The 576,716-nt window shown below is 44.8% G+C and overlaps 1 protein-coding gene across 1 annotated transcript; it reads right to left on the bottom strand.

Annotated features, from left to right (window-relative positions):
- Positions 1–2,259: 2,259 nt before the first annotated feature.
- Positions 2,260–410,515, bottom strand: PKD1 (polycystin 1, transient receptor potential channel interacting). The gene is made up of 46 exons (XM_085629406.1): positions 410,099–410,515; positions 247,378–247,449; positions 242,977–243,048; positions 240,863–241,032; positions 239,329–239,985; positions 233,537–233,717; positions 217,458–217,672; positions 216,259–216,374; positions 206,223–206,352; positions 204,913–205,193; positions 200,506–201,261; positions 190,084–190,215; positions 187,676–187,851; positions 185,503–185,636; positions 177,853–181,463; positions 154,805–154,948; positions 151,570–151,713; positions 143,377–143,656; positions 127,984–128,200; positions 126,917–127,076; positions 116,321–116,473; positions 96,997–97,141; positions 93,187–93,786; positions 91,787–91,943; positions 83,197–83,449; positions 81,586–81,781; positions 71,727–71,897; positions 70,442–70,585; positions 69,341–69,551; positions 66,737–66,863; positions 65,620–65,736; positions 51,638–51,687; positions 44,734–44,939; positions 43,079–43,154; positions 41,128–41,246; positions 37,376–37,578; positions 35,904–36,098; positions 28,002–28,141; positions 25,234–25,361; positions 24,260–24,431; positions 22,681–22,806; positions 18,580–18,754; positions 16,246–16,533; positions 12,144–12,278; positions 9,560–9,874; positions 2,260–5,620 (listed from the first exon to the last, which is right to left on the bottom strand). Exons 1-46 carry the CDS (start codon positions 410,347–410,349, stop codon positions 4,967–4,969), a joined length of 13,155 nt encoding a protein of 4,384 aa, XP_085485532.1. The 5' UTR covers positions 410,350–410,515; the 3' UTR covers positions 2,260–4,966.
- Between the last annotated feature and the right edge of the window lie 166,201 nt (positions 410,516–576,716).

Below are 576,716 nucleotides of genomic sequence, written 5' to 3' on the forward strand. Positions count from 1 at the left end.
CGTTGTAAGCTCCTCTGAAAACAATGGAGTAGCTCCGGGCTTATAATGGCTGGTGTAAGCCCGGAGCTCCAACATTCCAATGCTTCATTGTGGCTGTGAACAAAGGCTTCAGGGTGCCTGAGGGGTATTAATCCCCTTGCGCTCATTGAAGCCTTTGTTTAATTTGTTAGAACATTCTGCCCTCTAGTGGCAGAATGTTCTAATAGCCTTATAGCCCTTCATAGTAGGGCTATACCGGCTATTAAAGTCCCGCTGCCTTGTTAAAGTCCCTCGCCTTCGGCTCGGGCCGTTAACGCTGCAGCGGGCCGTTAACGCTGCAGCGGGCCTTTAATAGCCAGTGTAGCACGCTACAGCGGGCTATGTGGCTATAATAGAAATTGTATCCTCCCCATGAAATATGGATTTGAAACCAATGATTTGTGTGTTATAAAAGTAGCAAAACAAGTAATATGAATTCATCATCTCCCTATCGATATGTTTTTTAAAAAAAACATAGCATAAGTGTGACGTGTACTCCAAGGCACAATATAAAGGATTTCTGTAGCAAATTCCCAAGCAAGGACAACATAAAACCACTTAGTCGGAGGCAAGGGCTAAAACTCCTTTAAGCTCAGCACTGAGTGCAACATTTATTCTTTAGAAACTTTTTTGTTAATTTCTCCACAGTTGGTAAAATAGCTTAGTAGATCGAGCATTCTGCTGCTGACAAGTGTTTATGATCACAAGTTTGAATGTCGCCGGACCCACCTACACACCCACTGCCCAATGTCGATGACGTGATTATCCTTGAGCGGTGTATTATCAATACCTATTAAGACACTGGTTTAAGTCTTGGTTGGTGATGGCCTATAAAAGCTTATACTTATTAACATGGCTTTACTTTGCCTACCTCTCATGCTCTGTGGTACAGGCAAGGGGGTATGCAAATCTGCTTGATGGGCCCTTTAATTTTGCATCAAAATGGGGTAGGGGCTGGGGTATATTTGTGAGGCTGGCAGAGGAAGCACCGTTCATCTGGCTTAGCACCTAAGTTTACAGCTTCATCCGAGCACACCTGATCATGTATATACAAAAATAAAAGCAAGAAGCACCCAGTACATCCTTTAAATAACTTCCTAACATAGTGTTATCTACACGTCTTCGATCAGCCCTGGTATAGTGCTATGAAAATATAGCAAACATAAACCTACAAAAATATACACATTTTATATTCAAGGTACTTACAGACTCTCATGGTGTGAACTGGGAAATGGGTGGGAAATATGAAATATTGGGATTAGAAGTTTCTTCTTTTCATCCCCACCTGGCCTTCCTCCCTCCTCCGATACAGTCACCTCAATAGGCACAGGCCTATGTACTCACTTTTTGCGTAAAAGCCATTTTCCAAAATGGCAGCTTAGACCATATTTTGATTATTTGTGGCACATGCAATGTTTGTTCCAATGTGTGTGTGTGGGGGGGTTGTTAAGTTTTCAATAGGGGACATTATTTTAGACAATTTTATTCCTTGTCAATCAATATCTTCATCCCAAATCAATAACCTTGGATGTTGTCTGTCAATATTTTAACTGGATATCCAAAAAACATCTAATCCTGGGGTGAATCTTTGTAACTATGTAACAGGAAACTTTGCCAAAAAACATAGATTCTCGACCAAATTGTTTCCATTTGTTGACATGTACACCCACACAAATGGGCACTGTAAACCCTCTTTAATGCTCTTCCTGGCGAAGGGGGAAGTGTCACAACCCATAAGTCCCAGCCTTGATTGAGCCATGAACTTCTCCTTTCACCAGAATCAGCGAGACTTCACCATGACCAGCGCTGCATAATTTTGTTTGCGTCTAATTGCCACAAACTATTTTTAATGTGTAAGTATGCTGCTGCTCTAACTTGAATATGTAGCCATTCCCACCGAGGCTTTAATATGTTTCTTCAAACACCAGCTTGGCTAATATTCCCAGGCCCGGGTTTCCTCTTTTCACACCATGAGAGCATAAGATAAAATACTGTCTGATTTTGTTCATTCTTATGATACATTATCATGGTTTAGATGTTTGTGCATGTGCCTTTATCTGAGAGGAAGCAAAGTTTAAAGTGCTGAGCAGTACATGTATAAAAAGTAAACCAGAGCTATAGGTTTGCTACGACAAGACATTCTATGAAGAAGACACAATTTTAAAATAAATTCCCAACACCCACTTTTGCCCGAATACAATAACCACCCACACAAAATAAAAATACAAAAAAACCTGCAGATTTTTTTTTTATGTTGATTTCAAAATTGAAGGGATTTGCAGGCAACTGAAATACTAAGGGTTTGCCCTCAGTGATCACAAGGGGCAGCACTGCTGCTTAAACAAAACAGGATTGGACACTCAAAACTGTACAAGGAATGAAGGCAAATATAAGAGCTCTACTCTCTAGAAAGGACCCACAGTGTCTATAGCAAAAGGACCATCATGACAAAGCTGCCGTTTAATGCGCATGAACATGGCTGTCATCTTAGAAACTGAGGAATTTAATTCAGTGCATGTGGAGCTTCAGCACAAATTGAATATAAATTGAATTTTATCATAAATATTTCTGCTAATCATAAAATTTCAAAAACTGATTTAGCCTCTTGCAGGTTGACCACTTTGTCTGGGACAACATAAAAATGCAAAGATGCTGTTGTAAGTTAACAGTGTTAGATATGATAATGGATGACAAAAAAAGGTGATGAATGAGGTTGTTTGGGTCAGTGCTTCCTAACCAGCGGTGATTGATATGGATAGAATTCCATTCCATTGTTTTTAGTTGGGCTTTGCAAAATTTCAAAGTATTTATAATATATCTTCTGACACGTAACTACTATTGCATCGTTCAGAGGGATGTGGGAATTTACAGATGATAATGTATAGTAATATTTTTAGGGGTTAACAGGAAAAAAAGATTACAACTTAAAACTAACACCACTGTTTTTAAAAACTTTTTTACAAAAGCGCTTTACAATACTTTCAAACTATACAGATTAATATTTGTAGCAAAAGGAAGTTCTCGATTTTTTTAAAACATTTTTTGTTACAGCTTATGGCTATAAGCGTTCTACAAGAGGCGCTCTTATTGCACTGAATTGCACGTACCCTGTTCCAAGATGGCTGCAAGAAGGACTGCCGGCAGTCTTTCTCACGCTAGTCCTTCTTCTATGACCGGTCAGCATTATGGGCCAAAGGAGGACACATTGCTCTGCAGAAGTTGGAACCTTCAACTGCCTACTTGTGGCTGCATTACGTTACACATGATTGTTTTCAGCTTTAAATTGATAAATGTGTTACAGGAACTGCGCTGTTAAAGTTCATTTTTGCAAACTCCTACTGTTTCCCGTACTTGCGGTTCACAGTGCCAGCAAATACTGCGTGAATTACTTATTGGCATTATAGTTTAAATATTTTGTGCTCTACCTTTTAAAATATTTTACATTACATCAAATATAGTGCAGGGAGACAACTATCCCTGTGCTTTTACTTGCTTTCTCTATCACAAAAGCCAACGTTTGAGGACATTTATCAGGGATATTTGGATGAAAAATCAGGGGAATGTAATTTGCCCCCTGAAATTGGAGTGGGTGAAGTTGTGAGCAGGAGAAAAATAAAATAACGTTTCTATTTACCGTAAAAAGTCGAGCCTCCTGTCTAATCCAGAAGAGTTGGAAAGTAAGCTACAGTACACTTCAGGTGAGAAAAGCTATACTAGATACCAACATTAACAAAGCGTCCACCACCTTCCAAGCTGTTTCCATGTTTCCAAGCGCAGGGCCTAGCAACTTTGTGAAAATGTCCTCCAGCTGCTTGTCGATGGTGCTGGTGGGTCTTAGCATGGTGTATGTATGTTTGTATTTATTTGGTGCAATCTTTTGTTTCTCGTTGGCCAAGAAGAATACAAAGTGGAGCATGCACAGGCACACACCTCCATAAGGTGCTTTACATAGCATATCTTGCTTTACAGCCCTAAAACAAGTTTACATTTTTTTAAAATTGAAATACTCAAATCCTGTGATCTCATATGAAACATCCAGTCTCTGCTAAGGCAGCCGCCCTAAGCTTTGCGGTTAAGTGCTTTGGGTCATTCCGATTAACTCAAACAATTGTCGGACACTCCATCTTGTAACACCCCATGGTCCAGGCAGCAGAGGGGTCACTGGTGCACCACTACCCAATTAGGTCTTAACGCCAGCATTAAAACCTTTCTGGGTTATTGAATGTCTTGTGTACCCTTGAGGGGCAATTCTGAGCAACCCCGAATAATTACCTGCCATCAACTTTGCTTCGTTCAATGACTTCTTCAGGAGCACATCCTCTTGCTGTTTACTGCAACACATCCTCTTCCTGTCCACTATGACATACAATCCACATCTCTGTTACTCACTCCCATCTCATCGTAAAAGACAATAGAGTACTATCTTACTCTATTCTTTTTCCCCTATATCTACACATCATATTCCCTTTCCAGCTTCTCTGTGCAACTTTCCGTTCCCTGATGCCACTGACAACAATATGGCTTTGCATGTTCTTTGAAACATGGAAATGCAATCTGTACCGCTGTTTGGAAATAAAAGGAACACGACACTAGAAGGAGCCGCGCCCTACCTTTTTTCAGCTGCCGAGACGGGATCAAAACCTTGTCTGCTAAAAACAGTCACTGGTCCCAAAATTTCAGGTAAAACCCCGAAATGTCATAGGTAGAAATATGGTCCCCCTGAAAATCACTCTCCTCAAAAAAGGGGTTGTTGGGGGAGGCGACTACTGGCCCATCGGCTTACTAGAAGCCAGATTGTGAGCACCCCATGTTGTGCTTCTTGAAAGTGGGAGAATCCCATGTGGTGGTGGAAGGAAGGAGTTGCTTCCTTACCAGCTCACCTTGCAAAAGCAGATGCATTGTAAGCAGTGGTTGCCCCAAACAAGTTTTTACTGCATGCATACATGTCCTATCCCACACTGGGATGCACCTTATTTTTGGTCCGGAAGGATTTCCTTTTCTTAGCTGGTGCACCCTCAGAGTACGTCTTCTGATGGGGCAGCAGGGCAGAAACAGCTTCTGTCCCCATGAAAGTGTGTGCAGGTCTGCCTCGTAAAGTACCTGGGCTCTCTCCTTGGCGCTGGGAGGCACTAACAGCGGGAATGGGGGTTACTCTCAAAGACTGAGGTCTTAGCACTGGAGTGGATCTGCTGGGACTGGTCCTCCCTCTGCGATGCCGTCTTTGCGCCAGGTGGTAGTTGTTTGCCAAGCAGTACCTGGTCAGGAGGTCCTCTGTCATGCGTACGTACTTCTTTTTAGTGATGCGGCTCTGCGCCTCGGCCAGCTGGCATTCCATCTGGTATACATCCTCGGTTGCCTCATTCACCCGGTCGAAGTGTACTAACAAGGTCTCCAATACGGGCACAAGTCGCTGGATGTTGGCGTCAACCTCAGGGTGGTCCGAGACAGTCACCGTGCTCAGGCTGTCTAGCTGACTTGAAGAGAGGGAGGCAGATGATGTGTCCGATGCGGCGCTGAGAGTAGGGCCCAGAAATGACTTGGAGTCGCTGGACGACCGCGAAGGTAATGGCTCCATTCCTTCAAACCTCACTTTATGGCGAAACTAGAAAAAAGAAGTCAAGATTTTAATTGGAGATCAGTAGACCAAAATACATTAACAGAGTTGCTAGTTATGATATTTTGCCCCAACCATGCATGAGATAAGAAGGCTTTTGAGTTTCTTGTGAACCTGTGATGCTAGAAAACAAGACATTTTGGCTTCCTGTGTGTCTGTGCTCTGCAGGGATAAAAGGTCCTCTACCTTGTGAAGTTACTCCTCTGTGAGAATTAGATGATCTTCTTCCCCTTGTATGTCTACCTGGTAATAATGTGGAATTCTAAGAACCTATATATGTGCTTTGTAAGAATAAGAAGCTTGAAAGACTCCAAGATCCTGGTGCAAATAATGCTTGAATGACTAATACATTTTGAAACAGGATGTTGTGGTTTAAACAGGTACAGGTTACTCACTGTAGTGAATGTAATACATACAGTACTCGGCACCTTCTACTCTACACAGCCTACAGAGCTGCAGTCCTTTCCTATCCATCTGAATTAAAAAACAAGGAAGGGAGGGAAGGAGAAGGAGAGAGAGAGAGAGAGAAAGAGGTAGGTAGGTAGAGAGAGAGAGGGAGGGAGGAGAGATGAGAGAGAGCGAGAGAGATAGCTGTGTAGGAGGCAGCAGGCATGTCAGGGGGCTGGGTCCACAGACTTAAGTGTGGTCCCCACAGGACCTGTTTCAAACTTTAAAAAAATATGTTCTGCAGGGAAAGACAAGACATGACAGGTCTGCAGTACAACATATAAATAAATCTTGAAGCACAAGTGTGGGGCCCAGGGAATAATGACCCCTTCTCCACCTCCCTTCTGTCAGTCCTAATTTGAGGGTGGTTTATAAGGAGGCAGCACGACTGTAGGAGAGGAGTATATTAATCACAAAAGCTGGCGTCTTGCACTTACTCCAATGTCCCCATTCTCTCCTCTTGCATATTAATGAAAATAATGCAAAAGCTTTCTGATCAGCTTGCTGGGAGTCATCATGAAGACGACACAAACAACCTACTTGCTCTTATTAAAGGCTTGAAAGCAAGCAATTGAACACTTTGTCCAATAACATTATTTATATCAGTGTATATCTGGCTGCCTTGCAAATAATGCTCCACATTATGTGCATGTAAGACTTTAAAAGGCTGAAGAAGCTTGACAGAATAACATTCTGCATGACACAACAGCACCTAAATGGCTGTGGATACATTCAAGGCCTGCTATCCAAGGGCACGGTAAAACTAGAGAGCCCCCCCAACATCAAGATAATGGATGATTCTTTCTACATCAGTCAAAGGATTGATAGAAAGTAGGGGGAAATTTCGTGTTTTAAATCACAAGCCATATTCTTCAAAGGCTTACTAGCTAGTCCAAAGAGATCTAAAACCCAGGAGGCTTGCACACTGGTGGAAACACGTGAAACAGCCCATTAAAATGCTGCTCACTAGAGCCTTCTGTAGGGACATCATTCAACTCTGATTTGCTGAAATCACATATTCATGCCAAAATCACTTTGCAAAAGGGATAGAAGCCATGGTTGATTAGTCCCAGCAACCTAATGACCTGGTTAAAATCTTTCAGCAGCACCCAGGCAACTCAGCCACTTAATCTGCTTTTAAGTATCATTCTTTCTGGCCTTCCTGCCTATGTATTCAGAATAATTTGCACATCAATTGAGCAATCATGTACAGAAAACAGTAAACTGGACTTGGCACATCCTTAACATCAATTCTGGCCAACCATTGCAGCAACTTCCATTCCACAGAAACCGGAACATTCAGGATAAACTAGTACAAACCATTTCATGCCAAGGTAAGTCCTGCCACTCTACTAGATATGCCCAGTGCAGAAGACCACAATAACGCCCTAATTCGGGAACAACGAAGCATATTCGATATTCATCTTGATAATTTCTGGGTCTGCCCCCTCTGTTACTTTAAATTCTGGCAGCTTGACATACCTAAAATGAACATCTTTATTAGAACTCCTAATTCCCTGGGATTTGTGCAGATGTCACAATTTGCTGGAACAATCAAATGAGAGACTAAGGGGCATATTTAGAAGCCCTCAGTGCCACTGGGGCATTACATTTTTTGACGCTCTGCTGGGGCAGCGCCATTTTCCATATTTACAAGGTGGCTGTAAGCCACTTTGCGTGGCTTAACGCCACCGTGTAAATATGCCCCTTTCCGCTGCAGTCCTCTGTGGCAAAGGGGCGTGCAATGGGTGTTGCTGTTGGCGTTCCACCGCAACACCCATTGCTTTTTGATGCTGCCCCATATTTACATGGCTGAGGCAGCTCCAAAAACGAATGTCATGGAATAGCAGGCGCTAGAATGGCGCAACAAGGAGAAATTCTTAATTAAATCTCCATTATGAGAAACCTTCCTGCAAATAAGCAATCAACCCTGCAGCGCAGGCACCCTTAAACCATGGTGCCAGGGGGCCTGCGCTGGCGCTAGGCAGCTTTATTTGCGCCAGTGTTAGGTGAATACGGCGCATCCCTGTGTTTTGACAATGTCGAAGCGCAGCGCTTCCAAATTTGCCGCAGCTCCGCGCTCCGATATTTTCTTGTGAAGATGCACTTAAGTGTGGCATGTGCAGGGGCCACTATTGCAACAAACACACACACACCATTTGTAAACACATGAACTATCCCACTCGCATTGTGATATTAATGAGCATATACTCATGTGGTGTAATAGTGTATGGGGGAGCCAAATAAGATGTTAGGCTAAGGATAAATCAACACCACGCAACAAATAGGATGCACAAGCAAAACACACTACGACTACAACATTTTGACAGAGTGAAACATGCTACTCATGCTACTCAACAGCAAACTCTCGAAACGATCACCCTCAGCTATAATGGCAGGGAAGCAGACAGACTGTCATCTTCACAAACAGAACTGGATTTCAAGCTAAACAGTCATGCTCAAGGCTTGAATGAGAAGATTGACTGTTTTACAATGGTACATCTTTGATGCTCGACTTTCACGGTCATGCATTGTTATCCACATGCAGCAGATTACAGTGCTGGAATATAGATGTATGGCCATAATACCATTCTTTTCAATTGTGATATTTACATTTATAAAGAAATGAGACGTGCAGTTAGAATGGATTTATTATAATTATATCTATTATTATTACTATTATTAGTGTGGTGCTTTGGAGTTCTTTTCTTATCACTGCTTCTTTGAATGGTATATATTTCTTACACAACTGCGCCTCGTTTAGCATTTGAGCTTTTCTCAATATTTGCAGGACAAACACATCAGATCTCCAAATTATCACTAGGTTAATTTTACTCAAACGGTGATCTAAGCATCTGCCTTTTTAAGGCCTACTCTTATTTTTGGGTCTCCCAAAAGCATTGCTGACCCAGTTATGGTTCTTTCAGTTGTGTCATTTTAATGCCTTTACTGCGCCTAGATGTAATACTCGCGGGGAACTTCACTGCAGTATCAAGTCATACCCGGTGTAATATCACCTAGTCATATTTATGGCCAACCCGAATAAGGAACAGAGTGCAATCTAAGGTGGACTAGGATAATTTACTGAACATAAGCCAGCGGAGATGCAATTAACATTAAACTGCTGGGGAGACACAAAACGCCTTGGGAAGTTAGGCAAAAGGAAATATATCAGTTTATCAAGGATCAGGCAATTTGTTTACTTAGGAAACCTATTATTGGCACACTGGTCTCTTAATTGTACTGTTGACAACTGCAACGCTAGGCCGCTTCCTTCCTTCTCTTTTCCTTGGGACAAATACAGTGAATGAAATTTAATAGCGAAGTGGGAGTTGTTTTTAACTGTAGCATATTCATGATCACTGAATGTTTTTTTATTTTTTGCTTTTCGATTGTACCATTCTAGTTGCATTTGCTTATTCCACTTCCCAGGCCCATCGCGTCAGCCTGTATAACGTGCACAAGATGGGCGACACTTACTTCTTTAACTTTGCTCATGCCCATCCACATCCGCAGGCGCCGGAGAAAGAGCTGCACCATCTCGTAGTCCTGGGGATCGTAGGCAGGCCGGTACATGCTGTGCCGTACCTGGCTGAAGTTGTGCAGCAGTGTAGCCACAAACAGTCGCAGCAGGATCCACGACTGCAGCACGACATAGCTCAGACAATATACGTGGTATACGCTTGGATGGAAAGGAAGGTCCAATTGCAGGTTCACGCTGCCACGAATCACATCGAACATCGTGAGGAGGCTGGCGCCAAAGCTGTGGAAGGGTTTGGAGTCTGAAGAGAAGAGCTGCCAGAGAGAGATGATGTCAGCAGTATGCAAAGCAATAACGCAATAGTCAACATTGTGGGAAGAGAGGACAAGAGTAGCGTCACGTAAAACAGAAAGCAACGATATGTAAAGCAGTTTAAATCATTTGTGGGTTTAAAGCAAACATGGATCAGTGGGTGAAGACTGAAAACAAAAGTGACCTCATAAAGCCAAAATAGTAGCCACAAGAATGCCTACAAATGGTGGGTTTAATATCCTATTTCACACTTTCTGCTAGTTGATGCTTTCATGCATTTACCATCTTTTTATCAAATACGGCTTTCTTATCCTAACTATCCATTTTAACCTATTAAGTCTCAGATTGTAATCATTTGTTCAAGGATAAATGGGCCACTTTACCAAAGAGGTTCAGGAACCTTGGTTTCACACCAGTAACCACAATCAAGAGCGCCATGCACAGACCGGGGCCATTTAACAGCACTGCCAGAAAACAGACTGCAGTTTCTTACGCACTCTTTGACAAACATAGAAGGATGCACAGCACAAAAACAGTTTCACTGGCAGCCACATGTTTGTGATCCTCTATTGGATCCTGGGGGCCCTCAAGTTCTGAGGTGCATGGTACCTCAACACAGATATAGACATCACAGCCATTGAGGCCATTGAGGCACTGCCAGTGTTTGTTTAGGAGCATCCAGGCTTGTATTTGGATGGAGTTCAAAGACTTGCTTCCCATGTGAACGAGCAGTTGGTGTCTATAGCCGACTGTCGGAGAACCCACTAATGCTGTACCATCTCCTGGGTAATGCACATTTAGTATATCCACTTAGGGAACTCTTTACTAATAGGCAGCATACATATGGGTAAAAGTATTCACTCATTTACCTGAACCCACATCTACATAGAAAGGTGAGAGGCCCTGCATTCAAATATGTAACTAGTGCTTGAATTGGTGTGTATTCAGTATTAAAAAGAGGCCTTAAAATGCCTCACCCTCTTCCGTAACATCACCCATCCTGGACTGTACTCAAACTATGTGCACCCTCACTCACTTTATGATCCTTCCTGTCTCTGCATCCACTTGGTGCCCCTTCCCCAGCTCTTTTTACCTCCCCCATTTTGTAAGCCTCACTCAAAAGAGCTCCATACTCACTCGGTTCTCGCCTCTTTGGTGCCTAGACTTCTTCTCAAATTTTGTCCTTGAATTATAAACCCTCAACTACTTTCCACCCTGAGTCTGTAACCCCATTAACCAATTTAAACCCTCACATGCTGCTTGAACATGTAAACCGGTAATAAGGGTCCTGTACATTGCAATGCTCATTCATCTAAACTCAGTTGAAACCATTGCAATTTTGTGCCTAAAAAAGAAGCTAAAATGTGACTGCGCCCTCTCGATGATGGCCACTTGAGGTATTCACTCTCACCCCATCCCCCTTATCCTTCTGCGCTTCAAAATGATAGGGACCAGCATGTATCTGTCACAGAACCCAAGCGCATTGAGGGCCCATACCATCATTCAGAATCATGTTTAGTATATAGCATTAATGAGTTAACAGTGAGTGATGGGGATGTTTTTCACTGAGGGGTTCTAAGTGACAACAAATAGATGGGTGCCGAGCAGGAGTTGTCTATGAGGTCCCAAGTTGTCCATGAGGTCCAGGCATAACACAATAATACTGGTTAGCTTTGATTTCCGGCTTTACCTCAATTGAGGCTCTTGTTCCCTCTCTGTCCTGAAAATGAAGGTGGTTTTACAAAATTATTTCTCCTTCCTCCCTCTGAAATGTTGTTTTAAGGCTCTTGTCCAAATTGGGGTGTTTCGTTTACTTGCTAAGTTCTCTCCTTGCATTGGGATACTGTTTGCCCTCTTGCACATTTTCACACTCTTGATTTCTTGGGGCTGGATGGCTGGAAGTGAATGCCTGAATGAATGGATATCATTTTATAACTACAACATGGCCGCTCTAGTCTCACACAGAGGACTAGTAAGAACTGTCAAAGGATAAGCATTTCTCAGCAACTCAAAGCAGTCCTATGTAGGGTTATGAGACGTTAACAAAATTTTGTAAACTTCAAGCTGTTTGCTACATGCTAGTTCTTTCCTCTCTGCCCCCTCCGCCTCCCCCAATACCCACCACATTTTCGCAGTTAGTGGCTGGCAAGGACGTGGAAACTCTTGCGTCTTGTTCTAAGGTGGTGTGGCATATCGCCTTGTAGCTGGTATATAGGTGAGTGGGCTGTACTTTCTTTCGGACACATTTTACAATACAGGGAATATACGTACCAAAAAGCCCAGTTGGGCATATGCCAAGGCAAGAATCAGGAAGGCCACCCAGGCACAGAACAACTCTCTGGACGATTTGCGCAGCGTTTTACCAAATATTGACCACTGTCTGATGAACCGTAGCTGATGAGCGGCCTGAAAATAAAAGGTAGGTGTATATTATTGGTACAAAAATTAAAGATTAACATGGTAAATCAGTTATGTACTAATTATTGCCCCACATAGTTTGTCATTAGTTAACGCTTTCATTCAATCATGTCCCAAGCAGTCTTGTAGGAAATACACCTTTTCTTCATGGTCACTCCGGATTGTTTTGCCCTAGTCTGGATATACTTTGCTGGCTTTAGAACTCTGTGCACTTTACCCGTGCTAACCAGGAGTCAAGTGCCTGTGCTGGTGCTTTAAACATGGTCTATACTCACATAAGATATCGGGATGTTCTCTATTGTGTCAGAAAATTGACCTTAATGTAGATGCGTGGTGAAGGGGTAGGGCATTAGTCTTTTAAAGACGAGAACCCTCACTCACTCAAAGGTGACATGCTTCATCATTGGGTTCCCTCTTGCACACTGCAACTGCAAGGTTTGCAGTGTGGGCTACAACTCTTCCCGAAAGAAGGAGCGTGAGGTGTTTTGTTTGTGGGTCCTCCAATGGAAGTAGGGAGTGAGGGACAGAGTGCAAATAAAGGGAAAACGTGTATTAAAACGAACTCACAGAAAATCAAAATTATTTTTTATGGGTGTCGCCGGTGGTAAGGACTAAAAAGCTAAGTGAATAGGGATATGGATGGTCACATTGGCTTAGTCCTAATTAACACATTTAACGTGCCTGTAAGTCCGCAGTATATGGTGTAGAAAATGCACGCAGGACCTAGAAGTTAAACGCCACTTGTGGACTGCAGCAGCTATTATCCAATACAGAGAGTGGGCCTACAAAACATGGCTTCAGCTCTATCATTGTAGCCTGACTGCTGCAGCGTACAACCTGCAGTGGGATCTTTCATTATAACCCTTTTGACAGACAAAGACCTCTCTTTTAAATATTGATGTCACCTCTATGTAGGTCTTGTAGCCCACAAGGTAGAGGTCATAGCATTTAAAAGTGGTACATGTAGAAAATGTATGACCCCAAAAGCTATTTTCACTGTGGCAGGTTTTGCTGTCCTATACAAAAAAGCATAGTACGGATTAAAATATTAATTCTGTAACTCAGGTTTGGGACCAGCTAGAAACATTATTTAACCACTCTTTTTAATATTTATTAAAAGCACAATTCAATGGTGCTGTTGAATTAATAAACATTTGTGAGAAGTAACTTTTAGAAATATTTCTTTCCCCTGTCTCAAGCTCCTGTAGGCCGAATTTACATTAGCTCTCCAGCAGCTGTCAATCACATGCTTAACTGTAAAGAGGTGTGACATTATTTCAGGATCTATACAATTGACCACTTTGATTGACCTGTTTGGCTCTGTATGGTTGGCATCTTTGAGCTCAGCTGGACAGTCAAGGTATGGGCTGCCCTACTTGTTAACACCACAGAGTCGAATCCCGCATTGAAAGAGCAGCCTGAGGCATATGTAAAACATTTGCACCCCTGAAAGGCATCAAACACAGTTCTTGTGTATCACTTGTCTGGTTGCTGAAGACCCTGCTTTGTTTTGCTAGACCTCTGTCTAATTTTTTGTTGTGGGTCCAGGACCAGGTTCAAACTGGATTTTAGTGTTAGATGTGGGAGGACATAAGTAACTTTCATTGTACACTCTGCTACATACCCATTGCAGTAGGGCAAACAGAAACTACTTAAAAAGTAGGTAGGCTAGGGTGTGGAAACTTTTACAGCATCGATTAGGGACTGCCTACAAGTCACCCACTAGCTATTGCCTATTATAAATATGTATGCCCCAAGGTGGCCTCCTCAGAACACTTTCCGGACAAGTGGAAGATGAGAAGAGGACTGGACCTTATATCTGTGACCTGAGAGAAGCCCTGAAGGACTGGACCTACTACTTCTTGTACCCAGGACAAAGAACTCCACTCCAAAGGTCAGTGGGCTGACTCGTATGGCTACAGGGAAATACAACAAGCTGCAAGAGGCCCTTTCTCTGACGTGCCCAACTGACCAGTGGCACCTGGACTGGCCTTTGCTGTTGGCCTCTACTCTGACATCCTGAGAGTCTCTAAATAATTTGCCCTGAGTTCCAGGAAGTGTACCCCTGTTGTTGTTTGGGCACAAGCAAAAAAGTTTGGAAACTTCTAAAAACCTTTTTATCCAGAGTGACCTGGCGGGAAAAGTATCCGACTGTCTTTTCCACAGTGTTGGATCGAATTTTAGTTTCATTCCATATGGTGATTTTCACACCTCTGAAAAAACACACAATACTGTGCAAGACATCTCATAACCTGCAGAGCAACAGTAGGACCAACCTCTTTTAGTTCCATGGCAGTAGCTACAGTTTTAACGACGTCCCACGTGGATACGATTTTTCTTACAAAAATGATAACATCCCTTTCTTAAGTGAGACTTAGAAACATTTTTGAACTTTTCGACTACCAGAGTTAAACTAGAACAAATCCACTTCATGTACTTGACCCGTGCTCCATTGTAGTCAGCCTCAAATCACGCTTAGGTCCCGGTCTACCATGACCGTTGAATACCACTAGTGCTTTGAGCTTTGTCTTTTCTGCACTATTTTCACCTACAAGGTAAAAAATTGATATCAACTGGCCCCTTACTGGAGTTTTGTCATTTTAGTGTAATCTTATTAAATGTAACTTTTTCTAATTCAGGCTGGAATTATTTTTGGTTGGAGTTTTGATTTTTTTGTTACTGTTTTGGTAGTGCATAAATACCTTACTAATTGCCCTAAGTTAAACCTCATTGCTCTGTGTCACAAGTACCGGGGGGTGGAGCTCAGGATAATTTAGTGACTTTGAAGGTTCACCCTTAGAAGAAGTGTTATTACTCCTTGAGGTGGGCAGTCACCCACCCCAAAAAAGAATCCACATAAGTACAAGTCATATTGCTCTCACTCAGGAAGTTTCCTATTTCTTCTCTGTGAATGCCTATGATATTGAAAATGAAATTCCAGCACCAAAGATGGATGATCATTCCACTCACTCAGGGAGTGCGCCATTTATAGTGCCTGTTTCCTGTTCCAGCTCATTATCTGGTCTCAATTCTAAGACCATCATCAACGATGGCAGACCACATACTCAATTATATTGAGTGCCATGTCCCTCCAAGAGACCTGGCCTCCAGGGATTGTCCCTGAAAGTCCAGTTTAAAGCAGACTGTAACATTTCAAAGGCCAAAGGTCTTCATTTCCTCTTGATTGTTTCAGTTTTTGAGATTTTTCTTTACTCAAAATCAAAACAGCCACATTCTGTGGAGTCATGGTTATCAAGAGCTGCAAGCATTTTACAATCCATCTTCACATAATGCATCCACATAATGAATAATCCTAATTTTATCTCCCAGTGAAGCTTAAAAGTCTGAGGTTTGTTCCTATATTTCTTCATAGAAGAAGAATATATGGTTCACGGCCTGTCTTAATTTTCCACAGAAGGATGAAAGATAACCCTTGTTCCTCATTTGACACCTGAACTTCGAGTTATATCGCATATAGAAGAATTTAAGGGCTGAGACCCTCTTCGAGTTCCATCTTCTGCACAAGGGTGATTATTAGAGGTTTTCTCTGTCCTTTAATTGCAGTTGAAGGAAAAAAGGGTGATATCAAGCTCTTTATTTTATCTGCCAATAAAGGTTAAATGGTAGGGAAAGGCCTGATATTATCTACTAGAAAAGGCTACGGTGTGCTCCTCAGTTTCTCCTTCTAAGAAGCATGATTGGCAGACAATTAGTTAATTTCACAAATGGGAACCAAAACTGGATGGCCCTGACAGGATCAAAACACACCACTATTCTATTAAGGAGGTCCCATAGGTTAGTCTTGTGTGATATTTTTCGAGTTCTAGAATTTTTTTGTTAATTCAAGACTCCTGCAACCCCACCGCCTATACAGGTCTATAGAAGCTACCACTCAAATTAAGTTTATATTGGTGCAACCAGTGTATAAAACCCTTCTTTTTTCCTGATTAATTACCTGTAATGTGAGGATGAAGAGCAGAGAAGCAGCGAGGCAGTTGAAGACAGTGCTGAGGATGGCGATCTGATAGAAGTTTGTGAACTGTCTGCGGTCCTGGAGATACCTAGCCCACTGTTGGTCAGCTAGGCTCGCACGGCTCATGTGTACGATCACTGTACAGGTGGTTAGAATAATCAGCAGCCACTGGACATAATTCCAGAAGACTTTGAAATAGCCACTGCCTTCTTTTTTCACAGCCAGGGACTCCGATATCACAAAATAGACCACAAACGCCATCAGGAAAACCTAAGATGATTAAAAAAACAGAATTTCAGAAGAAGCACGTTCTTATGAGACCATGTGCCTTAGATTTGGGTGGTGTGTTTCAGAATGATGGGGTTGTTAAGGACAGCTATTCTTTCTCATCAGAGTTATGATGACCAAATTACTTAACTTGGATGACAAAAGGTTGACAATTAATGGAGTGAAACTATTCGAGATGAAAGGTAGGTGAAGTGGGCCATAATAATCAATGGGCGGAGAATGAGAAGTGGTGGCAACCCAGGGCCTTGGAGGCATGGGCAGAGAAAACTGCAAAGAGGAAGGAGGAAGGGATCAGGGCGGGACTGATGAGGAGTCAGGAGGGAAATGAAGAGCAGACCTTACAAGGGGCCTTCACAGACAGTGCAGGGGTAATCTGTCAAATGTTAATGGGCAATTGTGGGGGAGAAACAGAGAGTGTGGTCCTACTGGCTCTCTGGGGAGTGCAGCTACAATTTAGAGAGTAACCCCTTTTATAAAGGCAGAGGGGATACGGTTCAACCAAACCAATACAAACGTTTTTCTCCTGGACTTATTGTTAAAATCCAAACTTTCGCTATGTGAATGTTTAATTATCAACACTAGAACAACAGATATAAATTTGATGACAAAATAATTTTTAAATAAAATATACATAAAATACTAGTGATATTTGTTAATATAGTTTATCATCCATTGGACTAGATACATCATCAAATACATTTGGTCCAAAAATAACATAGAAAACCACTGTATGCAATCAAAATACTATTTTTTTTGTTGTGTCGATGGAGCATTTTGGTGGCGTCTTGACCTTTATCCCACATTCTTCAGGACCAATAACTGAATTAAAACCATTGATATTCTCCAAGATTTTTTATCATGCATATTGAAGGTGCCTTGCTTTTATTTTCCTTTACTCATAATTGTACGAACAGTCTGTTTCTTTCCCAATGAGATAAGAAACTAATATTTAAGACTTTGCAGCTCAAATTTCACATGGGTAAACTGTTGACGATGCTAGACCCTGATTTTAACAAGAAGCACAGGACACAGTATTGGCAACCTGCAAGACCTGTGTTGATTTGTAAACTAGTAGATACAACGGACTATGTGAACCGCGAGGAACAGAAAAGTAATTGAAAATGCTGCTTTAAGGAGCAATTTAGTGATGGCTAAGATCTGCATTATCATAGCAGCGATCCTGCAAAGGGCAGGAAAGGAACAGTTTAGTTTATCCACGTGAAATTTGAGCTGCGTTGAAACCAGCAAGACCAAATCTTTAACGTGATCCAAGGTTACTTTGAAGTAATTGTTAACTTCAAATGTAAATGTTTAGTAGTTTTAGTAGGCACAAGTTGCCTCCAGTGGACTATGTTTGAACGCTTCAGCAGCACATACAGTGCACTTTTCATGTGTACATCAGGGAAGCAGGAAACATGGCCTGCAGCAATAGGCCATCTTTTTTTTGGGGGTGGGGGGTTTGTTTTATTGATATATGCTTACAACAATGCTGATAACACACTACATCTGTAAATCTCCTGGTATACATTGTACAAGGTAGCTCATCGGATGAAACAGGGTGCAGGTGCGCTTCGCCCTCCCAATGGGCCATCTTTGAAGTTATCTGAATTGTACAAACAGTGCATGGCAGCACGGCCACTTTTAGGAATATTTGAAAGGAGCAAATGCATTGAAGAGTGGCTGAAAGCCGTGAGCCATATGTTGTATAAATGTGCATGATGCATGGACTCTAGTCAGTGCTCTGTGTATACTAAACAGAGTTTGCAATGGAAGGAGCTGCTTTATGTATTTGAATTAGACACCATAGACTGCTGTGCACTTTGTGTGCCATTCACAAATATTAAACACAATCAAAAGCTACGGGCTCACTGAGACGAGACGAGTAGTACACAGTGTGTAGTCCTGGACCAGAATTTATGGGTACCTCACATGTGAATTAAACAGGGTCTTCAGATATAGAATGTTTGTTGTGATCATTCATAGTTTACTGTTTTACATACAGGAAGTGGCAGGTTCTGCCATACTTACCATCATGATAAGCAGCAGGTGCACTTCACCGCTCAGCCTCAGGAGCGGGAAGGACTGGATATCCACAGACGGAAGAACCTGTCCGGTGAAGGGAAACTCTACTAACAGAGTGACCACTGTGTGGAGAACAACAGCAGGGTTGTACTGGGACAGCTCTACGAAGACAGCCATGGTCCTGATGTGAGAGAAGAGACAAGAGGGTGTGGTAAGCGTAGGACACATGCATAGGGAAGTGGGCTGGATAAGCATATGTATACAATGCTGTCATTTCTATGCTGGACTGCCACACAAAGATATTACCAAAGTAACCGCACCAGCTATGGAACTATTATTTCATTTACAATATTTCCTTGCACTGAAGAGCACAGTATGAGATTCAGAGGAGACATCTCACACAAGACACCAGTCCCTTGCTCAATAAGAGAAACTGTCATCATTCACAGACCTCACTGGTAGGCGATAACAACAACGCTCCAATGAGACATCTCTCTGGCCTATCCACACAGTGTTCACATGAAACAACAATATACAATTATCACTATCCTATTTTTAGATTTAACTATTTCATGCACAGTATTGACAGGGTAGTAGTAGCATTATGTTTGGGGTGCAAACCTTCCTGCAGTTTTTCAGAAATATTTTCTCAGATGTATCTTATTTTATTGCATACTCAGAGAAGATATATTAGCCTTGCTCTACAGGGTAGTGCTTTTCATATTTGATTATACTGCAGCTATCTACGTCTGAAGGATGCCCCAGAATATTCTCTCAAAAAACTCCAGGGTATGAACAGAAGGTCAAAGCCCCCAATCTCAGTACCACTCCTACTCAGTGTTTTATCATGATACCAAACGTTACATATTACTCTGTACATATACTAACCGCACAATATCGACTGTCAACATGTTAGCAGGTTAAGCAGATGTGGATGTAAAGTACTCATCTGTACTTCACTATGCATGTTTACTGTGACAATCTGTTGGCAATCGATACTGTGTAGTCAATATATGTGCAGGTTAAATATTTTGATTTAGAAATTGTCATTTACAACCCTTTACTCATGCTTTGAATATCAAGGTAAATAGCCTATAATACTGATGCCGCAGGTATTACAACAAAAGTTAAACGTTTGTTAGGCAGTAGGTGAAAGACTATACCAGTACTATGTATCAGCAGTAGAACACGGGTGTCCATATGTAGAAGATTTTATTGGATAGGTTGTCATTGGTGTAGGAAGGTGGCTCTCTATATAGTGTACCAACATGAGGTGCACTGTGCAGAGAGTCCACGTAACCCTTATTGGCGTACAGAGGCTTGCGCCAGCAATTCCAAGGTGCTCTATTTGTGGTAGTGTGGTCGAGCAGCGTTAGCCTCATCAGAGGGGAGTGTTAAGCATCTATTGCACACACAGCATCAATAAATGAGACACACTCAATAAGGAAATCTATCACCAAGTTAGAAAAATAACATAGATTTTTATATTTATTTAAACACCAAAGATCTACGAGATTAGGTAAGTACGTATCAAGCTAGCGATTTTCAGACACTTAGAAAATACAGCTGACAGATTTGAGGCATGATCCACGAATGTGTTAATATTATCCTACGGGAGAAACATACACTGCATAGGGGTACTTGTAATCAAGTTACAGGGTAGTTCTTCTGGACAAAAGACAAGTAGGGGCCAAGGTCCTTAGAACCACCATTAGGTTTGGGTTATGTGCCCTGGTGTGTCCAGGTTCATAACTGCTGGCCGCAAGGGTAGCCTTGAATGCTATTGCTGAAGTCTATGGTGAAACCTTTAAGCAGAAAAATGCTGAAAGTAGGTACTTGGGGGAAAAAGTCAGTTGGAACCCAAAGGAGGACTCGGTTCTTGATGGTCTCTGGGGCCCTATTGGTAGGTTCGGAATGGGGATGTGGGGCACAGGGACAGAGGTATTTTGTCTGGCGGGACGCTTGAATTGGAGGTTCTCACTTTTGGGGTTGAACTGGATATAGGGACAAAACAGGAATGCGGGGCCTCACTCAGTGCTGGCCTCTTTGAGGCTGAAGTACCTCATCGGTTGGTCGGTCTTGGGGGTGTTGGTGTCCGGGTTGGACACTTAACAAGCCTTGGCTGCTAGGGGTCCGATACCCCAGTTATTGGTCCAGGACGGCTCCTGGGAGTGCTGGCATCTCCAAACTTAGTTAGGAGATGGATCTGACCTTCTGAAGCATGATGACCTCCTCCTGGGCAGCTGCTGCATCAGTGGACCTGTTGGTCAACAGATTGGTGAACCAGACATTGCGCTTGGTACCTATAGGCTGTAGGAAAGTGGCTCATCCACTTCAAGGGAGATGCACACGTGTTGGCGAAGTGCTGACAGCTGTCTGAGGCTTTTGGAGCCATGCACAGCTGCAGGATGAATTGGGTCTTTGCAATTGTTGAGACAATAGCAGGCAGGCAGGGTTTGGGACCAAGTCCACAGCTAGTCCACAGTTCTTGCAATCTTCGGCTCTTATTTGTCCTTCTTCTTTGGTCTGTTGAATCTCCATTCTGGTGTCAGGGGGCCACCTAAACACTGAATTTAGGAGCGTTAAGGGGAGTGTCCAAAGGGCTACTTACCCTTGGGGTCACTACTCCCCCTACATGACCCCTTCCTGCGGAGCGTGGGCATAACCCTGTCCCAGAGTTCCTAATTCCACCAAAAACAAGATGGTGGAATCCTTCTTTCATGGGACACATCAGGCAGCCCACCTTAGGGGTGAGACTAGCCTGGTGGTGCAGCACACCTACTGCATAGCTAATTTCCCACCTGTCACAGCACCAAATAAGCCTCAGGGCAGGTGGTGGCATGTCCCAGGTCTGGGGGAAGCTACCGTTACATATGAAAGGCCTCAGGGGCTTTAAAGCCCCTGGCCTTGAAATGCTAAATCACTAGTTTGCTGCTGAAAGAGGTGTCAACACCTTCTTCCAGAGCAGGCATTTATTCTGGCCTCAGAGAGTCTGGGTTCTCACCTGCAGGGGGTCTTAAACTTGTCTGTGGTGGCATGCTGGATGATATCCATCAGCCAGCACACTAGACAGTGGTAGGTTTTTCAGGGGGCACTTCTAAGGTGCCCTCTGGGTGCATGTCACAATAAATCTTGTACTGGCAACAGTACAGATTTATTAAGACAAGGTGTTTGATAACAAACACCAGAGATTTCAGTAAAGCCATAATGTAGCTGGGAAACTCCCAATGACCAGTGCCCAGTACACATACTTAAGACAGCTTACGATCTAGTAATTGAACTAGATAGCACCGGGGCATATCAGCTCATGCAGATATGCCCTCACATGTAATATAATGCACCCTGCCTTAGGGCTACAAGGCACTCTCTTGCCTAAGGAGGACACTGCAAAGCTCAGAAGAGGCATCATATACCCCCAACTCTTAAAGGAGAACGCTGCATTGTTCGGGGACAGTCGGATGGGAGACTGGCTCAGATGAGTAATAGTAAGCATATCTTACATGTTTGGCACCTACTTAGCATGAGTTGTAGGGCCTACCCCAAAAAACGGGGAACTGAGCCTCATTCCATGATTGGATGTGTGTGGTTCTCTGGTTGTGTGAGGCAGAAAAGTTGTAAGACTGGTATTATATGAATGGAGGGAAACGGCATGAGGAAAGAACCGTAGATCTTTTTTAGGTGGTGGTTTATCAAATACAGTACAGACAATAAATGCTACAAAGAGAATGATAGTTTAATGCTTACTTACAGGTGTTACCTCCAAATAATAATTATACTCATTTTATCTACCTGACATCAATAAAAATATTAGTAAGTCTCTCTGACTAAAACCGGACATATGGGTTTCACACAGTTCTTTGCAGCGGGCACTCAAATCACTGAGCTCTCTTAAACGCAACGTATTCACCATCGACATATGTCCTGGTCATAAGCACTGGTGCAAATTCAGCCATATTTATCAAAGCACTACCCGGTGCTCAAAGGTGACCTGACAGGTCATAAGATTATCAGATTTATGGATATACCTAGGGTTTGCGGGCAATGCCGATCCTGCACTTACATAGTGAAGCTCCGTGACCATAGGTTACTCAGGGCTTCTGTACTTACTGGTTATTTATCCAGTGCTGCTGCTGCAGACTCTCCAGGATAACTTTGCTCTCCTCAAAACTGGACCCCAGCTCCTGGATATATCCACTGCTGTCGTAGAGCGACAGATACCCCCAGTACCACACCCTGGTGAAAAAGACGCAAACAAGTTAGTAGGCTATATATTAAGATGATGGTCTCAATTTGCAACAATAAGGAAAGAGAAGGAGGACACAAATTTCACTAATGTGGCATGCTACCTACAACAAAAACTGAAATGAAAGACTTATTTTCATCAAAACACTAACAACAGACAAAGAGATGTCTCTCAACACCCCACCAACAAGAACATGGTCTATTTCCATGACCCGCACCCAAAGATAAAGACATAGATCAACTACGTCAGTGTTTGACAGCGTGGGATCCCCAGTATAAATTGGAGGGGCTCCCAGACCAGCAAACCTGTGGTTGCCGACTTGCCTCAGCCCATTTATAGATGGAGGAACCACCAAGTTTCTGGCAGTGGAGCCACAATTGGCGGACTGTAGGCCCATCCAGCCATGGGTCAATGTACATTCAAAGACCTGGCATAGCAGCGCCTATTGACATCCGTTTTCCCTGTTCAAGGCAGCCGGGAAGTAACTGATGGCCTGAATAAGAAACAATACAAGTTTCCTAAAAAGGAAAATAATTGCCAAGAAGGGTCAAAACAACATTGTGCCTGATCTGTGAATTTATTGGATTTCTGTGTAACCGATGTAGTGGGGTATGCAGTATGCACAGAGGTCTATGAACTCCCTGCTAGGTAGGCAGGGAACTCATAACAATGGGGCAGTCTTCTGTCAGAGTAGCAGAGGCCATGCCCTAATGGGCTGCCTTTTGAGGTCCAAATGAACACCAAAGTTTTAAAAACTCCACCAAAAGGCAGGAGAATGCGGTACAATCCACAAACTAAAGAAAAGGGCAAAGGATTGAGCATTCTCCCCAAAATACTTCCCAGAAGAAAAGGCTTGCGGCTAAATACATAACCAATGGCTAAAAGAGACGATCCCTTAGCCAATAAGCCAAAAGACATGTTTCCAAGTAGCTACATTTTATTAAAATGAGGGAATCATACTCTATGTACCCTTTAGCTACAAAAATGACAGGCTCCTCAATCCCCCCCCCCTCCCCCACACCCCACTGGAAAGAGGTGTATTACTCTGTTTGCAACCCATGTTAAAGAGACATGCTGTCATTTGATCCACCAACCATCAAACAGAAAAATCATGCCAAATTCCACTGCTGGACAGATGCACACAAAACTGAGAGAGGGGCAGTGAATGAGAGAGAACAAATATATGCCCTGCAGTACATTACTGGGAGAGAGAAATGGCCCTTCAGAATCCAGAAGTGATTAATATTCCCAGGATCTCATCCTCAGAATGGATAGAGACCTATTTCCCAGCAGAAGTGCCTCACAAAGGCACCTTGAATGCCCTTCATGAACTTTGCTGTAAGGGCCTCTGGCATTCTCAGTGGTCAAACCTCATCTGGGAAGGAAACAAATTCTTTAAACACTTTTCTAAGAACCATAACTTCACAGTGAGAAGATTCTTACCCCGTTAGGTCTGGAGGGGAATATGCCCACGAGCTTAAGAAGTTTCCAGCTCTCGCTTCCCAGCCAGGACCATAAGTCTCAGTATCAAACCGCTCCGATTTGCGTGAACATTTATGGTTCGATGCTGACAAAGGTGCCTCACTCTGGAGAGCGCCAACAGTGCGCTGACACTCTGAATTGAAACAAAGAGAGAAAAGTCAAAGATGAAAATAAACGATTGTCACTCTGTCAAACTATCAAATTACTAATATCCGTCCTAGGTCTGTGGTCCTGGGAAGGGTTCTAGCCTAGATCAGTGTTCCTCCAATCTGGTGTCCGTACAATGTCACCTTGTTATATTTGAATCCTATCATGGGCACAGACAAATTAATTATAGAGTTCATCATTATGACACAGGAATCTTGACAATGTTCATATTCCTTGTTGGGGCAACACTTAATCTACTCCCAAGTCCGAAGAAGCAACAGTGTATGACAACACAAGGACATTGAAGTAACGAATGAAAAATGGATGCATTTTATCTTGGATTGATTAAATGGCTGTTGTACATTGAACTAACTAAAAAAGGAAAGTGGTTTATTTTATCTTGGATTAATTAAATGCCTGTTGTAGATTAAAATAACAAAAGGAAAATTGATGCATTTTAACCTGGATGGATTAAATAACCAAATAACCCTTTTGATATCAATTTTGGATTAATAGTGCTCGATTGGGACAAATTATTCACTACTTACATACACTACTGGAGAGTTTGGCCTGTAAGGATGTTCATCACTAGCACTGGGCCAAACCTTAATTTCCTCAATTTGATTAGGTATCCATCATACTTAACATAATACTCTTTTTCTTAAACAGTACCATTAGATTGTGTAGAGCGTTAGATGCCATCCCTGGACTATGGTCTCCATGTTACCGATCTCGAGGCTATTATGGCTGAGCAGAGCAATACCTTAGCAACACCCAAGATAGCCTACCTTTCTTCAAGCGGACTTGACGCAGACGTACAGCTCCCAGCAAGGGGCTGAAGGGCTCCCGACCCGAGTGATTGTTGTAGAGACCAGGTAGCAACACCTGCGAGATCCAGGCCCAGAATTCATCAGACCTGCAACCATGTATAAAAGGAAAAACAGGAGATCAGTTTTAAATCAGATAGATAAAGAAAAGTTCTTGGTTATGTGAAACATTGATTTCACATTTGAAATATGCAGCACATAAAATATCTTTACATTTTTACACTACCATTCATCACATTTTCTATTTAAATGCATACCAGCTGTTGAATGTGATTTTATGATTGTTTTTTTATCTCATAGTTCTGTATATAACACCAGACACTATATTGCTAAGATTGCAACACATGATATGTACGAATGGCACACAGATTCCTAGATTCCTAGACATTAACAGTATAATCGTTTTTAGCTGTAGTCCTAATTCCAAAACCTTTAAATACAGGTTTCAGCTTCATAACCCCTTTGATAAACAATAACAGACTGAGTACAAGTAGTGTGATAGTGGAATGTTATTTATTACACCTGATAAATAATAATACACTGCGGAACGTTATTTCTCGGACACAATAAATAACTCCAATTATAAGCTGCGTCTGGCAAAAACGGGCGTAATGTGGATTTTCCTGGTCTTTTTCTATGGTAAATATCAGCAGGTTGGGCCTTCTGATATTTAGATAGAGAAAATTGTGGGAGATGGTGTTTTTTGACAAATTCCCAATTGCAATAGATGTGGTAACAGGAAGTACCAAATACATCACTTCTAATCAGGGCCATAGAAGTAAGCAATGTGGGTTGAGCTCAAGGTCAGACCATCAAATAAATAGGGTCTGTGTTTTTTTAATTATGCTTTAAAAAATTTCTACGAACATATTAAAGAGAATTAGTCAGAATCGAACATCATATCTTTCTTTCCTAACTTTGATTGCCGAAAGCTACACATTATTCTCCTAATTCAGTTTTCAGAGTCTTACAATGATTTTCACTGCTCTATTTGAAGTAATACATTATCAGCCTTCTAGCCTGAACATAGGTACATATTTGATGCTTTTACAGACGTTTTGGCACCCTGCCACGCCACCTGCTTGTTGTACCTTAGGCAGAAACCTCGAATTGCCTTGTCCTGGAGCTAGCTCTGTGCATGTTTGTTTTTTAATAACAAAAAGTAAATTGTCTTAAGCAACCCTAAATACTGCTATATTTACCGGGTCATACCAGATGTCATCGTCAGGTGCATAACTCAATGGACCTTCTAGCACATATTCTTCAGTGCACAGATTTTCAATATACAAGTTAAGCTATTACCCTAAGAAGACACTAAAATATCCACCAGGTGGTGTTTAGTCATAGAAAGATGGATAAGAACTGGGTGAAATGATCCCTGACATAGAATGACAATCTGATGACTGGTCAAAAGTTTACTATTAACATTAAATTATCCAGGTTCACAGAATGCCAACTGTTGACAAACTACCAAATACCTAGGCGGTTCCAGAGACCAAGACTTTACAAGTTGCAAATGCTGGATTTCAATCTCTAGATACACAAGAGGATTGTTCCTCTCTTGTCGTCCCATATAGGACTCCGGAGGTCAGAACTTCTGTTATGTAAAAAATAGATTACAACAATTGACTATTTTGCCCTGCAGAGAACAAGCTTAGAGGCTGCAGAATGTGGCCATTCAGATGCAAACACTTAGCACTAACGGCATCCCTCCTTATTTTGGCAAGCCTACACCAACCACCCGTGGAAAAGCAACTTCAAGGCTTTGAGTTAATCAGAGAGCATGCCTAGATATGGGTCTAATAATCCAGCAGAATAACAGCATAAATAGTCCTCTAAGAAGTTGCCTATGCGTGGCTCAAGATCCAATACTACAGAATCCTTGTGTCAGATCCTAAAATCTGAATTGGAGTAAGGGTGGTTTATTTTTCAGGTCATACTCCGATTTTATAGAATGAACGCCCAAGTGAATCGGGACAAATTCAGGATAACCGCAATTTCTAACAAAAAAGCTAAAGGCGACTTCGACATGTAAATTCTGTTTAACAAAAGAAAAGGCAATAATTTTTCACAAATTGGGACTGGACATTCTTTTGAATTTTCAACGGCTGGCGAGAGTCGATAATCACCTATGATGACATCAACAAGGGACACCATACTCCTTTACTAAGATGTTGGAACTGGTATGAGATCAGGGCAGCGACAAAAGTTCCCTTTGCATGCATCAGGCATAGTAAGTGAAAGCTTTCCCTTCGCACTCAATTATCTAACACTTATGGCTTGCTATGGACTGGAGAGGTCATCTTTACAAGACAGGTTACCTCTTTGTGACCCCTGCCTTTCCCATTTCCTGGGCATATAAACCCTACCAGCCAGGCTGATGGTTTCCTGAGATGAACGTTCACCACTGCCAAACGCAATGATCTGAATGTCAAATGGCAGATGTGTTTTAAAGCACTATACAGAAAAAACATATTTTTTGCTGTTGTTATAAATTGTCAGGCCTGAAAGACATACCAAAAGACTCACTTACTAGCAGAAAGACTCAACGATCCCACAGGTCACATCTCACACCTAGAGATTATAGATTTTTCTTAAACGTATTCTGTTTCAAAACTCTCACAACACTTATGAGTTACGAGACCATCTGCTTTCCCTTAAACTGCTAATCCAGGACTGGGAAAATATCCCAGATCGTCAAAAGTTACATCTTCACCATCAACATTTACCTCTTTATGCGGAGAAACTTCTCGCTTCCCAGTTCTTGCTTGGTGGAGGTCTGCAAGAGAAAGACATTGCTGTGCCTGGGAGCGTCTCCATAGTTAGTCAGCAGGACTACAAGGAAGAACAGCATGTATACCAGGAACTTCTGCAGAGGGAAGATAGAGGGGAAAGCAATAGGTCAAATAAACACTTCCAAACTATCCTTGACCATGGAGGGTCTATATGCTATCATCTGTTATTTGTTATCCCCTGTACAGCACCCCATTATACAATACAAACATTTTGAGAATCGCCAAGAATTACTTATTAGAAGCAGCCACTTTTTCAGCTCATAGTTTCTGGTGCTACTGAGCTTGCTGTTGGGACTGGACAACCATTCGGCTTCAAATGGTTTTGCTTTGAAGACATTTAGGGGCTTTTTTATGAACTTGCCACGCAGTGCAGCGGAGCAAGTCGCTTCGGTGTTCTGCACTACGTGACAAGGAAAGGGCAGGAATTTAACGCAATACTGTGCATTCCTGCCTTTTCCTCTGCACCGGTACCCTTTAAGCAGCCTCGTGCCAATGCAGGCACCCTTACGCCATGGTGCAAGGGTGCCAGGCATTTTCTCCTTTCAATGTGTGCTGCAAAATGCAGCACACGTAGAAAGAGGAAGTAACAAGGAGAGATAAAGATATTTCTCCTATTTATGCCTCTCCTGGGAAGGCCTATCTTTTTGGCGCATTCCCAGGTTTACCAGTTCTGGTAAATCTGGGAATGTGTTAAAAACCATGGGAGTTGTTTGGGAACACCCATGCAACGCCCATGGAACATCTCCCTGGGGCAGAGTAATGCAACGCAGCAATTTGCGCTGCGCTGCGCTGCGCTGCGTTGCCTTACTCCAGATTTATGGAGCCACTCAAGGTCACACAAATTGGCCTTGTGTGGCTTCATAAATCTGACTTAAGGTTTGTGTTGTTCTTGCATAACGTTGTGTGGTGCGAGAGTGATGCAAACCAGCTTGTAAATAGGCCTCTTTGTTTCATGTGGTGGCCCAAATACATTAACCACCAATTTTGACTACCACTTATGGGCACAATGAATAGTAAAAGATATTTTACATTACAATAAAAAAAACACTTCAGTCGGGAAGTTCCAGAAACAAAACTACAGCCAAGTTTTTTTTATGTAAATCAAAGTCAAGAACCTTGTTTCATGAATTACACTGGTGAAGGAGGGTGGCCAACAATTTTATTTTGAGTAACAATTGCAGGTTGGGTACAATGTTGAAGCTCTACTCAAACAACTGCAAATAAAAATGTTTAGACAAACACTTACTCAATGACTTTAAACTTATGAAAATTACCCTCACTGTGAACAACTGTGTAATCACGCCGACTGATTTTTGCGTCAAACTAGAATGGCTGATTAATGTAAGAAGAGTGCAATGGAGACTCGTACATATCTTCGTAGTGGTGATATCAGCATTGTAATGTTAGGTAAAGGGAAGTTCAATCAGTTTATCTTTTTAGAAGATCTGATTTTGTAAACAGCATGGCCTGCGTGCATTTCATAGTGGCGAGCAGCACATGGTTACTAGATACAATACAAATCTAAGAGGGTCAATCCCCGTTTATAAACCACAGAGTTAAAAATACAAGATAAACAACCAACATTCATTACAAAACCTGACATCACTGTTAACAGTCAGTTAGGAGGCCAAGGTATACGTACAGTCAATGTTATTTTCTACACTAGGCCCAAAAAGGATCCTGTGCTGGATCAATAGTTATGCCAGCTCTTCTTATATAGGCAGACACAAACTGAATTGATGCTTGAGATTCGAACAAAAGGTTCTTTTGTTACATAACTCAACAGTGCTTATTGAACCAAAGGATGAAATGTTGTGCAGGACCTATTGTTTTCAAAACTGGGGCCATCAAATTACATGCAGATATCCTGAGTGGTCCGTCTGCTCACTGACATACCTGCAATTGTGCTGTTGCTTTGTTTTGTCCTAATAGCTGCACAGTGGGTTTTTTTGGCGGGTGGAACAGTACTGCAAAATAGATTGCACTGAGGCGAGCCCTTCTAAATATTCTAAATATATGTTTTGTTTTGTTCAACAGGTTCTTTTTAGAGAGCGAGAGGAGATGGGAGGCCCAATGGATGCGCGCTGTCATCTCCTCCGTCAAATGGTGGTGAAGCGGCAGACATTGATGGTGGACAAAGCACCTGATTTAGGGTGCTGCATAAGACACCCATGTCATGTCAGTTCGCAGAACGGGGAGGCTGGGTGGGTCGGTGAGGAATCCAACTAACTAATGTTTCTTGCAGATACATCGTTACCGAAGGTAAGTAACTTGTTCATCTGAAAGAAACACGTTAGTTAGATTCCTCACCTTAGAAGAGATACCCAAGCAATACCAACCCCGGTGGTGGGTCTGCGAACCAGGATCACACCAGAAAGTCCTGGAGGACAGAACGGCCAAAGAAGCCGTCCCTCCGGACTTGGCTGTCTAGGCAATAATGCCTGGCAAACGTGTGTAGCGAAGCCCACGTCGCCGCCTGACAGATGTCCTGCAAAGGGACTCCCCGTCCCAAAGCAGTAGTAGCCGCTGTGGCCTGAGTAGAATGGGCTCGCAGCCCAACAGGAGGGTCCTTTTTTGCCAAGGAATAACAGAGTTTTATACACAAAACGACCCACCGGGAGATGGTCCGTTTGTGCACAGCAGAACCGCTGACATTGCGCGTTCTCGTCGGTGGCGAATAGATCTAACCAAGGCTCTCCCCACTGCTGAAAGAGACCTTGCGCCACTTCTGAGTTCAGACGCCATTCGTGATCCATCATGCACCGGTGGCTGAGTTTGTCTGCTCTGGCGTTCAGAGAGCCTGGCAGATGTTGAACCACCAGGGTGACGCCCTGGTGTTCCAGCCATGTCCAGAGGCGCAGAGCCTCCTGACAAAGGGTCCACGACCCCACCCCGCCCTGTTTGTTGCAATACCACATGGCGGTGGTGTTGTCCCTGAACACCTGCACGACACTTCCCCGGACAGAGGGAAGGAAGGCTTTCAGTGCAAGTCGGATCGCTGTCAGCTCCAACAAGTTGATGTGGAGGCGAGACTCCGCCGGAGACCAGAGGCCTCTGATCTCCGCCTCTCCCATATGGCCACCCCATCCCAGGAGGGACGCATCCGTCACTATGACATGCTCCGGTAGGGGTAGGGAGAGGCTCTTGCCCATGACCCAAACGCGGTCCGTGAGCCACCACTGCAACTGCCGTGCAGTGCCCTCCGAGATCAAGACATGGTCGGACAGGTTGCCGTGATGCTGGGCCCACTGAAACTTCAGGTCCCACTGCAGAGCCCGCATGCGCCGCCTGGCGTGATGCACTTGTAGGATGCAGGAGGCCATTATCCCCAGAAGCCGCAACACTAGCCTAACCGAAACCCAGGAGAGAGGCCGAAAGATGGGAATCAGGGCCTGTATATCCCGGACCCGCTGTTCCGGTGGATAAACCCGGAACTGCGGCGAATCGAGAACCGCTCCGATGAAGAGGAGCTTCTGAGAGGGGCTCAGGTGTGACTTCGGCACGTTGATGGAAAACCCCAGCAAATGCAGGAGATCCGCCGTAGTCTGGAGGTGGGAGACGACTGCCTGGGGCGAGCCCGCCTTCAACAACCAGCCGTCGAGATAGGGGAAGACTGGAACCCCAGATCTGCGCAGATGAGCTGCGACCACCGCCATCACTTTCGTGAACACCCGAGGGGCACTGGTAAGGCCGAAGGGGAGCACGGTGAACTGAAAGTGCTCCTGACCCACCGTGAACCGCAGGTAACGCCGGTGGGCTGGCAGGATGGGGATGTGGAAATATGCGTCCTGCAAGTCCAACGCTACCATCCAGTCTCCAGGGTCTAGGGCAGCTAGAACCTGAGCCAAAGTCAACATTTTGAACCGTTCCTTCCGGAGGAAGGCATTGACGTTCCTGAGGTCCAAGATAGGGCGTAGGCCCCCTTTGCCCTTCTTGGGAACCAGAAAGTAGTGGGAATAACAACCACGACCTACTTCTGGGCTCGGAACGCGCTCAACGGCCTCTTTGGCCAAGAGGGTCGAAACTTCCTCTTGCAGAAGATTCAAATGATCCTCCGAGATACGGTGGTGCTGCGGTAGCATGGCTGGAGGGGTCGTCTCGAAGGGGAGGGAGTAGCCCCTTCGAGACGATTTGCAGCACCCACCTGTCCGAGGTGATGGTACGCCAGTGGAGCAGGTGATGGCGAACTCTGCCTCCCACTGGCGAGGAATGGGCCTGAAAGCCCTGACTAGGAAGGCTTTGAGGCGGATGCTGCCGGGGTGGATGTGGACTGACCGCGTTGTCCTCCAGTACCGCGTCGGCGGAAACCACGTCCGCGTGCAGGTTGGTTCTGCGGCCGGTGGCTAGGAGGACGCGAGGAGGTGCCCCTTCCTTGGCCACGAAAGGAGCGAAAAGCGGAAGTTTGTGGCCGCGGGGCTGAGAGGCCCAAGGACTTGGCCGTAGCCCGGGAGTCCTTGAAGTGAGCCAGCGCACTGTCCGCTTTCTCACCAAAAAGGCAAGTGCCATCAAAAGGCATGTCCATGAGAGTGCTCTGGACATCCCCTGAAAAGGACGTGGACCGCAGCCAGGCGTGACGTCGAAGCGCCACCGTGGTAGAAATCGCCCTACCCAGCGAGTCCGTAGTGTCAAGTCCACATCGGATTGCATGGCGCGCTGCATCTCTCCCATCGGCCAGAGCTTGGGAAAGTCGTGCCTGGGCCTCCTCCGGGCACAGGGGCAGCACGTCCTCCACCGCATCCCACAGAGAGTGGGAAAAACGGTCCACGAGACAGGTGGTGTTCAAAGACCGCAGGCCCAAACTGAGCGAGGAGAACAGCTTCTTACCGAACTGTTCCAGTCTCTTGGAATCCCGGTCCGGAGGAGTGGACGGGAAGGAGGATTGGGAGGTAGAGGCCTGGATAACCAGACTCTCGGGGGTGGGGTGTTGGGACAGAAAACTGGGGTCGCCCGGAGCAGGGCGGTGGCGCCTGGCAACGTTCCTATCCACAGGAGGGACTGTGGAGGGCTTGGACCGGGTGCCCTGCAGAACGTCAATGAGGGCCTCATTGAATTGCAGCAGAGGCTCAGTGGAGCTTGCTGCAGACTGAAGCACCTCAGTGAGGATGTTAGTCCTCACGGCCACGGCAGGCAGCTCAAGCCCAAGGGCTACGGCCGCCTTGCGCAGCACCACAGAAAAAGCTGCACCCTCCTCCGAAGCCACAGTCGGAGGAGAGATGAATCCAGTGTCCGGTGAGGTATCCAGACCACTGGCCTCCCCCAGTTCATCTGCCCAGTCCTGCGAAAGTTGGCCCTGAATGGCCAGAGGGTCCACGGACCCCTCCCAGTCGCCCCCGTCATCCGATTCCTGGTAAACAGGAGGAATGATTGGAGCCGGACGATAGACAAAATGTGTCTCTAGCGGCGTCGGATGCGGCGTCGAGCGGCGCCGCACCGGCGTCGGGTCCGGACAGGGGCTGAACCGGGGAACGACGTCGACCGGAGTCGGCGTCGGAGACGGCACCGGTGTCGACGCCGGCGGAGGAGGCGTGACGAGGTCGACCGGCGTCGACGGGGGCCCAGGCCTGGGCCCCTCGGGGACCTGCGGCGTCGGGCCGGAGCCTCCAACAGCACCGGGACCGGAGTCGCTGGCGCGCAAGGTCGCCCAGTCGAGTCCGCGGGGCCCGAAGGCGCGCCAGCGGGTGTCGACGGCGGGGCCAGGCTCCTCATGGCCGAGAGGAAGGCACTGACCTCTGCCGGCGTTGCGTCAGTCCCAGAGACCGGCGGGTATGGGGACGTGCGCGGCGCCTGCGGCGCCGACGGAGCCGCGGGGGTGGGACCACCCTGACCCTCGGCCGAGTCGCGCGACCGGCGAGGGGAGTCCGAAGAGCGGTGTCGCCTCTTGGACTTCTTGGATCGCTTCGACTTACCCGAAGACTTTGAGCCAGACGAGCGATGATGTCGACTGCGGCTCCGCGACTGATCCTTGGACCTCCTCCTGGACCGGGATCGAGAGGGGCGCGGAGCCGAGTGGCGAAGCTCGAGAAGCTTACGGGACCGCTCCTGCCTAGCCTTCGAGGTCAGGGCCATACAATCGGAGCACGACTCCGCGTCGTGGTCGGGCCCCAAACAGTACAGGCACCGGCGGTGATGATCGGTCACTGACATCAGTCGGTGACAGTCGTCGCAGGCCTTGAAACCAGGCATCCTACCGGCACCAGAGTCAAGAAAGTGACTAAAAAGAGTCAAAATATTTAGTCAAAAAATGACTAAAAGTGGTAGCTCTCCCGGATCGGCGCTTAATGGCGCGGAAAAAAGAAGAACTGACGTCAGCGCGCGGGGGCGGTGTCTAAGTACTCCGAGGACGTCATTCCGGCGCACTACGCCAACGACGGACGCGGAGCCGCAGACGACGCCTAGCGACGCGCAAGGGGTATTGCTACAAAAATCTTCCGGATCCAGTCTGACGCCTGGGGATATTCTAAGGTGAGGAATCTAACTAACGTGTTTCTTTCAGATAATGTAACCTGAACATGGATATATTTTCAGGGTCCACAATGGTACAGTGACGGCGGTGGTAGCGAGTAGCGGAACCATGAGAGCAGTGCTATAGTGACACACAGCGCAGGAGAGTCAAGAGGGGAAGTCACTGGCAGAAGTCAGGAGGAACCACTACCCAAAGGGGCAGATTCAGCAGCTGCCACAGAGTTGTTCTCCCCCGGGATGGCTTCTACCTTGCTGGCAGGGTCCGCCCAGAGAGGAATAATTAAATATAGCCGCTGCAAAAGTGTCAAAGGGAAAATGAGATGTCTTTTCCGAAATGTGCGCTGAATACGTTACCTCTGCCACATGCTTGAGGCACTGGTTTGACTAACTACACTGGGTCACAAAACTATCCATAACGGCAAACTACGTGTGTTAATTTTCTAATTTCTTCTTTTTAATTTTTCACGGAGGAAACATCACCCCTGAAATTAGGAGAAGTCTATGTCAGCCTGCCTTCCCAATCACCCTTTCTCTGTAACACGACTAAAATATAGTATCTTTAGACTTTTTTTTAAATATTGAAATAATATATTTCAACAAGTATAAAATGAAATGCGGCACTCTCTGTCTGCATCCTGCATACCGAAAGGAGATAAAAATCAAAACTCTAGTTTGAACCTCAAATCATCTGAAGAGTTCAAGCAGATTTAGTTCATCCAGGAGTATTTTATCAAGGACACAAAGGCATAGGCTAAGATACACAGCCTTCCACTCTGAGGAAATCACATGAAGTGGATAGCAAAATCTTATGTCCTTTTGTAATGGCAAAATTAATTAAAAATAACGTAAAGATTTCACAGAAATTGATAAAATACTGCTGTAAGACATGCAACAGGTCCTTTAAATTCGCGATTGAAGGAATAAATGAAATCCCTATATTAGCTACCATTCTGTCAAACGGTTGGACATCAGTTACTTCATGATTACGGAAGAAGGACCTTGGTGCACATAGGCATCTGCAACTCTGCTCCTGCAGGTGCTAAATACTCAGGAAACAGAAAACTCATCCGGATGCTAAAGGAGATCTCTAAGTAAACTGACTTGTAGCATCACATTGCCTGTAGTTAGGATTCCAAACAGGGCAAACAGCAGTGAGTGTGAAGTATCATGCAGGCCCTGAAGGCATGAAAATACCTCATTTGTTGCACCAGAAATCTAACGTACAACAACTCAACATATCACAGAAAGTAACTAATGCCATGTCTTATATATGCCATCTATACATATACTATAACATGTTGTCTTACTTCCTATATTAGACACACAATGGCACATAACATAAAGTACAACACACATACTCATATCTCTGCATACCTTCAGCATCTTGTGCAGACGTTTCACCTTCTTGGCCTCCTCCTTGGCTTGAAAAAGGGCAAATCCTTGTGGGGGGCGGACCTTGTTGATCTTCTCAGACACGTGCTGCACCAGTGGGCTCTCCACCAGCGTGTCATCCTCCTCGGGGTGGAGGCGCTTCGCAACCAAAGCAAAGTAAAGAGCTTCAAACAGGACCTGGAAAACAGAAGTGAAGTTACCACTTGTGGTGCAGCTTGTTGCCCATGATACATCCCCACACATGTGCACGCGGCCGAGAGGACCATCCAGTGCAGGTCCCCTGAATGCTACCATCCTTTTATGTCTCAAGTGATCCGATCCGGATATATCTTTTGAATCCCAGAAAAGTAGACTTTCCCTTCAATACATCCAAGGTCAATAAACTGGGCACAATTAAATTAGATAGCAGGAAACGACTACTATTCACGATGGTTAAAGACAGCAGAGAAGTGGTATGAAACGATATTTAAAAAACAAGTTATTAGTATTATCGCGATCTCTACTACATGAAGATATAAAATTTCTGCCACACTGCTACAGCCCGTTCTGTGTGGCTAGAATATGTTGGTCCTGCAGCCACTCCCTGACCAAGGGCATTTTGATTTATGGAATCTACAAAACTTCTCACTCTAAAACCATTTGGTAAAACATGAGAAACATGATTCAATTTCTAAAGAACAGAAAAAATTGAAAAAAAGATGTTAGGTAAAAAGCCATATGCGGTAAATTTATAGACTTGCAGGAATCATTTACTTATATGTTCTTAGAAAATTGATGAAAGGAGACAAATTGAATATTCTCTCCCTGGGTTAGAGTGACCATGCCGGACAGAGGTAAAACTTGATAAATTGTGGGGACAGGGAACAGTGTAGGGAAAAGCCTCAGTCCAACTAGCCCTAAAGGAAAGGCACACATTACATTTATCAGCACATACACCACTTGATCAGCTGCAGTAGAGAAATATTACTCTAGAGGCATACTTTCCCAGACCCTGAATTATTGGAATATTTTATGAGCATCTCCTCAGTGTAAAACCTAGAGCACCATACAGAATATAATTGTAATTTATGTTTGGAAAAAATTACAATTTGGAATAATAATTAAAAAAAATGTTCTTGGAGAGAATCGGCCAAGCCATTCTAGGCAGCATCAGGTTTGCTACGCTCTCTCTGCACTATATGCATCTAAAATTAAAACAAACATTTCTCAAGGATGCTTTTAGTGATCAGTTCAGCCTATCTTGCCACCTTGGGCTCCATGACTAAACTGACTCCTGACAGTAAGAGGAGAGTCCCACGATCACATGTGAGGAGAAACAGATCCTGCAATCAGCGAGAACCGCACTAGTTAAAATAACCTTATAAAGCGCCAGCATCACTTGTTACTCATGCTGGTACCCTAATATGAATCTACCTGGGTTATTCCTTTAGCTCAGTTCCCAAGTGTTGCCTTACCTTTACTGGTTCCAAGAGAAGGAACGATGAAAGGAAACTGAATATCCCAGAGATAAGCCACATCAGCCCGACGCTGGAGGGGAAGCCCACCCCGATCCAGATGGAGACCCCAATGCAGGCAGCAAAGAGAAGAAAGCTCAGAGTGTGTGCTAGGTGCGTGCACCAGGATGGAAAAAGGCGCTTCCGTAACGCATCACTGAGAACTGCGGAAGGAAAATAAATGAGTTTAGTGTGAGACTTTATGCACTTGCATTTTAATCATCCTAAAGGAACATATGTTTAGCACCGATACATGCCATTATCTCATAAGCACTGCCTTAATGATAAAGACAATAGCGAACATTGCTGACAGATAGTTGTAGAGTTGAAACAAGAAACTATGGGTCTGATGTATCAAAGGGTTTTGGCCGTTGTCTATCTGTGGGGGAATATGCTGCTGTATAAGGGTCTAAGGGCCGTATGTATGAACACATTTTCCCATAGACACAGACTGGGTAAAACACTTTGATACATCTGGCCCTAAATCCATTAAATGTACATACTTGTAATTAGGCCTGGGCTCATCGCACCACTAGATAGGGGAATCCAGTCCAATGTTCAGGATAATGACAATACATATGTATGAAGCCAGTTTACATATGGTGAAGTTCATTCAAGAGGATATGCATACTTGATGGTCAAACAGGTCTAAAGTTTACTATTTGGTGATTCAGAGACACCTCCCTACTTGTAATTGTCTGGATCTGGGTGCATTTGTAGAGGGGATCCTGACGAAGGCACAGAGATACTGGTGAATGTCCATACATTTTGTGAAAAGAAAGACCATAAAAATTCCTTCCAGATCTTGAGATCAATCCTTGGAATAACACTTGTCTATGCATTCAGCAATGTTTTGATATTTGCATACAAGCTTGCAACTTTAAGATGTTTCTCAGCTTAAATTTTAGAAAAATATCTGATTCGAATGAGGTATTTGGCGAGGTGTCTCCTGATGATAAATAACATTTTGAATGATACCCTACTCTACTCCAGTACATCCCCGAGGTTACCCAGGTACATAAATGGCAGATAACACAGGCAGGATGTAGAATGTGTGCATACATGATTACACAGCACTGAATAGTTACACAATCATACATAAAGCATTGGGACTAAAACTTGTTATTTTCAGGAACAGATCTTCGGTCACAGTGGCATTTATAGAGAGGCATACAGTGATATTGAAAATGGGCCTCAGCCTTATCTTGCCCCGGCTGCTGGTGACGGTCCCACCTGACCATTAGTGGGAGTGCCGAAGCCCCTCTTGGCTCTTGTATTCACACCGTATAGCTTCAGTGCATCATAAGAGCTGTCGACAAGGCCACCAAAATAGCACTACTAACATCACCCACAACAAACATCAGCGACAAACCTAGAGGATGTGTGCAGGAGGAGCACAGCAATTGAAATAATGCATCTGGCGATTTTCTTCTTTAGGAGATGACCAATGGTTGCACTGTTTGCCTATGTAAACATATGAAGGCTAATAGAGATAGAGCAGCTGTTGGATAGTACCATAAAAATTGTAGGCCGAGTGATCCTAAATAGATTACAGGACTGGGCGGAGGAACAGGCAGTGCTAAGTGATTTGCAATATGGGTTCCGTAAAAAATTAGGAACAATAGAGCAGGGCCTTAATCTCAACATCTTAATGAATAAATACATTAAAGCCAAAAATGGTCCAATATACCTTGCTTTCGTTGACTTGTCATCAGCGTTTGATTGCATCATACACAATAAATTATGGCACATACTCGAGGAGATGGGTGTGGAGGTGGATTTGATCTCCTTTTTAAGGCAGTTATATCATGGGGCCAAGGCGCAGGTTCGTTATGGGATAAAGGGGGAATGCACTAGACACTTTAAAGTGAGGCGTGGTGTGAGACAAGGCTGCGTCCTTGCTCCATTTCTTTTTACGCTATATATAAATAGTTTGGAAAAGGTTTTAATGCAGGAGTGCAGGGACCTACCACTAGTTGCTAAGCGACCCATCCCTGCATTATTATACGCAGACGATGCGGTCTTAATGGCTCGTACGTCACAAGGATTACAAAGGGTTGTAGATAGTTTTGCAAATTTTATGTCAGAGAGGGGCTTAACCATTAATTCATCCAAGACACTTATAATGAATTGTGGGACTAGATGCATAAAGCCCCAGACCATTTTTATTGATAAAAAACGGATCGAATGTACTAAAACATTTTCCTACCTCGGCATCCTTTTCGAACGTAAGGGTTCCTGGCTGGAGGCAGTCCGAACTAGAAGGCTACTATTTATAAGAACCCTTTCTGCCCTTTCCAACTTTAGTAGGAAAATGGGCAGACGACCAACGGTGGCACTACTAAATATATACAAAGCTAAATGTGTTACTGTAGCCACATATGGAGCGGGTGTTTGGGGATACATGGATGTATATCCCATCCAGGTAGTCGAGAATATTTTTTTAAGGTTTCTATTAATGGTTCCAAATAGCACTTCCTCTTTTATTTGCCACACAGAATTAGGGCTGACATATTTGGAAGACACCATAAAGATTCAACCGATTCTGCTGTGGCATAGAGTCTGGACAATGGAGGAATTGAAACTTAATCGCTTGATTATCACTGATTGTATGGGTCTTGGAGTGAAACAAGTTAAATGGTTGCTTTATGTTAAAACATTCCTATATAATCTGGGTCACCAAGAATTTTACGATGATCCTACCACTATGCTCAGGATATCTAGGAAGGACCTTAAGAAAGAGTCCTTAGGTTTTCTTAATGACCAGAGGCTCTGTATAGAAATGAACAAAAAAACGGTCCAGGCGCATAACCTTATTTTAACATCTTTTAAATTGCAACCATACCTAGACCTGACAGTATCTGACTATGAAAAATTTCTTTTAACTCGTTTTCGTTTAGGCATTTTACATAGATTAACTAGCTTCCCTACAGCTAATGATTGGTCAAATGTACTGTGTAAATGTCCTTGTGATGATACGTCAGGTCAATCGACCATTCATGTGGTATTCTTTTGTAAATTTTATTCAGCGCAGAGGAATTTATGGATTATTCCTCTGTTAAAACTACTTGGTTTGAGGCAATGTCGTCCAGCCCTTATAGTCCTTCAACAGTTGGAGACACCTTATGTAATGGCCTCTATAACAACCTTTTTAAAAAATGTTTTTAGGTGCAGGAAATCGATCCAAATGTAATATGTATTGATATAATGTGTTTTTTCTCTTTTTAATTGGACAACTGTTTTAACTAGCATGTAAATATATGACTTTTAAGAAGTGTTGTACTGTAATTTTGAGATGTAATGTTTTGCACTACTTTGATCCAACTCTGCACATTTAAGCACTAGCACTTTCCCCCTCAAAGACAAATGTATTGCTCCCGGGACAAACCTTATACCCTATATCGCATTTTGTGTCAACATGGTACTTTATGACTACCCTATTTTATCTTTTTATAATTTTTAACGTATCCTCATGTATTATTGATATATTTGCACATGTGTAAATATTCTGTGAGTGTATTCTTTTATGGTGAGATTTTTCACACCGAATAAAGATTATTTGAATTTGAATTTGATAGAGCAGCTGTTTTTGAAGCAACCTGCAGCAATGAGAGCTGAGAATGTGGTGGCCATATAGGTAGCAAGAAACAGTAGTCTAAGGCACCGGTGAGGGTGGTTGAACCATTGTTTTGGTGGCATGTTGACTGAGTTACCTGTTCTTGTTGACTTGGCGGAACGTGACACCTCTCTGGCTGTTGACTTTAAGCTCTGCCCTTTCTCGTTCAATTTCTGCATTGCGATGGTTTCCGTCTTGTCAGTAAACACCCCAGCCCTGGAAGGGAAAACAGTACACGTTAGCTCATGGTATGGCTAGGAGCACAGGTATACATCATTGCAGTGAGTTGTCAGCAACAGTTTCCTCACACCTCAATTGGGGAATATTGGGCGGAAGTGGAGTTTCTCCAAGTTTTATGTTTTTATTTGTGCCGATTTGCAGTGAGGGTTTTGCTGCTAGTGGAAAGGCTTGCTGTTTTCATTCTGTGATGTTATATTAGAACATTTGGATGTGGTAATAGCACTTTTGGAAATGCAATGCTAACACATAACTGTAAACCATATAAATATATTTAGTTATTATAAATCTGGAGAAATGCAATCTGATTTTATGTAGTATCAGTTTCACTGAATCGAATTTCATTCTCTGGCGTGCTTTCTTGGAGCGTTCTCTGTCATCTGAACACATGTAGATAGTTATGAATAGCTGGTGGTAGGGGTGTGCTCACCAGTCCTATGAAGGGCTGCAGCCACACTCGCCAGTCAGGCTAAATCAATTTTGATTTAAATCAAATTGAAGTTTATCCAAGAATTAAATCATAGTTAATGCAAAAACTGAATCATCAAACTTTCATTACTTCATTAACATGATTTTTGTTTTTTAGGTTTGAAGCACTTGTATTGTTTCATTGGCATCAATAAATATATATTCCTTTATGAAATACCAATGTAACTCAACCCTTCATCCTGCAAAAGGGCAGAGAGACAGAACATAATAATGAGCACTGGTATTAAGGCATGAGAAACAGTGGAAGTCCCCCAACAGGCAGGTTTTCTCCCTCTTTTTGTTAGCCACATAGATCAGCTATGGTCCACACTGAAGGTCTAAGACAGTAAATAATTTGTTCCATTGGCAGCCCTGCAGTCACGAATCTCACTGTTGAATATGGCTACACAGGTGCCCATATCCAATCACTTCTGTCTTATCTTCCTCTGCATACATCCCCTACCAGCCTAGCGAAGGGGGTCGCTATATTGTTACAAAATGAATAGACCAAGTCTCGATTCCCGTAACCCTTGACTAGTCTATACTTTGACTCAAATATTTAGCAAAATATACATAATTTTACGTACCACTTTTATACCATGTTTACTTGACTATGTTTTCATTTTTCTATAGTGTTTTGGGTTTGGCAATAAGGTCCAATTAAACAAAATATATGAAAAAGTTAAGGATCAACTCACATAAGACTGCTCTAATGTGTGACTTTTAGGGATCTCAGAAAGAATCCTGGGATATTTCCCCCCCCAAAATAAAACAGTTAGTCCTAGTTGTCCAGGAGTACACATTGTGTAAAATTGTCAACAGGTGAAACAATCTGCATTCAGAAATTCGATACAAACAAACTTTTGCCCAATTACATTTTTTTTGCTTCTTCATTGGAAACATATGTTCCCTGTAAAGTTACCTTTTCCTCAACATCCCTGATAAATATGGGCATGCTCCCTTTCCATTGGTGCCGGCTTTCTTATGCCATGGGCAGGAGCCAATTTCCTGCAAAGCTACCTGCAAGCCGAATGTGAATACCTACAAATATATATGATTGTGGGTGTTCACCTACTTATTCAGTTAGGATCAGGCAGAAATGGCCACAAAACCAGCCTATAATCCTACATTTGCAACTGCAAAAACAAAAATCTACTGAACTTACAAATATTTCTCTATTCACACAAATCTTTGAATAAGTGCAAGGAACTTCTTTGTGCAAAAGGACTATTTTGCGCACTTAACCTGAAACTACATGTGCAATTACCAAAATGACTGGTCCTAGAAAAAGCCACTGTCAATTTATTTAAGCATCTATCAACCAACATAAGATGTTTACTTACAATCCAGTCAGCAGGTGCGTCTCCGTGCGCGTGTAAAGCCCCAGCTCATGGGGAGGTGATAAAGCGCTTGCTGCATCTGTAAAGCAATTGAATTATTAGAGGAACAGTTCAGCTTTAAGTGGCAACTCCAGAATAAATAATAGTATGAGGAATACATAGAAATCCAGGGGAACACAAATAACGGGTGCTGATCGAGGACCAGTGTGTACATGTACATTTAAGATGCAAGCTATGCTAAAAGATTTCTCTACAATGTAGTCACAGCAAAAGTTTTTATTGACTATCAGACCATTGGAATGTTGAGTGCTCCATTGAAGACAATGGAGTGCTCCGGGCTACTAATGGCTGGTAGAAGCCCGAAGCATCAACATTCCAATGTTTGTTCACAGCTGTTGCTGTGAACAAAGGCCTCATGGAGCCCGAGGGGATTTCAACCCCTCGGGCTCCGTGAGGTCTTTGTTTTACAAATTAGAAAATTCTGCCTTCTAAGGACGGAATTTTCTAATAGCCTTATAGCCCTCTGTAGCGGGCTATAACGGTCATTACAGACCTTCTCCCTTGTCAAAGGCCATCACCTTCGGCTCAGGGCTATAACACAGGAGCGGGCCTTTAATGGTCGGTATAGCCTGCTACAGTGGGCTATTAGGCTATATTAGAGCATTGGAATGTTGGGAGCTCCACTGAAGACAATGGAGAGCTCCGGACTGCTAACGGCTGGTAAAAGCTCGGAGCTGCAACATTCCAATGTTTGTTGGACACAGGCATTGCTGTGAGCAAAGGCCTCTGTGAGCTCGAGGGGATTTAAATCCCCTCGGGCTCACAGAGGCCTTGTTTTATTTGTTAGAAACTTTTTGCCTCTAGCGGCGGGATGTTCTAATAGCCTTATAGCTCGCCGTAGCTCGGCTTTACCGGCCATTAAAGGCCTGCTCCCTTGCTAAAGTCCCTTGCACGCTACAGCGGGCTATAAGGGTATAGAATACAAACAGACTAAGGGGGAATGGGATGCATGCTTGTGAATAGTCTAAGCCACTGGAAATCACTCTGGGTAGGCCATAGTTTTTCCTTCACTGTAGACAAATCAGTACCGACCCACATCCTCATGGGAATTGTTCATTCAGGACCGCCAGAATAAAGCTCCTCCAGAAAGGAATACAAGCAACGCAGACCGGTTTCAGCCGTGCGAGTGAGGAATAAATTGGATCTTGTGGCACAGTGCGCAAGGTAACCACATCTGGGCATACCCTTGCATACGTAGTGTATTATATCAAAGACACAAAAGATGATTGGAGGAGTGCTTGCAAATAGTCTAAACCACTGGCAATCACTCTGGGTTGCATTCCAAGCCTTTGTTTTTCACCCACTTCCTTATTCAAGACAGAATCCTGCCATATGCAAATTGGGACGGGCCCTGCTCCTGCTAGGAAAAGTCCATCCTGAACAGCCAGCCGAAGCTCCCTCCGCTATGGAACACACGCATCCCCAGTCCAGTTTCAGCCTAGTTAGGCTCAGTTAGCTAGGGACCAATGTCTGGGCATACCCTTGGCCACTTAGGGAATTACATCAAACACACAAAAGGAAAACGTTTTCATTTGAAACCAATATTCCTTGCAAGAGGAAATCCATTAAGGCTGCTTTTTGTGAACTTCTGCTCTTACCTGAAGCCGACAAGAATCTGCTTTGAGCCTGGGTGACTGCAAACGAAACACTATCCTCCTCCATGCTGGGGACAGGGGCATCGATTCCAAGATGACGGCTGGCTCGCCCCCTCTTCAGTCTCTGAATGGTACTGCCCATGATGGAGGGATCGCTGAGCAGGTCGGGCCAGTTGAGCAGCCCCTCGTTTGAAGGCCACCTAATTAAACTGCAACACAAACAAAACAATGAGTCCCTTCCATAACATCTCGAAGATCACAACTTCATCTTCTAATGCCCACAGTAGAATAAATGGGGGGCTCAAATGGTCACTGGAGGTCACTCTAGTTTCAGTGCTGGGTTGAGAGGGTCACCAGAGGGCTTAAAGAGAGAATAAGTTACAGAACGTATTCAACCCAAAATAAATGTCTCAGTATTGAGAGGTTTCTCAATTCCAAGTAAATGTACATGAATGTTATGAAATATGTTAGATCTGCGATGATTATCAGAATACTCTGGGGCATTTTTGCAAGGGGTTAATGCCACCCGAATTCACTTTTTCTGAAATTATGGTGGCATTAAGTCCTTCGCCTTAATTACAAGGTGGCGTTAAGCCATTTAATGTGGCTTAACACCGCCTTGTAAATAATGTCCATACTCAAGCAGCACTTAGAGTGAAAGGGACGTGCAATGGGGGTTGCTGTGAGCATTCTGCCACAACATCCATTGCTTTTTGATGCTGCCCCATATTTGCAAGGTATGGGGCAGCGTCAGCATTATGGCCATGGAATACCTTGTCTTAAGCAGGTGATACAAGGAGATATTTTGCTCTTTCCATGTGTGCTGCATTCTGCAGCACACATGGAAACATCAAATCGCCTGTAAAGATTGTGTATGTGCAGAAAGGTGACCCTTCCTGCACATAAACAACCACCCCTGCAGCGCACTAGGCAGCTTCTTTAGTAGCAGCGCTAGGGGAAACGCAGGGGTGTGCCACATTCTTGTAAATACGGCGCATCCCTGTGTTTTGAAACGGATGGAGTGCCGTGTTACCAATTTTGGTGTAACACTGCGCTCCGCTAGTTTCTAGTAAATATGCCCCTCTGTATCATGGAAAGAAGTGGTAGGTACATAGGTGTCTGACTATAAGTTTATAGTGAAGACTTCACCAGAGCTAAGATGATCACGGAAGAAGATGAACCCCGGTTTCTGCCATCATCCCCATCCCCATAACCAAGGACAAGACAAAGGTTCTGTGGCAAGAGAGAATGCCAACAAGTTTAAGTTTAAGGGATTTATAAAGTGCTTGGCTACCCGCAGGCATCCCAGCGCTACCGAGAAGAGCAAACAAGGTGTGAGGTCTTAATGGAACAGCCAAGTTTTGAGTTGTTTTCTGAAACACTGTTCTTGGTTAGCCTTAGTTTAGGTCCATGCTATTCCAGAGTTTAGGGCTAGGTGTTAAAAGGATCTTCCACCCCATCTTGCTCACCTTATTTTTGGTGTGTTCCTCAGGAAGCTGGCTCCTGACGCAAGGCATCTGTGGGGAGAGTACTGGGAGACCAAGGCTTGTAGCATAGTTGGGCCTCTCCCGTGTATGGCCTTGTGGGCCAGGCAGAAGGCCTTTAATTTAACCCTGGCCTGGATTGGTAACCAGTGAAGCTTCTTCAAAGATGATCTTACTGATTGATGTCTGGGGATTTTGTGAAGCAGTATGGATGCTGCGTTCTGCACCACCTGTAACCTATCTGTGACATATTTGGGGGAGCCGAGGTGCAAAGAGTTGCCGTAGTCCAGACGTGAGACTACCAGAGCCTGTACAACCGTTTTTTTCGATTTTTCTGGGATTAAGCTCAGGATTTTTTAGATCATACGAAGGATGCTGAAGCAGATCTCCAAGAGTTTTTTGGTCTGAATTTCTATAGTTAGGTTTTGGTCTCAACACATCCCCAAGTTCTTTATGGAAGTTTTAGGAGTGGGCGGGAGTCCCCAGTTTACCAGCCAGTTAATCTCAGACCGTGGGCCTGATCCATTATCTAGGAACATGAGCTCCATTTTATCCCCGTTCAATTTAAGGCTACAGTTGGCCATCCAGGCTCCTATTTTTTGCAGGCATGGAACTAGTTGCAGATGGTTGGATTTGTGAGTTTCTGCTACCGAGACCACCACTGGTGAAACAAAGACTGGTAATGATTTGTCTGATACCCATGTACATATATTCCATTTTAGACGTTTTTATTGAAATACAGTGGACGCTCCTTCACTTGATGTTTTGTCCTGATGATGACCCTCCATTTATCTATAGGTTGAAACGCTATCGACGCCAAAAGTGTGGCTCTAACCAATGAGGACACAATTTGTTTTGTTGTGTATTTTTGTTTTGTTTTGATATCTGCTTTTGTATTTCTTCCTTAGCCACAACTTGTCTGTTTACACCTGTTATTGTTTACATTTGTAACCCTTTATGTTTAACTGTATGAGCGCCATCGCTATTGCACATATATCTTTGATACGTTTTGTTTCATAATATTAAAAAATTATTTTTTGAAAATCAAGAAAAATTATTTATACATGGGTATGGTTGTTTTATTAGTTGGGTAGCACTTTTTTCTTTTCTCATTTAGGGATCACTCTTCCCCAATTTTTTTTCTCGAAAAATTGTCCTTATTCTTAGTGGTGTACTTGAACCATTGTTTGGACTGTAGTGTTAACTACCCCTGGTTCAGGTTCTAGGGTTGCTCCTGTTTGTAACCACAACCCAGTTCAATTTAAGGCAACAGTTGGCCATCCAGGTTCCTATTTTTCCAGGCATGGAACTAGTTGCAGATGGTTGGATTTGGGAGTTTCTGTCACCGAGACCACCACTGGTGTCATCCGCGTGTGAAACAAAGACTGGTAATGATTTAATAGCTCAGAACAACAAGACAAACAGGTAGCAGGGTGCCACACTCCTCCCTCGTTTCATTAGAACACAGGGAATAAAGACACAACAACACAAGCTGGTAAAACATTCTAAAAGGCTCACAACCAGATGGCATGTTGTTCTTCCCAACTACACAACATAAGATTTAAAAGCTACACCAAGAAAAGCAAACCATAAGGAACTCCACACCTATAAACACTAAAGACATCTTGAAACCAAGGCACACAGGTGCATACATATGGGATAACAACACAAGAACCATGCCACTAAGGCAGGCATGACTCCAATATACAGTCACCCAACTCTCATACATGCATCCATGCAAACCACAAACCCACATGCTCTCTCATATACTCACACAAACAAAACACATGATGCACCAAATCTTGAGATTTTGTCTACCCACCTTAATACAAAACCACACTTTTAAAAACAGGAATGACTGCGTGTCTACAGTACACCAACCTGGGTACCTAAAAATGTCCAGACAGTGACCGCAGCGGGCTTACAGGGCACCTACCTTCAACTACAAAAGCTACTAAAAATTGCAAGGGTTTCAGTCTGTCGACCATCTACTCACAGCCACTAATCCTAAAACACCAAAGATGTTAACCTAAGGAATGCCTACCTCCAGCCAGTATTCAATGAGAGCACAGGTACAAGACACAAAGCGCCCCAGCGAAGGAAGGCATTCATCACATGACGTAACAAACGTAACAATACAATGCCTTTATGCCACCGTGAGAAGCAACTCAGCATTTGCAACAGTAAACATGCATTGAAGCAAACCAATACTGGCAAATAGTGACAAAACTCAGAAAAAATTTCGATACTTGAATATCATTGGAACATAAAAAAAAGTTTTTTAAACCCAGAGGTGAATCTACATATTAAAGCAGACTACAAACAAATAATGCAAATAAATAAACTTTCTTAAAAAGTTTAGGGACACTGTAGCAGTGCCACATTCTAGCACTCCACACTATACTGCCAATAAAATGTCTACCGATACAGCCCTTTTTCATTCAAGTGAAGGCAGGACCTGCAGTTTTCAATGCATTTTTTCTCCTAAAGGAATGCAATTCCTACACTTACCGCTATTTTACAGTATTTTATACAAACATATAAAATACCGGATTGGTCTCCTTGGATGGCCAGAAACCACTGATGCTTACACTGAGACATTATTTACGCAGTGCTAAAACATGGCATGAACTGCAGCAAAATGCTTCCTTGGTTCCCAGAGGTTTGTGAAAAATCAAAGTTGGCCAGTCCTGCCTTAAAGAACCCAGCAGAGCAAGGCTTGAGCTGCCTCAGGACTCCTCAATAGTCCATCACAGAAGATGCACAACCACAGAACTAAAGGCTGAGGAGCAAATGGTTCCCACAGGTGAAGATGCAGAGGAGGACACAACTACTCACACCAACAGTGTAGGCAAGATGCACGCCTCCCCCACGGCATGCCACTTTGTACATGCACTACATGGTTAGACAAACTCTTGGTCAAAACTGACTTAATCGCAAGACATTGTTTACCAGCCACTCAACGCCCAGTGTTGCTACACTTCAAAGGAACATAAACAATAGTTTCTAATCTGTTTCTAAATATAAATTTAATGCACACTGGTTCCCAAACAATTAAGGTGGGTTTCAAATGTTTGTCAATCATGTGTGGGGCCCTGGTGAGCCTCATGGCCAAATGTCGTCTAGAAAAGATCACTAGCTGAGTAGCGGGCATGAATATGGTTGCATCGGCGCAATGAAGTAGCATTGACCCCTACGCCACACATACAAAAGTTCCTTACACAAAAACTGGAGAGATGTCTCCAACCTCGATTTACTCATGCAGGTCTTGGGCAGCCGCACTGAAGCAACTCTTGGCCCCTTGCTCTGGGATCCTCACGAGGCAGCCGTAAGCAGATTTCGCGGAGTCAACCTGAAGCTCCTTACAAATGCACACATTAGCCCCCCTCCTGGAAGGGTTCTGCTGGTGGAAAGCACTCCGTTCTGCTTTGAATCCCTCTTTCTTGGTCAGTCAGAGGAACTGTTGGGACATAATGCAGCTGTAGCTACTCTCTCTTCCGCAGCTCCTTCCTCAGTGCTGCTTGGTTCCCTGTCTCACCTGATGGTACAAAGACTTGGGTGGGCTCAAGACTTCACTTGTTCACATCTTTCTCAACTTCAGGACAAATGCATCTCCTCATCTTCTAAACATGTGTTTTCTGATGTAAAGTGAAAGAAAGTGCCATTTCCAGAGGTGTTGCCAAAATCTTAACGTTTCTGAAATTCCTTTATGCTGAAGAGCAGGACTATGGTTTCATTATCAGTTAAAAACAAAAAAAGCTATCACCACGAGCTATGAAGTTGGCAAAAGCTCAGTCCAGGTGCCTCTGTCTGACCACCCGGGACAGAACCAATGGCCAGTCAAGGTTCCATGACATCACAAGTGGAACTGATGGAAACTCCATGACATCACAACTGGGATGGACAAGAGATGCCTAGAGCAAGGTGCCACAGAGACTCTCTTAAGATGAGAGAAAATGACACCCCCCTCACTATTCTGATCTACACATTTTATATTTGAGGGTCTTGACCACTTATATGCTTCTTCGGAGTACAATGGAAAGGAATGAACTAGTTTATTAAATAAATTGCTGTTGGTTAGATGCATCTGGGATTGACAAATATATTTAAATGTGCTATGAATGCAATTTTAAATTTGATTCTTGAAACTTTTAATGAACATTGTATGCTTTTGAACATGTCCACAGGTGAAATGATTCCGATTAACACATTTTATGTGTAGGATACTCTAATGAACAATTAAATTACATAATTGTTTACAGGTTCCCGAAATTCTGTTAAGAAGTTGACACTAAAATGTAATTTTAGCTGTTAATATGGATGAGTTTTCCAAAGTGTCACAAAGTTTCTTCTTTTTTGTAAAACCGTTCTTGAGGGAATGCCACCAGCCTGCCGAGAATGCTTTGGGTCATAATTTTTCTGACATGTTAATCCTGTTTTGGAAACATTATTTGAAAGAGAACAGCCAAGCTCTCCATATCAATTATATTCAAATTCGAAACAGTTGTGGCCAGTGGACTAGCCCAGGAGTGATTTAAATAACATGATTTGATCCTTCTATGTAAAAAAAAGTTTTTATGAACCATCTAACTTACATTTCAAACATAACAACCTGGTTTTATACAGCAGTTCATTCTGCCCTCATGCTGTTTCAAAGCACTGTAACTTTATGATAATCAATTCACCGACCTTGGAAGGATAGAAGGCTGAGTCAACTTGCTAGACATGCAAGTTCATAAGCCCTGGAAAACTTCCTTTGTAAGCAGTTAGTATTCAGCTCACTAAGCCACCTCCAGCTCAAAGAGAACAGCAAGCTAATACCACTATTAATCTACCAAAGACCAAATACAGCAGCAGAGAGTGAGTTAGAGTGGAAATATATCTTTCAGTGATGCATGGTTTACTCCTTCAAACAGAACTTCAAATTTCTACTCCTCAACAGTTACCTCAACATGCACACAAACTGTTCTTCATTTCCCTCATTGATTAATGCCTTCTAGATGGTCACACAACTTTCTCAATAGCCTCTTTGTCCCTAATGCCTTTCTCCTCCATGTACCCCGTGTTTATACTTTGTGCCTCTATAACCACCTAGTGCTGTACTGTTTTGTGACTTTCACATTACGAATTCCCTCATGTACCTTTTGTAAACGTATTTATGTACTCGTGTAACCAGTAAAGCACTCTGATACCCTCAGGTCCAACTAGCGCTATATAAAACTTAAATAAGTAATAAAAAATAAAAACTCATGGGACTCGTGTGAAGGAAGAATAAAGCAATGCCTAGTCCATTCCCCATTGCTTGGAAGCCAAAATGTATTTATGTCAAAGCATCACTGGTCGTCCCCATGCACAATCTGCGGACACCCCATGCACAGTTACCACAGAGTGTGTGTGGTTGAATGGCCCTCTTGAAGTCTTACCTCTTGGTGTCCTCCAGCGTCAGGTCTGTTTTGGTCTGGTCGGAGAAGGTCTGTGTGAAAACAGAAGAGTCACTAGTACAGAGCACTGAGCATGCGAGCATTCTCCACTCTTGTCACCCAGTCACACACGAACACATTGAAACTGCACATTCTTGGTCATTTTAACCCCTCTTTTGAGGGCACCTTAGACCTGACAGTGCACACCTGACATTATTTGGGATGACTGGTCCGGCAACGGGCCACAGAGTGCCACCGCAGTAGGAGAAGAGATCAATAGCCAGTCTTGCATAGATTTCCAGCAGGTGTGCCTCGAGGAGTAGGTGTTGTGCTCTACAGAAGATAGGAAGAAGGCTTGGACGTCCAGAGTTCTACCCTTCAAGTTTTCAGCGGCACCGCGCACACTGCACATTTTGGGCAGTGTCCAACGGTGCCTGACCAGTGCATGAGCCTTGGAGAGGTGACCAGATACCTGGCTTGGGAACGCTTGGCAAACTGAGCAGTGGATTGTGACTACAACCTGTGGTTGGCTCACGTCAGACCCAGGATGAGGTCAGCGGCTTTGATGCTGGTGTTTGTCAGCAATCTTGGCCTACAGGCCCCATGATGCTGTTACTTACATTAGTAGCTGTGAGGGATGATCACTGTTAGGTTTAGAATAATCAATTATGGAAAGAAGACCTCAGGAAAGATTCCATAAAGGACACTGAGAGTGTTGCTATGTTATGTGTATTTGTTGAGTGCATGACTCACCCCAGAGGATCTCTTAGTGCTGAAAGTAGGAGCAGCAGGGGCCAAGCAGGGCAAAGACTAAGAGAAGAGCCATGTCTGGAGTTTATTTCGAAATTCAAAAATGGATAGGGAGCAAGGGAATGTCGTTCCAGGCTTCGGGAGTGGGGTAGGATAAAGACTGTCCACCGGATCTTGTTCTGCGTATCCAGAGGATGCGTGTTTTTTTAGGAGTCTGACTGAGGAGCGGTGTCAAGTAGATACGTGGAAGTTACTACAATTATTGGGGTTGTACACTGCTGTGTATGTGTGTGTGAGGAGTTGTGGATGGAGAGCCAGTGGGGAGGCAGTGGAGGTCTTTGAGGTGAGGGCTGATGTAGGTACAGGGTGGGACGTCTGAGTGCGAGTCTGGCGGCTGAATTCTGTATGGTCTGGAGTCTTCTGGTCAGCTGCACGTTGATTCCTACCTAGTGTGCATCTCTCCAGTCCATTGTTTGCAGGTGACGAGGGCCTGGGTAACGGTTCTGCAGTGTTGAAGGGAAGCCACTTGAAAATCTGCTTGAGTGTGTGGAATCTAGAGGCAGAGACTGTGTTCACCTGGCCTGTCACAGTAGCTGGTTGTCAGTCAGCTATTATTCTGTGGTACTTCACATGGGTGGTTGGTTTGGGTACGGGTCTGTGATCAACAGCTCACCAGGTGGAGTCCCACAGCGAGGTGTCTTTACTGAAGATGAACTCTTCAGTCTTGTCTGTGTTGAGCTTGAGGCAGGTGGGTTTCATCCATCTAGCTACTTCGGACACAAAAGAGGAGAGGTTGGTTTGGGTGTTCACTCTTTTGTCAGAGGGGGAGAGGATAAGCTGGGTGTCATCTCTGTGGAATACATAGCCGGGCTAAGGGGCATTAATGATCAGCAGAGCCTAGAAGCAATTGAAAATGGTTTTATTAAAAGCACCAGCACATTTATCTACAACTCTGAGGATGGGATTCGGTATATAAATGATTTTATAAGGTTGCAAACACTCCTTCCGTGGCTCAGAATTTGGTCTAGGAACCAGACCACATTTAACTGAGCTGTGCTCGCTGATTGTTTGAAACTAGACTGTGGCCTGACCATTCCCTGGATAAGGTATACCCGCGACACTTGCCTTCGTCAGAGGCGCAAAGACTTGCTCACTTCTCCTAGCAGCGGGGCAGCTGTCTCCCACACTTCTCTAAAGTACACTTTCCTAGCTAGTCGAACGGATGAGAGAGTTCGTAGGGTGGTTGATATGCCTACCGTCCAGGCATATATGCTGATCTGTGTAAACACTAGCATAGAACCGTGCCTCACATGGGTATATAAAGAGCACCACAGATTTTTGTTAGCTAGATTCAGACTATGCACCGTGCACTTTCTGGTTGCCTTTCCTCGCCTGGGGTCTTATTTCCATTGACTACCCATCTGTCCCTCTGATGATCATTCAGCACAAAGCACAATTTACTTCATGTCTTTTTGCAAATGTTATTAATTGCAGAGAAAGAGCTATTTGCTGCCTTTTCTAAAAGAAGAGAATAATCAATACTGTATAGCAGCTTTTAATTATTTACAGACTCTTCCCTCTGTAAAAAGCTGTTTTCTAACAGCTACTGTCATTCAATGTGCGATAAAGTGCGATAAACCAGAGGGCGATGCTGATTATGTATTAATTGATGCACTTTCTTTTATTTGTTTGGTTGTGCCTGCTTGGGCCTTTTATATCTTATAATCATCTGTTTTTAATGGTCTTATTGTCTTTTAACTGTAATCCGTCTGCTTTATTACTTTTTATTGTTTGAACTTATTCATGTGGATTTATTGTTTTTATACTATTATGGTTTAGCTATGCCGAATAAAGATGCTTCTGAGTTTGAATATATTAGTGGAACCCGCAGGTGTGAATGATGCTGGCGAGTGGGACCATGTAGGTGTTGAACTGTGTGGGACCAAGCGAGGATGCTTGTGTAACTCCGCAGATGAGTGTGGCTGTGGACAATGTGAAAAGATTCAGGCTGACTAAGTGGATGAAGCTTGTGGGGAAAAAGCAGATCCAGTGGAGCGCTGGCCGCTGAATGCCATCTTCTTGAAGGTGGTGAAAGAGAATGGGCAGGATATGGTACAGAAGGCAGCGGATGGATCCAGAAGGATGAGGGAACCATCGTCTCCTCTGTCCATGACTTCTCATTCGTGGCGGCGATGTGGACAGTTTTAGTTCTGTGGTTGCATCTGAAGTCGCATTGGGTGGTAAGGAGGTTGCCGTTGAGGTGGGTGGCAAGATGTTTGTTCATGATCTTCCACAAGGAGATGATGGACGGAGTGCTGAAACTTTTCAGAAACTCACCCCCAGTCACAGATCTGGATTGAATCCATCATCGTTCTTTAGCTCACTTTGCCACCCCAGTTCAGATCCAGCAAATCAGTCTTGACCCTGCTCCTTATGGGAACAGTCTAGCCCAAACTGCTAAGCCACGTCTGAACTGGACGGGAAACAAGCATCCTGGGACCGGTTTCGGGGTAACACCCCTCATCAGCCAGGCTAGCTTGAATCCTGTGGCAAAGTGAGCAAGGGACCCATGTCTGGGTATACCCTGCCAACTTAGGGCGAACAAAGTAAGCACAAGGAGATGATGGACGGAGGGTTGAAACATTTCAGACACTCACCCCCAGCCACAGATCTGGGTTGAATCCATCATCGTTCTTCAGCTCACTTCGCCACCCCAGTTCAGACCCAGCTATATGCAAAACAGTCTTGACCCTATTCCTTATGGGAACCGTCCAGTCCAGGCGCAGTTGGGTTAAAAGCATGAGGAATGCAGGTGAAGGTGAGTAAAGCGGTTTGTGCAGCAATATGAGTAATAAAAAATAATAATAAAACATTTCTTCACTCGAGTTTGTATAGCATGGGAGAGATGAGCTCTTGTTCCTTGGTACCTGTAATAAGCCTCGCTGCAGCGCTCTGCACCATTTGGACTATGTGTAATACATAAGTGGAGGTGCCTAGGTAAATGATGGTTCCACAATCCAAGCATCACTAGACTAATGCAAAGACCACCAAAGCATGATAGCTTGGGTCAAAAAAAGGGGAGGATCTTGTGGAGCTGTTTAAGTTAGAAAATACAAGACCAAGATACCTCTCTTGTTTGAGGTTCAAGAGTCACATATTCATCAAGTGTGGTACTTATGTCCTGGAACGGATAAGAGGTATGGATTTGTGAATCCATGGAGGTGGGCAAGATGAGGTTGAGCCAGGATGGAAGTTGCTATTCGTGAGAAGCACTTTAGTATTGGATGGATTTAATTTGAAGAAAGTGGGCATCATCTATTGATGATCAATGATGATTGTAGCGTACATTTGTTTTGGTCTATACACAAGATAACTGAGTAAGATTGAAAATTATTTGAGTATCATCCAGATGCATATAACATTTTACACCCCGTAAAAGAATATGATTAGCCAACAGGACCCTATAGACATTAAAGAATGAAGGACACAAAACAGCTCCTTTAGGTACCCATATTACAAAGCTCGAGGGATAAACAGAAACTGCAATGTGACTGCTGTGTAGGATCTTCCTGAAAAGAAGGAAGTGACTCATTTAAGGATGGAATGGGGGCAACCAGTGTCAGCAGCATTTGGACCAGCAGAGCATGACTGATGTTAACAAAGGTGTGCAGACAAAATATCGAGTTGGAATTACCAAGGTACAGGAATATCGAGTCCTAAATATCGTCAGTGGGAAATATCGACAGCAAGAATATCGTGGTCAAGAATATGGAATTTAAGGTAAGAAATATCGTTTGCAAAAATACAGGGGTATATTATCAAGAAACAGTGTTAAAATTATCGACGCTTTAGCGGCAGAAAACTGCTGCTAAAGCGGCGATAATGGGCTTGATAATATGCTCTTGAGAATTCCCATAGAAGCCCATGTTCTGGTGTCAACATGGGATTCTATTGGAATTCTCTGCGGCATATTATCAAGCCCATAGTTTTCTGCCGCTAAAGCGGTGATAATTTTAACGCCGTGCTTGATAATATGCCCCATAGTTGTTTAAAATATCGATTTTTTCATTAGTGTTAGTATAGTTTTATGTTTTTTAATATGTTGTTACATTTTTAGTAGTTATCGATTTTCTTTTAATGACATTTTGCATTTTTTTGTTCCATCGCGGGTTGTGGGTTTATAGGGGAATAGGGTGGGAAATAATTGAATTATGATAAATGAATGATATTTATTAATATTTAATTGATAGTTTATAGTGTTAACTGTGGGAAGTAATTAACTTTTAATTAATTATTAATTTGTTGTTAATTAACATTAACATTAGTTAATTGAAACCTAATATGGTAATGTTGTAATTCATTTTAGGGGTGTGTTGTGGGGTTTAAAAGGGTATAGGATGGGAAGTAATTTATTTTTAATTAATTAATAATTAGTTGTTAATTAATATTAATTATTTGAAAATTAAATATTTAAATTGTGTAATTAATTTTAGGTGCGGGTTGTGGGGTTTATAGGGGTATGGTGTTGGAAGTAATTTATTTTTAATTAATCATTAGTTGTTAATGAATAATAATTAATTGAAAATTAAATCTGAAAATTGTGTAATTAATTTTAGGTGCAGGTTGTGGGGTTTGTAGGGGTAGAGGATGGGAAGTTAATTATTTTTTATGTGTTTTTATTTGTTTTTCAATTAATATTTATTTAATTGATAATTAATAATGTTAATTATGGAAGTACATTTTATTTTTAATTTAGATGTGGGTTGTGAAAAGTGTGGTGTTATGGGGTAGGATGTAAATAAGATACATGTATGTAATAATGTTTTTGTTTATAATTTATAACTAAAAATATTTCTTTGTTTGAAAAATATTTTTATATTTTAATATAAAATTTATAGGTATTTGTGATATGTATTTAACCTTATAGTATGGTTTTGTTTTCATTTTTAATATTAAATATATCTGTATTTTAACTTTTTTCATATTTATATATTTTTACATTTATTTGTTTTTCAAATATTTTTGTTGTTGATATTTTGTTTGGTTTTACTTTTGAATTGACTGTAGAGGGAATAGTAACTTTTATCCCTTTGCATTCCAACACTTTCCAACACTTTCCCTACTGTTACACTTACTGGAGTGGGAATAGTAATCTTTACCCCTCCGCTATCCAACACTTTACCTGCTGTTGCACTCATTGGAGTGGGAATAGTAATTTCTTCCCCTCCGGTATCCAACCCTTCCCTACTGTTGCACTCACTTGAGTGGGAATAGTAATTTTTACCTCTCCGCTATCCAACACTTTCCCTACTGTTGCACTTGCTGGAGTGGGAATAGTAATTTTTACCCACCCGCTATCCAACACTTTCCCTACTGTTGCACTCACTGGAGTGGGAATAGTAATTTTTACCCTCCCGCAATGCAACACTTTCCCTACTGTTGCACTCACTGGAGTGGGAATAGTAGTTTTTACCTCTCCGCTATCCAACACTTTCCCTACTGTTGCACTCACTGGAGTGGGAATAGTAATTTTTGCCCCTTTACTATCCAATACTTCCCCTACTGTTGCACTCACTGGAGTGGGAACAGTAATTTTTACCCCTCCGCTATCCAACACTTTCCCTACTGTTGCACTCACTGGAGTGGGAACAGTAATTTTTATCCCACCGCTAACCAACACTTTCCCTATTTTTGCGCTCACTGGAGTGGGAATAGTAATTGTTTCCCCTCCGCTATCCAACACTTTCCCTATTGATGCACTGACTGGAGCTGGAATAGTAAATTGTATCCCTACGCTATCCAACACTTTCCCTACTGTTGCACTCACTGGAGTGGGAATAGTGATTTTTACACCGCCACTATCCAACACTTTCCCTATTTACTGTTACACTTGGAGTGGGAATAGTAATTTTTACACTTTCCCTACTGTTGCCCTCACTGGAGTGGGAATAGTAATTTTTACCCCTCTGCTATCCAACACTTTCCGTACTGTTGCCCTCACTGAAGTGGGAAATTTAAGTTTAAAGACTTTAAATAGTTTATTTTAATTTATGATAGAATAGGTTTTTATTAGATTTTATGTTATTGGTGTATATATATATATATATATATATATATATATATATATATATATATACTGTGTACATTTTTATATAATTTTAAAATTATACAATAAATTAAAATGAATAGTTTATTAATCGTTTTAAAGTAAATATATATATTTAAATAATTATGTATGTGTTCAACTTTTTTTAATTAAGTTTATTTGTTATAGTTGTTAAAATGTATATTAAATCTACTTAATTTTGTTTAAATTAATTCTATTATTTAATACATTATTAATATTTATTATTTTATTTTATATATATAAAAATTGATACATTGTACAACTATATTTTTTACATCAATATTTTTTCCCGATGTTTTTGTACTTACCTATTTAAGTATAGGGAGTCGATATTTTTGCATTCTATATTTTTTATTTTTATATATTTTTTCGATATTTTTAACATCTATATTTTATACTTCGATATTTTGTCAGTGAACCATTAAAGAGTGAGATCAGAGGGGAAGGCAAGTAGGATTTAGCTGCCTACATCACAAAATGGGCAGGGTCTAAAAAAAACCTCGAAAGTTTGACATTGGTCAGAACGTTAATGTTGTCTTAAGTCCATGGGCTAGTCTTGGTGCACCACTGAGGGTAGAGTACTGAATGAAGTTATTGAAAAATGCTGCTCTGGTCTAGCTGTGGACAGTTGTGCAAAGGTCACTGTTTTTAGGTTCCTATGATAAGTGAGACGAGCTAGAGATAGGCCACTAGTTGGCCTTGTTCTCAGGGTCAGGGCTTGGCTTTTTTATTAGCGGGATTATAAATGCATGTTTGGTGTCCATGCTGGAGGGTGTCATAGATAAACTTTGTGATAACGCTGGGCTGGCACAGATCAATAACTTTAGCACTACAGGATTTCATTAGAAGCCAGTCTGTTTCAGTGAGATGATAATCTTTATTACTGTTGTCCCATGTACCAGGGTGAGCTCATCAAAAATATCCATACAAGAGGCCTCAAATCCAGAAGTCTCTGATTAGAGCTGCTGGTGGAGAGGGGGAATTATGACCTGAATCATTTCAGCCCTATCTTGGAAAAGTGCCATGTGTGCCTCGGGTGACATTGTTATTTTTGGTGTAATTACCTTAGGATACAAATATCTCTGGGTAGTTAAATTGAAACAACAAAATGCAGGGAGTCAAAACAATGGGAAAGGATAACAAATAACAGGATTAAGGGAAAAGGTAATTAAAACAGCATAAGGAAAAGGGATGTAGATTCACATGTGCTGCATAATCTTGACATCTAGTTTTGGGCTCAGGGGTTTGTAGCTGCTGTGACTCCCCTCTTAGTTCACAATGCACCAGCTCACTGGCTCCCCTCAGAACCTTAGATTCTTTTCCACTGAGCAGACGAGTAGTGTAAGTGGAGAGTAGTGTCTGAGACAGAGTGAACTGTGCACAAAAAAGTGAGTAAAAGAGATATAGAAACATAGATGAGCATCGCAAGGGTACGGGAAGGAAGGTGGACACATGTGAATCTACAGCACTAGACACTATGAACAACTGGCTAGAGGGTAACATTTTCAATTCATAGCTTGTGTGGCTATAGATACACATACTCTGCATAGACTATAAAGCAGTCTGTCTCTCTCTCTCCATGTCCAGCAGATGATGCAAACGTTTGGAAGAGTGGTCTTAGGACAGTTTGGCTAGTCAACGCCGGGTGACATGATACAACATCTGCACAATAATGCTTGGTGAAGCTGTGTGATGCTGACCAAGTATCAAGCACTGAAATGAAGTTGCCTTGGCAGAGGAGCAGGTTGACCTGCAGGGTGACCATGTGAAAATGTTTGGAGAGGACCAGAGGTCTAAGATCGGCTGGAAGAACCTGTCCTTTTTTGGGGTGAGGAAGTAGATGAAGTACACCCATTTCCTGCATTGTTGTGCAGGCACTGGATAGATTGAGCAATTTGAAAGGAGCACTTAAAAATCTTCCTCTTGAAGCTGGAGGTGGTCTGAGCTTTGGACGTGGCAGTGGGGGGGGGTATGTTAAATGGAATTGTGGAAATCGCTGCTGTGACCTTTTTGCACAATAAAGAGGACCCACTGATCTGAGAGAATTTCTTTCCACTGGGGGAAGAAGTAATTCAGTCTTGCCCTGAAAGGTGTGTTGTGATTGGGGGCAGGGATAGGGAGTCACTGTTTGCCAGTGAAGTGCCTGTAGTGGTGCCACCTCGGCTCTACGATGGCCGTTTCCTGTGAATGTCCTCTGCTGGAAGGTTTTGGTTTGCTGGGGGAACTGAAAGGGATGTTGGTGGCCTGGAGGTCTCTGGCCTGCGCCCGCCTGTTTAGCACCACAAATGTTTTGTTGTCTGCAAAAGGCAGATCTGGATCTTGTGGACTGCAGGATGTACATGGGCTTTACAATATCTGTGTTGTTTTTGATTCTTTCGATCAACGGGTCCACCTGATACCCAAACAGATGCTTGCCAACAAAAGGGACATTCAAGAGGTGGTGCTGTACCGATACCCTGAGAGGAGGATGCAGATGTTAACTCCTCCTGTAGAAGTATCTGCAGCTTCAAGAGTGCATCTGATAACAGCATTGCTGATGGTTTTGCCATCTACAACTAGCTCCTGTCCATACTACTGGCGGGGCTATGGGAGCTGCTTCACCAGCTCCAACATTTTCTCCCAATGGTACCAGTCATACTGAGGTAGAAGACCCACAGAATTGTCAATGTGGCAATGGGAGACTACTCCAGGTGCTTCACACTTGCCTGCCACGTCTAGGCGCTTGAACTCTTTATCAGGTGGTGGAGCCTCCCCTGTTGCTTGAGCAGGGACCATCTTATGGGCATTATGTACATCTAAAGAGTCAGGGATAACCTTCCCATGGATATACGCATAGTCATTGGGAGCCGACTTGCACTTTTTTCCAACTCTGGGCGTGACCATTTTGGCCTTTATGGGCCCCCTTTAAAGTTGTCTGTGGCAGACGTAGGCATTCCATTCTGCATGGGGAGGAAGTGTGCTCTGTTTTAAAGAGAGTTTTGATCAAAAAGCGTCCTTCATCCTGCATTATGTGCATCTGTACTTGATGGTGTTGGTCGGTCAATTGCATTACTGCATAGCAGGTGATAGCATTCAAGGTCGGGATCCTCTGTGGGTCGACTATGTAGCCCTCCTACTGGTCTTCTCCCTACGGAGGCCTGAAGGGCTCAGCATAAGGAGTCTGTGTGGAATAAGGCCTCCCAATATCCAAGTCAGCGTCCTATGTGTCTGGGGGGAGTGGAGAATGGGTGTAGCAGTGGGAGCGGTGATGGCGGAGGCGTTGTAGGTAAGGGTGGAATCAGTGGCAGGATAATGACTGAGTCCCTGGCCCTTTTGGAATGTGGCTTTTTGGGTTTTTACGGTGGCGTTGAACCACAAAGCAGTTTGGTGGCCCGATTCAGCCTCCCGACCCCCTGTTAGTGGAGCGAAACCCAAAGGTTTCTGCTGTTTTGGGCTGAGCTCATGGCTCACAGCTGGACTTTACAGCATCACTGTTCTGCCTCCATTAATGGGCGTTTCGGGGCTCAAGACTGACCTTGTGGTCCCGGTGGCACTGTAGAGGCACAGGGAGTTGACCTGGCTTTCCAGCCTAAGACTGGCATTTGTTTCATCACAGGCTCTAGGAACTCCACCTTCCAGCATGGGAAGCCTCCAAGAATATGGCTGCTGGTTTATTTATCTCCTGCTAGAATGATGGATGGCCTGGCTTCTTCCTCAGCACTGGGCATGTCTTCAACCCCGAAGATGTCCGGCTCCCCCGATGACGCTTGTCTCAGCATTTTATGATAAGCCCACTGTCGTTCCCTTCTGGCACCAGAATGCATGGCAGGAATTAGAGGAGGTCTCCTTGTAGTCTGGCGAGTGGCACAGATTACAGACACCATGCCAGTGGCATAACGAAACTTGGGGGCCGCCCCCTGCAAAGTACATGGAGGGCCCCCCCCACACTCCGGAGCCAGTCAGAAGCTCTCGGGCCAAGGCACTGTGCCAGAGGGGGCCCCCTGGAGCTCCAGAGCCTCCACACACTGGAAGGGATCCAGGGCTAATGTTACGCATGGCCAGACTGGGAACAGAAATCAGCCCAGGCAGTTCCGCTCGACCGGCCTGGGGCGGCGGGGGGTGCACGGGGGTATGGAGAGGAGCTAGTGAAAAGCTGCTTTTGTTACAGGGGGCAGATATTGTAGCACTGCTGCCAAACCGGCCCCAACGGGTGAAAACCCGACCCCCACCCTTCTGGTCCACCGGAAAACGCCCAGTGCCCACTACGGCCAGTCCGGCCCTGATGTTATGCTACTGCCCCATGCTGGTCGCTCCACAAGTATCTGATATTACACCTCGTGCAGAAATGGGCAAGTGTACATTCCAAACTCTAACTCTAGGTGCACTTTCCAAGAAAAGACTCAAAGTTTATTAAGGACTAAGGCCCAAAGGTGCAGTGTGTCCAAGGCTAACAGTCGCTGACTGTCAGGTCCAGGAACCATGGCGTCATATGTGGAATGTCTTGGCAGGGTGGTAGCGTTGCTTTTGTGACAGAGTTCAAAGGTTGACTAGATAGATCCGAGAAAACTGGTGTGAGGCAAGTCATTCCTGGAGCAGCATTTCCAAACATCGGACCCCGATGGTGGAAGAAAACAATCTGAGGTGGAGCCAGTGTGCTGGTGCATTGTGAACCAAGGGTGGAGTCACAACAGGTACGGTGACCTCTTCAAGGAAAAACACATTGCAAACATCCTGGCTCAACAGTAGATGGCAGGAGTATGCTGACCATGTGTATCTACAGCCACACACGCTACGAACATATATGTGCATATAATAAATTTAAAATAAATATTTGTAGATGGCAAACTACTGCCATTTACAGGCAAAATCAAAAAGCAAAATTAAGGAAAGCTATTTTATCAGATGTAATTTGAAAAACAAACGGATATATTTGTGATTCAAAATGAATCACTGTGAGGGTACTCCCCGGATATTAAGCCTGAAGTAATTAACTCTCCAGAAATATACACATGGAACCGGGCCTCAGTACAGGTCTTCTATTAGAACCGACATCTGAGTTGAGGGTTTAAGGCTTGGCTGGCAGTTCCTGTTACCCCACGATGAGTTCTTCGATTGTGTTTTCTGTGCTCGATATGCAGGTCTGGAAGTAAGGTTAGCTCCGTGAAAAGTCACAATTGTAGCCACACTGTATAGTTATGAGGAATTTTTAATTTATCACTATTCCACGCAGAGTAGCAAGCCACCTTGCGGCGCTGAGGGAAAGGGCAGAAATACGCCGTATTTAACATTATATGGCACATTACTATACTTTCCTTGCACTGGCACACAATGTGCTGCCTAGCACCAATGCAGGCACCATGGTGCAGCGGTACATGCTTTGTAGACAGGAGTGATTTTATGAAAGAAGGGACACCATCCTTCACAAAAACTGTCCTCTGAGTCATTTTCCTCTTTCAATGTGCGGTGCAGAATGCAGCAAACATAGAAGAGGAAAAAACGAGGAGACCACCTGGGGAGGTGTAGCATTTTGATGCATTACCTGGTCTTCCCGTAGTGGTAACTCTGGGATTGCACCAAAATCCATGGGTGGACGCATGGGAACACCCACGCTCCACCCATGGAACGCTTCCCTGGGGCAGAGTAACACAACGTAGCCAATTGCCCTGTGTTGCGCTACTCTATATTTACTAAGCCACGCAGGGCCATACAAGGTGGCCTTGCGTGGCTTGAAAAGTCTGAATTAGTGGTTGCGTCACCCTTGTGACCCTTTGCGTGGTGCAACTCTTTGATAAATATGCCCCTAAATGTGCGAATGACAGGTAGGATAACTTCTGGTTTCTGAATTAGGTTGTAGCCTTGATTGTTTTTTGAGGGGTTACCAAAGTCTTCAATTTGCTATTGAAAGAGAAGGTATTGAAGGCTTGGTCTGACAAGATGAGGGGAATTAAGTTAATTATACAGAGGTTTAGAGATCTGGAATAAGATAGGACTGAGACTGTGATTTCTATCCCATTGGCTGAAGTTGTCATTCATTCAAATCATCATGAGGATGGACCATTTTGAGAAGCTCGATGTGTGTTGGGACAAATTTAAGATTCCATTGGCCACAGATATTGCCATCTTTTGAGCTGTAGGGAATTGTACAGCTGAAGGCAGAGGTCACAATAATGATGCACTAGTGGAGCAGATGCTCACAATAGTCATACTGCAGTCTAGGAACAATTTGTGCAAAGCAAATTTAGGGAACATCCCTTACCGCTCTTGCACCACAACCGTGTTTGAGGAGCAGCATGTATCCAATAGGTAAAGGGTAAAGCGGTGGTGATCCTGGATTATATCAGTGATTGCAAGAAGGTGTGGTGGATTCCTATAGAGTCACAATCTCAGGAGATGTGTTTGACTTTATTTCAGGTGATAAGATATGTACTAATGAAAGTGGTTGAAAGCAAGATTACAATGGGTTTTTGTGAGTTGTTGAGAGAGGGGGTGGAATGGAGTCTGGGAGAGTCATGCACTGAATTCTGTCCTTTTGCAGAAGGATGTGAGTGGGGTGAGGTCAGGAGCCAGGATGGAGGTGGTGGGATTAAGCTATAGAGCATTCAGGTGGCATGATGAAGTGGAACTCAATGCACAGTTCTTTCCTAATGGTTCTTGAGTTATCAGGTTGAACCAGGTATCCAGGTTTCTGGAGGAGTGAGAGGCTTTTATCAAAGTTGAGTGGAAAAGGAAAGTATGTACCGTGCAAACTGCATGCAGAGGGGCAGGTTATTGTGCCTGACAACAGATAAGCCCATAGTGCATAGGGGGCGTTGTGCAGGTCCAGTACCAACAGGTCACTGGTCAACATATGCACAAACTAAGGATTTTGCTAGCGTGAAGGTGGCAGGCAATGTCCGTATTTGTGGAGTTTGAGTACTTAGTGCCGGCTGTGGGGAGCGGGTGTGGCCGGGAATAACCAAATGCTTGGGTGCAGGGACTGCTTGGAGTGGGATCCAAGGACATGAGTGTCTCGTGGCTTCCTTTTATCATCACCTTGCCACTGCTGTAGATGTTAATGGTCAGCCTCACACAGTTGAAAGGTATGAAAGTTCTGATAACGTTGAACCAACAGCAGGAATATCTGGCTCACCTCTCCCTGGACTCCAGGAAATGTAAGGAACGAGCTTTCCACCACTGGGGAGTCCAAATAGTCATCAATTTCTAGGGACTGCTGGTCAAAATAGGTCACCGGCTGCTTGACGGATAGCTGGAAGAAAGAAGCGGAATGACATTGACGTCAGGAAGAGTAGGGCGCACCTAACTAAATCCATTCCAACCAAAACAAAAAGAAACAAATGTCCTTGACATCCAGGCTGTCTTCAGGGACCTTCCTGCTTTTGTCCTGTTTGCAGAAAATGGTAGCTACGGACAAGAAGAATCAGCATTGGAAGGCCTGCTCTATAAGCATCTTCTGCAAACAGCATATGTGCCTGGCTGCTGAGTCTGCTAGACCACTTCTGTATGAGCAAAATAATGTTGTGTGGCACACAGCTAGAGATGCACACTATTTAACACAGCTATGATAACTGAACACATTATTTAGGTTTCACAGATAATCTTAGCTTTCCTATGTAGACTCAGCCTTCAGGACACACAAATAGCCTCCAACACACACCTTTACTGTTTGTTTAAAAGATTGCACGACACTCAGACAAAACCTCAGAGTATCACATACAGCTTTACCGTGAACACATAGCCACAGGGGTAGCAATACCGAGCTGAAAAGATTGCATAATTGTTTTAATTTAATTCACAACCCTCAATATGTAACACATGGCTCCAAGATAAACCGATAGCTTACCAATGTACACAGAGACCACAGGTTGTAAACGTACAACCCCAGGACTATCTTTATGTTGCATATACACATAGCTGGAGGACTGTGCCAGGGAATCATGGTTGCCTTATGTAACCTTATTGTGCACACAGCCCTTGGGATACACAAAAAAGGGCTTCTGGAGCCAGCCACTGCTGTATCTACAAATCAGAGTCATGTGACTGACAGGCACACAAGAGAGAGGATGGCTGCAGTACTGAACCACACAACTGCAAATGGGACACCCTCCACCCCACATGAAGTCATGCAGTGACATGGCGTTTGGACATGCATGCAGCAGACATCATCTGTTCTATCAACCATGTGGTTCACCATCATGAAAAAGGTGGTCCAAGCACGCCATAGTGTAGAGTGCGCTGCTGCGTCTCACCTTGCTGCGCGCCATCCTGAATAGGAATGACACAAAGAGGTAGGGAAGGTACACAATTGCGCTTGACACCAGGCCAACCGCCACAGTATCCACACTGACCGGGAGGGATCTGGAGATGGCTGCATCACTGCAAAAGAGACAAATAATGAAACAAGTCGTTTTATGATGCATTGCTACTGCAGTTTTCCATTTCATATATCTGTGAGTAACTCGGATACAACTGCTGCAAAAAAACTCAATAGACCTTTACACTGCTCATGACATATGGAAAACAACAGTACCATACATTAGAGTGGAGCACAAACTCCTGACACATACTACTGACCGGCTCCATACATTTACCCTCAGTGGTGTCCTTTCATAAATGGTGCAACATATTCCACACCATCCAACACCCCCCCTCCTTCAACACACAGCGCACATTCGGCCTCTACGTTGGCACATTAACTGAAATGCTGTAGATAAATAATAGCTATAAAACCCCCTTACCCACTTCCAACCCACCACCACTCCACAGACCCAATGCTACACATGCACTAGATGAGCATGCTTCCCTCCCACAGCGTGCAGCACACCCAGATACTGTACCTGCACAATGACAGCACACCCGCACTCCAAACCTCTCACCCGCTGCACCCACACCTGACTCACTCACACCAAAATAGCACAAGCTGCACACACAATCACATACACAGAACCCACACACTGAACATTCTCACACACAAACGTTGTCCACAGAATGCATGCCGGAATCCAAATTTTTAGTCTCAAGCCATACATTAGTGCTGCAGATGAACTCCACAGACTCACTTTATACATTTACTAAATAATTTAATTTCCCATACGTTCACCATATATGTTTACCTGCCCCTTACAAAGATACACTAATATCAGCAACTCTTCTTACATACCAGCTCAGCGTCACAACGCCAACCATGTGATTCCACCTACATATTCCTACCTGCAACTCCTTCTCAGAGGCTGTATCAATTCAGTGGTTTTAATAATTTATAAAATAATATAAAATAATATACAGCAGATTTTAGAAGATCACTGAAAGCAGCATGGCTATCACACCAAGAATTGAGACATAGTTGAGATCTTGTATTTTGAGGGGGCCAGCCTTCAACTATAATCATAATATTCATGTAAATTATTCTGTAGTGGACAAGTAAACAACAGTGACCCACTGACAGAGTGGAACATAAACTAGATAAAGCACAGAAATGACAATTCTGATATACCAGCATGTTGCAGAGGGTCTCCTGGATACAACATGAGACATCTCTGGGCAGGTGGAAAGAAAGAGAGTAAGATATACTCTCATTAAGGCACTTGTACCCTGATTTAGTGTTCTGATGGCAGAATTTCTGTTCACCAGTGCGTTAACTGAACACCCTCCAACACACAAGCAATGGAAATTCCACAACAGAATAAATCCTCTTACTTAATAGTTGAAGTTTCTCCCTCAATATGGCTGTTTCTACCGTGAGGGGTGCTGCTTTAAGGAATGATCTGCAGGTGGCATTCATGCCAAGGTTAATGCTGAATGGTGGAGTTTACGGCATCAATGTGGGCTCTGAATATGTGCCCAAAGTTGGTGGTATATTACCAGCGCTCACATCTTGGCTTCCAACGATGCAGAGGTATGTTTACAAGCATGTCGGGCCCCCTGACTATGAAAGTCTGTCACACTTTCCATGATGATTCTTTGTGATGCCAAACAAGATGGCTGAACTGATACTGTAATGATGAAGTTCAACTGTTATCATCATTGGTGGATACAACGCTGCATCAAGTCAAACCTGGAGATAGAGCTGCTCTGCTGGAGGAACATCTGAGATGGAGCTAGCTCCGAATGTGGTGGTTTGATATTCGTTTAAGCACTTTGTCTTCCATCTATGTTTACTTTACATAAATACCCCAACAAATACACATACATACCAGACCTGACAAGTATCAGTTAAAAGAAACTAGATAGCATACCTGTTTTATTAACAAGTGGCACTGTATGAAAATATACTAGCATGTTCTAACATGTGCCATAACCCATTATACTGAATTACCTTACAACACTGAAAACAATACAAAACCCAACAACATATCTTGTACGTCTGGCTTTACGATTAGGATAATATATAGTTTTGGAAACAAGTTTTCAGGACCACAAAGGTGTGCAACAAGTATGTGAAAGTCCAATATAGTTAAAGTTTTTGCAAGAGCAACTATTGTGTTTAAAGTTTGGCTAGCACTGTGTTGCAACTTTATTTAATTGTATTAAAATACCATGTACTGTTCTCAAGCCTACGTTCCAAGCCCTACCACATAGTGTAACTCCACTAAAGTGGTTGCATTCAGAACAGGCACCTAGAGACTAGATCATTAGACTTACAGATATGTCTGAGTAAATTTGGTGTGTCGTTGATTCATGTTCTTTGTCTTTTTCTTCTTTTTCATTGATTATTACTGAAACGTTTGAGTACTGTTTTCTTGCATTGGTTATTGAGTATCAATTCTGTTACTCGACAGAACCAGCTTTCTCCACATTCTTGTACACCCAGGTTCTGAGGGGCACTGGGTCACCCCATTATACTAGATACATACCTGTGCCTGACATCTCCAACGACACCGTACCAGACCGCGTTAGCGCAGAAGAAGAGGAAGATGAGCAGCCAGCAACAGGTAGCTCTTTGGACGCGGGTGAACCGGCTGCGGGGTGGTCGATCCCACATGGACAGCCAGACATGCTTTTCAGACAAACCCCTCTGCAGCTCTGCCACAAAGATGCGAGAGAACTTCCTGAGGTCTGCATCACCTGAGAGAGGAAGAAAGGGTCAGTTATTGTAGCTAGTGTAAAGGCATCCTGCATATGGATCACATATAGACACGCATATATAGGTTATCATGGGAGATGAAAAACAACCCTTAAGCCAAAAGGATTCTAAAATTCTGGGGCTCCTTGGTGGTAAATATCATTTTTCAGTACAATTAACCATGTGTTATATCCCAGTATATGAGAGCAGAGTGTATTGAGGTACTGGAACAACAGAAACCACATTCTCAAGACAAGCTTAAGCCTAGATTAGTTTATGCTTCTTCCCATTCTTGTCTAAGTGCATTCCAGATACAAATGTGAGTCTGTATCACTGGCCTAAGGTTTCTATGTGAACATGATCAAGATATGCATCCCACACTCTGAATCAATGTGTCTGCCCACCCTCTATCCAAGTGAGTTGATCCTCCCTGGGTGAAGGCCTAACACAGAGCCCACAAAGTGTGTACTTAGCTTTCAGTTTATCTTTGCACGTTCAGCGGTCCATCAAGATTGTAATGTTAGTAACTGCTGGGGTTTGTGTATTCCATATCCTCAGGTATATATAGAACACAAAGAAGCTTCTGCTCTCTCACAACTGCTGCAGATGTGTTTATCCTCCTTCAGTGTGCGCACAAACCGACGCATGTGCCAGCCACTCAGGCACTATCTGTGACATATCCGGGTTATATGCCGCCCCTCATCCCATGCGAGTGACATCCTGGGCCTTATACACGCCACCGATATTAGGTGCATAGGAATGCCCCATGTGTCTGCTAATTCCTTAACAGGCATTTGCTGATGCATCATGTTCTGGAGGACTGTACCTGGGGTATAAACGTGCCCAACAGGCTTACAAGCACCACTAAAATTCAGCCCAGCAAAACACTCACTTGCAGCAAGGACCTCCTTCTCCACCATGTGGCCTCGTCCTTCGCGGCCCACGGACAGCCAGTCATTCGCCAGGAAGAAGTAGCGCTTGCCACTCTGCAGGTCCTTCACTATGACGTGCTGCAGGTACCAAGAGGGGCTCAGCCCTAGAAGGATGCAGAGAGAGAGCCACAACATAAACCATAACGCACATACTACTCTCTCCACCGAGAACTTGCTATAGGTGGTAATATCATGGTTTTACAGGCATCAACATCTTTTTCTTCATTTTAGGCATTGTTCAACAATTTTTCTAATTCATGAATCATCATGAACAGCATCCGTCAATCATGCTTGTAATACTTCTGTCCCAATGCATTTGTCGACACCCTCATCCTTTTATTAACTAACCAACACACTGTGGCTGAAATAAATGAACATTCAGCATTGCTTTGTTGCTGGCAGTAGGTGAAATGAGACATGCATGGATGGAGTAATCTACCTTATCATCCTCTTACAAGATATACTACAACCAGCATTAATCCACCCCACCTTACAATCACAACAAACTATGAGACAGTAACATACTCATGAAAGGCCTGATTTAAGAAAATGTGATGCTGGGTAAGCAAACACTGGTCTCTCTTGAACAACAACAGTGTATTGCAAATCTTATGACGTGAGCTAGAAACAACACCTTTCCCCCTCCATGCGCCAAATGAGATACTTAAGAGCAGGTAAGAGGGAGACTGGAGCAGGTGAGATGGAGATAGGTCCCATAGCCCTTTCCTGATGCCAGTACCTGACCCCAATCTGAGGAAGCCATCAGGACAGCTACACAGCTCCTTTGTTCTACAAATCCTCAACCAATTTACGGAATAACCATTGGTCCAAAGAACTAACACCTTTGGTTGGAGTCAGACTAGAACACCACTATATTACGTTTTCATCACCAAGGGGCACACCATAGGATACCACGAGGCAAGTGCACAGATTCATTCAGAAACACACAAAACCTATATCCATAATGGGCTGGCATTACTTTCACACTCAAACTAATCAGCTCAAATTTATTAAACGGTTTGCTGCCATATTAGTCCAGCCAGCCTAACACATTTAAGACGGCAAAACACAAGTGCTGTCTTAACCTGCCCCTTTATAAATTCAGGAACATTCTTCCAAATGTGAATTTAGAGTTCTACACCAAAGACAAACAATGATAACGTATGAACCATATATATCGCTGTCTTGCAGACTATCAGAGGCAGAGAAAACTCGCAGGATGGCTCTGGGATGGTTTTAAAATACCTTTATTGTCATGCCATATGCGGATTTTCCAGAGGCTTCCAAGGCTCTTTTCTGTGGCTATCTGAAAAACATCCAGGCTGTTCCTGCGAAAGGAGCCCTCTCCATCCAGATGCCTGTGGCCACTTTTATCCTCCACACCATACAAGTTTATCCCTACATGAGCGGTTGTACCTGATCACAAAAGACAGCCAAGATAAGCTTTATTCAATACTACACATAGTGAATCATAAATGCATACACAAGAAAATACACAGTTCAGAATAAAAAACGATAAAACAGTTAAAAGAATAATTAATAATGGTATAGATACAGTTGAAAAAGGACCAGCAGTGGTCTACTCCCTCGATAACAACTTCCTCCGGGTACTAACCGCCCATAGAAAACGTGATACAACACCAAATATATACAAATTTGGAAGTAGTTGTAAGTATAAAAAGGCTGGTCGACATTGCTTAAAATTTTGAGATTTCAACAGTGGCTTAATTAAAAAGGGCCTCAGATCTGAGTAAAATTTACAGAAAAACAGTATGTGCATGGTGGACTGCTTGGATGGATTATTACAGGGGCAGCACAATAGGTCACGTGACCAATTGTTGATGTTAGGAAAACTAATTAAACGATGAAAGGTATCCATCCTGAAATGTGATAATACAAATCTGTGTTTGGCATTAAGTACATTTACTAAGTAAGGTTGCATATCAAAGCTGGTCCAGCATTTCATGACGGCCAGACATGGCCCTCATGAACTACGCTGGGTAGTACTGGAACGGGTCTGGGGTGACAGTTACAACATGAACGCCAGATTAACAACGAAGGAGGCACGGTGGATCTACCAAGAGGGAGCAGATCGACATGGCCTTAATGATTGCATAGAATGGAATCAGGTTGCAAATTAATATTAACAGCAACCATATCCAAATGAACTGCATTGTCTACATCACCTAGTACACATATAGTGATTGGTTGGGCAGGGTAACCCATGCAGTCCTGGCATGGGAATTCGAGTACACGTCTTGTTAATAATTTACAGGACAATCGATGGGTTGTAACAACATCGGTAATACATTATTTAAATCGGCATAGTAGACATATCATCTTTGCTATGCTATCTGCCCTCTAAACCAATTGAGTAAAGCAATGTTGGGGCCAATGACATAATTATACCATATTGGTATCCCGAGCTCGGGGTACATAATATGGCCGTAACTGCCTTCACTGCACGTTTGCGCATGCTTATGACACCGCCCATGCTATTTCTATTGTGAGAACGTAGTCCGGTCTACACAAGATGGCCGCCGCAGCCTTCAGTAAAGATTCGCGCATGAGTACGATCAACGTGCGCTGAGTACTTAAATAGAAAAGGGACGCGTAGCCCGTGATGGAGGTTTGATAGAACTCGAAGCGCAACACTGACGAGGTGAGACCGAGATCGGGTTGTGGGCGGGAGCCTGGAACACTAAGAATGGAGAAGATAGACATTCTCAGTTCTCCCTAGAGGGCTCGCAGCGTACCTAGCCTCCTTGATTTTCGAAGAGGGGGGCGGGGATAGGGGAGAGCCCATTCGGGGTGTACATTGCCATCACATACTAAACATACCCAGACACAACAACTAGGTAGATATATGGGTAGAATTACGAACACAATGAGGTAGCGAAATGCAATTTGTAGATGGCCAGTCGTACATAAGAAGAGGTGCCTGGCAACAAATTATATAAGCGTGGCAGCTAGACGGGACAATGAGAGGATTTGGAACAGTTGGTCATTACAGGATAGTAGGCTCCAACACCGATAGCATCAAACATAGGTGTATATGCTGTGTCAACATTGATATATAAGGTGACAATGCTTTGTGTTTTCATATATTTTTAGAGATATGTATCTGCAGGTTGCGGGCAAGCAGCTCAGAAGTATCTGAGGCAGCACAGACCCTCCCGTTTTTGAGGGGTCAGGTATACTGTGAGAGAGCAACCCCAACGGTAAATATGACCGATTTAAACGATGCAGGCACTCTGTTTAGCGCAATGAATCAATGCTAATTGTCTGATTGAATGTATGTCTTCCCCTTATATGAGCTACTGGGGTGTTTCAGCTGAATATGTGTGTGTTTATTTTATGTTTCCCTTAGGTCCTGACAGATATTACACTGGTCAGAACAAGTAAAGCAGAGAGGCTAGTCGACCCTAGCCCTGAAGAAGTTGCCGCCAATCCATACAGGCAACAAAACATGTTGGTTTTAGAGGACAGCCACACAGCATTGAATAAAAGTTCCACTTAGCTAGTGTGGTATTGCCCGGTTTTAATTGGGAGCACTTTGGGTCCTGATCAGACTCATTCTCCTTAGTCTAAGGGTCGACACCCATTTCTTTCCCTTTCTTTCCCAGGAACACAGACACAGTTTAGATTATTAGTTCCTTTTCACATTAGGTATTAGAATAGATTCTAGACCTGTTGTTTCACTTTTCATTTTCATTTTCACTTCGGACGGCAGGTGCCAATGATGAGAAGGTGAGGTAGCGGACGAGTACATGTCTGCATACACCTTCGTGGGGGTACGTCCGGGAGGTTCTGCCGTCCTTCACACTCTTTTTGCACTCTTTTCTCGTGAGGCATTGAAACGGACACCATATTTGATGGTTATGTTGATTGCGAGGCTGTTTATCTCTTTTTCCTTCTTACACATAGCGGTGGGGGAACCATAGGTGTCTAGGGGAAACATTTTGTTAAACTTACCTAGCTTTCAGGTATTCTTATAGCCAGAGACACTAGAACTCCGTAGCGACTGATTTTCAGTGCCGCAAAGACAGCTAAAAAGCAACAGTTGTGCATTAGCTAGCACGTTGAGCAGATAGTATTGAGCGTGTCCCTGTGCTTAATTACAAAGAGTGGTATATGAGGCAGGTCCTTTTTTGTTTATGCATATCAAAGGTGGTCAGAATCATCTGGTTTTTGAGTACAGTAGGTTTAGGCAGTTCAGCGGACAACCTCAATTCCTACAGCAGTGTTAAACACTCCAGCTTAAGCGCTTTCCTCTGGATATTAATCAGGGTTTCTGGATGTTCAAAATATTCAGGGTGGCCAATATCAGTTAGGAATTGATTAACATACTTTAGCCGGGGGATTTTTAAAAAATACTCTGATCCACGACAATCCCTTGCAATGGCTCGATTGAGCTCTGTGTAATTAGATAACCAAATTTTGTGCCAAAGCATAACTGGCTGGGCCTTTATCTGATCTGCTAAGAATGGTGCACCCAGTTCTGAATGGCAAACAAGGGTAGAACAGCTTTTAGGAAGGGCAAGAAGATTTCTAAAATAAGCATTTTCTGTCAGCTGCAAAGAATCAATATTTGTATATCCCTACATCTCAGAACCATACATCACAAAAGACAAAAGCACACAGCTATGAACCCTAATTCAGACTACTGACTCACGCAAAGTATGAATCGGACTACATTCGATAGGCCCAAATTCAAGAAAAATGAATTAATACTTTTGAGCCAGATCATTGTGGCGCAAAATATTACTCAACTAGGAGACAACGTTATTGTCGTGGGTAGTAATATTCTGGCAATCAACAGGTATTACACATTACAGAATTTAGCCCACTGCCGAAGGCTAAATGCTGTAATGTAATGTTAAACAATTGTTACAGCCATACCAGTTGTAGACAAGAGAAGCAGTGAGAGGCTTAAATGTGAGAGAAGCATTTAATAAATGGAATAGCCTATGGTCAACCATCTCATCCAGTGAGAGTGCGATGTTATCAACTGATCAGGGAGAAGCAGAGACACAAACACTGGAGTGTTGGAAGAGAATACCTATAGTAGCTACTATTGGCCCTCTGGCCCTCCATTGTTTTCAATGCAGCCCCCAACAGTTGAATGTTTATGGGTAATAACTGCTGATTAAGTCCTTCTTCCGAGAACATGGTATTTTAAGGGCCTCGCTCAGCCCATCGCTGTTTGCCACCCCGCCAGGTCAGCGGAGGCCACAGTGGCTCGACCGAATACACTGAATGTTGGTAAGCAGTCACCTTGCTTGATGCACCCACTTCCACTTGTCAAAGTATTTTGTTATGAAAAAACAACCTTCCAAAGAAATCTTGCAAAATAACAATTTCCTTGATGCACAGGGAGTTTCTTCCTGTGTCAGGGTCATTGGGAGGTTAACGTACTCAGTCTTAGGCAGGCAAAATGAGTCATGGTCCCTCCACCCTGAACATGGTGGGCTACTGTCATTAGGACCAGACCACTCTGATGCAGATAAGCACTCAGGTCAGAAGTTTCTGACAATGAAGCTAGCTGAGATTCTGCTGACCACAATCCTGCAGTTTCCCCACCTCTAAATGGGGTGGAGAACTGCAAGATTGGTGGAGCTGTACATCTGTTGTCTTATGGCGGAAGCACTAGTCCACCAAACTATATTTGACCCAATATTATAGGCATTTTCAATGCAAGTGACGCATCGAGCATGATCAATACACATTCTAGTGCCTGGTACAACAGTCCGTGAACAATTTTTTCCAGATGTTCATGATGGAAACCTCTGTTGCTCACCAGGGAAGGAACCCAGGCTCAATGTCATTCCACCAATGATGCTGTTCTGGGAGTGCAAGAAATGTATCAGCATTTCAAGAACCTTGGCGAGGCTAGAGAGGCATAACATTGTTCCGTAAATTGACAAAGATTTTGGATCCACGCTAGTTTTTTTTAATGTGGGGTTATAAGTGCGTGATCAAAACATTTTTGGGATGCCCACAAACTGAAGGGAGAAAGTGACACATTTTGTGAAGATAGGAATGAGTACTGATTGGCAGGTTTGATGACGCCGGTATTGCAGGCTTCACAAGGAAAGACTGTGTGGGCTTCAGCGTGCTGATAATTGCAGGTATTTCAGCCTTGTTATAGTGGTGGTTTTACTCGGTGAGGTGCTGCACAGTCATTCATTTGGGGGACTGAAAGTTGTAGAGACAGAGGCGTGGAAGAGGCAGTGGGCAGCTTTTCCATGGAGGGCGTTGCAAATTGACCTCTTTTTGGGTGATTATCCCCAGTTTTTCTTTTTTTGGTATTCACCAACTGGTAATTTTGAACTCTAACACTGGGACACTGCTTTCCACTGTCTGATGTATGTGCCTTAAACCAGGGCCGGCTTTAGCGCTGGTGGCACCCAGTGCGACAATCATTTATGGCGTCCCCACACCTCATGACCACCTCCTCAGATTCTCCCACTATCACTGGGAAAAAGTATCCCTCATCTCACCAATCATAAATTATTGCTAAACACAGCAACCCCCCTTGAAGTCTGCGCCCCCCCCCACAGGTCTGCACCTAGTGCGGCTGCACCAATCGCACTGCCCTAATGCCAGCCCTGCCTTGACCCCTTAGCCTGATTAGTACATTTAACTTTTCAATAAAGCCATAGTATATGGTGCAGATGCACACCCACGGCATGGAAAGTTAAATGCCACTTGTGGATTGCAGCGTGTATTTTACCATCCAATAAAGTGACAGTGAAAGCATGACTTCATGCCTATCCTGTATAGCCTCACAGCAGCAGCTTGAAACCTACTGTCCTGACCAATCAGATTCACCCCTTTGACAGGTAAGAAAACCTGAATTTAAATGTTAAATAAGTCAACCCTAAGCACATCTTGCTGACCACGAGGTAGGATGCATATTATTTAAGAGCGGAACGTGTGGCATTAGAAATCGCAAGTTCCCCCAGTAACTAATTCCAAAGCGAAATTGTCGCTAGTCAGGCTGTAGCTGGCACGTAGGAACCATCAAAGTATAGATTATACAGTTTAATCTATAATTTTTGGCTTGTACCAGCTACACACTCAATTCAAATACTTATTTTTATAAATATATTAAAAATCCAATCTAATGGTGAGGTCAGATTTGTATTAAATATACCTTTACCCTGGTTGAAGCTGCTGGGGATTAATTGTGAAGAGTTGTGAAAACAGCTCCTAGAGCAGAGATAATAGCCTGGGATTTTCTACCGCTGGTAGGAAGAGCATGTTATATGGGCCAATGAACATGACTTACTTCAAAAAGGTCTACACTGTCCCAAGTAAATGTTAGGTGACCCCTGAAAAAGCCCCAGCTTTTGTCCCCATTGTCAGGCTGGCACCAAACGCAGTGGGAGAAAACCTACACCCAGAATCAGTTTTGAGGGACCACATTGTATGGGGCTGCTCATTATCTTGGGTACAGCTTTGGGTTGGCACACAGGCTCTGCAGCAGGGGGAAAAGGGTTTCTTCATCTTGAGTTTTGAGAGGGGCACAGTGGGATTGTTTGGAGTAGGGCAAAGAGGAATTGCTGAAAAGTGGGGAGGGTTGAACTTTTACCAACTTGGTCAGTGAGTGGCCGAGAGTCACCCTATCCACTAACGGGTGCCAGGCATAAATGGGGCATCACAAGGTACCATCCTCTGAACACTTACTGGACATTTGGACGATCAGAAGAGAACTGCACCCACTGTCGGTGACTTGAAAGCAGCCCTGATGGTCCCTCTTGTACCCAGGACAAAGAAGTGGACTCCAAGGGTCATTTGGTTGACCTTTTTTGTGGCTACAGGGAATCAACAAGCTGCAAGAGGTTTCTCTGAAGCACCCAGCTGACCAGTGGAAATTAGACCTGGACTGGACTTTTCTGTTGGCCTCTGCCTGACACCCCGAGAGTTTCCTAGTGCCCTTCCCTGAGGTCGTGAAGAGGCCATAGAAGTATACGGCTGTGGTTGTTTGGGCACCTGAAGAAAGTGTGGAAACTTGTTTAAACTTTTAATCCAGAGCTTCGGGGGAAATTATGGGAATAATGTTCCAACTGGCAGCTCCACTGCATCAGATTGAATATCAGCTTAGTCCCAGATAGCTCCAACGAGACCAACCTGCCAAAATTATCCAGCCTTCTGTTCCACAGCAGCAGCTGCACTTTCAGTCGCAGCCTGCTCAGCGAGGGCTTTTCTTCTTAAAAATGTGACAATGTGACAAAGTTCATTTCTGTGTTGTGTCTTAGAAGAAATTCCAATGCTTTTCTTCAAAAACGTGAAGAAGTCTCTTTCGGAAGTGGGACTTAGAAACGTTTTTGAACTTTTTGACTTCCAGACTTTTATCAGGACCAATCTACTTGTTCTATTGGACTACAGCTTCTTCATGGTCGGCCTCAAATTGCGTGTGGTTCTTGGTCTACCGCTTCTAAAGATAATCATTAGCGCTTTGTGCTTTTTGGCGCTATATTCACTTACATTTTTATAAATTCATACATCCAGTTCCTTTTATTTGATATTTGTCATTATGGTCTTTTTTTGCTCATAGAATGTTTCTCTTTATTTTAAAATTGGTTGTGAAATTTTATTAAGTTTGGTGTAACTTTTTCTACTCTGTAAGCACTGCTTAAATACTTTAAACATTGCTTTTGATTTAATCCTGACTGATTTGTGTTATTTTACTGGGGATTGAGTACAGGTTTCTTTTAGTAAATTCAGGTGACATCTAGCCTTCCACTTGTCCTCCCCAAATAATAATCCACTTTCCTGCAGGGGGCAATACTCTCACAGTGATAGACAGCATTATTTTACATTGTGTTATGTTAGCAAATTTGTAAAGTGCACGTTCACCAAAGTTTTCTTGGTGATAAAGTAACGAGGAGAGAGTGAGACAACTAATCCATGGACTGATGCACTGCCCCCCTAAAGGTTGTGTGCCTGTCTCACTAGCAAAGTTTTTTAAAATTCTTTCGGAATGGGAGAAACAAAGTTTTCAGTTGGAGATACTCCGGGAGTACGTTCCATAGCGTACGTGCAATGGAAAAGCTCCGACCACATAGGCCTTTCATTGAGTATCTAGGAATAACTAGGTAATTTAGTATAGTAGATCAGAGTGTTCAGGGGGAGGTATAGTTGTTGGTCTTCTATTTCAGAAAGTGAGGGCCTGAGCAACTGATTGACATAATTGTGATACAGGGAGTCTTCTGTTTCACTGTCTACCAATCCAGTTGCCTTAATAGTGGCGTTACATGTGAGTTCCTAGGAAGGTTGCCAATGAGGTGGGCAGCCTAATATTCTATCACTTGTAGTCTATGGATGGCATTGTTCGGAAGTTCTAAGTTCTAATTTCTAATGTTCTAAGTTCTAATTTCTAAAGTTCTAAGTTCAAATGGAATTTGCGTACCTAATCTTGATATAACAATTGCCATTCCGATTGACTTATAAATCTTATAATGATAGGAAAGGGACTAATTTCCAAATTGTTTTTAACAGATAGCTGAATTTATTACACAATATTATGTTGGGCTTAATGTTGTAGTAATGGGCAGCAATACCACCGATATAAATATCCCAAGAGTGGATGGCATTACTACGCTGTAAATAACTCCCGTCGGTAGGCACCATCATAGTGACAGAAGTATTGGGATGACGCTTTGAAGCATTCACATGGTGGACAATACTGCCCTGGGGAGGAACAGTTATCACAGTGGGAAATACTCTATTAGCGATATCCAGCATTTTCAGGATGACATCATGGTGGTGAATATTACTCTCCCACTTGTGGTAGACAATAATCTGTCAGCAACAGACAACAATATCACGGTGGGCCGTGCTTCCAAAGTGATAAACTCTATTTGCTGAGCAGAAAATAATTTCTCAGTGATGGGCAACATTATCATGGTACCGCAATTTTCCAAGAGAGGGACAGCACTACTTTGGCAGGCAACACCACCACTGATCCACAGCATTGCCCTGGAGGGTGCGTCTCTGCCAGCTGTGGATACCATTATCAGGTCTTGAAATTCTTCCTTAGGGGTGGACATTTTTACCCTTGGTGTCAAATAATGAGCAGGTGATAGGCAGCATTATCATGGTTGCTACCTCTTCTGAAGTGGTGGTCAGCACTAGCATTATCCGACACAGCCATGGTGAACAATAAACCCACCTTGCCTACTCAAGAATAAATAGCTTTCATAGGGAGCAATGGACAGAGACACGCTGGATGCATTAATCCCAAACTAACATCTCCGTTACCATGGTGGGCATCCTTCAATAGTTGTTGAATTCAATGAAGTCATGGCATAGAGGACAACCTAAATGTGGGCTAAAGGGAAGAAGAATATACTGCTGGCAGAGTAATGAGAGCCTCAATTTCACTCACTAGTTAAGTACATCGTGAGATTCCAAGGGCTCAGTAGAAAAAAATGGCACCTCTATTGTGTCAGCACTTAAGCTAGCTGAAGTTGAAATCTTTGGTGAGTACAGCGCTCCTTGGCTCTGTCGAAGGGTACTTGACTGGGATGGAGGACGGAGGGTGCGTGGTCTTAGCTGGGAGTTTGAGTAGGCGGGAGTTGCTTCTTTACTTTGAAACCACTCATGAAGTGTTGCTTGGGAGTTCATGGGTAGAGTTCTTGGTTGACTGGAAGAGTGAGATGGGACAGATATTTCTTTACTTCAGCACAAGGAATGCAAGGTCAATTTGTTTAGTGGAGGGTTAAATATGCCTTCCACCCATGCAACTAGCCATAATCACACATTTGGGTGTTCACTATCTAGCCTCATACAACTTCCTTTAAATTAGAAGTCATGCTGTTTCTGTGATAAACCTTACCTTTAAAAAAAAAAAGTAATTGTGTGTCTATTTTGCATGCAATTTAGTTATCAAGAAGAAAGAAAAATCCATTTATGTAACCAAGAGACAGACAAGCAGCTGTCTTTGCGAGACCAAGTATCTGAGGGCCCTCATACCAGGAAAGGCCATATTCAGCAAGAGACCAATCCCATTCACCCTGCTCAGCGATCTGGAGACACAATCATACTTGGTACATCGCAATCCAAATGTATTTCCAAGGATGACTGAGAGACTTACCAGATCCTCTGCCCCATCCCGTCTTCACCAAGATCTCATACTTAAAGAAGCCGCTCTTGCCGCAGAACGGAATGACTCCCACCCTGTTCACATCGATCAGGTCCAGTTTGTGCACAATGAAGGCTGCCACAGAGTATGTCACAAAACAGACAGCGCACGTAAGAAGGACAATGTAGTTAATTCCAGGAGGAGGAGGCTGCAGAATAAATCACAAAACTATAAGTGAGATTGAACCCATGACATTAATACACTTCCAAATGGATGGTAACAACTATAATGGTCACTTAAAGAGTTAAATAAAATTGCTTGAACCAGTGACAATTTGTCCATTTGCATAACTATTCCAAAATACTGTGTTACTGAATCGCAATTTAGTTTTCTTGCAAACCAAAAAGCTTTTTTACGGTCGCAAATGGCCTGATTTTTTTTTATTGGACCTTTTGCGACAGCAAAAAGCGCTCATACATCTGGCCCTTTATAGGCTATGATTCCAAACCAATATGAATTATGGCTTTTATTTGGAAGCTGAAGTAAGAAGTGCTTGGCTAATTGGCAATCCTGCTCAGATTAGAAAAATGATCTGGGAATTTACAAACTTCCTTTAGATGTAAATGTTATAATGCAGTGTTTGGAGACTGGTCCTAGTAAGCCTTTCAGATATCTCAGTTTTTCATTAATTTCCATATCATAAGTCTACATTGTTCTGTAATGGAATAACCGTGTGAACCACTGAGTCAATCCTATTTTATTAAGAGGATTATCCTTTTCAATATCAGGTAATGAAAACATTTCTCACTAACACTATGGGCAGATTTGTTGGAGGGCAGTTGTGAGAGTCCCCTTTGTTCTGCTCTTCACTTTACCACCCTATTTTAAGGTGCTAAAAAGTTGTCTTATCAACATCAAACTTTCACTGGCTCTGCCATCATGTGGGTAGTGTAGAAGATGCTTAAAGTGATGTTGGACAAGTTGAGCAGTTTAGCAGTTTAGACCGGTCAGCCTGCCACATTTATAGCTTGGAGATTCCTTAGAAATCGCTATTAAGGAAACGCAATTCTTTAGCTTGATGTATGTGCCCCAATATGTCCAAGGATATTTTTAAATATACAGTATTTGATTGCAATTATTTGTAGATACTTAGAACTTACAATATATTGTGGATGCAGACAAATAGAAGATTGATTATGACTCTGAATAAGCTAAAATGTATACTGCAAGTAAGAGTATGTCTGTTTTTAGATTCTAGATTTTATTGTGGTGTTTTGTACTGTATGTTTATCAATTTGGACATTGTGGAGATAATGACACGTATTTTAAATATTTTAATAATAACACACTTTTTTCATATATAAAGGAAACAGTCATAATTGATAGTTCAGTTAATGAACAGTGAGAAGGAAAGTTGTTCAATGCATTCTGAATGATTTGACGATTAGTGGATGGTGAGTGGGAGCACAAAAGGTAAATTTGGTTGGTACTGCTTAGCACAAAACACTGAACCATCAATGCTGTTCTGAAAGGGGCACAGCGCTTCTAGCGGTCCGCCACTGTAGAAGACAATGAAAAACATGCTTTCCAGTTACCCTAAAGCTTACAAGTCTTTCTACTCACAGGGAATATGAAGTGAACCGAACTTGGGGGGACGAAGAGACTGGCTCCAAAAGAAGTGAGGTGGTGAGTCAGGCAGACCGCTTGCTCCGGTGAGGTGTCCGCCAATGCAGCCATGCCCTCGGTCTCCCACCTTTTCTCGTTCTCATTGAAGTACTGGCACAGGGATGTGTACAAGCCCACGGTCACCTCCACTGCAGACCAGCGATAGTGGTTGGTAATGTTCACATGATGTTCCTCTGCTGTACCTTCACCACTAAACAAGATCAAACCCACATAATTCCATTACTTATATAAACATTCACTTTACGCTATCATCCTGTGACTTTATATTTTGTAAGCAATTGTCTTCATCATTCAATTGTGATGAAATCTCAGTTTTAGGTTTTCACATAACCCATATATTAGCTCACTGGACACTACAATTACATCACTAGCATATATACACTTAAAAGTGGCATTGTTACGAGTCGCCTAGTGAAAGTGAAGTGGTAATTCTGGACCGGTACCTTACTGTTACTAGTTCGCTCTACCAAAAGACAATGCAATTACGAGTTTTGTGTCCTGAATGGCAAATAAGATGCAGCTCCCAGAAATTGTACCTGAATTCTGGGCCCTTCTCAAGTCACATATTTCACTTGCTTTTAACATGTGGAATATGTAACTGGAAGCAGAGGTGATATTTCCAGATGGGGTATTACTAGGTGTGGAATCTCTCGGATGTACTGCGTGGAATTCTGTACCCTGGAAAACTTTCACAGAAAAACTTTCAGAAACATCACTCCGTGCAACCTGTAATGACATCCCAGTGTTATTTATTGTCTTTGTTGGAATCTATCACTAACTAATGTCTCTTACAGATATATCGTTACACAAGTAACTTGTGCATCTGAAAGAGACACAATAGTGATAGATTCCTTACCTTAGAATACATACCCAAGCAATACCAACCCCGGTGGTGGGTCTGCGAAGTGAGATTACACCAGAAAGTCACGGAGAACTGAACGGCCAAAGAAGCCGTCTCTTCGGACCTGACTGTCAAGGCAATAGTGCTTAGTGAAATTATGCAACGAGGCCCAAGTGGCCGGCTGACAGATGTCTTGACGGGGGATACCACGTCCCAATGCTGTAGTAGCTGCTGTCGCCCTGGTAGAATGGGTTTGTAGCCCAACCGGAGGTTCCTTTTTAGCCAGAGAGTAACAGGCTTTAATGCACAAGACAACCCATCAAGAGATAGTTCGCTTGTGTACAGCCCGGTCTTTCTTGGCGCCCACGTAGCCAACAAAGAGCTGGTCATCCACCCGGAACTGTTGGGTGCGGTTGAGATAGAACGAAAGCGCACGTTTTGGGTCCAGACGGTGGAGCCTCTCCTCTTCTCTTGAAGGGTGCGGAGGCGGAAAGAAAGTGGGCAGAGTGACAGTTTGCCCAAGATAAAAGGCAGAGACTACTTTTGGTAGGAAGGAAGGACGCGGTCGAAGCACAACCTTGTCCGGATGAATCGCCAGGAAAGGAGGTTTACATGAAAGAGCCTGGAGCTCACTCACCCGTCTAGCGGAGGTGATGGTCACTAGGAAGACAGTTTTCAAAGTCAATAACCGCAAAGGACAGTTATGAAGAGGCTAAAAGGGAGCGCACATCAAGTATGTGAGAACCAGGTTCAAGTCCCATTGAGGCATCACAAAAGGAATAGGAGGGAAAAGGTGAGTAATGCCTTTGCGAAATCTATTGGCAACTGGGGACTTCAAAAGAGAGGGCTGATCAGGCAGCCTAAGAAAGGCTGAAGGTGCAGACAGGTAGCCCTTGATAGTGCCCAGAGCAGAGCCCTGCTGGGCCAAAGAGAGAAGGAACAATAGGACCTCAGAAAGAGGGGCAGCAAGAGGATCTACAGCTTTCGCTGTGCACCATGCCACAAATTTTTACCACCGACAGGCGTATACCGTTTTAGTGGAGGGACGCCTGGCTGCCAGAATTACATTACAGACTTCAGGAGGCAAGTCAAATGGAATCAGCTGCCACCGCTCAATCTCCATGCAAGGAGTCGGAGGCTGGACAGGTTCGGGTGGTGGACCGTCCCCTGTTGCTGCGACAGGAGATCCTCCCGAATTTGCAGTCGGATCGGTGGCGAATAGATCTAACAAAGGTTCTCCCCACTGCTGAAAGAGACCTTGTACCACCTCCGAGTGAAGACGCCATTCGTGATCCAACATGCATCTGCGGCTGAGTTCGTCCGTCCTGGCATTCAGTGTACCTGCCAGGTGTTGAACCACCAAGGAAATGCCTTGACGTTCCAGCCATGTCCAGAGACGCAGAGCCCAACGACCCCACCCCGCCCTGCTTTTTGCAGTACCACATGGCGGTGGTGTTGTCTGTGAAAACCTGCACCACTCTCCCCTTGACAGAGGGAAGGAATGCTTTTAGTGTAAGTAGGATCGCCCTGAGCGCCAAAAGATTGATATGGAGCTTGGACTCCGCCGGAGACCAGAGGCCTCCGATCTGCGCCTCTCCCATGTGGCCGTCCCATTCCAGGAGGGACGCGTCCGTCACTACTGTGTGCTCAGGTTGGGGAAGGGAGAGGGACCTGCCGCTGACCCAACGCTGGTTCGTGAGCCACAACTGCAAGTCCTGTGCAGTGCCCTCCGAGATCTAGACGTAGTCTGACAGGTTCCCCCGATGCTGCGTCCACTGGAACTTCAGGTCCCACTGCAGATCCCGCATTTGCCATCTGGCATGATAGATCAGCAGGATGCAGGAGGCCATGAGGCCCAGCAGCCTCAGGGTCTTCCTGACCGAAACCCAAGACCAGGGCCAAAAGATCAGAATCATAGCCCGAATGTCCCGGACTCGCTGTTCGGGAGGATAAACCCAAAACTGCACCGTATCCAGAACCGCTCCGATGAAGAGGAGCTTCTGAGAGGGAATCGGGTGCGACTTCGGCAGGTTGATGGAAAACCCCAGCAAATGCAGGAGGTCGGCCGCAGTCTTGAGGTGAGAGACCTTCATCAGCCAGTCATCGAGATAGGGGAAGACTGAAACCCCTGATCTGCGCAGATGAGCTGCGACCACCGCCATCACTTTCATGAACACCAGAGGGGCGCTGGTAAGGCCGAAAGGGAGCACAGTGAACTGAAAGTGCTCGAGGCCTACCATGAACCGTAGGTAACGCTGGTGGACCGGCAGGATGGGGATATGAAACCAAGCATCCTGCAAGTCCAATGCTTCCAGCCAGTCTTACGGGTCTAGGGCAGTCAAGACTTGAGCAAGCGTGAGCATCTTGAACTTCTCCTTCTGGACAAAGCGATTGACGTTCGGGAGGTCTAAGATAGGACGCAGGCTTTTGTCCTTCTTTGGAACCACGAAGTAGTGGGAATAACAACCACAACCACGACCTACTTCTGGCGTCGGAACGCGCTCGAAGGCCACCTTGGCCAAGAGGTCAGCAACTTCCTGTTGGAGAAGTGACAAGTGATCCCCCGACATGCGGTTGTACTGAGGTGGCATGGCTGGAGGGGTAGACTCGAAGGGGTGGGAGTAACCCCCGCGGACTATTTGCAGAACCCACCTGTCCGAGGGATTGGTGCGCCAGTGGGGAAGGTGATGGCGAATCCTGCCATCCACTGGCATCTGATGGGCCTGAAACACCGGACTAGGAAGGTTTTGAGGCGGCGGCAGGGGCGGTGGTGGATTGACTTGCACCACGGTGGTCCCACGTCCATGGCTGCGCTGAGACTGCGGCTGCGCAAGCTTGCGGGTCTGAAAGGAATGCGTTTGGGCGCCTCGACCCTGACCTCGAAAGGAGGACCCCGAGGGAGTACGCGTGGTGGCGAGACCCAAGGACTGGGCCTTAGCCCAGGAGTCCTTAAAGCGTTCCAAGGTGCTATCCGCCTTGTCACCAAAGAGGCATGTGCCAATAAAAGGCATGTCCAACAAAGTGTTCTGGACATCCCTGGAGAAGCCAGTAGTTCTGAGCTAAGCATTACGGCGTAGCGCCACCGTTATGGAAAGTGCCCTGCCGAGGGAATCGGCTGTGTCAAGCCCACAACGAATGGTAAATTTAGCAGCATCTCTTCCCTCGGTAATGGCCTGGGAGAGAACCGTCCATGCCTCCACAGGGCACTGAGGTAGCACCTGTGCCACGGTATCCCATACAGAATGGGAATAGCGGCCCAACGAGCACGCAGTATTCACCGCTCGCAACCCGGAACTGGCAGAAGTGAAAATCTTTTTCCCAAACTGCTCCAGTTTCGTAGACTCCTTGTCTGGAGGAGCAGAAGGGAATGCACTCGGCGAGGCAGATGCCTGGACAACCAGACTCTCAGGCGTCGGGTGCTGTGTGAGAAAGCTGGGGTCGCCCGGCGCAGGGCGATGGCGGCGTGCCACACCCTTATCTACAGGAACCCCTGTGTTAGGTTTGTTCCAGGTGCTCAACAGGATGTCAGAAAGCGCCTCATTGAAGGGCAGCAACGGCTCCGTGGATGAAGACTGTGGCTGAAGCACCTCGGTCAGGAGATTGGTCCTGATAGGCACAGAAGGGAGCTCGAGGTTAAGAGCCTCAGCCGCCCTACGCAATACCACTGAAAAAGTCCCAACCTCCTCCGTAGCCACGGAAGAAGGGGATAGTGTAACAGGGTGTGGAGAGAAATCCAGATCCACTGGACCCTCCATGTCGCCTTCCCATTCAGGCTCATCCTCGCATTGAGCTGCAAGATGGTCCTCCGACCCCTCCCAGTACTCCCCTTCATCCACCGGTTGTTGAGGAGGCCGGTAATGGAATCGGGGGGTAAGAGACTAATCCTGGATGGATCCGGAGGAGCTGGAGAAGCCGGAGCCTGCGCCGGCGCCGGGCAGGGCACCAGCGTAGCTGAGGCCAAAGGCGGCGGCACGGGGGCAGACCCACCCAACGGTTCCGCTGGGCCCAAAGGGGCAAACAAATGGCGCAAGGCTGACACGAAGGCCTGCACCTCATCCGAAGTCGCGTGTGGGTCTGGAAAGGGTGGGTAGGCCGCAGGCAACAACGGAGGCTCCAACGGAGCTGCGGGGGGGTGATCCCCCGCCCCCTCCACTGTGTCCCGCAACTGGTGGGGGGTAGAGGAAGAGCGACGTCGCTTCTTCGACTTTTTATGGCGCCTCGACTTACCTGTCCTCGATTCCAGCGAGCGATGTTGATGGCCCCCTGACCGGTCCCTCGACCTCCCACAGGAGCAGGACCTAGATCGGTGCGGAACCGATTGCCGGACCTCTAACAACTTTCGGGAACGCTCCCGCAAAGCTTTCGGCGCCATGGCCTGACAATAGGGGCACACCTCGGGTCATGGGCGTGCCCCAAGCAGAAGAGACACACATCGTGCGGGTCCGCTACTGACATGTTCCGATGGCAGGCCCTACAGGACTTAAAACCAGGCATCCCTACTGCACCAGGAGTCAAGTACTCGACAAAACAAGTTGTCAGAAACCAAGTTAAAACTTTTAACTATGGGTACCGCTCTCTCTTGAATCTGCGCTGCTGCGCGGAAAAAGAAAAGAACTGACGTCAGTGCACGTGGGCGAGTCTAAGTAGCTCCGACAACGTCATCTCGGTGGCTACGACGCCAGCGACGTACGCAGAGCCGTATGACAACGCCTACCGACGTGCAGGGGTACTGCTGACGAAAAGTTTCCGGATCCAGTCTGACACCTGGGGATATTCCAAGGTAAGGAATCTATCACTAACGTGTCTCTTTCAGATCTACTTCTCTGTGAAGCTTCCTACTTTTATGGTGAACCAGACGTTAAATATAGGGGCCTATTCACAGACTGCTTGTTGTAGTATATGAAGTAGTATTACAGCAGTACTACTCGAGTACTATAAAATGCTATTTACTAACCTATGGGCAGAGACCTCTGCTTCTGCCTCTCCTATCTTTTCTATGTGAAGATCTCTGCCAGTATGCTGGAGGCCTCTGCACTCACAAGCCTACGTTGTAGTAAATGTAAAAGGGACAAGGGGGAGTGGCTTGAAAATGGGAAATGCTTGCTACGAAATGGGAGGGGGATAGGGAAAATAAAGGAGCGGTATATGGAGGAACAGGCTACTACAAATATTCATCCGCAAAAGAGTCAGCCAATTGCTATTCACAAACTACACTTCTTTAGTGATTAAAACCCTAAAGGTGACAAAACATTAGTACATCTACTCCAGCCCAGCAGTGGAGTAGGTGAAGCACCACACAAGGCCACTCACATGTACAACGCACTCCCAAACAAAATAATGGAGGCAGGGATCTTAACACCCACACAAAATAATGTTAAATAAATACAATTAATTCAACTTTTAAAATATGTATATATTTGTTTCATGTTAATAATTATACATAATGGTTATTAAAAATTAATACAAAATATAACTATTAACAACATGTAATACCTATTAAATAAAAATAAAAATGTTACCGCAGTTGGGAATTGAAAAAAATATGTTTTTTAAGAAATATTTTAAAGTAAATACATTTATTTCAATTATTTATTTATTTCATGTGTTGATGTAATGTAGCACTTTCAATAGTTCTAGGTCTATAATAAATATTTTAATCCGTGAACAAGGCTCATGGCGATGAGCTGAAATGCGATGGGTTCATTACCCAATACAACTTAGTATTTGTTGGCACCTGCATCTGAGTCTCAGATGTTTTTCCATGGTAATATAAGGAGTTTGTGCTGAATTTATTAGACACCCATAACTGACATTTGGACCGTCTCGCTAGGGCCAGCAATTGAGACGAATGGGAGCCGCTAGAGTGAAAAAATCTTTTTTTTTTACATTTATATTTAAATTATTTAAGTATTATTTTAAACAGAGTAAACTTTAGTATTTTTCTTTCCACTTTCCACTGTGGCAGAGATCTTCACCTATGTGTCAAAAGTTACTAGTAGTAACGTTACGCTTGTAATCCTGTTGCAGGAGTTTCCACCAGGGGATGGAAACATATAAATCAAAACTTAGGTGTAAATATACACTCTGAAATTGAGAGTTGCAAAAAAAGTGTAGTTTACAGGGGTGCTGAAGTCCTTGGCCAATTGTAGAACAATCAGTCATCACTTTGTTTTAAGAAAAGAGCACTGGGGTCTGGTTAGCAGAGGAGAAAATCAGCATCTAGTAGCTAAAAAGGGGGCAAAAGGGTGAGGGGAACTGCAACAAAAACCCAGTTTCCTACACATATATATTAAATATGATCGGTTTGCTCCCCTGCAGGTACATTTAGCAATGTAGGAGATTTGGACTCTCTCATCCGATTTGTGATAAATCCTCATGTGTCTGTTACATTGAATCTTGCACTTGTCAGCCATTGACTTGTGGGTTAGACATTCAAGGTTACAGTGATTTGCATAAGTTCAGACAGATCCACTCTATTCCACTTATTTATGACTTTGATCCTTCCCTTTGATGTTCCGGTTTTGAGTGGGATGAGCTTGTTCGATAAGATTGAGATGTTGATTTTCGAATTAAGCTTTTGAGATTACGGGTATTCAGGGAAACTGTCTTTGTTACGCTGTAGGTTATCTTGAGATCCTAGGTTTTGTTTTCTGTATTAACGGACAGTGAAGGATTGCTAAAATTGATTGTTCTATGGAATGGACTGTGTGACAAAGATTGTGATTCAACTGAGTGAGTAAAAACTCCATCATGTCTGCCCGACACTAGTTGATTCAAACTAAAAGACATCCATATTTTTGCTTAAACTGATCTACTGCCTCAAATGTTGAAATACATTTATTTGCTTATTGTCAGCAGGTGAACAGCAGGTGAATAGATAATTCAAGGGATTTATCTAAGAATGAAGTGCTGCCACTTGACGGTAAGAGATCACTGCAGCATAGAAAGACAAAGTTAATTCTGAAGTTGGCAAACAGTGTATATGGGGAACAGAACTCCTATAACAGGAAGGTAAGTGCAGGTTAATTCAAATGGTATAATCCTGAGAAACACTGCCTTCTTGCCTTCATTTTGTATTTTGGTAAGATTTTGAAACACACTTAAAGGAGCATGCCAAAATGTGTAATTGAGATATGAACAAAGTTTATGTTAGTCTCACATTATGACCCTTGCTTTATAGTGGCACACTGTGAATACATGCCATTGGGCTAAATTGATATTGTTAAGGACCTTTCATACATGAACTGTATAACACTGGATGGTAGACTTTGGGTGAGGTTGGCAGCAGGATGGGGCAGTAACAGAGCTTTTAACTTAGCATTTATGATCCGTACAGGCTGGTTGCTAACAGGACGGATGTGGTATATCTCTGGATGACACTCTTCTCTACGACACTCCACTATGACACTCTATGTCATCTTATGCCACTCTATGCTACTCCACACCACTCTCCTCTATGCCACAAACCTTTAGCCATGCTGACCAGCAGCCACGCTGGTGTACAGCATGTCTAAAGCACATTGGCAAAGCCAATAGCTCTTGTACAGGTGAGATCTATTGACTTTGGTTGCGATGCTTGTTATTCTAAAGTGATGAACCAAGCGGCTTTGACACTGGAGAGATGAAGGGATGAAGGATGTGAATATTTCTTGCAAAGCAGAGATTACAAACATATACAACTCTTACCCAGGGAAGACTAAAAATGTGTAGAGTTTGTGATCAGATCCATGGAAATCTTCAACTCGAATCGTCTTCATGTCCGAGCAGTTGTACTCATTGGGGTTGGCAGACTCATGAAGGTATGCAGTGATAAAAGGCTCCTTCTCACTGTACAAGTAACGCTCTGGGTGAAAAAGAAAGGAGTTGGCATAAGCAACGTTCACAGTTAAGATTGATTCAGAAAAGGTCAGCATTTGTGGCTGTACGCGAGTATGCAAAGTGAATGAGAACCTTGTATTGAGTTCTAGAAGCATGCCAAACATTCATTAGGTTTTGTGTCTGTGCCTCTCTAGAGTTTGTGTGGGCTCTCTGTTATTGTGTGTTGGTGCATGCATACAGTCTAAGAGGGGTACAGTGAGATTCCTGGACTAAGTGTGTATGTGTTCTGGTGCTCAAACACTGATGCCTTTGAACTGGGCCCTGTAGGAAGTCAAGCGATAAACCCTCTAGTTGGTGTGTGTTAGTTGTAGAATCACATAACGGAGAGCTTTGTGTTGTGTATGTGTGTGTATCCCAACACAGACAAAGATAGAATACTGATCTATATTTCTTCTATGAAATTCACTGGTGTCGTTTAAACCAAATCAAGGATTTGGGTGAAGGGAAAGCAAACCTGCCTTTCATTTCAGAATATTGCAATATGTGACAATGCATGACCTATTGCTGTGATACAATACAAAAAGTGATACCGCACACCCTTTGACTGATTAAATCACAATACGTTTCAACAGTATCTGCATATCGCATTCAAATAAATAACTTCAACAGAAGTTGTGTAAAAGTGGGCCAAGGAGTCATAAAGCCGTCCAGGCTGCCTCCCCTTGTGGCCCCAAAATGATGCCCTAATTCATTGCCCTTATATCATGTACTGCGCCACACAATAACTGACTACCATTTTATCGATAGTTCCTTATTTCCTCTGTGGGCCATGGAGCATCACAGTAAGAGTAATATTTAGCACCCATTCAGTTAAATCTTCATTTATACACAGCTTAAGAGTGTTGAATTATCCCCCATAGGGTTTTTAGAACAGCAGCACACCCCCAAGTGGGGATGTATACCCTTACATCTATTTCCCCCATTCACCACCAGCGTCATTGAACAGTCACTGTAAGAAAACAACTCGGGAACACGTTTTCCTTCATCCCCACTTACAGCCCGCAGGCACCACTTTGAGAAATACAGTACCAGACTCCAAGGTACTTGTTTTCATTTCTTAACTTCTGGTCCCTAGTCAACTTCTGTATCCTATTACTAAGAAAAGTCATTTTAAGACATTATTGAGGCCACAACACCAATAACAAACTACAACATACTGAATAGACCCACTGAATGCCGCTTGCTTGATGAATCACAACAAGACTTACCATCTAAGACTTTATAAGTGACGCGTATGTGCAGACTGGCCTCTCGGTTTCCAACTGAAGTCTGAATAACCACGTTGACAGAACCTCTTCCCTCGATGGTGGTGTTCCCGGCTGTAATGTTGTTGTCCACAGTGCTGTTGGTAATCTTTACGGTGATGGCTTTCCCAGACTCCAGGCTTTCCACTGGGATCTGGGTCCCATTATGAGTGTGGAACACCATAGATGCTACTTTTGTGGAAACTGTGTAGTTGTGGATGAAGCCAAAGGGGAAAGGGTTAGACTTGAGTTCAAATATGACTTGGATAACATCGGGTTGGTCAGAGAAGGTGCTATTGAAGGCCTCTGGGATAGAGAACTGGCAGCCAGGCTTTTGGGAGTAACACAGCAGGTTCATGGGGTCGGACCGTTTGCCCTGCGCAACAATTTCACCGCCTTCCAGTTTGAGAGGCTCCTCGTTCAGCACCCGTCCCTTCATAAGTATCTGCATAAGGTCCGAGGAGAGGTTGTATGCTTTGGAAGCCACGGTAAGGGAGTGGGAGTTGCTGCAGACATCACCTGTCCTCAGAGCAGAGTCAGTGTTGACCAAGTGTATCAAGTCACCTGTCGGAACAAAAAAGTTGCAAAACATGTGTCATGTCAAGAAGAGTCATGAATTTAAAGGAGAAAGAGATGGGATAAGACCTACCTGGGAACTGGTAGGAGGTGTGAGTTGTGGGATATTGTAAAAATGGGGTGAGGAATAAATGGAAGTAAGAAAAGTGAAACAATTCACATTGGTGGAGTAAGAGAGGAAATCAGGAGAGGAATAGAGAGGTGGAGGGGAGTAGTAGAAATGGTTTGGTAGACAAGGAGAGTGTAAGATATATAGAGAGGGAGAGAAAGAGGCTGGGAGACAGGTTGTCAGGAGAAAGGTAGTAATAGAGCGACAAAGATAGCTAGATAAACACAGAAAATAGAGACAAACAAGGAGGAGAAGCAATATAAATAGAGAAAGAGGGAGATTGAGAGAAAGGGCAGGAAAGGGGAAGTGTGAGGGTGAAGTGGTGGAAAAAGAGATTGAGCAAGTGTGTGAGGTAATATTGCTAAAGAGGCAAAGGGACAGAGTTAGAACAAGGTATAAAGGGTTTGCAATATCATCAGTGTAAAGCTGGACGATGGATACAGGAAGGACCAGTAGGAGGAATGACTTGCAGGGGAGATAGGTATTTAAAAAGCAGTAGTGAGGAAGGTTTGGAAGAAAGAAACAAGTGACATGGTGCTGTAAATTAAGATAACACAGGTAGGAGACCCTTATGCTGAGGATATTCATTATGAGCATCTCTTTTTGCCCACATGGAGGCAAAGGTTGTAACCCCTCCTTTCCCCTCAGCCCTTACACACAGATGTGAGATCACATTAATTTAAAAGTACTTCACAGTGGTTTAAATAGAGCCATGTAGCTTGGATAGGTCTCTGCTATGCTCCTACATAAATGCACGCATGGGTCTTGTAACTTCAGAGACCATGGCAGGTGGGGCTGCATATGACATAATATCAGCAACGAATATGTGATGTTACAATGTGTGGTGTTACCACCCGGTAGGTAACAACACGGTTGTTACATCGTCCGTGTTGTTACCACGCATGGCATTACATCGCAAGTCGTTTCTACGACTTGCGCTAGATGGCGCGCTGGACTCAGGAACAGTATAAATTACTATTCCTACTCCAGTTAGTGCAACAGCAGGGAAGGTGTTGGATTTAAAATCCAACACATTCCCTGGTGTTGCACGCCACCTAGCGCAAGTCGTTGAAATGACTTGCGATGTAATGTCATGTGTGGTAACAATGCGGGCGATGTAACTTACGCGTTGTTATCAACCCGTGTGGCATTACCAGCGTTGTAAACACTGTCTCTCATCAGCAACTGGTCTAAGACAATAGCCTCTGGTGAGAAGAGACAACGATCCTTGAACTCAGCATTATACAGCTGCTCAGGGGTGGTGCCCATGAAGCGAGAGAGACAATATACTACTTATTTTCTACATGGCTGCATGCACTTTACCCTGCTAATTCCTTGTGGCACCCCTTTGAACAGTTATGCAGGCTTGTTGAGAGGCAGATATTGGACAACTATTCGCTGATATCGAGGTGTAGTGCCCATAAAGTGCGGGTGAAGGAAAATGGCTGAGGAAGAGCCGTATGAAATGTAGGAGGCTTTTAATGCTCAACATATAATAGACACAGCTGATCACTGTGGGCTCATAGGTATATAAAATTACTTTTAAGAACGGGATTTCCCAGAAACTAGAATGTGTAGTGGCAGTTATTTTTATTGAAAGTCTTTTAATTCCAAGCCAGCCTGATGTCAATATTGTAGTCTCTGAAAATATACTACTCTTTCCAAATGCAAACAACTCTAACATGATAATTCTCACCTACCGTGCACCAGGTTATTCAAGCAACATCGCTTTAGATTTTTGTGAATTAATTAGTTGAAGTTATGTTACCTGTGATTGTTTACTTCTTGCCGGGCACTTTAATTAGTACACAAAGGATATGGCAGCAGCAGAGGCCAAGAGAACCAAATATAAGCAAGCTACTATCTTCCCTAAATTGGGCACAACATGTTCAGGCTCCAACCCATGTGAAGGGTCATATCCTGGATCAAGTGTAGGCTTCCATTTTAAATGTTATGGGCCTCCAAATAGAACAACCTCAGTTTTCTGACCATTCTTTTATTAAGTGGAGGTTAGTTTCTTCACAGATGAAAACCATGCGACAAAAGATGAGGTCAGCTACTCTACAATGAAAGTCCATGAATCTGGAGGACATTATGACCTAAAAATGGCCCTGCGTACTCTCTTGCATCAGGCAGAAGAGCATGGTGCTCTTTTTAGTTCATGGTTAAATGAAACAAGGGTAAAATGATGAAACCAGCAGCCTCCTACCCATAATCAATCCGGATAGAATTCATATATGACTAAAATGTTGATGAGGCTTAAGATGGGGAGTAGGTTATGGAAGAACTGGATTAATATCAGTTAATTGATGGATGTAAGGCGAGCTAAACACCTCTCCAAGAAACACGGTCCTAGACTGGCATGGATGTTTGTCTGTTGCATACTAGTGAGATCTCTACTCTCCACATCTCAAAAATTGGATACTGAGAAATCGCCTTATCAAGAGAAAGAAGAATGTCAGCCCACTGCTGCATTCAGACAAAGGTATGACTGTCCATGTCCTTTAGCCTTCATCATGTCTAACCAGCACCAAAATGCAAGCAGACATGTGAACGGCATCAATGCTTTTGCATTTCACCATAAGAGCAGACATCTTTGAATCCATCAATATGGGTGTAAGGCAATCCTTCAGCAGAGATATACCCTTGGATAAGGAGAAGCAGCAATATCCTGTGGAATTAGATCAATTTTTCAGTGGGATGGAAAAAGAAAGGTAATTTTAAATGGAGGCCTCTGGGGTGGGACTCATCAAGGCAGGCATGTAGGTTAATAAAAGAATCTAAGTTTGAAAGGCAAGAAAAACTTGTTTTGGGTAAAATCTTATTTAGCCATACAAAGATCTTAGGGTTTTGGGCCATGTAGCTAAAGGGTGGCTCTCATTCTCTTCTTCTCACAGAAATCAAAGACATTTAAGTTAATTCAGTTCCTATCACTACTTTTACACATGGTTTAATTGTCATTGCTGATGTTGCTTCTGTTCCGACATTGCTGATCAAGTGAAATTAAGTGGATTTTCCCTGCAGAATGGGGACCATCTGCATCCTAACTTGAGCACGCGCATCTGGTTTGTCATTCTAAGCCCACTCACCCATTATGTTCAGAATGTTGTCGGCAATGGTGGTGGGAGTCATTGTGCCCTGTGTGGTCTCATTCTGGAGAATGTCCATCATGGCTTCCATTTTGCTTAACGTTCTCCTTTGGCAGGATCCGCACACATGCTCCTCACTGGCAACCTGCAATCGGATACACAAGGCAATCTTACTAGCGCCCCAGCTGAAACAACAGTGAGCCACTGGACAATGCTCACATCTGACTGAGCTGACTTGGAAATAGTTATGCTCTGTTAGATTGAGGGAGGCTCTCTGATTGTGCAGATGCACTTTTGTGTATTCTGCTTGAATGCTGCCATTGAATAGTTCCTGCCGTTCAGTGTCTTGCACTGAAACTGCTTTACCTCACACCTCAATGCATCGCAGACAGACTTTGTCTATACAGAGTAGCAGCGGAAACACAATACCCACACAATCAAAAATTGTACTGGTCTATGTTACAAATGCAAACATCGGCCAGGCTAGGTTGAATCCAGTTGCAAAGTGAGCAAGGGACCCATGTCTGGGCATACCCTGCCAAATTAGGGCGAACAAAGCAAACACAAAGAGATGATGGACTGAACGCTGAAACTTATCAGACACTCACCCCCAGTCACAGAGATGTGTTGAATTCATCATCGTTCTATAACTCACTTCGCCACCCCAGTTCAGACCCAGCCAAATGCAAATCAGTCAGTAGGTCTCTTGCTCACTTTGCCACTGGATTCAAGCTAGCCTGACTGATGAGGGGTGTTACCCTGAAACCGGTTCCATGATGCTTTTTTCTGGTCCAGGGACCACCTGACTTCGCAGTTCGGGCTGCACTGTTCCCATGAGGAACAAGGTCAAGACTGATTTGCATATGACTAGGTCTGAACTGGGATGGCGAAGTGAGCTAAAGAACGATGATGGATTCAACCCAGATCTGAGACTGGGAGTAAGTGCCTGAAAAGTTTCAGCGCTCCGTCCATCATCTCCTTGTGTTGACTCTGTTTGCCCTAAGTTGGCAGGGTATGCCCAGATGTGGGTCCCTTGCTCACTTTGCCACTACATTCAAGCTAGCCTCGCTGATGAGGGGTGTTACCCTTAAACCGGTCCCCAGATGCTTGTTTCCGGTCCAGGGACGACCTGGCTTGGCAGTTCAGGCTGGACTGTTTCCACGAGGCACAGGGTCAAGACTGATTTGCATATGGATGGGTCTGAGCCTGGGTGGCAAAGTGGGCTAAAGAACGATGATGGATTAAACCCAGATCTGTGACTGGGGTGAGTGTCTGAAATGTTTCAGTGCTCTGTTCATCATCTCCTTGTGTTTCAATGTTGAATATGACCAAATTTGGATTGAAGCTACAACAGACTAAACTCCTGCTACCAAGAAGTGTGACTGTTGTGACTGCTAAAAGCAATCCTAAATATAAAAATCCTAATTTGTCTGGAGCACACAAACAGTGTTAAGAAAAACAATATTATACATGTAATTAGGACATTTTTAAAAGTTTTCATTCTGACGCAAAATTCAAAATTACAGTAATCCACAAAGAGGTGTCTTTACACTCCAAAGAAATAAAATAAACAAAAAATTGAAGACTACCATAACTGCAACGTTAAGGTGCCTGGCAGGGTCACTGTCCCCTTCGAGTGAGCACTTTCTTTCATTCAGATTCCTTGATGCTACTTGCACTGTCTTAAACCTTATTGAAAACTACATAATAACCAACATTCTTCTTCCCAAACTAAATCCATGGCATGCCTCTGACCCATGTCAGGTCAGGTTTGCAGACGTCCAAGAAATTCTAGAAAGGATAATGGACATTTTGGCACATCAGAGACCAGAGAAGAACATCTCAGGTCATTCTGGCTGTTTTAACGCTACCCCTGCTAGTCATAAAATAAAATATAAGAAATTTGAGGCAGTTTGGCAAAATAACTTTCAATATGGAGTGCAGATTAGTTTACACACCAGCCAAGCATCAAATTACTTTTTGTGTTGCTACTGGACTTTTTTTCATTCAGAGGACTTATGACTCAGAACATAATCGACTGAAAATTCTATGTATCATTCACAGATGTCTTATTCTTTAGAATCGACCCTACCAAAGGGATTGCAAGATACTGGTTGTTTTGATGAGGTGGGGCAAGCTTGTAAGCAAGGGCTGTAAAAATTGAATTAATGACATGGCGTACACACTGAGAACTGAAAAAAGCTGGTCAACCTTATTTTACTTAATATGTGGAATCATCTTCTGCCAAAGCCAGGAGTCACATCTTTGGGTCACTCCTGTTCCCCAACTCTTGAAAAAGCTCTGAGTAGGAATGTATTAACCGTGTTGGACCTGCGGTTACTGTGAAACTCTCGTTCAACAATAAATCTAATATAGACCTCAATGGTCTAGTAGACAAGAATGTAGTTCGACTTTCACTTTCATTTCAGACGTGACAACACAGACTAATTTAGTTATTTGTACAATTTTCAACATTCAGTTTTGCAAGATTCCCGAATTCTTTCTTTTTCTGTTTCATGTTTAAAATAAGATCCTTTTAGGAAATCCACCTTTACTGCATTATCACTCCAGATTTTTCGCTTTTTGCTGGACCCTATTTATGCTGATTTTAAACCTCTGTGCATGTTAGCCCTGCTAACCAATAGTAAAGTGCCTGTACTCCTTCTCTGGACATGGTTAAATTGTCTTATTTCTAATTGGAACCTTTAACTTGCCTATAAATCCCTAGTTTATTGTGCACCCAGGGACTGGAAGTTAAAATACCACTTATAGACTGCAGCACATACAGTGGCAATGAAAACATGGCCTGAGGCTAACCCTGTGTAGCCTGACTGGACAGATGACTCTCTTCATTTGCATATTAGTAAATCACCTCCATGTAAACTGTATAGCCCGCCAGGTAGTGTGCATGGTATTTAAAAGTGGGACGTGCAGAAAATTAATATTATCATGTCCCCACAGTGACGAGGCCCAAAAAGCAATTTTTTCTATTGGAGGCATAGCTGTCTCACATAAAGTGCAGATTGAATTGAATTGAAAAGTATTTATAGAGCGCCTGGTTACCCATGGGCATCCCCGCGCTAAAAGGACATTCAATTCCAGCAAAAAGTTTCAGGGAAAAAGTAATGTTTTTAGTTGTTTACGGAAAATAGAGTGGTTGTTTTGTGAGCGGATGTGGATGGGGACAGAATTCCAAAGCTTAGCACCACAGTAGGAAAACCTCCGACCTCCACATCTGGTGCGTTTTATTCTAGGTACTGTCAACAGATGTTTACCCTCCGATCTTAGTGTTCTCTGAGGGAGATGAAGGTGTATCATGTCCTCTATCAGCGTAGGACCTTTCCCAGTCAAAGATTTTTGAATGATACACATAACTTTGAATTTAATCCTCTCATGAACGGGGAGCCAGTGTAATGAGGAGAGTGCCGGCCTAGCAGATAGACGTTTGGGGATGTTTAGCAAAAGTCGAGCTGCACAGTTTTGTACGATCTGTAGAACTTTAATGGTGGATAACGGGGCCCCCAAGTAAATGGCATTTGAGTAGTCCAACCTGGACAGAATGAGTGCCTGCACCATTATTCTACTAGCCATAAATGGAAGCAAAGGGAGAATCCTCCTGATCATTCGCAGAAGGCCATAGCAGGTACCTGCAACCTTTCGAGCTTGTTCCTTAAAATAAAGCTTGGTGTCGAGCATAATACCTAAGCTTTTTATACTTTTTTTTGGGATGGGCAAGGGTCCAAGGCTGATTGGCCACCAGGGTTCTACGGATAAGGAAGTAGCGTTTCCAAGAAGCATAACCTCTGTTTTAGCCCCATTGAGCTTGAGGTACGATGCTTCCATCCAGTTAGCCACTCTCTTCAAGCAAGCCGTAAGTTCCCCTCCTGAGTTGGTATCATTGTTCAAGGAAACGACTAGCTGAGTGTCATCTGCATATGTGACAATATGCACCCCAAACGGGGTGACAATACTTGCCAGTGAACTCAGATAGACGTTGAACAACGTAGGGCTTAATGCAGAGCCTTGAGGTACTCCGCATGAGAGCGGTACTGGATCAGAGACGCAGTCATCCAAGAATACGGAGAAGACTCTGTCTTCCAGAAAAGAACTGAGCCATTTCACTACCGTTCCCCTTATCCCGATGTCTTGGAGTCGTTTAATTAAAAGTGAGTGGTTCACGGTATCGAAGGCTGCGCTGACATCTAGCAGAATAATTGCAGCGCAGCCTCCGCAGTCTAGGATCTTCCTAGCTTCTTCCACAACTGACAAAAGCGCAGTCTCGGTGCCATGTTTTGCCCTAAAGCCAGTCTGTGAAAAATGCAATAGAGCATTATTTTCAAGAAAGTTCGATAGCATCGAGTTAACATATTTCTCAGCAATTTTACAGACACCAGGGAGTAAAGATATGGGACGATAGTTTGACCAATCTTCCATATCTATGTTGGGCTTTTTTAACAAAGCCCAACCATTGCCATTTTCCATAACGGAGGAACAATCCCTGTTTGAAATGACGCGTTAATTAATCCAGCCAGAGCTGATAAGATTGTCTTTTTAATCTTGAAAAGGGCAGTAGGAGGGGCAGGGTCAGCCGGGGAGCCAGATTTAAGATGGGTAAGAATTCCCTCTATCTCCAGTTCGTTTGCCAGCGGAATTTCTACCAAGAGAGGTTGTTCTGTCCCTACCTCTGATAGATCTGACCAATCAGTGTCTTTCTGCACCGGGAAGGATTTATAAATAATTTGGACTTTTTCAGCAAAAATGTTTGCCATTTGGTTGCACCAGGATTGAGCATTCTCCCGGATGGTTTCCTCCAAATAACAATACTGCTAACTCAGGCAAGGGACTAGCTAGAACAATAATAGAATAACTATTTTCAAAAGTTATTAAAAATCCATTTCAAAGTAAAGGTTTTTTAAAAATAAATATTAAGGAAAGGTAACTTTTAGAAAGTTACCATTTTCCTGCCTGAAGTTCCTGGAGGCTAATGTTAATTAGCTCTCCAGCTTCTACGAGCCTTCGCTGAGCCTTGATTAGGTGTGAGATGCCTTCCAGGCGCAAATAATATGCAGACCTGAATGGGAAGAGATAACTCCTCAGAGCTCAACAGAATATGCGGGGTAGGGGCTGTGGGCCTCATTTTGACAACCCAGTGTCAATTTCTGCTTGACAGGTCTGTTGAGCCACACATATCATTTGGGGCAAACTTGAAAGGGTGCCAAGACAATTCTTGTGAATCCCCTGTTTTGTTGCTGAAGGTCCCTGCTTTTGTCCTACCAGACTTCTGTCTCTGGGTTTGTTGTGGATACAGTGACTGCTTCAAACTTTATTTCAGTGTCAGATGTGGGAAGACCAAGTTTAGTGTGACCGAATACCTTCTCCATCTTGCTAATGCCCTGACACATTGCATTTTGGGCATGTTTGCAGCAAGGCAAACAGGAACTAATGCAAAAGTAGGTAGGTAGGTCTGGGAACCTTCAGTCCACTTGTCAAAGAGGTACTAGAAGGGCCTTAGGGAGTCCCCCACTCAGAGGCTGGTGTATCATAGAAAGCTAGCCTCTCACCCAGCCTTCCTCAGGACACTTCCTGGATCTGTAGAAGATATGAAGAGGACCGGACCTGCTGTCTGTAACCAAAGAGGAACCTTGAAGGATGGGCCTGGCACCCTCATGTACGCAGGACAAAGTAGTGGACTTACAGGGTCTTGTGTGGCTACAGGGAGGCAAAAAGCTGCAGAAGGCCTTTTCCTGGAATTACAAAGCTGACCACTGGCACCTGAACTGTACCCTTCTGTTGACATCTACCTGTCACCCTCTGAGGCTCTAAATGCCTCCCCTGAGGTCCTGCTGGTCTTAGAAGTATATCCTGTTGTTGGTTGGAAATGGAAGGAATAAGTCAAAAGGTAAGATCTTTGACTAGTGAGAGCCTGGATGGTCTATCCGACCCGTTCTGGTTAACCGCAATCATAGACTATCATTGGCACTTTCTGCTTTTTGGTGCTATTTTTACTAATTTATTTAAAAAATTGAGATCTCTGGTTCCTCTTACTGAGTTTTTGTCATTCTGGTGTCATTTTGTTTACTATATTTTATGCTACGTTCCTAATTTTGGGATTTTTATTGCTTAGTGTTTTTTGACTTTGTTGCTGTGATGGTAGTGCATAAATACTTAACATATTGCCCTTGGATAAGCCGGTCTGCTCTGTCCCATAGCTAGCCTGACAAGAGCTGTGATTATTCCTTGAGGTGGGCAGTCACCTACCCCAAAATATAATCCAGTTTCTCACAATCCTGATGCGGAATATCATTCCGTGACATCTGACTCTCCACACACAAGTCAATTACATGCAGAACAGTGCCACTGTGAAGGATTTTATCCTGTGCTGTGCTATGCTGTGCTGACTGACGGCTCCTCTTTCAGCTTGGTTGCCTATTAGTAAGACCATTCACATTTGTTAACTACACAACGCACTCTCTTTCACGCATGGCACTCTACCAAACCGTCCACTCACACACTGCACATTGTACATTCTTGAAAAACATGCACACGCTCTTACCAAAAACTGGATTCTCTTACCAGAATACTGAGCAATCTAATAACATTCAGTAAATTGCACTTGCTTATAACACACAACACAACCCCTGTATCACATACTTGTGTAACAAACTGTACAACATCATCTGTCTCTAAGCACACAAGGCTCACTCTTACCGCACATTATTTAAAAACAAAGCGCCCCCTTGTGTTGCACACTGCCTTCTAACACAACGCACATTTTCTTCAAACACAGTCATGCTCTGAGCCGAAATCACAGACCCATTTTCTTGTGTAAATTTAAACGTGCCCAGTGTAACTGGCAATGCGCTATTTTAAGAGCAAAGATGTTAATTATATGTGGCAAATTATGTACGCTTTACACACTCAGAGATTAAACACAGATTCAAAGAAGTGGGCCTGTTTAAGGAAGTGTGAGAGGACTGTTCAGAGACATGTAATGCAAATATCTGATAACCCTCGGAGTACCAGTTTTGAGGATACTGCTAAACATAATTTATGGGGAGTGGCCAAGATGGCGACGAAACAGTACGTGTGTGTTAGTCTCTCCATCTGTACCGCGCGGAAACCTCCCCGCCGCCCCCGTTACAGACACACTTCAGTGGGGCTCGATATTAGTAAGGTGCAGGTGGGTACTCGGACACCCCCACTGGAGTGAGTGCGACTCCGATGGCACACATTGGAACGAAGAAAAGAAGGACGGGTTTGGGCCCGAGGTCGGACAGCGTGGATCCGGCCCAGAGGTGCCTACAACGGCCGAGAGCCTCAGAAGAAGGGGGAGGTCTGGCCCCCCCAGGGGAAACTCAACACCGCACCACATTAGCACTCAGGGACTGCCACCGTGGTTTGGGAGCAGTAGCGGATCGACTTCCCCAGGCGAGACAGACCACGGAACGGAGCAGGCCTTCGTGGACGTTGATGAGCAGAGGCACGAGACATGCACAGAAATGCCGCCCACCGTCCCTGATCACCAGAAGGTGCGGTGAGTGAGAGGGGTGCTGCACTCAGGGGCGGCTCTAGGCTCATGGTGGCCCTGTGCAGGGAGCGTAGATAGGGGGCCCCGGAAGAGGGGGTCCGGGCGGGGCGGAGCTCAGGAAGGTGTTTTATTAAAACGTCCAGAAAAGGATCAACATCTGAGTCACTGCAGCCTGGGTAAGATGGTGCATGCAGAACTATATTATTGTGTATCTTGGACTCTAATCTCATAAAGAGATTAGTAGTGAGTGTTTAGAAATAAATACATATATTTTATATATACCTTGTGTGGATCTCCTTTCATTTAGTAATTCAAGAGGTTATAATCTGGTAAACCAAGCTGCTTCACACTCCTTCAAGACTAAGCCTGGAGGCTGCTCTCCATAGCTACCACTAGGATTGCTTTCAATAAAGGTTGTCTTTAACCAAATCAATAAGGGTTGTTTGGACTGGTACAAGGTGCCCACTATAACTAGTGGACAGCATATACCAGGCCAACTTCTCACAATCTGCATGGTACATGTTCTTTGCAGCGGGCACATTAACCCTCTGAGCTACCTTTCCATGAATCAAAACTTCCACTAGACAAAATGATCTCTCTCTAGGAAGAACATTAAACACCAGAGTCATCATGACATTTTTATTGTTGCCGAAAATTGCTGGAGGCCAGGAAGGAGGCAGCAAGCACTTTTAAAACCTTAATATACTTGCAAACATAATGCCTCCACCCAAAGTCAGCACCCGGTGCAGTCACATCGGTTGCACTGCCATAGAGCTGCCACTTCTCAAGTGTCCTGTGACCTCAGTGACAGTCACTGTTGCTCTAGGGTGTGCTGCTTCATAGGCCTGTCTGCAAGACTTGAGGTGAACTTCAGTATGGATTGTGGTGGACAAACCTTGAAGGTTAACCCACACTTGCCACTGCTAGGGTCCACCTGCTGGTGCTAAGACACCAGCGCTTCTAAGCTCTTGCGAAGCCTTCTAAGGCCTAGCATGGGAATGTGCTCCCTCATGAGAGTGGTCAAGTGGACTGGTCATTAAGGCTGAACCTGGTTCCCCAGTTCTAAATTAAGCAGCTCTGGTCATAGTGCTACATCCTCTCCTCTCCCCCCACTGAACACCATACTGTCCCACTGAGAAACTCACATTGCCTTCAACTACAACCCAATTGCTGCCAACAATAAACACCTGGATGCGGCTCAATTTAAATGATGCACTAGACAAGAGCAATATGCAGCCTACAAAAAGAAGTAACAACATCCTGGAAAAAGCAAACCCTCATAGGGAATGCAAAATTTAGCAAACAATGTGAAATGTAAGCAGGAACAACATGGTTACCTTAACGCTTTTACACTCACCATTCAGAAATCAGAGAGTGCCTTTGCCTGAAAAGTTAAGAACATGACTACAGGGCCCTGAATGGACCCATTTCAATGTCCATTGCTTATATCTGTACAAAACATGAGCAGTATGGTAAAAAGACCACATCCCTGGACGCAGAGCCGCAGTACACATTTTGTTTTCCAATCCACACTTTGCAGTCCCTCCAGGATTGGTGCACTAGTTGCAAGCCCAGGGAAACCAAATACAAGAAAACAAAAATAGTGCTTCATTGGCAAACTCTGTAAAAGTGGCGCTAATGTGTTTGGGTGTGAATACAATCAATCTGGTCAGTTTGCTACCACTCTGTCTTACTTTATTTAGTTATTTTTCATATTTTTAACCTTTTATTCCAGATGCTGCACTTTGGAATTAAAATACGAGATTTACAGCAAAAGTGTTTTTCTTTTTTGGATCCATTTCACAGGGGAGCAAATAAAAGGAGAGGAAAGAGTGAGGACCCCGTCTTGAAATCTCGGTTTTCAGGAAGAGATGAACTGCTAGACAGAAAGAGAGGGAAGAAGGAAAGAGTGGGAGGGGCAGCTGAAGCGGCAGAGCAGAAGTGGACACTGTCTTTGTCTTCTCTGGGCGAGAAGGAAAAGACTGAGTCCTGTTTCTTCTCTGCCGCCTGTCCTCGAATGTTAGTGGAAGCCGGAGGCCGCCAAATCCCTGCTAGGGGCCGCCACGAATATGTATTGTATCCGATTCCTCGTGGCGGCCCCTGGGATTTGGCGGCCCTGTGCAGGTGCACAGCTTGCACATGCCTAAGGCCGCCCCTGCTGCACTGGGTGGAAGGGGCAGATGCCAAGCAGTGAGACCAGGAGGTATAGACATTGAACCTCCAGCGAAGGCAAGAGTGGCGACACTAGTGGTGGGCGAGACCTGCCTCCCGGGTGCGGCGCCCCGACATACCGCGTGAAACCCGAGACCGACGTCAGTGAGCAGAGTAGACTGGCTCCTTGAGTGCACGCGAGGAGTTTAATAGGCCACGGCAGACTAAGGAAAAGAGGGTGGCGCGAAGACAGCCTTGTCGGCGAAGAGGCTTCGTTTGAAGTGGGACCTCGCAGGTGAAGCCCCGGGGGCCTATATAGAGGGCCCCTCGCCGACTCCCAGCCCAGAAGGTATGGTGTGCTTGGTGGAGGGGGCAGACACCATGCAGTGGCACTGAGAGGCAGAGATTTAGACTACCCGGTGAGGGCATGAGCTGGGAGGCTGGCAGAAGATCCTCCCCCAAGCTTGGGAAGGTGCAAGAACCCACCATCGAGCAATAGTGAGGGAGGCTGACTGTACCAGCACCAGACACCAGGGGCGGAAAAGGAGCGGAGGGGTCCTACTACGAACAAATCTCGAGGTCAGCTCAAAGAATTGTCAGAAGAGAGTGGGTAGAGGTGGGATCACCACAGGAATATTCCTCACTCCCTCCAGAGGACCTAGCAATACAGAGCGGATGGCATCCGCGAGGGCGAAAAAAGGGAGCTCCATCAAGGACATGCTCATGAAACCAGTGGGCCCTCAAGATGGAGCGCCTAAGTGGGGGGAATGAGCTGGGCGACCTCACCATAAAGTGGAAAGATTGGCGGCCCCAGTCACGTGCCCGTACCTGGAGGCCCTGTTCTCTGGCCTGAGAGACGACCTCCTGGCAGTCAAAAGGGATCTCTTGCGTGAACTTGAAGCGGTTCGGAAGGAAGTGACAGACATCGGCGATCGAGTTGATGCCCTTGAGGGGTGCGACGCCTCTCGAGATGAGGAAATCGAGCAATTGCAACAAGAAGTCATCTTTTGTCAGAGCAACAATTGCATCTACAAGCACATGTGCAGGACTTAGAAAATCACTCCAGACGAAATAACATTTAAATACGGGGGGCCCGCCAGAGGCGGAAGGAGATTACATAGATGCCTATGTCGCAGACCTGTTCGCTCAAACCGTCAGAGACACAACACCAGAAGCAGTCCGTCTGGATAGGACTCACAGGGTGGGACGCTGGGGCCCTGGAATACCCAGCTCACTGGACATCCTGACCAGTGTTGACAACTTCTCCTTGAAGGGACAGATCCTGAAGGGCTCGAGAGACACCGTTGGTTCTGTTCCGGGGTCTGACTCTTCACCTGTTCAAAGAGCTTGCTGCCTCCACACTCCAGAAAAGGTGAGAGTTTCGCCCACCAATGACAGTCCTCTGCGACAAGAAGGTGGCTTATTCGTGAGGTCATCCATTCAGACAAATTTTCCGTTGGCAGGACCATCTCCATCAACTCCGCTACCTGTCAGCGGAATGCAAACTACTCCAGATAGAGCCTCTAGAGGAGATCCGACCGAACACGTAACTTGTCAGGCATGGAAAAGAAGGCTGTTGGAGATGGCGAAGGGTCCCCGCCAGCTGGGGGGGAGAAGGGGAGTCCGGTCTGTACTTGGAGACTATGGCATCCGAAAGATGGGCCCCTTCTGGACAAATTGGCAGAGGACACTGCATCTGATGATCCCGCCTGAGGTTACACAGCTTAAGCGGGGGTGGATGGTGGGGGAGATATGGAGGGGAGGGCGGGGATGGGGATGCAGAACGGGATGCTGAAGACTTGGTCACAATCCCACACAGAGACTTCACCACTGGTAGAGGGATGGACTTTCCGTCTCCATCACCGACCCAGGGACTATGGTTGTTCATTGTTAGCGTTATGGGGTTAGTTCACGGGTGCCCGGTAGGTAGTCAGAACTCGCATCCTTTTCCACACATGGGTCGGAATGAGTCTCACAGGATCCCAAGGGAATGGAGAGGGAGGGGGCTCGTAAGCACAAATCAGAGGCAAACCTGGCAACCACTATGGTGTTGTTAATGAAAGGGCTGACGGTACTGACCCTTTATGCTTAGGGCTTGAATAATCCGGTCAAGAGGAGGGCGATACTCTCATATTTGGAACCCTATCGGGCAGATGTCTGCCTTTTGCAGGAAATGCATTGGCTGCATAAAGATTGGAATAGACTTAAATCCCGAGCTTTCCCACAGCAGTTCTTCTCCTCATTGACGCACATGTCGACGGGGTGGCATTAATGTTCTCATGCTCCTTTCGTGGAAAAGTGAAGCTGAAGGTAGCGGAGATCACGGGTCACCTCTTGGGATACCGTATACACTTTGGCACCCATTCCATAATCATAGGATCCATCTACTCTCCCAATGAGGGGCAGGAACAATTTTTAGATGAGTTAGTAGCAGATATCATGGCCATGCAATATAGATGGGTGGTGCTAAGAGAAGACCTAAATTTAGTATTCCACAATGATCTGAACTGCTCTGCCCAGTGACAGGGAGCAGCGGGGGTGATTAGTCAATGGGGGGCCCGTTGGCTACAGGACTTGGGCCTGAGAGACCTGTGGTGGGCGAAGCATCCGGACTCATGAGATTACACTTCTTATTCCCACACACTTAAATCCTATGCTAGGCTTGACTACTTCCAGGGTTCTAGGGAGGTCCAGGCTGCATTACACTTGGTGGAGGTCGAACCATGCTCCCCGCCTGATCACTCACCCGTCCTGTTGGACCTCACCCCGAGGCCAAGAGTCCCACGTGTGGAATGTACGGGAAACCCTACTCTGCAGAACAGAGGTTGTCCAACGGGTAAATAGGGCTATAAGAGACTACTTGGAAGTGAACGATACCCCTGAGACTTCGATAGCGATAGTGTGGGACGCCGTAAAAGCGGTAATCAGAGGGGTGATCTGTATAGCTGCGGCAGACAAAGCCAGACGAGACAAGAGGGCACAACTCCAACAACAAGTGCGGGAACTCGAACGCATCCACCATCGCACTGGGGTGCCCAGGGTCTGGAGATAGCTGGAGCCGGTTAGGAAGCAACTAGCTGGCTTGAACCTAGATAGTGCTGAATACTCAATACTACTCCTCGAACACGCATTTTATCTAGGGGGGAACAACTGAGGGAAAATGCTAGCGAATAAACTCAAAAGCCAGAGCCAGGCCAACATACAAAGGGGCAGTGACTGAGGGAGATAAGGCTGTGGCAGCTAGATTCGGATCCTTTTTATAAGGATCTTTCCTCTGCGCAAGTTTCCCCACCCAGATGATCTCCTAATACCTGCAGGGAGCTAAGGTGACCAGCTTAACAGTGGAACAGGCTGCAGACCTGGACAGCCATATTAAAATCGAGGAGGTCATAGCTGCAATCTCTAGGTTGAAGCCGCATAAATCTCCAGGCCCGGATGGCTTTCCGGACAGCTTTTATAAAACCTTCTGCAACTCTGTGGCCCCTCTTCTTACCAAAGTGTTCAATTCGATCACGAGCTCTGCGATGCTCCCTCCATCAATGGCAGAGGTTTCTGTAGTGGTCACAGCGACACCAGGCATGGATAAGAGACCTATCGACCTATATCGCTTCTACACATTGATGCAAAATTGTTCACAGGGACTGGCGGCTCGCCTCACCCCTCTTATGGCCGGACTGGTCACCCCTGATCAATCAGGTTTTATCCCCAGCAGACAATGGTCAGATAGCGTCAAGAGGCTCCTCCATCTTACTGACAAGGCGTCCCGCTTCCAGCGTGAGATGATGCTTTTTTCCATTGATGCGGAGAAGGCCTTCGACCGAGTACATTGGCCTTATCTGGCAGCGGTATTGAAGCGCTTTGGGCTAGGGGATAGGTTCTGCTTGTGGGTGCTGAGTGGGTATGAGAGACTGAGGGCTTTGGTCAGGGTCAACAGTAGAGGCTCGGAGAACTTTCCAATTAGATATGGCATTCCCTCTCCTATTTGTGGTCTACATGGAGCCATTTATGCAGAGAGTACGGAACAACCCAGGAGTGACAGGGATATGTTTTGGGGGAAAGGAGCACCTCATCGCTCTCTATGCAGACAATGCCATTGTCTCCCTTGATAACCCCCGAGAGGCCGTCCCACGCTTCTTAGAGGAGGTCGGGTGGTTCGGGGCAGTCACAGGATTCCAGATTAATATTGCGAAATCACAGGCATTAAGCCTGACAGCTTCGCTGGACACACAGGAGCATCTCACACGGGCCCTTTCAATTCAATGGGAACAGGACATCTCGTATCTGGGTATTCAACTAGCATCAACCATTCAAGAGGTTGGGACCCTCCTTAATTACAGGGAATTCATTGATAGGGTAAAGTCTGATCGAGCTTGCTGGCAATCATAGTGCTCTTGTGGCTAGGACGAGTAGCTGCATTGAAGTTGACAGCCCTTCCTAGAATCCTATACACATTTTTGACATTACCTCTGTGGCCACGGCTGGGAACGCTTCAATCCTTGCAGAGAGCCTTCCAAAACTTTATTTGGGCAGGCCGGCACCCCTGTATGCAATGCTATCTTAGTTGGCGAGCTCCGAGGTAAGGCAGCCTGGGTATCCCATGCATCCTGCACTATTTCCAAGCCGTGCAGCTCAGGTTTCTTGTGGAAAGGGCCCGCCCGGAATCAGTAAAGGGTTGGCTGTTTATGGACAGGGCGCTAGCTGGAACATCCTTGTGGAAGATCCCCTTTTTGAGTCGATCCTACCACCCAGTCAATCTCTATCTGTCCGCGATCACTTTGCTCACACTTTGCTCACACTTAAGGTCTGGGATGCAGTCGCAACAAAGAGGGGCCTCTCATTGTTCTCTTCCCCGCTCACTCCGGCGGCGGAGAACCCGGATTTCACCCTGAAAATAAATTGCATCGCGTTTAGCGTCTGGCAGAAGCCAGTGTGTAGATCAATAGGCCACTTTTTTGCCACCCTGAGGGCTGACTATCCCTGAGGAAGAGAGATATCGGTATACCCAAATTCTGCACTGGCTGATGCGATCGGAGATGCGTGAGGACTGAACTGCGACTCCTGACTAACTTTGTGAGGTGGCTCCTGTAGGAAGGTAGGATCTGACTGCATGGTTACCCCCACTTTTGCCTGGTGTTCTGCTGGTTTTTGACTAGCCTGACTGGAATCCTGCTAATCAGGACCCCAATCGATCTGCTTTCTCCCTAAAATTGACATACATGTACTTTGGTACACTCCAGATTGGATACTGGGGTACCGTTAAAAGTCCCTAGTATATGGTACCCATGTACCTAGGGCATAGGTACCCCAGAGGCCTCCTATGGGTTGAAGCATGTATTATGCCACCCATGAGAGGTCATGCAAAATGGAACTACAGGTCTGCTACTGCAACCTGTGTAAGCTTGTGCTTGCACCACTTACTTTAGATATAGGTTCACTATATCTATTGGTCACTACATTTAAAACGTATAAGTCACCCCTATAGCAGGCCTTATCAATCCTGAAGGCAGGGTGCTGGGTTTTATGTGAGAGGGTGCCCCTGTATGAGCAGAGCCTCTCTGCAGCCTTTGGAGACCATTCTCGCGGGTTGTCTGTGACTCAGCTGGACATATAGGTAGAGGTGCATTATAACCTCGCGGTAAATGCTATATCGAAAACGGCTGCATAGAAATATATTGTGTTTGGTACAAAACACCTTGGAATCATACCTCCACAGTGGTAACCGGTGTGGGAGGTATGATTCCACCCTTCTGAAGCGAGCTTCGTGGGGTCACTGGTCTATCCGGTGCCAGCCTTCTCAACCCGTACAGCACAAAATGGATGCTGCCGACCAGAGACACATTTCTGCCCTCCTGCTACTAAGAGGAAGACAGCACAATAGGCATCCTGTCACAGGGAGGTGTGACCACCTGCCAGACAGGGTTTAGTGTATTGGGGCTGGGTGGGTGCACATCGAGAGTGCCTGGAAGTCTGCATCTGGGGCACATTTGGTGTCCCTCTGCATAGTCCAGCTCAAACCAGTTCTGGGAGCCATTGGCTTCTGCTCTGGCGCAAAACTGGACAAAGGACATGAGAGTAACCTCCCCTCTGTCCTGCCCCTCCCCTAGGAGGGTCCACTGAATCTGTCCAATCCTCTCCCGTGGGTACAAAAGGACTTGCCTGGCTGTAAGACTTTAGATTATACGTGGACACGATTCTACAAGAAGAAACCACTGACCTTCGACCGTCTGGACACACTGGACTTCGCTGGACCTCGACTGAGCTCGACTTTGTCCCCCTTTCCGTCCGAAGCTTAGTTTGTGCCCTTCCTCCATACAGGCTCTGTGCAGGACCTGTGGTGCACTAAAGACAACTAAAGAACCTCCCTTGGAGTAAAGGAGTCACTCCCCTGCCCTAGCAGGTACCTTAACGCAACTGGCCAGTCTGCTGCTCCTGCGCTGCTGTGGACTCCAAAGATTTCAGCAACACAGTAGGTGGGTTTCTGAAGGCCCTGAGGTCGATCTGCCCCCTCAGCAAGTTTGAGGCCAGTATCCCTCGTGGGGACTGCATAACCCGAACCCCTGTGACCTGCGTCCAGTTGCATATGCTTGTTGGCGATTCCCGAGCTTGTGCATTAGAATCCACATATTCCTGACCCTGGGCAGTATTTGCACCAAAGAACTCCGGCCTTCTCGCACCGAGTGCTCCGTGGGCTGGTACTTTGCAATCTTGCTCGAGGTCCCCTCACGACTCCTGGTCCTTCTGCCTGTGGGTCCTCCTGAGGGTCATCTTGATTTCTCTTGGGCTTCCCTGGTTGCTCCAGATGTGCCCTGACTCCCAATTGCTGGGTGAGTCTCATGGACCTTGCTGGTCCACACCGTAACCTGTTTGACCATCCTGGGTGGGCTGCTTTTGTCAAGGCTTGTTGGTGCTCCAGCCAGACACCAACCCCTCAGCACTCGACATCCTTCGTGGGACAGCTCGCTTCTGGCTCCTGGTTATCCTCGACATCTCCTGGTCCTCATGGCTGCAGAGTCAAGCATCCCTTCTTCGCACCTGAAGCATCCGACATCGGTGGGCATTCGTCTACCGAGCCCCTGGTCTCTCTGAAGTGACCCAGACTCGGTCCCCTCTGCTTTCAGGTTCCTTCCATCCAGAATCCAGGCTTGGATTTCACCGGACCCTTCTCACCTTCACGGCAGCAGTACTTCTTCACAACCCTCCATTGAGAACGACGGCAGTTTCCGACACCATTCAACACCTATACACCGGCTCCTCTGGGATAAGTAACTCGGGTACTACGGTATCCACGGGTGGAGTGGCTCTCTAACGTCTTAAGTTCCAAAGGGTTTGCTCGAAGTCCTCCTAGAAGGGCCCTTAAACTTTAACTTTGCAACTGCGACTTTCCTATAGAGTTGTACGGAGCACGCAGTCGTGTTTCCTCTATGCACCCGTCCTCCGTGTGGTCCCTGTGTCATCACCTTGGGTGGTTCCTTGGGGTCCCAGCGATTCTAAGTGCACTACGCACTGTCTCTAGTCAAGTCGTGATTCTTATACCACTATTTTAGTATATGGTTTGGTCTCTCCCTGGAGCTCACTGTGTATTGTGCTACTTACAACTGTTCTATTGATCTCGTATTGTGTGCTTTGTGTTCTATCCTCGTGTAGAGGATAGTAGAGAGTGTTATATTAATAAATACATATTTTTATATAACTACTGTGTGGTTCAACTTCATTTAGTTAATTCAGGAGGTGATTTTCTGGTAAAACAAGCTGCTTTACATTCCTTCAAGATTAAGGCTGAAGGCTGCTCTCCACAGCTACCACTAGGATAGCGTTCTAAAGGTTATCTTTAACCTCATACATCATAAGGGTCGTTTGGACTAGTGCAAGGTGCCCACTTTAATTAGTGGACAGCATATACCAGGCCAACTTATCACAGCTCCTTAGCAAGGAGTCCGACAAACGCCTTGTTTACGATTTATATACAATTCTGATGGGCCCGGAACCAGATACAAAATCCCCCGCTCAATTGAGGTGGGAATGGGAATTGGGGCCACAACTAACCCCAGAGGAGTGGCGAGACATTTATTATATGGCGAGACACACAGCGTCCAAGGCATCCAGTACAGAGACAGCAATGAAAATCGTTACATACTGGTATTTAACCCCAGTTCGCCTTCACAAAGGGAACCCAGAACGAGGAGACAGATGCTGGAGGTGCAGAGCCTCCCCTGGGACACTAGTACACATCTTCTGGGAATGCCCCAGACTGATTCAATTCTGGGAGGAGATCTTGTTAGAGATCAATGCACATTTTAACACTCAGCTCCCTAGATTACCTTCATATGTAGTACTGGGCCTCCCCAACCTGCTGACCTACCCACTTAAATCCAAGAGGGGCAGACATATTACATTGGCCTTGAGGGCGGCGCACCAAGCACACTGGCCATCTGGGGTACGGACAGGGTCCCGACTAGACAGACCTGGCTACACCGTCTCTGGCATTTACTGAGGATGGAGAGACTTTCATCGACGCTTAGGTCACAAGGGGACACATTCAGAGAGACCTGGCAACCATTCACACTTCACTCTGAGGATGTCATTGAGCGCACCTGCCCTAGATATCTAAAATTGCTGTGCTTGACGGAGCCACCCCCATAATCCTGTCGGGATGGATCTCGCAAGGTCTAAAGGTTGCAAACCCATGGTGGCAATATTAGCTTAATGGGCACCCGGAGCGGGAGGGTGAGGGGGTCGGGTTTAAGGGGAAGTTCCTTGTTATAAGTTGCATAAATAGCTGACTATGGCTGAATGTTAACGCCACACCAGAAGACGATCAGCTCTCTTCCTATGCTTAATTTGGCAACAATAAAAAGAAATTCAAACATAAACATAACTTATTTGTGGGAAGAAAGAACTATGAATAGAAAATAACTTGTGAAAATTATACCTCCTTTAAATTTGGCAGTGCATACTGACTAAGGGTTATGAAACATGAATAAAATGGCCATCTTTGAGAACACCATGCAGTTACACACACGGGACTTCACATTCGTAAATTACTCATGGATCTGAGATAAATTTTCCAAACTGAAGTAAATTATGCAAAATGTTAAGCGTTAACTTTGTCAGACAGGAGGTCATCAAATTCGAGGCTCATATTTTAGATTTCATTCACTTTTGGTAAGTATGAATATTTCTTCACCTACAATTCTGGGAGAGGATGACCCCCGCTACAAAAATATGGAAGTCAGTTTTCAATGCTGATAGCAAAATCAAAGGCCTCCAGTCAAGAGAATTTGCAAGATTCCCAATTTGAGTACACTGCAAACGGTGAAGCACTAGGGGAGACCATGAAAAGATTAGAACAATCATAAGGCAGGGAAATCTGGAGGTCATCATTTTAACACAAAGTAATCTATGTAAGTCTATGACTTTTTGGCTCATGTTGCTGGGGGTTTTGACTTTCACTGGGATTTAAAAAGTCCAAATAAGGCTTAAGTGAAGCACTAGTAAGCTATGCATAATCTGAATTCAGACTGTCTTTGTGAATCACTTTAGATAACTACAAACTCTTTTATCTCACATGACCGTCCTTTACCACATTGTGTGCTTGCTTCAGATAGAGGGTGCCCTCTGGTATCTTCTAAATGTGCATTCGCTTACCGTACATTGGGCCAGCGCTGCTGCAATCTGCTGAATGTCGTCCACATTGTTGACTCTTAAGTTGATAAGAGTGTGCGTGATGTTTGCACGCGTCCGGAGTCGAAGTTCCCGTTCGCTACTGGAGTTCAGATCCCAACGCCCGACCCCCTCATACTGGGGAAAAAGTAAAACATTCAAATTAAATTTAAAAAGTTGAAAAATCTTGCTTCAAAAAGAGGTAGAATTCTTGTCACTAGTGATCTACTGGAGGCCTGAGAATCAGGACTTATATGGCGCATCGATTAGTGTTGAGTTATTTTCCTAAAATAAAATTTGATCTTTTTTTTGTCAAGAGGAGAGAAAAAAAGGTTGTTTTCTGAAAAAAAGAGGAATGGCTATTCAGAAGCATGAATACAATCTAGGGGGTATGCGACACATAGTACAGAAAATATTCGGACTAAATAGACATTTCTGACATCATTTGTTTGTCTCCAAATATTTACCACATTGTCCTCCTGCAAAGCTGACATTTTCTTACAAATACATAGGGAGAAGGTAAATTATTGTGAATGTCACTGAAAAAATACCAGAATGTACTTTTGGCAAATCAAACAATATTGCAGCAACATAATTTCATCACCTCCCCCACCCCCCCACCTGCAAAGTGTCAAATATATTTTCTCTTAATTAGTATCTAAAATGTTAAATATAGCAAGCATGGTAAGGCATTTTTTTGGGGCTTCAGCTCCGCCGTCAACTAACTAACAACAGAAAACTGATTATCCTTAATGCTTTTCAATTTATCAGGTTAAAAATATAAGTGTTCGTGACTGTAAAGCGCTCTGATACCCTCGTGGGTCACGTTCGCGCTATATAAAACTTTATAAATAAATAAATAAAGTGAGATTGTTAGATGGGAGCATTTTAAAAGTAAAGCCTAAAGTCAATGTTCTGCATCATTTTTTCTGACAATAATTCTTATATTTGAAAATTAAAATATATTGTAAGCAAATGAGCCAAAATGTGTCATGGACTTTAAAAGAGGATCGAAAAAGTTTGACAAATATATTCATGCTCATTCAGATTTTTTTATCTTTTCAGATTTCCATACCTGCCTGCAGTGGCGTAGCGTGGGCGGGGCCACAGGAGTGGTTGCCCTGGATGAAAAATTCTTAGGGGCGCCGAATTTAAAAATTTTCTTAAAATATAATAGATGTGCTTGGGGGTAAGGGTCTCAATACTGGACTAGTTGAAGGACCTCAGGGAGTGCTAACGGTGCACCCTGGTTGCTCGCAACCCATGCTACACCACTGCCTGCCTGGCAATTAGCCCCATGTCATATATGACACTTTCAACATGTTCTTTCATTTTAACCAACTCCACTCTGTATGCTGGTATATCTCAGTTCATAGTTACAATGTTTTTTTTATTTCAGAAAAATTTTATTAGGTTTTATGCATACAGGAAAAAAGTAAATTTAAGGCATTCCAACCAAGGGGTGATACAGATAAACTGAGTAAAAGACAACAGTATAAATCATAAACAACAAGAGTTACATATCAGTGGGTAGGAGGTGTGAGTGTATTGGTGTTAGGTTCGGTCGATTAATGTTGGCGTGGTAATAGGTTGGGTTGGTAGCTAATAGAGGACTGAACGGTAGCTTATTTGTATGACGGTGTGGAGTAAAAGAAAATAGAGAGGCAGGAACAGAAAAGGGAAAGACAGTGAAAGGTGAGTGACAGGAAGTGTCAGAAGGTGTCAGGGAAGAATGGTGAAGAACTGTGGGGTAAGGGAGTGGAGTATATGAGTGTTGGGAATAGGGGGAGGCAGGGATGAGGATGGAAGTGGGTGGGAGTGACCCCTAGCTTAGGTGATGGGGATAATTTGATATAAAGTTATCCAATTTGGTCCAGATTTCCTCATTTAATATGTGGTGAGGATTTAAGGTACATGTTCAGTGAGTTAAATGCACCTCTGGTAAATTGAACCCATTCGCACCATGTGCGTGAGAACAATTTGGATGAGTCCTTCCACTCAGTGAGGATGACTTTGAGACAAGTTGTGACTAGTATATCCCATAAGGTTTGTTCATCTTTGTTCAGTGCTTGTTTTACTTCCAGTGGAAGTATACCTAGTGTAATGGACGCGAAGCATGGAGTCCAATTTATGTGAAGAATGTGTGATATGGTGGCAATGATATCCAGCCAGAAATGTTTAGTGAAGGAGCATTCCCAAAGCACGTGTTTCAAGTCCCCAGTTTCCTTCTCGCAACTCCAGCAGGTGGCAGAGGCATAGTTTATCAAGTTTGGCCGGGGTCCAGTGGGCCATATTGGCAATCCAGTAGAGACACTGTGCCAGTGAGGGGGTTATTTTGTTGGTGGTAAGTTTTTCCCATATGGACGACCAGTCTGGTGTTGTCATCGGGAGTCGCTAGGATCAGTCATTAGGGTTTCCCATTTAACTTGGATGGGATTGGCTAGCGCAGAATTAGTGGGGGAGAGGAGAGTATATCATTTGGATGCCAGATGTCCTCCTTTGCTGTAAGTATTTAGTGTATTGGGGAGGTCTGGATAGGTCGGTGGTTTACATCTAGCAATAAGTAATTTGACTTTTAAAAAGTGAAAGAAGTCCATATCATGGAGGTCGTACACCGTATTGAGATGGCAGAAGGGTATGGGTTCTGAGGGTGTACCAATATCGCCCACCAATAGTATGGCCTTTTGAGCCCATTTCTCAATGAATAGAGTTCTGCCTTCTACTTTCAGGTTTTCGTAGTGCCATAAGGAGGCTAAATGTGAGTTACGCATTTTGACAGCTTGTTATCATTTTTGCGCAGCGCCTGTACTGTGCATGAAAGTATGTTTGCGGAGTGCTCTGTTTTGATTTTCTTAATGTGAGGGACAATGGTGTAGCCAGACCTTTTTCGCTGTTGAGCCAGGAGGGAGAGGTGTTAGTAGTAGCTAGAAACCACTGCCTTCCTTGTTTTGCAAGGAAAGCTTGTTGGTATCTACTTTAATCTGGTAGGTTTAGGCCCTCTAGTGGCTTTTGGAAGCCTTGGTTTCTTTAGAGCAATTCTGGGGTTTTTGGATTTCCATAGGAACTCAGTGAGTATTGCGTCTATTTTTGCAAAGAAGGTATCAGAGAAGTATATATGGAACATACTTTTTTTTTTTTTTTTTTTTTTTTTTTTTTGTCCTCATATCACCAAAAACTTCCACAGATTTGACAAGCCAGGTTTTGTTCTCGATTCCTGAGGGCCTCTTTGGCTCACTGTTTCTGTCTAGGCCCCATGGCCTTCCTCCCGTGTTGGAGGACTGGTGTAATCATAGGACCATGAGGGAATGAAACATTTTTAGAGATATTGCCTTGATCCATCAAATCAAATACCTTTGTTGTGCCCAACGTATCAATGGTTGCCAAGTACTGGGTTGGTTGTCTGCTCCGGTATCTTGGTCTAATCGTGCCGCTTTAAAGGCGGCTCTGAGCCAATCTTCATTACCAGGGGGGGTTTTGTCCTTCCATTTGATACATATTTCTCTCCTTGCCAAGATGATTAAATATAATATTAAGGCCATATGTTTCTGTAAAGGTACACCATCCGTAGACTCATTTTTACCAAAGAACACCAGAGAGAGATCTACAACTATATCCACCTCCAGAATAGATGTCAACACTTCCCCCACTCCTTTCCAAAATGTGGTTAACACCGGGCACTGAAAAAAAATGTGTATGTCATTTGCGTTTGTGAGACTACATCTTGGACACCTTGGGGGCGGGATAGGAGCAAATTTGGCTATTTTAGCCGGAGTATAGTATAGCCTGTTTATTACATAAAAATGGTTTTTCTTCAAGGAGGCAGGCTTTATGAATTTATACAGCGTCTTTAATGATGGATATAGTAGTTTCTCGATTTGGGCGACCAAAGGAGAGTCATTCCAAACTGAAATTGGGGAGGGGATCCTGGCTTCCTCAGCGTCTTGGATTTGGGCATACCATAAGGCTATTTCTTTCTTCTTTGGGGACGGATCTTGAAAAAGCTGTTCTAATTCCCCTTTTCCTCCTATATCGCCTTTTTCAGACTCATACCAGCTGTTCAATTGAAGATATTTAAACCTTGAAAAGGTGGGGCCAATTTTAGCTGATAGAGCTGCCCACGGTAGAATTCCCTCTGAGTCCACTAAGTCTAGCCATCGCTCCATACCTGAATTTTTAATCGGAATCGCCAGACTATCACACATTAGGGGCGGTGTCCCAGGCGAGTCCCATATTGGAGCAAAGTCCGAGAAATATCCAATTCCCCATATCTTCCTTAAATTAAACCAAGTTTGTAATGCTGATTTCAATACCTTTAGCCGAACCTTTTTAAAAAACCTTGGAGTACCAAATTTGTACAAAAACCCTTCTTGACTGTTGACACCTTCAGCCGTAACCATTTCTCCCAGTACTCTCCCCCAAGATGTTTGTTCGGGGTGAGATAATAGCATTCTTATCCCTTTAAACTGAAAAGCCATCAGATACCAGTTTATGTCAGGTAAGGCTAGTCCTCCCTTAAGGAGCTTCCTCCTAAGCTTTTTCCATGACATTCTGGCATTCTTATGCCCCCATATAAAGCTACCAATTTTACCCTGTATTTTAGTTATAGTTTTTCCAGGGAATGTTAAAGGGATTGCGTTGAATAGGTAGGTCAATTTGGGGAGTACAGACATTTTAACAAGGTTAACCCTGCCATATATTGTCAAGGGGAGGTTCTTCCATTTAGCGAAGAGATAGTCTATTTCTTTTTCGATTTTCCCAAGATTTAAAGAAGGAATCTTATTTAGGTCTTTAACTATTTTAATACCCAAATACCTGAACTCCTTGCTTATGGGGCCTCTAGTGTATATGGTGTTCCAACACATTATTTCAGTTTTGTCTGAATTGACACTGTAGCCTGAAACCTTGCCAAATTCCCTCAACATGGAGACCAGGTATGGAATTGTATGCTCTGGATCGCTGGTGTAGACTATCACGTCATCGGCATAGAGTGCCAGTTTGCATTCATATCCTAATGATCTAAATGGGATGATATCTCTGTCCAGTCTAATTGTTTGAGCTAAGGGCTCTATATAAAGATTAAACAACAGGGGAGACAGGGGGCATCCCTGCCTGGTCCCTCTCTGGATTTGAAAGCTAGGGGAAAGTGAGCCGTTCAAGAGAATTCTGGATGAAGCTCCTAGATAACAATGCTTGATAGTCCCCACAAAAACTGGGCCAATTCCCATTGCCTCTAAGACACCCCAGAGATATCTCCAACACACATGGTCAAATGCCTTGGCTGCATCAACTGCCACCACGGCCAATGGATCAGTTCTAGCCTCCGCTAGGTCGATATTGCCAATCAGCAGATGGGTTTGATCTTGAATTACCCTCCCCTGTATGAAGCCCTTCTGATCGGGATTAATTAGGCTGGGTGCCAGTTTCGCCAATCTTCCTGCTAATATCCCCACAAATATTTTATAGTCTGCATTTAGCAGGGAGATTGGACGATAGGAGTCTGCCAATAAAGGGTCTTTCCCTGGTTTTAAGATTAACATTATCGTGGCCTCACTCCATGATCTTGGCATTACCCCATTAGAACAGTATATTGAATTAAATAGCCTGTGTAGGACTGGAAGAAGATCGTCTTGTAATAGTTTGTATACTTCGTTAGGGAGGGCATCAAGCCCTGCAGCTTTTTTGTTCTTTGCCCGCTTTATTTGGGCCAATATCTCTTCTGTGGTAATAGGGGCATCCAGAGCTTCCCTAGAGGCCTCCGATAAAATTGGCAAAGATTTATCCACTAACCATTGAGATATCTGGTCTTGTGTGGGTTTAAGATCTTCTGTATACAAATCTGAAAATAATGTTATTAAAGCCTGTTGTATTTCCTCCGGATCGCTAGATTTAGTTCCACTGCTATCTATTACAAGTTCGTTGATATCATTCTTTGCCCTGTCTAATCTGGCCTTCCAGGCCAGGATTGCCCCTGCTTTCTCTCCATACTCAAACATCTCCATGTTTCTGGCCTGCCATTGTGCTTTGCATTTTTGATCTAAAAAAGCTCTAAGATTTTTCCTGGCCTCCTCTAAATTACCGTTTATCTTAACTAATTGCCCTGTATCACCGATTATGGCATTCCTCCTTTCAATCTCCAGAGTGCCGATCTTCTCCTCAAGAGCATACAGTTCTTGGGTCTTTAAGCGGTTCTTATGACCTATTTGAACTTGTAATACACCTCTCAAGTTAGCTTTATAGGCGTCCCATACTTGGTCAATAGAGGTTGAACCCAAGTTAAAGAAAAAAAACTCTATAGAGGACTTACTTATAGTTTGGATTATCTCAGCATCTGCTAGCATTGCTCTGTTTAATGTCCATCTTGCCCGAGGACGATTGACACATGCTACGTAGACTGCTAATAGGGGTGCGTGGTCTGATAGGTGAGTTGGAAGTATCGTTATACTAGTGGCGTTGTTTAATGCTTCTTTATTCACCAATAGGTAGTCGATCCGTGAGGAGTGACCGTATTTTTTACTGTAATAGGTGTATCCCTGGGTGTTTCCTTCCTTAGATCTCCATAAGTCAGCTAAATTCAAGTTTAACATTAAATTTTTCATGACTCTACGTGATTTAGGAGTTGTTGTAATATGACTTAACCTAGAGCTATCCTTTACTGGATCAAGCTTTATGTTAAAGTCACCTCCTACTATCAACGGAGGGGTTGCTGAAATTAGGCTTCCCTGTAGTTTAACCAGATATGATGGATCATCCAGGTTCGGGCCATAGTAAGATGAACATGTTATTTCAACTCCCCCTAGATCCAGGAGGGCAGTTACCCATCTACCTGAATGGTCCGTTTGGACAGACTTAATCTTACAGGGAACCCCCTTTTTAACAACAATAGCTACCCCCCGAGAGTTTATTGCTTGTTGTGAAGCACAGAAACACTGTACCCATGAGATTTTGGAGAAAAGTACTTGAAATTCCACTGAATTTAAATGTGTCTCCTGTAGTAAACATATCTGTGCTGGGGCAAGCTCTAGATACTTTAAAATCAGCCTTCGTCTACGTTCACATCTCAGACCATTTAAATTCCAAGAAATGTAATAAATTTTACGGCAATCATTCACCCTACCTGTTGTGGCCATCTATTACCAAATGATGAATTCTCTTTCTTAGAACTTTATCTATTAGTAAAATGATTAATTTGGTGAGGTGAGGCATTTTTTGTGTGCTTTTTTCCCCTAACTGCTCCCCACCCTGTGGACCCTCCCCCCCTACCCCTACACCCTCCCCTGACATACTAATTAAAAAGATGAAAAGGGGCATATTTTGATAGATTCTATTCTTCCCCATGAGGTGATAAATCTGCTCAACCATTTGTCCATGAAGTCTTGGAGGTTTTCGGTGAACCATATTCCTAGGTATTTTAATGTGTTAGGGGCCCTTTTAAGTCCATAGGTACTGATCATGGAACTATTGCAATTGACATTGAGAGGTAGTACTTCTGTTTTTTATTTGTTAAGTCAATATCCTAAGACTTTGGAGTAGCTATTGATGGTAGACTGGATGTGAGTGAGGGCTGAATCGGCATTTGTGGTTAAGGGGAGTATGTCACCGGCGTAAGTGGGCAGTTTCTGCGGGCCTGTAGAGAAGGGGATGAGTGGATTTTCTCTAATTAGTGTGAGCAAAGGTTCTAGTGTTAGTAAGAATAGCAGGGGAGAGAGAGGGCATCCTTGCCTGATGTGTTGTTGAAGGCTAAAGGTGTTGGTTAACTGCACATTGATATTTAGTCTAGTTTTAGGTTCTTTATATAAGGCGAGGATCATTTTAGATAGGGAGGGACCTACGTTGAAGGAGGTGAGCGTCTCTTGGAGGAAAGCCCACGAAACGTTGTTGAAGGCATTCTCTGCATCCAAGGCTATCGCGCGGGTAAGCTTGGTAAGTCTGATGTTGTCAGCACCGAATCTCCCATTTATAAAGCCAGATTGTTAAGGGTGTATACTTTTTTTGAGGATAGGATCAAGTCTGAGTGCTAGGAATTTTTAATACATTTTGCAGTCAATGTTTATAAGGGATATGGGGTGACAAGCTTTGGTTACAATGTTAAAACAGAAACTACAAGTCCCAAAACACATGTTTGGCTAAAGTTCCATGACTGGCTGAAGGGTCTGCATACGTCATGGGGTTTCTTGTCGGCTATGAACACATTTAACATTTCCAACAAAGCAGAGAGCTTCAATAACGTACGGTACATGATTGCCAACTTGCTACAGACGTGTCTTGGTAAAAATGACCACAGTGTGATATTTGATAGGAATTAAGGGGTTCCAGTGATTGGAGTTATCTGTAGCCGCCTTTGACAGCTCCTCCCAGCCTGGACTTGACTATCAAAAGAGCTTAATGATGGGGCATTACAGAATAGCTTATGACTGCTCTATTCATTTCCACTAAATCGCAGAATTGCATTTCAGCATGAAGATTGTGTTCTCCAAGGAAAGACAAAGTCCTCCTCTTCGCCAGACCCTCGTGCCCCCAAAATCCCTTCATGCTTAATAAGGGTGCCTGCCACACAGTTTGAAGACCACTGGACTAAACTAGTAGAACACAGTTTTGGGGAAGGCACTACATAGCTATAGTTACAGAAGATTATGTTATGTCAGGTAGCTTTTGTCAAGAATGCAACATCATCAGAAGGCATCTCAGAGCTAGGGAGAAAGAACACCAAGCAATAATGCATTACAAATGTTTGCGAAAGAAGAACGTTTTCACAAGCTGGCGGAGCATGGAGTGGAAGGACACAGAGGAAGAGGGAGCTACAGAATCCGAGCCAAAAAAAGGCAATCGTATGCAAGCGTTGAAAATCTTCTTGGAAAAAAACATTTCTAAAAGAATAGCATTATTGGATCTCAGGGAGAAGCATTGGATAGAGTACATACAACCACAACAAATAATGGTTCGATATAAAATTCTATGTGCGAAGGAAATACTTCTAATTCAATTTAAGCTCCGATATGGAGCTATTTCCACTATTCTAAGATGAGGTTTTGAACTGTGGAGCAACCATGACCGTCACAGTGGTAATATTCTGTGAGATACCCCGGCAGGCCAAGATAAAGACATTGGGGAAATCTAGTCTGAATCCCACTAGCACCAATATAAGTGTGTGTCTCCCATCCACGTTTACGAAATGGAAGTCTTTTATTCAGTTTCAGGAGTTGAAAGAAATAGGTTGACACCGCTGATACAACCTGAGGAAAAGTCTCAAGAAAGATACAAGGTAAAACTACTGATGCAACCTGACCTAGCCAACAAAGTATTTATTTTATTTTAATTTTTTATAAAAACTCTACATACAGCTGGCAACCTTCTCTGAACTCTTTGCAGAGAGATCAGAAGGGGATACCAAAGTGGGAATGGTAATCCAAATGATCTGGATGTGTTGAGAAACTAAAGAGTCATAAGTAAGTTCTGACAGAGGTGGCTAGATGCTAAGCCTTGCTGGACCAATTCTTCAGTGAATAGGCCAAAGGACTGGGAGTCTGACAGAACATTGATGTGTCATGGTGAGAGGGGTTTGTGGTACCTGATTATTAAAAAAATGCTGTTCTACCAGATCATAGGCCAATCTAAAAAATGGAACTTCAGTCCCTTACTGAGAAAGTCTCATTTGACTGTCAAACAATCGGGGTGGATGTGCCAAGTTAAGAGCCTTCTTGAAGCCAGATAGTATGAGGAGGGAAGACAGACAGTTTATATCGTGGCCAAACTGACCATCATAAAATACATAACACACAAAACAGAGAAAAGGATTAACACCAACTGATGGAGATTAGTTTAGAAACTATAGTGTTAAGTGAGTTCCAAGAAGTTTTCCTAAGTTTCTAAGTGGGAGCTTACATGACGTCATTGAGTAAGGTCTTCCAGGCTGTTGTAGTAGCATGCTCTAAAGATTGCTTCTGGGTCGCCATTGTTCTGACTTGGGAGACAACCCGTTGTAGAGATGTTCTGCATCTCTGTTGCCTCTACTCTCAGATGTAGTTACACTGGATGAGTTAAGACTTTTCATCTATGACCCCCTCAAGACTCTCTTCTGCCAGGGAGGCAGGTTGCACAGTGAGTGTATGAAACTGTAAAAGGTCCAGGCAGAAACTGTAGAAATCCACACAGCCGCAGAGGTCATTGTAGCATACATTCTGCTATATGAAGATGGGCTGCCATTTCCACGAGGTGTGGCAGCAGCCTTGGGGCACCTAGTGTTGGAGATGGGGCGTGATAACCATCTACTTATCAGTGTATAGGGAATGCACAAGAAGACAGTAGTCTGTTTCGCTTTGAGCTTAAAAAATCCTTAAATTGTTCATTGTTAAAGGAAAAAACACATATCAGCGATCCCTTTGTTACGGAGTGTGGCCTACGGTGCTGTTTCCCTTCAGCAACAGTGTCATTGAAAAATCAGTATCTGTGGTGAAGGAGTTTAGGCTGGAAATGAGAAAAACAAAGACAGACCTACCAATAAAGAGACCGAACATACAGCAGCGATAGACATCACAGCATGCATGGCCAATGCATTGATTTTTCCACACTTAGTCACAAGCTTACCTCATTGAGTACAGTGATGAGGGCCAGAGAGTACTCAGTGACATGCAGGGGGTCTCCCTGTTTCACCAGCCCCGAAAGGGTCGTCTCGGTCAGGTTGTACAGCCAGTGGGCCAGGCTTGGGAATCCATCGGGTGGGCTTGGCAGAGAAATAACCAGGGAGCTGGAGGGAGATGATAAAAATTGAGTTCACACACATGCAACAAATATACACAAGGATTTCTGAAGTTATGTCAGATGAAGCCCATTCATACAACACATAATTACTGGTATTCCAGTTGCTTCATTGCACTGTTTATATTTTTTACCTGACCTTTAGACAAACATTACTACTCCATTCCAATTTAGTACACTTAATGGCTGCTAACAGTTACTCCTTGTTTTTCTTGCCCCTTTCCAGTGGCAATGTTTTGTTTCCATATCATATTTTAGATCAAATCCTTGGATCCTGTTCTGAAGCCCATCCAGAATCCTATTCTGTATCCCATTTTACTGTCTGTCATGAACCTTACCACTTTAAAACTTTATCCAATCAAATCTCATAACCCTTCTGAGACTCCATCCCATCCTGTGACCTAACCCAAACACAGTCTACCAGCATCCCGCCTGAACCACCACTCTCCCATCTCATTACATTTTAATCCATTGTATCCAATCCCACTGTTTCTCTTATCCCATCTTACCCCACTCAATTGTGTCCAATCTCATTGCATCTCATCCTGTCATATTATATAACAGCCCCTTCTGCACCTTCCCATCTTATCTCATCCCTTCTCTTCCCATCGTTCCAAGTTCCATATCATCGTATCCAATCCCATCAATCACAGTCCACCCCACCAATTCATTTCCCACCTTATCCCATACCATCCAATCTTGTCCCATACAACTGCATCCCATCTCATCCCATCAGTTCTTTTGCCATCTTATCTCATCTCATCCCTTTTATTGTGCCTAGAATAAAGAAATATGTTATGTAGGTTCAGATAGCACTGAGACCTGGAATGTGACACTGAACTAACAGATTGCCATTTATTGTCCATTAAAAAGAGTCAGACATGTTCACAACCTACCGGTTCAGGGCCACAATAGCGGCTCCCTTCTGGTCTTGCACAACTACAGAGAGATCCACAAGGAACTGGTTCTGGTGGAACCCGGGGGGCAGGAAGGCACTGTGCTCCGAGCGGCTGCCTTTATACACACAGAACTCATCACAATGGCCCAACTTGCAACGCGTCACAATGAGGCTGAAGACCAGGGAAGCCCCTTCATCCTCCGAATCTGTCCATCCTGCAATTACAAAAGTCAAAGGAAACCTCATACCAAAGCCTTTGTACAAACTAAGAGGCTGGAGACCAAAGAGCTCAAGCAAAGGATCGTCTCAGATAGGAAGAACACAGCAACATGGATGAACAATTCTCAAGATGAAGGTAAACACCAGATACCTGGAAGACAATCACCAGAGTGATTATGACAGTAAAGGTGAAGGTCACCAATATCTCCTCCGCCTGTGCTTAATCTGTAGCACTGTAGGCAAAGAGTCAACTGAGTGTGGGTCTAATATTACTAGTGGGGGCAAAAACATCACTGATCCTGCAGTCAAGAGCACCCCTACAGGTAGGACAGAATAGTAAATTCATGATCTCTCATGCCACCTCTGGTTCGAGGGGAGCCAGGGATAGCCGACTCTTGATTTGCTATTTTGCTACCCCTGCACTGCCATCGCTTCGCATGCACTTATGGGCTAAGAAAGCAGCATCAAGAACAAAATGCAAATAATTCCTTGAACACGGGTTTACTTTCTGTAATTTTCCAGGCCATTCAACAACAAACTGGAAGTTGTTGAGACAGCCCCCAAACCCCTCTGCAGAGCTTTGCCATTGTCAGGGCTACTAGGATTATGCAGCAAGGTTATGTCATTTATGTGGCAAAAAGTATTCATAAACGGTAAACAAAACCTAAACATTCCAATTCCAATCAATGCTGATTGTCAGCTTCACTATGAAGAACAAAAATATTTTCAAGCTACATCCCTCAAAATAATGCAATATAAAGGGTCTAGTTACAATCTCAAACCGCTCGGTCTTTTGGGTTATGTATACGGAAAGGGGGGGAGGGAGAGAAAGACATTTCAGAGAGAGGAAAGGGAATGAGAAAGATTGAAGAACATATAGATGGGGCATTATGTAATATCTGACTTTTTTGTTCTAAGGGATAACAATGCATTTATGGTTCTTAAAATAATCCCAATTCTTAGACTACAGTTGAATTGCTTTATATAAAAAGATTACAGAAATCTCTAGCAATACCCATCCAACTAACAAATTCACTCAAAATATACTGACAATGAAAAGTAAAAAGAAAAGTGAACAAACATAAATCAAGAAAGACATTTACTCACACAAACATCTGAAAACCTATGAATATGTGCTGCTAGCAGCCACAGTCATACCAGGTTCTTTCTCATGATTGTCTCCATGAAAGTGGTACTATAACTGTAATCATGGATGTAAATCACTGGCTAGAGAAGAATTCACTGATTCTAAACCTGATGTCTTTTACGGCACACATTTTGTACTCAAATTCAAAACGTTTGTAGTTTTTCCGACTGGGGAGGATTGAGTCACACTAACTTCTTATGGAAATTATGCATCCATAGCTATTCAGGGCAATCACTTAAGGCTTAACTCTACCCTTAAAAGAGTTTCAACCTAATTGTGCCATGAGAGGTAGTTAGGGGTTGGTGGTACTCCCTTGCTTTGTCCAGACAAGTTCAACAGTTCCACTGAGTTGCACTTTGCCTCTTCTAGGTATTCTTGACCTGCTTGAAATGCCACACTAAAATGTGAGAAGATGCTAAAGGAGTTGAACAACAACATGGTTTCACAATTTTTTTTTTTTTTACAGCTAACATAAGTGAAAGAAATGGCCTATGATCAACTTGTGACAGTGCAAGATATCATGTGGTTTATAGACATGATACATTTTCCACATCTGTTCTGCAGGAAGCAATTGAATCCTGCAAGAAACTGACCCCATTGTCCTGGATCTGAAATGTGTCTATTTCCCTTGGTGACATTGCTAAGCAACCCTTGGTGACATTGCTAAGCAAGTAAAAGGAATATGCTACTTACCAGTATGCATCTGTTCTTGGCATGTAGAGCTGCAGATCTACACACTTTTGTATAGATCGCCATCTGGTGTTGGGCCCGGATGTTTGCAGTTTGTTTTTCCTCTTGGAAAGTCTTTGGAAGTCACGAGGTCGGTGACTCCTCCCTTGGATCGTATTGCGCATGGGCTTCGGCTCCATCCTCAGATTGTTTTTCGCCAACAGGGAAAGATGGAGCGTAGTAATAACAGTGAAGAAACCCATGTGTGTTGTATCTAAATAAGATAAACTGGAACAGATACAGGTAGCCGGGGAGGCTGGTGGGTGTGTGTAGATCTGCAGCTCTACATGCCAAGAACAGATGCATACTGGTAAGTAGCATATTCCGTTCGAGGCATATGAGCTGCAGATTACACACTTTTGCATAGACTATATAGCAGTTCCCAACCTTGGCGGCGACCACCCGTATCTGTTGCAGTTGTTTGAAATAGTGTTTTTAGTACAGCCTGGCCCACACTAGCTTGTTGCTTGGTTTGCACATCTACACAGTGATGTTTAGTGAAAGTGTGCGGTGTTGACCATGTAGCTGCTTTGCAGATATCATCTAATGGGATGTTCCCTAGAAAAGCCATAGAAGCCCCTATCTTTCGTGTAGAGTGGGCTTTAGGGGGAACAGATAGCGTTCGTTTTGCTTTGTGGTAGCAAATCTGTATGCATTTTACATTCCACCTAGCTATCCCTGATTTTGAGATGGGGTTGCCTTTGTGTGGTGGAGAGAAAGAGACAAATAGTTGTTTGGTCTTTCTGAAAGGTTGTGTTCTCTGGATATAGTAAAGTAAGGCCGTTTAACATCTAGCATGTGTAGAGCCCTTTCTGCAACAGTTTGAGGTTGCGAGAAAAATACCGGTAATTCTACCGATTGGTTTAGATGAAAAGGGGAAATGACTTTGGGTAGGAATTTTGGGTTGGTACGGAGAACAACTTTGTTCTGGTGCATTTGGAGAAAAGGTTCTTGTATAGTAAGTGCTTGTATCTCACTGACCCTTCTAAGGGAAGTGATGGCTACAAGAAAGGCTGTTTTCCATGTGAGAAATTGCAGTTCGCATTTATGCAAAGGTTCGAAGGGCGGTCCCATTAGCCTTGTGAGAACTATATTTAAGTTCCACACAGGTGAGGGTGGTACTCTGGGGGGAATTATTCGTTTGAGGCCTTCCATGAAGGCTTTAATGGCAGGCACTCTGAAAAGCGATAGGTGCTGTCTGTTCTGTAGGTAAGCGGCAATTGCTGCGAGGTGTAGCCGAATGGATGTATATGCTAGGTTACACCTTTGTAGATGGAGCAAGTAGCATATGCTATGCTGTATAGATACGTCTAGAGGATTGATTGTGTTGTTATGGCAATAAACAACAAATCTTTTCCATTTGGCAGTGTAGCAGGCTGTAGTGGTAGGGCGTCTAGCTTCTTTGATGACGTTCATACAGTCAGGGGGAAGGTTAAGGTATCCGAATTCTAGGATCTCAGGAGCCAGATCGCAAGGTTGAGCTGAGCTGGGTCCGGGTGTCTGATCTCTCCATGGTTCTGGGTTAGGAGGCATGGTGAGAGGTGTAGCTTTTGGTGTGGTACTACCGAGAGTTCCAGCAGCGTGGTGTACCACGGTTGTCTGGCCCACGTTGGAGCTACTAGGATCAGTGTGAGGGAATGCTGTTGTAGCTTTCGCACCACTAATGGAATTAGTGGGAGAGGTGGAAAGGCGTACGCAAATTTGCCTGACCAGTTCATCCATATCGCATTGCCTTTGGACAATGGGTGTGGGTATCTGGCGGCGAAGTTTGGGCATTTTTTGTTTTCGTGAGTGGCGAAGAGGTCTATCTATGGATGCCCCCACATCTGAAAGAACGGGTGAAGAACCTGTGGGTGAAGTTCCCACTCGTGGATCTGCTGCGTCTGTCTGCTGAGCAGATCTGCTATGGTCTTTGGACTCCTGGGACATGTTGGGCTAGGAGAAAGATTTTGTGTGGAATTGCCCATCTCCATATGCTCTGTGCTAGTTGAGAGAGCTGTGGAGAGTGTGTGCCGCCTTGTTTTTGAATGCAGTACATGGCCGTCATGTTGTCTGTGCGAATAAGGACTGCCTTGCCTAAAATCTGTGTGAGAAAGGATTTTAGGGCTAGAGAGATTGCCAGCAACTCCAGGTGGTTGATATGGAGCAACTTTTTGTTGCGGCGACCATGTGCCCTGCACTGTGAGGTGTAATAGAGGAGCTCCCCAGCCGGAGAGCGATGCGTCTGTTAGGATTATTTGTGGAACCGGGTCCAGGAACGGTCGACCTCTGGAAAGATTTGTGGTGTTCCACCACTGCAGAGAACGATGGGTGCGACCGTCTACCAACACCAGATCTGTGAGTTGCCCCTGGGCCTGGTTCCATTGGCGTGCTAAGCACTCTTGGAGTGGACGCATCTGGAGTCTTGCATGAGGCACTATGAAAATGCAAGAGGCCATCATCCCTATTAGTTGCATAAACACTCTTGCTGGAAGAGAGTGTTGAAGTGTGAATTTTTGACGCAAAGCCTGAATGCTTGCAATCCTGGCAGGATTGGGGTAGGCTATGGCTTTTGAGGTGTCTATGGTGGCACCGAGGTAATGCTTTATGTGGGATGGCGTTAGCTGGGACTTTTGGTGGTTCACCGTGAAGCCTAGCTGGTGCAGTAGTTGGATTGTAGTGGTGGTGTGGTGTACACATTGGTTGTAGGACGTGGCTTTTATCAGCCAGTCGTCTAAATATGGGAAGACGTGAATGTGCTGTCTTCCGAGATGTGCCGCCACTACCGCTAGGCACTTGGTGAATACCCTTGGTGCTATTGTGACCCCGAATGGGAGCACCTTGAACTGGTAGTGTTGCCCGTCCACTTCAAATCTGAGGTACTTTCTGTGAGCATGGTGTACCGGAATGTGAAAGTATGCGTCTTTCAAGTCCAGTGTGGTGAGAAAGTCGTTCTGGGAGAGGAGCGGAAGTACCTGCTGAAGTGTTACCATGTGAAAATGGTCCGAATGTATGTATGTGTTTAGAGGTCGGAGATCTAGAATAGGTCGTAGAGTCTTGTCTCTTTTTGGTATCAGAAAATATAGGGAGTAGACCCCTAAATTTTGCTGATTGGCGGGGACTTGTTCTATTGCCTGTTTTTGTAGGAGGGAGATTACCTCCTGTTTTAGTAATGTGGAATGTTCTTGTGACATTGGGCGTTGCCTGGGTGGAATGTTTGGGGGGGGTAGATGTCAATTCTAGGCAGTACCCTGAGCGAATAATTTGGGTCACCCATCTGTCTGAGGTGATGGTCTCCCAGACCTGAAGGAAAGTTTGTAGCCTGCCCCCGACCGGAGTGGGATGGTCTGGAGGGAGCGGGGGGGAAGTCATTGGGTAGGCGGTGTGGCAGAGCGGGTGGTATTTGTTTTGCCTCTGCCTTTATTGGTATTGCCCCTATAGCCGCCTCTTTGATAACCCCTTGTGAAGGTGGATTGAGCAGGGGATTTGTAGGAAGCGGATGCGCTATCTGAGGAGTAGCCTCCAGCCGTACCCCGAAAGGAAGAGCGGCGAAAGGAGCGCCTAGGAGGGTGTGACTGCAGGGCTCCCATAGATTTTGCCGTATCCATGTCCTTCTTCATTTTCTCGAGGGCCTCATCTACCTTTGGACCGAATAGATGTTCTTGGTCAAAGGGATGATTTAAGATGGAGGCCTGTACCTCAGGTTTAAAGCCTGAAACTCTCAGCCAAGCATGGCGACGGAGGAGGACACTAGTGTTAATGGCCCTGGAGGCTGTGTCTGCTGGGTCTAAGGCACAGCGTATAGAGGTGATAGTTATAGTCTTAACCTCTTGAATTAATTCATTGGCCCTATTTCTGTATTTTTCTGGGAGATGGTGCATGATGGTTTCTAGTTCATCATAATGCGCTCTATCGTATTTGGCCAATAGCGCTTGAGTGTTGGCTATACGCCATATATTGGCTGCCTGTGACGCAGTGCGCTTCCCTGACGCGTCTAGTAGCTTTGACTCTTTGTCAGGTGGTGGTGCCTCGCCTGACGCCTGGGAGTTTGACCTCTTCGGTGCAGTGGAAACCACTAGGGAATCTAGTGGCGCTGGCCCTTTGATATAGGCAGGATCTGTGGGGGCAGCTTTGTACTTTTTTTCTATGCGTGGGTTAATGACCCTAGCCCTGACTGGGTCTTTGAAAACCTCTGGCGCATGTTTTATTACCCCCTTGAGCATAGGTAGTATGGAGGTAGACCTATGTGCGGTATCAAAGGTGTCGAGGAGGAAATCCTCCTCTACCAGGTCAGTGTGTAGCTCTACCCCGTGATAATGTGCCGCCCTCTGAAGTAGGTGGTGGAAGCCTAATGAGTCTTCCGGTGGAGATGGCCTGGACGGGTAAAGGTCATCTTGTGGGACGTCTGGAATGTCTGGATTATTATAGTTGTCCCATGGGTCTGGGGATCCTGTAGGGGTGGGTTCTTGTGGCACATCCCCTGGATCGTAATATGGGTCCTCCTGATCATCACCGTCTGGAGACGGGGTCGGGGAGCGATGAGGTGGGGGTGGAGAAGGTGGAGGGGGCGGAGGTGGAGAGGGTGGAGGAGGTGGGGAAGGTATTCTGAAAGGGGAGGTAGCAGAGTCTTTCCTCTTTGGAGGTGGAGGCGGAGCCGGTTTGTCCAAATGTCTCTTTTTAGAAGAGAGTGCCAAATGTCCAGTTTTTGGATCCTTTTTTTTTTTTTTTTTTTTTGAAAACCTTTATTGTGCACATTTATGTCATCTTACAACGCACATTCACCGTCCAGGTGGTAAAGCAGTTAAATCAAGTGTACATCACCAGAGATAAGAACACGGCCATTTAGCCGACAACCCGGAGGTCCGGCGGCATTATTCAGGATGACATGCACGCAGAAGGGGGGGTGTGTGCGTTGTAAAGGGAGTAGGCGCGGAATGTTACGTATGTGCTTTTTTTAGTTGTAGAGGTGTCTCAGGTGCATGCTATCAACGGTAGAGGATGGCGCTGTGATCTAGCCCACTGCACAGCTATGCCGGCTGCCACCCAAGCCCCAAGTCAGTGACCCAGCGGACGTCACCATGTCCCCAGAATGTAGAGGCCTCCGGGTGGTCGAACGCCAGTAGCGCGCTCAGAGTGCAGGCCGCAGCGCGGCAAGGATAACCCAGTATAGCTCACAGCTATACATATGGCAGCGCATAGAGCTGGCGAGCCTGGTGTGCAGCATCATAGTCCTTATCTATCCCGTGTATGCATAGCAAAAAGATGTGCTAGGGTTAAGGTCATAAACTCAAACAGGGCTGAGGGGGAGAGGGGGAGTGAAGAAGGGGGGGGGGGGAGATCGGTCTGCAGCAGAGCAGGAGGGTCATTGGCTGTCAGGCTGGGCTCGGCAGGACTGCGCGATGTGCGCGGGGGGTCGCAAGTCAGGAGAGGGGAACAAAAGAGACAGAGGGCTTTCAGGGAGGTCAAGACTCCCTAGTGTCCGCGTCCGCACCCGCCCACCAGTATCCCCAAGGCGTCAGGGGCAAGCAGGGGCAAAAAGGGGGGGGGGGGGGGAGACAAGCATCGTCCTCCCAGCAGCCCCAAGGCCGGCGCTGTCCCGTCAGCGGGGGTGCAACATATCTCAGGGATTCAGGTTATCCCCCTATCCCGGCAAGCCCCCTGGAATGTCCCAAGGAGAGTGTCCCAGAGGTGTGCGATGGGGAACTTCCGGAGCCCTGCCGTTTCCTCGCGAAGGAGCACCGCGCTCTCTGCTTGCGCCCAATTAACAAAGGAGGCTCTCCAGTGGCGTACGTGCGGGGAAGCCACTGCCTTCCAGCGCTTGGTAATCATGCGTTTGGCCGTGATAAGACCCATGTCCCAAAAGCGTGCCTGCACCTTATTGTCTTTTGTGCGCCTGTAGAGCCCTAGAATGCATGTTTCCCACGTGTGCGGGAGCCGCCCATCTGCGCCGCACGCGAGCAGTGACAGCACCGTGCCCCAGTATGCCTGTATCTCCGGGCAGTGCCATAGCATGTGTAAAAGGTCCGCTCCCGGCAAGGAGCAGCGCGGGCAGGTTGCGTCTGTCCTCGCGAAATATCTGTTAATTTTATCAGGGGTGAGGTATGCGCGCTGCAGGATGTAGTACTGCATAAGTTTAAAGCGGGGGTTGCGTGGGATGTTCGTTGGGCCGGCCAGTATCATCGCCCATTCCTTGTCCGTCCAGTCTCTTCCCCTGTCCGTCGCCCAGCGCTCCCTCGATGCTATTGTGGAGGGCTGCGAGTGCGTCTGCAGCGCCTGCGCCAGCCAGTGTACGACGTGCGCGCCATGGCCCATAACGTGTAGGTACTGCATAAAGGTATGTGTCGGGGGCTCATCTGTCATGTCACCCCAGGAAGCCGTGAGTGTGCGCAGAATGGAAGCATGTAGGAGGAACTGCCCCGCCGGGAGGGTCGAGTCTTCAGACAGGTTGGCGAACGTGAGCAATGCGCCATCAGCATATAGGTCACTCAGCGTGTCCACCCCCGCCTGGTCCCAGCCAGCTAAGCGAGTCGCCGTGAGCGGCCCCGTCGGGCTGGGCATACCCAAAAGTGGCACGCTAGGGGCATAAGGTTTCGTAGCGCGCGTGAGACGAAGGCTCCTCAGAAAGCATCTGCGCGCCACTGCCAGGTAGATCTGGGAGGGGCAGGGTGCGCGGGTTATCGGATGGAACAGCGCATTAATGTGCGTTTGCGTCCTTGTAGCCATATGTGTGGCCGTGTCTTCGAGGTGTTTGCCGCTCAGCCATCCCGCCACCCATTGCATCTGCGCTGCGAGGTAATACAGCTCCAGATTAGGAACCGCCAGACCCCCCCCGAGTCTGTGGGCATATATAATTTAGTCAGCGCCACTCGTGGCCTTCCCTTGTTCCAGATGAGCGAACGGAGCAGTGCCTCTAGGTCTCGAAAGAGCCTGACGGGCACATACAGAGGCATGTTCGCGAAGTAGTAGAGAAGGCGAGGTAGCACAATCATTTTGGCTAGCGCCACACGGCTGGGCACGTTCAGGGGGAGGGTGTTCCAAAAGCTAATTTGCGCTCGGATAGAAGCGATCGCACGGCAAATGTTCCCTTCCAAGACATCCGCCGGTGTGCGGTAGATTTGTATCCCGAGGTATCGGAAAGTGGTGGGATGCCATTGTAGCCTGTCTCCCCCCAGCCGGATGTCACATTCCTGTACATCAGGGTTGAAGGGGTACGCCCCCGACTTGGCCCAGTTAACCCTGAGGCCCGATATTCCTTCAAAAGTGCGGAAAACGCCAGCGAGGGAGGCAGGGATGGCGGTTATGTCCCTGACGTACAGTAGCAAATCGTCTGCATACAGTGACACGGCGTGTATTCCATCCGCCAGCGGTATTCCCCATTCCAGCCCGTGTGCTCTAAGGGTCGTGGCCAATGGCTCCATGGCCAGTGAGAACAGCAGTGGCGACAACGGGCAGCCCTGGCGGGTGCCCCTGCAGACCCGGATGGTGTCCGAGATGAGGCGGCCTGTGCGAACCCGGACTGTCCGTCTGCCGTAGAGCAGGCCAATCATAGTCTGGTATCCCCCCCCCAGTCGATATTTCTCTGTAACCGCCCGCAGGTACGGCCACTCCACAGAATCGAAAGCCTTCTCTAGATCCAATATGAGGCATCCCGCTCGCGGCCACTGCCGTGTAGCGTACTCCTGCACCCGGAAGAGGCGGCGTATGTTAAAGGAAGTGTGGCGTGTGGGGACGAACCCGTTCTGGTCTCTGTGTACTAAGGTGGGCACATGGGGGGCCAGTCTTCTAGCCAAAGTAGAGGCCAAGATTTTATAATCTGTGTTCAGGAGTGCCAATGGGCGATAAGAGCCCACCTGTGCACCATCCTTGCCGGGTTTAAGAATAGAGACCAGCGTGGCTTCATTTAATGTGGGGGGCAGAGCGGCAGTCTCTGCTGCCGCGGTGTACATCTTCAGCAGCTCCGGAATGAGAATATCCGAGCCGGCCTTGTACATCTCGGCCGGCAGTCCATCCGGGCCCGGCGTTTTACCATTTGACAGGTTAAAGATGGCTTCTCGGAGCTCATCAGGTTCCAGGGGGGCACCTAGTTCGTCCTGCTGCGCAATAGTTAGGTGCGGCATTGGCAGGGGGGAGAGGTAGTCAGCAATAGCCATAGGAGGAGCCGTCAAACGGGAGCGATACAGCCCTGCATAGTGAGCCGTGAAGGCTTCGTGAATACCGGTTTGCGTGTACACTAAGTCCCCCCCTTCCGTCTGTACAGCCGCCACTGGTGTCGAGCGGGTCTCCTGAGAGATGAGCCACGCTAAGAGTCTGCCAGGTCTGTCGCCCAGGTGATGCGTCCTCGCCGAGTGCGCGGCATAGTTTATGTTCCGGAGCCGCTCTAAAAGGCGCACGTGCTCTGCGCGGGCCTCTTGTAGCGGACCCCCGTCGCCAGCCACAGCCCCCTCCTCCCGTGGCAGTAAGTCCGACTCCAAGCTGGTCAGGTCCCTCTCCAATTGGAGCCTTATGTGCCCCTGTGCGCGTAGGCAATGTCCCCTGAGTACCACCTTAAAGGCGTCCCATTCCGTCTGTGGAGTTGACGCCGTGCCAGCGTTGTCCTCGAAGTATTGCGCAATGCATGTGAGCAAGTTGTCTCGGAAAGCCGCGTCCAGCAGCAGCGCAGGCTGCAAACGCCAAGTGGGGACAGGAGGGTGCGGACGCGTCCAGGCCAGTGTCATGAAGTGTGGGTTGTGGTCCGAGTGCGTGCGGCCCATGTATTGTGTGTCCGTCACGTGGGGTAGGAGGGCAGCGGAAGCCATGAACCTGTCCAGGCGGACGTGCAAGTCGTGAGCGCCGGAGTAGTAAGAGTATGTCCGCGCCCCCGGGTTGCGTTGCCGCCAGACATCATGTAGGTCCCACTGTGCAGCCCACTCCAGCAACGCTTTTGTGGCTCCCCGTGTAGAGGCATTAGCGGGGGGTGGGAAGGAGCGGTCCAGCGCTGTATCTAGTGTGCAATTGTAATCGCCCCCTATTATCCACGAGGTTGCGTGCCATGGTGCCATGGCCTGTGAGATTCGCGCCAGAAAGCCGCCCTGATCTACATTGGGGGCATAGAGGGACATTAGCGTGAGAGGCTGGCCATCTAATCTGCCCTGCGCAGCCGCATATCTGCCCTCCCCATCCACCGCCACCTCCGTAGTTACCCAGGGGGTCCCAGGGCGTATCCATATCAGCGTGCCACGCGCATAGGAGGAGTACTCCGTAGCGTAAAGCTGCCCCCGCCATCGACGGCGCAGCGCTTGCACCTCAGCACCGTTTAAATGGGTCTCTTGGAGCAGTGCTATGTTGATGCGGTGGCGCTTTAGGTAAGAGTAGATTTGATAGCGTCTGGTTGGTGTGTGCAGTCCAGTTTTTGGATCCTTGGTAAGTGTCTTTTGCAAGGGATCCGGTGTAAACAGTTCCTGTGACAATGTTTGTTCCGTCGGCGCCGAAGGTTTCGGGGCCGATGACTTTTTAGGCTTTTCCGTGCCGTGCTTTTTGTGAACCTCCGATTTCTTGGTCGGCGCCGAGGTGGGCTTCGGCGCGGAAGTGTCGGTGCCCAGGGCCTTATGGGGTTTGGTCGGTACCGAAAGGCTGGGTTTCGACCCCGAGGGCTTCGGTGCGGAGCTCAGTGTCGAGGTAGAGGCCGGTTTCTTTTTCGGTGCCGAAGTGTGTTTCTCGGCACCGCTGGAAGGCTGGCTCGAGCCCGAGCCGCCGGAAGGCTTATTTGGCTTCTTCACCGGGCCCGAAGGTGGGGTGTTTGAAGCAGTGTCTCTGGTCTTGCCTAGGCCCGGAGGCGAAGGCGTGACCGAAGCCTTTTTGGGTGTCGGCGAGGGTGTGGGAGGGGGTATAGTACTCACGACCCTCTGCGCCGGGGTGATGTTCTCCACATCCGAGTCGTCGGCTTCGGAAGCACTGACAAGGTCCTCTTCGGTGTGCTGCTGTCCCGGAGCTTCGATGTTGTCCCTGAAGATGTCGACTGGAACGGAGGTCGAGGAGTGCGCCATGTTTCGTCTGGCCCTTCGATCTCGAATAGTCTTTTTCGATCTGAAAGACTTGCAGGCGGGACAGTCTCAAGCCTCGTGTTCAGGGGAGAGGCAGAGGTTGCACACCTCATGAAGATCGGTGTGGGGGAATTTGGACCCACATCGAGGGCACTTCTTGAATGGAGTTCTTTCCATCAGCCGGGACCGGAGCTTGGATAGGCCCGAAGGCCGCCGTCTGACTGGAATCAAAATGTGTCGAAGAAAAGGTGATTGAGGAGATCTGGATCTGAACAATACCGCGATGAGCGAGGATTCCGCTTCGATCGTCGAACTGGAAATGTTCGGAACCGGAGCGCGAAGTATTACATCCGAGCCCGATGGCGGAAAAAATCAATCTGAGGATGGAGCCGAAGCCCATGCGCAATACGATCCAAGGGAGGAGTCACCGACCTCGTGACTTCCAAAGACTTTCCAAGAGGAAAAACAAACTGCAAACATCCGGGCCCAACACCAGATGGCGATCTATGCAAAAGTGTGTAATCTGCAGCTCATATGCCTCGAACACAAACTTTTTCTCCTGTCAAATTTATTTCCCAACAATACTACCCATGAACGTTGGACTTTTGATATGGGTGTCTGACCTTGGTGAGAGTGGCTCTGATGCACCAAGGGTGGGCTGTTTCATGCCTACATGTGGTTTAAGCCAGGGTCCACTGAACCTGAAGCAGGGTTACTGGGTCAGTGGTGGTAGGTTCTTAAATTTTTTCACAGTGTCTGTTGGAAACCGGGCAACCGGGTTAGCAGTCACCAGGTTCCCAGCACAACGGTAGCTTGGCTCGAGCGGTTGGGGTACAGGCACCGTGTTAAGCGTACGTCACACCCTCACAATAACCATGCGTTCATCCGTTCCAAAAACGACACTACACCGTAAAAATTATGAAAGAAAGTAGTTTGTCTTTATCTTATTTTCTCTTAGTTGCAGGGTTCATAAAATAAATACAAGACAATGAGATTCTCCTTTAAAAGGGCAGGTCAAATAAATAATACCACAGTGGGGTTTCAATAAATAGGATCAGGTCATAAATAAGCAAGGAATAAATAGGGGTGCAATAAATACAAATGGCTAATAAATACTGTCAGACAATAAATACAATGCAGGAATAAATACAGTCAGACAATAAATACAGTCAATAAATAAAGCACCTTCAATAACTTAAATAACACAATTAATGACAATTACAGTTCACAACCCTTTCACGAGGTAGTTTGGTTTTACTTTGCCCAAGTACAGCTTGTGGTCATTTGGATGACATGGGGGGTGTCCCACCTAGATTGGTCAAGGCTGGGCCTGAACTGAGGTAGAATAAGGGTAACCTAAGGATCTGGTTCTCCTAAAATACACAACCCCTCACAGAGGTCACTGCACCAGTCTCAGTTCACCCCTGGCACTCCCAGGCCGGTTCTAACACCCCTCTAGCCCCTAGAATGGTCTTTTAGGGCTCCACGGGGCCTCAGACGCCCCCTCTACCACTTACTGCCCTTTTCACGATGATCGGCTCCGCTCGGCGCCGTGTCGATGTCGTGAGGCGGCTCCGGCTCGATGTCGCTGGGCGGCTCCGGTTCGATGTCGCTGGGCGGCTCCGGATCGATGTCGCTGGGCTGTCCCGGATCGATGTCGCTGGGCGGCCTCGACTCGATGACGCTGGGCTGCTCCGGCTCGATGTCGCCTTCCGGCGTCGCAGGGTCACGGTCTCCCCGCTTCCGGGTGTCTCCGGAGTGCGACCTCCACTCCCGACCTCCGGCGCGCTTCACCTCAGATTCCGGCGTCTCCGGAGTGCGATCTCCACTCCCGACCTCCGGCGCGCTTCATCTCGATCTCCGGCGACTCCGGAGTGCGATCTCCACTCCCGACCTCCGGCGCGCTTCACCTCGACCTCAGGTGACTCCTTACTCGACCTCCGGTGCCTCTCCACGACCTCCGTCGGCGCCCTCTCTCGACCTCTGACGGCTCCGGGTACGACGTCTGCTTTCTGTCAGCGCCGCTTCTCCACCTCAGGCCTCAGGTCTCCAGGCTTCTCGATGTCAGGACTCCAGGAGGACACCGCTAAACAGGTCAGGAGCTTGCTGGTCTTCTTCTTTAAGGCCTCTTCACAATATTTAGGTCCTTAAGATGGTTTTTCTGGTCTTGGTCCCACACAGGGCTCTAGGCTGGGCTTGGTCAGTAGGGACTAGCATCAAGGGTGGGTTTCTGGACCCCACTCCAAGCACTGGTTTCCACCCCTGCTGCCTTACTCCGACCTCCTTCTGAACTGCTCCTCTCTCCTCTCTAGTCAGATGCCAACTGCCACTCTGAGATGGCCTCCCAACATTCTAAACTGCCTCTCCCTCTGTCACAAGGTTGTAGAATGTTGCAGAAGGTTCCACAAATCTCCAGTGGGTTCTGATGATGTCACAGGTGACAATGGGTGGCCACCATTTTGTGTCTCAGGCCCTCAGACAGAAGTTCCAGGGGTAGGGAAAATGGCTCCCTGACCCTGCATCAAAACTAAAAAGTCTGGTGGTTCCCAAAAAGGAAATATTCTAACAGGGTTTGAGGCAAAAGTGGGACAAAATAAATAATGATGAGGAGGGACCACCCAAAGGGCTGACAGGTCTAACAGTGTCCATTTCAGCTCACAAGAGTGCGATAGTGACTTCCATAAGGCTTTAATTCTCAAGCATCATGGATGAAGAGGCATAGTTATATGGCATCTTTCTGCATTCACAATTGTCGCCCTAACTACTTTGGCCCCTTAGTCACATCTTAGCAATTTACGTCTATCCATTTTCTGTATGACTTGACGAGGTGACCATGAGGGGAGCTCTTAGTGCACTAGGTCTTGAGACAAAGATGCCACCGAGTGGTCTTTCCACCACTCGTTACTCAAAAGATTGATTATAACACATCAGAGGTCACAAAGTGTTCTCCCTGGATTTCTACTCCTTACCATCTGGATGCTGCAATGCATTGTCCACAAAGTGACTCTTTGCTTTCCTCCCTATTATCTGTCTGAGCAACATCACTAGCGGCCTCTACTAGATGTCATGCTTTGTTAGTGTGTTGGAGAATAACATCAAGGAATAAACTACAGGTGGGAGAGAGACAGGAAAAAATTAGAAAAAAGTGATTTTTGTGAATTGGTTCTATCAAGAGGAGGTGATTGAGACAGAGAAGGGGAGACATAAAGTGACAATATCTTTCTACCCTAATGAAAGCGAGGCAGACCCAGCCGAGGTTGTAGATTCAGTGTAAATGCCCTCCAACACCATCTCTTACCTGTGCATTCAAAGTGCACCTTTGCAGTCAGTGCATGCACTGTGTCGTTGGGGAAGATAATGCACTGGCCCCCTGCTGGTGGGCTGTTGGGGAGCAAATCTATGGAGGCATACCCCTCCTCATCCATGGAAGGGTCAGTGACGTGTAGGGTGAACGTATAACCCTCTCCATCCTTCAGAAAGCCTTGACGAAGGACCAAGTTCATTCCAGTGTTGCCGGTGGTGGTAGTGGAATTGTCCAGGGGGAACGACTTGTTGTTGAAACTCTGCGCTGTCCATCGCTGCAAAGAGGAAGAAGAACTTGTAAGAGGAAATCTAAAAGACGATGGATCTGACTCTGCCCTTAAAAAGAGATTTCATTCACACTTTCAATTTATGGCACTGGATGAGAGTATGAGCATATGTGTGTGTGTGCTGGGGTATCAATCGACAAGCATGTTTGCAAGCCTTTGTGTAAGAATATTGTGCTGGGATTCTGCTCAGGAACATAACTATGCTTGGGACCATAGACCATTAGTAGATAAGGACTGAGTTACCATACCACCTCAGTACCATGAGCCTGAGTCCGACTAGCTATAGTGCTTCACTTGCCCTCATACTTGTATCCATAGAGACAAGTGAATCGACACCCCCAGAACACAACACTCCGACCCTCTCAGGGATCGCAGTAACAGGATATACCTTTTCGCTCACACACTCGTCCACAATAAGATATAACAGAGACATGAAGGAAGTTAGAAATATTAATTTCAACTATTGTGCTCTAGAATGAGGTATACGTGCCACAATCAGAAAACAACTGCCTAGAAAAAATACCATAAGCATAGTTGGTAAACCATATATTATGAAAAGCCCTATCATATTATAAGACAGATTAGCCTAACCCCCCCTCCCCTTCTGCAGAAGCAAACTGATTATACAGCAAAGATCTCTGGGATTAGTAGCGGACCCTGTACCTTAGCATACACAGATGGAAGTTCTACATCTCAGATACAGTTGTGATCTTCTCTCAAGAAATATCTCTCTCTCTGTTACATTCCTGTGCATACCTATATGACAAGGTTTACATGTTCATAAACAACAGCTGCATTTCTGTGTTGTGTCTAGGTGCAAGTGCCTGAACAGAACTAAATAACAAGGGACACTGTTGATTGACCTTGTCTGCTGTTCAGACTAAATCCCAGGAAAGAAGAAAACGAGAAAACAACCGCCAGCTCTGTGCGAAAATACGATGTGGCACGACAGCAAACATGCCTACATAGTAATGTGGAAAGCTAATGCGGCCTGTCTCGTACACAGCTAGGCAAGTATAGGGAAAACTACAATGGGCCATGTACATAACACCTGACAATACCTTGTGTGAAAGGCACAATTTTCATTGTCATCACCATCATCATCAGTATATTTTTAGCCTAGCCATAAAATTAAAATGTAATAGTACATGATGGAACATCACATTATTAATACATTGTGAATAAGAGATACGAATGGTTAAAAACTTCTGGTTAAAAATACCAAAAAGTAGCCTAAACACAGTATCATTCAAAGCTCACACACTTCACTAATTTACAATGGAAAACTGTCTAAATTAAGGGCCAATGTACTGTGCAGAGCTCACTCCAGTACTTTTAAGAAAATAAAGAGGTTATTTACTGACATACAGCATGAGTGGTTGCGCAGTGCAAAGCTGCGCAAAGCAATGCAAAACACAGCACTGAACTATTTACCACTGAAATAAATCTGATAAATCTGAAAATTTGTCGCCAGTCCCATCTTCGCTTGGCTGTAGAAGCATTCAGACTCATCAATGTTAAGTGTCATTTGTCAACGGAACCAATGGATGTGATAGAATGAACATAAATCCAAAAATACGATCATAATAGGATGGTAATTTAAAAATAGCAGGTTAAAATCCAATCAAAACACAGATGTTGCCAAAGGTCAATGCTTTTACCTCTAAACTCAATGTGGAGTGAACTTGTCTGATCTTGTCATACGACACATTTATCTGGGTTATACATCGTTGTCCGCAAATGAATACCAAACCTCCTCCTTACTACCGTTATCACAACTTAACCCCAAAAGGCCCTTTAATTGCTGCACTGCCCTTCTACCTCCTGTGATCACACTTACTTCAAAGCGTTACCATATTCGCTTCTCGGCTAAACTGCCAAAAAAACTTCACGTCTTGCCGACTAAACGGTACTTCCGTATTTTCGCCATTGGTTCCGTTGACAAATGATCCTTAACAATGATGAGTCTGAATGCTTCTATGAGTTAGTGAGGACAAAGACAATCTTGAGACTGATCTGGTATTCTTGTATTTTTTCTTTTTAGACCCCTGAAGAAGGGTCCATGACAGACCCGAAATGCATTGGGTTTAATAATAACATTGCGTTACCCCAGAATGATGGAAATAAGTTAAATATTTGGTGACATTCCAGATGAATTAATAAATTGATGGAGTAATCAACGAACAATAACCATCAGAATTGTGTTTTTATAAAGTTGAATTGGGATGAGAAACACAGTCTTTCATTGAAGGTGCACACATCCAAGGGACTCGTTCGCCTGACCCATTGAGGTATATAGTGTTCAGGGCACTGTCAGGCACAGTGCAACGGATGAAGTAGCACACAACGAATGGAGAAGATTTTGGTAATATTGAAGAAAAAGAGTGCACTGAAGAAAAAAAACTGGCAGTAGGTATACTCCATCAACAGAGTATACATACCGACAATATATAAATTAGGCCAATCGTTCCATCTATACATTGAGTGTTGTGAGTGCAATTACTTGAATGCAATACCTGAATTCCAGGCACTATCATCTTCCGGATCAAGGCTCAGATTGATCAAGGGCTTACGTTGCCTCATACAAGGTGACGCAAGGCAACACAAGCCCTCAAGTCAAATTTACTAAGCCACGCAGAGCCACTTTGCATGGCTCTGCATGGCTTACTAAATCGGGAGTAATGTCAAGCCATCGCAGGTTACGTTACTTTGTGTTGAGACAGCGTTCCATACGGGAGCATGGGTGCTCCCACACATCCACCCATAGTTTTTGGTGCAGTCACAGAGTTACTAAGGGTAGTAACCCTGGGAATGCATCAAAATTATATGCCTTTCCAGGTGAGGCGTAACAAGAAGAAATATCTTAATTTATTTCATTATTTCCTCTTTCTACATGTGCTGCATTCTGCAAGATGTCAACATGAAATATGCTGTGTTTAGTTCTGTTTTCATGCATTGAGCTACACTAAAAGGGATGCATCTAATTCAGTGCCTACAAGCTGCTTTGGCACCACAGGCATAGGAAGATGCCATGGGCCCCAGTGAAAGCAATATAAATACACCCCCATATCACAGTAGATCCAGAACTGGGATGCAGAGGGTACCTCACACCCATGGGTCATGGTGCCACTGCACTCGCTGCACCACTGTTAGCTAAAGCACTGTCTGTCACAGGGACCTTGAGGACAGACGTAGTGTACAGCATGCTTTTCTGTACATGCTCAGGGATGCAGTCTGAGCGATGAGCTGTACCTGCTTTGAGACCTCTAATTACATCACGAAGCCTTGTGCAGAAATCCAAGTCACATTAACTGCTTTTGCTTTAGACAACAGGGAATAGTATATTTTTTAATGTCCATGAGTGGAGTAATCCAACAACAAGTGTTTCCTGGACACGTCTGTATCCGTTTCGGGAGATGCTGCCAGTTCTTACTCTTTACGATGTGCTGCTGACAAGCTCTCAGACCTTGCCAGCAGTTCCCAATGTTGCTTCTTCACACCCCACCCAAACAAAATGCCTGCCAGGGATATACGTAAAAATCCCACCCCTTGGGGGGGTTTAAACTGCTCCCCTTCCGCCTTTTGACCGAAGAAGTTCACCCACCTGTTTCAGGGTGGAATAGCATCCTCCCAGAGGGGAACCTGAACAAAGATTGTTTTTTACAATACAGGTGAAGTTAGGGAATAGGAAAGAAACCCAAGCATATCAGAAGCACAGCCCAGATCAACAGCTTTAGAGGGGACTCCTAAAGGACAATCATCTGTTTCTAAGTTCAAAACAAAGAAGTCTTGCAAAGAGAGAGAAGAGATGTCATTTACAGCATCTGTTATCATTTAGTGGTATCAGCTGTGTTTGCTTTCTTGCCATTAATAAACAGGGCAAGCATTCTACAAAATGTATAAATAAATGTAATAGAATTAACGTGGGGCCCTGAAAAAGCATAGGGTCTGGAGAACAATGCCTCCACTGCACTTTCCTTCTGACGGCCCAGGGAAAACCACCTGCACCTTCAAGTAGTTAAGAAGTGTCCACCGTCAACTCCAGAGGGCTAGAACATGCCACATTTTCCAGACACTACATTTAACTGTTTTCCATTTAGATATTTAGGGCTCGATTACGATGTCAGTCGGAAAGCATTTCAACCGAATCTGGCTGGGAATGGTTTCCGACCGAATCGTATTCGAGGAGTCTGCCCGACCGATTACGATGCTTCCGGATACCATTCGGTCGACTCCCATTGAATTCAATGGTAGCCTGTGTTCTGACCGAATACACAGGCTCCCATTGAAGAAAGGGGTGGCTAGGGAAAATCGTGCACCCTCTGGCGGGCACCCCTGGGTGCCTGCCACACTGTGCATGGCCTGAAAGGGGGATGCCTTGGGTACCCCCATGGACCCCAATCGGAAGGCTTCAGGTGAAGAGGGGCCAGCTATGGGCCCCCAAAGTCAGATTCCGACAGCCGATCTGTGTCGGGAACAACCGATTCGGAAAGGATTGCCGAATATGACTTCGTAATCGCTCGGTCGGAAATGCGGTCCGTAGACCTATTCGAGTCAGGTCCAAACGACTCGGTTCCTCCAAATGCCATCCGGAACAGTCTCGGAAAGTCCGAACGCTTTCCGAACATCATAATCCGTCGTTCGGAAAGCGTGCCGAATCAGTCAGAAAGACGGGTACCAAATCGGATCGAGAAGACACAAATCGGATTCGGAGCCTTTCTGAACAACATTGTAATCGACCCCTTAGAATGCAAATGTGCCTTATGGAATGTCAGACCCTGTTCACGGGGCCACAGATCAGGCAGGGGATATTGGGCCACAACCAAGAGGGTTGAGGGGCTTTACCACCTTTTTCCTGGGGCGTAACCTACTATGGCTCTGCAAAATGGGCCAGGTATAAACCTTTCCCCACTTAACTCTCAATAGTAGCGAGGGTGAGAAGTCACAGGCTTCTCCGAGAGGTTAGTGTGGCGGTACTCAGACTCAGGATACAACACTTTATAAAAGACAAGTACTTTATTTTATGGAACACACAGATTTTAACGATACATACAGAAATGCATGAATGCCCTGATTTACAGGTGCAAGTCTATGTTTCAAGGTCCTCTGAAGATTAAACCAGTTACCCCTTTATATGTCCCTCATCCCTGGTTGGTCTCCCCTTTCTAACGATCCCACTCCAGTACAGAGTTTGAGGTATTACCTATGGGAACAGCTCGTGCTCCCACCGTTTGGTCTTCGCACTCAGTCTCTAGGGCCTATACCCTGTCAGTCTCTCACCCAGTTTGTGGGCAACGCGCTGCGCCTGGTTGAAGGAAGCTTCCAGATTGTACATGGGAGTCCTCCCAGGAGCAGCATAGCAGCCGGAGGCACAGGTTCGGATGCTTCAATTGCAGTTCCTCTTGCAGGTGGCTGACGGTAGTTCCCAGTTCATGACGCAACTCACTCTGGCCCTCCGATGGGTGCTTAACTCATGGTGTGCTTCACACCAGCATGCCAGTGAGTACAACACACTTTTTTTTTTAGGGCAATGGCAATACACAAGCAGGTGGTGGTTCTTCGGTACGCATGTTGCCAGGCACGAGGCAACAACCTTGATTCTTTAGGAGGCACTCCTCTATTCACTTGGTCTTCAGGACTGGTCCCAACCCAACAGCTCAACTTGGACACTGTTGCACTCATGCAGCACACGTGTGAGGCACACAGGCCACCAGCAGGTACTTATCCCAGCTTCAGTCAAGTCTACACTCCGCCACGCAGCTGCCTCGGTAGCCACGATGAGGATGAATGACGAGGCTTGCACCGCCCGGACCGGCAGTACCACAGTTCCTTCAGCGCAGCGGCTTAGCAAGTCTCAGTCTAGCGAACACTACGCCTGAGTGGATTATGGCAGTCACTTTCATGATCAGCTCCTCCTGAAGGGTTGGCACTTCCTTCCCTCACTCACTCAGAGGCAGAATGTCATGGCACCCAGGACAGTCCACTAATTCTTCCTTCGGATCGGACTGCAGGGGTTGTTCCCGTGCCTCTGGGGCATTGACTGTCCGTGTGACACAGACCCCCTTGGCTGTGTAGTAGTCTCAGAGTACTCTGCAGAGCGCTCCCTCCTCAGTAGAAGAGACCACAAAGAGAAACACCCATGAGCCTTGGGCTCCCATGTTTATACCGATTTCACAGGCAGAGGATGTGTATTCCAAGTCTGCTTCCTTGAAACTGGTTTGGGTCGGTTCCCTTTTCATGTGTCCTGGTCAGGCCACCTTCCAGACCTAGCCTTGGTCGGCAATGATGCTCTGCCCAGCAGGGTAGTCTCCCGGTGGAGCGCCCCCCACAGAAGCACAAAGAGGTGAGAGCAGGCTGCACCCAGCTATTCCCAACCCCTCCTCACCGAGACCAGGAAGAGAGACAAGAGTCTGTGCCCCTTCAAACGACTCCTTTCCCTAACAACAGATACTGCAGGCCTAACCCTGCACCCCCGTGCATCTACCTATCGGTAGCTGCAGTCAGAGCCCCATGTATCAGTAAGGGTCCTGGCACTTCTTCTGGCAGCTGTTCAGCTTTATTCTTTCATGCAATAAATGTATGCATTCTGGGTATTGTAGTCTTTGTTTTTATGAACTCGCCTTTTAAAGGGATTTTTAAAAGAAAGCAGAACACTCGAAATATGGTGTCTGGATCACATGGAGTCATCATGTCAACCTAAACATGATGTATTCTGGGTATTGTAGTCTTTGCTGTATTAACTCACCTGATATTAGTGATTTCTAAAAGTAATCATATTACTGGAAAAGGGGATGAAACAGAGTCATCCGAACAACATAAAGAGAATTCATTCATTTGCATGCCAAAATATTACATGCAGAAATATCTGAAGTAAACATAGCATCCTGTTGTCTGATTAGGTTTTCATTTTCTAATTTTTGGACCAGTGGGGAGATATTTTAGCAGAGGATGGTTAGGACATGATCGTAATGCCAGGTGATATACTGACAGGGATATTCTGATTTCTCCCACAATGCATTATGGGAGTTGTGGCTGTTTCCTTCAGTTGAACCAGCTGGATTAACACACTCTCTAGCAAGAAAGAAAGCATTTGTGGAACCCCAGAAATATAACAATATATTTTAGGGAGACCGGGCGAGAGGGATGAATAATTCTTATTGTTCATAGTATGAGTAGTTCCTTCCAAATGATTACATGACACAGTGATTATTATATTTTTATCAGCATTGTTAAATTAATGCACCTGTGCGCACATCATATGATTTAAAATTTGCAAAGAGTGATAAAATATAAATCAGTGTGTCAATACGTATTGGCAGAAATGGTTTCTCCCAAGGATTACTGAACCTAGATTAACCCTCATCTCTTCACCTGTACAGTCTAATTAACTCCTGGATATATGTTCACATGCTACTGATTTATTAAGTGGGAATCCAGCAGCGGTTAATTTGGAACACGATGGGTGCAGGGGTACAAAGTTCTCCGTAGGAGCTTGCGGACAGCACTTCCCAAGGCTGAGGTTGCCAAACGCCAGGGCTGCCTAGACTGGATTCCCCTCATGCTCCCATGGCACTTTACATTTCATGTCTATTATCTGCCTTTCTTTATCTCACCATTTTTGTCTCAATCTTCCTGCTTCTTCCTTTTTGCCCTTGCTTTCTCTGCTTTTCCTATCTGTCTTTTTTCTCCATTATCTGTCCTTCTCCTCGTGCTCAGGGTCAAAGCCCGATGATGAAAATAAGTCCTGATCTCGAAAAATGAGGGTCAATACACATCAGCCGCCACCACCCCCGGCACAAATTAAGCCCTGGGATTTGGTGGAAGAAACAAGCTCTCAGTTCGTGTGAAATCACAGACATCTCCACCTTCACCTACCCCCTCGCAACAAGGTCAGTCCTTACCCCGGTACTGGCATCTCCCTGGCAGTTTCTGCAGCTGCCCTCCAGGTACAGGTAGGAACTCTTGCTGACTTCATAGACCGACTGCGCCTTGCAGGAGACACACTTCAATGACACGATCGGCATAGAACCCCTTTTGATGAGCACCTGTCAGGAGAGAAGGTCAGTAGACGGTGTGAGTAAATTAAAGGGACACGCTCACCTGAATGAGGCACCATGCATTGCGTCAGAAACAAGTGTTGCTTGCACAGAACCTGGGTCTAAGAAAGAGAGCAGGAATAATCTAATATATGTAAGGAAACACAAACACCAACCATCACCTGCAGAACATGTGCAAAACCCACAGAGGAATTCAGAGGATATTAGGTTAAAACCGGAAAGCACTTATAATGTTTTAATTGTGCACAACAGTGGTTAATAAACAGGCAGAAATCTGAAAAAGGATTGTGCAGAATTCCTGCAGAGTACAATAAGAAGCAGGAAGATGAAATGCTTTAATACAAATTCTGGAAAGGTCCTACTCCCACAGTGACCTTAAAAGCTGTGTACTGACTCTTTAAAATTGTTTTGAAACATGGCCAGTCAATTTAGCAATGCTGGCTGGAAACCACATTGAATTAAGACCTGCCTCTAGGAGGAAAGAGGAGTAAAGCATTGTATCCCACCCAGAAGCCAACAAGAACCATTAGACGTCAAACAAATATATTTTAAAACTCAGGAAGCGGAGAGGGAGAAAAAGGAGAGAAAATCAAAACCAGTTGAGATTATGTATTGACGTCACAATAATTAATTTTGTTGCATGAGCTGGGGTGGTGACAGCATGAAGTACCATTATGGACGTGTGAAAGACTATCATGTACAGAAATATCATCTGGTATAAGTATCGTCCTCTGGATATAATTTGCAAGGATACCGTCCTCCAATGGGGCAATTGGTTTGTACTCAATATTTAGGACACAATATTTATGTCAGACGATATTGTGACAACGATATGCTGCTATCACACCACAGTGCGTCAGTTCAAATTCTTATGGCTAGGGTGTCTAAACCGCGGGCATCAAAGTGCCCCAGTGAGCCCTTGGATATTGTCTGGACTTGTAGATTTTTACCGTCTTCCATCCCCATGAATAAGCCCCCACACTGCAGGAGGCAGTGCATGTGAGAGAGCCCCTACATGCATGGAGCAGGGGAGATGTTACTCAATCCACAGGTACAGAGGGATGCAGGTTCTCAGAGTACCCAGGAAGGCGCCACGTGGACTCACTGAAGACAACCAGGAAGACTGCCGGTCTCCCTGCTGCTCCAGTGTCCCCTGCAGCGACAGCGTAAGGAGCCTTCTGAGGCAAAGGAACATATTGGACTCATTTTAGTATTTGGAAAAACGCACTGGTCGAGACACCTCTCTTTCATCCAGGTCAGCGGTCCCTTCAAGCCACCGCGCTGCTCAGCTACATTATAAAAGCCTCCAGTGCTAAGATGATCACTGTCATCCTCATCAATATTAATCAGGAGAACAGTAATCGTGCTAATAGTAATAATAATAATGATCATGATGATAATAATAATAACAATAATAATCCTAATCCTAATAACGATAATCATAAGAATAATAATCATGATAATTACAATAATAATCGTCATGGTAATAATAACAATGATAATCGTATTAATAATAATGATAAGAATTATAGTTATAATAATCATAATACTAATCATAATAATAAGCATGGTAATATTAATAATGTTCATCATACTATTAGCAATAATAATCATACTCATGCTAATAATAATGCAATAATGATATTAATAATCGTAATCATTATAATAATGATAATCATAATAATACTACTCATTACCACCATGATAATAATGTAAATAATTATAATAATAATGATGATGATGATGATAATGACAATCATATTAATAATCATGATGATAATAATACATTTACACCCTCGCCAAAACTCACCCAGTAAGATTCCATCTATGGCCGAAACTGTGACCGCATGGAATTGCACCAAGGGTGCTTGTAATTGCCGTGTATTTGCCCCGAAGAAAGGCTGGCTCTGTGGCTTTGCGATGAACTAAAGACAGCTGTTGCTTTGCGCCCCCCAGAAGGAGGTTATCGGCTTGTCTGGAGCTCTCCCTTTCACACATATACCCTCTAACTCCTCTCTCCCACCAGACCAGACCGAGGAGAGTCAGATACCCCAGAGGGTAAATGTCCCCTAGCTGTCGCCAATGGCCGAAGCCTCTGCACTCACACACACCCTGACCTCATGAGCACACTTGAGCTCACCCCACTGGCTCAGGAGCAGAAGAGAAACCTATTTCTACATTCATATTCTCAGACTACAAAAGCACCTCAGCTGCGACTTAGGCCTCCACAATATTTTAGGATACCTAACTAGCACACTGCATATGTGGCCTTACCCAATATTGTCTGCAGGCAAATGCACGTGGCCCAGGGCTAAACAGCTGACTTTAGTACTTATGGACCAGGGTTCTAAACCTTGCTCCGGGACTTGACCAAATATAGGTTGAATCTGTGCAATTCATTTACTCCCCCCATTCTCAAAATTGCAATTGGGAGTAAAATGTAATGCAATTGTGAAATGTAATGTAACTATGATTCGCACGCTTAAGCTCTCAAATGACGTGCATGATCTTGCATCATCTTCCAGCACCTCCTAGTTTATAGCGCTTTGTTGCTACCCAGCTAGATCTGTGCTACACAACCCCAAATAAATAAAATCTATAGGAGTGATTTTTGCCCGGCTTCCTCCTCCCGGAGCACACTTAACTTTTAGTTTTCACCCCTCCTTTCATAACATGCAGTTGGAACCAGCATATTCACCCTCCGGGGGAATCTTGGCGCTGAACAACAGATGATCATTGTTGGCCATCTCAATGGTACTCATTTAATTGACTTCAGTGTGTTGAACCTTGTACTGTGAGGTCAAACAAAGATCCCTGGAGCAGATGAACCAGTCCACTGAGACACCAGACCTGGTTTCAATAGGATGTTGACGTTTGCTTATACTTGGGTGAACCGATGATGCACCATGTAGAGTTAAGAATATTTGCAACAAACATCCACTGTGACATGCTCTACTTTGTTCCCACTAGCACTAGAAATGGAGCATTTTCCAGTACCTACTAGAGCTGAAGGACACTTTAACCACATTAAGGCGGAAACATCAGGAAATGTTTAATAAATACTGTGCCTGGTTTTTACCGTCTGATTAGTGGATTCAGGGTGTCGTCCCGGCTTGCTGATGGTAAGGTCGAATGTGTATTCAACACCAGCCTCTAATTTATCTTTGGGAATAATGATTATGCCGCTTTTATTCAGATCTGCGTCACACCACGACAAAGAACCCTGTTAAAAGAGAAGTATTAAGTCAGAAAGGAAGAAATGTCCAAGAAGATAAGGAGTGGGGGGCAGCGGCTCATCGTGCCACCAGTTTATGATCACACTAAGAACCCATCATTGTATCCCTCTAGATAACTCATGTATTCTCAGTCACAGAACTCTGCTTTTGGAACCTCGCCTAGGACTTTTCTGGTAAACATTTGCCAATTTGAGAGGACTTTCTGTCCCAAGGCAATAAATCCCCTCTCTATAACTGAGTTGTGTATGTTCTTGATTTACACCTTCCGTTTCAAGTTCTTCTTTGCTGTTTGACTCCCTTCAGAAAGTTACGCCAATGTCATTCTTGATCATTAGGACTTTTTTCTAACAAGAGTCGGGATGTGGGACACACACAGCGTGCACACTCGATTGAGGACAAAACCAAAGGCTTTGTGCTAAAGCTCTGTTTCTTAGATGGTAGATGGAGGGACTCTGAAGCTAAGGAGAAGAATTAAGGACTCAAGAGGAGCTCAGTAATTACACTAATCTGATTTCTTCATTTGGTCAGAACAGGTCTTCGAAATGTAGCAGTTTTTTCACCATCTTCTGTACCTCGCAGATACTGATGCTGCCCGACACCATTAAGACTGCCACGCCTGGTCATTTTAGAATGGGTTGAGTGAGTATCTTTCACTGCTTCATTAATAATTATTGTTATTACAGTATCCCAAACCTCAACCAGCTCAGGGCTTGCACAATCATGCATAGTATTCAAGTACAAACTTGGTGCTTCCCTTTAACAAGCTACTTGTACCGTGAGGCATCTAGAGTAGACACCTTAGTCCACATGGCTTCCCTACACATTTGAGTGCTGTGCATATGAAAAACATGTCAAAGTGCTAATCAAAGATGCTGGCAAGAGATGTGAGATTACTGACCAAACTCAGCAGCTGTAGATGCATGATTATTGAGCAAACATAGAAGCAATTGGTCAAACAAGGAGGCAACAGATGTGTGATCACAGCACACAGCATTTTTTTTAATAACGGTCTTCGCATGCCTTCAGTAGAAAATGTGTCTATGAGAAATTGCAACACACTCACAGTGGAGAAAGAGCTCAGATACCTGGCGGTAATCCCCTTGGTATCACAACCTACCAACAATGAATAGGCCACGTTATAACGCATGCGATACATCACATGCCATTACAACAAGATCGTTACAACGACAGCAATGTTACATCGCATACCATTACAACGCAAGTCGTTACAATAACTTGCTGTAGGGGGGCGCACTGGATTTTGGAATAGTACAATTTACTTTTCCAACTACAGTCTGTGCAACAGTAGGGAAGCTGTTGGATTTTAAATCGAACACCTTCTGCCCCCTACAGCAAGTCATTGTAATGGTTTGCGATGTAACAACGCGGTCGTTGTAATGACCACGTTGTAATGGCATGCGATGTGTAAACGAGGTTTCCCCAACAATACTAGAGAACTCATTGAGGGTTAACCACAATGAAATAGGCCAACAATGCTCCTTCCAAGTTTACTCCAGGGTTCATCTGGCACCTCAAATGAGGAGTAGTCATCACCACTCTCGTCTGATCACTTGTCACAATTCGTTACCAATCTTTTGCCACAACCTCCACTATTTGGTCCATCCTTGTATACCAGTACTGTTGTCTCACACAGGCTTTAGTCATGTTCCTACCTCAATGTCCCTCACCAGCTAAATTCACAGTGTTTTCATGGACACTTATTGGAGGAACCCATTTATTCCCCATGGGTAACCTACCGTCACCATGCACAATTCATCTCTTACATACCAAAACTGTTTCATTGTTTCTGCCAAGGCCCTATACAGTGGCCACCTCAGGACCACTTGCTCAGAGACCCTGATTAAAATAGAATCCTCTGTTTTAGCCTGTTATCATTCTGTTTTGTTCTTCAGTCTATCAACGTATTTTATACTAGCACACACTCTTTATCCTTTAGCATTGACAGGCAATCTTGACAGGCAATTAGCCACTTTCTTCCTCAATCCTTGTAAATATTCCACCACAAAGTTGAAATCCCCAACTCCTCCCATCGACCTACTTATTTGAGGCCTTGCTCTTTCACTTCCTTTGCACGCAAATAGATTAACTGAAGACGTGCGATAACTTCTAACTACAAAAGATATGCTCCACAAGAAGAGCTCAATATATTGAATGGCCCAGAAACATGCAAGGGCCTCTTGTTCTATCACTGGGTAAGTTGCTTTCTACTCCTATAAGTGAGCAAGTAGTGATATGTCTACTCTCTCTTCTCCATTCTCCACCTGGGCAAGCAATGCACCAAATTCAAACAGATTAGCATCAGTTGTCAAAACTGTTCTTTTCCAAAAATCAAAATGCCCTAAAATAGACATATGCTCCACATTAAAAGCTATATGGCAATCAACAGCCCACTCGCATTTCTCCCCTTATCCAACAAATCTCCCATTATTAAGAACAAACTTTGAGCAGTAATCTGCTAACCTTAGGAAGGAAGATAACTGATCGCTGTCCTTTGGTATTGGTGCCTTAAACATAGACTGTGCCAAAACAGCGTTTGGACTAATTCCATCTCTGGGATTGATATGGCCTCAGTAAGTCATAAATCTACCCGAAACTTACACTTTCCTTTTTTGAGTGTCAGTCTGCTTTCTCAACTTTTTCAAAGACTTCCATCAAAACCATGTCATGTTCCTGCCTTTTCCGGCTGTGCCACAAAATGTCGTCCTTGAAAAATATCAGTTGTTTCACTCCCTTCAGTACTTTATTCATGACCTTTTTGAATAGCACTGCAGCTGAAAACAGCCCGAAAGGCATCCTGACTATAGGGTTCCAAAAAGAATCACAAATTAAGTCAAATACCTTGACTCCTCTTCCAATTGCACTGATGATATGGCAACGACAAGTCAATTGCAGTAAACAAATGTTTTCTCAAGTAGCAACAACTCATCGGAAATATTAGGAAGGGTCTGCCTATCTATCCTGGTGTTCCTATTCATGCTTCTAAGGCTGACGCACATCGGAGTACTTTTTTCTCATTGTTTTTTGACAAAACCAGTAGTGCCAACCATTTGGAAGACTCCAAACCTTCAATTAGTCCTAAATCATTCAATCTCTGAAACTCAAATTTCGTGGGTTCCAACATCAAAGTTCCTCACTTTATGGAGAACATGCCTTACTCTCTAGTTTAAAAAATTGCGAACAACCCCAACCTATCTTCAAAATCTTCATGAAACCTGGCAACAATCCCATCACCCTCATTTAAAATTAAACCATTGCTTGTTGAGATGTATTTGCATTCAGCATGATTACAAGATCAAGCTGATTTCTCCTACCAAAGAGATTGTCACTTCTTTTGCCTACATAGAATTTTTTAATGGTTGCCCTACCCCTGAAAATACTGTTCATGCTTTTAAGAGCTAACAGATGTATCCTGTTCCCCTCTATTCGATTGTATGGACACTGCTGTGCATGTTGTAGATGTTCGAGTATTTTTATGTATGCCGTGTCTTTATATGATTGGAAGTCGGTTGGGTATTTTAATGATTACAATGCTGTTTTCGTGCTTATAAGTATTTGTGTATCTCTGGGTACCTGTGCCCCCATATACCAGTCCGCGCGTTCTTCTTAATCTTGGTATTCTTAGTGCGGGCATTAATGGCGGTGTCCTCAATTGCGTGTAATGTATGTCAAAATCAACAACCACCATTAGCTAAACAACACCAACGCAGTGCCACCACCACCAACACAACAGTGCCAACACAAACTACCAACACAACTACATCCATATGCCTCATACTACTCTCATCCACTCTCAAACATTCTAGCACACACTGCTCTTCTCCGCAACTCTCTCCATCCTTCTGTCTGCCACTGCTCTTGTCCTCATCACTCTGCCCTTCTGCATCACACTGCTCTTCTCCTCCTCCTTCTCCTACAATCTCCCTAACACTGCTCTTCTACACCTATCTACTTCCTTATGCCTAATACTAAGCAAATAATGTTACCTTCCTGCTACCGCACACTACTCTTCTACTTCTCACGCTCCTTTCATATCCCTCCTACTACTCTTCTACTCCTCTCTCCTTCATTATTCCTCATACTGCTCTCCACACTTTCCTTCCTTCAAAAACACGCTAATCTCCTCCACGCTTTCTTCCTTCTCCCTCATACTGGGTTTATAACTGTCCTCCTCCCACCTGTGACGCTTCTGAGAAAAACAACATAAATTATCTAGTTATCGAATGCACTTTGATTGCATTCCAAGGATGTGTGTATACGCTATGCTATGCTCTGCTCTATTAACTCATGTGTAACACTGTATTTTTCCTATGTTATACTGTGCTCCTGAAACTGATGTAATTTTGTAACTTGCTAATCCTCATGTAAGTTGCTCTGATACCTCTGGGTCAAGCCAGCGCTATATAAAACTCTGCAAATAAATAAATAAATAAATACTTGTTTTCCCATAACCAGCAAAACTGAATTCTGTTTCAAGTAAGTTGATATTGTCACCTCCAACCATATTTTCCCATTGCTGGTCACCTATAATAGTGTAAGGTGATCCCAAATCAAGAAGCACTGTTGGTACTTTATCGCTAACCATTACCTTGGATTCAGGCATGATGAGTTCACATCTTTTCAGTATCCGTGACCATAAGAACAAACGTTTTCAAACTCTCTTGTACTTCTTCCACTTGTTGCACCTTTCCACACGCTTACATAATGCCCTTGCTTCGCACACTTTCTGTACCAGAACTTTCTAACAAAGAAATTGACACTGTTTGATCTATGACAAAGGCCGACACTCTGAAGCACCTGAATTCTTTTTGCCAATTTTTCACGATCAGCATGGTTTTCCACCTGCCCATTCTTTTTCTTTACACCCAAAATCCATCTCTTTTGCTACTTCTACCACAGTATTACTCTCACTCCTCATCTCTTTCACTCAAGTGGATATATGGCCCATCCTCTGCACAACTGCGATGGCCTAATTCGAATCAGGCTTCTTTGCCGGTAGTGTTTTTTAAATAGGGGTAATGATACACTGCACCAGTTGATGCCGTATCAAGGACTCGATCGAATCACCAAACATACATGTTCTTGTCAAGTTACTTGGATATGCAACAAAGTTCCTCATTCTCTATATTTTCCATTGTTAATGAGCAAAGAATTTGTGTCTTTCCCAAACGACCGTGATGCCTGCCCTTCCAGTCTCTTTACATACATTTAGTGCAAATCCTGTGGGTGTCCTTTGGCAGAAGCCAATGTAATTTCTTCAATACACTTGTAAATATTCATTCCATTAATGCCAAGATTATCCAGCAAGAACCCTTGCTTCCTCACAGGTGAAAGGTTATCCACACCAATGGCAATGAGGTAGGAATCAAACAGCTTTGCACTTTAGCCACAGTAAAAGTGGTTCACCAGCTTCAGAAAGAACTAGTGGGGACTGGGATATGTAAGCACAACACATAACACGTGTAAGTAAAACACAACAAACTAAGAAAATAGAGAAAGGGAGGCTGAGCTTGGAATGGACCAAGATGGCCGCTTCGCTGCAGCCCTGCACACCCTCGCCTTCTCAGTGCTCTTGGGGGCTGTTCTACTCCCTTTTTTTGGAGGCTGACATGATCCAGGTCACAGAGGTGTGAGTGGGGTTGAACCCGAGCCGAATTGGAGGGTCTGTTTGTCTGTGGGATCCAAGCACGCAGAGCTGAGATCTTGGTCGGACGCGTTCTTGAGTATTACGCAGGCTTTCCCTGGGTGGCTTGCTGAACCGGCTGTCCCCATTACCACCAGAGACCTGGACGCATCCTCCTTAAATGTCTGTGGCTCATTATGTGAGGGAGGGGAAATGCCCTCAGACTCATCACTGGCATGGAGGACACAATGACCGCAGAGAAGGCCAGGCGGTGATACGTGGCTAGTTGGTCTGCCAGACTGTACCTCACTGCATTTCATTCATGCAAGCCACCAGCTGAGGAAAGCTGCCTGGCTATCCAGTGGACGAGTGCATCCCCTACCACTGGGGGTGCCCACGGATCACAACACGCCTCTGCTGTGTGACCTGCAGATAGGTGAGCCCGATTCCAATCTGAGGAGTTCCTCAAACTCCAGAAGGAAAGGGTGGGATCAGTGGTTAGTAGTAGTTTACTGGTGGGAGCCATTGGAGAGTCTTCCCGCTCTTTCACCTCATTCAAGATTTGCAAAGTGGCCACTCTTATTAGACATAGACACCATTGTAGAGTCCTTAAGACTTGGACAGACATAGATGGAAATGGGCATTTTTCAAGGTAATGGATATTTAATAAAATGATGGTCATAGGCTTGACATATGCTTTCAATGTGAATAGGACCCAGTTTTTGGCCCGACTCTCTAGACTGTTTACTACTTTCGGGTGCACACCGGATCTCCTGGGTGGGCACTGGAACTTGACTCCAGACCCCGTTCTGGATAGTACCAGCTATCCTGCCACTTACAATTGTGCAGATAGTGCCCTCATCCGAGACCTTCTAACTGACCATGCATTCTCAGATGAGTGCTGCTTCCTACATCAGACAGACAGAGACTTTACCTTTCATTCCTGCCCCCATATTATGTATCTTATGGATGTACCCTAATTCTACAACAACACAGGGCCCGAGTTCCGCGCATTATGTATGAGAAAGGTGGGTTTGGTTGGCAAAAGAGACCGTCCTCTCCAAGGGAAGCAGTGGTATTCAGAAAGCACACCTTTCGTACCTAAAATGTCACCCTCAAGCATCTGTACTAATAATGATACAACATATGTATAAAAGCAATACTGCAATATTTAAAAAAATTAGTTCATGAGCTATGACCACAGAACATATAAAGCAGATGGCTATTATTAAGGTGACTGTGAGAGTGAACGCAACAAATGTTTCTATCATGGTTCACAGTACCATGTTCCGTAATTCCAACACCCACTGCTGTCACTCTCTACTCATTGAGTATGGAAGTAAGCTAACATTGCTTGTGGGGAAAGTGCCTCAGTGTTACCAGGCTTCAACTGGCAAGGCAAGGCGGGAGCCTTCTGTGATCAGAGTTCAGCCGAACGCAATTTTAGGTCCTTCGGTCCAACCTAGGTCTAAGAAGAACAGTTGTTCGTGGACGTAGGCCTCTCTAGCCTGAATGGTCAAATCTCAGTGTATATATAAACTGACCAATGCATCATTTAGATGATAAGCAAGACAAAAATGTGATGAAATATCCAGCCAGATCCTGCATTTTTTAGAAGCGCTACTTCTGTGCACATATCACTGTTATATCTCATATGTGTACTAGATGGCTCTGAAACAAAGATATTCTGGGGTACTTCGGTCAGATTCATGTCTCGTCTGCTGCTGATAAATGAACTAGAAAACGTTGTTGTTCAAGCTGCATGTGCCCTCGTGTCATGAAAACAAGCAAAATAACGAATTTAAAACGGACATTGAGGAGTTTGGTGGGAAGAAAATGATGGTTTGAGGTGAAAGGGAGGGGCACTGTTGGTTGTGGCAAAAAAGCATAAAAGCCACACAAACACTTGAGTATACCACTAGGGAGTGGCACTATGCAGCTACTGTACGGCATGCCAGGCAGTGGATCGAGCGAGGGCCGTGGTAAATGATTTGTTGGCCCAATATGGCAGAGGTTCATTGGAACCGCCTAAGAGAATGCTTGGGAAGGTAACAGTTAATTTATGCCGATATCACGAAGGAGCTCTGGATGTGTCCAGTGTTGAGATGCAGATCCACATTGGTGTCGTCATGAATAACGACAATAAAACTCAGAACACCAGCATGAAGCATTTCCTAGCAACATGGTTATCCTTGTGATCTTTTGGCACTTTTATATATTTCCATGGACCTCCACCCAACTATCATCCAACTGTACACACTTGTCACGCTCTACAAAATGATTCAGGCATTCTGCAGAAGTTGTATGACTTTAATCTTGTTGCAAAAATATCGAGTTGACACAAGCATTGTGTGAAAAATATTGTATTGTCAAGAATGTCTGAAACTGAATATTGCAGGTAAGAACATAGGGGTCGATTACAACGGAGGGCGGATCGCCACCGCCCGCCATAATCCACCACCCGCCACCCATTTCCCCCCCACCATATTACAATGGCAGTGGGGACCCTGGCGGACGGAAAGACCATCCACCGGTTTTCCGCCGGTCGACTTGTCGACCGGGCGGAAAAAGCCCATAACATGGAGGCTGGAAGACACCGGCGTCCATATTATGTAGCAGGCGGTCTTTTGCCTTTCCATGGCGGCATTGCCGCCATGGAAAGCCAAGCAGTCCTTGCTGTTGGGGGCCCGTAGCGAACCCCCAGGGTGTTGGGGGGTGGGTGGTGTACCCCCCTGCATTTGCATGAACAACGTGGCAGGCACCGCGCGGTGCCGGTCACGTTGTGCATTTAAATGCACAACTTGCATTTCTAACCTTGCGGCGGATGCTGCTGGCAGCACCACCCGCCGCAATGTTAGAAATGTGGGATGCGCCCGCCTGTGTGGCGGGCGCATCCAAATTGCACATGCGGGACCGCCGCATGCATAGCAGGCGGTCCCATTTCCCGGGGCTATGGCGGGCGGACAATGTCCGCCCGCCATGCTAATCAGCCCCATAGATTTTTTAGAGGATTTTATCTATTTTATAAATATAGTTGTATTGAATATTGTTTTCTTAATTATTTTGTTATATTCATTTTTGTGTTATAAGGTATTATTTTAATGTTAAGCATGTGTAAATATTTTTAGTATAGTTTATTTAATTTTGATTTAGTAATATATTTAAAGGATTTGTTTTATTTTACTTGAATTTATTGGCGGGTTTGTAAGAGAAAATTGTGCAAATTAAAAAAATATATATAATTGTTTTATGAACGACCTATGTTATAACTTTTAATTTGCCAGTTTGATTATTAATTATGCAATTATTTGTAATTTTTAATTGATTAATGACTTTGTAAATTATGTATTTGTTTTTAATAATTTGCATGTTAATTAATGGTATATTGATTACATTTTTATATAATTATTCATTTTCCATTTTTAGTTTTTAAAATAATGTGCATTGGTAATTGTTTTCTAGTATTATTTTAATTTGTTTTTGTGGGTATTGGATGATTAGAGTAGTAGAGTGGAAATTATTTTAAATCTGGATATCGTTTAATTTTTTTAATTGGTAAATACTTTTTAGTATTTTATTTATAATCTTGATTGTTAATGTAGTAACTTACAATTGTAATTATTTATAGTAATATGATTTAAAAACAAAGAATTTGACATAGTTGTAAAAATATGTTTTATGCTTATTTTTTTAACTATATTTAGTTGTTTTTTTGTCTTTGTTTTAGGAATGGGACGAGTAAATCTGAGCCTTCCAAATGTAACACTTTCACTACTTTTGCTTACACTGGAGTAGTAATAGTCAATCTGGCCTCTTCAACGTCCAACACTTCCCCTACTGCTGCTTAGATTGCAGTGGGAATAATACATCTGATCCCTCCATAGTCCAAAACTTTTTCGACTATTGCTGAGATTGGAGTAGCAATAGTAAATTTGAACCCTCTAAAGTCCAGCACTTTCCAACTGTTGCTCTGGTTGGAGTGGGACTAGTAAACATGACTCCGCTGAAGTCTAACACTTACTCTACTGTTGCTTATGCTGGAGTGGGAAGAGTAAATATGACACCTCCAAAATCCAACACTTTCCCTACTGTTGCTTAAGTTGAAGTTGGAATAGTAAATCTGACCCCTCCAGAGTCCAACATTTTCACTATTGCTGCTTACATTGGAGTGGAAATAGTAGTTGTGACACCTCCAATGCTTTCTTTACTGTTGTTTAGTTTGACAATAGTGAATTTGACCTCTCCAAGTCACATTTTGTATGTGGATTTTTTGTTTTTAATTTTTAAGATGTATTTTGTGATTTAATTTGAACATTTATTTTAATTTAAATGATTATATAGTTTTTTAGTGTACATTTTTCAATGTATTTTTTGTAATTTTAATCATTGAATTATCCATGATTTTTGTTATATATATATATGTATATATGATTACGGTTCTTTCCTCCAAGCACCAATTCAAAGAGAGAAGAGACGGCACACCAGGAAACGGCACAAACGAACTTTATTTGTGCGCTAGCTTAATCCAGGACGACGCGTTTCGGCGTTAGCCTTTGTCAAGTAACTTCCTGTATTCCAACAGCCGTAGAAATACATGCTCGAGGTTAATAAACATAAAAGAAATACTACTATTGTATAGCATAGCATGAAACGTAATTTCGAACAGAAATCTTTTGCCTATAATTGAGTCAAAATGGCAATCATAGCAAAAATCTAATCAACAATTCATGAATTAACAAACCATTGTCATGACTTAGTGCGGTTGCATGCAAAAAGAACGAACAAGTCGTATTTCCAACAATTAAACATGACGAGTGTGCATATTGCAGATAATTTGACTCGTACTTCTTATGTGTCCACGTTTTAGATATTTACAGTGCAATTGCTATCCAATGATCCTGCCATGTCGAATATTTGCATCGTTAATAAATGAACAATAAAGTTTTCAAAATTCTAAATTGTTAAAATTCGACATGTGTTCATGATTCTCCATTGCCGTTATTTTACACAAAAATCAACATGATGAGAAAATAGTCATTCCAGATATATTTGGGGATAAAATACAGTCCCCAGTGAAATAACATGATATTATCGCAATTGCGCTTTCATGATGGTGGTATTAATTCTCATGTGTCTAATTGTGTACTTTTATTTTTATGTTTTGGCAAAATCATGTGGGCAGAAATTTTGTGGTGGTTTAGTTCATGTGGGATACAGGAGGTGGCCCTTAATAAGTGCTAGGTATAGGGAGTGTGGGAATGAAGTGCATAGTTACAAATGTGAAGAAAAGGAGGGGGTTTTTTTCTCTCTCTCTAGGACCTATACAGGACAGAATGCCTCTACCACGATTGTGGCCATTGATTAATACGACCCCCATTGGGGCACGCAAAACTATCCGTAAATGTCCTGTGACCCCGACTAGGTAAAAGAATGTGAGATCTAAAAAAATTATAATACCGTAACCATTAAAATCCCAGCCAAAATTGTTGGGAAAGAAAACTTTGGTACTTCCATGTAGAATGTGGCGAAAAATAGCAGATTATAGCCCTATGTGGGTTGCAAGTTCCTCCCCACTATTGAGGCCCTTAGGCGCCTTGCAGTCCAAATCTATAATAAATTTAGACTCAAGTATTCTCAAGTATTTCTCCCGATCACCTCCCCGTGAGTGCTTAGGGATTTTCTCAACTCCAAAGAATCTTAGGCTGCTGTTGTTACTGCTATGGCATTCAGAATAGTGGCGTGCCACAGGGTAGTTGCTGTCACAATTAGTGATTGCACGTAGGTGCTGTAATATTCTCAATTTTAGAGGCAACTTTGTGCTGCCCACATACCGGAGGCCACACGGGCATTCCAGTATGTAGACAACAAAGTCGCTAGTGCAGTTAATCATTTGTTGGATCGGACGTATTTGCCCAGATCCTGTGGTGTATTGTTTGCAATTTTTGCCATTGCGGTCAGCCTTACACATGCCACAGGTGGTGAAGCCATTGGGCATTTTTAGCCACTGTGATCCAGTGCCTTCATCTTGAAAACTGTGAACTAGTCTGTCCCTTAATGACCTTGCTTTTCTGTAGGTTACCTGTGGTCTTAATCCCACACGGTCACCAATAATAGGATCAGCAGTTAGTAGATTCCAATGTTTCTTTAAGATTTTTTCCAATGTCCATGCACCTCTACTGTACTGGGTTATCATTCTGGGTGTATCAAATTTGATTTCTTCGCCCTCTTCTCTCCTAATACTAGTTTTGGAGGGTTTGAATAACAGGTCATGTTGCTTTAAGTCCTTAACTTTGTTTCTGGCTGTTGTCAGGATTTGTTAGCATGGTTTCTTGTTCTTTCAAAAAGTCCTCCTCTGTACTGCATGCGCGGCGGGCTCTTAATAACTCCCCATAGGGTATGCTGGATTTCAATGGTACTGGGTGGTGACTAGCAGCATGTAACAATGTATTGCCAGCAGTTTGCTTGCGGAAAAGGCGAGTGGTAATTTGGCTTTCTTTTATTTCTACTGCAATATCTAAAAATTCACAGTATGAGGTACTTAAGGTATATGTGAATTGTAGATTCAAGTCATTGTTTCCCAGTTGTTCGATGAATTCTTTGGCCAGATTTTTTGAACCATTCCATATAAGGAACAAGTCATCTATATATCTGATCCATACTAGTATGTGGTCAGTATATTTTTGTAGATGTTGTTTCCAAACCACTTGCTTCTCCCACCAGCCCAGAAATAAATTTGCCAGACTGGGGGCAAAGCAAGTACCCATCGCGGTACCAGACCGCTGTCGATATAGGGACTTTTCAAATAGGAAGATGTTATTCTGGAGACAAAAAAGCATCATTGCTTCCAACATTCTGTTATGCTCCCAATAATCAATGTGTCTACTTTTTAGAAAATACATGCAGGCAGCTACCCCTTTGCGCTGGTCAATACAAGTGTAAAGGGAGCAGATATCCAAGCTAATCATCATGTATCCCTCTTCCCATTGTACACCATATAGTCTACGCAGAAAGTCAGAGCTATCTTTACAGTAAGATGTTAAATTTAACACGTATTTGGACAGATACGAATCAAGAAAAATAGATGTATTTTCTAGGAGTCCCCCATTAGATGAAACGATAGGGCGTCCTGGTGGTGCAGTGGCATTTTTGTGTATCTTCGGTAAAAAATATACACATGGTACACGTGGTTTTTCAGTTCTTAAAAAATTATATTCATCGCAGTCAATGAGGCCCTGAAAGTACCAGTTACTTAAAAGTCTATGATAGTCTAGAATAGTCTGTTTGTACTGACTCCAGTCGATAAGTTCATAGCACGTTTCATCCACAAGTTGTCTCATTGCCTCTGATCTATAATCTTCAACATTCATTATTACAACGTTGCCCCCTTTATCAGAGGGCTTGATAACGATTGTTGAGTCCGATTCCAAAGTTTTGAGTGCATTTCGTTGTGCCCTTGTTAAATTATCCCACTTGGAATTTTGTATTGTATTCCTTGCTTTCTTTAGCTCCAGAATAACAGCAGAACTGTAAGCTTCGATATTGTCATAGGGGACATTGGGATTAAATTTCGATTTTCTTTTTAATCCACTATGCCCACTAGGAGCTCCATATGTTATATATATATATATATATGCTCGCTCACTCCTTTATCCTTGCTGGTATAAGGAAAGCACTCACTTAATTCATCCGCTCTGAAACATGTTTCAGAGCGGATGAATTAAAAGAAATTTGAAAGAAAACCCCCTGTGAGTGCTTTCCTTATACCAGCAAGGATAAAGGAGTGAGCGAGCATTGTTAACGCGGATGCACCTCCACGTACGAAGCACCCGTCCGTGAGTGCGCTGGCCTGAGGTGCAGTTGGAGCGATTATATATATATATATATATATATATATATATATATATATATATATATATATATATATATATATATATATAGTGTGTGTTTAATTATTTTTACTTTTTATTTTATTATTCATGTATATCTAATAATTTTCTTTACATATTATATTTATTTGTATACATTTATTTTAAAACATAAATTTTTATATTATATATGTAAGTTATCAAATGTATTTATATTTTTTGCATTATATGTATTTTTTAAATGTAATATTGTTTTTAAGTTAATGTATTTATTAAATTAATTAAAAATTTTAAACATTTAGAATTCAATATATTTACCTATTTTGTGACAATATTTTGGTTTTCCATAATTATTCAGTCAATATGTTTGTACTTAACAAACAAACAGCCTGATTTAGAGTTTGGCAGATGAATGACTCAGTCACAAACACTACAAATATCCCGTGCGCCTAATTACAATTACAACTGCATTATATCCTATGGCACTAGTAATTCGATGGATGAGAGATCTATCACATTTGTGACAGTCTACCAAACTCTAGATCAGGCCCTAAATGTGTGTCAAGTTTTTTTTTTTTTTTGCTATATTTAGTATTGCAAGATTTTTGTCAGTGATATTCTGCCAAACAAACCTGCAGAATTGGTAATAAAAACCATGCATTTTCTAAAGCTTGGTAACATTGCCCATTGGTGAGTGAGGGCCGGTGGTTGCAGGTAGTGGTCACTGGCACGCATTTTTAGGGACTGGAACTTATTTTTCATCATCAGACTTGGATGCACAGCAAGGGAGAGCAAGGCAGAAAAAGGGGAAAGAAAAACAAAGAGAGAAAGCACAAGTGTCGGGCTCCTAACAAAAGCTTTGTGCCCCTGTACTTAGTATTTTACAAATTGAGCACTGCACTGGTGCAAATTCCGCCCCACACCTCGCTCTTTCATTCGTCTTTGTGACATCCTTTGCTTGTAATGTCCCTTTGATTTTTATGCTTGGCTGTTACCTCTTACTCCAAGGACCTTTATGTTTTTAAGTCAGTCAACCAATCACTGCTCAAAGAAACCAGCAGGAATTCATATTTTGTCTGATGTACACTATTCGGCTCAGATTTACAAAAATTTGACACACGGCAGGGCAGCAAGCAAAGTTTCTGCGCTGTGGTGAATGAACTGGAACAAGGAGAACTGTGCCATATGTACAAAGAAGTGGTGCTGTGAAGTTCTCTCTCTACGCTAATGCAGCCGCGGCCCGTGCAGGTAAGAGAGATGGGGCCCGGTGGGGGGGATTTCGACAGACGATGACTAGGGACAATTAAATAAATAATTAATTTTCCTTCTTTGTCGTCTGTCGAAATCCCCCACCCACCGCCCCACCATTCTTACCTGCACAGGCTGCGGCTGTGCTAATGTACTTTAAGCAGTCATGAGCCAATGCGAGCACCATAGTGCCCTTGTGCAAGGGTGTCTGCGTTCGGGTCAGTACAGTTTTAGTGCAGGAAGCTGCCCTTCCTGCACAAAAACTATGCTTTAAGACAATATCCTATTTGATGTGTGTTTCAAATATTTCTCCTTGTTATGCTAGGCTTGGGGAGGTACAGGATTTCAGTGCAAATCCAGTTATACAATTCTTTGTAGATATGGATTTGCGTCAAAATCCATGGGTGAATGCACAGAAACGCCCATGCATCACCCATGGAGCACCCCCTTGACGCAAGACAGTGCATTGCTCTGCCTTACTTTTGGTTACAAACCAATGCAAATCGCCATTTGCAGAAGCTGGTAAATATTTGTGTCGAGTCTGCATTAAAAAAGTAACACAAACCCAAGGCAAAATCTGTATTAGTGCTGCTAAACAATTGTCATCAACATCAGGAAGGCCCAGAAAACCCAACATGACATTAGAGCACGAGAAAACAAAGATGAGGTGAAGAAAAGCAGAGAGGAAAGTTTTGATGTGGCTCCTAAAACTAAGTAATTTGTAGGTTGCAATGCTAGCTGGCTCATTGCTTGCTCAGCATTTTGGGATAAAGTGTTCTTAAAATCTATTCTGCGTCAAACAATCTAATAATGGTCTGCAAGGAGGTCAGACAAAGAAAGAGTGAAAAGAACAGTTAGTTTGGCATTTAAAGCTGGATTTTGATATTACAGCAAGGACAGCATCTTTCTTGCACGGATCCTGTAAACAGATAGAGCGGAAGACATGGAATCGTTCAATGGCTAGTGGGGTTTAGTGAGGCAGCTGTGCTGGCAGCGATGGCTGGGGACCAGGTGCAGACAGCCTCAGCGTAATCTTGTTACCCAAATAACCTGAGTCTTAGCCCGATGACCTGGAGGTGCGAAGGGTCCCAATGGCCTGAGGATGTCTTCCTGGAGAGGAGGAAGGGAGCTAAGAAAAGTCTTGCCGGTGTTAGTTCATCTTTAAGACCGAATTGCCCTTGTGTCCCAAAAACGTATACAATTAAATTTGACCAACAACAGAGAAAAGGACAGTGAGAAATGTAACTTCAGCTGATGTTTTTGGAAAATAACGTCAGTTGTGAATATGGGTTGTAACCAAAATACAGGTAGTAACAAAAATTTGAGAATTTATGGAATGCGTTCTGTAATTCTGCTTTTGGAATTTTATCAAGGTGGAAATTACCGCAGAGTGCAGTGGCTGTAGAATATTTGGTAAAGAGCAGGCTGTGAGTACCCGGTAAAGATGAATTGGCTTTTGTACAAGAACCTGATACTATAAATCGATGATTCTGAAGAAATTATATCTGAGGTGTAATAATATTTTATCTTTCTTTCAATCAAGGGTGTGGTAAACTAGTCAGCAATAGCGGAATGATTTATAAAGAGAAATGGCAGAGCAATTGACTGATTCGCTCTTAATGGTAAATACACTTTTAAGCGAAAGATGCAGTGAATTTTAAACCCAGTATTCTGTATGGAAACCAGTACACTGATTATCACTTAATAAAATGTGGAAATTATTTATGGTTTAATTAATTGCTTAGGTAAAATATTTTTAAATACTTTAGGCATCATCAAAATTTGCTAGAAATACCATAAATGCCATGAGAGATAGAATTTTTCCTATTGTGAAAGAATGGAAATTCAGCCTCTTTTACAGGGGCATTGCAGCATTTAAATTCCACTGGTTAAAGATCAGAACTATGCAACTTTGTGAATTAGTATATGTTGTACAAATTCACATTTGTTTAGAGTTTAGGAAGGAGAGTTTCCCATCAAAGCCTTTTCCTCCTGAAGATGTGTCTTGGTATAAGCAGGGTTTGTAAGGATTTTCCCCCACAAAAATATTATTTTTGTGGGTTTTTATCTGCATTTAAGCTCCCAAGGTTTTTTAACATGCCTGCTCAATGGGAAGTAGCAAAGATAGGTAAATCTGCATACCCCCTAATAAGGAGGTCTCCAGATACTCTTCATAAAAAAGTTTTTCGGTACCACTAATGAAGAGGTATTCAGATACCTCTAATAAAGAGGTCTTTGGATATTCATATTAAAGTGGTCTTTGGATGTACTCAATAAAGGAGTTTTCAGAAACCCCTGATAAAAAGATCATTAGATACCCCTAATGATAAGCTCTTTACATACTCCTAATAAAGAGGTCCATGGATACCCCAAAGATAGAAATCTTCAGATACTCCTATTAAAGAGATATTTGGATATACTCAATAAAGTGGTTCACGGAACCCATAATAAAAAGGTCGTTAGATACCCCAAATAAAGGGGTATTTGGCTACACCTAATAAAGAGTTTTTTGGATACTCCTAATGAAGAAGCCCTGGGATACCCCTAATAAAGAGGTCTTTTGATACATCTAATATAGAAGTTGTTGAATACCCCTAATAAAGTGGTCAATGGATAGCCCTATGTCCCCCTACACTACACAAACACCACTGCACTACCCTAAACCCTAAACCACTACCCGCAGCACTCGCAAATCATCAATATCAATTTTCCTTATTCAGTTAAAATAAACTAACCTAAAAAAATCTATGAAAATACATTCACATAATCCAGTAAAATACATCAAGGTACAGAAAAAAGTGAGGAGAAACTCCAAATAACACATTGCCCAGGGCCATAAAGTATACGGAACATCAATAGAATTCAACAGATCCAAACATCAGAAAACATAACCTACATCATTAAAAGCTACAACATTCAAACATCCATGGATCCTCCTGACTGATCAAATCAACCAAGTGTCCTTCTTATGTCCTTTTTAGGTTAATTGCTACAGTTAGAAATTGGTCAACTGAATACCATGAGAATGCATCGGATATTAATTGCGCTACATAAAACTTTTTAAATAAATAAATAAAAACAATAGGGCAGGATGCACTGGCCTAAAGTTTCCACCCCACAATGGAGGCAGAATAAACAATTTTCAGTGCTTGCTATAAAACTCACAAAACATTACAAAGTGTAGGGTGTCTTGGGAAGACAATAAAATTATATTCTGGAGGACAGTGGCCCCCAATAAACAATCAAAGTATAAAATTACATCCAAATGGTCTTTTAACCAAACACAGAATAATGAAAGAAGCATTAAAAACAGTGACAAAGTGGGTGCTTAAGGCAGAAATGTCCTCGGTGCTCTCTTATAAGTAATACACACATGTGATAAATCATGATCAGTATGTGTATAGAACAAAAATCGCAAGGCCTATTAATGTAGTACGAAGTCCATAGGGTCCGTATTTAAAGGCAATGATGTTTCGATCCCTGTGAGAATCTCAGGATCATCATTAAAATTGGAGAGGATAGAGGAGTTGATAGAAGAACTGAAACGATGAATAATACATACATGAAAGTAAAGCAGATATATTTAAAGAGAAGAAAGACTGAAAACATGAGATATTTATATAAAAGTATGAGTTCTCTTACTTCCGTGATAGCATGTGCAAATAACACTAAAAGAGGGAAAAATAAGAGGACAGAAAAATGAAATGAATAAGGTTGTAGACATGGTGGGGTTAAAGGATGAAGGAGAGTACCCGATAATTAGGCTCACATTGGAGGGAGACCAGAGGGCCCAGAATAGAGGGTGAAAGGAAGTAATGGTTAGACATCTCTTACTCCCTAAAAGGCATGTGCAAATCACACTAAGGAAGGAAAAGCATAAAAACACAATAAATAAGGATGTCTACATGGTGGGGTAAGGAGACCGGAAAATTGGTTCACCTTGCAGAGGGGACCCGAAGGCCCAAAGGAAATGGTGCCAGGCAGTACAACCAAGGTCAACTCCCAGGGACAACAAATATTCCACAATTTCACCCTATTTACTCTGTTGAAGGCTGAAGTAAGGTCCATGGAGGCCATATGGATAGAACCATATCTGGCAACCATGTACTTGCTAAAGATGAAATACAAGTTCATACACTTATCAATCGTACCCGGACCAGGTCTAAAACCATACAGAAGTGAAAGACATGGTTGTCCTCCACCCAAGATGTTAACCTTTCGAGTATTACCCAACCTATGACCTTCACAACATAATTATTTGGTGATATGGGTCTGTAACTTTGTGCGGGGCATTCTTAGCTCCCTTTTTAAATGCAGGTGTAATTTTTGAGGCGGACCGAGATGGTTGTGGACTTTCCCTGTTAATAGTGTATGTAAGCAGCGGAGCTCATACGTTCGGTTCACTTATGTATAAATCAGGTGGGATCCCAGCCTGTCAACCACAGCATAACAGCCATCACCTCCTCCAATGAAATACCAAGTTGCAGAGACCCAGACGCTATGGCAACAACGCATTGTTATGGTCATCTGGAATAGCGTTATAAATACCCTCAAAATGCCTCAACCGACAATCAGGGGAAAGATGAGAATAAGCAGAAAAGCTATCAGATCCAGAAAAGATGGGACGATTAATGATTTTCCAAAACTTGGCAATACTGGACAAGCAGCTGGCTTGTAAAAGTTGTTCCCATGCCTCATCCCATAGAAATGTATTTTCCCTTTTTAGCTCTATTTTATAACTTGGCAAGAAGAAGGCTATAAGTGCTTTGACTCTTGGGTGGGACTTAGGTGCCCTCTGTAAATTTCTATAGGTTTTACAACAATGTTTATCAAACCATCTGTAAAAACGAAATGTTAAAATCCAGTGCCTTTGCCATGATTTGTGGGATGTGCCTGGACTGCACCCAAGCAAAGACTGAGCCAAGACAGGCGCGTCTGTGCCTGTTCATGCCCGTTTGAGACTGGATCAGGCCGCACCTCTTTCGCCCCACTTTTTGTATTCCTGCCAGGGCCAAGAAACAGAAGTCTAATGCTTCTAAAGTTAAACTCTTATGGGCTCCCGAAAAGGGCAGGAAGTAAATCCTTCATTATAAATTTTTTGACCTCGGCTGTTGGTGACCTCAATGATGAAAATACAATTGTGGAGGAGGAGCTGGATTTGCAAGCTCGCACCCAAGAATCTAGCCTCTGATCAAGACTATGAATAACATGTTTCCCAATCACAGTATGGCTAAGCAGCTCACGGCCCTTATCCCGGACGGTCCTCTGGAGGGTGGCGCGAGACTGATTGTCTCAGCTGACATCCATCAGGCTGACAACCGTCAGGAGAATATTATCACAGAGGGGACTCTGCCGGATGCCGAGGCCCAGACTTGCAAACAGAAGAAGAAAGAGTTGGACTTAACTCAGGTCACCATGGACAAAGCCATTAATGGCCCCCTCAACTGCGACCAAAGGTGGTACTAGAAAGGAGGGAGTAGATCTGTGCGAATGGCTATTGTATAAAATGCTCACCAAAATGGAATGTGTTGTTAAAAGTTGTTGTGATGTTTGTCTACAGAGGTTGTGTGCCATCAAGAAGGACCTCAGTGCATCACTGTCAATGACGAAAGTGCCTGCGCAGTCTGTCTGTAATCGAGGAGTTAGTGGAAGAATGTTGTTTAGTACAAAAAAGGAGATGGGAAACCTAGCTGGGGCCGTTTGACATACATCATGTGGGGGGTCAGCGAGACCTTATGAGATGCCTGCCGAAGTGATGGCCGATGTACCTTCTGTTGCAAGACCTGCTGCTTTGAAGCCAGCACTTCCTGCTGTGCTTACTAATTCAACTAAAGAGTCTGCGCCTGCTAATTTCCATTGTCCTCTTATTTCTAGCAAGGTTTCTATGGTAAATGTTTTACAGGGCTTTTTGGAATCTGGTTACAATGGTTTGCCTGCAGCACCTGAAGACGTGGTATTCAATTGGCCACCTTATGCTACGCTATATGTTGTTGCTTTAAGTAATGCACTAGACTTGCAGGAGAGGTGAGGAAAGTTCATTCCCAATTGAAAAATAAGGTTACGCATTGCGTTAGCATCCATGCCGGGGGGTGAGGCCCATCAGTTGCCACCTTTACCATGGTGAGACGGGATAGCTGGGTAGGTATGGATCAGAAATGCTCTGGGGCAGGCTGAGTGATGGTCAATTTTGATCATCAGGGGTTGGCTGCACACATCCTGGCACAGGCTCCCAGGCTATATGGCACCCAAACTTCCATCTCCTTTTTTACAACTGTTTTTTTTGCTATAGGTTCCATTAAGTTTTGGGGCATCCTCCTATGCTCCAGGTCCTGCCCCTGCAGAGTATTACTATCAAATTCTCTTAAGTACGACATCTTTACATGAAACCTATTTGTACCATTGAACCATTAGGGAGTGTAATGACTGACTGTCTCAAGCACGCGTATTCTTCAGTCCCCTTTGACCCCCCCCTGTTGGTTTGCTCCATAAGTCCTTAGTTAGTACGTATTGCTGTACAGAATTTGTCCGATGGAATGTCGCCGGACTGAATAGTAAGAAATACGATGAACTGTGAATCAAGTATATTCAACAATTTCAAGCAATTTGTTTGCAGGAAACATGGGATTTGTTTAATACTTTCCATTTGGCTGCTTATATATCCTTTGCCGTACCTGCGATCCCATCACCTCATGGTAGACCCAGAGGAGGAATGTTACCTTTGATCTCACTCACCCTTAAGTGAGAACTCAAGGAGCTTTAGACGGGTTCCCCCTTTATCCAGGCCATGCTGATCACATTTTATAAGTGGACTAAGTTATTGCTGTTAAATGTTTATAATGCTAACCCAGCGCACAGCAAAGCCCAGCGTCTCCACTCACTACGATTGCTTTTAGAACACCTTGAGGAGTGTTGTGAATCCCCTTGTCGGCTTATGCTAATGGGAGCTTTCAATATACACCCTGGTGTGGGGATGTTCCCATAATCTAAGGTGAAGTTTAGGTGTGCATATAGTGATACCTTCCATTTGGAACATATAAGACTAAGATACCTCTTGAACTCCATTTAGCACTCAAGAAGCATTAGAAAGAATGCACGCTACCTGCAATGATAGGAAGTGAAAAGGGACAGCCATGTGGTATGGAATAATAGCACTCCAATTACCAGAGGAAGGATAACAGAGAATAACCCCTGCCCCCTCCCGGGTTAGTGTAGGATATCACTGAAATGAGATTTGGTTAATCTGAATATATTGAATTTACAGATTTTACCAGTACAGGTCACCAAGGCTTTATGTGACAATCAGTTTCTTGTAACTATCAAATAAAACCCTGAAGCATGTTAAGTCAATTATCACTGAGACACTTGATAAATATTTATAACAAATTATAAACCTTAAAAGAACATTAAAAATAAAAAAAGACAAAAAAACCTTCAAAGAACGATTGAGCAAGGAGAAGTCAACCCAGATTCACACAGACCTCACGTAAACCTCAAGCAAATGCATATGCTTTATTCATCCTTGTGAAACCATGATATTACTCTATCACATGTCTCTACTAGACAGTCTCCATACATTTGTAGCCTTCAAGTTCAGTAGCCTTTGACAATTTCACCAAGGTGTCATATAAAAGAACATTTTAAAACCCCTTCTACTGTATCAGCACGCAGTGTTTATCTCAATCTTCGTCTAAACGTTAGAACACTATCTGGCTCTATTGCTAATTTGTAATCTTTAATCTTATCCTAAAAATGTTATTTAACAAATGTAAGTATGTATACATTCAAACTATCCTTATGTAGAGGGCTATAGTGCCAATAATAATAACAACAACAACAGAGCCCCAACACCAGCCATCATCCAGCCAGAATCAATCTATGTGTCACAAAATGAAGCTACACACAAGGGTGCTTGTAATTGGTGCGTATTTGCAATGTGTTGCTGTTATTATTATGTGACACAACTCTATAATTTTAGAATATCAAGGTCCTTCAGATCCAAGGAACTCATAAACCACTGCTGCCCCATTGCAACAATGAACACAGCCCCCATCATCATATTCAAATGCTTTATAATGGCCCCAGGGAGGTACCAAAATCACTTACAAAAAAGCATACTACATTGTCAATTAAATCTTACCTTTGATGAAGACGTACATGTCCATGTGTGATTTAACGGAGTCTGATCCTCATCATCCAAATTGGGGTCGTATGATTTTTCACCATCCAAGACTAAATGTCGACTGTTCGACCACACCCGGTAAGACCCACCGTCAATAATGGGAACAAGTTTGCTTGGCATCATAGTCACATTGGCATAGATGCTGTTGGAGAGTGGTGTATCCCCAAAGGAAACGGCAAAAACAAAGCAGTAATCCCCTAAATCCAGGGCAAGCTTTGGGATCACCAGTTGTGGCCTGCTCATGTCAACGCTGGGAAGGTGCACTTGGTCGGACTTGTGAAAGTTAAGACAGCTGGAGGCTTTATAAATCTCCCATAAATGTTCTGTTTGATAACTTATACAACCCCTTAGATTAATTTCTGCCTCGATGTAATTCCGCTGAGCTCTTTTCATGATGATCTGAGAGGGAAGGACCAGCTGAACCTCGGGCTCTTCGCACTCCAGTGTTCGAACTGTGATTGTTGACTGGGCCACAAAGAAGCTTATCAGGTTGGTTGCATTAACCTCTAAAAGATAGTCCCCAGGAAGAAGGTAGGAGTAATTGGTAGCAGCAGTGGTTGACATCTGTCTTGGAGAACCATCCCCAAAGCTCCAATAGAAGACAACCTCCCAAGAACTCGGCAGGACAGAAACTTCGAATAAGACTGTTCTGTTCACAAAAGTATTAACTGGATTAATAGCCACTTGCATGATCTGATCTTGGACTTTGATAATTCTTGTGATATTTTGTCCTCCTAGCCTATTAGAGGCACTTAGGTGAATCTTTAGGAGTCCTGCTGCATCAGGGGTAAAGGAGACGCTTTGGCCGGCTAAACTTGTAACGGAATGACCTTTCAAGTCAAACTGCCATGTGTAAGCAACCAGGGAGCCATTGCTGACTTCTGCAGTAAAGGTTTTTTCAAGCCCAGTTGGCATTCCAGGATCACAGCAATTCAATATTTCCAAATTTTGGATAGTTTCCAAGACAGAAATAACAACTGAGGTCTGGGCTATGCTTACCTGGTTTTGCACTATCACAGTTACGTGATAATCTCCAACTTTCAGAAACTCATGAGTGTAATTAGTGCTACTAAGGACAAAGCAATCTCCACTTATACTGAGATAGTAACTCACAGAAGAACCAGAAAACATACTGATCATAAAGGTCACATTCTCCCCTGGCTCAACCACGTTCCTGCTTACTATGAGCTCCAGCCCTTGGATTTTATCTTCCACTGTGATATTCTTTGTGGCTATAGCATAACTTACATCATTTGATGCATTCAGAACAATGGTGAAGAACCCAGCTACTGGGAATGGAACTGCGGCTACAGGTCCATCCATGGAGCTGTTGGGCAGCACCCATTTCCAAGACACATTGGTGCCTCTTTCAATTTCTCCACGGAAAAGTATGAGGGATGCAGATGGTACATAGTCGCCATGGTGATCCAGAGCAAGAAGGCGTAAGCCAGTTACAGGCTCCTGGATAAATATGGGAATCGTTGCATTAGAAGAGCCAAGCTGGTTTTCCACTACAATTGTCACTTCTGTGATACCGGGATTGTTAAAAACATATGTTATGAAAGACTGCAACGTTGAAATAATATTTTGACCTGGGAGATACCATGTATATGTCAGGCTAGTCCCACTGGACACTCTGGCGCTGATATTCACAGAAATATTCACAGCTACTGGATTGGGAAATGCATTTGGTCTCACCTCACCAACGCATTCAACAAACTCAACCGTTCTGTTTACAGTTGAACTACCCAACATATTAGTGGCTTTTAGGATAACATTGTATGTCACAGCTTCTTGGCTGATCAGAGGGAGGACCTTCCCACTGGAAGTCTGCACAGGGTCATTGTTGTTCAGAACGGTCCAAGTATAAGAGATGTTTGTGCCTTCTCCTACTACTGCTTGCAGAGAGAGAGTTCTGTTGGTGGGGAAACAACAGCCGTCCAAAACTTCATTGGCAATGATCTGCAGGCCCTCGATGTACTGCAGGACGTAGATGAAGATGCTGTCCTGCTGCGAGCTGATCTCATTTTCAGCAATCACAATGACATTGAACGTTCCAATGGAGCGGAATGTGTAGCATATGGTAGAGGACCCCACAATGGCCGTGCACCGATCACAGAGAATCCAGGAGTACCGTACATCATCGCCAGCAAGCAGATCTGCTATGAAGTTAACAGATCCATTCAGAGGGACCACTGTTCGGCTAGCATTGATGGCCAACCCTTGAACCCGCCTCTTTACAGTGAGGTTTAAGGTTGCTTCATGACAACTCACATCATTGTAACTGAGCAAAGTGACAGTGAAGCTACCAGTGTTATTGTAGGCATGTGTGGTGAGCTGCCCCATCTGTTTAGTACCATCCCCAAAGTCCCACTGGTATCTCACATTTGTGGCATTACTCGTAGTCGTGAAAAGGTAGACTTGTTCTAGTTCCAAAACTCTTGATCCATTATGTTGAATTGTTGGGGTCCCAACGGGTTCTTGGACTTCCACAAATGTCGTATCATTATTAGAAGAGATGTTATTGAACACTGTTACAGTGACAAGGTATAGCCCAGGGTTCCTGTATGTATAGTTGACTTCAGTTCCACTAGATCGCACAGAATCATTAGTTCCAAAATTCCAGATATACCTGTACTGGTAGGGGGGAAAGACATAGACTTGAAACTGGCCTTCCTCACCAAGTTTAACATAGGGTGTTACTGAGACAACTGTTACGTTAATTATTTCGGGCTCTACGCAGACGGTAGTGAAATAGTGAGCCTTATTCACTTTGCTGGAGAGTGTCAGGCATAGGGGGAAGATACCGCTTTGTGTGAAATTATGCATCACTATTGAATCTCCATAGATGCTGACATTAGGAGATCCATCCCCAAAGGTCCAGTCAAAGATGTAGTGGGTGTAGTCTCCAGAGACATGGGCAATGAGAGTCACTTCTGTATTCTCCAGGATGCAGGAGGCTGGCTCGATCTTTAGCACCTCTAGCACAAAAACATGGACCTGAGAGCTCTGAGAAAGAGTGTTTACAATGTTTGTTGCTGTCACATTGATAGTGTAGTTGCCCTCCTTGTTGTACACGTGTTGCACAGATGGTTGTTTCAATTGCAACAAGGTCCCATCTCCCATGTCAAAGACCCAGGTAATGTTGTCTCCTGTCTCTACAGATGCATTGACCACCATCACCATGCCCTTCTCTGTAACCTCATCCGAGGAGACATTCAGTCCTGTGATCTCTTCCCAGATCTGAAAGTCCTGGAGCACCGTCAAATCGCTGATTGTGTTATTGGCCATCACGTTCACACTGTACATTCCACTGCTGTTGTAGGTGTGGTTCACTCGAGTTGAGGGTCCTTCCCATATAGCCGAGCCATCCCCAAAGTCCCAGGTGAGAAGAGCACCATGAGCTGAAGGCAACAGCTGAACTTCGAAGCCGATGGGTCTCCCTGCAACCAGGACCTCTTCATCTGCAGCCAGAGTGCCATTCACAAGATAACTGTGGACATGAACTGGTATTCGCTGGGTGAGGTTTTCATACTTATTCGCAACCACTATGATCAGCATGTATTCTCCTGAAAGAAATAAGAGGAACATGTTGGTTTTCTTCGGAAAATGTCATCAAAGTTAAATCATGACAAATCTATGCTGGCAACTTACTTTCCTCAAATGGCATAAGCGCAACAGTTACCCAACATGACATGGCGTATAAAGACAGACTCCGTGAAGATATGTTCAACAATCACAAAGCTAGGTTGTCCTGTTTGGGGTTTGGTGGTACAATTTACGTGCTGAGCTCTTAGAGTAATAAGCATTGCTTGGGGTGAAGTTCAGAGGGTGAGCCTAATGCCAAGCAACTTCAATGATACAGCGACAAACAAACGTGGAACATATGTGTCTTGTACAATAAGGAGGACAAGAATATGCTCCTCGATGGGGTTCTGCACACTGCAGAGTTCCAAGCAGTCATCCATTGAGAGGTTTCACCTTAAAATTAAAGCCAAAGGTGATTTTGTTAATATTCAAATATTAATGGTAACTCTGTGAGTTCTATCATTACTGTTATAATTTCTACAGTTGCATATCAGTACCAACTGAGGCAAGTGCAATAAAGTATAAGTAGAGTGTAAAATTAGAGTACACAAAAGAGAAGTATATTTAAGAGCAGTTGGAACTGGGTGGAATATCGCTGCAGCGTCAAGAAGATCGTACACTGCTTGATATTCGACCTATGGGATGTGTTGCCTCATACATCTTGCAACCTCCTCACTGGCTATAACTCTGCATTCAAGGCTCCTGTAGAGTGGAACTTAGTAGGCCGTAAGGAGTAACCCTTCTGTGTTCTTCTTCCGGAGGAGCCCATCAGAGACCAAAAGGATGTATTGAATCATGCCGAATGAGGCTACCCATAGCAATGTGGTAGCCCACGCAGACTGTGGATCCCCCAGGAGTTTATCTATGGGCAGACTTAAACAAGCTGCTACCAGTGCCCTTCAATGTTACATTCAGCCGTCAATCAAAAGGCTAGGACTAGCTTTCATCCAACATTAAGCCAATACCCTCATTTGGCAAAAGACGGACTTAACATGCCGATATGAATCTCTGCAATATTTGGTGCTCTCTTCATGACTGAGACACATTAACAGGAACACAAATCCAAGCTCGAGGCTGGAAATAGATAATAAGTATAATAAGAGGTTTAACAGCAATGAAACCCACATGTTGCAGTCGAAAGAGGCGGTAGCCTTCCTGGATACTGTTCCAGCTAACTTTGAATGAGAGCCTGGTAGATTCCCCATACTCCTAAAAGGATCTCTAAGCACCCTGGCCAGTCCAGCCTCTATTTAGAATGAAGAACAGTGATTGTAATTGCTTGCAGAAGGAAATGAGACTTGTGGAAACCTCTAGGCTCAGCTCAGCAGCATACTGTTTCAGGTTTTAACCACTTGTGTCACAAATGCTCTGCTCTTCTGAAGGAAAATTTCAATCATGGGACTATCATTAGAAGAACTAGAGGAAATATCTTAGACATTAGCTGCGGTGCAATTACAATTATAAGTATAATCGTCTGATGTTAAAATCATTCTGATTTCAACAGGAAGCCAATCCAGAGAGTTTCTGTTCTTGGAGAGATGCACTATCCTCCTCAGCCCTCTGAACAAATAGACCACCATTTTGAGACATAATAGCTTTCCAAAAGGAGCTATTAAGCTAGAGCGCAATTGAATGTATGTAGCAATACTTGCATAGCGAACTATACTATGGAATTTGTAGAGTGCGGCAATCACCCTGATGGGTATGTTAGCTCTAGGGTGAGGAAAGATGTCTGTGTCAAAAGGCCAGGTCTTAAGGACTTTATGGAACTCAAGATGGGCTGCTTTTGTCAATGTTTACTCCTTTAGTTCTAAATGTAAATAGAGAGACATCTTTGATACATTTCGAGCCTATGCAGTGCACCTGGCATTTGATTTACTGTGTCTTCTCTTTGTCTACAACTTTGTTCGAGTAAGTCAGGTCTTCTGCTAACCAGTAATTTAGTCTAAAGTGTCCGACAATTCTCCGTGGGAGAGAAACAAATGACCTATTTTAGCACGAACCCATGTAGAGATTAGAAATTGATCCGTTTATATCAGAGGAACTTGAAGAGAAGGGAGGCAGGTAATAATTTAAGATTCAAATCAAAGGTGTAACACTTTGAGTGTTCGGAGCCAGGAATTAGATTTTAAAGGCCTGTTGCAGAGCTGTTATACTAAAAGTTAGTAGCCGGATCATCGATTTATATATTAAAATTGTCTGCCAACACGAAAAGTGTCTATAAACACTCAGAAGGAGATAAAATCCAATCATGATAGAAAGTTCTGGGTTGGCCATGGCCTGTTGATAGTAGCGCTGATGGGAGAGGGCCATGGCAAAGCGGCCCGAGCAGATAAGGCCTATGGTGATAGGACAGCCGATCTAGCAGAAGAGGATCGTTGCCACTTGCTGACAACGAATGCTGTGCAGCCTTCCATGGACAATGCAATGGACAGTGCGTAGAGAGGAAAGATGCCACCTGACAACCTCTAAGGAGGTAAGACACAGGCGTTGGGTATCATGGGGTCTAGTGTTTGGAGATGCGAAAGACTAGGAGTAAGTGTAGACGTATGAAATGTTATGTAGACAGTGGCCTGCTTTAGCAGCTGCTCATAGATGTCTTCTCTGCTTGCAGCGAACAATCAATGGATTATAATTTGAGACTCATAAGCCTGTAACACTTCAGAAATTGTGAGTGTTTTAAAAAGGGTCTCTAAACATTCTGAGTTCTTCCTTTTTAGCATATTTTTACAAATTCATTTTAACATAGGAAGTTACAGATCTCTATGCTACTCTGGGCCAGATGTACAACCCATTTTAGCGGTCGCAAACGGGAAATCGGACAGTATGCGACCGCTAACAAGGGTTGTGGTATGTACAAACCCTATTTTGCGAGTTGGTAACTTATTACCAATTCGCAAAATAGGGTTTGCGAGCCGTAATTAGGAAGGGACGTGCCGAGGCTGTCCCTTTCTAATAGCGAGTCTCACTGATATGTACAACTGTTTTGAAACTGCAAATGCGCTCACAAAACAATCGCAGTTACCACCTACTTCAAGTAGGTGGTAAGCCAGTCGCAAATGGGAAAGGGTCTCCCTTCCCCTTTGCGTTTGGCAGCGAAAATATTTTTTACGAGCAGGCAGTGAGTGGTCCACATTGCCTGCCCTTAAAAACCGAAAAGAAAACTTTTTCTTTTTTTCTTTTAACCGCATCCCGTTTTCCTTTTAGGAAAACGGACTGCATTTGAGATAAAAATTATTTATTTAAAAAAGCAAACAGACATGGTTACCATCCCTGTGATATGTAAGATTACTAAAGGGTGGCAAATTGCAACCTACCTCATTAATATTAATGAGGTGTGTCTTTAGCTACCTCATTAGGAATCGGAAACAGTGTCTGAGACACTGATGTACGTTCCATTTTGCGAGTCGCAAATTGCGAGTCACAAAATGTTGCAATTTGCGACTAGCAAAATGGAATGGTCGTCTAGCTGGCCCTCTGTATTTAATTATATTTTGTTCCAAAGAAGGCAGCTGCATATTTTCACGGCTAAAACATGGTCATTGAGAATGATGTTGGGAAACTTTACCACAGTATGCACCATTGGACATTTAGAATTTGTACAATACTGCTTGTTCTGTTCTTTACTGTTCAATGTGGTGTGGTAACAGAACTGGGGTAGATCTAAGTTAGATTTTTGACATATAAATGACTGAGTGGGTTAGTTTTTTAGCTAATTTTGAGCCATCAGCCTTAGAGTTTGTGATTTATATATCACATGTGTTTGCGACATTTCAGTATATCAATTAAATAAATGAAACATGTTTTGTAATTGTATTGCTACAGAATAAATTAGAGCTGGGGCCCTCAAATCAATCTTAGAAAATATATTTTTTAGTAAAGTATTCTTTTTCCATACAACAAAAAAACTTTGTCATACAAATGATATCTAATCAACACAACCCAAATGGGTGTTAAAATCAAGACTTGACACTAGAGTTGGTGGGCAGCCGCGATGGTCGTCAGCCCAGGTGCTCTTACCTGGCTCCTGATATACGTGTGTCACGTTGTGCTCAATCAAGATCTGATGAATGGCAGGGTTGGGAATGGGAAAAGACTGGTTGTATGGAGGTTTGAAGTCCCCAAGGTCCTGGCACCCATCTCCAAACGTCCACCTGATGGGGGAAGGATATCAGAGAATTCTGAGTAACAATGGTTCTTTCTGTGTGAAATGATACTTGCATGCGCGTTTGAGTGCATTCGTAGGCTTGTGAAGATGTGTCAATCTCTGTGTGGTAAAGGCATGCCTATACATGCTTGACTCTACATATTTGTATAGAGAAGTGTGTGTACACAAAGGATGTGTGTGGTCATATGCTTGCACGCATGATTGTGCAGGCATGGGTAAATATGTGATTGCAAACTTTTAAGCCTGTATGGTTTTTGATAATAATGTATGTACTGTGTTAGTATGAATTGGTGACTAGGAATGCAATGCATTTATAGGCATGGCAATCTATATTTGTGTCCCCCAACTGTATGTATTCATGCACATTTGAATGAGTGTTGAAGTGTAAGGAAATGCATGTACGAGCGAATATAGAACACTTGATGTGTATAATTAGGTTCTACTGGTGTGTGGTAGTCTCTCTGTTATAGTTGCATGTTCTTTTGTCTTTATACATGTCTGTGAAAGATTATTAGTGTTCACAAGCCAGTGAGTTATATGCATATATGGAGGTCTCAGCGAGTCAATGCATACATCCCTACATATTGAGTACGTAGGTTCATGAGTCTTAGTGCGTGTGCCTGTGAATGTGTTCTCTGGTGTTAGTCTTTGGGGCGATGAGTGGTGTTTACAAACGTTTTTGTTAAAAAGAGTGTTTGGATGTATTTACATATGGTCATGTGTGTTATCATTCCAGTGTGCATGAACCTGAGTGTTTTTGAAACAAGGTGCGTGGATATTTGTATAGGCCTAGTTTGTGAGAATGTGACTTCAGTTGCAATAAAAGGTTGTGTATGCTTTTTATGGTAGAATTTGTGTCTAACTGTGTGAGTGTTTAAGTAAGTGCAAATGTGTGCAGAGATTTGAGTGCATGTGCAAACTAGTGAGCCCTGGTCAGGGTTACTCCTTTGTGGTGCAGTACAATGGATCAGCTGTCCTCAAAAGATTCATTGGTTCCAAACTATGGTCTGACCTAAGCAGAGCTGATTCGAGATCATCAAGAAATCCTCAGCTTCTTCCCATGACACACAGACAGGTTTAGGAGTATTAGATGTCAATAAACCCCAATGGAACCAGCTAGTCTAGCCACTAGAGTGCAATTGTGGTGGGTGAGAACATTGGTAATACATTTAAAGCATTATTTACTGATTCATTCTATGATAAGTAGCTAATTCTAGTCTTAAATATACCCATCCATTGGGATTTATAGGGTGTAAGACTGTGTCCCTTTCTGCCCATTTCTCCTGATTCCATCTCTGAAACAAGATTTAAATGAACTGCCACCACGCGTCTACCAACCCATTGTAAGAGCCCACATTCTGTGCTCCATGGAGGGCGCCACACTCTTCCTCACTCCCATGACTCTCACATGGTGGGATTCCCAATATTATACTTGACCAGAAAAATTGGGTATCAAACCATAAACTGTTTGGAACTCAGTTCAACCACCTCCCGTGGAATAGCTATCTGTCCAGAGTAGCACTTAAAGGAGATGGGAATCTCCTCTTAGAGCCAAAACTGAAACCATAGGTAGCTCCATAGTGAAATGTACAGAGAGGGTGAGGACAGCTGGCAACTGCTTGGCTAGACTGTGGAAGTAGCTGTAACATGTAGTCTTCAATTAAGATAGATACTAAACAAATATGACATTTCATTTTCAGTGCTCAAGCAAACCACCTGGTGTTGAATGCAGCCCCATTGGAGATAAACTCCACCACTACTGCTTCTAACAAACTCACTTTTCAATTCAGATTCATTCTGATTGGATTTCACTTGGTTCCATAGTTTCAATATGGACATAAATTGGCCCCACTCTTCGCATGATGAGGTACCATGGCTGCAGTCTATTTGCAAACCATGCTTGAGAGAACAAACACCTATGTTATCCTGGTCCTTCCTCCCCTAGTCCCTGTCCCCTCCTAGTCCAGTTTCTGCCCTAAGTAGACCTCTGACCACCCATCAGTGGACACCCGTAGTTTTCCTCACCGGAAGGATGCATCCACAGCGGAGTCAATGAGCACGCTGGCTGAGAGGTCTAATGGTACGCCCTGCTTGGCGATGGCCGGAACCCCGGACACCACAAAGTCCTTCATCTTGTTCATCTTCTCCACCGTTACGTTGTAGCTGATCGAGACGTTGCTGACGTGGTTGGATGCTGTCAGCTGATAAAGATACAGAAAACCCCATCAGAGTTTATTATCTTAATTGTTCCAGGTTAGGGGAGGGGGGATTGTTGCTTGGATGTACCTTCTAAAACTTGCCATACTCTGGTCTTCTGGAGTGATATGATCATGAGTGCGTCAGGTGGAGAGGCAAAGCAGTGAGGATGTGACAGGAGAAGTCATTTAAAAAAAGAAGAAAATGCAAAGGTGTAGGCAAAGGAAAGAATGGAGCAGGTAGAAGTGGCAACAAATAAAAGCAAGATCTTTTTTCCTCGTCTTTTGATATGAATATATGAAACAGTAGCAAGAAGGCAGAGACAGAAAAAGGGGTAAAAAAGTTTACATTGCACACTTTTAAAGCAAGTGTGAAAGTACACAAGCTTGTGAAAGCTAGACTCTTTCACACTCTTCTTCCACCAGGTGCATCTCCAACCCCTGGAGGCCTTCAACCTATAAAAGGCCACTCTAAACAGTGACACTCCGTGCCTTGTATAACTCCATACCAGTCATGGGAAAAGAAAAACTGTAAGTGTCAAAATGCAGAGTGTGTTTTGCTAAAGCGCCAGGTATGGAACAAGGTCACCCTATTCACATTTCAGAAAATAGCAACCGTCTATTGGCCACAAATTAAGCTGCTCACTTTCTCCCACTCAGATGTTTCTTCAGGAAGGAGCTGCAGCCTTTGGAGATGCTATAATGGCGTGAGAACCATAGAGCCAGGGGAATGGAGTGAGCCTTTAATGTCGGTAGATATGTATGACATTTCAGCATCAAGCACACACTACAGCAAATGTCTCATTACATAAACGTATAATAGATACAATAATTATTAGCTCTTGTGGTCTTTTTTATTTCACGGGCTGCAGGCCACTTCTTCGTTTTTCGCCTTAGAGCCAGCACGTGTTGTGTCGTGATGGGTTGTGCCCCACGACTTCCTCGTGGCTGTACGTTCTATGAAGTTTAGGTAGTGAGAGTAATCCTTATTCCCGGTTTTACTTCCGCACCGGATAAAATTAATAAAAATCTTCACAAACGTCTCCACTATCTTCAATCTATGCTCTCATCTTATAAGTCATGAGTCCGTAAAGTTCAATATTTGTGAGGTGTCCCGTTGATCAAGAGAAATCCTCCCTGCATCGGGCTGTAGAGAGGAAATACAGAAGAGGTGGCCAGCAGGCCGTGAAATGAAAAAGACCACAAGAGATAATAATTGTTGTATCTAATATACGTTTACGTAATGAGACATTTACTGTAGCGTGTGCTTTAGGCTGAAGTGTCATTGTGTTTTTGTGATCTTTGATCATAAGATTTCAGGGAGCGGGGTGAATCCCCCTACCTTTAACAGCACCACAATACTTATAAGAATAAGTTGGAACATTGTGGGATTGTTGAGGAGCGGAAGAACCCTATCAAATCACCCCTATCTCATTTTCGTCGGTAGATATGTACCCTTAGAAATAAAAGAAAGAGGTGGATCAGCAACAGACAAAAACAGAGCTGACATTGCAGACCACAATTAAAGGTTGCAACCACAGAAATAAGAGCATAGGGTTTACAGCCAGCATTAGAAGGGAGGTGGTGTCAATCTTGCACTAAATAAGAATGTCTGCAGGAGCAGTAGCAATGAGGTGCGTCCAAGAAACTACTGCAGAATAAGGAGGTCCCATTGGGGCCACTGGAATATGAAAATGGGGCAAGTCCCTGAAATACAGTGTACTGGAGCGGTACACCCCCTGAAGCTGCAGAAATGTGGAGTTCCAGCTGAGACAAAAGGAGTATGAAAATAGGAGAAGCCCCTTAGAATAGGGTGCATTCTTGGTGATGTCCTCCCAAAAGCTCCAGTGATGGGCAGGTGCCTGGACCATGAGACCACGATTAAAAGCTTCAAAAATGGGGAATGTTGTAGTGGTTGCAGAAATGAGGAGTGTCATTTGGATCTGAAGGGAAAAGAGGTCCATGCACATCAGTTGTTGGAATAAGTTGGTTGGCAAGGGTTAATGACATTAGAAGCAGACCTAGAAACCACAGGAATGGGGTGGAGACCCTTGGCAGGCTGCTGAAATGGAACTGTCCATTTGCCATAATAAGCAGAGAAATCAGTACCAACCCACAGAGCCACAGAAATGGGTTGCAACCTTCCACATGTGACATGATTGGGGTGCTTACCTGCAGTGATAAGAACAAGCTCACACCAGGGTGGAAGGAACGGGTTGGTCCACTGAAACCGCTTACCGTGAGTTTGTAGACCGCTGCACTCTGGTATATGACGTTGAAGACGATGTTGTAATAGGTGAAAGATGGCTTGTCGTCCACCGTCCACTTGAACGTGGCATCTGACCCGGCCTCCACCATGGCCTGATAACTCTGAAAGGTATCGAAGCAATGATTTTTAGCACTGAAACATGAATATAAACAGAGCAGACTAATTGACGAAAATATCAATCTACATATTATACAATTTTACACAGCCTAAACCCATTTTCTAAAAAAAAAAAAAAACACGCTCCCTAGAAAACAAGTAAAAATTTCATTTTGCAATGTTTTTCTTCTTCCTGACCATTTTCTGGAGCAAAATGATTCTATTATATTGGTAATGTTGAAAACAAAAGATATTTGCTCCATTTCCTATCTATAAAGAGAGAAAAAAATGATGCAAACTAAATTAGCTTTTTTCCCAGCATGAAAGGTGAGATTCGTGTTTTGTTTTTTTCTAATTTGTGTGCGCGCTCAGTGAAGAAAAATGCATTTTGCACATGACCTAATCACAAAACATAAATGTCTCTGTACAAAATGTACACTGAAATTTCAAACCGGCTCTTGTAGATATCCTACTATGTTTGGAATACATTTTTTTTTTAATTCACAAAGGTTTTCTGTAAAACTCCTGAGAAGCTGTTTTCCCAGGAGTACTTGTAAAATCCTTCTGTGAATTCCTTTTCCAAAGGACAAACGTGCATGACCATGCCCACACGGATGCTAGCCTTTTTTCTCCATGGTGAATATATTGCTTCCACATGGAGAAATGATTTTCCCTACACCTTGACCAATTTCAGGGGTGTTCCTTGCCCATTTGCCCCTATGTAGAGGGAATTAAATACAAAACTGTTTCCAGGGTGGTCATGGATCAGGTATGGCTCCGTAAACTCAGCTAAGTACATCCTTTTCGTACTTGACTCTCAGGATAGTGAGGAAGAGCGGTCAAGACCTCAGAACTCACCAGTCAAAAGTCAGGCACAACAATGCACTGTCCAGCTCAGTGCGTGTCTTACTAAAAAGAAAGCACTTTAATTACCACAGCAAAATGAAATATTACAAAGTCCAATAGGGATCAGTCACATGGTTGTGATCTCATCTATGAGTAATAGTCAAGTGTTACACCGACTAAGGAGCCCTGTCCCCATCCTACGCAGATCTCCCAATGTCTATGGTACCTTATGCAAAGGTGCAGGCATGGGAATAGTTGAAAAAGTTCTTGCCCTAAGTGATCACACTGACAATACTTAGCGTTCTTGCATAAGATTGACCTCTGTGTGCTCAGTCCAGTCTTTCATTCTCACAGGCTCAGATCTCGCTTTGCCTACCCACAGTGATGTGTTTTTTGTGACGCTGGTGGATGCACTCATTGGGCCTGAACCTTCAGTGACACCTTCTATGACATAGGACCCGGGTGGTTGCCTCCCTCTGCACATGGACCACTAGGGGTGTAGCAGCGTGGCAGGCTACCCGGTGGCAGCTTGTCTTCGGAACATGTGGCCTCTTGGCCAGTTCAAGAAGGGTGTTCCTCTTTAGAAATTACGGCCTTCTGGCCGAATGCAGACAGGCACTCTTCGTCTCCGATAGTTGTGGCTTACTGGCCAGTACTAGATAGGTGCTCTTATTCAACAGTTGTGACCTCCTGGTTGAATGCAGACATGTGTTCCTCATCTTCAGTAGTGGAGTCTCCTGACCAGGACTAAACAGGTGTACATCCTAAGCAGTTACGGCGACCCAGGCGAAAGCAGATGAGTGCTCATCTTCAGCAAGTGCTGCCCTTCTGGCTGGGACCATCAAGGTATTTATCCTTGACAGTTGCGACTTCCTGAATGATTGCAGATAGTGTTCATCTTTGTCAGTTGCAGCCCTCTGGACGAGACCAGATGGGTGCTTGTCTTCAGCTATTGCAGAAACTGGCCGGAACGGAGATAGGTGCTCTTTTTCTGCACTTGCGGCCTCCTGGGAGGTATCAAATCGGTGTCCGAGTTACAGACTTCAGTTGATATCCGGTCACCTCTGGGAGACGTGCTGTCATGCAGACACCATCCCTGGTCACACAGCAGTTCTTCGAGTACTCTGCGAAGAAGCCCCTCTTTGATCAAAAAACTTGGAAGTGGAACAAAGTTGGGTGGTTTGGGTCCCACTTTATACTCATTTTCTAGACAGGAAATGAAGACCCACCATCTAAGGTCATGGAACCAGTTTGGGGATGGGCACATTTCAAATTAAATTTTCTGGCAATACTGCAGAGAAAGACTTTGTGCAAGGTGCTGGCTCTCCCACCAAGCAGTGATGATGCTGGCTCCAAGCTGCTGTATCCAAAACATTGAAACTATTAAATGTGAAGAGATGGCACCTGGTTGTCTTCAGCCTTCGTGAAGTAGCAATCAGGGATTGACAGAAGGACAGACACTGCCTTGAAATATGTTTACCTACAACATAATCTGCTGATTCACCCCCCCCCCCCACCTTTCACCAAAATCTCATCAGCAGCCCCTTGCTAAAATTCCCTTTAATTCTAAGGGCAGCCGGCCTCCATCCTTCCTATGTTAAGTGTCTGGGTCTCCCACCTCCAGCCACAGGAATGCAGCCAATACACCTCCTCTGCCCGGGGATGCTGTATCTACCCTCCATCCTGTGCCATGCTAAACCAGGAGCCACCCAAAATGCAACCCACTGGTCCCAGCATTCATACCCACAATGCACAGTGTCACTGACATGTATGAGCCACACATATACCATAAACACACACACATGTGCGACACACACATAGTGGTGCCAATTCCGATCCGGTAAAAACCGGGTACGAACCGTCGGACGGAGCCTTTTCTCCGTCCGACTCGTACCCGGTGCGAAATCCATCCGAACATGCAAGTACGATTCATACGGAAACACCATTTCCGTACGATTCGAACAAAACACCGACCGAACAGAAACTAAACACAATTCCGATCCTGAAAGGAGCCGACGTGACGTCGGTACGCATCCAGCCTACGTTTCACGAACCAGGAAGTACGATTCGAACCGACGTCATCCCGCACGGAAAATATTTACCGGCTGCCAAAAACTGCCGGGAAATCAGGACGACACACGCAAGGAGCAGCTGGACGCGACGAACAGACATGGACCCGAACCTACGTGCCATCCCTGCCCTCCTAGCAGTCCACCTGGCGTACAGGAACCGACGCAGACGCCGCAGAAGGTCAGCACAACAACCAGGGGCAAAGGGGGGGGCAGGGGCAGGACACACAACACCAACACATGGTACCAAATCACACATGGCCTGGACATACCTGACCATCAGGGCCTGGTCACTTCCAGGGGGTGGGGGCAAGGCCAGCAACGCAAGCGTCCGCCACAACGGAAGTGGATGGTCACGCGAACCGGTACGTACCCTACCCAGGCCGCAAGAGCGTGGGTACGGAACGTACCACGCGTCCCCCTACGTCACTCCAACAATAGCGGTACGGCCCGTACCCACGTCAGAAAGGCCTTGGTACAGCTCGTACCAGCATTGCTGGGGTCATGTAGGGGTACGCGTGGTACGACCCGTAGCCACGCCCCCAAGGCCTGTGTACGGTGCGGACCCCACGGCCCGCAACAATGGTGGGACGCACCGTACCCACACACCAAAGGCATGGGTACGGCCCGTACCCAGGCACGCAGAGCGTGGGCAGGGGTATGTACGGACCGTACCCCCACCCGTGGAAGTACGGCCCGTACCCCCACCCGTGCATGTACGCCCCGAACCCCCACCCCACCCTGGTATGTACGCCCCGAACCCCCAGCCGTGTATGTACGCACCAAACCCCCACCCGTGTATGTACGCACCAAACCACCACACCAGCCGTGTATGTACGCACCGAACCACCAGCCGTGTATGGCTGGGGGGGGGTTCGGGGGCGTACATACACGGGTGGGTGTTTGGTGCGTACATACACGGCTGGTGGTTCGGTGCGTACATACACGGCTGGGGGGGGGTTCGGGGGCGTACATACACGGGTGGGTGTTTGGTGCGTACATACACGGCTGGTGGTTCGGTGCGTACATACACGGCTGGGGGGGGGTTCGGGGGCGTACATACACGGGTGGGTGTTTGGTGCGTACATACACGGCTGGTGGTTCGGTGCGTACATACACGGCTGGGGGGGGTTCGGGGGCGTACATACACGGGTGGGTGTTTGGTGCGTACATACACGGCTGGTGGTTCGGTCCGTACATACACGGCTGGGGGGGGTTCGGGGGCGTACATACACGGCTGGTGGTTCGGTGCGTACATACAGGGCTGGGGGGGGGGTTTGGTGCGTACATACACGGCTGGTGGTTCGGTGCGTACATACACGGGTGGGGGTTCGGGGCGTACATACGCGGGCGGGGGGTGGTGGGGTGTTCGGCGCGTATGCGGGCACATGTCTCCATGGTTGCTATGGGAGTTCGGTTCGGACGGTGTTTTTTGCGTACGGTTGTGAAATGGGGAGGACGGGAGGGATCGTACTTGCGCAGTCGGACTTTATTTTTCCGCACGGTGGGTTTCTCGCCCGGGGACGTGTCGGTGACTTTTCCCGACCCGAGGACGTGTGGGGAAATCTTCCCAATGCGATTCGTATGGACTTTTTTCCGTTCGAATCGTACTTGGCAGTTTGTACGCTACTTTGACGATTCGGACGGAAAAAAATCCGGATACGAGTCGGACGGGGAATTTTTTTACCGGATCGGAATTGGCACCAGAATGTCAGTGCAAGAATCTAGTGGTCACACTAAAGAAGAACTTTACACAAGTGTGGTCAGTAGTCCACACACATTTCTGACACATGAAAATACTAATTCACAAAACTCTGTAAACTGCCACCTCTGCTTGGTGACCAGCGAAGACATGGAGAGTAGTCCCATGCTGGTTCTGATAGCATGCTTGGAGTTGCCCCTTAAGGTCCAATAACAGTTTCTGGACCATGACGTTCCATGGACACCCTAGAACATAACTCCCACACTCAGCTTGAGTGCTGGGTCAACAGAAAATCAGGTTACCTGTTTCACCTGCAGTTGTGTCAACCCAGGGTACACAGCCATATAACATACGGGAGACATTCTTGTGCCAACAACCTGTCTGTATGAATTCTGCAGGAGGAGCGTAGTGTTCCTTGCTGATTTGGTAGTCCTTATCTGTGAAAGACACCCTAAAAGTCTGAACAATACTAGGCAAATGTTTTTAAATTACATTTCTGTTTGTTTATATTTATATTTTTATTTGGTCCTATAGCCACACTGTCTCACAGTGCATATTCCTTGCCGAACCAACATAACCTTCACAGCCTCTCCCACTTTTAGCTACTTTGCTACCTCTAACACTACTACTACACTACCAATGAATCTACCGCTAATCACTTCCAACCCCTACCATTCCTCATCCAGCACTACTGCTAACACTACTCTATCAATGCACGTACCATGAATCTCTTCTAGATGCTACCACTCATGCAACCTATGCAACAGTGAATACTGCACTATTAATTAACCTACCACCCATCTATTCTCGGCCCTTACCACTCCCCATCCTATAGAACTGCTAATAGTGCCTTATCAAAAACAACTACCACCATACCCTCGGAAGGCAACTGACACACTTCTTCATTACCCCAAACATTACACTTGACTCCGTTGACCACCATTCCTTTCTCAGCAAGTGCATCCTGACCCTGCGCTGCTTCTAGGTAAGCACTCTGCATTGCCTTTTTCCGTGCAGTGAAGCCACCTGTGAAGGCAGCCTCCACACATTATATCCACGTTAACCATAAGCTATCACTCTATCTCTTGAATATACGTCATACTCACTCAGAGCCAACTGGATTCATAGTTTTAACAGGAATCAGACTTCTCTGGGAAACAAGTCTTCTCTGTGTATTGTGGATTCAACAATAGTGTAAAGTTGTTACTCACTAAGAGCTCACATTAGTCTCAATGATGATGGTTTCCAAGGACAACTTGAAAGCCGAAATATTGACTGCCTATGGCTGCTTCATGTGATTTTTGTAAATTGTTCTTTGGATTTACTCCCAGTTGTTATAAGTCGTATTGTTATATGTTCAGATTCCTACATTTATTTATAATATGAGGCACTTTATTGTGATGTGTTAAAAATGGTTTCTGAGTCCCCCTTTAATGTCTTTGTATAATAAGGACATAATATATGTTGTTTTAATGACTTTTTAGTTAAACAGGAATGGAAATGTATTTATACAATTTTATACTATTCTGATTTGCTCTATTATAATTGTTCTTATTATTATATGTGAGCTTGCTAAAGTCAGCTTTTCATATTATTAACTAATGTCATGCAAATTACCAGAGGTGCTCCTGCTAGGGGTGGTTAGCCAAAATATCGAGTTTTAAATTTCGACCTACAATAATATCGTGTTTTTAATATCGTAGGTACAGAATATCGAAGTCAAGAATATCGATGGACAGAATATCGATCTCAAGGTAAGTAATATCGAAGTAAATAATATCGAAGTAATTAATATCGATGTAAGTAATATCGTAAGTAAAAATTTCGATGTCAATAATATCGATATTTATTTAGTGTAATGTCATTTAATATGTATTTTATTTGTATGTGAAAGATTATTGTAATGTATTTTAATACATTTAAAAATAAATGTTTAGAGATTTATAATTATTTTACATTTAATTTAGCGTTTTAGTATCAGAGCGGGTTGTGGGTTTATAGGGGAATAGGGTGGGAAGTAATTTAATTATAATTAATGAATTAATATGTATTGTTTAATTGGTATTTATGATTAATTAATTGGTAATTAATTAATAATTGGTAATTAATTGATTAATTAATTGTTAATTAATTATTAATTGTACAATTATTTTATTAATTGGTTAATTATATACATTATAATTAGTTTATTATTAATATTTATTTATTGTTAATTAATTAATTGTTAATTAGTAATTAATTGGTGATTTAATTTTATTAAGTGATTAATTGATAATTAAATTAATTATGTGAATTTTAATGTGTAGTGGGTTGTGGGTTTATAGGGGAATAGGGTGGGAAGTAATGTAATTATAATTAATGAATTAATATGTATTGTTTCATTGGTATTTATGATTAATTAATTTGTAATCAATTAATAATTGGTAATTAATGTGATTAATAGATTAATTAATTTTTAATTAATTATTAATTGTAAAATTACTTTATTATTTTGTTAATTATATAAATTATAATTAGTTTATTAATAATATTTCTTTATTGTTATAGTTAATTATTAATTGTTAATTAGTAATTAATTGGTGATTTAATTTTATTAAGTGATTAATTCATAATTAAATTAATTATGTGAATTTTTATGTGTAGTGTGTTGTGTGTTAAAGGGGGAATAGTGTGGGATGTAATTAAAATTTATTTATTTAAATATTTATTTTACATAATTGGTATTTAATAATATTTTTTTTTTTTAAACATTGTTAACATGCAATTTTTTTATAAGAAATTATTAAATTGGTTATAATGTTAATAGAATCACTATGCTATCTAGTGCTTTCCCAACTGTTTTACTATCTGGAGTGGGAATAGTAATTTTTACCCCTACGCTATCCAGCGCTTTCCCTACTGTTGCACTCTCTGGAGTTGGAATAGTAATTTTTACCCCTACGCTATCCAGCGCTTTCCCTACTGTTGCACTCTTTGGAGTTGGAATAGTAATTTTTACCCCTACGCTATCCAACCTTTTCTCTACTGTTGCACTGTCTGGAGTGGGAATAGTAATTTTTACCCTTACGCTATCCAACACTTTCCCTACTATTGCACTCTCTGGAGTGGGAATAGTAATTTTTACCCCTACGCTATCCAACGTTTTCCCTACTGTTGCACTCTCTGGAGTTGGAATAGTAATTTTTACCCTTACGCTATCCAACACTTTCCCTACTATTGCATTCTCTGGAGTGGGAATAGTAAATTTGACCCTTACGCAATCCAACACTTTCCCTACTATTGCACTCTCTGGAGTTGGAATAGTAATTTTTACCCCTACGCTATCCAATGTTTTCCCTACTGTTGCACTCTTTGGAGTTGGAATAGTTATTTTTACCCCTACGCTATCCAACGTTTTCTATACTGTTGCACTCTCTGGAGTGGGAATAGTAAATGTTACCCTTACGCTATCCAACACTTTCCCTACTATTGCACTCTCTGGAGTGGGAATAGTAAATTTTACGCTTACGCTATCCAACACTTTCCCTACTATTGCACTCTCTGGAGTTGGAATAGTAATTTTTACCCCTATGCTATCCAACGTTTTCCCTACTGTTGCACTCTTTGGAGTTGGAATAGTTATTTGTACCCCTACGCTATCCAACGTTTTCCCTACTGTTGCACTGTCTGGAGTGGGAATAGTAATTTTTACCCTTACGCTATCCAACACTTTCCCTACTATTGCACTCTCTGGAGTGGGAATAGTAATTTTTACCATTACGCTATCCAACATTTTCCCTACTATTGCACTCTCTGGAGTTGGAATAGTAATTTTTACCCCTACGCTATCCAACACTTTCCCTACTGTTGCACTCTTTGGAGTTGGAATAGTAATTTTTACTCCTACGCTATCCAATGTTTTCCCTACTGTTGCACTCTCGGGAGTTGGAATAGATATTTTTACCCCTACGCTATCCAACATTTTCCTTACTGTTGTTTTTGTTGAAGTTGGACTAGTAGTTTTATTGTGTCTGATATTAAATATGTTTTGTAATATTTTAGCTATTGTAATATATAATTAATAATAAAAATTATTCAAATTAAAATTATTGATTATTATTTGCTATATGTAATTATTTAATATTTATTAATGTTATTGTTTTATGTGTATAGATGTATTGGTAATTTAAATAAATATTTAATAATTTATATGTTATAGAAATTATTATTAAAAGTAATTATTAAGTAAGTGTATATATTATATATTATATATATGTTTAATTAAAGTTTCATTTAATTATATATATTTATTATAAATTTTACATATTATACAATATATTTAATTATGTTTCTTTGATTTATAAGTATTATTTGGTTTATTTTACATATATTTTTAAACTAAAAAAAAACCGATATTTTTGAATTACGATATTTTTGACATCGATATTAAATTATCGATATTTTTGTACTTACCATGTTGTAGATAGGATGTCGATATTCTTGACCACGATATTTTTGTTGCGATATTTTTGTAGGTCGAATTTTTGTCTTTCGAAATTATGTCATACAACCCCTGCTAGGAGAAAATGTTGTTGCATCAACTATTTACCCAGGATTCTGAGGGGTTATTGTATTGCCCTTCCTTGTTTTATGTACATCTCCTTCTCTGCTCTAACTCCACGTCCTGCACTACTTTTAGTATGTTTCTCCTCCACATCTCTGGCTATGATGGTCTCATCCCCCGCCAACTCCCCATAATACACTGCATCTAACTTGATGCCTGTTATGTTACATTAATTAAATTTAGTATAGCGCACGAGTCACCGAGGGCATCTCGGCGCTGCCTACAACAGCAAGCAAGCATACACAGAAAAGAATCACTTAAAATAAGGAAGCATTCAGCAATTGCCTACATTGACAGTAGTTAGTACAGAGTCGAATGTGGAGAGGTAACTTGTTCCAGTAAAGCAGAGCCAGGTAGGAAAAGGCTCTACCACCACATCTGGATAGGCGGTAACTGGGTACGCTCAACAAGACTTTTTCCTGAGATCTTAGGCTTTAGTAGGTATGCAGCGTTTGAATTTCTGTTGAAGATATCTGGGTCCTTTGCCCCCCAAGGCATTATAGGTGAGGCAGCAGATTTTAAAGAAACTTCGCTGCCTCTCCGGTTGCCAATGTAAGGATTTCAACGAAGGGCCCGAAGGCGTTCCGGAGATGGAAGATTGAGAAAAAGCCTGGCTGCAGTGTTTTGTACCACTTGCAGTTTAGCCAAAATACCACCTACCTTTCTCAGGAACCCCATTTCCATTACACACTTCCCATACACAACTCTCCCCTCCCTTCTGAGTGCAAATAATTATTTACACTACACCGCCACTAATACTTGCTCCCTTCATCTCATACATTCCCTTCTCATTTCACCTACTTTTCAACACTTCAGCCACCTCTGACACTGAATTCCCCCTCCGTCGACTGCTCCACCTCTTTCAATCCTCTCACTTCATCTCATAATGTTTTTATCCATTTTAAATGATTGAATCGTTGTAATGTTGTTTCCTGTAGTCAGATTTAGACCTCTGAGAAAAAGTTTATTGTATACACTTCGCAACACAATAACCTAACATCTGGGAAAAATTATTGCTTTTGGCATCATAATGAATGAAAACAAAACATCGAACGGAAAAGATGGCGCTACTCACCACGCGATTGTTCAGCAGCACGCGCGACTCTGGGTTAGGCTGCGCAGTCAAGCCCCGGATAGGCTCTTCCTCTTTGACACTGATGCTAATATTCTGGGAGCTCAACAGGTTCCTGGCTGTGATTCCGACCAGTGTCACGCCTTCACCAAGGCCCTTCAGCGGAATCACTGAGAACCAGGTGTCGTTGTTCTCTCTGGAGCATTCTGAGGACAGCGGAGTCACGTCGGGAGGGCAGGTTTCTTGAAAAGGGGCTGTCTGATTGCCCTGCTCCCAGACTGCTGATGAATTCACTCCGCCAGAAAGGATTTTCACCACTATAAAAGTCTGGTTTTTGGCACCGTAGACGATGCCAGACTGGACCGATGGGTGAATGACTCGAAGACCCGAAATTGGTGAGATGACCTGAAACTGGCAGGAGACGTTGGTGGTGGAGACATTGTTCTCCACACTGGCTTCCAGAGTGTAAAGTCCTGGTCTTGGTAGGACAGAGTACGGTAGATCAGCAAAGACGGGGGAAACAATTTGCTCGGTGGCGAACACCCTGAACAGACAAGCCGTATCATTTTTCCAGTTGCCAACTGTCTGGCCCCTAGGTATGTCTGCCAACCAGTTGGAGGAGTTGAAGCTGAACAAGCCTGGTCCCTGATGGGTGGCTCTGTCAGTAGGGCACTGGAGGAACGCCCCCGGGGTAGCATCATGCTGTATTCCAAAGGTATGATTCGGCCCAACAAGCACACCATCTCCCTGTAATGAGACCTGACAGGGAGAGAACATAGGTTAATTGAAACATGAAAAGGTGGTCCACATTCTGGTGCCCACCATTACCTCTACATAGAAATCCCTGGTAAACTTGACCTTGCCAATTACCTTTAACTCGACATCAATACCAATTTGTTACCATTAACTTGACTGGAATAAGGGTAAATAGGTTTAGGAAACATTGGTGTTATGATAAAGGAGAGCTTTAGAGGGATGTATGACGTTACAACGCACACTTTTACAACGCATGCACTTACAACGCATTTTTTACAACGCATAATCCATTACAACGCATGACATTACAACGCATGACACTACAACGCATTTTTAAAAAATACCTTTACAACGCATTACCATTACAACGCATACTACCTTTACAACGCATACCATTACAACGCATAATATTAAATTACATTTAAGGTAAGTATTAGATAGTATAGGGGTAAAAATTACTATTCTAAATCCAGGGGGTGCAACAGTAGGGTAAGTGTTGGATAGTATAGGGGTAAAAATTACTATTCTAACTCCAGGGGGTGCAACAGTAGGGTAAGTGTTGGATAGTGTAGGGGTAAAAATTACTATTCTAACTCCAGGGGGTGCAACAGTAGGGTAAGTGTTGGATAGTGTAGGGGTAAAAATTACTATTCTAACTCCAGGGGGTGCAACAGTAGGGTAAGTGTTGGATAGTATAGGGGTAAAAATTACTATTCTAACTCCAGGGGGTGCAACAGTAGGGTAAGTGTTGGATAGTATAGGGGTAAAAATTACTATTCTAACTCCAGGGGGTGCATCAGTAGGGTAAGTGTTGGATAGTATAGGGGTAAAAATTACTATTCTAACTCCAGGGGGTGCAACAGTAGGGTAAGTGTTGGATAGTATAAGGGTAAAAATTACTATTCTAACTCCAGGGGGTGCATCAGTAGGGTAAGTGTTGGATAGTATAGGGGTAAACATTACTATTCTAACTCCAGGGGGTGCATCAGTAGGATAAGTGTTGGATAGTATAGGGGTAAAAATTACTATTCTAACTCCAGGGGGTGCATCAGTAGGGTAAGTGTTGGATAGTATAGGGGTAAAAATTACTATTCTAACTCCAGGGGGTGCATCAGTAGGGTAAGTGTTGGATAGTATAGGGGTAAAAATTACTATTCTAACTCCAGGGGGTGCATCAGTAGGGTAAGTGTTGGATAGTATAGGGGTAAAAATTACTATTCTAACTCCAGGGGGTGCATCAGTAGGGTAAGTGTTGGATAGTATAGGGGTAAAAATTACTATTCTAACTCCAGGGGGTGCATCAGTAGGGTAAGTGTTGGATAGTATAGGGGTAAAAATTACTATTCTAACTCCAGGGGGTGCATCAGTAGGGTAAGTGTTGGATAGTATAGGGGTAAAAATTACTATTCTAACTCCAGGGGGTGCATCAGTAGGGTAAGTGTTGGATAGTATAGTGTAATATTATGCGTTGTAATGGTATGCGTTGTAATGGTAGTATGCGTTGTAATGGAATGCGTTGTAAAGGTAGTTTTTAAAAATGCGTTGTAGTGTCATGCGTTGTAATGTCATGCGTTGTAATGGATTATGCGTTGTAAAAAATGCGTTGTAATGGTAGTGCGTTGTAAAAGTTGCGTTGTAAAGGTTGTTCCCCCTTTAGAGTCATGAGAGGTGTGAGGGAAGCGTAGAGGAGAGGTTTAGGGTGAGGTGTCAGGGATAAGATATGGGGAAGGCTTAGGTTTAAAGGATAGGTTTAGGGTTAGTATTAGGTTATTGGTAAGTCAGTGCTTAATTTGAGCCAGTGGTCACAGGTGGGGCACACCAGCACATATTTTTGGGAACCAGCACTCATTTTTGCTCATCCTACTTTGACCCACTGCAAGAGAGGGAAAACACAAAAGAGAAAGAAGGAGGAAGATGAAAAAACTGAGACAAATGGAGCAAGCAGGGGTGAAAAAACAACCTACAAAAGTCAGATAACGAGGGTGAGAGTGTCTGGTGGTGGATGAAATTGGCATGCTTTGGTGTTTGGGACCCCCTGATGTTAGACAGCGTCAGTCACAAGCTTCTAAACAAAACTTTGGGCCCCAGCACTTAGTCTTTTACAAACTAAACACTAGGGTAAGTGACAGGTTCAGGGTACAGAAAAGATTTAGGATCAGGGTTGTGCTGCTGCTAAAGGTAGGGCAAAAGACAGGTTTACCGTTAGGGTAAGTGTAAGAAATAGCATTAGAGTTAGGGAAATTGGACGAGATAAAGGTCTTAATGGGGTGATTGTGAAATATATATTGAGTAGAGGCGTTTTCGTAAAAGAAGTATTTTGAAGTGGCAATGGCAGAAAAGGCAGTGATTAGCGAGGAAGTGTCATAGATTCATTCAAAGTAAACACCAATGATTCAAATTCTATGTGCACACACCTAGCTACAAAGCAATGGAACTCAGTCAAAGGAGAGGGGCAAGGGGGGAATTCAGAAAGTGTAGAGCTGGAAGGGTACAGAAGACCAAGCGGGTTTACAGCTGATGATAGAAGAGAGGCTCAACAAATAAGCCATTCAAGCCACAGTCAGAAGACTTCCCCGACATCACTGATACATCCCCAAAATCACCGACTGATAACCTGCGGTGGCAGCCATCTTGAATGGTGCACTTTTTGAGCAACATTATCAGATTTCTCACAGACAACACAACACTCCTTCTACAAGCTGCAGTTGTAGCCATTTACTGTAAGGAAGGACAGTCGATTAGCATTCATGTGTCAGTTAACTACCATTACGATCCAGGTATGTGTACACCTTAAGCACATAGGGCCAGATGTAGGTAAATGCATGTTTGCGATTCCTTAATAGCGATTTTTAGGGAATCGCTATTAAGGAAACGCAAAATGCCATGAGGGTAGGAATTGCAATGTTTTTTTGCGATTCCTTAATATTCTTTCATTGTGAATCGCAAATTGCGATTCGCAATTAAGGAATACCTTCCCATTCATTCAGGAATGAATAGGAATTGCTCCCATAATTTGCAAGTCACCACGAGGCACTCGCAAATTACGGGAGCAATTTCAAGGGTGCCAGTGTTCCAAAAGGACACCCTGTTGCACCCCTGAAATGTGCATGTGTGCACATGTGAGGCACATACATGCCCTAAGAGAATGAATGTGTGCCACATGGCACTTAAAAGCAAAAAAGTGTCTTTTTTTAAAGGAAATCGCTAATTACCACCAACTTGAAGTTGGTGGTAATTAGCGATTCCTTAAAGCTAAAGTGCACTTTCTTTGGTGCTACTTACATTGCATTTAAGGAATCCCAATTTGCGATTCCTTAAATGCAAGAGCAAGATTAGGAATCACAATTTTTGAGATTCCTTATTTTGCTAGTAGTTTCCAACTAACCTATATTGCTGCGAATTTCAGCGTTAGCGCTCGCTATGTGACCACCTACATCTGGCCCTTAGTGTTTTGGATATGGATCCAACTATTCTGGAACCAACAAGCCATGACATTTCATTTTACTGTATTGGTGATCAATGTTTCTGAACCTTGCTATTGCATTAGATACTGAACTAGCAACAAAACCTTGTAAAGTCCCAAATTTCTTCACTTAATACATCACTTTGTTATCTGGATAGCTTTATCATCCTGCAAAACATAAGGTCTCTTACCAAGTATCTGGCAGACTTTCCAGAAGGTACTAGGAAGAGCCATTCAGCAACCAGGGCGTAGCAGGGCAGGTTTCTATCCTCCTGGTGGAAACTAGCATTGGAATCAACGGCACCCTCTCCTGGTACGCAGTCACTGTCCACGGGTGCACACGTGTTGGTGAACGAGCACCACTGCATGCCGTCGAAGCAGTCAAGGAACAACAAGTTAGTAGTGTTGGGAAACATTGGGGTCTGCGTGGTAAAATCGTCATGTGTGGCAGATCCCTCCTCCTCTTCATATCCTGTGAGAAGGAAGCATACAAAAGAAAATATAATGAAAATTAAGAACATTATGTAGCCACGAATACGTCCATAGAGTTAAAGTCCACTCATAAGACGTGGAGCAGCAGCATCACTAGCTTAAATGTGTTTAGAGGCAAAAATATAACAGACACAATCTGCAATAGGCATGCAACTAAGCAATTACAAAAGAGAGATATTGAGCAGGTCAATGGTGTGTCAGCCTGAACACCATCAACAATTAATTTGCATCAGAATTGGGCTCCATTTAAAAGGAAAGTTAACTGTAAGTTCAATTAAGACATTAGGGGGCATATTTACAAGAAACTGGCGGAGCGCGCTGCTACGCCAAAATTGGTAACGCTGCACTCCGACAGTTTCAAAATACAGGGATGCACTGTATTCACAAGAATGTGGCGTAGCCCTACGTTACCCCTAGCGCTGGTGCTAAAAAAGCTGGCTAGCGCCAGCGCAGGCACCCTAGCACCAATTTGCTGCGGTGCCTGCACTGCACAGACAATTGTTTATGAGCAAGAAGAGACACCTTTCTGCACATAAACAATCTCTACAGGCAATTTGCTCTATCTACGTGTGCTGCAGAATACAGCACACGTGAAAAGAGCAAAAAAAGAGGAGAAATAAAACCTCCTTGTATCACCTGCTAAAGACCAGGTATTTCCTGGTGGTATTTTTGGCACTGCCCCATACCTTGTAAATATGGGACAGCGTCAAAAAGCAATGGCTGTTGCAGCGGAACTCCCTCTGCAACACCCATTGCACGTCCCTTTCACGCTAACTGCTGCGTGAAGAGGGGCATTATTTACAAGGCAGCGTTAGGCCACGTTAAGTGGCTAAATGCCACCTTGTAAATAAGGTGAAGGTGTTAACGTCACCAGAATGTCGGAAAATGTGACGTTCTAGTGGTGTTAACTCCTTGTAAATATGCCCCTAGGTGTCATCAATATGGGCCGGAAAAATCTTCTTTGGATAATTTGCCCAAAAAACACAACTGACAACAGTTATAGCCATACCTTCTTCTTCACACCTCACAGCGTACACCTGGAATCTCATCTGAGTTGGCTGCAGCAGATCTTGAGTGACAATTTCAAAGGAAGTGAGAGATACCTCCTGCGTGAAGCTAGAGTTGGTAAACAGCATGACCTGGGGACAGAAACGACCATTATAAATGCACCAAGTGCAACTCTCTCAACATATGTAGTAAGACATCTTGCTAGTTGTGCCTGGTGGGAAAGATTATCAGCCACTTTGACTCCTGGTAAAGAGTGGGCGTGACTTCTACTTTATGTGCATTAAAATAGGAGCAAAAACAACAGTTGATGGACAGAAAGCAGAACAATGTCATACATTCACCCCAGTACAGAGATCTGGGCCTAAATCCATCGTTTTTTTGCTCACCATGCCATTCCAGTTTGAACCCAGCCATATGCAAATCAGTCTTGACCCTGTGCCTCATGGGAAACTGCCAAGCCAGGTCCTCCCTGGACTGGAAACAAGCATCCTAGGACCGGTTTCGGGGTTTCACCCCTCTTCAGCCAGGATAGCTTGATTCCAGTGGCATGGAGAGCAAGGGACCCACGTCTGGGTATTCCCGTCCCACTCGGAGTGACAAATGCAAAAACAACAGTTGATGGACAGAATGCAGAACAATGTCATACATTCACCCCAGTACAGAGATCTGGGCCTAAATCCATCGTTTTTTGCTCACCATGCCATTCCAGTCTGAACCCAGCCATATGCAAATCAGTCTTGACCCTGTGGCTCATGGGAACAGTCCAGCCCAAACTGCCAAGCCAGTTCCTCCCTGGACTGGAACCAAGCATTCTAGGACCGGTTTCGGGATTTCACCCCTCTTCAGCCAGGATAGCTTACTTCTAGTGGCATGGAGAGCAAGGGACTCACGTCTGAGCATACCCGTCCCACTCGGGGTGACAAATGCAAAAACAACAGTTGATGGACAGGGTCAATACTGATTTTCATATGGCCATGCCTAAACTGGGGTAGCATGGTGAGCAAAAGAATGGTGGATTTAACCCAGATCTCTTGACTGGGGAAGAATGTTTTGATTTGTTCTGCATTCCGTCCATCAGTTGTGTGTCTTTTGCTTTCTCGCCTTAAGTGCGCCAGGTATGCCCAGACGTGGGTCCTGGGCTCACTGTCCCACTGGAATCAAGCTATCCTGGCTGAAGACGGCTGAAATGCCAGAAACCGGTCCTAGGATTCTTGTTCCCAGTCCAGGGAGGACCTGGCTTGGCAGTTCGGGCTGGACTGTTCCCATGTGGCACTGGGTCAAGACTGATTTGCATATAGCCAGGTCTAAACTGGGGTGGCATGGTGAGCAAAACAATGATGGATTTAACCCAGATCTCTTGACTGGGGGTGAATGTTTTGATTTGTTCTGCATTCCGTCCATCAATTGTGTGTCTTTTATTAAAATAGGAGGGCAGGACTGACTAAGCTGGGGAAAGGGATAAGGTTTGGTTTACTGTCTGGCAAAAGTAAGAGTAAAGTATTGCGGAAAGGAGTGAGGAAAGGGATGATTGATAGTTAGTAATGAGAATCATAAGGATTTGTAAGTAGTGGTCAAGTGTCTTGATTGGTATTTAGGCGAAAGGAATGTTAGTTAGCGGATGGCACTCAACAGAGTAGGGGTTGGCCCTCAGAAATTGGATAACAAACACACCCCATTGAAGACAGTCACTTCTTGATGACTTCTGCAAGATAAAAGAAGTACCAACTGGTGGTGGCAGCATCAGTCTGTCCTCCCTGGCATGGTCCATCAATGTAAGGGAGAATGAGGATTCATTACTGATTGGCCTATTACAAAGGAATACACCGTATCAAAAATAATCCTGGGTTTGGCACTGGAGTATGTGTCGAATTCATGTGGTTAAAAAAAATCAACCTGCTAAAAAACCACTTAAATTCACCAGTTATACATATCTGACCTAAGTGTAACCCGCACCACCTTAGATTTCAGATGGCATCAGTGACGTTCTATGTGAGGTTACAAGCAGGGCATCACAGAGGTGCAAGTTGTGCTTGGGTCAGTTACATACAAGTGGTGAATGTCAGTGTTTTGGGGTTAAAAAATGTAGTTTTTCTATTATTAGAAGATCTATGTGTGACTCTATTTTAAACTTATTCTCTGTGAATTTCTACGTTTTTTTTTAATGAAAGCTAAAATCTTACAACCTTACTTACGTATAATTCCACTTTCACCTTTTTTCTAGTGAATGACTATGGTTTTTTTTAACGTATAGAAATATCTTGTTACAGTGCGTCTGTGTCAACGCACTGCTGCCACAGCCTTCTGCAAGTGTCCCAGTAGCAGCCTAGTCAAATCTTCTGAACAGAGCTTAATTTGTAAAAACAAATAAGTGTCAGGGTTCTTGTGAGGAGGCACCTTGCACCAGCCCATTTCTCCTGTTAGTGCCGCCTAAAATAGAACCAAGCACTAACCATGAAAGTGGGGAGAGGATGTGGTGTAACGGCCACAGCTGCCGACTTCAGAGCTGGGGAACCAATTTCGAGTCCTGGTGGCATATCCTGTGATTCTGGGCAAATCATCCTCCTGCCCACCATTAATGAATGTTTCCTTAACTGGTGCTCATGAAAAGAGCCGAAGTTGATGATTAAGTGCCGGTGCTGAGCACCGGAAACCACCAGCTCAAATTAAACACTGCTTCTGAAGAATGAGAAGTGCAAACAGAGACTAGTCTGCAGCCTTACCTAAGCCTGTGATCTATTAAGAGCAAATGGAATCAAGTCACTAGGAGTCCTTCTAATTTTCTCTTAAAAGTTTCTCCAGCAGGAAGGCCTGTCAAGGTACTTGTGTGCGGGACTATTGTGCGCCGGCCATAGGATGGAGTAAGCGCGTTACCTAGAATGACGTACCGGAATTACACATAGGTGGTGTTTCTGACACAGAGTTCAAGCTCCAATGACCGGGTCTCTCATGCATCGAAGGCCTTTGTCGTAGAGCTGCCTGCGATCTGAGTGCCAAGGTTCCAGTAGCTCACCCTGTCCCCGTGCGCCAGGCAGGAGACACACACATGAGAATTCTCAGACTAAATCCGAAATTCTTATAAGCAAACATGACATAAAAGAGAATGTGGCACAATGAAGTGCTTGCTGGGGAAAAAAGTAACCTAACTAGCTCTTAAAATCACAAAGAAAAAAGTAGTGGAACCACAATCCGTGAAAAAGAACCAGGCACATGTTCTTGCCGCCTCCATCCAGAGGACACCATTAAAGGGAGCAGCATGCAAGGTATGACGCACTGGAGGAGTCAGGGTCTGCTGAGGGTCCCATGGCCTGCTGTGTTTTTAACTATTTGTGGCAGACCTTTCAACAGATGGGTCCTAGATCAACATCTCTTACAGACTTTAGAACAGTAGGGAACGTAGACAGCGTAGATATCTCTCACATGATTCACAACTTGAATTGTCAGAAGAAAAACTGCGGAGCAAGGTATACGATTTTACTTATCATCTTACAAGCGCCCACCTTACACCGCAAAACAGTCGCTAAGGAGTGCAGGGGTTCTGCATGCTTCTGGCCTTCTCACCTATATTAGCTGTCACGGTATACAGATTTTAAGTGGTGAAAATTAAAACAGTAGCATTCTCTTCTGCCCTCACGGATACTATAAAGCCTCGTGTCAAAATGTCCCACGAAACAGCTTTGAAATGTTGGCTGCCATGCGGCCGACAGCTCTGCGTTATTGCACGGTCACGGCCAAGAATATCATGGGTGTAACCAGCTTTGGGATCATAGGGTGGAGTCAGGCACAAGCTTTCCTGAACCTTTCCATGGAAATATTTCAGGAGGTTCAGGTCATTCGGTTATTCTGAATGTATGGAGTGTATAGTGGATTAGGATGCACACCGAGAGCTTAAACCCTCTAAGCCCATTTGGGATTGTATTGGACCATCATTGGTCCTCCCCCTTTCTTCGCTGCCAGAAGTAGCAATGGTAATCACCGGGGCAGAGGACAAGAGGGCAGGAGTCTACCAATCATTTGAAGTTTCATTCACATTTAGAAATTTGAAAACACCACCCACAAAATACATCCTAGGTCAATACTTTTAAGGTGATCTTTTGTCTGGAAAAAATGCCATATATGGCTGCGGAGACTTTGGGGCTGATTCACAAAAGCTTTTATGAGTACAGAAGTTATTTTTAAGTACTTGTACAAGCCTTCGTAAATCTCCACTAACGTTTCCAACTAATAAAAGGGCAGAGAACCCAGTCCTTTCTATTTGTACCGATTGAATATGAATAGGCCCTGAGTATGCCCATTATATTCTCATTTTAGGTCCACATGTATCAAGCATTTTTGTGTCGGCAATCGGCCCATTTGCGAATGCAAAAAATGCTTCTCACATGTATCAAACCCTATTTTGCGATTTGGTAACGTGTTACCAAATCGCAAAATGGGTTTGAGATTCGCTATTTGGAAGGGGCGTGTTTAGGGCGTCCCTTCCAAAGAGCAAATTTTAATGGTATGTATGAATGTTTTCTGACCGTGAATGCGGTCACTAAACATTTGCATTTTACCACCTATTTCAAGTAGGTGGTAATCTATTCGCAAATGGAAAGGGGTCCCCAAGGACCCACCCTCCTTTGAGAATGGCAGTGAAAACGTTTGTTCAGAGCAGGCAGTGGTCCGAGGGACCACTGCCGGCACTTAGAAAAAGAAAAGAGAACTTTTAATTTTTCTTTTTTAAATGCAACCCGTTTTTCTTTAAGGAAAACGGGCATTTAAAAAAAATGTTTGCTTTATTTACAAGCGATCACGGGCATGGTGGTCTGCTGACCCCAGCAGGCCACCATCCCCGTAATTTTAGCTATTCTTAGCGGGTCGCAAATTGCAACCTACCTCATTAATATTCATGAGGTGGGTCATTTGCGACCCCCCCTAGGAATCGCAGAAAGTGTTCAACACACTTTCATACATGCCGTTTTGCAAAATCCTAATTGCGAATCGCAAGGATTCGCAATTAGGGTATCACAAAACATTTCCTACATACATCTGGCCATTATATATTTGGGGGGCAATCCAAAAGTGCATGTGGCAGTGGGTAAAAGAGTAGCGCAGCAGCACCACTTTGTGAGAAGTTGGCCTGGAATATGCTGTCCACTAGTGAAAGTGGGCACCTTGCACCAGTCCAAACGACCCTTATTGATGATTAGGTTAAAGACAACCTTTATTGAAAGCTATCCTAGTGGTAGCTGTGGAGAGCGGGCTTTAGGCTAAGTCTCGAAGGAATGTAAAGCAGCTTGGTTTACCAGATTATAACCTCCTGAATGACCAAATGAAAGGAGAACCACACAAGGAATATATGAAATATATATATATTTATTACTAAACACTCTCTACTAACCTCTTTATGAGATTAGAGAACAAGACACACAATATTAAAGCACTAAAACAACAGTAAACAGCACAATACACAGTGGACTCCAGGGGGAGATCAAACCATATACTAAGAAAGTGGTATAACAACCACTACTTGACTAGACACAGGGCCTAGAGCACGTAGAATCGCTGGGACTCCAAGGAACCACCCAAGGTAGTCACACAGAGGACCCACGGAGGCCGGGTGCAGTGTGAGAGCACAGCCGCGAGCTCCGTACAATCCTATGGGAAAGTCGAGGTTGGAATTTTAAAGATTAAGGACACTTAGGAGAGGACTTCAAGCAAACCCTTTGGAACATAGAAGGTTCTAAGGCCAGTACCCTTGAGAGTACCGAAGTACCCGTGTTACCTATCCCAGGAGAGCCGGGTGCATAGGGGTCAAGTGGTGTTGGAAACACTCGTTGATTTCAATGGCGTGATGTGAAGAAGTGCTGCTGCCGGGAAGATGAGAAGTGTCCGGTGTCATCCAAGCCTGGATCAGAGCTGAGAAGAACCTGAAAGCAGAGGGGACAGAGTTTGGGTCACTTCACAGTGACCAGGGGCTCGGTAGACGAATGCCCAACGATGTCAGGTGTTTCAGGTGAGAAGAGGTGAAGCTTGACTCTGCAGCCACGGGGACCAGAAGACGTCAACGATGACCAAAGTCCGCAGGTGAGCGGTCCCACAAAGGATTTCGAGTGCTGGAGGGTCAGTGTCCGGATTGAACACCAACAAGCCTTGGCAACTGCAACCCACGCGGTCAGAGAAAAGATGCTTCGGTGAGGAACAGCAAGGTCCTGGGGTCTCCCCAAGTGATGGAGAGTCAGGACACGTCTGGAGCAACCAGGAAAGCCCACTGAAAGTTAAAGTTCCCTTCTTAGGGACCCACAGGTCAACAGACCAGGGATCGCAAAGGGACCTCCAGCTGAATCACAAAATACAAGCCCACAGAACACTTGGGGAGTGTAGGCCGGAAATCTTCAATGGAAATACTGCTCGGGGTCTGGACTACAAGTAGCCCAAAGCACAGCCTCAGGGATCGCCAAAAAGCATATGCTGCTGCTAATGGGCACCGTGCACAGGGGTACGAGTTGCACAGTCCCCACGAGGGCTGTGGGTCTCAGGTTTGCTGAGAGCACTAATCGACCTCGGGGACACTTGGGAACCCACCCCCTGTGTTGCACAAATCTTCAGAGTCCTCAGGAGCTCAGGAGATGCAAACCGGTCCGATGCGTTTATGGTGCCGCCTGCCTTGCAGGGGAGTAACTCCTTTACTCCAAGGGAGATTCTTCAGTCATCCAGCGTAGTGTAGATAGTCGAAGTAGTTGGTTTCTGTAGAAGAGTTTTGTGCAGGTAAATCTAAAGTCCTGTAGCCAGGGGTATCTAATATACCCAAGGAAGGGGTGGGACAAACTCTGGGGACCCACCTATGGAAGGGTCAGGACAGAGGGGTGGCTACACCCATGTCCTTTGTCCAGTTTCGCGCCAGAGCAGGAGCAAATGGCTCCTGCAACCGGTTTGAGCTGGACTATGCACAGGGACACCAAATGTGCCCCCAGTGCAGACATCAAAGCACTCTCAGAGTGCACACACCCAGCCCCAATACACTAAAGCCTGTCTGGGAGGTGGTAACACCTCCCTGTGACAGACAACTTATTGTCCAGCCTTCCCCTGCCGGAGTTTCGTCCAGCAGCAGGAGGGCAGACTCATGTCTGTGGCTGGTAGCATCCATTTTGTGATGCCAGGGTCAAGAAAGCTGGTACCGGGTGTACCGGTGTTGTCATATTTCACCCTCCAGGAGGGTGGAATCATACCTCCCACACCAGTTACTGGTGTGGAGGTATGATTCAAAGGTGTTTGACACCAAACACAACATGTTTCCATGCAGCCGTTTTCAAGTTAGCATTTACTGCGAGGTTATAATACACTTAAGTATATATGGTTGGCTGCATCACAAACAATCCCGGAATATAGGTTCTGAAGACTGCAGAGGGGCTCTGCTCATGCAGGTGCACCCTCTCACATAAAATCCAGCACCCTGACTTCAGGATTGATAAGGCCTGCCATAGGGGTGACTGATAGGTTTATATGTGCAGTGATATGGAGTAGAAATAGTGAACCTATATCTCAGTAAGGGGTGCATGCACCACCTTACACAGGCTGCTGTAGCAGACCTGTTGTGTCATTTTGAATGGTCTCCCAGGGGTGGCATAATACATGTTGCAGCCCTTGAGAGGCCTCTGGGGTACCTATGCCCTGGGTACATAGTATACCATAAACTAGGGAATGATAAGTGTACCCCAGTATCCAATCTGGAGTGTACCTAAAGTACATGCAATCAATTTAGTGGAGAAAGCAGCTAGGCTGGGGTCCTGGATAGCAGGATCCCAGCCAGTCAAAGTCTAAAACAGTGAACCATCAGCAAAAACTGGGGGTAACTATAAGAAGCAGATCCTACTCTCCTACATACTTTACATAGTTCAAAATGTCCTTGTGAATAAGCCCTAATGTATGCCTAGAGCAAGTGCACTGCATCCATGGAAAATAATCACATTTCACTTAAGCGTTCTCTCCATCTCACAAGCAGCAGGACACGATGTAAACTTAAAAGGCAACTCTGTTTAAAAAAAAATTGAATTCACACCAACCTGACCCACTTCACGCCCCATAAAAAGTCTGTAAACTAGGGATAGAACTACTGGCTTTCTTTCCATGTTAAGAAATGTGTGATTTAGAGCTCATGAAACATCTGGATTTAAGCTTTACCATCTGCAGAGATGGCCTTCCACACAAGTTCCCAGGCAGATCTGATTGTCTTTTCTAAGGAATTTATTTCACTTTTTGAAGATTCAGAAAGTCTTTGAGCTGTGTTGACTTTAACAGAGTGGGGAAAAGAACACAATACACCCAGAGCTAATGTCATAAAAAGAAGCAGGGTGAGATACACAAAATAACAAATGATCCACTGGGAATCAATAAAGTGGACATTTCTTTCATTAGAAAAAACAGATGTTATCTCCAAGAGTCTACTGAGTATTGGTAGGCCAGAGTGAATGGGATCACTTCTGAGCACTCGTTTAGAAACATGCCATACAAGTAAACTCTTAAAAAAAAACACCACTCCACCAATAACTGGTACTCGGATTAAAATAAGCAGAGAACGTTTTATTCCCTAATAAACCTTTGCTTCAAAGTACTCTTACACTTAACAAAAGTTTATCTTTCATAATTCACAAAGTAGCTTTCAGTCTGCACACGCCCATTTTCCTTTGGTGTAGAGTAATATTCCCATCATGCACTGCGCAGAGCTCCTTAAGACACAGGCAAAGAGGGCAATTTGCCCATGGCCCTGGGCTTCCAGGGCCCACCAGCTAATGTGATATTTATGTGTATAACAAACAGATATTTTTTATTTAACATATGGGCATGCTTGGCCTGTCCATCCTTAATCCTCTTGATTTCAGCCAGTTTGTGGCAATTAAATTAAACAAACATTGGCATAGCCAGTAGGTTTCACCTATGTAAGAAATGTTAGCTTTTTCAATGTTTTTTGGACATGTCGAACAGCAGTGCAAGCTGCTGTATAACATGGCCTGAATTAAAATAAAAGTGCTATCATGTGGCTAGCGTAGACCGCAAAATAGCACTTGTTTTTCCATCGTGTAAAAACCTCACAGAGGGGCGTGCAAGGGAGGAAGTCTCAACCACAGACAGCGGGAAGAGGGTGGAAGGTGGGAAGAAAACAACAGACAGCGCGTGGAGGGAGGGGTTGATATAAGAAACAACGGGCAGCGGGAGGAGGGCAGGGGTGGAATAGAAACTACGGACAGCGCGAGGAGTGCATGGGGAAGAAACAATGGATAGAAGGATAAGGGTGGGGAAAAGCAACATGAGGGAAGGTGCAGCAGCAGTGACAGGAGGGCATGGGTGAGGGAGTGTGACTGCAAACACATACACTCCATAAGAGTGCATGTAAAAAAAAATTCAAAGTACCTGCAGAAGCCTGCGGCCAGTGGAAGGACATTGGCCGCAGACATGAAGCTGTACTTGGTCCATGCTCCCCAGCAGGGACAAACACATACCCCCAGGAGGAAGCTGGAGGCAAGGAGAAGGCGCTGACCAATAATGAGCATGGAAACAAGAGTGCCGGTGAAGCCAACCAAAGGTAAGTAATGGTAAGTAATGGGTTATCAATTACTAGTTGTTCTGAACAAGTGTTGCTAAAGTATGATTTGCTATGGGCTTCAGAAATCCTTTGGATTGCTGTGTAGAAAGCCGTACAATTTCCCCAGGGCTGCCCTTCCTCACTCAGTATACTCAAGATGAGGGGCCAAAGATTATCAGCATGTTGTATATATTGAAGAGCTAGCAACTTGGAATATATATATTTATATAACTGAATGCAGACAGTGTTATTATTGAACACGCTAATAAGAAGGTTTCTGGTATATATTATTGGTGAGAGTTGGGGATAAAGTAATGGCAAACTCAAAATAAGAGTCCAAAGATGTGCCATGAACTCCTCTCATTTTATATGAGTAAATGCTTCTGGAGTTTGACCAACAATGAGAACCAAGATTAAGAGGCTAATCTCTATTAACTGGCATTTCCTACCCTATTGAAGGTACATATACAAGCAGTTTTACCTCCACACGTTCCACTGGGGTGGATATGTTGTTCATCTTTGTCAAATTACGCCATATTTCCTGGGTTCCAAAAACCGGATTTCCTGCCATGAAGTATTCTGCATTCCATTGGAACTCTGAAATATATAGGCGGCAAAACCAAGCAATGTACAAATTAAATTACGTACAATGGACACAATATTTATTGTCACCATAAGCCAGCAGTGCTTTTCAGTTGTTCATCATTCGATTGTGAGATAACATCGTTCTAGGAAGAGGAATATACACAGCATGTAATTTGTAACAAGCTACTAAATGGCGTGATATCTTCATGTGCCAATGCACCTTAATGCCATCACTATGAGATATCTTAAACTGCCATGAAACTGCATGCAGTTATCCCTGAATTTCAATATTATGTAGAAGTTTGACTCATCAATTGAAGAATTGCTCTAGGATATGGAAGAGTTTTTCTTAAACAGAGAAATCACAATTTTGTCTGGAATTTTATCTCATCATCATAACTGGAATCTTAAAAATATACATATGTTCGCCTTACAAATAGAGGAAACTTAGTATAATAGGAAAACGCATCTAGTCACCATCAGTGAATGGTTAATTTGGCATATCGGTCTTCAGTAGTAGACAAAAATATACTGTAAATGTTTAATAATATGATTAAATCCTAATTTAGTAGCACCTCTCTGGTTCCAAGACTCTGCTGTAGCCAGGCTTAACCTACAAAAATACACTAAAGCACCAATTACTGTCAAGGGATCTCGATCCACAACTTCAGGACTAAATCAAATCTTTTTCAGAGATTCAAAGTCTCAGATAGTTTTTTTAAATGGACCCCCACAGGACCAGAGAGGGTAACAACGAGAAGAACATTGCTCTTATGATACACATTTCTTCGTTGGCTGGATGACTCCTCGCACAGTGGTGTTGAGCATTTCACATTTTGTGACACACAATTGTGCATGGATTTGAGGTTCCCGTGGGAGTACTGTGTGAATTGTGGCACACAATTTTACAAGGATTGGTGTCACAGTACCCTCAGGTATTAGTTTTCCTTTAACAAACTAATGAAATCTGGAATGTGTTGCCTTGAGCTACAATAAGAACGAAGCTTAAGATAGGCAACACTGTATCCCTGTGGTATGCAGCCCCATGTTCACCTTAACTGTTGCATTGAATGTGGCGCCAGCTGGCAATTTTACCTTCTGGTTTATATTCACAAACAAAGTTCTGCTTAGAAGAGCAGAGGTCGGTGTTGCACTGAGCCTTGGGTCCCATCTGTACGCAGCGGTCTGCCTGAGAAGGATGCGGCTCTCCCGGTAGCCAGTTCTGGCAGCTTTCCAGATCTAAGCCGTCTCCTCCCGGCACAGTGTCGCCCCGCAGCGAATCGTTGAACCGGATCCACACGCTGAGACCGCTGGAAAAAAAAGTGAGAGGGAGCAGTTGTGAGGAGGAGAACCAGCTAAGAACACTCAACATGCCAACATTTTCATCTAATGTTAACATTCTATTGATTATATTAGCAATATTTAATGGACGTTATGAGATTCTACAAAAAACAAAGATACTATGGGGAACTTCATGGGAAACACAGCAGAATGCTGCATGACATGATCAGCTGTAAGAACTGGATTACTGAAAGGAGGGAGCTTTAGTCTATTCCCTTTGCATGTGTGATGTACGTTTCTTAGAAGGACAGGGAGCTCCCTTCTCTCCTATGTAACTACCTAACTTGTGTTACTATGAGCTCTGGAGGGCAGAAGTCTCCTTCCCACCCCTTCTAGCACAATGACTTATCCTATCGTGAGAACTGCAGGGTAGAAAGCTACTTTACAACCATATGACTAGTGTCTATGTAAGCTCTGCATTAGGGAGGTCCACTAACCCTCTGCATTACTATAGCTCTGAGGGCACAATGCAGCCCGCAAGCCTGCCACTGTAGGACGTGTGCTGCTATACGTACAGCAGAGACAAGGAACCTCCTCTCATACTCTGTGTCTAAGCACTTTGGGTTATAAGATATTCATCCAGGCTGGGGGCTCCTAACCATACTTGTATGACATATTTCTACATGGCACCTTATGGTTCCTATGACTTGTGATATCACAGATTGTATGGAAGAGGGAGCTTTACCATTTCTTCTGTATATGTACTTTATGTTATGGTAGGCTCCATGGTGCAGGGCCTATCATCTCACCTGTTTCTGCAGGCACAGATGTCAGCTGACCCTCTACTGGCAGATGTCACATCTTTCTAAAAGACTGCCAACCCTTGTTCTGTGAGTGCCCATAAGAATTCATGTTAAACAATGCATCAATAAAATACTTTGGTGCAAATCTGGCTTAGAAATAGAAATCACAGATAGAAGAGATGCAGCTTCTCCCTTGTTTTCTTCCCTGACCCATTCCCCTCGGCGTTATTCCTCTAGATGCTTGCTCAAATACAATATCAGGGGACTTGTGGTAAAACATCTGAAAACGTGCATAGCAAGCCCTTCTTCTGAATTTGAATTTGGAATTTATAAAGCACATAAAACCAAAGAGGCATCAAAGCGCTATAACCGGTAGGAGCAAACGGGGGAAGCCAGCAAAAGCAGCTAAGGTTTGGAAAAGAGACAAGTTTTCAGGTACCTCTGAAAGACGGAATAAGTATTAAGGCTCACAATGTGAGCAGGGAGAGTTTTATCCATAGCCTGGCAGCTGCCACAGAAAAGGCACGCTCACCCCATCTCGTCTTCCAGAACCTGGGTACAATCACTTTCCTCTGACCAGCCGATCTCAACAGTCTGTTAGGAAGATACCAATTGAAGGCGGTTCTCAAATAGCGCAAGCCCTGCTGGTTAAGGGCCCTGTAAACCAAGCATAGGGCTTTAAAAGTTTAAAACCGCTTCCTCACAGGCAGCTAATGAAGACACCACAATCCCTCCCTCTCCGAGAGATGTTTAGGAACACCCAACACTAATCTGGGTGACCTGAAATGTATTGAGCGAATACTGGTTGGTATTCAAATACAGGGCATTATAGTAATCGAGGCGAGATGCAATGAGTGCAATGACCACTGGGACTCTCAGCCTCTCGGGAAGAAAGGGAAAGATCTTCTTCAAGTTCTTAATAAGCCAGAAGCAGGAGCTCATTGTTCTGTTGACCTGAGCATCAAATGACAGGGTGCTGTCAAATATCACTGCCAGATTTTTAGTGGAGGTCCCCGGCACAGGTAACGGACCACAGGTCTCAGGCCACCATCGGTCAGACCAAACGGAGTTCTCCGCCCCAAAGACCACAATTACAGGATCTGGGACCCAATAAGGGATTCCTGTTCTGAGACAAATCACTGTCAAGGCTCCCATCAGCTACTACTGACCTGGGCCAAATGCAGAAGAAACATCACCCTCTCCTCACCCCTCTGCTTGATGTGCATCAGGGGTCTATAAATATTATCTTACGATTAGAAATATGAATTGCACTACTTTGGATGTGGTAGGATCTCTTTGGGCATACAATGTGATATAAGGATGTGGTGTAAAGTACTCATGTGTTTTTGAAGACATTGTGAGTTTGGAAGCATTGCATTTGGTGTGCGAGTTATAGTCTGCATGGCAAGTATGCGCGCTACGGTTGCATAAGACCTACTAGATCTGTTTGTTGATTACCCAGAAGTTGCTTCTCCATTTACTGATCAATGACTACATCTCCTACCTTCATCCAAAAGGTGACCAGCTGGTGGAGCCAACGATCTAAAAAAAGGATTCCTCAGGTTGCCGGCAACTGCATCCTCTTGTGTTCTAAATACATTGAGACTGAGGTAATTTAAGGTGTACGGCATCAATTCTGGGTCATGTGTGTATTGCGAGGTAATCGTGCGAGTACTGAGATGAGTCAATGGAAGTGAGGAAGACTTAGAGATATACAATTTGAGCCCTAAAACAGCACCAAATGCCACTAGCTTCTGAAGGGCCACTAGCAACTCATAGCGCACATCCCGTATATATAAAAAAGGATATATTTTGCATATAGTGAAATGACGTGGGCTTGATTATACATTATCAGGTCATGCTGCCTCCCTATCTTGTGCATATGGCATGCTAGGAAGAGCTCCATGGCAAGAGAGAACAAATTCCTCGCAGTGGGAACTTTGTATAAAAGTCATACCCAAGCTGAGAATTCTGCACCAAATTCCATACATTTAAGGACCTGGACCAATTACAGGAGTTGAATGCTTTCTTTAGGTCTACTCTGGCATATGCCACTCTGCTGGCCAACTATCCATCACATGGAAAAGTCTGCATGTGTTAGCGGCCGTGCCCTCCCCCCCCCCCTCCCCAGGACAAATAGGTTTTGGTCTGAATGCATCAGAAGAAGGAGGACCCTAAGCAGCCTGTTTGTCAAAACATTACTGAGGAGCTTACAGGCTAAACTTAGAATTGAAAGTGTCGGCAAGAGGTCAAGTCCAGTGGGTCAGGACCTACTTTTGGTAGCATTGTAATGATCACTTCCTCCGTCGTGGGAGGAAGCACTGCCTTCTCTCAGCGGATTAATTCAAATCTAGGAGGCATTGTGTTAATTTGTTTCTGAGGGTTTTATAGGACGTTAGGGGAAAGACATCGCTGCCAGGTGGTTTACCCATACCCAACTGATCTGCCACTAGGTTAATTTCACCCAGGGCCAGAGGGACATCCAGATCAGCACTTTGTCCTGTTAGTTGAGGTATCAACGCTGATCTCACATAAACTTCTTACTGCAAAGTGTCCACAGCCTGTCCTCCTGCATGAAGCAACCTACAGTGAGCTGTGAAAATCCCAATGATATCCGATTGGGCATGGAAGGCACGTCCCTCAGGTTAGGGTATGGTAGTAATGCCGGTGTACTTGTACTGAACTTCTGTTCTAAGCAGCCAGGCTAGAAGGCATCCTGCCTTACCACCTTCAGCATGTTTCAGGATAAGTCAAGTATTGCGGACCTCTGTGTTTCGTTGCAGCAAGTGAATGAGATTTGCTATATCAGCCTCCTCAATAATTTGTCCCCTCGCTGCTGTATGCATGACTTTCTCTAATGTGTCCTTTTGCCTATGTAATACTATTCTTACTCCAACCACTCTCTTGATACATATATGCTGATAAATATACCTCAAATGAAGAGTGATGGTCTCCCATGTATTCAGCATGTCTTCAGTGGAGCCTGCAAAGAAATGTGTAACTTCTTTGGACAATGTGTGTCTGTAAGCCGAGTCTTCTACCTAGGTTGGTTGCAATCACCAGGTGGGAATTATCACTGGTGCATTCCCCCATTGTAGGGATAGCATCAGCAGGTTATGATCCAAAAGGGTCTTATCAAGTATTTCACCATTATAATTGAGTCACTGAGATATGAACTGGAGAAGATCGAGTACTTAACGCATGAAGGACAGAATAACGAGAGCACCATTTTCCAGTTCAATTCCCTATTTTTCAATCTCTCCGTGTAACATATAGAATGTGCAATAAGCAACGGTGGGGGTTACTTTTCAATGTCACTATTGATGACACAGTAAAAGTCATCAGCTGCGGATCATATGGGAGCACTGCCCAAAAATGCCATCTGTCCTGTATTGGGTGAATATACACGTAATATCTGGACATTCTTACCGTCTGGCCATCCGGATCTATCAATTCTGACATGACCAAGTAAGGGACAACGATGTGGATCAAGAGCTGCACCCCCATAGTATATGCCAAGTATGATGTGAAATAGAACCGCCTTTCCACCTTTTCTTTTTAATACTGTGCTTCGGATCTAGTGACGTGTCTCCTGAAGAAACGCAAGGTGAGCACAGTATCTCTTGAGGAAGGAATGGACACGATGCCTCTTAGTAATGTGCTCCAAACCTCGTGCATTCAAAGTGATGAAGGCGAACCCCTTGGTTCTCTACAAGCCGCTGCATCAGTCTACAGGATAACTTATTGAAGCTCGGATGGGAGCTCCTTTGAGTCAACAACAATCACAAGAGGACGATTGCTTTGACTACAATATTTGTACCTTCGGTGGTCCTGGAGAGATGCCCAGGGTTCCTCATACACTGTATCGTTTACTACCCACCTGTAGTTAAACAACTTCAAACAACCCCACTGCATATCCCTTCCCCACCTGTAGTTAAACAACTTCAAACAACCCCACTGCATATCCCTTCCCAGGGTTGAGATCTGAGCTGCCTCATGCCACAATCCCAATAAACCATGTAATTTGTCGAGAGAGTGAAATTCTGCTTTCAACATGTGGTCTGGACCCAAAAAGGCCCTTAGGTCCCAGCCTTTTTTATTTTATTGAACCTGTATTTGCAATCCAGATCTAAGCTTTTAATCTCTTTATGGGATACTTATGTCAAGAAATAATACTGCCAAGAAAGGAGATCCTGCAGCAAAGGTCAAAACCCCCTTTAGCTTGACTGGAAAGTACACAATATCTGCATGGGAATAATATGGTGTAGTTCAGTGCCAGCACTGGCTTCATCATTTGAAAGGCCCTGCTCCTCCTCCCATATTAAAATACAAGGTTACAACATCTCAGATGAGACCCTTGGGTAAGGTCTCATCTTCCAAGTTCATGGAGGAGGAAGGGGAGCTGTCCTAGTCAGTACAGTCTGAACCATTTGACAAATTGAGCCTCAGGCCAACAGCTGCCGCAGAGGCCATCGCTTCCTTCTTTGCTTCCTGTGCGTGCTGAAGTGTGGGTGTCGAGACCAATGTAGATGAGTCATTGCCCCTGGGTTTCAGCCATTTCTACCTCTTCCTTTTCTTCTAGTTTCTTCTCCAATTAGTCAATATCAATTGCATACTCAGCTGGGCTGTGTTGTTCAATCAGTGCCCAGGCTGCATCAGATTCAGTGATAATGAACACCTTTTGTCCCACATCTTGCACCCTGACAAAATCTTCAATCTGGCAGGAAAAAGCAGGCATATTGCAGTCCCAGTTTTTGCAATTTCTTCTTCACTGTTGTGAATGAGGACCTGCAATGCTGTACTGCAAGGATATAGTCCGGAAGAAGTACAACCTTTTTATTCTCGATTCCGTACTTTCTAGATTTCCTTTCTACTTGCAAAATCACATCTCGTTCTTTGTAGTGGAGTAGTTTGGGTGCAATAGGCCTAGGAGGAGCAACAGGTGGATGGTACCATGCTGGAACTCAAAGCGCTCTTTCGATTGACTACAACGTTGGGACCACAACGTCTGAAAATCACTTTTCTATAAAGGTGGATGCATCTTCAACCACAACACCTTCCGTCATGCCCACTATGTGAATGTTGCTACATCTTGAACTACACTCCCCATCCTTCACTGTCCCCTCCAGAAAAAGTACCCTGAGTGCTAGGTCTTAGATCTGCTGGTGCATCTCTGTGGTTTGAGGGTGTAGCTTCCACAGCATGTTTTTTGTGTACAATACACTCTCTTCCCACCTGTGCTGATCCTCTCTCATCAGACCCAGGTCTATTGCCACTGTGTCAATTGTGGTTTCTAGCAAATCCAGCATGGCGGTGATAGTATTTAAGATCATATCCAGCTTGTCCCTTTCTTTGACCCTATCTTTGAAGGATCTATTGTAGGGACCCTGGGAGTCTTTGAGCCCAGGTGACGATGGCATCTTTGTATGCTTGGTGCACACCATGACATTAGCTGCTTAGTGTGCTCAATGTAGCACTAAGGAAGCCTTAATGAGGTGCTTAGTGCTGCAGCCGGCTGATCGATATGGTCAGAATTGAGATCCAGGTAGAACACTGACCCTTCCGACTCCACCTATGCAGCTAGCCCTTCTTTCTGGTCATCAAAGCATGAGCAGTCAGGAAAAGCTCAGCACTGTAGTTTAAGACCACAGTTAGCCTATGAAGCACAATAAAATTAAGCAAAAGGACATGGGCCGTTCTAGACCCCCCCCCACACTGTAATGCCAGCTGCCACTCAACGCACCTCAGTGATTGTGGGAGTTGCTTGTATAAACTTTTCATGCAGTTGACACACTCGCAATGCCAATGCAGCTCACAAAGAGGGATGGCTGAGCATCCTCAATGCATCTGCTTAGGTCATCTCTCAAGAAATGTGGCTTTATGCAACAGTCTCTCTCCCCAGCTCACCTCCCCACCCAGAAGGTAAAGATGTGCCACACTCAAGTCATCAGTCACCAGATCAATTTCTTATATAATAATCCACATTTGTAAAGCACAAAATCACCCGTAAGGGTCTCTAGGCGCTGGGGGCCGTCGGGAAGATTAAGCAAGCTATTGCCCAGAGTCACATGGTGCTGGGCTAATCTGTCGCCGGCGCTGGGGATCGAACCGTGATCCCCAGATTCCGGAGTCAGTCGGCCTGGCCGTGGCGCCACACCTCTTCCACCTCTTATGCACCTGCATCCAGCATTACTTTGTGATGGCCGCTCCTGCAGACATCACTCTGGCATGATTTTGTGATTATGGCATCAGTTCACTACCAGCTTGTTCGCCAGTTTCAATCGCTTTGGAGGGATGGGGGAATCACCATCATCTACATGGAACAGCTAATCTACGGGTTTCATGTGATGCTGCAGCCCACTGAGTCACTCACTTCCAGTGGAGGGATGGCTAGGCCCATCAGCCATGTTCACCCTATTTCAACACGGTCTCTGTCTCATGGGGACAGGATGTGGCCTAACGGCTAGGGCAGTCGACCTCGAATCTGGGGAACTGGGTTCAAGTCTCGCAAATGACACTCAACATTGTCTGAGTCTGGGCAAATCTCTTAATCTTCCTGTGCCTAACAAAAATGAATGTGTCTGTCTGTAACGCAACTGATGCTCATGTAAAGGGCTCTGATACCTTCGGGTAGAGTTTGAGCTATATAAAACTCCAGAAAAAAAATGGGGAGGTATCTAGCACACTGAATGGACCTTCAAGGCAAGAATGAAAGAGGTTATCCTCAAAGCCATGACTTGCCTTAGCCACTGGGATGGCCATGCCAGTCATCATCTCCTACAATCCAGCGGAGAAGCAGCACCCCGTGCAAGTTCCTTTAAGTGGGGCCCGGCGCCACATGGGCGCCTCCCTTAGGTAGGCCACAAAAGCTAGGCCTGAGCTTCATATCTCACCTGGCTTCTTTCCCACCACCCCCATACAGTGTGATGCCAGCAGCCCTAAGAACACTCCAAAGGCTTCCCTGGACTCTAATGGATAACCCACTGCAGCATCATCCAGAGTCTAGGGTGGAAGTCTTCAGAAGGATAATTATTGGCCTTCAGGGCCCCCAAATCAGATCCCCTCTATTTTACCTCCTCCGTCTTTTCCGAGCAAGCCAAACTCTTTATGTAACAATTTCTTGACACAGGTAAACAACTCTCTAAAGTTACGAGGTCACTTCAATGCGATGGTGCCATACTGCACAAAGTTAACTGCTTACATCCTGGTTTTGGTAAATACCTTGTGTTGAAACAAGAATCCATGCGAAAATACCATGGTGCACATAAACCTTGTATGCAGATGTGCAGACTACAGTAATGTATTTATTACCATTGTTGTGGGAAGGAAGTGGCATCATTACTCACTCCAGCCTTTGCGTATGGTATAAACCATATATCCAGAAGCAGAGAGTGTAATATGCTTCTTATTAGCATTCTTGAGGGATTGGAGAAGCAGCATGACCAACTCAAGGCTTCGCCTCTCTTTGTCCTTTGTCATTGTCCCTCCCCAGTCTCAACAAAGGTAATAAACAGCATGCTACACTCTGTGCATTTTTATTTAAACTACATATGTTTATGTATGGATATATGTGTCTGAATACGTGTGTGTGTGTGCGCAGAGAGAGAGAGATTGAGAAATGAGCATAGTGTTGTTACCATTCGTCTGAACGTAGTCTTCTTACCATTATTCAGTATGAGGCCAACGGCAAACCTTCTCCCTCCCCAACAGCCGCGGCCCGTGCAGGTAAGAGAGGTGGGGACGGATTTAATTTTCCCTCGTGGTCGTCTGTCAAATCCCACCCCAACCCAGCCCCAATGCTCTTACCTTCACGAGCCGCGGCTGCTCCACAAGATTGCTAATAAGAAGCATATTACGCTCTGCTTCTGGAAATATGGCTTATACTAAGTGTTTTTTCTTGTGTATTTGTTTTAATAAAAGGCATTTAACCAAAACCTGGATGCAAGGGGTTACATTTGTGCAGCTATCCATTTTAGCTGTTGGTTCACGCTGCGTGGCTGAGAGGCACAGACCACCTATGAGGTGCAAATTCGGATGGAAAATAGGCAAGCACTTTTGAAGCAATGTGGTCAGGAAATTGCCAGCTTCAAAAATGATCTGGATTGTCCATTCCAAAACAGGGCTGGATCATTCGCCCTCCCACCCCCACCATAACGCTATTAGATCATCATATGTTGGTGGGACATGTCATGTGAACCTGAAAGAGCCAAATGCTGGAGACGACGTCTAGCTGCCGTCCAGACAGTGCCTAGAGCTTTCCGGAGTGAGGTCATCCTTTTAAAAGGCGCACAGCTGCTAAATTTCGCCTGCTCAGGAGGGACAACATATGGAAAGATATTTCTCCAAGATTATTTTAGAGAATGGTTAACCTCTTGTTAATATACTTTATGACTTCTGTGTTTTCCAATTCTTTGCTGAGTTTGGATTGGATTATAGGGAGCTTTAGGGGTTGTGTTTCATGTTAGGGTGATTCTGGGGAGATTGAACTACTGAAATATTGGGAGATTGATGGTCAACAAGGGGGAATCCATAAGGTTAAGAGGATTCTGGGCTACATAACACATTGACCCATCCTTATATTTCAACGCCATTACTTAATTCTGGAATTTACACGCTTGTTTTCTTAGTAGCAGTAAGTAACTTATAGTAAAACTGTAGCTAAGGCTGAAGGAGACCCTAAAAGGGGTAAATGATAGTGTCGAGGCAATACAAGAAAGCATGAGCTACACCAAAAGTGTGAACGCATAAAGCCACCCCAAGCGTAGAGGGGTCGTGAATAGTTTAAAAAAAAGTGTGGAACATCCTATGAATAGAGTAGGCGATCATGCTTCCCAACCCTACCAGCAAAGAGAAGAGCGAACATGGGCTGTTCTAATATTGGAGGTGTGGACCCTCCAATGGACAGAGGAGGTGCTCATGGATTTTAATCCGCTTTGCAAAGTGAAGGGTGTGGCACTGGCTGATCTAATGACGGAAAAGTTGAACCTTCTTTGGATGGAGTGGAACTCTGGGAAAAGAGTCCTCATACGGGTATACGTCTAGTGTATTGCATGGACTATATTGATGACACCACATCAACCTAGCCACTACATCATAAGGTAAGTAGATGAGAAGTTAAGAATAGTAATTAAGAATAGAAATGATATACCTTCCTTGATGATATCGTGGTATGCTATGTAGTAGGTGTAATATTTTTGCAGGTTGATATTATTGACCATGAGATACTGTAATACAAGCTGCCTTGGGGTGGTAGGTGAAGTAGGATGTGAGAGGGAACATCATGAACTGCTTTAATGACAGTGGTGTGTGTCATCCAATGGCTATGTTTAAAGATTATGAAAAGGGTGTCCTAATGATAGTAATGGAGATCCCCTATGGACAATGAGGACAATGGGAAAGTCAATCCTCCTTTGAGATTTAGAAGTAGATACTTCAGTAAGAAGTTAAGTAGTGTCTTAAGAGTATATTAAACTAACGTGGAATTAAGTCTTTGTGGAGGACATGGCTATGATGGAGCCATGGGCAGTAATTGGGTGACTATGATTTTGAGAAATCCTATTAACTGCTCTATTGCTTGTACAACTTACGCATAACATAGGCATCTGATACTACTGTGTAAGCCAAATATGGCCACTTTACAGTAAGGTAGTCAAAGGGGATTTTGGTAGCCACTGGATCCCTTTCTCTGACCCTTCAATGTATACCTGGGAGTGGTGCTAAAAAATACTGCTGCTTTAGGTACTGAAAAGCAAAAACCTGTGTGTTTCTCCGCTATTCACACCTGTAGATGAATGAACAGTCAAGGTCATCACAATAAACACACTGATAGACAATTAAAAAAAGAAAAAAGTTGGACATTTAATCTCATAGGTGTTCTCCTATGTTTAGAGTGAATTTACAACGTTTTTGGAATTCACAAAGGAGCCAGCAGTACACCCTGAAAGGAGCAACATGTGCATGTTTTAAGGAGTGTTAATTTGTGAATTCCATTTATGCTGATGGAAAACCATGTTCATGTATGTACTTGTGCTTGGTGGAAACTTGCATACTTGCACATGAGTACATTTACACAATTGTACATTCAAAGAATTTGAGCTGTCTGAATTTGTTAACTTTGTTTCCTCTTCGCCGGAAAAAATCCCTTTGGAAAAATTCCTATATGCATATGTTTGCCAGAGAAGGATAGCCTTGAACTCTTTTGAATAATAATGAGATGCAATGAACCTCAAAGGACATAACTGACTTCATAAAAGATGTGATGTTGAACAGGAGACTTCACTTCATCCTTTTATCACTATGAATATAACAGCTTGGTGGAACGTCCAAACTGCACACTCAAAAAGTATGCTCACTTGGCAATTCCATGTCATACATGAGTTAATAAATCTCTCAAATCCATGCTATGGTCACAGCGTACTACAACCAAGCACTTGGGTGACACAGATTCTATTAGTTAATGTAAATTAGTATTAAAAAAAAATCACAAAATCTAGTGGCTACACTACACCTCAAGACTTATTAGCAGATATGAAACAATACAAGAGATAAATAGAAGAGTGAAATAAAGACAGAAAATAATCAAAGGATATTATGATGTGTGCCTGTAGAAGGAATGTAAGAGAAAGTACAGAGAGTCGGAAAAAGGTTGAATGACAATATGCTCTTATAAAGACAGTGGATGTGAGTGGCAGAGCTGGTAGGTAATGGAAGATGTTGGAATTTTTCCCACAAAGTAAGCAATAGTACCAATGATGAGTAACATGGGGATAAAAGAATCATTAGTACTATTCAAATGTCAAATGTGAAGCATGATAGTTGTACAATGATATTGATTCACAGTTCTGCTTGTGGTAGGAATGGTGGGGAACCAAAGCTTAAAATAGTGATATTGGGTGTGACATCATATCTAGTAGAAGAGTACATGAGATAGAGGCTCGCCGACGTAGTGCTCATATTTCTATGTTGTTGCAAGATATTAGTGTATGTAATGGATTTTGTACCCAATTTATCATTGTGAGCATACTAGGTCCATAAGTGAGATTTATTTTAATAGTAATCTTTAATTGTATGTGTTCTATACTGTGGTGGTGTAGTTCCTGAATATGGTGTCCAGTATATTGTGGGACAGTAATATCGAGGGACAAAATATCACAAGGTAAGTATGTATAGATTTTTCTGTACCTAACTTCACATATATGTACCTTGATGATATATACCTTCAAGGTACATGGATGTGGAGTTAAGAATAGTAGATCTATACTTCCCTCTGTGCACTCACTTTTCAATACTTTGTCCTTCGATAGTTTAACCATGATATTAGTGTGCCATACTTTTCTTGTACTTGATATTCAATAGGAAATCATAACGGTGGGATATGCTTGGTGTGTGGTCACGGGTTGCATCGGTGCTCGTGTCTGAGCCTGGTGGTGCATGTGGACTGGATCTTCAGTTTCCTTTTTGTGATGCAATTCATACTTGTTTTCTACCTCTTCCTAGCCTTTGTGACTCATCATTTCAACTGCGGAGAGATGCAATGGACCTGGACTGGGACAAGTGACTTACAACACAGAAGACAGTAGTTTATGGCTGAAGCTCTACACAAACATAAAGCCAGGATATCCAGACTGTAATTGTTTTACAAACCAGTGCATCCTGTGCAAATGGCCATACAGATTGTTTGTCATGCAAGGGGCACATATTGGTGCTACAGAAAAGGTCATAAAGTCACTCCAGTAATACATAATGCATGCCTTCTCTGGTACACATTCATGTGTGGGGGCTCCTTCATTTGCCTGGGGACAAAGCCCGACACGAATGAAGGAAATCTCTTTATTCTTGTACATGGTTCTTCTACTAAAGCATTTGAAGTCAAAGGGCCAGTGATGTGCTAAATGTCTGCGACCAAAAAGACCATCTACACATAGTAAGTTTCCATGGAGGTGATACCTGGCCTTTTTCCAACAGTAGAATCTGTGTGCCCATGCAGAGATACTACAATAGAAAGCACAATGTGCATTAGCACTCCGCATGTTAGCCAATGAAGAGGCACAGTGGCACCGTTTGCCAATGAAGAGCATTTAGAATGGACATAGCCCTGAAGATGCGTCTTATTTTTCCCCATAAAGGATGAGAAATATTCACAGGAAGCAAGGTAATGTAACATGTCATATAACATACCCTAACATGGCATAAGAAAACATAACCGGTGTATTTGTAAACCATTTGTTCACCCCTGGGATATCATCAGAATGTGATCAATATCCCGGATGAGCTGGATTGTACGTACATTCACCACTTGTAGCACTTTGAGACCCTGAACTGAAGGGAATACACATCTGCCTGAAAGAACATGCTTGTCCTCTCTGGAAGCTCTATTACAGAGAATGTACCTCTCAGTCAAAGAAGTTTCCAGGTCAGATCCTGAGAGGCAGCTGGGAAGAGAACATGACACACAGCTGGTCAGCTTTCTCCGGCTACTGATAGGCTAGATCACTATCACAAGCTGCCAAAAGCCGCATCTGCCAGCGTTAACAAGAACTAACTGTTGGACCAAGGGGAAAACATCAACCCTGCACTGACCCCGTCTGCTTACAAGAGCCACATCTTAAATAGGATGCTTTCCCTGTCCCTGTTGCCAAGTGAAAGCACATTTGGACACATCTTGCAAGATCTGAATGATGTTGACTCATGGATATGCCTACAGCATGAGCAAACATCTGTTTGAGGAGGACCACATGCTATCTGGAGATGAGCGAGGATAAGAAAGCACCCTGGAATCGAGTTCTAAAGAAGAAACAATGAGCACGGAGTTGCAGAACTGGATTAGAATCATGCTGGAGTTGTGACTGCTTGTATTTGTTGTTCTGGTTGCCATTAGCAGCTGTGAGCTCCTTGGCTAATAAAGAACTAAAAATTGAACTGTGCAATGCATGCAAGCAGTGACCGGCACAGCAAATAACATATCCTTCAAGGTCCCTTTCACAGCAGACCTCCACACAAGACTAACACCTCTTCCCACTAAACCCTGCTGACTGTACTGTACCTCCGCCTTGATGTTCTAAACAACTACACAATGAAGGTCATAAATAAGAGGAAGGAAGTGGCAGAGGCATTTAAGTTTTTAAAGGGAGTAACCACATCACAATAGATATTAATTTGTTCAGTAGAAGTTTACTCAGAACTAGAGATCTTGATATGAGACCACATTATCGACTGGTGCAGGGGTAGTTTGCACAGCAACCATGCATATAGGAACTGGCACGAGATGCGGCATAGGAGGTCCGTCGTTGTTGCTTTGAAACATGAGACCACGTTATGTAGGTGAAGGAGGGCAGGATATGACATTCCAGTCTACATCAGGGGATACTTTATTACAAAGAGGTAGTGACTGAATAACCACACTGCCAGGTAGAAGTGATGTAGACTAAAATAATATAGAACATTTTCCTAGAACAAACAGAGGAGAACAACTTCTGGGAAAGAACATTCAAAGCTGGAGCCCATGTATGCAACATATAGCAAGATTAAGTAAAGTAATTAGTAGATTTCATGGGTCACGTGCTCAACCATTATCTTCTTCTTTTTTGTGTTACCAATTAGGCTCCAACCGTAAACCATATGCAGACTGCAGATCTCCTCACAGACTGTCAACATTCAGTTAGTTTTCTGCAAAATGTGCCTCCGCACCTTGCTGCATTACACCATGCACATCACCTCTAGGCCACATCTTTCACAGGTAGAAGACAATTCCCTCTTGTCCATCATTTGTTTTCACTACTGAGCTACTCCTCCTTCAGTAGATCACACCATGCTTCATAAGACCATCCATTCCCACTCTAAACCACACCCTAACCCCAAGGTTACCCTTCCTTCCGCTAGCTCTTACCATCACTCACCAAACCAATTTCATAACCACTGACTACACCTCACCTTGCTAAGCCACAACTTCTACTAAAAATGCACTTTACTACACAACACCTCCTTTCCAGCCACAAGATATCGACTCCACCCAAATGATCACACACACTTAACCTTTCCCCATTAGAAACAGACTTTTCACCACCACATCTTCCCCCACTACACTGCATCACCTCCAAAGACAACACCTTTTCTCTGCTAGACCACAGCTTAAAATAGACTTATATTTCCCACATTAGACCAAACTCTTACCGTACTGACCCTATACACGTCCACAAGATCACAGCTTCCTCGATGAGAAAGTGAGTCAAACCTTTTACATAAAAGACCATATTTTGTCTCAGTAGCCCACACGTTCTCCACAAGAGCACAACATGCTGAAGCTGGCCATGCCTATACCAGTAGACTACACCTTCTCCAGTATTCTGCCGCTTGACTACAGCTCCTCTCACTAGACAACAGCTTCCTTCATACTAATCCCACAAGTCTTCACAATTCCTCACTACACTACAGTTTACACCCACCGCTCGCATCCTTTCACTATTGATGCCTCTTCACACAAGTTCACACCTCTTTCCAAAAGCTCACACTTTCCCACCCAAGGTTCTGTTTGAACCAACTAGACTACACTAACCCCACTGGCTTTCAAATACCTTTTCTCATTAGACCTCACCAACTACATTAGACAACAACTCTACTTGTTAGACAAACATACCGTAGCATGGCCCCTACAAGGAGACCAAGCAAAATGCTCCAGACATCAAATAAATTCACTCTATTGAGGGGCACTTTAGGTGTAGGGACATGTTTCTGCCTCTAGCCCAAACAATTGGGATATGTTTAATGGTTCCACCAACCATTCGGGCTTCCCAGCTGGTGGTGGCTTCCTAGGGGTTCTCTAGAATTACCTTAAACTGGAGCCTGATATGAACCTGATGCCTCCCCATTCTAATTCTCCTTTCATAGAGGCTCAAAGAGCCTAATGTCACCTCTCAAATTTTAGAGACACTCTTAAAGTGTTCCCATTGAGGGGAGCAGATGCGATGTGGGTGAAAGAGGATATCAGCTATATCTAGTAATTCCGAGTTATACGTCAATTCCTTGTAGATAACCATCATGAATGCATGTAAATGATCTCCAGAAGTGGACAGACATCTGACTGTGCTGGTTTACCTGATGATGTGAGAGATCAGGAAGTTCTGGACTTCTGGACTGCCCACCACTGCCAGATCTCCATTGCCGTTGTTCTGGCAGAACCGCTGGGCATCAAACCAGTCTGCCTTGTCCACAATGAGCCGGTAGCAGTGATTGTTCCCAGTGAAAAAGGTGCCACCTGGAGGACACGTGGGAGCAACTAAATAGAAGAAAAGCAAATGATGACTGTGAGGTCTCCTGCCGCATATAGGATACTGTCCTTGTTATAATTTAGTGATCTCTACATAGCACCCATCTTGTTCATCTTTAGGAACTCTGGTATTATTCACAGGGCTTTGCATTCTGATAAAGAGAGAATCCACTAAATAATAGATGTGGGTGATAACCATAAACAGCACCTTAATGATATACAGAACTTAATTGTCCAACTTCTTTGGACTGCGTCTCCTTCTAATTGATTCCCTCTTGTGCAGTAGCATCTCTTCCTTACAACACTTCATACATTTGTCCACTTTGTCTTTCCATTCTTTTCCACAACTTCCTCATCCCCACAGTTGCCAGTAGTATCACAACAATCAATCATCACCCTTTCTTTATTTCACCCAGAATCACCTACCAAAAGTAACTGCACTTCTTCCAACTCTGATTTGAAATACTCAGGCAAACCTTTATTACATTCTTGGGGTACTTAATTTTGACCAGTTATTCCTTTTCTACATTCAGTCTTTTTTAATACCATACTTCTTACAAAAATGTGTTTTGCATACTTTCAGTTTTACTTCCACCTGTTATTTTCCTTTAATAAATCTTATCATGGGTCCTCTTGTTTCACACCCACAACTAAGTCTAAAATACCTCTGACCGGTAATTGAGTGGTCGCTAGTCATATGTCATATCATATAGCATACCATAGTACTTTTGCCACTTCTCGCCACTGAAAATGTTTTCCATTGGCCAACAGCAGCCTGACTTCAAGAACTCTAAGTGTTCTCTCTATAAGTATGTTTGCCCTGAGATTGTATATTACTGTCCTTTTGTGTTCAATATTACAATCTTTAAGAAATCTGTACATTTCTCCTGAGCATAACTGTACCACATTATTAGATACAAGTTGTTCTTGGTACCCTGATTTGCAAAATAGTTCTTCTTGAACGTCTCTCACTGTACTTGTGAACTCAGCTTCTACCCACTTTGAATGGAATCTATCAAAACCAATGCAAAATGATTATGTTCACCTAGAATATCATTTGGTCTCATCATATCTGTAGCCACCTTCCAACAAGCTTTATCTAGATACTGCACCAGGGTAAATAGTTGAGCTTTAACTTCATTTATTTAGTTACTTGTTTGACAGAAGGTACAATCCTTGACCAGAACACCAATTTGTTGTTGATACCTGGCTACCAATGCAACTCTGTCGCTCACCTCTTGGTCTTGCTGTGCCTCAAATGACCATACTATGCTCAATGAACTTGTTCTCGGCTCTTTTAGAGGTACCCATCTAACTCTCCAAAATTCCCTCAATCTTCGTCCCTGGTAATGATATACCTAACAGAATCTGACCTATCTTCTGGCCGACAGTTTCTTAACCATTCTCTATTCTTTTACAATGATTTATCTTCTTCATTGTTTAAAAAGGCTTCACCATATTCTTGTCTGAAAATACTACTCAGCTTTATTCTCCTAGCAGTTCATCATCACATTTATAAATTTTCCACCTTCGTTGATTTTATTCTTGAAGTCCAATCTGCTGTACAATGGTTTTGTTGACACAAATTCCGTTGAAAAATGGTACACTTGTAAGGTAGCTAAACATCTTGTTATCCTTTGTGATGTTAAGCCTAAAACCCTTGTTATCAACAAGTTAATGAGAGGATTATAACCAATACACATGTTATATGATAAGCCCTCTGCAGATATCAGGATGCCCAGAATACCACTAATTTCTCACACATGACAACCGAAGAAATCTTTCTACTTCACCTAGTGAGCATGATAGCATATACAATCTATAGATCATATTATCAAACTTTCTGTAATCCCACTCAAACCTACTTCAATTCTTCAATACATTTCTCATACCATTAGTTTTTAAAGAAATATTCTACGAATTAGGAGTAATATTACAATAATCATACATAGAATCTCAATTGGTCCTTCTCCTCTAGGGCTATAACCTGTTCATTCATATCTACTAATCTGTTTCTTGGCTGTAAACCGTCTTCATCTACAGAGTGTCCTAAATAAGTTACACTACTTACCTTCAATTTGCAATTCTTACCTTTGAGTGTCAAACCATATTCTTATCATTTTTGTGCACTATTGTCCACCTGGAATCATGTTCCTTCTCTGTCGCCACCTAGACTAAAATGCCACCCTTAAAATGGTTTACACCTGGCACGGCTTCTAAGATATTTTGCATCAGCCTTTGAAACACTACTGAGGCAGTGGCTAAACCAAAAGACATTCACCTGGCATTAATTTCATACCTAAGCCAGCTTAGTGGACCAAGACTTAATGAGTTGCCCCCTTCTTACCAAGGTAAATCGTCACCATGGTTTTCCTATTTTTAAATTCAATACTAGCAATGACATAACCACCATTTCAGTACTTGCTCTTCCATACTCTGTCAGCTTGACTTTCATAGTTATTTACTCTCCAACATAGTTATCCGATTTACTGTAAAATCGTATTCTGATATGATGGTTTATCTTGCACCTGACTTTACTAAACCTTTAAATTCGATTTTATTCAACATTTATTTGTATATGGGATCTTTATTTGCACTCTCATCTTATTCCCTCACAATATTCATAGCAAGCTCCATATCATCACCGTCATTCTCTTTACCATACACTGAACTAAAGCACTTTCTAATCTAAAATCTTCTGTACACGTAGGCGTAAAGTCCAACCACTCAGATATCTCTGCAGGGGGAACATTCCTTGGCATACGGCACACTTCACAAATTCTCCACCAGTGGAAACTTTACTTTCTTGCTAGCTACTGCTACTGTTTCTTGCTGTTAGTCGGTCACCGCTTGTGTAGTGTATTAGTGTACAGTTGTGATGACAGCGGTGTAGTCTGCTGACATGCTTGGGCTGGTACACCAGCAATCGAACCAGCGAGGCTCGTCGCCAGTGGAGGTGAACTGGAGCCAGCAAACAAAATACAAACTTCACAGCTGAGGTGAACTGTGAGATACATGTAAGACAGTGCGTGATGGTTCCTACGATGCGCAGCAGGTGCTGAAGAGAACAAATGCGTGACAACATTGCTAGAACTGTGAATTACCAATTGCTCCATACACACAACAGAGGTACCATTAGATTCCAGCTACTACTGACCTGCTAGTTCAGCATAAACATGAACATTTCATATTCCGTATTCCATAAAAGGTGATGACGTATGAGTTGCATGCAAAGTTTTCCATAAGTATCTTATTATTCTTGGTTAATTTTCATCCCTATTTTCCCACTAGGTTGAAATGTTGCCCACCATCCGCCAGTAAGCATTGTGTTGCTTTAGCAACAAAACTGGCAGCAGAGTTTTTTCTCTGCTTGTCAGCTAAACTGTGGAACTGGGTCCCTGTGTTGGCTAGTAGTATAGTGAGACATTTGGCTTTTCATGAGATCAAATCATTTTATGTCTTCTTGAACAGAACATTAGACATGTTCAATTCTCCTCTGCATGCTTCCATACTATTTTTTTCCAAAAGCGTGCAGCTATGATGTCACTTTGGTCGTGCTTGTGCGATGGGAAAGGTCAGAGGATAGAGTAATCTCATCTTTACCTTATTTGTTATTCTAGTAACATTTCGACACATCCTTTCAAACTCTTCAGAGTCACAGCCTGGGCAAGTGTTTTAGCAACAGGGCAAGTAAGGAAAATCAAGGCTGCCACCTGAGATGGTTAACTCAGAGGTAGAATGCATTCTTGCAGGAAGAAAAGGTTTTTCAGTCCTGGCTGGTACTTCCAAAGTTTGCTTCAATTAAGAGGGATAGTATGCAAAAGGGATAATCCTCGAGAGTGGAATTACCCCCCCAACAAATGTCTTGGATTGCACCATGACATCCTGGCTGTAAAACGTGAATGATTAGTTGGGTAGTTCAGGAGCAACAGCTTTGAGAAGTAGTCAGCACATGGCCTGGCAGAGGTCTCTTTGTAAGATACAATTCATCTGATTGAAAGCACATTAGTTATTCAAAATTAGCCACTTTCTGAAGGGAAGTTTAAATATAGTGTAGATTACAACATCTGGATTTTCTCCACAATACTATTCCTATAGTGTAGTTTGCTCCAGAAATTGGGGGACTTTCAGCTACCACTGAACTCCTAACCAGGCTCATTGGTTATAAATCAGTTCTCTGCTTGAGTGGTAACCAGTGGGGTGACCATAGAGCAGAGGTGATATGATCTGATTGTTTTAGGAGGAAGATGATGTTGATCACATAGTTCTGGCAATCTTTGGAGCTTAGCTGCCATTTTAACAGGAAGACATCAACCATGCCACTACAGATGCCAATGCAGGAGTGGACCTCTCCCGGTACCAGATCAATGCCATATGGTCAAGATCTCATGGAGCCAGAAGCAACACGGGCAAGATTTGAATTTGGCCACATTACTTACATGCAAAACCAATGAAAGTTCATTATCAAAGGTTTACTTCCAGGTTACAAGCCATGCAAAAAGGTGGTGGGAGCAAGCCTATGGGGAAGGGGTAGCTGGGTGGCAATAGCATCCGTGTGTCAGTCCTAGAATAACAACCTCTGTTTTAGAGTCATTGATGAAGTCTACGTTGCACCTCATTCAATGACATGTGCAGAAGGTCCAAGACCTTTGAGCGATTTTCAAGGTCATCAGAAGTTGAAATATGCCGCTAATGTCATTCGAGTACTCGTGACAGCAAATGTTATTTCTTTCTACTTTGCATACAAGATGCATCCTGATGGTGACATGTTTTTATGTAGCGCCTGCCATTGCAGAGTGAAACCTTGTATCACGGTCACTGACATCTTTCTGTCGATATAGGTTATAAGGCACCTTAACAGACATCTCTTATGATATTAGAGATGCTCCCTCCAGCTTGTAACAGGTCAGTAGGTATGGTGAGCATTATCTCGTATGCTGCTATAACATTTATCTAACTCGCCGTGTGAACTATTGGGCACTGTAAGTCCTGTTTCTTGTCGCATGGAAGATGTCTTCCTATGCTGGTCATACGTTACAGGCATCGGAAGCAATGTCGCTGAAGATGGCATCATGTGCTGGTTATAAGTTACAGAGCCTGTGAGTGACAGCATTGGTGGTACAAGACAGATTAGCCCATCATAGGCAATAGCACACCCTGCACGCACTGCTCCATTCACTACATGCTCAAACAGCATGGTTTGAGATGGGGCCATATTATTGGTCCATGTCTGGCACTCTGCTTACTTCAAATTTGTCTGATTATAATAAGTGCCTATTGTTTTGAAAAAATAAAAAAACTAGCTATACTGTTAGTTTTAAGAGAAAAGTTTCCACAGTTAAGTTATGGGTGCATGTCCTACTTATAAATAAAAATAGTCAGTAGTATAAGCTACAGAATGCTACATGTGAGACTTAGAGGAGCGTACTTTCTTTCCCAGATCCAGATGTTTTGTTGTGTCAATGTGTAAAAGTAATTGTCAATTTCATGCGCTTGCTGCTACTACCACGAAACCATAATTGAGTGACAGGTTATGTGTGTGGTAAGAGATGGACACTCATGTGCTTCATTACCTCTTCTCCTCCTTGCTGTGATGTACGTTTTCATATATCGAACTCACCTCTTTGGCCCTCTTCCGTGGTGATGCTGTACATGGCTGCTAGGTTGGTGCCTCCTCGGATCATGATATTGAGATCCAAGCTAGAGTTGGTCTTCACTGGAGAGGGACATTGCAAGGCCACATGCTCTGGGGAAGCCTCCACCTCCACGACTGCCTGGTCTGAGACCACCTTATCCCCCACGGACAGGCTGACTGTCAGATTGTAATATCCAGGTAGAACATACTGGTGGAAGGTCACGAGGCTAGTTGCGTTGGCCAACACAGTGCCATCACCAAAGTTCCACAGGAGGGTGCCAGAGGAGATGGGTATAGAGGCATTGAGTGAGATGACCTCCAAGATGCTGTACGGGTTCTGGAGAGGAGCCAAGTTGACCAACAATTGTGACGGGAAAACGATGGGGATGAGGGATGGTCCACAGTGCTTCGATGGAGATACCTCGCTGCACATCGGGCAACAGCCGAGTGAAGTCTCAGGGGGAAGCTGATCCCCGCACAGGCACCGCTCATGTTGGTCCAGAGCACCATGTGTCCAGTCGCCAGCATAGCACTGAGCCGCACAAGACTCAGAAGTGGCGTTCCCAGCAGACACCGGTGACAGGGCAACAATGGCGGGGATTCCCGTATGGTTGTTTGGCAGGCATGCAATGTAGTCAGCATCTAGGGAGAAATAAATAACAGACATTGGCTACACCAAACACAGACTATTGCAACTACAAATTGATTTAAAAAACTTTAGCGAAAAAATAGCTTCCTAACCCAGAATTATTCTTCAATATGCTGTTCAATCATTTGAAGCGATCTAGCAAGTAGAGTTTTGACAAAAAAAGGTTAACTTTACCTAAGCATTTAAAATAGTTGTCTGATAGTTTTGGTCAAGTTTCACCAACTGAGTTCTAGATGAATCACAATGGGCTGCATCACAGAGCGAAATTCTATCTCTGACGTCACAAGAGGAAGTGAATTGTAATCAGACCAGCGGTCATTGATGTTAAAAACAAATTGGAGTCATTTCACAACCTTCTGTGAATTTCTGTTCACTTGAAACAAATCGGAAAACGACCCCTTCAAGGTTAAACCCTGGAACACAAGGCTGCAGCTAATATTTCTCAAGGATGCAGGTAGGACCAACATTTTTCGTTCAACACAGTGTTATTTTCAGGTATTTCTCATTACTGTAAACGTTTGATGTGGAAAGAACAAGTTTTCATACAATAAAGAAAGTAGCCAAATGTCACAGTCTGTAAGGCATTCTGGAGGGGTCATGTGGGCAATCTGCTTAAGGCACGTGTCCTGGAAATGGGGTTGGCCTACCCAGTATCATTTAAAGGGAACCTTGTATCTTATTTATTCTACATCTATTCTGCACTACATCATGCAATTAAGGGAAATGGGAAGACTAAACAGCCACAAAATAAGAGAGCTATTTAATTTAATAGTAAAAATGCAACAACAAAAAACATACTGCGGCACAACGTCGACTTATGGTGCCAAATCACACACGCCCTGCGTTACCCACTCGTCCACCCTTTCTTACCGCACGAGGCATTGGAGAAGGAGACGTTGAGCAGTGGCAGGCCGGAGAGGTGGTCAGGCTGGTGGCACTTGGTGTCCCAGGGCTGGAGGACTGTCACCTGTCTGTCCTCCAGCCAGCTGGGGATCCAGGAGAGTTTGCAGTCGCAGAGGAAGGGGTTCGAGCTCAGGTTTCTGCGGAGGTAGAAGCAAAGGTGGAGAAGGTACCATGAATGAATTTACTGGACAGAAGATAACACATTTCACCAGAGCCACAGCACACTTCTGTCATCACATTCAGGGGCCCAGAGATGAAAATACACAATGACTGCTTTTAGCAATGGAGCGTAGTAAATATTGCCAGGAGTAGTCCTGGACTGCAAAGCGTGCTTTCAGTGCAGGGTTTTTGAAACTACAAAACTAGACCCCGTTAGCGTCACCGAACGGCAGTGATGAGGTCACCTTATGGTTCCCAACCAATCAATTATTTGTTATAAATAACTCTGCTGTGATGAAATTAGAGTTAGCAAGGTGACAACTATGATGATCTTGTTACTCAAGGGAAGCTGGCCACGTCAAGAATGGAGCAACTTTGATCTACAAGGAGGGTGGTCCGCTTTAAACAGGAGCCCAAGTTGGTCCTCCAGCCAACAGATCCACCTCCTAGATTTACAGGCCACGAGAAGCGAGAGCTCCAGCGGCGACCACAGATATCTAGATGGAACGTCGGTCTTCACCTTTGATTGGATGGAGAGCATTTCCTTTGAAATTAATGAGAAGGTCTTACATTGAAATCTCACTTGGGTTAGGTCTGAACTGACGCATCTGACGTTTGGGCTAATAATGGACCACCTTTCCCCATGGCGGGCGCTATATTGAAGATATTGTTGGCAGTCACCTAAGATGCCACCACAAGGGGACACCACATTGTGTCTAAAAATTTGAAAACCAGCCCAGTGGCTAATGGAGAGGACGAAATGCCATGTTGCCCAGGCATCTGCAATTCCATGCACGGGAACGGCTGTACATGCTGGTACCCACTAAGCCTACCTGTGCCCACCCCCCTAGTTTACTCTCTCCTGTTCCCGACTCAAAGCTTGTTGGAATAATTACGAGTTCCCTAGCCTTTTTTTACATTTTAATAAGGTTCTGGCTGTATAAATTAATATAGCCTTTTTTTAAATTAAAATCTGCAAATGTGCATATGTAGTTGAAAATACAAAAATAAATTAATGCTGTGCCTAATTCTGCAAAGTCACTAGATTCCATTTCTGTCCCAGATTCGTTTTTTGTCCAGGAGACTTGGCCATCATTTTTTTAAAATCAAATTAAATATGAGCTACTGTCCGATTTGCTATTTTATGTACTCACATAAAGAACAGTGAAGGAAAAGTCAGCTGTAATTTGCAATCAGGAGTGTTTGCTTACTCAGATGGCGTAACTTGAGCGCTACACTCAGATCCACTGCAATTTTGCGATTCTGCTGCTTCAGCGCAGATGATTAGGGATGTGCCGCATTTACCACATAATCCACCAAAGTGTTAAATAACTTTCAGTTTTTAACAAAAGAACATTTTGTTTAAAAGGAATCAAAAGTCACTAAAAAAATGGCACACCTCCTACTACGCTGTGGGAAACAGTTCACCTTTTAGTTGCAGATTGCTATATTGAGTTCTTAACATGTGCCAATGTGGTGAAAGTGTTGCATATATGTTAAAAAAGCAAATTAGTGAAATACCACCATAGAATACACCGCATTATGCTGCATAATTTGCCTTTTCTTATCACTTAATTTAGTCAAACCTGCTACATAATATGGTCCGCCATTGCAGTTTCATTGCAGTCGCCCTGGTTATAATTAGAAAGTAGGATGTGCAAAATTCTAATGCAAATTACAGCAGATATTTCCTGCCCAGTATCTTTTACTGACCAAAGCAAACAGTATTAAAGGTCTTCTTGCTGTTGAAAAAAATAGTACAACAAGGAACAAATTTTGCAATCTTATACAAAGGTGGAATTTCAATGAGATTCTAAGCATGAGTTACTGAGAGCCGGATACAAGCCACTCGTATATTATCTCCGTTTCCCTTTTTCAATCATTTCCTTCTCAGTTTGTCATTAAAAAAAAAAAATACTCACATTTCTGTTAAATTAAATAAGTGGTCAAATATTCCATCTCTTAGCGTAGAAATCTGGTTGTTGCTTAAATCTCTGTAAGACAAAACAGTGAAAAAAGAGGGTGAACTTTCAACATCTGTATCGATTTAGTCCTTGTTTTTTCTTTAGATCACTAAGGCTAAACATCTGCTTCTGTCTGTTGGAGGTCACGCGTTATTACATGGTTTAGAAAATTCGAACTTTCTGATCTTGCAAGGAACATAAAAAGGCAGACTGGATATTGAAGTGGAAGGAAATTTGATCTGGTGAAGCAGATGTAGTCTAGTTGAGGAGATAACGTTGAGTGGAAATCAGGGTCTTGTGGAGGGGTGATCTAATGAAGGTGGGATCTAGGGAAGGAGACGTAGTGTAATTAAGTAGATTAAGTTTCGTTAAAATTGGGATTTGGTGAAGGAGTGATCAACAAAAGATTTGTTCTAGCAAAAATGTGTCTAGTGGAAGGGATATTATCTAATGGAGGGGCTGTGGTTTAGCTGACAAAACATCGACTGGTGGAAGAGATGTGTACTATTGTAAGCGATGTGATCTAATGGAGATGAGGGTGGCTAGGAAAGGACATGGGGCCCGTGGAGATTTAGTCAAATTGAGGACATGCGGCCTAGTGGAGAAGATGTGGTCTAGTGGATAGGTGTGGTCTACTGGAAATCAATGTGGCCCTGTGGAGGAGATGTAGTCTATTGGGAGAATTGTGGCATAATGGGGGGAAGCGAGATCTATTAGCAGATGTGTGGCCCAGTAGAAGAGTTGTGCTCTGTAGCAAGAAGTGTGGTCTATTGAAAGCAATGCCTGTTGGAGAATATACTGCCTAGTGGTGGAGATTCAAACTTTTACAGGAGGTGTGATTTGGAGAAGATGCGTCTAGTGGATAGGTGTGGTCTACTTGAAAACTTGCGGCCTAGTGGAGGAGATGTAGTCAATTGGGAGAATTGTAGCATAGTGGGGGAAGTAAACTCTATTAGCAGACGTGTGGCCTAGTGGAAGCAAGTGTAGCAAGAAGTGTAGTCTAGTGAAAGAGATGCCTGTTGGAGAATATATAGTGTGGTCTAGAGAAAGAAATGCCTGTTGGAGATATATAGTGTAGTCTAGTGATGGAGATGCCTGTTGGAGAATATATAGTGTGGTCTAGAGAAAGAAATGCCTGTTGGAGATATATAGTGTAGTCTAGTGAAAGAGATGCCTGTTGGAGATATATAGTGTGGTATAGTGAAAGAGATGCCTGTTGGAGATATATAGTGTGGTATAGTGAAAGAGATGCCTGTTGGAGAATATATAGTGTGGTCTAGTGAAAGAGATGCCTGTTGGAGATATATAGAGTAGTCTAGTGATAGAGATGCCTGTTGGAGAATATATAGTGTGGTCTAGAGAAAGAAATGCCTGTTGGAGATGTATCGTGTAGTGAAAGAGATGCCTGTTGGAGATATATAGTGAAGTCTAGTAAAAGAGATGCCTGATGGAGATATACAGCGTGGTCTAGTAAAAGAGATGCCTGTTGGAGATATATAGTGTGGTCTAGTGAAAGAGATGCCTGTTGGAGAATATATTGTCTAGTGGTGGAGATTCAAACTTTTACAGGAGGCCTATTTTGGAGAAGATGTGGTCTAATGGAGAAGAGGCCCCCCTAAAAAAGTTAAAACACTAAACAAGAGCCTTCTCTGGCAACCAGAAAAGTATGCTGTGACCGGAAGATCGTGCTGATGCTCTACCATGCATCATAAGCAACTTTACGGAAATTCTCCTGCTAAAAGTGTTTGTTTGGGCAGGGAGGAGGAGGATCTTTCCCAGAAAATTTACCTCTGCTGGATTTTTTCAGTGGCAAATTTTATTTTTAATACTTTGCAATCTTCATAATTGGCCAATACAGCCAATCTGGGGGGGAGTGTTGGCTAGAGCGACAGACCTCATACGGTGGAACTGCCATAAATGCACTGAGTCAGTGCTCGAGCAAACAAAAGTTCAATGAGTTTTGCATTCTGACATAGGCAGGGCAGGAGAGAAATCAAAGCAAACCAATCCAGCGATGCCGTACAACAGAACAGTTTCAGTATGAGTGCTCATGTCTGCTATGAGATCTTGTAGGCAGGGTGGTCTAGAAGGAGTGTGGTGTAAGAAAAGCTGGAAGGTCGGAGAAGAGCTGGTCCTACGGTAGGGGAGGTACTACCCTTGGAATCCTGATGTGAACTGTAACACCTTTAATCACAGGCACCTTAAGGGTACTCCTTAAGGGTACTCTATTCAGTACTATACTCTAAAACCACCATGAAATATTTTAGTGCGTCTCTCTGGCCCAGCTTAAGACCTACTTCCTAACTTTTTCATTCCCCTGGTCTCAAACTCCCCCTCTTATTCCTTGTCTCCAGCTTCCAACCCCCACGGGTTTTTGTACGTTGTGTCACTCCAGAACGATGCCGAATGCCAGCAACATCTAGCATAAATAATCCTTTATAGTATGCCATTCATCATTGCCCACTGCATATGTTAGAAATGGACAATGATAGTAGATTTGCTCAACGTTTAGGTCTTCATCTGTCTTGTTTCATGAAGATTAAACATAAAAAATAACAACAACAACAAAATAACAACAATGATGATGCTGATAAAAATAATTATTTTTAAAAAAAGGGGTTACGTCCTTCTCGGGGGCTAGGTAGGTAGATACGTAGATAGGTTTATAAAAAAGAAAAAACCTGACCAATTTCAGAGGCTGTATTTATTTCAGCAGACTGAGGAGCAGTGCATACAGTCACTGCACTCAAATAAATTACTTTGTGTTACTCAAAACATTTAATGCAATAATTTCATTATTCATCTTGGCATTCGGAAAATACGATCTTCATTTTTCAGACAAAATATAACACATACAAGTGAACAATAATGCAAAAAGTAAACAAAATTGTGAAAAATACATTCATAACACCAGTCTATGTTGGTTAAACACGAGCTATCTAGTGTACGTTGCTTCTATTGAGAGACAAGCTACCTTTGGGAATGCAAGGAACTATGTGGCTCTGCGGGGGTATATTTATGGTGACAACCCTCTCCAGAGTGTTTTTGAATAACTGTCCACATCCAGATACAATTGGTCTTCCAGGGGGCTGTCTAAAGTTCTTATGAATATAGACTGGTGTAATTTCTCACAAGGTTTTTTAATGTATTTTTCACAATTTCGTTTACTTTTTGCATTATTGTTCACTTGTATGTGTTGTATTCTGTCTGAGAAATAAAGATTGTATTTTCCGAATGACAAGATCAATAATGAAATGATTGCAATAAATTGTTTTGAATAACACAAAGTAATGTAGTAGGGTGCAGTGACTGTATGCACTGCTCCTCAGCCTGCTGAAATAAATAGAGCCTCTGAAATTGGTGGCCAGGTTTTTTCTTTTTGATAAAAATAATTATGGCAATAAGGATAAAGATCATTATTATTTTTACTGTTATTATTATTACTATCCTAAATTATCATATTCATTTAAAATATACTTTGTCCGGATGAAGGCAGAATATAAGCCCTTGCTAACCTATATTTATTACTATTATTTTTCTTCTTGTAATTATTATTATTATTATTATTATTAATAATGATAATAAGAATTGTAAAGATAATAATAACAATAACAATATATTTATCTTAGCAAAGGGATTATATGCTGCCTTAATCCTGCAAAGTTTGTTGCAAATGATTATGAGGATATCCATACAAATACTAATAATAGGAAAGATGAGGCTAATGATGAAGGTGATGATAATAATACTACTGATACTAATACTAGGAATGATGAAGATAATGAAGATGCTGATGATAATAATACTACTGATACGAATACTAGGAATGATGAAGATAATGATGGTGCTGATGATAATACTACTGATACCAATACTAGGAATGATGAAGATAATGATGGTGCTGATGATAATACTACTGATACCAATACTAGGAATGATGAAGATAATGATGGTGCTGATGATAATAATACTAATCATACTAATATTAGGAATGATGAAGATAATGATGGTGCTGATGATAATAATACTAATCATACTAATACTAGGAATGATGAAGATAATGATGGTGCTGATGATAATACTACTGATACCAATACTAGGAATGATGAAGATAATGATGGTGCTGATGATAATAATACTAATGATTCTAATACTAGGAATGATGAAGATAATGATGATGCTGATGATAATAATACTAGCGATAACAATGGTATCAGAAGTGGTAACAATAATTATAGTTTTAAAGAGGTCCTTGTTCCAGAAGTGAGATGACTGTAAGGTAACTTACACCCCCCCTATCACCAGACAACACCTGGACCTTCACCAGGGCATCACTCAATGTATCACAGTATTACTCACAGTTGCTCCAAGGATGTCAAAGGTTCGAAGAACTGAACATCTAGAAAGTTGATCTCATTATGTGACAGGTCCCTAGAAGAGACAAAAACAAAAGAGACATTATAATGGTTATTGATGGTGTATCAAAGTTACCTGTAGGAGTAAGTCAGTTATCCTCCGCCGCCCTTGATGAGGAGCGCTTGGTCTGGGGCCTGGGATAATGCTCGGGAGTTGTTCACCTGTGGTTGTTAATAGTATGGTCTATCTAGATCTAGTGTTGTTACAAGAGAGGAAGTGTCAATGTCACCAAAAGCCCTGGCCTGCCCTGGGTGTCCCAGTTGTGTGCATGTTAAGGAAGCCTGTCCCTGTGGTTAGCCTGCTCTGCTACATCCAGTATTGTAGCATTACTTTCTTCGGCTGTGTACAGGTGTGGGAATGTGGGACTTCTGCTGACACATTCTGTATTGATTCCCTATGCATGTGTGATGGAAGCTTGTCTAGACTCTTTTATTCCAGGAGGTCCTTTGTGGTCATCAATCACTCTACAACAGTCCATCACCATAAGCTACAAAATCCAAAGACGCCCGCCACGCTCAACTGAGACCTCGGACACATTACTCACAGATGAGACCAGTCATCATCCAATACCACAATTCCCTGAGTCTTCTTCTTTGAAAGTAGACTCATTTTGTCACTACTACTCGCGTCACTGCATGGCAAATGAATGGTAGTTGGATGGATTGAAAACTCCATACAGAATGTTACCCTATATCAATTTGAGTCAGAGGAATAACCTGTTCCACAACCTCCAAGATGTCCAGAGCATCACAGCCAGGTCTTCACAAAGCACTGGCACTCCCCGCGATTGACTCAACTTCAATGGCAGATCCTACACAGCACCCTTGACCTCTCTCAAAACTACAAATTCCTCCACCATCTACCTCACCCACAAATATGCTCCCTGCGCTACACACAAAAAGATCTCTCACCAGACATTGGTGTGGTGGGTAAATCCAGCACTCTCTATGGGTACCATTACAATGCCCAGTCCATCAGCTCTAAAGTGTAATTCATTATATTTGAGAATTTCTGTTCCATAATTTTTAATATCAATTCCACTTGTGACACATGTATTGAGCTTCCCACATAGAAACTAGTAGGATGTTATATTTACACAGAAATACTTAACACATTGTGGTTCTAGTAGTAAACTGACGCATCAGATAGTACAAAGTTATGGAAAAAAGACGGATATGTTATATTATTATTGTGATTTGCACATAACACTATCCTGAGCAATTCTATTAGCACGCGCATCCACAGGTGCCAAATGGGCGTTCCATTAACACAGCACCGCAGTTATACGGACCGCTGCAGATTGCAAGAAAGGATAGAGGCGGAGGGTCGTTTCTACCATTAGGCAAGACTAGGTGGCCGCCTAGGGTGACAAAAAACATGAGTTTGGGAATATCTAATGCATTAATTCTTCTAGCCTGGATGACAGGGGGAGAGAGTGATGGTAGTAAAAGGGAGGGGCGGCATTTTTCAATTCTCGCCTAGGGCGGCAAAACACCTAGAAACGGCCCTGCGGATTTATTATGGAAACGCGCCAGTGCGACAAGAATGGAAGATAAAATCTGAAGCACATCCACTATCCTCTGAGGATCCTATCGGTGATAATAAGTAAACATAGGCCATTATTCCAAATTCATGGAATTTACGGTGCTATTTATCGGACCTCACAAATAATGGCATTGCAGGGTTCGTTATTTATTGGATGTGATAAATAACACCTATCGCAAGTTTTTGGAGAATAACATGCAGATTATGGAGCAATATTTTGTAAACAATATTTAGACCACTATATTTATAACAGACAATACTGTTGTGATCAATATCCTGAAGTACAATCCTGTATGTTCTTTCTCCATATGTAATTTCCTCTTCACACTTGCACCAATAACCTGCAGCTGTCCCATGGAACGTTTCTTTGCCACTGCTGGCTCTCTCCAGCATGTTAGCACTAGCACAAGTAACTCCTCTGACACACCATCATGAGGCTGTTTCCATATCCAACACCACACTAAAACCAGGTATGCAGAGTACACATGTAAACAGTACACTATAGGCATGCATGCTGCACCCCTCTTGCACCCCTCGTCACTTACACGAAGGAAGGCAAGGTACCCTATGGCGTTCTACGGGGCTCGCGCCTATTCGTTTCAGCATGCTGTCTCAGAGTCATAGACTTTGCATTATTTAAGAAATAATTTTTCTACAAACATAACCTACGCTAACGCCAAGACGCCACGGCATTCGCGCGCTTTACAAATAACACTTCAACGCTACTTCAAAGTAACATGATTTACACACTCTTTATCCCGTTGTTATCATCCCTAACATTTACATTTGCTAAGCAACATTTGGAAACTTTATGTACCACACATAATGAACAGAGTTGTACTCAAAGTATTTCATAGTCTTCATTAGAATACTACCAGGCAGGCACACTATGTACTAATTCCTATTTCCAGTTATTAAAAAGATAATAACCTATTCTCAAATGCATTGGCCTTTTTAATTGATTAACTGATTTGCCGTTTTTAATTTATTATTCCTCTGAACAAGAAGCCTACTTATTTTGAGGAGTTACAAACATAGGATCCTCTTCAATTTCAAGCACACACAAGCAAGCAAAGACCTATTATACTGAAAAGTTGTTAGTAAAAGTTATGTTATGGAACGGTGGAAGTTCTCAAACAGAAAAGAGACTTTCTATGTAGGGTCTCGTACAGATAAATTATAAAGCTTCTTATGTAAAATTCTGTCTGATTGGCCAAGATACATTGACGTTCAAAAAAAGAAAATGAAAACAGCGATGGACCACAAGCAACAAAAAGAGGAAACGAATGACGCTTGCAGACACCTGCTACAGCTGGATGAGAAAGATAAACCACTTGCTTAAACAAACAGTTATGCACTCAGTGCTTAATTTGAGCCAGTGGTGTCCGCTGCTCGGCACTGGCACTTAATTGCCAGCACCGGGGCTTATGACAGTCTGCCACATGGCTGCGCTGTCTGCCAAATTTAGGTATAAGCACAACAACAGCTGTTTATTAGTTCACTTTACATTCCCAAGGACTAATACCTGCCTCCCAAGCCATTCTTATAGCTTTGGGGACCTGGAACAGTCTGAATTGTCACACGTGTAGGTGTGTGATGGTTAGTAGTTGTGTTGTTACCATCATTGGCAGCATGGCAGGGGCAATGTGTGGTGCAACCTGCAGTGGCCTCCCGAAGAGAGCCCCGGCACATATTCTTTAACAAATTAAACACTGCATGGACTCAGTTTCTCTGAACCAGGGGTGTAATGGAGGCCCCAGCAGCCTCCTTGGGCAGGCTGGCCCCCCATGCCTTGCAGAATGTGAACAATGGCATGGACATAGAAATAGTTAAACACTCGGGGAAGCCACTCTGCTTTACCGAGCAGGCCCCTGCAGTGCTGGGGGGGGGGGCAATGGTTCAGATCCCCATTGAGCCCATTCTGTAGGGGGGCCCCATTATTTTGCATTACGCCACTACTCTAAACCGCCGATTGTTCTTCTAATGGTGAAATGTATTCCACAGCATCATGCCTCACACTGTAAGAATTACATCTTCTTCATATTCCAACAGACTGGAACCAATTATTATAGCTTTCTATCTCTTGTAAACTCAGGAGTACATCAGGCATAAGTCAAGAGTAAGTCACATCTACTCACAAAAAAACTCTTTGTGAACCAGGTGTAATCAGCCAGACTGAGAAAATAAAAGACCAGATGTATTAACATTGGGGATAGTGATTTGCAAATTGCGATTATCTGTGATTCGTAATTCGGAAATTGCTATTCCTAATGTATGAAATGTGTTCATTCTTAGTGGGTCGCAAATTGACCTACCTCATGAATATTAATGAGGTAGGTTGCAATTTGTGACCCATTAGGAATGATAACCATCAGAGAGATTTGTATCCTGCTGGGGTCAGCAGACCATCATGTCTCTGATTGCTTTTAAATAAAGAAATATATATATATTTTTTAAATGCAGCCTGTTTTTCTCAAAGGAAAACAGGATATGTTTAAAAAAAAATAAAAAGTTAAACAATCAATTTTCATTTTATAAGAGAAGGCTGTGGGACCTCTGCCTGCTCTTAAATAATATATTTTTACATCTCCTTTGAGGGAGGGCTAAAATATTATTGTTTAGTGACTGGAAATCGAACGCAAAACATTAATACATACTACTACGATTCGGATTTGAAAGGGACACCTAAACACACTCCTTCCAAATACCGAATCGGAATTGGGTAGCACACACAATTTGTGATACGATAACAAGTTACTGAATCGCAATTTGGTGTTGGTCGAGGGAGTGCATGCTCATTGAGCTTTCGCATAACGCACAGTGCATTATAACCAATTATGTACTTTACTGGCAACTACTTGAGGTCCTTCAGGGCAGGTCTCATGTAATCATCTTGGCTCTGTGCCACACATTGTCTGCTTGCTTTACTTTGAACATGCTGTAATTAGTTCAGAAGCTTTTTTGGCAGGCCTGAGTAAACCATGTTACAACAGTTAATTCATGATGGAAAAGAGGTTTCAACTAGGTCAACCCTACATATGTGAGAGAGGGGTGAAAGAACCAGGCACAAAAATCATAGTCAAAAAGCACTTTTCTGACTGTCTGATAAAAAGATTTTTCAACTTGGGTGCAGACCAGTGCTTAATTTGTAAAAAGAAAGTAAGTGCCAGGGCCCTTCCTAGGAGGCCACTGCAGCTTGCAACACCAATTTGCCCCTGCCGGAGATATCAATGACAGTACTAACACAACTACTAACCGCTGCAGTCCTAGAAGTGTGACAAGCCATACTATTCCATGCCAACCTATTCCTGTCCCCCTTAGTTGTGCCCTACGCTCCATCCAGAGCCCTTCGCTCGGGATCATTGCACCTAGTTACCACTTCTAAAATCAACAAAGCACGTTGGGGCAGCCGTTCCTTCTCCCATACTGCTGCGAGACTTTGGAACTCCCTCCCCTTAGCCCTCAGAGAAAATAATAACTGGCTGGCTTTTAGGAAAGCTTTGAAAACCCACCTGTTTGCAAAAACGTGCTAGTCTCACCCTGCGGCCCGCCACAGTGATCAATTAAAGCGCTGCGAGGCCTCCGGGTAGTCTATGCGCTATATAAATATAATTTTTCATTTCATTTCACCCAGAGCTATAAGAATGGCACAGGAGCTCGAGGTTGCCCCTGTAAGTGGTCCAAAGTGTGGGCCCTCTGGAACGCATACCGTGGTAATATCTGTTCCCCCCCCGGCTGTTGGAGGAAGATGTCTCCCTTGAAGTGTAATTCCTACTGTACAAAATTCGTGTATTCTTGGGAACTTCTGTCTTGCTGCCGCCTATTGTATGATTCAGTGATACTAGGCCATGTTGTCGAATTGGTTTTAATAAAAAGATTTCCAAAAATAAAAAGAATGGCACAGGAGGCAGGTGTTATTCATTTTTAATCATTAAACTAATGTGTCGTGCTTATCTCAAAATTAGACAGACAGCACCACCATGTGATGGGCTGTCATAATTGTCGGTTTTGAGAATTAAGTGCCAGTGACGAACACCGGAAACCACTGGCTAAAATTAAGCACTAGTGCAGACTACAGTAAACACCATAACATTTCCCAGTGAAAAAATAAATAAAACTTTACATGAAGGGAGCCAGCCACTCAGATGAGAACGACATTGTCGACTACCACTCCGGAAATGAAGAATTTGCCCATCTGAGTATTGGAGAGTGGACCACATTCAAACTGTGTATACATATATAATGGTTTGGAAAATGTAGATACTGACAAGGAAAGTGAAATAAAAGGAACCTAAATCGTGAAACTCTACAAGGCACATCCTGGGAACACTGCAGCTTACAACAACAGTGGTAACCTTTCCCGATAGTTATGCTACACTGATTACTTGGGGAAGTATCTGATGCTACTGCGATTCCACTTGCAGAAGTTTAGGTACGGTATTGGAAAATAAGAACTAAATTATAGTTTGACATATTTATCATGTACCAAATTTCGTTTACAAAACAATGAAATCCTTGGAGTTAATAATAGAAAATGTACACCCAGTGGGGCAATATTTTTGTAAACGGTATTTAGGACAAAATATTATTGTCACATGACTGAAGTAGGCAATCCAGAAGGAATTCTGTTAGCTCTGCTGTTAGAATATTTTATTACATTTTATATATCACTTAATACCCCTGACAAAGGCTCAGATTGCAGAAGGCTTTGTAGGTTATATAGTTAAACTTCAAATGTATCCTACACTCAACCGGAAACCATTGACGTTTTCAAAGAGCTGGTGTCTTAAGATCATGATGTATGAAGTTCAGCATAAGGAAAACAGCAAAGTTCTAAACTTTCCGTATTCTGGTCACTGCTCATTTAAAAAAGACCCTGTAAGCAGCCTTGAGGATATAGTTGTGTTTCCACCCATCACCCAATGGCGAAAAGCCAAATATAGAAGAAGACTATGGGCCTGATTCCGATCTCATTCGGAAAGCATACCGAACGACTCTGGTCCGGAATGCTACTTCAATGGGAGCCTGTGTACCGAACACGTACACAGGCTTGAAGTGACAAAAGGGGTGGTTGGGGAAAAGCGTGCACCCTATGGCGGGCACCCCATGGTGCCTGCCACACTGTCCATGTTTGGGAAGAGGGGACCCATGGGTATCCCCACGGGCCTGAATTGGAGGGCCCCAGTGAAAGGGGCCCTGCTACGGGCCACCAAAGACCGATTCCTGAAGTATTTTTGATCCTGGCAGTCAGGAAGACAGGAAGGCTGTCCGAATCGTTCATCGTATTTGCTCGTTCAGAAAACCTAGTCCATAGAGCTGTACGAATCGGCTCCTGAAGGCTCCATCTCTCTGAATGCCTTCGGAACTGATTCGGGAAGCGCTAAGGCTTTCCAGGCATCGTACTTGGCAGTTCGGTACTGTGAACGATTCGGTTGGAAAAAAGGGCTCCAGATCGGTTTAGGCAATTCCGAATCCGATTCGGAGCCCTTCCGACCGAGATCGGAATCGACCCCTATGTGGCTGATAAACCCTTTGTCACAAACCAAGTTTGAGCTCACCCCAACAGCTTGCAATCAATAATGACTCCCAAACTGTAAACTTACTAAACTTTGATCAGACAGGAGCCCAACTGGGAAAATCAAAACTCAGATAGCCAGTTTTACAGGAACTAGCTGAATTTTAAAACATATTCTATCTTTGAGGCAGTTCATTTGATGAGGGTTTAGCTCTTGAGAGGGAACATGCCCAGCTTAAAATTATCTGTCAGTGCCAGCAGGCAGAGAAAGTAGTTTACCAGAGTAGAGGGTGCCCCGAAAAATGGGAATAGATTTGGACCCCGTGGAAGGGATACAGAATTTAACTATGTAGTGCGGGGGATGTGTTGGAATAGCTGGGGACTGAAAACCTGAGATGCAGGGGGAAGACACTGAGTTTTTCGTTTTAAGGACTGTATTACTCCTTTCTGCTCACTGCCGCCAGTCTGAACCCTGTATTCGCAATATCTGTAATGGTGTACTAAGCGACTGTTTAATAAAAAGAATGTTTAAAAAAAAAATACAACTATCTGTCAGATTACTCAGATCATCATTCCTATGGCACAATAAATAGGTATCACACTTATCTACTTAAGATTAGAAGTCAAATATTCTGATAGCCAGCTCAGGTACAAGTTAAAAAACAATGGTATCAAGTCGAACACCATCGAACACCATAACCAGGCTCCCTGTCAGATGATGCATTTGGGGGGGGGGGAGTATGTCTGATTGGGCACACTGATCCAAAATCACTTTTTCCAACACAGGAATTTTTCTAGTCAGTCCTAATGCCTACATGCAGTTGGGTGATCTTGGTCAATAGTTTAAAAAATGACTGACTGGCCACCTTCACTGGCACACCTGCACTGGCCATCCATCATGGATAATACTACTGGTTTGGTGCCTCAACCAGGTCAGAACTCAGCCTTAAAGTGATCTCGCCGGTTCTTAGGTGTTAGGACATGTACTGTTACGTGGCACCCCACCTTAAGCAGGAAAGGGAGCTTGAAAATGGGTCTAGAGAGCGAGTCATCAGTACTATCAAGCACAGGCTTTTTCAACATGTGACAAACTCTTTTTGAGTTACCAGAGTGTGAGAAGGTGGCCTGATATATGCTGTCCACTAATTAAAGTGGGCACCCTGTACCAGTCTTCACGACCCTTATGATGTATAAGGTCAAAGATAACCTTTAGAAAGCTATCCTAGTGGTAGCTGTGGAGAGCAGCCTTCAGGCTTAATCTTGAAGGAATGTAAAGCAGCTTGTTTTACCAGAATATCAGCTCCTAAATGACTAAATGAAAGGAGAACCACACAGTGTTGTATAAAAATATGTATTTATTAATATAACACTCTCTACTAGTCTCTATACGAGACTAGGGCACAAAGTACACAATACTGAATCAATAGAACATTCGTAAATAGCAAATTACACAGCGGGCTCCAGGAGGGGAGACCGAACCATATACAAAAAAAATGGTATAACAACGACAACTTGACTAGACACAGTGCCTAGAGCACATAGAATCGCTGGGACCCCAAGGAACCACCCAGAGGAGTGACACATGGAGTCCACGGAGGACGGGTGCAGTGTGGAAACACGAACGCGTGCTCCGTACAACTCTATGGGAAAGTCGAGATTGTGAAATTACAAGTTAAGGACACTTCTAAGAGGACTTCGAGCAAACCCTTTGTAACATAGGAGGTTCTAAAGCCAACCCACCAGTGAGTACCGAAGTCCCGTGTTGCCTATCCCAGAGGAGCCAGGTGAATAGGGGTCAAGTGGTGTCGGAAAGCTTCGTCGTTTTCAATGGAGAGTTGCAAAGAAGTACTACTGCCAGAGGGGAAAAGGTGTCCGGTGGAATCCAAGCCGGATTCGAAGTGAGAAGAACCTGAAAGCAGAGGGGACAGGGTTTGGGTCACCTCAAGTGACCAGGGGCTCGGTAGTCGAATACCCACCGATGTCGAGTGCTTCAGGAGTGAAGAAGGGTTGCTTGACTCTGCAGCCACGGGGACCAGGAGACGTCGAGGATGACCAGAGTCCGGAGGTGAGCTGTCCCACGAAGGATGTCAAGAGCTGAGGGGTCGATGTACGGCTGGAGCACCAACAAGCCTTGACAAATGCAACCCATGCGGGCAGAGGAAACAGGTTACGGTGTGGACCAGAAAAGGTCCAGGGGACTCTCCAAGCACTGGAGAGTCAGGGCACGTCTGGAGCAACCAGGTAAGCCCAAGAACAAACAAGGTGACCCTCGCCAGGACTCACAGGGCAACGGACCAGCGATCGTGAGGAGACCTAAAGCATGTTTGCAAAGTACCAGCCCACAGGACACTCGAGGAGTGGAGGCCAGAAACCTTTGGTGCAAATACTACTCGGGCAGGACTACACTGTCCACTGCACAAGCTCGGGAATCGCCAACAACCATATGCAACTGCAAATGTACGCGGTGCACAGGGGTTCGGGCTGTACGGTCCCCACGAGGGATACTGGTCTCAGAATCGCCGAGTGGGCAGATAGACCTCAGGGACCTTCGGGAACCCACCTCCTGTGTTGCTGAAATCTTCGGAGTCCTCAGGAGCTCAGGAGAAGCAAACCGGTCAGTCGTGTTTAGGTGCCTGCTTTTGCAGGGGAGTAACTCCTTTACTCCAAGGGAGATTCTTCAGTCGTCCAGCGTCGTGCAGGCAGTCAAAGTACTTGGTTCGTCTTAGCAGAATCTTGTTCAGGTAAAATCTAAAGTCCTTTAGTCAGGTAACCCACTTTATACCCATGGGAAGGAGTGGAAAGATTCTGTGGACACTCCTAGGGGAGGAGCAGGACAGAGGGGTGGCTACACCAATGCCCTTTGTCCAGTTTTGTGCCAGAGCAGGAGCCAATGGCTCCCAGAACTGGTTTGAGCTGGACTATGCACAGGGACACCAAATGTGCCCCCAGTGCAGACTTTCTGGCACTCTGAGTGCACCCACCCAGCCCCAATACACTAAACCCTGTCTGGGAGGTGGTCACACCCCCCTGTGACAAGATGCCTATTGTCATGCCTTCCTCTGCTCGAGCTTGGCTCAGCAGCAGGAGAGCAGGATCATGTCTGTGGCTGGCAGAGTCCATTTTGTGGTGTCCAGGTCGAGACCGGTGACCCACATATGTCCCTTTGGAAGGGTGGTATCCTACCTTCCACACCCGTTACTGGTGGGGAGGTATGATTCCAAGGTGTTTGACACCAAACACAACACGTTTCTAAGCAGCCGTTTTAAAGTTAGCATTTACCGCAAGGTTATAATGCACTTAAACATATATGTCTGGCTGCATCACAGACAACCCCAGGGAATGGTCTCCAAAGGCTGCAGAGGGGCTCTGCTTATGTGGGGGCAGCCTCTTACGTAAAACCCAGCACCCTGCCTTCAGGATTGATAAGGCCTGCCATAGGGGTGACTGATAGGTATTTAAGTGTGGTGATTTAGATAGATATAGTGAACCTATATCTTAAGTAAGTGGTGCAAGCACCAACTTACGCAGTCTGCTGTAGCAGGTTTGTCGGGTCACTTTGAATGGCCTCTCATGGGTGGCATAATACATGCTTCAGCCCATGGGAGGCCTCTGGGGTACCTATGCCCTGGGTACATGGTGTACCATATACTAGGGACTGATAAGGGTACCCCAGAATCCAATCTGGAGTGTACCTAAAGTACATACATAACCAATTTAGGGAGAAAGCAGTTAAACTGGGGTCCTGATTAGCAGGATCAGTGTCGGACTAGTCAAAAACCAGCAAAACACCAGGAAAAAAGTGGGGGTATCCATGCAGTTAGATCCTACCTTCCTACAAAGAGTACATCTACCAAACCTAAAGAGAAGCTGATTGAAGCTATGCTGAAGGTTCCCCATCAATTGTAGAGGACAAGTGTCTTTAAGGGAGCCCATTGTGCTACAGCAGGAGTCTCCATAAGTAGCTCATGAGCTAATGGTAGCTCTCCGGATACATGCAAGTAGCACTCCTGTGCTCAAAAGGTGGTTTTTAGCATGTTGCATGTGGGTGAGCTGTGCATTTCAGGAACGAGTAAGACAAAAACAGAGAGAACGTATGTTTGTGTATTTCCGTGCACGTGCCCGTCACACCACTGCATTACACACTGTGTGGGGGCCATGGATTGACTGCATCCCCAGGTTTCTTAGCTCATTGCGGCAAAAGCCTGTTAACGATTACCTCTGTCTCTGTCGAAATCAGAAAGGTACTGAGCTGAATGCATGAATTAATGTCAACCTCTCGTAATTACTCGGAGCCACATCACACTTCATCTTTTTTGCTCACTATACCACTCTAGACAGGCACTGGTCATTTGGAAAACAGTTTAGTCTTGCTCCATAGGATTACTCCAACCTAAACTGCCAGGCTATGGACCCTCTGAATGGAACACAAGCACCCGCAGACTGATTTTGGCCTATTTAGGCATCATCAGTGTGATATAGCTTGATACCTATGCCACAGTGACCACCAACCTGAAGTCTGGGTATAAACGTCACATTTAGGGCATTGCAATGAGGAAAACAAGGAGAGGGGTGAAATTCTTGAATTATTTTCGGCCTCTAATAATGACTCAATCCAATTTCCAGTCCATTTTTAGGTCTCGCCTGAGCCAGCGCGTATGCGCTGCTCTGCGACGCTTCTAGTAAGGACTTTCAACTCGGACCACACGCTCGTGCGTGTGCTTTTTTTTTTCATCACACGCTATTGGCCTTTGCATGCGTCTTTCTAAGAAAGACAGCACACAATTGGCCAAAGGCGGTGCATGTCCAGCATCCTCTCTCCCCTGGCTTAGGAAGCGAGCAGCAGCACGGCCGGGTGCCATCTGTTTTTAATTAGCAGCGGCGCGCAGGGGCCATCTGTTTTTAATTAGAAGCGGCGCGCAGTGTGCCATCTGTTTCGGGTTCACGCAGCTGAACTTGTTCTTTTGTGTGTCTGCGGTGACTTTTGAAGTTGGAAGCACTGTAGTGCCTATGCTTGCTAACAGAGCAGCGCTCTCCCACCCTTAATATCTTCAACTGTAGTGCCTCTATAGTAACGATCGTGGTGGTGTCCGGCGCTCCTTATAGTAACTGCTGTATAGAGAGCACAGTCCCTGAGGCAGCAGGAGCCGACCTGCAGGGACTTTTCACCCGTCTAACTGCACCGTCGCGCCGCACAGCAGTTCATATCTTTTTTAAAAGGTGAAGTGCGTTCCGGGTCTGTGTGGTTTTAACTGTTGGACCCGGTGTTGTTTTGTGTCTTTTAGTTGTATTGCTTCATTGTTTTTTGTTTTTTTTACAAAGCAGTGTTTAATTTCAGTCACCAGCGCTACGCTTTATCACACTGCATTCTCACCTTTATTTCAGCATGGTGCCCTCAGCCTCTTCCACCTCTTCCCAGCAGGCAGGCAGGGCGCAAACAGAGCAGGCTGCCTAAAACGGCTTCCGTCCTCACGGCGCCCGCAGCCTCTTCCACCTCTCCTGACTATCCGCTACGAATCATACCCACAGCAGGTAGGCAGGGCGCAAACACACAACGCTGCCTAAAAAGGCATCCGCCCGCTGAAGGCAAGCGCTTTCTTTTTAAATTTACAAGCCTCAGAGCGGCAGTCTGTTTGTAGGTATTACAGACTACAAACAATTGGGGGATATATTATGTGACGTTGGACTATCTAATTGGGCTTATGCTACAATAGGCGCAATTACACAATTGTAGTCATGCGCATTTTACATTTGCAAATAGAGTTCCATGGATACCGCTCAGATGTTACCCCTCTGGTTAGACAGTGTTTTTTGTACTGCGTCTGGCTTTCAATCACCACTGTTTTGAGCACTTCCCACAACTGATCAAGTTTTGCTCGAGGGGGCGGGGTAGAGCCAGGGCCGCTCTGTGGGCTTGTTTTCCGCCTACCATGCTTGGCTTTTACAAAACAGCAAAACGGAAACAAATGGCTGTATTTAGTTCTACCTTTTATCTGCATGCCTTCAAGCTGTGTGTGAATTAGTTGCTACCCAGTGTCCGGTCGGGACCCTCCTTCCCGGGGGCCCCTGTGGAATCTGATGCAGTATGGTAAAACTTGAAGTATATTTTCCATCACCCGACATTTGTAAGTTATTTGTTGCAAGAACAACAGTCTTCTGTGTGCTCCCATTCATTTGTTTCCAAACCAATAAATGTCGTGGTGGCAATCAGTTCACTAGACTACAAAAAAGCTTGACCAGCAGCTTAGAAGACAGGTCTCTGTTTATTTTTATGACAGAGGGAAACAGTGGTTGCGTGTAAGTGACTGAGGGAAAGTGTCTTGCCCGACCTCTGTGTTATGGCAGCAGTACCAGTTAATTCTGTACACAAATAACCGCACTAAGCACGTTCGTACGTGATTTAATGTTACAGCTAGACATAGCAGCCCTTCTCTGAAACAAATTAAGATTTATTTATTAAAAATACCTCATAGACCCTTGGATGCGTTCTAACTCACAAATTAATGCGTACATTATTTCACGCTTCACAACCTTATTTGCAAACAACATAACTAAAAAAAAAGCAATTTGAAATACATTCGGCCTCGCATTTGCGAGATTTTGCTATTAGCATTGTAAATGACAATGTCTTTTATTTATGTGTTTAAAAAACCTGCAATAATAAAAGGCATTGTCATTTACAATACCAATAGGTCAAAGTTTCAAAAATGCGCGACCTATTGCATTGCAAATGCTTGTTTTTATCTGTTGGCAATTGCAACCCAGCAGGGAGCCTGGTCCCTAATAAAAAGTGCCATTGTCGAACACCAGCAAAAACTGCCGCAAATTAGGCACTGAAAAATAATTGATGACCTCTGGCAAGCTGCTCGCTTCAACAAACTGTGAATAGTTCTTAGAAAACCATATCTTGAGTCTTGGCACCTCCTCCTAATACAGTAACAGACCAACCATAGGCATGATTTTTTAATTCAATCATATTTCAAGCCCAAATTGTGTTAGGGGCACTTCAAGAATATTTCAATCTAACTGAAAGGCTTGGCAGACTGTTGCTTTCCCCCCAAAAATTGTACATAATAGATACATACATGAAGGGATTTTTGGTCAGCAGGCCTGGTAAATTGTAATTCACAGTTTGGTTCCACCCACAACATATACAGTGGGGCAATGGGTCAGGCCACTTTACCAGGTGAATCCCTTTGTTTTGTGTGATGGCACAAAGCCTGTGAACATTGTTCAATTCCACCTAGAAATAGTCCCTTTCTATTCAGTTACAACTCTAGCCCAAAGTGTGCATTATAGTTTATTTTTTCTATTCATTTGAAATAATGTCTGTCTTTTTTACGTGTATGTGTTGTTTACATGATATTCTACCATTATGGCTGCCTGCAATTTGAGTGCTTGGCTATGTGATGATTGAATCTTATCTTCTTCAAAAATAATATTTACCATTACCATTTCATAAAACTTTACTTCGGCACACTTGGCCATAAAAGCACAATTAGAATAACAGTTTCAAATACAGTAAGGTATGTATAATTCAAAAAGAGTAAAGAGAAGATCAATGCTCCTTATTCTGGGGCAGCTTTTCCACACATCAACCATCTTTATAAACAGGGCATAAAGTGCTTGTGCAATGAACATTAAAAGGCTATTTCGAAGGGACGCTTTTGCTCCATTACAGTTTAAAATTACGATGCACATAAAATAACAAATAAACAAAAGGGCAATACATTTACTCAGCCATCATATTTGCCCCTACTTAGCAGCATAGGGATTAGCTAAAGCCGAAACCTTGAGGGGCAACGATATATTTAACATTTAGTATGGGTGAGTATTGGTCATTAAAAAAAGTTGTCATTTTTACATAAGCAAGAAAATACATTATGTAAGATAATCAACAATAAGGGGGATTAAAACAGGAGGAGTCATGAACTAGTGCCATTCCTATTAGCAATCTTTTTTAGGATGGCTCTACGAGTGCACTACATGGTAAATAAAAAGCGCAAAATTGAAAACACAATGGGCATATGTGTATCAGATTTTAATATCCTGTGTACATCACGACAGTGTCTAGACCCCAAGTTCCTACAAAGGTGAAGCAACCATCGCGACCTTGCCCTCCTATAGCCCTGGCAGAAAAATACCACATGAAGCTCCGTCTCGTCTGTGTTCTTGCACGCAGGGCACTCTCCGTTGGTGGAGCCCTCCCATTTTTTTGTGAATAAACACAGCGGAAGGATTCCACATCTAAATTGTAAATAGAGCTTCTTGGCGAGGAGCGGCTCTATGTCGTCCAACACAGATTCTAGAGTATATCTATTTTTTACTTCCAGAAACTCAGCAGTCAGTCGACCCGTTGAAGACCTTCTCTCGAGCTGGGTGAGTTTGTGATCTCTATAACTCTCTACCATGGCCTTTCTGGAAGTCATTTGGGAGATTTATTCTGCTTTGTTCCACAGACTACCCCTGCCCAGCCCTCACATGTTTTCTTGATGTACAACAACCATGGCAGCTTGCCTGCACCTCGCAGCCCCATGACTTCAGTCAGTTCTTCCCTGTATGGGGCTAATTCAGGGGTGCACCACAGGCGACGCCAATATAATAAGGGTCTAAGAGCAACTTCATCCGCAATGGGCCTAATCCCAAGATCCATGCGGAGATGTGTTAGAGGTGTGCTAGAAGGAAGTCCCATAAGTTGTCTAGCGAATAGATTCTCAGTGTGTGCTAACGAGCCAGATGGACAATGCCCCCATAATTCTGCTCCACATAGGGCAGCGCTCCTGGCCTGGACTTTGTAAATTTCCTCTATTGGACTCACCAATTTTTCAGACCAAGTCCTATATAATTTCAAAACACCCCCGTTGTCTGGGTTAGTTTCAAGCTTGCTTTACTGATTTGGGCACCCCAGTCCATTCTCAAAGTCAACGTAATTCCCAGATACTCAAAGATGGTTACCCTCTCTAGAGGACTTCTATCCAGGCAAGGATTTGGGTGAGTGGTGTTACCTACATTGAAGGCCATGTTCTTTGTTTTTTGGAGGTTAATTTCCAGTCCCCTTTGTTTGCAGAAGGCACTAAAGTTGTTGAGGGTCCTCTGAATTCCCATGGGGAATTTTGCAAGCAGGAGCGTGTCGTCTGCAAACATCAGGGCTGGTATTTTGCGTTTCGCCAGCCTGGGGACATCAATGTTTTTCCCTGCATTCAATGATTCTATTAAGCCACTAATAAAAAGGCAAAAGAGAGTCGGGGCCAGGATGCAGCCTTGCTGGACACCTCTCTCTACAGGCAGGGGGGATGAGAGTTCGCCATTTTTGCCATATCTAATTTGGGCAAAATTACCCTCATGTAAGCCTTTTAACTGATAGCAAAGATACTCTGGGGCTCCCATGTCTAGTATAATTGCCCAAAGTTTGTCCCTCGGTATCAGATCGAAGGCAGATTTAAGGTCTACAAATATAAGGTAGAGGCTGCCACCCACTATACAAACGGTTTTCCAGTGTATCATTTGTAGCCTAAAAATGTGATCAATTGTGGACGTCCTTGCTCTTAACCTGGCTTGAAGGGGGGTAAGGATGTTATATTCCTCCATCCAATTCTGGAGACGCCCCAGTAGGACACGGGCAAATATTTTTGGGCTTACATCTATCAGGCTAATCGGGTGATAATTGACAGGCAAAAGTGGGGAGCCCTTTTTATAAATTGGTAGTATTTCAGCCCCTGCCCAGGTGGTGGGAATCGCCATGCCCTGGAGGATAAAATTAAACAGGGAGGACAGATAAGGAGCCCAAACAGTCGGCTCAGAGCGAAAGAGGTCTACAGGGATCTTGTCCAGCCCTGCGGCTTTGGTTGGTTTAATCATACCTAGGGCGTCGGTGACCTCTCTCAGAGAAATTGGGGGATATCTATAGATCCCAGGCCAGGGGGCAGTAATCGTCTGATTACCATCCTCAACCCTTGTGTATAGTGATTCAAAATGAGCCATCATGCTTCTTCACCAATATTGGGTTCTATGGCCGATTTACCATCCTGAGATCCTGAGTTAATGATATTACAAAAAAAACTCAGGTCATGATTGTTTAAAGCGCTTCTAAGATCGTCCCATTTGTGGGATTCCCAACTTCTTTTGGCCTTAGCTATAGCTTTCTTATATTTTACCCTTGCTTCTTTGATCGCTGGCCTAACATTGCTTTTAATAGCAGAGACCAGGCCAGTTTTAGCTGCACGACAGCTTGCGTTAAACCATGGGTGTTGGGGTTTATTAGTCGCCATAGGCTTTTTGTTTTGATTTTAAAAAACGGCCATAGAAGCAAACAGATCTTGATGATTTTTAGAAATTGTTAAGTGGGAATTGGGAGTGCCCTTTGTCTCTGCGGCTTGGTTTGCTACCATGAGGTGTGGAATAATTTGGTGGTAAACTATGGCCAATTTTTCTTCTGATTGAGAAAATTCAACCCAGCGGACTCTCCTCCCTCCATTGGACTGGATCAGGCATGAGTCTGGTGCTGGCAATTTATCTGATGCATTCCTGACATATGGCGTTGTTATTTCTAAAATGAGAGCATTATGGTCGCTATCATAGCGAGGGCTGATTTTAAAGTCTATCACTCTGTGCCATGATTTTGTATGCCCCGTCTGTTAAAGGTGTAATTCCCAGGGGTATCAGATGTAGTGCGTCCATTACAAGCTCTCAGTGAAACGTTTAATGTGATGGTGCATATCTGCAATGCCACAGGGTCCATGCCCTTGTTGGAGGGATATTGGGCTCTGGAATGGACCAGTAACGGTCCTCCTCACTGAGAGTGCCCGGAACCAGGACATTCAGGGGTTCGAATTGGCAGTTGAAGTCTCCGCCAATGATTACCCCAAAGTTTGCAGGGATGGTTGAGAGAAAGGTAGTTAGCTGTTCAAATGTGTTGGACTCTTGCCCTCTTGGTACTGGTCGAGAATATACATTAATTAAGACTATGCTTATTTTCGTATGGAAGGATAGAAGAACACAAAGGATGTCTCTAGTTGTTTTGCTTCACAGCCCAGATGTACTCCGACCCAGGTGCACAACCCTCCAGAAGGTCTACCCTTCCCCGCATGAGTAGCTGGGATGCTAAACGGCGCATAGCCCATTCTATGTATTTCATTCCTGGCCCATGTTTCTTGGAACATACAAATCTCATGTTGCTCTATAAAGAGTCCCCATTCCGGACTATCCAATTTAGAGGGTAGTCCAGCTATGATCCAGGAGAGAAGTTGCAGGCTCGGAGAGCACACTTGGTTTGTTAGGCTGGGGGGATTTGTGTCTTGATTCTCTGGAGTGTCCATAGGCAATTGGTAGCACTCCATCGGCTGCGCTGATCTTATTCTGGTGTTTAAGTCGTGTGAGCCCTTTGCAGTAAATTAGGGATTTAGTGCGTCCCTCAGTTCTGGATTGGAGGTCTGCATATCCTGTTGTAAAGGATCAAGGGTCGATGGGCTAATAGTGGCTATCTTCTGTTTACCCCTGACTAGTCTATGCTTTCCTCCCTCGTTTTCCAAGTCCGACACCTCATTCTGCTTTAGGAAGCCTCTCCTCTGTGCAGTCTCCCTCAACTGGGTCACAGTCTCTCTACGACAATTAGATTTTTCTTGTGTGGGCTCAACATTCGTAAGTCAATCTACTGACTCAAGGGGATTGAATCTATTTGATACCGGAATGTAGTAAAATAAGGGGGATGGTTGACCCTGTCCTAATGGGAAGATATGATTTTCCTGCGGCCATTCCCCCCCCAGTTGACCAGATCTTCTTCTTACAGGTGGAATGAAGCCAGGGGGATAGAAGTAGCCTAGTGGTAATGAACTAATGCCCCCCCTATCCCTGTGATGAAAATGGTCTAAAAGGGATTTCACAATCATTGTGTTTCTGAAATTTATCACAACACAGTCACCAGAGATATCTTTCGGTCTCCAGCCCACCCAGCCCACACTGCGAATCATAAGAATTTCGCTTATATCTCTATGTGAGAATTGTTTGTGGTAGTCTAGCCAGTGTGAGCATTTATTTCTTAAGTCAAGATATGATTCTTTACTTCCCTTTTTCAGCTCAGGGACACCCGCTAATATTACTACATAAGGGGTTGAGGCCGGGGGAAGATTAATGTATGGTAGAGCTAGCCCTGGATCTTGACTACCCTCGTGTGAGACTCTCTTCTTTCTGGGCCCCTCACGAGAAGAGTTGCTTGCTTGTGACCTTGCTATAATTAGATCATTATTTCTTCCTATCTGTGCCCCCTGTTTATGCTCCTGGTAATGAGTACTGTTTCCTTTTCCTAGCCCCTCTGAATTATTCAAACGTTTACCCTCGCCCCCCTGGTTAGGATGGATTACCATGCTGGGGGTGGGCGTGTTAACTATTGGTAGGGATTCAGGATTAGTTCTTGGGGGGACCAATTTTAGGTTCACAGGATTAACCGGTTCCTTTTCCCTCAGAGCTACCTCTGTCCAGTCCACCCATAGTTTGACTAATTTGGCAAGCTTGTCTACCCGTTTCCACAAATTTTTTAACTCGTCCTTCACAATAGTCCTTACTTGAACCTGTATGTCCGCCACCACGTCCGTAACCCAGGCTAGCTGCTCCAAGCCTGCCAGGGGTGGTGTTCCCAGTCCGACCTCCCCAAGTCACCAGACATCACGTGGTCCATGGTTGGTTTCTTATGTTTTGGACCCAATGGTGCAGCGGTTTTGGTCTTCTTTATTTTCAGGCGAGCACCTTCTGGACGTGGCTCATCCACATTGCCCGCTGCACGGGTCCTTGGGAGGGAGATTGGGGGTTCCTGGGCGATAGACAATGAAGATCCTGATTTGTCATGGACGCTAATGGGTTGGGCTAGATCAGAGGTAAGAGACAGTCGTCTTTCAGTTACTTCAATCTCTGTAGCAACTACACCAATGGCTCTCTGTAACATTCTGTCTATAGAAGTTGGTTGGAGGGAGGAAGTCAGTTGCGTTTGTACTGCATGAGGTTTCCCCGCGCCAATTTGCCTACCCATGCTTGCGGTCGAGTTGGAGTGATACCCGAGGGAGTAATGTGTCTGGAGCTGGACTCACTGACCTTGAAATTTGTTTATGCTGAATCCAAGTTCCTGAAGTCCGTGAATTTTGCCTTGATAACCTACGGGGGGTGGCCCAGCCCGGCCTCTTCCGGTCGCAGATGGGCGTGCCCTTGGCCCAGGCGTGGACCAGGCACGCCCGCACACGTCTCGTGCTGCGGGAGCACGCGAGCCCTTAAAAGCGCCTCCTGGTGCGAAGCAAAGTGTTGGCGCCTCCCACCGGCACTAATGACCCTGGAGGTTGTGGTCCCTGTTGGCTCAGGGCTTGCAGCTGGTAGGACGGCGGCGTTCCTCAAGACGGAGTAGTAATAAACTTCATGGCAACTGAAAGGCTTGTTGTTTGAAAAACGTCACCAGTAAAACAGCTACAATGTTTTTAATTTTACAATTTTATAAGGCAGCCACATTTAGATGACAAAATATTTTCTTTTCCCCTTTTTCTATTTGTAGCATATGCTTGCAATAATAACACATTTTTAAAAAAAATCATCGCATCAACTTGGCAAGGGCCAGATCAATTGCCTTTGACAATGCTTGTTTCGACAAATAGTCCTTTGATGGAACTAGGTGTCCTACACATGACAATCACCATAGACCTACAAGACCTACTTTCAAAGGCTGGAAGCAAAACAAGCTACAGAGCCAGACATCAGCAGTGCCAAAACCATGCAGCCACAGAGGACCAGACATTTGTTATGGAAGTAACTTACTTGAGGAAGGTTTAGTAATTTTACAGAGACTCCAAAGAGATCTTTTTTTAGACTGGTGGGAACTTTCTGTCCGCTATAAAAAAAAACACATTCCCACGTGCAGCGGCCCAGAGAGCTACGCCTTGGAGGGTCCCTTGGCCTGACTCACAGTCCTAACAGATGAGGCAGCTGAGGATTGTTTTTGCATTTTTAACCACAGCCTGGTGTTGGCTATTTTAGGGAAGCTTGTTTCCTACTCATCTTTTTGGGGTGCCAAGTAGGCGCTTCATGGTACTTGGTACCTTGACTCCAACAGTGGCTTTGAATTCTTGGGGGTTCGCGGGCCTCTCGAAAAAGGTACATTTCTATTCTCCAGTCTACTTTGCTGTAGGACAGGACTCTTCTCCCCTTCTCTGGGAATGGGCAGCTGGCCAGACCAGGACTAAACAAGATCCAGAGTTTAAAACAATCCCAGGCGAGCATGGCCTTTGAAGCCCATGGAGTCTGTTCTTCGTATTCTACAAACCTACCAGTGCACAAACAGCCGCCCTACCAAGGCGGCTAGGGGAAGAACCCTGGATATCACTCACTGCAGGCTCTCATGTACCCACAGCTGGTCGCCAGAGCATTTGACGCGAATCCGCTTTGCAATTTTCCTCTCTTTTAGGAGTCAATAAAAATACAGCACAAGTATTTAAAAATGCAATAACAGTCGGAAGTGAGGAATTCGATGGAGTTAATAGAAGACTGTTGGCTTTGTCTCACGGGGAACACTTTTCAGCAGTCTCTGAAATGCAGACTGCGTACCATGAATGAGGGCTGCAAGGACTTTCATGAATCTATCCTCATTCCTTGAGGAGAATCTAAAGGAGTCCTGTCTAATGCAGGTCTAGGGTGGCATCTAAGGCGGCTTGGAGAAGATCCATGACTGGTTTTAAGGATACTGAAGCAAACAACAAAGTGATGGAGGGAATGCTTGAATTCATCTCAGCCTCCGGCAATCATTCAAGCGGCATTCCACTCCATTGTTTTTCAACCACTGTGTCACTCTAGACAGAGACTAACCTTGTGCAAAACAACCTCAGTCCTGCTCCAGTAGGAACAGTCCATGTCCGATGCCCACCAGAAAGGAATATAAGCAATCCAGGACCAATTTCACCCTGATATTCAGGCTAATCAATGTTTGTGTAAATACGTTCAATTTAGTTCAACGCCGTCTCCTCCTCCTGCTTCAACACCCTTCGCATGCTCCGCAGGATCTTGAAGTGGATCCCCACCGAAACAAGAAGGACTGCCACCCAGGCCCTCGTCAGCAGTAGACTGGACTACGGAAAGGCACTCTACGCAGGAGACCCGGCCAAACTCCTGAAACGACTCCAACGCATCCAGAACGCATCCGCACGCCTGATCCTCGACATCCCTCGCCGCAGCCACATCACTCCCCATCTGAGAGACCTGCACTGGCTCCCCATCAACAAGAGGATAACCTTCAAACTCCTCACCCACGCACACAAGGCACTCCACAACACTGGACCAGCATACCTCAACACCCGACTCAGCCTCTACACCCCCTGCCGCCAGCTCCGCTATGCAGACCACGCCCTAGCCACCGTCCCCCGCATCCGAAGAGTAACCACCGGCGGCAGATCATTCTCCCACCTCGCCGCCAAGACATGGAACACCCTCCCCATCCGCCTAAGGCAGCCGAAGACCTTCTCACCTTCAGGAGACTGGCTCTTCGAACAGTAGCAGCTTCCCCCCCCCCCCCACCCCCCAGTGCCTTGAGACCCTCACGGGTATGTAGTGCGCTTTATAAGTGCCATGATTGATTGATTGATTAACTTCACTTTATGTAAATTGACATTAAATGGATATCCCAGCATTCTGGCATGGGTCCAGCCTTCATGGAACTGCACTGAACACCTGTAATCAAAATTAACCACGCAAATTTGATCTCCTGCAAGACTCTTCCAGTTCTCCTTCCCCCCGAACTTGGAAGAGAGTATATTTACAATTCACAAGTTTATGTCCACAAATTTTATAGAATTCTTAAAAGGATTTAAAAAACACCTGAAGTCACCACATGCAAATCAATGGCATTTTGGGATAGCCTATCACTGGAGCGCATTAACATTAGAAAATGCAGCAATAGGATTACAGCTTTCCCCTATATACAAGGGTGTGCTGGGGTCATGTGTTTTTGTAACAGTTCCGGATCATGATGACTTGAAAGTCTGCAGAAAACCAGCTGTGGATCTGTCTCTTCAAGCTGAATCCAGATGAGTTTGATGGTAACACAACCTCTGACCCTGTCCTCCAGGCAGGTCGCTCCCGCACCGTCACGCGGCCCCCAGTGTGACATCCATCCTCGCTGCCGCTCGCTGTAGCCCTCAGCCTTGGTTCCTGCCATCTCCGTGCCTCCACGCCCCATTGCCTTCTGTATCCCGAGTGCCTGCGATCCCTCTTGCCTTCTGTATCCCGAGTGCCTGTGATCCCCGTTGCCTTCTGTATCCCGAGTGCCTGTGATCCCCGTTGCCTTCTGTAGCCTGAGTGCCTGTGTCCTTTTGTCCATTTGTGCCCTGGTTTTTGCCCCCATTTTTCTTCTGTATCCCTCGTTTTTTCGCCTCCTTTCCTCCCCCCGTCACCCGTTTTCCCGCCGCTGCGTCCCGGCGGCCCCGCACCCCCGCACCCGATTGGCTGTCCCGCTCCCGCCTCCCAGCTGCTCCTCCCTCCCTCTCCCCCTCATATGGAGGCCGCGAAGCAGTAGAGAGAGCGACCTCTGACCCTGTCCTCCAGGCAGGTCGCTTCCCGCACCGTCACGCGGCCCCCAGTGTGACATCCATCCTCGCTGCCGCTCGCTGTAGCCCTCAGCCTTGGTTCCTGCCATCTCCGTGCCTCCACGCCCCATTGCCTTCTGTATCCCGAGTGCCTGCGATCCCTCTTGCCTTCTGTATCCCGAGTGCCTGTGATCCCCGTTGCCTTCTGTATCCCGAGTGCCTGTGATCCCCGTTGCCTTCTGTAGCCTGAGTGCCTGTGTCCTTTTGTCCATTTGTGCTCTGGTTTTTGCCCCCATTTTTCTTCTGTATCCCTCGTTTTTTCGCCTCCTTTCCTCCCCCCGTCACCCGTTTTCCCGCCGCTGGGTCCCGGCGGCCCCGCCCCCTCGCACCCCATTGGCCGCCCCGCTCCCGCCTCCCAGCTGCTCCTCCCTCCCTCTCCCCCTCATATGGAGGCCGCGAAGCGGCCGCATAGCGGACGCGCGCAGTGGGCGCGCCGCGGGCGCGCCGAAGGCGCGGCCAAGGCAAGCCCGTCAGCGCCCGTCCGCGCCTGGACCGCGCCCAGCGCCAGAACCCCTGGCCCCTGCCAGAACCCACGACGGACCTACGGCGCCGCCACCCTCATCGCACTCAACACCGGTCGGACCCCCGGCTGCTGCCGAGCCACCCCAAGACGCACCCACGGACCCTTCGCCTGCAACTCCTGCAAGTTCCCCTGAATCTGGACCCGTACCGCACCCACCAAGCCAAGCACCAACAGCAACCACCTGAAGTGCATCCTGCTCAACACCCGCTCCGTCCACAGGCAGGCCGTGGAACTCTGGAACCTGCTCGACACCACATCCCCAGACGTCGCCTTCCTCACGGAAACATGGATGAACGCCTCATCGGCGCCCGACATCGCCATCGCCATCCCGGACGGTTACAAGATCACCCTGAGGGACGACTCACCACCACCAGCAACAGGTTCCCCGCAGGAACTGGAACAAGATCACCACCGACCAGCTATCCACCTCACTGAGCGAGAACCCCCCCGCCAGCTCAACGGACCCCAACCAAGCAGCCAACCACACACAGTGGATCACCGACTGCGCCGACGGCCTCGCACACCTGAAAAACCATCCCAACAGGCCCAACAGCAAGAAAGCCTCTTAGTTCAACAACGGCCTCAAGAACTCCAAGAAGAACTGCCGTACCCTCAAGAAAGCCTGGCAAAAAAACCCGACTACAGACAACATGACCGCCCTCAAGCACGCCTCCCGCAAACACCACCAGCTGATCCACACCACCAAAAGGACAGTATTCAAGGAACGACTAGACAACAACGCACACAACAGCAAGGAACTCTTCAGCATTGTTAAAGAGCTCTCCAACCCCAGCGCCGGAAACAACAACATCACTCCCTCACAAGACCTCTGCGACTCACTCGCCTCGTTCTTTCACCGCAAGATCGCCGACATACACAACAGCTTCGGCGCACAGACCACGCACCCAACCACCGAACCAACACCCCCCACCACCACCCTCCGCACCTGGACCCCGGTCAGCACCGAAGACACCATCCACACGATGAACACCATCCACTCCGGATCACCAACCGACCCATGCCCCCACCACGTCTTCAACAAGGCTGACTACGTCATCGCACCCCAACTCCGGGACATCATCAACTGCTCCTTCAGCACCGCCACCTTCCCGGAGAGCTGGAAGCATGCCGAACTCAGCGCCCTCCTGAAGAAACCATCAGCTGACCCCACCGACCTCAAGAACTACCGCCCCATCTCGCTCCTCCCGTTTCCTGCCAAAGTCATTGAGAAGACCGTCAACAAACAGCTTGCCGCCTTCCTCAAGACGAACGGATCCCTCGACCACTCGCAGTCCGGCTTCCGAGCCAACCACAGCACCGAGACCGCCCTCATCGCAGCCACGGACGACATCCGAGCCCTACTCGATAACGGGGAAACAGCGGCCCTCATCCTCCTGGACCTCTCCGCAGCGTTCGATACTGTCTGCCACCGCACCCTAGTACAGCGCCTTAGCAACATCGGAATCCAGGAGAAAGCTCTAGAGTGGATCATCTCGTTCCTCGCCGGAAGAACCCAGAGAGTCCGCCTCCAAGGATCTTCACTCAGCCCCACCCTCTTCAACGTCTACATGAGCCCCCTCGCAGCCATCGCACGCCAACACAACCTCAACATCATCTCCTACGCTGACGACACCCAGCTGATCCTCTCCCTCACCAACGACCCAGCCACCGCCAGAACTAACCTACACGAAGGGATGAAAGACGTAGCCGAGTGGATGATGAACAGCCGCCTGAAACTGAACTCAGACAAGACGGAAGTCCTCATCCTCGGATCATCGCCTTCTGCCTGGGACGACTCCTGGTGGCCCCCTGCCCTGGGCAGAGCACCCAATCCAACGGACCGCGCACGCAACTTGGGCTTCATCCTGGACTCCTCCCTCTCGATGACCAGACAAGTCAACGCCGTCTCATCATCATGTTTCAACATCCTACGCATGCTCCGAAAGATCTTCAGATGGATCCCCACCGAAACCAGGAAGACGGTCACCCAGGCACTCGTCACCAGCCGACTGGACTACGGTAACACCCTCTACACCGGAACCACAGCCAAACTACATAAAAGACTCCAACGCATCCAGAACGCCTCCGCACGACTCATCCTGGACATCCCCCGACACAGCCACATCTCCGGACACCTGAGAGACCTGCACTGGCTCACCGTCAGCAAGAGAATCACGTTCCGACTTCTCACCCACGCACACAAGGCCCTCCACGACCTGGGCCCCAGGTACCTCAACAACCGCCTGACCTTCTACACTCCCACCCGCCAGCTACGATCGTCCAGCCACGCCCTCGCCGCCGTTCCACGCATTCGAAGAGCCACCATGGGAGGAAGATCCTTCTCCTACCTGGCAGCCAAGACTTGGAACTCCCTCCCCATCCACCTCCGTCTGACCCAAGACCACCTCTCCTTCAGGAAGCAACTCAAGACCTGGCTGTTCGAGCAGTAGCAGACCCCCCCTACCCCTAGCGCCTTGAGACCCTCCGGGTGAGTAGCGCGCTTTACAAATTCTTGATTGAAATTCTTGATTGACTGCTGAAGACTGAGGTGATTTAGGAAAAAGGGGGTGGTGATGGACAGAGTTTCTGAATGATGCAGAATACTCTTACCAAGTCAAGAGATCATGGTTTTAATCCATCACCGTTTTTTAGCTCACTGCACCATCCCAGCTCAGAACCTGGCTACATGCAAATTAGTCTGTACCTGTCCCAGTGCATGATGGGAACAGGGCAAACCAAACTACCAAGCCAATTCTTATACTGGGAAGGAAACAAGCTTCCGGGGACCGGTTTCTGGCATCACAGCCTTCGTCGGCCCGGCTTGCCTGAATCCTGATGGTGCAATGAGCAAGGGACTCACGTCTGAGCATACCCTCCCACACTGAGTGTGGATAAAATCGATTTGGGAAAAAGGGGGTGGTGATGGACAGAGTTTCTGAATGATGCAGAATACTCTTACCAAGTCAAGAGATCATGGTTTTAATCCATCACCGTTTTTTAGCTCACTGCACCATCCCAGCTCAGAACCTGGCTACATGCAAATTAGTCTGTACCTGTCCCAGTGCATGATGGGAACAGGGCAAACCAAACTACCAAGCCAATTCTTATACTGGGAAGTTAACAAGCTTCCGGGGACCGGTTTCTGGCATCACAGCCTTCGTCGGCCCGGCTTGCCTGAATCCTGATGGTGCAATGAGCAAGGGACTCACGTCTGAGCATACCCTCCCACACTGAGTGTGGATAAAATCGATTTGGGAAAAAGGGGGTGGTGATGGACAGAGTTTCTGAATGATGCAGAATACTCTTACCAAGTCAAGAGATCATGGTTTTAATCCATCACCGTTTTTTAGCTCACTGCACCATCCCAGCTCAGAACCTGGCTACATGCAAATTAGTCTGTACCTGTCCCAGTGCATGATGGGAACAGGGCAAACCAAACTACCAAGCCAATTCTTATACTGGGAAGGAAACAAGCTTCCGGGGACCGGTTTCTGGCATCACAGCCTTCGTCGGCCCGGCTTGCCTGAATCCTGATGGTGCAATGAGCAAGGGACTCACGTCTGAGCATACCCTCCCACACTGAGTGTGGATAAAATCGATTTGGGAAAAAGGGGGTGGTGATGGACAGAGTTTCTGAATGATGCAGAATACTCTTACCAAGTCAAGAGATCATGGTTTTAATCCATCACCGTTTTTTAGCTCACTGCACCATCCCAGCTCAGAACCTGGCTACATGCAAATTAGTCTGTACCTGTCCCAGTGCATGATGGGAACAGGGCAAACCAAACTACCAAGCCAATTCTTATACTGGGAAGGAAACAAGCTTCCGGGGACCGGTTTCTGGCATCACAGCCTTCGTCGGCCCGGCTTGCCTGAATCCTGATGGTGCAATGAGCAAGGGACTCACGTCTGAGCATACCCTCCCACACTGAGTGTGGATAAAATCGATTTGGGAAAAAGGGGGTGGTGATGGACAGAGTTTCTGAATGATGCAGAATACTCTTACCAAGTCAAGAGATCATGGTTTTAATCCATCACCGTTTTTTAGCTCACTGCACCATCCCAGCTCAGAACCTGGCTACATGCAAATTAGTCTGTCAGGATTCAGGCAAGCCGGGCCGACGAAGGCTGTGATGCCAGAAACCGGTCCCCGGAAGCTTGTTTCCTTCCCAGTATAAGAATTGGCTTGGTAGTTTGGTTTGCCCTGTTCCCATCATGCACTGGGACAGGTACAGACTAATTTGCATGTAGCCAGGTTTTGAGCTGGGATGGTGCAGTGAGCTAAAAAACGGTGATGGATTAAAACCATGATCTCTTGACTTGGTAAGAGTATTCTGCATCATTCAGAAACTCTGTCCATCACCACCCCCTTTTTCCCAAATCGAAGACTGAGGTGAGGTACCACAAATTGGGTCTTAGGAACCTTTTCCATCCTCATCATTCATCCAGAGCCTTTTCTGTTATTAACACCTCTTCATACAAAGCTCCTGTAAGCTCTTTCCAAGGCTGTGCATCCCTGCACAATATATGCTTTATGATCCAGCTCACTGGAAAAAGACAAGCTGTGTAAGATCTACAAAGAGCAGCAGGCAAAGATTATGGAAGAAAAGCCCCTGTGATCTTGCATTGACTGTCGAGATCTTTCGACTGCCAGGGGATTTTTTGGTTGTGTTTTTTCAAAGCTACAGCTCAAACAGTGGATTCAGTTTTTTGGAGACCTGTCCAGATGAGGGACTCCCAAGAAAAGAAATTAAGGGACACTTTTAGAGGTGGGGAGTAATGTGCCAAAAAATTGTACATTATGACTGCCACCTTTTCCTTTTCCCCACAGCGGTGGGGGACGTTTGCCAACTGAATCCTGAACAAGCATTGGCATAGCCAATAGGTCTCGCCTTTGAGACCTTATAAGTGTTTAGCCATGCAACGGTTGATGTTGTTGCACCAAGGATATTGTGCTGCATAACTAAATACTTATAAGGTCCCAAAAGCAAGACCTATTGGCTATGCCAATGCTTGTTCTAATTGTGATCGATGTGCTGCATTAAAGGCATTTTAGCACACCGCCTTACAATCCAAACCTATTTAAGTTTGATTTTAGCAATCCAGATACTTCTGCAAAGAAAAACGTTAGTGTGCACACACAGATCATTGGCACATAATGAATACACTTCCCTATATATTCAGTTCTCCATCTTTCAATTGTTAATATTGCATTACACAAGTATATAAGGGAAAAAACAAAATATATATGTGGCCGAGCCAAACATACAGTGGCAGTGCCTAAATTAAGCTGCTCCATTCAGCTGCGCTAGGCTCGACCTAAAAATAGGACACTCATTCAGGAAGAATGCGCTGCTTCCTATGTCTATTTAATCAATCAATAGATGCTATTTGTTCATTGATTACTGCCACTGGTAGTATTTATCGACCAGCTTCTGTTTGATAGAATAAACGCCACTGACAATACACTGTAGATAAAGAGGTAAACAGCTTAAGAAAACATCTGGACGGAAGACAAGCTAATCCCCTGTGGGGAGGGGGGTTGATGCATTTTTTTCACAAACTGTATGCAATGCATAAGCAATTTCACCATAAACATAATTCAACTATTAAAGAAGCTGTTAATGTTCGGCTCTGCACAGGTACAGAATAAGTTAAATCGCAGCCTTCTTGTGAATGGTGTCCTCGCTTAAACACAACCTACACAGCGCAACATGTAGGCAAGCACTTCCGTGCCCCATACAGGTTGTAATCCCTATGTTGCACTACGATACAAAAAACGTTCACTGATTCAAAGAAATTACTCCTCTAAGCACCAAAGAAGAAAAAAGTCGGATCTAACATAGTACAAATCCAGTCCTCTTAACTTCACTTGTCATGTGCACGTGGTTCACCTGTTCGTTTCATGGTCCACTAAATAATATTACTTGCAACTTGTAAGCTTGCCGTGTTCTCTGTAAAGAAAGAAAAAATACCTGCCCATGAAAACCAGCAAAACAGGGTTAGCAATCTCAACTTCGAACATTTGTAATCAAGTGTAACTGGAATTGACAGACTCTCAATGTGAATATGTCCTGAAAGAAACATGCATGTTCTGTCAATTTGTGTGTTCCTGAATGCGTCAGGGCACAACTAAAGTAAGTACTACAAAATGGAGGGTCACTTTTGTTTTCAAAATATCCCTAAATTGGCCCCAGCAACAGGCTGCAAGTGGCGATGGCCCGTGACTCTGCCTCGTGCGAACCACAGAGAAAGGTGTCCTCTTACCGCAGCTGCTCACCTGCGCTAAGCCGGGTTCTCAGCTGTTTTCTAGAAACAAGTTCTAATATGGGGGCTCTGTTAGACCTGCCTCCGGTTTGAATTGCGCCTCTTCACATCGACCTGCAGTCATTGACCAGTATCGGGGAACTCTGCAGGAAATTACATCATTCCCGCAAGATCTAAGAGTCAACTGCCATACTTTCATGCAAGACAACGTCCTGAGAGGTGGCTATATTAAAGTCAGGCTATTTATCTACATCCGCCCGTACTTCACGCTCCTTGCTCTCGTCACGGTGTGTTGAAAGCCGTGCTCCTATTGTTTTAAGATATTAGCTGACAGTATAGGTCGAGTATTGGTTTTACGTGGCGACGAGTTAATTGTAATAGTACGAGCTGTACGTTTATTTAAGTAATTAATTTCAGTATTAGTATACAAAACAAGCACGTGAGCGCCATCTGTTTCCAATCGACGCGAACACGATAATTGGAAACAGATGGCATTGATGCTCGCTCCCGAGCACTCTAGGCCAGGGAACAAAGAAGGCGGGACAATCACCTGCCTTGGACCAATTGCGTGCTGTCTTTTTAACCCCTTCGGTGCTCATGACGGAACGGTTCCGTCATGAGCCACGGTTGAGCTGTGCTCATGACGGAACCGTTCCGTCATGACCACGCCCGCGCAAGATTCCGTCAGCACAGCGGCGGAATTTGCGCAGCATGGAAGGGGTTAAGAAAGACGCATGCACAGGCTAATTGCGGGTGTTCTCTGGTGTTTTAAACTCTGAACACACGCACAAGCGTGTTCAGAGTTCAAAAGCCCTTACTAAATGCCTCGCAGAGCAGCGCATGGCTCAGGCAGACCTAAAAAAGGACCCACCCTTTTGGGTGGATGGGGATATCTTCACGAATCACTTCAAAGATAACAAACATGGACGACTTCCCAGCACTTTTATCCCCAAAAGTAGATCTTGAATGAAAGCACTCATTTTGGGGAAAATACAGACAGCCTGGCTGTTACAAATAGAATAGGGCTGAGCCTCTCTGAAAAAAGGGGCAATCAGTGGCCAGGGTAGCCAATATCTATTTGGCCCTAAGTCCAAAGGTAATTTTGTTTACTGGGCCATTCCACCCAAAAATGGCTTTGCCTTTATCAGTTTGGCGCTCGCTGTTCAAGTCTTTGTCTTTATGTTGAGGGCATATTTGCTGCAAATTGTCTCCAGGCACTCCCAGTTCAGCTATATGCTTAGCTGATGCTGCAAGACAGCGAGACAAATATAATTTTAAAACATCTTTGGTTTGTTCCACTGCTCAGTTTGTTGTGAAGGTTTATCCATAGAATACATATGCATTTGGCTAGTATATGAACCAGCCTCAGCTTCCCAGGTGGATTTTTAGGTCTCGCCTAGCGACGCAGCACATGCGCTGCTCGCCTTGGCGAGAACTATTGTTGTTGGTTTGGGGGGCGAAAGGGAACAGGACATGTGCACGCGCACGGCTGGCAGCGTTAGCACAAGGGACAGCAGATGTGCGCAGACTCGGCTCCCTCAATGCGCGCAGGACAGGAGATGTGCACGCATATGGCTCGGCTCCCTGAACGCGCGCATGGTGTGCTTTCGCTTTCCCCTGGACACAGACCTGGCCTCCGAGACTGAACGGCATGTAAGGGCTCATTCCTTCTTGTTTTAATATTCTGACCAGTAGATAGCTAAAGCATTAGCAGGTTTGGGTTGAGGCTCGTTAATAAATTGAGTAAACTTTTATTCACTCTGCAAGTTCATTTCAGGACTGATGGCAGCCATAATGGTTTCCTATGTGTCACAATTAGGCATTGTTAAAAACCGCCCTTGCTTTCTTCTTTGGTGCCCTTACTGCTTCACATGTTAAGTATTTTGTAGCAAAGTAACATGAATCACCCCCTGTATTAGCTATCCGTGTCCTGCTTGTGTACTTCAGAAAGAGCTAACAAAAACATTGTTGTGTAGATTCGGTGCCTGTCAATCACAGCTTCGTCCGCTGACATGCTCACCTTTTTAGGTCTCCCATGACGTGGGGGATGTTCTATTGTGGGGCCTTCCAGGTCGCCACTGGGGGCAGACCGCGTCCCGGTCCCCCCTTTCCCTTCAGCATACCGGTGTTTCCTGGGCAGTATGGTGATCTCGGGCCTCCCGGGGGGATTTTAAATGGTTCTCCCGCTGGGGCACGCTGTCCTCGTGGTGCGTCGCACTCTGTGCCTGCAGGCACCGTCGGTGTTTTTTGCAGTGAGTCCAGGGCCTGCGGGGGCAATTTCTTCAGCCTCTTGGCGTCTTTGTGGGGGACAAGTGGCTGCTCCGACCGGAGTTCAGCAGTGAGTTTTTTGACCCCCGGGGCCGTCAGCACGGTGAGGAACCTGCCCTTGTGCACAAGCACACCCCAAACGGAACGTGTGCCACAGTTCCTGTGGGAGAGTTGGTTCCAATAGACGCCTGCCCTTGCGCTGGAGACAGTGAAAAATGTTAACTTCATAAACAATCCCTCCCATATCCAAGAATACTCGCAAGCATACCCAAGAAGTAAGGCAGCAACCCGCAGCACGGCAGTTCCCTCATGGGTTAGTAGCATGGTGGTATTGCAGAGGGGGCGTGGACAGGCCGGACATTGCGAGGGGGCGTGTCAGATAACGTAGAGCAGGGGCTGAGGGGTAACTATAAGTTCTTCCTCTTGGGTAATGAGATTTGTTTACCAGGGTTTGTGGTGGATGAGTAAGCGGGTTGAGCTGTGTAAGTAGAGTTAGTTGTGTAAGATTGTACAAACTAAGCTGTGTGTGTATGCTAAGCTGAATTTAGGTTCATGATTAGCAGTCTGTGTGTAAAGTAAGCGGCTGTCTATGCAGTAGAGTGATGTGTGACTAGTCTAGGAGTGCAAGGTGAGTTTGTGTGTGCAGGTTGAGTGCTGAGTAAGCAGTGTGAGAGGTGTGCACGCCAGTGAGAGACATGTGCACAGGTGAAAGACGTCTGCCAGCAAGGTAAACTGTCAGCATGAATGGTGTGTGAGTTCAGAGTGAGAAGTGTATTGTGGACTATCAGTTCAGCGCTAAAGATTAATTGTGCAGGGTGTTAGGCATGTCAGTGCTGGGAGAAAAGTCTGTGAGCAGTGTCTGAGTTCAGGGTGAGCGGTCTCAGGGTTAGCAATGTTAGTGCAGGGTAAGTGTCCAGGTGGGTGAGGGCAGGGTGATTGTATAGGATGCTGTATAAATTGCCTGTGGTGAGTGAGAGATGTAGGAGTGCAGCATAAGAGGACTGTCAGTGCAGGGTGAGTGGTGTGCCTGGGTGATTGCAGAGCGAACACTTTTTATAAATGCTGGGTGAGAGGAGTGCTCTTGTGAATTCAGAGTGAGTTGCATGATTTTGTGAGTGCAGCACATTGCCAATGCTTGTTTCAAGCAGGGGGTGCCTTAGTTGACAGCGTAGTATTACTTTCATTATCTGAAGGGAGGCAGGAGAGGGGCTCCCTGATTCACAGCTGCTAGGTAGGACTACATCTTGTGTCTATTTTTTATAAATAATACACTGGTTTAGTCCATCATATGTATGTCCAAATGTTGTCACTCCGTAGGGCTGGGGTTTATTTTAGGTAATTTCTAGCTTCTGCACTACGCTACGTGAAAAAACTGTAAATCTTCCCTTCAGTGCGCTATTACCATGTGGTATTTCTTCCCCTACTCATGCCATCCTGAGTTTTGCAGCTGGGATACGGACTAACATGCAGGAATCAGTGCTTTCAAGCCAAATCAGGCACGTTATTTGCTAATTTTAATCAGAATATCACTTGGAAATTTTGTTTGCTTTTTATTTTTCACTATTTGTCATTTTATAACATGCATGATAAGATTAACTTCAGAAACACATGCAAATGCTGCAACAGCATTTTAATAATCTAGACAGCCGTTCAGCTTGTTTTTCTGTTACTGGAGTTTTTTTACTAAAACTACAAGCACAAAGGGCATTGTTTCTTTCTGGCTTTGCCAGTGCTTCATGTTACGGAACAGCAAGGTAAAATGCTTAGAAATCAAAAACATAACTGAAAAACTTTGTCATTTACAGCACCAATAGCTCTAACTTTCACAAAAGCGAGACCTATTGCATTGCAAATGTTTGTTTTACATGACATGAGTTCTGGAAGTCTGCAAGCTACAGAGACAGGGCATCTTGCATTCAGTTAATTGTAATGATTGTACTTTCCTTATCTTTTCCCATTAACCCTTTTTCTTCTGTTCAGTGTAAGCAGAGAGATACAGACTGTAAACAGTGCATATGTTGTATGCTGCACTTAGTGGCGGCAAACATGCAGGCTGTGAACACTGCACAAGTTGTTGCATGTATCTAGGATATACAAACACAAAGTGACAACTGCAGTTGCAAGCACTGCAAACAATTTCCCAAAATGTCATTGGTGGTCCGTTACAGAAATCGTATTATTATGCAAGTATTCAACATAGTCTGTTCTAGATTGCCAATGCATGTTTTATTATTTTGGGAGTTACAAATGACTTAATCAAGGCTTGAAGAACATGTCACTAACAGGTGAGTGACTACACTTGACTGCAAGGAAATGAAGCTGTCACCTACAATGTTTTGGTTTGGATTCCTTTGATCTACACAAAATCTCAACTTCCCATCAGCCTTCTTCATGACAAAGACAGGCGAAACCCATTCTGCTGCTTCAAAAGGTTATTATTCCATCCCAAATCATGTCTTCTAACATGGCTTTCATTACATCTCTCGTATCTATGGGTATCTTTCTTGCACCATACCTCACCAAAATAGCTTCCTTGAAGCATGATTTTTTTGCTTCTGTAACACATCCACAGTGTCTTGTCCATGCTGATCTTTGGTAACTGGCAAATATGTCCAAATATGTGTTGTCCCTCTTTTCCAGCAGCACTAATCATTAGGGCGCGCTTCTTGGGGGGGGGGGGGGGGACTACATTCTTGCCCATCAAGCAGTATCAAGTAGTTCTCAAATAACTCTATCTACTCCTGCCAAACTGTGGGAGGAGGCCCAGGCGAGAATAGAAAAGGTGGTAGTTGTATCAGTCCTCGAGGAGCCATCTATGACTCAAAATCGGATGGAAGATTTGTATGAGGCGAAAAGTGAGCATGAAGGTAAATCTAGACACACACACGTCTATATTTTTTTATTTTTCTTTGGTTCCAGTTGTTTGAATTGTATAGACTTAAAGTGCTTTAGATGCATGTTCACCCTAAGCACTAGGTGACAGTAAAGCGAAGAGCGATGAGAAGTAACACTGCTAGAGAACAGGAACACAGTGGCCTTTCAAGAAAACCTGCATCATATTCTCTGCATGCATGTTAGCTAGGGCAGGGCAGCACACACAGCTAAAGCCGAAGGGTATGCTGCCAAAAACTCAACGTGTCAAGTCCTGAGATGTGAAGGCATGATAACAAAATCAGGAGAAAGGCACAGTAAGCATTCAGGTGCCTCCTCCTGCTCCCTTTGCATGTGAGATTTATTATGCATGCTTCTAAAGAGAATGGCAAGTGCAGGTGACTAATGTTTTATTTTACTCATGCTTCCAGCTTCAATCGCCACAGGGCCTAATATTGGAGCTAACGGTGTCTGCTCGCACTCTACATTCCTCTGAATGTATGGTTGTTGTTTTGGCCTAGGTACAGTAAAACCTGGGCACAAAGACAGTACCTGGGCATCTACTCCAGGCAAATCTAATTTCTCAGAGAATACACTCTTTGTAGGCCCCGGTGTGCAATTCCATTGAAGTCACATTTGATCCTGTGCTTGCTGCCAGGTCCTTTAACACCACTCCGCTGGAGTTGTCTTAATGTGGCTTGCGAATAGTTGCCGAATTGAAGTAACGGAGTTGAAGCTCCTTAGTGAGAGGATTTTTTCATATTAAAATGTTTTTGTATTTTAACGACATTAACGTGTAAAAACGCCAATAGTATTAGCTGTGTATTATTCACATTCAATTTTACCACAGGTAATTTAGGCCTGTGTTTAGTATGTCTGACAAATGGCTGCCATATTGCTTCATGCCACATGTGTATTTAATTTCTAGGAGAAGCTGAAGTCCATATTAACAAAAGCAAGGTGTCTTTTCTTTCCGTCCCATGCAAAATGCTTTCTTTTATGTGATAACTGTGGAATATTCTGATTGATTGCAACAGTGTACCTGCAGAGTACAGGCTGGCCCAAGTTATCTCCTATTCTTGCAGATAACTAAGTTTGAAGGATGCTTACACAGTTTGTACTGTGAAGGATCCTTAGAACCTACAAGCTCTAGATTGTACCTTTATGGTTTAACCTAATTGGAGCGTTTTGTGGGAATATGAGCAAATGCGAGAATTGTAGGATTTAAGCTAGTGCAATGTAGACAAGAGTGCAGGTATTTTCCAGACATGCTTTGTAAATTTGCTTTGTAAACTTTCGAGACAGCTTAGGGTGATCTCTTTATGAAGAACAGATTTACTTAACCTTTGCTTTTGAGAAAACGTTATGACATTTTGTCCTCTTATATGACTATGTTCAGCTTTATATTGACCAATGCATTCATGTATTATTATTAACACTAATTTGATGATTTTGGATCTGTAGATAATTAAACTTTGTAATAAACCTTTATGGTTTGAAATGTATTCATTTCTGTCTTCTTTGTGGAGTCTAATGTGTTTCACATTATTTAAATGTACTGATTTGACTGACTACTCTCAGTTCCGGACTTCGATTCATCAGCTAGTGCATTATGGGCCGCAAATTTTCACAAGGAAAAAGTGCTAACAGTGTAAAAGTAGTTTATTTATGCAGCAGTTCATCAGAGGGGTGTCCGAACGGCAGCCAGGGTTCAACTGACATAGCCTGGAACACTCTGTAGTATTCTCAGTGACACAGTGTTTTGCATTCCATCACTAAGCCTATAACAGTATACAGCCTGCTTTTCAAAACCCGATAGTTGTTTTTATTTTTCTCCATAAGAAAAAAAAAATCTCAATGGAGAATGCCCTACTCCTGCCGACGTTTCAAAACTGAGAACAGATTTTTTCCCATTCTCATCTGTAGCTGGAGTACATTTCCGACCATTTCCAGGTGGGAAAGGGTTGGATTAGAGTTTGTGAATGTCTAAACATTTTCATGTGTTTGGGAATGAACAAACTTGCATGACAAACTGTGCAGAAACCGTAACAAACACTTCCCACTCATTGCACGGGATATACTACTGCTCCATTCTCCACACTCATTGCGGTAGTTAATCCATTTACACCTCATATTATAGAAAAAGCCCTTGGTATGGAACACACATCAAATCCTTTTTAGGTCTCGCCTGACCCAGAGCATGCGCTGGTCTGGCGAGACATTTTGTGAGGGCTCCAAAAAGTGCTACCAGGCCAGCCTAGAGCTACAGTGCATGTGTGTGGGCGCACGCGTCGCGCTTTACCGCGATTACTTTCACTCGCGCGGCCGCTTTGATGTTTGATCGCGGCCGCTTTGATGTTCTCTGTGAGGCTTCAATAGATTGCAGCAGTTAAAACAAGCATTGGCATAGCCAATAGGTCTCGCTTTTGGGACCTTATAAGTGTTTAGTTATGCAACTGTTGCATGGCTAAACACTTATAAGGTCCCAAAGGTGAGACCTATTGGCTATGCCAATGCTTGTTATATGGGTTTCGGAGTCCATTTCATCTATATCAAGGATAGGGCTGTCTCTAGTGTACATCTAGGAAAACATGCTTGTGTGTGTGTTAAATATCAATAGAAAAGAAACAAGTCTAGTACCGAGGGGCTTACACCTGCCAAGAATCATTTTGTGAGTTCCTGGCAGTGGTAAATTGAGTCCTTTTGGCTATACATAGTTTTAAGGCTGGAAATAACTCCCAAATAAGGCCGAATGTAAGGGCTTGGTGTCCCCTGCAGAATGTGATGAGGGCCCACCTGAATCCACACAGCAAACACAGGGGCTGTTCCCATGAGGCACAGGGTCAAGACTGATTTGCATATAGCTGGGTCTGAACTAGGGTGGTGAAGTGAGCTTAAGAACGATGATGGATTCAACCCAGATCTTTGTCTGAAAAGTTTCAGCGCTCCGTCCATCATCTCCTTGTGTTTCCTTTGTTGGCCCACCTGAGTTGCCCATATCCAGACCTAAAATGCCCATTTGGCACTTCTGTCGCTTTCTCCAGTTCCGTAGGTAATTACAGCAGGTAAGTGGCGTGTGGCAGGTTTCAGGAGAGCAAGAGATGACAGAGAGAGAGAGAGCGGCGAGAAATGAGGGAGCAAGGAGGAAGGGAGCTGGGCTAGCATTTTTGCCAGGGCTGTTTTTGGTTCACAGTCCGTCCCTGTCCATATCTCACAGATATTGATTGGCCTTGAGCTCTATGGGTGGCCCGTTGAGGCCTGCTGGCCTCTTGAAGTGTACGGGTCCCATTGCTGTGCTGTGGTTGTAGAGGCCTGCGCTAAGCCCTGCCACCTTAATGACTGTAAACACTTCCCTAGTTGCAACTTGTACTAGTTAAGGCAGACACACATGTATACTGTAAACTGTGCACTGTGCTTAGTGGGGACACTGGACAGACATAACAGTCTATAGGCATTCCCTGGGCTACGGCTGGGACATTAAAGAGTGGAGTGAGACCAACTGTGGGAAAGAACATGTCCAAAATATTAATATTGATTTACTTATATAATGTTTCACAGTTTTTCCTTTTTTTTCTCCTCCTGGATATATTATGTCAACCTTGAATACGCATATTACTTGACTTGTAAAGCGCTCTACTACCTTTAGGCCTAGCTAGTGCTATGTAAAACTCTCAAATAAAATAAATATAATAAAAAGTACAGACATGGCTCACGCTGGCACTCTACCCAGTAGAACACGTCTCTTTCCTGTCACATTCCTCCATCTTCCCATCCATCCCTTACGCCGTTTGCATGGGCTTTGCCTCCCTCCTGCCTGTCAGGCCACATGCTTGACAGGCCCAGGTCAAGAAGCGCTCAAAAGGGCGGAACTTTCATAAGTCTGATGACCCAGAAGAGACAGACACAGAGTTAAATCTTGCCCCTGTCCCCGCTGTTTCCTGGAGACGCGCGCCTCCGTGGCTCGGCACTCCCTGGCCTTCTGTACACAAGCCTCGCAAAGCGTTAACCAGCCCCATCCGGTGCGCGCGCCAGGACTGATGTCATCACGCATTATGTCATCCCGTAGCACAATCTGTTTCCAGTCAGGGGAAAAAAACAGAAAGAACTGGACGCTTTCTGCGCAGACCCTTCTGGTAGCTGGAGCCCTGACAAAACAGTAATGGGGGAAACGGCTCCTCCGCTGAGAACCGTCTCCTCGCGGAGGAGGCGCGCCAGCTGCAGGGCGTGAGGGACCCGGCCCAAGAGTGAGGGGCTTGGCTCCAGAGGGAGTGCACTGCCAGGCCCAACTCTGAGGGTCTGTGCTCCAGAGAGAGAGACCCTGTTATTGTGATAGACAGCTCCAAAGATTGGAACCCAGTGAGGGACCAAACTTGAGAGAGAGGCCAATTGCAGAGCCTCCAGTGTGAGGGACAGAGATCCAGAGAGATGGGCCTAGGTCAAACATGAGGGGCCGAGGTCTATAGGCAGGGGAATCCAGTCAAAGTATGCTAAGAACCCAGTCTAAATGTGGTGTGCAGAGCTCTAGAGACTGGAATCCAGTGAGGAATCAGTCTCGAGAGAGAAGCCTTGAACTCCAGTGTGAGGGGAATTCAGCCCATGTGTGAGGGGCAAAGTTCTGTAGAGTGGGGCCCAGTTCAAGTGTTAAGGGACCAAGATTCGGTGAGTGAGGCCCAGCTGAAGCCTTAGGGGAAAAGAGCCCTGTAAGTATGGTAGAGCTTCAGATAAAGGACCTAGTTGAAGCATGAGAGGTCTACCTCAGGTGAGAGGAAGCCCAGGTATGAGAGGAACCCAGTCCACATGTGAGGGACAGAGTGCCAGAGGGTGTGAGTGAGTAAGCTTCACTGTCAGAGACTCAGCTGAAGCCTGAGAGGAAAAAGGCCCAAGTAATAGGGGTAGAGGGCCTCAGTTCAAGCATGAGGGTGCCGGCTCTAGATGGGGAATCCTATCAAAGTATGTGAGGAACCCAGCTCATGTGAGGGGCAGAGCTCCAGAGAGCGGGTCCCAGTTCAAGTGTGAGGGATCAAGATTCGGTGACCGAGACCCAGCTGAGGCCTGAGGGGAAAAGAGCCAAGTAGGTATGGCAGAGCTTCAGATTAAGTACCATAGTTCAAGCATGAGAGGTCTACCACTGGTGAGAGGAACCCAGCCCAAGAGTGAGGGTCAGACTCCAGACATACTAGGGACCAAGGTTCAGTCATCAAGACCCAGCTGAAGGCTGAAAGCAAAAGAACCCATGTATGAGGGGCAGAACTCCAGAGAAAGGACCCTAATTCAAGCATGAGGGACCTAGCTATGAAGAGAGCAATTCAGTCCAAGTATGAGAGGAACCCAGTCCACATGTGAGGGACTGAGTGCCAGTGTGTGTGAGGGACTACGCTTCGTTGTCAGAAACCCCGCTGAAGCCTGAGAGGAAAAGAGCCCAAGTATGAGGGGTAGAGGGCCCTAGTTCAAGCACGAGGGACCCCGTTCTAGACGGAGGAATCACGTCACAGTATGTGAGGAACCCAGCTCATGTGAGGGGCAGAGCTCCAAAGAGCGGGTCCCAGTTCAAGTGTGAGGAATCAGGCTTCAGTGACTGAGACCCAGCTCAAGCCTGAGGGGAAAAGATCCCAAGTATGAGGGATAGAACTTCAGAGAGAAGACTATTTCAAGCATGAGGGCCAGACTCTGAAGAGAGGTATCCAGCCCACGAAGAACTCACCCCATGTGTGAGGAAGAGAGCCTCAGAGGAGGGAGCCCAGCTCAAGTGTAAGGAACCACGCGGCAGAGAATATGCACCCTAGTTCAAGCATGAAGGGGCCTGGCTCCAGAGATAGGGATCAAGCTGAAAAAAGGCACCAAGCTTCATCGTTAGAACCTCTTTCAAATGGGAGGGACCTAGCTCCAGATGTGAGAGGAATCCAGCGTAAGTTTAGATCCATCCATCCACCCATCCATCTATCCATTCATCATCCATCATCCATCCATCCACCGACCATCATGCATCCATCATCCATCCATCCATCATCGATCTATCATCCTTCCAGCCAGCCATCCATCATCCTTCAAGCCATCATCCATCCATCCGGCCATCATCCATCCATCCGACCATCATCCATCCATCCTTCATCCTTCCAGCCATCATCCATCATCCATCCATCCATCCGACCATCATCCATCCATCATTCATCCATCCATCATCCATCCATCCATCATGCATCCATCATCCATCCATCCATCATCCATCCATCATCTCTCCAGCCATCATCCTTCAAGCCATCATCCATCCATTCCACCATCCATCATCCTTCCAGCCATCCATCATCCTTCCAGCCATCATTCATACATCATCCTTCCAGCCATCATCCATCCATCCTCCTAGCCATCATCCATCCATCCATCATCCATCCATCGTCCTTCTAGCCATCATCCATCCATCCATCATCGATCATCCTTCCAGCCATCCATCATCCTTCCAGCCATCCATCATCCTTCCAGCCATCATCCATCCATCATCCATCCATCCGACCATCATCCATCATTCATCCATCATCCATCCATCCATCAATCATCCTTCCAGCCATCCATCATCCTTCCTGCCATCCATCATCCTTCCAGCCATCATCCATCCATCATCCTTCCAGCCATCATCCATCCATCCTCCTTCTAGCCATCATCCATCCATCTATGGGGCCGAGGTTCAGAGAGTGTGAACTAGTGGAAGCATCAGTGATCGGGCTCCAGTTAGGCCAACCTGCAGTAAGAGAGGCTCAGCTTCAGTAATGGGGGGCTCTCTGATGACAGGGCCAGGATCCAGATAGACGGGGCGTGGGGGCTGCAGTGAGATGGAGCCAGGTCCATTTAGAGGGTGCCTGCTTTAGAAAGGGAGCTGGAGTAACAGGGCCAGGCTCCAGTTAAAAGGGCTCAGCTTCAGGAAAGGTGGGGGCATTCCATTCAGAGGGACGCAGGACCCAGCTCCAGTAAGGGCGATGCCGGCTCCAGAAAGACGCCCCCAGAAAGTAGGGCCTAGCTCCAGAGACGGGGGTCCATCTCCAGTGAGAGGAGGCCCCTGGCTGTGTGCCACGAGGAGCCATCGAGGCAGGGTTAGGGTATCGCCTCCAGTGAGTCAAGATGAGATATATTTTGACGCAACACCATTGTGGCAGCATGAGGTGAGAAGAGGGACCCCCAATCTAGCGGGTCTCTTCGCTCCCATGTCTCGAAGGATGACCACTTAAGCGTTGGTTAAACCCGCGCCCCTTCCCCATCCACCAGCTAATGCCTCCCTGCGGCCTGGCCCCAGGTGACGTCAGGCTGGAACACCAGAGAACCAAATATGGAAACTGAAGAAGGATAAGCGCTCCAAGCCCAGGATGTATGATGACCGCGTGAGACTCTGTCATGGCTTGGCTGTGAGAGCGTTCTTTTCTGGTGCCTGCTTTCCCTGAGCACAGAGCGCTTCTTGGCTTCAAGTATTCTTTGACATCACTCATTCCAGGGTGTCTGAACAAGCTGGTCGTCTCTGCCTGCTTTACCAGTGTGAGTCAGGGTTAATAATAGCTCTGTTGTTTAGGGGTTTCATTTTGTCTCAGACCACTGTTAAGTCAGGCTTTATTCCTTAATTACCAAGACTGGAGGTAGCTACCTTGTAGCACTGGCACAGAAGGCCAAATGAGGGCGCCAGATTGCAACTAACGGCATAAAAAAATAAACTAGTTGACAGGGAGCACCCAAACTGCGAAACATCGTTTTGCCTGGGGCTCCATATTTGTTATCCTACCACTTATCGCAGGGCTCTCATTTGATTGGCAAACGCCTTCTCCCCTATTGCTCTCGCTTCCTCTCACACTCACTCCTCTATGGCATTCTCTCCCACGGTATAACTTTCTGCTCCGTGAGGAAGGTCAAAGTCCATTCGTCCTCGCGGACTCTTTTCCCTCCAGTGCACACGCAGTGTTCATCTCCCCCCAACCCATTGCTTGACAAATGTGAACCCCCAGACTTGTTAGCTGTCTGCCCTCTAATGTTGATTTTCAGTAAAGATCAATGCGTTTCCTTTTTAGGTCTCGTCTGAAACCGGTCATGTGCTGCTTTGCGAGACATTTAGTATTGGGGTTTTCAAAGTGCTGCCAGACTCAAGCTTGCGTTCACACGAGCGTGCACATGCGCAGCCGCCATCTGCCTCCCTTCCAGTGGATCACTGCTGCGCGCTCACCACTCGCTTGCTTACCACAGAGCACGTCCTCGCGATCACTTTCGCTTTCACCGCGATCACTTACGTTTCACGGCCGTTACTTTTATGGCCACGCGGCCAATGCTTGTTTTATAGAGGGTTTTGGGCGCCGGCTTCCCAACTTCAGTTTGCCATGATCTCTCACAACAGTATTAGAACTCTCACTTCAATTTCCTTATAGTTTAAACTAAATCCTGAAAAAGATATGTGTTCAAACTCAAGCCTGAAAAATACGTCTGGCATCTGTTGACTTTTCACAATGTGGTAAAAGTGCATCTTTTACAGGGTGAGCGCGCGCTCATAGGTGGACGCTCATAGGTGGACGCTGAAACTGTCGATGTAGAGGAAAGCGTGTTCGGCGTGATTAGGGGTTAATTAGTAATGCAAAACCATTTCTCAACAGGCTTTACTTTTGATGCACAATGTTCTGGGCCTTTTTGATACGAAACTTAGCAGCAAGATCTCCTTTCTCCAGCTGTTGCAAACATGCGTAGTTTCTGTTTCTCTCTTTTGTGCCTTTTCCTCGTTGTTGGGCAAGCAGATGGACGCAAAGCTCAGAGAAAAAGTAAGAAGGCGCCATGGTGTGAAACATATGACTTTTTGCCTCCTTTCGCAGCTGACAGATAATGCTGCCTCGCTCACCTCTGACCGAGAGGAAAGCGTGGGCTTTGCAGACTCAGGTCGAACATCCTGTCCTCAGTTGTAAAGTCAATGCCCTGAGAAGCTGGCACCGGTTCTTCCCTCGGACAGCGCATGAGTGATGCGCAGGCTCATCAGGGCAGCTTGCGCCAAACGCGTCAAAGGAGATTAAGCCGCTACCGTGGAAACGGCCACGTGCTTGTGAGACTATACTGTCGTCTCACACGCGCTCTTGGGTTGCTTGACAGAAGCAGCAGGCCGCAGACGAACCGTACATGAACAGCGAAAGAAATTGTTATTCTGTGTAATTTTGCAGGAGAGGCTTCAAATACAGCAGTCTAGTCTACAGCTCATAGCTGGGATCCGGGGTTAATAATTCATTGTCCGAGGGCGCAGATGGTCTTTACAGGAAAGTCCAACATGGAAAATCACTTCTGCTTTTGCACCGCTCGGTATCTTCCCACTTAGTTTAGCATTGTATATATGCTGTGCCAAAGTGGTGTTCCCAGGCAGTGTTAATATTTCATCGGGCTGCATTGCCGACATCTGAGTCCATAAAGCGAACGGAGGCAAGCACGACCCACCACTTCCACAATCCATCCTTCCCCACACACCCTCGCTTCCCCCAAATACAAATAGCAGCTCGTAGTGTTCCTGCAAAGCAGGTGATAAATATTGATAGATTAATATATTTATTGTTGCTTGGTGTGCTCGAAACAGCCTGATTGCCATGGGGACAATTACCAAAAATGGCGTGCCTCTAAAAAGTATGAAAAAGAGAAAAACTTGTTCCAGACCCGGGGAGGCCTGTTAGTGAGTTGACAGGTTGGTCATCTGTTTTTATCGTTTTTGCAAACAAGACTTAGTAAAACATTCTTAACATAATTGTCTATAACAAGCTCACAGCTTAATATTTATGTGACATCCACATGCCTAGCAGTCCAGATCCCCTTGGCTCAGGTGAACTCTTCAGCTATTGGCGGCTTATTGAGAGAGAATGTGCTGTAAGGGCTAAGGAAGTGGACCTCGTAGGTGGGGAACCGGGTTCAAATCTGGAAAGGGTCCCTCAACGTCTGGTGATTCTAGGCAAATCTCTTAAACTCCCCGTGCCTACCAAAACAAGCATTGGCATAGCCAATATGTCTCGCCTTTGGGACCTCATAAGTTTTTAGCCATGCAACAGTTGATGTTATTGCACCAAGGATATTGTGCTGCATAACTAAATACTTATAAGGTCCCAAAAGCGAGACCTATTGGCTATGCCAATACTTGTTTCAATCTTCATTTGGTCTGGTATTAGCCAAAGCATGTTGTTTTAATAACCATACATATTTACAGGGGCTTTCAGTCAGCCCTCTTCATCCATTGATCTGTGGTACTGTCATTCACATTTTGTTTCCACTCACCATAGCCTACAGCATCGGGCAAAGTCAGCCCACTTCAGCCACTGGCTTACCCAACTGTGAGCGACAGCTTTGAGCACTTGCACCATGTGCACACACGCATAATAACTAGTCCCCTACAGTAAATACTGGTGCATGCAATGTGTGCTTTTACATAACATATATCTATATATATATCTATATATCTATATCTATATTCACTGAAAAAACCATAGGTTTCACACATGTTATAGTTAGCTGTACATTTCACTCGTAAAAAACCAATGAAATTCCCCCGTTATAGTTAGTGCAGGCAACTATAACTCACGCGACCGCAATCCTCTGCTGATGCTAATACTGTATTTAGACACTTATTTGCCCATGTCTTCTTCCATTAAATTTTAGCTATACATATATTACAAATATTTTTTTTTCATAAAGACACATATGTCATCAGCAGAGGATTGCGGTCGCGTGAGTTATAGTTGCCTGCACTAACTATAACGGGGGAATTTCATTGGTTTTTTACGAGTGAAATGTACAGCTAACTATAACATGTGTGAAACCTACGGTTTTTTCAGTGAATTTGCAAGGTTTTTTAAATGCTAATTCCTAACTATAACGTGTGTGAAACCTATGGTTTTTTCAGTGAATTTGTACGGTTTTTTAAATGCTAAGTTACTTTACGCCATTCGTGGCGTGCGCGCCCAGTTAACGCAGTTCGTTCCGTGCGCGCACCGTGCGCGCACCGTGAGCACGCGGTGCACGTTGCGCACCGCGCGCCCACTTTACGCAGTTAGTGCCGTGCACGCACGGTGGTCACGCGGTGCGCTGCGCGCACCGCGTGCCCACGTTATGCGGGATGGGCCATGTACGCACGATGCGCTTCGCGCACCGTGCGCACATGGGGGACATATTATGTGCATCTTTGTGAAATTTATTCTTTGTTTATTTCTTATCTGTAATAAGCCATGCTCAAATGGTGCCCTTCGGGCACTATTTACACACGGGGTGGGGAGGGTGTGGATAATTTTTTTTTTTAATTTTTTTTACCGTACGCGTAATCGCCGATTTTCCGAAAAAAAAAAAAAAATTTATATGGGGGCTTGGGGGTTGTTTGGGGACCCCTATATCAATGCTGGGTGGTTAGGATCTCAAGAAACTGCCTCTTTAGACATTTTTTGGCATCGTTTTTGCTGCCCAACTCAGAGAGCGAGAAAGAAAATGGCGGCCGCCGCTTCCTGGTTTCGACCGATTCGAATGTTTACTAAGATCTAACAGCCAATCAAAATCGCGCTCGCGCACGCCACCGTACGCGTACGGTAAGCGCACCGTACGCTGGCTCAGATATATATATTGATTTAAAGGCTATTTTCTCTGAATCTACTGAACAGATTTACACCAAACCTACAAAAGGCACTTCCTTGACCTGAGGACTACCTCTCTGCCAAATTTCAAGTAATTCTGTTCAGCCGTTCGGGCTGTAGCTGTGTCTAAAGGTCCTATGGAAAAATGCATGGGAAAAACGCGTTTTGGGACCCCCCTTTTATCTCAGCCCCCGCTTGACGAATCCCCCCGAGACTTTCAGGGTAGGAGCGGAGCGTAGCGCCCCACCTATTTTGAAAAATTCGCGAGGATTCGTCAACCGGCGCCAAAGTTATTCAAAATAGAATGTTGCGGATTTCCTATGGAAACGTGGTCCTAACTATAACTACCTACTGGCGACCGCCAGTAGGTAATATATATATATATATATACATACAGACACATGCATAATTTTTTTTTTTTTGGACATACTGTGTTCTGCTGTCGTTACACTGTACTTTGTTTAACATAACTTCCATGTGAATTTTCGTGCACTTTATGGTTCATTTGTGTTTTTAGCCTGTGGTTGTTTCCAGTTCTAGTGTGATTGTAAAGCGCTCTGATATCCCTTGGGATCTTGTTCGCGCTATATAAAACTTTATAAATAAATAAAATAAATACATACATTTTGGCTTTTAGTCATTGTTTTCATACAATGTGTGCCTCGATACTAAAACCACTCAAAAACAAGATAACCAATGACAAAGCCAAAAGGTCAGCCACCAACACCAGACATATTGGCTTTATAAATGCTTGTTTTTTTTGTAGTGGACAATAAGAAGCTGCCCGCAGCCTGGTCTGCGGTTGTTTGTACTTCTGTTTTTGAGGGATCTTAGCTCAGCACTTTGGGCTGCACGTCCCCTTTTCAACAGACCAAAAGTACATGTTTACAGGTTGGTCCTAATCTGTAATGCCACGATGGAGCTCAAAAGAGCAATCACCGCTGGCTGACATTAATTCAAGTATTCTGTGTACCACAACTTGTGTCAGAAGCCACAAGACATATATTTGACAAAACCCTGTCTTGGGGCTTCCAAAGAGACACTATTTTATGAGATTCACTGCCGGGGAGTGGGGTTGGGGGGGGGGGGGGTGGGGGAGTGTAAAAACTGAACCGCTCTGCTGATCTGAGGTAGCCTAAAGAAACATTCTGTATTCATAGCCGACAAGCTAAGACGGTGGACAGGGCTCCATATGAAGTGCAATTTCCGTACTTTGTCCACAAGTTTATAGGGGAGTCAAAATAGAATTGATGGTTTAGAACAGGGTTCTCCAAAGTCGGTCCAGGAGGGCCGGATCCATGCCAGATTTTTAGCATATCCCATTTAGATAAAATGTAGTTTTCGTAAAAATCTGCATTGGACCAGGCTCTCCAGGACCGACTGTGGTGAACCCTGGTTTAGAATGGTCTGCCGAGCTGGACAACAGGTGTAGAGGCGACAACAATATTACAAACATTGAGCTGTCTCCAAGCCACTCAACTTGCGTACCAAGGCTTTGCGACACCTCTTGAAAATCAAACAAAAATAACTTTCCTTTGCAAAGACAAACCAGAGATATCTTTAATGGATATTTACAAGAGCATCAACCTGACCACAGCCCTCGGTATCCTGGTCAGCAAATCTTCCTATCACCCTTAGTTCCATTGGAGTAGCTCAAATCATTCCTACGGTTTCTTATCATTTTCATTCTCTCTGTAGCCATGCAATGCAGCCATTTGTATGTAAAGCCTGGCAAGCCAGGAAGCTGCAGTAACAATTTGGTGCCAAGAAGATCCAGAGGTACATTTGTTAAAAAATATAAGAGGCAGGACCCAAAGCTTTTCTTAGGAGGGCATGGCTGGCCACCATTGCCAGAGCTGTCACTTGCGGGTTTGGGGACCACCCACAGTCCGCTGATTAATCTCATCTCCAGTCTGCATCCATAATTAAAGCTGTATGTTTGTACATCCTTAGACTACCATGCAGGGGCCTAACGCAGGCCCGCACGCCCCACAGCAGCCAACCTTCCAGGGGCCACATTCAACCCAAGGTCTATGCATTTCTGTGAGATATGGGAGCCTCAAGGGTTCCTCACCATATTTGCGGGGTGCCCCACCGTCTTACGTTATGCCACTGGCTGGATGCCGGTGGAAGCATTGTAAGGATGGAAGATGAATCAGTGAGGGGTCTCATCGTCTGTCAGGTGTGCATGCCCATGCATTCGGGTGGGCACTACCCATGTTGCACAAGTAACAAAGCACGTTTGCGGCACGGGGACCTTGAATGCTAACAGACCAGATTCAGGCCGGAAACCCCTGTTTTTGTAGTCCCAAAAAGCTTTATTTTAGCTGTCTGCCGCCTAAAATTGCTTCTGCTTGCTTGCAAGCCAATGGGGTTAATAAATTCCCTTGATTTTTTGTCAGAATTCCCCTCTTTGCAGATTCAACATGTTGGCATGCATGAGGGACTGTCAGTCCATGACTCAGGTACTCTGCCAGGGCATTTGCAGCATGAGTTGTGATGCACCAACATGATGCAAGCTGCAACCAGGGATTGAGGACAGACTTGGGCCCTTATTACACATAGGGCACCCTTTTACTGTTTGCGCCATGGTGTACCTTTAAATTGGCATGCTGTGTGCAAACAGGGAAAGTGCACATGAATACAATAAGTGTGCTGCCCCCTGAGCAGCTGCGAACTCGTGCTGCCCTGGGGACAGCGCATTCAAGTGAAATACAGACTCTGTGTTTCACTGTGCAGGAGGCAACTCGCCTGCACTTTTAAGAGGAGAGAGAGATCCCCTTGCAAGCAGGTGCAGTGAATGACTGCACCTGCCTGCAAGTAGATGTTTGGAGGGTCCATGGGACCCCCTTTCTCCCCCCCAGAGGGATGACATCAGGGGATGCACTGACTGTGCCATCTTTTTGTGGTGCACTTTCAGTGCACCTCCTGGCAGCTCCTTTGCACCAGCATCCATAATATGATGCGGGCGCAGAGGCATAGAACCTCCCTCATTTGAATGGAGCCAGGCCCCCATGCAAATGAAGGACTGCCCGCTTGAGATAGCGCTGATGCGAAGTGTGCGCCAGCGTGGCTGGTTCTGTAATACCAAAGTGCGCCGGGGCGCACATGCCCGTTGCGCCTACGGAGCACTTTCTGTAATACGGCCCCTGAGCTCAGTTGCAACGACTATTATGTGGTGGGCCCTAAAGCGAAGATAGGAAAATGGAGAAGGCACGAGAAAGTGAACTTTAAAGCAAATTGGCAATGGATGAGCCGTGTAGTTTGGGGTCGAGCAAGAGAAAGACGGAGAGAAAGTGTGGTTGTTTAAGTCTGTGTGCGTGTGCGTCACACCACTGCGTTACACATAGTGTGGTGGCCAATGATTGACTGCTTCCTCAAGCCTCTCAGCTGATTGCAGCTAAAGTGTGTTAACAATTACCTCTGTCTCCGTCGAAATCAGAACGGTAATGAGTTGAATGCATGAATTAATCTTAGCCTCTCGCAGTGCTTAATTTGTAAGGAAAACATAACTGCCAGGGCCCTCGTCAGGAGGCCGCTGCAAGTTGCACAACCCATTGTCACTGCCAGCATTGCCAATGACAGCCCCAACCCAAGTACTAACCTTCACTCTCCTAGAAGTGTGACAGTTCAGACTATTCCAGGCCCCCAAAGCTATAAGAGTGATTGGGTGATGGATATTAGTCATTTTTAATGCATATCGAATTCATAAACTACTATTGTTGTGCTCATCTCTAAATTAGACAAACATTGCCACCATGTAGCAAGCAGCCTTGTCATAAATGCCGGTGTTGACAATTAAGTGCCGGTGCCAAGCACTGGGAACTACTGGCACAAATTAAGCACTGTGGACCTCTCGTAATTACTCGGAGCCACATCACATTTCATTGCCCACGAGACAGAAACTGGTCATTTGCAAAACAGTTTAGTCTTGCTCCATAGAGTGAACCCAACCCAAAATGGCAGACTATATCCCCTCGGACACAAGCACCCCCAGACTGATTGTGGCATATTTAGGCCTCAACAGAGAGGTATAGCTTGATTCCGAAGGCACATCGACCCACATCTGGACAATCCAGTCACTACTTAGATACCCTGCAGCTGGAACCTTCCTCCCCCAACACTACCGCCCTCCTACCCGTTTTCCCCCTTCCCTCCATCCCTGCTGCCTCTCCCTGCCTAACGGCCTCAAGATGGGGTGGCTGCGCTGCGTAACCTACCCTGCCCCAGCGCGAACGCCCGCGCCACTGCGAGGACTGCCGGCAGACTATGTATCGTCACAGCGCACCCCAGGACCCTTAGGCACTAAAACGGCTTACAGTTTGGTTTGGTTATTATGTTAGTTCCCCAAGTACTGTCAGGATAACATGCTCAAATGAGCTCAAAGAAAGGGGCGGAGTCATATAATGCTTATATACACCTGCTGTAACAGTTGTACTGATTGCCTTGCTCACTGTACCGAATAACACAAAAACTCAATAAAGATGGTTTAAAAAAAATCTGGACATACCAATCACAATTAGGGCATTGCAATGAGGAAAACAAGGAGATAGATACCATTCTTTAATACATTTCCAAACTCCAGTCCATCTTTTGTTTTTGTCTGTTGGCTCTTGCAACCCAGCAGGGAGTCTGGTACCCAATAAAGAGTGCCATTGTCGGACATGGGCAAACACTGCCACAAATTAAGCACTAAGGTAAATTGATGACCTCGAGGAAGTTCCTCACTTCAGCAAACTGAGAATAGTTCTTAGAGTCTCTTGACTCTTGGTACCTCCTCCTCATACAGTAATAGACCAACCATAAGCATGATTTTTGAATTCGATCACACATTTCAAACCCAAATCGTGTTTGAGGCACTTCAAGACTATGACTATTTCATTCTCACTGAAAGGCCTACTTTTAGGTCTGGCCTTTGAGTCTCGACAGACTATTGCTTTCTCCCAAACATTATACATAATAGACACATACATGAAGGGGTTTTTGGTCACCAGGCTTCATCCAGTGGTCTGTTGAATTGTAATTCACAGTTTGCTTCCACCCACCACAACATACACAATGGGGCAATAGGTCAGGCCCCTTTACCAGTTGAATTCATTTTTCTGAGTGATAGCACATTGTTGAAGTCCACTTAGAAATAGTTCCTTTCTCTTCGTTTGCAAATCTGGCTCAAAGTGTGCTTTTTTATTGATTTCTTCGATTTACAATTCTTTTTCCTGCACTCTTTTTTTTTTAAGTTTATGAAGTGTTCACATGATATTCTACCATTATGGCTGTGTTGGAAATTGGGTAATTGGGTTACTGGTTGAGGGGTGAAACCCTACTGAAGCAGCAACCACAATTTCCGTCAGGGTGAATTCAGAAGCAAGCCCAAATACATTATTATTCATTCTTTATGCTGCTGTCGTTTCATTGACTCTTCATCGTAGCTGTCGATTAGTACTTAAAATTCTAGGCAACATCTAGGAGTTCGGGCTCAGACATTACTTAATTTGAGCCGGTGGTTGCAGATGGGGCCCTCTACGGTACTTATTTTTCATGATCAGACTTTGACCAAAAACATGAGAGAGAAAATCAGGAAATGGCAAAAAAGGAGTAGAAGAAAGACAGTAACAACTGTGAAAAAGAAAGAAAGCAGGAACAACAAATCTGAAAGAGTGAGATAAAAGAGAAGAGAGTCAATGCTAGTGGAATTAAAAGGCATGGGGGAATCAAGACTAGACAGCCTTGATTTTCGGTGACCCTGACATGTGGCTATGGCTCCAACAATCTTCGGAGAAAAACTTCAGGTCCTGACACATATTCTTTTATAAATTAAATCCTGGACTCAACATGATATAACACAAAAGGTATGACACTCAATTAATGCAAAGTACATTCAGAGGAATGTAACTCGTATTTAATGTGACAACAGTGAAATGGAGGGATTTCAGCAGAATACACTATTAAAACTTTAGTCTCAATTATGTTTGTTAGTCTAAAGAACAACAAACACATTGCATTTTAAACCAGTGGAGGTGGCTTTCTGATTACTTTATAAAAAAATGTGTGTCCATTCAGAACCTGCATTTTGTAGTTTCTAAATTAGTACTACAGTATTACTACTTGCTTACTAAAAATGCTATTCACAAATCTACAAGTGGAAATCTGTAGCTCCAACTATCCTATTCCAAGGTCAGAGCTCCAAATATATGTTTACGACTTAGGGCCTCATTACGATGTCGATCGGAAAGGCTCCAAATGGCATTTGGATTTTCCTAACCCATGTCAGAACCCATGTTTCCGACCGACTCTCAAACATTTCCGACCGACCGATTACGATAGAAGGAAACCGTCCGGTCATTTCGAATCGGTTCTGACTGGCATTCGGAGACTCAGAGTCAGTCGGAGTCGATTCATACAGCTCAATGGACAGCGTTTCCGGCCGACCGATTATGATGTTGGATTCCGACAGCCTTTCCGACTCGGTCTGTCCGACACGAAAAGGCTGTCAGAAACTGACTTTGGGGGCCAGTAGCAGGCCCCCATTCACCCGGAGGCCTCCGGTTGGGGCCTGTGGAGGTACCCATGGGACCCCTCTTTCAAACCATGCACCGTGTGGCAGGCACCTTGGGGTGCCTGCCACAGGGTGCAGTGTTTTCCGCAACCACCCCTTTTCGCAATGGGAGCCTGTGTTGTCGGGCAGAACACAGGCTCCCATTGAAGTCTATGGGAGTCCGACCAAACGGTGTTCGGAACAATCCTAATCGGTCAGTTGGACTCCCCGACCCTGAGTCAGTCGGAAATGTTTCCTACAAAGAGTCAGTCGGAAAGCTTGCCGACTGACATCATAATGAGGCCCACAGTAGTAAATGTGGGAGGGACCAAGGAAGTGACTGGAAAATTGGGAATACTTACTACTGAATGGGGCAGGTTTAGTGAGGATTACCGAGCGGTTTTTGGAGGAGTAAGGAGACGGTTTAGGGACAGACCTTCTAATACAAACACCCACCCACAAAGGAGAAAGCCTATTTCTAGTAACAAACTACACTTCAAAGTTACTATAGGCCAAAAGGCCAAAAAGCAGTCATAAATGTACTCCAGCCCAACCTTGAAGTCTAGATTTGCACATGGCCACTCACAGTCACTGCAGCAAACTCCATAGAAAGTAATGGAGGCAGTGACTTACAATAACACCCCACTGGAAATAATATTCAATAAATTACAATTCCACTTTTAATTTAAACATGTGTATCTAATTGTTTTAGTCTTAAAAGCTTGATCAAATTAACAAAGAAATGAAATATTTTGTAAGTTTAAAAATTAATATTTAACTCATTAAAAATAATTAAATTGAATGTTAAACTTAGTAAAAAATGTACATTTAAAGAAATTAATTATACACATATCGGACACGGGTCCGACCGACCAAAGGTCGGGTGTCCCGACCTCTGAATTATGACGCAACCGCACATGGTGCGGTCGCAAGCTCCCTTTTCTGTATGGTAGCTTGTGCTGCAGTAGGAAACTGGCCGCACGCAGCACAAGCTCCCATATAGAAAAGGGAGTTTGTGTTCATCCCTGCACCGTGTCGCAGGCACCAACACAGTGCAGGGATCAACAGGGGGGCTCCATAGGGTCCCCCTTGCCCCTAACCAGAGGCAGCATGAAGAAGGCGGCCCGGGGAGGGGCCCCCACACTCGCTTTCCGACAGGCTTTCCATGTCGGAAAGCCTGGTATGGAAAGCCGGTCGTAAACCGAGCATCGTAATCCGTTCTGCGTAAAACGCCATTCGTGTGGATTACATGCAGGTTCCTACGGTCAGACAGGCTCCTTGAGCCCGTCGGAAGCCAGCCGGAATGTCCGGAAGGTTTCAAAACCGACAGCCTCCATTGTAATGAGGGTGTCAATTTTGAAACCACTATGAGGCTCGGAAAGCCTTTGAACTGCGTTCAGAGGCTTTCCGAGTCGCTCATCGTAAGTGGCCCCAAAGTAGTAACTAAATATTAAAATGCTAGTGATGGTGGATTTAATAAAAATATTAAAAAATAATATTAAGAAATTAAATTAATATTAATTATTTAACTATTTAATAAACATTTCATTTGATGAGATAATGCATTGTAACATTTTATGTAGCTACTTTTTTGTTAGTAACTCACAATACAATTGTTTGCCATGAAAATATTTTTTTCATATATATATATATTTAAAAAAAAAAAAAATAATAAACAGTATTACTTTCATGTACACTTTGATCTCCATTCCAGTAGTGGAGATCTCCTCGGCAGTGAAGATATGCCCACCAGTGGTGGAGATCTCCACCTTCGTGTGAAAAGTTACTAGTGTTAACTTTACACTCGTAAATTTGGCTCATCCCACTGGTTTTTGGGTGGGGGCCCTGTAAGTCTAAACTTTGGAGTAAATCTACACGTGTAAATTTACATTGTGAATAGGACCTCTTGTAGCTTTTTGATTATTTCTGCAATTAGTCAATGGAGGCATGCACAGTAGTACTGGTAGTCCAACCTAGCACAACAGCCAGTCTATGTATGAGAGTTCAGGGTATCTCAGATTATTTGGCTTTTATGCTTGAGCACAAAGGCCAGTCAGGTTTAGGGTGACCACCTAACTCCAAGTTATTATGGACCTTGATTCATGTCCTGAATTTTTTGCCAATAAATCATTGATTTCAGATAAACATGTACTTGGGTATGTATGCATGCGGTACTTCTATAGTGTGAACCCAGACAAAATGCAGCAGAGCACTGTACAGGGTCAGCGACAAACATGCAGTCAACCAGTGGTAGGGGAGGTAGCTGGTTTCTAGACTGTTAATGCATTTGTTCTTTAAAGATTAGAGAGGTGTCTTTTCTACTGTTTCCTAAATAGAGGCAGCACTAGGGATGTCCTTATTGATAATAGGATGCTGTTCCAAATCCTGGGTGCATAAAAGGAAGCAGGAGTCGCTGCCTTTTTTCCTTTTTTACACTTCTTAGTCTTCCGTCTGATGGTTTCCTGGCTGTGGGTGTGCCAAGAACCATTGGAAATGACAAGCTTTTCTGCATGATAAGTAGGGCTGCTGGTTGTGATGGCTTTGTAAATGATGCAGGTCATTTTGAAGACCGTGTGGGCTGACAAGGGGAGCCAATGGAGTTTGTCTATGTTTTTATGGCAATGTGTTCCTTGAGTGTGAGGTCGGTGTCCACTGTGATTCCAAGTGATTTGGTATTCATTGAAAGTTGAGAGTCAAAGCTGCCACAACAATGTTCATGTCATTGAGCCAGATTTGAACTGTTTTTTGTTCCTGGCAAATACCATGAATTCTGTCTTGGTTGGGCTGAGCTTCAGGTAGGGGCTGGACATGCAGATTTGGATGATGTGCAGGCAGTGTTTGAGGAGTTGGATGCCTGAAGCAGAGGAGACTAACGAAAAGCTGTGTATTATCTGCACATTGGTGAATTTTGGCGGTGTTCACTGTGAGAGGAGCACCACAAGGCTGCATGTGGAAGTGGAAAATTACAGTGGGAAGTATGGAACACTGGAGGGCTCCACAGGTGATATTGATCTTTTGGGACCTGGAGGTGCCCATCTGAGCAAAATGTTGCTGGTTCAAAAGGTGTGAGGAGAACTAATGAAGGACATTGCATTACAAGTCGAGACTCTGGGTGTATGAGGGTGGGTCATCTTTGTCGGGGGGGTGAGAGTCTAATTAGTTCCATGGTAGCACAACAAGTCTACAAAATCCTGAATTCAATAGATTATCACACAAAAGTCCAAATTTGTCTCCAAGTTTAGATTCATAAGTTTTAACACCGCATCTATTTACAATGACAATATGTTGGTAGTTAATATTTTGAAGTTGATGTAAGTGCTGGTAGATATTTAAAGTTCAGTATTGTGGTAGCACACTGTTCTTTTCCATCGTACTTCCAGGGCCGCTGGCTAAGCTCTCTCTCAGCTCTTCTGCTGTCACCTGGTCTCAAGCCAAACAGCATCTGCAGAGTCCTCAAGAGGATTTCATGTTCTTGTTTTTGATGCACTGCTGTTTATGATGTCTGTCTCATAAAATCATTGCATCTAGTAATGGGCCTAAAATACTTTTACAACTGTTTTGCAGCTAAAAGACAACATCATTCACCCAACAATTCCACTGCTGAGAGACAATTGCCTTAAAAGAAAGGAGCGGGTCGTGCAGGTAAGAGTGGTGGGACGTGAGCGGGGTGGGGGGACTCAACAAACGACGACATGGTAAAATTAAATAATTTATTTTCCTTCGTCGATGTCTGTGGAGTCCGCCCCTCCCCACCCCACAGCTCTTACCTGCACGAGCGGCTCCTGTTGAAAGATAGAATTGGGTGGCAGACAGAACCACCAGGCCCATTTAGCTTGCCATTTGCTTGGCTCTCCTAAAAGAAATGTGAAATGAGATTGAAGTCTCAGTTCACTTCCTTGGTGCACCATCAAACTTTACTAAGAACATTTCTGGTGACTGACTGGTAGTTTTCTTTAGATTTTTTGTGGAGTACAAAAGTTTGCACATTTATTTTCAACGTATACAAATTCTTTAAATTCAATTGGCAATTCTAGCAATAGTTTTTAAACCATATATTAATTGTAGAGATAAAAAAAGACAAAGTACAGATAACATCTTCAAAGCACACCTCAATACATTTTTACGCTGAAATACAATCCTAAAAAATGTCCCATGTCTTGGCTAGGCGGCTTGTATTTTTTACAATTTTCTTTCATTGCTACTATCGTAAACAGAAAATATATTCGCCCAAAGTGCGAGCAGAGGTAGCGTACTATGTAGTGAGGATTTGCTGTACTATCTAGCAAGTACTTTGCAAATCACAAACACAAAGTATTTACTTGAGGGGCTCTTAATGTCTTCCTTATAACTTAAAATGATAAATTTCTCATTAGGATATAAAGTAATGCCAATGACAGTTGACTGTTCCTGAAAAAAATCATGATCCGTAGCCCTGGGATTCATACAATCAATGAATATAAGTTAAAGATCAAAACCACCCCAGAAACACAAATAATATATTCTACACTCCCACTGATGTAGTTTGTTTAGGAGTATAATAGAGATCCTGGATAGCTTTAAAGAGATGCATTTTGTGGTTGGCAGTATTGAGCACCTTGTTTTCTGATCATAATGCTAGTCAATTCTGAAACCTTGACTATTCTAATATTTATGGGGACCATCATTCAGGGATGTGCTGTAGATTATATTCACTCTTATTTATAAATATTTTTAAAGCATTCATTCCTATGATGTTGATCATCCATATAAAAAACTGTACATGGGAAAACTCTTCAAAATGTATATCTTGCAGCTTAGGTTTAGAGAAAAATATAAAAATACCCACAAATTCTTGTAATCAGGATACCACACAAAACCTGTGGCTGACAAAAAAGCAGATGTTAGCTATATAAAAAAGCATAGAGGTATCCTGGCTTTTTGCAACCCCAAATAAAACTATTATGGCAGAATAAATACAACAAAGAAACGCAAAAGGGATCGCAAGTGGTATAGTTCTAAACAAATAAAAACATTTTGGTGCCAGAACTATTTTCTACAAAATTACAGTAATTCATAGAACTATAGGCAATTGATTCCATCCCTACAACAATGGATTATCTGAGAAAATATTCATAATTAAAATGTAACTAAGATTCAGTCTTCACTGACTGGTAGTTCTCAGGATAAGACACAATCCGTACATGACCGCAGTATCTGGATCCAGTAGAAGGTGTAAGCCCTGTGGTGGGCAAGGCTAGGCCTTTCATCATATTTATGTTATTTTGAAGCTTCTTCCCACAAGACTGATAGGGGAACAGCCATGACATGTTTAAGCTTGCTGGCTGATGGGGTTAGAATGCCCCTTTGTGGCTCCCTTTTAATGATTCTTCACATCGGTTTACGTGTCGGTAGAAGTGAAAGAACTCAAGGAGGAAAGGAAGGCTTGTTGACAATAGGATACGCAACCTTCAGTGAATTTAGGTACCAACTTGGGTTGGAACAAGGAGCAACAACTTAATTGGCAATGACCACTTGTGGACTCTGCTATTGTCAAAGTGAAAAGTTCTGCTCCAGAAGAAGTAATTTACACAATAATTACAGGAACTGAAAGATTTCTGGGACGTGTAATGTCACACAAAGCTGGCACCCCAAAGACTGAGGTGGTGGAGGTGGATGATGGGGTGCAGAGGATTTCAGATATGTTATTATGAAACACTTCACATTTATAGTAGTGCATTTGCCAATGCTGGGCAGATCAGAGCAGAAGATCTCCAGAGTGCTACATGACCTGATCCAAATTCTACATTACAAAGTAAACAACACAGAAAAACACAACACGACATAGCACACTTTAAAATAACATCACATAAGACATGTGATGCACTGCAAAACAGAACAGTACACTGCAAATCAGCAAAGCACACATCTATCTTAAACCCAAGAACATCACAAATGCAACTGAGAGGGATCCTAGTTACTCTGATGAGGACTCTCGGCTCTAGATATTTCATCCACTATTCCAGCAGCCCACAAAAAGCACAATAATAAGCTTTTGTACCTTTATATATTAGCAAAATGGTTGTGTGTCAAAATATTGTGTACAGAAAAATCGTCAGACAAATATAGTGCGCTAAATATTGTTTCTAAAAAATATTCTGTTATGTGTAGATTTTTTATTATTAAGTTCAATGGCCTGTTATGTTTATAGGCGATATTTAGATATGATATTTATAACAGACAATTTTCTAATAGCACACCTATCAAAATATTTCTAACGTCTGTCCTTTTTAGGTCTCGCCTGACCCAGCGCATGCGCTGGTCTGGCGAGACTTATTGAGAGGGCTCCAAAAAGTGCTACCAGGCCAGCCTAGAGCTACAGTGCAATTGCGCGGGCGCCGCTTTTACCGCGATTACTTTCACTTACACGGCCGCTTGGCATAGCCAATAGGTCTCGCTTTTGGGACCTTATAAGTGTTTAGTTATGCAACTGTTGCATGGCTAAACACTTATAAGGTCCCAAAGGCGAGACCTATTGGCTATGCCAATGCTTGTTATAATATTTTGTTCCTGACTTTCTGAAAATTCTAGCTGACCTGCTGAAAATTAGCTTCTAAGAAGAAGGTGAAATTCTGGTTCTTCCCAACTACTTTTAGTCAGGGAACTCGGGTAGGGGTCCTGCAGGGGAGATGCCGCAAACCCTGGGGTCTGACTGCCAACCCAAGTCCTCTTTTAGTGACCAGTGGCTACCAAGCAACATATCCAACTGATGTTCAGAAGGTTTTAAATGTGTGGTTGAAACATGAACCAGACTGAAAGCTGGAACACAGTCTGTGACAATCTGACTTTGAATTCACTGTAATTAAACTACAAACACTCTGGCATGGTCATTGTTTACATGCATGCAGCTGCTCTTCACAGTAAAGTGCATCAGTTTCGCAGTTCTAGGTAAAAATCAAAGTGCTGAACCCTTGGGTTAGTGATAGTCAATTCATTGGTGATTTGTTTTCCTTGACGTTTTATTCACTCAACTGTTAATGTTTACAAAATTATTCAAGTATTTAGCCCACTTCTCATTTGCTGTATTTTCATTCGCCAGTGCTCAGTGAACAGGCGAAAGATAAACTGCAAAGACTCACACTATGCAGTTACCAGGTCACTCAGTCAAAAATGTCATCTATCCCCCTTTCAACTATCACTCACCTTTAAAATAGTCTCAAAGCTTGTAGCCATGCCATGCATTTACAAAAGGAGGGATTAAAAGAATGAATATTATACCAGAAATGTGGGAAAATTAATTTGCTGCAAAGGATATAGCTTGAAAAGAGCCTGAAAACCCATTTGCTAGAAAACTGGTCATTGGAAACATTGCCATCCATCTAAAAGCATCTCCCGGCCCCCTAAAAACTAAACCCCAACGCATTACAATAGAAGTTGGGAACTCCCTTCAGGTTATGTCAGAATATCGATAACAAAAATATTCGATTATATATCGCTCCATTGGGTGTTAATATTCTATTATGAACTTTAATAGGGCTCTCCTTTTGTAAACGATATCCAGGTCATAATATTATAGACGTTCTTAGATCAGGGTAGTTTGGTACTACACCATGCTATACAATTAGACTTCCTTTGATATCATTGGTGGTCACGGACCATGTGATGCAGGTGAAGGTGTCACCGGCCAGACAATGTTACCTTGGTTATGCCTCACGCTCTTGTTAACAGAAATTACTACATTTGGTTCTGTACAACAACCTCCATCTTTCACAAGGCTGATTATACTCCTGTGGCGCTTAGAACACCTCCCCCCGCTGATATCTGTGCTTTGAGTGAGGTATAAATTTACATATTTCAGGCAACTAATATTTTGAAAATATTTGAACAAATTAGGTCGTATGAGAATTTATGGACAATTATCCAGAATTAAGTCTGATGAGAAGAAACACGTTGGAGGAGTAATGGTAATGTAGACAGATGGAAGTTTTATTCCGTTTTTTAACGTTTTTGTGAAATAAATATTTACAATATGACTCAACATGGGGTGCTGCTCATCATGAGTTCAAGGTGACATGAACTAACGTTTGGGCTAAAATTGTACAGCGAGAACCAGCCCAGAGAGTTTAGCATAGGAAGAATGGAGGCTCTGCAGTGTTTTCTTGTTAGTGGCAAAACCTGCAACTTAAAATCATATGAAGTGGATCCTGTTGCTCCAGAACCAGTACCGAGACATCAGATAAACTACCATGGAGCACATTCCAGTGGATTCCATTCGTGCATTGAAATTGGTTATTCCTGTCTCTTGGTATTTTAAATTAATACATAGAAGCTCTTTCCCCATTAGACGTATACATTTCATTTTCAAAAACTCATCTGTCTGCAGCAAGATCCACAAGAGACTCTACTGGCAGGATCCACTAGAAACTTTACTGACAGGTTCCACTAGAAACTCTACTGACAAGATCCACTAGAACTTCTACAGATGGGATCCACTATACACTCTACTGACAGGATCCACTAGAAATTCTACTGATATGATCCACTAGATATTCTACTGACAGGATCCACTAGAAACTCTACTGATAGGATCCACTAGAAACTCTGACAGGATCCACCAGAAACTCTGACAGGATCCACTAGAACTTCTACAGATGGGATCCACTACACACTCTACTGACACGATCCACTGGAAACTCTATTGACAGGATCCAGAAGAAACTGATAGGATCCGCTAGATACTCTTATGACAGGATCCACTAGAAACTCTACTGGCAGGATCCACTAGACACTATACTGACAGAATCCACTAGACACTCTAATGACAGGATCCAGTAGAACCTCTATAGATGGGATTCACCAGACACTCTACTGGCAGGATCCACTAGAAACTCTAATGACAATATCCCCATGAAACTATAATGGCAGGATTTACTAGACACTCTACTGACAGGATCCAAGAGACACTCTACTAACAGGATCACTAACGCTCTAATGACAGGAGCCACTAGAAACTCTACTGACGGGATTCACTATACACTCTACTGATAGGATCCACTAGAAACTCTACTGGCAGGATCCACTAGACACTCTACCAACAGGATCCACTAGAAACTCTAATGACAGGACCCACTAGAAACTTTATTGACAAGCTCCGCTAAATCATCTACTGTCAGGATCCACTAGAAACTCTACTGACAGGATCAAACCTCTACAGATGGGATCCACCAGACACTGTACAGGCAGGATCCACTGGAAAATCTAATGACAAGATCCCCATTAAACTATAATGGCATGATTTACTAGACACTCTCCTGATAGGATCCAATAGACACTCTAACAGGATCACTAGACACTCTAATGACAGGATCCACTAGAACCTCTACTGACAGGATCCACTAGAACCTCTACTGACAGATCAACTATACACTCTACTGACACGATCCACTAGAAACTCTAATGACACAATCCACTAGAAACTCTACTGCGGGTTCCACAAGACACTCTACTGACAGGATCCACTAGAAACTCGACCAACAGGATCAAATAGAAACTCTGACAGGATCCACTGGAAGCTCTACAGGCAGGATCCACTAGACATGATCAACAAGATCCACTAGAAACTCTACTGACAGGATCTACTAGAAACTCTACTGACCGGATCCTCAAGAAACTCTACTGACCGGATCCTCAGGAAACTCTACTCACAGGATGCACTGGAAACTTTAGTAGTCTTTCCAGCCGACTGGTTCAAATTTTTTTCTTGAATAGAATTTTTCCCCTTTCTGAAAATCTTGGAATGGTTTTGAGATCCTGTTTCCAAATACCTTGAACTGTGAAAATGACTGAAGGGGAGCTCTTATCTGCCTTTTCCCATCCCCTCATGAAAAGCATGTTTTTTTTAATAACCCCAGCCCTACGTCAGACAGCACAGATGTGATTTTATTAGCCATATCCAATAAATGCCTCAGTTATCCTATCTAACATATGCTCATTCCCCAGGCTAATCTCTTCTATGACCCTGATCTCCCCAGCGCTAGCATTTGAGGCGTGGAGAACACAGCTTTGGAAACAGGAGTGGGCGAGATCACACTGACGCAATGAGCCAAAATTGGCCACGACTCTGATTCAGAAAGTTATATTTATCTTTGTTTACTAAGCTGGCTGTCCTGCATTTCTTTAATGTTTTTCTGGTCTTCTTTCACTTACTAAGTTGTCCGTGCCAACCCCTTGGACTAGCCACAAAAGCGGCATTCCGGAGTGCCCCCACACAGACGAGCTGTGCAAAGTACCCGGGGAGTCAGAACGAAAACAGGCATGGCTGGTCCTTTGTCAGTCTCCAGTAAGTTAATTGCACAAGCTACATTTTAATCTCTAACTCTGCTCCACCAGGAAGATGACTCCACTGTGAGAGAAAGTTCACCAATGTTCCCAGGTTTGTGTAGATGGAAGTGTGGGATAACTCTGGGATGTAAGGAGTGTGGGGGGGTTTCATCACTGCTTAGGGCCCCTTTAGCCTTCATCAGCTACAGGTAGAACTGGGGCCTATCTGACAGTGGTCCCTCTTGTTTCAGCTGATTGACTGCTAGATAATGAGCACTGTCTGCAGTTATCCCATGGACCCACCACAAATGGTCTTAATAGGGTGTCAAATTACAACAGATAGCTTCCAAAATGGCCTTTTGTGATGAGGAAAGTAAGCAAAGATAGCAAATAACCTTACTTGGGACTTTTTAAATCCTTCTGACTAGTTTTATGGGTTCATTCCCTTGAGAATACAACTTTACCGTTCTGCTCTGTGTAGCAGAACGTCATCATTTTCATAGGGAGGCGTAGGGCGCCCTCAAAACTCATTGTTTCCCAGAGAAAACTGGAATTTTCAAAACTTGACTGAGCCTGGAGGTACATAGGGTAACAAGCCATTTATAAAAATGTATATAGTTGCAAGTTTGATGACTTACAGGTCACGGACTGCGAAGCTGCGTTGTTTCAGCTGACTTTAACTCCACACTTCCCATTTTTAGAGGGATACTGGTTTATAGACCCCCTGCTGGTCCATGCGTCACAAACTTCCCTGATGTGGTCTCTCCTCTCCTGCTCAGATCGGCGAATTTTTCAATTCTAGGGGACCTCAGTCTCCATCTGGAGGATCCTGCTTGTACCATTAGTAACACTCTTATCTCAGATTTAGCAGATATCAACATTCTGCTCCATAACTCTGGACCTACGCACAAAGCTGGTCACCTATTGGATCCTATATTTCCTAATTTATCCAATATTGTATGTTTTACAGCAATTCCCTTGTGCTGGTCCGACCATTTTTTGGTTGATTTCAAATTAACGATCATTGACAACGCGCATGTGGCGCCTTGCGGTACTTTAAAATTAACAAGGAATTGGAAAAAGCTGGATAGAGACAATTTTAACAAACTTCTTTGTCATACTGCCCCTATTTTAAAAAATCAAGATATTGACTTAGTAAAGTTTCAAAATTGGATTTGTAAAACTGCAGACATTTGCCTACCTGCCTCCTGTAAGAGGATTAGCAACCATCGCCCTCCAGCCCCTTGGTTCTCAGACTTGCTAAAAGCTGAGAAAACCAAATGTAAAAACATGGAAAGACGGTGGCGAAGGGCCTATGCATCCGAAGCCAAAACCGCTTATCTGCACGTTAAAAGGGAATATCATTCTCTCTGTAGGGCCGCGCGTGCTAAATATGTTTCCTCAACCTTATCCAATGCTAAGAACTGTTCTAAAACACTGTTTAAAATGGTAAAAGAACTATCAGGTGCCACTACTCAGCCCACTCCTCCTAATCTGAATGAAACGCAATGTGAAGATCTTGCTCAATTCTTTACTAACAAAGTGGAAGTAATATACTCCACTCTGACTGAGAATTTGTCACCATCCCCCTCGTCAATACCGTCAATCCCCATTCATTTAACTCGGCCATCTGTTGATAAAGATTTGTGTGATATAAATACCATCAATAAAATAGAGTACTGGACACTACTGGACATGACGTCCCTTAAATTGCATCTGGGCCGCATTAAATCTGGTTCTCCTTGCGATTCCCTTTCTATTTCTGTCCTGTAGCAGTTTGACCTGTCAACGCTTACAATCATTATAGAACTCCTAAATAGTCAGTCAAAAGTCTTTATTCGGTTTAAGTGCAAACCATAAAAGCATACTACAATAAAAGACACTTAAAAAGATACAATTTCATTTTAAAACATCACTACAGCTAAAAACCCATTAACACAAATTAATAAAACAGAGCAGCAAATCCATTTAAAAACATTAAAAGAGGATACAGTTCATTTCCTCAGAAATCTAATTGCAACAGATAAAAAATTCGCAATGTTAAAAGTTTCCCAAACATCATTTAACATCTGAAGGTAAAGAAGAGCAGGTCTCACCTGCACAAAGCCTTTGTTTTTTTAATATAGGGAGTAAAAATCCTTTCTTAATATCAATAAAGTGCTCACAGAAGAAAAGAAAATGTGTCATATCCTGTAATGAAAAATTGTCACAGGAACAAGGGCCAAGATCCTCAACCCTTTTCCAGCCTTTCCTTTCTCCATGCAATAGGTGTAATTGATTTAATCTGAATCTAGTCAATAGGAAACGGTGATTTACATTTGTAACATATCCTAGGTATGGTTCCATGGATGGTGTTGTTTTGCATAGCTGGTGAGCCCCAACGGTGCCCTTTACCAACTCATTCCCTTCCCTATCCATGGTAGATATATGCATAAATGTTTCTTTACACCTAAATACTTCTTTAAAGGAATCTTTGGTTCCTCTGGAATGGAAGCATGCAATGGTTATTCCATTATTGAAAAAGGCTAACGCTGACCCAACGGTGTCGTCGAACTATCGGCCAATCTCCTTGCTTCCTGTATTTTCTAAAATCTTGGAGAGGCATATTAATGGTCAACTGTCTCAGTTCATTGAAAAGAACAAGATTTTGCATTCTTCTCAATCTGGTTTTCGAACCGGTTATTCTACGGAGACGGCTCTTCTTGGCGTAACCGAAATGTTGCGCCAAAACTTGGATGCAGGCAACACGGTCGCACTTGTCTTATTGGATTTAAGTGCGGCCTTTGACACGGTGTCCCATGCCGTGCTGATAAATGCTCTACAATCTATAGGGGTTGCTGGTCCTGCACTTAGCTGGTTAACCTCTCTTCTCACTGACTGTACGTTTCAGGTTTTCTCTTCTGCAGCAAAATCCAAGACTAATTCATCCCCATATGGAGTCCCCCAGGGGTCTATTCTTAGTCCTTTGTTGTTTAACATAAATGTTAGACCCCTGGCAACGGTTGTCGAAGAAGCTGGGTTGTCGTTGTTTTCATACGCCGATGACACTCAGATTATTTTTTCACTTTCTGCAGGAAAAAACTCAGAGCCTTCTGCTCTTCGGGCTGGGTTGAGCAAAGTGGCATCTTGGATGCACGCCAAATTTCTCAAGCTGATTGGTGAAAAAACGGAGGTCGTGGTACTGGGGAAAGATAAAGAGCCCTGGGGTCCTCAACATTGGCCCACAGAAATGGGTGCAGTGGCGCAGCCTTCTCATCATGTTCGCAACCTGGGCTTTATTATTGACGACTCACTATCGATGCGTCATCAAGCCACGAAGGTTGCTGCAACATGTTTCACCATTCTAAAGTGGCTGAGAAAAATTGTGTGGATGCTCCCTAGCCCCACTCAGAGAACCGTAGTCCAGGCTCTTATCACATCTAGACTGGACTACGGTAACATCCTCTATCTGGGAGCTAATAAAGATGTTATCCGAAAGCTTCAGAGAGTACACAACTCAGCGGCCAGATTGCTCTGTTGAACCCCGAGAACTGCTTCTACTTCCGCTTCCTTGAGAGATCTTCATTGGTTGAGAATTGAGAATCGGATTAAGTTTAAAGCTCTGAACTATGTGTTCAGAATTAAGCACGGCATGGCTCCTATGTATGTGCAAAATTTGGTCCATCTCCATTTACCTTCCCGTACTCTTAGATCCACTGCTCAGGTTAAATTTCAGGTGCCAAAGATCAGTCTATCCCGCATTGGTGGCCGGTCTTTTTCATATTTGGGCCCTGTTCTATGGAACACTCTTCCGCTGTCTCTTGGTACTCAGATGAATGTTACACTCTTTCGCAAATCCTTAAAAACCTGGCTTTTTAATCAGTAAGCTCCACTCTCCTCTTCTGCTGTTGCTTCCGCCGGGCGCCAGGAAACCCTTTTGGGTAGCTGTTGCGCCTAGATACAAATTTAAATAACATAACATAACAAGCCCAAGCTTTAGACTGAAGTCACCACTGAGTGCAGACTGGAGTCTCTGAAAAAGTTATAACACCAACCTCATCTTGTGCTGTATGAATCTGCCTAGTTAGCAAAGCCAACTCTTTCCAGAGGGCTTTGGGCAGGTTTTTTCACCTAGGAAATGTTTTACAAAAATTGAGCTGGATGATCTATTCTAAAGCACAATTTTCTAAATATGATCAATTAACAGATTGTTTACTTTAAATCTGGCACAATTGGCAATCTTATTTTATGAACTAATCATATTTGAGAGCATAACATTTGTGCTTAGAGATATAGCGAGATAGAGGTATGAGTTGCACGTCATAACCTGAAGGGCCCGATTCACAGAACTAACTTAAGACAAAATCCTAAACTTACTACTTTTGGTATTCACAAAAGTTAGGATTTTGTCTTAAGTTTGTCTTAAGACAAACTTAAGACAGACTTAAGACAGACTTAAGTTAGGATTTTGTCTGAAGTCTGTCTGAAGTCTGTCTGAAGTCTGTCTGAAGTCTGTCTGAAGTCTGTCTGAAGTCTGTCTTAAGTCTGTCTTAAGTCTGTCTTAAGTCTGTCTTAAGTCTGTCTTAAGTCTGTCTTAAGTCTGTCTTAAGTCTGTCTTAAGTCTGTCTTAAGTCTGTCTTAAGTCTGTCTGAAGTCTGTCTTAAGTCTGTCTGAAGTCTGTCTGAAGTCTGTCTGAAGTCTGTCTGAAGTCTGTCTGAAGTCTGTCTGAAGTCTGTCTGAAGTCTGTCTGAAGTCTGTCTGAAGTCTGTCTTAAGTCTGTCTTAAGTCTGTCTTAAGTCTGTCTTAAGTCTGTCTTAAGTCTGTCTTAAGTCTGTCTTAAGACTGTCTTAAGACTGTCTTAAGACTATCTTAGGACAAATTTAAGACAAAATCCTAACTTCTGTGAATACCAAAAGTAGTAAGTTTAGGATTTTGTCTTAAATTAGTTCTGTGAATCGGCCCCGAAGATCTTACGTATATGTGAGTAAATAATCCCAAGGCTTGCCAGAGGTGTATCATATGATGATCTATGGCACTGTGTGGCTTCAGCCACTATCAGCAAAATTGCCAGTCTGCAGCAAGCCAACCTCCTCTTCAGATATAATTTGTCTATAGCACTGTATAACAACTATTTAACATGGGCATGTGCCCCAACATCTATGGGTGGATAACTTATTGTGAACAGAAGATTTTGCTTTTGGTACAGTTTTTTTGCAAAATGGCTTTGGTCTTTAAGCCACAACCTACTTTGAATTATGCCTATGCCTCTGCAACCAGATTACATCTGCTCAGCCTCTACTTTGTTTACAATGGAAAACTATTGCACCTGAAACTTTACTGGTTGGTAAACTGTGCCCAATATAACTTTCACCATGCACAGCCTCATTTGCCTCCAGGGCTTACTCTGTTGCCATTCTAGGCACCTGCATGTGTACACCCAGAAACTCTATCTTCTGTACAACTATAGGCCCTTTACTAACAACTGTCTTTTTTTAATGACGTGAGGGTTTATGGAGTGATGTGAATAACAGTATCAAGGATGAAGTGATCAGTGATTTCGTCAGTGATGTCATCAATGATAGCATTTGATATGTCATCAAGGATGGTATTTAACATGTCCTGAGTGATGTAATGTGTGATGGGGGTGCAAGTTCTAATTAGTTCACTCAACTATAATGTGCAAATTTCAGTGGTTTTTGTTTTTTTAAACGTTATTTCATTTTAGCCCCTAAGTAAAATGTCACTCTACCCTGTGTTTTTAGCAAGTATTTAGAACTATTAAATTGAAAAACAGGAATATTAATTTTCACTAACCTTTCCACTAATTTCATAGGTTTTGCCCTCAGAAACGTGAAAATATTTTATTGTGTGTTTTATAGATTTGGGTTGACTCTGGATATAACACATGCAAGAGACACAGTAGGAATGAGACTTTGACCTGATGGACACAAGGCTTTTAACACTTGCCTCTACATAAAAATACAACACATTACACATTAGATACACCACATTACACATTAGATAATGACTCTGGTCTTATCTGTTGGGGAACCATCTCTCAGAGCTCCCTAAGCCAGCGGCCATTCCTGTTGGAAGGATTCACATATCCACCAGCACGTCTGTACTGTGGCTGTTTTAAGAAACCATGATGTAAGGAATACTCTGAGGTTTTGACTATGAGAGAATAAATCACCAGAAGTGGAAGTACCTCTAATACCTGACAGCAGGAGGACCTGGTGCATAACCTAAAAGGAACAATCATTGGGCCTCACTTATTGTACAACACAACATCACTTGAAAGAGGCAACCAGTGCAGGGTGTGTCTGGTGTGCAGTATGTCACAAGAGATAGATACAAGATTGAAATTGTCAGTGTAAAAGGAGGTATAGCCAGGAAGAGGTAATAAACCAAGTCACCTGTACTGGAAACATACAATGAGTCACTGGCGAGAAACCCAGGGAGTTCTTACTCAAGGATGCTGCGTCAGTGAGCGGAGACCCTACTGCAAGCTTTGCCAGTTAAAGGGGCAGTGCAGCATCACGAGGCTGTTGGCAAATGCGCCTTATGGCCATAGAATGCAGCTCTGCCAGGGGACACAACATAACATGTATATTTGGAAAGCGCATGGTATCTTGGCGCTGAATAGCAGATGTTTATTGATACCCAACTCAATGATACTCATTTTTATCGACCTCAGTAGGATGAAAGGCTGATTGGACCTGCTGAGATTTGCACCTGTGACCATGAGGTCAAACACAGGCTCCTACAGTGGATGCATTAGTCCACTGAGCCACCAGAGCCGGCAGACCTTGCGTGTTTGAGAACATAATGTTCGCAGTGCACAACAAATCCAAAGGAGAACCCACGTTACTTGGAGGCAGCTCTGGCACTGCACGTCTGTGGTAATGCATAGCACAACAACCCTAAAAGGGGCAATAATTCTAAACCATACCATAGAAAGGATACAACGATACTAGTAGAATGGAACAGGGCTTCACCCTTTGAGACATCTGTTGGAGGAGACAGTCACTTATGGCCTTCTATAATGAGGGTGAATCGTCACCTGAAAGCGCCAAAGCCACCAGGTCTAACCTGCTGGGGTGGGGGGGCAACTCTATTACTACTAAGAATAAGGAATTATTTTATATAGCACTTCATACGGCACTTCTGCTGTCTCTAGGCGCTGTAACTAACAAATGAAACTATTGGCCAGTTTAATGGTGCACTTGGTAGTCTCTTCTTTGAAATTCATTTTCGTATTGCACATTTGGGGGAAACAAATGGAACTGTAGTTAAAGAGTAGGCGAGGCTCTTCCCTCTCTACCAGTCCACAGATGCACTACTTTGGGTATTAATAAACAGTGTGCAGGTTTCAGGCCTGAGACACGTGAATGAGCAGAGCCCCGCCCCGGGGCGCACAGACTTTGCCCAGGGTGCCGAGCGCCTCGAGGCGCACCTCGGCCGGAAGAGTGTGAAGTCTGCGGCGCGTCTTCACTCCCCCACCCCGTCCGGAAGCATCTGTACATTCCAGACGGACTCCGTAAGGGGAGCGCGGTACTGCGGGAGCCGCAGCCAGCCCCGGACGGGCCTGCTGGCAGGCAGCAGTGGAAAAGTCATCTTTCGATTGTTACACGCGGAGGAGCGCGCCAGGCGCGGCCATTTTTCCCCGCACTTCCGGTGTTATGTAAGGCTGTTCTAGCGCGCATGGGCAGGGCCTGGCATACTCCAGAGCTTGCCACATGGCCCCCTGTCACCAATGGATGCCAATTGCGGGTATAAATTGCTTACCCTGCCACTACCGACGTTTTAAGACATGGGCAAAATGTGCTGTTGCCCAGGGCTCCACCCTTCCAAGGGGCACTCTGGGAAAGTAAACTTTATCTCTCTAGCTCACCTCTGTCTATTTCTATACCTGAACCTCTGTTCTGCTCTCCGCCTCTCTCTCTTTGCCCAGTATCATCTTAATGCTAATGAAATATGTCTATGAAAGATATATTGCAAATGTTTATTTGTGAAACCCGTTAGAAGTTTGACATCATGCGGGCTACAATTAGCACAAAGGTGAGTGATAACATTCAAAGTTGTTACGAAAAGGGGGACTCAAAATATTTCTTGGTCCTGCCCCAAGGATCTTTAAGATGACCCCTGAGACACTGGCCTCTGGAGCCATCATGAACTCCACAAGAGTATAAAGTTACTAATTCCATAACTCCCAAGTTTCCCAGGTCCATGTGTGGCAATTTAGGCCAGTCCAATTTTTTCATTGAATTCTGCGACTTGTAGTCCTGGTTTTATAAGACTATAAGTCCCAGAATTCTAAGAAAAAAACGGGATAGGCCTAACAAGTCACCATGGAAACTTGGTAGGTATGTTAATAGGGCTCTATACGCCAAATGTACTTCCTTAAGTTCATCTCCCCGTCCTTCATTTGACCCGTAACAGCACATAGAAGGCTTTGAAGGGGGCCACCACTGAGATGTCATCAGGAGGTCAAAGGGCACATGGAGTCGGTGATGCTCCTGACTTCACCCCACCTTGTGATGAGATGGGAGAGAGTAAGGTGAATGTCTGATTGGCAAATAGTTACAGGCACTGCAGAGCTTAGGCCTAAAACCCTTGGGTCTGCCTGCATGGGTGATGCACCAGCATGGTACAAATGGCACAGCGCCTACGCCCGCGCGCCCCATGAAGTCAGGGTTGGGCCTTTTCAACCTCTGGCTTGTGCAGGCTCCTCTCGCTGTGTGTCTGCAGCAGCCACCAGACAGGTTCTCCACCTGACGCTGCTGCTCAACCATCGCTCGGGTCCGATTAATTTTTACTATACCACTAGTGAATAATAGCCAATACATACTCATCTGTTTTACTCATATTTGCAACTGCACTGTTCAGTGCCAAGAGCAAGGTAGGTGCTACAGATCTCCAAAACAGTTAGAAAGACAAACTACGCAAACAAAGGAAGAAAATAGAGATAGAAAAGGTCCTTTTAGATACAAGCTAAGGATGCAAGCATTGGCAAAGCTAATAAATTCTGCATTTTTTATACTCTTGGCTTTGACAATGCTTGTTACCAAATACTTTGCAGATCTGCTAAAATGAGAGGTCTACAGCAAGCTGATCCCATGCAGATTACACTGGCCGATGAAAAAGGAGCACCTCCTAGTCAGCAAGCAATCAAGGCCACTTTATTGCACAGAGCTACAACCGTCAATCACCTACACAAGGTATGTAAATGTGAATAAAATGCACAGTCTCTTTAAACAGCTTTTTTGTGCCCTCGGTTAGTGCACATACGTGTGCAAAGACCTATGATGCATGGCACCAGCACATACATCTTTGTGAAATGCTGCAACTCACAAGTCACTAAATTGGTCGCAATAACGACAGAACAAAATAATAAATGTATTAAATACTAAAATGAGCACTATTAAACCATTAGTAAAGCTATTGGCATTTACATATATAATAAGCACAACTTTTAGCCTGCTTCACTGTATACAAAATTGTTAAATATTAAACATTCATTCGGAAAGGTAAGTATAGCAAACATAGGAAGCAAATGCAAACCACCTAGGCTCATCTTCAACTGAAATTCTTACATTTCCAAAATTGCCACTGACCTAACTAATAGCATAGATTGTTTGCCACCTTTGGGCTCTTAGCATTATTTATAAGAACAGAAAGGACAACATCTCAAATGACTGTTTCCAAATATGTAAATATATAGCAAGAGATAGAAGCAGCCCGCCAAACTCGATCCTCACAGTATAGCAAGTAAAAAAAACTCCTTGGTTCAACTAAAAAACAAGCATTGGCATAGCCAATAGGTCTCGCTTTTGGGACCTTATAAGTGTTTAGCCATGCAACGGTTGCATAACTAAATACTTATAAGGTCCCAAAAGCGAGACCTATTGGCTATGCCAATGCTAGTTTCTGTTTATTACTGCTCTGTAGTAATGGCGGCGCATGGGTGCCACCATTACTACATAGAAGTAATAAACAGGAGAATAAAAAACTGGCTCACGGAGAACATCAAAGCGGCCGTGTGGCCGCGAAAGTGAGGCGCGCGCGCCCGCGCACATGCACTGTAGCTCTAGGCTACAGTGGTAGCACTTTTTTGAGCCCTCACAAAAAGTCTTGCCAGACCAGCGCATGCGCTGGGTCAGGCGAGAACTAAAGATTGCATGTTATGAGTTCAACATATGTACAATAGTCTCTTTAAAGCGCCTTTAAATCCTAGGGCCAGATGTGACTTGTCTCTTTCCTTTAAACCATGTTGCTTTGACTTACACTGAACAGACCATCGCTCAGACCAAATATATTCATTGTGTGCGGTATAGCTTCAGAAAACACAAGGCATGGTGGGAAGGTTGCCAGTTTCCAAAGTGACTGTCGGAAAATAACAAGCATTGGCATAGCCAATAGGTTTCGCCTTTGGGATCTTATATGTCAGTGGTTCCCAAACTTTTTCTACCCGCGGCTTCCTTGACCCATTGGCCATTGCCCATGGCTCCCCACTTTTACTTTTCTGGGAGGGTGGTGGGGATGTAAGCCCAGCCTCTGGAGTACTTGCATTTTTCTCCCTGAAAGTAATTTGGATGAAGCTGTTGAAGGTATTATAATCATATACACAGGGTGTTTCGTATAACTAAGGCGGCGCCGCCAATAAAATATTCCTAGTTACACTTCTTTGCCCATGCCTTTTTAGAGTACCCCCTCAAACTTTTTTATCCCACTTACAGTGCTAGATATCACCCCTATGCATGTAGGCCCCATTGCCAAAGCGTTTCTGTGCTTGAAGAATATTTGCATGCACTTCCATTTCAACCCATGTCATACGTGCCAACACACCTGTTTCAGCAGGGTGACTCACGATTTTTTAAACCACATACAGCTTAATTTTTGCTGTTTCCTCCCTAAAATTGCCTCCAAATCAATGCAAGCCAAATAAATTCCTCTGATTTATTTTTTTTAAACGTCCCTATTGCTTGCTTCTAAATGTTGGCATTATGCTGTGTATGGCGTTTTACTTCTTGTGCTCAAGGAGAGAACAGGCCTGTCTGGAAATGTGTGTGTACTGAAGAAATATGTACTGGAAGTACCTATGGTTCAAGTACAAGTGTCAATACTTAATGATACTTAATGTTTTTAATATGCAGGACAACTGTACTTTCCTGATAACTTGCATTAGTGTAAAATGTTGAAGTGACCTGGTTCCATAGGATGATGTGACACAGCAGACGTAGCCAGTATATATCTTTAGGTTATTTATTAAGATGTAAAGTCCATAGTATAGCCCCACCAGGAGCAGCCTGCTAGCTGCTCAGCCTATCCTCTCAACTGACTCACACCACACCAACATTCCAGTCACGTCATCATTCCACTTGGAACACTCACACTGGCTGAGCAGCTAGTTACAAGATACAGGAGAACAGTTAACCTTATATGAAGATACTACAATATCTCCCTTCTTTCCAATTGACAATAAAACAAGGAATACTAAAAGTACATAGCAACTAGACACAAAATATAAACAAGAGATAAATAGTCCAAAACCCAAGGGTAAAATGAAATAAAATATACCACGAAAGGGAACCAGACTATAAAACGGAAGAAAAGGATAAGAAAAGGATGAAAAATAAGAATGAACTATCACCATCCTCCTCTTATATAAAGACACAAAAGAGAACATTAAACTCACACACTATCACCAACCTCCACCTTCAATGAGACACAAAAACAATAAACTACCCAACGGAGATTGCAAAGACACCACATAAGATACATGTGAAAGAAAACACAGAGAATCACAATAGAGAACGACAAAAGATACTCTAGAAATTGTAGAAACATACAGGAAGAATCACTCCCAAACAAATACACAATGGGTGGATGTCACCCATCACTAAAACGTAGGTGGGACTAACACCCCCTAAACTCTGAGAATGAGGGACTAACACCCCAAATGTACAGAATACAGAAATGGGACTAAAACCCACAGACTAGTGCAGCAAGCATAACAGAATTGCAGCACAGTGAGGCATCACAAAACAGATACCCACACACACAAACAGCTAATATTTAAATGAAGGGACTAAAACCCAACACAAACATGAAAAAGGTGGAACTCACACCCCCTTAACATTTAGTTAAAAGGACTAATACGCATTACTAATACATAGGAGGGACTAGGACCCCCTGTACACAGAGTAGATGGGACTAACACCCATTACCGAAAACGTAGGTGGGACTACCACCCCTTACAAACTGAGTTAAATGGGACTAACACCCATTAACAATGACCTAGGTGGGACTAACACCCCCTAAACACTAAGTACACGGGACTAACACCCATAAACATAAAGAATATGGGAGTAACACCCATTAGGAATGACCTAGGTGGGACTGACACCCCCTAAACACGAAGTATATGGGACTAACACCCATTAACCATAAGCTAGGTGGGACTAACACCCCCTAAACTCTAAGTATATGGGACTAACACCCATTACTAATCTAATAGGTGGAACTAACACCCCCTATACAGCAAGTGAATCACAGCATGACCAACCCACAAAAAAATAAACAACGTGAAGCACAAAATGACTGATACACACTACACGACCAATGCCAGAATGAAAGTGGTACTAAATCAGAACGTTAATACATAAATATGCACAAACATTCGCACTAGTAATGCAAAAATAAACTGTGACCCACCGGTGAGCGATCTCTCACCCGAGTAGTGAGATACTGGGTACACTCTCACATAGTGCACCCCAACTATAACCAATAGTGTGGAAATTTCAGCTAAAAAAATTAAAGCAAAAAACCATTTCAATAATATGTTATCATGCGTAAAATAACTCATTCCCCTGTGAAATAAGACATTTTGCATAAAATCTTTAAACATGCACCACAAACTCATATTTCAAAAGGTCAATGGTGTGCCTGTCACCGCAAAGATGAAGGACAGGCGTTCCTAGCAAGAGGACTTGAGGCTCTCCAGACAGTATGCCAGCAAAACTTCGTGACAAAAAACTGTACCAACAAAAAGCACGGGCTCACCACAGAAGTACAGGTACAGTCCAGTCTGTTCGGAATGTCCCAAGACCCTTTAAAACCTGCACACACCGCCCATACATAGAATCAGCCAATGCGCCTGCTTGTAGAACATTGCAGCGATGTGGAGAGAAACGATCCTCTAACTGCGATGATAGTGCTGACTTGACAAGGGAATAACTTTATTTAAACATAACACCGTGGTTGGCAGATTACAGCAGGACAAACAGATCCGGACCGTAACAGGCAACTGTAACATCCAACTTCAAGATGGCGGCACGCTGAGCATGCCAGCACAGGATGGCTCATGGCGTGTGCGTGCGCCCACGGTCTTGCACAAAGAGGAATGTGTATGACGAAGACACGAAGGCCAGGTCCGTCACAGACTACGATAGTCAGAAGTGCAAGAGGTGAGAGCGCGCGCTCACTTTTAAGTTTTTAAATGCTGCGCGACAGTTTCTACCGGCCTCAATGTAGGGAAGACAATATGCTCTAAAGAAAACATTGAACATTACTCACGCTGATGGCCTCTTCTTGCAGCAAGCAGAGAGAACAGGCCATAAAAGTATCATCCGCCCGTGCAACGATACAAAAGCCAGTAGTTACAAGTAAAATGGCATAAGCGGAGTTCCCAGCGGTGGTGTGCTGACACGGCGACACGCTGAATAGCAAACCTCCATAAAATCCCAGGCAAAGACAAGTCTTGAGTTTGTACAGAGTCACCAATGAGGATCTTGTACAAATTAAGCCTTTCACCAAATAGAATTACTTCACTCCGCACTGAAGCATAAACACAGTCAGTCACTCAAATCCTTGGTTCAAGTTGCACAAAATCATTGGTTGTGGCACAGTAAACGTTATTGTGGTACTGCAGACAGTTGTTGTGGAATAATTTCTTCTCCAAGGTGTAAGCAGGATTCAAAGTACCACACAGGGATCTGGGGTTAGTAGCACTTCTCACCAGAAACACCTCTTCCGGTGAAAGCTCCCCAAACATTCACTTCACGATCCTCAAGTGGCCCTCAACAGTCCAACACAAAGAGATTGCAGGTACCACTGCTACACGACTGTCACAGGGGGCCAGCAGCCTTCAAAAGACACCAAACTTGGTCGCGGAGACATCCACAAAAAGGCTCTGGGACACAACACCTTGAAATAGACACAGTGCTGCACTCAGGAACAACTTGCAGCTCCACTCCTCACTCCACCTGGCACACAGAGGTCTGGGCGACCGGTGTTGTGGTCACAGGTGGGGCTCACCTTGCCAGATAGAATCGCCAAATGAGGATTTTCTTTTCTTTAAGTAAAATTTCTTCAAGTCACATCAGTTTAGTTACACACCAGACTTTTTAGGTTACACGCACGGTTTCTTTAGTCCAACTCGTCGCCAATTGAAGTGACCTGGTTCCATAGGATGATGTGACACAGCAGACGTAGCCAGTATATATCTTTAGGTTATTTATTAAGATGTAAAGTCCATAGTATAGCCCCACCAGGAGCAGCCTGCTAGCTGCTCAGCCCATCCTCTCAACTGACTCACACCACACCAACATTCCAGTCACGTCAACATTCCACATGGAACTCTCACACTGGCTGAGCAGCTAGTTACAAGATACAGGAGAACAGTTAACCTTATATGAAGATACTACACTTGCATTAGTGTAAAATGCATTTGGAAAAAAACGAAAGTATTAACAAGTCTAACAAAATAAATAAGGCATCCTCCGCTTACTTTGGGAGTGTTGGAACGTGGGGATCCAGTGAAATATGAAGGTCATCGGCCTCGACGTGCCATCAATTAAGCACTACATTTACAGCATTAGGTATGTCACTTACAAATCATCGACATCATGCATTTAAGTCTAATTAATTTAACTGAAGCCACCAGACCCTTCAACATTAAATGCATGAAAGTGCTTGGTGCGCAGCTCCCCTGGCTAGGTTTGGTGGCTGCCCAGGGAGCCACGGCGCACAGTTTGGGAACCACTGTTATAAGTGTTTAGCCATGCAGCACATTATCCCGCTGGGTGCTGTGCCGCCAGGGATTGAATAGCCATACAATTACTACACACTTGTTCATGATTGCCTCTGCTGCAAGCTTCTTTTTCCTTGGTGGCATTTGGGAATTAAAAGCAACAACATGTGGGGGGGGGGTGAATTGAAAGCAACTAAGGGAGGGTGAAAGAGAACTGAACGCAACGTTGGGAGGATGAGGGGAATTGAAAGTACCAATGGGTGGGTGGGTGGGGGATTACGGGAAACTAAAGGTCACACGTGCATCATGGCAATCTTGTGATTCGCAGGTAGTGCGTTAGCAATTATTGCGGGGTATGTTATTAACAAAGACTGATACAATGCGACATATACACTTTAAACATTTTGCGGACTACTTATGAAAATCCTCACACAAAACTGCACACACCAAGTGTTGATATTTATCTACAGTGACACATGCCGCTCATTGGAAGGCCGAATGCAAACCTCAAATTGTCACCTTTCAATTGCCTGTTTCTGCATTTCAGTGTTAAACTGTTTCTTATGTAGTGGAACCGTTGCCCAGACTGTGCTATTAACACGTAAAAAAGGCACAATACTATAACCAGATATGGTACATAATCTACCTTTACTATACTATACCGCACAATTTTATCCTATCCTGTCGCCCTGCTTGTAAAGTCAGAGTATATCTCGCTCACACAATCAACCAGCCATGTGGGAGTCCTGAGTTCATAAGCATAATGAGTTTCAAGGCTGTTATAGGTGGTGCTGTAATATGTTTAGAGGTAGTGATGTTCTAGGACAGAGTCTATATAAATAGGAATTAGGTAGGTGAGCCCTCTCCTATATACTGGTCAGTGCCAATGGCGGATGCCATCATGCTTGATGGGACCCACAGTACAGAGGCTTCTAGCGAGGGGTTTGTAGCGCTGCAAAACAGGTGCACATGTGACCCAAATGCACCCACCAAAGCCGGAAACGGAGACTCCGCACCGTTAACAGGCGTCATCCTGTAGCCAGACAACAAGCAGCAAGCCACGCACACCACTCACAAAGAGCATCCTCTACTAGACTGACACAAACGGAGTACGACAAGGAACGCCGGCGTCCCCTGCAGCTGCTAAGATCCCATCCTCGGAGCACCACTGCTGGCACTCACCGAAGGAGGGGGGCATGGATGCTGTGCAAGAGGGCGGCTACACAGGAAGAGGGCAAAGAAAGGGCGGCGATGGGTTCTTTCCTGGAGCAAAAGTTGACCCGCCGTGCAACCCCCGTGGCTAACAAGCACGTACAAATAAAGTGCAATGACACTCTTCCTGGTGCACAAAAGGTACTTAGCAGGGATAGTAAAATGAATCACTTGACCTCTGGGGTAAACTGAGATGTATTTAATATTAAAAATATGTACAGCCCCACCTGAACATCCTGTGATTCTGGGCAAATCACTCAATCTCCCCATACCTAAAAAACATAAGTACCATCCCCTTGTTAAAAGTAACTGGTGACCATATAGATGTTCCAATTCCTAGGGGCACCAGTTCGCGCTATATAAAACTGAAAAAAAGCCTGAAAAAGGGAAGAAGCCATGACGTCGGCTGTATTTGTTTATTTCTGTCTAGCCATCCTCTCTAACTGATGTACAAGACTCTAGGTCGGTTCGGTTATCAGAGTGGTCCACCACCCCTTCTTCACCACAAATAGCTTCCCACTGGACGTCAATAATGGGACAAGGAAACAATGCAGACTGCAGGGTGAAAAGTAACGTCCCTCGAGAGAAGCTGCACGGGGAATCCCAGGTCTCAACATCCCAGCAGGCAGCAGAGAGCACGTGTGAGAGGACTCCACATTTAAGCCTGGTTGTAAAACGACTAGTCCATTCGTACATCAATTATAGTTAAATAGTAAAAGAATTGCAACATCAGGGAACCCTCCCTTCCAAGAACTGACAGCCGTGAAGTTCGCTGAATAAATGCTTGTGAAATAAAGTGCCCTTCCTCAGGTTAGGTTGGAGGTACAAAAAATTGTTAATGTCAATACGGTGAACAGCGGCACTGCGCATGCCAGTGAAAGGCTGAGCATGACACCTCAATGCAAATGCGGCGCCCGCTCCATGTTCATGTAAATACAGCAAACTGCGGCATTGCGCGTGACAAAGAAGGGCCGCGCATGACACCTCTATGCAATCACGGCACCCGCTCCATTAACCTGAAAGTACAGCATGGGTGCCTTTTAAACAAGCATTTGCAGTGCAATAGGACTCGCATTTACGCAAGACCTATTTTATTGCAAACGGTAGTCATCACGTACAACGGGAGGGTGGGCGGGGGGAGTCACGGACAATGGGAGGGGGGAGTCATGGACAACGGGAGTGAGGGGGGAGAAGGCACGGACAACGGGAGTGTGGGTGGGGGATGGGGGAAGGCACAGACAATGGCAGTGCGGGCAGTGGAGGGGGGAGAAGGGGGAAAGAAGGCACGGACGATGGGAGTGCGGGTAGTGGGAGGGGGTGAGAAGGCACAGACAACGGTAGGTAGGGGGAGTAGAGAAAGCAGTAGGAGAACCTCATTAAAGAAAATAGTGCTCACAGTCTAATTAACAAGTACTGTGTAACACTCGAAGTGAAGAGGCCAGTGGCCATGGGAGGATACAAATGACGAAATGGCCGTAATAAGGAGGGACTAACAAGCCTATAAACGAATCCTAAGGCAGCATTTACGAAGGACAAAGACACAAGCCAATGAATAATATGGGCAGGGGAGTGGGCGGGGCTTTCCTCATATACTGAACTACAGCAGATCTTCACCAGAGCAGCGCTTGCGCGCTGACTCTAGGCTCGACCTAAGAAGCCTATAATGCACCTGGCAGTGGGGGAAGAGAAGTAGAACACAGCTGAAAAACACATGCACTCTCATGGAGTACTTACCCAAAAAAGAAAAAAGTAGCCCCTTTAGGACACAAGTAAAGGGCCATGCTCCATGGTAGGGACAGATACAAGAAGAGGAAGAAAAGCCTACACAAGCCAACAAATAAGAAGCAAGCAAAATGAGAGAGTGCCAGTAAAGCCAACTAACGGTAAGCAATGGGCAGGCTCAAAGCAGTTCTTTTTTTTTTTTGTTGCAAAATGGCGTTCTGCACTGCCTAGTAGGCGAAACCTAAAAACAAGGACTACAGAGCAACAAACGTGTGGGAGGATGTTTCAGTGAGCTGAGCATTTCGTGAATTTATGTGGTTCTGAATTTGAATCTCAAAAAAGCAGACTCAGCCTTTTAGTCCTTCCAGGTTGGTTAAATTGAGTACCAAAAAACTGGGAAATAGTACCATATGTTAAATATGACACTTAAAAACTGCAGAAATATGGTATTAAGTGCTATTTAAAGAACAAGTAATTATTATTAATCACAAGGAACATCTTTGCTGAGTGTCTGCTCAAAGTCCTACTCGGACTGAACTAAAACTGTAGACTGAGCAATGCAGCACAGACACAGCACCGAAACACAGCAAGCTGGGGCCGGACGATGTGATCCTGGACAAAATTGCATTAAGTTGTCACTCACTGTCCCGTTTGTAAGGAGACAGAGAACATCTTCCCTGGGGAATTCAGCTGCAGAGAAGATAACCTCTGAAAGCTTGAAGAGAAGCATAAGTTTCTGCTTGGAGAAAAACGAAAGGTTATAAAAAGGCAGCATAACCTCATTAGCTTGTGACGCCTTCAGTGATTCAAAAGCCCATATGTACAGTCCTTGCAACATCTGTGAGTGCATCTGACTCTGTTCAACTTTTGCAACCTTTCAAACTCCCAAGTTATGCCGAGAAAACATCAGTGAAATTAATTAAACTGAACAGAAAGAGATGGGGGAGAGCAAGAGAGAGAAAGAGGAAAGGAGAGAGAGAGGGACAGCAATGTGTCCTGGGTACAAGAGGGAAGCTTTCCAGTCATTCAAGGATCCTCTCAGGTCACAGACAGCAAGTCCAGTCCACTTCTGTTCTACCTTAGGTCCAGTAAGTTTTCTGAAGTGGGTATATAGAGGTCCTACATTTATGCCTGGCACAAGCTAGTGGATGGGAATGACTCCTGGGCACGCCCTAACCAATGGGGTGAACGTTTCTGGGCCCTACCCTCACACTTTGGGCATTTTCAACAAGCTAGTGTCTTCAGCCACACTAAACTTGTGCTCTGAGGATTAGGGATGTGTGTGGTGTGTGTAGTGGGGTAATTCTATTACCATCTCATATATCATACCAAATACCATTTTGAAGCAGCCACTGTATCCCCAATAAACCCAGAAAGAAGAGTTGTGGTAGGACATAAGCCGTCTTTCCCAGCAACTAGACAAGAATTGTCTTGCCATCCTGTTTTCTTCCTTTCAAGTACGCCCCAGGTGTTGTATGGAAGATCCAGAGACAGAAGTCTGATAGGACAAAAGTATGGGGTTCCCAGCTGCCAGATATTGGATACACAATTATCTTGGCATCCTGTTTTTTTCCTTTCAAGTGTGCCTCAAGTGTTATATATAAAACCTGAACAGACTTGTCAAGCAGTATTTGACATTGTAATGTCAACTAGGATGACCACACCTCCATCCTGCATATTCTGTGAGTTTCAGAGGATTCATCTCTACCCATACATGTTCACCTGTCCCTCTCAGTGACTTATTGTGTAGCACCTGTAAGGAAGTTCACACTTATTCAAATGCTTAATACTGGCTAGGAGAAGCAAGACAGCAAATGCAAATTAGTCTCCTGGAACTTCAAGCAGGAAAAGGGTAACTTTCTAAAGGCTACTTTTCCTTAATATTTACTATTTATTAATATTAATGTTTTAATATTATAACTTGTGCCCTCGCCATGCACTGCTAATTACCTCACATATTACATCACTCATGCTAGTTCTATGACATCATTGATAACATCACTGCAATATCTGAAACGACGTCATTGTGACAACACTTTGCATGGCGGGGATGTGAGTTAGTGTTACTTTAAGGCAGGAGTCATAGTTAATTGACATAACTATAACTGGTGATTTTCAACTGTTTTGTTTGTTTAAAGTGGCATATTTTAATATTTTAAGTGACATTTTCATCTAATTATAACGTACCTTTAACCTTTGTTTTTTCAGTGAAGGTATATATATATATATATATATATATATATATATATATATATATATACACACACACACACACACAGAAAAAATAAACACACACAGATAGGTGGGGAGCCGTGATGACCATAAACTCCCTCAACAATGATAATAAATAGAAAACTACACTCTTTGCTTGTTTGCTTTATTCCATACGGACAAGTGCTTAAATTAAACTATTAAGATAAAATCCAACCCACTAGGTTTTTAGAGTTAGTTATTACTGTCCTAATACCATGGAATTTGACATTTGCACATGTGTGAATCTGTTTTTATTGGAACAGTTGATAAGTGGAAAACCAAGAGTGAAAAATTGACAGAGAGCGAGGACGAGACATCAAGGGAGAGGGGGAAATATTTGGGGACACGTGGGAGTAAGGAAGTGAGAGAGCAAGAGAGAAAGAAAAGTGGAAATAAAGGAGGTAGGCAGTCTGAAAATCTAAAGAAAAAGGAGAAAGAGAAGAGAGGGAAAATAAGAAATATATTGTCACAGAGAAAGAATGTGTATTGGAGAGAATACAGACCATACAAAAATAAGCAGACAAGCTGTTTGGGTTTAAAAAAACATAATTTTCAACAATTAAAATTCAAACTTCTACACAAATGTGTGTGCGACAATTCATGACAATGTGATAAAAAAAGTCTTGAACTGCAAAGCAAGAACATTTCCTGACAGTCACAAACCATTTCCACTGGAAGCCTTCCAAGTTCTTTATTATCTGATAAATACGACATTCAAGGGTAATTCGTGATACAATAAAAATATCCAAATAGTGCAGCCTGAACTCCATTACCTTTTATGTGACATTTTCTGCTTTTATTCATTGCTCGGTTTATAAAAACGTATAAAAAACAATCTTTCATCTTTCCTCGCAAAAATGAACAAGTACCTAAATTGTTCGAAAACTGAGGCGATGGTACATTAAAAACTATCTTTCAGTACAAGATAGAAGCGTAAATCATGGTTAAAATAAAAATATGTAGCAGGAATTTTATTTTATTTTTTACTAACGGGAGAGGTAGCGGGTGGAGCTCAGTAAATCAATGGCAAAACACAAAAGCAGTCACATTATTCAATACTAAAATTCAACCTCTAACACTGGTGGATCCAACACAAATCCAGGACACTTTATCAAGACAGCCACAAAAGATATATTTAGATGCAATTATACTACTCATTTACATAGTCTGAAAATATGGCATGAATCCGGCCTTCCTGCACCCAAGTTTGATACTCCTGCTCTGACAGAGATAGTAAAAGTGGTAGACACCATCTTAATTTATAGCAATCTGCTTTACCATGTTCAAATGCCCTTACCAAATGTGGAGAATAGTACCACTTTTTGTAAACCACTAGTGACTATGACCACCACACTAGCAGATATAGTGAGCAATCTTGGCCCAAGCAATCTCATGAGCTATTTCAAGCCCGACTCTTTCAATATTATGGATGATGATGTGACATGGTCGCCAGTCAGTACAAATACCAAAGTAAAGTACTTAACGGATTGCAATTCACTGGCGGTACGGCTTTCTCAGTCCTTGGCATAAGCTTATGGGACTCCAGCTCAGATAAGAACATTGTTTGCCTTTGTGGTTGACTTGAATCCAGTGCTTAATTTGAGCCTATGGTTTCCAGTGCTCGGCACTGGCACTTAATTGTCAACACCGGCGCTTGTGACAGTCTGCCACAAGGTGGCACTGTCTTGCTAATTTAGAGATGACCACAACAACAGTTCATTATTAATTCAATATACATTAACAAGCATTGGCAAAGTCAATAGGTCTGTTCAGCATGGCTAAAAGTTAGTGGCATAGAGGAGAGTGGCATAGAGTGGAATGGCGAAGAGTGGAGTAGAGAGTTGTAGAGTGGAGTGGCAGAGAGTGTCGCGTATTGGAGTGGCATAGAGTGGAGTTGTGTAGAGTGGTGTACAAAGGAGTAGCGTAGAGTGCATTGGTGTAGAGTGCATTGGTGTAGAGTGCTTTAGAGTATAGTCAAGTCAAAGGCTTTATTTCGATAAAAACATATCATAAAAGCTTTACAATTAAAAAAAAGAGTTTAAATTCATTTAGGTTAAAATCCAAGTTTTTCAATAAAAGAAAGACATATCATAAATAGATGTTAAGAACGGATTAAACAATTTCTTTAAGCCTTTTGCTTCTGATGCGCCATGCCCAAGATAGAAATTTTGATAGGGCGCAAGCATACAGAGGGCGGGAGTCAGACATTAAAATACGTAACGCCTCAATGTAGTGCCTAGTGCCTAAGGAACGGCACAATTGCTTAAGCCATCTTCTTCTTGGGTATACATACTGCGGGCATTCAAATAGAAAATGGGTCACAGACTCTTGTCTAGATATACAAAAAGGACAAAATTCAGTGGTCTGGGCAGGGGGTTTCCACCGGGAAGTAAAAACATAAAGTGGGAGAGTCCCGGTCCTAAATTTAAAGTAAAGAGATCTATCAAAAGGTCTCTCAATAATGTCAAGATACAGTTCCCGGATCGGCTGATCCTTGAATTCCAGAAAGTCCTCCGTGAGTCTACCCAATGTACAGTTCGTGTTTCGTTGGGTCGCAATCCAATTCCAATATAGAGACTTAAGCGTAGCTTTCGGGGGGGAAGACCTATTTTCCCATGCTGCGCTTAGCCCCAGATTGCACAAGAGGATTTTCATGTCACTCAGCCACTTTATCTTGTGCCATCCGGGGAGTGACATAACTTCGGAGAGGCCTTTGGCATATTTAGCTAGTTCCGGGACTCGCCATAGTCGGGCCCATAGCAGTAGAGGGCGAAGTTTCGCCAGGTCACCAATAGGACGACATCCTAGATCAAGCATCAGTGGGGTCGTGGGAGTACCTTGAGGGAGTGACATGATGGCCCTACAAAACTTTCTCTCAGCTCTTGACAACTCGCTAGTATTGCATGAACCCCACAGCTCAGCCCCGTAGAGAGCAGAGCTGACTCCCCTTGCTGCATAGATTTCCACAACAGGGGCTATAGGTCTAATAGCACAGGAGCGCTGTTCCTTCAGTAGGGCCCCTGTTACCCTCTTATGGGCTAGCAACATCTTGCATAAGTGGGGGGCCCATTGCATATTATGAGATAAGCGGATCCCTAGGTAATCAAACACATCCACCCTCCCCAAAGGTACGGCATTTAATTTCAAAGGGCGCACAAGTTTTTTGGGGGGGTTCATCACAAGATATTTTGTTTTGTCAGTGTTGATTACCAGGCCCCGTTTAGCGCAAAAGAGTTGGAAGTTATTTAATAGTTTTTGGAGGCCCATAGGGGATTTGGAGAGTAAAAGGGTGTCGTCCGCGAAGAGGAGGGTAGGGATACGTTCCCCTGCCAGGGATGGTTCATCTGAAGGATCTTTCAGCAGATGCTCAACCACACCGTTCACATATAAGGAAAAAAGGGTGGGGGCTAGAACACATCCCTGGCGGACCCCTCTCTCTACCGGGATTCTACTAGTTCTCTCTCCATCCCTGCCCCATCTAATCTGGGCAAAGTTGTTTTCATGCAACCTTGCAATTAACAAGAGTAAGTAGTGGGGTACCCCCATGTCAACAAGGACTCTCCAGAGGGTCTCCCTGGGTACCAAATCAAAGGCAGTCTTTAAATCGATAAATGCGAGATAAAGACTGCCCTTGCCTAGGACCACCACCTTCCAATACACTAGTAACAATCTAAATGTCTGTTCAATGGTACAAGTGCCTGTTCTAAAGCCTGCCTGGTAGTCGGAAAGGATGTTGTTTTCGTCGATCCATTGTGATAATCTGACCAGCAGCACCTTCCCGACTACCTTTTGGGTTATATCCAGCAGGCTTATAGGTCTGTAGTTAGACGGGTCGTCCCTGGCCCCCTTTTTAAAAATAGGGACGACCTCCGCCCCTTTCCACGATGCCGGAATAGGAGCTCCCCTACTAATGGCATTGATCAAACAACAAATGAATTTGCCCCAATTCGGAATATCCGAACGTAGCAGGTCCCCGGGGATGCCATCTAAGCCGGCTGCTTTTTGGGGCCTAATGTTACTAATTGCATACTCGACTTCATTGATCGAAAAAGCAGAATCTGCCAAATCTACCTCCCAGTCATTGAGTGTCGTGATTGTGCCTAACGTGTCGATTTCGTGGTCTGCACTTCTTAGTGGGAGGTCGGGAGTTACTAACACCACCTCCCGCACCAGATCATCATTAGAAGTGGCTATGGGGGAAGTTTTAAGAATATCCCCAGTTTGACTAGCATACAATTTAGTAAAATGATCGACCCATACTTGACTTGTGATATTACATGTGATGAGATCGCTGTCGGGTCTAGTTTTAGCTCTAATTGTATCCCAAAAACGCCTTGAATCTTTCCCCAAGCTGGCCTCTTTTAAGGAACACCAATATTCAAGCTCCCACTCCTTTCTAGCGCTTGCGAGGGTTTTCTTGTATAATGTCCTAGCTCCCTGAATCACTCCTTGATTTTTGCTTTTGATGGCCTTAATCAAGAGTGATTTTGCATGTCTACAGGCAGATGTATACCAGTCATGTTTCCCCCTAGGGTTCCTAGTTACCTTATTCTTGACCAGATGCTCCTCTTTAGAAAACACATTCCCAATAGACCTAAGGGTTTCCTCAAAGATGGAAGTGACCCAGCCAGGGGTCGAAAAGGCCGGGTCACTGTTGTCCAACTCCATTTGTGAGGCAATGAGCAGTGTGTTTATAGTGTTGAGTTTGGTTTCATCCTTGGAGACCAAACTCCACTTCAAACGTCTCCCACAAGAGGAGACAAAGATTTTGTTAGCTACCTTAGGAGATGTTTCAATCCTTTCGTTGGGCCAGGGATTCCTAAGGGACAAGGAAAGCGAATTATGGTCGCTTTCAACGGTAGACAAAACAACCATATCCTGGACAAAACCCCAGAGAAAGAGATCTAACATGATATAGTCGATCCTTGAGGTATAGTTAGTTCTATTAAATGTGTCCGCGCCCATAGGATCTGAGCGTGTGCGGCCATTGGCAGCTCTCAAGCCGAACTCCAGCGTTAAAGCATTCAACTGGATCGCAGTTGTAGACCATTTTTTAACCGGGGGGATGGCCAAAGACGGGATGCCCCATCTTTCGTCATCCTCGGCCGGGTCAAAAATATCATCCTGTATAAGGGGCTCGTAGGTGCAATTAAAGTCGCCCGCGACCAGAACTTGGGCTCCAACTGTATTTTCTCTCAATACCGTGTCAAGGATGGACACTGTCGGAGACGTAGAGCCACACTTAGCACCTCTAGCATATACATTAAGTACATCAAGAATAAATCCCCTTTGGGGACCTCTCAGGGAGATTCCTAGGATGTCAGGACAATTGATTTGTTTTACATCTATACGAAGATTTAGAGCAATGCTTATCCAAATGAGTAGGCCTCCAGAGGGACGGCCTATCCCGTTTCTAGGAAGAACTGCAGGGACAAAATAGGTGACATAACCTACCCGGTATAAAGGTTCTAAACTCCAGGTCTCTTGGAATAAACAGATCATGTGTGCCTCTACTAAGGCATTCCATTCCGGTAGGCATAATTTGCTGTGGATGCCAGCAAGATTCCAACTTAGAATTTTTAAAGTACCAAGAAGATCATGGACGACATTTTTTTGGGCACTTTGGTGGACAATAGAGGGCGGGAATATATCGGGGGACACAAGCTCAGTGGAGAGCATAGGCGGTATACTCCCGTGCCCTGTGATCACAGTGGAGCATGGGCTTAGAGCAGAGGCCTGCGGAGTTTCTTGAGCAATTAATTTCGGGGATGAAGCAGTCTTGGTGAAATCAATACTGTTTTCAGAAACAAAACTATCTAGGGACTGGGATAATTTGGAACTGTCATGTTCGATGACCTCAGGGCCATTTACTGAACCCGGTGGTGGTCAATCCACTTCCTCTAAACAGCTAAATCTGTTAGCGAGTGGTAAACCTCTCCAGCCAACAGAGGAAGCTGCGTCTCTACCCTCGTAATCTGGCCAATCGCTCCACTCCCTTCTTATATTCCAGTTGTTTATTTGTGGCATGTTCCTATCGGGGGTGCCGGCCCAATAGTTTGTAGGAGGATAAAAGGAGGAAAGCCTTCTCACCTTTATTCCATCGTACTTAGGCCACATACCACGACGGCAAATATAATCCGCCGTACGTGGATTGTCAAAATTAACTATAATGCAGTCCCCTTGGCTCGTTTTCTTCTCGCTTCCCACCCAAGGGACCCTACGCACCATTAGGATCCTACTACCACAGGAGGGTGGGAGCGGTCTGTTGGTATTGAGCCAATGATGGACCTTGTTTTTTAAGGACCACGTTGGTTCCTCAGCTTTTGGCCTTAACTCGGGAACACCGGTCAGGATCACAACATATGGGTCTGAATCTACTGGTAAATGTATGTGGTGCCCATACTCCCCCCTGATTTTATCATTAGGGTGTGTTGGCCCTGAGGATTTAAGTAGTGTATTTTCCGAGATTTTGACAGGGCCGGGGGGTTTAGGAGGCTCCACAACTTTCTTTAATTGAGCTGGCAGTGGCTTTAATATTGTATTTAGTACATGAGAGGGTGCATTTGCCACTGACCGCTCCGTTCTCAAGGTTGTGGGGGTTGGTTGCGGTTCCTCAAGATTAGCCAGCCCAACGCCCAACTGGACCCTAGGGGAAACATTCATTGAGGATAACTGTTTTTCAATGTTAGAAAGGGATAGTGCAATGGAGTGCAGTGGCATTGAATTCTGCGGCATACAATGCGGAATCGCAGAACGCAGTGCCGTAGATTAGAGTGGTGCATAGTAGAGTGGAGTGGCGCCGGGTGGAGTGGTGCAGAGTAGAGTGGCACAGAGAGCTGTGGCTCAGACTCCTGTGGTACCGAGTGTAGTGGCATAGAAGAAGTAGTGTAGAATGGCTAGAGTGGTGCAGAGTGGAGTGACGTATAGTTGAGTGATACAGAGGGCAGTGGCGCAGAGTAGAGTCGAGTGGCATAGAGTTCAGTGGCGTAGAGTGATGCAGAGTAGAGTATAGTGCTGTAGAGCGCAGTGGCATAGAGTGCAGTGACAGAGTAGAGTAGTGTAGAGTGGATTAATGCAGAGTAGAGTGGCATAAAGTTCAGTGGCAGTAGGTGAAGTGCTGTACAGTAGAGTGTCAGAGTGCAGTGGAGTAGAGTGGCATAGAGAGCAATAGCGTACAGTACAGCGATGCAGCGTATAGTGCAGTGGCGTAGAGTACAGTGACATACATAAGGTGCAGTTGTGTAGAGTGCAGTGGCACAGAGTGCAGTGGTTAAGAGTAGAGTGGCATAGAGTGCAGTGACATAGAGTGGAGTAGCGCAGATTGGAGTGGAGTGGTGTAGAGAGCAGTGGTGTGGAGTAGATTGTTTAAGAGTAAAGTGAAGTGGCATAGAGTGGAGTGGTACCGGGTAGAGTGCAGCTGTGTAGAGTGGCAATTAGTATAATGGCGTAGAGTGGTGTGGAGTGCAATTGTGCAGAGTAGATTAGAGAGGCGTACAGTGGATTGGCGTAGAGTACAGGGGCACAGAGCTGAGTGTTAAAGAGTAAAGTGCATTGGTGTAGAGTGTATTGGCATATTGTGCAGTAGCGTAGAGTGCAGTGTTGAAATTGGTGTAAAGTGGAGTTGTGCAGAGTAGATTGGTGTTGTCTCGACTCGAGTGGTGTAGAGTGCAGTGGCAAAGAGTGCAATGGTGTGGAGTAGAGTGGTAAATGTTATGTTAAAATTACTTTTAGAGCACACATACACCGATTGGTTTCTTGGCGCTGTTTCTAGGAGTTACCGCTGCCCAGTTGGTTTAATCGTATGCCTGGGTGAATAACCAGGTCTTGAAAAGTCTTCTGAATCTCAAGAGGTCGGTGCAGGGTCTGATGTCAAGTGGAAGGGTGTTCCAGAATTTAGGAAGAGTGGTGAAGAGTGCATTGGTATAGAGTAGAGTGGTACAGGGTAGAGTAGAGAGCCGTAGCATGAAGTGGTGTATAGTACCGTGACGTAGAGCGGATTGGTGCAGAGTGCAGTGGAGTGGTGTAAAGTGGAGTGGTGCAGAGTAGAGTGCAGTGGTGCAGAGTGTAGTATAGTGAAGTGGCACAGAGTGCAGTAGTGTGGTGTAAAGTGGAGTGCAATAGAGTAGAGTGAAGTGGCGTAGAGTGGAGTATGCATGGTGTGGTAGCACACTGCCATTATAGACAACACATTTCAATTGAAATGACCATTACATTTGCACAGACATACACTTTGCTAATAAAACTATAGGGTGCACAGACACAAATGTGTGGAAATGGCATCACCTCAGTGTAATGGTTTGTTTTGATCACAAAGTTTCCAACACACTTCAGAAACAACACAAAATTTGCTAATTCAGAAATATTCTGAAATACTTACACAGTTCAATTACTTGCTGTCGAGTGCTGGAAAAAAACTTTTTCCTACCTATCACCAGTACCTAGCAAGATTGTCACATAAAAACTCCCACTTTGATGTCAGAGAAAGAAAAGTAAACAAGTGCCCTTGGAAGACAGCGCCTGAAATTTGACCTCTGTTTTTGAATGCACAGCAAATGTGACGAGATAAGAGCAAGATTTACAGTCCTGTTTACAGGAAAGGGAGCACTCGAGAGGATAAGACAGCACTTGACATTTTACCTCAATCTTTGAATGGCCAGCAAACTTGAGGAGATAAGAACAAGATATAAAGGCCTATTTACAGAAAACGAGCTTGTAGAAGAATACTGTAAATACGGTTTAGGCAAGGGTAGGGACGAATTGAAACTGGACAGCCTAAAGCAAATAATGCCAGAAAATGGAAACCACGAAAACGTGAGTTACATACCAAAAAGCCAATAGCAAGCAACGGGCGGAATGCATTCCTAGGTCAACTGAAAGTCCCCATGATGTCTTAAGCAAAAGCAGACAGCGCTGTCTGGTAGGCTCCAACCTAAAAATGTCTATTACCTGCCACCCAAACACTTCTTACAGCTTCAGGGGTCTGTAATAGTCTGAAATATCACGCTGTAGGAGTGTGATGGTAATAGTAGTTGTGTTGATACTATAATTGGCAGTATAGCTGGGAAATGTATAGTGCAAGCTGCAGAGCCCTGTCACACATTCTTAAACAAATTAAGCACTGCTTGAATCTCCCCTATTCTATTCTACCTCCTCCCCACTAATAAGTCCGTTATGACGTCCTTGAAAATAATTGCCACTCTTTTTTGGTTGGATATCAAATTATATTTCACCAGCGATTTAAATGTAAATCATATTGTTGGTGTAACCAGTACTACAATGGCAAGAGTAGGGTGCAGTTGCTACTGTTTTTTTCACAATTAATATGTCACCATTGGGATATGACCTATTGAGCTAGCTTCAGTTTGTGACCTCAGACCAGCCTTCTGCCAAATCCCAATTGAGGCCTATCCTTCGAGATGGAGACCTCCAGATCATTGCAGAGCTACTCGTATATTTAGACTGTCTAAGGATGTGGCCTAACAGCTAGAGCAGTCAACCTCAATGTTGGGGAACCGGGTTAGAGTTTCGGCAGGGACGCTCAGCATCCTGTGATTCTGGGCAAATCGCTTAATCGAGTCTCGGCAGGGATGCTCAACATCCTGTGATTCTGGGCAAATCACGTAATCTCTCCGTGCCTAGCAAAATGAACATGTCCGTCTGTAACACAACTGGTACTCATGTAAAGCACTCTGATACCTTCGGGTCGAGTTCGCACTATATAAAACAAAAAAATAAATGAATAAAAATAACACTATTTAAAGATTGAACACTGCATCTCACAAGCAACACAACATTGATTTAAGCACTACAGAAAGTTCTATTGGATTGGATTATTCAGTTGACCGAATGTAATGTGCTATCGATATTGATTGTCTCGAGAATGTAGGTTGTCTAAAATGTGAAGTGACACCCACAAAGGTACAGTCACTATAAAAATAATGTATACAATAAAATAATGCCACTTGGGAGAGGACAGTGACAATGGCTACTGTCTCCACCTGCACACTTGGGTTACGTCTTCGACACATCGAACAGAAGTGCAGGAGATGGAGAGATCTTGGCTTAGTGAATGCAGTGAGTAGCCAGTCCTTTAGCACCGTGGGGTTCTTTCTGGTCCTGGAAGTTGGGTGGTGCATGGGAATCTGCTGTTTATGTTCAGGAGGAGGGAGTGGTTGGATGAGGTGTGGATAGCCTGAAGCTGCAAACCTCCCTTTGAGCTAAGAGAGGAAAGGGCTTGGCTAAGGGAGGAGATGCGGTCTAGAGACCGGGTTGCTGACACTGCATTCCAGAGACCTGTTTTCTACTCTAGCCTTTGGGTCTGGACCAAAAATGATGTGATTCAAGGCAAGTCACTAAGGGCCAGATGTACAAAGCATTTTTCCGGTTGCAAACGTCCTGATTCACAGGATCAGGCTGTTTTTGACAGACAAAATTATTTTTTAAATGTACAAAATGCAAACATTTTGCATTTGCGATTTGGTATTTGGAGGGGCGTGTAAAGGATGTCCCTTCCAAATACCGAATTGGTATGGTATGTTACTATTTTGCGACCGAATTCCAGTCGCAAAACAATAATACTTAACCACCAGGTTTAAAACTGGTGGTAACCCATCCGCAAAAGTGAAGGCCCTTGCCCTTTGAGAATGTAAATAAAAATATCTTTTAAGAGCAGGCAGTGGTCTTAAAAAAGTTTCATTTTTTTATTTGAAATGCATTCCATTTCACTTTAAGAGAAATGGACTGCATTTAAAATAAAAAAGATTGTTTTGTCAAAAAGCAATCACAGACATGGTGGTCTGTTGACCTCAGCAGGCCACCATCCCAGCGATGACTGCACTTCCTCATGGGTCACAAATTGCGACCTACCTCACTAAAATGCAAGAGGTAGGTCTATTTGCCACCCACTAGTAATTGCTAATTAAACTCAAAAGAATTTCATCCATTCAGAATATCGATTTCCCAAGTGCGATTCGGAGAGAATTGCAATTAGGAAATCGATACTCCAGATTTTAGTACATCTAGCCCTAAATACCTCAGTGCCTAAAACATGTAAATATATAAAACATAATGTGAAAAGGTGTAAAACTAATTTTTCTTCTTTCATGTCCCATGATTCTTTGCCAATAAAAGTGTGATTTGATTTCAGCCAACTAGAACATTCAGAATCGCATTGCAGCTCCTACCTCCTACAACTGCTACGAATGTGAGTGACTCGGAGGTCTTTTAGACTAGAGGGAGCTTTAATAAATAAAGTTAGAAACAGTGGGTGAGTAGCATTGTTCCAAGTTTTAAGACTAAGGGCCTCTAAAGGCGGACAGCATACTCGGCCGCATGTGGGTCAGAGTACCTGTCTGCAAAACCCTTGGTCCACCTACTCTGTTCTGAGTCGGGCAAACTGTCATGGGGAAACCATTGACCAAAGGTCCTTTGGAAATTGGGCTATTGGTCAATGAACGTTGGACCGTCCGCCATATTGATTACGAATATTCTGATGTCATTTTTCCAACCGGGCCATCCTGAACTGAAACAAATAAAAGTGGCCCCCAAAAGCTGGAAGAAAACTCCAAGAGTGTCAGGAGCATTAGATTTTTGCTTTTTAAAAACAAGTTCCCACTTTGGGGAGCAGTGGCAGCAGCTCCCGAGAAGGCACTGAGATCTGTGCCTGGCAAAGTGAGCTTTCTAAAGATGGCAGGCTGGAATCCACCAGGATGGCAGAGGACATCCGGCTCCCTGACGCGACAGCAGGTTGCATGTCAAACTCTGGAAAAGGCTATTACACAAGATTCTCCTGTATTTGGACAGCACCAGGGTTCATCGTCAATAACTGGCCAGAAGAAATCAGATTGACCACCATTTCTCAATTTAGCTACACCATCAGGAGCTGGTCCTGATGAAAGCTTTCTGGGAGGGGGCCGAAACGCATTGATACACAACGGGGAAGGAATTAGTGGACTAATCCTTGCCTGACATAACTGATAACAGGAAGACACTGTTCTAAACAACTTTTTCATCCCTTTTCACTCCTCCCTACCAGCTAAATATAAAACCAGTGAGCATATAATTCCCCTTTTCAATCCCTGAAAGTGTCCCTTTGAGTCGAAATCAATGGACTGGATGCTATAAAAAACAAATAAAGATTTGTTGACTTGAATGGACTGCTGGAGTAATATCTTTGGGATTTATTGCAACTACTTATCATGAGCACTGGTGAGGGTTACTCTTATGGAATCATGTTGTTATTGATGTTTGCAAGAGAATATACTACTAAACACCTACTAAGAAAAGTGTGTCTTTCAATGCGGGTGATATCCAGCACGTGCTATCCAATAAGCGTCCTATACAAATCATTTGCAAAAAGACATCATTCAGTACGTAAGCAGATGACTGGCATCTGACTGACTTTCGGAATATTTTAAAATTCCTAACCGCGTAGGGTTCAGTCTCTCTTTTAATAACTGGTATCAGGCCCAATGTCTACTGTGTAATACAGGACCACACGCCATTTGTTTTATTGCTTCCATTTACAAGATTGGAGGCACAAACTTCTACTCATGCTAACAGTTCAAATCCATATCTACAGGAAGGTTTTCAACTCAGTCTGGGAGACAGGGTGAGGGACTAAGACCTCACAGATCCAAAGTTGTGTTGAACAATGTCCTTGCTGAACTCTGATGCCAAAATCTCAACAGTAAAGTTCCATAGTGTCTTTAGGTCTATTACAGACCCTGGTCAGTGTGACTTGCTTTCTTGCAAGAAGATGGGCCATAGCATTTATGAATTGCTAACATGTGTGGAGAAAGCTGTGTTTGAAAGGCTTCCTTTGATGGTGGTACCAGTTGATGCTGAGAAAGCATGTGATTGGATCGACTGGGACTATGTGTGGTTGTTCGAGAGGTAGCTCTCACGATGTTTAGCAGTGGAGGGTGGGACACCATAGACTTGTGCCAGGATTAGATTCTGGGCTGACTTGGATGAGGCAAAGATGAGGCAATTCTTGCTGATAGGAGTACAAAAAAACACCAACTGATGTACATGACCCCTCTATAGTCTCCCAACTCTCTATTGATGTACAGCGCTCTATTGTTTTCAAGTTAGGTTTGCATTAAGTAAACAACCACACATAGAAGGGGCCTGGTTTAACAACAGGAACTATCTCACTCCATCCATATTTAGGATGAGTAGAAGCTTGTCTATCTCTAGAACATAACATCATACAACCCTCCATGCAGACATTCTTTCACTCTTCTCCTCTCTTCTATAGTGCTTAATTTGTGAAAAGGATAAGTGCCAGGGTCCTTGTCAGGATACTGCTGCTTACACCACCCATTGCCCCTGCCAGTGCTGCCATTGACGGTACCTACACAACTACTATTACACTCCTACAAGTGTGACAATTCTGACTGTTCCAGGCCCCCAAAGGTATAAGAATGGCTTGGGCGGCAGGTATTAGTCACTTTTAATGTACATTAAAGTAATGAACAGCATCTCTTGTGCTCATCTCTCAATTAGACAAATAGTTCCACCTTGTGGCAGACTGTCATAAGTGCCGGTGTTGACAATGAAGTGCCGGAACTGAGCACCAGAATCCACCGGCTCAAATTAAGCACTGCATTACTACGAAACAAGATGGCTATACAAGAGCACTGTAGATTCCTTTCAAGGCCGCCCAGAGACTGTGCCAAGAACCATGAAGCCTTGTTAACGCCTGATGGTCAGACAAAAGACTCACACTATCAAGACATTAAAAATAACTGGTGGGCTACTTAGCCTGAGGGAAATTGTTATGCCTATGAAATTCGTGAATGTTGTGCTAAATGAATTTTGTGAAATTTTGCGTACTGTCTGCCCACATGATACCGATTAGTGCATTTTCTCTTTGAACCAATATTTTGTAGTCATTTTGCATAACCTTTGAATGTGAGGCACACCCCTTACTTCAATTTTCATAGGAGATCCCAAAAAAGTAATCAATTAATTTTTATCTGATAGCCACCTGTGATGCACGTGTGTAACTTAGGTTATTTTTTTTTTACATACTATATCTTTTGATTCATTTTCAAGGATAAAAACATATACATATGAACCATTAACCCCTTCAGTGCCACGCCCTTTCCCCCTCCTGTGCCGGGCGTTGCACTAGTGGGTGGGGTTCATGACGAGATAGTCTCGTCATGGGCACAGCGCAACCGTGCTCCATGACGAGACTATCTCGTCATGGGCACTGAAGAGGTTAAATAACAAGCAAATAAACGACCGGGAAGGGGAACCGTTAATACTTAAAACCCGCTATCATATCTCCCTACAACAGAAACAGCTCCTGTACCCAGCCCCAGCTCCCCAGCCCTGAAGCCTACCCCCCTCCTCACGCTCCAAACTTGGAGAGCTATTATGTGTTTCGGTAACTGTCAGCCATCCACATCAAGGGACCTTCAGCACGCTCAATTCATTCAAACCTGTGCTCTTTTGTGACTGAAACATGAAAATGTGTGCCTGAGTGGACACCTGTCAACACACGTTTTTAAAATATATTTTCACTTTATAGCTTCAAATAGGGAGTCAATACTGGTTGTGTTTTCCATGTGTGTATTTGTAGATCTTTGCCTGCGCTGGACAAAGAGGCTGTGACCAGTGCAGAAAGCGGCATGTCCAATTCTGAGACAAGTCTCTTGTCCTGATCTAGCGCCTGGATACCCTCTCAGGTGATAAGTTGCGCTATATAAGTATCGCTTGATTGATTGATTGATCTAATAAATCCCATCGTGAGCAATGTGCACTGGTTACTACCAGCCTTCCATGTCCACATCAGGCTAACCACAATATATAGCAGTTACAGTTGCCCTAAAAGGCATTAACAGAAGATAACTGCCTGCCAGCCAAGCTAGAGTTCCAAGCCAAAGACTATGGAGCATAACAAGGCTATGGGCTAATTTCCTAGAAGATAATGTCTTCTTATTTCCAATACTGGGATTAGATAATGCCTGCAAGCACCAGCAGGGAATAAGAAAATCCTTAAGTCCCTTCATCCCATGATAAACCAGCGTAAACCATGGAGGTTTGTTTACTGAACTTGCAAGGAACTTGTTAAGAAATGCCAGTTAAAAAGAAGTGTGTTGTGACATCATGATTAGTACTCAGTGGGAATCATGTTCTCATTAGCTCGTGAGATAGCATTGCATTTCACAACATTCATAATTGTTGAAAGCAGGCCCTTGCGGATGGTTAGCACTTTCTTCGGAATGAACTTATGGGCAGGGGCAGGCTGAAAACCAGCAGCAGCTCCTTTGCTATGGTGGAGGAGCGTCCCCCCCCCCCTCCCGCCAGCAGCCTCAAAACGTGAAAAAAAAAACAAGTTTATTATAATTTTATTTTTTGAGTTCTAAGGGCTGAATCGTGGGGGCGGGGCCATCACAGGCGCAGTCACGGAGGGGGAGTGGTGGGCACTGCTGTCAGTGCTCGTTTGGATTTGGCTGGCCGTCTTAGGATGGCCAAACCGACATGCGCACTGAGATGTCTCTGACCCAAGCTGCATTGCCGGGTCAGAAACAGCTCAGGCCAATCCTGATGCTGCTCTCATGCTGCCAGCAGCAGGAGGGCAGTGTCTCGATTGGCCGCAGGAGAGTCTGGGTGCCCTGTGCTGCAGTGGAGCCAGAGAGGAGCAGAAGAGCGGCGAGACAGCAGGCAGCAGGTAAGTTATTTATTATTTTTTTTTGGGATTGTCTGGTCGTCCGCCCCCACCCGCCACGCCACTCTGCTGTGACACCAGCCGCTACTGCTGAAAATTATATTGCAAGATACTTGCTGAACTGAATTTGTGCACTGGGATCTAAAGCACCCGCCCTCAGGTGGCACCTGTATAAACACACAACGGGCAATAACAAGTTTTTTTCAGGTGTGCTTGCAAGTGAGAAACTCACTTCCACCAGACTTTTAGTGAACCTCCAGTCTTGAGAGAATTTTACAGGAAATCTTCAGAAACAAACAACGTTTCAACGCAGATTTCATTGTATGTGGTGTGCAAACGTACCATTCTTCAAATAGACTAAACAGGACTTGTGAGCTGCACAAGTCCAGACTATTACCAATACAAAATGGGGCGCACTAACAGTATGGACAGACTGCATTATTTTATAAGAAGAAGCCAAGCAAGAGGACTTTGCTTGCCATCATCCATATGCACAGGAAGTGGAAGCACTGCACTTCCTATCATCCATTTGCAGAGGAAGTGACATCATGGGATTTCTCATCATCCATCTGCACAGGAAGTGACATCACTGGTTGATCACCCACCACCCCAATGCACTCCTCCCGCTTCCCAGGACCTTCTTAAGGGAGGCTTTGCATCACACCATATCTAATTCAACTCAATTGGCTCTCGAAGCAAGGATTTGGTTCAAGATAGCCTGATTGACCCACAAAGCACTTCATTACAGCACTCCCATTTGCCTGGCAAAAAAACTAAAACCATCTGGTATGAACCGGGCCCTAAGAAGTTCTAACACTCTACTGTTGAAACCACAAAAATTCTAAAAGAAAAGAACTTATAACTGCGCCTTCTATGGTCTTGCTCCGAGAATATGAAATGCTCTTCCCCCTGAAATGAGATCTAACCCTTCGACCTCCTCATTAAAAAAAATAAGTCAAATTATTGCTCCTGAATAACTACCTGCAACAATAGACCTGAAGCCACCCAAACTGACTTTTATTTCTTGTTTACAGCCGTGGTCCCCCATTTGACTAAGCAATTTGGTAACTTTATATCTACTATGCTTCTTGCTGTTCCTTTTTCACATTTTGTATGTTTAACTTCTTATATGCATAGTATTTACACCTTTGCCTGCTTATCTTGTCTGCTTCTCTGTACAGTGTTCTGATACCCTGATGGGTCATGTTCGCACTATATAAAACTTTTAAAATAAAATAAATACAGTGCAGACGTGCCGTGGACGCGTGCAGCAGGCGTGCTGCTGGCCTTCCGGTGGTGCACAGAAGGCAAGCCCAGCTGCACCTGGACTATGACCGGTGATGGATACTCTGGTCATCCCCTACCCAAAGCTACATTCCATTACTCCTCCATGCTCTCAACCCCTCCCGCTGCTCGCCGCACTGCTGCCACACTGCACCACACTAAATGGAAGGAGCGTTTGCATGCGACTCCTGCAAGTTCTCATGCACTCTCGCCCTTCCTACATCCACAACTCCTGGACCAACAGCACCCAGCATTGCATTCACTCACACAAACTAGCTTCATGCTTACAAAGACCAGCCATCACCAACACAATACGCGACACTTGTGTGCATGCTCCTCAACATCCCCTCGCTCACCAAACAGGCCATGGAGATATGGAAGCTAGTGCATGACCATGCTCCGGACCTGCTCTTCATCGAAAACATGCAAAAAAACATAGCTAAACCCAACCTTCACATGGGACATTGCTACAGCCATCCCCACCAGCTAGCAGATATACCAGGCAAGACCATCAGCACAAGGCCGGATGGGGAGTCGCCACCATATGGAAAGATACCATCAGCTGCACCAGCTACGCAGACACCCCTACCAGCTGCATTGAACACCTCATGTTCAATATACGCATTCCAGCCAGCTTCTCCCTGGGCAGAACCCTCATTCACAGATCACCAGAACCTAGCACCGATTTCAGCAGCGACATCACAAGTTTGTCGCATACATCATCAACACCAACACCTTCTTACTCCTTGAGATCTTAATTTTCACCTACAAGAACACACTAATCCAAACTCTATGGCCCTTTTAGAAAACCTCAGAAACCTCGGCCTCACCCAGCATGTTATCGAACCCACCCGCACCACCGGATACTGATTGGAACTAATTTTCTCCTCAATCAGCAACATCACAGTTGACAGGCAAGCAACTATGACCTGGACAGACCACACTTTAGTCCATTTCATCATACCCATCCAGCATTACCACAAACCTAGCACCAACAGACCCACCTGCCACAGCTCAAAAAGTATCAGTGAAGAGGAGTGGGCTTCTACGCTCTCTGTGCTGCGTCCCGAGCACACCAGCAACTTGCTGAACGCCATCAAGAACCTCAACAGTTGGATCACCCCAAACGCTAATACCCTGGCTCCCCTTAAACGCCACTCAACTGCAAGAATCCGACCACAGGCCAAGCCAGCTGGTGCACAGAGGAACACAGGCTGATGAAACACCACTGCAAGCAACTGTAGCGTAAATGGAGAACAAGTCAATACACCATGGATGAAGAAATTTTCAAATCCACCCCAAGACAGCACCACTAGCGAGAAACAAAGTATGCACAGCTCTCGCAGATTGCATTGGCACCAGCACTAACAGCAGCAGGGAAATCTTTGTCATCAGCAAAGATTTCACTGCGCCTCCTGCCGCCTCTAGCAACATCAACCCTTGCAAGACCTTTGCAACAAGCTGCCAGAATTCTTCACAGCTGAAGAATGAACCCTAACCTTGTGGCCCACCATCACCACCATCGAAACCACTGCTACCATGAAGACCATCAGCTTGGGTGCCCCTTCTGACCGTTGCCCCTACCACCCCTTCATCAAAGGACTCCTGACGATCAGCGAAGCACTAACATCCATCCTCAATGTCTCCATCGACACAGCCGCATTCCTGGACACCTGGAAACATGCCAGTGTAATGCAAGAAACCATCAGCTGACCCAGCCACACTACCCAACTGCAGGCCCGTCTCCCTCCTAACATAGGTCTTAAAGAAACTAATCAACCTATGCCTCACTGACCACCTCAGCAACCACCATCTCCTTGATGCCACGCAACCTGGACTCAGACCCAACCACAGTACAGAAACAGCACTCATCGCCACCACAGACAACATCCGCAAGATTATTGACAGAGGAGGCACAGCAGACCTCATTCTCCTATAGACATCTCTGCAGCATTTGACATGGTCTTGCACCCCATCCTCATCAGGCACTTGCACGACATTGGCTTCCAAGGACCACTCTCTGCTGGATCTGCTCTTTTTATTTTATAATTCTTTTTATTCAACATCAAAAAGAAAGGTCATGTTATACGAGTGATCATTTTCACATTACAGGGTATAGAGTCTTTTACAGGTGGTATCATTGCGAAGTGAGTTAACTTACTTTACTACAATGTCACATGTCATTGGCTTCAGAGCGTTAATTGTTCGTCAAGGGAGGGGACAATTGGGGGTTCACACACACCTCCACGATACACATTCCATTTAGTCCAGAGTGTTATCCATTTCCGAGGGCAACCACGGGCCACATAAACTGTTTTCTCCTGTGCCATACACCAATCCATGTCCTCTTTCCAAGCTTTGATTGTCGGTGACGCTGCAGCCTCCAAAGTCGAGCTAAATTTCGCTTGGCGACCATCTGTCCAAGTGTCACCCAAAGCCTGCCTTTTGCATTCAAGTCCGTGGGCTTCCAGATTTTCAAGAGACATCTTCTGACCTCAAGTCGAAGAGTAACCCCCCCCAGACCACGCTCATGCACCCAAGGACTTTTTTCTGGTAATGTTGAATTAGCGGACACTCCCAGAGTATGTGCAGGAAGGTACCCTCTAGACCACACTGTCTCCTACACATCCCATCTTCACTCCTACCCATTAGCACCAGTTGCCGTCCCGAGAGGTAAACCCTGTGTAGGATCTGCTCCTTCTTGAACACAAGCTGTCAGCCTGTCACCTTATTCCTCGGAAGCCCGCAAACTCTTCTGTGGAGGGCATCAAGGTTTATCGCTCAGCCCCTCTTCAATGCATACATGATCCCTCTGGTCAATGTCTTCCGACCACATGACAACATCCAATCCTACACTGGTGACATGCAAATCCTACTATCCCTCTAAGACAAGACCCCCAACACAAGAAACAAGTTCACCGCCTGCATGATGGAAGTTGCTAACTGGATGATGGGCAACTATCTCAGCACCGACAAGACAGAAGAAGTGATCGTTGGCAAGAACACCTTACCATGGGACTCCAACTAGTGTCTGGCCGACCTCAGACCTGGACCTGCACCCAGCACCCATGCCAGTAATCTCAGAATCATCATCAATAACAAACTGGACTTCACTGCACAAGTCAATGCCGTCATTGCATCCTGCTTCCACACCATGAAGATGCTGAGGAAAATTTCTCTCAAGCGGGACTAGAAAAACAATCACCACACCCTAGTAACCAGCAAGTTGGACTATGGGAACACCTATATACTGGGATCACTAGGCAACTCACCAGAGGACTATAGACCATCCTGAACTCTGTAGTCAGACTCATCGTCAACCTCTCACACAAACCTCACATCACACCACGCCTAAGGGAGCTCCAAACACGCTAATTTCAAACTCCTCACACACACTTCAAGGCAATACACATCTTAGGTCCAACCTACCTGAACAGTCGAATCGCCTTCCTCCAAACACCCATACACCTCCACTCCGCAGGACTACTACTTGCACACATACCACACATACACAGAACCTGATCAGGAAGTTGACTTTCTCTTATGTCGCACCTAAAGTGTTGAGCGACCTCCTACTCCACATCAGAACCTCCTCCTCTGTTCCTGAATTAACCAATCTACTATAGGTAGGGCTAGGCACTCACACCTGCTCAGAGACAGGATACCCTCGGGGGTGATAGTGCACATTACAACTACACATAACATAATATAACATGCTGAACAACAGTACAACACACAAAAAATAGGACGCACACTCACATGCCAAACAAACCCCAGAGAGCAGCTGGAAATGGGTGGCTGCTGTCTGTGAATTCCATAGAATTCTCTTGTGATGGGTGTGAGCACCGAACCAGAAGCATAGGTCATCATAACCACTGTACGGACACATTGGATGTCTCAGCGATTGGAAGTGGACCAGTGACCCCATCAGTGGTTGCTGGTTGAACGAGACATCTGCTTTTCTCTATAAAGGCACCAGTGTAAATATGCTGAAATGCATCGAATTGTGTGCTGACTATGCATGCAGGATGAGGCTTGTTTCAAAATGTGATGACTCCAATATTTGTTGATTCTTAAGAACAAATCAGCATTAATGTGGAAACGCGTGAATTTAAGTCCGTTGACTTTCCGCGGTGTTCGTGCGGTTGCCTGCAATGTCTAAGGATGTGCACTTGGTCATTTTAACTTGCCTTCACTGCCCAAGACGAAGGCAAGGAAACTTTGTGCACATTTCTTTAGTTGATGTTGAGGTCCTCTGAGTACCATGGGGCAGAGGGTTTAGTTTCTGGTTTCTGGAGTTCGGTTAAGGGTCATCGTTTTACTGCTAATGGAATAGTATTGTGTCCAGAGAGGCTGGGAGTGTATTAGTGTCATCTGATGATTGGGTAGCAGTGCAACCACTATTCCTTGTAGGTTAGTGGAGAAGATCTTGAAGGATCTACAAGCTACTTGTGTAGTCCTGGACTAACATTTTGAAGGGATTTGTGAATGGCTATCTTGAACAGGATGCTGCTCTGGGTCTTGAAGGCTGAGGGATGCTATGGCTGTGAAGACATCATTGCTGGCTGCTTCTTTTGGTGTGGGTAGATACGATTATGTTTTTGGAGTTTTATTGAGATTGTGTAACGCGTAAGGGCGCCTTTCATATTATTAGTTGTGCAGTCTCAAGGAGGCTAAAATGCATGACACCCGTTTCCTCAGGGTAAGCAAAGACGACTGCATTTATTACATTCTGAGAATTTGGTATTTTTGTTGTAGCCAAGGCTTTGTTTGGTAGATCATGTGAAAGGTGAAGGGTTGTGTGAATGGCATGTGAGGAGGCAGTGTGGCGTATGGGAGTGTGGACTTATGGATGACAAGGCCGCCACCCGTGTTGGGCCTGTAGGTTTATGTAACCCTATGGGATTGGTTGAGTTAAGATTTGTGAAGGAGGTGTTGAGAGTGAAGTCTTTAATATGAACAGAATATCTTGATGAGAGCTGTTGTTTCTGCTGCATTCGGGTGGGCATTGGTGAGCATGACAGGGAGAGGGGGTGTGGTGGCTTTCACTAAGTGGAGGTCATGTGTAGTTACTTAGATGAGTCTAAGTGAGCCTAGAGGTACTCTTCTTGGCGGTTTGTGCACAAGCCTGTTTGTGTGCAGGTTAGAAGGTGGGCTAATCTGTGCTGATGTGTGAGGGGGCGTAAGAAGCAGATGCGGAGTGCCGCCGGTGCTGCGGTGCAAGCTGTTTTCTCTTCCTGGACCTACGGCTGAGACCTACACATAGTAGTCGCCCCCCCCTTTCTTCTTGGCTTCTATGCTAGTACTTGACACTCTGGCTACACTGGTATTTCACAGCTGGGTCATGTGGCAGGGGACATCCCATCCATAGAAGAAGATGGCTCCACAGATATACTGGGAATGCTGACCAACCATTTCAATCTCAAAATGTTTTACTATCACCTGAGTGTTATTCATTTTATACTAATTATTGTGCCTGGGTACCTGCTAAATTTTCTTTGCTCCCCTTACTACTCTAGCACCGCACATACGCTTCCAAAACCCGCCCTCTTTTTCAAAGCAGCACTTATGACACTAAACTCCCCCTAGCTACTGTCCAGCAAAAAATGGAAATGTGCCTTTTTACGGCAAATTACACCATATATAGCAGTGGAATATATTGCCTGTGGAAACATTGAATAATGTTTTCTGACCAACATTTTTGAAAGGGAATGTTTCCCATTGATTAGGTTTACTGTGCAGTGGGAGGATTAACCCAGTGGCGCAGCGTGGGTTGCCAGCGCCCAGGGCAATGCAAGTACTGCGCAGCACAAGTTGCGTCCCAGAATTTTGCGCCCAGGGCCACTTCCCCTGTGGCCCCGCCCATGCTAGGCCACTGTGCTATGCTATTAAACTGCCAAAAATGAAATGCTGATTGTCCGTCACAGTACATACCAAAATACCCGATTCCGGCAGATTACCTCTGCTAGCGCCTTGAGACCCTCACGGGTATGTAGTGCGCTTTATAAATGCTATGATTGATTGATTGATTGATTGATTGCTTCAATACAAGTCAGTGGGGAAAATACATTCTCCTCTTTTTTTTAAATCTCCCACTTGCCTGCTCTAAAATGTTGGCATGTGTGTGTGCAGTGCTTACTGGCCTTGCTGGTTCCGTGCAACCGGTTGGCCAGTGCAGCCTGCAGTTGAGCGCCTTTGGGTATTGCCTCTGTTCGTTAATTACTGGTAATGAAAGGGCCTGTAATTTGTGAATACACTGGCAGATGTGCGGGCTATTTTCCTCTGATTACCTATCAAAGCCTGTAATAGGCCCCATAATTTCCCCTGTCCTTCATCCACGTTTAGCTGGTAATCAAGGGAACTTCCTGTACGTCTGTCAGGCACTGTGCCCGGAAGTGATCTGAGCGCGCATGCACAGGGCAGGCTTGTTCTAACAGCTTGGAGGAAAGAGAGCAGGGCTCAGCCAGAGTTGTGCTCTGGCTCCAAAATGCCTCAGCCCGCCATGTTACCTCAAGAGCCCACTTTAAAATCATCTTAGATATTGTTGGGGCAGCGGCCTAAACAAATATTTCGGCCCCCTTTGGAACAACCTTATATTTATTCTTCATCCCATCAGACTCCATGGTTCGTGTTTTTAGCATATCCACATTTAGATAAATGTAGTTTTCTTAAAAATCTGGCATGGATCCGCCACTCCAGGACTGACTTTGGAGAACCCTGGTATCAGTAAACGAGTCACCGATAGCACCGCTCACCTTGGCCGTGAGAAGCGGCCACACTCACATTGGCTAAGAGCGCACTCACAAAGAGAGGGCCTTTTAAAGAGCGCTGCAGTGATTTGATTCGGAAATTGAGTAACACAGGGGGAGGCACTGAAAAGAAGGAAGGAGCAGGATATAGGCAGGGTGGTTAGAGAAAGTGAGAGAAGACATGAGACAGGGAAGAGGGAGGAGAGCTTGAGCGTGGAGAGAATGCCAGACACATACACGGATGAGGGGTGTTTGGGGAAGGGAAAGAGTAGAATAGGGGAGAAGGAATTAAAATTGTGGAAAGAGCGGATACCCCCCCCCCCCCAGATGCCATCACTGCAAAGGTCATAAGACTTAAGACTGCCGGTGCTGTGGGTACCAGGGATGGACATCATTACAGGCTCAGAGGGGGGGGTTGAGTTTAGTATTATTAAGGATGAGAGAGAGAATGCAACAAAGAATCGAAGATGGAAAGGAGTGAATGAGAAATGCCTGAAAGTTTAGAGCGCGGGCTAGGGTGAGGGAGTACATGCCCCAGGAGAGATGGGGAGGTGTTGAATTAAATGATAAAGAACGAGAGTGGAGAGACACTGGAGGAAAAGGGCAGAAATTAAAGAAAGCGGAGAAAGTGGGGATGAAATTAAAAAGATGGAACCCACACAAATTGTTAGCGATTACTAAGCTCACATTGTGCAAAATAAAAGCACTTTATACTTTTGCTGTGTTTAAGACTTTCATTCTATGCGGTGTAGTTACGCCGTTAGTTGCATAGTGTTATACAAATAAATGTAGTACATCAGAGTGGAAACCCACCCCAATCCCTTGTTTTTACTCGTCCATCTGGCACCTGAAAGGTGTATTACAGATATATAGAGCACAGCATCATGGCACACAACACAGCAGTGTTCCATTTTTGGTGAAAACCTTGCAAAATCTGGACATTGCTCTGGAGATACCGGCTGGTAATTAAATCTCAGTCCTTTAATTTCTCGGCCAACTTGTTCCCTTAACTGCCAGGGACTACTATGGCAATGTGTGCTTTTTGAGACTGAAAAATATTTTATGCTTTTAGCCAATGTTTTTGTAGATCAGCTTCCCCAACAATAAAGTTTTGCAAATACTTTGACAAAATAGATCGAGCATTAAAAAAAGCCAAAAGGCTGGCAGACGACACAAGACTTATTGGCTTAGCCAATGCTTTTCCCCCCTGCTGTATCCACATGTTGAATCTCAACACAAATTCGCCTTTTTCACCAGAACCGTATCACCTAAGGAGGGGGGAAAGGAGAACTGCAGTTGATAACTCCACAAACTTGTGAAATAGCCAGTTTGCTGTGGTTCAGCCAGTTGTGTCTTGAAGTCAGCCATTTTGTCTAGCCTAAATGCAGAGCGGATTTTTAGCCCAGTTTTGCCCCGCGGGCTAATGAAAAGAAATTGAGGATTTCATCCGATTCACTTTTAGGCAACATTTTCCCCCAAACTTTGCTCGTCAGTTTTACCCTTGTGCTCTTCCGTATCTCCCCCAGACCTTTAAATATTGCGAGACTGTTTACGTCTCTGGTATTTCTCGGCCCAAAGACCCTTCTCTTAAACAATATTCTTTGCTGTTACTTCTAGAAGCCATCTCTCCTCAACTGACCCCATCCCTGACAAAGGCACCTTGCATTATTGTTTATTCTGGATCATGGTGTCCTCTGTAGAATCAGCCCAGCTGCTGCTGACGGTGCAGCTCCTGCAATGATGGTTTTGAGATATTTTTGTTATTAGGATGCACAAATGGAATTAAAACAAAAAAGGCACATTAAAGCTAGAAACCTAAAGAATTCATGTTAAATAACAAAGAGATTTCATATATTAGGACACTCTTTTATCACAGCCTTCCAAACAGCTCAGTGGGTTAATCCAGTGGCGTAGCGTGGGCGGGGCCACAGGGGCGGTTGCCACGGGCGCAAAATTCGTAGATGTGCAAAATTGGGGGAGCAAATTGTGCCGCGCAATACTTCCCTCCTCCTGGGTGCTGCAAGCCCACGCTACGCCTCTGCCATAGCGCAAACAAAAACAGAGTTCTAAACGGTGGTTTTGTTTGCGCTATGTGTCAAAAATAAAATGTTGAAGCTTGTCATATGCTCGAATATCCCCCTCATAGAATAAAGGACAAAGCGTTAACCGTTGAGCTAATTCTAGGAGGGGTGATTGGAGCGTGCGTGCGTGACAGGCATCAACATTTTATTTTTGGCAGTTTTAGAAAACTCCGATTCGGGTTTCTGCATGCAGGAATCGGGAGGCGAGAGACTAGCCTTGAAATAGGTAGTCTCAAGCCTGAATCGGGAGGGTTGGCATGTATGGCACATATATATGTAATATCAAATATCACAAGGTTTATCCTTTCATGGCTGACATTTAGAGAACTACTTTTTTATTTTGATTTTAGCCCTAGAGGCGATTGTGTGTTTATTCTTGCTCACTCCTGTGTGTGCTGCTTCCCCCTCAAATTCCTACCCCATATGCTCTCCCAATTGCCCAACCTCGTCCGTTGCTTCCTCTGCCCCTCCTGTCTGCTTTTTTTTTGCTTCCTAGTTTTATTATTTCTCACCCCAACCTCATCTATTGCGTCTACCCCATCCACAATACTGCACAACTCAGCAACATTGACTTGCTCCCACACTTCCTCTTACGCCTTTGTAGCACCCCTGACCCTCACCCCCTCAGACGTCAAGATGCAAGGGCCTTAAGGTCTCTTCTTTTTGCTGATGCTGGTCTGCACTGCCAACAAACATTGTCAAGGCCAAAAGGTTGGCCCTCGTGCACCATACCGCTGGGGCATTTTGCCTTTTTTCCCCGAGCTATTCAGCATTAGCAACAAGCATTGGCAAAGCCAAAATATCAGTGATGCCTTTCAAAGGTGAGACCTATTGCCTTGGCCAAAGCATTTACCACCCATTATGTGAGAACATGAGGGATGTCAGCAAAATAGTGGTCATATTGCCTCCTTAAGACGTTCAGTGTCAAGGTCTGCCGTGTCGTGGAATGGTTGTATAGGATGAACAGTGTGCCAATGAGAGAAGACATGGCAGCATGCGCAGCACTGGGAGCTGCCAGCATGCGGCACGCTGAGCAAATGGACACTAAGATGAGAATAATCATTGGCTGAATGAAATTAGCAGTGTGGGAGCGTAAGGGGTGCAGAGGCACACCCCTCCTTTCGAGAGAAAAGCAAGCTCTACATGCAAAAACATCTCACACACATTCCATATCAAAATGGACCCATAAATTTAAATCACTACCGGATACTACTAAAGAAATAGCATCACTGGCCAGGGTCTCACTGGACCCCAGCATGGACGGCAACAGAGCTGCTCACCCACGCACACAAAGATCTACACAACCAAGGACCCGCCAACATTCACCATTGCCTGAACCTCCACCAACCATTGAGAAGAGTACGTTCCGTCTCTCTTTCACTTGCCCATACTCAACGCATCTACTGAAGAGAGTTCATTCTCCCACATCACAGCAAAGACCTGGAACAGCCTCCCCACGCACCTCCGGACCATCATCTCACTTCCGGAATTCTGAATGGCCCTCAAGACCTGGCTGTTCGAATAAGCCTCCGGGGCCTGCAAGCACCTGAATACCTATCAGGTGATTAGCTGCACGTTATAAATCCTGATTGATTGATTGACGTCAGATACTACAAAAAGTGTTGCTCTGACACAGATTTCTGTGTAATGTGCAACTTGTCTGTAGACATAGATCGCAGTCCATTTGTCTGACAATTGAAAGCACCTGTACGCACACAATGCTCATTTAGCGCAAGAACATTGACTGGTTGTGGTGTGAAGCACTCTACAGAATTAATTACATAAATATACATATGTTTCTATGTATGAGGTATTAGACCAGCTTGGACCTACCCAAATGGCATCGTAAAGATGAACGGGGTCAAAGGCAAGGATACACCCAATGAGTGGAGGGGTAGCTGGGTTTGCCTCTCTGGAGTCACTGTGTCACTGGTACAAAGCACTCCTCTGTGCTGGTTTGTGTCCAGCAGTCTGGCAATGAATGGCTAAACACAGACCGTGAGTTCAGCGGAGTGTGGCGGTGTACAGGGTGCACAGGCCAGCAGTGCCTGTGGAAGAGGCCTGCAGAGACTGACTGCCAGCTGAGGCGGGCTCCAGAAAATTCAAAGCTCCGGAGTGTCTCAGGTCTCTGCATGAGCGGCTCATTCAATCCAGGTTTTTAGGTCTGTTGTCAGCCAAAACCTCTTGGTTTTGCTTCATTATATATATAATATACATACTTTCAGCCAGCCTTCTTCATCCTTTGTCCTGTTGTTGTGTCAGTCCCATTTTTCTTCCACCAACTACAGCATCCAGCATGGGGGCAGTGGGTCAGCCTGCTTCACCCATTGGTAAACTTAATTATGAGTGACTGCATTTTGTTCTTCCACAAGCAGCAAATCCATACGCAAAGTAAGTTTCCTACATTGCTATGGACTACTGTAGCAATATATGTTTTTAAGACTGAAAAATATTTTTGCTTTTAGTTAAAGTTTTTTCTTTATACTGGCGAGGCACTGGCTCTCCACCAACTAAATACTTTGACAAAGCCAAAGGACTGGCACCCAAAGCCATGCCTATTGGCTGTGCTAATTCTGGTTTGTTTTACTCTCAGGGTATTGTAGTCCTGTTTACTCCATTATAAAACCAGGAGTGCCAATTCTAGAATGCAAGACAACAACCTGGACTGGTTGTGCTACACATTCATGAGCTAGGAGATGTGGGAGCTCTAGACAAGATGGCACTTGAGCGCCCCCTGCCTTCAACAGAGTGCCCCACCACCATGGTGCTGAATTTAGGGCAGGTTCTGGTTGAGTTAATTTTGCTCCAGATTCCCCCCCACTAACCTCCCACCCCCAGGTAGTGGTGAGGCAGTGCACTGGATATGGAATGGCTGGTATACTGATGTGCATAACAGGGCTGGAATTGCTGGGCAGAGGGATGCTACCTTGTGTTAACTGGGGTTTACAAGAGAGTCCCAAACTGCTGGCGTCAGTTCACTGTGTGGGTTAAGATTTGGTCATTTCTCCAGCACGAGCAGATTGTTACTTTGGGTGCGAGTTCAGGATCTGTTTCAAATAAAAAAGCTTGTCTATATTACATCACTGCATCTACAGCTCCACCCCCTTATCCTCAACCAATAAAATCCTCGGTCCGCTGTCCAACAGAGTGTTGAATCCACAGGGAAGGGCCTCTATGCCAAGTTATTTTTCCACTTCCTCTACAATGGAAGGTTGCATGCTAAGCAGTCAGGGAGGGATGTTCTGGGACAATCTACCTGTCGGCGTGAGCTGGGAACCATCTTTAGGCAAATTCATGAGTGATTTAAAGTCCACCATTTTATCCTGCCCCTCTCTAGTGCTTAATTTGTAAAAAAAAACATAAGTGCCAGGGCTGTCGTCAGGCGGGCACTACAGCTTGCACCACGCATTGCCCCTGCCATGCTGCCAATGATAGTAACAACAGAACTACTAACCATCACACTCCTACAAGTATGACAATTCAGACTGTTCCAGGCCCCCAAAGCTATAAGAATGGCTTGGGCGGCACGTAATAGTGAGTTTTAATAAATATTGAATTAATAATTAACTGTTGTTGTGGTCATCTCTAAATTATCCAGACAGCGCCACCTTGTGGCAGACTGTCACAAGCACTGGTGTTGACAACACCGGACACGACTAGCTCAAATTAAGCACTGATCCCTCCTGTGTCTTTGGAGCCTATGGAAGGGACAGACAGGTGTGTTTATGAGGACCCTGTCTAATACCTCTGAAGATACCAGTGGTGCCGGCTTCCTCACCAAGTCCTTCCAGTGATGATTTATGTCTTCTGTTTGAGGGCACCGAAACTTGGGAACTACCCAGAGTTCCTTGCTTTCTTTTTTGCATAATTTATGCGGCACTCTAAGCCTGAAAGGTTATTGCTTTGATACATAGATACATAAACATAGAAGACCCATGTGAGTTTGTGACAGGACAACGACTTAGGCATGGCACCTGTTGCCCTCACTGCTCCGCCTGAGCTCCATTGTGGCGGTTTGCAGTGTATGCAGTGAATCAAGAAACAATAACAGGATTATCTCAGATTCCAACAAGGTGGAAACAGAAAAAGAGCTGCTGATGTAGAACCATGTCAACGGCTGCTGATGGGAACATCGGGCCCAGTGCTCTGCTCACCTCGAATGTCTGTTTTTCTAGCAGCATTTTTAGGTATAGCATAAGCATAGTGCCATCCATGTTGAACTAGAAACTGATAAAGTCTTTTGCCCTATGTACAGCAGAGTCTTTAAGACTAGGACTAGCTAGTGCCATCCACGCAGAGCTGAAACATGACAAAAGGTTTACTTGTCGAGAAAGGTTTCTGTCTCTTAAGGTAGTGTGAGGCATAGCTATCACAGGACAACTTCCAGGTGCTTGGAATAAAAAGGCTTCATTAGGTTTTCTCCTCTTGGGATCGTTTTGACTTCCTATCTGGCCATGTCCTGACTCAGTCATCTGCACATGCGTGTGTTGCAAGTTTGGTGGTACGAAGCATGCCGGACATGCAACTTGTTCATTGCTATGGATGCGAGCACGAGCGCAGTCGCACTCCGCATGGTCCTCTCCTATGGCCGGCTCCTTTGTAGGATGGAACATACACAGGCACCGCAGTGCATCACAGTGCCAGGACTGGACTGTGACCATGAAGCAGGGGACGAACATGCCGGAGGGGATAAGTTGAATGTTGGCAGCCAGGGCATTATCAGAACACCCTGGTGTATTCAGTACATTACTGTATAATTCAATGACAATATATACATTGTCAAGAGACAATTTATATACTTGATCACATTTTACAGTGATAAATTATTATTGTTACTGATTACCCCAGATTCTCAAGGATATTGGGATGTTCCTATATGGTATTCTTGCTTGTGTTTTCAGTGGCGAAAGAAAGAGAGAAGAATAAGGTATGGGACAACATGGGGTGCTGGCCCAACCTTCTATGGATAAAAAACATAAGGGAGAGGAAGTGCTTAATTTGAGCTGGTGGTTTCCGGTGCTCGGCACTGACGCTATAATTGCCAACACCGGCACTTATGACAGTCTGCCAAATGGTGGCGCTCTTTGTCTACTTTACAGATGAGCACAACAGTTGTTTATTATTACAATATACATTAAAAATGACTGATACCTGCATCCAAGCTATTACTATAGCTTTGGGGGTCTTGAATATTCTGAATTGCCACACTTGTAGGAGTGTGATGGTTTGTAGTTGTTTTGGTACTGAGATTAGCACCTACATCAGCAGCAATAGGTGGTCATGCTGCAGTGGCCGCCTGACGCGGGCCCGGGCACTTATTTATTTTATTTACAAATTAAGCACTGGGGAGGGGGAAACATTTACTTGATAATTAGCATGATGTGGACGGGGAAACTATGTTGACACACTCGAATGACCATACACTGAGTTCCCATCATAAATCAGTCATAAAAATCCCTTGTGAAGATATCATTAGCAACAGCATCAGATGCACTTTCATGCCCCAAAATGAGGCTTTGCCAACTTAAATTGAGAATAACGTGTGGAAACAGTCTTTGTGACCAGTTTATTTTTCATAGTATCCCACGAAAGCACTGCTTGACCAAGGCAAACTCCTCCCAGCAGTACATTGCATCTTCAAAACCCTAGAGATGAAAGTTCCTTGGAACCAAGGAGGTAAAACATTTAGAGTTCGAAAGCTTCTCGTTTTTTGTGAAAGTTTCAAACCGCATAATCGTATGAGGCTCGATTAATAAATAATTTCACTGAGTAAGAACATTCCCACATAGTTCTTTCTCTCTTATATTCTGAACCTCTTGGGCCTCCGATGTCCTACAAAATTTCAAGGCCAGCTACTCCTAATTTGGCAGGAGTCCTGTCCACAGGACTCTGACAGCCACTAGTAATGCCTGGGAGCGCTCTGAGGGAAGGTGTGACATCACCTGGTCATGGAATGTTTACACATGACCGGTTCAGGCTCCACTTCCTTCTGTTTGAGGTAAAGCCGATCAACGGCGAATAATCATTAATCCGCTAAAACAGTCTGAGCCCGTTCCCACGTAGAGCTGGTTTCACGGTTCGAGAAGGCTCCCTCTGAGATATTTTCTCACGGCTGGAATGTAGCCCCACTGTGAATGTTTTCTTTTTCTACCCCATTTTACTTTACCAAATCAAACGTTTTAGGTGTACCTTGGTATCCAGCTGCAATAGCCTCTCTCTCTTCTGGACTGTGATCATTAGTCCTTCTTTCATTTCTATGTCAGAGACCTTCTGAGGGCTGGCATGTATGAAAGTGGGAGAAAACATAATACATTACAGAATAAATAAGGCTTATATGGATGGAATAGTCACATGAATAGCTTTTTTGCACATCAATTATTCTTTTGTACCCAGTTTAGCAATGTTTGGTCAGCGGGAAAGCTTGGGTATAGACTGTTTTTCATTTTTATTATATTTGAGGTGTTTCAGAATGGAGGTTTATACATACTGAGAGGCTAGCAGTCCGAGGGAACAATGTGCTTGGAGGTCAGATAATCAAGGGTATGGTTACTACTAGAGTAGGGTCGATAACACCGACTAAAGATGAGGAGTGGCCACCGCACACGTGGTAGCAGAGCGGAGGCATCACCTAATTCAAGAGGTAAGGTGGGCACAGTAGTGTTGGTGCTGGCCATGGGATGTAGCAGTGAGTGGCATGGGAATAATCATTTTATTTGTAATCGTGGTACTGCCAATCAATCAGATGTATTCACACATCTAAGCTTGTTCTTACCTTCTCCTGAGTAAAAAATTTGCCGGACTGGAAAACAATACAATTTGTCTGATTTTAGGTCACGCCTGTGACAGCACATGCGCTGTTGCGTGCCACCGATATTGAGTTCTACAACGACCTTGGAGCCCGCCCACTGCTTGCCATTTGTTAGTTTCATGGTCATTCTTATTAGCTGCTTCGCAATGGGCAGCACGTACTTGCCTCACTTCCTCTTCCCTTGCTTGGAGAAAAACCAAGTACTGATTGCTTTATCTTAATTAGGGTCCTTCCACTGCTGTGATTGAGGTACCATTTTGCTTTTTATCCCTTCTTACTCTTGTATTGCTTCTTCCCACCCCACCCTCCTGTTGCTAGGTCTCCGTCCGTGTTCCATCAGAATATCGACTACAAAATATTGTGGGGTCAAAATATTGTAGGATCAAAATATTGTGAAGGTAAGTTTACATAGGTAAGCCTAGGTTTAGGATACTTAACTCCACATATATGTACCTAAATGATATATACATGTTCAAGGTACATAGATGTGGAATTAAGAATAGTTGATCAATACTTACCGCTATGGACTTACCTCCTTGATACTTTGTTCCTCAATATTTAAGCCAGATATTTTGGCCCCATGATATTTTTCTCATTAATATTCTGTCATACAACTGTCCCCTTCTTAGCAATCCAACACACAGTACAACTCCTGCCTTGCCTTAATTCTTGCCTTGTGTCAGATCCACAGGACATACATACTGTTCTCATCTTATCTTGTTTCCAGCCTTTAATACATACCTCTCACTGTCTTATTCTGTGTGAAACCTTTAGTCCATGCTCCTCCCTGACTTATCCTGTCTACTCCTCTCTTCCGTGACCCATCTGGTTAGATCTAACTCTGTCCATCTTTCACACCATCTCTCTCTGTCTCAATCTTTCAAATTTTTCAACTTGCGTCTACACCTTTTTATCCCGCTCAAGCTATTTTTCGCTTCAGTCCATCTTTAGATCCCTGTTCAAAGGGTTGTTCCTCTCATTTCACCTCTTCACAGCCTGCCTACATTTAACTTGACTTGTAGGTCCTTCCTCTCTGGCAACCAAATCATTCCCTCTTTCTCACCTGTTCTTTACTCTTTATTCTTCTGCTGCCTCCCTCTTTTAAACACCTTCCTTCCTATCTTTCCTTCATTCTATCTTTTATTAGATTTTTTTCAAATTCTTTTTCTTTGACACTTTCTCTTTATCCCCAACACTCTCTCCCAGCCCCTTCATTTTCTTTCCGTCTGTTCTTCAGGACTCTTCATTCTGCTCTACTCCATCTATCCCAATTTATTTTTATCTCCAACTCTCCTTTGCCTCTCGTTATGTCTCTTCCCTCTGCTTTCCTTCCTTTCTGGTTTCATTCTCTTCCTCTTTTTAGCTCCCTGTCCGTCTCTATCTCTCTTTACAGGTCTCTTTCCTTCTCTTTCTCTCTTTATGGCTCTCTTTCCTTCTCTGTCTCTCTTTACAGCTCTCTTTCCTTCTCTGTCTCTCTTTACAGCTCTCTTTCCTTCTGTCTCTCTTTATTGCTCTCTTTCCTTCTCTGTCTCTCTTTACAGCTCTCTTTCCTTCTCGGTATCTCTTTGTGGCTCTCTTTCCTTCGCTATCTCTCTTTGTGTCTCTTTCCTTTTCTGTCTCTCTTTAAAGCTCTTTTCCTTCTCTGTTTCTCTTTACAGTTCTCTTTCCTTCTCTTTCTCTCTTTGTGGCTCTCTTACCTTCTCTTTCTCTCTTTACAGCTCTCTTTCCTTCCCTGTCTCTCTTACAGCTCTCTTTCTTTCTCTTTCCCTCTTTATGGCTCCCTTTCCTTATGTTGCTCTTTATGGCTCTCTTTCCTTCTCTGTCTCTCTTTACAGCTCTCTTTCCCTCTTTACAGCTCTCTTTCTTTGTCTCTCTTTATGGCTCGCTTTCCTTCTCTGTCCCTCTTTAGTGCTCCCTTTCCTTCTGTCTCTCTTTATCGCTCTCTTTCCTTCTCCGTCTCCCTTTCCTTCTCTGTCTCTCTTTACAGTTCTCTTTCCTTCCCTGTCTCTCTTTATGTTTTTCTTTCCTTCTCTCTCTCTCTCTTTGTCGCTCTCTTTCTCTGTCTCTCTTTATCGCTCCCTTTCCTTCTCTCCCTCCCTTTGTTGCTCTCTTTCCTCCTCTGTCTCTTTATCGCTCTCTTTCCTTCTGTCTCTTTTTATTTGCTTTTTCTTTCAGTGTCTCTCCTTATTTTTCTTTCTTTTTTTACTTACCCCCTGTCTATCTTTTCCTATGCCTGTGCTCTTTCTTCTGTCGTTCTCTCTCGCTCTCTTCTCTGTTTTGCTCTCTCCTTTCTCCATGACATTTCACTCTGTTACAGCTCCCCGGTCTCTTCCCACTCTCGCCCACTCTCTCAATCTTTTTTCCCTTGTTACTCTCACTCCCTTTCCCTCCCCTCTCCAGTCCTCAGCCCAGGAATGCGAAGGAAACGTTTTGGGCCCCATTAGCTGGAATCAGACATTTCCAACATCTGGCGCAGAGTCCTGGCCCCACCGGTGTCTCGGTGGTAGATCCGTTCTCCCCAGGCCGGGGCACAGAGGGCCTCTGTTCGGCTGAGGAAGGGGGAGCCCCGCGGTGTGCCAGCAGGAAGGCGTCTCTGGGCGCGCGCATGTGTGTGACTGCACGTGCCACTAATGGGGAGTGTATGAGTGTGTGTGTGTGTGTGTGTCAGTGTGAGTATGTCAACCGAAGAGGCTCTGACTGGGTTTGTATGTGTGTCAGCCTGAGTGCATCTCACTGCGCCTGTGCACACGTGTGTGTTTGTGTGTGTGTGTAAGTTTCAGTGATGCTGTATGCATGTCAACATGAGGGCAGGCCTACTAAGTATTTCAGTGAGCGTATGTGTGTCACTCAGGGTGTATTACATCCTGAGTGTGGCTGCTTAAATGTGTGCATGTGTGTCTGACTGTATGAGTGACAGCAAAGGTGTGTGCCAGCCTGAGGGTGGCCTGAATCTTTGTGTGTGTCTCTCAGGGTGAGTATGGCCGTGAATGTTCATGTGTGTGATTGTTTTTGGGAACATCAGTGTGTGTTTGTGCCTGGTGAAGGTGTTGGTCCTGTAACCCACGGGTGGCAGTGGAGGGCCCCCCACTGTCCACGAGAAGGGGTAAGAGAAGTGAGGATGTGGATACCTCCTCCCGACTTTAACTATACTCACAATAATGTATCCAAACCCCAAAATGCGGGAAGGAATTCCTTTTGTTATTTAACCCTCACACACCCTATTGGTGTCATGCTTCATCATTGGGTTCACCCGACTAATAAAGGTCAGTGTGGGCTCAACAGTATTTCAGGGAGCTCTTAGGAGATGTAGGCAAGGGGGACTTAAAGATAAAAATCCTACTACAATCCCCAGGTATCTCTTTATTCGCGGGGATGTAGTGGACCCTAAAAACCTGCCAACATGTTTCAGCCCAAAAATTCAGTGGCCAAAATGGTCCTGGGCTTTCGTCAGGGCACAGCAAATATTCCCTCCCTGGTGTTGACCAAAAAAACCTATATATTAGTGTTGAAGGTACAGAAAGCTGTAAGCTTCGTGACAATAATAATAATAAAATCAATGAAAGCGGTGAGAATACTTCTCTCCCTTCTTCTGATAACAAAAAATCCCACCCAATTAGAGGGGAATAATTATATCTCATGGGTCACGGTGGGGTAGCCTTGTAATCACACGTACTCCAAAGGTCCTTCCCCGTGAAAAAACTATTTGGTGTTCGTGAGCCTCGGCATTCGCCACTACACTACATCCCCATGAATAAAGGGATACCTGGGGATTGTAGTAGGATTTTTATCTTTAAGTCCCCCTGGCCTACGTCTCCTAAGAGCTCCCTGAAATACGGTTGAGCCCACCCTGACCTTTAGGAGTCAGGGTGAACCCGATGATGAAGCATGACACCAATAGGGTGTGTGAGGGTTAAATAACAAAAGGAGTTGCTTCCTTCCCGCATTTTGCGGCATACGCCACCTAAAGGAGTTGAAGAGATCTATGAGCCATCTGCCTCTGCGTATGTTAGTGTGTGCAAGCCTAAGCGTGTGCAACTCCTGCAAATGTGACAATTCAGGCCCCCAAAGCTATAAGAATCGCTTGGGTGGCAGGTAATAGTCATTTTAATGTATATTGAATTAATAATTACCTGCTGTCGTGGTTATCGCTAAAATCTAAAATAACCAGAGAGTGTCACCTTGTGGCAGACTGTCGCAAGCGCCGCTATTGCCAATTAAGTGCCGGCGACCAACACCGGAAACCACCGTCTCAAATTAAGCACTGAGTCAGAGATGTTTTAAAGCATGGCAAAGAGGGCTTTGGTCATTCAGGAGGTGCCTGATTTAGAGTCTTGTGCCAATGACCTTGAATAATTCTTAAATAGATTGTTTTGAATTTCCTTTAATTTATTTTTAATGTGGGTGGTGTGTGAGAGTCTATTACAGCCATTTTGCAGAGAAATGTTGTGCTGGAAAAGGTTCAGTGGCTACTTATTTCTATATGTGGGTATTCAAATAAGGTGCAACCAATGCCCAGACAGGGTTACCAAGAGTAAAAATGTCAAATTAATGACATAATACTATTAGAAAATGTGCCACATTATTCAGCGTAATTTGCCTTTTCTTGGCGCATAATTTACTCAAACCTGCTGCATAATTTGGCCATCCCCTGCCACATAATTCCAGGGACCCTTGATATAATGCAATTGTTATACAGCAGACATGATATCCGGCATATTTGTGATAGCGTATACTGTTTGCCAAATTCTGAATAAGGCCCTATATCTTTATGTCAGAGTATATAATTGTGTTTAGGAGGACTGGATGAAATTTTTATCACGCTGGTGAAATTCGTGTAACTTAGAAATTTTGTGTTATGTGAATTGAAACCATGAAAACTCAGAAATGTTTCCATTAAGCAACTTCCAGTAATATGTTTTGCACATAGGAGGCTCATTTGTGAAGAAAATGTCTGCTAGTCTCCTACCAGTATCTCGAAAAACTTTTTACGAAGAGTGCGCACACATGAAAAAGGTACGTTGAGATTTGTACAAACTACTTTTCCCCTTAAAAAGTAATTTGTAAGTATTTCTATGGAATATTGTAAATTCCAACAAAAAATTACGCAAGTTCGTGCCCCCCTGGTGTTTATGAGATTTAAAAAGTGAAAATCTAGCTGCAAATCAACAGATGCAAGAATGGTCACTACAGGAGACGAGCAACGGAGAGGAGGCAGACGACTTTAATGTGTTTGTGTATTTCAGACTGGCGGTAGTAAATGTATGTTTGACTTTGTGTGCCACAGTGAGCCTGTTAAAAAAAATTGTGGGAAAAATAAAAGAGTGTGTGTCAGACTGGATGCAGTCATCGTCTGTAGCATGTCAGGAGAACGTGTGTCAATCAATGTTTGCGAGCAGGTCAGCATTAAATAGTGTGTCACATGTTGTGAGGGTTCTGTACATTTAGGATGTGTGAGATAGCATCTGTGTGTGCATGCACATGTGAGTTGTTTATGTGTATTAGATTATTATTCAATCAATCAGTGTTTGTTAAGTGCGACTACTCACCCGTGAGGGTCTCAAGGCGCTGGGGGGGATGGGGGGTTGGGGTGGGGGCTCTGCAGGTCCTGAGGGGCGCTGAGGTTCAGTCAAAGAGCCAGGTCTCTTCAGATCCTGCCTATGTGAGCGAGTGTGTTTGTGCTGTGTGTTTCAATGATCTGTGGTGGATTTTAGGCTGTGTGTGAGGTGTGGGTGTGCGTGCTGTGCAAGTGTGGTTTGTGTATATTTGATGTTCACCTATATATGTTTATATGTGTGTTTGGAATGTGGTTGTGTGGTGTGAGTGCGTGTGGATACGTGGTGTATGTGCTTATTTTATATACGTGTTTTTGTGTGGTACTTTTTTTACTTGTGGCACATGTGAACCCTTGGGCATGATGTGGGCACTGTTGTCCATGTGTGCCTATGTGAGAGAGAGTGCGCGTTTGGCATTCTACCTACGATGGTGATTGTATATGTGCACATGTTTGGAGTGCATATGCGATGCATTTGTGCTAGTGTTTAATTTGTATGTGAGCACGTGTATGTGTATCATGTGTTGTGTGTGTGGTGTGTGTGTAGGTCAAGTCTTATGCATGAGTGTCAGATTATGTACGTCACGTGTATCTTGTTTTGTGTGTGAGTTTGCTTGTCGAATTTTGTGAGTGTGTGTCATGTGTTGCATACATCCATGCGTGTGTCTGCATTTGTCAGACTGTATCTGAGACAGAGCGACCCAGGGATTGTTTGTGTGACACTTTTCCAATAGTGCATGTGGCTTCAGGCACTGCACACAAGTTTATGTTTAATTGTGTATGTGACCAAATGTCAGTGACTGGGCATTTGTGTGGAGAGTGTCAAGTTGTGCACAGAAACGTGCAACTAGTCTTGTCGTGAGTACTCCAGATTGTGTATGTGACATTGTGTCATGTTTTCAGGCCAGATCGTGTGTGAGAGAAATTCAGGCAGTGTGTGTGTTTGTGGTGAGTGTCAAATGTCATGTTTGGGAAAGCTGTGCTAGAGGGGAGAGTTTGTGTGTCAGGCATTGTGAGCGTGTGTGTAACAGAAAGTGTGCCCGGCCTTGTGAGTGTGTGCCAGGCCGTGTGTGGGAGAGGGTGAGTCAGGTGTTGTGCGTGTGGTGGGTGTGTACGTGTGTGCGGTGCGCGCGCACCGCAGGAGTCTGCCAGAAACATCTGGGGAAGTGGCGCTGAGAGTTCTGTGCTCAGCGCCAGGCCTGTGATTCATGGAAACACCAGCCGGAAAGGGCTATTTTCGCTCGGTTTCTCCAGTTTTAGCTCAGCTGCACTTTTATGGGGCTGCGAGGGCGCCTTTGAATCCCTGCGCGTTGTTTTCTTAGTATCTATGACATATTAGAGCTCCCTGCCACCGTTCCAGACCCATGGCTCACACTGTTTGGCAGGGTTACCAGGGAAACTGGGGAGTTCATCATTTTCTAGGACTTTCTGAGATGTCTTTCCCTCCTGGTAATGATGGTCTGGGCATATTTTTTTCCCTTAAAGTGATGTCTGCCTTGTGCCAGGTGTACCCCTGGCATTCAGCAGTACTTTGGATGTAACTCTTCGTGCAAGCTTTTTTTTGGCCTTATAAATGCCAGAGGTGTGGCATTCAGTGTAAGAGCTCTGATATTTCTTTACATAATGTGCTGTCCTAGTTTTTTTGACACATTTGTATCCGAATGTAACTTACACCTATCACGTATACGAAGACTGCCATCACAGCCACGGAATGGGCAAAGAGGCCTCAAAACATAACAGCCACCGAGCAGTGGGCAGTGGTACCAAACCGTGAACCAAAACAAAGGCTAAAGGGCCAGATGTACGACTTAAAATTGCATGCACAAATGGGTTTGCGACCCGTTTGCGCATGCAATTTTAGTCTGGGCCATGTACTTACACTATTTTGCGACTCGCAAATAATTTGCGACTCGCAAAAAAGTGTATTGCGACTCGCTATTTGGAAGGGGCGTTCCCTTCCTAATAGCGACCGCAGAGCCATGTATGAATGTTTTATGACCGCAATTGCGGTCGCAAAACACTCGCAAATTACCGCCCTCTTCAAGAGCGTGCTATTGAAGTCGCAAATGTGAAGGGGTTGCCAGGGGATACCTTCCCCTTTGTGACTGGCTCCAAAATTATTTTTTAAGGGCAGGCAGTGTCCCAGGAACCACTGCCTGCCCTTAAAAAATTAAACGAAAACGTTTGATTTTCTTTTTTTTTATGCATCCCGTTTTCCTTTAAGAAAAACGGGCTGCATTTAAAAAAAAAAAAAGCTGCTTTATTTAAAAGCAAGCCCAGCCATGGTGGTCTGCTGAGCCCAGCAGGCCACCATCCCTGGGAGGGCCTGTCATTTCCAATGGGGTCGCAAATTGCGAGAGGCTCATTAATGTTCATGAGCCTCACAATTTGCGACTCCATTGGGAATCAAAAACAGTGTTAAACACACTGTTGTACATGCAAAATAGTGCCTCGCAAATTGCGAGTCGCAAAGGACTCACAATTTGCGAGGCGCTATTTAGCGCGTTGTACATCTGGCCCAAAGCCCTGCGGCATGTGCATTCTCCAAGCAGATACTTAACAGGATATCGGCGGCCATTATCCAGTATATTCAACCACACAACAATACACTTCGCGAGTGGTTCTTAACCTGTAGTCCCAGGACCCTGGGGGTCTGTGAGGGGTCCGACTTCTTTCCAAAATTAAATAATATTAAAATTAATAAATTAAAACGAATACAGTATATACAAATAAAGAAGCAAAATTGAAAATATGAAAACTTTTTTTCTATACTTGATTGTGAATGAAACAAAATATTTAAATATTTGAGCATTTGATTGGTGTATACTTGTTTTTGTATTTTTGTGCATTGTTTTGAGATGCAAATCATTGAAATTGCTTAGGCTGGGGGTCCCCGGCTTCCAATAATGACTTAGTGGGGGTCTTTGGATTACAGTTATGATTCAGTGTAGGTCCCCAGTAGTCAAAAGGTTAAAATCCTGTGCACTACGTTATTCCTCCATGACAGACACCATGAAGGAGGATTCATATCTCAAGGAAATCAAACACAACCAAAAACAATATCAGCAGACCACTCTGACTTCGGCCAATGAGAATCCCAGAACAATAACCGTATCCCAGGTTCCAAATGTGCTGCAGGACCACACAAGTAATGGGGATGTGTTATAGAAGTCCATATAACATAAGTTCTTTCATCTGTAGTGCACATGACATCTGATGTGCATTTTCTTTTCATCATTTTTGAATTTCAAGTGATGGTTAAGTTGTCTGAAAACAGACACACATTAAACCGTTAGTGGCTTTACTGAGCAAGAAAAAGGAGACGCAATCTCCTCCCTACCTTACAATATATCGCCAGTACATGATGTCTTCCCTGGGGAGTTTTATAAAATGGATAGCTTGCCGATAGTTAATTTTGCTATACGCAGATTTTAAGGAGGCAGACAATATGGCTACATTTCACTCTCACGCCAACAAGCTTTGCTAGCAATGATCCCCAAACAAAATAAGGACCACTTGGATTGTTCCACAATATGTCAGTCTGTTTGCTGAATGAATATATGAAAATATCTCCCAAAATATTGGCGACCAGGCTATGGACATTTCTCCCGACTCTAACCCACAAATATCAGGTGGGGTTGTCCCCGGTAGGCCTTCCCAATTCCACCTCCTCATGCTGTTTACTGGTGCCACAAGAGCCAGAGACTCATTGGAATCTGCTGTGGCTATCTCCCTCAGCTCAAAGAAAACCCTTATTCATCTGATCTGTGAAGGAGCTAGGTTTTTAGAGATCTTGGAAGATTTGGCCTTAGTGAGAACTTTATGAGGAAGGTTAGATGGCTATAAAAATAACCCAATGGCACAGGTAATGTGTGGGGGTGTTTGTATCGGAGACATTTTGAATTCGACGAAGCACAAGGAAGGGCTGCTCTTTATCCCCTTTACTCTTCCTGCCGGCATTGGAACCACTAGCGACAAATATTCGTATGCCACCTTGAATTAGAGGGATCGCAGCCCGAGAAAGTTGAAGTAAACGTCTTAGTTTATGCAGGCAATATTATGAATACGATGACTAAACCAAAAGCTTCATTACTTGACTTAATAGGTCAACGTGAGGTATTTCCAATGAGCAGAACTACTACTGTAGTATTAGTATAGGATCTATCATTTTAAATGGGTTCAAAGCAATTTAAAATATCTCTTCAGTCTAATAAACACAAGACTACAGAATATTTCTATAGACAATATAAATCCGCTTATCCAGCAAATGAATATAGTCTTTCAAATATGGCCACATTCAAACTTGTATTTTCGGGGGCAAGTATAAATTATTACAAGCATTGGCAATACCCGTTGATCTTGCTTACTTTTACATACAAGCGAGCTCTATTTGCATTGCCAATGCTTTTTTATCGTGTATACTTTGATGGAATAAACCTTCCTTTTATTATGCAAGATCTGGATTCAAATAGCTGTCACTTTCCATGCCGTTTCTCGTCCATTTCATGGTATAGCCGATTATTCACGGAATAATTGAGGGATGTCTCCCAAAAATATTCCACTACAAAGTGACAGTTCTTGGCTCAAGGAGCGAAGGGGAAATGAAGCAGAATAAACTTATGACATCAACTTTGTGGGTTCAGGAAGTGGATGAAGGGCGTGTAGGGAACTTTGGGCGGGAAGCAAGTGTCGCTCTTGGCCATGCTCATTCTTGTAAACACAATGTCAAGGGTAATTATTGCAGGCTGCAGAGGAAGAAAGGCTGTTCTCGAAGAATTTTGCCATCCTAATGTGCCACCAAACTGTGTTTCTATTAATATGTTTTTCCACTAAATGGAATTTTGATTATTCGGTTTCTCAGAAATGTCTCTCTATTTTGTCCTATGAAAATACATACTGCAGGTGGCCACTGCTCAGCCCAGCCTGTACACCAGTTGAGATGCTGTTAAAATGAATGGGTACCTCAGTCAGTGCCTGCGATGGTGCTAACCTACGACAACCACTCCCACAGCGACATTTACTCCTGGTTTCTGCAATTCCTCCTTCCTTTTTTAGGTCTCGCCTAGCATTGCAGCGCATGCGTTGCTCGCTTTGTGAGGCATGCAGTATTCAGTATAGTGTGGATGCTTTGTGGAAGCTCCGCCCACTCTCCGCCCATCTTTTTTATTGGCTTAGACCCTAATTGCTGCCTTCCAATTGGTTTTAGGCTTGTTAATCCCCCCTCATGACGACCATGTAGTCATTTGTATCCTTCCAAGACTACTGGCCTCTTTACTCTGTAACTATTTTCTTCTGTGCCTTTTCCCCCACCGCCCCCCTCCCGCAGTCCGTGCGTTCTTGCCCCCCCCCCGTTGTTCGTGCCTTCTTGCTCCCTGCCCTCCGCCCGCACTCCCGTTTTCAATACAATAGGTCTCGCATAAATGCGAGTCCTATTGTATTGCAAATGCTTGTTGGTGTTACTAAACACTTTCTGTCTGGTCTTCAGGCAAAGACAGAAAATCTGCAAGGAATTTTGAGATGCTACAAACCTGAGGAACATTTCCAAAATATTTAAAATCTGCCAGGAGCTAAGACATCTGTGGGGAAGTAAGAAATCTGTTTTCTGTAGGTAAATCTAATCTATGCGCAGTCTTGGACTGTTGATACGCATGACTATCAAGAAGAACAGTTGACATAATATTCTTTGTCCAAAGCTGAATCAAAAGTCATTTGTCGGAGTATGTACAGCTGCGCAAATGGTAGGATTTACAAGGGCAAATTTATGTTTTAGTATTCGCAAAACAAAAATTTACATTTGTTAGTGCCTTTATTCACTTAAAAAATGTTTCCAAATCACTTAGGTGGGCAATGAGCTTTCCAGAACTGGGATCCAAAGAAAGTCTGTGAACACCACAATTTTGTGAGTTTCTACCAACAGTGCTTTTTTCGCCTGTCTCCCACCCTGGAAATGAAGACATTTACTCCTATCAACCGCTGTAATAAATCCATTTCCAGGTTGAAAATTAGTAGAGAACACGTTTTAAACTAGTGGGACGATAGAGGAAAAAGGTGTCTTCATAAGGAAAACTATAATCTCTGAGGAGAAAATAAAATAAATTATAGGGGGCTATTAAACTTGCTTTGGTATGTTTGCATTAGCAAAGGAAATTTCAGGGGTACTCTTGGGAAATCTGAACCGGGTACCATTTCTAGCCATTCTTGTGGCAACCTGTGTGAGTTCCGTATCTATGTAAAAGGAAACAACAAAACCTAAGGGAGCAAAAGTTTGATTTTGTTTGTGAATTGGGCCCTAACTGTGTGTCTTTGTGACACTGATAGACAGTGGCTGCTGCTATGTACCGAGTGGTGAGGCAGGGGGTGGCGGGTCAAAAAAAAAAAACAACACTATCTTAAGGTGCGATGGGAAGTCCTCCTCCACCATCGTCTCTCTTCCAGCAGGACCAGGAAACTGCACTAACCAATCCTGGCGCTGCTCTCACAGCATGAAAGTAACACCAGGTTCGGCTAGAGTGGCCTCTCTCAGCACTCCTAAGAGCACTGGAGGCCTGCACTTTATCTAACCCAGCTATCTAGGACAGCTAGGTTAGAGAACTTTAAAATGTTCATGTCTGCTAGCCAGACCAAGATATCCGGCCAAAGAGACATGCGCATTCTAAAGCACACAGCTCCCTCCTGCTGCCACTCGGCAGGGCAGCACTGGCCCCACCTCGTCCTGTCACTAACTTCAGGACACGGCGATTGCTGAAACATTTTTTATAATAAATACGCTTTATTACCATTTTATTTTTCAGTGCTGGCCTGTGGGGCAGCTCCTGCGCTCAAATGGAGGAACCACCCCAGCTGATAGATACAGAGAACTGCAACATCAAAGGCCTGCATTCTTCCCTTTACAAAACTCATAAATAAATACACTAAACGATGTAACTTCCTGGTATGTTGTGCTTGCTGTAGCTTGCTAGTAAAACATCCTCTCACTACAATAATGGCCTCTTAGCACTGATGTAGAGGAAAGCGAAGAGCCTTGTTGGTGGGTTGCCCTGGTCATCAAGAAAAGAATGAGTTGGACCTTATAAAGCCGCATGCATGGGGATGGGGCTATCACAGTGTTTCCAAAACTGTGGGTCACAAAACGATTTTTGGTGGGTCGCAAGTGTCCTAGCAATTCAAAAAGATGACTTTAAATTCTGAAGTTATCTTGTCACATTTGCTGTGATTCTAAGACAGAGGTCAAATGTATGTCAGGCTGTGTCTTCTGACAAATTGTTGCTTATGTTTTTTAAAAATGGTGATTGGTGTTTACAAACTCCTCCCACTTTGCGGTCAGAGAAAGAAATGTATAGTGAATTATGTGACAGTCTTGCTGGGGTACAGGAATGGTGAAAGGAAAGCCTGTAGGATGTCATTTTTTGGGACACAACAAAATGAAAATACCTGCAAATGAACTGTTCACATTCAGAAGGTAGGAAAGAAAAAATGAAGCAGATTTTTTTGTAATTCTGAAGTGTGATAGAAACAAAGGTTTTAATAGGAACAAAACAAACCAATGCTCATTCCTTGGTGAGGCACAAATGATAAATATTCACGGAACGCCTACTCATTATTATTTGTGTGCAATATAGTTTTATCTAAAAATCTGTATGTCTGTGCAAATTTAGTGGCCATTCAATGGAAAATGTGCCATCTGTCAATGACAATGAGCTACCACACCATGCTTTAGTTACATTAAAAAGTTGTCTGCCTCATGTTCATTAAAGCGAGGCAGGACGCAAAAGTTTGTCGTTCTAAAATGTGGGCCGTGGTTCTAAAAAGTTTGGGATCATTGATTTATCATGTAATAAAGAAAGGTGGTAGTCAAAAAAGAAAGTCTCTCATGTATCTGTATATATCAACCGTCATTCAAACACACAGATAAGACATGAGCAGGATGAGATATGGCATCAACGAAGCACACCAAATATTGGATAACAGATTTGTGAGAAGTTGGCCTGGTATATGATGTTCACTAGTTAAAGTGACCACCTTGTACCATGCCAAGCAACCCTTATGGTGTGGTTGTAAGTCAACCTTTTCGGACTAGCTGCCCTAGTGGTAGCGTAGGCTAAGCAGTCTTTGAGGCTAAACTCGTGAAACGTGTTAAGCAGGCTGTTTTACCAAATGTAACCCCCTTTTATACCAATGAAAGGACACCACACAGATATATATTCAAAATATATATGTATTTATTTCTCAAAGTAACCCCTAGTCTCTTTATGAGCACAGGGGCACAAATCGTCAAACAAGATTATAACAGAATACACAGAAGTTGCACTTTATATGGATAGGCCCTGGTGGCCGCTCAAACCATATACTAAAATAGTGGTATAAGTACCACGAACAGAAAGGGGAAAAGGCCTAGGGCCTCTAGAATCGCTGGGCCTACAAGGAGCTAACTTCAGTTAGTGACCAGGAGGTCCACGGGTTGCGTGTGCAGAGCAAATAGTCACACGCGAGCTCCCATAGGTTTTCAATGGGTGCGTAAAAAGTACAAAGTTACTGCAAAGAGGATCTTCCGGATGGACTAGGAACTCAAGATTTGGAACACAGGCACTAGAGATGTAATACTACACTTGGGCACAGGAGTGCCAGCTTTACCTCACCCACAGGAAGCGGGTGCATAGGCCTCGAAGTGCGTCGGGTTTCTTCTATCTGTTCCGTGGAGCCTGAAGACAAAGATGCTGCAGGCGACCGGTCCGGAGGAGATGCAGTGGATCCAAGGGTGGATCGGAGATGTTGAAGACCTGTAAGCAGAGGGGACAGTGTTCACAGTCACTAGCCAGTGACCAGCGTGGCACCAGGTGGGTACCAGGCGATGTCGGGTGCAAACAGGAAGAAAGGTGTAGCTTGTCTCTGCAGCCACGTGGTCCCTGAAGGTCGACGACGTCCAGGAGTCGAGTTACGAGCTGTCCCACGCAGGCTCTCGCTGTCGGCGGTGTCGGCGACTTGATCGAAGCAAACAAGCCTTGGCAGAAGCAATTGTAGTAGGAGTCGAAATAAGCTGATGGTTCTGACCAGCAAGGTCAGAGGGATTGCTCCTTTGGAGGGGAGCAAGGGCCAGTCTGGAGCAACCAGACCAGCGGTGTATTTCGTGAAGTTCGTCGCCAAGATGGCCACTAGCCAGCGGGCCAGCAACCGGTTAGGCGCGTCGAGTGGCAAAATGCAGAAGGGCCCCACGCAGATCGTGGAGATGCTGGAGGGCTCACCTTTGGTGCAGATGCTGCTCGGGTGTTGGGCTTCTCAGATCCCAAAGCACAACTCGGAGGGAGCCTCGGTTGTTGCGCTTGCAGCTTGTCGTGGTCGTTTCAAGATGGCTGGCTCCACGTGTCTCGGTGCCTCCACGGGTCTCCTCTTCTCAGGGACTGTGGATCGGGCGGTGAGAGGTCTGGAGGTCCAGTTCTTGTCAGTCTCTGGGCTCGGGCTCCGGCGGGAGGCGGCGGCAAAGCAGACGTTGATTCGCTGGATGGTGCTTGCGTTAGCAAGGTGGTCACTCCCTGACCACAGGGGAGATTGGCTTCAGTCCTCTGTGCAGCAGAGCGTCGAAGTTCCCGTCTTCTTCTTAGTTTCAAGTTGATTCCAGGATGTCTGAAGTCTTAGGACACAGCTCCTACCTTTAAGCGGATTCTAGGGGCCGGACTACCTGCTAGGTCCCTCCCTAAGGGTGGGACCAGGAAGGGGGGTGGTTACACCCCCAATCCTTTGTCCAGCTCGCCCCAGGCCCGGGACTGGTGTGCCCCAGGACCGGTTTGAACTGGCATATGCACCGAGGCTCCTTGTGAGCCTCAGGCATGTCTGATTCTATTCAGCCCTACCTGACCAATACACAAAATCCTGTCTGGGGTGGTGCACGCACCTCCCCTGGCAGGAAACCCTTTGTCCACACCTCCCAAGCTGGAAGGACTCCCAGCAGCAGGAGGGCAGACTTGTGTCTGTGGTGGCAGCATCCATTTTGTGGAGCTGAGGCTATGTCTGATTTTACCCGGGTTTCAGGTACTGTACATGTCGTGTCCCTCTAGAAGGGTGGAATGCTAACCCCGTCGCCAGAACTGGCGAGGGGTTAGTATTCCAATTCGTATGACACCTTACTCGACATGTTTTGATAAAGCCAAACCAAAGATAGCATTTAACCGCGAGGTTCATAATGCACTTAAGAGTATATGGTATGACGATATCTGGAAACAGTAGAAGGAAGTTGTTCCGACCACTGCAGACAGGCTCAGCTCATGCCAGAGCACCATCTCACATGGAACCAAGCACTCTGCCTTCAGGATTGTTAAGGCCTGCCATAGGAGTGACTTATAGGTTACCAGGTGTCCCATTTAAGGTTAGGTATAGGTATACTACACCTAAGTAAGAGGTGGTTACACCAACTTACCCCAGCTGAGTGATCAGCCAGTTGTGTCAAATTTGTTAGGCCAAGCCTGGGGTGGCATAATACATGCTTCAGCCCCTGGCAGGCCTTAGATACACCAATGCCCTGGGTACCTAGTGTACACTGGTACAGGGGCTCACAGGGTGATCCAACCAATTGGGTATGTACCTAGGGTACATGGAGTCCATTTTAAAGAGAGAGCAGATAGCCTGAGAGCCTGAATGGCAGGATCTCAGGCCAACTAAGTCGAAAAACCAGCTAGACACTAGGCAAAAAAATTTGGGGGTAACCATAGTCAGATATCCACCTTCCTACAAGATTTATTTCAAATCAATCAAAAATATCATAAAATATGTAATATTATACACATACATAAAAAAGATAAACAGTTTATCAAGGATTAAAACAAATGTTAAAACTTTCTTGAAATTCATGCACAGATAGTTATAAGATAATTATAAGAAATCATCAGAATCCAAGGAATCCACGTTTGCGGAGAGTACAGGACCCAAATAAGGGAGTGACCAGATCCTAGTTCTGGGACGGTTTTAACACTAATAACTTCAAGCATATCAATGAAGTTTGCTGAAGTGAACAGTTAGAAGAGCAGAATGAGGACTCTCTAACCTAAGATATATACAGCTGGGATAAAGTGTATATGAACCGCCTGTATTACACATAAGCACGAGCAGAGAACGCATTCGCACAATCCCTATACGTGTGAGGATACGTTTGGAACACTATACGATTGAACTATTCCGACAAACAGACTATAAGAATTTATGAGATTCCTGAAGAAACGTAAACGTTGAGTAGTGGACCTTACTCGACCAAGAGGGTCTGTGGTTTATGGACTTTCTTATAATTATTATAATATAAAAGTTGGGATTCGCATCTAATCCTGAAGAAGGTGTTGGCTTTATACTGTGGCCTACCGAAACGCGTCGATACTATAATATAAGGAAATCGTATGAAATTTATAATGAGGGTTTTGTGCCATATATAATGTGACTGTATTGTTTTGTGGTCAGAACTGATTCATTTTTTAGTTAACGATTTCCTTTATTTTGTGAGTGGGACTATTTGTCCCATCCTCACTCCTTCTTTTCCCAATTTTGTGTTTTGTATGGTTACTGATGGTGATCCATCCTACTATCTGTGCATGAATTTCAAGAAAGTTTTAACATTTGTTTTAATCCTTGATAAACTGTTTATCTTTTTTATGTATGTGTATAATATTACATATTTTATGATATTTTTGATTGATTTGAAATAAATCTGTTATCCAATATTTGGTGTGCTTCGTTGATGCCATATCTCATCCTGCTCATGTCTTATCTGTGTGTTTGAATGACGGTTGATATATACAGATACATGAGAGACTTTCTTTTTTGACTACGGTCTTGCTTGGTACCCCTCTCTCTTGGTTTGGGGTCCCTCTCTCTTTGTTGTTAAAAAAATAAAGAAAGGTGGACCAGGACTTGATTAAGCTAAATGTCAAAGAGCTTGGAAAACTGAATAAACGATACCAGTCGGTAAATGAAAGACGATTCCGTAACACCTAGAAGATAAAACATTAATTTTAAACAGTGGTACCCAAAGGGAAATAATACAAAATGTTGACAGCCCCAAAAGTAATAAACAAATATATGATGATAGATCAACCAATATGTGCGAACTCACTTTTCTTGCAGGGTCAAATAATTGGAAAACAGCTCAAAATCTCAGAAGTTCTTATGCCGGGCACTCTGCGAAACTGCAATGTGCCTTGACACAGACTGATACATGTAATCAAACCAAGGTTTATTCAGTGAACCAATTGGAAAACGTTAAAGTCATTCATTTAGACTAAAACACTAGTTCACATTTTTAAGGATAGTAAAATCAAGAAGTCAGTTTCTTACAGAATGCCCACTAATTCATGAGATAAAGGGAACTGTTTATGGGGCAGAAGAGGGTTGTGAGTGATCACCCCATAAAAATGTTCACTTAACTATTTGCCAAGAAATTCCCTCTTGTAGTTAACATATTTCGTCCCCAGTGTGTCTTCTGGGGTTTCATCTGGGGTGCACTGGGCCTTGAGTCTGAGAGTGTAAAGTTGGAATGGACCAAGAAATGTTTCTTATTGACAAAGAAAGTTTGAGTTGAAGAATTTGGTGCAGGTCTCTGTAGCTTACCACCGATTAGTGTGGGGTAAGCTGCATTGAGATGGTGTCCTAGTATGAAACTGAAATCCCTGGTTGTGCAGTAGGGCATGGTCAAAGGAGAGTGCACTTTGGTACTCTGTGTGCATGTGTGGGTATGAGTGTTCTGCATCAAGCAACAAAGTAATATGTTGCTATCTTCTATTCGAATTGTGTCAGAAAACAGCATTGAGGGAGAAAGATGGCGGCTGCCGAGTATTAACTTTCAGCTGTTAAAGTTGGAAAAAAGTAGCTTTAGTTAGATTGTTTAAAAAAGATGGGAAGACTTTGGAATTTTGTACTGTGCCATTCAATGGCCAAAATTGTGTTTGGTGGAACTTTCTCTTTTAATTCTCCCATCTTAACCATATTTGTAGCAGGGTATTTGTCAATAGAAAAGTTTACCGCCATCCTCAATGAAGAAGGCTGCTTTATTAGGGTGAATTGTGTGCATATCTTGAAAATAAAATACCTACTTTTAACTTGAATATGATTATTTTTTGACGAAATCCTATGAGCTTTGTATATTTCTCTGGAGACAAGCAAAAGTGATACGTGTGCTTTCCCAAATTTTCTGCACCTCTTACTCCTTGAATATTGAGGTTTTCAAACCTAGTGATAGACTGTCTGAATAAATCAAAGTTACAGAAGGCAACAAGAACATCAAAAACACAATGGGCTTAAGCGCCATTACTTTAGGTTAAAGCCAATTTCCATAAATACAACATTGATGCATGTACCTTTCTGATAGGCTTCATTGCTATGTAGTTAAATAGAGTACTGTTGTTTATGTCAATTTATATATATTTCATGCATAACAATGGATTATTTATTACGATCAATATACAAATTAGGAAGTGTGTGGGGTTAGACAAATATATATGTAGATTTCTTATGAGGTGATAGAGGAAGAACTATTTCTCATCAATGATAATGCACGGGGCGTTTAATCCAAGCTGGAAGTCTCAATATGGAGTCCAAAGTGGACCCAATCAATAAAAAGAGAACATCAAGTGATGTTAGTGTTAGATGGTCCAATGCAAATAGGCAGCTGGTTTCTAAGATACCATCTAGGAAGAAGGCACATGAGGTGATTAGCAAATACAGGACAATGTGGGTTCAGTGACCAAGTTGAGTAAGAATGGCAGAGTCAAGGGTGTGAGCTGGACCTGCTTGACTTCAGTCGGAAAACACATGCGGTGTCCTTACATAATATGTACAAAAAGGACATAGGAGAACATACCATGACCTGTAAAAAGATTGTCAAAATAATAGAGTTTTGGAGAGGGAACAGGAGGACATTAACATTCTGGTTGACTTAAGGCTACAATAGCGTGGTAAGATATGAGAAGTCTCTGTGCCCGAGACACTATTATAGGTAGATAAAATAGTTTTTATGAATAGTAAGCTGCCCAGATTTGTCACAAAAATTATGAATATTATTGATCATTGGCTACCAAATCTGAACTTGGCCCTGGGTCAGGTGATACTGAATATCGTGTCTCTGCATAAGGATAGTTTGTGAAAGAGGAAAGGTTAAGATCTAAAGCCAAGTTATAGCTTAAATCCAATGACATGTGCTAAATGTATTTATCGAAGGGGAAAAATGGAAGGCGGCCCAAGTGACATATGTAGAGGGTTTGCATCATGATAAAGATGTAACTAACGGAGAGTCTTTGCTAATGGGGTTTTTGGGCCAGTAGAAGCTACAGAGAGAAACATGAACTTTCCTAAAGATGTGAAGTAGGGACATGAACTGAAACACGCAACGACAAAGACAAACAAGAAGAACAGCACCCGAGAGAGACCCACAGAAGATGCACAGATGAGACGGCATAGGAAGAAGGACCAGCATCCACCCAATCTGGAGGAGAAGATGGGCAATCTTCTTCAAAGAGCAGGAAGGCTAGACAATGTTTTCTACAGAATTTGTAAGTCGTTTTTGAGAGCAAAGAATGTTGGGGACTTTTTCTTTATCAAGGAACATTTTTAGTTGATTGAAACTTTTAACATTCAGTGGTTTTTCCTTTTATTGTGGTGGGCAGATGTATGTTTAAAGGGTGTTTGTGTGGCCTAGATGTAATATACCTGCTCGTAGTCCATTCTATGTGAATATGTGATCAATTCAAAATAAAACAAGCATCACGAGGCAAATATGTCTTCCTTTGGCAAGCTTGCAATTGTATTATATATTTTTTATAAATATACGCAATAGACATTACAAGTGTAAAAGTAATACAATTACAAATATCTCCGTCTAAAGAGGCCTACATGTTTACAACAACAAAGTGAGTGAACTATTAACTGTAACATGGATAAATGTAAAATATCATGAAACAATTGCACAACTTAGCCTACCAGTGCTGGCTCTGAAGTGGACTACTTTGTAGGCAGATATGCTGAATGCACATGTACAATATATATCAGTCAGAATGTAGCAGCTATAGCCTAGTACATCAATTACGGTAACTTAGTTCGTCATTCAGACACAATCCATATCTTGGCAAAACGCTTCTGCCATTTCAGTACATTATTCATATATAATACATGCATCTATCAGAGAAATTTGTGGGGGCCGTTCCTCTCTCTTGTTCCATCTAAGCTCTCGCCCTTCCCCATTCTGCTCCACCGGGTGCTGCTCCTACAGACCAATCCTATCAGCCAGAATTGTAAGTGGTAACATTTTAAGTGGCAACAATGTAACTGCTAGGATTCCTATCATGAATACATTTTATTTTGCCGGCTGGAGTTCTACAGGTTAGAGTGTTGCCTTTTATAAAGTTGCAAATCCGAATATTACTAGTTAAAAGATTTCCAGTTTGAATGGTTTGAGTTAGATAGTTGCCATTTGGAATGTCACCAGTTATGATGCTTCCCCTTAGAATGTTGCAACCTAGAATTAAGTCAATTAGGAGGATGTGATTTGGAGTGGTATCTTGGACAATATATGGCCTTATTTACAGTTTGGTGGGTAGGATACTCTGCCAAAACACCATGGCTCTCCTCTCTGCGTATTACGAGAGCTATAGGCTATAATGCTCTTATAATATGGCAGACAGGGCATCCACCACATTTATGATGGAGTTTCCCATCCATTCTTAAGTGTGGTGGGCTGTGAACTCTGCTATGCTGGCGGAGTCTGAAGAATTTTGCCGCTCCGCACTCCGCTTGAAGGGCGGAGTTCGGCAAAAACTCCACCAACCACTGTGTAGCGGAATTCTTGGTGCCCATCCCTACTCAAAGACACCACGCAATGTTCAGAGAAACGGGCTGCCCAGAGCACTACCAGTGAGGTGTATTAAACTGCCTTTGAAAAAAATCAAATGTAGGATGATTGGCAGGGGATGGTTGTTGTGAAATAGGACTGGGCATAGGGCACAGATCTTTGCACAAATATAATCAGAATTCTGACCTAATGCCCAGTTCTAGATTTTAGATATATTTAGAAGCCACGTTCATTTTAGTGCCTAAAGTATTGAAATGAATCTGGCTCAAGAGAAAATTGCACTTCATTGACGGCATCAGGAAATTGCAAATTAATAAATATGTTTTCCGGGCTCAGGCTTAAATGACGCACAAACAGAGATGTATTGCACAATCATACATTTAGAACAGATGTCACAACCATGAACTAAAACCACAATAATTAAGAAGCAATAATCGTACACATGAACAGAATTGGAAAGGCTTGGAACGGGAGAGAGAACAAAAAAAATTAAACTAAAAGGAGTCGGAAAGTAATTCCGGCAGAAGGAGAAGCCAAGGTGTGTTTATCCAGCAGAGAAGAGGAAGCCTCTGCAGTAGTTAGAGCTTGTACATGCCAAGGAGAGGAACGGAGATACACCCATGAGAACTGAGAAGCAGGAGACGGATCTCCTATAGCATGGGACTAGGAACACAGTACCTGAGTCACCTTGGGGAGAAGAGTGCACCTTCTAGCTATTGGCCAATTACAAGGAGGGCCCTCTGCCTAAGAGGTGCATGGAACCAATTGTAAAATGTGCTAATAAATCAATATGCTTGTATGGTATGGTATTGTTTGGTGTGGTGTGGTATGGAGGTTGGTTGAAAGGCATTTTTGTACTCATTACAAGTGGCCCCTAAAGAATATGAGTTTTGAGGAATGCCATGTGGATTTTGATTTAACATGCTGATTACCGTATGTTTTCCCCTTCTTTTCCAGTTGGAACTTTGCTCCCTGGGCCCATGTGAAATCGCTGAGTGGAATATCCCTGAACATCAATCAGTGTTCCCACCAAACTCATAATTCCGATGGGCCTAGTTACTGTTGCTACGGAGCCCAATGGAATTATGGGGCCCTCCTAATGAGGGCCTTAATGTAGCGCCAAGGCTGCCTCGAAGGGCTGGAGGTGAAAGCAAGAGAGGTGGAAAGAAAGAACTAGAAGGGAGGCAAGGTGGGACAGAGGAGAAGAACTGAAGCAGGAGTCTTGTGAATAGAGGGCTCTTTGACAAAAAACAGCAACTATTCCTGACTTTTTGATGAATCTTCAGTTTATTTTTTTAGTTTTATATAGCGCGAACTAGACTCGAGAAATTGGGTATCAGAGCACTTTACATGAGCACCGGTTTCGTTACAGATGGACACTTTAATTTTTGTTAGGCATGGGGAGATTAAGTGATTTGCCCAGAATCACAGGATGTTGAGCGTCATTGCCAAGACTCGAACCCGGTTCCCCAGCATCAAGGTCGACCACTCTAGCCGTAAGGCTACGTCCTCTCCAGTTTGCCTGATGCTTCTAATCTTGGGCGTCCTAGACTTTTCCTCAGCTAGTTCCAACCAAATTTAAATTATCTCCCTGTGGTAAGAAGTTTTCTCCACAGTTCGAATACCACAGTGGGATATTTAAAACCTTTTTGACATCATCAAACTGCTGATGGACTCTAAGGTAGAGGTCTTATGAGCAGGAAATCTTTCAACCATGACTGACCCTCTAAACAAGCTCTGACGTCAGTCAGGGTTCCTTGACATTCAGGAAACTTTTTCTCTTCTCAAAACATTCTTAAAGATATTTTCGATGTCATTAGTCTCTTTTGAATATAACGGTCACAAATATTCTCAAATGTCCGAGAAAACAATAAAAATGTCGAGAGTCACATCATGCCAAAGAAAAATCCTTAGAATTTAGCTCCTACGCTGATGCATTGTGGGACTGTTACTCCAGAGTTGTTGTTTTTTCAAATGTGTACTGTGTAATACAGCGACGAAGTAGATCGGCTAAAAGGTACACCGCACATGTTTTACAGCTTAAGAAACTCGCTCGAAACATACTTAAGGAACTGGCTGATTTCAACCCGACAAAAAGTGATTGAAATCAGAATTTACCTGGAATACTGTGATGTAATGTGCTGGGAGGAGAGTCATTTTTATCATTATGGAACCTGGTGTATTCTCTACAGCTACCTTTATTTTGGTCACGTCCCCTGCACTAATATTCTGAAATAATGCTCTAATTTGATACCAGATTTTTTTTTAAGCAATGTCGCACATTGATGACATCACAGTTTGAATGTCCTACATCACCTTAAAACAGTGCTTAATTTGTTAAAAAAAAAAATAAGTGCCAGGGCCCTCGTCAGGAGGCAAATGCAGCTTGCAACACCTGCCAGCGGTATCAATTACAGTACCAACACATCTATTAACCATCACACTCCTATAATTGGGACAATTCAGACTATTCCACGCCCCAATGGTATACGAATGCCATGGGCGGCTGGTATTAGTAATTTTTACTGTACATTGAAAGAATAAACAACTGTTGTTGTCCTCATCTCTAAATTACATATACAGCACCACCATGTGGCAGACTATCATAAGTCCCAGTGTTGACAATTTTGTGCCGGTGCCCAGCACCGGAAACCACCAGTTCAAATTAAGCACTGCCTTAAAAGGCAATACCGAAAGGTAAATCCATTTGAAGGATATGTTGCACCAGCTCTCATAACAACAAGGCACAGCAAAGCATATTGAACCCTCACATAACAACAAAACGTAACATAAGAGAACAGAACACATAATTTCACAGAATAGCATGCCAATGAATAGCACAGCATAAGATTGCATAACGTAAGAGAATATAGCATATGATAATCCAGCAGAGCACAACATAGCAAAGCATAATATAGCATAGCATAACATAGCTGAAAATAATAATTAGCATTGAATAATATAACTTAGCGTAATACTGCATATGACAGCATTCCATAGTATAGTATAGCATACTTTTGTCAAACCAGGCATAACAATATAGAATAACATAGCATAGAGTAGAGTAGCATAACATAACTATGAAGCCAAGCCACAGACCACAGGCTTTACTTATTCAGCGGTGAAGTAATATTTACATTTGCGATGAGTGTACGTTTTTATGAGCACATGTGCAGAAGCAGTCTGCTGTGCACTACAGAGAAGAAAACCATATAGGCGTGCTCATTTTATGGAAGGGAAAGGCCTAAATCAACACAAACTCCCTGTACCATGGGCCCCTATTTTTTTTGCTTTCATTACTGGAAATATCTTTTTGAATCAGAAACATGCTTGCTGAGGCAGTTTCCTCTGCAGTAATAATTTCAAGACATAATCTTTAAAGCGCAAAAACAATCTGAAATACATTCAGGAAAGAGAGAATACTTTGCCACCATGACTGTAGGAGACAACCATGCACCATTCAGGAAAAACACCACATCTGCCTCTCCTATCAACAGCTGCACCAGCAGGGGGAAGTGGGTCTCACTCAATCCAAACTTATCCTTTCTACCACGGATTAAACTCAAAGGACCACCAGGAGCAATCCTGCCAATATTTTTTAAACTACACGTAGTTGTTTGCGACATCTGCATTTGGTTGAATGATCCGGTATGGTTCTGCTACATCTGCAAATTCTAAAGAGCGTTGAGTAGAGATGGCTTCTAATAAGGACAAGACAATATATTTTCTCACAAGAATTGACAAAGCCCCCTCATTTCCAGATCCCCCTCTGGAGCGGCCATTTGACAGCATAAGTGCATATACACTCACTACTGACATATGCTAGGTCTGCCTTAATCTTCATATATGACCCAAGTTCACCCGTCAAAGAGGAGACAATGACCAACCATAAACTCTGCATTATTTATATCTTGGGTTTAGTGTAGGCAGACAAAATCAGAAACCGGAAGCAGTGCTACAGCCAAGGTCTTCCACTCATGTGACACACTAACCTTCCAATGAATTCCCTTTCTAATTAGCTTACTGTTTGACAATCTGTCAGGAAAATGCTTCTGTTAGCCAGATATAAAAATTTATATATTTCAAAAATGTTATATTTATAGTTCTTAAAACTGAGCAATATTCCCTAGAAGAGCAGATCTAGAAGAATTAATTTAAAGTTTTGAAACCAGGGTTGTGATATTGTCCGACGGCAGTACTACTTATGTCAGTTATTAATATCTGACAATATTTCTTATTAGCTGCCAGAAAATCATTTTCTGCAGAGGATTGCCTTTAAGGCTGTGACAAATGAGGGTTTGTGTTTTCTTTCTGTTATCGTGTCTGACGACATATGTGGTTTTGTCACACCTGACCTCACGTAACATGTTAGCGACGCGTCTCATTTCCGTTGTGATACGTAAATATGTGCAATGTTTACATCACTGCACTTTTTGCACTGCCTGAGTTAGGTTAATGTAACCAATCTGTAGTTTAGGCCTTGATCTCTCCTACCTCCGCTCTGCCCGCCTGTCTCTGCATAGGGGCAGTCTTTGCTGTCCACCTCAGTCCCTTTGGACTGGTGGTCAGTGATTCTGATGCTGGACTGGAACTCCCAGTGCATGCTGGGATGCTCTGGACTTAGTCTACTGGACCAGCATTAATATTTATGTGGGCATTGCCAGGCTTCATTAACCCTTTCTGGCTTCGTTGGTCAAGAACAGCTGTAGATAGCTGTGCATTGTGTGATGCCAACCTGGGTAGTCTGGGGCTATAAAAACACGTTTTTAGGCTGCACTGGGCTTTATAGGGTTTACCCAAGGCTACTGAGGCTTCACTGGGTATAGGAGGCTTTACCTGGGCATGCATTAATTGCTTTTGAGCATCAATTATTATGCTTAGACATTTAAGTCCAGGCCTAGACATTTGAAGCTGTCCTGGGCATATAATAGCTGTAAATTGGCATTTGAGTCTGGGTATGCAAGTATTTGGAGGTACGTTTGGAGCTATGCCCAGCAAATGGAGGGTGGGCCTTGGCGTTTGAAGCTGTTGCTTGGTTTTTAAGGCTGTGACTTGGTGTGTGTGGCTGTGCCTGAGTAAGTGATTACATACGGTTACTGGGTCTTATAACCGATCGCAGTGACTGGGCAACTGAGGCTGTTGTTTGGCATGTGAGTTTTTACATTGGCATTTGATGAGGCTATCTGGCTCTCAGAAAGCCTCAACACCACCAATGAATTACCATTTTCTGGTAAAATGGAAGGGAATAGAGAACAGTTTCATATAATCTAATATTCACTCAAACCCAATTAATGCTCTTTTCTCTTAAAGTCTGGATTTTAGGGCTATTAACTTCCCCAGTTGACTGCTGTCACTAGTTTGTCTTTTATGCTAATTTAATTTCCCAGCATGCACTAAGTGGCATTTATCTTTGTCTTGACAGATGGGGACACCGACAAGCATAACGGTGGCACCATAGTAAATGCAACACTTTGTAGTTTGTGGTATGTGCAGTCCATTTAAAAAAAATAGCAATTTGTTTTTCTTATAATTTGTTTGTAGGATGTTATATTGTATATACCGTTTTAGAATATTTGATTTATTTGGGAGAACATTCTGGTTTTCTTGTGATTTGTTTTTAATCCTCGAAAAAGTGTGTATGGCACAAAACTTTTATTAGCTTTAAAAATCAATTAATTTATCTTTATTAAGTTTGGATTATTTCGCAGGTGTTTCTATTCATCTTAAAATGAATGGAGGAACGTATGATGTATTTAGAAGGGCATTCTGTCTGAGAACAGGTAAGATATTGGCTATGTTTATTTCCGCCACTGGCCTCACATGAACAATTCAAGCAAGAATGGATCAGGGAAAAACATCCACATTTGTATGAAAATCAAGTGACCCTAAAAAATATGAAATTATCATAATCACTGTTGTAAAGTTTGCAGACAGTCACTGAGCATTATGTACAGTACTGTGGGTGTCTGCCTTTCTGTGCATCCAGGTATATGATGTGTGCTCTCTTTAGATGTTCTGCGAGCATACATGTTAATATTTGAGTGGTAACTAAAATAGACTGTATTCCTCTTTAGTTGTTGTGTTGTTAATCTTTTATTTATTGGAGGTTTTTTTTACTTCGGGTCACACCCTCAGCGGTCATCAGGGTCAAATGTCATGTGATGTCACTTCCTCCGATGTCATCGGTCTTCAAAGAGTTATGTTGTCACTACCACTATCTCTGGTATTTTTGATAATCAAGGTCCAAGGATAGTGCTTCCAACATATGCCAAAATCTTGTATTGCCCTTTTTCCTAAAATCAATTTAGTGCATATCACATTTTCAAGATTTGCTGTGCAGCCTTGGTCAGCCTGCAATAAACATGATTAAAAAGTGCTTCCTTGTTGAACCATGTGACAGACCAGAAAGTGCAATATTGAATTGAATTCAAACTGACATTTAGTGATAGTATAAAAGTACCAAGAGGGTGGGAAACAGATTAATGAAAAGATGAAAGTTGAAAAGACGTGTCCTGCCTTGGATCGATGGCCCCCGCCATTGTGCGGCGACGTAGAGCGACAATGGCCTCGAGGACTTGAAGCCTGAAGAAGTTATTGGTGGACGTTCTATCTTAAGGTCGACGTCCTGACCTGACAATTTCACCTGAAGTGTTGTACACAGCTTCCGTGTCACATCTGGAACGGGTTGTATGCATTTCCGATGACATGCACACTTAAAGAAACTGATTCTTGGTCTAACCTTTATAGGTCTCGCCTGACCCAGCGCATGCGCTGGTCTGGCGAGACATTTTGGGAGGGCTCCAAAAAGTGCTACCAGGCCAGCCTAGAGCTACAGTGGATGTGCGCGGGCACGCGCGCCACGCTTGAACGAGCTCACTTTCGCGGCCGCCCGGCTGTTTTGATTTTTGATCGCAATCACTTTCGCGGCCGCACGCCCGCTTGGCATAACCAATAGGTCTCGCTTTTGGGACCTTATAAGTATTTAGTTTTGCAACTGTTGCATGGCTAAACACTTATAAGGTCCCAAAGGCAAGACCTATTGGCTATGCCAATGCTTGTTTTAATAATGGTTTTCCCCAGATTACAATGCAAATCTGGAGAAACCCATTGCTGAAATATTCTTTTCTTCATGTTATATATTCAAGGGGGTGAACACACCACTCTTCATTTCCCCCCATTTTTAGGAAGGCCCATTTTCCCTTTTTTTCTTCCTACTATTCTTTTACCTCCCTTACCTTTCATTAATGCCCATCTGCTCAGCAGCGGCCCGTCCATATGGGCTAGGGGTCACGCCCCCACCTTTTTCCAGGCAGGAAAAGTGTCTGTCGGGCTGAACAAAGGTCGGCCTGACAGACAGTCTTCTTCTTCAGGCCAGGCAGCTTGGAGCTAGGACAAGCTCTAAATGCGCATGCTCCTGGCTGCCTGACCTGAACTTTGCCAAACTGAGGATTTCACATCCCTGTGGGCGTAACCTCCTCAGCCTGGCAAAAGTGCCTCGAGGGGAAGTCTCACTGATGGCCTCAGAACTGGGCACTTCAGTTTTAGCCCTGAAGTGCCCATGGTCGAGTGCCTATCAGTGACACCTTGTCACAGGGTGGGGTGGGATCAGCAGTCTCACTGACCCCATTCCACTCTGTGACGAGTGAAGGACTGCTGCTTTCCTTCATTGGCTGACCAATAAGGGAAGGCAGCAGTCCCAAAACCCCCCTGGAACCTCTGAGGCTTCCCTCACTACAGTGAAGGTAAGATTTATGTGTTGTTTCGGTTTGGTGCGTGCGTGTCTGTATGGATGTGTAATGTGTATTTGTTAGTGTGTTGTGAATGTGTGTGTGCGCGTATGGGTAAATGCATGGGTGTGAGAGAGTGTGTGTGTGGGCGTATGTGGTTCCCCGCCCCCTCCATGGTAAAATTACCGTCCGCTACTGCATTGCACCTTCCAACTAGACCCCACTTTTTCCTAAGTTTGCTTTTACTACTTTCTTTACCCATCTTAGTTCCTCCATCCTCTACTACACCCGTCCCCTGTTACCTTCTTATATTTCTCCTGATAACATATACCTTTTCCATAAAAACATACTATTTGGTTGCAAAAGGTATGATGTCATTTTGGCCTTTATCCAACATGAAGTTTCGTCGGTCTGATTTCAGCAGGGTTACTTTTCTCATGTTGGAAAATCATCAATATTGCGGCGCCCAGTTCTGAGTCAGCTGTTATCTTACCTCTAGTTCTGGATTGAATGTTAAGGTACTATAGACACTTTTGTAGACCACATTCAAAACACTGTATACAGGGCAGAAGGTCACAACAGGCAAACTAAACAAATCCACTCTCAGGTCAGATATTATCTAAGTTCTGGAGGTTTGGCCAAGATTTGAAGTCTGAATCTGAAGTATTGTATCCAATTCTGGATGACAAACCTTTAATACTTTGACAAGGTCTTCTTTCACTTTTGGATAACTGTGGCTTTTTTTAGAGCCAAAGATTATGCAAAATACGGTAAAGGATTTTGCAGGCTTCATATGGAGCATTGGGTGCGTTTCCTGTGACGATCTCCGGAATGTTGCGCCTAATTCTAGATTCCCTGCTGGAGTGCTGTGTCCAAATATAAATGCTTCATCTGAAGTAGTGTATTCAGGTCTCCGGGCAGCGTCTGGAGTAAAACACTACATTCTAGACACCAAGGGCCTGATTCACAATGGTTAACTTAGACTTGAAGCCCAAGTTTACACCTGAAGTCCAAGTTTACATCTGAAGTCTAAGTTTACACCTGAAGTCTAAGTTTACACCTGAAGACAAAATTTACACCTGAAGTCTAAGGGCCCAATTCACAATGGTAAACTTAGATCTGAAATCTAAGTTTAAACCTGAAGTCTAAGTTTACACCTGAAGTCTACGTTTACACCTGAAGTCTAACTTTAGACCTAAAGTCTAAGGGCCCAATTCACAATGGTAAACTTAGACCTGAAGTCTAAGTTTACACCTGAAGTCTAAGGGCTCGATTCACAAAGGTAAACTTAGCCCTGAAGTCTAAGGGCCCGAATCACAAAAATAATCTTAGACCTGAAGTCTAAGGGCCCGATCCACAAAGGTAAATTTAGACCGGAAGTCTAAGTTTAGACTTGAAGACTAAGTTTACACCTAAAGTGTAAGTTTATACCTGAAGTCTAAGTTTACACCTGAAGTCTAAGGGCTCGATTCAAAAAGGTAAACTTAGACCTGAAGTCTAAGTTTAGTCCTAAAGTCTAAGCTTACACTCGAAGTCTAACTTTAGACCTGAAGTGCAAGTTTAGACCTGATGTCTAACTTTAGACCTGAAGTCTAAAAGTCCATTCTGGAGACCACATCTACATTACTGTGCTCACTTCAAAGGATACAACTACAGGAGTACCTTCAATTTTTGTGACCACATATGAAGTGGTATATTTCAAGATTACAAATCCACATATTGAAATAACAAATAGTGTTTTCTGTACTATTCCGAAGGCCATCTCTGGAGTACACTATTCAGTTTGGAGTCCACAACTGAGGTTCGAGGTTTAGTGTTGAGTTCTTCAGATGTCATCATGAATCCTGTATCTAATATTGTGGGGGAGCTACTTGGGTGAGTTCAACAGAGCAGTAGAACTGTGAAACAGGATTCAGACTGCTCAGCTGGTGCACAGTCTGCAATTTGCATGCCATAAGATACCTGGAAATGTCAGACTGTGGTTTCAGGTGTATATCATTTGGAGCCTGTAATATGGTGGACGAGATATGCATTTTGTCAGAGTATTGCAAAACTCTATATAAGGCCCGAGGTTCCTAAGAGTTTGCGGCAAGATGATGGGAAGGTATCTCTTCTCCGTTGCTCAGCCTTCTGTAGTGGCTATTTTTTTATTGTGCATTGGTTGCTTTGCAAGGAATGTATGACGATACAACGCAAACATTTACAATGCATGCCTTTACAACGCAGATTTTACATCGCAACATCCATTACAACGCATGTTTTTACATCACATGCCATCACAACGCATTTTTAGAAAACTACATGTACAACGCATTCCATTACATGGCATTATACCATTACAATGCATACAATTACAACGCATACCCTTACATTGCATTTAAGGTAAGTGTTGTACAGTGTAGGGGTAAAAATTACTATTCCCACTCCAGTGAGTGCAACAGTAGGGTAAGTGTTGGATAGTGTAGGGGTAAAAATTACTATTCCCACTCCAGTGAGTGCAACAGTAGGGTAAGTGTTGGATAGTGTAGGGGTAAAAATTACTATTCCCACTCCAGTGAGTGCAACAGTAGGGTAAGTGTTGGATAGTGTAAGGGTAAAAACTATGCGTTGTAATGGTATGTGTTGTAATGGTATGCGTTGTAGTGACATGCGTTTGTAATGACATGCGTTGTAGTGACATTCGACGTAATGACTGCGTTGTAATGGCATGCGATGTAAAGGATGTTGCGATGTAAAGACTGCGTTGTTAAGGTAGTGCGATGTAATGACTGTGTTGTAAAGGTTGTTTCCCCTTTGCAAGTAGTTTCGTTTTTTTAAAATCTTAAAAACAATGAGTGAGCAAGAAATTGCGTAATTTCTTGTGAAATTTCACAAAATCCCATTTAAAAAAAAGCTGAGAAATTATGCTTTTAAAGGGAAAAGTCGTTTGCACATACTTCAACTGACTTTTTTTTTAACGTTTGCGCACTTTTCATAAAACGTTTTTTGAGATACTGGCAGGAGAGTGGTTGGAGAAGAAAATGACAGACATTTTCTATGCAAATAAGATTTCTGTGTGCAAAAAAAAAAACAAAAAAAAAAATACCTGAAATTGTTAATTTGTGAAATTTTCAGAAATTTCATGAATTCCATTTAACGCAAATTTTGTACGTTACACGAATGTCACCAGTACAAATTTGACACTGGCCTCATAAACTCATGCATGTACTCCGATTTCAAAACAGTGGGCCTTATATACAGTTTGGCAGATGGGACGCGCCTTCCCAAACGTGGCCGATATCCTGTTCGCTGTATTAAAAGTGCATTGTATCCTTTGGCACTTGTAATATGGCCGAGAAGACATCCATCACATCTTGAGGAAGTATCCCATCCGCCAAACTCTAAATAAAGCCCCAGGCCAGTGATTCGCATTTAGTATGTGCGGTATGTTAAAATCTACTTGCATCTCATGTGGAAATACGGAAAACCTGGCATGGCTCCAGCCCTTGTCACAGACCCACAGTAGACACCCCCAGCTATTTAGTTAGGTGAAGTGACCTTGACTGAAGGGTAAAAACTTGCATCTTTTCTTTCCAGGTGGCAGAGATTTCCAAAAAGTTGATTCATTTGTCACAAGGAAGTTGAATTTTCTCATGAGATCCATCTGTGCCTTTACAGTTAGCTATTTGTTTATGCACTGATTAAATCTGCTTAAAATGAATGTTCGTCTGCTCTGTGTTTCCAGGAATGTGCTTTATTTCTTGCTGGGAATTCTTCAAGGACCCAGTCACCATGACACCCACCGACAACCTTTCAGCTGTGAAAACAGATCCCCCTCCTGCTGTTCCAAACCAACATCCGGTTTGGAAGGCTTTTGACCAATGCTTGCAAGCCTTGCGCCAGGCCTGAGCCACACACCCCGCCCTTGGCGGTTGAGCACTTCCTGTTGAGCTAGGGAAACCCTGAGGGTGGTGCTTTGGGTCATACAATGACCCATTACAAACCATTGCACTTTCACGGCCACATCCCGGTCTGGTATACAGGGGTGTAGCGAATCTTGGTAAGATTCACGGGGTGTGAATCTCAAATTTCCCAACTAATCAAGTGGGAAAAGCCAACACAGACCCGATTCTGGGTCCCCAGACCCAACTACCAAGCCAAGAATGCAGTTATTTGGTGGTGGTGGGGGTGTTACACCCCAAACACCCCCTGAAGCGACGCCCCTACTGGTATATCCCGAAGAGGGGGGTGACATGGCTGTTGCTCATGCACCGCCGCATAGCCAAATGAACCACTCTCCTAGCCAGGCACACACTTGTTTTGCTTTGAAACCCATGGGCCATTGGCTGAGATGCTTGCACTGCGAGCAGGCAGGCTCAGGCTGAAACTCCTGTAGAGCAGGCAGTGTTTGGTGTGTGTTGCTGTTTGCTGCTGGTGAGCACTGGGGGCCAGGACTTTTTTTTTCATCATCAGACTTTGATCCAGAGCAAGAGAGAGAAAGGTAGAAATGGGAAGGAGAAAGTTATTAAAAAATTATTGACAAATGTGGGACGATGGAAATGAATAAGGACCTGGAAGAGGGAGACAGAGGAAGGGTGTGTAGGGGTGGAAGAAAGGGGTCTGGGGTGGAGTCAAGACAAGGGGACCTGGGGATGCAGCAACCCCGGCAGCTCTGGTGTCGGCTCCTATGAAAGTCTTTGGCCCCTGCACTTGTGTTTTTACAAATTAACCACAGGCAACAGCTTTGAACTGGGTTTGACTAGGTGCACGTATGCACCCTCCCCTATCTCGGTGGGAGGGATCTGTAATTCCAAAGTGCTCTTAATACGTCTCTCACAGGACGTAGAACCGGGGAGTGTAAATCTAAGGCAACAGGAGAAGCCCACCATACAGAGCTCCACAGGAAGTGATGTCATTTGTATTTCTCTGAAGTTAATGGAACAGTTCTGTATGTGGAAATGTTGACTACAGAAACATTATTCTATCAAAATATTGCTACCAAAATGTTGATAATAAGTGCACACAGGTAAGTATAGATTTACAATTCTCCAAATGATAGTAAATCTATAGTAATGTTCAGTCATGTGAATCACCTTTAGAGTTTTTTTGCCACTACTTACTTTCTCCTCTTGCCTTGGGCCTACTCACCTGCCACACCCTCTGCCATAGTGCAGCCATGTGTGATGGGCCCTAGTGCGAGGAAGGAAATGCCCTGCTACCCCAGATGCTGCTTTAATGATGAAATACAGCAATAACCAGGGCTGAGTGGGCCCCGGTGCCACTGCACCTTCTGCACCAATGGAAGCTACGCCTCTGATCCTCTGGACTGTACTAATAATGAAATGAAAGAACGCACTTGGACATTATAGACCCTGTGTACAAGTCCATCTGTGCAATACTCGTGCACCAGCACACAGCCTAGGGTGACCAGACGTCCAAGTTTTCCCCGACGGTCCCCGTTTTTGGAGAAATGTCCCAGTGTCCCGACACTTTTCTCCAAGTGAATGAAATGTCCCGGTTTTTGAACAGTGTCCGGGTTAAGTATACAAATGTCCCGGTTTTTTATAAGTGTTCCGGTTGAGCATGCGCACCCGTGCTCTCTTTGCACTGCTCAAGGAGTGTGACGTCACTTAGGTGAGCGTTGTAGCAGGAAGGGAAATCCTTTGTGCTGTTTTCTCTGATGTGATCTTTGTAATTAAGATTCATATGTCTCTGTGTTCTTTATACAGCTGGTGTTCCTGTGTTCCTCTGTTGAACAGATGTGTGTGGAATGTTCTGTCTTCTGTGTTTTATGTTTGGCCTCTTATTGGCCAATGAAGTTGGGAGCAATGTGAAAGCAAAAACCAATAATGTACGGGTTGTGTTGGCTTTTTAAGAATTATTTTGTCTTCCATGTTCTATGGCTTCAAGGAAGCGAGAACATTAATGTTAGATTGTTTGCTAATGGGGCACACTTTGGTAGTGTTGTTGTGTGTAACTTTGACGCCATCAATGACATAGTTCTGTGTTGGGGGTAGATGATTTTTTCTGCTTCATCTATTTAATTGAGGGTTTGTTTGTGGTGTGGTCTGATTAAAAGCAGCCATTTAAATCGCAATCCTTTTCTAACACCTCTTTCCGCATGGATGCGGACCATAAGAGGTGCAATGCTTGTCTCTCCCAGTAGTTACTGAGTGCTGCAAAGTTTTCACCCCCTCTTCACTTTTGTCAGGTCAATCTTTATGAAAGTGAACAAGGCAGAAAGACCTGGTATTTAGTGCAATGTGAATTCCACGTTATTGTCCAAAAGGTCAAAATAGTTCATAATAATCATACCCGATGAATTCAGGACATCGCGATGTCTGATGTTACTGGTTGCAATAACTGTCATATCCCACACTGGGATCTGACTCGGTGGCAAAAGATGGTGTGCAGCTTGTTCTTGGAAAGGATTATATTGAGTCATATATATATATTTTTTTTTACTTTTTATTTTACCGAGTTTTATATAGCGTGAACTTGACCCTTATTGGGTATCAGAGCGCTTTACATAGCACAAGTTGCGTTACATGAGGACACATTTATTTTTTTTAGGCACAGGGAGATTAAGTGATTTGCCCAGAATCACAGGATGTTCAGTGTCATTGCCAAGACTCAAACCCTGTTCCCCAGATTCGTGGTCGACCGCCCTAGCCGTTAGGCCAACTCCTCTGTATCACGGAGGCGTCTGTACATAAAAACCCTCAGAGGCCTGATCCTGAACTCGAAGTATGATTTTCAAAGACCATAATAAGAGTGTATTGTCCCTCACTCGGAGAGAAAGCATGCTCAGAAATGGTGCTTTCATTATCACATTTAAGGATGAGCACCTTGCACATTTAACAAAGTTGCAAATTGAGTTTTCCTTTAATTGGAAGCTTTGCTCCTCCATTTTGTGAGAGAAGCTTGCACTATTTCTTCCTGCTTTATACTGGTTTTGTGCAAGGATTCCTTGTCTAGCTGCTGTGCCTGTTGCTCTTGTTGGGTGAGGGAGCCTTGCTCTGCTGTGTCCTATGCTCAACCAGTTGTGGTGAGGGATCAGAGTGGTTAACAGTGATAGTATATTTTGTGAGGGAGGCTTTTACTGCTAACTCCTCTTATGTATGGTTTTGCAAGCTAGTCGTGTACAGCCACTTCCCAGGCTGTGATAGAGGTTTGCTCAACTGCTGGCCAACCAGTACCTGTTTTATGAGAGGAAGCTTGCACAACTGCCGGCCAACCAATACCTGTTTTATGAGAGGAAGCTTGTTTTATTTTCACAGTTCACAGTCATTATATATATATATATATATATATATATATATATATATATATATATTTATTTAATAAGAAAACATACTTGGAATTTCAAGGCAAGGGTGGTCACCAACTATAGCAAATGTTGAGGCAAAGTCTGCTTAAATGGAATTAATGGTTACAGCCAATAAAAGACCTCTGATTGGTTGTCTGTAATGCTTCATCTCGGTCTGTGGAGGGAGCTGTCATTGTAGTCCATTTTCTATGTCTATGACAGCTGTCAAATAGTCCTACTTTTATGTCGATGGTTACTGCAAACCGTAGTCCTACTTCTATGTCTATGACCAGTCCCCGTTTCTTTTTTAGGTCTCGGCTCGAAGGCTGCGCTTGCGCAGTCTCGATCCGAGATTTAATGACTTGGAGAAGAGGGGCTTGAACCCGCCCCTCTTCTCCCCTGTTCTCCATTGGCTGGCCTCTTGAATGCTGGCCAGCCATTGGAGAAGAGGTCCGTCACTCCGATCAGGCCCCGTCCTTTTCGGATTCGGGGGCGTGTTTTTTTCAACAAATCTAATTATCTCCTCCAGCCAATGGCAAGACGGTGGTGTCTTCCGGTGCCCTCGGCTTGTTCCTCTTTACTTGTTTGTGTTTGTGAGTGGAGGTATGGTACAGCAGATGCGATCTGTGTGGGGGGTTGTTGATGTTTTTGAAGACAGCAGTCGTGCGTTGCATTCTGTGAAGCTGCGCAGCTGGTGGCTTCTGGTTGGAGTGGGTGTCATGTTTTTAGGTCTCGGCCAGTTAGGAAAAAAATAAAAAGGAAAAATCACAGCACGCGTATTTTAGCATAGGTGAGGCTTTGCAGCGCGTTTGCATAAAATCCCACTGTTGTATTGCTCGTGGTAAATTCTTAATGCCCGCATCTGAGCTGGCAGACGCCGGGCGACGTATATTCAAATGTAATTTCTATTCTGTTGACATTTTCTTCCAGATGAAGATCAGATTCTGCTGAACTCTCTGCCGCTTAATCTTGGTAAAACGTGAGAGAGGGGAAAAGATGGAGCGCCTCGTTTCAGCTAGAGATGCGTGGCAGCCGGCACCTTCGCTGGAGCCCCGGAGACGCGCAGCACAATGGGTGGATGGCCTAAAATGGAGACTCCTACAGTCAGCGCCCGCCCGTGCTCTGTTCCCGCCGTCCTTTCACGTTGTTGTCAGATGGCAGGAGGACGGGTGATTTATCAGCCGCAGCAGTAGCAAACAAAGGGGGGGCGGGGGGTGCCCGGAGGTGAAGCTGCCCCAAGCAAGGGGTGAAAGGCGCGCACCTGGGCACCTCTTAGCAGGTCAGATGGCTTATCGCTCAAAGCTGCCCCTTCACACGAGTGCTCGCCCCCCCCCCCCCCATGAGCACCTTGTAAATTCAGATTATCTTCCTGGACGCAGGACTTCAAATAGCCCTTCAAAAGATGAGCGTTCATAATTGGCGCCTTCTCTTAACCTTTTGTTTGCCGGTGACACCTCTGCTGAGAGGCAGATCGCGGCGATAGTGACCTTTCAATCTCGCGCCTTCTAATCGCCTAGCGCCAACATGCTTCCGGGCTTCCAAGCCGGTGACGTTTACAGTAACTATCGGTAGGTATTTAGGGACGTGTGTGTGTATTTACATGTGCTTTGGTCGGTATATAAAAGAGGTCATGCAGATACGTGGCCACGTGCAAACATGATAGGCAATCTGCACGCAGGATATGCCCCCTCCATCCACAAATGCACATTGTACACATACATATCATTTGCACATTCAGAATGTGGGGTCCCTGCCTCCTCCACACACGACTCTTTCCAGCATCCGGATACTCAACATGTGCATCAGTTGGATAAGACGTAAGCATTGCTAGCGCACCCACAGGGATGCACAACACACATTCTTTACATATACATATATCAGACATTCCAACCCTCCCGATTCAGGAGGGAGTCTACCGATTTCAAGGCTGGTCTCCCACCTCCCGATTCCTACAAGCAAAAACCCGATTCCTCGAGGTTTCAGCTGACAGGGCTTGGTATTGTGTGTAACGTGCTAATTCTTCCAGCAATAGTCAGAGTGGCGTTGCAGGGGCTCTAGAAGGGGTGAAAAACCAACAAAGCCCCATTAACAAGCGAATGGTCTTTTAAAGACCTGTAAAGTACTGGGGCGGCTGTGTGTGTGCCTGGGCTGCCACACAGGTGGGGGGTAGGGTGTTGGTATATGCACTGCCAGCAACCTGCCAGGCCAGTGAGTGCAGAACACTTGCATCACCCTCTCTCTGCCTACCATTGCGCTCCATGCTTCTGAAAGGTAAGAAAACAAGCATTTACAATGCAACGGTCTCGGCATTGTTAAAGTTAGACCTATTGGCATTGCTCATGACAATGCCGTTTCTTTAAATGTTTTAAAAACAAAAACAAACAAAAATAATGTCATGAGCAATGCCAATAGCTCTAACTTTACCAATGCCGAGACCATTGCATTGTAAATGCTTGTTTTGAGAATCTGGTCACCCTAACACAGCCCCACCACAGCGAATCCATCACGGAGTTTCCTGTGAAACTCCTGTACTGATGTCACTGGATCACGCAACGGCGCATGACCTTTGACACCGATAGCACATCGACGCAAGGGCGTATGACCTGTGACACCGATAGCACATCGACGCAACGGCGCATGACCTTTGACACCGATAACACATAGGACCGAGTTAAATGGCGGGGATATGCTATGCAACTACACCTAACATAACACACCATGACAGCACAACACAATCTAACAATGTGACTAACACAACATAGCACAAACTAACAGCATAACTACATGACGTAGCATGACGGGAAACAGCATAGTACATCATAACATAGCACACTATACCATTGCAACAGAAATAGCAACATGGTATAGCATAACAGCATAAAATAACGCAGCTAATTACATATCATGACATAACATAACCTAGGAACCTGAAATAAACGCAAGACAAAATGAAATAACATCGTTTAACTACATGACATAACATGGCGGAAAACAACACACCACAACATAAATGTGCATATGAATACAGCATAACATAAAAAATGACATTGCATAACAACATGACGTAGCCTAACAGTTTAAAATAACATAGCGTAATCCCACGAAATAACATAACATAACATGAAAAAACATAACACATGACGCATCACATAACATTACTTAACGACATGACGTAACATTACGGAAAACAACACAGGACAACATAACGAAGCATACCATTGCAACATCATATAACATGTCATATCATAACACGGCATAAAATAACATAGCTAATTACATACCATCATGACATAGCATACCATAACCTAACAACACGGCATAACGTAAGACAGACCAACTAAAATAATTTCGCCTAACTACATCCCATAACATAGTAATACCATTTTTTATTCATTCGGACAATTAAACATCCACATAACAGGACAGCTGGACGATCCTTCTATGCTTTGACCACAAAATACGAAAACAGAACCAAAACGGCCCAAGCCGACACAAAGAACGCATCAGCCACGTTTATAAATATTCAAATCTGTCCTCCTCCGAGACCATTCCTCGAATTCTTACCGGGCACAGTTTGGAGCCGTTATTTTTCAAAGGAAAACATATCGGCAGGAGCGCATTCTCCCCACGCTTCCAGGAGCGCGAAAAGCTCTGCGGGAGCCGAATTGATTTTTTAATGATGACTTTTTTCCTCGGTGAAGTCACAGAGACTGTGATCTAACATAACAGGCCGATGTGGTTGGGGTGTTCTGTGAGTACGGCTGCGGGTTCAAGGCCCACCATGGGTGGGAGGGGCAGCGGCGGGCCGAGATAATAACGAAGGGGGTGATTGGCTAACATTTTACGCTGGGTTTGCGTCGTAAAAGTGACGCAAACCAGAACAAAATATTTTCTGTATTATTTACTTTCTAGTGCAAAACTTGTTTTCTGCTGAAAAATGACTAAAAGTAACAAACTAGCTCAACTTTGCATTTCTTAGTGCCGAGGGGCGTTACAGGGGTGATCCCACACAATCAACCACACTTTTTGATGCAAAACCTGATAAACCAAAAATGTGAGACAGGTTTTTGTGTCAAAAAATATCGCCATTTGAAAGCGGGTGTTAAACTGCGAAATGTTTAAATTTCTCCTTTCTTTTCTGACTTTTCATGTGTGCTGAACAGTACAGCACACATATAAAGTAGGAAAAGTTTTAGAAGTTGTCTTGGCATTGTATTTTGTACTGGGAAATAGTATTTTGTACTGGAATGGGAACCCTTCCAGTAGAAAACCTGTGCGGGACTCTCGCACTATGGTGCAAAGGGGTGCACATGGTGCAGAGCAGGAAAATTCTGCGCCGGCTCTAGGGAAAGGGGAGGGCAATATCTCTGTATTTATGGGGGTTCCCCTTCGTCACGCTGCGCGGCGTGAACATTTAGTTAATCTACCCCAAAGTATTAGGTTCAAGAAAAAGAGTTTTCTGTAAGTAACACAAATTCTGACCATAGCAGTACTAAAACCCTCTCCATGGTTGCCTGGTGGCCCTCGGTGGTGGGGGTAAGAGGAGGGGGCTGGGGGAGGAAATAAAGTACATTCGGTAACAGCCAGCCAGTGGCGTAACATAAGCCCCCCATAGCCCCTGCGGTGCGGGGGCCCCCAGCTCCAAGCGCCCCCTCAGCAAAAGTGTTAGGTGGTGTGCTGGGGAGGGGGACCCCATCTGTGGACTTTGCAGGGGGCACCCTCAAGTTTAGTTATGCCACGAGAGAGGCCTGCACCAACTCCAACCTATGCCATAATAATCTCTTACATTTACTTACGTGTCAACGGCTAATTCAGCAATGCAAAGAAACCCTAATACTTTATATTTTGAAGATAATAACAAATATCTGAATAGTTAAATAAACAGTGCAAAATACCCGCGTAAGACTATGAGGGCGAAAAAGCTAAGGATATCTTCAAAAAGCGGTTGGAAAACACTGGAAAACGTTCATATTAATGTCTTTTTATTTCATCGCATGAATTCGTGATTATGTGGTTTTACTACAGGGTTATATGCTTAATGCTTTTGACAGCGACTTCAATGCGCTTCAGAATGCTGCTCACTCTCTGTATATTAACTACAGTCTGTCCATCCTGGCAGACGCAGTTATGTAATGTTATTTTAAGTAATTTGTAGAGGGGGCTGTGCCCCGCGTAGCGCTTCTGGGCAATAAGGCCCGCTCCTTGAGGGTGGCTGAAGTCCGCTATCTGCGAGTCACGCATGCAGCGTGACTACTTGCGGCAGCTATAGCATTCCTCACGCCTGGATCCCATTGGTAACAGCCCGACTCCCCCCGACAGATTCGCAATTGGAAGACTCCGTTTGAGTGGGTGTTACGTAACCAGCAGACAGGATTAAAATCCTAGACTCTCGGCATCGCTTCTCTTGCAGTACAGGTCTCGGCCCTGCCAAGGAACCTCGATGCCAAGATGCCCGGGCCTCGGCTAATCTGTGCCAGGTGGTCAGCACGGAGCTCTGAAAATGCACATCAGTGCAAGAGGCGGGCGAACCAAGACATTAACAGGGAGAGCGTCATCGAGCCAACGGTCTGGCTCGGCTCTGAGAACCCGTTCGCGAGCCGAGCCCTAGAAATTGTTGCTATGTAAATTATACAACAAACAACACGAGAAATGTTATAACAATGGGGGATCAAAATTTAAAAAAAGTATTTGTTAAACAAGTGGAAACTTTGACAGTAATACGACACGTTATAGCCCTGCGCTGAGAAGCGCTTATTGAAAGGGGTGGTTATTAAGACTGAACCATTAGTGAAATAGAGGCAAGCTAGTTGTCACGTAAACCCTGTAGTGGCCCAGATTATTATAGTCTCAGAAACACAAGGTCTTCTGAAGGAGAGATTTGCCAGGAATCACACAGTGAAAGGAAACCTTTCAAATCCAATGTCAATACGAAATATACACATAATGTATTCAATTCATTCTTAAATTCAACAATGACAGTAGGCGTAAAATCATTTTTATAGGCAGGAGAAGATTAAATGATTTGCCCAGAATCACAGGACGTAAAGCCGGCGCCGGGACTCGAACCTGGCCTCTCAGTTCCTAGTCTGCAGCTCTGGCCCTAAGGCCACATGCCCACATCATGGGGTTAAGGGAGAGTGGCAGGCAGAAACCAGATGGAAGCTCGGCTTGGTATGGGCTTGAGGTCCCAAGAGGATCCCGAGCCTGGTTCAGGCTGGATCCTGGCTCGAGCTTTCAGTGGCTTGTCAAACCCAGCAACACCCTCTGCGGTAGGAGGATCTGCAGACAGCTGTGCCCGTGCACCTCCATGCCCAGCAGCAGCGACACTTTCTATCCCTGTACTGATGCCCACATGGAGCGCAGAAGCTTGATGCTGAGCAGCGCTGATTCCTGTCACACATGCACAGATGCCCACATGGAGCTCAGAAACTTGATGCTGAGCAGCGCTGATTCCTGTCACACATGCACAGATGCCCACATGGAGCTCAGAAGCTTGATGCCGAGCAGCGCTGATTCCTGTCACACATGCACAGATGCCCACATGGAGCGCAGAAGCTTGATGCTGAGCAGCGCTGATTCCTGTCACACATGCACAGATGCCCACATGGAGCTCAGAAACTTGATGCTGAGCAGCGCTGATTTCTGTCACACATGCACAGATGCCCACATGGAGCTCAGAAACTTGATGCTGAGCAGCGTTGATTTCTGTCACACATGCACAGATGCCCACATGGAGCTCAGAAACTTGATGCTGAGCAGCGCTGATTTCTGTCACACATGCACAGATGCCCACATGGAGCTCAGAAACTTGATGCTGAGCAGCGCTGATTCCTGTCACACATGCACAGATGCCCACATGGAGCTCAGAAACTTGGTGCTGAGCAGCGCTGATTCCTGTCACACATGCACAGATGCCCACATGGAGCTCAGAAACTTGATGCTGAGCAGCGCTGATTCCTGTCACACATGTACAGATGCCCACATGAAGCTCAGAAACTTGATGCTGAGCAGCGCTGATTCCTGTCACACATGTACAGATGCCCACATGGAGCTCAGAAACTTGATGCTGAGCAGCGCTGATTCCTGTCACACATGCACATGCACAGATGCCCACATGTGATGCACCTCAGTGCACCCACTCCTGCCACACATTTACAGATGCCCACATGTGATCGTACGATACACCTCAATGCACCCACTCCTGTCACACATTTACAGATGCGCACACCTGGCTCAGATGATGCACCTCACTGCCGAGCAGCACCCACCCCTGCCACACATTTACAGATGCGCACATGTGGCTCAGATGATGCACCTCACTGCCGAGCAGCACCCACTACTGCCACACATTTACAGATGCGCACATCTGGCTCAGATGATGCACCTCACTGCCGAGCAGCACCCACTCCTACCACACATTTACAGATGCGCACATCTGGCTCGGGCGATACACCTCACTGCACACACTCCTGCCACACATTTACAGGTGCCTGCGTGTGGCTCGGCCGATGCACCTCAATGCACCCACTCCTGCCACACATTTACAGGTGCCTGCATGTGGCTCGGCCGATGCACCTCGATGCACACACTCCTGCCACACATTTACAGGTGCCTGCATGTGGCTCGGCCGATGCACCTCAATGCACACACTCCTGCCACACATTTACAGATGCGCACATCTGGCTCCGATGATGCACCTCACTGCACACACTCCTGCCACACATTTACAGGTGCGCACATCTGGCTCCGATGATGCACCTCAATGCACCCACTCCTGACACACATTTACAGGTGCGCACATCTGGCTCGGCCGATGCACCTCAATGCACCCACTCCTGACACACATTTACAGGTGCGCACATCTGGCTCCGATGATGCACCTCACTGCACACACTCCTGCCACACATTTACAGGTGCGCACATCTGGCTCCGATGATGCACCTCACTGCACTCACTCCTGCCACACATTTACAGGTGCGCACATCTGGCTCGGCCGATGCACCTCAATGCACCCACTCCTGACACACATTTACAGGTGCGCACATCTGGCTCGGCCGATGCACCTCAATGCACCCACTCCTGACACACATTTACAGGTGCGCACATCTGGCTCCGATGATGCACCTCACTGCACACACTCCTGCCACACATTTACAGGTGCCCGCATGTGGCACGGCCAATGCACCTCAATGCACCCACTCCTGCCACACATTTACAGGTGCCTGCGTGTGGCTCAGATAAGGCGCCTCAATACACCCACTCCTGCCACACATTACAGGTGCCCACATCTGGCTTGGCCGATGCACCTCAATGCACACACTCCTGCCACACATTTACAGGTGCCTGCGTGTGGCTCATATAATGCGCCTCAGTGCAGCACCCACTCCTGTTACAGCTGTTGCGTTGGCAAACATAGTTTTGCCAAAGTTCCCCATCGCCGGTGTGCCGGAGAGGGCGTCTACAGAGAGCGCTGCCCATGTACCTCATGGTGTGACCAGCCCTGCTGCCCTGCACTGGAGCTCACTCACAGCGCGGCCACGCACATCACCCGTGGCCGGCCGCAGTATCCCCTGTTCCCCTACTAACGCAGGCTCACAGCTCTGCCAGGGCACCGCCGCAGGGTTCACGGGCAGGCACCGTTAGCTGCAGTATGTGGGCACCGGGACCCAGACTGCTCTCTCCTGATCGCCAGCACTTGTGTCTGTTTTCAGTACCCGCAAATATTATTGAGTCATACACAAACTACTTTCATGAATGCTTGCAAAGCGCTCCGAAGCCATGAAGTCGGAGCTGTTAAAAATGATTAACAAAAATAGGAAACAGTCCCAGAAAAGCAGCACCCCGACAGCCACATCTTGCAGTGGACTTTGCACCCCATCACGTGACACACGACCCTTAACCCGAGAGCCCTTGGGTGATATGTGTGGCTCTCGAGGTTTGGGTGGGTGGGCTTGGGGGTCCCTGCGCCCCACATTCCTCATGACCACAGACAGCGAGAGTGACAGCCAGATGCCTCGCGGGCGTCACCTTGGGGTCCGTAACCTGCCATTCGCCCCGGTCTCACTTGCACTCATCCCGGCCAATGAATGCACTGGGATAACGGATCCTGGCGTGGGACAATCCCAGCGGCCGAGACACCTCCAGATCTGAACCCAGAGGGACCCGGTGACCCTCTGGTGGGACAACAGACAGACACCGAGGACCCCCCTCGGGTGCCGATCACGAAACAGAAGAGGGCCCCCACCCAACGGACCCTCATCCATCCACACATAATATCCAGGCCCCCTAAAGCTCGCCAAACATGGGGTATACACGTCCCTCTCCCTGGTCCAATGACGAGCACACGGGCGCCGAGGTCCATGCACGGCTGACGACCCTTCACTCCGCTCTAAACAGTGCCCCCCACCCACCCCCACGACCTCCCCCCCGCTCCACACACAGACCCCCGTTGGTACTCACAGTCGTGTGACCTCAGGGGGCACCCCCAGATCCTCAGGCACGGCCCCTCGGAGCCCGGACAGCAGCGCCCCGGAGCAGTTGAGGGCGCAGCCGCCCTCCAGGCCGCAGGTGCAGTTAAGCGGGCAAGGCTGGCATCCCCGGGCGCCCCCGGGCAGCAGCAGCAGGCAGAGAAGCGGCGGCAGCAGCAGCCAGGGCAGGGAGCGGGCGCCATGTTCCCCCGGTGCAGGCAGCTGCCCAGCTCCAGGACGCATCTCTCACCCGCTGCTGCCTGGCATGGCCCCTAGTCGCGTCGCCCCCCAGCCCGGCGTCCGTCGGCCTCCTCTGCCTCCAGTTCCCCCCCGGTGCCCCCCTCTGCCCCTTCTGCTTCTTCTTTCCCTCAACTTTTCCAGCAGAGTTTTTGTGTGATTTTTTTCTGTCTCCTGCAGTTCCTGCTGGAGGCGCTGGGGGGATTTCTGGCCCAGAGAGTGGACCGGGGAGGAAATGAACACACGCGTAAGGTTCAATTTCTGCCAGAAAATAAGAGATGCCCCAACCCCTCCAAAGCATCCTAACCACAAGGCGTGAAATGCCAGGCCAGGGCTCCACAGTGCCAAGGAATGCCACTTCATTACCAAAAGCAACCGGTGGCTTCCCGGTGCCAAAGCAGTACCACAGAGCGAGTTATACCGTGACATCTAGTGCCACCGATGCCCGCCAGCCGCCAGCAGAGCCAGCTAGAGACCACTAGTGCACAAAGTGGGACCTAGTGCCTATGAATGCCACCCGATGTTACCCGGAGCCACCCAGTGCCATTTTAGTTTTACTAAATGCCACACAGTGCCCTCCAGTGCCATCCCGTGGAACAATTGACACCCAGCGTCCACCAGTGCCATCCATACCAACCTGTGCAAAGCATTTACACCGTGCCACCCATTGCCAACCGAGGTCTGCTTGTGCCACCAAAGTGCAACAAAGTCACCTAGTTCCCAAGGGTGCCCTCCAGTGCCAGCCTCTGCTGATAAACCTTTGTCCAGGTTCACGCAACGAGCAGCGCCTGACAACATTTATTTTTATTTTATTCAGGAGTTTTAAGGTTTCTATTACTTACCGGTAATCACATTACTCCTCGTCCTACTCTCGCTTATCTCCATTATGCAATGAGCCTGGGTGCCTCGTAGACACCCCCCCTTATCAATATAAAAAGGTTCCGCCTCCTCCACAACACCTGTACGTACCAAGCCTCCGTAGACACAGTTTGCCGGGCCGGGCCGTAATGGAGATAAGCGAGCGCAGGACTAGGAGTAATGTGATTACCAGTAAGTAATTGAAACATTACCTCCACGCCCCTCTCGCTTATCTCCATTACGGAATAAAACGTACCAAGCTGAAGAAAATCCAGGCCAACTGGCCAAGCATCAGCCCAGAAAAACCGAACAAGATGCACAAATGAAGGGCAAACAAACAGGAAAGACAGGCCAGCCCCAACACAGCAGACAGAATCCAGGAGGCAAGCCCGGATCCACAAGACAACAAGCCGAGGACCCCCCTGCCTGCAAGCCGACCCAACCATCAACCAGAAAACAAAAGACCAATACCAGCAAGGCCAGAAGGCACAATCCCCCAAAAGTGAAAGAGAAACAATGGGCAACACCGGAGAGGCCGCAAAACCAGTGTGAAAGCCCTAAGAGGGACACACCCTCTGCGGAAGGACCACTCCACAAAGAACCAGGAGATCAAACCCAGACTGACCAACAGACCCTAGCAAGGGGACCGCGACCCAGACGCAATGCAGAGCATAAGACGACCAGGCGCCCACACAGAAGAGGTGACTGAAGCTGAGAGACCATGTCACGGGCAGCCACCATGCTTCATCAGCAAGACGCCAACCTGGGAAACATCCAAGAGGGTACCAGGAGAAAAAGAAACCACAGGGCCACAGCCACCAACGGAACCAGAGACTCCAGGCCCACCACCAACTCCAACAATGAGAAACCAAAGGAACAGGGCATGCTGGAGGCACCAGAACAACCGGACTCCTCTCCCACTGAACCATAACCCCGGAACAAGGCCAACAGATGGAAGCCCCTTATAGGCCCGTAGGGCTACCACCCCCAAACCGACACCCCCCAACATCCACAAACAAAAATCAAGGTACAGCGGAAAGGAGGCGCCAGAACAGCCACCAGGGCAACCCATACCCAGGCCACTTCAGTCAACAGCCCACAGCCCAAACGGGAGAAACTGGAAAGGCTGAGACAGCACAGTGAACCCCAAAAACCACAGAAGATACGGACAAACAGGGAGGTGCAGGAACGCAACCTGCAAAAAGAATGCAGGCATGAAGATCCCAGAGCATACAGCAAACACCCCTCCTCCCCCGACCCTAACCCAGTGGAACTGGGGCAGTCCGCTGAGGTACGGTAGCAGTGAGGCACCCCAAAACAAGAGGAAAGAAGAGGAAGAGCAGGAAGCCCTGAACGAACCATCACACCCATTAGAGGGAAAGGCAAGCCCCCAGCAGGAAGAACCTCCGCAACCAACCAGCCACAGGACAGGCGCCCACTAGACAACCCAAGCCAGGAACACAGCCTGGGGGAACTACAGCAAAGCAGAAAAGCAGTCGCCAACCCCATCTGGGCAGAAACTGCCCCAGAGAAGGAAGAGGAATGGGGAATTGCACCAGGGAAAACACAGGTGACCCACACAGGCAAGTGAGAAAAGGCGCTGGGAGAGGACCAACAAGACCAGGCGAGCAACCAAGCCAGACATCCCGGGAAACCAAGCAATCGGTCACCGAACAGCCAGGCACCCACAATGACGAAGTAAGAAAGGAACAAGGGACAGTCACAACCACCAACCGGCAGTCCAGGAGAGCAGAGGACGCCATCACAGAAGAAGCTGTGGCAACAAGAGGGGCCAAGAAGGAACCAAGCAGAAGGAATGTGGCAACAGCGCCACCCCAACCTTCCAGGAATGAGAGAAGCAGGAGATGAAGACCACCCCCCCCCCCATGGAACCGAAGAGGGCAAAGCCCAAACCGTACCACAGAAAGCCACAAAACACAACCCACAAGGCACAGAAGCAGACAGGGCGAGAAGGAGAGCACCCAAACCACCGGAGACCAACCAGGAGCAAGAAAGCCCCCCACAGAGAAAAACAGACTGCGACCCATGCAAACGACAGGCCAGGACAGCAGAGGAGGAAGCCAAAGATACCCCTAACAAGAACTGCATATTCAACACCCAGGAAGACCACATGATGAGACTACGCACATAGTAAACCGGCACACATCCCCCACTGGCACCGCCACAACCATATGCGACAAACTCTGCCCCAAGAAAGAAGCCATCAACACCTCACACGAGAAAGACGAGGTACAAAACCAGAGGCAGGAAAAGGCCCGACAGACCACCATACGCAGGTGGACCACCGGAACAGAAGGCAACGAGCTCCAGGACAGAACAAGGAGCAGCTAACAGGTGGAACCATGACGGAACAACCAGGCTGGAAGAAGCAACAATGGCACCCCACAAACCAGCACGCAGGGGTTAGCCGAAGTCACAGACCACCACCATACCAAAGGGGGAGAAACCTCACAACAGAGAAGCACCCAGAGTGATGGGCAACAGCCCAAACAGACACCAATGCACCAAACAGGGACCGCGGCAGGATCACAGCCGCCCCTGAAGGCACCCAATGCCACAGCCTCAAGGAAGCCGAGAACAATAGAAGCGCAGAAACACAGGAGAAGGGCAGACACAAGACACCGCCTGGCATCCATCACGGGTACCCAGCAGCCTGGGCGATGCCCCCAGAAAAATTAGCACCAGGTCCACAAGCACCTCAACGCAGATGCTGAGGCAGAACACAGAGGAAAACCAACAGTCAAGGAGAAAAGGACAGGCCACAGGACAGGAAACAACCCAACAACAAAAAATATAGCACAGCTATACACAAACAGAAAAGAACACAAAGCCCATAGAGAGCGAATTGTGCACAGCAAGGAGCACAGCATCCCCCTGAAGCAGACCCCCAACGCATAAACCGAGAGGCCCAGCACCCCACCAACAAGCATAATTGAAGGGCCAAAAAGCCAGCAGAACAGAGATGCCCATCCAACCACAGCGACAGCCAGATCACCGTACCAAAGTGCCACAACAAGCTAAGGGATAGCTATAGGCCAAGGAGTCCCCCCCCCCCCCAAAAACAGGAACCACGGCACAGCTGACCCAGCGAACCAGCACCACAGAGCGCTGCCCGACAAGTGCAGATAGATCCACGAGGACACAGTGAAGCCTCAGCAGCACTGGTCAGGAGATAAACACCTTCAAGGAAGGAACAAGCCAAAACCCAGAAAGAAGGGGCAAGGCCGTCTGTGAAATGCCACACATGAAGACGACCCGGCCAGAGCAAAGGCCAAACACAGTAAAGCAACCCCTGCCGGAGCAAACAACCGTGAAGTCACAACAGACGGCCGCCTGTGGGCCCACATAGGACATACACAAAAGCACATGAAGAAAAAGTGCTGACACCCAAAGGGTCAAGACCAAGACCCCATACGCTCACTCAGGCTGGAGAAGGCACCGCATACCACCGTCCGGACGAAACCAGAAGCAACGCACGGGGCTGCTGCACTGCTAGCAGCCAAACAAACACATCCCTCGCTGGTGCACTGTAGGAAGCTGGGTTTCTGTGTCAGTAACCCCCCCACTTTTTGTCAGACTACTGATGCACTTTGACTTGATGTGCCCTGGGTCCCTGCCAATCAGGTTCCCAGGGCCTGTGTTCTTTCCCAAAACTGTGCCTTGTACTCCAATTGGCAGCTCTCTGGCCACATGTCAGTCCCTTGTAAAAGATACCATGGGTACCAATGGCACTGTGTAGGAAACTGGCTCTATATATACTACACCAAAATGAGGTATAGTGTGTATAGAGATCAAGTGACCCCAGAGGTAGGCAGAGGTTAAAGTTAGATAGAACCTTACTCTCTATTTGTGGTAGAGTGGTCGAGCAGTAAGGCAGTGACAGTGTTAAGCATCTGATGTACACACTCAGTCAGCAAATGAATTCACACACTCAATAACTGAACTCTAGGCCAATTGTGTTTGTATAAAAATATATACTGTTGTTTTATTTTTAGAACCCAGCAAGCCTGGCACAGGTAAGCATTAAATACTTTTCAGTAATAAGTTACTGGATATAGGACAGTCTGAAAATGCAATAGAACTTGTACTTTGCTTGATTTACAGGGGATGCAGCAGGTTGCAACACTTAGCAAATATAGTACATTGAAATGAATAGGCTTTTTCAGAAAATGACAGGTAAGTTACCTTTTACGTTACTTTTCTAACTCAATGCTGGATACCTCGATTCATCACTGGGACATTTCCTGTAAACAGGTAAGTAATTACGTTTTAGTTATTCGCATGATTTTTAAAGAATATCTTTAGATTTCTAAACTCCACACTTGGTCGTTTATTGGAAGAAAAACAGTGCATTGAAATGAATAGGCTTTTTCAGTAAATTACAGGTAAGTTACTTTTTACGTTACTTTTCTAACTCAGTGCTGGATACCTGGATTCAGCACTGGGACATTTCCTGCAAACAGGTAAGTAAATACGTTTTGGTTATTTGTGCAATTTTTAAAGAATATTTTTATATTTCCAAACTCCACACTTAGAAAATTGTCAATGTTATCCTATGAAGGAAAAACAGGTTATCGGTTTGTAGGTAAGTAATCGACTGTGGGAGTTAAGTTTCTGGGGTTATACTCAGTGGTCCCCCAGGGTCAGTGATGCACTTTTGTTTCACCCTCAGCGGCACTAGGGCGGCCGGGTGCAGAGAGTTGAGGCCCAATGTTATCCTACGGAGGATAGGGGGCCTCCAGTTGGTGGCTTCTGGCAAGCAGGCCACGGGGCTGTGGGAGCAAAGCTCCTAGGGTTTAGGTCAGGGCAAATAGGGAACCAAATTAGCACCAACGGTGCACCCTCAGCGGCACTAGGGCAGCCGGGTGCAAGGTGCTGTTTTGAGGTCGGGTGCGCTGTTGTTTTCAATGGAGAACCTCCGGTTTGCAAAAGCGCTTCAGGCAGAGAGACAAAGGACTTCTGGGTGCGACCACCACTTGGAGAGGTAAGTTGGGAAGTTAAGGGTTGGTTAGGCACCGTCGGTTTGGGCACACAAGACTGTGGGGCGTCGGGTACAGGGGTGCCTTTTGGGGACGGATCTTCTTACCAGCTCCTGGTTGTGGTTAGGGGGGCCTTCTGGACTTAGACTGCAGGCGTCGGCTGGAGGCTTGAGGCTGGTCAGGGGTCGCCGGATCTCAGTTCAGGATCGTCGGGGTGACCTCCTCGTGGTGTTTTTCCACTTGAGCTCGGGCTGGGTTCGGCGGGTGCAGAGTGGGCTATATTCGCGGTCTCTGGCTGCTGCCAGAGATTGCTGTTGAACAAATCCGGTGTTCACGGAAGAGACAGTCTTTGTAAGTGAAGGCAGGCAGATCCTCAGGGGTTTTTGAGGTTGCTGGCTGCAGAACACACCGGGATTTCGCAGGAGCAGGTTCGAGAGGAGACAGGCAGGTAGGCCTGGGGCCAAGTTAGTGGGCGTCTTCCTCTTGTTAGCTGCTGCACGGCTGTTCGTCCCTTGTTCTTCTTTTCTTCTTGTTTCTTCGCTTGATCTGAGGAAGCATGGTTCAGGGTGTCCCCTAAATACCAGATTTAGGGGCGTTGTAGTTAAGGGCAGGGACCAATGGGTCCCTTCCATGTGGTGGGTACACCCCCTATCGTGCCACCCTCCAGTGGGAGGGGGCAGGAGCCTGCCCCTTGTTGGTTGGGTCCCCCATCCTCAAGATGGCAGGGACTCAGAGTTGTGCTTCACCTCACCTCCCACACCTGAGGGGTGGGGTTGGCAGAGGTGGGCACACCTCTTTCCCTCACTTGTTTTTCACGCCAGCTCTCCCGCCCAAAGTGGGGGGTAGAACCAGTGGGGACCAGTTGCTGAAAGCAGAAAATGGTCTGGGGAGGCTCATAAAGGCGGCATGACTTTGAAGCTTCCCCTTCGTGAACCCTGCCCATCTTGGGGGAGGAGGCTTGGCACCTCGTCCCAGGATGTGCATTGTTTCAGGCCCCAGAGAGCAGAAGGCTCGTGACCCAGGAGTCCAGAAGCATGTCTGGTGGTGGCAGCTGAAAGCAGCCTCTCGGCCTGGACACTAGTGGTGGGTTAGTTTTCAGGGGGCATCTCTGAGATGCCCTCTGGGGTGCTTGGTACATTAAATCCCACACTGGCATCAGTGTGGATTTAATGTGCTGAGAAGTTTGATACCAAATTTCTCAGTTTTCAGTGTAGCCATAATGGTGCTGTGGAGTTCGTAATGAGAAGCTCCCAGCACCATATACTCTTAATAGCAGCACTGCACTTATAATGTCTAAGAATGGACTTAGACGATGTAGGGGTACAGGGCTCATGCACCTGTACCCTCACCACTGGCATAGGGCACCCAGCTAGAGGGGTGACTGATCTATGCCAGGGTAGTGGGTTGTAGGCATGGCACAGAGGGATGTGTCCCATGTTGACTCTTTACTTTGTTTTGCACCAAAACACGCAGCCTGCAAAGGCAGTGTGTGAGTGTAAAGGTACAGGGCCTCTAAGGGTGGCACAATAAGTGCTGCAGCCCTCAGAGGTCTTCCCTGGTCACAGTGCCCTGGGTACCTGTGGTACCATTTACCAGGGGCTGACCTGTGGCCAGAGATGCCAATTGGGTTAGTTTTGGGGAAAGAACACAGGCCCTGGGAACGTGATTGGCAGGGACTCAGGGCACACCAAGAAAAAGTGCATCAGTAGTCTGGCAAAAAGTGGGGGTGTTACTGCAACAGAAACCCACTTTCCTACACACTGTGGCCCGGGGAAGGAATCTAAGGGCTGCAGCACTTATTGTGCGACCCATAGAGGCCCTGTACCTTTACACACACACACACACACTGCCATTGCAGGCTGAGTATTTTGGTTTTGAACAAAGTAAATAGTCGACATGGCACACATCCCTGTGTGCCATGCCTACAACTCACTGCCCAGGCATAGATCAGCCACCTCTCTAGCTGGAAGCACTATACCAGTGGTGAGGGTACAGGTGCATGAGCCCTGTACCCCTACAGTGTCTAGACCAATTCTTAGACACTGTAAGTGCAGTAATGCCATTAAGAGTTTATAGTGCTGGGAGATTGTCATTACGAACTTCACAGCACCATAATGGCTTTGCTGGAAATTGGGAAGTTTGGTATCAAACTTCTCAGCACATTAAACCCACACTGATGCCAGTGTGGGATGTAATGAAAAATGCACTCACAGGGCATCTTAGAGATGCCCCCTGAAAAACAACCAGCCTCTGGTGGGTTCCCTGACTGGTACACACCAGCCTGCCACCACGAGACATGTTTCTGGACCCCTGGGGTGGGAGCCATCGCTCCCTGAGCCCAGAAACAAGGCCTTTCCTGGGTGGAGGTGGTCACAGCTCCCCCCGGCCGAGCCATCTGTGGCAGGGGAGCTTCAAAGGCTTTGCCGCCTTTGTAATGCGACCCCCCAGACACTCCTGCTATCAGGAGCAGGACCCCTTCCTGCCTCCCCTCCTTTTCAGTGGGAAGACAGGTGGGAACAATTAGCACAGCCCAGAAGGTGTGCCCACCTCTGCCAACCCCACCCCTCAGGTGGGGGAGGCGAGGTGAAGCCCACTCATCAGTGTCCACCATCTTGCAGATGGCAGGCACTCTCCAATCAGGATTAGGGATTGTGCCCTGTTAGAAAGGATAGACGGACCGGGAGGGTCGGCCGGGGTCAGGAGGAGAGGTCTCCGGGGAGAGCCGTCTCCAGCGATCGTACAGACAAGTAACTTCCCCCCCACAGACAGATACCACACACGGATAAGGTTCAGTGTTCTTTATAAGCACTTCTTAAGGTACGGTTGAATGGTACAAGGAGGTCTGGACTCAGGGGTCCCCTCGATTCAAGTCTCTCAAAGCAGGGTAAGGGGTAGCGGGACAGTCTGTCTACCAGTCAGGTAGTTTGGATGAGATGATGATTAGCTCACAATCCTCGAGCTTAGTTGGTGCGGGCCGCGGCAGCGCCAGCAGGTCCCGGAAAGATGGTCGATGTACGGTCCGCGGCAGCGCCAGCAGGTCCCGGTGAGGATGGTCGTTACAACGGGCCACGGCAGCGCCAGCAGGTCCCGGAAAGATGGTCGATGTACGGTCCGCGGCAGCGCCAGCAGGTCCCGGTGAGGATGGTCGTTACAACGGGCCGCGGCAGCGCCAGCAGGTCCCGACGAGGATGGATGTTGTAGAAGGCCGCGGCAGCGCCAGCAGGCAGGACGATGGTTCACAAGAGCGGGCTACGGCAGCGCCAGTAGTCCGTCAAGGCTGAGTTCTCTCGGTGTCTCTCGACTCCAGGATACAACTGCCTTCCTGCTCCGGAGTTGCCCCAGTTATAGGGCAGGCGCCCTTTGATGTCCGGACCCTCGCACTTGGAGGTCGGAGGGCCCGGGATGAAGGTGTCCAGACACCCAGCAGGGGGTGGAGCCAGCGCCTGAGGGAGCTGGAGGCGATCGGCACCTGGCGGGGGAAGAGCTCTTGACACTTCGTCCTCCCATTGACCTGCCAAGTGGTCCGCTCACCTCCCGGGTGGATGGTGGTGCCGGGATGTCGGGGCCGGTCAGGCCCGGGGTTAGGGTCGGGGCGAGGCCACGCGGCCTCGTGGTGCAGGGCCCAAGATGGCGGCTTGAACCGGCCGGGGGAGCCGGTGGGGCTGGGCCCCGTGATGAGTAGAGGTCCGAGGGCAGAAGATCCGTCGGGAGACGGGGTACGGGTGCTTTTCGGGGGTTATGCCTGGTGGGCCGGAGCTCGGGCCCTGTCGTGCGGGGAGGGAGCAAGCCCTTCGTGTGGCCTGTCCAACATGCGTCCCCCCCAGCTGAAGGCGGGGAGAGTCACCCATCTCCTTGGGGACTCTCTTCGTCGAGGCGGAAAAAGCGGGACAGGCCATCCGCGTTGGCGTGGTCTTGGCCTGGTCGGTGCTCCACAGTGAAGTCCATTCCCTGCAGGGAAATGGACCAGCGCAAGAGTTTTGGGTTCTCCCCCCGCATCTGCATCAGCCACTGCAGGGGTCGATGGTCGGTTTGTACCCGGAAGTGGGTACCGAAGAGATAGGGCCGGAGCTTTTTGAGGGCCCACACCACTGCGAAGGCCTCCCTCTCGATGGTGCTCCAGCGCTGTTCTCGGGCCAGGAGACGTCGACTGATGAAGGCCACCGGCTGGTCATGACCTTCGGGGTTTAACTGAGAAAGGACGGCTCCGATGCCGTGGTCGGAGGCGTCGGTCTGTACCATGAATTCCCGACTGTAATCGGGGGCCTGGAGCACAGGGGCGGTGCATAGAGCGGCCTTCAGCTTCTCGAAGGCCGCTTGACAATCGGGGGTCCAGTTAATCCGCTTCGGCTGGTCCTTGGACGTGAGACCCGTGAGGGGCCCCACGATGCTGCCGTAGTCCTTCACGAACCGCCGGTAGTAGCCGGTGAGCCCCAAGAAGGCTCGGACCTCGGTCTGGGTGACGGGGGGCTGCCAGGACTGGATGGCAGCAATCTTAAGTTGTAGCGGGGCCACCAGCCCGCTTCCCACTTGGTGCCCAAGGTAGGTCACAGACCCTTGGCCAATTTGGCACTTGCCGGCCTTAATTGTGAGGCCGGCCCGCTGGAGGGCCTGTAGGACCTCTTGGAGGTGACGGAGGTGGTCGGGCCAGTGGTGGCTGTATACAGCGATATCGTCCAGGTAGGCAGCGCTGAACTCTTCGAGCCCCGCCAAGACCTGGTTCACGAGGCGTTGAAACGTGGCGGGGGCATTCTTCATGCCGAAGGGCATGACCTTGAATTGGTAGTGGCCATCGGGGGTAGAGAAGGCTGACCGTTCCTGAGCCCTGGGTGTGAGGCCGATCTGCCAGTAGCCCGCTGTTAGGTCGAAGATACTGAGGTAGCGGGCGGCCCCCAGCCGGTCGATCAGCTCGTCTGCTCGGGGGATCGGATGAGCGTCGGTCCGGGTGACAGCGTTCAAGCCCCGGTAGTCGACGCAGAATCTTAGTTCAGGTGCGGTGCCGGGGGCAGCGGCTTTGGGGACCAATACAACCGGACTGGCCCAGGGACTGTCCGAGGGCTCGATGACCCCGATTGTGAGCATCTTGGCCACCTCCTCCTGTATGCAGGCCCGTACCCGATCTGGTACGCGGTAGGCCCGGTGTCGGACAGGGGGACTGTCCCCGGTGTCCACGTCGTGCAAACACCAAGGGGTGACCCCGGGGGTGAGGGAGAACAGGGCAGCGAACTGCAGCAGGAGGTTCCGGCAGCCCTGGCGTTGCTCCGAAGTGAGGGCGTCAGAGAGCCGGACCCCGTCCACGGAGCTGTCATTCTCCTGAGTCTTCAGAAGATCCGGGAGGGGTTCGGAGTCTTCCTCTGCCCCACTGTCCGTAGCCATCAGGAGGCTGAGTTCTGAGCGCACAAAGTGTGGTTTGAGTCGGTTGGTGTGGAGGACCCGAAGGGGGTTCCGGGAGGTCCCCAGGTCGATGAGGTAAGTGACGGGGCTTTTGCGCTCGACCACTTTGAAGGGCCCCGTCCACTTATCTTGCAAGGCACATGGTTCGGTGGGGGACATCACCCATACTTGTTGTCCAGGCTCGAACTCAACGGAGGAGGCATTGTGATCATACCACTTCTTCATGTCCTCCTGGCTGGCCTCGAGGTTTGCCTTGGCCATCTCTCTGAAGCGCCGGGTCTGATTGCGTAGGGCCAGGAGGTATTTGAAGACGTCTGGAGGGGTCTTTAGGGGGGCCATCTCCCAACCTTCTTTTACTAGGCTGAGGGGCCCTCGCACAGGGTGCCCGTACAGGAGTTCGAAAGGGCTAAAACCGAGGGACTTCTGGGGAACTTCGCGGTAGGCGAAGAGGAGGCACGGGAGTAGTACATCCCACTGGCGACGGAGGGGCTCTTCCAATCCCCCAATCATCCCCTTGAGGGTGCGGTTAAAACGCTCCACTAATCCGTTCCCTTGGGGGTGATAGGGGGTCGTGAATCTGTAGGTGACCCCGCATTGTTGCCAGAGGGACTTCATGTATTTGGATATAAAGTTCGTGCCTCGGTCGCTGACGACTTCTCGGGGGAAGCCTACCCGGGAGAAGATCCCCATTAGGGCCCGGCCAACCACCGGAGCTGTCACGGTCCGTAGGGGCACCGCTTCGGGGTAGCGGGTGGCATGGTCCACCAGTACTAAGATGAACCTGTGTCCTTGTGCCGTGCGGGGGTCCAGAGGCCCCACGATGTCTATCCCCACCCTCTCGAACGGGGTGGTGACCACAGGGAAGGGTTGCAGAGGGGCTTTCAGCTTCCGACCACTCTTCCCGCTGGCTTGGCATGTGGGGCAAGATCGGCAGTGGTTCAGGACGTCGTTCCTCATCTTCGGCCAGAAAAAGTGGGTCACTAGGCGGCTGTACGTTTTATCTTGACCCAGGTGTCCAGCCAGGGGGACATCGTGGGCCAGGTTGAGCAGAAAGTCTCTGAAGCGGAGAGGTACCACCAGTACTCGACCGGCCCCCAGCTCGGCGATTCTTTGCTCGCTGTATAGCAGGTCGTTATCCCAGTAGACCCAGTGAGTTCCGGTGGAGTCCCCTGCGTTCTGGGCGCTGGCTTGTTGGCGGAGTCCCTCGAGGGAGGGACAGGTCTTTTGTTCCTGGCGGAACTGTGCTTGGGTGGGCCCTCTTGACGCCACTGAGCCAGGTCAGGAAGGCCCTGGGGTCGCGCGTCCCCTTCGGCCGTCGGGTCTGGGAGGCTGGCCTCGTCGTTGTCTTCTACTGGGGCGACTGGGGGCGGAGGTGCTGGCCATTCTGGTTCTTCTGATCGAGGGACGGCACGGGCGGCCATGGACCGGGTGGTTATGCAGGCCCAGTCCGGGAGGCCCAGCATCCCCAGGTGCTCTCTTCTCTCAACGGTGGCCCACGGGGAACTCTCGAGGTCATTCCCCAGGAGGCAGTCCACGGGGGCATCGTCCCGGACCGTCACCTTCAACAGGCCGGAGACCCCTCCCCATTCGAATGGAACGCAGGCCATTTGACACATACTTTCAGAGTTGTCTGCCGAGCGGACGGGGCAGAGAATGTTCGGCAGGATCTGCTCGGGCTTCACCAGGTGACAGCGGACGGCCGTCACACTGGCGCCTGTGTCACGCAAGGCCTCGGCTCGCTGTCCATTAATGGTCACCCACTGACCGTATTTCCTGGTGTTAGCGGGTAGGGGAGCCCGCGGGACCATGTCTCTTCCCCCTAAGCACGCCAGGACCATGGCGGCCGGTTCCCATTCTTGCTGGGCCGGCTCATACTCCTCTGGTTCCTCCAATGATCGCTCTTCCCCCAGGGCGGCGGCAGCTACCTGGCGGGGCTTGGGTGTTTGGTTCTGCGGGCAGCTCGGGTCATTGGCGTAGTGGCCGACTCGCTGGCATCGGTGGCACGTGACGTTGGCTCGGACCCCAGGACGCCACGGGGGGTTGCCCCGACCGGCCGGGGCCGGGGTGCTGGCCACGGGTGTTGCGGGCAAGGCGTCTCTCCCTCGCCCCTGGCCCCCTCCTCCTCCCCGAGGACGGTGCTGGCCTTGGTTGTTTCTGTTCTGTTCGTGTGGCCCCCTCCGGCCCACTCGGGTGCTTTCCCATCGGTCAGCTTCGGCGGCGAGCTGCCGGGGGTCAGTCAGCTTACTGTCGAGGAGGTGCTGCCTGAGCTCGACGAAGCAGTTGTTCGACAGGTGCTCCCATACCATCAGGTTAAAGAGTTGTTCGTAGGTGGTGACCTGGCTCCCCTTTATCCAACCCTCGAAGGCACGGCTGAAATAGTTCACGTATTCTACCCAAGTTGTACCTGGGATCCGGGTGCAATCTCTGAACCTCTGGCGGTACATCTCGGGTGTGAGGCCGTAGCGGGTGAGGAGGGCAGCCTTCATGTGGTCGTAGGACGACATTTGGTGATCTGGGAGCTGCAGTAGGGCATCGTGCCCCTCGTTGATAAACCTCCCCCAGAGTCCGGCTCCCCAATCACTCCGGTCGATCCGGTGGGAGGTCATGGCGATCTCGTAGGCTTTAAACCACTGTTGTATGTCGTCTTCTCGGACATACTCGTGGACAACATCCTTGGGGATGTGGACTTTTTTCTCGATTGGCCTCGGGGTGTGTGGTCGCTCAGGCACCCCCAGTTCTTTATTCTGTTTCCGAAGTTCTATTTCCGCCAGTTTGCGCTCGTGCTCGAGCCTTATTTTTTTCTCCTCCAGCTCTCTCTGTCTCTGCTTCTCTTCTCGTTCATCTCGGAGCCGCATGTGCTCGAGGTTGAGTTTCTGTTCAGCTAACTTGAGTTCCCCATCCATCTTGAGTCGTGCCATTTCCAACTCGTGTAATCTGGTTCTTTCTCTTTCTCGGATCTCCTCCTGCGAGAGGCCCGTTCCCCGCTCCTCGGGAGCCGTGGCGTTCCCCTCTGGTGTGATGCTGCTTTGGTCGGAGGGTCCGGCGACCCCAGTTTCTGTCCACGACTCTAGGGCGTGCTTTAGATCATCTTTGGTACTCAGGCCGGTGGTAGCAATGCCAAGTTCTATGCAGAATTGTCTCAGTTCGCGGTGGTTGTATTCTTCTAATTTATCCATTTGGAATTTCTCGGTGGAGTTGCTATCTTTGGCTGACATCGTGTTGTTGTCGTGGGGTGAGCTACTCTCTGTACGATTACGCGTTGATTCGGATCGCGCCGCTGGCCACCAATGTTAGAAAGGATAGACGGACCGGGAGGGTCGGCCGGGGTCAGGAGGAGAGGTCTCCGGGGAGAGCCGTCTCCAGCGATCGTACAGACAAGTAACTTCCCCCCCACAGACAGATACCACACATGGATAAGGTTCAGTGTTCTTTATAAGCACTTCTTAAGGTACGGTTGAATGGTACAAGGAGGTCTGGACTCAGGGGTCCCCTCGATTCAAGTCTCTCAAAGCAGGGTAAGGGGTAGCGGGACAGTCTGTCTACCAGTCAGGTAGTTTGGATGAGATGATGATTAGCTCACAATCCTCGAGCTTAGTTGGTGCGGGCCGCGGCAGCGCCAGCAGGTCCCGGAAAGATGGTCGATGTACGGTCCGCGGCAGCGCCAGCAGGTCCCGGTGAGGATGGTCGTTACAACGGGCCACGGCAGCGCCAGCAGGTCCCGGAAAGATGGTCGATGTACGGTCCGCGGCAGCGCCAGCAGGTCCCGGTGAGGATGGTCGTTACAACGGGCCGCGGCAGCGCCAGCAGGTCCCGACGAGGATGGATGTTGTAGAAGGCCGCGGCAGCGCCAGCAGGCAGGACGATGGTTCACAAGAGCGGGCTACGGCAGCGCCAGTAGTCCGTCAAGGCTGAGTTCTCTCGGTGTCTCTCGACTCCAGGATACAACTGCCTTCCTGCTCCGGAGTTGCCCCAGTTATAGGGCAGGCGCCCTTTGATGTCCGGACCCTCGCACTTGGAGGTCGGAGGGCCCGGGATGAAGGTGTCCAGACACCCAGCAGGGGGTGGAGCCAGCGCCTGAGGGAGCTGGAGGCGATCGGCACCTGGCGGGGGAAGAGCTCTTGACACTTCGTCCTCCCATTGACCTGCCAAGTGGTCCGCTCACCTCCCGGGTGGATGGTGGTGCCGGGATGTCGGGGCCGGTCAGGCCCGGGGTTAGGGTCGGGGCGAGGCCACGCGGCCTCGTGGTGCAGGGCCCAAGATGGCGGCTTGAACCGGCCGGGGGAGCCGGTGGGGCTGGGCCCCGTGATGAGTAGAGGTCCGAGGGCAGAAGATCCGTCGGGAGACGGGGTACGGGTGCTTTTCGGGGGTTATGCCTGGTGGGCCGGAGCTCGGGCCCTGTCGTGCGGGGAGGGAGCAAGCCCTTCGTGTGGCCTGTCCAACATGCCCACTCCCCCATTTGGGTGAGCACACTGAGGGTGTAGTCACCCTAAGGTCAGTAGCCCATTGGCTACTGACCTTGAGACCCCTAAAAAACCCGCTAAATACAGTATTTAGGGGCAGCCCTGAACCAAGAAAGCAGATTCCCACAAGCTACGAAGAAGGACGAAAGAAGACGCCCAGCAGTGGAGACGGCAGACAACAACTGATTTGGCCCCAACCCTACCGGCTCGTCTGCAGTATCCAGAGATCCTCACAAAAAGCCGCATTGTCCGGCAGCCAGCAACCTCCAGAACCCTGGGAGGACTGACTGCCTTGAACAAAGACCAGATCTCCTGTGAACAGCAGCTCCTTTCAAAAGAAACCCCCAAGACAGACTCTGAGCCTGCTGAGGACAAAGAAACCCAATGCCTGGAATCAACACTGAACCCAACGCCTACAGCCAGGGCCGGACTGGGAACCAAAACCGGCCCTGGCATACTGCTCGGCCATCCCCCCACTGGGGTTAGGGGGGGGTGCAGCCGAGCAGTTTGCGAGGGCCGGTTTCAGCCGATTTTGTTACAGGGGGCCAATAATGCCAACCCCCGGTAACAAAAACAGCCCCCACGGGCCCAAAACCGGTCCCCACCCTATCGGCCCACTGGGGAAACACCCGATGCCCGCTATGGCCAGTCTGACCCTGCCTACAGCCCGAATCCGGGTGCCCCACCAGTCCCAGCGAGGTCCCCCAGCACTCCAGAGTCCAAGTCCACCGTGGGTTGACCCCTCCAGGACGTCGCCTGCAGCCTCTGCACGTAGACCCCCCCAACTGCGAGTGGCCCGGTAAGGTGAATCCGATCTCAAAAGACACCCCTGCATCCAGCCGTTTTGCGCCCTGGAGAAAAGAACCCGAGGTGCACCTACATCCCGAGCCCTCCAACTTACCTGCCCAGCTGTTGGTTCCTCCCGGAAGTCTTTCTGGACCGAGCCTGCAGCTAAAAACCAAAAACGGCAATCCCCATTGAAAACAACAGGGCATCCGATGCCAAAGCAGCACCCTGCACCCAGCCGCCCCTACGCCGCTTAGGGGTCTACTTTGGGTGCTAACTCGGATCCCCCTTTGCCCTGAGCCTAACACCAGGAGCTTTGCTCCCACAACCCTGTGGCCTGCTCATGAGCAGCCACCAACCGGAGGGCCCCTATCCCACATTGGATAACAGTGGGCTTCAGCACTATGCACCCAGCCGCCCTAGTGCCGCTGAGGGTGTTTTGAGAGTGCATCCTTGACACTGCGGGAACCCTGGTTCTAACCCCAGAATACCAACTCCCACAAGCTTGTACTTACCTGCAAACCGATAACTCAATTTTCCTCCATAGGGTTGCATTGACAGCTTTCTCCTAAAAATTGTGTTAATTGTGGAGTTGGTTTTGTAAGAATCATTGAAAAACTGCAAATAACTGAAAACTGCTTTACTTGCCTTTTCTCTAGGAAATGTCCCAGTGTGATATCTAGGCATATCACATTGAGTAGAAAAAATAACTTAAAAAGTAATCTAAAAAGTAACTGAAAAGTAATCTGTACAGTCATTTCGAATCCTTGATTTACCTGTATTTGAAACAACTGCATTTGAACTTGCATTTAATTGTAAACACTGCATAATATTTTGCAAAGCATTTATTTCACTTACCTGTGCCAGGCTTGGCTTGGTTCTAGAGATAAAATAACATGAATATTATTATACAAAACAAATTGGTCTGAGTTCAGTCTTTGAGTGTGTGCAATCATTTGCTTATTAAGTGTGTACAACAAATACTTAACACTACCCTCTGATAAAGCCTTACTGCTCGCCCACACTACCGCAAATAGAGAGTAAGGTGCTATCTACTTTTACCTCTGCCTACCTTTGGGGTTCCACTGGACTCTGTGCACACTATACCTCATTTTGGTATAGTATATACAGAGCCTGCTTCCTACACGCACCAAACATAAACAAGCCGGCGCTAGCCAGAAACACCTCCCAGAACACCACAGATAGAGAAGCCGATAGCCGGCAACCGCGCCCCATCGGAGAAAGGCACCGCAGACCTCTGGCTGGGAGAACAAAACCAGCACAGAATCATTGAAAAGTCTGCCGCACTGCGAGCAGACGCAGCCCCCCATGTGGGCCACAGGAGATACAAGACAGCACCCCTGGCCCTGGGCCATAGAAAGAATGGGGACAGGCACCCCCCACTGCGTGCCCCAACAGGAAATCAGCAGTCTGGGAGATGTCAAAATCATGCATCCGAACCCCACCTCATTGCCGTCAGGAACAGAGAGGCGCCATAGTGCAACAAAGGCACACACGGCGCACGGGAAAACTGTACCTGGACCGCAAGCCCCACAATGTGGCCGCTGAGGCACATGCAGCGGTAGAGCCCCCAATCTCCAACTGTGCTGCCGCCACACAGTCAGACACACACCCCGGCCGGAGAAAGGCACAGCAAACCTCAGGCCGGTGGAAATCAGTCCTGGCAGCAGGTCACGCTACCCCGACCCGAAGAAGGCACCGCCCACCTCTGAGCATTGCAAAAATATGCGGACAACCAAAACAAGTGAGAATGTGTCAACATCACTGCTAACGTCTCCCAGCAGCAAAATAGAGCTCAGAGGAAACAGTCTCCCCAGCAACCGGTACACGCCCACAAGCCGGCACCAGGCAAGCAGTGCTGACCTCCGGCCCTGCAAGAAATGGCATGAGGGAGGAGTCCTAACTCCCACCCGTAGGCACACCCACTCCCCCTTTACTGAAACGACAGCGACATCAGCAAGGCAGAGGAGAACGAGGTAGCAGGTCGCCATGACGGCCACCATGTTGCCAGAAACAGATCCACCATGAACGCTGGAGCACGCGCGCACAGCGCGTGCCCTGACCAAGAACACACACCGTAGCCGGAACCAACTCACCGCACCAAGCGGTGCAAAGGCAACATCCGACATTGCCAACCAAAGCAACAAACCCATGCTGGAGCGAGCGTGCAGCACCCACCCTGCTGTGTACAGTCACAAATAAACAGGTGTTGTGGAGGGGGTGGAGTCTTTTTATATATGGGCAAGGGGTGTGTCTACAAAACACAAGGGCCTCTTTGCGTAATAGAGATAAACGAGCAGGACGTGGAGGTAAATTAATTTTTATTAGCTGAAAACATACTATAAAAAACGTTTTGTGCCAAAACAGGGACTATGAAATAAAGGCTACCCAATCTTGAACTTCAGATGAAAACAACCCCAGAGTACACGAGGAGTTTGACTGGATTTAAAAAGTACAGTTAGGTCACAATTTTTGTAGTGCTATATTTCTATGGGATACATATTTTGGCAGACTGTCTTTTGGGTGTCTGTGTTTTTTACAAAATATGTTTTTGAAGTCTTTGTTCTCAAATGCTCCCCAGCACCCCCAACGCCCCCGAGAGATATATTTATATTTCGTATAAAATGTTTATTTGGGATACAAAGATCCATAAAACACAGTACAGCAAGTAACCGGATAAAAACAAATAAATAGTAGACAGTAAGACCAACAATCTTGTAAAACAACATCTCACAATAAAATAGGAGAAAAAAGAAAAGAAGAGAAAAATAAAAAAAATCAAGAGGGGAGACTTCAGAGGGGAAAGAGCAGCATCTACAAAATAAATAATGTAAGATTGTTCACTTTTAGACATCATTGCTTCAACACATGACACTGTTGAAGCAAATATGCAGGTAATACATGCAGCATACACATATTTTGTCACCCCAACAACAATGACCTCTCTCGTGTCTGAACACAAAGTGCGTAGTGCATGAGCATAATGACAAAAGCCCCAAAGATTACAAAGTGGCCTCAGCCATTGTTTTCGTGATCTAACATAGAAACAGAAAAAGGCAAAATGACACAGAGTTTCTTCCGCTGACTTACATGCGGGACACATATTAGAACTGCAATACTGCACGCCCTATTTTATACAGAAGCTATTTAACGCCAAGACCCTGTACCTCCATTTTAAGAAGAGTTGCAGAGGAATGGAACTTGGAAGAATGTCAAAAAATGATTAATAGGTGAGGGAGAGCTTGATGTCTAAAAAATAAAGAGTGAGACTACGCGCTTTGACACCTTTAAGATCCATCAACCACAAATACTCTTTTACTCGTTCTTTGACCAAGGAGTATGAGACTTGTTTTGCCATGACATGGGTTTCCCAGAGCAAAGGCAAGCCTATCTCATACAGTGTGGCTTTTAAATAAGCCAAATGAGCAATCCTCTCGCAGTCTGGAGATTTAAGAAGAGCCCAGATCACAATTCTGTAGGATTCTAGTTCATCTGCGGACCACAGTTTATGCCATTACAAAATAGGACGACACATAATAAGTTGATTTACAGGAACATTCCCCAAATCCAGGAGTTGAGGAAGGTGAGGGGCGCTCTGTGGAAGGTTGAGAATGCTCCTCACAAACCCTTTTTAGGTCTCGCCTAGCGACGCAGCGCATGCGCTGCTCGCCTTGGCAAGATCTATTGTCGTCGACTTGGTTGCCGAAGGGGGACAGGACATGTGCACGCGTACAGAGGACAGGAGATGTGCACGCGTATGGCTCATGGCATAATCACAACTCCTGCTCGCACCATACACGTGCACATCTCCTGTTCGGGCCCACTGCAGCAGCTCGAGGGACCCCAGCGCCAGCTCGACATAGGCTTGACGACACTGCCCTCCCTGTCTCTATCAGGCCCTTCTCCTTTCATTATATGCCACCCCTTTCTTCAAGAATGGCTGCAGCGCCTTTCATTTCTCTGGCGCGGCTTGCCAAATTCTATTTTTCAATATTATGTGCTTTTAGTAAGCAGCGCGGCACGAGCGGAGTGCTGCGCTGCTTACGAAAAACGTACAATATTGAAAGCATAGACTTTTGTTACAGGCTGCAGTTGCAATGGCAGCGCTGCTCGCACCGTGTGTGCCACGGAAAATAATCTAAATATGGAGATCCCACGACCGGGTCACCCAACGACCGTCACCGGTGGTTCAGTGAACCGTACAGAACAGGCAAGAGTTCTCTGTCCTCCTGCTCAGCTGCCGCCTGCAGTGCATAAGTAAATTTTGCCTGCACTTTTGGGGATTAAGAAAAGGGACTCAGAAGATCCTCTGACCTCACTGCTCGCGCCGCAGCGGGGATCCAGGTCGTTGTCGGGTGCAGGTGAACTGCAGTGCTGCCGGCTGCGGGCACCGACTCTCTTGCAGTCTTCTCAGGGCTGGGCTGTTGCAGGGCAAGTCAGGCTGAGAGCTGTACTCACCACAGCCTATGCCGGCAGTGAAGAATGGAATCCAGTCTGGATGGGATTCCAGCCCCCACGACTCGGCCCAGATCGGCAGTCTCATTCGGAGTCACTGAGGCAAGCCAGTCACCATCAACAGAGTGGGTACAGTTCTAAGCTCCGCTGCTCTCTGGAAGTATAATGGGCCATAGCGGCCCGGTGGTATCACATAAGTCATCACTCGGCAAGCGGGAGGGCCCGATCCCAGCCTATCGGGCTTGAGACTGGCAGCTGTGCTCAGCTGTAACCTCTGTCACCAAGGAGTCATCTGCATCATGAATCATAAGTAAGTGTACGAGAGTTAGAGCTGATATTGTTATTAAACTGATCTGCAACAAATATTGCTTGTGTTACACAGAGTCATCATTACGTCAGTGCCCAGCTGACTCTCATATTATAGCGGGCCGCAGGCCAGACCTCGAGGTGGTCGGCCACTGAGCTATTGATTTTTATACTATAGCTCTCAGTGTCTTTTTGGAATATTGATCAGTTGGCTGGGTGTTGTTTCCAGGCTGTAACCTAGGCTATTGTGTGCCATAGTCAGCCTCTCCTGAGAATTGCTCACCTAACGATAACAGTACAATCAGATTCCAATGGCAATAGGTTAGTACCTTTCCATTTCTGGTGCTTTGTAGCAGTTTACAGAGTTTTTCGTTGCTCATATAGGTGTAATATATGATATTAATGTTTCACTTATCTTCCTTCATTGGTTGATTTTGCTCGCGAGAAGGTGTCACTCATAGCTGCTGAAATGTCACTCATAATTACACTAAAATTATGAAAATGTCACACATAGCAATCTGAAACCTTGGCAGCTATGTTTAGCGAGCCACACTTGTCTTTCCTCTGGCGCGGCTTGCCAAACTCTATTTTTTCAATATTATATGCTTTCAAAATCAGCGCAGCATGCCGCCTGTGTCGTGCTGGTTACTAAAAGCATATAATATTGAAAAAATAGACAAATAAATCTTGTCGCTCTCTACCTGGGACTGACGCTTCTGAGGCACTGGTTCCTTCCCCTGTAAACAGGGCTGTTAAATCGAAGCCGGGTGGGAGTAAGTTGACTGCCTTTTGCTTGAAATCAACTGTGGCGGCTGCTTCCCAGCTCCGACTCAGCCCCTTACAGACGGCAACTCCTTACTCCTCCCCTTCTCAGCTTTGACTCCTATTTGGGTCTTGCACCTCGCTCTCAACCTCTCCCCCCCAAAGCCCAACGAGGGGGTCATTCTCCTGCGGCACACATCCAACTCTACAGCCGCGAAACAGAGCCATGCTGCCATTTGAAAGAAGTCTGGTGCCGCAGGGGTCGCAGGTATGCAGAGAGCTTCACAGCACGCTCTACAAGTAAACACCAAATAACAAAGTACCCCGCAACTCTGATCAGCCACCAGTCCAGGCACAGTAGCGCTGCAATAGCACACCAGCAATTGACATACTGCACAACACTATCGAGCCGTGGCTCACTCAGGTCCCTGCAACATAATCCTCCGCCTACATGCATGAAACACCACAAGCCACGATAACACAGTTATAAACAAGCCTTTGCAATGCAATAGGTCTACCATTTGCAAGAGTTTAAGCTATTAGCATTGTAAATGGAAATGCCTTTTATTTATGTTTTAAAAATCAACACATAAATAAAAGGCATAGTCATTTACAATTCCAATAGCTCAAACTCTCCTAAATGCGAGACCTATTGCATTGCAAATACTTGTTTGGTTTTGTCAAGTCCATCACTGTTGACTTGGCCCCACAGTTCTACACCATACATGGCTCTACTCTTTGCTTTGATGTTATAAATCTCCATCACTGGTTCTAAAGAGTACGCATAGGCCCGTATGTGCAGTTTGGCTCCAGTGCCAACTTCTTGTTGGAGTTTTAATTAGCATCTCTTGATGTGTGAGGACCAGCTCATTTTGTGAATCAATCAGACCCCCAAATACACAAACTCATGCAGTTTTTCTAGAGCAACTCCCTGCACCACAATATTTGCTCTTACAGTTTTATGAGGATTAAAAACCATAAATTTAGTTTTATTAACACTTAGTTCAAAACCACGAAAATTAAAAAATGATCAAGTAGTGCCTGCAGACCACGCATAATTTTAGAAATTAGGGGGCAGATGTATGACCATTTGCTTTTGCGACTAGCAAATTGCGAAAAATTGCGAGTCGCAAAAGCAAATGTACAACAGTGTCAGAGACACTGTTAGCGATTCCCAAAGGGGTCGCAAAATGCGAGGCTTATGAATATTAATGAGCCACTCGCAATTTGCGACCCTATTGGGAATGAGAGGTCCTCCCAGGGATGGTGGCCTGCTGGGCTCAGCAGACCTCCATGTCTGGGACTGCTTTTAAATAAAGCAGTTTTTTTAAAAATGCATCCCGTTTTCCTTAAATGAAAACGGGATGCATTTAAAGAAAAAAAAAGGAAACGTTCTTGTTTCATTTTTTAAGGGCAGACAGTGGTCCCTGGGACCACTGCCTTCCCTTAAAAAATATTTTCCCATGCACTCCCAAAGGGGAGAGGGTCCCTTGGCGACCCATTCCCGTTTACGAATGCTTTGCCACCTACTAGAAGTAGGTGGTAAACTGCAACTGTTGTGCGACCGCAATTGCGGTTGCAAAACAGTCATACATAGGGCTCAGACTCGCTATTAGGAAGGGACGCCCTTGAAACGCCCCTTCCTAATAGCGACTCACAAATCCTAATTAGCGAGTTGCAAATAAATTGCGACTTGCTAATTAGGGTTTGTACATGGCCCTTAGGGATTTTTGCATTCGCAAACGGGTCACAAACCCGTTTGCGCATGCAAAAATATGTTGCACAACTGACCCTAGAAGCGTGTCATCTGTGAGGCCAAGTTTGGGTGCATCGTTACCAGGAAAATCAAGTGCATGCACTAAAACATTAATATAAAGAATAAACAGTGTCAGACCAACACACAACCCTACCGTACACTGGTTTCAACCTAATAAGGACAGACAGAATATTGCAGGGGACACCCATCTTTTCCAGAACTTCCACAACTTGGCCCTGGGAATAGATTCAAAAGCAGTCTTCATGTCAACAAAGACCACATAAAGATGGCCCTTGTCTAGCGAGACTGTTTTCCAATGTAAAACACAGAAGCGGAGTATTTGATCCACCGTACTGACCCTATTCCTGAACCCTGTCTGGAGCTCTGAGAAAACAGAGTTGTCCTTTGCTCAATTAAGCAGATGATCTAGTATGAGATGACAGAAAGGCTTCTGAGATGTATCAATTAAGCTGATGGGACTATAATTCCCTGGGTCTTCTTTGGGCCCTTCTTTGTGGATCAAGACAATCTCTGCAGTCAACCACAAGCTAGGGATTGGGCTACCTGCAAGTACATAATGAAACAGCAGCTGAAAACATGTGGCCCAGATCAGAGGTTCTGATCTGAAGAGGTCCCCAGGAAGGGAATCGGGGCCAGGTGCTTTATGTGCCGGAAGTGTCATAAGCACCACCATTCCATCTTTGAGCTGGAAGGATAGAGGGGGACCTACATCTATGGGGAGTCATTTAAGAGTGAATGTTAATGTCAAAGGGTCAGGAAGGGTGTGAGTGGATACATGTAGGAGTGTTGTTTATGTGTGAGTGATTGACAGGTTGTGGGTGAATACAGGTAGCAGCGCTATTGACGGGAGCATGTGGATACATGTAGCAGTGTAGTATAAGACAGAGCTATTGACAGGTGTGGGTGGATACTTGTAGAAATGTAGTATAAGACAGAGCTATTTAACTGTGTGTATGATACATGTAGGAGTGTAGGATATATATTATTTTGTATACTTATCCACTTGTTATAGTTCTTTACCTACATGGTCTTTTTCCCTACGTATAGCAAGTTTATTAGCTGTAGGGGTCCCCTTCTTTCCAAAGAAAGTAGTATAAGACAGAGCTGTTGATGGGTCTTGGTAGACACATGAAGCAGTGTAGTATAACACAGAGTTGTTGATAGGTGTGGATGGATACATCTACCACTGAGGTATAAGACAGAGCACTTGACAGGTGTGGGTGGATACTTGTAGAAATGTAGTATAAGACAGAGCTATTGACGGGTGTGGGTGGATACATGTAGGAGTGTAGTATAAGACAGAGCTATTGACGGGTGCGGGAGGATACATGTAGGAGTGTGGTATAAGACAGAGCTATTGACAGATGTGGGTGGATATTTGTAGAAATGTAGTATAAGACAGAGCTATTTAAGTGTGTTAATGGATACATGTAGGAGTGTAGTATAAGACAGAGCTATTGACGGGTGGGTGCAGGTGGATACATGTAGGAGTGTAGTATAAGACAGAGCTATTGATGGGTGCTGGTGGATATTTGTAGAAATGTAGTATAAGACAGAGCCATTAAAGGGTGTGGAAGGATACATGTAGGAGTGTAGGAGTGTAGTATAAGACAGAGCTGTTGATGGGTCTTGGTAGACACATGAAGCAGTGTAGTATAACACAGAGTTGTTGATAGGTGTGGATGGATACATCTGCCACTGAGGGATAAGACAGAGCACTTGGCAGGTGTGGGTGGATTCTTGTAGACATGTAGTATAACACAGAGCTATTGAAGTGTGTGTAAAGACACATGTAGCAGTGTAGAATAAGACAAAGCTATTGAAGTGTGTGGATGGATACATGTAGGAGTGTAGTGTAAGACAGAGCTATTGATGTGTGTGGATGGATACATGTAGGAGTGTAGTGTAAGACAGAGCTATTGACGGCTGTGGGTTGATACAGGTAGCAGTGTAGTGTAAGACAGAGCTATTGATGGGTGTGGGTGGATACATATAGCAGTATAGTATGAGAGAGAGCTATTGACGGGTGGGAATGTACACATGTAGCAGTGTAGTATAAGATAGAGCTATTGATGGGTGTGGGTGGACACATGTAGCAGTGTAGTATAAGATAGAGCTATTGATGGGTGTGGGTGGACACATGTAGCAGTGTAGTATAAGACAGAGCGACTGACTGGTGTGAGTAGATACATGCACCACTGTGGTATAAGACAGAGCTATTGACGGGTGTGGGTGGATACATGTACCTCTGTGCTATAAGACAGAGCTTTGAATGGGTGTGGGTGGATACATGTACCTCTGAGGTATAAGACAGAGCTATTGTCGGGTGTGGGTGGATTCATGTGGGAGTGTTTTAAATCAGAGTGATTGTCAGGATGGGTTGAATGTGATGCAGTGTATGCACTTATTCAGAACATATTACACTATGAATAGGCAGTTGTAGATGTGAGGAGGTGTTGGTAGCTATTTTGGGGTTCGAGTTAAAGGGCCATTTGAGGGAGGTTCTGCACACGTGGAGTGAGGTAGTAGATGTTTGGTCGGCTTGGAGCATCTTTTGATAGAGGAGCCTGAACAGGATGGAGTAGAGGAATCAGGGTCTAGTGCAGGATGACTTACGGGTGGCATGGAGGATGTGACAACAGGCAGAGCAATGATTGCATCCGGGATGTAGTGGGTAGGCCGTTTGGCAGAGGTATGTTGAGGGGGCTCTGTGCCTGCCTTAAGAACGGGTAGATTGAACAAAGGTGTGTTTTGGCAAGCAGACAGGCAGACAGACAGACAGACAGACATGCAGACAGGCAGACAGACAGGGAAAGTTGAGGGTAGGTTGGTGTTCGTGTGGGGTGGCTGAAGAGGGTTTGGTTGGAAACGTTAAGTACTTTGCTCAGTTTGGAAAAGGAGTCGACTCAATAGGTCTATTGAGATTGATGAACTCAAACTAAGTAGCAGCTGCAAAGACAACAGGTCCAGAAGGATTGCCATCAAAAGTATATATCTGGTTTCGACAACAGCTGGTAGTCCACTACTTAAATTGACTGGTGATATATTACTTGGGGCAAATACATCAAAATCTTTTAAACAAGGACATGTAATGACCTTTTTAGCCTGGAAAAAGCCTAGTAGATGCAGTTCTTATAGACCGATAACATAATTAAAGGTAGATCATAAGATCCGAATGAAGAATTTGTCCCTGTGTTTGCTCGATATGATGGGAATGGGGCAGTGAGTTACAGATGTATGAGGGTAATGTGAGATCCACATGCGTGTGCATGAGCAGGTGCGGTGGCAGTCATTGATCACAGAGTAGTTGGGCAAGTACTTACTGACCCTGGCATATTATTAGGGCCATCACCAGCCAGTGCATTCTTCTTATATCCCTGCCAATCCCAGTTCAACCCAGCGCCATCTTGTTGTCAGTCACTGATAGTTCATATTACTGGATGCAGGAGAGGATCTCTCTGTGAGTGATCACTGAAGAATCATACATGCAAAGGAAGAGGCAGGAGTAAACACAATTACATGTTTAGGAGAAAATATGAGCGGGAGGCGTTCAGCAGCTCTTCACCTCTCCAAAACTTTTTTTTCCCAAATATTTTTATTGTTTTAGGTTCTTGAAAATATAAATAACACCAAACATTGCTTACACGAGTGATACGTGTGAATACAATATGGTTTAAGTACGGATTACTCAATACATCCATAAATACAATATGGGTTATGAGAAGAGACCAAGTGCTACAAGTAAAGAGCTTGTGAAGAGGGTGGAGTGCCAGTTTTCTCAGTAAACCCACTATAACATTCTCTGATAGCGCTAAAAGATAAAAGGCGACGGTGCAGAGACAGAATATAGAGTAAAATATATTGAGTTTCACAAATATCGAGTCATTAATATCGTGGGTCAGAAATATCGACATAAGGTAAGTAATATTGATTTTAAAAATATCGAAGTGTTTAATATCATTTACAAAAATATAGTTGTTCAAAATGTCATTTTTTTATTAATGTTATGTATCTTAGTATATATTTTATATATATGTGATGTATGTTTTTTTGTATACCAATTGTTTGTATTTTTAATATATGTGTGAAATGTTTTGTAGTTATTAATTCTTTTTTATTTGTATTTTGTGCTTTTAGTTCCATAGCGGGTTGTGGGTTTATAGGGGAATAGAGTGGGAAGTAATTTAATTATATTAAATGTATTAATGTTTTTTAATTTGAATTTTGTGTTTTTAGTTCCGTAGCGGGTTGTGGGTTTATAGGGGGAAAGGGTGTATTGATTAATTTTTATTGAATAATATTTGTTTAATTGAGATGTTATACTGTTAAATGTGTAAAGTGATTTATTATTAATTAATTATTAATTGGTAATTAATTATGGTAATTGCTTAATTAATTGTGGGTGTGTGTTGTGGTGTTTATAGGTATAAAGGGTGTGAAGTAATTTATTTTTAATTTATGAATTCATAATTGGTTGATAGTTAATTTTATTTAATTAATTGGCAATACATTTTGGTAATTGTGTAATGAATTTTAGGTGGGTGTTGTGGTGTTTATAGGTGTAAAGGGTGGGAAGGGTGGGAAGTAATTAACTTTTTTTTTTTTTAAACAAATTTTATTTGTCAAGGTTCACATATATTGCAGGGCTCTGCTCTCCAGAGACGACTGCATAATCACATATGCACATAATGCACTTACTTTGACAATTGTCTCGTAAATACAAAAAAGAAGCATAAGAAATAACATAACAGGTTACCCCAACACCCACCTTACCCCCAGAGCAAATCTTATAAGTAGAGCAGGAGGACCTACCTCCTCGGTCCCTCCCCTGCCCTGCACCTCCATTCTCCAAACACATTCATGTAAGTCAGCCCAATGGGTGTGCCTTCGTTGATGGCGGTGGATCTAACACCAGGCCCCGATAATCTGCCCATCGTTTCCAGATCTTGTAATGCTTGTGGGGGCACCCCCTAGCAACAAAAATGGGTTGTTCCGGCCCCATACAAACATCTACGCCATTCTTCCACACGGTCACCGAAGGGGCCTGCGCCGCCTTCCATGCCCTGGCGATGTCCCTTTTCGCAAGAGTGAAGCCCAGCTGCAGCAGGTGCCGCTTGTATATATTACCCCCTATGCCTTCCATGACATGAAGCAGGGCCAACTGAGGTGTGCGTGGGAGCTTCCACCCCAAAACCTCCGAGAGGCATGTAAATACTCCCCTCCAGAGCCGGTCTAGAGAAGGGCAGTGCCAGACTGTGTGGATAAATGTGCCCTCCGCATGACCGCATCTAAGACACATAGGAGAGGCTATGAGCCTCGCTCTCCACAGGCGCACTCGTGTAAAGTACACCCTATGCAGGTATTTGAATTGAATGAGGCAGAGCCGTACGCAGCCAAAGTCTCAGTCCAGTCTTCCTCCCCCAGTGAACCCACGTCTCCCTCCCAGTCCCCCCGGAGTTTCTGGAGCGATGAGGAGCAGTGTGTAACTAGGGACTGATATATCAGGGAGATTTTAAGGTCCAAGAGGTCCCCCATAAACACTTTTGCTTCCAGGGGGCTGAATTCTGGCAGGGACTCCACCCCCTCTAGGCTGGGGACTAAGGCGTGCCTAAACTGAAGATATTAATAGAACTGGGACCGCGACATGTGGAATTCTTTCTGAAGGTCCTGGAAGGATTTGAGCATCATCCCCCTCATGTCATCCCCTAGGACTTGGATGCTGATATTATCCCAACCCCGAAACCCCTGTAGGGCCGCCAACTGTGGAAAGCGCCCATTGTTCCAGAGGGGAGTCTCTTGGGTCAGCGTGTTCCACCATCCCATCCGACGCAGCGCCTGTCTCCAATTCTGGAACACCACCCGTGTAACCGGCGTAAGTGAGCCCCGTAATGATGCTGAGTAAAGTAGCGTATGTAGCGAGTGGTGGCCCATAAGCTGCCGCTCCACCGCATAAGCTGGGTCTCCCCTGTCACCATACCACCACTTATTAAGGACCAGCAGGTACGAGGCCTGGTAATACAACAAAATATCTGAGGACGCCAGACCCCCACAGTAGGTGGACAAGAAATAGGTTCGCAAGGCTACCCTCACCCTTACCCCCCCACCCATAAAAATTGCCCAAGCGCCACATTTACCTGTTGAAACCATCGGGCCGGGATCTGATACGGGTGGTTCTAAAGTTGATAAAGGAGCCGGGGGAGCGCCACCATCTTAAAGTTGGCCGATCTGCCATAGATCGATAGGGGTATACGAGTCCAGGACTTGATATCGTTGCCTATGCGTTCCCACACCGGAACCAAGTTACGCTCCCAGGAGACCGCCGGCACATCCGGCAAGAATACACCTAGGTATTTCAGGCCCCCCACCACTAGCTGGACAGAGGAGATCCACCCACCCGCACACGTCCGATCTCCGAGAATCCATAACGTGGACTTACGGGGATTCATATATAATCCAGAGGTCTCCCCGAAGATTTGCATAATACGTAGTAGCCGTGGCCCCGTTCTATCCACAGCTGTAAGAAAAAAAAGGACATCGTCTGCATACAAAGCGATTCTATCCGAAAGTCCCTCCCCCCATTCAAATCCCCGCACCTGTGCATCAATACGCACTCATGCAGCCAATGGCTCCATAGCCAGAGCAAATAAATAAGGGGACAAGGGGCATCCCTGCCTGATGCCCCGCCTGATTGAGAAAGTGGACGAGGTCGCACCGGCCACCCGCACCGACGCCGTCAAATCAGTACATAAGAGCATCAGATAAGAAAGGAAATGCGGTCCAATGTTAAGTCGTCGCAGCAATGCGAACAGATACACGCAGCTCAGGGAGTCAAATGCTCTGTCCATGTCCGCCAACAAAAACGCTGCCGGTTCCCCCTACTGCTGGATAGCCACCAACGCCACGTGAGCCCGCCTGATATTATGTCTAGTCGCCCTCTGGGGCATAAACCCGGCCTGGTCCGGGTGGACCAGAGTTTTGATGTGCGGCAGAAGGCAATTGGCTAGGGCCTTGGCCAGAATTTTGGCCTCCACGTTCAAGAGGGAGATCGGGCGGTAGGAAGCATGTTACTCCGGGGGCTTGACCAGCTTTTGAAACACCACCACCTCCGCGTGCCTGCAGTCCGGGGGAAGTGAGCTCCGCTCGCGGGCCTCCTCCACAACGGATTGATAGTGGGGGGCCAGCTGCACGAAATACTTTTTGAAGAATTCACTATGGAACCCATTGTGCCACGGCACCTTTCCAGGATTCTGTTCCCCCAGGGCCGCACCCAGCTCTTCATCCGTCAACGGCAGCTCCAACTGCTCCCTTATCTCATCCGGGACAGTTTTAGGCGGAAGATCAGTAATTAATTTGTCAATTGTGGCGGCTGGTAAGCATTCTTTGGGGGCATACAAATCTGCATAGTATGCAGCAAAGCTTTGGGCAAGGGCCCTTGGATCGGTAAGTTATTCACCTGTCGGGCCCAGGATGCCCAGCAGGCTCTGAGAATGGAACGTCCCCTAACAGAGTCGATGTATCATCTTGCTAGACTTATCCCCCCACTGATACACTCTGCTACGTGTCGCCAACCAGGCTTGGCGGGCCTCATCCATCAATAAGGGGGCACACGTCTGTTGAGCCACCAATAACTGCCTCCGAGCCTGGCCACCTTCCGCTTCCCGATTCCTGCGCTCTAACACCTCTATGCCCGCCTCCACCTGCAGCAGCTTATCCCTGCGGTCCCTACGTGCTGCCGTGCACCAGGAAATGTCCACCCCCCTCAGTGTGGGTTTTAGTGCCTCCCACAAGGTCTCAGCTCCAGGGACGGATCCCACATTGATCATCAGATATTAATCTATGGCTTCACTAATGTGCTCCCTATAGCTCTCATTTTGCAGATGCCGCCCCGAAAGGCGCCATCTAAATGGCTGTTTCTGTCCTCCTATTCGGAGCGTTAGGGCTACCGGGGAGTGATCCGACAGACCCCATGGGAAAACCTCCGAGGATACCACCCTGCCAACCGCCACCCGGGGAACAAAGAGGTAATCTAACCTGAAGTATGAGTCATGAACTGTGGAGAGGTAGGTGAATTCCTGACTATCCCCGTGGAGGCGCTGCCATACATCCACCCAATCGAGCGCTGTCACTAGGGAGAGCAATCTCGTGGGACGACACCCTCCCGGCCCGCCCCCAGCCCTCCATCGATCTCTAGCTAGGTCCATAACATCATTCCAGTCCCCACCAACAACGGATAAGGCATCTGGTACGTCCGCCCAAAGGGTCATAAGCCACTCCACCAGGATCCATTGCAATGGGGGGGCATAGACACTACCCAACACAAGTGGATCCTCCCCAATTTTACCCTGAAGAAACAGATAACGCCTTTGATTGTCTGTCCATTGTTTGATATTTGTATACGGGACTCTACGGTGTATCAATATCGCTCCCCCCAGGATCCCCTCGTAAAGCCAGCATGAAAGACCTGTTGGAACCCATACTGCTGTAAGCATAGTGCCTTTGTACCCATAAGGTGAGTTTCCTGTAGCACAAGAATATCCGGCCCTGGCCGTTTAGCCAGATGAAGAATAGCCCCCCGTTTGATCTTGTCCAAGGCACCACGCACATTCCAACTAACTATGCAGAGAATACCTGGGGTCGCCCGCCCCCTAGTAGGTATGCTAGCCATCTGGGACTGTGTCCATCTCTACTGAAAAGAGATCATTTCGGTGCCTGCATGTGGGGGAACAGACCATCAGGAAACGTGCGACCAGCATCCATGAACCACCCCCACCCAACAAACCCCCCCACCCCATACCTCAAAAACTCTGAAGCATCTGTCGCGGTGGGGCCAACCCCGGACCTCCAACGGGAGGACGAGAGCCAGCCCATTCAATGGATCCCCAACTTACAGCCCTTGACTCCAGGGCACGTCACCGGCCAGGAAAAGCCTGGTGGAGGTGCCGGCCCTTATCAGAGTCTCTCCGATCAATCTAGATTAATACAGATCCCCACAGTCCCTTGTGGACCCATCAGTCAGCCCGCCAATGTCTGCCGTCCGGTGGCAGAACCCTTCCGGGAGGAAGCGCCACATGAGTGGGAGTGGCGCCGGGACCGCGACCGTCCGATACCCTTTGGCTGCCACCGAGGTCCCCTCCCGACTGCACCTCCCGATGAGGAGTCTGATTCCCTTCCTGGTGGCGTGTGTGCCCACACTCGTACTGTCTCATCAGTCCATTTGAAGACCTCTTCCGGAGTGTCAAAGAAGTGTGTGCGGGAGCGATAAACAACTCGCAGTCGGGCAGGAAACAGGAGAGCATATGGGAGCTTGAGGTCTCTCAGGCAGGCCTTTGCTGCCATGAACGATTGCCGCTGTTGCTGAACTAGCCGCGTGTAGTCGGGAAAGATGAGGATGCGCACATTGTCGTATAGCAGGGGCTCCTTGAGACGGGCCTGTTTCAGTATGACGTCGCGATCCAGGTAGTTCAATAACTTTGCTATTACTGGTCGCGGGCAAGCTCCAGGTGGGGGTTTCTGCATAAGTGACCTGTGGGCCCGCTCCACCACAAAACAACGAGACAAGGCATCCGGAGGGAGCCAACTTTCCAACCATTGCGTGAGGAAGCGTTCCATGTTACCTCCTTCGCATCCTTCCGGAAACCCCACGAAGCACAAATTATTGCGTCGGGCCCGCCCTTCGGCATCTTCCACACACAGTGCAAGCCCCTTCTGAGCAGCCTCCATGACAGCCACCGTTTTCTTCAGTATGTTGACATTATCCTCCACACCAGTGATACGAGTCTCAGCCTCTGCAATGCGGGAAACCGCATTGCGCAAATCTTGTCTCAAAAGCATGACATCAGAGCCAACCGCCCCTATTTTGGCATCCAACATATCTCTTGACTGGGTGATAGCGGCCATGAGTGCCGCATTATCCGACATGGACCCCTGTTGCCCTCTGAAAGCTCCAGCCGCCGCCCCCGGACCAGTGAATTTGTCAATGGGGCCCTGCTTGGGCGGGCCACTCCGTCCTTTGCCCCGCGTCATGGCCACCTTCGGGACTCCCCACGTAATACCAGGAAATTCAGGAGAAGGGCGAGAGGTGACTCTGCCGCCGAACGGGAGCCTATATATGGCCGCCCCAAGATTAGCGTCTATCGGCCAGCCGAAGACCACAGCAGCACAGGAGAGTTCAAGGAATCCACTAGCAGCGCCCGTGCGGCCCCATCGACCACCAATGCATGAAACCCTTGCAGCCTAGGGAGAGGGCACTCCGTCTTCTTCGCCCACTCAGGCCCCACTGCACCTTGCACCAGGCCTCGTGTTTCCAGGTCACACTCCCCCGCTGACGCTCACAGGTCCCTGCCAGCTGCGATGTCACCAGGGTCCGCCCTGCGGTCCGACCACCGATACGGGCATCCCCAACGGCCTGGGGGGACTGGAAGAGGGAAATCCTGCGCCCAAAGAGAGGCCCCAGGCAGCCCCAGGAGCCCGCCAATGTCTGCACAGCTCACCACCACTGCCGCGGCTCGATAGTGCCGCCGATCTCCCGTTGCTGCGGAGGCCGCAGATGAAGAAGGGGGAGAGGCGCTAACAATACTGGCTTTGGGCCCCCAGGCCCAAGGCCACGCACACTTCAGACCTCCCCACTGCCAAGAGAAGATCTTATGGGTCACAATGAGGACGCGGCCACCCGTGGGGGCAGGGGACCCCTGGCTTTCTCGCCCTGCCGAGTACAGCCTCAGGCCCGCTGCCCCCCTCGCCCAGGTGCCGCACCTCACCTCCGTGGTCCGATTTGACCACCAGACCGTCCTGTCTTCCCGGGCCTCAGTATGCGCCACTGGCCTCTTCTTGCTGCTCTGGGCCGCCGATCGGTCTCGGCGCGCGTCCCTCTCTGCCTTCACCGCTCAGGCACACTCAGGAGGCGGTCAACCTACAACGTGGCGTCCCGGCCTCTCATCTGGCAGCCAGGCCGAGCCCCCAGCAGGCCCGGATTCGGCCGAGGCTCCTCAGCGCCGTCCCAAGGCCCACCAAAGCCCAGCTGCAGCTGCAAACGGCGTCCCGAGTGTCGAGGGACTGCAGGGTCTCTGCGGAATGCAAGTTAGCTTCGGAGAGCCAGCATAATCGACGGATTAATTACGGGCTGAACGGAGCTCGCTCAGCACACGTCCACCATGCTGGCTTGCCAAGCCACGCCCCCCGAAGTAATTGACTTTTAATTGATTAATTAATAATTGGTTTTTGATTAATTTTAATTAATTAATTGGTAATTAATGATGGTAATTGTGTAATTAATTTTAGGTGTGTGTTGTGGTGTTTATAGGAGTAAAGGATGGGAATTAATTTGTGTTTAATTAAATAATATATAGTTGTTAATTAATGTTAATTATTCGATATTTATTTTGGGTAATTGTTTATTTTTGTGTGTGTTGTTTTTACTTTTCAAGGGGTAATGGGTGGGTATTAAATACATTTTAATTATTTAATTATTAGTTGATAATAGTAATAGGTTTTAATTTAAAAGACGTTTTAATTGTGTTTTATTATTTTATAATTTAATTTAGGTGTGTGTTGTGGATATTATAGTGTTAAAGTGTGTGTAGTCAATTAATGTTTATGAGTTTTTTATTAATAATATTTTTTAATTGATTATTAATTATGTTAATTATGTAAATAAATGAAATTAAAAATGTTGAAGTGTTTTGTTATTGGTGTGGTGTTATAGGGTAGTAAATAAAATAAATACATTTATGTTTTAATGAATTTGTAAATATTTTCTAGTTTAAAAGAAGATTTTTTTTTAAATGTGTTTATTTTATTTTATACAATATTTGTAGGTTTTTGTTATATGTAATTAATATTATAATATGTGTTCTTTTTATATGTTTAATATTTTTATTTTTATGATTTTTTTAAATTGTTAATATTTTATTTTTAGTGTTTGAGTGTGAATAGTAATTTTTGTTTCTCTGCTATCCAACTCTTGTTCCTAATGTTGCACTCACTGGAGTGGGAATAGTAATTTTTACCCCTCCTCTATCCAGCACTTTCCCTACTGTTTCACTCACTGGAGTCGGAATAGTAATTTTTACCTCTTCGCAATCCAGTATTTTCCCTACTGTTGCATTCACTGGAGTGGGAATAGTAATTTTTATCCCTCCGTTATCCAACATTTTCCCTACTGTTGCACTCACAGAAGTGGTAATAGTAATTTGTACCCCTCCGCTATCCAGCACTTTCCCTACTGTTGCACTTACTGGAGTGGGAATAGTAGTTTTCACCCCTCCCCAATCCAGCACTTTCACTACTGTTGGACTCGCTGGAGTAGGAATAGTAATTTTTACCTCTCCGCTATCCAACACTTATCCTACTGTTGCACTCAGTGGAGTGGTAATAGTAATTTTTTCCCCTCCACTAGGCAACACTTTCCCTACTGTTGTTCTTTCTGGAGTGGGAATAGTAATTTTTACCCCTCCGCTATCCAGCACTTTCCCTACTGTTGTACTCGCTGGAGTGGGAATAGTAATTTTTACCTCTCCGCTATCCAACACTTATCCTACTGTTGCACTCAGTGGAGTGGGAATAGTAATTGTTTCCCCTCCGCTAGCCAACGCTTTCCCTACTGTTGTTCTTACTGGAGTGGGAATAGTAATTTTTACCCCTCCGCTATCCAACACTTTCCCTACTGTTGCACTCACTGGAGTTGGAATGGTAAGTTTAATTCCTCTGCTATCCAACACTTACCCTACTTTTGCACTGATTGTATTGTGAAATTTAAGTTTAAATATTTTTCTAATTATTTAATGTTTTAATTTATTTTAGATATTTGTTTTTGTATTTTAAATCATTGATATATATTTTTCTTTTTCATGTTATTTTAAACTTTTAACATAAATTAAAAATAATAGTTTTTAATTGTCTAAAAGTAAATATATATGTGTAAATTATTATGTTTGTGTGTTTATTTTTTTATTAAGTTTATTTGTTATATTGTATTAAAATGTATATTACATTTATTTAATTTTGTTAATATAATATTTAATTTATTTAATATATATTATTTTATTTTATATAAAAGGTGATATTTTATACATCTATATTTTTTACATCTATATTTTTGAGTCAATATTTTTGTACTTACCTGTTTAAGAATAGGAGTCGATATTTTTGTGGTCTATATTTTTTAGTTGATATTTTTAACATCGATATTTTTTACATCGATGTTGTGTCAGTGAACCGAGGCGACAGAGTAAAAAGGGTGCATCGGTGTACAGTGTGCCCAGCTATGGGCCCCAGATTTTGTATTTACAGAGGCATCCTCTGTTGCATAGACAGCCTTCTCAATTGTGCAACAGTTGTTCATTCCCCTTTCTTTTCTTGCAATAGGGGGGTGGGGGTGGTTGGGTTCTCTAGTATTTGGCTATATCACGTTTAGCGCTTCGGTAACCAATGCCAACCAGAGTGTGGCTTACATGGGCGCCCCCAGCTCATCCATAAGCCACAACAGAGCTACCTTATGCATAAGGTTCATTGAGTGCCCTATGACTGTGAACAGTGAGTGCTGGGTTCTTCTCCAATAAGGCTCCAGGTCAGGGCAATCCCAGACCATGTGCAGTGATGTAGCTATAGAAGATCTACAGTGGATGTATTTCTGCGGATGCAAAAGGTTCGTTTTTATGCAATCTGTCTGGAGATTAGGTTATCCTATGCAGGTAACATAGTTGGATAAGCTGGAGGTGGGAAGAGATTGCCAATGAGCGGGGGCTGCTAAGGTCTCTCTCCATTCATCATGATACAGTGTGTCCAGATCGGTATCCCATGCTCTGCGCATGTGGGTATGGAGTCCAGGGAATTAGTGATCAGTGACCAATAAAGTCTGGACATAGTGCCTTTCTCCAGTGGCTCTAGCATCACTTTGGCCTCTAGTGAGTTATAATCGGATAAGTGCTGGATTTTCTCCCAGAGGGGTATAGTACATGAATTAATTGGAGATCGGGGAAGAACTGGGAGTTATGCAAGCACAACGCATCCCATAGGTCCTCATCTTGTTTCATAGTATCACCCTTCCATACATCTCCCAATTTAGAGATTCTGATCTTATGTCAACCCTTAAATTCTAGTGCTTGGGCTTCCGAAGGGAGACAACTGCCCAACCCTTGTTTCGGAACAGGTCTAGTTCTAGTAGAAACGCCGGGTTTAACCTATCCCAAAACTTCCACTCCTTAACAGTTATGAGGTACGCAGTGCAGTTGTACGGCTGGATATCCGCTGTTTCAAAGTCACCCTAAAATGTGGATTGTCTGCATTTGACCATCGATATTCGAGGTTGCTTATCAATTGACAGAAATATCTTAGAGGTAGTATATAAGATGGGAAAGAAGGATCCTGGGATAGTCTGGGGAAAGTTCTGCAGTACATAAAAGACCGTAGGGAGCCTTATCATTTTTATGAGTGCTATTCCGCCCATATTTGATAGGGTGGGTGCGCCACCTACGGAGGTGCTGGACAATCCACCCCATGAGGGAAGGGATATTAAGATCCCAAGTCGATTGAGGTGAGAGGGCAACATAAAGCCCTAGGTATTTGAACTCATATATTTGGATTTGAAGTCTTGGTCACCATCGCACATCAACTATCGTGCCCACAGTTGGTACTAGAGCAGACATGTCTCAGTTTACTCTGAGGTCCGATGCCTGCTCATATAATGTCAGTATTTGTAGGAGTTGTGGGCCTGTTAGTTCCGGGTCTTGGATAAAGAGGAGCAAATCATCTGCATAGAGAGAGACGTGGTCTTCCAGAAGAATGTTCTGTTGGAAGTCCCATATATGCGCCTCTCGCTGAAGCCACTCTGCCAGGGGCTCATTCGATATGGCAATGAGGAGGGAGGATAGAGGGCATCCTTGCATCATACCCCTTTCGATCGGGAATGGATTGGGCAGGTGTCCATTGACTCATATTTGCGCCTGGAGTATAGTATTTTGAGGTAGGTAAGGAAGCGGGGACTGAAATGTATTTTCTCTAAGACTTGAAACAAGAAGGCCTACCTAACAGGGTTGAGTGCCTTTTCGAAGACAAGTAGCAGAAGTGCATGCGGGCCGGTCAGTTTGTGGTGTCGGGCCATAATCAGGTGTAGTCTGTAAAGGCAGTGGAGGATTCCACTCTCTGCCATAAAGCCATTTTCATCCAGAATAATTAAGGAAGTGATTGTTTTTGTTAACCTATTTGCTAGGATTGTAGCATAAATCTTCACCTTAACATCAATAATTGAAAATGGGCAATAAAAGGAGCAAAGATATTGGGCTTCCAGGGTTTATGAAGGACCACTGTTGTGGCTTCCTACAGGCCTCTAGATAGGCAGCCATTTTGAGTCGATTCTGTGAATAGTGAGTTTATGTGAGGGCTAATCAGAGACAATTATTTTTTGTTTTTTAATTCTATTGGCAAGCAGTTGGGGGTTCCGCAATTGCAGGGCAGCATTCACCTCTTCGGTGTATTACAGTGACATGGGCAGCTCTAAAACCTCTCTGTTTCAGTGGCGGCTGCTAAGGGAATGGTGGCGAAGGTGGGGAGGTTAGGAAAAAAGAAAAGACGACTTACCTGCTGGTCGTGGGTCACCAGCTGTCTCCTCACCTACATCCTCCCTCTGTTCCTGGTTCCCGGCAGCACTGTGGCTCCCAGACTCCCCAAAGCCAATCACGACGCTGCTGTTACCAGCTTGAAAGCAGCATCGTAATTAGTCTGAGCAGCCTATTTGGCCACTCAGGTAGTGCCTGGGAGCCTGGGACAGTCCTCCAGCCAGCTTATCAACACAGCCAGGTGAAGAAATGCTAAGTGTGCATCCCTGTTTGTCCGGCCCAAGACTGCTGGCCAAACCGTCATGCGCACTTAAAGAGTGCGCATCACTCCTCCTCCCTCTGACAAGAGCCCAGCCCCGCCCTAACCTGGCTCCATACTAAAAATAAAATGATAATAACCTGTTATTATCAGTTTGCACTGGTCAGAGAGCAGTGGTGCGACCAGAGGAGCCGTCGCTGCTCTGTCCATACCTGCCAACTCGCGCGGTGTCACCGTGTGACACACAATATCGGCTCCCATCACGCGGTCTCCCGGTGAGGAGCCGATATCACACAGTCGCAGGCAAAACGAGCTGGAAAACCACTGTAAATAATGGTTTTCCTGCTCGTTTTCCAAGGCTTCGAACCACCTACGTTGTATATAAAGACCTTACGCAGTCTATTATTTTAATTTAAAATATTATAACATGAAGAGAGCCAAGCAATACAAATAGAGTCCACCATCTAATTTTATCAACAAAAAAAAATTTGAAAATCGGAACAAATTGAAAATGACTCCATCAAATATGTCCTATTATATGAGTAAACTAGAACATCTTGTCCCATCATCATAACTTGATAAAATACAGGGATATGTATCAACAAATCACAGAGATTGTATTCTCACAATAACAAACAAAAAATACACGACAAAATGTTGGCTTAGGTCGTGGCTAGTTTTTGGTAGGATCGTGTCAACGTGCGTTTCGGCGACCAGAGCACCTTCATCAGGAAAGCCACAGATATAACCACCAATAACTGAAAAATATATAATAACAGATATACTTGGCTGAACATATAAAAATAAGATTATGTTTTCCTTTTATGTAACAGTACTAAGAAATAAATGATTAATTTAATAATCCTATAATCTAAAAGTAAGTGAAATTTAAAAAGTTTGAATCTAGATACCAATTGTGGCTAGATATCGAAATATTTACTCCAAGGTGTAGTGAAAAGTGCCAGAGTGTGAATATCGGAAGATAGAAAAAGAAGAAGAGATTGCCCAAATGTATCTAGAAATTCCGGAGAAAACATAGAATATATTTGCAATAAAATCTGATACATAAAAGACGAAAAAAGGTCCCAAGGTCCCTATGTTTCAGTTTGAAGGTTGTTACTCTGGGTAGTGTAGGAGAAAATCTGTCTACTTACTATAGGAAGAGATGGACTTCCAATTAATGGGGCCACGCCCACAATAAGATTTTGTTACCGTTCGGCATATAGAGATGTTTGTCTATAGGTGCACATAATTTGTGTCCTCGGGTAGGATTGGAAGGGCTACTGTAAAAGAATCAAAGAAAATTTACTTAAAATATGTTGGCTACAGATTGAGATATAGGCCCAAGGATACCGATGCAGAAAGATAGGGGAAGCTAGGGGAATAAAAAAGGAGGAAGGGGGAGTGGAGGGATGAAGGCTGGGGAGGTAAGGGAGGGAGGGAAAAAAGGGAGGGGAGATAAAAGGATGGGCTGCCTTCGTCCATTAAGGGGGGTGAAAACACAGCAGGACATCACACCAGCCTCAGTAAGATTTTTTTTACAGGAGGAGGGGGCTTGGAGGTGGGGTAGTGTTCAAAAGTGCCTCATATGACTTCTTTCTCCTGCATCCTATCCCCACGAGAACCTGCCATTGAGCGTATAATTACTATTTATTATACACATTGTCCACAGGAGCCACTGTCCCCTGTTACACATTAGCTACCCTGGTTCCTTGTGAGTAGAGTGACCCTTGTTTTTTGTTACTCATAGGTACTTCTCGGCACTGGGTCCTGCTCCTTCATGGCTCCCCCCTCACACAGTGAGATTGTTCTTCAAGTTGGCAGGCGTATCTGTCTGCTTGTGATACTGGGTGACGTGGGGAGACCTGCACAGATGGCATTATTGAGCTCGGCATGAGGTGGTATAACTAGGGCATACAAGGATTGATAATTGGTTGCAATTGTGTCAGCGATGCCCTGTGTATTATTGGAGCTATCTCTGATGATCAGGCCCCTTTAGGATGTTGAGCACCGCCTGCCAGACTATGAAGTAATTTACCAGATTTATTACCAAACTCTCATGGAAGACTTTGAGAGGCCAAGCATATCTGTCTGGCAGGACCAAGTGCTGAGGCCCTCAGCTGAGCCTTCAAGATTTGCAACTGCTGAGGTAGGAAGGGGCATCTGATTGGACGGCCTCTCCTTCCAGCCGCAGTGATTGTGATTCAAGGGCCTTGATGTTAGCTTAGTGATGTTGGTGTTTCACCCTGATTCATGACACTGCCCTCCCTTGGAGGACTACCTTGAATGACTTCCTCAACATCACCCTATAATCTACGGACACGAGATTAGGCTAAAATAGTCCTCTATGTCCTTATGTAGTGAAGCGACTAGGTCGTCACACATAGCCACCACGGCTAAGCCTACAACCATGATTAAGGCTGTGTTTAGGGCTTCTTATTTCTAATAGAAGGGGTGAGTGGTCTGAGATGGCTCTTAGGAGTGTAGATAATTTAAGAAAAGTCTAACAAGACATCATGTAGTGAAAGGAAATAATCAAGGCAGGAAAGGGAGTTATGTGCGGATGAACGATAGTTGTATCCTCCCACTGCAGCTCCCGCACACGCCAAACATCAACCAGGCCCAGTGCATACACCTAGTCTGGGAGTCCTATCGGGCGGTAGGTCTTTGACGGTCCTATGTGCCATACATCCCTCTGCTTGTTCATGACAGCATTGCTAACTCCCCCAATTACAACTTTCCAGGTTGTAAGTCGGTCATGAGGTTGGTGAGGGTGTGCAACGTGGTGCTGAGGAGGGAGGTAGGGAGAGGAGTACACACAGATCATTCTATGTATCTGTCAAGTGGGTCCTCTTTCGATTTCTGCACCATAAATGGGGAGTTTTCATGGAAGAGTGTGGCAACCCCTCTGGAATCAGATGTAAATCCTGCATTATACACCCAATCATATCCAAATCTACCCATAAATTTGCATTTGGTCCTTTGAGGTGGGTCTCCTGAGGATGCTCGAGGTGTACCTTCTGACAAACTGGCTAACAGCACTTATCTTAACCTTGTTGTTAAGAACATTAACATTCCAGGAAAGGATTTTGATTGTGCTGGAGTGTGACATATGCTGTGTACTGGCTACTAAGCAACCCTAAAGGTGAAAGTATCACTACGAGCAACCTATATTGGACAGTGGGAATAACACCCCATCCTAACTGAACTTCCCCTTCGCCAACTCCCCCCTCCTGACACTTCCACCCAAGAAGCATCTGTCGCCTATGAAACTGTTATTAAAAGAATAACACGTTTAATCCTTCTCTAGCAAGTCCAATTACAGTTCAGACATGAGGGACCTGCCTCTCTAAACTTGGGGCCTGAATGAGAGATTGGCCGACTGTCAAAAAGCTGATGGATAGCCCTCCACCTTATTACACGTGCCACTGGATATTATGAACTTGAAATGAGACGTATGGGATATCTGTCACGTATGGGATAAAGTAACCTATCAGCCAAACTCTAAATCAGGCCCTTAGCAAACATATAAAGTGCAGGAAATGTGACATCAGAGCCAGAGCAGAAGACAAACAAGGGAAAATATTCACATTGAGGTGCCGATACTGATTCGGGTCGAAAAGCACTCCGACCGGCCGGATCCGGAGTGTTTCTGACCGAGCCGGAGTCCTGCAGTCCGACCGAGCGAGTACGATGCGGCCGTATGCTGTCGGACTCGGTTCGGTCGGACTCCCATGGAAGTCAATGGGAGCCGGTCGTACTACGCGTACATGGGCTCCCATTGACTGAATGGATACGTCGCGGACAAGTGTGCCCCCTACAGTGAGTACGTGTCGGTGCCATTCACACCATACTTGCCTATGTTGGGGAGACACATGGGTCTCCCCGTGTGTCCGAGTCGTAGGGCTGTGGGTGACAGGGGGTCCGACGTGGACCCCCAAAGGCAACCACCCGGATGATTTGCGAGCCGGGCACTCCAGCTCCTACAGGCTGTCCAACGCGTGCATCGTACTTGCACGCCACGTTTAGCTTACGACCGAGACGTACGGAGCGGTTCGGACCCGGAAACGAGTTGGTCGGTGAATTTCATGTAGCTCGCATCGTACTTGCTCGCTCGTACAGCTGTATGAGTCGGGCGGAAAACATGCGTACGGCGCGTAGTTTTTCCGGCCGGATCGTGTTTGGTGCCCTTCTGACCCGGATCGGAATCGGCCCCGAGTAGAAAATAAAGTGAAAATTAATTCCCTGCTTTCCATCTTTCCCCGCCTCATGCCTACAACTGCTGCACAGGTGGTACATGGCTCACCCATGCACGCTGATTCTTCAAAATGCCAGGGATGGCGGAAGTGACATCACTTACCCACCATTTGCCTCATTGCCATTATAGGATGTGACATCATATGATTTTTGACACTTAATTCTACCAGGAAGTAATGTCACAGGACCGTGATGACAATAAAAATAATTGACATTGTTGAAGTAAGTAGACCCTAATGTGCACAATTATACAATAACACCAGTGGCGGCTCATCTGCTGAGGCGGAGGAGCGTCGCCCCACTGCTCTCTGAGCAGTGCGATGGAAAAATAAAATGATAATAACACAACGTTATTATCATTTTATTTTTAGTATGGAACCAGGTTAGGGCGGGGCTCTCGTCAGAGGGAGGAGGAGTGGTAGGCACTCTCTCAGTGCGCATGACTGTTTGGCCGGCCGTCTCGGGCTGGCCAAACCGTCATGCACACTTAGCATTTCTCCACCTGTTGCATAGCCGGTTGAAGAACTGTCCCAGGGTCCCAGGCAAACAGGCAGCTCAGACCAATCACAACGCTGCTGTCATGCTGGTGACAGCAGTGTCGTGATTGGCTTAGGGGAGTTTGGAAGCCACTTGTGGTCAGGTATTTAGTGTGGTTCAGGCAGATCTCCTTTTAATCTGAGTTCCCTATTAAAAAAGTGTCCCAGCTTCAAAGGTGCATGGAATGGGGGATTTGTGGTAAACAATGAATTGTTCCTGCCACTAGTCCATACGCATAATGAAGGGCTTTAGAGGCATGTTGCAGGATTTTCATAAAGCAAGAATAGGCATGTGCATTAGGGCGCCACCTACTGTTAGCACCAACATACAACACACACCCTGAAAAATTGCATTTTTCAGTGTCTGGAGAACACCACAAAGACTAAACCTATATTTTGACTGGTGTGCTGAAACTCACACAGTTCGTTTTTAAGCCTTCAAGTTGCAGCCGAACAATCCCTGTCAAGAACACGTTCCCACCATCAAGCTTAGATAATACTAAATAAGGTCGACGTCTGAAAGGAAGATACCAATCAACGCAGATCAGGAGGTGTAGCAGACACTTATCATTTTGGCTTGTGTTTTTAATGTATATCTGCAATGAGGCTTAGAATCTGGTGTTACTCTGAGTGTCGTTGGCACTGCCATCCATAGCGCTCAGAAGCACTCTGGACAGTTAAATGTACAAATTAAAGATATTTGCATTCAGAATGGAGCCCCGCGGTACACAGAAGGCGACAAAGGTAGTTGTAGGCCCTGATTATAAGTGGGTGGATGTCTTCTGACCCCTGTGTAAGCCCCTGTTTGCGCAAGGGTCAGAATTCGGAGTAGGGTGGTGTTTACCGCACCCAGTAATTACTGGGCGCCTTAAGTACCAAACCCTTTGTTAAATTTCGGCAGGTCAAAACTTCTGGAATTTAACAGGGGAAAAAAGTAAGGTATTTACTGTACATGCAGATTTTGGTGTCTTAAGCACCAAAATCAGTTTTTTATTTCCCCAAAACTTGGAATAGGTCACCGCAACAGATACTTCAATGTGGTTGAGGTATGGGGTGGGGGGCTTGTTGGGAAGAGGGTTGTTTTGTTTGTTGATCGCACTTCACCGCTCAGATAGCCTTCTCATATTGGCACACCGAGTAGGATTCCACATCCCCGCATACGCAATTACAATACCCCATGGCAGATGTATCACATAGGGAGCAAATATCTCTGAGTTCACTCCGTATTATTAGCTGGAAGGTGAGGGTAGTCCTCGATAAAATTAAACGCGGGGCCTTATTGCAACAGGCCAATCGGGCGGGGGCGGATATCCTCCTACTACAGGAGACACATCTCCTAGGGACAAAAGCCCTTTGCCTTCAACGATATGGATATCAACAAGTGTTCCACTCCGGTTTTGTGAGGGGGTACAGAGGAGTAGCTATTATTGTTCATCGTAGGGTTCCTTATGTACATAGTAGGCTTTGGACTGACACTCAGGGGCGTTACATAATCTTACAGGGCAAGGTGGGGGAGGACTCCCTGATCCTGGGCAGTGTATACGCTCCTCCTCCGCTACAATGGAGATTGGTGGAGTGACTTATGGCTCTGTGGGGGGACATGCCAAATGGAGGGGCTGTTATTGGTGGAGATTGGAATGATGTCATGAATGTGGGTTTGGACCGCTGGAGAGAGAGGGGTGTTTCTGAGGTAGGCGGCACCACACGACTGCATTCGCTGGTGACGGGTCTTGATTGGGTTGATGCCTGACGTTACTTGCATTGGGACGATCGAGAGTTCACGTACCTCTCGGCGGTCCACGACTCCTTCTCTAGACTCGACTACCGAGTAATGGTAGGTAGGGTGATGGGGGCAGAGATTCTCCCGCGAGGTCTTTCTGACCATTCTCCGGTGGCCCTTACCATACAGATAGGGCGGGGGAGGCAACCGTTTAGGTGGCGTCTGTCGGTGTGGCACTTGCAGAACGATGATTATAGGGAACGGATGAGTGATGCTATCGATGAGTATTTGTGTGTGAATGTGGGGTCCGTGATTGGGGCCGATTCTGTGTGGGAGGCAATAAAGCCTACATTGAGGGGGACGGATATCTCCTGGTGTGCGACGGCTCGCGGAGCACGTAGGGAGGCACTTCTTCAGGCTGAGGCGAGTATCGAAGATCTTGAGCGTAGGGGACGAGAGGCATGTGGCGGCCAGGCCAGGCGCCAATTGCTTTTTGCCCAACAAATTTATGCCACGTTATTATTAAACGAGGCCCGACAGGCCGGGCTGGCGAAACGCAGCAGAGTGTATCAATGGGGGGACAAATCCAGCAAGATGCTCCATCGACTCTGCCAGGGGGTGTACCATGCCCAGAGTCTGCCAGGTATTTTGGGCACTGAGGGTGAGCCACTCATGGATCCACGAGCCCTTGCGGAGAGCTTCGCTTTATATTATGCAGAACTCTACGCCTCTAACGAATGTCTGCCTGCAGTCACGATTGATAGGTTTTTGTCCGACCTTCTGCCCAGGGCCCTGCCAGTAAGAGAAAATCTGGAGCTCCCGCTGACAGCCATCACCAACTATCATCGGCACATCAAAGAAGCCAAGAAAGCAGCCATCACACCTGCATCAACTCCGCAGCCACCCACACAAAGGAACTATTCAAAATAGTCGAAGAATTCTCCACCCCGACTGTCATAGAGAACACCATCCACCCCTCCCAAGAACTCTGCAACACCCTCTCAGACTACTTCCACAGCAAGATCACCAACATCAACACCAATTTCATCTTCCAACCTGCCACCCTCAACCCCAACGACCTCAGCCAGGCAGTGAACATCAGCCAAACCATTACCACCTGGTCCCCGCTCACCATCCTGACCACCTTCATGTCTTCCATCCACTCTGGGGCACCCACTGACCCCTGCCCCCATAACCTCTACAACCTCACAGCAAACCCAATCAGCATGCAACTTGCCAGCATCCTCAACACCTCCATCTCCACAGCAACCTTCCTGGACAGATGGAAACATGCAGACGTTAGACCCCTCCTAAAGAAAGCTTCCGCCGACACCGGCGATCTCAAAAATTATCGTCCGATCTCCCTGCTCCCCTACCCGGCCAAACTACTCAAGAAAGTCATCAACTAGCAGCTCACCGAATTGTTGTTTACATATTCCCCAGACAGTGTGGAACCCGTTTAGGGGAGTAGCCAGGAAATTGAAATACCCCCCACTTTGAACCCAAGCTCTGATGACACCAAGCAAGCGAGGCATGTGAGCCTGAACTTCCCTAGAAGAGCTCCGTTGCCTCTTCCATCCAAGAATCAGTCTATTCATCCTTTCACCCTTCCATCTACCCACTGACACCCACTGTTTCATCTTTAAATGTACTCATCTATTCTTTCTTTCATCCATCATTCATTCTTTAACCATTCTATCCATCCTTTCTTCCTTCTTTAAAATCTTTATTTCGGTTTGCAACAAACCATAAAAGTACAAATAATAAAAAAAACACAAATTTGAGACACATTAGTTATAAACACATATCAGATAAAATGCCAAAAAGTGCAAAAATATTGTACGTTCCATGCAGTAAAGTCAGGAAGGGAATGACACATTCATCACAGATGACCATTAACGGTCCATACAATCTCTTAACTTAATACTCAATTAAAAAAATTCTGTAATTTGGAGAATACTGTCACTATGCAGAAGTTGTAAATACATTAATGCTGGTCTGATCTGAGTAAAGTTAAGTTTTATTAAAAGGGTTACCAGATAGCGCTTACGTGGATATTCATAAAACCTACATAAAAATATAAAGTGCAGTATGTCCTGCCGAGACTTTCCGTCGCAGCCACAGGGTGCTGCACATTTATTAAAAGTATCCGTTTTAGGCCTAATCAACAGATGATGAAAAAGATTTAACCTAAACCTTGTTAACAGGAACTTTTCATGAGAGGTCAGTGAGCCCAGCAAATACGGCTCCGTAGTTGCACATGTTTTCAGCATGACAAATTTTCTCACACTTTGTTTCTGAAGCTCCATTCCTTCCCTCTGGATCTTCTTATCCATGAGGAAGGCCCATTTAATTAGCTCCAGATCCCCCTTTACAATCTGACTTGGATGTTCAAACAAGTCCAAACGGCCAAGCCTTGTAAAGCTAGAGTTCAAGTATTTTAACCATGGGGTGCCCATTTCCTTATCCTGAGACAAATAGTCCCGCACAATCAGATGTGTCAGTGGTATATCCTGATTCAACCACAGTTTTAGCCAGCAGGTCAACAGGCGTAGGGAGAAAGTGTCACTTAAATATTGCATCCCCAGTTCTTCATGTACTACCAGATTCGACGTGCCCACAGGGACACAGAGGAGACGCTTCATAAAAAAGTTTTCAGCAATCTGCAGTTGCTCACCGGTAACATACCCCCATATTTCACTACCATAGGCAGCGATTGCCACTGATTTTGCGTTATAAAGTTTCAGCATAGCACTGGTAGATTTTTTCCCCAGTTTCGATGCAAAATTAAAGATGGAAGCATTAATCCTGGCCAATTCCCCTTTCTTTTTTGCAAGCTGAGGGCCCCAATTAAGTTTAGTATCAAAAAGGACCCCAAGATACGAAAACGTTTTTGATATGGGGATTACTACTTCATCAATTTTAAAAGAGAAGTTCCTTTTTGGTTGTTGGCCAACTTGCATCACAAATGATTTCGAATTATTGACCAGGAGGTCTCTATCCGTCATGAATAGTTTAAAAGCATTTAGTAGAGCTTGAAGACCCCTCTCAGTTCTAGAGATTAAAACCGCATCATCTGCGTATAAAAGTACGGGAATTTCCCGGCTGCCTACTCTAGGGCAGTCAGCTGGAACTTCTGCAACACACTATCCAACTCATTAATATAAAAATTAAAAACACCCTTACCTATGTCAAAATTATTTGTTGTGCTCAAGTCTTGAGAATATCTCACGTTTGCTCTAGTGTTACTATGTAAATCAACAAGGAAGTCCACAATTCCACTATCTACACCCTGCGCCCTCATGGACTGCCACAGCTTCCCCCTGTTTACACAGTCGAAAGCTGAGGACAAGTCCATGAAGGCAAGATGGACGGTACCCCTTCGAGCAACAGTGTACTTACTTAATATTAAAAAAAAGGTTAAGGCACTGTGTTACTGTTGAGCGACCACTACAGAAACCATACTGGGCTATGGACATAATATTGGTTTCTGATGCCCAATCTGAAATTCTCTGCAGTAGGATTCTGCCTACAATTTTAACCATAGAGTCTATTAATGAAATAGGTCTATAACAATGTGGGCTGCCTTTGTCCCCCTTCTTGAAGACCGGGACAATCGTAGAGACCCCCCATGATTGAGGGCAACCTGTTTTTACAGCAGCATTGAAGACAGACTCTAAAATAGGTGCCCAGAAACTTGGCTCGGACTTAAATAAGTCTGGGGGAATCCCGTCAGGACCGGGAGCTTTCCCAGCTCTTAGGCCCAGTATGCCCTCAGTAACCTCTCCTACATCAAAAACAAGTAATCCACCATTACTACAGGGGGTAAGATCAGAATTTGCTTCCGTCTGGCAGCAATATAATTGCTTAAAGTGTGCTTCCCACTCCTCCTTTGAAATGTGGCATTCCAGACCGTCACCCGGCTCTTGAGCAAGGAAAGGTTTCTTCATTAACGCCCAGAATCTAGAGCTACACCGCAAAGTGGTGGGATCAAGAATCTCACTCCATGCCTCATTTCTTAAGGTTTCCTTGCGATTGCCAATGGTAGATTTGTATTCTTTCCGACACCATTGAACTGTCGCCCTTACTCTTGGTTTAACCGCTAAAGCCAGCCTTAGATTACGTGCTGCTTTAGAACAGTCATGGTTAAACCATTTTGGACCCACAGTCTCTACCTTCCTTGCTGGGGCCGACAACAGCTGGGACACCTTAAACGATACATTTTGAAAAGCACTAAGGACCTTAGTCGGCTGTGACCCTTCTTGAGTGCAGACCGTAATTTCATCTGCACAGGAGGCTTTAATATCTTTACATAACAGATCTGGGGTGATCTTAGACCATCTTAAGCGACGTCTCCCATCGATTGTGCTAACCCTCCCAGTGCTATTATTCCATCCTTCTTTAACTACCCAAGGACCCTTTAAGTGGACAGTGAGCGGGTTGTGATCACTAAATTCACTAGCTTCAATAATAAAAGAGTCCACAAAGGACTGCATTGAGGAGGTGATTAGTATATAATCAATAAAAGATCCCCTCCCATGCCCTTTGAAGGTCGGGGTCACAAAACTCTTAGTGGGGTCCGTCAATGCCATAGTTATCATTAAATCAAGGTCATTCAGCAGATCATTACAAAGTTCCCCCTCAGTCGTGTGTTCCAAATGGAGACCCTCTAGGCGTGCACACTGTAAATCCAAAATACTCTTCAAAAGGAGGTCGCCACAAGGGTGAACATTAAAATCCCCCATAATGATAAGGTTGTGGAGACAATCCTTCAAAGAGTTAGTAATATAAGCGTTCAATGCAAGTATCTGACTAAAAACTGAGCATGCATTGACAGCATTATAAAAATTGACCAGACCGACCGTACAGTTTTCTCCGGTTAAAATTAAACCAATAATTCCAGAATTACATGTTATAACTCTACGCAATATTCCAGGAAATTACATTGTTTTCACTAGATTTTGCCGGTGTAATCTCCATACATCCTGCTTCTGCCAAACTCTCGTTTCCCTGGTCCCCGAATTCCTCATGTCAGTCACATGCCTCCAGACCTGAGAGTGAATCGAATCTATTCTGTATAGCAACATTGAACCCATTCATACAATGGCTATCAGCATTGTACAAATATACCCCTTCAGGAACCGGAGGCTGGATAGATATTAAGGGACTAATTTTTCTGGGATTAGGAGGGACTTTATTTAAGTGAGTATAAAAATAACCAAGTGGGCGTACACATACACTGTTTGCATCATAAACTAAGGAAGCCGCTCTTAATAGGACTGTTGCAACGTGTTGGGGATGTTTAAAATTTATAATGATGCAATCCCCACTAGATGTCTTTCTGGACGGGCCAATCCAGTTCACCCTTCTCGTTGACAATATTTGATCAGAGTATGTGATTGGGAAGCCACATCTGGTATTTAACCATGATACAGTTTTATTTTTCAATGAATCATGGGATTCCCCATAGGACTGAACAGGGTGACAGTCACTAGGCGGGACATTTGTTAATACAGCGACATAAGGTGCACAATCAGGAGGCAAATTAATGTAACGACTTCTTTTTACTTGGGTGGTATCCGGCTTACCCCCTGGACCTGATATAGCCTGTTTCTTCTGGACAATTGGTGGTGTATGATCAGGTGAGGCAGTTTCAGTTATATTTAATTGCTGGCTAGTTTGCTGAGTGTTCATTCTACCAGTTCCCTGCCCCTCTCCCACAGAACCCTTGGCCAGAGTCTTAGGTCTACCAGCCGAGGCTGAGGCCAAGTGTGTAGATATCAATCCACCTAGTCTATTAACTTCTAGGGCGACGCTGTCCAATTTAGATGTCAAGGGTTTCATCAGCTCTTCTATCTTTGCCTCTATCTTGGCTTCTATGGTGCGAATCAATAGGGCAAATTGCTCCGGATTTATATTTATACCACCAGTATTATTACCTTCATACAAATTAATTCCATTAGGGATGCTATTGGGAGCGGATTGAACTATTTCTAGTCTTTTTTTACTGTATTTCCCCCCCCCGCGTTTGAGTTGTGACTTTCTGCAAGCTCTCACTGGTCTAGAGGCAGGCGGTGACTGCTCTGTAGCCTCGATAGGTATATCGGGTAGATCTTCGTGCAGTTCAGCATGAACTTGTACTTCAGCTGTTATAACAGCCCTATTGCCCACGTCTGGGATATCCGGGATATTAACCCCAACTGAGGGCACCTCTAAGGGGGGAATATCTACATCTAACACAGGTTGGCTCCCTCGCCCTAGCGAGGCCCTACGATCATTGTTAATTTGATTCACCATTTTTTCCAAATAGTTGTCCATGATGCCCAGCCCGGGTACAGGTTTATCAATTTTAGATTTAGACATCATCCAGATTTGTTTTTACACTGGGATAATGTATGGATAAACAGGACAAAACTAACAAACTGTGAATACACTTTATACTAATAGAAAGGTTGAATGTCTCACTTGGTGAAATAAGTCCTTTTGACACGCGACCAAAGTTTATGGCCCAGCCCAGCCTCCTCCGGCCTCTGAGGGCCTGAGAGGGCCCGCCCTTTGCCCGGGCTTAGCCACAGGCACACCCCCGCGCTCCCGCGACGCGGGAAATGGCCTTTGCTTTTAAGCGCCACCTGGCGCGGTATTGCGGAATGCGACTTCCGGTCCCCGAGGCAGGGGCAGCATGGGTAATGTAGTTTTGGCCCCCTCGTTCTCCCCCACTCAGCGGCAGCACTCCAATTCTTCAAGGTGCAGCGGCGGAGGGAGAGCGGTACCCAAAGCACGGGGCAGACAGCAAGAATACAATCCTTCAGGTTCTGCTATAAGTAGATCTTGGAATACGTCCCTCTGGTTACAATGGGCCGGGGCTGGATTAACCATCAAGCAAAATAATCACATCCTTAGGGCATCAAGTGAATGGGGGCACCACAAAATTTTCAGTTGCCGGATTTACCCTCGACCATATTGTGCAAAACTGCAAAGGGCACAGCTGAACCTTTTATCTTGGAACACACAACTCTGTCATGCATATGTTCACTTAACCAAGCAAAAGGTTCCAAATTAGAAGGCTAGGATGCACACTGTGTAGAAGTGAGATTCCTATCAGTCTCACTGGTGAAGTGACACTCTTTGTCTACGGGTTCAGAAATGAGGATCAACACTGATCGCAATTATCCGACTCCCACCTGCCGATCCTCAGATCAATGGATCACCTCCAAAATGTCAACCTAAGAGCCCCAGCTGAGACACGCAGTCGCCATGTAGGTCAGGTTGATTAGCTGATAGCACCTTTGGCCACGAGAACAAATCTGTTTTTGCGGGGCACCCCCGGTGTTTCTGTCCCATCGAAAAGACCTCCTCCTGGTCCAGCTGCGGTCTTCAATGGGGCCCCAAGTTAAGCGCCAAATGTAGAAGTGAGATTCCTATCAGTCTCACTGGTGCAGGGACACCCTTTGTCTACGGGTTCAGAAATGAGGCTCAACACTACACCTTCTTCTCACATTCGCTGGTTTTTGAGCAGTGGCACTTAAGGGGAAACTGAAATAGTAACTACACAGCATGCTGCAAATAACCACAGATAAGTCACCCTCACGCCTACACCGCGTACGTCAGAAGAGCTGTGTAGACACCAACGTGGAAGACTGTGAAACACCGGCTCCAGTACGGCTGGGACTCTTCTTCCGGGGCATCCATCCATTGGTCATTCCGTCCATCTATCTATACATACAAACATCCTTTATCAATGCTTGCATCCATCTGTACATCCATCCACCTCTACATCCATCATTTGACTTAGCCATCCATCAATAAAGCCTTTCATCCATTAATTGAACTTTTGCCCATCAATTCATCCATCCATTCTCTCAGATTTCCATTCACTTTGCCATCCATACTCTTAGCTTTCAATGCACTATGCCATCCATCCAGCCTCTCAAATTATCATTTACTTTGCCATCCTTTCACCCACCCATTCATCCACTCGGATTTCTGTTTACTCTGCCATCCATCCATCCATCCATCCATCCATCCATCCATTCATCCTCTCCGATCCCCATTTACTGTGCCATCCTTTCAATCCACCTATCCCCCATCCATCTTCATATATTGCATTTAGCCTGCCACCCTTTCATTCATCTATCCATTCATACTCTCAGATTTCCATGTATTCTGCCATCTTTCATCCACCCATCCATCCTCTTAGATTTCCATTTACTCTTCCATTCTTTCATCCACCCATCCTCAAACCCACTCATCCACCCATCCTTTTACCCACTCCTCTGCCCATCTTTTCACCCACTCATCTATCAACCCTTTTACCCTTCCATACTTTCACCAACCCAGCCATCCTTTCACCCACCCATTCTTTCACCCACTTATCCATTCAACCTTTTGCCCATCCATCCATCTATCATTTTACCCACTCTCCCTTTCATCCACACATCCATTCGTTTACCCATCCACTTATCCATCCATCCCATTCACCCACCCACCCTTTCACCCACTCATTCATCCTTTCATTACTCATGCATACACTCGCCCATCCTCCTTTCTCTTTTCTGTCAGCCTATCTTTCTTTCTTTCAGCGATAATTATAAGTTTTTACCTGTTGAGTAGCAGGTAAGAGGCCCATAAAGCCCCCCCGCATTATGATGCAGATGGTCGAAACTGAAACCAGCCGGTCATTCCGGCTGGATCCCGGTGGGCTCAAGGAGCCCGTTGGCCAGTCAGAGACTGGCACATAAACCCAATGGATGGCGTTTTCTCAGTTGGGATTACAATGATCAGTTTCCGACAGGCTTTCTATGCCGGGATTTCCAACATAGAACGCGGATAAACGCTCCCCCCAAGCACTGGTAATACTGGATCTCTCCGCCGCTTTCGACACGGTCGACCACACTATCTTGGTCGACCGTGTCCAACAAGCTGGCATCTCAGGTACAGCAGCTCACTGGCTCTCCTCTTTCCTGGAGGACCGCTCCCAGGCCGTCCGTCAAGACAAATTTCTGGCCCCACCATGCAAAAACAGCTGTGGCGTTCCACAAGGTTCCTCTCTCTCTCCTCATCTGTTTAATCTGTATATTTTCCCCTTGATCCAGTCCCTTAAAGACAAGAATGTGACGGTCTTTAATTATGCAGATGATTTGCAATTGGTGTTCTCGGTTGATAACTCAAACAGTTCCATCACCGAATTTCAGGCCACCATGCTACATATCCAACAATGGATGGACCACAACCATCTTAAGTTAAACCCTGGCAAGACAGAACTTGTTCTTATAGGGGACAGCCATAAAATCTGGGGCCCCCACTACTGCCCATCAGAGCTTGGCCCCTCTCCCTCCCCCTCTCCATCGGCCAAAACATTAGGAGTCACCCTCAACAATGACCTGTCACTGAAAACCCAAGTTGGCACGGTCATCTCCAAATGCTTCTTTCAAATGAGGAAGATAAAAAAGATGCATTGGTTTCTTACACAGGAAGCCCTGATCCAAGTGGTAGTAGCCACTGTCCTGTCCCTTCTGGACTATGCTAATTCTGTGTATTTGGGCATGCCAATTTACTTGCTCAAGCGGCTATAGATGGCCCAAAATCAGGCAGCCAGAATGATCCTTCATCAACCGAGATGGCAACCAGCTACCCCCTTGCTCAGAAAACTGCACTGGCTCCCAATCCCTCATTGCTGTGCTTTCAAGGCAGGCTGCCTTATTTTCAAAATCCTGCATGGCAACAACCCCAAATTTATTAACACCTTGCTAAGCAGGCACACTCCCTCTCGGAACCTTCGCTCTGCCCATCTCTCACTCCTGACAATCCCCGCATTCAAACTTGTACGACTAGGTGGCCGCAGATTTGCTACACTCGCCCCCAGACTGTGGAACTCCTTCCCGCTGGAGCTCCGCTCCTGCACTGACCTACTGCAATTTAGGAAGTCTATCAAAACGTGGCTATTCGCACAAGCCTATAACTAAGCTGTATACTGATCATCTCTGAGCCTTCATAGCGCCATGAAACCACCCGGTGTACGTGCGCTCTATAAATCCTTATTAACATTAACATTAAAATTAACATAGAAAGCCTGTCTGCAAGCGAGTTTGGGGGCCCCTAGCAGGCCCTCTTCTCATTGCGGCCTCCAGTTGGGGGCGGAGGGGGCACCATAGGGGCCCCCTGTTAATCCCTGCACTGTGTGGCAGGTACATTGAGGTGCCTGCCACGCTGTGCAGGGATTAACAGAATCTCCCATTTCTCTGTGGGAGTTTGTGCTGCCAGTGTTGGCTTTTGGGTGGTGCGGGCGGTGCGACCGCACCGGGTGTCATGCTGGGGGGCGCCATTTGCACATGCATTCTGAAAATATGCATCATTGACAGCCCCAGTGGCAATTCTATCCTGCCCCCTTGGTAGCATGTGAGTCGGCGTTGCACCTCATTTGTGTGGCACTCTGGCACTTATTTTTTGGCACCAGGACTCAGTGCTCCAGTGTCTTTGCCGAACGACTGGTGGTTACAGTATCTAGTGCGGCCTGGCTGGTCACTGTGCGTCAGTCATGCATGCCTTCCTATTGGTTAATTGAAATTGGTGTGGCTGAGACCGGCGATAGGGGCTCCGTACCAGGTGAAGTACACGACTGGACTTGAAAGTGAATGTGGGTGGCAAAGGTGCCTAGAATTTGTTATGCTTTGGATGTGGTGTGCTCTGAACCCATTTCCTTACTTATGGCACCTGAGTACCTGCCCTGCTCGTCTAGCCTGCCTAAAGTTACTTTGTTTAAAACTTTTTTTAAAGCTGACGGCAGCTCTTTACTGTTCCCGTTCACTATGGGCTCTGAGCCTGCAGTGGTTTTCAGAGGCATCGACCCCATCCTGCCTCAGCACCTCCAGCTGATCCCAGTGGGAGCAGATATGGTGCGCTTTGTGACTAAGAAAATTAGTAAAAAAATGCCATATTTGTGGTTCTGTATAGTAACTTTGCGCATGTGTGTGCGTGCGCGCTATATTTTGCATGTTTGAAAGTGTCACATGTCGCCGTGTTTGTCAGTGAGCATGGCAGCCAGCGAGTGCTGAACTTTGGCGGCTGGTTGCGTGCACAATTCATTTTTGGAGGTTAGGCTTTTAACAACAGTGTGGAGGTGTGTGAATGTGTAGCAGGGTCGTGGGCTTGACAATGCTCATTGTGAATAAATATTCTACAAAATAATTGATGCATACGTTAGAGATAGAAGTGTAAGCATGCAGGGCCGATTCGATGATAAATCAGTGTGCGTACGGAGTGTAATAGAAATACATGTGAGAAGTGAGCAGCGTGCTGTCTGTGGCCATCCTGTACCTGTGGCTACGTGTTTGGAAGGTGACTCTGTACATTGAATGGTATAAAATGGCAATACGCTAGGCTCGCAGCCTTTCCTGTAGCCCATAGGAGCGTTTTCTGTGACAGAGGAATCCGTTTGTAAGGATGACATTTTGCTTATGGCTGTGGTTGAGAGCAGCGTGTCTGTGGTTGAAATGCCACATTAGTAAGGGTGTGTGTCTGAAACAGCACTGTGTATGCTTTGAATGAATGCAGTGTCTCACGTTTTGTACCACTATTTGTTTAGTGAACATATGTCACTAAAAGCACGTTTGAATGTGGCTAGTTCAGTGTTGGTGAGAAGGGCAGCTGTGTAGTTCTAGGTTTGTGTGAGCATGTAGTTGTGTAAATTGCATATTTATCCGGCTTGATATTGTCATGGTGCAATGAATGAAATATGTTTCTCAGTTGAACTGATGTGGTCACGAATGCTGTATATGTATATGGTTTAGTGTTAAAGATGTCAATTGAACTGTATATGCCACAGCATTGGTGTTTTCATTTAAGCTGACTCGGTTTGTTAAAGTTGTTAACATATGAGACACATATGCCTAGCTGATGGCTGCTGTGGACATGTGATTTGTGCATTCCTATGGCTTCTCTTTGGTGTAGTCAGATGCCCTATACTTGTTTGTGTCCAAGGATTAAAACAGTTGAATAGGGCTTACGTGAGCACAAAGAAAGATCTTTGGGCCTCACAAGAGTTACGTTATAGATATATCAGTAAAACACAATGTGCCTCGCCTGGACCACAACTTAACCAATGTGTATATAGTTTCCTAATTTGCACGTAGATTAAAGCTTGCAGTGTACTGCTTGCAGAATTTGGCTTCGCACTTCTGCATCTGTCAGTACAACCTGTGTTTTGTATGAGCCGGCACTGTCCGGTACGGAGTACCAGCACTTTTTTATTTGGAGAGGGAGAGTACTGGCACTTCTCAAGATTGACATAATACTTTTAATTGGAGAGTACCAGTACCTCTCAGAAACAAACAGGTACTCTGGTACACAGTATCTGCACTTATATTTTTCCATTACATGCACTGAGTACAACCCTACGATGTGCGCCCACCCAGGCTGACATGGTGTGCCGAATCTGAACAAAGTAAAATCGCGCATGGGTAAGAACTGCTCCACTCTATTCCTGCTTCTGGCACTGACCAGCGTGGCATGGTGTGGCTGGTCCAGTAACAGAGTTGTGCTACTCTCAGAGCTGAAGTGTATTCGCTCAAAGGTCAGAGTCTCAATGGTAGTAGAACCGTTTTGTGCTGCAGGTCAGGTCTGAGGTGAGCTTCACACATTAAATCTTTTTGGCCAATTTGCTAGCCTTTTGTCTATGGAATGTTTTTCTCTTGAAGATGATATATTATCACCCTTCCTATAAAATGGCTATTCACTCATCTCTGTACAATCTGTAGCCGCTTTGCATAATAGCTCAATACTTGGTTCTGTTTGATCTTTTTTAACTTGATTAACCTGTTTCCATGTAATTTTCTTAAAATGAAAGTATTGGCATATTTAATGTGTGCCATATCAGAGTCTATGGCTTTTCAGCAAATGTAAGTGAACACGGTGCAATAAAATGCACTATAGAACAACATTTTTAAAACATTTTGGCTGATGCATCAAGCCCACTCTTGAAACTTTCTTGGGTGAAACAAGTTCCCAAACTCTATGCAAATCCGATCAGGTATTACACCTGAATTCAGTCAGAGTCTATGCAGGCAGCAGGAGTTGCAGTTGGTCGAAGAGGATCATGCCAGTAGTAGAAAAGGGCGGGGCTTCCTGAGAACCATTTTAGTCACCTGCTCTTTTTTTTAATATAAGTTCAGCGCGGGGTGTGAGGGGGCGCCAAGAGAAATTCCCTCACAGGGCACCACCAACCCCAAAGCCGGCCCTGTGTGTTATGGCCGGTTTACGGCCACAGCACAGGCTCCCATAGAGAAATGGGAGTATGTGACCACACCATGTGCGGTCGCATTGTGATTGTGGTGTCGGGCCCACTGACCGGGAGGTCGGGTGGTCATTCCTGCGACCGAGACGTTGTCGGTCGGAAGCAACTCCGACCCGACCAGCATCGTAATAGAGCCATATGTGTGTGGCATTTTACCCACAGAATGAATGCACAATGGCGATTCTCTGTTTCTAAAGATTTACAAAATCCTAACAAAAACCAGATCAGTTGTGAAATCTCCTACATTGTCCTGTGAAAGTGGGAAGGCAAAATGTCGCTCTTTCCCACTGACGTCAGGAAATCACACATGCCCCAGCCACAAGCCATTACACACTCACAACAAAAGTAAGGGCCATTTGCTGGTCCACTCAGCCCTCTGCATTCTGGAATTGCACAAGTGTAAAACACAAGCACCTCTGTCCCTGCACTTCTGGAAGCTTGCCCTCAACAGAGCAATTCTCTCCACACTTGTAAGTCACAGTAGCGCAGACAAAAATATTGTAATACAAAATGTTGCAGCTGTGAACAATCTCGACTTTCAATATATACTTGCAAAACACCCAAATATTGACCTCATAAATATCAAGAAAAAAATGATAATCAAAACAACAATGTAATTTACCAAAATATAGTAAACAAAAATATAATTTTCGAAGCAGTTCTACATTCTGTTCAACAAAAGAGCCCTGCTTTCAGCTTCATATCGCTGTAACCTCGATGTTGTTTCATTATAGTATTTTCTTTATTGGACAGCAGGGGGCACCCGCGACACCCTATTGATAACCCAAAAACATTCCACCTAACAAAAGCCAGGCCTATTGGCTTTGCCAATGATTGTTCTCTTTTTCAAATGTGATGCAGCAGCACCCTGGCATTTTAAACCTCCTGATTTCAGTTCCCAATATATTTATTCTGCTTTGTAGAACTAAAGTGGAACCCACTGCTGTGGAGGAGTAGGTTTCAGTCCTCAAACGTTGTTTTCTCTTTAGTCTGTGTTCTGACTCGTGCTTTTCATAAGTTTGGTTTCAGCTTCCAACTTCTTCTTCAACTGTATAACCCAGGCAGCACCCTGTTATCTTGCAGAGTTGGTTTCAATTTCCAAGTTTATTTTTCTGTTATACATAGTTTATGCAGCATCCCATAATTTTCATAAATTTGTATTTTTATTTCCAAGCCCTTTTTGTGTTGCATAATTCATGAAGCACCCCTGATCCTTAGTTCTCAACATTCCTTTTCTGTTTTACATAAATTGCACAGCACCCTATGTTTTCAAGAAGCGTACGTTCGGTCCCCACTCTCCTATTCTGTTTTGCATATTTGCAACCCCCCCAAACATTGGAACGAGTTGATTTACCTTTCCCAATCATATTTTTCTATTTTTTTAAAGTAATTTACACAGTATCCTTTGCTTTTCAGTAACTTGGTTTCGATTCTCAAATTCTCGTTTGTTTTCAGGTCCAGCATTCAAGACCTCTTGTATATACTTTAGTATACACTTATGTATACTTATATGTGTATGTACTTTGTGGGCTCTAGAGATTAGCCCTAGGACGTGCCTGCTTCTGCTTAGGGGCTTTTTTTCTGTTCAACTGCATCCATGTAACTGTCTTGATAGAAAACGACCAGTAGATGTCAGTAAAATACCAGAATTACTTTCTGCTGAGGGACTTTCTTTAAAAAAAAAAAAAATTCTAGCAACTGCCTCTATTTAACTTTCTTGATAGAAAACGACCAGCAGAGGTCAGTACAATACCAGAATCACTTTAGCATTTTATAGATTCCAGTCCATTGAAATTGTCTTCCACGAGCACCCGTAGACAATAATATTTTTTTCAAATCTTGTACTTTTAGAGATATGACCACCGAAAGTCCTGATTTTATATTGAAAACAGAGCTTTGGAGTATACCATTTCCAGCTGAAAGGCAATATTTCTCTCCATGTGTTCCCATATCTGGCGTCACGCAGTTTGGTGCTTACTTTCCCTCTATGTTAAAGAACAGTAGATGTTTCAGCACCCAGGCTAAGGTGCTGCATAGCTAAATACATATAAGGTCCCAAAGGCGAGACCGATTGCATTGCAAATGCCTGTTGGTTATTTTTTGCTTACTTCTTGACGTGCCCCGAGTTTGGGAGCAGTTTAATCTCACTTCAGAAGCTTCTTTTTCAGTTTTTCTTCATATTTTTTGCAACATATGCTTTCAAGCTATTTTTGTTCAACTCAGAAACGAACTCCCATTTCTTGTTTTCATGAGTTTCGCAGCTTCCTCTGTTTTCAAAAGTTTGGCTTCAGTTCCTTATTAACCCGTGTCCAGCCCTCTGCCCTGCCCACTACCATTGCACCGGTTTTGATTTAGGAGGTGCGTTGTCAGAGTGTGAAACACAATACAGATACAAGTGCAAACCTTTGCAAGAAAAGAGTTACAAAAATAAGACAAGGGCTGCTTCTGTATTTCTGATCCTGTTGGTTCCGTATGATAGTTCACTCATGTTATTCTGGAGTCACAGCGCCCTCTTGTGGCAGGGGAATAAACTCTCTGGTTAAACAAAGACTGTCCTATTCCTATCATCAAACTACACATAAAATGTAACCTCATGCAAGTTTACAAACTATAATCAAGTGCATTTCTTTAAATGTATTTATATGCCGCTCCTGTCGATTTGTCTATTGGCTATTCGAATATATTAGCTTTTAAAATATTGGTAAAAAATTAAATATCGATAAAGTTAATTTTTATTGCAATGAAGTGAACTTAATTTCACTACCATATTTCTTGGAAAGGAACATAACTTTAAAATGCGGATGAGTTCTTAAACCCCACCATAGACATGATGCCTGCAACAAGCAAGCTGCTGCCATTAAGGAGCAGCAGGGTAGGGCTTAGAGTAGCGTAAGAAAGACAGAGTTAGCCTCTGGCAATTGAAAGGGGGCCATTATATTGGCTAACTTATTTATTTTAGGAGGTCTATGCCCACTTTGAGTGTAAGGTGGTCCGAAAAGGCGACAAAGCACTACCTGAGAGCTAACAATAAAACAGACTTGCATCGCCTGACACCGAGCTAAAATATAAACGCGAGAGGCATGCATGAATGTTGAAGTTTAAATAATGGGGTAAGAGAGTCACAGAAAATTGTTCGAGGGGTTCCTGTCTAAATGAACAGAAATTGAAAAATCCTCCATTTCTTGTTTTTATCTTTTATTCCCCCAAGAAGCCAGTTTCTAAGAAAGGCACTGGGCCTCAGCGGTTGGAAAATGACTTTGATTACATATGGTATAGTATTAAAAAAATAAAGATACAAAAATTAAAGAGTATCTTTTCAGTCGGGGGTGGCCGAAAAATTCTGCCCCGCCGCTGGAGTTCACAGAGTTTTGCCCACTCTCCGTACCGCATGGAACGCCGAGTTCTGGTAAAACTCTGACAAATGCCGCGTGGTGGAATTTTTTCTCACGCGCGGCTTTCCAACATTAAGTTGGTGAGCGTGAGCGAGGATTTGTGTCCCACAGTGCATTGTTTGGGCACTAGAATGCCTCTCGGAGAGATTTCTCAACGCGGGCGTCTCGGCAGGGAACGACCATCCGTGTTTGAGAAAGTTGCGCTGGAATAGAAAATCTACTTGAGCGATAAAAAGAAGCAGCACACTCTAGGGCTGCCTGGTGCCATTCACACTGATTTTACAGTGCTTAATAAGCTCCCGGTGCTAAAAATCAGTGTGAGCAGCGCGACATGTTGAATTCTGCCCGTTCGTGGAACGCTGCAGAATCTCGTGAAGTTTTTATGTAACTCCACGGAATTCTGCTGAGTGAAATCCACGAGGTCGGCCTACCCCTACTTTTCAGCAGGTATTGTGGTAGTTCGAAGGTCAGTATCTTGGTGTAAGCGTGATATGTAGGGATGACCAATATAGCATTGGGGTTGGTGATGTATTACACGTTGGTGCCTCCTGTACCTCATGAGGATGGGGTGATGCAGCTTCAGAGAATATCACATGGAGCACGGCGATGGGTAATGTGTCCGGTGTATCTCATTAGGATGGGTCACTGTAGCCTCATAGGTTTATCACGAAGCCCGCTTCTCAGGGTGGAGGGTCCACCAAGGTAGAGTGCCTAAACCCGAAGAGGAATTATTCATAGTGTACTCTCTTCGGCGAGAAGGGGATCGGGCAGGTGTCTCTCACTCATTACTGTAAACAAGTCATGTTCATTCAGATAAGAATTATTAGAGGCCTCAGACAATCCTATCATAATAACCTCATCTACAAGGGACATATTGTGTGTGATACAAATCTCCACCCTGACCACTAGAAACTGTAGACACTCACAGCTGTTGGTATCATACAATAAAAGATTACTTATTATGTACCATTCATACTCTGATCTTATGTACCACCAGTATCATTGTGAATATTATTGTAATCTCAACAGTCATAATATAAAACGAGAGTATTAGAAATACCTCAAACATTTTACAACATGCATCCCTACCTAGGCTAGTCCCTGCCTAATATCTACTTATATGTTATCAGACTCATGGTTATTGTATTGATGTCCCCGCATACATCGGAAAGCCTTCGGGTCTGTAGTCAGATAGCACTTCAGCAAATCCCCTTAGCAATCATTTCTCGTGTTTGCCCCACCCAAATCCTTAGTATTCTTTATACCTTCTCATCTGGTAGAATTGAAATATTTCCGCCATATTGCTTATACTGTGTTCTGTGTTAAGTTAGCATCCATGGCACCATTTTCTTTGTGGCTGCCATCTTGTCTTACTGACCGAAGCTCATTTCTGCTCTCTCAGCTAGAAAACGGCTGTGATGCATTTGTGTCTCCAAGGTTAGGCTCGCTGAATGCATGAGAAAGTCGCTCGTTAACGCATACCTTTCCCACTAGATAGAGGTTTGCGCCTACTTTTCCAGTTGCGGACACAGACAGAATGACCTTGCCAGGGAGATAGTGTGTGCCCGGTCTCAGACTCTTAGCTCATCTTTGTGCGCCCCTTTGTTTCAAGCTGCCTTCTGTGGAAAGTCACTGGGGGGGGCGTGTTTTGTGCTCATATTGAGAGGTATAATTGCTACCTTTATTCTTGTGAAAGTCAGTCCCTCGGCAGCCATCTCAAGAGGCTGGGCAGACTGGGCACCGCTGCAGCGCAATACTAATAAATAACTCGGTTTGTATTCTCTACTGTCTGACCGACTCTTCATTTGTTTGGAAGGCTGAGAGGTGGTCGCAAGTGACCCGGGTGACCCTAATCAGGGCACTTTCTTCACATCCTATGACTTTTTATGGAGAGTGGAGGGAGGAATCTTGCGCAGTTTCTTGTATCATTGCTCCATAGCACTAGCTATGCCTCTATTACAGAAGCATAAGGAAGGCAGACAAACATTGCCAATTCTATTTCCCTCCAAGCCTGATTTGGGCAAGGCCAGATGGCCTTGCGGCTCAAATCATTGTACGTAGTCCTGCAGCTTACCCAAATAGAAAATGTCAGTTCTCTATTTTGTTACTTTGGCTAATGTCAACTTGCAGCTCTGGAAAATAATGTCTGAAAATAATATGGCAATCTTGCACACACCATTAACATTACCATTCAGAATATTCATTTTTTAGACCCTAAGCCTTATACACTTTCCAAATACAGAAATCATGCTCTCATGGAGCAGGGAGAAACTAGGTTCAATTGGTGAGTTCCTGAGCAGGTGTACTCATGTTAGGTCCGTGCTGGAAAATATAGATAAGATTTGTCCCAACTGTAACTTTGGTTTTCTTAACACGGGTGGCTCTACTCCCTTACCTAACCACATTCCTTCTACCCCGTTGGTCGGGCAAAATATCAAAGCAGCCCTGATTAATGCGCGCTCTATGGTAAAGCACGCGTCAGACATCTCTGAGCTTCTGGTTGATAACCAGCTTCATCTTTTATTTATTACCGAGACCTGGTTAAATGATTGCTCCACCCCTGTTATTACATTAGCTATCCCTACGGGTTTAAAATTGCTAGGATGGATCGAAAAACAGGGAGGGGGGAAGGGTTGCGGTTGTTTATAGGGAAAGCTGGATTTTTATGCAGGGGAATTCCCAGGATTTTATGGAGGGCGAAGTGTTAGATTTCTCCCTCACTATTTTCCCTCACTTTCTGATGGGAGGTACACTTATTTACCGGCCCCCTGGGTCCCTTAGTTCATTTCTCAAAATGTTGGACGAAGTCATTGTGCATAGAGCTTTAAAATATTTGAAATATATATTGCTTGGAGATTTTAATATTCATTTTGATTGTAGAGAAGCTCCCGATACATTTACTCTTAATGAGTCATTGGAACTTGGCCAATTGTCACAGTGGATCAAATCCCCCACTCATAGTGGGGGTCATACTATTGACCGGATTTGCTCTAATTTTCCGTTAATGGTATCTGACCCTCTTCCGGTCACTTGGTCGGATCACGTTCTAATTAATTTTTCTTGGTCCATTCAGCCTCCCACTTCCGCTATGAATGCTCCTGTGGTTAGGCCTCCTCTTTGTATTGATCCGGCGGCTTTTGGGGGGGTCCTGGCCGATACTCGTCCAGGTATGTCAGAGGACTTACTAAAAGCAGTTGGCGGATTTAAGACTTGGCTGGCCGGAGCAGTGGAGAATTTCGCTGGTTTGCCTGGTCATAAAAGAGCAAGAAAGTCTCCGTCCCAACCTTGGTTTTCTAAAGAATTAAAAAAACAAAAATCTGCATGTAAAAAGCTTGAACAGGTCTGGAGACAGGCTTACAGTCCTCTAGCGAAATCAGCCCTTAGGAATGCTCAGAAGGACTATTACTCTATGGTGAAGGCTGCCGACGGTGATTTTTTTGCAGAGCGCATTGCCCAATCAAAACATAATTCTAAAGACATTTTCTCAATTGTTCAAAGTTTCCTTGATCCCAGGGCTGAACAGAGGACCTCTCCTGGATCTAATGATTGGTGCGAACAGCTCTCAGTTTTTTTTTCAGACAAAATTAAAGCCATACAGGATAGCTTTGGGCCCATCAACCAGTCTCAGGAGACTCAGCTTCATCCTAAATTTGCAATGCCGGGTTTGTTGTGCCCTTCTTTGGCTACATTCTCTATTATTCCCCTGTCCGACACCCTGACGATTCTTAAATCGCTTAAATCAGGTTCTCCCACTGATCCCTGTCGAGGAAGGCTTCTGGCGGCTGTTGCGGACATAGTCAACCCAGAAGTGAACAATATTGTTAATATGTCCCTCCAGACCGCTATGATTCCACGGAAGCAGGCGAAACTTCTTCCCTTGCTAAAAAAACCCTCAGGTAACCCTGCAATCCCAGCTAGCTACAGTCCAATTTAGCTTTAGGTTTGTGAGAAAGCTGCCCATAAGCAACTCTCTGAGTTTGTTGAGACCTCGGGCGCCCTCCACTCTGCCCAGTCGGGCTTTAGGGCATCCCACAGCACTGAGACGGCCTTGGTTGAAATGGCAGAGGCTATCAGAGATTGTCTTAATGCGGGCGGCAGAGCAGCATTAGTGCTTTTAGATGACATTGCCGCGTTCGACACTGTGCCTCACCAACAACGCCTGGCACGGTTGTCCCACATCGGTATCTCTGGGCAGGTATGGAAGTGGATTGAATCCTTCCTTGCTAATAGATCGCAGTATGTCTGCCTTTTTTTTCTTCTACTCCTAGAAGTTTGAATACGGGCGTCCCCCAGGACTCTACATTGAGCCCTCCTTTGTTCAATGTTTATATGACGCCCCTGGTCTACTTGGCAGAGGAGCTGGGTGCTAAGATCATAGCTTATGCTGACGATACCCAGCTCCTCTTCACGTGGAGTAAAACGGATTCCTCTCCGACCATTGCAAAGAATTGTCTCACTGAGGTCTTTAAGTGGCTAGCAATGGCCCAATGGAAGTGCAATGAGGAGAAATCGGAAGTGCTCCTCTATGGTTCCTTCCCCCCCACATTTTAGAGAAGATATTTGGCCTGTGGGTTATCCTATGCCTAGCTCCTCCGGATGTCCAGCAAAAAATCTGAGGGTCTGGTTTGGTGAGGATTTGAGATTTCTGCCTCAGATTAACAAACTAGCGGGTGTGTGCTTTGGCACACTGAAACGCCTTAAGAAGTTTTTGCCTCTTTTACCGACAAGGGCTAAGGAAATGGTAACCCGCGCGCTCATCTTGTCAAGGTTAGATTACGCCAACACCCTGTACATTGGTCTCCCGGCATATCAGCTAAAAAAGTTACAGATTGTCCAGAACGTGACGGCTAGAATCTTGTTGGATATGCCAGGTAGATCCAGTGCTAGTCAGAACCTTTGAGATCTACATTGGCTCCCGGTTGAGCAGCGAGTACGGTTTAAGACCCTGACATTAGTCCATGGTGCCCTTTACAAGACTGGGCCTCAATATCTTAGGAGACGGTTTTCGTTCTATGAGGCGTCTCGACACCTTTGATCTACAGGCCAATGCCTTGCTGTGGTTCGTAGGTTCCGCCAGACTAGGTTAGGCGGCTGCTCTCTTTCTGTTAAAGCGGCCAGAGCCTGGAATGCTGCATTATGAAATATGGAGAGCCTCAGGGTATTTAAAAAACAGTTTAAAACCCTGCTATTTAAGTAATCTTCTGCTAGGTCATTTCTTTTTCCTCTTCTACCATTTGGCTATCGTGCCGGGACACTTTCGAGTAGCCGTGTGCGTTATAAATGGAGGCTAACATAACATAACATAACATGCAATCAGGCTTGGTTTGTCTGTAAAATGTATGTATTACCAGGAAACTCCTACCACACAAGACACAGTCCCCTCTACCTCATTAGAATGGGGTGTGGTAGCCTCAAACTGAGTTTCATCTACATCACAATGTTAGGTTGTTGAAACGTCAGGTGGTGTTGCATGCCCATCATAAGGGTTTGGCGAGGGCACAGTACCGAGCTGGAAGGTTGGATGTGGAATCCTCAGATTCTATTTCGTACTGTACACATCATAAGGGTTTGGCGAGGGTACAGTACCGAGCTGGAAGGTTGGATGTGGAGTCCTCAGATTCTATCTCGTACTGTACACATCATAAGGGTTTGGCGAGGGTATAGTACCGAGCTGGAAGGTTGGATATGGACTCCTCAGATTCTATCTCGTACTGTACACATCAGGAGGGTTTGGCGAGGGTAAAGTATAGATCTGGAAGGTTGGATATGGAGTCCTCAGATTCTATCTCGTACTGTACACATCAGGAGGGTTTGGCGAGGGTACACAAGACGCAGTCCCCTCTACCTCATTAGAACGGGGTGTTTTAGCCTCAAACCGATTTTCATCTACATCACAATGTTAGGTTGTTGAAACATCAGGTGGTGTTGCATGCCCATCATAAGGGTTTGGCGAGGGCACAGTACCGAGCTGTAAGGTTGGATGTGGAATCCTCAGATTCTATTTCGTACTGTACACATCATAAGGGTTTGGCGAGGGTACAGTGCCGAGCTGGAAGGTTGGATGTGGAGTCCTCAGATTCTATCTCATACTGTACACATCATAAGGGTTTGGCGAGGGTATAGTACCGAGCTGGAAGGTTGGATGTGGAATCCTCAGATCTATCTCGCCCTGTACACATCATAAGGGTTTGGCGAGGGTACAGTATAGATCTGGAAGGTTGGATGTGGAGTCCTCAGATTTTATCTCGTACTGTATACATCAGGAGGGTTTGGCGAGGGTACAGTATAGATCTGGAAGGTTGGATGTGGAGTCCTCAGATTCTATCTCGTACTGTACACATCATAAGGGTTTGGCGAGGGTACAGTATAGATCCGGAAGGTTGGATGTGGAGTCCTCAGATTCTATCTCATACTGTACACATCAGGAGGGTTTGGCGAGGGTACAGTACCGAGCTGGAAGGTTGGATGTGGAATCCTCAGATTCTAGCTCGTACTGTACACATCAGGAGGGTTTTGTGAGGGTACAGTATAGATCTGTAAGGTTTGACGTAGAAGCTTCAAATTCTATTTCGTACAGTACACATCAGGAGGGTCGGCTGCATGTGCTTCGGTTAAGCTGTCATGTACACTATGCAACTTAGGTGCAGGGTTCTCAGATAGTGCCTTGCTTCAGGCGCTGGGTGCGCGGCACCCTCAGAATGGTCTCATATGCATCATGAAGGTGAGGCAAGGTATCTTCATATTGAGTCTTAGATGTAAATCACAGGGTATGGGCGAGCTATCCTCGAGTACATCACGAGGATTCACTGTTATATGCTCACATGCAGTCTTGTGCATGCCATGAGGGTTGACAGTGAGGCCCTTCATTGAGCTGATATGTACAGGGTGCGGGCTGGGATTGGCTACTCAAATAGAGCCTCAGATACATTGACGGCTTGGTTTTTTGGTGATCTCATATACACCATGAGGGCTTGGTATGGTGTCCTCAGGTTCTTTTATGGCCGTCACTAGCTTGGTGTAGTAGCCTCACGTGTAGACTTGTGTGTTATGAGGGGCATGTGTTGTTCTCCTAGTGAATTATCTTACACATATACGAGGGTTGGGTGTTGCAACCTCAAACGGAGTCCGTGAGGCACTTTCTTTGCCTGAAGAGCAATTATATATAGTGCACCCCTGGTTTCTCCAAGACTTTGCTCGCGAGCTACCAGTAGTTTGCAGGCTGTGCTGGAGTAGCTCACGACCTGGAGTTCTGCACAGTTTACCTTCATGCCTATCTGATAATATTGCACTTAAAAGACTGAAAGGCCACCTCTGGGAGGACGGACTGAGTGTGCAGGAGCAGGATTCATCCCGCTCTCTTGTTAAATAAACAAGTGTGCCCTGCTATTTCTTGAAAGCCTGAAAATAAATGCCTAAGGCACATTGTTTGTAAATCTCTCTGACAAGTGCCCTGAGAACGTACTGATCAAATAACTTCAGAGAGTCATTAAGAGCATCACTACATTTAAATTTCTTTCTTCTTTTTTTCTCTCATTCTTTCCCATCTCTCTTTCTTTGTTTCTTTGTTTCTACTTCTTTGTTTCATTTTTCTCTCCATTCTCACTTTCCTTCTCTCTTCTTCTTTGCTTCTTTTTTCCCTCCTGTGTTCATTTCTTACATTCTCAATTTGTCTCTTTCTTTCTTTGGTTCTTTCTTTTTTATTCAGCATTCCTTTATTTATTTCTGTCACTTCTTCTTTGCTGTCCTTTTCTCCTTCTTTCTGTCCTCACCTTCTTTCACAGTCTCTTTCCTTCCTTCCCTTGTGTTGCCATCTTTCTGTTCCTTCTCCTCCTCTTTCCTGTAGTCCCTTGCTTCATTTCTTCTTTCCTTCTTTCTCCACATCTCTCCTTAATTTCATACTACCTTTGTATCCATCTCTCCTTTATTCCTTCTTTCACTTCATTCTCTTATGTTCCTTTTCTTTGTTCCTTCTTTTCTTTCACTGTCTTCTCCATTCCTTTCTTCCCTCCTTCTTTCATCCTTTCTTTCTCCCTTTCCTTCTTTCTCTTTCTTTTCTCATTTGGTCCTACGTTTCTTTTTTCCTTTCCTTCATTCCACTGTTCCTTCCTTTCCTCCAACCATAATTTCCTTCCTCTCCTTTCTTCCTTGCTTCTACTCCTTCCCACCACTTAGGTAATATTAAGTAGTATTTTTTATTTATCAGAAATGAGTTGCACGACTGAAAATGTTGTAGACTCCTGGTGTACCCTCTTTGGAGAAAATAAGAATGGGTAAGGTGTCTTTCAATCTTCACTATAAAAAAGTTGTGTTCACTCAAGTAAGGAGTGTTAGGAGTCAGAGAATCCGATGAGATCAAACTTCATCTGCAACTCAAGTGCTAAGGTGCTGTTTTTGTGAATAGATACTATTCAAATGAAAGTCTTTTGGTGGGAATTGATATGTGCTTCAGTCGCACCTTCGTTAACCAGAGTCACCCTTTGTTAAAAGTGTCATGTGGGAATTAGAGTCTTACATGGCAAGGGGGAGCTGGCTTCTTGACAAAGTCACCTCTTAATGCCTTTAATATTGTATTGATGAAAGAATTGATATTATGCAGGTCTGGGCGTAGTTCCGCAAGTTGCGGAGTTGCAGAGTGCAGTGCGAACTGCGGTTTGCGCTGGTCTTCCTGCCACTCGTGTAGAAATTCTACCAGAACGGCAGCTCGCGAACTTACCGTTCGTGAGCGCGAACAGGGAAAAACTCAGCTGCACTATGCAAAGAGGAATTTTCAGCACAAAGTGTGGAGTGCAGAAAACTCCGCAAACTCCGGGAATGGAGCGGAGTTCACCACCTAATATTATGTAAATAAAGTAGTGGGCATAGGCACTCATGATGTTCTCGTTTGTCATCTTTCTTTTTCAGCGGGAAGCTAAGATGGAAGTGAGGAGGTGTGGGACGGGGTGAAAGAGAGTACAGACCTCAGCTTTTAGGCAGGCACAAGAAGACACAACTGCCACTGAGGAGAAGGGGGGCTCTAGCAGGAGGCAGGGTGCTCCCAGCTTTCACAATCCTGGGCAAATACTGTGTGGACAACGGAATGAATGAAAGCACTGGACATCACATCCCAGGAGAAGTCGGACCGTGGAGCTCCTCCCAGCCAAGAAGGAACAAGCTTTGTGCCCCAAGAGCTAACCCCTCGTCATCTGAGCCTGGTGCTGCCCACTGGGAAACAACCTTTACAACGCAGTCATTACATCGCACTACCTTTACAACGCAGTCATTACATTGCACTACCTTTACAAGGCAGTCATTACATCGCAACATCCTTTATATCGCATGCCATTACAATGCAGTCATTACAACGCATGTCTCTACAACGCATACCATTACAACGGATACCATTCCAACGCATAGTTTTTACCCATACACTATCCAACACTTACCCTACGGTTGCACTCACTGGAGTGGGAATAGTCATTTTTACCCCTACACTATCCAACACTTACCTTAAATGCAATGGAATGGTATGCATTGTAATGGTATGCGTTGTAATGGTATGCGTTGTAATGGTATAATGCGATGTAATGGAATGCATTGTAAATGTAGTTAAAAATGCGTTGTGATGGAATGCGAAGTAAAAACATGCGTTGTAATGGATGTTGCGATGTAAAAACTGTGTTGTAAAGGCATGCGTTGTAAATGTTTGCGTTGTATCGTCATACATTCCTGCTCACCAGCAGTGGCATGTCCATACGGATGGAGGGGCCACACCCCCACCTTTTTCTCAACAAACGGTGTCTGTCAGGCTGGACAAAGGCCAATCTGAAAGACACTCTTCTTTGTTATGGTCAGGCAGCCAGGAGCTGGACAGGCGCTAAACATGCAGGCTCCTGGCTTCCTGAGCTGAACTTTGCCATGCTGGGTGTGACCCCCTCAGCCTGGCAAATGTGTTTCAAGGCCCTACCCCTCATGATGAGGGGGAGCGTCACTGATTGCCTCAGACCTGGGTGCTTCAGTTTTAAGCCCTGATGTGGCCAAGGCCGAGAGTCAATCCGTGAGACCTCGTCACAGAGTAGGGTGGGTCAGCAGTCTCACTGACCCATCCCACTCTGAGATGAGGTAGGAACTGCTGCCTGCCCTCGTTGGCTGACGTACGGCTGGCCTTTGAGAGTAGGTAGCAGTCCCAACCCTTCTGGGACCTCTGCGGCTCCCCTCCCGGAGAGCTGCCGGGAACGTAAGTTTTATGTTTTTCTATGCATGGTGCATGCATGAGTGTTTGTATGAATGTATGTATGTATGTGTGTTTGTGAGTGAGTGTTGTGAATGGGTGTGTGTGCGTGTGTTTGAATGCATGGGTGTGAGTGACCGTGTATGGGTGTCCCCACACCACTCCCTGCTAAAATCACCGGCCGCCACTGCTGTCCACTCCACCTTTAAAGAGCCCCCCACAACAATGAGTCCTTCAGTGGAACCATTGTTCCACATTTTCCTGCCCTCCAAAAGATCAGTGGCTGAGTGCACCATTTGCCCCTGCCATCTTTGAACTCTCATGGAGAATCCTACCTCAGCCACAAAGTATGTCACCATGGCTGCTTTCCAAGAGGCCATCAGACAGCTGATTGCTGGCCAGCAGGTGCACTTTCAGAATGTCAAAAAGGGTTTGGCTGGGTGAGGGCAAACCGAGATTTGCAGGTTGACCAGTACAGATAGCGCAGCTGCCTCCTGTCCTCATGTGCTGCAGCCAACTTGTCTTGGGCCTGGCCGGTGAACTCAGCTCCGTTCGCGAAGTTTGCAGAGTTTTTTGCACTCCGCTCGCCAACGGTAAGTCGGGTAGAATTTCTTCTTGAGTAGCAGGAAGATCAGCGCGAACTGCAGTTCGCGCCACACTCCGCCGCTTACGGAACTCTGTGGAGTTTTTTTGTCACTACGCCGAGTTACGCATAGCAGAAGTCCGCGCAAGAAACTCACCTCTCCTCAATGACTGTTGCGTATCCCAGTATGTCTTCTCTGTCTCTTAACTTACTGAATTCTCAGGAGATGTCAGTCCTACCCCACACCCACAAATGCCTACACCTGAGGAGAAGCTACGGGGTGGTCCGAATGCAGATAGGTGAATGGCCAGGCACGTTTTCAATCAATTTAGATTATCATTGATTAGACAGTGTCTGGGCTGGGAGAAATACTTTAATTTTCTATTTTGGTTTAGACTTTTTCTTTGCACATGAAGTTTACTGTAGGGCTTTGATTTTGACTATTTATTTTAGATCAATTTGCATATTGTTTTAATGACGGGGGTTCAAAGATGACTGCTTTGCCATCAACATTTTTAACTCTCATCCTAAGTAGGAGGTCATGAAGAAGTGATGAGTGCAATGCACATAGAGGACCTATGAGTAGGGGTAGGTGGAACTTGCAGAGTTTCACTCCGCAGAATTCCACTGTTACATCAAAAGTTTGTGAGATTCCAGAGTTCTGCGGGTGGGATTCGGCACGTTGCACTGCTAGCGCTGATTTTTAGCGCCGCAGGCTTGTTCTGCACTTTAAAATCAGCGTAAACGGCACCACACAAGACGTCAGAGCGCAGTGCTTCTTTCGGCCGCTCAGACACGTAAAGCTGTGTACACATACATTGGTGAATGTATTAAATTGCATTCCTTCCAGGGAAAATTGCTAGTGGCCCAGGCATATTAGCTTATAGTTTTGCACATACTAGTGTATACCCAGGATCTGGAACAACATCCTTGTATTCATCAGGATAACCCCAACGCTGCTCCATTCTAGGAATGAATTTAAGACTCACTTCTTTAAAGAGCACTAAATCAGAGTGTGCTAACAGTAAAGGTGGGCGAGCCACTGAAAGCTTGAGCCAGGCTTGAGCCTGATTCTGGCTAAGCTCGAGGTCCAGTCGGAACCACAAGCCCATTATGAGCCGAACTTTGATGTGGTTTCTGCCTGCCTCCCTTTACCCAGGGTGTGGCATTACAGTCAGAGCTGCCGACTGTGTAACTGGGGAGCTGGGTTGAGTCTCAGCATCAGCTCAACATCCTGTGAATCTGGACAAATCACTTAATCTACCCATGCCTATCAATGCATGTGACCTTGTGCCAGAGGCGCAACTAGAGCCAAATTTCGGGGGGTGGCTGAGCAAAGATTTCGGGGGGGGCTGAACTTTAAGCAATAGGCAGAGTGGAGCTGCAGGGGCTCTTAGAAGGGGTGAAACAACAGCAAGGCCTCATTAACATGCAAATGGTCTTTTAAAGACCTGTGAAGTGCTCGGGTGCGGTTGTGTGTGTGCCCGGGAAGGTGTCTCATCCCGGGCTGCCACACACGACGGGGGGGGCTGAAGCCCTGGGAGTCCAATGGGTGTTGCGCGCCTGCCTTGTGCAATGTAATTGGTGCATGTGTAAAGCGCTCCAATAACCTTCCTATTGTGTTTGCGCTATATTTTACAAAGTGTAGAGAAATGCGCTGAGGTAAAATCAAAGCCTTAATATACGAAAAGATGTATAGTTACCCCAGTTGACAGGCCGTCCTGTTAGCACCCCTTTACTCCCTCTCAGGCTGGATGTGGGCATCCGACCAATCACAGAAAGGATAGGGTTAAAACCAATCCTTTACAGGACGAGGCTCTGGGCTACCCCTGAGCTCATAATATATCGCCAGGGGTTGGAGGAAATGTTGGGTCTGTCAGGTTCTGGCAAACTACTGTGGTAAGGTACATTAGAGACACACTGGGAAAGTCGGGTAGTGGGATTTTGTGGGATGACCCAATGACAGCTGGGTCCATTAGCAAGAACAACATTAAAGCTAATAATGGCCTGCACAAATTGGACCTAATGCAGTCACAACCCTCTTTCGGCACCTTGTACGAGGCTTTCCTTTTGGAGGATGAGTTTAAGGCAGAGCGGTTCCTCTACGAGAACCTGCGGAAGCTAGGAAGCTCTAAGTCTGGTTTCGTTAAGGCACCCTTGCCCTGTTCTTCTTCACCTCAGGTTGGGGCAGGATAGGTGGCAGGGCCGGGCTGGCTACCGGGCGTTTCGGTGTGCTGCCAAGCTGGGGGCTGATTTAGTTGACGGGGACCTGCGTGTGCTTAAAACCATTAGTTTTGCTTTGTTTATTCAGGAGCACACGCAGGTCCCCATCAATGAAATCAGCCCCCACCGTAGTGAAATCAGCCCCCACCGCAGTGAAATCAGCCCCCAGCTCGGCAGCACACCAAAACGCCCAGTAGCCACTCCGGTCCTGATGTTGGCATGCCCCTCTTGTGGTGCCAGTAATGGAACTGAGGAGCATGCGTTGTTATTCTGTCCCGTCTAGGTGAAGGGGAGGAAAAGATGGCTACTCCCAGCATGGCGAGATTTAGGGGTGAGAAAACATGTAGAGGTCCTTTGCGTTTTGAGATACGACACAAGACAAAGCATTATGGGGCATATCAACAACAACCGGCGATAATTATCGCTCAGCGCTCTTAGCGTGAGGATAATTATCGCCGGCTAGCGTGAATTTTTATCGCTGAGATAGCGTGCTATTAGCAACGCTTATCTCAATAGCGATAAAAATCTACACGCTAACAGGCTAACGTGTGATTATCGCTGGAAACCCAGCGATAATCACACGTTACCTTGTTGATAGGGACAGGCAAACTTAGCCATGATATCCTCCTTCCATAGGATATCATGGCTAAGTCTGGAAATTAGCAGACGTAAAAAAGCAGCGTTAACCGCGGTTAGCGCTGCTTTTTTTGTCTCTAACAGGGTTAGCGACATTCTTGATAATAGGAGAAATGTCGCTTAGCGACATTTCTCCTATTATTTTACTCTGGAACGCCCCCTTTGCATCTCATTAGAGATGCAAGGGGAAGCGTAGAGTAAAAGGGTGCTAACATGCAAATTTGCGTGTTAGCACCCTGTTGTTGATAGGGCGCTAGTTTTATCTCTGCTTTTTTGGCTTTTAAAGCCAAAAAAGCAGAGATAAATCCCTTGTTGATATGCCCCTATGTTTGTTGTCTCTCTATGCCGCCTGATGATGGAGAGGACTCTGCGTATGATGTCCAAGCCCAATGCTGGACTTGATCATGATATTACAAAACCTCAGACTAGCGCCGCGAGATGTGGTCAAAGACCCTACCTGTTCATTGTGAAAGCAAAGGGTGCTCTCAGAGACCTCACGCACCAGCACTTTGAGAATTCATGGACCAAGATTGTATTTGCTCACTTGTGTGATTCTTTTCATTGAGCTTATGAAATGTTTCGGCTGCATTGATTTTATCTAATAATTCTTTTTACGATGCTGTTTTAAACAGGTTTTACCGGTGTATGCCTGAGTGATTTTAAAGTCTTTATAATTTTATATTATGTCCTTTCATACTTTTGTGGCTTGTAGCCGAAATAAAGATTTGAAATGAATGAAATGATACCCAAATATTGGCTGATTTGTACCAATTGAAACCAGAATACCTGGACAAATGATGGGTTCCCTAATTAAATTGAGTTATCATAAGCAAATGTTTTGTTTCACAAAAACCCTTTTTATTTATCGCATTTGAAAGCGCTTTATAAAATATGTGAGTTCAGATGTCCAGCAGTGGCGTAACGAAACTTGAGGGGGGCCGGCATAGTAAATGGAGCCCCATCAACCCACCTAGGAGCTCTCAGGCCAGGGCCCTCTGCCCCTGCACAGTGCTGGAGGGGGCCCCCTGGAGCTTGGGGGGGGGAGGGGGGGCTGCGGGGGATGGCATTATACTACTGACTTCCAGTTGTACAAAAATATCACTTTCATAAGTACTTCTCAGTCCAGTGCTATAACATGCCCTATTAGTGTCAAATCTTCCACATGTTAAAGAAATACACTTTTTTAAAATTATGAATAGACGTCATCATATTTTATGTCATGTTTGTTGCATGATTCTCTCCTATCACTCGTTGACTGCTTGTCTTTGGCCAGGACAACGCTCCGCTGACTTTTGGCTCGGTTCACTCTGGAGAACACCATATGCACACATTCATGTCGGCTACTAAAAAGTTCAAAAAGCAAACTGACTTGCTTCTAGGCGCTGCTGCAATCTCAGCACAGGGCTTCTGTGAGCTTTCCTGAGAGGGAAGCGCTGGCGCGAGGCTTCAGCAGCGCTGCAGGCCAAGATTTTGTTTTCACCGAAGCCGTGAGCATTAATAAAGGAGAGGCCTGCAGCGCAGCCATGACCTCACCCCTCTCTGCTGAGTGGTGGCAGCCGGAGCAAACCGGCGCGATCAGGGTGGCAGGGTCCACGCCAGAGGGGCGGGGGTGTTTTTTTGGGCCCGGCCTTAATGAAAGCACCTGGGAAAGGTGCTGGGTCAGCATTTGGTGTTATGGTTGGCACCGAGGGGGGAGCCGCAGAAGCTGCAGGAAGCGGGGCCCGGCGGGCGGGGAGCCCAGGAGAGAGGAGGAGGGTGTCAGAGCTGGAAAAGGGAACCATGGCGAGAGGGAGCCAGGAAAGGACGCGGGGAGGGATTTGCGGCTGCCTGTCCGCTCCTTTCGGACTCCCACGCTCTCATTTTTGGATGGCGGCTTAAGCATGATAGAAAAAAGTCGAGCATAATAAAGTCTTTTTTCTCTCTTTACTTGGCTATTGCTTGAGCGCAAATTCATTTCGGGAAAAACAACGCAGTCCAAAGCCAGTTCTCTGCAAATGTGTGAAATAGAAGGTGTGCAGATTTTATTTTGGCAACAGTGAGGGGTCATGTTTCTGTTCCACTACTCCTCCGAGGACAGATACCCTTTGGTGCAAATGTTATTTTATTTTGTGCAATGTTTTTGTATGGTGTAAACCTAACATACGAAAAATATAGCCCTGTGCTGAGTAGTTGCATGCTTAAAACAAAAATACCAAAAGTCACGTACATTATAAAAAAATAAAACACGTACTAAAAGCCTGACCCATAAAAGAAAATTAATGATCGCATCCTGGATGAAAAATTAAAGATAAATTAGCCAGAAGGACATAGTCACACCAGAATAAAGACATGTAATAAGCTCCTTCATTAGCTCTAACAATTCTGAACATCTTAGCAGTGTCTCTGATAGCAAAATCTCAGCTGACTGCTTCTTGAACAGCTGAGCTATCTCTCAGGTTGGCCACAGCATAGCTACACTCTGGGGACAGAGGCCTTATAGTTTCAGAAGGGGGGCACATCCCTTTGGTTACACCAGTCTCAAAAGCACTGGTCTGTCTGACAGTAGCGATTTAGAGAGATTATGGTCATGAAAAGCTATCCCTATAAACCATGAAATGCCTCCACTTGAGTTTTAAACTGCCGCAGCAAGCGAGAACCCTCTAGGAGCAATGAAATACCACACATAACAAGAGCAAAAGGTTTCCCAATATCAGCATGGATTATCAAAAACCAGCTACAGTATGATGGAAAATTTCACTTTTTGTTTCAATATATCCAACTTTCCTTTTTCAGTAAATCCCCATATGTTTTCCCCAAAGGCAGTGTTTAGTTTTAAGTTAGTTTGTCCTTAAACATAGGTTTTCTCTTCTTGACAGAACTCTCATTTTATCCTCAAATAGAATTTGAGGGCTGTTTAAAAAATTGTCTTTTAATATCATTTAAGTAAATTCACTAATGGTGTCCACAAACATCAGCAGGGCCGGAATGGCAGCCAGGAGAAAACCTGGAAATAGTTTAAATGTTAATCCTACTCGTCGCTGAGCGAGTGAGCATTTCTGACAAACATGTCCCACCCCTTCTCAGAAACGAGCTCTGGTGGAGCCTGTATAATATAATTTTCCAAATATTTTAGATTACTGTAACAGTTCTTCTAAGAGCATTTCAATAAGGGGGAACTAATGTAATGTTCCAATTCCCTCTTCTCTCTGGAGAAACATATTTCTGTAACAGAAACTCAAATATGTGCCTATTAGAAAAGGATGCGACCAGTCCAAAACACAAGACACACAAATGATGGATGAAATGCGGAACAAATCAACCATTCACTCCCAGTCAAGAGATCTGGGTTAAATCCATCACCCTCTGCCACCCCAGTTTATACCCAGCCATATGCAAATCAGTCTTGACCCTGTGTCTCATGGGAACAGTCCAGCCCGAACTGCCAAACCAAGTCCTCCCTGGACCGGAAACAAGCTGATGAGGGGTGTTACCCTGAAACCGGTCCTAGGATGCTTGTTTCCGGCCCAGGGAGGACCTGGCCTGGCAGTTCGGGCTGGACTGTTCTCATGGGAAGCAGGGTCAAGACTGATTTGCATATGGTTGGGTTTAAACTAGAATGGCATGGTGAGCAAAAGAATGATGGATTTAGGCCCAGATCTCTGTTGGGGTGAGTGTTTGACATTGCGCAGCATTCCATAAGTATTAGTGTCACAGAAAGCGTGTCTATTACATACAGTGCGTCACATTGAAACAATGTAACCATCTTAAAGTACTATTGCTAGTATTAAACACTATATTTGGGCATAATTCCATTCACTGTTCCTGTAAATCAAAATGAGTGTTGTCTTAACACTAATTCTTGTGGAAGCCAAGCATTTGGATAGATTGAAGATTCGATTTTTATCGCACCTCAACAAAGCCCAAAATAATTATGCTGCCAAATATGCCAATTAAAAATATTATATATGTTACATCCCTACCAATAGGCACTAGCGGACCATCAGAAAATGATTAACCAGAAAAAAATGTCATTTTCTCCCAGAGCATAAATTAAACAATTCTAAAGTGTCAAAAGCGGCAATGACGTTTCGGCCTACAAAGAAAGGAGGAAGACCTTTTTCAGGACAGACAAACCAAAAGTTTACAACCAAACATCACAAACATTGCTTTGGACGATTGATTGTTTTAGTCTCACCAAGTGTAGATAAATGATGACCAGGACTTAATATGTGTTAATAAATATTTAGCATTCTCCGTTTAGTTAATTTTTATACAAAGAGAACGTGTGATAACTGCTTTTCTACTGTTATATCTAAGTTAACTGCAGTTTAATGTGATATGTTTTGATACGTTAAGATTGCTGTAGCTAATTATATGCTTTTAAGTGCAGGAATTTGTAGGAGGTGCGCCTTTTCATTCTTGGCCAGGTGCAGGGTCAACTGTGTATGTCTTAAGTAATGGAATGATTAAGACATTTAGTTAAATGATGGACTATTATATCAGGTAAATACAGTGAAATTCAGCTTGACATATTGGGAGGTCCTCTAGGAAGAAGCTCTAGGCTAAAGATGGCGTACCTGACTTCTCATGTTCATTGCTTGGGCTTGCTCTTCCATAAGGTGTGATGAACCACTAGAGGGCACCATACTACAAACAAAGACACCTGTATTTTTTGTTTATTGACTGGTGAGTGCTCCAGCAACAAAATTACGTATTGTACCTGACATCCTTTCACTGTTCAGGTTGACAGCAGATGAGCACATTCTGGGAGCCTTATACATCATATAAGAGCAGATGCTGGACACACGTGTTGCAATAATGTACTGGGCCTTAACATACCATGCCCCCCACTATCTCTTCATCGATGTAAAAAACTTGCAGGGGCCCTAGTGTCTACCAGAGGTGCCAGTTCTAAGAGTCCAAGGAGGCACCGGTGCTAAGCTGCACTCTACATGGGTGTGCCTAGGGCCGGGGAGGAACACAAAGAAGTTCCTGAGAGGTTTTATGTTTTCCCTATCGAGAATTAAAAGCAGTTTATAAGTTTGAATCAACATTTTAGCTCCAAAGGAGATTGGTTTATAGAGCACAACTTGTTTTACCAAATCATTCTCATCACCTTCATGCTAGCACCCCCTAGAGGAGAGGTTACAATAATTCAGTTTTATATTGCATTTAGGTGCAAGGTTCAAATTTTTTTGTTTTTGACAAAGGTTTCTTCCAGATCTTCCGAGTAGTACGAGGAATAGCACTCACGTTGTGTGATTTCCCATTTATGTTTGTGCAAAGAGAATTCCAGTTTTCAACATGTGTACAATTGCACAAACGAAAATGCCTTTTCATTTAGTGCAGCTCCATTTCAGGTTTTTTTTCTCCCCAGGGAAAACCCTTTCCTGTAGAGAAAGCCCTCCCACGCATATCCAACACGTTTGCAGGCATTTCTTTCAAAATCTCAGTTTAGAAAAATATTTACTTCTGCTCTTGAAATGAGTAAATGCAGAGAGAAGCTGGCTTAGTTATGCTGAAGTTTGTGGGTGCTCTCAAACCTTCTAGGGCACGCCCACCCTAGAATGCCCACTTCCAGCCAGGTCCTGCAGCAGTATGCCCAGGTCTCACTCTACCCAGGAGCAAAACTCGTTTAGCAGAATGTATTCATAGATTATTTTTATTGACCCCAAGCCTGACTTTTCCATTCACAATAAGGCAGTTTATGCGAATTTACCACTAGTTGGCACCAGAGGCCACACTTTCTATTTCCCTGGAGTATGGTTTCTTTATAATACTTAGAAACAATAGCAAATACATAGGTTGCATCCAAAGGGGCCCACATTACTTATTTTGTGCCAGGCCTCGCAAAGACTTCCGACAGGCCTGTTCCCAGCAACAAGAAGATGCACTCGTGTGTAATATTACACCCCGCTGGGGTTACATTAATCATGAGTAATTCCTGTTTGGTGAATTTCACAAGTGATTTGGCGCTCTGAGTCAAGCCACTTGAGAGTGTAAGTAGGCTCTGAGCATCTACATGCTTCATCCCTACAAAATCAGAGTCAAGTTCCTCAGTGATGGGCGCCAAACATCTGCAGTCATTATGTTTCCTGTGTCACGTGATTTACTCAGAACGTCTTCTCCCACCCATATTCTCACATCCACATCTGTACAACAAAGAGAGTTCCCAGGAATCCACAGGCATACAGGGCTCATTTCACAAGGCTAAATTCGGTAAATTTAAGCCTACAGCCAGAATTACATTTTTACGGCTGTCAGGAATCCATGAAGGAATTCATGGCATGACACATGTGAAGTGAACACATTCTGCATGTAAAAGTGTATTTCTCTACCACGAGTGCAGACGGTTCTGCAGTAGTAAACCCCACTCAAGGGTAAGCCTGGGTGGTAAATCCCGTTCCGCTCGCGGAATTTGGGTAATTTCGCGTTCCGCGGAGAACGCGGAATTACACAAAATTCTGCGTTCCGCGGCTTCGTGGAATTTTTTGCTTGTTCGTGTTCTCAAAATAAGTGTTTGCGAGATATTTTCCCCCGAGCACGCAAACAGCGTTCGTGAACAGGAAAAAAGCAAACAAGCAATTCCACGTGTTCGCGGAATTTCTGCGTGCTCGCGGAGATTTTTTACCATTTCGCGGAGCTTTGCGTAGCGCGACTACGCAAATTCCACCCACCCCTACTCAAGGGGAGGAAAGCGGGCATCCCATGCTTTGAAACTTTGTAAACAACTAGAAACATAACCTTTGAGGTCATTCCCAAACTACTCCACAACCACCCTGGAAATGGTGCAAGTTTTACTGCAGACAAGGGCTTCATTAACCCTGTCTCCAGGATGGAAAGGGAACATATCACACCCACATTTGCTGGGGTGTGAAGAGGAAGAGATTTCGCCATGCAGAAAACAATTTTCTCCATGTAGAAACAAGATGTGCATTTGCATTGCAGTCGGTGCTTAACTTGAGCAGGTGGTTCCCGGTGCTCTGCACCAGCACCTAATTATCAGCACCGGCACTTTAGACATTGTAATTATTTGAATTTACATTACAAATGACTAATAACTGCCACCAAAGCCGTTCTTTTAGTTTCTTGGACCTGGAACAGTCTGAATTGTCACACTTGTAGAAGTGTGATGGTTAGTAGTTGTGTTGGAACTGTCACTGGCAGTGCTGCGAGGGGCAATGGGTGGTGCAGCCTGCTGTGGCCTCCGGACGAGGACCCTGGCGCTTAACAAATTAAGCACCGGTGGGAGGTTCTTTCTCCACTGTGTAGAGCTCTACGCTAAGGACAGCTCCATACTGGGGTAATAGAAGCCTTTACGAGACGTCACTTGAATTTCCCGGAAGTACACCTGGAAACCTGCACCTACAAAAAACCTGTAAACATATGATAGTACTTATACGAGTTTTTTCTGCTCCATCATGTTGTGGCCGTTTGATTAACTGGAATGACAAACATTACCAGTTCTCAATTGAAAACTGCTCTTAATGCCAGTGTTTGCCATTGGTATGTAACTGTGCATGTGGTTTTCGGATGGTATTTCCATTCAGGCTGTAGAACTACCTCGTTTTATTCCCACTGGGTTCACAGCCACAATCCTGTGTGCAGCAGCCGAGCCTGGCAATGACCAGTTCTTACTGGCCATATGGATTTCATACTAGCGTAAGTAGAATTCCCTCTCCACCATTTAGGTGTTTGACCTAATGGATAGTTTTCCTGGTGGAATTTCCAGTTGGCCATTTACATATGGTTTCCACTGAATCCAGTTGCCGCCCTTTGGGATCAAATCAAATGCTAGGGAATAAATGACATTTTATTTCCCTTATATTCTGAAAATGGTTATCAGTGCTGATGGCACCCGCCAGTTTTAACTGTCATTTTTATTCAAACTGCAGAGTTTTCTTGTTTTTGTCTAAATGTCCGAAAATCAGTAATGACCATTTCCAACTGGCTAGCTAGAACTTCCACAATTGTTTACGATAGTAGTGTATCTGGATACCTTTTCTCATCAAACTCATGTCCCCAAAAGTGACAGGTGCCACGCCCCCCTTGCACCACGCCCCCTTGCACCAAAAGTGACAGGCCCAAAACCCTTATGATGGATGTAGGTGACCATCTGACCCAAGGGGCGGTCTGCCATAGGGGCGGGCTGTTTTGGGAGGCAGCAGCGAACCAGAGCCCTATGGCGGAGGCTGGCCATGTTGTGATGTAGCGGTGCACGCCTCCTTTTAGGGGTTGTTTAGGATACATATAAGACAGCTTTAAGAGCCTTGTACAGCAAGCAGGCGCCTGAATACGAAAAGCTGCCCACAGCAAAATGAACCAGTTTGATGAGCAAAGGTATCCAGATACACTACTTACAATCTCCTTCAGAAGTCACTAGTTTAACTAACACCACAGCATTATGGATACTAACTATATGTGAGGCACAGTAAATACATCTTTCTTTTATGTTTGCAGGTTTATACAGCACGAACTTTACAATGGGACATTAGAGTGCTTTACAAGAGAACCAGATGTTACATATTTTTAGAGAGATTACTTGATATTCCCAGAATAGCTGGATGTTGAGCTGGCTCCCCAGTGCCAAAATCAGCAGCTCTAGCTGCTAGGCCACATCTCCTCCTCGTCTATGCAAGACACTGCCAAGCCCTTACCACCGTCGGTGGCTGAAAGATCCTGGAGCCCGATGTATAAAGTCGTTTTGCAGTTCTAAACAATGCAATTTCCAAAATAGCAGTTTGTGATCACCCATTTTACGAGTCGGAAAAATACTTTCCCGTCACAAAATTAGTTCTAAGACCATTTTTGAATTGGGATGAAAGGAAAACTATCTCGTAATTGGGAGACACAGTGGTGTTTACCATAGCCTTATAGCCTGCCGTAGCAGGCTATACCAGACATTAAAGGCCCGCTCCAGTGTTCGGCGAGGGCCTTTAACATGGGGCAGGACTTCAATAACTGGTATAGCCCAGCTACGGAGGACTATAAGGCTATTAGAACATTCCTTCACGATAGGAAACAATGTTCTAACAAATAAAGCAAAGGCCTCACGGAGCCCAAGGGTATAGAAATCGCCTTGGTCTCCGTGAGGCCTTTGTTCACAGTGACAGCTGTAACCGACAACTTTGGAATGTTGGAGCTTTGGGCTTCTGCGGACCAGAGCTCACCATTGTTTCCAATGTAGCTACCAAAATTCCAATGTTCTAATATTAACAACCGCAATTGCAAACCATCCATCAGTTACCGACACCTTAAAGGAGATGGTAAGTTAACTGCAAAGGAGAACGTGACACCTAGGGGCACCTTTCCATTTCTGAATTGTGTCAACAATCTTGAGTGGAGTAGCAGAGCTCCAGGGGTCCACTGCCTGCTTCCCCGGATGTTTTTTTTCTCCAAACGGGAAACTTGGATTTTAAAAGGAACATCAAATCCTTACGCGAACTGCCTTAAAAAAGGAGATTTCTATTTGGGAACGCAAACGAAAAGATGGTGGCCTGCTGTCACATGCAGGTCCATCTTTCCTCGAATGCCATGCAAATATATTGAATATCAGCCTGTGAGAATATTGATTCTATCTCCGTGTGAATAAGGTAGAAAAAAAACACAGATGTTTGGGCAAATTGGCACAAGAAGGGAATCATTTTTAGACTCTTGACAATATTTATAGCTCATATGTTTGCACTTTTCTTGGTGATAGTCTTTCTTCTTACTCCAATGCAATAAGGAAACCGGTAGTCTTACCCATGCGGTTATGCATTATGCATTGAACTTTTTTGTCATTTAAAAAAATAAAACTTTAAGTGTATATTGTACATCCTGTAAATAAAATAAAACAAAACCCACACAACACAACTAAGCAGTTTAATATAGCCCACAATGCCATTGGCAACTTAGCATAACAGATAACATAACTGAACACATAACATAGAATGCAGTTTTATTTCCCTTTCTGCTGTAAAGGCCTCTTTAAATCCCATAAACCACAGATGAATCTCAGCATACCATACCATACCATACCATAACATACCATAACATAACATAACATAACATACCTTACTTATTTATAACATAATATATAACATGACATTTAACATAAAGTAGCAAAAGATATAACAATCCGGGGAAATTAAAAAAAGAAAACAAAACTTTAAACCCCACTGTTACAAAGACAGCACAACCAAGCCACTGCACATTTCCTATTTGCAGTGCGTTCCCGCCCTGACTGGGCATGCAAGGTTCTCATACAGTAGCGGCTCTTCTGCTAAGGCGGAGGAGTGTGCCCCACTGCTTTCAGCAGTGTAAGTAGAGGTAAAATAATATGATAATAACTAGCTATTATCATTTTATGTGTACCTGCTGCAACGACTTTGCGGGGTGGGCGGTTCTGCTCTCAGAGCAGCAGGGAGGAGTGGTGGGCACCCTGTAAGTGCTCAATGACTAATTGGTCGGCCAACAGTCATGCGCACTTAGCATGTTCTCCATACAGGCTGCATTACAGCCTCATTGGAGAACATGCCCAGGCTTCCATTCCCTGGCTGGGCGCTGAACCACGGCGCTCAGACCAATCACAATGCATTTCAGCATTGTGACTGGTCAGGGGAGCCTGGGTGTTTCCTGTTTCGGCCCAGCAGAGGGATGCACAGAGAGATGAGGAGGAGAGACAAGACGCGGCGAGGACGTACATTATTTTTTTTCTTTACCCCTGCCTTCCGCCCCCAATCCATGCCAGCCACCACTGATCTCATACACAAAACTATATATGCATGCTCTGGCCCCTATGCCATTGCATCATCTGCTGGGCCTAGTGCGGACTAAAGTTCATCCTCCAGTTTGTTTCATTCTGATTAGGGGTGGGCGTAATTTGCGAAATCCACTTTCGCAAATTATCGCGAAAATGTTTAAAATTATCGCAAACAAGCGGAAATATCGCGAAGATGCGGAATTTTTTTCCCTGCATGTTTGCGAGATTTTTGGCATGGTTGCGGGTCGCCAACTTACCCATGTGGTTGCTCGCAGGCGCGGCCATCTTGTTTTGAGTTGTCTCGCGGTGCATGATCGCGAGAAGAGAGACGTGATCGCGCGACGCATGACGTCACTGCAGGCGCGAACTGTCGCGAGACAGCGCAAATGGCTAAAAACAATCCAACATCTCATGGAGAATGCGACCGGATCAAGTAAACTTGTCGGCGAACGCAGGGATTCAGGTAAGGCAATCGCGCGCGCGCGAGAATGTATTATTTTACAGCGCGAGCAAGAAACAAATTATCGCCAAGCTGCGGAAAGCGGAAATTTTGACATTTTCGCGCTCTCCGCGGAATGCGAAAATGTCAAATTATCACAATTTCCGCGAACGGAACAAAATTTTCGCCCAGGCCTAATTCTGATCCAGCTGTTAGTTGAACAGGTAAGCACATCAAATTTATTTATTTATTTATTTATTTATGAAATTTTTTGTGCGCAACTAATACCCTAAGGTGTCTAGGCGCAGCGAGATACTCTAGATTACAGCACAGATCAGAGCGCGTTCTCATTGATTAAAAAGCCAGGTCTTCAGTAATTTGCGGAAGTTAATAAGGGTGGGAGCGGTTTTAATGTGCAAAGGAAGTGAATTCCAGAGCACAGGCGTTGTTACCAAGAATCGCCTGTCACCCCAGGTGGCCGTTCTTGTGCGGGGGACAGTCAAAAGATAGCTAGCTGCTGATCTTAGATTCTTTTTGGGGATGTACACCTGAAAAGCCTCTTTTAGAAACTTTGGTCCTGTCTGGTGGATGGCCTTATAGGCTATACAAAGAGCCTTAAATTTGATCCTGCTCTCAACCCTTAACCAATGGAGATGGCGTATGGCTGCAGAAGTGGAATGACGCCTAGGGATGTTAAGCAGGATCCGTGCTGCCATGTTTTGGACGGACTGAAGCTTGTTTAAGATGTATTTGTGTGTACCAAGAAAGAGAGCATTTCCATAATCTAATTTTGAAAATACTAGTGTGGTAACTAGCGTTTTTCCTGCAGATACTGGTAAATACGGCAAGAGTTTTTTTATTTTCTTCAGTACAAAGAAAGTAGCCGAAACCACCTTGTTAACGTGGCATCCAAAAGATAACTTATTATCAAAAATCACTCCCAGATTCCTGACTTTGGTGGCTGGCACCGGAGGCGGGCCCATCTGACTAGGCCACCATGTGTGAGACCATTCTGGAGAAATTGTGCCGAAGGTCATAACCTCAGTCTTCTCAGCATTAAGTTTCAGGCAGTTACTGTGCATCCATGATTGTACATCCAGTAAACCCTCCTGAAACGTAGCTGCTACCACGGGGCCATTCTTATACACCGCCAACACGAGCTGGGTATCATCGGCGTAGGTGGTTAAACGCATCCCATGGGATTTAATGACCCTCGCCAAGTCCGAAACATAAATGTTGAAAAGTGTAGGACTTAGCGAGGATCCTTGAGGGACCCCACAAGGCAATTCAGTAGTGGGCGAATAATAATTGCCCAGCTTTACTGCCTGTCTACGGTTGGCTAAAAAGGAGGCTATAAGATCTTTGGCCAGATGATTGATCCCAAGGGTTGCGACACGGTCGACCAAGATGGTGTGGTCGACCGTGTCAAAGGCCGCCGATAGGTCCAATAGAATAAGAACAGCAGCTCCTCCTGAGTCCATAATCTCTCTAATTTCGTCTGAGGCTTTTATTAGTGCTGTCTCAGTTCCGTGTTCCCTCCGGAACCCGAACTGAGTGTCGTCTAAGAGTTTATGATGTTCAATAAACTCTGAGAGCTGTTTATTCATAGTTGCCTCTATAATTTTGGATGTGAAGGGGAGGCAGGCAATAGGCCTGTAGTTGGACGAAATAGTGGGGTCTAAGGAAGGTTTTTTAATTAAAGGTTTAACAATGGCCTTCTTCCAGCTTGCTGGGTAGACACCAGATTTAAATATGGAATTACATATTTCAGTTAGCGGCTGTGTGATAACGTTCTGTAGTTTATTCATTGTTGTAGGTGGGCAAGTGTCAAGTGGGGAACCTGATTTGATCTTACAGATCAGCGCACTGATCTGATCTTCAGTAGCTGGCTGAAACTGATCAAAAGAGGAGTTATTGGGTATTGGATAAATGATGGGTGTAACATCAGTTTTTCCTGCCTGTTCATTAGAAAAAGTGGAATAGATGTCCATCACCTTGGTTTTGAAGAAAGTGGCTAATGAATCACACAGTTCTTGCGAGTTCTCAATTATAGGTCCCTTTGGGCTAGAAAGAGAATTCACAACTTGAAAGAGCATCCTGGCTGAGTTGTGTGCTTGTTCAATTTGGCCAGTGTAAAAAAAATCTCTCAAATCCCTCATACTTACCGCTTACCACATGCGAACGTACCATGAGCCCCCCTAATGATATTAATTGTGTCTGTATGAAGTTACACGTCAACATAAAAGAAGGTAGTTGTGTATTTTTGGGAATTCCATCAGCTGTGCGTACACTAGCCATGATGAATCATCTCATTTTATGAACTTCCAGTGGCGGCTGGTGATAGTTAAGAGTTGATAGTTAAGAGTGGTGAGCCTTTGTACATGCCTGAAATGCAGCGAGTGAGCCTGACTTCTTCTTAAGGACTTCAGGGGTTGTCCCTGCCTCATGAAAATTTTGCAAAAAAAATTGAATTAATTTTGACATAAATTTGCTATTAAGTCATAGCCTCTGAACGGGCATGCTTTAAATATATATTCCAGTCGTCTCATATTGTGCCAAGCCATTGAAACCTGACCCTCCTCAGGAGCTGACCTTTTTTGCAAAGAGTGCTTTTGGTGTCATTGATTATCATTGAGGCCGCCCCCATCCCGTGGATGACACTTATGTAAAAAAATAACTCCAGTATGTCATGGCCATTTTTGCCATGGCTGCCCCCATTTCCATATGCCCCAGTTGTACTCCCTTATGCCAGGATTATCTAAAATGTTCCAATGCCAGCATTTTACTATGGGTACCATTATTGCCAAGAATTCCCTCCATTATGCCAGTGTAAGGATTTTATTGTGGGTGCCTTCCACTGCCAGCATTTTGCCATAGGTACCCAAATACCAAGTATTGCCTTTAGTATGGCAGTGTCGGTATGTGGTCCCTGGTGCCAGAACTGCTTCCAGTATGCCAGTGGAAATATTTTGCCTTGGCCGCTTCTGGGCCAATGGCAGCCTCACAAGAATAACACCGCTCTCTCCCTCATGATGCCCTACAGTTGCTCACTCATACCTATTTTCTCTCACTCACACTCTTCTGTCACTCCTTCTCATTCATCCATTCTCTTTACTATCACTCCCACATTCTTGAAGATTCGCCCTCACTCGCTCTCACTCTTACTCTCATTGAGTCTATTATTTACTAGTAGTGTAATAAAAATGTGGAAGAAAAGAAATCAGAGCCATGAGGCCTGTTGAGGAGCGCCGCTCCTATCAGCTCACTTATAGCCATAATATTACCTGACATAATATGACATGCTCTAGATGCACTGCTCACATTTCCATAGCATTTTCTTTTTTTTTGCAGAGTTTTATATATCGCGAACTTGACTCGAATGGGGTATCAGAGCGCTTTACATAGTACCAGTTACGTTATATTAGGACACACATTCATTTTGGTTAGGCACAGGGAGATTAAGTGATTTGCCCAGAATCACAGGATGTTGCGCGGCCTTGCCGAGCCTCGAACCCAGTTCCCCAGATTAGAGGTCGACCGCCCTAGCCGTTAGGTCAACTATGGTGGCGCTATATGCACCGACCTAGCTCTCTGTGCGTGTCATAAACGTGCATATAACACATCACATAAGGTAAGAAGGCACCAGCCATAACAGGGTGAAATCACACACTTTTGAGCTGCATGTGGTCCTGTATGTGTGCATTGCATGAACGGAGCATTCAATGCACTCACATATCATAGCAAGAGAAGGCAAAACATACGGGTCAGATTACACAGCTTCAGCCTGGCTGAAATGTGTCTTTTATACGATAATAATATGCTAACACTGAGTTGTGCCTCATTGTGCACCCTTTTATTAGTGGTTCAAACATTGTGAGAGCTTATTTGTGCCAGCACAGTTTAGACATCTCACACATTTCAAGTGATGCAGGGCGTAGCCGGTTGGAGAGGGCAGGCCCGAGCGAAAATCAAGGGAGCTCAGGCCAATCCTGACGCGGCTTTCAGCAGCATGAGAGCAGCATCAGGATTGGCCGTTGTGGACTCTGGGAGCCTGTGCCTGCAATGGAGAGAAGCAAGACGTAGTGATGCGTCAGGTTTTTTTTTTTCTCGTTATCCCGCTCTCACCCTTACCCCCGCCCCGCTTCCCTATCGACACACTGGCCGACACTGCTCACCATCAGCTGCAAATGGAATTCCATTGAGTTTTCTTAAAGCAGGATAGCGCCTGGGATGGGAATAAAAAGCCATGATGGATAGGAAATGTTAATTCATATATTTTTTTATAATTTGAGAGAATATTGTATTTAAGAAGGATTAAGAACATTATACCATTTTTGTCAGTGAAATGCATTTTCATTACATGTATCTTAGAAGAACAGGTCCCCAGTGTGAGATTAAAAATATAAAATGTCTACACATTGAAATAATAATGCAAGATTGCATAAAAGAAAAACATTTAATCATTAAAAAGGATGAATGAGGATGGATGAATGAACTAAAAAGGATGTCTTATTAGGTCATGACAAAACTATGTTTGAACTAACTGTACTATAATTGGATTGAAATGTATGTATTTTTATGAATTTTCTATTCCTAAATAGTTGAAATCAAATTTTTCATCTGGGTTCAGGCATTATTTCATGGATGCCCCTGTTAAAAACCTAACATTCCAATATACAATTGCCGAAGCATTGTTTATACAATGGATAGCGCCTGGGATGACAGGAGCTAGATAAATGGTGGCGGCTGATGGCTGGAGGAAAGTGCTGGGCTCGTGTTCATCCTTACCCCATCAGGTCCCAATGTCTCTGAATCACTGTGAGCCCGCCATTGTTAACATACAATGCTAGGGCGTTTGTTGCTGCGGGGCAGTAAGTGTTATGCACAGTTCGGGCAATGCTCCTATCTTTAGCAGGGGCGGCTGGTACCCTTTGAAAGTGGTGGTCGAGCAAAGTGCCCCACTGCTTCCCAAAAAACAAAAACAAACCCTCCCTTCAAAAACCCAAAGTAAAACAGCCTCTCCCTCCAAAAGCCCAAATAAAAACAACCCCTTCCTCCAAAACCCCTAAATTAAACATAAACTAATTACATGCATTACACATTTAATATATAAAAAAAAAAGTACATTTTACTTATTTACATGTCTGAGATAAACATCCAACTTGGTGAATATCAAGGTGGAGAACACAAGTCGAGGAAAGCCAAAGCCAATCAGCATCCCCATTATTGAATGGCTGTTTTTTTCAACAAATTGCTGAAAAACAATCCAGGGTCTGGGTATCAGATCCAGAGGCGTAGCATGGGTTGCCAGCGCTCGTGGCAAGGCAGGTATCCTTCCACTTTTTAAAAAAAAAATGTGCTCCCCTATTAAAATGTTGCGCCCTTAAGAATGCCCCCTAAGAATTTTGCATCCAGGGCAACCGCCCCTGTGCCCACCCGCCCGTGCTACACCACTGATCACATCCCATAGGAGAGGCAAAATCAAAGTTCATACATTTCCCCAAAAACTTACAATTTCAAAAATCTAAGAAAACTTAAATAACATTTATTTAAAAAAAATATAAAATGAAAATAAAAACAAAAGCAGCGATCATAGTAGTCTCTCTTAAATGTTTTTTGCTGTTCCTGCTGCAGTCTTCTCTTTATGCCCGCTGCAGCTGTAGACTGGTGCATGGTACTGCTTGTAAAGGCAAAGGGCTCCCCGGGGCAAAGCAGGTAAGTGAATACTTTGGGGAAGCAAAGGTGAGAAAAAACATAAGGGCACAGGATGGAGATGAGGCTGCACATTAGCAATAACAACCAAATAATCAAGAGGCTGGGAGGAAGAAAAGAGGAAGGTGAGCAGGAGGCCCACGGTCAGTGCTTAATTTGTAAAAAAAAATAGGTGCCAGGGCCCTCATCAGGAGGCCACTGCAGCTTGCACCACCCATTGCCCCCGCCAATACTAGTAACAACACAACTATTAACCATCACACTCCTATAGGTGTGAGAGTTCAGACTATTCCAGGCCTCCAAAGCTATAATAACAGCTCGGGCGGCAGGTGTTAGTGGGTTTTTATTGTATATTGAACTAATATACAACTGTTGTTGTTCTCCACTCCAAGTTACACAAACAGCGCCACCATGTGACAGGCTGTCATAAGTGCTGGTGTTGACAATTAAGTGCCGTGCTAAGCAGCGGAAACCACCGGCTCAAATTAAGCACTGCTCATAGTACATTTTGAAAGTCTCTTAAGAGCGTAATTTCATGAAAACAGAATTTGCTTAAAAATCAATTGTTACCTTCAGTTTGGTAATGAAAATGAACAGTTTATTCCAAGCGGTATTGCTCAGAAAAAATGTGTGAAGGTAATCGTACATCATTAGTAAATTTGCTCCCAACGCAGAACCCTTTGAAGATGATGTCTACTATCACCTGGAAACAATGGATCAGAGAGTTTGTCTCTTGCAGTCCTGTTTTTGTCTCCAAAGAGATAAAACATTGAGGAAAGAATCCTCCATTGCTTGTCCTGAAGGTTTCCAAATGGCCTCCATTTCAAGTATGCTATGCGACTCAGTAGTTGAAGTTGGCCTGTTGTGTAACAATTGAACTCACCCACGTTGCACAATTGGGGCTTTGATCTAAAAAAGGTCAAATCACCAAAAACAGTAAAGACTGAGTGGGCATGTCAGGCATAGTCACAAAATATAACTTTTCTCCAGCATTATACAAGCTCACAACAATCAAACATCCCAGGAGTTGTCAAATGCACCATCTATGAAAACAATCAAGGAGGCACGAAGTCCTGTATTGACCATCACATTTGTAGGAAAACGCCAATCGTAGAAAGTAAAGACTGTATTCAAGCAATTAAAATTCTGCTGTTAAGTGCAATAGACTCTGAAACTAATAGACACGCAGTGGCAGGTGGTGACGCAAATATATGATGTTACAACGCAAACAATTACAACACATGCCTTTACAACGCGGTTTTTACATTGCAACTACCATTACAATGCATGATTTTACAATGCATGCCATTACAACGCACTTTTAGAAACTGCCATTACAACTCATACCATTACAACGCATTCCATTACAACGCATAATACTTTTTGGGCAGCAGTGGGGAAAATGTTGGATAGTGTAGGGGTAAAAATTACTATTACCACTCCAGTGAGTGTAACAGTAGGGAACGTGTTGGACAGTGTAGGGGTAAAAATTACTGTTCGCACTCCAGTGAGTGCAACAGTAGAGTAAGTGTTGCATAGTGTAGGGGTAAAAATACTATCCTCATGTACCCCAAAACCCATACCCACCCTAAAACTAAAAAATCCCCATTACTTACCTTATAATGCGTTGTAATGGTATATGTTGTAATGGTATGCGTTGTAGTGGCATGCGTTGTAATGGCATGCGATGTAAAGGCAGGTGCGTTGTAACAGCTGCATTGTAAAGGTAGTGCGTTGTAATGACTGCATTGTAATGGTTGTTTCCCGGTGACGCTCAACACTGAAGGGGCGTCGAGGGGTCCAAGAGCCAAACTCAGTGGGGGGCAAAAAGATCATTAAAAAAAATAAGAACATACTTACCCGTGTTTCGCTCTTCTCCATGTTCTTCTTGGATTCCGTCAGCGCGACGGCACGTCATATAGCCTTAGGCAACCCCCTTCTGCAAATCCCGATGCTGCTCTCCAGCTGCATATGAGCAGTATGAGAGCAGCGCCAGGATTGGCTGGAGCGGGCTGCCTCGCCACTCCAGCAGGCACAGGAGGCCTGTGCCTGCTCTCCACCCAGCTGGCTGAGACCGCTAGGTGGAGAGGTTTACACTGTGTAAGTCAGGCTGGCCATTGCAAGACAGTCAGCCAATGTGAGCACTTCTCCTCTGCTGCCAATCAGCAGCAATGCCCCACCCCCAAACACTGCTTGGGCTGGGAGCAGTGAACAATAAATCAATAATTCATTTTACTACTGTTTTATTTTTCACTTTTGCTACACTGGCAAATGGGGGCGGGGATAGTGATGCTCCTCCGCCCTAATGGGGACTGCCGCTGAAGACACAAGATGCATGTTTTACACACCCACCATCCGAAACTAAACACCAAGAATATGACTTACAAAGCAACTGTTACATCACACAAAGGAACACAATATTAAAGGTTGCTGTGGTCTATCCGTACCTAACCCAGAAGGCTGAAACATGGTCCATCGCAAACATGTACATTAGGGCCAAGCGGCACCACCTACAATTTGATATCCCTCCCACATCACCATCAGTACACACCTCATTACTGGATTCATGTGCTTGGGAACACTTACCTTAGGCTCAAGCAACGCCATCAATCTCAAAGCCAAAATGCATAGGTCAGATGCTACAACAGTGTGTTATTTATTGAACTACTGAAAATCGACCCCGATAGTATCATGATACAAGAATATCGAGCACAGAATATTGACATTTATTGTTTGACACTCATCACCCCCCTGTGTTTTCATCCACACCTTTGCCTCTTCCCCGTAACTATGTTCGAGTTCCTCTATCATTGGGAGCTATACTGTTGACAGATGTGTTGTTGGCAGTGTTCTCCATCCACTGGCAAACACTGAGACTCACAGGTACACAGAATTACAAGCATACTATACCAATGCTGGACCTGAGCATTGACATACACCAATCATATGTAAAATAGCTAAACAGGTGCCCTCGGAAAACAGCGTCTGGCATTCTACCTTGGTTTTTGAATGCACAGCAAATGTGACGAGATAAGAACAAGGTTTACAGGTCTACTAACAGAGGAGCTTGGAGCAACAAGTGAAAATGCGAGCAGTCGTGCTAAGTACTCTTGAAGAACCAGAACCTTTTGGGCCTGGCGGCACAGGGTACGCCTGAATCTCCTGGGTTCTCCTGCTCAGTTACACAGAGACACGGGACACTCTGTTAGGCGTTAGAAGATCAGATTTATTAGCTGCAGCTAGTACAGTTGTCCCAGAAGTACACAAGGTAGGTTCTCAGGAGACTGCCACTTCACTCTGTGGCGCACAAACTTTTATACCATATAGATAACATATACATTAACCAAGTATACACCCAACACATACAAGAAAGAGCCAATAAGGAAAGTTGGAAAACAGGACAGAACCAATAGGAGAGATTTGAAAACAAAAGTGTCAGATGACTCGAAGAAACCTCTCCTCCAACTGTGTTTGTCACCCCTCCCTCAAACTAATTAATTAACAGATTCGTAACAAACTTGCAAGTGGCGAGATACGTTTGTGTGTGTTGGAGGTCAGTTGTGAAATGAGAGAATGCTAGCAGAGGACAGTGAAGGCCAGACGATAAGATAAAGTCAGAAAAGAATAGTGTGAACTAACAGATAGTTGAGACGGGGATTAGGAAAACCAGACAGGGATTAGTGTCCTAACACCAGCTTTGCAAATAGAGGCAGAAGGGCTATTTTAACATGAAGCTGCAGAAAAAGCAGAATAGACTTTGTTTGCCGTGCTGCCTGAGTGATGGCAACACAAAATGGCGGCGGAGCATAAAATGGCAGATCGATTCGAACGCGATCGGAAATCGAAGTTCCTCAGACCCTCCTTTTGCCAGAACTCAGGCAAGATAGACTCATGTTAATCTGAGTCAATGTCGATAGCCATGAAGTCATCGAGCTGTTGCTGTAACATCATTCTTATGTTTTCTGTTCTTGGTGATTTGGGCTTAGGGATGCATATAGTAGCACATAGGTCACAGATGGCGGGACCACCGTGCATACAAAGGCAACAGGAGAAAATAATGGTCAAAATTATTCCAAGAAATGTCAATGCTTTCCAACCCCATTTGGACAGTAGTCCCCAAAACCACTCCGAAAAGGACCAATCTCCTTCGTCCTGGTGAATCGACTCAGAGATTATGTGCAACTTGGAGATAGCTTGGTATACTGTCGGAGCGTCATTAGGTATGAAAATACAGCAACTTGACCCGATCAATTTGCACACTCCACCACGATCTGCAAGAACAAAATCTAAGGCAATTCGATTTTGTAAGGTCATAAGACGGTCCGCCTGTAGTTCTGCCGTGATATTACTTAAGGCTCCTATAGTGATGTCTATTGTGGTGTCTACGACACAGACTAGTTGCCTTATATTTCTGCTGTTGGCCATTGGACCCCAAAAAGGAGGAAATCCTTTGAGGAAATCTCCTCCCTCTTGTCCTGCTGTGTCTTTCGAATCAATAATCCCTCTGCCATATCTGTTTCGATGATAGTTTGCAGAAGCGGTGTATGTAGGGGGAAGAAGGAAAGCTATATAGCAGGTACCAGAAAAACCAGTTGGTAACCATGTGTAAGCTCTATTGTGGCAGATAAAATATGTGCCCTGAGATGGCACTAGAGGAGGCGAGTTCTGAGAGGAATAAACATACGTGTGGGAACAGTTATTTCTTTGTATGGTGTCAGAAGAGAGATCATTAATTTGTAGACAGAAATTTCCCTGATGAGGAATCGTCCAAATTGGCGGAGATTTTCTTTGTTTGACCTTATCACTAAGGCTAGTGACATAATGGGTGACGTTCCAGTTTGTATACGCTTTTCTTTCATCCACGGGAATCTTACTATTTTCCATGATTTTAGCCATAGCTACCATTCCCTTAATTAATGAGCTATGACTAAAATCTGGACTACCATTATATGAACCAATGGATCGTTTGAACTTGCTTTGGTAGGCATTGGAGAAAATGACAAAATAAGCCCAAGCAGCACCCTCATAGGAGAACCAAATATGGCATTCCTTTCTCTGTGGTATGTGGCATAAGTCCACATACCCAAAAGTCATTCGTATTGACCACTAACTGATGTTGATGTAACAATTGGACAAAGGAATTGTTGTAGTATTCAGTTTTTCTAATGAGTTCATGTTGAGGAAGGGTATGAAAGAGATGTGGAGAGACAGTAGAAGAAGTCGGAGAGGAAGAAGGAGAGACAACTTTTTGCTGCAGAGCATAAACAATCCAACCTGTAAACGCCAAAACAATACACAATAGTATAACGATACATAAGGTTATATTAAAACGACTGTACATTAATTTACAGGATTCTTTCTTCATTTCATCCTTTCTCTCTCTTTTGCCTAGTGTAGTTTCCATCTTTCAAATGGATGCTCACGGCAATCTTCCTCGATCACTCAATTATGATTATCTGCCGTCCTATGACACTGCAAGTCCTGCAGGCCTATGGCCACTACTCAGGCCACAATCAAGACTCCTACCATGACCCTGCATTCGGGACAGAATACTACACAAGAGAGAAAAAATCTTAAGTGTTCTTTTGTCTAGGTCTCAGATTGTATCGTTCTTTTCCTGGAGTGCTTTGATTTTGAAACAATGTTCGTGGATTGGTTGTATCTAAGCAACGATGCGATGGTATTACTTCTTGAAGAATGTCGTTGTCCTCTTTCTCAGACAGTCTCCCATTCAGGCGTGCATCACTAAAGGGTACGAATCGTGGAACCTTCTCACTCTCAGAGTCCCCAATGCCCCTACGTACCCATTGATCGTAAGGTAAGGGCAAAGGCACTTTCTTACAATGCATGCCGTGAATCCAATTTTTCTTTCCTTCGACTTTAACTGCTGTTCTCGTGGTGAGCAAAACCATTCGGGGCTCTCTCCATCTGGGCTCCAAATTTCTCATTCTTTGGAAATTCTTGGTGCAGACCCAGTCACCTGGTCGGATGGAATGACCTGGGTCTGTGGAAGCCTCTGGTAAAGCACTCTGAACCTGTTGATAGAGAACACGCAATTTAGTCGTAAGATCATGCAAGTAGTCAATCAACATTGGATATGTCAAGTCTGAGTATTTCTTAGGGCGAGGGACTCCCCATACGTTAGCCGGGCATCCAAAAACCACTTCGTAAGGGCTAAGTCCCAAACGAGAGTATACTGCAGTTCTGGTGGACAGTAGAGCCAATGGCAAAGCATCGGGCCAATTGAGTCCTGTACTAGCCTGAACCTTTGCTAGTCTTAACTTCAATGAACCGTTGTAGCATTCCACTAAACCCGCTGATTTTGGATGATTTGCCGCATGGAACTTTTGCTTGATACCAAGACCCGCACAAACTTTTTGCATGACTTGGCCAGCAAATTCGCTCCCATTGTCACTCCAGACAATGCGCGGCAAACCAAACCTAGGGAAAAATTATTTCAGTAGAACTTTAGCTGTGGATAAAGCTGTGTTGTCTTTTAGAGGGTATGCTTCTATCCATCTTGAAAAGGCGCATACTACCACCAGAACGTATTTAAGGTTGTTGCATCGCTCCATATGAATGTAATCGATTTGCAACACCACAAATGGATATGTTGGGGGAGCAAAGTGACCCGCTGGAGTTGGGGTTCCCTTTCCAGGATTGTACATCAAACAAACAATACAATGTTTCACCACATTGTCTGCACACTTTGGGATTTCTTCATTCTGCCACACTGGAGCCAGAAGCTTACATATACCTTGCGCACTTAGGTGGGCTGGACCATGTGCCATAGTGACCACTGGGAGTACATAGGCATCTGGTAACAGCCAACGTTGGTGTTCAGATAATTCCACCCAACAACCCATCTCATCTAACATTCCCGTACTTTCTGTCCACTTGCTCAACTCTTTCTCTGTAGCCTCTTTCTGAATCGCTCTTATACTTTCCACTGTATCCTCATACATTCCTCTCTCTCTAACCCAATTTGCAGGACCCGTCACATACATTCGACTTGTTGCATCTCTCGCTGTCTTTTTCGCTACTTCGTCTGCAAATACATTTCCTCGACCAACGTCATCTGTAATTTTCTTGTGTGCACTACACTTCACAATCGCTATTTGGGTGGGTAAGGCAAGTGATTCAAGAAGATCTGTCACTAATTGGCCATGTTGTATTTTGGTGCCATGTGAAGTGAGAAATCCCCTTTCCTTCCAAAGATGCCCAAAGCTGAACGCTACACCAAAGGCATATTGACTGTCGGTGTACACGTTCACTCTCTTCCCTTTTGAAAGTACACATGCTCTTGTTAAAGCTATCAATTCTGCTGCTTGAGCTGAATTATGCCTAATATGTGCTGTTTCCACAACTGTATGCAAAGTAGTTACAGCATAGGCTGAAACTGTATCCCCATTAGGCATTTTAAAACAAGAACCGTCTACCCATAGAGTTCCATCCGGATTCTCTAGCGATGTGTCTTTCAAATCAATTCTTCATTTTGTCACTTCCTCAGTAAGAAAGAAACAATCATGTTGCTCCTCAACACTTTTCTCATCTGGAAGGGGCAACAGAGTGGCTGGATTTAGGGTATTACATCGTTTGATGTGTACGTGACTAGCCAACCGCGTCAGCTCGTATCCAGTTAGGCGAGCACTCGTAAGATGCTGTGTTTTCGTTCGGTTTAATAAGGTATCTACTGCATGCGGCACCATAACAATAAGAGTGTTATCTAACACTACTCCAGCAGACTGTCGAATAGAAATTGCTGCTGCTGCTGTTGCTTTGAGGCAACTGGGCAATGCTTTAGCTACTGGGTCTAACGTAGCTGAAAAATATGCACATGGTCGCTGTTTGTCTCCAAATCGCTGTGTTAAAACTGGCAACGCACAACCTTCTCTCTCGTGAACATAGAGCGTAAACGGCTTACTGTAATCAGGAGTACCCAATACAGGAGCGGAACACAGAGCAGTACGTAAGTCGGTAAAACTCTTTTGGCACTCATCAGTCCATGGAAGGGGCTGAGGCGTATCTTTCAAAGTGAGTGCCAACAAAGATTTGGCTATCAGAGAGAAGTTAGGGATCCACTGCCTACAATAAGAGGTGATACCCAGAAAGGCACGTACCTCCCTTTGTGTGGATGGCACAGACATTTGTGTAATTGCCTGAATTCGTTCTGGCGTTAATCGTCGTCCCTCCTTTGATAGGAGATTACCCAATTAGGTAACCTCTCTACGAACGTATTGTAGTTTGGAGGGTGAAACCTTATGATTCAGATCAAACAAATGCCGTAACAATGCAACAGTGACATTTTTGCAAATATCTTCTGAATCAGCGGCGATTAACAAGTCATCCATATATTGGATAAGAGCAGCACCAGACGGCAAATGAAAAGTATTAAGATGACATTTTAAAGCTTGGCTGTAAATGGAGGGACTTTCACAATAGCCTTGAGGTGCGCGCTTAAACCGGAAGCTTCGGCCTCCAAGAGAGAAACCAAAAATGTCCCTACTCTCTTCTGCAATGGGAATACTAAAGAAAACATTCTTTAGATCGATAACAGAAAACCAGGTCGCTGTAGAAGGTATCATTGTCAACAAAGCAGTGATATCCGATACTACGGGAAACTGCGGTACAACAATTTTGTTTACCTCCCGGAGATCAATCACAAAACAATATACAGGTGGCTGAGAAGGATCAGTGCGTTTAAGAACAGGCAGAATCGGACTATTGCATGTGTTACCTCTTGTTTCTTCAACCACACCCTTTTGAATCAAGTCATGAATGATTTCCAAAAGCGCTTTTTCACCTTCAGTAGAAATTCTGTACTGCGGGATACGTGGTAATTCTACATTGGGCTTAAGAGTGACAACATAAGGTGGAATCTCCAGACAACCCACATCGTTCGGACCCGTGGCCCAAAGCGTTGCTGGAAGAGAAAGCAATTCAGGTGGAAACTGATCTTTGGACAAATACATTGGAGAAATCAGTTTCTGTCCTAAAGTAAGATGTACACCAGAAGGAGAACAATATATCGTAGCATGCATTCTTTTCAATAGATCTAAACCCAACAGATTCTCACCGCAACCATTCGTCAAGAGAAGTGGAGCTTCCAAATCATAAGGGCCAATTGAAATAGGCAAAGGGCAAGAAACTGGGTTACGAACAGGGGCGCCAGAAAATCCTACAGAAACATTCGTTAAGCCAGACAAAGGTGCCCCAGGGAGTTTGGAATGAATGATAGAACTTCTCATCGCCCCAGTATCTAGAAGAAATGGCTCTAAAACACCCATTGTAGTGACGTTAACATAAGGTCCATTCTGATCTACTGGAACCGACACAACTCCCTTACTTTGTCCATGGCTGTCCTAGTTAGCATGAAGACTCTCATTTCCATTTTCAACATAACAATCTTCATTATAATATTGCGTAGACCTAACATTTTGCTGATCAAAATAGTTCACAGAATTGGGAGAAGGAAGGGCACGCTGTTCTTGTGTCAACACACCTCGACCTCTACCTCTGCTTGCTGACTGGAGGCCAGCACGACCTCGTGGAGCAGATAATGCTCCATTGCGCTGCAATAAAACCGGACAACTATTCTTAAAATGACCTTCTTCTCTACAATAGGCACACTGATTGGGTCCTAACAAAGGTCGCGGAATATATGGCTCAGGTTTTTGATACAACCTCTGAAACTGCGGAGGCTGTTGAATCTGAGGCTGAACATAGCAAGGAGGATAAGCTTGTTGCAAAAGAACCTTTGTTTTTAGTTCTTTCGTCTTTTCTCTTGCTTTTCTTTCTCTTCTTTATCTCTGTTTTCATAATATTGTGCAGTAGCCAATATCTGGGCAGAAGAAGAAACAGCCCATGAACTTTCAGAGTCTTTCAATTTGTGTGACAGCTCGGGAAGCAAATTAAATACGAATTTGTCCACAAATAATCGCTGTCTACCCTCTGTAGCCATATCCTGACCACTGTGATCAATAAATGTCTCCTCGAAACGAGTGAAGAAATTGGAAACACTTTCGTCTTTCTTTTGTTTGCATGCTGCTAGTTTATCCCAGTTAACTCTCAATGCAGGCATCATAGTTTTCATTAATGTAATAAACCTACCAGGAAGTTCCGAAATCAAAGCTTCAGGCTTTGCACCACCCACTTGGTCTCTATCTGTGGTAATTATAACATCCCAAGTAGCACCTAATTCCTGTGCGTGATTCTCCTTACGAATCTTAGCCCATATTGTCTGTGGGACTACATTTCCCATCAACATATCGATATCTGCTAAATTCATGATGCAAGCATCTACTGTCTGTGATAATTCTTTGTAACAACCTGCAGGGTTCTTACGAGGATCTGGTAGAGTCTGCTTAAGAGCCAAAACTTCAGATCGCTTCCATGGCACATGTATCCATATACGTTGAAAGTGAGCAGGAATAGCTGCATTAGCACCTACTGCTGCAACCTCTTCCTTCCATACTGGAGGAACCTCTCTCATGGGATAGTATTTCAGTGTTAACCTTACCGACGGATCAGAATCAAGGAAAGCCTGAGAGAACAATAATATCTATAAGAAATAAGTGTCCTTACAGCTTTCTCAACCTTAGAACCCACAACAAGTCCTTTTTCAAAATCAGCCTGAACATCTAACAGATCTTGTGGGATCGACTCGAATTCACATCTTCCCATTCTTTAATGAGAATATCGCACATTGCATTAAAAACATATCTTTGCGTAGGCGCATTCCATTGTGAGAAAGTAGGCATAATATCGGACACACTGTATTGAGGACCCTTCTTAATCCATTTACGTGTGAGAGAGTCTAGCCTTTCTCGTTCTTCAAAATCTGGGAACTGACTACGAGGCTGTCTTCGAGCAAAAGCCGGAGACATATTTAAAGCTCCAAAGAAAGGAGATAGAATACCAGTGACAGTGTCTGTGAGACGCTTACGCACAGACGGAGAATTAGACATAAGAATAGGGGACAAGGTATTGGGCGAACTAGTGGAAGGAGAACCGATAATTGCAGGAGGAGCAGAAGGCAAAGGAGATCTAAGATCAGGAGATGAGGGCAAAGAAGTTGAAGTTAATGGTAACACTGGCAGAGGCGGTAATACTGGAAGAGGCAAATGCGGAGGAGCCGGAACAGGCGGAGGTACCGCTGGCGGCTGAACAGGCTGTAACATTTGGGGTGCATTAGCACTTTGTTCATAGGGCGGAGGCAACCTCAATAAATGGGACATTAGGGGATCTTCTTCTATATCTTTCTTGTTTTCAGAAGGGGAGACAGGCAGCACCGGATAGCATTTATCTATCGCCATGCGATGCTGTCTTTCTGAAATTTCAGTCGCATTATCAATTTCATCATCTTTGAATTGTTGGGTAGCCTGTATAATTGCCATACCCTGTGCTTTCCTATCTCGTTTTGCTTGCTTAATTTCTCTCTGTTTGGCTTCCTTACGCCAAAGGCGGAAAGAGTCAAACATTGCCGGCCGGGCTTTTCTTTTGAATAGAACTGCTTCCAAATTATCTAACACATCGGGATCAAAGCTACCATTTTCTGGCCATTTTAGAACACCATCTTTCTTTGTGTATCGGGTCCATGCCTCGTTAAAGGCAATGGGGCCAACACCATGTTTCGAATAGAGCTCATATGTGGGAGTTCCAACTGAAGGAATCGGACAAGAGTCCTCAAGTCGGGAATCCCTATTACAACCAAAGCAACAAAGTTTTCCAAACTTAGTCAGACCAGGCATCTCGTGATTTCACCTGACTGTTCACAAACTTCAAGGGAGTAAAACTCAGTTTACGCAGCACAAATGCACTTACCCTCGGCTTTGGCTATTGCAATAGTCGAATCTAAGGACTACAAATGCTAAGAAAAAAAAAAGGACAAAATTTGTGGGCGCGACCCACGAAGATACTTAACTAAGGACGTCTTCCTACACCAACAGAGGCCCGTCTATCGTCTCGCCTTACCATACATCATCAAAGGAAGGGCCAAGGCAGGGCAGCGGTTGTTAGTAGCCGTCAGGAAGGAGTAACCGTGCTGCAAAAGACCTTCGGACCACTTTCGACATACAGGGGTCGCTTAATGTGGCTCGCGAATCCTCCGGAATTTTCTTGCGGGGTTCCTCACGACCTTCGGGCAGAACCGGTACCACTGAAACCGCCCCACGTTGGGCGCCAGTTGAAGAACCAGAACCTTTTGGGCCTGGCGGCGCCGGGTACGCCTTAATCTCCTGGGTTCTCCTGCTCAGTTACACAGAGACACGGGACACTCTGTTAGGCGTTGGAAGATCAGATTTATTAGCTGCAGCTAGTACAGTTGTCCCAGAAGTACACAAGGTAGGTTCTCAGGAGACTGCCACTTCACTCTGTGGCGCACAAACTTTTATACCATATAGATAACATATACATTAACCAAGTATACACCCAACACATACAAGAAAGGGCCAATAAGGAAAGTTGGAAAACAGGACAGAACCAATAGGAGAGATTTGAAAACAAAAGTGTCAGATGACTCAAAGAAACCTCTCCTCCAACTGTGTTTGTCACCCCTCCCTCAAACTAATTCATTAACGGATTTGTAACAAACTTGCAGGTGGCGAGATACGTTTGTGTGTGTTGGAGGACAGTTGTGAAATGAGAGAATGCTAGCAGAGGACAGTGAAGGCCAGACGATAAGATAAAGTCAGAAAAGAATAGTGTGAACTAACAGATAGTTGAGACGGGGATTAGGAAAACCAGACAGGGATTACTCGGCCAGTCCTAAAACCAGCTTTGCAAATAGAGGCAGAAGGGCTATTTTAACATGAAGCTGCAGAAAAAGCAGAATAGACTTTGTTCGCCGTGCTGCCTGAGTGATGGCAACACAAAATGGCGGCGGAGCATAAAATGGCGGGTCGATTCGATCGCGATCGGAAATCGAAGTTCCTCACTCTTTAACAAAGAAAAAAGTAGTTCCTGAAGCAGATTCTAAAATGGAAGCAGTGGAGGGATATTGTAATTGGGCCATGCTCTCGGAGAGGGCTAAACACAGTAAGAGGCATGATAAATACATGACATGGATAAATGAGGAGGAAGAATATGAGAGAGATGATGGAGACAGCAAATGGTAAACCTATGTGTGGGCTGAAGCCCACAAAGTATATACAACGTGTCTCTTTGAGACAGCACATTCGCTGTCTAGCCGAGACCTTAAAACAAGAAGGTGTGAGGCACTACCTGGCATATCACCATTAGCAAGGGTTATGGATGATCACAGATACTGCAACAAATGCGGACTTTTAATGTGTGGTAATTGGGGACATTAACATGTCACTGCACAGAGAGTAGGAATCCTAGGGATGCTGAGTCAGTTCAGGTTCATAGTGTCACGTAGTTCCTATAAACCCATATAGGATCTGCGTGTTTAGACAACAAAAACTGTGGGATTGGTGTCCAGACTGATTCTAGACACCCCCACTGGTTACGTTCGCCTGTATACCAGCTAGCTCACAGTGCCACTGCAAACTCCTCTTACCAAGGAGAGAATAGTTTGTGGCAACTATCGAACATGACAACCCTGTTCTGTCAGGGATCGTGGAAACAGTACAGTACCTTTCGCTGAGTCACTCGTGCTCACATTGTCTCGGAGAGATACACAGAACAAATGGTGGGGGTGTTTTCAATGAGCATTTATTGAACCAGCGTCATTCTAGTGTAAAATAGATGAGCTGCACCAACCATAAGACAGAAACAGATAGAAACGATATTAAGCACCAATAGAGTAAATAGATGGTAGATTTCTACCATAGCACTAAAACAATTAATATACACAGGCATATAAATACATGACAGTAATAATGCGTACTCCTACGATGCAACCCTAGCTAGATGTACCTAATGTGTACCTAGCATGAATGTAGGTGTAGAGCCAAGAATCCCCCTAGGCTGATGCCGACCCCATTACCTGAAGTGAGAGACTGTGGGACCCCGTCTTGGTCTCGAGATGGACACCCCGTGAGGGATGTCAGACCACTGCGAGCTGGAGTGTCTGCGTGCAGGAACCGTGGCGTCTGGCGTCAGTGTGTACATATGGAAGTCTTTCTCCTCTGCCTGTCCCGGCAAAGATATGGTGTATATATACCCAGAAGGTACCCTCAGGGGATTTTACCTTGCTGTGTCATGTCGGCCAAGGATGACGGAAGAGATGATCCTTATACATAGTTATTTTGCAGAAGATGGTAATCCTGCTGTGATACTGAGAATCCTCATGCATAATTAAAGAGGCTAGTTTTCGGGGCCAACCACACGACATTTATGCAGTGCTTAGCTAGGTAAAAGGTCAATAACGAAACCCGTTATGTAGTGTAATGGTACAGGAAATGTAGGTGAAGTGTTAGGGGACTATTCAAGCCTATATTGGGGTACCCTATGAAACATAACAATGGTCTTGTCCTCTAATTGTAAACACAATTGGCACAATGCCAGGGCCAATGAGAGAGAAATGAGGGAAATGAGATCCAGAGTAAGACAAACAACTGAAAAAACAGAGCTTCTAAAACAGCAAACCAGATCGCATTCTGAGGGATTCATTCATGCAATGATATTCGCTTACATTCCCCTCCTGAAGTTCCATCGTGAGCATCATCACTGGAGGAGGCAAACATAGGGTCTCAGGTTGTGAACAGTGCTAATTTGCAACACACGCATGTCATGCAACACAGATTTGTAGAATATTGGTCTCCCTGAAAACACAGTAACCCGATCACAACTCATGATCCTCTTCGGAGACGCACAGGCAGAGTGTGTGCGTATAGACACTGTAACTTCCACATGACCTTGTGGCTGAGAAATACTCATTTTATGGACCCAGTACAAAGCATGGCCAGTCACAAAACCCTCCCTCAATAGGTATGAGCCTCAATTATCAAGGATTTTAAGGTCTCTGCTGTGCATTGAGTAAGCAGGGCTTCGTTTTTGACCCCCTCAACATATGTCACAAGCATCTCCATTCAGTTTTTTGTAGAGCGCCATGAACCTGTTTCTCCGTCACTGTAAATAGTTGATGGAAACCCGCGCCTGTCTTTGCCGTGTTGATCAGATCCTGCCCTTGCGATCGCTTTGACTTGTTGCTTGGCGTGTCCAGAGGCACAATGTTCTTTCCATTCCATGATTCTAAGGGTGGTGTGTGCAGCTGCCTCAGAGTCCATATTGCATGGCCATGAACAAGGTGCAACCTCGTCTGGTGATACTTGACATTCAGTTGTTCCACTGCTCAGCACTGTTGCCCACAGCCACTGTGGTGGTTGCAGGTTTTGAGCCATGTGACTACCTGGAGGGCTCGGTATCTTTTGTCCGAATGGTAAAACAGCTTCTATTATGATTGTCTCTGCTGAGCCAGGAGTGTTGTTTTTTTGGTGAAGTCTGAAATTGTGCTAGATGATGCCTGACTTGTTCTTGTGCTCCTAATAGTGAAGTCACTCGCTGGTCTCTGGTGGTATAGATGTCTCAGTGGTATTATCGTTGTATGTGGTAGTGATGCCCTCTAGTTGCTTCTCTGTTGGGTTTCCATTGACAGTCCTTCCATTGGCGTAAGGAAACTTGAGTAGGCCCCCCTACAAAGATCACGGAGGGGACCCACCACGCTCCGGACTCAGTCAGGAGCTTTCAGGCCACGGGCCCCACAGCCTGTGCACGGTACCAGAGGGGGCCCCCTGGAGATTACCCCCCCTCGCTCCCCGGCTGCGAGGCAATTGTTAGGCCCCCGAGTCATTTCACTACTGCTGTGTTGGGATGTCCTGCAAACTGCTCCTAAGATGTTCTGGTCTGGACAAGCACTATCTTTGTGAGGACCCGTCCCCATAGTATGTATAGGTACTTTCGAGAGAGCGTGTCAACAAATAAAAGCGCGGTTAGATTTTCCTCGGTCCGCTTTATAACCTACCCTACTATCAAAGCGCACGTGGAGTTAGAATAGTATTTGCACACTTCATTACGGTCAATGGCCGGTCCTCATAATACTAGGTATGTTATGGGGGAGTGTGTGTGTATGTGTTTATGTGTGTTTGTGTATGTGCATGTGTGTGTGTGTGTGTGTGTATGTGTGTCCGTATAGGAAAGTGTATGCATGCATCTGTATGTTTGTGTATGTATGTGTATGGCTGTGTGTATGGATGTATGTGTTTGCGTGTATGGGTGTCTCCGTATAGGAAAGTGTGTGTGTGTGCGTGTTTGGGTGTGTGTGTTTGTGTGTGTGTGTGTATGGGTGTGTATGGATGTGTGTGTGTGTGTATGGGTGTGTCCGTGTGGGCAAGTGTGTGTGTGTGTGTGTGCGTGTATGGGTGTGGGTGTGTTTGTGTATGTGTGTGTATGGGTGTGTATGTGTTTATGTGTGTGTCCATATGGGCAAGTGTGTGTGTGTGTGTGTGGTCAAGCTGAAGGAGCACTGTTTTTGGAATTACATTTGCATGGCACAGAGATACTTTGCTTGTTGGTGTGCATTAGATATTGCCAATTGCAGTTCAGTGTCTCTTATTATTGATTTCCTGCCGGATGTGGTCATGTTCCTGCATACTTCGTGTGGAGTCTGTGGGTTTGGGTAATATGTTTCTGTGGGTGAGTGTGCAATCCTACTGTCTTTGGTTGGACTTTGTCATGTTCTGGTAACTTCTTCACTTGCACAATAAATGGACTTTGCAATTCATCTATCTAAGTTTTTCTTTTCAATTTCTGTGTGGTCTCAGACACTGCTGCCCAGCCTTACTCACTCAGACCCCACAGTTTCACAGAAAGGCTGAGGTGTGTTTTTGTAATTGTCGACTTTCAAGATGCAGTGTCTGCATGGCTTCAAATCGGTGCTGGGACACAACCTGGCATTACACTAAGAATCATTATTTCGACGCCTTTGTGACCTACATAAAGTGTTACAGCATTAACAGGAAGTGTTTGAAGAGTACACTTGTCACGTGATGCATTTTACTTAAGTGCTCAGTGTGGTTTGAGAAGCAGCAGAGACATTCCTACTTTGCACCTCGACATCTAATATTGCAAAAGAAACAGAATGTTTTTTTTGTCATCTATAAATATTGACCTGCTCAGTTATGATTTTAAACTCACAGCTTGTAATGTCGAGCTGCTCAGAAAATGTGAAATTGAGCGCAAATGACACTTTCATCTGATTCCAATCATTTTGCTCCAGTCCACAATTTTCCCCATGCACAAAAATTTTGCTAGGTAATTTCAGCTCAAATTTGCATGAAATATATATCTAAATTATAGATTTTGCAGGTCCGAAAAGAGGGAAAGCACTTGTGATGATAACCTAAGGGGTGACATACAAATCATTTTCACAAAGACTAAAATCACCGACCTGGACCACTTTGTGACGTGGCAACAGGCATGTGTTTGAGTGAGTCGAGGCAGTAAAAAGGGGTCTGCCGAATGACGCAACTGGAAAGCTAATGATGTTATGTGAGAAACAAGTCATGCTAAATGGGGAAAGTTATGAAGGTTGTTTTTTAAATTTGGCATGCCTTTTGAAACTCACGACAAATTGCAACAACAAAAAAGTACCTGAAAAAATCCCGCAAGATTACGCTATCCATGACGCAAATCTTACAAGCAGCCGATTTGGACAGTTTTCACATCAAAAATGCTTTGGAAGGCAAGTTCTTCTGCAAAATCTTATTTTTGTAGGAAGTGTTTGCACATAGGTGATTTTTGTGTGTGTAGTCGGTTGGTTTGTCTCCATTGGCAAACGGCACAGTTGTTATTTGGCACATCTTACAGTAATATACTATCATATTTTTTCAATTAGATTTCTGCATTTGCAGGATGCCTTCCAGTAGCAAGAACATTCCGAAGAAAGATCCTGTCTCTGCAATACACTCTTGATACATTTAGATGCACCAGGCATCTCCAGGGGCTTGGTTTGCAAACAAGAGTTCAGCCAATCCTTGATCTGTACTTATGAAGAATCCCAAAACGAGTGGACTCGTTCACCAGCCACGGCCCGTACAGGTAAGAGCAGTGAGACGATGGAGCCGGGTGGAGGAGGTTTCCGACAAATGACAACGAGGGAAAATTATTTATTTATTTAATTTACCCTTGTGGTCGTCTGTCGAATCCCCCCCCAACTCATCACCACCGCTCTTACCTGCACTGGCCGCTCCTGCTGTTCACAAAACCAGAATGATCCCCATAATCTACAAAACACAGCAGCCTCCTTAATGTATATCCATAGGGTCTGGATGGATGTAAGTAGGATTGAAAGAACAAGATAACAGCAGCTCAAGGGCTGAAAGTTTGGTGATGTGCCAAGTACAAAGTATTCTTTCGTAAACCTCACGTATTTCTTCAGAACACTCTAGCCGATGGTTTACTCCATCGTAAACGTCCGCTGTATTACAAGTGCATTACATCCAACAACACTTGCAATACGGAGGATGGGTTATGTGCCGCGCTTTGACGAGTATCCCATCCATTGATCTTTCAATAAGGTCCAAAAATTTCCAACAGCCGTCAGGTTGCAAAGCTGCGAGGGAACTGTTTTAACGGTAGCTTGCAAGAAACTGGTACAAGCATTTTCATCTCCAACCAGCACTTGTGATCAATATTGATGGTTTGCGTGGGAACATAATGCTATAGTGCATACCCAATCCGAAAGGTGGAAACCTATTTCTTCTGGGCTGGAATTTCGATGCTACCCTGGAGTTATCAAGAAATTCTGGAGACATCTTGCAAAATCAACTTGTACATTATCCTTTAGCTTATTGCTATATCTGGTAACTTTGAGATTTGTGGTATATGTAAAGAAAGATTACTTGTGTATTTTAAAAACTACTCCAAGTGATTGGAGGAGACTGCCTTGATTGCCGCCACTGAAGACATCAGAACCCTCCTCGACCGGGGTGAAACAGCGGCCCTGATCCTCCTCGACCTCTCAGTGGCATTCAACGCCAATGTCTCACCACACCCTCATCAAAAGACTCCACCACTTTGGCCTCCAGTAGGATGCCCTCATGTGGATCGCATCCTTCCTCAATGGATGAACCCAGAGAATCTGCCTACCACCCTTCACCTTGGAACCCAAGAGCATCATCTTCGGCATACCCTGAGGATCATCCCTCAACCCCACCCTATTCAACACCTACATGACACCCCCAGCCGACATCGTCAGAACCCACAGACTCAATATCATATCCTATGCAGATGACACCCAACTCCTCCTCTCGCACACAGAAGGCCCTTCCACCACTTAAACAAACTTCTGCAACGCAATGACGAGTGTTGCCGAACTGGATGAGGACTAACTGCCTAAAGTTCAACACAGACAAGACAGAAGTGCTGACTTTTGGAAAGAAAACTCCTTGTGGGACAACACCCGGTGGCCCCCTGAATGCAGACCCACACCAATCGACCATGCCCACAACCTCCACATCATCCTGGACAGCAAACTCACCATGAAGCGCCATGTCAACACAGTCTCATCTGCCTGCTTCTGCACCCTCCGCATGCTCCAGAAAACTTTCAGATGGATCCCTACCAAGACCAGGAAAACTGTCACTCAAGCCCTCATCACCAGACGGCTGGGACTAAGGAAACACGTACGATGCCGGAATAACCACCCAACGCCTCAAGAGACTGCAGACTAAACAAAACACAGCAGCCAGACTCATTTTTAACCTCCCCAAATGGACTTGCATCATCCCCCACCTCGGGAACCTCCATTGGTTCCCTGCCAGAAGAGATGCCAGTTCAAGATGCTGACACACGCCTACAAGGCCCTTCATGACCAGGGACCAGCATACGTCAACCACTGCCTGAACTTCCACAAACCTGCCAGACACCTGCGCTCCACCTCCCTAGCCCTTGCACCCCCCCGCCTTCACTGAAGCCACAGTGGAGGTCATTCCTTTTCCTACCTTGTCGCCAAGGCCTGGGTGACCTCCCACTCCACCTGAGAACATCGTCTTCTCTCGCGGAATTCAGAAGGGGACACATGACATGCCTTTTCGTCTGAGACCAGTGAGACCTTAGTGTCCAGATACCCTCTGGGGTGGATTGATTGATGGACTATATGATTCTTTAGATTTTTTTTGATGTTAACCGTAGTCACTTTGGAGAACTTTTCTGGAATCCATGGGACTGTTCTATTTTCAATTGGATTCTAACATATTCAAGCTATGAAGTAATAGCTTTAAGACCAGCAGTTGTAGATCTGTGCTAGAATTGAGTTTTTCACTTGCGTTTGTTCATCACTGGTAGAAAATGTGGGTACCTCGACTGCATGTGCTTTTCTCTTAAATTAATCAGGAAAGGGATTTAATATTCCTGTCTATCTCTTTTATTCTCTCAGTATAATCTAAGAAACAAGATCCAGTGAACTGAGAAACCCTAATGCAGAAGAGAGATATGTTCCTGTGGGTACTCTGAATAGTTCTCTAGTCACAGATTATGTGTTTAAAGTTCAAAATCTGTATTCATTTGCAAACAAATGTAAACAAGCATTTGCTTATTTGCGTGTATCAAGCTTTATTTCGGCAGAAATATCATAAAAGGACATACAAATAACAATCCCATCGTGAATAGAATCACATTTATCAGTATAAAAACATATTACGATTATAATAGACTATCTAAAAGCACAAGATATACATATCTATAAAATCTTTATAAAATAACGCATAATTCGTAACAGTCACATAAATTGATTAGCCCAATGGCTAGTCTGTGAAGTAAAGTCAATAAGGCAGATTTAGTACAATACATACAACAGTGCTACCGCAGATCTCTGGGGAGGTACACAGTTTTTGTTCAACTCTCCAAATTGACATCAGACATCGGTAGAGAGTGAAAGCCATTAGTTAGCTAGAGTCAGATTTAATAATTCTCAGGGCCACCTTGTGTTCTCTGACACTCAGATTGAAGAACACAAATGTAACATCCAGGTCTTCCTACTGTTCTGATTGGCTGGGCAGAAAAATATAACATGCTTAAAGCATTTCTCTAGGATTGTCACAAGATGGACAACAGCAATCCTCAGCCCTGGTGCCACGCGCCCATTTAGAAGTACAAGAGTGGATGGGCAAAGTCCCATAGTGGAACTGCAGAAACAACCTCCTGGCCATGCTTTATCTTATTCAGAAATTTCCGATTGAATGCGGATCACAAGCCTACAAAGACAACATAGAGACGACCACTAGCTAATGAAGCAGCTTCCCAAAACAACAACTGGAACACTTGATCAACAGTGTTTGTGTGTTCTCTGAAGCCCCCTTGCAAAGGAGTCAGAATTGTATTTGTAGACAACCACTCCTGGAGTCTGTCTAGGATTATCCTATTAAACAATTTTTGGGAGCTATCTGTAAGGTTTATGGGTCTGTAGTTGGTTGATATGTCTTGAGAACCCTTTTTAGGTCTCGCCTGGCTATCGCGTAAGCGATCGCACAGTGAGACTTATGTAGGGGCTTCAGAAAATGCTCCCAAAGGCTTCCCAGGCGGATCGGGTCGCGGTTATGCGCACAACCACACACATTCCATTTGCCACCAGCTACTTCCTGCGCGTGCACCGCCTCACGCATTCAGAGAGATTTATTATGGGGCACAAGACCTTACGAATGCGGTTTATGGCCAGTGCATGTGAGGCATTCAAGCGCGAAGCTGTCATCTGGCATCGGACTTGAAAGCAGCAGACTGCTTTCGCCAGCGCGCGCTCGGCCTCACTTCCTGCATCCCCTCTTACAACAATTAACTTTCGTTATAACTCACACCCCATATGCTCGTTCCCTCCCACCCTTCCTTTGATGTCCGCTTTTCTTGTGGTTTACAAACCACGCCACACACTGCTGCACGCCACACACTGCTGCACGCCGCACACTGCTGCACGCCGCACACTACCGCATGCCACACACTGCTGCGCACACTGCTGCATTACACACTGCTGCATTACACACTGCTGCATGCCGCACACTGCTGCACGCCTCACACTGCTACACGAAACACTGCTGCATGCCTCACACTGCTGCACGCCTCACACTGCTGCATGCCACACACTGCTGCACGCCACACACTGCTGCATGCCACACACTGCTGCACGCCTCACACTGCTGCACGCCTCACACTGCTGCACGCCTCACACTGCTGCACGCCGCACACTGCTGCACACCGCACACTGCTACACGCCACACACTGCTGCACGCCACACACTGCTGCACGCCACACACTGCTGCATGCCGCTGCACGCCACACACTGCTGCACGCCACACACTGCTGCACGCCACACACTGCTGCACGCAGCACACTGATGCACACCGCACACTGCTGCACGCCGCACACTGCTACACGAAACACTGCTGCACGCCACACACTGCTGCATGCCACACACTGCTGCACACCACACACTGCTGCACGCCGCACAATGCTACACGAAACACTGCTGCACGACACACACTGCTGCACGGCACACACTGCTGCATGCCGCACACTGCTGCATGCCACACACTGCTGCACACTGCTGCATTACTCACTGCTGCATGCTGCACGACACTGCTGCACGTAGCACACTGCTGCACGCAGCACACTGCTGCACACCGCACACTGCTGCACGCCACACAGTGCTGCATGCCTCACACTGCTACACGAAACACTGCTGCATGCCACACACTGCTGCATGCCACACACTGCTGCACGCCGCACACTGCTGCACACCACACACTGCTGCACGCCTCACACTGCTGCATGCCACACACTGCTGCACGCTGCACACTGCTGCACGCCGCACACTGCTGCACGGCGCACACTGCTGCACTCCACACACTGCACACTGCTGCATTACTCACTGCTGCATGCTGCACAACACTGCTGCACGCAGCACACTGCTGCACACCACACACTGCTGCACGCCACACAGTGCTGCATGCCTCACACTGCTACACGAAACACTGCTGCACGCCACACACTGCTGCACGCCGCACACTGCTGCACGCCACACACTGCTGCACGCCACACACTGCTGCACGCCGCACACTGCTGCACGCCGCACACTGCTGCACGCCTCACACTGCTGCATGCCACACACTGCTGCACGCCGCACACTGCTGCACGCCGCACACTGCTGCACGCCGCACACTGCTGCACTCCACACACTGCTTTTATGCGAGTTTATGATACTGACATTGTAAATGACAATGCCTTTTATTTGTTTTAAAACCAAAACATAAATAAAAGGCATTGTAATTTTACAATCCCAATAGCTCAAACTCTTATAAATGCGAGACCTATTGAATTGCAAATGCTTGTTAAAGATGGTAATGATTTCAGTCCCAGCCCAAGTTGAAGGAATGGGGGGCCCTCTCATTATGGCATTGAAGATCACTGCAAAGTCGGAACTCCAAATGTCAGCTTCATCCAAGAACAGGGCCCCAGGGACCTTATCTAGCCCTGGAGCTTTGCCCAGGATGATTCTCTTGATAACCATGCTAACGTCGAGGGGTGTTAAGACCCAGGCCTCATTTTAAACAACTGGGCTAGTAAGTCCATGCAACATCAACGTGGAATTAGGGAGAAGGGCCACTCTGCCTTCACAGAGTAGCCAACCAGCCGATAACCCTGCCTGATTGCTGTAGGGATCCTCTAGGTCTCCGGGCCGAAAATATAGACTACAAAAATGAGCAACCCAATCCCTTGCTTGGATGTTATTCTCAGTCGGGCAAAGGCCATCTTCAATGCCGGCATGTTCCAGAAGGATCAGTGGTCCTTCTTTCTAGCAGCAACTAGCAGACCACCCTATTTCTCTCACTCCCAAATTCCTATTGCTTCTGTGATGGTTTGTCTATAGGTCCTCCTGGTGTCTTGGATCTGCAATCTTTCAAGCCTCATTATTGCATTAGCCAGGGCCTTCCTGCCACCTCTGCATTGTTTGTTGTACCATGAGGGAGGGATTGCCCTGTATCTGTCCATACTTTGATAGGTCTCCTCACTTACACATTCATTATGAGATAATCCTTGAGTCGGAGACACTATCCAACACGAAATTGGACTCCCCCTCCCAAAAATGTCTTCTATTTGTAAATATATGTGCATTGTTATATGTGTCACTTACCTGTATAATACACTAATTTCATCACTGTGTCACGTTATCCACTATGTCACTTTAGATCACCATCACATGCGCCGTTTTCATCGATTGGCAACCTGTCTTAAATGGTAATTTTGTACTATGAACTAGAATCTTTAAATACTCAAGTAAAAGTAAAAGCTTCTAAGGTTTTGAAATCTTGATTCATTTTGTTATTTGGTTTGTGTTTTAGCGCTATTTTCTTTTAGATTCACTTCGTTCAAATGAATTTAACTAAAAAAGAAATTATATGACCCGACAAAACCAATTGTTGTTTGTATTAGTAAAGTAAGGCTAGCAACAGATAATCGATGAGACTTGTGTTGCAGATACGATTGAATGTATGACTTCCATCTTTCTCGGAAGGCGCTCTGCCATTGCATGCTCACAGACCCTGACTAAGTGTAAGTGCATTTATGTGCACTGCCAGTGGTGACCATTGCCTAATGTGAGGATTTTAGCCCTGGAATGGACTAAACGTTTTCCTCCTCTGATGTTAAGGCCACACGGTGTACATCTGAAGGTTCGAATTGGCACTCAAAATTGTCCGCCACAATTTTCCTCGCTGAAGCAGGTAGTGAAGCTAGGTGGACTTTTAGTAGGTCTATAACCTGTGACTCGGTTTTGACCCTCACTGGTCTGCAATAGACATTATATATATAGGCTTCATTTGGAAGAGTGGTCAATCTGATACATAGAATGTCTGGGGAACCCGACTTGATCTCCATAATCACACAGGCTAAAGTGGTCCTAGCTCAAACTGTGACTCCCCCGGATGGCGGGAAACAACCTTAACAACGCGGTCATTAGATCGCGTTACCTTTACAACGCGGTCGTTACAACGACCGCGTTGTTACATCACAGTACCATTACAACGCAACTTGCTCTAGATGGCGCTCTAAACTAAGGAGTAGTATCATTTACAATTCCAACACCTTCCCTACTGTTGCACACGCTGGAGTTGGAATAGTAAATTATAGTAATCCTAAATCCAGCGCACCATCTGGAGCAAGTCATTGTAACGACTTGCTTTTTAATGGTACTGCGATGTAACAACGCGGTTGTTGTAACAACCGCATTGTAATCGCGTGCATTGTAAACGCATGTGATGTAATGGTATATATTCCCGGATGGCATGCCCTTCCCAGTAGATACTGCTAAAGTTCACAAAACCTGAGCATAAGAGCGTTTTAATGACCATGTCTCCTGAAAAAGGCAGAGTTCAAACTGGTCTATGAATTGACACCACTCCGGACTACATAATTTAGAGGCTAGACCAGCTACATTCCAAGAGTTAGAACTGATGAGATGGAAACAGGAACTCCACCATCCAGTGAGACCAAGATTGGCCCAGAACTCTCCACTGCTTGGAGATCTGGGAATAGATTTTACCAATCTTTAGATTAACTGGAAGATGTATTAGTTTCTAAATGGACACTAACTTCCTCAGATTTAATTTTTCTTTTAGATTTACTCTGCATCTGCTGGTTCATTCCTGAAGGGACTAAAGTATGGCCGTTAGTAACAGTTAAAGGGAAGAAATCAGTACCAGAAATCCCCAATTTGACCAATCCTTTGTTTTTAGGGACCCGCACCTAGTCTGGTGCCGGTTAGTTTTGGATCGCCTTGTGTACTAACACCAAACACTGAAGTATTCTGCTGCTTCCCCTCATGACTCACCAAAATAGTACCTGGAGTACCAATCCCCATTTTATTGCCAGTGTGGGATACAGGCTGGGTGTCAGTAACAAGTCAATCTACACCTGTTAGGATATCATAGCGACAGGAGATTAAAAAATATCATTATTGTGCCTTAGATTAACATGGACAGGACCTGGGAGGTTACAGTCCCTAGATGACTGGCTGCTTGGAGCTGGCTGGGATTGAGCACACGCCCTATAAAAATATCCTCGAGGCACCGATTCAGTATTACTCCTAGCTATTGGACTGCTCAAATGTCCAAAGAGCAGGATCTGCGCTAGCAGCAGAGATCAAAAATTGACTATGACACAATCACCACAGCGGTCCACCTCCCCCGTCCAAATCCAACCCACTCTGTGGGTCAGCAGTATATTACTTGACAAAGATTGGGGAAGTCCCTGTGACGAACAAACGACTCCAGTGTTTTATTAAATAGCTCATCGTATGTCTCCCTCTGATCTGAATGCAGGCCATGTACTTTTGTAAGGATCACCACATATGGACATGAGGCTGGCAGGAGATACACCACTGGTGGACAATAGCTTTGGTGTGAGCCTCTGATTCTTGACTCAGCACCGGTGGGGGCTCAACAAGGGTTGGTCCCCTGTATGTCGCGGAGGCGCTCATCTGAGTGGATCGGGGGTAGAGGAGGAAGATCATGGCGTTCCTACTCAGGGTTCAGTGTAGTCGAGTCAGGACCAGGCCTGGTCATGGAAACTGCAGTTGATGGCGTACACCCCGGATTATTTAAAGAATTGCATTGCCCAATACCTGGGGCCTGCAATGCCTTAGTAGCCAAACAGGTTGGAGCTATCAAAGGAGCCGATAGATGCTTCAGGGCAATCAATCAATTCTCAATAGCTTCTAGTCATATGCCAAGGAAAGAAAATTCTTTAAGAAAGAGTTCTTTAACTTTCAATACAATCCTCCATGAACTGTTCCAACCAGGGGGGTTTGGACTGAACACCCCCTTCAGGGCTCTCCATGAATGGAAAGTGCGGCTGCTCCAAATAGGTTGGTGGTAGACATGGACTGGTTGAGTAGCTGCCTCTGTTGTTAAATTATGTACCACACGTCTGGTTCGTCCGGCCCTGACAGATGGCTGGGGGCTATCATTATCATCGGGCACAACCTCAGGCACAGAAACACCTATGGCCAATTGCAGGGCAGTTGGTGAATATACAGGTAGATTGATTGGACAAGGGGCAGCATCTGTGCCTGGAGTTACACCTGAATGAAGGGAAAGTCTCCTCTCCGTGAGCTCTGTTTCAGTGCTAATAATCCCCATAGCCCTCTGAAGCATCCTATCAATTGAGATGCCTTTCACTGGAGGTGCTGGCATGGAATTGCTTCCTACGGTTTTACTTTTACCCATCTCACAGGGCGCGAGGGTCCAACCAGCAAAAGATTGGGAATAGTTTTGCCCTTCCAGCATTAAACGGCTCCTCCCCTGATCTTTGTTGATGGCCGCTGCCTCCACCCACAGTAGAGACAAGTACAGTACCAGTACAGACTGAGGGGCGCTTGAACAGACTCAGGACCGCTCAAATGCCCTTCAAATAGCTCTAAGTTCAAAGCACTCAGGGTAGAATGAGCTTCTCACAGTGGGTTTCTGGTGAGGAGGGTGCCTCAGAAGGCCTTACGTGCTCAAAAACCCGATTGTCTACATTCGACCCCCTGCACAGTCGCCCTCAACCACAAAACTGCTTACGACCCTGCCGCATGCCCGTTCTCACTCGGCTCACCATATGAGTTGGACACAGTGGCGGTGACAGTGGCTATCTTAGGCTGTTGAACTGGAAAGGGGAGCTTAAGACTTTAGGAGCTGGAAAGTTATGGCAACCCCTGTAAACAGCGTCAAAGGCAGGGGAGAGGGGTGACAAGATGCCCCCCTACAGCAACAGCAGCTCCATGCATGCTCAACGATCCTCTGTCCATCCTAGTGTGGGCGGGCATGAGCACAGAAACAGGGGAGAAGACACAGGCATGGAAACAGGGGAGGACCAGACCTCACAGCATCTTACTGGTACCAGCTGCTGTCTCTTTCCCATTCCTGCCAATGACTCACATCCTTGTCATCATACTTGGTTCTATACACTATGCATGGGTTAGCAACAGTGAGAAGAGCTGTGCCGCTTTGGTTGCATAATAAACACTTTACTTATGGCTATGGAAGATAAGACAAATATTAAATCAGTACTCACTTTGTGGACAGTGCAGGTAGCGGTATTAGGTCAACTGCGGATAGTAACAAAACTTCAGTATTACCCTCAGGCTTTGATGTTACAACTAATTCAAACATCAATGAAATGTACGCCCATAAAGCAAGCACTGGCTACTTAAAAACAATGCACAGCTACAGCACAGTCGAGCTCAAGAGCTATCTCAGCTTTAGACCTGCTTGATCACTGATTTTTAACGTTTTCAATAGTTGAGCAACTTAGGAAAGTCCCCTGTAATGGGAATAACTGCAGAAGTACAGCTACAGTGAGTTTTGATGGAGCAACTCAAAAAATCCCAAATGGGACTACAACGTTTCTCAGCTGTCATGTTCACCAAGGTTTGTTGAAGGCAGTATTCTAACTATCTACTCCCTGGATGGAACAGATCAGGGGTATCATATAGAGGCGGAAGAATTGACAGACATTCCCTAAGCTGGAAGAGAAAACAATCGACTTATGGTGGAGAAAGGACAGAGAGGAGAGGAGGATCAGAGAGAGGTTAGCGACTGGGGGGATATATAACAAATGTGGAGAGAAAAGATAGAGACAGATTTAGAGACAAAGAGAGAGCTACAAAAAGAGGGAGAGAAGAGAAAATAGATATAGAAAGGGGCCAGCTGAGAGATAGTAATGGTGAGATAGAGATAACGAGAATCTATCTATCTATCTATCTATCTATCTATCTATCTATCTATCTATCTATCTATCTATCTATCTATCTATCTATCTATCTATCTATCTATCTATCTATCTATCTATCTATCTATCTATCTATCTATCTATCTATCTATCTATCTATCTATCTATCTATCTATCTATTGGAAGGTGAATTATTAGTAGGGGGAAGTATGCACCTACCACTAGCAATAAGGCCACCAACACAATATAAAGTCCAGACAAGGTCTCAATAAATGATTCCCTTGCTCAACCCTTGATAGTTGGCAACGAGCAGGCAGGCTTAACTTAGGAGACAGGTGTGTAAAGCATTTAAAACACCAATACATTAAATAAGTAAGACACAACACACAATAAAAATCCAATACTAATTTATAAATATAGGAAACATTTTTATCTTTAAAATTACACTTAAGTGACAAAAATTCAATTTAGGAAACTGAAGCTATGCATTTTTAAAGAATAATCACTTTCTAGTGCTTAAAAATGAAAAGTGCCACATTGGGACATCTGATTGTGCTTGACCGGGACAAAGTCACAGTTTGAGGCTGACCGCGATGGGGCTCTGGTCGGATACACTAAGTGGGTTGCCTTGGTCAAAATGTTACCTGTTCACTTAAAAACGTTTCTGGAGGATTTGTTCTTGTTGTCAAGCAGGCCTTTCTAGCAGGCTGGATTCCCAGCAGCTTCATCGGCTTGCTTGAGCAGGAGCCTCTGGTCTACTCTGTGGACTCTTGCACTCTGGAGCTGTCAGCGGGACGAAGCTGAAATCCAGGAAAGGTCGCAGTTCGATCGCTCGACGTTGGGTCGGTAACCTTATGGAGCTGTTTCACAAAAGTTTTCCAAACTTCTGGTACTTCATCATGAAGTTCCTCTTGAGGGTTCAAAGTTCCCAAAACCCATATCCAAGGGTCTTGAAGCTCTGAGATGGTACTTGGAAGTTTGGGACTACAATTCACACAATGCACCTGGCCAAATCCTTAAACGTACACTGGACGCACTGCAGGCTGGGAATTTCTTGGTGAAGATGAAGCAGGTGAACTCTGTTAACTTTTTGTTTTCAGGGAGTCCACTCTTTAATCCTTTCTGAAGCAAGGCAAAGTTCTTAGGGCTGTAGTTCCTTAGTGTGGATCAGGCGCAGTCGTTCAGTGTGCTGTCCTCTTGGTGCAGGCCAGGTTTCCAGCAGGGCAGTCCTTCTACTTCTTGTAGTTTCAAGCAGGGAACCTGAGTTGCTAAGCAGCTCTCCCATATTTATGCAGTGTGCTGGGGCGACAAGTAGGGGGGTACTCCTGACCAATGGGGTACAGGGTGCCACTCAAAAGCATGACATCTTCCTCCAAAGTTTTTCATATTCTTGTACCACAAAGCACTCTTTTTGAACATTCAAGATGGAGAAACTTTCCCCTTGGGGTTAAAATCTGGCTAAGCCAAGCTCATTTCTCTTAACACTCCCCTTCCAGACCTCCTGAAAATCCGTTTCTGGGGCTCCCATATGGCAGAGGGGTACAGGAAGAGGAGGGTATGTCTGGCAAGCATTACTTTCTGTCCTGCTCTTTGGAGACCAGCTTGTTTACCCAACCCTCTTCATGGCCTGTTCCCTGCAGCTGCAGATCTCCCCCACCATATATCCTTTGTCTGGGGCCACTTATCACCTTATCAGAGCAATTTGGATTGGCCTGTCAAGGGCTGGCCAATCAGAAGAGGCAGCTAGAAGGCTAGATTTTGGCCCCACAAAAGAAAGTTCTATAACTTCACTTCTGTATTTGTGATGATAAATTCAACAGAGGCAAGTTGTTGGATTTATCATGACTAATCTTTTAGGTCCTTAAAATATTATTTTAGCTCACTCCTTTCAATAGTTATACTTTATTACAGTATTCCCATGTTAGCCTATAGAGCTAAAATGCTACAATGGGGAAAAACGAAATTGGGGCACATAAAGCATCTTTTTGAAATGTCCCTGCTTATTTTTTACATGACACCATACCCTGGGGGCACCTAGGGAAGACCTTTGGGGTGACTTATATGTAAAAATAAGGTAATATGGTAGTTTAATACTTTGGAGGTACCTTTAAATCCAAAGTAGAATTTGCATATCATTTCAATTTAAAAGCAGCATGCAAAGCAGCAGGCAAATCAGCATGCAAAGCAGCATGCAAAGCAGCATGCAAAGCAGCATGCAAAGCAGAGCTGACTTATAAAATGACAGCAGGCAGCACAGGAGTGCACTCTTAAGAGCATTAAATCTGCTGGATCTCAAAATCTACATGCCATACCATATACTAGGGACTTCCAGGTAGGTTGTCAGTACCAATTGTAATTATGAATAAATAATAGAATTTATTGAGCGCGCAGCTACTCTGCGAGTGTCCCGGCGCTAGGCACGTGGCAAATATTGAGGCAATACCAAATTACCATGTAATTTTAAGCAGAGCGCAGGCCCTAGCACCTAGTAGTGACGATGGGGCAAAAAAGGGGGAGGGGCACTGCAAACAGGTCCTGATTTCTCCCACTATCTATTCACTGAAAATACAAAAGTTAAAGCAACATTATAGTTAGGTGAATTTGTCAGTAACAACATTAACCTTTTGAAGTAAGAAAAACACTGAAAGTCATCAGTTATAGTTAGCTGCCGTAACTATAACTTGTACCCCCACCATGCACTGCTTTTGACTTCACATATGACATCACTCATGATTTGTTCTATGACATTTATGATATATATATGTTATTTTTTGTGTCAGTCACTTAAAGTGCATGGTGAAAGTGAAGCAATGGTTAGAGCGCAGTGGCATAACTAGACACTTTGCCGCCTGTGTCAGGTGAACGGACGAGACGCATCTCAGCAGGTAAGCTATCCGGAGAGTACGGTCGGCAGTTAGCATATCGTGTGTCGGAGGACGCTCAATAGAACCCCTGTAATGGATGACATACAGGTAAATCAAACCATTATCAACCTCACAAATAGACTCTAAAATGATCTGGAAAAGGGAACTCTTTAACTAGGACTATCCTTTTGTCCAACGTTTCCGCTAGACTATGTTAATACACGCATTGAAATTTTTAAATTTTGTCGTAAACTCACATTGCAGAAGTGGCATCAACTCAAGCCTGATACCAGAACAATGACCGACATCACACAAAGACCTGATGTCAGTGGAGAACTTAATATTAGTGACATTGACACATTGTTAACCATGCATGATCTGGAGGGCAGTAGTGGGAGCAATTCCAGCAATGTATGTGAAATGTTGGATGATCTAGAGGTCACTTATGATACAGCCGCAAATTCTAAATTTAAACCACAATCCACATTTCTCCCGACCATGCCACATGATAATATCGATACTTTTCAAGTGTTGGTAACTAGTCAATTACTGAGATTCCGTCAACGCATGTGGTTTAAAAGAACTGAACCCAAAACGCACAATCTTACTCTAGCTCAGAAAAATATCATAAAAGATTTGGCCGCTGATGACACAATTGTGATCAGATTTGCTGACAAAGGCGGGAACGTTGTGATTCTTAGTAGAACCATGTATGTTACCGAAGCTTGCGCCAATTAAGTGACTCCAGATTTTACATGAAGAGCACTAGAGGTGATTATACCAACAGTGTCACTGGTATTTGGAGATTACTCACAGATTGGAGAGACCAAGGATTGTTAATTTGGGAGGAATACTGTTTTCTCAAATGTGATTTCCCCAAATTACTTGTCCTCTACCTTCTCCCTAAGATTCACAAAAATACCCTTAATCCCCCAAGGAGACCTATAGTGTCTTCAAGGGATAGCGCACTGGAGAATGTCTCCAGATATGTTGATCACTTTCTCATTGACAAGGTGTCCACCTTACCTTTACACGTTAGAGGTATGAAAGACTTCCTCACCAAAGTCTAAGACATCCAGTGGCAACCAGAATTTTTATTGGTTACCATGGGCGTCAATTCGTTATACATGATAATTGATCACGAGGAAGGGATACATGCCTGTCAGAAATATCTCAACCAATGTCCCATACGGGTTCTAGAACACACAAAAATGCTTGTTGATATGATTCGTTATTGTCTCATTAACAATTACTTCCTTTTCAATGGCGACATTTACAGACAGACCCTCTGCACCACGATGGGGACTTGTTTTGCACCCAGTTTTGCTAATCTCTTCCTGGGGGCATAGGAGGATGAAATCACTAATGAACCCAATCTGACTAAGGATTTTGAACAGGTCATCATGTGGCTACGGTTCATTGATGACCTGTTCATGATCTGGAGGGGCACAGAGACAGAGGTCACTAATTTTATCAACAAACTTAACTGCAACAATAAAAATCCAACTCTTACCAGCAATGTCAGCAGAAGTTCAGTGGGTTTTTTAGATACCAAAGTTGTGATCAAGGATAATCGTATACACACTGAACTTTACAGAAAATCCACTGCTGGCAACAGTCTTTTACACGCCATGAGCAGTCACCCAGAAAAATTAAAATGGAGTATCCCCTATGGGGAACTCCTCAGGGCGAAGCACAACTACAGCTCTGAGGAGTCCTTTCTAGCGGAACAGAAAATCATGCTTGGCAGGTTTACTGAAAGAGGTTACCCTAGATGGGTTTTACAAAAAGCTGTTGAAAAGGTGAAACTGAAAGATAGGGACATGTTACTGCAGGATTCTCTTCAAACTTCTGATGATGAGACAGGGATGACTAGGGTTATTCTGACATATAACAACGATTCAAAGGAAGTTCAAAAGATCCTTACCAAAAACTGCAAAATATTGTCTAAAGACCTGATATTAGGTAAATCCATTGCTACTAGACCCAGAATAACCTATCGTAGGGGGCGTAATTTGAGGGATGCACTTATGCATAATGATATCACCACCAAACCTCAACATAACAACATGAATCTCAAAGGTTTCTACCCATGCAGTCACTGCAAAGCTTGTAAAAACACCACCATGATAAGAAAATATGACAATCCCTGTAAAGGCTTGAAGGTGCCCATTAACCAATTCATCAGTTGCAGTTCCTCTTTCGTTGTCTATGTGCTTGTGTGTCCGTGTAACTTACGCTATGTGGGCAGTACGAAGCACATGGCGAAGAAGAGGATCATGGAACATATGCGTGCTATCACCAATAAAGATCAATACTACCCGATTGCACATCATTTGGAAACACACCACTATTCAGATAACTCGAAATTAAAATATTTTGCCACTGAACAAGTGCATGCTAATATCCGAGGTGGTAACAAGTTAATAGAGTTACGCAAACGAGAGTCCAAGCATATCATTGACTTAGGGACTCGTTACCCCGGGGGACACAATATAGATGAAGAGATGGCAATACATTTACATAGCAGTTGATTATATGTAGTATGCACTGTGTTACATGATATCATCTGATTTCACGTAATGTCTGTTTTCTATATTGTGATAACATCTGAGTTGCTTGTACATTCAATGTACCTTCATTACTATCTATCTCTTCTTTCTCTCTTTAGGAGGAAAGGAAGGGATACAGATAACTTTGCTGTTCGTCTGTGGGATCCCTACCCTTATCCTTCAAATGTGGCTGGTTCGCCAATCCCAGATAAGACAGGTTTTCTTTCTTCTTTTCTTTTTTCAATTTGGTTTTATTTGGCACTAATGTATTTACTATGCAGCTACAACACTAGTTACTTTTGCAGAGGATTAATTTTTTATTTGGACTTTGGCCAAGAACACACTAGAGAACATTATTCTCTGACTGCAACAGGCACTTTGCCTAGAATAACGATACTTTTGTCAAGCAGTTTTGCCCTATGTAGCTTGTAACGGTAATGGTAGTACATTTATGACACTTTGTCTACAACAATGTGGCACCAATACACTATTACCATGGTTTGGTCCCTTAACAGTAATCTGTGCGAACTTGTCGATGCAAGAGTACAGGACCATTGACTGATATACTGTATATTTACAGTTCTCTTATGCGACAAGCTTTTATGTTTGCATTTTGCGTTAAATTTTGCAAACATAATGCATAAACCTGAGGGTTCAACTGTGATATATTTAATTGTTGTACATTCTCACTGGTTGATGTATATTTTACCACTTCAAAATGGCCGCCATACAAATTGCTTGGTAGGTTCTACGGCGGTAGTCCTACCTTAATTTCCATGTATTGCTTAAATAACACAATGTTGTATGCATTAATTTGTTGTGATCATGGCAGCAGGACTGCGGAAACAAGTATGGATTTATGAAGGAATAAATCGATTTTGGTATCGTAATCTGCCTGGCTGCTTCCTGAGTGCGCGCATACTTGGGCTCTAATTTTGGATTAAACTGCTGGTTACTCCGCCAGCACTGCGCACCACCTCCCACGGGTCCTGACTTCCCAGAAGGAGTGCTTTGTACTTGGATATATATATATATATATATATATATATATATATATATATATATATATATATATATATATATTCACTGAAAAAACCATAGGTTTCACACACGTTATAGTTAGGAATTAGCATTTAAAAAACCTTGCAAATTCACTGAAAAAACCATAGGTTTCACACATGTTATAGTTAGCTGGTCATTTCACTCGTACAAAACCATTGAAATTCCCCCGTTATAGTTAGTTCAGCTAACTATAACTCACGCGACCGCAATCCACTGCTCATGACGTCACATATTACATCACTCATGACATGGTCAGTGACATCATTCATGACATCACTGATGACATCTCAAATGACATCACTGATGACATCTTTGATGACATCATCCAGTGAATATGTGTCTTTCTGAAAAATAAATATTTTTTATATATGTATATCTAAAGGTTAATGGAAGAATAAATGGGTAAATAAGTGTCTAAATGGATGTTTTTTTTTTGGTAAAATTAATTGTATAACTGACGTCTGTATCAGTGTCTAACTTTGTGTATAAGTGGCTGCATGGGTTGGTGAGTAGCTACATGAGTGTGTATATGGGTTATTAGTTTGTTTTTAGAGTATCAATATGAGTGTCTGTAAGGTTCAGTGGGGGATGTTACTTAGCGTATAGATGCATGAATGAGTGACTCACTGTTTGTATGTGTTTTGAAGACAGTATGTGAGCAGGACAGTATGGGTGGATGAGTGTCTGTATGGGTGAGTAAGAGAGTAAATGACTGTCTCAATAGCGTCTTTATGAGTAAGGCCATATGTTTTAAACTAGTATATGTGAGTATTGATGTATATAAGTGAGGATATATGAGAGTGAGAGATTGGAAGAGTTCCTGTATAAATAAGTATGTGTTTCTATAAGTGATTGTTTAAGAGAGTAAGTATGTGTACGTTTCTGTAGAAGTGTAGTGATGTTTGTATAGCTGTATATGCAAGTATACATGGATGTTTATTTGCATGAGTGAGTATGTGTGTGAGTAACTCTATGTATGAGTGTAGGTGTGTAACAGGATGTATAGGTGTATGAGTACATATGATGACTGAGTACATGTATGAGTGACTATATAGAAGTGTTGATGAATGAGTGGATGCGTATGTAGATTTTGGAATTACTGAATAGGTTGTTCTAACTGGTATTGGTATCTCTATAGTTTTCAAAACTTTAGTTTGTATTTTTCAATGTGTGTATCAAAGTTTATATTAGGATAAGAGGAGGTCTGCCACTCTTACACAAGGATGATGTCATCAGTGATGTCATTTGAGATGTCATCAGTGATGTCATGAGTGATGTCACTGACCATGTCATGAGTGATGTAATATGTGACGTCATCAGCAGTGCATTGCGGGCACGCGAGTTATAGTTAGCTGAACTAACTATAACGGGGGAATTTCAATGGTTTTGTACGAGTGAAACTAACTATAACATGTGTGAAACCTATGGTTTTTTCAGTGAATATATATATATATATATATATGTATATATATATATTCACTTAAAAAACCATAGGTTTCAGGGGCGTTATAGTTAGCTGGACTTTTCACTCGTACAAAACCATAGAAATTCCCCCGTTATAGTTAGTTCAGCTAACTATAACTCGCGCGCCCGCAATGCACTGCTGATGACGTCACATATTACATCACTCATGACATGGTCAGTGACATCACTCATGACATCACTGATGACATCTCAAATGGCATCACTGATGACATCATCATCCAGTGAATGTGTGTTTTTCTGAAAATTACATATGTTTTATATATGTATATCTCAAGGTCGATGGAAGAATAAATGGGTATATAAGTGTCTAAATGGATGATTTGTTTTTGAAAAATTGATTGTATAACTGACTGATTAAGTGTATCTTAGTGAATACATGGCTTAGTGAGTAATGTTTAAATATGTAAATATCTGTATCAGTCTCTCACTTTGTGTATAGGTGGCTGCATGGGTTGGTGAGTAGCTACATGAGTGTCTATATAGGTTATTAGTTGGTTTCTGAGTATCAGTATAAGTGTCTGATGTCTGTATGGTTCGGTGGCGGGTATTACGTAGTGCATAGGTGCATGAATGAGTGACTCACTGTTTGTATGTGTTGAAGACAGCATGTGTGCAGGACTGTATGGGTGGATGAGTGTGTGCATGGGTGTGTTAGTGAGTGAATGACTGTCTCAATAGTGTCTCTATGAGTAACTACATATGTTTTAAACTAGTATATGTGACTATTGGTGTATATAAGTGAGTATATGTGAGAGTGAGAGATTGAAAGAGTTCCTGTATGAATAAGTATGTGTTTCTATAAGTGATTGTTTAAAAGACTAAGTATGTGTAAGTTTCTGTATAAGTAAGTGTGGTGGTATGTGTATAACTGTATATGCAGGTAAACGGATGTTTGATCCTTTATTAGCATGAGTGACTATGTGTGTGAGTAACTTTATGGATGAGTGGCGTTGTCTAACAGGATGTATAGGTGTATGAGTACATATGATGAGTGAGTACATGTATGAGTGACTGTATCGGACTGTTGATGAATGAGTGGATGTGGATCTTACAATTACTGAGTAGGTTGTTGTAACTGGTATTGGTATGTCCATTGTTTTGAAAATGTTAATTTCTATTTTTGAATGTGTGTATCAAAGGTTATATTAGGGGGAGAGGAGGTCTGCCACTCTATCACAAGGATGATGTCATCAGTGATGTCATCAGTGATGTCATGAGTGATGTCACTGACCATGTCATGAGTGATGTAATATGTGACGTCATCAGCAGTGCATTGCGGGCACGCAAGTTATAGTTAGCTGAACTAACTATAACGGGGGAATTTCTATGGTTTTGTACGAGTGAAAAGTCCAGCTAACTATAACGCCCCTGAAACCTATGTTTTTTTTAGTGAATTTCTAAGGTTTTTTAAATGCTAATTCCTAGCTATAACATGCCTGAAACCTATGGTTTTTTCAGTGAATTTCAAAGGTTTTTTAAATGCTAATTTCTAGCTATGCCTACAGAGATAGGACATGTGAAGAAAGAAGGAAAAACGCACAGAAAGAAAAAAAAGAAATGCAGAAAGAAGCAACAGAAGTCCTCAAAGACGAAGAAAAGTGCAGGAAGAAGTATAACGTGCAGGAAGAACAAACAGAAGAGCAGAAACAAGCCTTGTTGCAAAATCATCCTGTACCCTCAACTTTTTCAGACGGATACTGGTGGTAACTGAGTCTGACTAACCAGTCCTAGAGCCAGTGCTATGTTAAAAGACACTCAGAATACAGTGAAAACACCTACATACACTAGGGCACACTATGCGTTGCGGTCCCCCTGTGATTAACATGACCTCCTCTGTAAGCCCCTAGTATATAATAGGGCAGGGGATTAAAACTACCTCTTAAAACGCACCACAGGACGTGTTTGAACACGCCACCTCATGCCCCGTCCCCTCCCTTCCCCACTGTGTAAACACGCCCTGTAGCTGTTTTAAGTTGGGAGATTAAGTCCCCTTGAATCCTGAGGGTCCAACTAGACCACTAGGTACCTCCAGTAAGCGCCACAGAGCTGCGTTGCAGAGAGGTGTAAAAAGTGACACGGCCTGCACCACCTCTCTGCAACGCAGAGCAGTGGTGCTTACTGGAAGCACCTGGTGGGCTAGTTGGACCTCAGGGTCCCTCAGGATTGAAAGGGAATTATTTCCCCAACTTAAAAACGCGCCACAGGGCGTGTTTGCACACGTCACCTCAGGCCCCGTCCCCTCCCTTCGCCACTGTGTAAACGCGCCCTGTGGCCGTTCTGAGTTGAGAGATTAAGTCCCCTTGAATCCTAAGGGTCCCTAGGGTCAAACTAGCCCACTAGGTACCTCCAGTAAGCGCCACAGAGCTGCGTTGCATGGAGGTGTAAAAAGGGGCGTGGCCTCAGAACACCTGTCTGCAACGCAGCTCCCTGGCGCATACTGGAGATACCTGTTGGGCTAGTTGGCCCTCAGGGACCCTCAGTATTGAAGGAGAATTAATTCCTCAACTTACAACTGGCCAGGGGGCGCGTTTGCAGAGTGCTGCAAGGAGGGGGCGTGGCCTCTGGCGCGATGCCGGTCTTTTATTTATTTATTTTTTTAGAAGGAGGGCTGTGTGGCCCCCTTTCTTTTTCTAATTTATTAGCCCTGGGGACCCCATCCCCCAGGGCCTGCACCCTAATTTTTTTTGTTGAAAAAAATTAATTTGGCCCTCCCAAGGCCTTAATCGGCCCCGGGGACCCCATCCCCCGGGGACGGCCTTTGGTTTTTATTATTTTAAAAAAATATATATTTATAGAAACACCTAGGACATGCTGGACAAACCGTATGTACCTATCACCATGACGATTTGCGTGATATTCATTAAAAGGCGACTATGCATACAATGAATCCAGGTAGAATGTATTCACACCGCTAGTGAAGCTCTGACATGTCTGACACCCTACCGTGCCTAATCCCGGTGCCCCCGCTGGTGGGTACTCTCCAAGTAGACACCCTTGTCTTTTATTTATACAAACATGGGTAGCTATTGACGGGCTCATTTAATACACATGCACACCAAGCCATTCAAAGGGGATTCGACAAAAATTCGACCAAACTATGCAAGAAACCCCCTCACGGTTAATAAAACACACATCCACCGCCGGATGTGTAATACTTTTTATTTTACTCTCTGGAAAGGAGACAAACCTCACTTGAGAGTCACAGCGTGCTCCTGGCTGAGCCCAATGCTGTGTTACACCCACCAGTGCCCGCCGAGTGCCACACACCTCTGTGTTGTATTCCACCAGCTAGTGCGTATGCTATGACACTCTCTAGCCCATGTGCACTGTAACACCACCCCGTGAATATGTCATGCCACACTTGCCTTCGCACGGGTTATATTGCCCCATCTAACGTGCCTTCCTCGATGCCTATGTTAAAAGCACAGCGCTATACCATACATATTATAATCTGGGATCCAAATCTTTGTCACAGTGCATATGCAATGTTACACTACCCAGCACATATTTTATATTACAACTTTAGAGAATACTTAGGTTACACAACACTGCCCTGTGCATATTACACTCCAAGACGCATATCACATAGCAAGCGCTAGTGCCTGTGCTATCTCGCGCTCTCCAATGAATCTGTCATTGCGCACAATGTATTGCATATTATATTTCAAGGCCCGGTTCATCTTATATCAAACTTTTTGGTGCATAGTTTATACCATATACTATATCTAGTTTTCATTTTCAATCGTGCTCTCAGGACTATGTTCTATATAACACTGCGTCCACCTACCCTTTTCACGGGCATTACATTTTGCGATGGGGGGTGGAGGGACAGGGGATGTTTCTGCCAAGTGAGCCCGGAGTCACAGTCCCAAACGTCCTCTTCTTCCTGAATAAAAGTGAGATTATGCTGCATACTTGTTCATATTTTAAGTAGTTCGCACAGACACACATTTTAAAAACAATAAAGTTCCTAATAGCCACATTCTATGAACAGTTAGCTTGCTGCCCCATCCACCTCCTCCCTATCCTCTGTTGTCTGAATCCATGGACTAGCCTCCTCCCTCCTGCCATGCATGGTCTGATGTGCTGCCACTGCCCTCCATTTAGCATGATGTACCAGTCCACTCCTCCTGCCCTCCATTGCCCAATTCTATGGCCCATCATTGACCTCCTGCTTAGCCTCTGTGCTTAGTTTGCTGCCTCTATTCTCCTTCCCCCTGCTCTCCGATGTCTTTGTGCATGCCCCTGCTCCCTCCTTTTTGACCACCATGTTCCATGGACCTGCCACTCCTATCTACTCTGAGTGTTCTGTTGAGCTCCCCTCCCACCTGCCTAGCATTGTCAGATGACTGTAATCTGTCCCTGCCACCTCCACCCTGCCTGTCCACATGCCATGCCCCTATCCCCTTCCTCCTGTCCTCCATTGTCCATTTTACTGCCACACCCTTCTGCCCTCCCTGGTCTGTTGTGCTGCAACTGCTCCTCCTGCCTGCCCCGCGCGGTCTGTTGTGAGGCCCCTTCCCCTGAACTCTCTTGTCTGTGCCCAGGTCCTGACCCTCCTTTCTATCCTCCATGGTCCTTTGTGCATGCCCCTGCACCCTCCTTCTTGCCCATCATAGCCATTGTGCTGCCACTTACCCTCCCGCTTGCCATGCATGGTCTTCTGTGCTGCCATGGCCCCTCCCACCTTCCCTGTGTGGTCAGCTAGCTGCTCCTGACCCCCTCCCACCTTCCCTCCATGGTCTGTGTGTATGCCATCATGGTCTCACTGTTGCTCTCCATGGTGTGTCTTGTTTCTAGTGCCCATCCTGCCTGACCTCCATGGTCATCTTGCTGCTCCTGCCCTGCCCCCTTGCCCCCAGCCCTCTGTTTCCATGTGCAGACCCCTATTCCCTCCCTCCTGGCTTGTCGGTTCCATTGTAATGCCCCTGATCCGTTCCTCCTGCCCTTTATGGTCTGTTATGCTGCAGCTTTCTCTCCTGTCTGTCCATTATGGTCAGCTAGCTACCATTGCCTCTTTCCCCTCTGTTGTCTGTTGTCCATGTGCATGGTCCTGTCCCCTCCTTATTGCTTTCTATGGATTGTTGTGCTGCACTCCCGTCCCGCATGCCCTGTGTGGTGTATTGTGCTGCTGCAAACCCTGATGCCTGCCCTGTAGGGTCAGTTTGGTGCAGCTCTCAATGTCCCTCCTGTCCTCTGTTATCCAAGTCCATGTCCCTACCCCAATTCCTCCTGCCTACCATGATCCAATGTACCATACTTGCGAACATTTTGAACTTGGTAAGAGGGAGATTTTGAAATAAAACTGGGGTATTGATTTTCCCCTTTGAGTTACATTGAAAAAGAGAAGATTGTAGACAGGAAACAGATCAAGTAAAGCCCATTTGAGCTTAAAAACATTGGACGTTTCCTGGCAGAAACGGGTCTGTTGGCATGTATGGTTGTATGACCGCTGCCTCTTCCTTCTGCCCACAATGGTCTATTATATTGCCACAGCCTCTCTTGCCAGTCCTGTATTGTTGGTTTGTTGCCCCTGCCCCCCTTTCCACTGCCCTCCATAGTCTGTTGTGCTGCCACTGCCCTTCCTGCCTGGCTAGTGTGGTCAAATTGTTGCCTCTGCACTCTCCTACCTGCCTTCAATTTTCAGAGTCCGTGCCCCTGGACTCTGCCTCTCAACAGTATCCCAATGAACAACTAGATTGCTAACATTCTATATTTATTACAAAAGTGTGGAACGCCTGACGTCATCTTGATGTAATCAAAACTGTAATGCCTAGAGCATTTCCTTTAGAAATTACATATATGAGATGGTCTTATTTGCATCAAAATTATGGTTAGTGCTCTAAAAAACTAAAATGAGGACATATTTTCTGAGTTTTCAAATAGCGACAAAGAACTTTTAAATTATCTGTAATCTTAGTTTTTTTATCCAGTTGACCACTTGATTAAATGTTGCATCCAAGGGGAGAGGGTGTGGTGTTACTTCCAGAGCTGCAGACTTTGCAACTGGGGAACCAGGTTGGAGTTTCTGCTTCAGCTCAACATTCTGTGATTCTGGTCAAATCACTTAATCTCCCCATGTCTACAAACAAAATGAATTTGATCTTGTGTGATGTAACCGATGCTCATGTAAAGCACTCCAATACCTGACAAGTCTGCACTATATAAAACTGCAAATACACAAAAAATAAGTGTTTTGCACACTTCTGTCATTGGGCTACATCTGGGTGATATGTGGGCTACATTTGGGCTACATTTGGGCTCTTTTGTCTCTGGTGGCCATTTTAGGAGATTTATTTGTTATGAAGTTTCATAATTTACTCATTTACTGCAGTCTCCTCAGTAGGAAATGCTTTCAGTTTTTTACTTTGATTCCATCAAGAAGGTATTCAGATATGTCACACATTTGCCATAAATTCTGAATGCTAGCACTCTAGTTGCTCATTAGATCACTGTAGTAAAGCTACTGCTCACCACGGAAGTCTGCTGCTAGTATTAGAAGTGCATGTTTCAGTCTGCATATCAAAATGTTTTAATGAAATAGAAGAGGATTTGAGAAGTCACTCAAAATGTGCCCTAATTTTTCTTTCTTCAGCACTAATCATAATTTCTATGGCAAAATGAACCCCCTCATTGTGTTCCTTTTTAAATTAAATATTTTAAGTGTTACCAGTTTATTCCAATCAAGATGGCTTCAGGTGTGCCATACTTTTGTCATAAGTAAGACAGTAAGCGCTCTAGTTGTTCTTAAGAACACTCTGGGACATTCTGTCATTGGGCTATACTTGGGCTACATCTGGGTGATATTTGGGCTACATTTGGGCTCTTTTGTCTCTGGTGGCAATCTTGGGAGATTTATTTGTCATGAAGTTTCCTAATTTCCTCATTTACTACAGTCTCCTCAGTAGGAAATACTTTCAGTTTTTTACTTAGATTCCATCAAGAAGACATTCAGATATGTCACACATTTTCCATAAATTCTGAATGTTAGAACTCTAGTTGCTCATTAGTTCACTGTAGTAAAGCTACTGCTCACCAGGCAAGTCTTCTGCTGGTATTCAAAGTGCATGTTTCAGTCTGCATGTCAGAATTTTTTTATGAAATAAAAGAGGATTTCAGAAGTCAAAATGTGCCCTAGTTTTTCTTTCTGCAGCACTAATCATAATTTATATGGCAAAATGAACCCCCTCATTTTGTTCCTTTGTAAATCAAATGTTTTAAGTGTTACCACTTTATTCCAATCAAGATGGCTTCAGGTGTGCCATACTTTTGTCATAAGTAAGACTGTTAGCGCTCTAGTTGTTCTTTAGAGCACTCTGGGAAGCTGCAGTAGAACACAAAGGAATCAACTGACAGTCTCTGCCCTTGTTGGATGTACATGTTTTACTGAGAATGTCAGACTTCATTCTTACATGACTGAGAAAGATAATGTGAATTTACAGAAAATATGCTCTCAGTTTAGCTTATAGATCACCTTCCAAACCTCTGTGGGAAAAGCATGAGAAAATAGTTTTCTCTCAAACATGGTTCATGATATCACAGCAGAAGGCTTTTTCACATGGTAAAATCACCTTAGAACACACCACAATTCCTAAAATGAGTATGGTACCATCAACAAATGATTTATAATGTAACTAAAGTCTTAAAACATTCTATTAACTGCAATGCTTTTTAATGAGGTGCTATCATGTATATTGGTCCCAAGATGGCTGCCAACACTTCTTGGATGAAGTACTGACAGCCAATCAGATCTCACAATGAGATGTGTCTTTAGGCTCCGCCCAGATATATATGTGATTTTACTTTTGATTTTTTCAGGAACTACTGAACAGATTGACACCATATATGCAAAAGGCACACCCCTGAGCTGAGGACTACCTCTCTGCCAAATGTCAAGTAATTCTGTTCAGCCGTTCGGGCTGTACCTTGGACTAAAGGTCCCTATGGAAAATTGCATGGGAAAAATGCATTTTGGGACCCCCCTTTTTTCTCAGCCCCCGCTTGACGAATCCCCCCAAGACTTTCAGGGTAGGAGCGGAGCGGAGCGCCCCACCTATTTTGAAAATTTTGCGAGGATTCGTCAACCGGCGCCAAAGTTATTCCTTTTTTAGATAATTTTATTAGGCAACTTCATTGCGTACAATATATAAAAAACAAAATTTTCGTTTTTTTTTAGAATACAATAAGAAGTACATGACACAAAAAACAAATAAAAAAATAATAATCCGTGGCTTAGATAACTCACAAATAGATACTACATTTCGATTAATCTGAACAGCAAAAGAAAAATCAGAAAAATCTAAACTAAAACCTGTCTTTCCAAGAGGTGATTGGCATCCAAATTAAAGCACCACGTTGTCTAGCCTTTTTACCTTTGGCTGCATAAATTGCCTTTTCTTGATTAGCTATTCCCAAGAACCGAGTTATCCAAACTTGGAAATTAGGGGGATCTATGTCTTTCCATCTAGTAGCCAATATTATTCTATATACTGCCATGCCCAAAAACATACATACCTCTTCCTCCTTACTATGGCTCAGAGTATTATCATACCCTAACAAAAATAAAGTAGGAGACATTTGAACTTTATGCCCGAAAACCTCTTCCCAAAAATCTGATATTTTAGTTTTAACCATAGTCAATTTACTGCATTCAAAGAACATATGTATTAAATGTGCCGGGCCCATCCCACACCGAGGACATTTATCGTCTGTTCGTTTTCCCCATGAGAACAGTTTTGCCGGTGTAAAATATAGGTTGTATACAATCTTATAGAATTGTGCTTTAAGAGTTGCTGTTAGAAAAATCTTATAAGCGAGGGAAAGGATCTTATCTAAATCCACATTTGGGTTATTCAATTTAGATGCCCAGCGTGATTCTGTTCTTTCCAAGTCATCCTGACATTGTTCCATCAACAACCGATATAATATACTTATACTAGGTTTTTTCCCTCCGCGAATAAATTCAAAAATAGAAACAATCTTCATTGAAATGTGTGAAAGCTTCGCGGAAAGAATGGAATTTATTTGGATATATTTAAAAAGATCGGAAGTCGGGATATTAAATTTAAGTTGAATGTTGGAGAATCTCGCACTGGGCGGAGCATCTAAGAAATCCCCCACTGATAACAACCCAAGGGCCTCCCATCTTTTAGCAATATCATCGTTGATTTGTCTGGAGAGAAGAAAAGAGTGCCATAAGGGTGTATATCTATTAATTTTTGAAATATCAAAATGTTTGAGAATTTTCTTCCAAACCCTCCAAGCGTTATCTATAATTTTGAATTTAACCTTCTTAAAATACGACGGTTCAATTTGTCGCAACAATAGTCTTTTTGCTTTCTCCCCTACAGCTAACTCGTATATAGAAGGGATACGTATACTAGCTGTATTATAGGATAGAGGGCTTATATTAAATAAAGGGAACATCCCTTGGAGAAGGCTAGTCCAAAAATATAGAGTTATATTCGGAAGCCCTAGGCCCCCTCTCAGCTGTGGAAGAGATAAAAATTTTGAGGATCTTCTGATTTTACCGTAACCCCAGATAAATTTAGAAATTTGTGTTTCCAGGTTTTTAATCATCTTATCCTCAACCAAAATGGGAATCGCGCGAAATAGATACAATATCTTCGGAAAAATGTTCATTTTGACAAAATTAGTCCTTCCTATAATTGAAAGATTGAGGCTGTTGACCCTCAGTAGATCCTTTTTAACATTTGCAAGCATGGGGTCATAATTAAGTTTGTTAATGTTTTCAATCTGTGGAGATATACAGACACCCAAATATACTGCGTTAGATGTCTTTCGGGGATCATTGAATAAGGTGTTTTGAGTACAGATAACAACGGTTTTTTCGGTGTTTAAAGAATATCCAAGACATATCTCCAAAAGACCGAGTTATTTTCCCGATTTCTTCTAAAGCCTCATAGGGATTAGGTGTCACAATCGCCACATCACCGGCATAGGCCAATACCTTAGTTTCGTAGATGCCAGTTTTAATTGGTGTTATGGCCGTATTTGCCAATAATTTCTCAATCAGGGGATTTATATATAGGGCAAATAATATTGGGGAACAGGGACAGCCCTGTCTTGTACCCCGTTGAATTTTGAATGGTCTTGATTCTAGGCCCATCGTCAGAACTTTCGCTGTCGGATCTTGATACATAGCTTGAATTGCTTTAATAAGCCCAGGCCTGAAGTTATTAGAATCCATTATTGCCCAGAGATATCTCCAAGATACTCGGTCGAAGGCCTTCTCGGCGTCAAGGAGGATCATGGACATCTGGCCCCCCGTCGCAGCCATGATGTCAAATAGGGAAATAACCCTACGGGTATGATCCGTGGTTCCCTTATGAGGGATAAATCCATGTTGCCATGGGGAGACCAGATGCTCAACCACCCTCCTGAGCCGATTGGCCAAGACCTTTGCATACATTTTTGCATCTGAGTTAATTAGGGAGATAGGGCGATACGATGTAGGATGTTCCGGCGCCTTACCCTTCTTAAGAAATATCATTATATTAGTCTCCCTCCAAGACACCGGCGTAGTTCCATTCGTCTGTATCCCTATGCAAAGATCCAATATATATGGTATGATTACTGATCCCAGAATTTTATAGAGGTCTATGGGGATCTTATCGGGGCCAGCAGCCTTGCCGGCTGCGAGATCCATTACCGCCACTTGTACCTCCTCAAGGGTGATATCCTTTTCTAATTCTTCTCTATTATTTACATCGAGAATGTTACTCGCACCCCAATCACATAGTACCTCTTGTAAATTGTCTGCCTCGAGAGAGTCTTCATTTTTATAAAGGTCTTCATAATATCTCTTAAAAACATCTAATATTTTAGCAGGTTCTCTATATATCATACCATTTGCATGAATGATGTTGATTTTATTAAATGACTGTTTTTGTCGGGTACGAAGGGCTAGTTGCTTTCCAACCCTCTCCACGTCCTCGTATAGTTTATTTCGGTTAGTTTGAAAAATGTCCGCGGCTTTCTGATTAAGCTTACTATTAATCTCAGTTTTTAGAATTATTAGTTTACGTAATATATCATGACTATTATCCCCGTTGATTATAGTGTTTATGTGTTCCTGCTCTGCATTAGCTAATTCCAACATCTGCTGCTGGTTAACCAGGGCTGCCTTCTTCCTCAATTTGGCTACAAAGCTCATAGTTTCGCCCCTGAGAGCAGCCTTAAAACAGTCCCATACCATGTTCCTTGATGTACTATAGCGGTTACAATCAAAATATCCCTGTACCCACGTCTTGATGTGTTCAGTATATTCTTTATTTGCCAGAAGTTTTCTGTCAAATATACAATTGAATAGGGGCCTATGCAAATCAGTCAAATTAATAGCTACAATGAGCATATTGTGGTCAGAAAGTACCTTAGGGCTTTTATCAATATCAGCTCCAGATAATAGCTCGCTGACTACCCACATATAATCAATTTGTGCGTATTTATTGTGTGGAAATGAAAAGTACGTGTATCCAGGATCCAGTTGATGTTTGAGAGCCCAGATATCTATTAAGTCCAAACTTCCTTTACGTTGGGAGAACGCCCTAAAGGCTTTAGGTTTCCTTCCTGTATAGGTGGTCATATACTGATTATATGCCATTCCTACATGATTGAAAGAAATATTAAGATCACCACAGAGTATCAATAACTTAGGCCATGAAGCAAGCTCAAGCTCTAATTCTTCAAATATCCGCGGATCATCTAAGTTAGGAGCATAGATCGAACAAATTGTAATTCCCGGATCTAGTTCAATGATAATCCACCTTCCGAGAGCATCAACTAACTTACATTTGGCTTGTCCCAAAAAGCCTCTAGCAAAAATAGCCACACCACAAGTTTTAGTGGTCTGGGTAGTGTTTGTTAGCAAATTGTACCCTGGTATTCTTAATAGGTCGCTGTCCTCCCATGTAATATGGGTCTCCTGAAAGCAGAGAATATCATAGGGTGTTTGTTTAACTAATTCATAAATACTGGCTCTTTTAGCCCTGTCATTTAGACCAGCCACGTTCCAAGTACATATCTTTAGCTTCCCCATAGCGTCAAGCACTTAATTCCGGAGGTTCGTTCTTCAAAATGGTAGAAAGATAGCATATTCTTTATTACTTTAGAAAACATTGTACGTAAGAAGTTGTCTTTTTTCCCCCTGCATATTCTCCCCTTCCAACCCCCATCCCACCTCCCACCCCTATAATCCAGGGCCCGCCCCCCCACCCCCCGCACCCTCAGTGAGGCAGTTAGACTCAATAAGAGTCTATGTGATGAATGTGCATACAAGGACCAGTGCTGGAGTTTCGCATCGACATGTTAACCTTTCCCCCAAAAGATAGGAAATTTCAATATCTATGTTTAAGGAATTCCTAAAAAACAATAGGGCGACTGAAATGGCTAGCGTGAACTCTTTCCACCCTACAGCTTACAGCTTTTAGAGCCTTACAGCTTATTTTTTTTAGATTTTCTTTCGATAATGGATGTGGCCAATAAAGCAAAGATTTTACTTGAGTTAGAATGAAATCTTCAGCAGAGGCCAAAGCTAATCAAATCTAATCTAATCATAAACCGTCCAAATATTCCTTGGCCTTAATCTCAGATGTAAAGAATTTGGTTGTCCCCTTATTAATTACTTTAAGGCGAGCTGGGTTATTCAGATAGGCCATCACATTTTTCTCCTGGAAAGGTTTAATCAACTGTCGGAGGCGCCACCTCCTTTCCACCGTAGCATGGCAAAAGTCCAGACGCACAAAGTAGGAGATATTGCCACTAACACGTTTTGCCTCTGGCCTTGCTTTGTCTGAAATTGCCTGCCTCAGGAGAAAATTACCAAAGTACACCAGGATTGCTCGAGGATACCCCCCAGGACGTGTAGATTCTTTTTGATACATAGGGACCCGATGCGCCCATTGTATTTCGATATCCCAATTCCATGAGGACAGTTCTGGTAGGGAGTCCCGAAATATCTGATGATGAAGGAACAAGCGTTCTCCCCTTCTGAAGTCTCCGGAATTCCCAGCACGCGAAGATTATTTCTGCGTAGACGATTTTCGAAATCCTCTAACTTCCATCTGACGTCAGAGAGCTCTGCTTCGTGTGCCACCGTTATTTCATGATTCGAAGCTATCGCAGTTTCATTGGACACAATGCCAGACTCTAGCTCAGTCAGCCTATTTCCAAATGTGATTACCGTTTTATTTAATCTCCGTACGACCCCTTGTACTTTACGAAGAGTATTCTGAACCTTACGCCCATCCTGTGCTGTCTCTTCTCTATGTGCCGCAATAGCTTGCAGAACAGTCTCCATTACTGTATTCAGAGTCGCCGTTGATCCTGAAGGCACTTCCATAGAGCTAGAGGAAGCCGATTGAGGAAGAGGAGGAGGGCACGGAGCTCTAGCTGAGATGTGTTCTGTTTGTTGCAGCATAGGATGTATAGTAGGAGTGTATTACCATAACAAATCAGCTGCACCATGGTGGCCCTTTCTTTTTCTGACTGTTTTCTGAGCTCCATAGTCAGCCTCAACATCGCTGCAGGTAGATATAGAGCTTGTCCCAATTGAGATTTCATAGTCATCTGAGAACGAATTGAAATCGCTGGGTTCTTTTTCTGCGTCTGTTTCTGCAGTTTTCTTCTTGATTGACCCAGCAGCACAGTCCGTTTTATCCTTCATTGCTTCGTTAACGCTTCCAGAGTAACTTGATCCTGCCAGGCTGGGCGTGATATCCTGGTTTTGCTCCGTCGAAATGCTAACTTCAGTAGTCGCAGCAGTCTCCTCAGATGGTACTACGGAGACCGTTGCCGAAGATGGCCCACATACCATTTTGTCCTTGATTTTAATAGAGCTCAGGTATTGCAGAGTAGGTACATCAGAAGCATTTTGAGTCTCTAGTTGCCTGTTAGTGCCTGAGTTTGGGTTACTTGCCACATCTAAGACTGCAGTAAGGGGGGGATCCTGAAGGGGTACATTAACATTTGATAAGTCATTGGAGCTAGTATAATCATCCCCCGCAACATGATCGAAGCCTATTGTGCTTGAATCGTTACCTGTGACTCGAAGCGTTTCTGACCTTGTCTCAGGAGTCTGAGATACAGCCTGCGTGTTCCCTGGAAAACTCTGCTTCGATTGACCTGGAAGCGCTCCAGACGGGGCGCGGCGGAGAAGAAGGTCAGCTACTGTCGGCACGGTCACGCTTCCCTTCTCCATCGGTGCCGCTCGCTGCTGCCTCGTTTGAGCCTTAGCTCCGGCGGCCGCGCTGAGATCCACGTCTGCTTCCTTAGCAGATCGCCTCCCAGTTGGGACATCATCGCGTTGTAGCCGTCTTGCCGCAGCCACTGCTGCGGCCCTTGCCTTAGCGGCGGCGGCGGAGCCGGCATCTCTGAGCTCGCCTGTGTATCACTGCACTGGGAGGGCTGGGAGGGCTGACCTGCGGCTGCTATAATCGTTTCAGCTCGGACTCCGCTCCTCTCCTTCAGCCCCCCCGCATCCAACAGCTGTCCACGACAGAAGAGGCGAACAACACAAAGACCGATGAGTGTTGCAAATGGCTTTAGGTAAGCTCCTGTGTGCCCGGTTGGTCCGGCGTTTTGCACTCTGGTTGATTGCAGTACCATTGAGGAAGGTTTTCAAATGTTCAATGTTTAGTGATTCAATCGATGGCTTCTTGTATTCCCATGCGGCGTCGCATATTCCTCTAAGCTATTACTTCCACACACATCTCATCTCAGCTCATCTCAGCTCATCTCAGCTCAGCTCCAGCACCGGCACCGGCACCGGCACCGGCCTCTGCACTGCGGTCTCAGTCAACCGCCATCTTGCCTCTCAGTAGTCGCGCCAAAGTTATTCCTATGTTTTTTTCTGTGAATATATATATATATATATATATATATATATATATATATATATATATATATATATATATATATATATATATATATATATATATATATATCCAGAAAACAGTGTGCCCATGCACAGAAGCGCACTCGGGCCAGCGTTAGGTTGAGGAGACCTTTATTCAGGGAAGACTGCCAATGTCACGAGAAGTCAATAAAGAAAAGTGGCGCCAGATTCACGACGCGTTTCGGGTTTATCCCTTCTTCTTGGTGAGACGCCATTGCAGCTACCTGCACCTGCAAGCATTTAGTCAAATCTGCCCTCCAATGGGCCAATCAGATAAGCGGGCTGCTTCAGATGTATTCTGGGAAATGCAGTGCAGGTAAGTTTTCGTGCCTCAGTATTCATGCTGCAAATAATTCTAACATCTAGCCCTGGATGGCCCTCTCGTGGCAGCAGCAGAAAACAATCACTCCAATCACGCTGCTCCTAGGAACTTGGCAGATTCCAAGCCCCCTGGCCCCCTACAATCAACGGGGTGGTGCACTTCTCGCGGCTGGGCGGCCGCGCTAAACATCCAGAAAACAGTGTGCCCATGCACAGAAGCGCACTCGAGCCAGCGTTAGGTTGAGGAGACCTTTGTTCAGGGAAGACTGCCAATGTCACGAGAAGTCAATAAAGAAAAGTGGCGCCAGATTCACGACGCGTTTCGGGTTTATCCCTTCTTCTTGGTGAGACGCCATTGCAGCTACCTGCACCTGCAAGCATTTAGTCAAATCTGCCCTCCAATGGGCCAATCAGATAAGCGGGCTGCTTCAGATGTATTCTGGGAAATGCAGTGCAGGTAAGTTTTCGTGCCTCAGTATTCATGCTGCAAATAATTCTAACATCTAGCCCTGGATGGGCCTCTCGTGGCAGCAGCAGAAAACAATCACTCCAATCACGCTGCTCCTAGGAACTTGGCAGATTCCAAGCCCCCTGGCTCCCTACAATCAACGGGGTGGTGCACTTCTCGCGGCTGGGCGGCCGCGCTAAACATCCAGAAAACAGTGTGCCCATGCACAGAAGTGCACTCGAGCCAGCGTTAGGTTGAGGAGACCTTTATTCAGGGAAGACTGCCAATGTCACGAGAAGTCAATAAAGAAAAGTGGCGCCAGATTCACGACGCGTTTCGGGTTTATCCCTTCTTCTTGGTGAGACGCCATTGCAGCTACCTGCACCTGCAAGCATTTAGTCAAATCTGCCCTCCAATGGGCCAATCAGATAAGCGGGCTGCTTCAGATGTATTCTGGGAAATGCAGTGCAGGTAAGTTTTCGTGCCTCAGTATTCATGCTGCAAATAATTCTAACATCTAGCCCTGGATGGGCCTCTCGTGGCAGCAGCAGAAAACAATCACTCCAATCACGCTGCTCCTAGGAACTTGGCAGATTCCAAGCCCCCTGGCCCCCTACAATCAACGGGGTGGTGCACTTCTCGCGGCTGGGCGGCCGCGCTAAACATCCAAAAAAAAAAGGCGCCACTTTTCTTTATTGACTTCTCGTGACATTGGCAGTCTTCCCTGAATAAAGGTCTCCTCAACCTAACGCTGGCTCGAGTGCACTTCTGTGCATGGGCACACTGTTTTCTGGATATATATATATATATATATATATATATATATATATATATTATCTACTGGCGGTCGCCAGTAGATAGTTATAGTTAGGACCGTGTTTCCATAGGAAATCCGCAACATTCTATTTGGAATAACTTTTGTGCCAAAGTTATTCCAAATAGAATGTTGCGGATTTCCTATGGAAACACGGTCCTAACTATAACTATCTACTGGCGACTGCCAGTAGATTATATATATATATATATATATATATATATATATATATATATATATATATATATATATATATATATATATTCACAGAAAAAACCATAGGTTTCAGGCACGTTATAGTTAGGAATTAGCATTTAAAAAACCTCAGAAATTCACTGAAAAAACCATAGGTTTCAGGGCTGTTATAGTTAGCTGGACTTTTCACTTGTACAAAACCATTGAAATTCCCCCGTTATAGTTAGTTCAGCTAACTATAACTCGCGCGCCCGCAATGCACTGCTGATGACGTCACATATTACATCACTCATGACATGGTCAGTGACATCACTCATGACATCACTGATGACATCTCAAATGACATCACTGATGACATCACTGATGACATCATCCAGTGAATGTGTGTTTTTCTGAAAAATAAATATGTTTTATATATGTATATCTCAAGGTCGATGGAAGAATAAATGGGTATATAAGTGTCTAAATGGATGATTTGTTTTTGAAAAATTGATTGTGTAACTGACTGATTAAGTGTATCATAGTGAATACATGGCTTAGTGAGTAATGTTTAAATATGTAAATATCTGTATCAGTCTCTCACTTTGTGTATAAGTGGCTGCATGGGTTGGTGAGTAGCTACATGGGTGTCTATATAGGTTATTAGTTGGTTTTTTGAGTATCAGTCTGAGTGTCTGCATGGTTCGGTGGGGGGTATTACGTAGTGCATAGGTGCATGAATGAGTGACTCACTGTTTGTATATGTTGAAGACAGCATGTGTGCAAGACTGTATGGGTGGATGAGTGTGTGTATGGGTGTGTTAGTGAGTGAATGACTGTCTCAATAGTGTCTTTATGAGTAACTACATATGTTTTAAACTAGTATATGTGACTATTGGTGTATATAAGTGAGTATATGTGAGAGTGAGAGATTGAAAGAGTTCCTGTATGAATAAGTATGTGTTTCTATAAGTGATTGTTTAAAAGACTAAGTATGTGTAAGTGTGGTGGTGTGTGTATAACTGTATATGCAAGTAAATGTATGTTTGATTCTTTATTAGCATGAGTGACTATGTGTGTGAGTAACTATGGATGAGTGGCATTGTGTAACAGGATGTATAGGTGTATGAGTACATATGATGAGTGAGTACATGTATGAGTGACTGTATAGGACTGTTGGTGAATGAGTGGATGTGTATGTGGATCTTTGAATTACTGAAGAGGTTGTTGTAACTGCTATTGGTATGTCCATTGTTTTGAAAATTTTAGTCTCTATTTTTGAATGTGTGTATCAAAGGTTATATTAGGGTGAGAGGAGGTCTGCCACTCTATCACAAGGATGATGTCATCAGTGATGTCATCAGTGATGTCAGTCAGTCAAAAGTCTTTATTCGGTTTAAGTGCAAACCATAAAAGCATGCTACAATAAAATACTTAAAAAATACAAATTTCATTTTAAATAAACATTACAGCTAAAAATACATCAACACAAATTAATAAAACAGAGCTACAGATCCATCTCATCCATATCATTTGAGATGTCATCAGTGATGTCATGAGTGATGTCACTGACCATGTCATGAGTGATGTAATATGTGACGTCATCAGCAGTGCATTGCGGGCGCGCGAGTTATAGTTAGCTGAACTAACTATAACGGGGGAATTTCAATGGTTTTGTACAAGTGAAAAGTCCAGCTAACTATAACACCCCTGAAACCTATGGTTTTTTCAGTGAATTTCTGAGGTTTTTTAAATGCTAATTCCTAACTATAACGTGCCTGAAACCTATGGTTTTTTCTGTGAATTTCAAAGGTTTTTTAAATGCTAATTTCTAACTATGCCTACAGAGATACGGCATGTGAAGAAAGAAGAAAAAATGCACAGAAAGAAAAAAAAGAAGTGCAGAAAGAAGCAACAGAAGTCCTCAAAGATGAAGAAAAGTGCAGGAAGAAGGATAACGTGCAGAAAGAACAAAAAGAAGAGCAGAAAGAAGCCTTGTTTCAAAATCATCCTGTACCCTCAACTTTTTCAGACGGATACTGGTGGTAACTGAGTCTGACTAACCAGTCCTAGAGCCAGTGCTATGTTAAAAGACACTTAGAATACAGTAAAAACACCTACATACACTAGGGAACATTATGCGTTGGGGTCCCCATGTGATTAGCATGACCTCCTCTGTAAGCCCCTAGTATATAATAGGGCAGGGGGATTAAAACTGCCTCTTAAAACAGGCCACAGGGCGTTTTTGCACACGTTAACTCAGGCCCCGTCCCCTCCCTTCACCACTGTGTAAACACGCCCTGTGTCCGTTTTTAGTTGGGAGATTAAGTTCATTTGAATCCTGAGGGTCCCTAGGGTCCAACTAGCCCACTAGGTACCTCCAGTAAGTGCCACAGAGCTGCGTTGCAGAGAGGTGTAAAAAGTGGCACGGCCTGGACCACCTCTCTGCAATGCAGCTCAGTGGCGCTTACTGGAAGCACTTGGTGGGCTAGTTAGCCCCCAGGGGCCCTCAGGATTGAAGGGAAATTATATCCCCAATTTAAAACGTGCCATAGTGCGTGTTTGCACACGTCACTTCAGGCCCCGTCCCCTCCCTTCACCACTGTGTAAACCCGCCCTGTGGCTGTTCTAAGTTGAGAGATTAAGTCCCCGTGAATCCTAAGGGTCCCTAGGGTCAAACTAGACCACTAGGTACCTCCAGTAAGCGCCACAGAGCTGCGTTGCAGAGAGGTGTAAAAAGGGGCTTGGCCTCAGAAGACCTGTCTGCAGCGCAGCTCCATGGCGCATACTGGAGATGCCTGTTGGGCTAGTTGGCCCTCAGGGACCCTCAGTATTGAAGAGGAATTAATTCCCCAACTTACAACTCGCCAGGGGGCACGTTTGCAGAGTGCTGCAAGGAGGGGTGTGGCCTCCGGCACGATGCCAGTCTTTTATTTATTTTAATTTTTTAAGAAGGGGGGCTGTGTGGTTCCCCTTCTTATTCTAATTTATTGGCCCTCATGACCCCATCCCCCAGGGCCTGTCTCCTAATTATATTTTTTTGACCCCAATCCCCAGGGCCGGCCACTGTTTTTTATTATTTTTAAAAAATATATATTTATAGACACACCTAGGACATGCTGGACAAACCGTACGTACCTATCACCATGACGATTTGCGTGATATTCATTAAAAGGCGACTATGCATACAATGAATCCACGTGGAATGTATTTACACCACCAGTGAAGCTCTGACATGTCTGATGCCCTACCGTGCCTAATCCCGGTAGACACCCTTGTCGTTTATTTATACAAACACGGGTAGCTATTGACGGGCACATTTAATACACATGCACACCAAGCCATTCAAAGGGGATTCGACAAAAATTCGACCAAAACTATGCAAGAAACCCCCCTCACGGTTAATAAAACACACATCCACTGCCGGATGTGTAATACTTTTTATTTTACTCTGTGAAAAGGGGACGAACATCACTTGAGAGTCACAGCGCCCTCCTGGCAGAGCCCAATGCTGTGTTACACCCACCATTGCCTGCTGAGTGCCACACACCTCTGTGTTGTGTTCCACCAGCTAGTGCATATGCTATGACACTCTCTCGCCCATGTGCACTGTAACAGCACCCCGTGAATATGTCATGCCACACTTGTCTTCGCACGGGTTATATTGCCCCATCTAACGTGCCTTCCTCGATGCCTATGTTATAACGCACAGTGCTATGCCATACATATTACAATCTGGGATCCATATCTTTGTCACAGTGCATATGCAATGTTACACTCCCCAGCACATATTTTATATTACAACTTTAGAGACTAGTTAGGTTACACAATACTGCCCTGTGCATATTACACTCCAAGGCGCATATCGCATAGCACGCGCTAGTGCCTGTGCTATCTCGCGCTCTCCAATGAATCCGTCACTGCGCACAATGTATTGCATATTATATTTCACGCCCGGTTCATCTTATATCACACTTTTTGGTGCATAGTTTATACCATACACTATATCTAGTTTTCATTTTCAATCGTGCTCTCAGGACTATGTTCTATATAACACTGTGTTCACCTACCCTTTTCACGGGCATTACATTTTGCGATAGGGGGTGGAGGGTCAGGGGGTGTTTCTGCCAAGTGAGCCTGGAGCCACAGTCACAAACGTCCTCTTCTTCCTGAATAAAAGTGAGATTATGCTGCATACTTGTTCATATTTTAAGTAGTTCGCACAGACACACGTTTTAAAAACAATAAAGTTCCTAATACCCGCCTTCTCTGAACAGTTAGCTTGCTGCCCCATCCCCCTCCTCCCTATCCTCTGTTGTGTGAATCCATAGACTAGCCTCCTCCCTCCTGCCATGCATGGTCTGATGTGCTGCTACTGCCCTCAATTTAGTATGGACCAGGGTCAAAAACGGACTCGATAATTCTCGCCTCGGTACCTACTTTAACCAGGAACACACTCGGCAACTCTGGGCATTAAGCTTGCCTCATCTCTACAACGGCCCCCCACAGACGCCGGGGATGCCTGGTTTCACCTTGGAGATACCCAGAAAGGGACCATCTCACAGGGATAGCCAGGACGGGTTCCCCAGCGGTCTACAGCGCCGGGATGCCCCGTTGCTGGGGCAGCTGTGCGCTTTACAAGTCTACAACATTTACATTTACCAGTCCACTCCTCCTGCCCTCCATTGCCAAATTCTATGCCCCATCATTGACCTCCTGCTTAAACTCTGTGCTTAGCTTGCTGCCCCTATTCTCCTTCCCCCTGCCCTCCGATGTCTTTGTGCATGCCCCTGCTCCATCCTTTTTGCCCACCATGTTCCATGGACCTGCCACTCCTATCTACTCTGAGTGTTCTGTTGAGCTGCCACTCCCCTCCCACCTGCCTAGCATTGTCAGATGACTGGAACCTGTCCCTGCCACCTCCACCCTGCCTGTCCACATGCCATGCCCCTACCCTCTTCCTCCTGTCCTACATGGTCCATTGTACTGCCACACCCATCTGCCCTCCCTGGTCTGTTGTGCTGCAACTGCTCCTCCTGCCTGCCCCGTGCGGTCTGTTGTGAGGCCCCTTCCCCTGAACTTTCTTGTCTGAGCACAGGTCCTGACCCTCCCTTCTATCCTCCATCGTCCTTTGTGCATGCCCCTGCACCCTCCTTCTTGCCCATCATAGCCATTGTGCTGCCACTAACCTTCCCACTTGCCATGCATGGTCTTCTGTGCTGCCATGGCCCCTCCCACCTTCCCTGTGTGGTCAGTTAGCTGCCCCTGACCCCCTCCCACCTTCCCTCCATGGTCTGTCTGTATTCCATCACAGTCTCACTGTTGCTCTTCATGGTGTGTCTTGCTTCTAGTGCCCATCCTGCCTGACCTCCATGGCTATCTTGCTGCTCCTGCCCTGCCCCCTTGCCCCCAGCCCTCTGTTTCCATGTGCAGACCCCTACTCCCTCCCTCCTGGCTTGTCTGTTCCATTGTAATGCCCCTGATCCGTCCCTCCTGCCCTTTATGGTCTGTTATATTGCAGCTTTCTCTCCTGTCTGTCCATTCTGGTCAGCTAGCTACCATTGCCTCTTGCCCCTCTGTTCTCTGTTGTCCATGTGCATGGTCCTGTCCCCTCCCTCTTGCTTTCTATGGATTGTTGTGCTGCACTCCCGTCCCGCATGCCCTGTGTGGTGTATTGTGCTGCTGCAAACCCTGATGCTTGCCCTGCAGGGTCAGTTTGGTGCACCTCTCCATGTCCCTCCTGTCCTCTATTATCCAAGTCCATGTCCCTACCCCATTTCCTTCCATGATCCAATGTACCATACTTGCGAACATTTTGAACTTGGTAAGAGGGAGATTTTGAAAAAAAACTGGGGTATTGATTTTCCCCTTTGAGTTACATTGAAAAAGAGGAGATTGTAGACAGGAGACAGATCAAATAAAACCCATTTGAGCTTAAAAACATTGGACGTTTCCTGGCTGAATCGGGTCTGTTGGCATGTATGGTTGTACTACCATTGCCTCTTCCTTCTGCCCACAATGGTCTATTACATTGCCACAGCCTCTCTTGCAAGTCCTGTATTGTTGGTTTGTTGCCCCTGCCCCCCTTTCCACTGCCCTCCATAGTCTGTTGTGCTGCCACGGCCCTTCCTGCCTGCTCAGTGTGGTTAAATTGTTGCCTTGGCACCCTCCTACCTGCATTCAATTTTCAGAGTCCGTGCCCCTGGCCTCTGCCTCTCAACAGTATCCTAATGAACAACTAGATTGCTAACATTCTATATTTATTACAAAAGTGTGGAACGCCTGACGTCATCTTGATGTAATCAAAACTGTAATACCTAGAGCATTTCCTTTAGAAATTACATATATGAGAGCGTCTTATTGGCATCAAAATTATGGTTAGTGCTCTAAAAGACTAAAATAAGGACATATTTTCTGAGTTTTCAAATAGCGACAAAGCACTTTTAAATTATTTGTTATCTTTATGTTTTTTTATCCAGTTGACCACTTGATTAAATGTTGCACTTAGAGGAGAGGATGTGGTGTTACTTCCAGAACTGCAGACTTTGCAACTGGTGAACCAGGTTGGAGTTTCTGCTGCAGCTCGATATTCTGTGATTCTGGTCAAATCACTTAGTCTCCCTATGTCTACAACCAAAATGAATTTGTTCTTGTGTGATGTAACCAATGCTCATGTAAAGCGCTCCAATACCTGACAAGTCTGCACTATATAACACTGCAAAAACACAAAATAATAAGTGTTTTGCACACTTCTGTCATTGGGCTATATGTGGGCTACATCTGGGTGATTTTGGGCTACATTTGGGCTCTTTTGTCTCCGGTGGCCATCTTGGGAGATTTATTTGTTATGAAGTTTCCTAATTTCCTCATGTACTGCAGTCTCCTCAGTAGGAAATGCTTTCAGTTTTTTACTTTGATTCCATCATGAAGGTATTCAGATATGTCACACATTTGCCATAAATTCTGAATGTTAGCACTCTAGTTGCTCATTAGATCACTGTAGTAAAACTACTGTTCACCATGGAAGTCTGCTCCTAGTATTAAAAGTGCATGTTTCAGTCTGCATGTCAGAATTTTTTTAATGAAATAGAAGAGGATTTGAGAAGTCACTCAAAATGTGTCCTCATTTTCTTTCTTCAGCATTAATCATAATTTCTATGGCAAAATGAACCCCCTCATTGTGTTCCTTTTTAAATTAAATGTTTTAAGTGTTACCAGTTTATTCCAATCAAGATGGCTTCAGGTGTGCCATACTTTTGTCATAATGAAGACAGTAAGCGCTCTAGTTGTTTTTAAGAACACTCTGGGACATTCTGTCATTGGGCTATACTTGGGCTACATCAGGGTGATATGTGGGCTACATTTGGACTCTTTTGTCTCTGGTGGCCATCTTGGGAGACTTATTTGTTATGAAGTTTCCTAATTTCCTCATTTACTGCAGTCTCCTCAGTAGGAAATACTTTCAGTTTTTTACTTTGATTCCATCAAGAAGGCATTCAGATGTGTCACACATTTGCCATAAATTCAGACTGTTAGCACTCTTTTTGCTCATTAGATCACTGTAGTAAAGTTACTGCTCACCAGGGAAAACTGCTGCTGGTATTGAAAGTGCATGTTTCAGTCTGCATGTCAGAATTTTTTTATGAAATAGAAGAGGATTTGAGAAGTCACTCAAAATGTGCCCTAATTTTTCTTTCTGCAGCACTAATCATACTTTTTATGGAAAAATGAACCCCCTCATTTTGTTCCTTTTTAAATTAAATGTTTTAAGAGTTACCACTTTAATCCAAGCAAGATGGCTTCAGGTGTGCCATACGTTTATCATAAGTAGGACTGTTAGCGCTCTAGTTGTTCTTTGGAACACTCTGGGAAGCTGCAGTAGAACACAAAGGAATCAACTGACAGTCTCTGCCCTTGTTGGATGTACATGTTTTACTGAGAAAGTCAGACTTCATTCTCACATGACTGAGAAAGATAATGTGAATTTACAGAAAATAAGCTCTCAGTTTAGCTTATAGATCACCTTCCAAACCTCTGTGGGAAAAGCATGAGAAAATATTTTTCTTTCAATCATGATATCCCAGCAGAAGGCTTTTTCACATGGTGAAATCACCTTAGAACATACCCCAATTCCTAAAATGAGTATGGTACCATCAACAAATGATTTATAATGTAACTAAAGTTTTAAAACCTTCTATTAACTGCAATGCTTTTTAATGAGGTGCTATCATGTATATTGGTCCCAAGATGGCTGCCAACACTTCTTGGATGAAGTGCTGACAGCCAATCAGATCTCAGGATGAGATGTGTGGTTAGGCTCCGCCCACATATATATATGATTTTACTTTTGATTTTCTCAGGAACTACTGAACAGATTGACACCAGACCTGCAAAAGGCACTTCCCTGACCTGAGGACTACCTCTCTGCCAAATTTCAAGTAATTCTGTTCAGCCGTTCGGGCTGTACCTTCGACTAAAGGTCCTATGGAAAAATGCATGGGGAAAACGCGTTTTGGGACCCCCCCTTTTTTCTCAGTCCCCGCTTGACGAATCACCCCGAGACTTTCAGGGTAGGAGCGGAGCGGAGCGCCCCACCTATTTTGAAAATTTTGCGAGGATTCGTCAACCGGCGCCAAAGTTATTACAAATAGAATGTTGCGGATTTCCTATGGAAACACGGTCCTAACTATAACTATCTACTGGCGACCGCCAGTAGATAATATATAGTTGATGCTGTGAGGTTTTTTCATGTACATTTGTTTACAAAAAAGTTTTTTAACTAAACCTGTGTAAAGATGTAATATGCAAAATGTGAAGCATTGAACAGTGTTTTTCTCATGACAGTATTGCAGGGGTGTAGTAATAACATGAATTGGGAACTCTGCAGTATAGTAATACATTTTTTTAACTTGTATTTATTGGCATTTGTAATGTACAAAAACATGGTGCGTTAGGATACATTTGAATTACTTGCATTCTTTGCATTTTATAGCACTATACATTAATTACACAATAAATGGACATGTATCCTGCCATTATTAAGGTCTAGCATCAAACAATTCCTGCAGGGCTTTAAGTGGAATGAAAAAACTAGAGGTTCTCTCAAAGGAGCATGGGCGATGTAATTGAGGGTGTGGCTTAAAAATACACCAGCTAAAAATCTGTGCCTAGCATGGTGTGCTTCCCAGCAACTCATATTTTGCTACTTCTGTCATTACATACAGCTATATAATACTGATGCAACAAGTAACATTACACCTACAGAAAGCCAGGGCTGTTGGCTTTGCCAATGGTTGTTGTTTGTGTAAGATAAATCAGCAACAACTATGGCTTTGTTGTATAGAGTATTGAAAATGCTTCAGTTCTGAAATGATGAGACTGTGAAAGTACTACAGCGAGTCTGTTCGAAGTTACCTCAAAAGCAGTGAAGGGTGGAACTGCTGCAGAGTTAAGGTTTGTTTTGTCACCGAAGGTGAGGGCAAAAACGGAGAGCCCGATAGAGACCCGATTCGGCACCTGCTTTATAGAACTGCCGGTGCTGAGCACCGACAGGACCCGGCCCATTTATAGCCCACGGTGTATGTGAATATATACACACATAAAGACACACACACACACCGAAAGAGAGAGGAGATATAAAAGATATGGGAAAGAAAGCTGTGGAGAGGGAGGAGGGAGAGAGAGTCTTACAATGCACACGCTTTCAAAATGCTGGTTAAGTAGCAAAGTTAGCTTTGCGAGCTATGTCTTAACCAGCACAAGATGTCCCCCCAAGAAGCTTGTACGTGTGAGATCACTGTGAGCAGCCCAGCTCATCCGTCTGTGATGCGCCCAGAAGTAGTCGCATTTCTGGTTCTCTTCAAAATGACAGACAATGCTTTGCAGTAACCTAAAAAGTTTAAGAAGAGAATGATTTACAATTTTAACTTGAGTCCTATTTGGGGCCGGAGTGGCCGTAGCGGGTACGGGGCGTTTTCACGTGGGCTAGATGGGTGGGGGCCGTTTTTGGTACAGGGGGCAGGTTTTGCGGCAGTGCTGCAATATCGACCCCCTGAACCAAAAGCAGCAACAGTGTTTCCCACCAGCAACTCCTAACCCCCCTCCCAAACACCTGTGCCCCCCCCCCAGTCTGGTCGGTCATACTGAATTGCCAGGGCCTGTTTGGATTCGCGGTCCAGCCCTGATTTGGGGAAGGTGTTTGCTTTTGAGACTTGCCATAATTTCGGTAAGCCGAGTAAGAAACATGTGGGCTTGTCACAGGGATAGCTTAAGCATTTTGGCGGCCCGGGCCAAACGCATTTCCGGGCCCCTGTTCGGAACAGCTTTGAATTTATGATCCAATTTCAGCTTTTTCATGTCTTTTTTGGCAATGTCACCGACACTGCAGAGGCACACTGGTCCAAATTCTAAATGTGCTTCCATCTAACTTTCAGGGATAGATATATGTGTTTTCAAAATTGTAACACAGCAGCCGCTCACTAAAATTACTGGGATTAGGGTCCCCCCTGCAATGTACACAGAGGGGCCCCTGCTCCGGATTTTATCCGGAGCTCTCAGACCCGGGCGCTGTGCTGAGGGGGCCCCCTGCAGCTGGGATGCTCCCCCGCACCGCGGGGGATGCGGGGGCCTGTGTTACGCCCCTGCTAAAAGGAACTTTTTTAATTGATGTTGCATGGTGTCGAAAAACAACATTTGTCTGCAAAATATCTGTAATTGACTCACACACATGAGTCGTATTAAAAATAAATGAATGCAAAATGGTATTTGAAACAATCTAGGTTTAAGAATCAGTCATGGTCATCAGCGCGGGATTGTGTGGAGAACAGAGCCGATCAATCAAGGGGCCCGTATATAGACTGGGGCCTGGGCCAGAACCCACTTAACCCATGCCTTAAAACGTCCCTGGCTTGTCAGCCTCTGTGCCGCGTGAAACGTGCGTGGACATGCGCCAGAGACTTGATAATTCAATAGATAGAACACGCGGGAAAAGGGTTAATGATAAAAGACGCGGGGAAAGGGTTAATGACGGCGCCTGTCCCTTCCAGTAATTTCCGGCTGAAAATAATTAACAGGGAAGGCTGTTTACACAGAGATCTGCACTCTGTTCTTGAGAGAAAGCTCAGCTGCGGGCAGGACTGAGAGCCAGACACCTGGCGCGGCTCTCCTGTGCAATTTACTTTGGCTTAGAGTGAGTGCTGTTTGAAATTGTGTAGCTGTGCCCTTTCGCGGGCTGCAGTGCACCACCTGCGCCACTAGTCGGCAATAGTGCTCTGTGCTATAAAAAGCAAACAACACAAATAGCTTGCCTGAAGCTGCGTATCAAAAGTTCAAAGGGGCTTATTTACAAGTCCCGTTCGCCGTTGGTACGTCACTTTTTCCCATATTATAAGTGACGCACCGGCGGCGCAAGAGACTTGTAAATAAGCCCCAAACGGGGGTGCGAGTAGAGACTGTCCAAATCTGCAGAAAATTCATGAACATATAGGGAAATGTTTGCACATTTTTGTGGGGGAAAATATCAAATCTCTGAGAGTAGCATAAGAAATAGGCGCAAACGACAGTTTTTTATTTTTTATGTTTCTTACATCAATGCTAGAAAGTATTTGTAAACTACATGGAACTGCACGTTCAACATTCTGCATGTATAGGAACTTGGAAGTGAGCTAATTGAGTGACAGACAGATTCTCTGCCACAGGGCCGGGGATAGGAAAGGGAAGCTGTCCAGGCCCTCTCCTGCTCACAACTAAGGGGCCCCACCAGAACACTGCCTTTCAAAATACTCCAGTACTTAGAGGCCAGAGGAGAAGCAGAGATTTGACGCTGCAGGCCCAGAGGGGGCAGCGAGTCTAAACTCCCCTGGTCCTTGCAGCCTTGAGCTGAAAGTCTTTCAGAAAACCTAATTTCCGCTCCTGCATGAAAACGGGGGGGCATATTAGCAAGGGCTTGATCGCCACTTTAGCGGCACTTTTTTCCGCTAAAGCGGCGATCTTTCTATCGCCCTATCAGCAAGGTGTCGCTAACAGTAGTTAACGACAGCTTTCAGGCGATAGCGACCGGTTTGGGGCCCGCTTTGCATGTCAGTGATATTTATCGCTAATGGCATGCAAAGTGGGTGTACCCAAACTGTTAGCGACTGAAAGTAGTCGCTAACACAGCTATCGCCCATTAGCAACGCAGGCGAAGCGATAACAAAGGTCGCGCTAAGTGAGATTATCGCTGGTAATTAACACCTGCTTCAAACTTTACTTACCTGTATTCCCCAATGGGAGGTGGATTATCAGGCTAAGTCCACCATGGCGTTAATACGTGAATATCGCTGGATTTCCAGCGATATTCAGGCATTTCGCCGCTATCGCTGGATATTTTAGCACAGTGGAGATAAACGTTGCTAATAGCATGTTTTCTCCGCTAAAATATCCGGCGATAGGCAGCGATAAAAATGAACGCACTAAGCGCTATTTGCGATAAATATAGCAACTTCTTGCTAATATGCCCCAGGGATGGTTGATGTGCCCTTAGATGTGAAGTGAGCCGTCCCTTGTATGAGTGAAAATCAGGGTGTCCTGCAGGGCACACAGTAAAAGAAAGAAACGTCCCATCACCAGTGCTTTAAATGGGCCTGTACTTCCCGGTTCAGAGTACCGGCACTTTCTTAGTTTGAGAGGGAGAGTACCAGCACTTTTCAAGAGCGACTTAATACTTTTAAATGGAGAGTACTGGCACTTTTCAGAAACAAGCAGGTACTCTGCTACAGAGTCCCTGCACTTCTATTTTCCCATTTAAAGCGCTGCCCTTCACCAATGGGCGTTACTCACCTAGGATAAAGAAAAGTAAGACAATGTCATCACAATTCAAAAATGCACATTTCTTTAACACACAGAAGCATTTTACCTTAGTATATCAGATTATATCACTGCCTTGAGATGCATTTAATAAAAATTAGAGTTTTTAAACATGAAACTGAGAAACATTCCTGCCTCCGCCCTGATGATAATGGTATTAGTCAACTAAGAGCAGGGCCACTGGAATTATGTTGCAGGAAAGAACCAAATTAGGCGGCAGGGTTTACTAACCTATGCATCAAGAAAAGCCAAAATATGTGACACATTTTGTCATAGTATTACATCATTATTTTGACATTTTTACCACGTTATAACTATCTGGGCAAAGATTTCATCTTATTAGTACCAGTCTGACTCCCAAGTACAGTTGTCGACCTTTTCAAAGGGCTTTATGCTGTGCAGCAACAAGTGTTTCTATGTTTTTAGCAACTTTTCATCAGTTTTTTTTATCCGTTTGAGATAAACAAAACAAAAAATTCTTTAAAGCTAAAGATTATGCAGCAGATGGCTTATGTGGCAAATCCATAATTATGCGGAAAATGCAGCACCCACAAAATCACATATTTCCAGTGGACCTGACTAGGAGGCATGTCAGGGTTCGTGTGTACTGAACACATACATGCAACCAGGTCTCAACTGGTGATCATTCCCTTGAACAAATTCCAAAAAGATTTTGGAATAGATGCCTCACCACAATTTATCGTGGCATGCTTCATCATGGACGTCTATCCGCACCATGGTAAGTGGATACCTCCATGTTGGACTCAACCTGATGTGGGAGGTCTTAGATAAATCACTTCTGGATCTGGAGCAGGATCCAGAAAATTAAAAATGTCTTATGGTATACTAGAGGAAATTTCGTTTTATTTTTTGGGTATCAGTGACATGATTAAAAATGTAGTATATCGGGTGCTTAACAGTAACAGTGGTTCAGCCACCCTGATCAGATTGCCAACATGTTTCGGCCTTCATCTAAAACCTGTTCAGATCTGAGGCGTTTGGCAATGTTAAATGCATCCCTGCATGGTGACTCATTCATGCTATGCATGAAAATGAGGCCTAAAACTCTCACCTAAAGTAAATCTCCTCTTGGCGGGAACCCCATATTTAGGGGTGATTCAGGAGTCATGCGAGTCAATCGGGGAAGCACACCCCTGTAGTCACACATTCATCAATGTGGTCATGTCTGCCTTCAAGCCTGAATGTTCCCAGCATACCCGTCACACAGGGTTTATGTGTACCCTACATGTGGGCTAAATTCTTATTAAACATGGAGCAAAATTATAGTTATTACATCAAACACAAGAGTTGTTGTACAGCACACACACAAACTGCATGGATTTGAAAGTGCTTTGATGTGTGATAATGAACAACATGGAGGTTGGTGAAATAAAGTATTTGCCTAGGATCACACAATTTGGTCAAGCAGGGAAGCCGGGCTTGATCTTAGATTTTCCAGTTTTTCACTGTGCAATTTAGCCACTACATGGGTATCGATTTATGACATTAAAGCACAGTGCTTCGTCGAGAGTAGAGCCAATGTGACAGGCAGGGTCCAAATTGTATTTCTGGCAGTTTTACATAGCACAAATCTTGATCATGGGCATAAGAGCACTTTACAACTGACTCAGACTACATTATATTGTTTTCCAGCATAGAGATTTGCCTGAATTTACAGGATGCTGAGCCGAGGCCGGGATTGAAGCCTGGCTCCCCCTGATGCATGGTGGGCAGCTGTAGCCACTATGCCACATCACCTCCTGTGAAAGCTCGGCTCAGTTTGGGCTCAAGGCTCTAGTTTTCAGTGGCTTGCCCACCTATAATAGCATGCAAAAGAGAGTCATGTTAGAAAGGTCAGAATCCATGCAAAAATGTAAAAAACATTCAGACAGTCAGAGGGTAGAAGGGGAGAGATGGGCTTAAAGGTAACTGCAGAAAACAAGGTATGAGGCTAGGGGAAGAAGATGGATAAAGAGCAGCACACGGAATGAAGATGTGGATGTAAGAGGGGCAGAACTACCGAGAAGAGGCTGGTATGAAAAGGGAGAGGTTGATGTTAAGGAGGCAGAAGTAGGGAAAAAAGTTGAGGCAAGATAAGGTGGAGAGCATTGAGTGGAAAAGTGGACGTAAGCGTGGCAGAATCAGAGAGAAAAGATGTTATTCTTGGAGAGAGATGAGAGGTGAACAGGAGATAATGCAGGTGTGAAGTGGTTATCAGAGGGAACTGATCCAGCAAGAGTGGATAATAGGTTGGGAAGAGAAGAGGTTTAAAGTAGAGCATGGAGTGGGGAGGTAGACGTAAATGGGCAGAATCAGCAAACAAGGAAGAGGTTGGAGAGAAGGTAAAAAGGCCTTTGTGTGTGTTTCTAAGTCTGTTCAGCCTTCTGCCGACGTTTGTAGTTGCCCAGCTCGTTATTTTCCATGTAAAAAATGTTTTTAAAAAGTTTTTGTTTTGAGATGCATGTGACATTTTTCACAAAGGATTGTGATCTTGAACCATCCTCAATGTGTCTGCTGAATGCCCGTCTGCTCTCTGTGTAGTCTATTAATCCTCTTGACATTTCTATTAAATCTCACTCCCATTGGGACCCTTTCACGCACACGTCCTGGCCGGAGATCTAGAGATCGTAGCTCCTGCCCTGAACTCTCTTTGCAGTATCTTACTTGCCTCATCATAAGATCATATCAATGTAAAAACTAGAACAGCCGTGGTTCTTTCTCTGCTCAAAAAACCTTCAGCAGGCTCAAAACTTCTCTGCATCTTCTGACATCTCTTTGATACCCTTTTCCCGAATGTCCGATTATATTTTTCTGTAAAAGGAAAAAAGCAGAGGTATATTGTGAGACCTTTTCTTTGGGTCAGGGGCAATAGGCGATTCATTAGCAGAATCCGCGGAAGATACCGTTGTTTACAATTGCTGTTTCAGAACTGACTATTCCATTTGGTTAAGAGTTATTCCTTTTAGAAGCCTATCTCTCTAAAGATGGCAATAGCGATCAATCAAAGCTTGAGGTGATAAATGGTACTGGAACTCAAATACAGTATGTCGCATTAATCATACACAATTAGCACCTTATCCAGCCCACTTAGCTATGCTTTAAAAAGGGACTGAATTAGAGCAGGTAGTTGTGGAATGAAACACCATAAAATATGTTCTGTGATGAATAGTCCCCAAATACCCAAAAAGTTTCTTATGATGTCTCTATGCACGCAAAGTGTCCTGCAAAGTGGTAACAGACAGTAGCCAACTGTTGGAAAACGAGGCAGCATCTGTGAGGCCTGCACAAATAACATGACTACATTTGTCCTTCACTGGGAACCAAACACCCAATTGTAGCGCCTGACTCTCAGAGGGTAGCGTTGCAGAGCAGTCTGAGGCTTACTCAAGGGAGGTGGTGTGGGCTAGTAATCGCCATATGCAGGTGCGCAAAAATAACACTCAATAATTGATTGTCCAGTCTGTACTTTGCTTTATAAAAGTAAGAGTACATTTATTAAACACACACACACCTCAATACTATGCACCAATTTACAAATATACATAAGCTGTTGGAATTACTTTGTGACATTGAATAACATCTCCACCCCTCCCGCAGGGGGGTGGGGTCTAGTACCACCACTCCCATGTATGCACATCATCTTGCCTCCAATGCAGTTGGTTGAACATAACCTGGGGCAAGGGCCCGGCGCACCTGCACCATCCCAGTGGTGACCACCCTCCCGCCATTATCTCCACAAGCATTTAAAATAGGTAACCCTGCCTTGGTGACATATAACCCTGACTGAGCATGTCCTACTGACCATAAAATATGCACCTCTATATCTTTAGGGTAGCATTCTGGGTTCTTCACCTAAGCGCAGCAGCAAGAATACATGTTTAAGCAACACTTGAGAATGACAGTACTCATCACATTTGTGGATCACTAGAATGCATTGCAATTGCAGCCCCTAAAGGCATCACAGATAAAATCATAGGATTACGCATATACAGCCAGACACCCTAGGACAGAGGTCTTCAAACTTTTTGATGCCGAGACCCCCTCCTCAAACGTTTTTAGGTGTAAGGACCCCCTCCTGACAAAATATTCTAGAACCTGTTACTCTCCATCAATAACCATAAACACCCTTAATTCCTGTGGCAAATCATTTTTACGGTGGGGAAATATTATTAAACAGTGTATTTTGTAAAAATGTTTAGGTTTTTCACCGCCAGGTAGCTACTTATAAAATAACTGGTAGTTTAAGTGAAAAATGCATTTAAAAAGGTGTTACTCAGTGGGAAATGCACAATAGTACATTATGACACCTTTATTAATTTAATACACTTCAGAGGTCTATGTGTAACCAGGGACCCACAGAATTAATTCTTTAATGGTGCAGTGGAGAATAGTGATGTGTGCATATTCTGTGCGAGAAGGTTACAGCTTGTTACAGAAAGCACTGTGAATATGCAAGTCATTATTTAAAACTTGCATTTTAGTAATACCCAGATTGTACATATTTGTTACAAAACTGTCCCTTCAACAACTCCTGGGGTAGTAAGCGTTATACAAATTCTATTACAATTTTGAAAGCACACACTTCACAGCTCAATTGTTCTCTTTGCACTACCACTCAAAAAGAATGCATCTGTGTCATCACAAAGCTTTGAATGATTCGATCAATTAAAACCAGTACCTGCCTTCAAGCACCCTTTATTTACCTTTGCACCTAGCACATGTTTGTGATTCTTTCAGTCAAGCCGCTGCACCCTGGGAGTTAACTGTCTGCTTGCTTCCGTTTCACAGCCCATGACACTCCTTGAATGACACTCCCTCTGAAGCATATTACCTATTAGAATTAACCGTCCCGGGTGGGTTGTCTTTTTCCAGAAAGTAGGGGAACGTCTATTTAAATAGATTTGTGAGTGCTTACACTGCAGAAACCATCTTCATACATGAAAGGTCGTGCGATTGCACTGTATAAATATAACATTTGGCAGAATTATGCCTCAATGAGAGCAAAGAATAAAAAATTAAAAGTTAATAGAAATAAATCTTACAAATTATCTTCAAACATGTATTTGAAATATAAATATTCTAGCACCAGGTGGCAAATGCCTTTCCAGTACAGGTTTTCTTTGCACCACAATAAAACATCGAAAGTATTGGGGTAGACTAGGTGAAAAAAAAACAGGAAAAATGAGAAAATGTCGAAATAGCAGAAAGAAGGTAAGGAAAGTTTGAAGTTGGGTGGTTCTGGCCTCTGATTTCCATCCCATGTTCCCCTCGCTGAGAACGGCCTGCTCCAGCCCCCATCGCACCTTCCTTTGTAGACGCAGTGCATGAACAGGCCCAGCACGAGGTCAATTAAGCTAGTACTGGCCTCCTGCAGAGCCTGACCGCCTCCTAATGGTCGTTGTCGCCAAGACCCACCCTCCTTCATCAGCTGGTGAGAAGTGTTCACCATCGGATTGCTCTTTAGAGCAGCTCCCAGTGCGAGGCTCTCTCTGGCACAGCGCTCGGCTGGGGAATGCGCGCCCCCCTTCCTGTGACTCCACGGCCCCCCTGGGGGTCACGCCCCACAGATTGAAGACCTCTGCACTAGGAGGAATGCTTGGCAACATAACCCCACTTTGCTTATGACATCACCTCACACAAGTACTTCACATTACACATGTGACGTTCAGTTCCTCTAAAAGAAATAACATTAGTAAAAACATTTCTGGTGCAATTACATCTCTACACCTCCGGGGGATGCCCTTCTCTAGATATCCCCTACTCAGCCCTTCACTTCATTAGGCACTTCTCAACCCTCAAGCTGCAGAATGAAAGTTCCAGCCCAAGAGGAGTTAAAATGCTGGTTGATCCCTTGAGGGGTTATTCCTTTCAAATCCCCAGGAAACTTAGGGTGACTTTTCTCTTTGTGCTGGGGAGGGGGGGAGGGAGGGGGGGGAGACTGCGCGTTTCCAGCAGCTTTTCACAAATGAGGGTACCTCCCCTCCTCTGGGGGCCACCTGGCACCAAAAACGCTGTATTTCTCCATGCCTTGCAAGGCATTATGGGGCGCTTCAGGCTCCTTTTTCTGCATAACTGATGAGCGGCTCTCCCACTGTGCCGGGGAGAGCCGCGCTGAAACGAGGGCGGCTTCGCCGCATCTTCAGCCCTTGGTGGGGAGCCCGGTCCCACCCGAACCGCCAAGGTGAGTCCATCTGTGGCTCGGGGAGCCCACCCCCAGCCGCTCCGCTGGGTGATGGGGGCCCGGTCCCACCCGGGCTCCTGATGCTCCTCCTTTTGCTGGTGGGGCCCCGGTCCCACCCGCGCACCCCGTGCAGACTGCTGAGTGGAGGGCAGCCCGGGGAGCCCACCCCCGGCTGCCCCTGCCAGCTCCCTCCCAGCCCGCCCCCTGGTGTGCGGCCGCGGGAGCCGGCGGGTGTATTCTGGTCTGCCCGTTCCGGCGGGCAGACGTGGAGCCTGCTCCCTCGCTGGCGGTGCTTCGGGGGGAGTGCGACGGCCTTCCCCCTACCTCCTACTCACTTCTTTGGGGCCCGGGGATAGGGTCCCAGGCCCCCGGGCACATCACATCTCCGCGGGGGGCACGACGGTGCCCCCCTGGCTTTACTTCTTCGGGGCCCTCACCCTGCACCCTTCACAGGGAGCACGACGGCGCTCCTCGGCTTCGGTTTCCGCGGGGGCCAGGGTGGGTGCCTGACATCCCATGGGGGGGCCTTCACGGGGAGCGTCCCCGCCTTCCATCTTTGCGGGGGCGCGACGGCACTACCCCGCCTCTATCTTCGGTGGGGGCCAGGGTGGGCTCCTGGCCCCCTCTTGGGCACTTCCACAGGGAGCGTGACGGCGCTCCCCAGTTTCCCATATTCTGGGGGCAGCCCCCGGGACCTGACCCACGCCGGGGGCA

Source organism: Triturus cristatus, chromosome 10, assembly GCF_964204655.1.
Source record: "Triturus cristatus chromosome 10, aTriCri1.1, whole genome shotgun sequence".
Lineage (NCBI taxonomy): Eukaryota > Metazoa > Chordata > Amphibia > Caudata > Salamandridae > Triturus > Triturus cristatus.

Excerpts from the sequence above, each read along its gene's own strand:
- PKD1 (XM_085629406.1), bottom strand. The coding sequence starts at position 410,349 with ATGCGTCCTGGAGCTGGGCAGCTGCCTGCACCGGGGGAACATGGCGCC. Across the intron at positions 93,787-96,996 it reads CAACATTCTGAACATAATGG|GTGACTTGATACACTTGGTC; the intron begins GTGAGTGGGCTT and ends TTGTTCCGACAG. Across the intron at positions 91,944-93,186 it reads CACTTATAAAGTCTTAGATG|AGCGTTACTTGTACAGTGAG; the intron begins GTAAGTCTTGTT and ends TTTTTCACCCAG.